We start from the raw sequence: 440167 nt of genomic DNA on the forward strand, positions 1-440167 counted from the left end.
AATTTTGGCCAGTTGGTAGTCCTGGTTGATACAATTTATTTGCCGCAGGACTTGTCAGGATACGCCAGGATATGGCCGAGCTATGGCCTATTTTCTCTTGCACAAATAGTTCTTAAAACTTTGCCATTTGAAGGACTTTCGTCCTTTTTTTTATATTTTCTTAAATGGGATGACGAGCGCTATCTACTGTCCAAAGGACATTCCGATAGTCCTCCAAATGCCCAAGTTAGTCTCGAATTTTTCAATTTAAGCCAATTTTGCGGCTAACCCCCTAGGATAAATTTCGACGAAATTTTTTGTCAAATCTTGGAAGTCCTTGAATGCCAATCGAAAGTTCTGCTCTCCACGAGCTCAAAACGGTATGTCCTTCCAATATTCTTAAGGATTTGGCCGACTTATGGTTAATTACAAAATATCCTTTCTTGAAAATTGGCCATATCACGGAAACGGCAGGGACGATTTGGTTGTTCTTTGGACAGTTTAAGGTCCTTGTTCATACGATTTGTTTGACACAGGACTTATCAGGATCTGCAAGGATACGACCGACTTATGGACATATGAATTTACGAACGAATTTTACTTCTTTCTAGGCTGTCTTCGTCCTTTCCAATATATATTCTTAATTGGGAGAATAAGGACTAACGGTTGGCAAATGGACATCATGATCGGCAAGGATACGGCCAATCTACAGACTTTTATCTCTACAGGGCAAAATATATTTTCCTCAGCTCCTAATCTACTGCCATCTTTTTTAGAGACAAAAATCCCTCTTCTTCACATCCTTAAAGGACTTAAGTGTGTCCTTTTTATTACATATGCATATAAGCCAAATTGCAACAGGATTGTACTTGTCCGATTATCTTCTATGTCTGATTTGGTAATTAATGTCTGATATATGTAGCCACATCAGGCCGATTTAATGTAATTTATTATAAAATAGCCAAGTCCGAAACCACAGAGAAGATTTTTTGTTTTCAAGCCAGTTTTCACCTGTGTTCTATACGTTTCGCTTAACATAGGATTGGATATCAGCATAGATCGGGAAGTGTCGGGTCATGAGAGACCGATTTTGGTTTTTGGGACCAATTTTCTTGACTTGCGTACAGATCAAGATGTCCTTTGGCCAAATTCTTGCACCATTACTGCAGCTCGTTTGAAACAGGACAGTTTGGGGCCCGCACGAAGGCGAACAGCTTACAATAATGTACTTTCTCTGCAGTTGGCAACGAAATGAGACTTAGATTTGACTTACCTAGCTGTGAATACCAGCAATCTGGAGAACGTGGCAGCAGTAGAGTCATCCACACAGGATAGCTAACGTGATCCACAGCACGTGATCTAACAAACGCCAAAAGCTGCCAATACTATGAGGTCCTTTGGCTATAGCAGGCGGGAGAAATAAAACACACAGACTGCTTCAGGCTATATATATACAATATAATTATAAACTTACCTTATATCACAGCAAGTTGGCTGATGTCGCGCTATTCCAGTCTACGTCAAAGTTATCAGCCCTCCTGCTCACCAGACATAGAACGAAAACACCTAGTGCATCCACTTGGTGTTCCGTAAAATGCAAACGGTGTCTTTATCCACGCAGATGCTAGAACGACAAGTAGCAAATTATCCCGACAATCGTTAAATATAACTTTATTGGGGTCAAATCTTTTGAACTGACCGTAAAAATAGATATCTCTCGATTTTCGGGGAATGAATTTCTGACATGGCCCCTTAAAATCGTAATATTTTATAAATTTTGAATATCTCGATTCAAAGAAGTCCGTTTCGGAAACGAAAGAAACGCAAAAGAATCGGAATATTGATTTCCTGTGATAGTTTTCTGGAGTTGCGCCAAACGCACTTCCCTTCAGATCTATGATCAAATCAGTATCACAGATCCCTTCAATTATATATTTCGATGCCTTGGAGCCCCAACTTGCTGTTGAACACTAGAGAACAGCATCCCAATGGGCAGGGTTCCTAACCTATGCTGCTGCTCCTGATATGAAGATTACTTAAATGCATATGATAAATATACTTTAAAATTCAAATAAAAATTGTGTTTTTGCTTGGCAGAAGGGTTTTATGTATGGGGAAATTAAACTTCTCTAATAATCCTCAAAATAGTGGATTATATTCCAATATACTTAAATGTTGAGAGTCACTCAATAGACCTGCCTCCAGCTAAATCAATAAACTATATTTATTCCATATGCCTAAACATATTGTCGGACTATGACTGTAAATGTTATGTTTTTAGCCAAAACAAGCCATAATTCGGACATGTCCCTAAAGATTTGTAAGGAACATGGTGCGTTACGAGTCACTGTTACGATCTGCATTAGGCATTATGGGGTCATCTAAGAAGCAGGCACTAGTTTTATTCCTCTCCCATTGAAGGCATTTAAAAACGTGTGCAGCCCATAGAAAAGTTCATTGCAAAAAACATTTTTGCCACATTAACGCTTGCACACGCCCGCGCCATTTTGTGGCGTGCACACACACACACACACACACACACACGCAAAATCTACACACATTAATAACTTTTTTATGGCGGTCACATAAAAACGCAACAAAACTCGCCGCCATATTGAAAGTATTTTTTTGTTGCTGCTTTGTTTTTTTCGGAAATAACTTTTGCTTGCTTTTGGTTGCATTTGTAGTTGATTCTGTACATGTTATTGTATTTAGCTGTTGTTGTTGTTGCTTTTATTGTAGTTGTTAAATCGCACACGTGTTTTGTAAAACAACGGCATATCCTTCATATCCTTACCCACATGTCCCGCTGTGCGCGTGTTAACGTTGGCTGGTGTAGGGACGACGGGTGGGGCCTGCGTGGTTACCAGGCAGCGCAGATTTCTGGCCGTCGCTTTTAACTGCAATTTGTTGTTAAGGCGCTTAGGCCCCGCGTTTCCCTCCACCCCCACCCCCCACTCCGCAGCATTCAGCACGCACCTAGCACACGCTCGTGCAGTAGTCCTGGATTTTATTTGCTTGCATGTGCTCCGCTGTGGTTTTTTTATAGTCAGAGTATTTAGAAAACAAGTGTAATCAAAATTATATGGGCGTGTGCTCTCTCTGGCCAGAGGTGTGTGTGTGTGTGATTGTGTGTGGCAGCTAGTCTGCCCCACCCGCCACTCGTATATTTCAACGCTTACGGCAATGTGGCTCAAGTGTGGATCGGAGTAGGTCGGGGCGTGTGCTTTTAGGGAAGGCTCTCTGTAGCTATAGCTGCGGGTGTTGGCAAGTTATGATTGAATTTGGAGCTGCATTGTGGCCAGCGTTTTGAGTGTGTGTTTCGTGTGTGTTTTAAGGGTGTATATCTGAGCAAATATGTGTGTCTGTGTGGGTTAGTTGGTTGTAATGAGAAAAGTTTTGGTCGACTAGCATGAGACAAGTGCTTATTGTCTGCAATGCAATTAGTTGAGGATGAGCACCAAAAATGCCAGCTAACAACAAATTTACAATTTTAATGAAGCAGTCCCAAATTCCTTGGATGCCACTCACATAAAACAAGTCAGAACGCCGTAGTCGAGTGCGCTCGCCTTCAAGCCCGCTTCAGACAATATAATATTCCGACTTCAATGCAATGGTATATATGATAATATGATATGGGATAACAAAATAGCTTCCGTTCATGCAGACGAACAAACATGGCTAGGTCTACGAACAGCATAAAAATACTCATATACTTAATGGAGTCGGAGTCTGTCTTTTGTATACATAAGCACAAAACTAGTATACCCTTTGCTCTATACCCATTTTCGCTGTGTACAGGGTACAATTATCTCTGTAAGACTAAGCAAGTATTCAATGATGCGTAACATAACCTGCAGCTCTTATGGCGATCATACTTGACGTTTACCTGTCTTTTAAGTAAAATGTTCTGCAAAACCAAAATGAAATGCATTTCACATTCAGTCTTTAACAATAAAATAAAGTTTTATTTGTTCATATTGGTTTTGTTTTTGTTTTTGTTTTCTTGCCATTGTTATTTAAATATGTATACACATTTATAATTGTTTGTTCGGTTTATATATATTTTATGCTCATAGTTTTTTATTTTTTTTTTATTTTACAGCGACTTTCGTAATTGAAATGAATTGCATTTGCATCTTACGCTTCAATTGTTCACTTAAATGCTACTCGAATATTTGGACTCTAATTACCAAAATTAGTACAGAAATTGTACAGTAGTTAATTAAATGCGCAATAAAACAAATGCTCAACAGCAGCTAACAAATACATATTTAAATGGCAGTTTTTCAATTTGTAGTTCGTTAATTAATCGCTTTCTTAAACAATTAATTAGTTTTGCAATGTTTTTAGGGGCCAGTTGGGTGAGCTCTTAAGTGTTATGACTACAACGTCATTAAAAATTTAATAAAAAAAACGCGTTTGGCTTTAAATATTAATTAGTTTAACAAATCATTACATTAATATACAATTAAGGGTTACGCTAAGAGTTTAGCACATAGAGGACATATATTGCTACATAATACATTTATATATATATTAATATATATAGTAAGTAGTTTGCTTTTTCACACATATGAATGATTAATATTTTTGTTGTGTGTATTTCTATATGCTGCTATTTTGTATTTTACATTTAGCTTTAAATTAAGTTGTAAGCGTTTTTTTTTTAATTTTTACGTTTTTTGCTGTTTTTTTTCATTCTATTTTTACCTTTATTACGAACATGTTCTTAACATATTTCGGATGTGAAATTTGGCCACAGTTGGTATAGAATCTGGTTTGGAAATGTCGCTTGCGTGTGTCAAAAATAAATAAATGTGAGCTTAATGTGAAGAATCTTCTAATTTATTTTCTATGGAAATTCTGGCCAACTGTTGCGTAAAGAAGTGTTCTAAGCGAGGCTGCCAAATCTCACACCAGTTCTTAAATATTCTAAAGGAGACACACATACATACTTGCATACGTATGAGTGTATATGTATGCTTAATTAACTGTAGGGCACATTTAAAGCTTTCACAAATAAAATTGATCAAAAACCTACTTAAATGCAAACTTATTCGAATTGAATGCGTCTGTGGGAAGGAGTCAAGCTATTGAATGGAGTAAACTCTTGTAAAATTCGTATACGTATATGCGGCAAAGGAAACGGAAGCGTGGGCAATGGAAGTGGATGAGTCAATAATAGCTAGGATACTTGATTACTAGGAAGTAAGACATACTAAAAATACACTTACCAATTAAAATGTTCAACTTATGCGCATAGTTTTGGTTCAACAAGAAAGCCATGAGTTGAGCAATCCCTCAGCTTTCATATATATATGTATATATATATATATATGTATGTATAACTAAAATATTAAACAATAGCTTAGGGTCAACTTTTGATTTGCTTGCGGGGGTGGGTGCATGTGCGGGTGCGGGTGCGGTTGCGGTTGCGAATGCAGGGTAGAGATGAACTTTATACAAACTGCATGAGGCTAAGCTACGACTAAATCTGCGCTCTTATGTTCAGGGTGGTTCGCTTGTGGCAGGGTGGACTCTAGTATTTACGTGCTAAACGCTAAGTAACTCTCGTTAGCCGCTATTTCAGCCCCCGCCGCCGCCGTCTCATACTAGACATACGCTTGGGCCCGTGTGCGCGGCTCCTTGCCCTGGAGCCGTTCCACAAAGTTTCGCCAGCTGACCATGGTCTTGCTGGAGTACAGCCACACGCTGGACGTCACGCCCACCAGCATGGAGCACAGATACTTGACCATATATATCTGGAATATCGGACGCGCCTCTGGCGTGCCCGGCGGCCGGGCAGCCGGACAGGGTATGGAGAATGGCTTGCAAATGTCGCGATGCCACTGAATCATCCACTCGTCAAAGTTGTAGTACTCGTAGAACAGGCAGCCCAGCAGACCCAGGGCGGGCAGTATGAACAGGCCCGAGAAGAAGCCGATGCGCAGCATCAGGCGCTCCAGTTTATCCGTCCGCTTGCCATCCGTCTTCATCACAGTGCGTATGCGAAAGAGCGAGATGAAGCCGGCCAGCAGAAAGAGAGCGCCGATCGAGAGATAAATGCACAGCGGCAATATGAGAAAGCCGCCCAGCGAATGCGTGTCCAGCTGGCCCACAAAGCACACGCCCGAGAGGATGTCACCTGCGGAAATGAAAAAGAGAGAGCACATATTTATATAAGTTGCATGTAAGAGATTGCGCTTTAAATATCATTGCGGATTAAATATTATTTAATATGAACATATCATTGATAATTTTGTTAACTTTAAAATAGGAATCTCTTCTCAATCATATCTGACACAAATTTTTCTTCTCACTCCAGGACGATCAGAACTCAGAGTGAATCAAGTATGCCTTTATCTCACATCTAATCACTGCCATGATCATCGGGAGAGATCACATGAGAATACTTACATAATAGCTAATATGAGATTCGCTTGGCTAAGATCGTGAAATTTGGGGCATAAAGGAATAGTTGGAGTTGAAAATAAGTTGTTCGCTCTCCACACCTGCGATCTCTATTATAAATATCTAAAGAGAGAAGCATAATAGATAAAAGTTAGACACTCCATTGCATGACTTGAGCATCCACAAACAATTACAATTGTCACAAGTTGCAGTTATTTTTGCCACCTAAATTGAAGCACATTCCTGCTGCAATTGCTTAGTGAAAAGTTATCTAGAATGTGGCAGCTTAAGTTTGCCGCAGTCAAAAGTTTGTTGTATCAATATTGTAGAAATTATACAAGTTTCATGTTGCACAGGACTTGCCTAAGTCGAGTTGCAGTATAAATGTGACAATTAATGCCTGCATCTGGCGAAATGCAGCGCAAATATTTAAGGCAAATAACCGGCTTTATGCCAATAGTAGCGTCATTTATGGCACAGATAGAGAGTGACAGTGATGGGGGAGGGCGAGAGAGAGGGGTCGGGGAGAGACAAAGATAAACAATGCTTAATTTAACTTTTACCTTTGGGGTAAATATTTACACAACGATTGCTTAAACAGCCACAGTGAAACGAAGTCGTCTCTTTTATCAAATACTGGCACAAACACACACACACACACACACACACACACGCACACACACATTGGTTCAAAGTCAACGTGCCGACGCTTGTCTAAACAATTTACAAGCAGTTGCCCCCCGTTGATTCCACAAGCCCCTTGTGGCAGTTGCTGCAGTCGCCATCCATTGACACCGCAATGAATCGAAGTGAGCGATTGATGGTCGGAGTTGGAGTTGGAGTTTGAGTTTGAGTCTGAGTTGGAACTTGTTCGTTTGCACTGCTCATTAGCGCTATTTATAGACATGTTACGGGTTAATCCGCCCGATTCAGCTAGCTTCTCTGCTCATAAATTATCGATTAACTGTTGCTCACTTACTTCACCGCTCTCTCTCTCTCTCTCTCTGGCCATCTCCCCTTGGTATGACATGCTAATTCAGTTTTCACTTTGAGTTTTTTTTAGCTCTTGAAACTTGTCGCGTTTTCCAGCCGCTTGCCGCAAATTTGTTCCGCCTGATTGACTTGTGGATACTTTCAATTAATTTGCATGGCCTGTTTACCCACTTGGAGGTGTAATTCACCTATTTGACTTTGTAATTAACAAAGCTTAACTAGCTATTTAGTTGCGGCTGCTTTAATTAACCACACAAGGAAAGAGAATATTGAGCAGAAAAAGTGACTTAAGATATTCTGTAAAAGATATATATTAATCTAGGGAATCAATGTATATGAGCTTTGGGCTGCGTGCTGTTTCCTTAAAATTATTACGTAAATAAGGGAGGCAGAAGAATATCCAATCCTTAAAGATAAATCGGCAATAATATTTTGTACATATAATGCCAGAGCTTCCTTTTCAGCCAACAGATGGCGCCGCTGCGTGCTTCAATTTGTTGCAGCCGCTTATGGAATATCTGGAAATATAATTCCCAGCCATAAAAGTCATTTGAGCTGCAGTTCTTTAGCAAATTAAGCGCAACGAAATTTATAAGCGCCTGGTAAATGCAGATAAACGAATACAATAAATAACTGCGGCGAATTGGAGAGAGGAGGTGGCTTTGCCACGGCGGGGAGTCGGTTCTAGGTATGCCGCTTAAATGGGCGGTAAGGTGGCACGAGTAGGAGGTGGAGAGGAGGAGGAGCAGCAGCAGCAGCAGCAGTTGGACATCAAAGCGCGCCAATTGAATTGAAAACTAAAACCGAATGCGTTCCACGTCCCACGTATTAAGCGATTTCCGCCACTGGAAACTGAAAATAAATCAGAGATCCCAGAGGGAGCAACAGAGAGAGAGAGGGGAAGCTAACGAGAGAAAGAGAGCGAAATTTTGCAGCCACAAACGAAATACGAATGCCACCTGCCGATGGAACGGCTACCGCCCGGTTTGAGCCTCGATATTGATCTTAATTTGCGGCAGAAGAGCAAAAGACAGCAATGATATATCAGAGCGTCAGATAGCCAGATAGCCAGATAGTCAGAGCGTCAGAGTCTAAGGCGAAATGAAATGATATTGAAAGGAAACCAGTCGCTGGGCTTGGTATTGGATCGCAGATCGGGATGCGAGAATTGAGAATTGAGAATCTAGAATCGGGAATCGGGATTCGGGGGCTTGGGGATCGCACTATTGATAAATAAAGAGCAGACAATTTGCTGTTGACGATGTGGAACCAGTTCCCGTCTGGCGAGTCCTTTCAAAGCAAACCCGTTCTGAGTGCCAACCTTTTGCTGGCCATTTTGGAAAATTGCATTTTGCAGTCAGCCAAGTTGACAAGGGAGGCGAAGGAGAACTCGGTTGTTGCAGTTGCTGCTGTGACAATTCACTGCTGTCAGTACTGCAGCAGCAGCAACAACAACAACAACAACAACAACAGCAACAACAACAACACCGACAATGCATGTCAATTGTTTTGTATGGCATGAGGAATGCGTGTTGGGAACGGGTTGGGCCTGCGCCTGCGCCTGCGTCTGGGTTCAGGTTCGGGATGTTGCGTTGACATTTAGTCCGTCCGTTTGTCTGGCCGTCTTTTGAGTCATTTGGGGCCCCGCATGTTGATGAAGTGCAGACAGAAAAATTCCATTTTTAGTCATGCCATTGCATTTGATTATAAACCAAGCCAAACCGAACATAAAACAAAAAAAAAAAAAGAAACCAAAATGAAATGAAAAAGTTTTTGCCAGCACAAATTAAAGAAGCAGCAGCTGCAGCAGCAGTTGCTCCGTGTTTCTGCTGCCTGCGGCCAACGGGAACAAGTTTCGTGTTGAAACATCCACTCAAAAGGTGTTAATCTGTTGGCCAAATAGCAAGTACGCACACTCAGCTCTCGGCTCTTGAGCAGGTGAGAGAAATGAACAAAGGCAGCGCCTTCTACAGACTTGCTGTTGAAACTAGCCAACACAACATGAGGCTGACTTTGACGTTGGGCCTCGAATGAGGTGTCACTGGCCAACAAAAGCGAGCTTTGTTCAGCTACAATTTAAAGGTGCTAAAACCAAGAGCAATTTGGTTCATGAGACAATTTTTCACAGAGAATGTGAATTCAAGCTGTACTAGTAGCAGAAAAGTGGGAGGAGCCGAAAAAAAATAATGTGCATTTTCTCATGCGTTTAGTGGTTAGACAAACCTTTGTCAATGAAAAAATAGTGAACAATTTCTAAGCTTAGCAATTAAACTCAAAAAGTCTCATTAAAGCTTTTTCTAATAAAGGGTTTTTTAAATAAATATTAAATATATTAATGTAATCTGAACATGCAATCAAATATCTCTCTTGAAGCTTTTTCTATCCATATTCCAGAATATGAGCATTTAACACTCTTTTTTAAAGATTATGAACATTTCTATAAAATTCTTATTACCGCTCTTTCTCATGTTCATAAATCCTAAGCTCAAACTGGCAACGTTTATAGGTAGAGTGGGGCGAATTCCGAAGCTTTCAAAGATTTTTCTTAATGGCTATCAACATTTCTACAAAAAGCTTAATAAAACATTTCCAATGCTTAAACTTCCTAAGCTTACATTTAATAAAAAGCCTCCCTTTTCTATTTAGCTCTTTTCTATTTAGCAGCAGCTTTGAGTAGCATATTAATGAGCTTTAAAAGCTCTCTCTAATTAAAAAGGCAACAATCATAAGAGTCCACCCTAATATGAACCGATTTGACTGCTGTTAAGAATAGTTTGTACTTTTAAAACATTTCGTTGAGACGTTGCCCTGCTTTGCTATCGGAATTGTACCTGGGAGACAATTTATGACACTTCTGTCAAAATGTTTATCTTACACTCGAACAGCGTACCTTAAATGATAAAAGATAATGCGGCAAATAAACTTTATGACGTCTGATGGAATGCACGTTCTTAAAACAAATATGTGATGGGGTTAATAAACCAACGGCTTCAACGGGAATCAACTAAAGTTTTCCAACTGAAAAAGAATAAATTGTAAAATGAAAAGCAAAGGGAGCCAAAGGCAACATAAGCAGCTTGACAATTGTTTTATAATTATTCTTTTATGCTGGCACACCGAGCAGAGAGTGAGACTGAGCGAGAGAGAAAGAGAGAATGATTGAAATAGCAAGTAAAATAAAAGGAAAATTGCTTAATTTATGTGTCACTTATCTAAATGGAGCAGAGCTGCCAAGCAAACAGAAACTTGAAACAGAGACAAAGTCGGAGACAGAGGCAGAGACAGAGTCGGAGACAGAGACAGAAGCAGAGATAGAGACAGAAACCAACCTAATGAGTGTCTCTTTATATTATTTTTATAAAGCCAAAGCGATAAGCGACTGACAGAAGCTGAATTTTTAAAGGTAGGGGCGAACAAGGGTAATGTGGAGGGGGGTGCGTCTAGTATAGGGTTGCCCGGTTGACTTTCGATGTCTTGTGAAGCAGTAATTAAAATCAGTTGGAAAGGGGAGTCGGGCAGCCGTCAAGCCAGAGCTACAACTGGCGACAATAATCGCGGCGACAACTCCAAAGCGAGAGAAACAACATGCGATTAAATTTAAATGACAGTTGACAGTTTCATCAGGCGTGTGCAGCAGACTTAACGTGAACATACAGAGCTATAGCCATAGCCATGGATATATAGATGTGTGTATGTAGATATGGGCACAGACTGTACATGGTCTCAAAAACAGGATATATGCCAGGTGAGCAGCAGGTGAAATGTCATGTCTGGGGATTGTTGTGCGCAACGAGCGTGAGAGGGAGAGCGATACGAGCAGCTGCTGAAAATTGTCAACCAGATTAAAATGGTCGAAGGGGGAGAATAGGGCGGCAAAGCTGGCAGGATGTGTGCAGGCGAAATTGATAATAAACTTAGCCAAGGTTAGACATTTTGCAATGTGAACAAATGCTCAAAAAATTTAAAAAGGCTTTTTAAATTCCAGTAATTGAGAGGCAGCTATTCATTAAGTGAGTGCTTTGATTCAATTTTAATTAAAATCTATTTGATTTTTTTTTTTAGACTTACAATATTTGATTAGCGGCATTTAATACAAATCGATAATTGTGGGCATATGCTGCATTTCAATTCGACAATTATGAGCGAAGCGGAAAATGCATCTGCCTAGTTTAATCGCCAGCAAATATGTACATACATCTATAGCTATATGTACTTATATACTATTATGGGAACGTGTTCGTTAACCTGCACAAGGACTCTCAGTCTCTTTTAGGCTATAATCATTCAGTCACCTTCTTTGGCCTAACTCTTTCTCGACACTGTTGGCGACACGTTCTTTCAACAGTTCCATATGCTCCAAAGTACCACAAATGTTCCAAACCGCCACTTAATGCGCCCTCTTGTGCCCCCGTGTGTGCACCTCTCAGCTGACAAGGACAACCCCGCATAGTTGCATTTTGAACTTTGGCAGCCATTTTACCATTGTGCTAGTGTGTGTGTGTGTGTCTATGTGTGCGATTGTGTTTGTGTCCTTGTTTCTACATGCAAATTGAAATTGTTTGCATTGTCTGCGTCTGCCCCCAGTATCTAACCTCGCTGGCAGCTGCTACTCCTGTGATTGTTGTTGTTGTTGCTGTTGTCGATGTTGTTGCTGTCGACACGTAATATAAATTCTCAACAAATTTTAGGCATGTCTCTGCCTCTATAACCCAGCACAGCCCACCCCTGCCACCACATCATTCACGTCCCATGGCTCTGTGTTTAATTTTCAAATATTTGCAGCAAATAATCGCAAATGCGTTGACAACAACACTCAACTTAAATACACAACAACGCCGCAATGCCCCCGCTGCCCCACCGCACCACCATCAGCCGCCGCCTCTGCTTACCTAGCAACACACACACACACACACACACACACACATACAATGGCTGACACGCCCTCTTGGCGCCCGCATGCCACATCGCCCACTTTTACTAAATAAAATGTGCCACAAAATGACATTTAATTGTTTTAAAGTTTTCTGTAGTTTTTTATTTAACTCTTTCGTGGTGTCAAGCGAGGGGAAGCGGTTGACAATGGAGAGAGGGGCGAGGGGCGAGGGGCGGTAGAAGTCAACGCTAATGAAACTTGTCGCGTGTGCGGATTTCATGTTGTTATTGTTGCTGCAGCGTTTTTTCTGATGTTGCTGTTGCTGCTGCTGCCTCCATTTTCCATTTCTGCGCATTTCCATATTTAATTGCGCATCTTGATAAACCTCGCCTCTGTTTTATGCCCCCCCCACCGCCCGCACTCCCCAACCCCGCTTTATGGTTGTAGTTTTTGCCTTTGTTATTCATTAGCTGTTGTTGTTGTTGCTGCTGCTGTTGACCTCAATTTTTATTGCCTGCCACGTTTTTAATGTCGCGTGTCGCAAATTTTCGTTTCGTTTTGCATTTTTGTTGTTGCCGTTTTTGAGACTTGTGCAACAGTTTGTTGAACTCTTGATTGGGCCAAGTGCTTTTTAGAATTGACAATGCAACGCGAAGTGGCACAATTAAGTGGCACAGATAAGTGAAGACCTGAATTTGTTGGTGAACTCATGCGATAGCGGATGCTGTCTTAATTAATGCACAAAATATGTCATCATCTGTAGGGATTAACTATTTCCTGGCAACTAAACTGAGATATTCACATATTTTGCACATATTTCCTTGGCTTACACATGCATTGTAATTAATTCAACACTTAATTTCCCAGAAACTCTAGTCTTTTAATATTCTTCAAATATTAAATATGTTCCATTTGCAAATCTCTCAAATTCCTCATCAGCACAAATTTGAAAATATTTGACATTTTCTCTCTGATTGCTTTGAGCACTATTTCATGAGTTTTGAGTGAATGCTATTCATGCGACCAATTCATTCATTCGTTCATTCATTTACTCGTTCAATTGCCATCCATCTATCCCTATCGCATCTCTCATTCTGCACTTCATTCCCACTTCAGTCACAGAGGCAAAGCATTTGATTTCTGTCCGTGTCATTTCAAAAGGCACGCACACTGACACACACACACTCATACAAATACAAGTACACACACACACACAAACGGTTCACATATGAAACGCATTCACAATGCCAAAGGGCGGCTTAGACATGCATAAATTACGCGCGTCAGGACAGGACGCGACTAAACGCATCCACGCGGTTCCTGCTCAGATCCTGTCCTATTCCATGTCCATGTTCCCTGGCAGCGCATTTTAGCGGCCCACACACACACACACACACACACACTTGGCCGCCCTCACATGCATTCCCGCCATTTTTCTCGCAATTTTCATTTGTTCTTCCTTTTCGACAGTTGGGCGCATATTTAAATGCCGACCCCAGAGCCGTTGCCAACTTGTTATTTAAATTATGCGGCACCCAACGCAGACAGAAAAAGAGAAAACGAGAGTAAATGATAGAGAGAGAGAGAGAGAGAGAGAGAGAGAGAGAGAGAGAGAGAGAGAGAGAGACAGAGAAATGGGGAGAGGGAGGGCAAGGAGAGACCTAGCCGCAGGCATTCAACGTGGCGTATGCTTGACATTAAGTGTGCCGTCCTCTATGTCCCTTTACCTGTTACAGTTCCCTTTTGCCCTTTCCCCCCGCTCTGCGCTCTGCCCACTCACACACACTCATAATGTAAGGTGCCAAAGTAATTAGTGCTGCACTAAGCACTCTTACCTTTTCATATTGTAGCTCGTACTTATACAATTGTCGACCCCATCCACGCTTCACCCTCTCGCACATCCGACGGTTAGTTTTGTGTTTCGTGTTTCGTGTTTCATGCTGGGGGTTAAGCGTAACTTCATACAGGCGGGCTTATGGTCGGAGAATCCAACCAATTACAATTATTCAGAGGGAAGACTAAATGAAGGGTATTTGTTTACTCTAAATTAAACTGTAATATGTAGTGCTAACACTAATTCCTAAAATGATATATGTGAAGATCATGAGATAAATGGGAACAATTAAAAAGAATCAAGATTTTAAGAACGTATTCCACGAATTAAATACTTTTGCTAATGGGTATATTAAAGTCGATCAGCCTAGTGCAATTTGTGTAGTTGATATTTTTGTAAGCATTGTCAACCCCGCGCCACCCCCCTTTCAGACAGGGGGAAGACAAACCAAGTGCGCGACGGAAATGAGTTTCGTGTATTTCACTTTCCATTTTCCGCACACCTTTGGCTTGTCGCAATGCTTTTCCGAGCTATCACTGAGCGCCCCCCTTCCACTAGCCATGCCCCAACAGCGAGGACTGCGGCAATAAAAAAGGATTAAAATTTATGAAATTGCGCAACTTGCGTTTTTGGCATTTTCGTTTGAAAACAGAAAATGGCAAATGAAAATGGAATTTATTTTCCATGGGAATATACGTGTTTGCGGTTCGCTTCGGGTTAAGGTTAAGAATGTTTTGGCATGTGTTGGAGCTATAAATAAACGAATTTTCGTCGAGTGGAAGCACCCGAGGGAAATTGAGAGGGAGAGAGAGAACCCCTAGAAGGGGCCAACGAATATAAATCATAGAGCATGCCATTAAAAAAATTAAACAGAACAGCCCCCCATCAAGTTGATAACCGAATTCAGAAGAAAAGCGTAGAGGATATTGTTAGGATATGCAGCTTGTTTTTAATTTTCCATTTTCTTGGCATTTTCAAAAGGTTTACCGCCAGCTAAGTAAACAATAATAGAACAATAAATCCTTTTTAGCTTGTTTTTGCACGCGTCTCTGCGGTGTTTTTATTTGTGTCCCATTAAACCCGCTTCCACACCCGCACCCGCACTCGTGCCCCCTCGTCGACTGTCCCCAAATGTCGCATTGGCTGGTCGCGTGCTGCGCGGTCTAAACTCAATTATCCAGCGACACGAGAACGTGAAAGTTCAGAGGTTACCCTGCCAAAGCAGCCTTGTAAGAGTACAAAAATGTTCATTACAGGAAATTTAATTTAATGTAATTGCGCCGCGGAGGGAAGTAACTGGCCAGGTAGAAGCCAGGTGCCCAAGCAAATGGTGTAAATGTCAAATGACAGAAATGCTCATAAGGCAGCCCTGAAATGCGTTGCTTGATTATCCTTAAGCGGATGCTTCTGCTCTGGGATGTTATCTAGTTGGGCAAAGTATTATAAGAAGAATAGAAAGATTCCCTATAAATGAGATGCTTGCAGTTGTTCCTTTAAATCTTATACAGTGCACTCGGCGTACGCCTAAAACTATGCAACACAAGCACCAAATCCTAGACAAATAACCCCGTGAGCCCAGAGCCCACAACAGTCAACACCAGCGGCGTCGAGGCCCAGGAGAGAGAAGCGAACTCTCGCGCCAGCTGGGGAAAACGAGAAATCGAGCAACTGCGGAACTGGGGAACTCGCTCAGCTCTCATCAACCGCTCAACTTCTAAGTCTCAAAACATTCTGTGGAGTAAGCTGAGGGAAAAGTTTTCGTTGAGTTTGCATGGCCAAGAGTTTTGCTTACATTTAACCGAGTTGCCGAGTTGCCGAGTTGCTTAGAACAAAAGACTCAAATTTGGTTTTGCTTGGCAGTGTTTGAGGGTGGGCCAAAGAAAAATACAAAGTAAGTATTATTTAATATGTATTAACACAATATATGCACACATGCACGGGATGTATAGGAAATAAATTAGAAAAGTTGTGGTTCCCATTTTTTTATGATGGGCAATAAGACTTGGGGGGCCACAAACGCCCGCAAGTGCCGACAAAAGTTTGCCAACACACCAGGAATTTCCTACACAAAATTTATGAATATTTTCATATAGCCAAGTCTCGCTCTCACTTGTGTTTTTCCCAACGGCGATTGTGTAAATTCAATTAAAAGTTGTTAAGGCAACATTTGCTTAGCATTTAGCATCAATTTATTTATATATATATTTTTTTTTTTTTTTCTTGTCTTGAGTGCGATATCGAGAGGAATCAAAGTTTATGCAGGCGTCAAGAACATAAGCCCAAATAAAAGAAAAAAAATAATAAAATAAATAAAAACAAATATCGCAAAAGAAAAAAAAAAAACAACATTTCCCCCATATTCCCCGCACTGCGTTTAGCGTTTTTCACATCCTGCATTCGTAATGAGAGTTTCCATTGAAAATGGGAAAGGAAAAACAAAAAAGGTTTAGGTTTCAATAGCCAAGTGCTGCACGAATTTGTTAAGTCTCTGGGCCAAGTGTTTTTTTTTCGGTTATTTGTTCGACTGATTGATAGACAAACACGATTTGGGCTTGGGTTTGGGTTTTAGGTTCCGGCTTAAGGCTTGTTTCTGGCACTTGTTTAATTGAAAGGGTCAGAACGGCGGACAGTTATTGACTTGGGACTCCCCGAGGCGACCACAGTTCTCGGCTTGATTTGGTTTGTGTATTGACTAAAGTTAATCAACCTAACCAGAAACCGCAAAATAAGTAAATGCTTAAATGAACCGTGCAAGGGATTGCGGCAAAACAATTTAATACCAAATGAGATTGACTAGATAAGGTTAATATCATTAGATGAAAGCAAATAGCAGAAAGGCATGCATTTGATTCGTATAACATAGTGGCTTTAATATAGCTCTAAATGTAATATAAATAATGATTGTAAAAAATATATATTCAATAGTTCAATTAATTTTACACTAAAAAAGTGAAAACTTAAAGCTAACATTTGAAATGCAATTGTTCTAGATACTGCTCGAAAAACGGATCTGATTCCGCTTGCTTCCGTTCGCCATCAATTAAAGTAACTTTCGCTGCGCCCTTCACCCCTTTCCCAATGCTTGTCTTGAGCGATGCGCACACAAATTATTAAGAAACATTCTAACAAACTGCAGACAAAGTTGGCAACAAAAGGCACCCGCTTAATTATACACACCATTAATAACTAAAACCAATTTGTATGCGCAACAAGACGCAGCAGCAGCAGCAGCAGCAGCAGCAGCAACGGCGGCGGCAGCAACAGTAACAGCTACTGCCAATGCCACCGCAGTGCACTTTATGTCTCCTCCAGGGAAGTCAGCGACGACTTCAAAGTCGACGTCGACTTCAGCTGCAGGCACGCCCCAAAAGCCCACACACGCCCACACATGCAGTGCACATAAATCAACACACAAAGCAACAATAAAAACGGGACAAGCGGAAGCGGAGGCAGCACCAGCAGCAGCACCAGCAGCAGAGACAGAGGCAGCGGCAGCGGCTGAACAAAACGCAATTTGTGCAGACAGAGGCTTCCACTGGCGGCAGAGTGGAAGTTAGTGTGAGTTTCTGGCGGGGCAGAGCGGAAGGAAAGCAGCTACAATAACTGCCAAACAACAATAACAAGAAAACGGCGGAGCTGAGCGTAGCGCGAAGGGTGAGGGGGGGGGGGAGGAGCAGCAGCAAAAAGCGCTGTTGCAAATAAGCAATATTGATGACTTTACTGTGCGTTGGGCCGCCAGGTGGCGCTGCTAGAAAGGGCTCCTTGTGCATAACCAGAGACAATGAAGTAAAAACAAAAACAATGCGCCAGTCCAAAAAAGGGCTGACAAAATGTGCAACTAACGAGTGAGCGCATACACACACACACACAACAAAGCAATGCCAATAATGGCCGCCGCTCTGCCGCTCTCTTTGTCATGCTTGCCAGCTCGCTCGCACTCAATCAGTCGCCCACTTTAAGCAGCTTTTGTTCTGACTTCCCAAAACTACCGCTAGCCACACACCAACACGGCATGCAAAAGTTAACAGGCAGCAGCAGCTTTGGATTCTGTTTCGGTTTTGGTTTTGGGGCTTCTTTGGTTTCAGTTTCTTTTCATGGTATCTTTTTTTCTTGCATCATTAAATCGTTTGCACTCTCGCCCGATCTTCTGTTTTCTGACCCTTTACTTGCGCCCAGTTATGTTTTTGGTTGCCTCAGGCTAGCTTGAAGGCAGTTGCAATCTCATTACATGACTTGGTTTTCGTGAATTGCGCTGGCGCCGCTTTTCCAGGATTTCCTTTTGCCTTTTTACACTTCTCGCAGCATGTAATTAGCATTTGGAGTGTCCTTGTTTTTGTTGCTCCTGCTGCTGCTGTTGGTATTTTGGTATTGTTTTGTTGCAAGTGCAACTGAGCAAACGTTCATTGTTCGCACTTACATACACGTTGCATTTACTTGCTGTTTGTTTATGCCTCTTTAACGGGTTTCTTGCAACGGAACTGGAGCTCTAATGATTCGCCAATTGGCTTAATGAGTTTGAGGTTCACAAAAATAGAAGAAAGCGATAAAAAAGGAGTTCATAATTCTCCACCTATGTAACATAAAAACTTTTCTCATACGTTTAATATTTTAGGTTCACCGAACGAATTGGCAAGAAATCAACAGATTTATCCATCCATAATATTTTCTTCTTTATTAACTTTCTGTATTCTCTATCGTTGACCTAACCTCAAATAAACTTAGCGCTGACTCTTTATTGAACTTGCACATTTACAACTTGACTGTGTTCTTTTCTTGAACTCCATTGTCTTGCACTGTTGTTGGAACTATTTCAACTTGAACCCCATTCCAAGCTATTACCTTTCTAGGTACCTATTCATCGCCTATCAAAACGCACTTAACACAATTGCTAGCCAAAAGTTCCTAGCGCAAAACTGCCATAAAAGTAACTAAGTAACTCAACTCGCTCACCTCTCTTACCTTGCCACTCTCCAGCAACAGGTGCTCTTCGCTGTCGATAGTTTTCGCCGACAACTGCTTGGCTCATTTGCGTAAAAGTTAACAGGAGCCAGCTAGAGAGGCAGCGCAATTGCAAGCAGGATAGAAAACTTGCTGCTGTCATAATTAGTGAACATATCAATTTAACCTAATCTAATGACAAGTCTTTGACAAAAAGGCTGACAAAAGGCAGGGTAAGCCTTGGATTGGATCAAACACGCCTGAGTGCTTCTATTTATTCAAATATCTCCAAATTTCTGACAGAATCTTGCCCTCACCACATCTCTGAAAGCTACTTAAGTTTATAATGCAGTTTGTCTGGGACGCATGCAGTCAATGGGCTAAGCCTCCTTTCGTATCTCTGTCCTTTGTCCCCGCCCGCATTGATGTGTGCTGCAGATAGTACGCAGCTCGCACCAGAGGTAAGTTTCAAAAATAATGATAGATTATTTGAAAAATTTTCAAAACAGAAGTAAAATAATTATATTATATTACAACAGTATCATGCATTTAATTTTATACCGATTGACATGCTTAGTATTTAAGTGAATCAATTTAATCAATATTTGTATATATCGATCAATTATCGCATTTTCAGCTTCAGCACAAAACTTTAAACTACCCTCGTCAATATTATGAGCATGTGTCTGCATGTAGTTGTGCCTGCGCTCAGCCAATTGGCAATGATTAATAATCAAAATGTCAACGCTGTCAGTTATAAAGTCACTTGACAGTTTAATCAACTTGTGTGTGTGTGTGTGCCTTCCTCTCTCTCTCTCTTTCTCTCTCTGTCTGTGTGTGTGTGTGTGTGTCTTAACTGTCGATGCTTTGAACTGAAATTTGCATGCGGGCCTCGATTACTGCCTAGATAACAGCTTTGATGGGGCGGCAGGTAAATCAACCTGAAACTCGAGCAAACAAATTAAAACAGTTTACATTTCTTTCTATCTCTTTCGTTTATTATTAATTCCAAAACACAATCAGCTTCCATTGTGGGGTCTGTCTTATAAGCAAGCACAAGGGGCTGTTCCATAGATACGCAAATTAAGGGCCACTTAGAAGGCAACAATAAAATCGTTGCCAATAAATTGAAGAATGGGTCTGCTTCTGCGACAGCTGTGCGTAGTTTCGACAGATATGGAAATAAAAGCAAATACTGGGAAATATCACAGACCTATGCTATACTGTGTGCAGCAGCCAGCCCACCCCAGCAGCATTCTCTCAGGCCGCACGAGCAACAACAAGCGCTGGGGCCAAACAAAATAAACAAAAATTATGACAAGCGGCAGCGAAAGGAAAAAAAAACAACATACAAAATAAGAATAATAAAAATGCTGAAGAAAAACTGCAGAGACCACAATGGCAACGGAACGGGGGCCCGGCATATGTGTGGGCGTCTTGGGGGCCCCAAGCCAGGGTGTGGGCAGCGGTGGGAGCAACTGGGAGCAACTAGTAATAAACAGACCCCATATGCGCAAAGGGAGCTTGTAGGAGTATTGGGCATAAAAATGCCAAGACATAAAGCCAACTAACACGAAGCCCCGACTGGCATCAGGCTTATATCTTGGACGTTTTAAAGACATAAATACGAGGGCCTTATGTGCTGGCGACTATCAGCCACTGACAACCATATGGCCGGGTCTGACAGATGGACGCTTGAGTAAAGTGGAACCGCAACTGTTGTGGAAGTTTGGAATTCCGTTTAATTGTAGAGAAAGTATTAGCATATATATGCTGATTTGTGCTGTGTATGCAAGGCATATATAACAACTGGAATATTCTTCACCACGATCAGACACATTTTTTCGGGACTTACAGAAAATATTCGTAGCAAAATAGAAAATAGAGCCTTTAAAGAGTCCACATCTTGATTAATAAAAATATTCTTTTATTTTATTTATAGCACAACTTGTTTGGGCCAGTGGACGGGCTCTTGTGAAACAAACTGTTATACAGCCGGCAAGTTGGCAACTTGACATATTCCAAGTGCTGTTATTGCCCCGCTACGCTATTGACTTGAGGTCCATTGACTTTCAAATGACCATCATCGTGCCCTGTTCGCTCTCGGCATTGTCACATCAAACGACTCCTTACAACTGCCCCTGTCCCGGCCCCAGACCCCCGACCCCTTCCCCAGGGACAAGGCCATTAACAATTTCATTATTCTCAGTTTTCTTTGTAAAAGTTCTGTGGGGCGTTTCTTTGGCTACTTCTGTTGAGTGCTCGCTCCTCACTCTAGCAAAACTAATCATTTTTAATAACCAATAATTTATTTTTAATCAAACTTTAATGAAAACTTTGACGCAGCGCATAAAAAATTAAGCAAGCCAGCAAAAAGTTCTTGTTGCACAGAAAGCATGGTGTGGGGAAGGGGGATGGGGAGGGTTCGGTCTTAACTTTTGGGCCAACCATTTTAGCGGCGTTGTCATGCATAAAAATTAGAGTAGTCGTCGGAGGCGTGGCTAAGTTTCAGCAGAGATTTATTGCAGAGCAGATTGTGCGAGGAAGATAAGTATATGCCAGGCATGTATGTGCATATTTACATATATGTGCACATATGTGGAGACACAGACGCCGGACGAAGGTCGTGCAGGAATCAAATCAAACAACGCAACCGACGACACCTCACTCGAATCACTTACTCGAACCACACTGGCCAGCCACACTCTGCAATCTCTGTTTTCAGTTTGGTAGCCCCCTTGCCTTAATTAATTTCTCAACCGGCTGCTTGGGCCGGGTCCAAAAGGGTTACAGCTCATTATTTTTGCCGGGTTTCTTCGCTTTTTTCTTGCTCTTCCATACGAGCACTTGCAGCTTCAGCAACTGCAATTGCTTTGATTGCCCACAACACGCCGCCAAGAACTGGACAGCAGCAGCAGCCGCAGCAAAAACGGTGGGCGTAGTTTTGGCAATGGGCAAGAGGGGTATCAATGGACAGTGGCGTCCCCAGCTGGCAAGTTGCCAAAAAGGGTCACAAAAAGGTTATACGAAAGTCATGTTAAATAGTATACATTCATCATATTTCTTATAAAGTTTTTGCGACTAACCGTAATTAAGCCCAAATAAATTGTATGATTTTGGAATTTAGCTCTACACTTATTTGTGTTTCTAAATAGCTTCAAAAAATATTTTCCCACTGGTCAATGCTGTTATACAGATAATTATTTTAGTATTTGCTTTTGTTATACACACTTTACAAAAAACGTTTGTTAATTATTTAAATAATATTTCCTCTGTTATATATGGTTACACATTTAACTATTATACTTTTTCCTTTTGCCAATTATTCGAATCATAGCTGGCCCCCTTTGGACTACGCCACTGTCTCGCTATCAACCACTTTTACCCATGTTTGGTCAGACTTTTTGCGCCTCTCAACTGTCCAAGCCATTGCCCGTTTAGTTGCTTGTTCAGTCTTCCGTCTTGAGGCATTGTCTCTGTCTCTTTCTCTGTGTCCGTGTGACTTCTCTGTCTTTGCAGTCGTTGGCTGTTCGCCTTCGCCTTGGCATCTGAAAAATGTCGCTGGTTAACTTGCTTTAAGTATAGTTTGCTTTGGCTTTGATTGTCCACTTGGTGGACAGCCGCCCACTGGGGTTACTGCAGTTGCAGCAGCGCCTCCTGCTGACCACAAGATGATGATGACAATTATTGCTACTGCTTGGAAACTGCCCTTTACCGCCTTTCCCCCTTCCGCACGCCTCGATTGTAAGCTTTTACCTCAGCTTCTTGTCGTATTGTTATCGGGACGGCTTTTGCTCGCGTCTGGAGTCACTTTTCCTCTTCTGGATGACGTTTTTTTATGAGTTTTCATTTGCACGAGACGGCGATGACAGGCAACCGCAGACCAACTGCCACTTACACATTACCAGTACCAGTACCAGCACCAGCACCAGCAGCAGCAGCAGCACTGCAACAACTATTACTACTATTATTATCATTCTTATTATTATTATTTTAAGCAACGTGCAACAATGGCGCGACAATTATTCTGTGGACTCTGGACTGGGCGAATGACTTTGTGGTTAGTTGTCTCCGGTCTCCGATCTCCGGTCTGGTGTGTCTTTTATCCGCAGCCTAACTCCTGTCTGCGTGCCATTTCGTTTTCGCCAGCGAATGCAGCTCATCAACTTGGCGAAACGTGACAAGCAATTAATTAAAAAATTAAAGCGAGGGGAAAGAGGGAGCGAGCGAGGGTGCAGCTAAAAGCATTTGATTGACAGGCCTGGAAATAAAACAGCCCGACAACTCGTTTAATGTTAGCCCCTAAAACAGATCCCAGCTCAATCCTAATGCCAATGTTCATGTTCATTGGTGGTTTATGGCCAACTACTATACAACTACTGGCCACAAAATTTGTGTGGCCATAAAACTAGCGTTGCCAATGATAATAATTGGCCAATGATGCACATGGGAAAAGGCCAAACGGCCAATTGGCCAGTTGCTGTTGTTGCCGTTGTTGCCGTTGTTGCCATTAGGCGGCTATTAGGCCATAACCATATATGTGAGACGCTCATCTATCGATCATAAAAACCCAACCACAGTCACAGTGAGGGACACTCGGAGACTCAGCGTCACAGCCAGCTCGACTGCCAGCTGTTGCCAAATGACAGATGACATTTCAAGTGCCCAACTGAACATTGTCGTTGCTGTAACTAATTTTTGCGGAAAGATAAAAACAAAACATGGCCAACAGCGCGCACAAGTTTGTTGGCCAAAACGCACTTAACATTCACCCATGGCCCCCGCCTGTACAGATTTTTATGTACTACTGTTGGAGCAGCCTTTGACAGCTCCATGGAAACGCGCCGAGCTATCGGTCGGCTCATTACCAGGCGAGCAAATGATGTAAGCATATGCAGAAAGATGAAAGATGCAAGAGGTGGCTATATGGATATACGACAAGAAAACAGCACCCTAGACAATGCTAGACCAAAAACAAATTCCAATGAAATGTGACAAGACGAGGAGACACAAGACCTGCAGCTAGAGGAGATGGGAGCAGCGGGCAAGCGAATGCCAGCATGTTTGGGCATATACAACCCAAAGGCCATGGAAAAGGCTGCTGGACGTGAGCCTGGAACTGGCTAAGTGAGCGCTGAGCAACGGCACGAGTGTAACAAACAGCCATAATGGATGCATATACAACATGGCAACAACTGCAACAGCAACAACAACAGAAACAAAGAAACGTTGACAACATGGCTCAAATGTCAGGCAATGGTCAACGGCTGTTCACAGCGCAGTTGTTGTTGTTGCTGTTGCTGTTCTCCTCCATCTATTGTTGCCTTGGCTATTGGGCTTTCCCATACACATGTGTGTGAGTTTGACTCGATGTTGTCCCTGCTTGTATTTTACATGTGTGCCCTCAGTCCTCGTCCACATCCTGCCTCTCCACCCAGTCACAGCTGGGATTCCGGCTTGCTCGTTTCCGCCTGCCAAACGTAACATTTTGGGAAAATCTTGTTTGCTGCAAACTCCCACTGCTACTGCTACTGCTACTGCTGATGCTGCTACTGCTATTGCTACTCCTATTGCTGATGTGTGCAAGAAATGTGCAGCATCCAGCATGCCAGGTAGGACAATAAGTTGCCATACAAGGGCATTTAGACATCGAGTTGACGAAATTTGCATGATTGGCTGGCTAGTGAGGCATGCTAAAAAATGCATGTCCTGGGTCATAAGTCATACTGTGCATTTGGATTGAGGACTTATGCAGAGGCCCTCAGAATTGTTGACTTTGAGATGCGATGAAAACTTCAACATCTAACATGCACGGAAAATTCAATTGAGATATGGAAACATATCGTATAAAAATATAAAAATATGTATAACAGGCTATGCGAAGCTTATTGTCTAATTGAAAACATAACAGTTTGTATAAAAGGTCGAGAGGCGTTGATGAATTTCAGAAGATATTTTAAAGTGTGTATAACAGATCTGATCAACAATTTGACAGCCAAAAAGATTTTAAATTCGTATATATTTCAGTCTGACATGTGATGAAAGCTTCAAAAAATATAAAGGTGTGTATAGAAACATTTCTACCAATTTGCATATCAATTTAACCTGTGATGAGGGATTTTAATTGATTTAAATATTTGATGTGCAATTTTAAGATGAAATGTGTTTGTATGAATATAACAGTTTTTTGTCTCGATAGCATCCCGTCCGTATTTTTGCATTAAAAAGTCTGAAACCAAATAAGACTTTCAATCAAAAGTCTATCAGCGCTTCGCTCAATCAGCATGCGTATAACAGTTACAAGCATCTCGAATGCTGGATCACCTAAATCAAGCGTCAGAAGTCGACTTTGTGACGAACATCATCGAAGTGCATTTGAAAAGGCAGCGTCAAAATGTCGCTCAAAAATTGAGACGCAAGATTGCCCCAAGTTGCAACAAATTTCCGTGGCAGCAGCAGCAGTGAAAAACTACACACAAGTCAGCGCAGCGGCAGAGTCTGATGAACAAGTGCAGATACTGACTCTAGAATGGGTCCAGAGTCAGGCCAATTGGTGTGTGTTGTGCAGTGTTGGGGGCAGGGTCGGGTGCTGGGGCATAGCATGAAAAGCCAAAAGACAAGCCACAGCCAAGTGGAAGGCTTGGCCAATTTTTCACACCAAAAAGAAAAGCAAGCGCGCGACGCGGCGCGACTTGATTTTGTTTTTGCTTTTAGCATTTTTAAAGTTTTTTTTTCGCTTTTTTTACGGCTTGCTGCGTGAGTTGTACAACAATTTGTTATCTGAGCATTTGTATCTAAACGTTGCATTTAACGGTACCCAATAACACACAGACACAGAAACAGAAACAGAAACAGACAGAGATACAACAACTGCAACATGTTGGGGCACGCACCGGAGTGGAGTCTGTGTCGGAGTTGTTGTTGTTATGCAAGTGTTGCCAAAACATATTGAAGTCTCAACACTTTGCCAAAAACTTTTGGCATTTTATAAATTTACAGCTCCGCATCTGAGTTTCCGTCTGCATCTGCGTCTGCATTGGCAACGAAAATGTATCTCAATTTGAGATCAGCAACAAGCGAATGACGACAACTGAGTTAGCAAGACTTATGACAAGTTTTGAGTAGGATGCATCTGCATACACACATGTCCCCAAATCTGGTTTGTGGAGCCGATTCCTGTTCAGCCGCAGCAGCTTGTTAAACACGCACAAACAAGTTGCCAGCTGGACCTAAAGGCAAAGGGTTGCACACCTTTGCAGCTGCCCTCGTTGCAGTACGGGGGCATTCATTAAAAATGATTTATGAGCGTTGTCAATTTTTAAAATTATTTATAAGTTTTTATAGTTTATTTATGCTGTTTTATTAATGTTAATTTATGTATGCTTAGCCTGCCACTCTGACCACGAATGTATGTATCTCGGCATCTGCGTATCTTTGTATCTAGCAGATATTTTCACACAACAACTAACACACACACACACACACAGACAACACGCACACAGAGCACTCCAAGTTGATTTACAGCAGCTGTGCTGTGCCAGCTCCTACTCCCTACTCCAAAATAGACACGGCTTAATTGGCCCCGCCTCGAATTGCCACACTCTGCCACACACTCAAGAGCGAGTTGTCCAAGTGTCTGTGCTACAGTCTCGATTTGCAGTAATATGAAACGCACTTTCGAAATGCAAAAAAATTATGATTTATTGGCAGCGTAATGGGCCACATTGTGCGGATTTGTGGTTTAAGAGCAAAGTACGCTAGATTGGCCACACTTTGCAGCAATCCACACAATTTGTTTGTGGCGTAATTAACTACCATTTTTTAGTAGTTCTCTATACAGTTCCAAGTATTCATTTAATGTTGTTTATGAGCCTCAAATGAGTTGTTAACCTGTTCACATTTGCTTCAACATAATGTCAGTCCGGCCTTAAGTCAACACATTTTTGTAGCTTGTAAATTCAAGATTGCGGCCTCAAACTAAACTCAATTTTAAGCAACCTAACCTCACTTGACGTAACTTTACGTCAGATTTATAAACTCAAAGTCTTGAGCACTTTTGATGTAGTCTAGATAAGCAACTAAAAAGAAATAAAAGCACATTTTAAAATTCTTAATGGCCAGGTGACAATCCAAATGTCAGTCCGGTATAGTTTTCAGATACATATAGAGCTTTAAAATATGCCATTTTATTTATCTGTATGTAAATTTATGACACTCAAAGTCGAGTCGAATAGCTTGACTGGCAATAATTATGATTTCTTGGTGTGGAATATATGCATGCGAGTATTTCTTTCAATTTTTTATAATATCCATTTTTCTCTTTTTCGTTTATTTATTATTGTTGTTGTATTTTTTCTTCTTTTTAGGTATATTTTGCACAAGTCATTGCGATGTGTATTGACGCGCCATAGCAGACCGAGGAGGCACTTGACAGGCAGGCTCGAGTGGCATTTGGAGAAACCAGTCTCAAGTGCTACAGAATGATCTGAAGTGGGTAGCTGCGGTTAGAGAGCTTGAAAAATGGAGAAATTGTGCGTAGACCTTCCTTTGTCCGTTGCCATTTGAAGCGCCGTGCTTCACATGTTAAGAGAAGATGATGCGACAAGAGTCTACAATGCGATTCTCAAGTCTAGCCGCATTCAGGCCAAAATGTGTGGCAAAAGAAAATATTTACACTGCTCTGATTTTGGTGGCTGCCACAAGTTTCAACCGGTTTCATTAACAATATCTCGTTAGGTGCCCCAACAACAGACAAGGGCAGCGTGGCAGGCGTTTTCTTAAATAGTCATTATAAAATGTTATTTATGGAATTGGACTACACATTATATAAAGAAACCGACGCTTAAATACACTTGCATACACTTACTTGAACATTATGTGTCCCTGTGGCAACTATAGCAATCGGAACTTAATTAAAATTATATTCAAAATAAGATAAAAGAGTTCCAACAAAGTTGACACATATATGCCTATATACTTAAGTCGTGGGAGAAGTTGTTTTCGTAATGCCTGTATTAAGTGAAATATTCTGCAACTATCTGTATTTTTTTTATGACAAGCGGACAAACGCCTTCCCGGCGGGCAAACAATAAAATAAAATAAATCTACTTTATGGCATAATTATGGACCGCATGCTACCAAATAAGTGCCAGAGCAACTGGCAAGAGTGCAATTGGTAACGATTGTAAAGCGTTTTCCATTTTCCACATATGCCATTTTATATCATTTCCATAAGCCAGCAAAGTTGTTGGGTTAATCAGCGGCAGCAGCCATAGAATTAATTGGCTCTATTTACAATCAGTTCAAGACTCTCAGATCACTGTGTGTATGTGTGTGTGTGCGTGCGAGTGTGTGCGTGTGTGTATTGGTTTAAGTGGCTCAAAGTGCATATCGATGTTAAATTGATGGTCGATGAGCTGGCAATTACACGCGGATATATAAAGCAATAAAGCTGCTTAATTGTTGAAAATTAGTTAATGCGGTTCATAAAATACCGTTATATAACTATATACATATATATGGATATCTCCTGTAAATGGGTTGTTGAACTTACCCAGATACCAATAGATACAACTACAGACTTACTTATTGTTTAAAAGCGCAATTTATTTACATACCTGCAATGATAAAAAAAATCAAATAATTGGTAAAACATTCGATATATTTTTAATTAAATAACCTGCGACATGCAGCTTTTACATATGAACAACTTATTTGTTTTTCTTTTCACTATTTTCCACAGAATTTTCATTGAAGCCTCCTAAGTACCACTCTTTGACTGTCATAATGCTTGTCATAGTACCCACTCGCAGTGTTCTCTAATCTGAACTTAACCCTATGACCTGCTAATAACCACACAAGTGCTCGACTTTTCATCATTTTCCTCACATTTTCCTGTCTTACCCAACTAATTTGCCCTGTGTCGCACAAAACAGCTCCGCATATATAATTTCCCAGAGTGTTGCGGCAACTTTACGGTACCCGCCCCAGACTTAACTCAAAGTAACTCATAGAGCTGAGCACTTTGGGTGTTCGTTTACATGTTTTTGTTTTTCTACTCTGCATTCTAAGTGCCCTGTACACAAACTAAACCCCCGCCGCCCCTTGTTCTCTTACCCCAACTTATTCAAACGCTTCGTGAAAAGTGTGAAAAACATAAAAAGGCCGCGCTTCAAAAATAAGAAGAAACTTTTTGTTTTTGCTACAGAAACTTAAAAAAAGTAAAACCTCTTTTACATGACACGACACAATTTGCAAGCTCTGTTGTTCGTTGTTGTTGTTGTTGTTGCTCGTTGTTGTTGTTGTTCGTTGTTGTTGTTGTTCGTTGTTGTTGTTGTCGCTTCGACATGTTTGTCTGTGGCTTGGCTGAGTTCCCGACTCTGTCTGCACCTCCAACTCCAACCAACTGCTCCGTCTCTGACTATGTAAGACCGACCTGGCCCCGACTTCGAGCCAGGTAGACTCGATACAAAGTCTTTGTCGCTTTGGGCCACTTTGTTTACGCGTGTGAAAAATTTTTGGGCTTTTAGTTGCCGAAACTTTTCATCACATAAAATGTTTAAGTTTTATGTTTATCTTGACGAGAAATAGGAGCAAGCCTTACAAAGTAGTCAGCACTTAAATTGTTGCCAATTTTCTCAGGTGTTTATGCGTAAAGAAAGTTGTTGTTGACTTAAAGACTATTGGCTATTAAATTCTACGTGACACTACCAAAGATAATTAAAAACAAATCAAATAAACGTTAGTAAACTGAGAAATTCCAGCTCTGTCTCTCTCTTCTGGGTTCTCTCTCTCTCTCTATCAGTTTAGTAACGCGCAAATAATAATAGGTTTTATTTACCAACCATATTTGAATCAATTGACATTCTGAACTCTTGCATTAATTATGTAAATTTGTTTAATAAAAGCCAATGCCGTCTTTATTAAAAGCCACATGCAAATAAAATAACAAATAATTTGCACACTAACAAACAAATGAGCGCAGCAATAAAACACAAAAATCAATAATAATAATTGAAATTGTATTGCAAATGAGGGTCAAGAGAGGTTTCAGCTGAGATACTGATTGGACCTTTGAGGTACCGCTAGATATAAACGCGTTTAATTGCCGATTGATTATTATTAACATATCGGCAAACTTCAATTAATTGGCAATCAATCATTTTTAATGAAACATGCGACGATGCCAAAGCCAAAGCGAACTACGTAGAACTGGCGACATTATCGACAGCCTTCGATCTAGACAAGAGCGCGAGGTAGAGAAAAATTCAAGTAAAAGAAAATAAAGAAATATCGCCAAACGTTGCGGAAAAACGTGCCACGACAAACTTGGCCAAGCGATTGACAAGCGGTTTCTGGCCAGGTAACCAGCCTGAGCCCTGACTCTGGCTATGGCTCGTGTGACTGGCAGCATTGCCCGGAGCTGACTATGCCACTATAGCCATATGCCATGGTTGCCAGACAGCTAGACAAGTCCGCTGCCTTCAGGCTGACCAAAGTGTTGCGGGTGCAGCCGTGCAGTTGCCATCTCTCATGGTTGTTTCAGGGCTGGGAGCTTATCGTCTGAATAACTAACTAAATAATCAAATCGGCGGCTCTGCGAAGTGCCAGTGTCAAATGGGTGCTTGTCAATTACGCAGCAGCGGCAGGATATCTGATTTAAATCAGAAAACAAAGTCTAAAAATAATAAATTTCCTTAAAGTTTTTTATTCAAAAATAGATGGGAGAGGTTCAAGAAAGTTTAATCTTGAACGTTATAAAAAAAATCAAAAGGAAGTTTCAGAAATAACATTTTAAATGTATTTGTTCTAATCAAAATCTTTTATGCAGACTTTTGGTGTTAAATAATTTAGGATATTAAATTCAATAATTAAAAGAATTCGCATAACTCTTAATTCTCTACTGCATCATGTAGCTCCAATATATACATATGTATATCAAATTTTTAATGGTAATTTATTTGTAAGCCTATCTCTACTATATATTAGAAAGAGGTTGAAATGGTTTTGATAGTTTATGCATAAATTTAAGCTAAGCGTTCACTCTCACAATTCAACTCGAAGAATTGATTCTATTAAATTATTAACATGGATTGGTTCATCGATGCTTTTAATGTAGCCCTAAGTGTTGTTGTAACGGTTGTGTGCGAGTTACATGCTATTAAGCTACTCATTTAGATAAACAACAGAGCGCTCACTTTTTGAACATATTCAAACAAATTTATTTGCGCCTGCAATTTACGAGCTTTCATTTAACTACAACAACAACTACAAGAAGAAGAACAAACCTCTAACGGGGCGCATAATTAAAATGTTGCAGCAAATGAGGAAGTTGTTGCTGCAGCTGCTGCTGCTGTTGCTGTTGCTGTTACTGCTGTTGCTGTTGCTTTGGAGTGTGGAAGAACATGGAACACGAGCAACTTGCAACATGGCAGGCAGCCTTTCAAGTTGCAGACACAAGATTCAACTTTCAAGTCAAGTCGCGCATGCGCCTGACGCAAATTAATTTTCAACTTTTTCTCTTTACTTTTTTCGTTAACATGTTGCAAAAATTATGCTAATACCGGCAGCAGGCGAGGGCAGCTGGCGGGTAGCTTAGCAATTCAACTTAATTTGCCAGTTGACTACAATTTTTGACTCGTGACGCCTTTCAGTACTTACGAGTAGCTAGTTAGAGCGAGTAACTCATGGCTTAACATGGTGCATTTCAGACTTGCTTTTCTCTGAATGAAATTTACTCGCAGCAAAGTTGATAATGTGTCTTCTGCCTTCTGTCTCTTGCCTCCCACCACATGCCACCTGCCAACTGCCCCCTGCATCTTATACCGTGGACAACTTTTGCATGTGCTGCCAGCAGCAGTTGCTCATGTGTGAAATGAAATGCAAGGTGGGGGAGAGTGGATAGTGCAAAAGGTCTGCAAAAATAAACAGAAATAAACATTTTGGGCCACGCACGCACATTTTTCCAGAGACCCCAAACGAGGCCTAGAGGCCCAGGCAGAACCGAGAGCTGTGTATCTGAGCTCGCCTTTTCGGTGTGTGGGAAATTTGTTGATTAAAGTTGTGCAGAACTTTTTAATTGCCTCGATGTACCTGCCTGACTGCTCACACATATTTTGTAATGAAGATTTTCCATGCTGACTCTCGAAGATGCTGCTTAAGAATATGTAAACAAAATTGTTAAGAGCCTTGTATTATACGCATAAAAACTTTGCAGTGTGCAAGTAGCAGAGTGTGCATGATTGATATGACTGTAGTTTCAGGCAGTTTTCATAGAGACAGGCAAAGCTTTGTTGAATTGAAATTAATTAAGATTCGGGAACAAACGCTGTCGACGTAATCGAAGAAAGGAAAGGCAGAAGAAGCAATCATCGGGATGTGATATTTCAAAGTATTACTGCCTCTAATACTTAACAGGTTCCAGCATATGAAAGCATGCTAGATAACATGCTTATAATTCTTAACAGGCTTTAGCACAAGATAACATGATAGCGGATAGTATGGAATTAATGTATAGATATGTCAAGAATATTGAATTACTTTGCTTTGAGAATAACGTTTAATTTTGAGCAGCTTATTTCTCGTCCATCAGTAAAATATATATATACTCTTTTCTGTTAATAATTTGACTTAACTTTGGTACAGATTTATCTGAAATAATTGCCTATATATATATATATATATATATATTTATATTCAGCTAGCTTGAAACCTATTGGCAAGCTGCTCCTGTTCGCATTATAAAACATTTGCGATAGCTACCTTTCTTTTAACAAGCCCGCCGTCCCCACCTCGCTTAAAAATAAAGTTTAATTTTTAATAATCCGATTCAGTGCACAGTAAAAGTCCCTCCCCTTTCCACCAGGACGAGCTGGAGTAGGCACCACGAGCCGACGATTTAGTCGACCCTGTGTGATGATCTATGGCGCCAGTAGTCAAGATTTATGCTTTCAACCGCTCAGATTGGAATAATATGCAAGTGAGGCATGTGCGGCATGTGAGCGGGGAGGGGCCAGGCCGATAAGCCATAAAAGCTGGCGAAAACTTTATGCACAACGCTCGAGTCTTGTGTAAAGAATAGTACAATAAAATAAATAAGAAATTGTATAAATTTATGGGGGAGGGCAGTTGGTAGTCGGTTTAGTGAGTCCGTCTGTCTGTCTGCTAGTCAGTCCGTTCCGTGCCCAGCTCCTTGTACACTTATATGTGTGGCTGATGCTTCCTGCACTTTGGTAGTCGTTCTCTTCTGGTTTTCCCTTTTTTCTTTTTTTTTTTTGGCTCTTTTTAGAATTTAATTGGACATTATATCGCATATTCGCATATTGTGAGGTTGTGAGGCTGTGAGGCTGTGAGGCCGTGAGCTGCTGCTGGGCAGGCAAAATCAATGCCTGGCCATATATCAAATTGTGTTAAAGCCAAAGGCAAGCAAACGGCTAAGGATGTTGGGACAACAAACGGTAATGGCCATGCTCTATTGTCTGGCTCCAGCTGCTCACCGAGTGGGGCATTATTTATGGTTGGCCATTGCCTCACTCTAGCTCCACCGCTTCCCCCAGATACTCTCATGCCCAGCGAGCATTCACATTCGCACTAATGCACACTTGGCATGTCGCAATCGCATTGGGCTTGGGCTGGGAGTCTGTGCCTGCCTCCAGCTCTGTCCTACACTCCACTTGCGGCGGCTAATGTGTGAAAAGTGTCTGGGAACAGTGGCAGCTGCAACATCATCGACAACTGCGCCACTTAGTCGTCGCCGGCTATCTTTTGACAAACTGTTCTGCAATGATTTGCCGAATTGTCGAATTACACAATGGAAGTGAAAGAGAAAGGGAGCAGCAATTCGCATATGAGCAGATACTCTCACTCTCCCTTCTCTCTTGCTCTGTGTATTTATCATTCTCTAATCAAATTTGCTTATTGCGCTCATCAGAAATCGCGACAGATTTTTGAGCTCTCTTGGCGCGGCCGCCAAGTCAAACTCACTCAATTGTTAATAAGCGGATAAGTTGGGCCAAAATTTTGACAAGGAGCCAGCCAACTGTCCAGCTTGATAGCTGTTGCTCCATCTGGAAATCCCATTGTTGTGCAGTCGAACCAACCGACTAACAGCCCGGCACAATCTGGCAAACTGACAGCCCACGCCCTCGTTTTACGCTGGCGCCAGTTTTTAAATCGGCTTAAATTATAAGCAGAGTGCGCCATTTTTTCGTTCATTATTATTAAGATGTTTACATTTGAGCCTAGGCCTAGATAATGGAGGAGAGCCAACGCAAAGCTGTCCGGCAGGCCAACTATGAGTAACGCCCGGAAGAGAATAAGACAATTTGCATAAAGCTTGACAGAAACTTGTCACTTAAATTGAGAAATTTTCATACAAAATTAGTTTCGGAATTCTCAATGAACTTGTTTCTCATAAATTAAATGAATACATCGAATAATAACAATAACAATAATAGATTAAAACTACAAAAAAGTGGACATCAGAATGCTAATTGATAGGTTCACATAAATTTATGAAGCAGTTAAACTTAAAGTAAATTCAAAATAAATATTTGATGTGTGAGCATTCGGTCGAAAGAGTAAAAGAGACATGTATATATATAAGGCTTTAAATTTGAAAAGGAACAATATTTATTGTTAACTACTACCCAACTACTACTAAAACTATGATTGAGACTGCCTAAGCAATCATTAAAGGAGCTACTTACAAGCCTTCAAGTTTGTGAAACTTGTGTCTCATATCCTTTTGATAAAGGGTCTGTGCCCAACTTAGCTGATAAGTCTGACAATATTCCCAATTCAGTGCCCTAAGCGGCCTAACCTTGGGCTAACATGACCCAAAGATGACATTTTAATTGCGAGCGTGCTTAACATTACAAAAAAAAAATATAAATATATATATATATATATAAATAATATAAAAATGTCAAGCCGTCTAAGGAATGTGCCATATGTTATTTTGGGGGCGCGATAAGAAAAAAGAAAAACAAAGCCCTGTATTATGCTGCGAATTAAATGTGAATTATGCTGGACCCTAATTAATGTTGACATGGGATATCTTTATACCTTGCACTCTCAACTCGGACACGACCAGCCTTTGTCTCGGCTGAAAATATGCAAAAAAAAATCTCTTAGATTAGTGCGTTAACAATGGGTCATCACTGGGGCATTGGGATGACAAGTGGATTAAGTGTGGCTCGGAGAAATGTCTACCCTTGTCGGCTGGCTGCAGATTAGTCTGGCATTCTATTTAGATGCAGTTAAGGAATTTAAAGAGAATTTAATAGCAGCTGCGCAAAAAACACAAAAAAAAAAAAATGCTCCGGGGTCATAATTAATTTTTGCTGTCAAATTGCAAACTTTTTTGCACTCTATGACAAGTGAAACCTTAACACATAATTAAATAATTTTTACAAGTGACTTTTGCTGTTGCTCTAACACCTCAATCCCCTCCCCAGCAGACACCTTTTGCGAGCTGATAAAAAGTTGCACAACGGAAGCAAAAGAGATCCCAAACGCGTACTCAAACCTGAGCCTCGGCTCAACTTTTCACCTGCATAAATTACAATTTCTCGCCCCAGCTTTTCTCATAAATTCTGATAAATCATAAGTGATGCGAAAAATGTGAAAATGCGTAGAGTAATTAAATGGCAAACAAAGGGGGAGGGAGAGAGAGAGGGCGAGTGAGAAAGCCAGAGACAATGGATGCAAAGCTGTCGGAAAATTGAAAAGCAATAAGAGTGCGCGCTTAATGAAAGGGAAAAATTACCCGGACATTAACATGACTATGCACATAAGTACTTGAGCATATATGGAAATATATATATACGTATATATATTTAAAAACTGGCCATTAATGACGTTGCAATATCTCATTTAATATGTCCTTAGTATTTCGCAGAATTTAATTGAAATATTTCGCGAAGGTAAACAATATTGAAAGCGAAAAGCTTGTGCTCCGGTGCATTGTTATTTCGGACTACTCTCAAACAAAGGGCACATAAATCTTATAGCTACGCGACTCGGCAACTCTCCGGGCACTTCAAGGCTTCAACTCTTCACCCCTCACTCTCTCTCTCTCTTCCCCTCTTACTTCTCTAGCCGCTTGCGTTCTTTTCTCGTGCTCGACTTGGCATTTAAATTGCCGCTGACTTGCGTCGACCTCTGAGAACACAATGCAAATACGAATCTTGCTAAACTATGCCGCCTGCTTGTTTCGCTTGTTAACCAACTGAAAAAAAAAAAATAAACCGACAAAACCAAAAAAAAAAGAACAAAATATCAAGCGAAACCCGCAAGTATCTTCAGCATTTTGCATACGAGTTCAAGTCGAGTGGGGTTGACGTTTAAATACCTGCAGCCATGCGAAACAAAGGGTATACGCGGCACACAAAAAACAATGAAAACAAAATAAAAATGCAGCTTAAATTTCAATTGAATTAAGAATTGGTACCAACAAGAATTCGTAGTATCCATTATTAATCTCAAAATAATTTTAAATACAATTGTAGTTTTCAAAAAATATTATAATAATTGTTCAAGAACAATTACTTTTACTTTATTATTTCCTCTTTGCCAATTAACTGTTCTGAAGTTAGCAACAGTTTAATTTATAAATATTTGCAATATTCTTCTCTTTTTTAGAAGATACAAATTCCTATGATTATTTGCTTTTCAAGATATTTGTTGGTCTATCATTATTTGTATACACTTTGGGCTGCTGTTACAGCTGCACACTCCACTTAAAAAATCGTTAAGCATAAAAAACAATAAAAATAAATACCTATAAACACTTAAAATGGCACAAGTGCAGCTAACCCCGCTGCACCCCTCACCACATACACCTATACCTAGTCAGCCTCTTGAGCAGCTACCGAGTGGCCGCATGCACATCGGGCATAGAGTTGGCTCCCATTGCAAGTTGGCAGCAACTAGTTGGCCAGTTTGGCCATTGTAAATGTCAAGCAAATTTGGTTGGTTGCATTTTTCGTAGCTGCTGTTGTTGCAGTTCCCCTTTGGTCGCCGGCTCTTCTGGCCGTGCGCCCATGTGCGAGTTATGGCCATGTAGATGTCGCCAGAATGTTGTTGTTGTTGTTGCTGTTGTTTTTGTGGAAGGTAAACAAGGAGTTCGGCTGCTGGCAGTTTGGCATTTAAATGGGTTCACATCGAGCGATAACTTTGCGGATTCACAGTAGATGCATCGCTCAACGTCGATACCCAACGGAAGCCTTTAAGCTTCTTCGATTTGCCAACTATTTTCATTCCCAGGCATTGCTTCTTCTTTTTGCATAGAGAAAAATTATGATCGGTCTTCGTGCTGCACAAGGAAAAACCACAATCCACCTCCAAGCTGGAGCCCATTCATACATCGAAATATAATTAATGCCCACGTACTTTACTCATGGCATGGCTCATTTTTTGCGCATATTTCTCAAGAGCTGGCCGAAACTGCTCGGCCCGAAACAATACGAAAATGAAAGCAACATTTTCGCTAATGAATTTCCACGTATTTCATTTCGAGGGGCACCTCCTTGGTACGTGGCGCGTGAAATGCGCATTTAAATGTGTAGAAAAATTAGTTAATAAATCACACGTGGAAAATTGATGAGCTGCCGTCGAGCGTTGGCTTTTGCGGCGAGCTGAGGAAAATGCCATGAAAATTAGATTTTATTTTCTTGTGCATTTATTGTTTACTTTGGCTTTTGTTATGCATTACACGTAAATTATAAAAATGATGTATGGCAGCCAGTTGCCAGGAAGAGGAAGAGGCTCAAGTAAATTGATGCAGCTTTCCCAAAGGAGCTTACAATGGATGCCCTAATTATGTGAGCGGGATGAGAAACCAAAGGTAAGACAACAATTCAACTGCACTGAATTCCAAATTAAATCCACAGTTGAGAGACCTTTGCCAAAGATATTCACATAATTTATTAATACTTTGTGCGGGTACGTCTGAAATCCCCACTCTACAAACTGAGGAATTGACGCACTGACAAACTGAGAAACTGAGTGCTCTGTAATCAGGCGAAATTGAATTCAAAAGTTGCACAATTGGAGAATTAGTGAGTTGTCAAGCCGGAAGCGAAAGACTTTTCGGTTAGCTTTTCTCAAAGGAAAGCAGACCACAAAAAAAACAAACAAACTTCGATATAAACAGCTTCAAAAAAAAAAAAAACTCTTGGAACAAAAAACTGGGCACAAAACACAAATCAGAAATTTTAAGGTAAGCGTAGAAAAATACAAGAAAAAAATAACTAAAAAACCAATGAACTCATTGCCATTGTGCAAGCAAAGAGCCCAATATCTCCTCATTGTCATGTAACTCAAATCGGACCAACAGGCCAGCAGCAGCAACAGCAACAACAACCACAGCAACAACAGCAACAACATCAGCAGCAGCAACTACACGAGAGAACAACAAACACAACACTTTGCATGTGTAGTCAAGTCACAACAAACAAAGAACAAGGTACACACACACACAGACAAACACACACACACACACAAATTGTAACAACAAGTACAACACAAATAGCTGGCAACACAAAAAAGCCAAACAAGTAGAACTTGTCTAGGCCTAAAGAACAACAGAGGCGTTGTCCGTAAAGGGGGTCTTTAGATGCGAGTTATAATTCAGACAAAAGCTTGGCAATAATCAGGAATTCATTTTTTACTGCATTTATGCTCTGCTCATTTGGAGGAACATTTCATAAAGGCTTAAAACGTGTTGAAATAGTTAGTAATATTTGATATTTGTGCGAAAATTGATTAGGAAATTTTTCTCAAATATTGTTGCGCAGCTAACTAAACTAAAGATTAAAAACGTAAGTGCTGGTTTATTATCTTTATAACCACCCTCTCATTAAACCAGGCTCATTTGAAAAACTTTATTTTATCAAGATTTTAAATGATAACGATTCAAATATACTTTCTGAAATATAGACGATATAAGTTAATGAAAAGGACTTTCCACATTATAAAAATGGTAAACTTGATTTCAGTATTAAATGAGAATTATATCGTATTTCGAAATGGGAAAGGAATATAATGAAAAATTTAAATTGCATTCAAGCAATTATAATCTAACACTAATTTCTCCGATATTTTACAGCATGCCGTCTCTGAGTTTCAAGCGTTCCCTCAGAAAGTAAGCTCACAAAGCCGGCTATTTAAATGACTTTTCTTTTGCTTTGTTGGAGTTTCGGTTTCGCAAAGTTTTGTATTTTCTAGGTTTTTTTTTCTGGTTTTTAGTGTCTAAAGTCAAGATCACAAACGTGATTTGTTGTTGTTTCTTTTGTTTTGTTTGTTGTTTTTAGCTCATTTTGGCAAACGTTTCATGGCTGCGAGAGATCGTGATCTTTAAACTAAGCAAACTCTGTTGTTATTTATTTGTGGCCAATGCATTTGCCTCATGCTCGACCACGCTGATCCGATCAGTCGTCACTTTGTGGCCACTCGGCTCTGCCGCTGCAGATCGTAGCCAACTTTTGGCTCTACGAGTGTATATTTCGCTCTGGCCAATTCTCGATTTATGTTGGCTCATTTATTTTGACAAGCGCAGTGCCTTAAACTACATTCGAGCTGAACTGGAATTGTGGGTGCGTGGGTGTGGGTGCTGCAGTCTCTCGATCGCTATATCTATATATCTCAGCAACCGTTGAAGTTTGTTGTGTTTATTTTATGTGGCATCCCCCGTCCCCAACTTCAGCCGGCAGCCAGCAGCCACCAGTTCTCTGATTAATGTGGCGCACATTAATCAAGCCATTGAGCGGCTCGCTTTGTTTGATGTTGATCAAGCGATCTGGTACCGTAGTACTCATATCTCTCTGTCTCTCTCTGTCTCTCTCTCTCTCTCTCTCTCTCTCTCTTTGGCTCTCGCTCTCTACGATCTATTTAGCAGTCAGTTTGCTTTTAATTCAACCAATCGATCGACCGCGAGCTGCGACTGAAAATGAGGTTCGTTGAGGCTCGTTCCATTGATCGTTTCATCGATCGATCGATCGGTCCCTGAGCTGCTGTTTACGCTTTCCGCTTTATTTTTATACAGTTTTTTCTCTTTTACTTTTGGTGTTGATGATCACTTGTGTAAATCTTTGACGATCGCTCTTACGTTTTTGGCTAGTTAATGGGCAATTTGTTTTCAATTAATTGGCTTGTTGTGTGTTAATGTTTTTCGATTACGTGTGTAGCTCAAAGGCAGCCGTTGTCCAAATATGTGCCAGTGTGTATGGAATGCCCGGTAATCTTTTGCTTTAAATCACTTGCACTTTTCAGAGCTCATAAATTTCACTCATCAACTCGGGCGCTTCCTATTAAAAAAGATCAAAGAAAACGCCACAGAGCGGAGCCAGACGAACAACTACCCACAACACACAACAGTTCATCAGTCAGTCAATTGAAAGAGTGACGCATTGATAGAGTGAAGCATAGTTAAGGCGACTACAGCTCATTATATAGATGTTGGATAGATAAATAACAACGAAATGAAAAACATAGAGAGTTAAAAGATACAAAGTTAATTAAATCGTATATATTAAGAGTCAAACCATGTTAGCTAATTTGTATAAAATCTTAAAAAGAAGGTTTCAAATATCCAGACCAACATGGATACTCTGCGAACTTAGTCCATGCTCCATATATATTAATAGCCAAATCATGTTAGCTGATTATTATAAAATCTTAGGAACAAGGTTTCAGGCAGAAATAGTTAGACAAATATGGATGCTCTGCAAGCCCAAGCTCCATGTAAGTTAAGATTATGAATTATTTCCGGGTAAGAATTACACTAACAAGATCTTATCAAGATTAAATTTCGTAATTATAGTATAGCTCAACTTTTCACTTAAGCACAGTTCCCACTGTACTCAATATGGTGTTGAGTAGAATATATAGAGATTCACCGTCTGGTTTTCTGGTCACAGAGGCCATGCAAAATAGTTTTATGCCATATTTCAAATGAGAGCAAAAATTGTTGGGTTTGCTTTATGGTCGTCGGGAGGGTCGCCCCGTTTGATATGCCGCCAAGATGGATTTTCTTAGAATTTGTTTTGATGCCGCACCACTTGAGGCAATGAGGAAACGCACCGAAACCGAAAGACAGATCCCATAGAAATAGACACATTTGAAATGATCGCCACTACACAAATGAAGATGAATGGCAGACGTATCTGCAGGGCTGGCTCTTCAAGCTTTGAAGTTCAGTTCTGTGCAACTTTTGTTCATTAGCTCATTTCCACTAATTCAGCTGCTACGAGAAGTCTTAATTATGTGCACATACATACGAATGGATACATGCAACCAACTCGAGGGTACATTTTTCGGGGGTGGCTTGCCAAAATTCTTTTGAAGTTTCTTGTGTGTGAAGTTTTTGGCAAATTTGTGGAGCAAATTGAATGAGCACAGCTACGTACAAGTACGTTTATTAAGAAATTTATAAAGATGAAAAGGTTATTCGGAAGTTAAGGCTTCAGTTTTGTCTATAATAATAATTGATTAATTCCTGTGAAAGAACTGGCTTTCGAATTAATATAATTTAAAATTCGCAGAACATTTTGTAATCATCTCTCTGGAATCGAATCAACATAAAGAACTTCAAGATAGTGCAATATCATATAATATAATATAAGTTTACTATTATTTAATGTCTCGTAAGCTATCCACTTAAGATGAAAAGAAAGACTACAAATAGACAGACAGAAGTATTTAACTAATTATATAAAAGATGATCTGAAAACATTTACTTAGTACCTTGTGTATTTCTCGAGTGTGGATGATTGATATGTAAGACATATTGCAGCCATATTTACTCCTTATTGCCGCAACTTTAATGTATATTAAATTTAACAACATTCTCCACTTAAAAACTGTACAAGTTTTGGTCGGGATCTATACATTTCCACATATTTCCCCCTTCCGACAGCGACAACAGATTTGGTACCAGTTGCCTCTCGACCGTCTGCTGTATGGCTAATTTCATTTTTATGACTTTTATGCGCCGCATTTGCGTTTATTTTTATGTTTTTACTTTTGTCTTTTGGCCTGTTTCATAGCCAACTCCGAGTCGGAGTCGGAATCGGAGTTGGAGTTGGACTCGGAGAGTCGACTCCACTTAGATGATTTATGGTGAGCCTGAATTTTTCTTTGAATTTTTCTCATATATTATTTTTGCTTTTATTTTTTTTTTGCGCTTGTTTTTGGCGTTAAAAATATTGCCAAGCTGCCATAAATTTAGTCGTATTTTGACAACTAATAAAAATGCAGGCCACTGCGCTGCAAAACTGAAAATGCATTTCATTTGCATAGGGCTACAAAGGCAAGAGGACAAAAAAATAAGCGGGGAGTGTTGGGATGAGGGCAGACAGTTGGTTATTTCGATTTGTAGCTAATTTGCATATCAAATCCAAAGAGTCTTCTCTTTTATGGTCGTCGAAGTCAGAAATGGTTTGACAAGTGTCTCCACATTTGGTCGATCCATCCATCCATCGATGCCGTTGCCGATACCAAGTTCATGATTTATGGCAGCTCTTTTGTATTCCTCTTTCACATATCTCATCATTTGAAGTTTACAAATAGAATTCGGCGTGCTTCATTGTTTAAAACTAATTACCATCATAAACAACGAGTTCATTGTTCGTATCGAGACGGGCTACCAAAACAAGTTGAGCATCCATCGATTTGTTACTGAGCATATTACCATATTGCCCTATGAAGTTATCACTTAATCATTTTTATGAATGCACTATATTTGGTTTCAAATCGAAATTTTGTGCTTGGTATTTGATTTTTATTTTTTAACTACTTTTCTGGCTAGGTTATAGTGTCCCATAAAAAGTGAGTTTATGGATATGTGGTTTGGCTTTTTTTTTTAGTACAGCGTAGGCTGTTGTAAGGTCTTAACGAATATGAAGTGACTTAGTTTATGGCTATATCTCTCTTTCACTCCCTCTTCTTTACTCTCTCTCTCTCTCACTCTCTCTCTAGGTGAAGACACAGCCCTGAGTTGTCTGCTGAGTGTTGTAAATTTTTAAATTGGAATACCTTTGGCAAAGGTACCATACATGGTATGTGCTTGGGTCAAATTCGGTTTATGGTTCGTTAGTGTGAGAAGATTTGGAGTTTTCTCACAGCTCAAAACCGTTAGATTCTTTCATTTTTATAATGAACTATTTTTAAGGTTAGGTCTACAGTTAGGTATGGCAATGAGCCCAGGTTAATGTAAACATCCATAAAAGAGTCCCACAAGCCCGCCCAAAAGGGCACATATCTCACATATGTCGGATAATCCCATTATTCAACTCTTATAAAGTGTGCCAAAATATTTGGTTCAGCCGTTAGCTGAATGAGCTATTTATAATCATTCTTTTGGTTCATTTATAAGCACTTGTTGCCTTTTCCCCCAGCCGCAATTGTCATTTCAATTAAACTCTAAAAGCTATTAGCTCGTTTATATAATACGAGCAAACCGCCTCAATAACGATATACTACCATAAGCTCTTACATAATCGACCATATATTTTCCATACACGCACACACACACACGCACACACACGGAGCAAAGTTTTTCAATTTTCCAAAGCTTCTGCTCCTGCTCACACATAGCCCAATGCATATAAATAAAGCGGCGCTGGGACGGCGTGTAATTATCATAAAGCGGAATCTTGTAGCGCCAATATGAAGCTCATAACTTGTGCGCTGGAAACACAGACGGAATTTGGGGGGCAGCCGGCAACTGGTCACCTCATGCTGCCTGGCTAACTGGCTGGCTAGTTGGCTAGCTGGCCGGCTGGCTGGTTGAGTGGCCTAATGCCCATTTCGGTCATCCGCGTCACCAGTCCAAGCGATGTAACTTTCAATTTGCGTAATTTTCAAGTGACTACAGCAAAGCGCGTTCAACTGATCCCTCACCTGAACCCTGATGCCATGAGGAATCATTGGCGGAGGGGTGAGCATCTGGTTGGGTGGTTGGCAGGGTGCGGGCTTCGAGGCGTGGTTAACTGCTGCGTTAAGGTGCACGCTTGTCATAAAATGCCGCTTATTATGCTAGCTATTAATTTTTACTGCTTAGACACAACTGCCTGGACTTGGACCTGGACCTGGACCTGAACCTGGCCCGAGCACAGCCTGGTCGTATGCGCGCCCCAAGTTCCCAAAACTTGTTGTTGGCCGCTGCGCTTCCATGGCAATTTATGACATACATGCGGAATGGACAACGCCATCGCCATCGCCATCGTTGTGCCTGGGCACATTTGGAGTCATATCGCGCCGCTTCTATCGCAGCTGTACAAATTTATTTTGCGTTCGCATGCACTACACTCCAATTGGGCTTAATCACTTTGTAATGCAGCCAGCTAGCCTGGCACTGACAGTTTTCTTTTTACTTGAAATGCCCAATGTAATTATTAAAGCTACGTCTTGGTTTATGGACTCGGACAGTTTTTACCCTTGCAAAAGGGTTTAATGAGTATCTCAAGCAACGGAATTGGGAATCGACCTTATCATATTATTAGGCTTAGCTACTTTAAGAACTGTCAGTTGAACAAAAGGTATATTGTAACAAAAGCGAGTGACATTGCAAATAAAATTGCTTCAACTTTTGATCCAATAAAGCTACTTTATCATAAAGGCTGTTCTGTTTTTGTTTTTTTTTTTCCAATAGAGTATCTAAATATCGTTGGTGAAACAACATATGTATATTAAAGGCAGCATCTGCTGGCGTATGGGGGCACAAGAAGCAAAGAGGTCGGAAAGTTACCCATCATTAGTACTAACAAGCGACATTACGCGGCTGCGGCTGCGGCTGCGGCTGCGGCTGCGGCAGTGGCTGCTGCTTTGGAGTCTCAAGTCTGGGATCTTTGGTTTGGTCTCAGCTCTTGGCTGATTACATTGGCCAGATAGTTGCGAGCACGCGTACTTGATATGGCTTTTGTCTCTCTGTGTTCCCCTCACTGCCCACGCCCCTTTCTAGCTCAACTCGCCTTGTATGTTTATTTAAGGAATTTTTATTGCCACATGTGTGTAGGAGCGAACGTCTTGAGTTTGAGTTTCAGTTGGAGTTTGAGTTGGAGTTTTCATGGCCTATGTTGGAAGCGCACTTATCGCATTTTTGATTTTTCATGGGTTTATTAAATTGTTTTATGTAATCGCAGATGGTCAAATGTCATAATGGCGTATGTGAGTTGAATTCTTGAAATTGCTCTTGAGTTTGATTGTAATGTGGCGGCATTATTAACCTAATGATGGCATTGCATACAGCCAAAGTCATGTATTCGATAATAGATAAAGACGCTTTCATTGCGTTATGGAACTTATTGGATTAAAGCTTACGTGCTCTCTTTAATTCAGAGAATTATGATTCTTATTCCCTGATATAACTATAATAGTTGTTTTACAGTCGTTATCACGTATAACATACCTGGAATGAGAGAGAAAAGTTTATATTAGTTACATATACGAGATACGATAATTTTAATTTGTTAATATATATATTTCAATTTCAATTTTTTAAAAAAATTTATACTCAAATAGTTTAAAAACAATGGACGAAAGACTCGATTGTCTTTACGTTAGATAGATATATTTTTATGACCGGAACCTATTGAAAATAGTTGTATGCACATATATGTAACAGGCAGAAGGAAACTTCTCCAACCCCAAAGAATTGTTTAACATAAATAGACGAGCCGATCTAGCCATGCCTGTCTAACTGTCCATCTGTCGGTCTGTACCCGCGCAAAACATGGTTGTTTCCGATAACTTGTTCACTTACCAAGCAATCGCTTAAAATGGATTTCGTGTTGGTAGAAGGTTCGGGGTATCCCCTAGTCGGGCATGCCCCTGCTCTGTTACTGACTTTTTCTGTTGTAAACTAAGTTCACCAAAGTATTGCTATAAAAAACCTTGCGCATGTTTCTTCATTATTTTTTTTTAACAATACTGCAATGCATACCTCTTATTTTGGACATGACTGTATATAACATATCAAACGCAGCTGCCAAAGTGTGCCACAACAAGCATAAAATACTTGTCATATGGCCAACTTGTTACCCGTAGCTTGCGATAAGAAAGTCTATCTAAAAAGCCTCGCACAATCTACTCATGCATCATGTTCCCCGCGAACACATTCAATTTTTGCTACTTTGAAAAAAACGTATTAATAACAAAAAAAACCTCATTGCGTGTTCCTATATGGCCACTCTTATTTATAAACTGCCTGCTGTTGTTATTTTTGGCGTTTCTTATTGTTGTATAATTAAATACAAATAACAATTCAGATAGGCAAAAAGCTCGTTTACTTTGCCTCGGGTTTGAACTCCATTTGTGGCCATGTGAAATAATATAAGTTTTTTAATTAAGAGCGACAAATGCAGACTACAAAATATAATGACAATTATGAATTGAGACGTTAATTGTTTATGGGTATACACAGAGACCGGTGTGTGTGTGTGTGTGTGAGTGTTAAGTGTGTCTATGACGGGTTTCACTTTCGTAGCCGTCAATTTGAGGCCTGTCGCCGGCGACGAAATTGTCAAAAATGCATCGATACGAGTTGCCCAGTTGAGTTTATGGGTTGGTCGAAAACAATTTTCATATTTAATTGACAGGCAGACAGATTGAGAAATGCTACCGATTCCATTAGTCGGGCCTGTCGTCAAGAGTTTCGATTAAAAGCGTGGCATAGTGCAGTACGCATATTGTAAATTTGTATACTATTTCTAGTTTTCTTCTATTTTTTGTTTTGGCTGTCAATAAAGACTATAAAATTTAACGCCTGCTGTTGCCTTCGGGGCGTAGTTTTCGACCGTCTGTCGGTTTATTTAACGGCAACATGTTTTACAACATTATTAGACAACGTCAGTGGCAAACGACTAGACGGCCAAGCTGGCCAACTGGCGAATTTTAATTACCAATATTTCCAGGTGTCGAATCAACGTCCCACGCGATTGGCAACACTTTGCATTTTATGACAGTCGCTCCCCAGCCCGCCACTCCATTTCCTAGCAGACAAAAAAAAAGGTAAATTACACATTTTGTAGCTGCAGCTAATTAGCGTTTTGTGACAAACAGTTCTAATGGCTTGTAATTGGCCAATATTTGCATGGGCCATCGATATTTAATTGCATTTATATTTATGCGCAAAGTGCGTTTAGTTACGTGGGGCTTAGAGCGCGGTCCACCTAATTGAATTGTCACTGTGGCTAATTCGCATCGCTGTTTATTGTTGGGCTGGTTAAGAGATTAATAATTTATCTAATAGAAAACCACACACGCACAAGCACGCGCAAACATGGCCTAAGTTTGGGGTGGATGCAGCACTCAAGTCATTATTTTGAAGTGTTTATTTAAGTATAATGTTTTGCTGGCAAATAAATGATAAGATACCACGTATTTTTCTAAATGCGTCATTTTCTATCTATAAGTTTTACTCAGTTTCAATTTCACAATTGTTGCGAATACAAAACAACTAATTTTGCTACAACTAAAAGGTGTTTGATAATTTTGAGAGTTTATTAACTTAAAAATAAAGGCAGATCTTTAATTTAGTAATTTTTTTTTATATTTTATTATTTATATATATTTTTTTGCGTGGTATATACATAACTATTTAAATTCACTTCACACATAGATCGTAAAGTTCCTCTTCCGATCTATTCCTCAGTTTTGACACTTAGCAGTGATGATGTGGGGGTCCATGGTGGTGGTGATGGTGGTCAACATGTCCGTGGTGGTAATCATGGTGTCCATGGTGCGGCGGTGGGCCGTGATGATGGTGATGGTGATGATGATCGTAATGCGGTGGCGGCGGTGGTCCATGATGATGATGATGGTGATGGGGCGGCGGCGGTGGTCCGTGGTGGCCATGGTGTCCATGGTGATGATGATGGTGTCCCAAATGCAGGCCCAAATGGATGCCAAAGAGACGATCGTCGTGATGTGGTGGCGGCATTGCTGAACTATATTTTCCTTTTAATCCTTTTTGACTGGAGCTCTTAATTCCTCGAGTGGAGCAATTGTACTGTGCCACAGTTGGCACTAATTGCCAATATATACTTAGTAAGAGCTGGCAATTTCGCTTGGCAGATAACAATTTCAGGTAATGTACAAGAAACGTTATCTTATCGTTGGGTACTTCGCATATTGTGCATCAGTGTGACTCACTCAATATGTTATATTGAGTTGTAAAGATTAAAACACAGTTGTTATCTTGTTGGGGGTTGGGCTAATCTTTGTTACAGGTGAGTAACTCGATTCGGCTTTAGGTACTTCCCGCCATAGAATAGTCATTCACAATGGACACAAAAACGATGCCAACTAATCGCGGTAAATAAATAAATAAATCTGTTTACGCTTTTTCCGCAAGGCAGACACAAGAAAAACGAATAAAGCTCCGACAAAACTTATGGAAAACGCAAGCGAAGCAAGTAAAAAAGAAAAAAATGGAAAACATGCCACAAAGTGTAGCAACTTTTTGTATAGCGGCATCGCAAAGTTTTGGCATCTGAAAGATGCAAAAAAAAAGAAGACCAGAAAAACTAAATGCAAGAAGCCGCCGACAATAATTTCCGCCTGCATACCAGGGTCTGGACAAAGGGACCGCCAGACAGACAGACAGACTGCCAGATATGCTGGAAATACTGTAAATATTAAAAGACCGTCGCGAAAAGTGCGAAAAAAGCAGAGCAAAGTGAAATACACTAGATAGAGTGAGTGCTTTGTATGGAGATTTCCCATTCGCCAGTGTCGGTTAGAGCTGTGCGAAGCGTGAAGCGGGGACGGATAGGCGAGGGCGTTGTCATATCAAGCGCTTAGTGCGTGCAAGCGACGTTTTCGTAGACTTAACAATAACTTTTCCGACTGAACCCTTCGAATGCTGGTGCAGGTGGTGGAGGCAGGGGCGGGGGCGGCGGCGCAGATAAACTGCGTTAGAAGTTATAAAGCGATTAGACTGTGTGGCGCGATGGCAAACTCCGTTGGGAGGGTTGCAGCACGCGCTGTGGGTAAACTGGAAAAAGTGGGGAGGCGAAGAAAAAATGGAAAACTTTTTGCTTGCTGTATCAATTTAATGCCTATTTAAAGTGTGAGCTCCCCAGGGGCGCAGCGTCAGGCGATAATATCTGAGCCATGGGAAATGGCTGTTGCGGAATGCAGGTAATGCATAAATTTGATTTTATGGAACTCTGCTAAAGTACTTGACAAAGTTTTGTAGCCAATGCCAAGGTTGTTTATTAGCCCAAAAGTGAGCGAAATCGAATTGGGTAATTGAGTTTTTCTAGGAGCTTAAACAAAAAAAGGAATAGTCAACAGCTCAAGGAAAATAAATAGATAATCAGCAGGGGGAATAAATAAAAGAGATCAACTGGCTTCTAAGGAAACCTCATTAGTACTACACTACTATCACCTGTATATATCAAGCTAATTCTATATTATTGGCATAATTAAATTAAATTTGAATAATTAACCTTTAATTAAGCAATCAGCTAAAGAGCTCTTGGCAGCTGCTCAATTGTCAAAGTCCTTAGGCTAATGGCGAGCAGCTCTGTACTTCAACCAATTATAAGTAACAAATGCCCAAAATCAAATAAATCACCGGAGGAATCCAATCGACAACCGCCTTTTGTACATACGAAAAGTCCAGCCTATGCCCTCCCCCTCCCTTCTAGCAACAATCTGTGCCCTTACATAAATATGGCTTATTAATTAATACACCGACAACTGTTGAAAAAGTTGTTATTGTTGCTGTTGCGCAGGATTGGAATCCGGGGACCCCTAGATTCAAATTAATTGAAAATGCCACAAGTCAGCGCAATTATCGTAAATTATAAACACGCGTCGGGGGTTGTTGGGTTTGTCGATTTCCAGGCAAAATCAAATCCAAATATTATTATTATTATTATTTTTATGACGTGTGCTGGCAAAATACGCAAAATTGCAACCCCCAAATGCCATGCCTGCTGACAGGGTGAGCAATTTTCAACGCATAATGAAATGTCAACAGTAAAATGCAAAGCCAAACAAGACGAAACCAAATAAATAAATGTGTATAAATATATATGCATATATGTTCCGGGGTTAATTGAAAGGCTCATGGTAGAACCTTAAAGTATTTTGGGGCATTTTGACATGACTCACGAACAAAAATCACAAAAATCACTGCAAATTTTCTATGCATTTGGGACAGTCGGCAGACAGACTCGACACTCTGCAACAAAGCGTACAAAATTCAAAGCTGACCGTCCTTCTGCCATAGCATCCCGTCCTGACTATGCAAAAATGCAGCCAAAAACCATATAAAATTATTATGCCGGCCAGACGAGGCGTGTCGGAGGGACCGGAATGCTTGCGAAAACCCGCTTATGACAATGCTCAAAGGCATTTTTTGGCCAGCATCAGCTAAAAGCCAGACAGCATCACCCGACAACTGCAACCCCACCATGTGCATATAAAGTCCAAATAAACTCAAGTTGTTGACAAAAGGGTTAAAGGCCATAATTGTGGCTAAAGCTCGCCGGACACATTTGCCGTTGGGAATGGCATAGGGGCAGCTAGCCCCTCCCTCGGGCATGTCCAGCACATTAAACTAGAGTAGATTTTTATTGAAAGTGTAAACATGACGACCGCCCGCCCAGAGTCATCAAAATTATAAGGCCAACATCGGCATGCCGAAAAAGTGGGCAGCAGTCCCGTCTGAGCGGTTATTAAAAATACTTCTTTTTTTTTTTTTTTTGGTGCTATGCGTAGAATTTTTGTGTGCATATTTGTAGAGCACTTGAGTTAAATACAAAGTATTTAATGGGTTTTTAGTAGACGAAAGCACTTCAGGCTGCAACATGACTAACTGCTACAAAGCCAATAAAAGTTTGGACTATGTGCTACCCTAAAAGCTATATATAATTAGGATACGGACAACAATATGACAAGAGAAGAGAAAGTATTACAATTAATGAACATTTTATACCGAAGATTTTCGGTTACATTATTTTTTAATAAATTAAATACAAATTATTAAATAAACATTTATTTTTAAATAAAGCCCTTTCAATTTTACAGGGGAAAACATGAATCCCAAACCCAGATTATTTTTATTCATTTAGAACTTTTTGAGTTGACATTAAAGTATAACATGACATGAGATGAATATTTGAATTTTTTCGAACACCCATTTTGAAGAAATTAGTAAGTCCAGCCCACAACTGAAGCAAGTTAAAGGCAAGCGATCAAAGAAAATGTTAAGGGTGAGTCTTACGCAATTATTGATTCTGGCCAGCCCATGAGTGCAATTTCCATTAGTCCGATGACAATAACACAATCAGTGCACAAAAATAACAACATTTACGAAGAACTATAGATGACTCAACCGAAAAACAAACCACCAGACAGAGAACCGTTTGAAAAGCATCAGAAATCATTGTGTCCTAAGTAGATTGCGATTCAAAAGCGTCTCAAAACAAGCGCCAAAGTCAAGTCAAGGGGTCCCCTTCTTAAAATGCGTCCCAGCAATATTTATTTCATAAAGCTTACAAATTTGTGCAAAATTTTTGCACACACAAAACTGAAATCTAAAAGAGAGCGATATATTTATATATGGAGAGAGAGAGAGAGGGGAAAAGCAAATACGAATAGACGTACAAATGAATACCATCCGAAGGGGGCAAAATATAAACCCCGAGGACAAAAGGCTGCACTCACTGAGGAGTTAACAAGCAGCCTACCCCGTTTCAGTTCTTTTAAGTGATTTCAACCCGGAAATGCCCATAAATCGATTTGGGGGTGCTGCCGCACTCGCCCACGCCAGAGACTAAGTCGAGGACTTCTTGGTCTGCCGTTGTCGACACATGGGGGCCGTTCGCTTTATGGGATAAATGAATGAATTGAAATGGGCGGCAAGTGTATCGACTTATGGTTGAGTTGAACAAGAATGTGGCACACTTGTCTGCAGCTGTATCCACGCCTAACCCCCGAGCCGCACCCTTTGCACAATGCAAATAAAAGTTCATTACAAGAAACGGCCAAGGCGCTTAAAAGTGCCCTAAATGTGTCGTCGCTTTGTTATTGCCCGATCCTGTTCCCTTGCAGGCGGAGTGTCTACTGTGCCGTGTTGGTGTGCGTATTGTGTCTTTCTCCTGATGCCATTTATGGTCAATGCCCCCATGCTTTGGGTTGCGGGTGCTGCCAGTCGATAGTCGCTGGGTCGTGTGTGCGGCACATGGCACCGGAAATGCCACATCCGTAGAGTCCGGACGGTCTGCACAGTCCGCCAAAGTACCGAGCGTGCAAAGCAAGTCAATAAAAAATTCTAAAGCCAAAAAGGAAATAAATTAACAATAACCAATGATTTCTTCTTCTCTTTTTGCCAAGTTTCTTGATGCGTTTATAAGTATGCCATGATATGGTATCGGTTAGAAGCTATCGCTTATCCACAATTGTCGGATGTTGTACATAATTTGGCGCCGGTCATTGGCTAGCCACGGGGAAAACGAATTCGACAAAAGCTGTCAGTTTTAAAAGAACTCGAAATAAAAGAAAACAAAAACGGAATATAGAAAGAAAATTATTTTAAGAAAATCCTTTTAGCTTTATTTGATATGCTAGCATGGCAAATTGAATAGAAGCTTTTATCTAAATGTTTGAGCAGTTGCCTATGCTTAACTTTAATTCAAATTTCAGAAAATAGTTCCAATCAACTCAATGAGGAAATCTTTCCCAATAGAAAAAGTTAATCAAAAATGAAAACTATGCAAAGGGCACTTCATGTTAACCTCAACTAAACTTTAATCTTACCTCAAACTGAGGCCTAACCCATTTTCGTTCAACCACTTTTGCTTGTGTGTTTGTCGTGCATTATGCAACACTAACTATTTCCTTTCATGGACAGTCTGGCAACCTTACCTTAACCTCGTTTAAGCCTTGGCTTAACCTCTCTTTCATTCAAAATGTCAACGTCATAGCCACTGCTGGGCTTGGCTTCGAGTACTCGTCATCTGTTGGCTTGCAATTTTTAATCAATTTAGTTGCAATTTTTTTGTTATTAAATTTCATGCCACTTAATTAACCCACTATGCTGGCAGCGCTAGCAACCTGGCTAGCAAAAACCTTAATTAACCCATTACCTTTTGTGCTGCACAGAAAGCGAGAGGCAGACAGGACGCAGTTTCAGCAACAAGAAGAACAACACGTCATGCAAAAATGCCAGGCGAAAAACTTTTAACGCTTTTTCATGCCAAAAACATGTGAAAGGTGTTGGCGTGGCAAAAAGTTTGCTCGTTTTTTGAAATTGTGCCAATAAATTTGGACGCACTGGGGTTAAACAAAAGCGATACCAAAGTCCTGAGTTCTGAGCTTGTACTCCACTCGAAAACTAATAATGAAACCCACGCGGCGACTGCATTCGACAATATGAAGAGAAAGCAAAAAAGTTATGGACCACGTAATTAACAAGAGTTCTTATTTTTTTTCTTTAGCACAATTGAAATCGAGTGGATTTTCCTTTTGTTTTCGGCGAAAACAGAAATCCTTGCCCGCCAGCAATTTTAGCACTTTACAGAATAGAACCTGCCACGCCCCTATCCACAAGAAAGAGGCAATTTACACGCCCAAAACGAGCGCGAATGTACGAAGCGGCAAACAAAAAAATGGCAAAGATTCGTTTTCGTCTTCATTTTATCAAATTAGACAAAGGGGAGAAGTTTTCTGGGCAAAAAGCCTTTTCAATGTCTGATAAGTGCTGGGTGGTTGAGTCTGTCCGGGGTTAAAGGTGCTGGCAGCGCCGCAGGAAGCGCTGGAATTGCCCACAACAGGGCCCATATCGAAGGATATGCCCGATGCTCGATACGAGTATAAACCTGCCAACGTAAGTTGCCAAGAAGAAAAAAGAGAAGAGATTTTAATGACAGCAACAACCGCTGCGCTTTATGGGCTTTATGTGAGATGCTCAGAAAACCATTCAATGTGGGCGTGTTTATTGTCGCCAGCGGCGGCAGGATATTAGAAATAAACAGCACAGCGGTATGCGCCACCAAGCAGCAGGCCGATAAGCCTCGGCTATGGTAGACAAATGCCAAAATGTGGCAATAATTTGCGAAAAAAAAAAGAAAATTTTAGCAAGCCGTTATGTGACTTTAGTGCGCGATTCTATTCGAATTGTAGCAAGGAGAGAGATATATTTAAATTTTAAAATCCGAAGCATACTTGGAGACAAGCATTTAAATAACTGAACTCAAGCCTATCGAAAAATATATATGTGTAAAATTTCCAGCTAATCCTAATCAAAATTTCAACAGAACCTCTTGTGTTTACCATATTTCAGCACCTTTACATTTTGGCAAGAAAATATTTATCATTTGCGGCTGTTTACCCTTAAATTTGAGTCATTTTTTTTTCAAGACACTTACAACTTGTTTCTGAAACCTGCAACACATTCATTAGTCTCTGTCCGGGTTCTTAGATCTAGCATCATTAACATTGCTTTTCACACTTTGTGCCATTGTTTCCCTCTGGTCATTGGCCTCTGCCCGCCCGGGTCGCAGCTTACGGTTGGGATACTTGCCTTTGGGGCGCGTAAGAAGCGTAACGCGAAAAACAACCTTTCTGTCATTTGGCCAAGTCTGATGTTATTTTTAAAATTATATTAATTTGAATTAATGATTTTAATTGCCACTAATTAGTGGACAACCAGTGCCGACATCTTGAGTCGCTAATGATCTCAACCGCTATTCGAAATTTATTTCTGTTCTATATAATTATGAATAACGTTCAAACGCGCAATATCCAATCAAGGGTTAATCTTTCAGTTTGGCAAAATACTCCAAGCGTTGGCAAACCAAATTCAGGAATTTTAAGGTGTTAACATTGCATTGTCGAGAATACAGCAACAAAAACTAAAATAAACAATGTTGCAATAAAGTAAAATTACTTACAGCTAAGAGGAAAGTGAGAGCTTAAAAGGGGAGTGACGGGCAGATACCCTATAGCAAACGTGTTGAAATGAATTTAGCTTACGCTTAAATAGCCTACTATAAAAATCTAATAGCCACATAATTATATTAATAATATAAGAAAATGTAAATTTTGATTTGTCGGTAATTAAGTTACTTTCTCCCAAAATGGGGAGATTGGATATTTTTTACACAATTTGGCAACATTTTTTTGTAACCTAATGCAGCACGTAGTACTGCCAGCTGTCAGACTCATTGCTTGTGCTTAAATAACATATGAAAATATAATCAAACAAATAATCTGCACAGAAAACAATGCCAAGACAAAAAAAAAATGTAGAAACAGAAGCCGCACAAGCGTGCAAATAAAAAAGCCATACAACATTTGAAGCTAGAAAACACAACAGTGTGCGCGAATTGTAGATGCACTTACTGTTTTAAATTAAATTTAAATTTCGAAAACCTCAAGAAATGTAATTAAAGATATATACATATGAGGAAATCACTTTCCTTTTCACAGCGTTTCATGTGTCATGGCCTAGTTTGCATAGCCGACAGTCGAGAGTTAGACAAGCGCCAAATTGTAAATGTAATCAAAGATATGGCTAACAACAATGTCAACGTCTGGCTGAGCGGCAACTCAACGCAGCTGTCGCAGTCATGACAACAACAACAAGTTGCTTTGAAAGCTGAAACTGAACAGTAACCGCGCCAATCGCAACATCCAGCCGTGTGTACCACATGTAGTCAAGTGTAGCTACAACACAACGCTGTATCTCTAAGTGCGTATCTGCTGCTGTTGCTGCTGTTGTTCCCGCTGCTGCTTGGCGACTCACGCACGCTTCACGCTTTTTGTTGTCGCCATCGCCGCAATCGTTGGCAGCCATTTTTGCTACCGGTTTTACGCGTCAAAGTGCGCGCAACTTTTGCCGCATGCCACGACGCATATTGTTGCTGCCGCTTTTAGCTGATGTTGCAGCAATTGTTGCTGTTGCTGTTGTTGTTGTTGTCGCTGTTGTCCAGCCAGTTGGTCAACACTTGTTGGCAACTTGGTTACTTTTGCCCTTTGTTTGAATTTTGAGTTTTACTTTTGCTCTACAGAATGCGCTTTTGAAGTTTGAAATTTAGAAAAATAGTCAACACTGAAAATCATGACGAAATCCTTGTATGTTTTATATGTTCACATTGGAATTGAGCAGATACATAAAGGGAAAAATTCACAGATCAACATAATTGTATAAAATTATAAAATATACTATATACTATGACAATAATAGGAAAGCTCAATCCAATCAGAATATGTCCAGCCCTGAAATAACTTGTTCTTCATATATGTATATGTTTTTTAAATATATATATTTCATTTCAATTGTCCTTTATAATCAATTCATCATGTTCAAGTTCAAAAAGTGTTGGGTATTCATTCCTTCGACTACTCATACCTTATTATTTTCATATCATTTTATTTTCAGTCAGAAATTCCTCGCAGTTTGAGAAGGTTCTCGCTCATCTGTTTTGTGAACTGGTCGTGTATGTGACCTGCATGCCATGTGTGTCGAGGTCTCACTGTGAAATTTGCTTGGCATTTTATTTAATTCGCTTTCTTTTTTTCGTTGCTAAATTCATTCATATGCTATGTGTCACATTTCTATCGTTCTGAGATTACATGGCTAAATTGCCTGGAAAACGTTTGAGAAATTTCTTCTTTTCCAATTAGATGATATTTACTCTTATTTTTCTTATTAAGGCTTCAGGCAAGGATGCAGGATAATGTTACCCTCTTTCAAGGCATTTTCCGTATACAAAGTGCTCGCCTAACAGCTTCTGGTGATGAAATGCATTAATGCAGCTGATCTTGAGACTTCGGTCTGAGTTCTTCTTCCTCTCGCACCACATCATAAATCATTCATACGCAATTTTTTATGTGCCACTCGATAAGTCGCTGAGCTGCTTGGCTATTTGTGCTCGATGCCAAATGCCATCTAATGCAATGCCAGCTACCCAAGTCCCACAAGCCCCACACAACTCCAGGCCCTGGATAAATTATGTTAATTCCATAGCTGGTCGTCGGTTCTATTATTTTTTCCTCTCTCTGTCTCACTTTGCCTTTCTCTCCTGCTTTTGGTCTACGATAATAGTTTGACAAATGAAGGAAAACGTACAAGTAAAAGAACTAGTTACTAGAACCAGAACATACCCTATTTTTATGAAAGTCAGCTTTATAGATTATGCTTTATGCTTACTTTATGGCGAGTAGACCCCTTTAGACTTTTGCAACAGAGTATCATAAGCGCTGCTAAAGAGACAACTGAAACTGGAACACGACTTTGTCTTGCGACTTACAACTTGCGCCATATAAATTGCAAAAGCGCAACAAATTGTTAATTTTCATTTCTCTCAACTGTTTCCTCCACTTTTCTGACTACGTCGTCTCAGTCACAGCCATTCGTCTCTGCGTCTTTTTGTTAATTTACATATTTTTATGTCAGAGATGGATTCATATTTCATTTTTTAAAGCATTTTAACGCAAACCAAAATAGTATGAAATAAACCACAAAATTAAATTGAAATAACTTCCAGGCTAATTGTTAATCACGCTTACATCAATATTATATATATTTAAAAATATTTAAATGATTTACCAAATATAGCCTATAAATCATTCTACTCATTCTCTACTGATCCTGTTGAAAATTTAAGTTCATGACCAAATTACATCAAAACCTTCATTTCAATCGCGTTTTGAATAGAATTTGGTGTAATAAAGCCTGGGGCATTATCGCACACTATTTGATATGCCACACACACGGACATACACACGGACACCCAACGGTTTGCTGCCCAGGCATTTAGCATAAATTAAATATTTGCCTTTTGCATTGAAATCCCTGTCTAAGCACAGAGAATACATTTATGCAGGTGATTCATAGGCTCCTATTGGACCAAAAAGGGAAATCCATCAAATGAGCTGCCAACGCGTTGCACAGTCAATACAAATTGATGTTTCCACAAGAGCCTCGCGCACCCCTTTCCGATACATCGCCTCTTCCCCTTGTCGAGGATCTGTCGCTAACGTTTATTTACTTAGCGAAAAGTGCTTGCAAGAGTTGTGGAGCGGCGGGCGGTTCGGTGTAGGGGAAACGGGCTGGGCTCGTCTGGGCAGGGCAGGGCAGGGCAGGGCAGACTATTCGTATCTGTGAGCATTATTCAATGTTTGCTGCGAACGTGCACAAATTACAAATTCAATGCACGTAGCCAACGGCGGCGAGGCTTTAGACAAAGTTGGAAGCCGGGAGCTGGAAGATGGCAGCTTGGAGCTGCCGCCTGGCCATGTTTACGGAACGTCGCCGCCATCATCGTCGCCTCAGACCGGCAGCAGCAGCAGCAGCAGCGGCAGCAACAGCTCTCAACCAGCTGACGACACATTAAAATAATGTATTTTTAAATTTAACATTAATTGTCGCCGAATGGTTTCTGAATGGGCTGCCTTTGCCTTTTACCGTTAAAAAGTGTCTCCCTCTCTCTTTTTTTGAGGAGTGCCCAAGACATTGCCTCGTTGTCTCCTTGTTCCACTGTGCACAGTGCATTAAGTCATCGTTTTTCCTCCTTTTTTTTTGGTGGGGGGGGTAAGCAGTGGAAAAGATTTTCATAAATCGTTTCGGCTGGTTGTTAATGTTTTCCATCTTTTATTATATAGCCGTGCGTTGGGGAAAAATATGTTTTTATGGCTTTGCCATTTTGCATGCATTAGCGAAGTGTCTGCAATGGTGGGTCTGGGCTTTGGATGGGGGCCTTACCAAAGGCCTGTTTAAGTGGAAATATTTGATTGTGTTTGCACAGCACTTGCGAAATTGCGATGAGCTCGTTTGAAGACATGTTCAGAGCGCGTGTGCGCCACAGAGTTGGGAAAATATCACACTCAAATATGACAAACAATCAAAAAATTATTGAAAAAACAAACAATATCAAATATTTGTATATTTCATTCAAGAGAGAGTAGAGACTCTCAACTATATAAAGTACATTTTAATAATAATCAGCAAAATGTAGCATAACATTAATAAAAGGGCTTGGATAAAAACCATACTCTTTTATACCAAGGTTCAGATTGACCCCATCACAGAGAGGCGCCTTCAAAGGTTAAAACTTAACGATCTACTTGCGAGTCGAGTCATTAAAATACCCTACATTGTTACAAGCCAATGTCCTCAATCCCTTTCGTCTTGACTATCTCATCATTATACTCCCCATGTAAATAATAAAAGTTAGTAACCATATATTATTTCAACGTTGTAGAGATCGGAAGATACTGAAAAAGAAATGTTGCCTAACTTAAGTCGTTTCTATGCCTCTTTCATAGTTTCTGTTTGTCTAGCTACAACAACCTGAACATTATTAGCATTTAACATATTCTTTCAAGCAAAAGCCATAAGACAGAAGCCAACTCAGAATTTGGCTTTAACAATGACCGCCCCACTCTAATTCAGCTTTACGACTAGTTTCAGCCACTTGCTAATTCCATCAACATCGACAGCTATTATCCGTTGTTAAGCCCGTGCCCAGCCTCTCACTTTACATTCGACATTTACAACGGCCTGTTAATGTTCAATATATATGGAGAATCGTAAGTGGCCACCCAGAAGCAGTCGAGGCGAGTGCTCTCCACTTTCATTGGATTTGCCTAACAAGCCATAATCATGTGGTGCTGTATTTAATTACTGCCCAAAATTCGCAATCGCATTAGAAATTACTGCGGGTGCGGAGACTGCATGTGAGTGTGTGTGTGTTTAACAGTAGGCGGACATCAGCCCCAGCATCCGCAAAGCCATCTTCTCAGCTGGCGAAATTCTAATGCGCCATAATGCCAAACACAATTGAGTCATTAAGCCGCAATCTAATTAAGCTCAAAAATGTGAGCGGCTATCCACGAAAAGTAAAATACATTAAAAAAAATCCAAAATATGTAACTCCAGAGCTGAGCAGCAAAACGAATTTGCTTCGGTAGCTGCCCGAGATTTGTGCTCGTTGCGTGTTCTTTGACCCAAAAATTAAGCTCAAATAAAGAGTATAAAAAGGGAAATATACAGAGTACTCTGTTTTCTTCTCTTTTTTTTTACGGCACTTTAACGTGACCATTTTAGCAACCATTTTGTTTTACATTTCTTGGCAAAGATTTATTTCGTGTCGGCTTTCGACCACGTAGGTCATTAAATTGCTTAGAAATCGCGGACATCAACTTTCCGGCGGCAGCACGGCTCGGTCCGTTTTTAAATGAACCACAAAATGACTGTGAAACTGGCGGCACGCACCGTCTGCTTAAAGGAAACAATGGGCAAAGAACTCTTTATTTTTCGCACAAATACAAAGAGTTTCCTTGGAATTTGGAATATTTGGAATATTTGGAAATAAAAATTGCGATTTTAATTTTTTATGGCCTACGGCTCAGGTTCATCTTTCGAATAAGAGTTTACATAGAATAATTTGTTCAGCTTTACTAACTTTTCATTTGAAACCTGCTCAAATTCAAGTTCTTAAATTTTGTTCAAAATGTGTAAATTGTTGACCACTGTTGCCTTGCTGTTAAGGTTCGTTGGGCTTGTTTTGGGCTTTGCAGCATCGAAATAGATACAGTTAATGCCACAAAATGATGTCTAATGACGGTTTCGTCTTACATGACGAGCACCGGCGGCTGCTGCGGCTGAGACTGCGGCTCAAGCCGGAGACAGAGGCCTTTGGGCTCGGTTAGTTTGTGTATCTATTAAGTGCTGGTTATTTATAATATGCCTCAAGTGGGGTCCCAAGCTAAAGTTCAATGTTGGCAGCTCTATCGGTCTCTCTTTCTCACTTCCTGTATCTGTATGCCGCTTGTTATTATTAATAAGCCAATGGATTGCGTACTTACCTTCAACTTTAGCCAGTGCCAAAACGGATATCGTTTGTAGTGCGGGCACCGCCCAGGCAACCAAATGGAATAAATGAGATTTATTTTCAATTGCCTCGTGGCCCCATTTGAGTCCAGCGGCCAGGAACCACGCAAAGGCCAAACACGACCACCACGCAAAGGCGGCCATACAACAGAAATACAATGCCATGAATAATACGGTGCAGGCGGTGGTCTGACGATGACCCTGCGAGAGAATGAGAGTGCCGAGAAGGATGTTGGTAAATAAAAAATGGAATTCGTTTCACCTGCTCCACCGCGGCTCGAACTTTGGCTTGACTTACCTGCGTTATGGTGGACATCATCTGCAGGCGTCCCAGCTTCACTGGCGGCGGAAATGGTTCACGGCACGACACTGAATCGCCCGCACCAAGTCCGGCCACATAGGCACAGCCGACGACCAGATAGCAAACGGCCAGAAAGACAATCGCACGCTCCGGATAACGAAAACGCGACGAGTCTATCAGAAAGGTGAGCACCTGTCCAGTTAAAAGAGAAGGCAGCAAATTAAATAAACATATTAATTATGAATTTACATTTAATTAACTTTGTAATTATATTAAAGATGCCGCGTCGCCGTTTTTCATTGCCGACTGGCTTTAAAATGCATTAGGCGGAGAGGAGGCCAGCTGAAGCTGAGGATTCCGATACGGGATACGGGACACGGGACACGGGACTCGAGAGTCGGGACCCGGTCATTAGGCACTACACATTAGCTGATTGTTGTGCAATTTATTTGATCTGAGCTCATTTGTAGCATGTTTCTGGCTAAGCGAGCTGGCCTTAATGAGAGTACCAGAACCGCAGAGTCCTTGGCAACCAAGCATTTAGGGCGCGACTTGCCTGCGTCTGCTGTAGTTAAGTGCCAGAGCATTATATATTTAATAATGCTAAAGGGCTCAATTTCCCATCGAGCTGAGTTGTTCGCTTGTAGCCATACGCAGTATTATGTGCACACAAACAGCCTGACAATTCGTAAGGCTTTAAAGGCAATTTCCAATTAAATGGCTTCTGGGCCTACATGACGCCACAGTCAACCACTTTGACGAGCCGCAAAGGCAACTCAATCTGCCAAAAGACCGCCCACCCAGTCCAGACAAACCAATTCAGCACATAAGCCCACATCAACTAAAACTGCAATTCCCAGACCAATCCCAAGACTCAAGCTCTGGCTTTTGCCTGCTAATTACGCACAATTTAAATGAATTCATTACCCATGGACTAAGCCTTGGCTGAGTCTTGGGTCTTTTGTCTCATGCATCTTGCTTCTTGCCGCTTACCAGCCCAGCCCAGCTCTAAGCAAAGCCATTTAATTTGATCATTACAAAACTATCAGTGGGGCTCTTGCTAAGGAGTGTGGAGCCGCAGTTGTTTCTATTGCATAATTTGCTGCTATTATTATTATTAAGACCGAGAAACATTTGAATTATTCATAGATGTAACACACGACCCAATTGTCGCAAGGCGCAAGTAGACATTCGTACGGACTTCACCATGTGTTGAACTTGTAGGGTATATGAGGTATATGGAATATATACTTTGAATTGTAGCGCTTAAATATACCCACTTACAATTATTTTGGCAATATATCTACTAAAGCAAAAGTTTAACCAGACGAATATTCTACCTCTTTCTCTCAACTAAATCCGAATTTGAATAAAAAGGATCTTTATCTTTCAACTAGAAGATAAGAAAAAGGAAGCGCTTGTAACACCTACTTTTAAATCCTTTCATGAAATCTTTGGGTTTATCAATGAAAATTATAAACCTGGATGGATTTTGCGTACCCATTTTGCGTAACAATTTCCTTGTTTTCATACTCTACATTTACAGGGTATCGTGAAGTTTGGTCATACTGTTCGTTAAGTAACACTTCTGACTCCTAATTTATAGTTCTTCTATGCCTAGGTCTAATTCCCGCCTACACTTTATCGTCTAGCTCATTTACATGCAAAATTTATGCCTGAGATTTTGGGCGTGTGTGGAGGAGTTTTTGTAACGCATTTGTTGACATACAACGAGAAGCAGAAGGTATATAAAAAACACAGAAGAAAAAAAGAAAACAAAATTGAATTGAATTGTTTATTTATGCCAAACAATTTGGGAAAAGGATTGCGGACGGGTCCTGCAAAAGGCAAGGGTTACCAACCTGCGTACTCGCACACAGAGTGCGCGACGTCTATTTTAAATGCTCACTCTGACATTTCAAGATAATACTTATATATAAATGTATATACCTTCCCCCACATACACTTTGCCAGCAATTTGTTATGCCACGCATGCTGCTCACTTCTCGTGAGGGGCGTTGGGCGTGGCTGTTTGTAGGTGTGACTGCGGAAAATGTAGCTACAAATGAAGTGAAATAAGCCAAAGCAAAGGCAATCAACAACAGTCGCAAACATTCATGAGAGCTAGAGCTCCCCTCTCGACTCCAACTTCAATGGCAATTCCAAGACCCGCACTGTCTCTGCCCCTGGTTAAGTCAAAAATTATGCGTTACTCGAGCTTTAGCTTGGTTTTGTTGTCATCTCATCGTCATGATGGGCGTGGGCAGCGCTTAGATAAACACGGGGCGTAGTTAGTCAGTTTCCGGCTAACATTTAGCTAGCTCCAGAAACTGCCGATGATATAAGCAAAAAACCGGGTGCTTAAGGCAGCGTAAGCTGAGAAATTACGATAATGAAAGGTTTCTCTCTACCATATTTAATTGTGCTCAGTGGAATGCATCTTTTGTTTCGTATCTAAGTAAGTTCTTTTCTTAATTGTTATATTCATAATTTTGTAACTTGCAGATTTTAAATGACATCTACGTTGGCATTCACCTCCTCGAAGATAAGCTCACGATCATCCCACACGAAGTGTGAGCACACCTCTGAAATGGTTGAATCTAATGTTTAATTTCAATTTCAACGCCGCTGCGGCTCATAAATTTCGAAAACTAGTCATTAAAAGCATTCGAAAACCAAAGCGAACGCAACCCCAACCAACTTGCCTCTCACTTTAAGCACGCGTAGCTTTGTCTAGCGTTTGCCAGTTTAGAGTTTTGCATAAATTAAATTAATTTTTTTTCCATACTCTAACATTTTGGTTTCATTTTAAAATTCAAACTAAATAACGACGTCATTTGCATACTACCAAAGAGACTATAATAATAGGGGGAGGGGTCTTTAGTTTTAGTTAGGGGTGTTTTTGTCGTCGTCATCTATTTCAGCGCCTATGATTAGCATAAAACTTCGCACAGGTTTTTTGTGAACTTGTTAAAAAAAAAAAAAAAAAAAAACGGAAGAATAATTGCGGCATAAATTGTGGTAAATGTTTACGGCTTTGCTGCGTTTTGTATTTAGTTTTTTCTGAATATATTGGACACAATTCATGGCTTTGGGTTGTCGGGCATTTAAATGATTAAAAAACAAAATATTGCTTATGCTGTCGTTTAAATGTGCATATTTAACAAATATTCATAAGTTGTTCATATTTATTCAAATGAAGAGCCGCCAGTCAAACAACATGTCAAACCAAATGTACGAGTATTCGAAACTTTTTAGGTTCCACGAGGCTTTTTGTAAAACTTTGCCCAACTATCGCTCGGGTCCTGGTCCTGCAGTTTCCGTTGTCAGCATGACACGGAATATTTGCGCACATCCTGTCCGATTATTCAGCTGTCTGTCGGCCTGTCTGTCAGTGAGTCAACATGCACCTCACTGAGCTTCTGTTTCAGGTTTTGTAATTAAGAAAAGTCATCAAAGTCAACAACACGCTGACTGACTGACTGACTGACTACCACCCTCCGTGGCAACCAACAAACCCGCTCGCTTATTTGTTGTCAACATTATCAAAGCTCCCACTCACACGTCTGTGCCCGCCCAGGCCCAGTGTTACGTGTATGTCACACTATTCCACTAGGCTGCATAGTCGTTCCCATTGGCAACCCATTGAGAGCCCATTACAGCCCCAGTCATTTCCTTTTCGCTTTCATTGTAAAACAAATGTCATGTCTGACGTCTCTCATCTCGTTCCCAGCTCATTCTCATCTCATTCTCATCTAATGCGTTTAATGAAAAAGGTGTTGATTGTTGACAGTTGTCTCTCATAGTCGCGTTGTCGTTGTCTCCAGGCGTTAACTCGAGCCTCGGATTCCACGGCATTTTATCTGTCAGTTGACAGCAAAGTCAACGGCAAAGTTCGCAGTCAGAAGAGCTGGTAAAAAATATTTGTTTGGTTTTAGTTTGACTTGCGTTGCGAAATTGAAATAAATGTGTTTGTTTATATTTTAGTTGATACTCTCTGCTTTGCACACTAAGCCCTGAGGAACTGTCACCTGTAACTTTGCCATTTCACAATTGCAAAGACCACATTTCAATTACAGTCAAAGTATCACAAAGTTTTCTTTATGTACAATATCTTTATGCCCTGAACCCGTCAACCAATCTATAAGCTAAAGTATTTTAAACAAACAACTTATTTTGTTGAGTTCTGTGAATGATTTGATCTTTAACAACAAAATTTTAAATTTTAAATAAATCAATTCTATTTTATTATTCATCAATTAATATTTATTTGAATGATTTTAGTGCAATTACCTAATGCACCCGGCAGGTGTTTCTTTATTGTGTGCTGATTGAAAATGTAAATCCTAGACCTCAAGTGAGTTTAGTTCAAGCAAAGCCTTTCAGAGCTATACATGTAATTGATTTCTTTTTAACTTCATTTCCCAGGGAATAGTTGTTATTTTCTTTATTTGTAGGTTTTGTTAGAAGGACAACACTTAAATAATTAAATTTGTGAGTTCAGTTTAAGTAAACTCACAATCCATGAATGTATATTAATATTTAGCCAAATGCGTATGATTTCAGTTTTATTTGTCCTGCGTAAAGCTTTGCGCTAATATTAACTCTCGTTAGTTATACAAGAAATTCATTCAACAAACAATCGGATATCATCTAAATTTCATGTATTATCATATGCATAAAAAGCACAACAGCAACAGACACCAACACACGCACACACAAAACATTTCCATCATCATCAATGCTGAGAATGGAAAATGAAAATGTCAAGTGGGCGGAACAGACGACGGCCCACTGCAACAGCAAATCTGTGTAGCTAGTGCGGGGCGAAAGTGAAAGCAGCTGCTTCCCCAAATGCAAAATGCAAAATGAGCGCTCAGAAAACATAATCATTATCATAAAAAAAATATGTGTATGTATAGAGCGGGAAAATGAAGTCGGGAAAACTAAGTGGAAATAGGCAACAAAATAATAATTTGCGCTGTGATATGCGTTGCCACGCCCACAAGCAGAGACAGTCTGCCTCTGACAATGCGGGACAAATGACATGCAAGGCGAAATTTATTACAAAAGCAAAAGAAAACTCGAGGAAAAACAAGCAGCAGCAGCAACTATGCAAAATTCGTCGCACTGAAAGTGACAATGTTCTCGCACAAGCTCCTCCCGCCCCTCTTCTGGTGTGTGTATGTGCTTGTGTGTGTGTGTGCGTGTGTGTGTGTGATGGATGTAGCTCAACTTTATGACATGCTGCAAGCAACCCACCCGCAGTTTCAATTGTAACTTGACTCCCAACCTCCCCACCCCTCCCGTTACCCATTAGAGATCGGACAAATTTGTGCTGCTGACTAAAATATTTGATAGACGTGTACCCTCGCCCCCCATCCACCCGTCGCCAAAACATTTCGACCCACTGACTGCCTAGGATATTATTTTTATTTTCCTTTACGCCCAGCTAAGAGCATTTTCTACAGCTAAATAGATATTTTATTCAAATTTTCTTGTTGGCTTTGGGTTTAGTTAGTTTGTTTATTTTTTTGTTCCTTGATAGATGATGGATATGTTAAAATAAAAACTTGCGCATCAAGCAAGAGTTTGCTACACCCAAAAGGTAACAAATTGAATTTGAGGTTTAAGTATGGCGTTAATTTACATATGTGGAAAGAGTAAATGGATTGAAAAGGGTAGGCCAATGTGTAAATTTACAATAATTTATACGATGGGCAATATTAAAAGATGATTTATGTCTGAATACCTACACATTTTTTTGCCTTTTGTGGGTTTTTGGTGATAGCCAAAAATAAATGAATATTAGCTTAATGGTTTTAAAAACAGTTTTAAATTTCACAATATTTATAATCCAGCATATCTTTCTATACTATGTATTAAATAAGAACATGCCGTGCCCTTGCAAGCTCACCCTTCCATCCTTAGACCTATCCATCTATGTGAGACTTATGCAATAAGTGCATTTTGAACCACAATGTTTAAGCTTGGCTGTGTTTGTCTCAAGCAGTCTCAATGCCAGCAACTGGCAATCATGTTTTATGCAACCGACGACGACAAACAAGCCGAAAGGTAAACTACACGCCCACCTGGATGGGCGGCGGGCTAACCAAACAACCATCGGAACGGGACCGAAGGAATATAGCGAGGAGCGAGGGAGTGCGTGGAACAGAAGTTATTCAACTATATACAAAGCAAAGAAGGGGGCTCCGCATATGTTTTGCCAAGTTTATTGAAAAATATGCGCTGACAGGTAATATGTCAATGCGTGGGATTTGCCAAAGTGCCAACGTCGTCTCCGCAGCATCATAATAGACTCGGTGCAGGAGCAGGCGGGCGGGGCGGTGGCAGGATCTTTGTCTGGGTAAGGATATGCAAACGCCGGCATCAAGCTGTTCGCTCTTGCTCCCCCTAAGGCATGTTCTTATGCCAAGGAAAATATGGCAGCACTCAGATGAAAACCTTGGCAAACGGCAGCCAGAATAAGCTTAGGTATACGACTGGGTTTAGGGATGGGTGCCGGTGCGAAGACTGCATTTCAGTCTTGCTTATGATTTATCGCCATCAAATTGAAAATTGAGTGCCTAACATTGTGGCACAGACGAGCGTGCATTAATATTGAAAAGAACAAAAAAGGGATTCGCACTTACCGTAAAGAGACAACTGGCCACACAGATAGCCGCCCAGGAGCCGACCCAATAGCGAAGCACCGTTCGTTCCCGTTCCGGAAAGAACATGGCGTGACATGGTGCGCCGCAATCATGCAGATCCTGTAAAGAAAACCCAATTGAATGGAAATGGAAAATTGAAATGAGTAACTGAAGCGGCGCAACGGAAATTAATTTTCTTTGGTGCGTAATTAATTAGACTTATATTTAAGGATTGATGGCATACCTAGATTAACAGCGGGAGGAAAAGAGACACAAGTAGACAGAGAGAGAGGGAGACAGAGAGAATAATAGATTTGACTGTGGGATATATAATTGCCGCAGGGCAACTTTTAATTATTTATTTGTCATAAAAAGCAAATTAAAATTTGTATATTATTGAGTTTTTCTTCATCCATGCATAAAATGATGAAATGGGGCTTAAAGCAAATTTAAACTAAAAGATATCCTCTCTATTTTGAACTTTTTTCTCCTTCTATTGGGCTTTCTTTTTCTCTCCCTCTCTCTCTCTTTTCTGCCTTTTATTGAGTCTTCGGCCACACTTTTCTCTCTAATGCTGGAATATTTTTAATATCTGTTATAAGTTTAAATAAGTTTTTAGGGAGCACAGGGTACCATCTAGTCATTCGCAAATATAGAAACGGTTTTATCATCTATTTAATAAACATTGCTTTAAATTACGTCAATAAGCTATTTGCTTTAAATTACCTTTTTTAATTATTATGAATAACCTTAAATATATTAATTCATAAATACAAGCCAAGCTTTTGTATACCATAAACTAGATGAACAATCTTTACAGATATATTTATTTATTTTATGAATAAAATAATTTGATATTTTATCTAAAGTCCATAATGTATTAAAATTGCATATCAATATGCAAATAATAATATTGATCAATTTACCAAGTTCTTTGGTCAAAGTCCGTGTGGGGGGACCGCTAAAATCTGTTTTCGTATTAAATCAGAGTTTTATTATATGCTTTCTTCTTAATTCAAGTTCAAATTCGCATTTCGTCTTGGAGTATAATTTTTATTTTAGCTACTTTGGCCCGAAACTGCAGGCAATTTGAAGGCGCTTCCGCTGTTGCCGAAGTTCCGCCTCTTGCCAAGCAAGTGAAAAGTTTTATTCTCTTTATACCCTTGTAAAGGGTATTATTATTTACGCATGAAATGTGTGACACTTGCATAGGCTACTGATATCAATTGGAATAATCGGTCTATATTATTTTAAATATTACGTGGCATTTAAAAAGTTTGCTATGGGGTGAGAGTTCTTCAACAAACTTTCATGCTTAACAATTCTCCCCAACATATCTGCAAGCCCGTAAACCATATATCTACTAGGGTATTAAATTCTCCATATTCCATTCTAGGAGGAGAAGGATATATCGCATATTGGAACGATTGGATGAAAAGTAAGTTCTTGTATTGACAACTTTTTGTTTTTAAAGATATCTTAACCAGATTGCCATTTACGAGTTTCATTATTCTTAGATATCTGCAAAGCCGTAAGACAAGGGTATTAATTCTTCCGCGAGCCGAAAATATTCCAACTTTCTCGTTTTTGTTTTTTATGTTATTGCATGTGCCACAAATATGCGTAAATATTGCCAAGTCGTCCTGTGCCATTGCCTCATCCTTCTGGGCTGGCTGACTGGCTGGCTGCCTGCTTATCATTAACATCATTATATAAAATTTGTAGCCGGCTGCTGTTGTTGTTTTCGCTTATTTGGGGCCTGAGCTCGCGCCAGATAAAACGCGTTTAAGGCGACGCTGACGGCGTGTTTCCCCCCTCTGCAAGTCGAACAAAAAAAACCCAATTTGCGCCGCTAACCTAACGATGATTGCCCCGAGTGAAGAGGACAGCGCGGTACCAGGGCCAGTATCCATTCAGGCCAGGATCAGCGGGAAGCGCCTTTCAAATTTTTAATGGGAACTTCAAATAATGCGCAGGCCGAAGCCATACAATTTTGGGGTTGCTCTTTGACAGAACTGCTGCAGCTCCTCCCCACTAACTGCTTAGTTTTTGTTTTTCATTTTGGCCTTGGCTTTAGACCATCCACAGACAGGCAGACAGTGTCCCTTGCCTCCCAGCTGCCATGGGGCTTTGGCTGCATGTGAAATGAGTACAACGTCGGTTCGCGTCGAGTTGAGTCTGTTGCGGAGAGATGCGTGAGGCAAACATTTGCAGATGTGTCGAGAGATCTGCATCAGATGCAGATACATTTCGTATTCGCCGTTGCCAGTCAAGAATTTTTGCAATGTTTGTTTGCCTTTCTCTCTGAGCGTGTGTGCGTGAGCGAGTGAGTGTGTGTGTGTGTGTGTGTGTGTATGGCTATATCTAAAATTCAAATCTCTTGTGGTTTACACACTACCTTAACATGCGTCGTTGCCGCACTTCACAATGCAATTTGCGGGGTTGTTTTACAGGGTTTCTTTCCCAATGTCTATTTGGAGTTCAAGGTTGTGACCGCGGGGTTGGCATCCAAAATAATCTTAATCATAATATCATTAAATTGCATTCATTGCCCGGCAAGGGCCCGAACAGAGCTGACAGACTGATGAATTGTGTGGGTAGTGCAGGGTATTCAGGGTTGCAACAGCTGCCAAGTTGTACAAAAGTTATACTAGCTTTTCCATTGGGCTTGTTGAGGTACCTTTAATGAACTCCGTAAGACAAACAGACGCCTCTTCTATGGCCAATTAAAGCACTAGAGCTTGTGGCATACAACTTCGTGCGGCAACAGTTAGAAAAAAAGCCCAAAAGACAACGTGGCCCAAAGGAGTTACAATGGCCACAACAACAACTACAATAACAACTAACACACTGACCACAACAAAAGCCTTGGGACTTGCACATTGCATTGTTAGGCCTTCGTCTGGGCCTGTACCCGCATCTCTGCGCTCTCTGCTCACACCCGCTGTTAACTTCTCTGTCGTCTCTAGGCTGGCCATTGTTTTCGATTTTTATGAGGCATGTATAAATAATTGCGCCCAAAGGCCGCCGACATAAGTTTTCATGCCGGCCGCGTGGACGAACAACAGCAACAACTAAAACGCCAAGCGACTAAACTGGGGCCCGTTGCCCGTTGTCCGCTGCCAGTTGCCACGCCCATTTCCTTACGCCCTGACACTGGCGTCGCCGAGCACTGCAACAAAATATTTTCCTTCTTTTTGGCTGCCGGCTACAAATAAAATAAAAAATGGCAGCTAGCTGCAAGTATGAACAGCATTTAAGGAGTTTTTAATTTATTATAAATAAATTTTATGCCCGGCAAGCCACGGCGAGACGGGAGCAGGTGAGAGGGAGGCAGGATGGACCGAAGGCTGCTAGTTGGAATATTGGGGGCGTGTTGATGATGGGCAGCCTGCAAATTATTATGACTAAAGTCGAGAGTCAATGCTGAGAATGAAACAAAGCAAAGGCGAACGCACACTGACACGAGATGCGTCAGATAAGTGTTGAAAATATTAAACGGAAAATTGCCTCAATAAATTGTGAGGGGCATTAATCAATTTAAAGAGTATCAGAAAGAATGTTTACAATGTGGCGGCAGCAAGAAACTATCACAATATTTATGCTAAAATTTGTTGAGATATAAATTTAAATAATATATATAAATTGTAAGTAATAAATATTTTATAAAAATATATTACATTCTTTAAATTTGCAGGTTTTCAATTGCCATTTTGTTAACTAAATTTTAATGAAATGATTTCATTCACTGGAAAAAATAATTGAATTCTTGTAATCATTTTCAAATCTCGAGCAGCTACTCTCAGACTTCTGTGAACATCGCTCATTATATTAGCCGTGGCAAACGAATTTATGTGCTTCACAATACTTCAGATATTCCAAGGAAAATAAGAACATTAAAGATACATTAAAATAACGTGTGACAGTTAGCTAAAAAAGTGTTAATGGCACAAGCTGAGACAGTTTTAGAAGTCGCACGAACGTTTTTCGAAGCAATTATGATAAAATATCTTTATGCCAGACAATGTGGTCATAAAATTTTCATTCTATGAAAACTCTAAGCACACATAAAATGAGAGAAGAAAATAATAAGAAGAAGCTACACACAACAAGTTGCTCTGAAAGTTTGAATCCCAGTGTACGCTAAAAACTTTATCCGCAGAGAGTTCAGCTTGAGGCTTCTCCACATATTCATCATCCACCAGAGCCAGAGCCAGAGTCAGAGTCAGAGCCAAAGCCATAGACAACCCTCGACAGCGTTAATGATAGCTTCGACTGTGTGTACGTGTGTGTGTGTGAGTGTGTGTTTTTGGGGGTGTTGCTGACGTTGTTAAAGTCAAAATAGGCAGACAGACAGGCTGGCGGGCGGGCGGTTGGCAGAAGCAGCAGAGACCGAAGGGCAAAAGATCTAAAGCATTGAGCGGACATTCCCAATGTGCAATTTGATTGTCCTAAGGGTTGATTTTCGGGACGCAGGATGTGTGCAGGAGAGGATGGGCCTGTCTTCCAGCCTGCTGTTATGTTGCTTGTGTGTGCATGTTGTTCTTCCTGCTGCCATGCCTTGCCTGATGTCTGGCATGTCCTTGGGGGCGCCGCTGTGTCGCACTTGAGCACAACTGGCAAGGACAACAGGAAACAGCCCGTGCTGACAACAAAACATGCATTCGAGCATTGTATAAATTTTCAAAAAATTGATATTCAATAACGCGACCGGAACGAGCACAAAGTCAAGAAGACGACAACGAGCACAACAACAACATCCAGTCATAACAGGCAATTTGGCGCAGGAAGCGGCAACAGCAGCACAATATGCAGGACTTGAACCCGCTGTGCCCAGGGTTCAATGCGAGGCGACAAAGTGTTAAACGCGGTTGACCAAAACAGCAACTAAAACAAGAACACAAAACCGAAATCAAAAACGCTGCTCATAATTTATTAATATTATCCGATGGGTCGCGAACCCTCAAGCCCAAAAATGGAAAACGAAAAACCACAGGCCCGGCTCGTAAGCTCGAAGACAAAGTTCGGGGGCCGCACAAATTACACATGTCGACACTTTATTAAGGACACTCTGAATCGAACTGAAGCTGTGCATAAGCATAGCCTGTGCCCGTGCCCGTGCCTCTGCCTCTGCGTTTGGCTGGGCATGGGTTCAACATTTCGATGGCATATCAAAAAACATTTGTTTTTTTGCGGTCCCTCAACGAGCTGATCCCGAATTCGCCAGCACCGCCGGCTATAAAATGTCGACCCGTCCATATGTTTGCGGCATAAAAACCAAGTAGGAGGTGCTGCAGCACAACAACAGCAAAAAAAGGCAACTCTTTGGCGCGCGATTTTCTGATTTTCTGTTTTATTTTTTCCCTTTCTGTTTTTTGTCTTTTAGTCTCTCTCAAAAGTTGGCAGCCCATCCAGCTCGTTGTTGCTCAACCCTTTCGTGGCCAAATTGTTGAGGCAACGTACAAATTATGCCCACAGCGACGAGGAGCGAACAGAATTGCAAGCGGAATCCGCAAAGAATGGGAGATATAAAAGCGGCCGGAGCTGTTTGTAGGGTATTCGGGCCTGTGTTTGACTCATGTAAATGCAAATGCTTGGGGTTACAAAGGGTAGGCACGGTGGCGGGGAATTTATAGGGGCCACTTTGGCAACATATCGTGTAATTTTAATGGAAATTTATAATGAGCGACGTTTTAAAATTTATGTAGCCAAAGGTGACACAGCACGCAAATTAAGGTTGATGGGTAGATTTTAGGGTTGGGTAGGATCTCGAGGCCTCCAGGCTGTGTGAATGTTGTCGGTTCATTGTCGTTGCTTGAAAAAAAAAAAAAGAAATGAACGCAAGGTGTTGTAAAAGGGTGCATATTTGGTTGACCACCTAATTAGCTATTGAATATAACAGCAGAAGAGGTTTTGAATATAAATGCGAATGCCTCTACATTAATGAGAGGGGGCAAAAATTACAAGCACACGCATATACATATGTATTAAGGGGTTATGTATAATTAATTTTTTATTCATATGCATAAGCATTCATTTCATTCATATGAATAACTATGTGAGGGCACTTTAGGTGCTTCAGAAATTCTTAGTTTTTCTCTCCTCCTTAACGTTTATACCGTGCGCAAAGATGCAAACTTTAGCCAAGTTGAAGCTCCATTGACTTCTATAACATGATTCCGAGACGCTTAGAGCACAAATCTCAGTTAATGCCAGCTAAATGCTAACAACTTAAAACCAACTTAAAAGAGACTTAAAGAGCTATACCATATACTACATATATATATATATATATATATATATATATATACGATATGCCATGAACAATGCTTGCCCTAAAGACTCCAGCAAATATTTATCGGATCGCTTAACATGCGACACACGTACGCAGCGGGACGAGGCGCAGTGCTGCGTGAGGCATACAGCAAGAGGGACAACGTGACGTTGACACTCATGCCACATGGCCACAATCCAGTTGCCAGCGGTCATAGTCACGCAGCTGACGCACAGCAATAACAGCCACAACAACAACAACAACAGTAGCAACAACAGCAGCAGCAGCAGCAACATGATAACCCACATAAAACATCACCAGCCAATCATCCAGAAACAGGCTTCAACTTGAACATTAACCCAAAACAAATTAAACAATTTGTTGCTGCTAACAAAAAAAATTAGTGAGAAATGTAATAAGCGGGTTGCCAAGCTTCAAATACTCTTGCACACATAACGAAGACATTAGGGAATCGTTTAAGAGAAGTATATTTTCTATGGATTGTTCGGATCGGTGCAAACTTGGAAAAAACATTGAAGACATAAAAAAAATCTTGTAATTCGTGAGTTTTCTTCAACAAAACTCAAACAAATGTTTTTCAAAATAAACTTACCTTTTGAATGTATATTACTTTAGCAGTCTCTATGTGAAACGTGTCTATATTAATGTCAGCTCGCTTATCTTATTGCATTGCAGATGGCACGTTGCAAACTGCCTGACCATTTTATCATACTCGCAGCAAGTGCAGAGTATACCTAACAGTAACTGTAAACGGCTGGCAACATGCACAGGCGCAACATGTTGCTGACGCAATGTTGCAAAAGTTGCTGCTGCCAGACTCTGTTGCCGGTTGACTGTGAATTGATTTCTGCCTCAATGTTCAAATTTCTAGCTTCTTCCAGGTGCTGGCTGCCATGCAGGTGCAGAGGCTGCTGCTACCAGCTCAAACCTGAACCTCAACTCCTCTGGCACGTTTCCATGTCTGCTGCGCTGACACTGAGGCTGGCAGCGACGGCAACGGCGACGGCGACGGCGACTGAAACGTGGGCAGACAGCAGCAAGCGCAGCAATTTTCGATTTGACATTTTGGCAGCTCTCTGTCTACTTTTCTAATTGCATTGCCAGAGGCAGGAGAAGGGGCTGGGCATGGAGGCAGGAGGTCGTGTTTGGCTGGGGTCGAGCTCTGGACACGCTTCGCTTAGCTGCTGCGTCTTCTGCATAATTTGACATATTAATTTTTAGTTGGCTGTCATGCGGCATTTTCCACAGAATGACAACAACTAATGAGCAGCGAGCACAAGAATTGAAACTCTTACCCACTCTTACGCCCAACTCCACACTCTGGCACTCCCCCTTTTGCAATCGTGCTGCTTCTAAACTGTTTCTTGTGGCCACATGTAGCGCGGCTCGTCAACGCGCTCGCAGTTGGTGGCACTTTCTTCTTAGCCTGTTTTTCATATTTTTATATATATAGTCTATAGTCTTGATTCTATTTGAATGCTCTGCTTGTGCTCTGCTTCAGACATTTACGTCAACTTTTCCAACAATTTCCATTTGCTTTTCAGCTTTGTCTTCGCTTTGCCTTCATTTACCCCGCTTGATTCTTGTTGCGACTCGAAGGCGCATAATTTAATAAATTTATGAAATTTAATAGACAGGAACGTGTTCGGTGGCCACAAATTTGCGGTGGGTCTTGAAATTTATATTGCCAGCTGGAGCTGGAGCTGTAGCTGTAGCTGTAGCTGAAGCTAGAAATGGAGCTGAAGCTTAAGTCAAGGCAGCTGAGTGGGCGTGTCAATGTGTTGCAGTTGTGTTTGCCGGAGCATGAAAATGATTATACTTAAGCCATGGAGGGAAAATATAACTCTTAAAGACTTCCCAACCAACTTGACGAAACAATGAAAATTAAAGCTGTGTCCATTACGTCGTATTCTCGCAGTGGAAGTTCTCCCTGAGCTTATAGAACTTTGGTTTTTGATTTATCTAATTTTCTAACTGCTTTTAATTGATGTCTTTCAGCCGGACTTGCCAAGATGTCAAAAGCGTCCAAGTCAATAATTACTTATTTCTTATCTCAATTAAAGCGAGCGACTATAATTCCAACTTAAATTATAATTGATCAAAAAATAAATTCCTATTCATAATCTCATTGAGTATGTCTTGCACAAACGATTAACTGCCGACTCAAAAGCTTCTCATAACCGTTTATAAATCTAGCCAAGTCAAGCTTAAGCTCATTTTGCTTTCGTGTCCGTAATCCCAAAGTGAAATAATATCCGTCATTAGGCATACGTCACGCTCCACTCATTAGACTTTGTCAAACAGCTAGCTGCTTGCCTGAAACGGTAATTTCGGAGTGTCGCCGTATCGCCTAACAAGCGAACGGTCCACTTTTAAGTGACCCCCCTCTCCACCTACCCCCCTCAAATAGATGCAGCAACTACATGAAAAAAAGAAAATATTACAACAATTTGCATAGAGCTGAGGCCTGTTACGGTTACGATTTTGTAGGCAGCAGCCGAAAGAGATGCCAGCTGAAAAGATGCAGATACACCGCCAGAGCTCGAGTCTAACGGCACAAAGTGTGCGGCACACAGATGCATCGATGATGATGCTCCTCCTGCTCCTGCTGCGGCTGCTGCTGTGCGGGATGCCAGCGATGCTCAACCATGGCGTACAGTTAGACCTCAGGCAGGCGTTGCATTGCGTTGCGTTGCGCTGAGCAGCTCTTAGCCGGTTCCTAGCGGAGGCTACCAATAACAATTACAAGAACAACAACAACAACAACAACAAGAACTTATGGCAGGTGGCTAAGACGAAGGAGCAGTCTTTGCCCTGCCAGCTAAAAGTGAATCCGGCTTGCTTATTGTGAATGACCATTGGTAGCTTTGTGATATAATGCGCAAAATTATATATCATTTGAATAATAACGCATCAAATTACGTAAAAATGCCACATAATCGATATGACAGCTGTACAAAATGTTGGAAAATGAAAGATGATGCGACGACGCAGTTTTGGATGGTTGAGCTCTGCGCTTGGATGGATGCCTTTGAGGGTATTGCATAGCAAAAGTGCATTGACATATGGAAGCTGTTGTGAGAGAAATTCACTTCTAGAGCTCCTTCTGTTTCTAAACCATATTTTAGATGAAACAGAAAATGCTAGTGCTTACAAAAAAAAGTTTAAAAGGCTTAGTGAAACATTAACGAATAAAAAGAAAATCGCTGGCTCAAATTCAGTAATAACGCAAGCGACTTTTGGTGTAGTCTTTCTCTTTACTAACAAATAGAACCCACCTCTACTTAAATCATTAATCACGATAAATCATTTTGCTTGACTTAAGCTGTTATTATACTCTTTAGAACTTAAAGTTCTTACGTTCTCTTATTAGATTCAAGTCTATAACCAATATCGCTAGTCCCTTTGTAAGCCAGAAATTATTTTTGAATTAAAGTTAAATGTTTCTCTTTCTGCATTTAATTTAAATTGAAAATTTACACCAACTTCTATGCAACTAACTTAACGCCCTTTATAATGATATTTACCAAAATTTAATTCAATTTTATTTCAGTCCAAAGTCAGTGCACTTTGCCATAAACACAGTTGAGCTCAAGAGTCCTTTTGATAAAAAATTCTCTTAGTTTGGAAGTCACGTAAATGCTGCAAATTGTATTTCTGTTCGAAGGTCTTCGTATTTTTCATTTAGCCTGAGAAATGACACTTGAACTTCCAGCTTGCATTACGCATGCTACAGATGTGAAACACTTGCCACTTCATTGGCTGACATCGATAGCATTGAATCAGTTGAAAAGTGCACTCAATGCGCGATCCATCCCAGTGTGAGGCACTCCTTTGGGCATATTCATGTCTCTGGGCCGAGAGGCCATTAACTAAAAGCCGCCACTCTTGATATCGGACTGCGGCATGGAAAAAACATTTACTGAAAACTATTTGCAACAATTTTTCACAGTCGACTGCCATAATTTTTCACACAGACCAACAAATGCTGGTCCACAGATCTGAAGCACTATTTTTTATTATTTTCTTCTTTTTTTTTTACAGAATCCCTTGTGTTGCTTTTATTTTAACACTTTAAGCGCTGACGCTAAGAGACGCGAGAGGGAGTGGCGAAGAGGTTGAGGAGAGGTTTCATCGCGCGAACCCGACTGCATTTTCATTTCCATTTTTCGCCACACTGGCGAGCGCTTTGTAATCAACAGAGTCGGACTCCAGAGTGAGTCTGGTCTGCATCCAGAGATGCAGCGCAGATACAGATACACCACAATTTATCTCACAGTTTGCAGTCTAAACAAAAATGACTGCCGGCCCCGGTTGTGTACAGTTCTGTTTGGGTCTGTCTGCCCTAGCCATAGGGAAGTTACGCGCTGCTCAGCAGCGGTTCATCGGCTCATCTCCTGCCAGCCCATTTGCCATGTCCGCATCCGCAATCCAGTCTCGCTTCTTCCCCGCCCCACCCCAACCAATCCCTCATCACCTTTGCTCCAGCGGCGACAACGATAAATGTTTTAGCATTTCAAACACAAACTACAAAACTCTGAAATATACAAATGATTTCGTATTTATTTCAGCCAAGTTCCAAGCAACCAGCACCAGAGCCTCTGATCCACAATGCGCCCCGGCCTAACGATGACAGCGAAACAGCCCGCATCGCCCTGGCTCCCTCCAGTTAAAGGCTCGATCTGACTCTGCTCTTGAGCTTGGCAATGTATTTTAGTGCAAATTTCAGCTGGGTCGGATGGCTATTTGGATGCGGGCTGAACTGCATTCGACATTTAGTTATGGAACGGCCATTGGAGCCCAAGCTTTGTTTGTACCCCATTCCAAAAGGTGTGAGAGCTTTAGACCTTTGGCCTTTAAAATGTGTATTTAATGTTGCTAATTACATCAAATTGAAATTTGGATACATTAAACGTGTATTCATGTCACAGAACTGAACCAGCCCAGAGATACAAAGAGAAAGTTTGTGCAAGTTCTTCAATTAAATTGAAAAATTAATTAAAATATATTATAATGTCTTCATTTCAGCAAAGTGTGTTTTTCAGTCTTTCTGACTTGTTCCCTTCTGATTTTCAGTAGATCGTGCTATTGTATATTAAATCTAGAGGCAGGACAGTTGCTTTTACTCTTCTTATTATATTTATTTTGATTATTAAATTTAGTTATCTTAAGGTTTTTAGTTAAATTCAATTGTGCTTCGACTAAATTTTATTCTAAAATCATCTTACTATCATTAGAATATCCAGTTGCATTAAAATAACTCTTCCATTGTGTAACACACGAGTGTAAGCTGCAAATTTTTGCACAATATCATCCGAACCAATTTGCAGCTTAATGAATATATACACAACACGATCCATAGCTTAAAGTAATGCTTCAATATGCCAGTCGCAATGCTTAATACTCAATATACGTATGGTTCGGTATGTAAATCTATAGCTCTCACATATTAATTTGCTGGCCATTGAAATCGCTTCAGAGCGTTGTGGGGCTTAATGGGATCCAGTTCTCGCCATCAAACGAATTTTTTCATAAGCAACTCAGAAAACGAGCTGGGAAAAAAGAACGTGGATAACTGACAACTGGCGAGCTAAAAACTCAGATAATGCCGCAACTTGTGCGCTATGCATTTACAATATTTGCCGCATTTATTTTCATTTATTTATTGTTCAACAACAGTTTTTTTGCTGTGGCTGTCGATAAGCGAAGTGCCTCGGTAGGGTCTCTTGTTGGGTTCGACAAACGCTCATTGAATTCGCAACTCGATGGGGCTTTTGGTTCGGCGTTTCTTTTGTGCCCGCTGATAAATGATTTCGATATTTATAAAAAGCAGCAAAGCTGCGGGGCATCAAATTGCGTCAAAAGCCTGTCAGACTCATTAATTTCCAGCGTGGAAATAGCGAGGCGAAACGAGAAAAACATTTTAATACGCATTCAAATGCTTTGTCTGCTGCCTCAACTGATATTCAATTGGTGGAAAATGCCGCTGTCAATGGTAAAAACTATCACTCAATAAAGGACCGCAACCAAGCCACTGAGCCAGGATGTGGTTGGGTTGGCCTGGCTCGAATCGGGTCTGTTCTGGTCAGGTCGGACCAGGTCAGCTCAGGGCAGCTGCCCGGTGATTCAGCGTTCATCATTGAATTTATTGTTGAAATGCCCGCTCTGTAGCAGCATTTATCAGCAGTTTTTGCATAAAGGCCATTAAGTTGAGTGATTGAAGCTCAAAGGCAATGTATATGCCTATAGAAAGCCGTTTAGAATTAAGATAATAGCTTAGATCAGCGCATATTATTAGTTATCCTTAAATCATAGGTCTTAAATTGAAAACTTCTCTAATTTATTAGCTGCTATGAATAAATCATAGCAACAAGCATTCAAAGCTTTAAAAAAAAAGCCAATTTGACGCTTATTAAAGCGCGTTGCTTCTTGCTCAGCCTACAGCCCATCTTTTCTATGCCATTTAACCCATCAACTTTAAGCCATTTGTCAACACGCCTCGCATGGGCCATTGAGGTTGCTAGATAGCTATGCAAAAATGCGTTTCGATGCGCAAATGCAGGAAGAAAAAAAAGAAGTCAAAACTGGGTAAAACTGGCCAAAACTGATACTGAACTGAAACTAACCGAATTTCTAGCACTCTCCCACGACCGCAGTCAAAATTTATAGGCAACGGCTAAACCAATGTCGCTTCACTTGAGCGTGAACAGTGCCTGCCAAACGTACAGAAACAGGAGAAAAAAATATACAATAAACAACGAGAATCGGGAGCGACTGTTTTGGAGCATGAAGTTCCGATTGCATAGCATGCAGAATCTGAAATACAAATACAAAAGCACACATCTCTAAAATAGTCAAAAGTTTGGTTTTATACCCTGTACATACAGCTAGAAAGGGCGAGTGAAATCCAAGGAAAAACTCATGGAAGCAACTCATTATTGAAAACATTAAAAATTTTGTTATACACTTCTTTATCCTCTGCAAATAAAATTCTGGTAACATTGACAAATTTCATTAATTTACAATCAAATATTAAATGTGCGCTCCATTTATTTACAGAGTATCTGTTAGTTATATATGCCCTTACTTTCAATATTTGTAGCAGTTCCCATGAAAAGCAAATTAAGCCGTCAACCAAAACTGAATAGAAAAAAATTTTGTTTGCGTTTTTCGCAAAAAAAAAAAAAGAAAAGAAACGTAGAAAATCGCAAACTGACTACCGCTGCACCTGCAACAAAGCCACGCCCACATCTGTGCTCTCAACATAAAAAGGGGGCTGAAAAAAGATTTAACAAAATGTTTGTTCGAAATTTGTTCGAGCGCAATTTGCCGTATAGGCCAGCAGAAGGGTGCAGCGCGGAATCAAATTTGTGACGCAAAAGAAAAGTTTTGTTAGCCCCCGCCCACCCCTCTTGGAAAATACAACTTCCAGCCCCCTGCCGCTGGTAACCCCTTGGCCTGCTGTCTAGCCATATTTAAGGGTCTTAGATGAGCGCAACGGGAAAGTTGGCAACTTTGACAGTTACCCAGTCCTCCAAAAATTCGGTTCGGTAATTGCAAAATTTGTGCGACTGGCGCGTTGCAGATAATGGAAACTTTCGGTGCCGAGTTAATGCCACTTGAAATTGTCGACGCTTTGACAGACCAGAGGCTGTGCTGTGCTGTGCGGCTAGGCGGGTAGGATAGAGAATGATTCTGGCGAGCAGGTAACCCAAAGTTTTATTAAGAAACAACAGCCGAAAGTGCGACAGTCACCAGCGAATTATTTCCGTATTTATGGTAACAGTTTTGACCCTTTGCGACTTGACTTCCCAACTGGGGACTACGCAAAAGGTGCGTATGTGCTCCCAAAGGGCCCAAAAAACTTTGGCAATTGCCTTTTGGGCGGAAGCTGCAAAAGTTTGAATCCGGCCAGGAGTCAGGCTTTGCAGTCATTCCAACATCTCTGACAGCTGGCTAAAAGGCGAAAGACCTGGGTATTTATTTTACTGGACTTACGCTTGATAGATGATTATTATTTTAGTCAAAGTGTGCACAACGTACCTGCAAGCAGAAGAGAGAATTATTTGGATTAAAACTTTAAATATATTGCAATTGAAGTAAAACAATTTAGCTTAGGAGACTGTATAAAGTTAATCAATTACTTTCTGAAAGAGTAGACTATTTGTCCAATCCAAATATTAATATTAACCTTTTGAACAATTCACATTATCCCAAGACTTGGGTTACATTCAGTGCATTTAATTAATTAATCAGGTATTCGAATTCATTACATATGTCGCAATTTTATAGACTTAACTAACCTGCTCCTATCATTTTATGAATACCACTGTCGACTACTTTTCTTAAAACTGCCAATCTGTTTTTTTTTCTTCTTACCCCATCGCTCCATTTATATGCGCTGCCATTTCCACAGCTCATTACAGAACCCGGCCCACATTTTGTTTTTGCAAGCAGTCAGTCTCTAGAGTGAGTCTTTACAGTCTCTGCCAGCAGCTTTCACCCAGGCGCTGCCGCATTGCCACACATACTCCTCCCAAATGCCAGGCTCTGAACTGCAGCAATACCTGAGCTCCCACTCGTACATATAATTTTGCTGTTAATGCATTTGGAAAGTAGCTGCATAAAATCGCTCAATTTGCAGCTGCTTGGCGGGGGATGCAAGGATAGGGCCGAAGGCCACTGCAGTTGGCTGCTGCCCATGAAACGGCAGCTGGTTTGTTGCCCATTTACTGCCACTTTAGCCTAATTTCATTAGCGATAGTACAGCGGAGGCGTGCAGGGAATGCAGCAATGAGTTGGGGGCGGGGTAGTGGTGCAAGGCAATTGCCACTTTTACCTGCAGTTGTTAACTCAATTAAGCAACGACCCCAAAACATGGCAAGAGATAAAAATCAAGTGTAAAAATAAACCAGGCCCGTCACAGAAGCCCGTCCAGTCTATGTCCAATCTCACTCTCCCCCGGATACTCTGGATGTCCGCCTGTGGAGAAGGGTTTGGGGGGGAATATTATCCTCATTGCCAGCTCCACATGCATGTCAAGTGTCTTCGTCTCGGACTCTGCTGCCGTCGTACATAAAAATCCAATTTTCGTAATTAAAAAAATAAAAGCCGCGCAGCAGCAGCAGCAGCAGCAGAAGAAGCAGCCGTCTGGGGTTTGCCGGGGTTGGCTCTGGACACAGCTAAAAACGAGTCCCATCTCATTAGAGCACACACACATACATAAACACACACACGCACACACGTACACGCACAGTCAGGCAATTCGCATTTAGCCCCACTCGTCACAGTAGCGAAAACACTTGAGAAAAGAGCAGACAAATAAGCAAAAAAAAAAAAAAACTGGATATTCAGATATTTTCAAATCCCAACTGTGGCGAGCTGTGGCAGCTAAACCCATAATAAAAACAAAACAAAAATGATGAAAAATAAATAAAATGAATCGAACAGCAGGAATTTCAGTTTCAGACATCTTTGCTTCAATCATTTATCGTATGCGCTGAAGCACTCCAAAATCGCATATCATCGCACGCTGGACAAGTGGACGAAATGGACGCCAGAGCTCCAAAACTGTGTCCGGGCGTTGTCGTTAAAACGCTGAGCACGTTTTTAATTATGTTCCACTGTGAGTGAGAATGGGAGAGAGCGATAGAAGAGGGAGAAAGAGAGAGAGCCATACTGAAGGGAAGATATAGAGGATGTGATGTCCTTAGGAGCTGGACAATACTTAAACATGGCTCGATTTTTTGAGTGTGAGCTCTTGAATTTAAGCTCAAAATGAAGAAATGCTCAATAAACATTTTATTAAGCTGTAATAATAAGTATTGGTTAGCATCTGCTAATCATCTTCCTCTAACAAATTAATATAATATTCAACTTGTTTGCAACATTACAGGAATGAATTCTTTACTATCTATTTATTTAAAAAGGGGTTTTTAAAGCCATATTAACAATTGTTATAGTTTTTAGCATGATCTTAAAGTTTTATATGAGGTGAACCTGTACCGTGCATAGTTTTTATGGCTGTCGTGCTCCATCTTCGCAGCATGCAAGCATCAACCTCTAGAGGACATAAAAGAGCTTTCCTGCAAAGGCTTTTCGTCACGTACAGCTCCGGGAGAGACAATGAAAGGGATTTGTTTGGCACTCAAAAAATGTTGATTGCATTTTGATGGCTTTTAATCAGCTTAAAAATTAGTGGCCAAAGGCGCACATAAAAAAGCACGGCTCTGTGTCCCTCTCCCTCTTCCTTCGCCTTTTTACAGACCCTTGTTAGATGTATGTGTGTGCTCTATATGTATATTAAATTTTTATCTTACTACCAGATTATTATTCGTAATGATGCAAAACATAAAAATCCAGTTTATGATATGCAAAGCATTTTGATTATTTGCTGTAAATAATAAAGCAGCGTCAACTGCAGCCAGACAAATGGAGTTCAGCTCAAGGCGAGGCACTCCGAGCTGCTTAAAAGGACAGGATGCAGCGGCCGTAAAAAGCCAGAGCCGCGCCATAAAAAACACTTAGGCAGCTTATTAAAAGGCGGGTTGGGGGACTACACAGAACCGCAGCTGAGATATCATACATAGAGCTGAGCTAAGAGAAAAATCATTTTCATTTCATTCTCATGTAAATTGACACGTTTCATTATTAAGATGCAACCGCTCAGCCGCGCCTCACTGGTTCGGGACGAGTTGATTACGAGCGATTGTCATTGCGTTGGGGTGACAAGAACCAGCGCCCGCGCTATGCAGCTCGTCGGGCCAACTGAGGTTGAGCGACGGCAACGGTTAGCGGAAACCTTTTATACCATATCATGCTCGCATCATGCCACACATTGTGGTCGAGGTTGCGGATTATGGAACATGATATGTGTGCATGTGTGAGTGTGCCTGCGAGTCTGCGAGTGTGTGTGTGTGTGTGTGTGTGTGTGTGTGTGTGTGTGGTAAGTGAACCAAGTGTAATATTTACAATAACAACCACAATAACATCGATGCCAAAGTATGGGCATGTCTTCCAGGAACTGTCCGCATATAGCATAGCATTTGTTATTGTTTTTGCCGCTTGTTTGTGCTGACACGGAGCTAAGCGACAGTTATTAAGTGGCTTTGATATTGATAGCCTGGCACAGGATAATATTGTCTACATGCATAGAGATCAATACCTAATTTAAGAATAAATATTTTCGGTAACAACATTCGCTCGCTGTAAGAAGTATAAGAAGTTTTAATTAGCGAGCCTCATCTAATTTTGTAACAAAGATAACGCCTCTTAGCTGAAAATCTGTCGAAAATAAATGCTTGCCTTCTTCTAACAGTTTTGGGCAGCAGTTCGTGACAGCTCTCTAATTGTAAGCCTGGTAATTGCCAGTTTTTTAGTAAGGAGGTTGATTTCTTGACCGTTTGCCACTTTGAGCTACTGCAGTTGAACTTTAAACGTTTTTGTTTTTCTTCTTATATATCCGTTAACTGCTGCCACAGCCCCCATCATTTATAACTGTCAACAGTTTTGTGGCTGAAACGCGCCACAGAAACACAAGAAATACGCAAAAACTAATATTTAAGCCATCAGGCTGTGACGAGGGGCAGCGACTTGAGCGGCTGCAGCAACGTCTGATGTGCTGCAGCAGGCTCTCAGTGGCAATTGCCACTCCACATCCACTTGGGTTCGTACCCGCAACCCGCCTGTAACTGCAACTAGACAAACAAATTATGGCCACTGTCAATAGACGCGCATTTCTATGCCAACAAAATTGCCAAGAAGCAAAATAAAAGCAAGGCAAAGCAAAGGAAACGAAACGAAACGAAAAGAAAAGGTTGTAGAAAAAAACAAGTCAAACAAGGAAAAAGGCACCCACAGTTGCACGAACGAATTTGACTGATGCCAAGTTGCCACAACAGTGGAAACGAATTTAGTTTTCTCTACAGTTTTCGTATCTTTTCTTAGATTTTCTGTTGCGAGTGTTTGCCAACTGCGAAAACTGTGAAAACTGTGAAAATTGCCGTCAGGCAGTTGGCCAAAGCCAAACGAAAGAACCAAAGGCAGCGGCAGCAACAGGCGGCTCCCTTGGCTAATCATTGCAATTGGCATTGGAATTGGCTCAAGCTTGCAACATGTTGCAGCAACAAGTCAACAATTTTTTGAATTTGCCTGCATTTTCAATTTGTGTGCAGCAATTTGTATTTTTTCTTAATTTTGTATATTTTATTTTTTGCTAAATCGTCGAAGTTAAAAACTTTGTTGGAGTTTTGCAATTCTTTTTCCTAGACATATTTTTTGTTTGGCCTAAGGACATTTTTGAAATATTCAGGTAAAACTGGCTTGGCATCTGTAGCTGTGTGTGTGTGTGTGTGTAGGCGCATAGTTTGGCAACTAACTAGATTTTATTTTATTTTTATTGTTTTATTTTTTGTTTGCCTACATCAGAAATTGTTTGTGTCCTGCGGCGCTTTACGTGTGTTTGCCAAATTATTTTTTCATTTTATTTTATTTATTTAAAGTTTTTAGTCATTCAAATGTTTTATTGTTTCTGTCCTTTTGGCAATAAAATGAAAATGAATTTAGATGGCCTAAATGAGCTATGCGCCAAATGGAAATTGTGCAAATATTAAGCGATTGTCTACCGGCTCTTTTGTGTTACATTCCAATTGGGAGCATTTTGACAATAAAAACTTTTGCATAGGCGTTAAATCGATGTGGTTAGAAATTTGAAAAAGAGAAGTGCTCGGCTACATTTTACAATTAGTTAAATGAATATAACGAATAAAAACAACGAATTAACAACAGCAATAAATATAGAAGTTTGATCTAATCTAAAAAGGTTTCCAAATGGACTCAACTTCCTGTGCAATCACCTCCAAATGCTATCGCTCTTAAGATCGTAAAGCAACAATTTATATTTGCAAAAATGCATTGCATTTAACCCATATTAGCCATGGCAAATTGATTTGAGACAAACTCTTGAATGGCCGCCGCCCATTTGTGGCACTCCGAGGCCCATTTATCGTTGTTGTTTTTTTATCGACTATTGCGCCTTTGCATAGCTAATTTCCTTTCAAGATAAAGTCATAGACACAAATGGCCATAAATTACGCACTGCTCGGTTCGGCTTGGCTCGGCTCTTTGGCTAAAAATCGCATTTATGTTATCGCCAAAGATAAACGCGAACTGCATTTGCCTCTAGATAGGCATCTACAAGAGCCGCGGGCCGGCTAGTCTGCGAGGCTTTCACTCTATAAATAATATAATCTAAGCATATTTGTAATCAATGCAAGGCTATCACGGCAATTTAATCGCCAACTTTAATTGTAAATTTTTGTGCGCAAACTGGCACAAAAAAACCAAGAAAAACAAAACTAAAATAAGGAGAAAAAAAAACAAAAAATGAGACTACTTTTAATGGCTCTGCATTATAATAATGGCCTATAATGGACGATATCCAAAGGCGATGCTGCGTCAACCAGTTGCTATTTAAGGTCGTTACGACTAAAACATGGCCAGCAATTTTCACTTGATGCATTGACAGCTGACCAACATGCAATATAGGGTAGCAGCTCATTACACACTAACCAGTTTCATGTCGAGTAACCCAATGCGACCACAAAATATGTCGATATATTGCAATATCGCTAAAACGGATGTAGGCAAATATTATATGTATCCCTCTCACCATCTTGCTATCTCTTTCTACGTCTTTTTCTTTCTCTGGTTCAAAATTAACTTCTTATTGCTGCGGCACTTGATTGTTTTCTCACCTGCAGCGTAAAAGGCAACAACGAAGCAGAAACTACCTTACCAGCTACATAGTATATTTCCATTTGCAATTGCTTGGGAGTTAATTCTTCAAATTATGAAAAATATGGCACCTACACTTGAAGCACAACAATTATAGCTAAAAGTCTTCAAACTCACAATAAACATTGCGTTCTAAACAGCTGCCACTACAGTATTTTATTCTGTCCACTTAATGTTAATGCTATGTTAAATAATCATTAACATTTATACGACTGTTAAGTGAGATAAACATCGGATGATACTGTCTAGATTCTTAAAAATTGGACAACTCATAATGCGCGTTAAGCCAAACTTGTTTACAAAATGGGCATGCCCATAGCTGACCTGGTAAAAATACAGAAATTCGTCAAGCGGGCATTTTATCACACCGCACTTTGATTCCTTTGCGGAGTTGCGGAGTCCGAGCTTGGGGTCTGAGCACTAGCAACTGGCAGCTGGCAAGAGTCTCCGCCGCATTTCATCTGTTGGCATGTGTGCTGCGTGTCCATCTCTGCGTGCCCCTTGCTCTGATTGTGTTTACCTGTTCGGGATGCGTGCGATAGATCATCTGTAGTCCAGATATACTGGTGCCCAGCCCTGTTGCAGCCTTGGCCATTGCAGATATTTTAATTAAATTAAACTTTACTTTGAGACACGTGTCGGACTCTGGCATATATCTTTTGTATCTCGCATGTGTGTTTGGTTTGGCATTCGCATCCGCATCCACATCCTCATCCTTATCGACATTGGCCCTGCCTACAGAATTTTACGACAGTTTTTATTCTTTTTCCTGTGCTGCATCTTGTTATTCAATTAAATTTCTGCCTTGTCTGGGTTTTAATTGCATGAAAAATGGTTTTTAACAGTTTGTTTATGTGCAGCTCGAGGCTCTCTCTGAGGTTTGACTAATTGATTGGCCGTGATTGTCAGAACTACAGTAAATTGATTGGAATATCTCTGCCTCAAATATTTTTGCAGCCTGAAGTTGCCACGAAAGTGAATAAAAATGTGGCATATGGTATTTGAGGCAAGCGAATCAACGACAGATTGCATGTAAATAAAGAACTTCGATTCAAAATTTCAATATACGAACTACCATTTCGTTTTGAATGCATATAAAGACACTTTTCTTTTCTACTTTTATTTATTTTCAAAACTTTTCAATTGAAATAGATTTATTAAAGGGGAATTTCCATAAGCCTCTTTATGAACGTATTGTAAGCTAACATTTAACTTAGACTGATTAAAATCCATTCAAACATAGATTTCTTTTCGAGCGACTACTGTACTTAAGCTCAGCTTAAGTTCATATTTAATCGAGTCTATGCCATTCGTCTGACATTTTAGGTCTATTAAATTTAGTCACACAAACACTCATGTTTCCTCATCTTTAGTTATTCATCAAATTCTCTATTACAGAACATAAATGTTTGACCTACAAAAACCTTTTCAACTTTTGACTTTACTTCACAAAGAGTTATCGTGCCTGTTGGCCCTTTAGATGACATGTCATTGTTATTGTTGTTGGTTTGCCATGCCATGCCAACCCACATCGGCTAACACAATTTGGTCACGATTTAAGCAACGCACACGCCAGGAATTCATCAACAACATGCAAAGCTCCCCCGCCGCAAACGGGCAGAGTAAAATTTCGGCGTCGCATTTCTCCAATTTGCCTGATAAGAAGCGTTTAGCTAAAAACATGCGCCAAATTACAGCAAATTTCTCAATGTTATGCGAACACAGTTACCCACACCCGAAATTCTGTAGATTTTATGGCACTGGGGCACATAAATCAAACGAAAGTGAGGGAAAGAGACGCAAAACGTTGCATGTCGGTTGTTTCGTCAAACATTGATTCGAACTTTGTGCTGCGAAATTTTATAGCCACGTCACGCAAATCTAGATAGTCACAACAATAAAGGAGCAGGAATAAAAGTAGGCTGCTATTTGCACTTGTCGATATGCAACATTGGGCAAATGTTCATTGACGTAATACCCATATACGGGCCGGAAGTGGCCACAAAAACCGCAACTGGCTGGCAAAACTACAAGCAAACTTCGCAATTCACAATTGGAGACTTTGTAGCCACAAATCAGAAATCACGAATCATGTTATCGCTGTGATTTGTCAGCTGAGACCCCCACAGGCATCCCCTGTTGGCATCGCCCCGTGCTCCGACCGGCACGTTCATTGTAATTAACGCTGTAATCAAATTGAAGACCCATGTCAAATGGGCCTCATGACAGATCGGCATCAGCATCTGCATCTGCATTGGCTTCGGCAACTGGCTCTGCCCACAATTTGGCCTTCTGCTAGTCAAACAACTTCAACTACTTCTATTTCAATTGGGCCAGACATGCACATCTCATCTCAGCTCAGCTTCAAAACGTTAACGTAGTCGATCCATCATCAAGCTCGAGTTTTCAAATCAGTTGGCGTTTTCTTTCAGTTGTCTCTTGGCTTGCAGTTGGCTTTCGTGAGGGGCAAAACTAGTTTTCCCAAGGGTTTTGCCGCAAATCAAATAGACCAATGTGATCCAAGAAGAAAGGCATGTTTATAAATAGCAAATACAACCTGTCGTAAAGATTTTAAGATATGTTGGCCAAGCTACTAAGATCCTTATCTGATTTAAATGTACATATATAATTAGCTGGTCTTGCCCGGGCTTACACGCGCTATTTTCTGCAAATTTTTTGATAGCACGTTTTCACCCGTTTTCCGCCCGTGGAACATTCAAATATACCAATACTATCTTAAGGCGCGTGTCAAGGATTCTGGCATTGGTTCTATTGGTTAACAAGAAAGTTTAAAGCAATTTTTGTAAAAATAAGTTCAGCTTCCTCTCTTTGTTGTTTCCCCAATCGGGAGAGACAGTTCTACGTAAAAATTATAAAAGAGTATTTAATAAAACACCCAGATATTCTGATAAGTTTCTATTCATATTTTAAAGAGAGAAGTTTTCTAGAATTATAGATAAATTTTCCCCATATAAAAAGCCAAGTAATAATAATACTCGCTAGAGTATTTCGAGTTCGACCTATCATTTCTTAACATAATAGTTTTCAGTTATGTTTCACATTCTGCCCACGCTTTTGTTCGTGTCCAGCCTGTTTCTACGTGTCTCTCTTCCCCTCTCCCCATCACACCCTCTCTGCTTGCTCTACATATGTATGCACGCTCCATAGACTGTCATGATTTACAGTTATGACAATTTTAAGTTGGTTCATTAGAGGCAGACACAGAGATGCAGACTTAAATGCACTTACTTACAGCTACAAATAGAGTTTACGTTGCGACTACTTATAAAATCCCTGCCTCCCTCTCCATCTCTCACTATCTCTATCCCTCTCTCTCTCTCTCTCTCTCTCTCTTTCTCTAGCTCTGTGGCTGTCTCCTAGTTGCTGGGTGTGTGCGTGTCTCAATGTCTATGTTATGATTGAAGATGATTACAAATGTCTTCTTATGGCAATTGCCTCTTTGTTGTTTGTTGTAGAGTTGCCTGTCGTGTTGCATATTTCCCAACTCGGCCATTTGTAGTTCCAGTCGTTCCGACGTCCAGTCGTGGTATTCATGATGGTTTGTGTCCACACTTAATTAATAGCCCCTGTCAGCATTTTTGAGCAAAGGCATCCGACAGTTTGAGCTGCGTATACTTAAAGCTAAATGGAATCTGCCTAATGGTTCCTTAACTATTTATTTATGGCTTAGCCGCAGACGCTGGTAATAATAATGAAATGATGGCATGTCAGGCCCTAGAATCTTGTATACGCCATGCTAATTGAACGACTTTAGTTGCGCTTTAAATGTTGCTTTTACTGGTCCAAGATTAAAAGCAACTCAAACACATTGAAAGGCCAAATAAATGTCATGAGAATTGCATAGCAAGGCGCAGTTTTTGGATGATGCTTGGTTAGCTAATATATTTATTTTTTCTTTCGCATGTCAGAGAGTTATCAGAGAATGAAAGTAACTGAGTTACCTATAATATGAGAAGCACTTAGTCTCAATTAATGCTACAGCAGGTGCTCATTTAAATTTCATATGCCCAGCTTAAAGCTCTGATATTTTATAATTTATCTGAGCCTTGTTTTTAAGCATTCATATGCGCTTTTTAGCAGCTGTTCGACATTATCAATGGCTCTGCTAAAAAGATTTGACCGCCTCGTTTTCTGCTGCTGCCCATAAACCTTTAACAACTTCTTTATAAACCTGCTTCACAGCCCCCACTCCCCTTTCACCTGACAGACACATTTATATAAATCTATATATCAGGCATTTATGCATATACACACACATATAGAGAATATTTCCTCCTGGGAGTAGCGACAAGCCAAGCGCTGAGCATAAAATTTATGATTTGCCTTTTGGCAGCCTTTTCTGACGGCAACTGCAACTTGGACTTGGACTGGGGCGACATCGATTCGCGTTATACATTCGACATGGGACAAACTGAAACGAGTTTCCAGTTGCCCATTTGTGGACTTTGTAGCTGGCTGCAACTTCAGGTCCACGATCTGAACTCGATCTTCAATACGAGTCGTGCCTTTTAATTAAGCTGCCTGGACAGGAGCTCCAGTTCCAATTCCAAATCGAACTCGTATATGGTATCTCTGGACGAGGTGTTAACTGGCCCAACTGGCGACTCCAATTTGTATTTGTCCAAAAGAAACTATAACCAAATGCCCCAAGGTATCCCAGACCAAAAATTTCAATTCTGTCCAGTCTGCGATTATTTATGGAGCGGGTCACATGAAGTTAGCAAGTTTATTGGCCCAAGGACCACTTAATATGTCAGTCGGTGAGTCCCGATGCGGCTATATTCGTATTCGTATTCGTATTCGTATTCGTATTTGTATTTGCATTTGTAGCTGTTTCTTTTTGGGAGTTTGGGGCGGCCATTTTGCCATTTTGTAGCGACCCTTTTTTTGCAAATGATCTCTCTGCATACTTATTTATGGGCCAAGTTCTTTTACTTTTGCTACCAATGTTTGCAATTGTCTGGCCAGCAGACAATGGGCATTATAAATTCATCAGACTGTCGCTCTGACATACACACACACAAGAGAGTCGGATAAGATGAGAGAGAGAGAGAGAGAGCCCTGGCTGCATAATGTATATGGATCTGTGTTGCTGAGTATCTAAGTATCTGCGAGATGCCTTTGGTCACAAAATGGTGCAGCGCTTAGCGAACAATGCAAACAATAAGCAAGCCAAAAGGTTCCAAGAGAAAGTGCTCAACTTGCACATATCCTATAAAACACTCTGCTTAACATTTAACCACATTCCAGGGCCTTGTGTTTGGTTCAAAGCTTTAACCGCTTGAGAATTATATGAAAAGGCGAATAAGCTGGCAAAAGCACTTTAACCCTTGCTGATCTAGTTGTCTTATGGAGATGCCACCTTTTAGCACACTCATACAGAGTATAACAAACTTATGCCCACTTCAACAGTGCTCGCTTTACAGGGTATCAAAAAAGGATGTCTGCTTTGTGGTTGACATTTGTTTTGTTTGTTGTTGCCATTGTTGTTGCTGTTCTCATTGTTGTTGCTGTTGTTTGTTTTGCGTCGGCTTCTAGCTTTTGTTTTTAATTGTGTCAAATTTTGTGGGCGCGCACATAGAAGCGCCTGGTGGATTGCACATCTCCATCTCGCCAAAGTGGAGCACTGCGGCAGTAGGTGCAAAATCAAAAGCCACTTCACAAAATATTTCCAAAGACCACACAAAAAGGTCTGCCATATTGTTTTGTTATATCTGAATAGCAGAATGAGTGGGCCAGGGGTTAGAGGCAGGGACTGGCGCACTGGAGCGAGTGCAATTGGAGCGATGATTAAACATGCAACAGCGTCCTGCCAACAGAAATATTCGTCGGGTTTTTAGTCGAGAACTTGCAAAAGCAAACAAACTATATATAAAAGTAAAAAACTGTTGCATATGAACTGCAACAAAAGCCTGAAGGCGCTACAAAATGTACATAGAAAACGGGATTTCGGGATCTTAAAACCCTCTAAAATAGGTCTGAAATGTTGCATAAAAATTTGTTAACATTTTGCTTGGAAAATAAATTAAAACTTCTGATAATTGCAAAGTTGATCATTTCCAGCCGAGAACTTTAAAATATTTACAAATTTGTTTAAAATTCGTTAAGCAAAAATGTCAAATATTCTATGATATTTGATATACATTATAATTTCATATTATTTTTTATAAATGCACATTTTAAATGGGACTTGGAAAATTTTATAATGTTATTTATTTTAAATGCTCATATTGAATACTGTGAAACTTTTGTTACCTAAAACTTAACAAATTTTTCCATTTAGTATGTCATTTGGTCTAGTCAGTAATTGTTCAAAGCTGCCCAGTTTCAGTTTTAGCTGGGATTTATTTACCGTAGCAATCGGACATAAAAAGGTGTCAACTGAATTGTGCGCTGGCTTTAATGCTGGGTGTGGTCAGTTGGTCAGCTGTTGGCCAGTTATTAGAGCAAATGTGAGATTTTGTGTCAACTCAAATCGTATAGAATTGGCGCGTGGCCTGGCATTAAATACTTGTAATTAAATATTTTAACAGTCGGCTGTCAGAGCAAAGTCGCCAGGCAAACGTTGGCATTTAGGAAAGACAAAACACTGCATAAATATATATATATATATATATATATATATGTATATGTGAAACTTTGTTTAGCATTTAGCATTTGGTAACAACGGCCCACACAGCATTTCAGGCGACAACTTGTGAAATGGCAATGCGAGACAGTCACAAAGTTGTCAGTCAGTTGGTTAATCTATCAATAGTGGGCACCTTTTGCGTAGGCAGCCGAGCGATGGTAGACGCCAGTAATACCCTGTAGTAGCATAGGGCATGGGGTAAGCGTTAAATGAATTGGCTTCTTCTTATTATCGAGAATTGAGAGTAGAGAATTGAGGGGAAAAAATCGCACAATTCAAAATTTTAAAATAAAATTAAATTTATCATAAGCTGAGATCTTTTAATTTAATTAACAGAGTATGCCATGGTATATCATAAATATTTTATTTACTTTAGTTTGGTGAATCTTTTACGCCCTGAGTATATTGTACATTTTACAGGGTATATCAAAGTTTAAATTTAATTTGTTAAATATGTACTTGTGCAGCAACAAAATGTATCTACTTAAAGTTTTGAAGTAATGTTAAAAATGTTGTTTACAGTTTCACTTTCAAATTGTTGCCTCGGGACAAAGGAAAGTGGATGACAAAAAGAATAGAGAAAAGGCGACGTGTTCTTTTAGACATTGTTATTGTTTTTGTTGTAGCTGTTGATATTGTCACTTAGTAGTAGCTGTTGTTGGTGTTGTTTTAGTTGCTGTTGTCAACGTCCTGTTCAGTCACTCAAAGCTGGCTAAGAGGAGCGAACGGAAAAATAGCAAAAGAAAAACAAAATACAAAATAAAAGAAAATTGTTTGCCATCGAGTCTTCTGGTAATTTTTATGGATTTACACAGGATTTAATGCAAGGACGAAAGACACACAAACACATATGAGAGAGAGAGAGAGAGAGAGCGGGAGTCGAAGGGAGTGAATGATGGAGAAAGTCAGCTTAAGTAGCCGGAAGATACTTCTTTTTTTTTTGCGAATTAATTGAGTTGAAATTGTTGTTGTTGTTGTTTTTGCCGTCGCTGTGCGAAAAACAAATAAATTGTCATCATCAGCCTCGCATTTATTGGTTATAAATTGATCAATTGGAGCGGAAAATATTAAGTGGATTATAGTTTTAATGCTGCCCGGACTCGAACTTAACTGTGGCTATTTGTTAAAGGACATTGCGCAAAATAAATTGCACAGATTGCAAACGAAGGGCAACAGATATTTATATTTATATTTATGTTTATATGGCGCTTGCCATGCGGGAGGACAGCTGGATTCCCGCCTCGAGTCGGGCAGTCGAACAGCTCGGCACTTGTCTGCAGTGTCCACTAAAATGATTATAAGGCCACTTCGTGTTGCTCAGAGATTAGTGAACAGCTTTCAATGCTGATATTGACAAATGCGGGCCAACGCAGGGGAAGGACACGCAGCACAACTCGAGGCTGGCAAAGTCAAAGGAATTCGCTGTGCATCAGCATTAAAACCAAAGTAGGAGGTAGCTCTAGTGGGGAGTGCTCAACTAGGAGATACTCTGTCACTTCTACATACACCAAATGAAATATACCTTATCTGTACATACTATTCTAGAAGCTACATGTCAGATTTGAAGACTAACTCCTAAAATCCAAGCACTTTGCCCATAAACCAGAATTTCAATATTATTATTTTTATGGCTCCGAGATCCTTGCGTTCATACAAACGGACAGACGGACAGACGGACATGGCTAGAGATCGACTCGGCTATTGAAGCTGATCAAGAATATATATACATAAAGACATTTTACCCTTTTAGCCATGCACCCAAAAAGACAAACACATTTTAAACTGTGCTGAGACTTGCGAGCCGAAGTTTTTCATGTCAGCAAACGAAATATACTGAGAGCACGCCCATTGCCGCCCACATATATTAGTCTAAGAACATGTGAAACTTACTCCATTTTTAACATATCTAAGCTTAATTTAACTAAACAGATTGCGAAGTCGTTCAACTCGGCTACCCTATTTATAACAGATATATATACGCTCGAAATGTATACACTAAGGCCTAGGATAAATGTATACTTGCGTTTGGCAAATCCTCTTAAATAAATTAAGTTGACTTCGGCGATTGTGAAATTATAAAATCAAATTACCCAAACCCAGCAGGCCGAGAGCCAGGCAAAGCATTTCTATGGAATTAGTTTGGGTACGTTTTAAAATAATCATGATCCTTGTAGGACATTCAACATATGCAACGGCTTTTCTTTTGGGCGCCGCACAACAAAGTTTATTATGCAAAGGCAACGGGCCGTTGTCCTGCTCAATGCCACAAAAGGCAATCACTTGATAGGCCCCAAAAAAGGATTGCCGGGAATTGTGGGGATCGTTGGGCTTATGGGGATTAGCGGCAGCTGAAATGTACCAGAAAACGGCAGACAATCAATTACCGATTCGCTTGGCTGCCTGCTTTCTGTAGCTTTCAATTCATCAATTAAAAGACCGCCAAGCAGTCATATCCTTCCCTCGCACGCTTCGTCTCGTCTCGTCTCGTTTGCCTAGCGAAATGCGTCAAAAGCGTTTCAAATGAGCCTTTTAATGGGTTTACGATTTTCCATACAACAACAGCAACAACAAATAGTCACAGGACTTTTCTAATATTAACCCAACTGGTCCTCTTGCGCTCTGTGATTAATTTATTTTTGGCAGCCCCAGTCCGGATTAGGGGACATTATGGGGGCATTGGGGGCGTGCCTGTCCGCACATATAACCATCAATCGGGCATTGGCCCAGCAATCGCTGTCAGTGTGTGTAAACTTAATTCCTGCTCATTTTTAAGCGAGACAAACCCGTACAGACGCCCCAGCCGACCCCCGCCCCGGGGCAGACAGGCACCCCGGCAGCCCCTTCATCAAATTGACAAAATGACGGTCGGGCTGCGCTTCGCTAGTTAATGAAACACTCGAAAGAGTTACACAACGGCGTGCATCGAGTGTAAATATGTATACACCCGAAGCGCCATGGAATTGCGTTTTTGGATTGTGCGGTTCGCTCTCTACCCTCTGCAAATCCGTTCGAATTGTTGTCGTGGTTTTGGATTACGAATTTCGATCAAATGTTAATCCAATCGATTGAGTGTTGTGCTAGAATGCGTGGACGAGAGCACTTCAGCTGTTGCGTATCATACAAAATAGAAACACAAACTGAGATTAGAGCAGAAAACGAAAAGAGAAAATATTTAAGGATTATTTATATTCGATGAGCCTCGTAAAAATGTATATATATTAAAGGCATTAGGTTATATAGAAATTCCACATAATGTGTAAAGAATATTTATAGTTCATGAGCTTCGTATTATTAAAGATTTTATTCAAACATTTGGCTAATAGCATTAGTCTCATCATTGTTATTAGTTATAAATTGTCTGGCAATTGATCCTCATAATCACCATAAGTTAGTTTTGTTATAATAAACATTGTCATCTCATGTTGGAAATCACAATAACCAAATGCTTAACGGCTTTTCGTGGAGATTCAATACACGATATTCTTAGGCACTTTCATTGTCATTAACAATGCAACTAATGCTTATCTAATGCTTAGCCATACAGGGCGCCAATCCTAAATAATGGTAGCTAATTCACTTCGTATTTCTTTCAGCCTTTCAGCCTCAATCTCAAGTGTGCAAGTGAACAAGCTGCGAAATTTCGCACGCAGCTCTCGAAAAAGGTATTTAAGGCATGCCATAGCGAGAGTTGTGTTCCTCATGACGATTAGGAGAAACTCACGCACACCAGGGAGAAACACAAGAGAGAAGCAAAAAAAAAAAAAGGGAAGACAAGAAAAAGCAAACAAAGTGTGTCTAGCAGCTACACGGATAGATATGTATCCGTAAGATACTTTTAGCCAGGCAAACGTGTGAATTATCCTGCCTCAAAGTATTTAATGCGCTTTACACATGGCAACAAGCAAGGGGCAGAGCCCAATGAACAGGACAGCAAATGCACACACACACACACACACACACACACACACTCGGGCATGAGTAAACAAGCAATGAGAGCAATTGAAGGGCACATTGTATTAAAAATAGAAAATAAATGGAGGGAAAATACAACAACAAAAATAATTGAGAGAAAAGAATCGTCTTCGGAATGCCGCATATCAAATACCCTTGCTGGCAACATTTATGCATATATCCATGTATATATAGATATATAAATATATACACTCAACGGAAAATCCCTTGGTTGCATAAATGAGTCCAGTTTGCAGTTAGTTATATTTTCTGAAGGAGCAGTTTTTAAGAGATAAAAATAGAAAAATAGACATCTTCCGACGGCAAAAGATAAAAATAAAAATAAAAGATGTAAATACAAATTATTGTTTCACAAAAAGGCTGAGAAATCCCAAATAAATCTAGGTTTTTGGGCCCATCACGAATTTCGATATAACAAAAACTTTTTCATGTATTAATTTTAAATACTTTATAATTTCCGATTTCTATATTGTACAGATTAAGATTTCCTAAGAACAATTTAATTTAAGCAAAATCTATATTGACAAAAGGAAGACCAATGCATTAGACGATAATACTTTTTATAATTTTAATGAAATTTTCAAAAACTTCCAATATTTTAGTCTATATTTTCTTCCGTGACAGAAAAAATACTCGTTTAGATAATTTGTCAAGATTTAAAGATAAAATTCATGAAATTTCTATCTTACATATTTAAGAAAAATACAAAAAATTGTTAAGATTAATTTAATATACTTTCAATAAAATCAATATCAACAAATGGAGAGCTACGCACGAGAAAGTTGTTGATTTTCCATTTGAGAATTAAAAAACAAAAATAATAATATGGATATTCGAACTGTTTTAAGTGCAATACATAGAAGCTAATATGAGTATATTTTAAAGATATTTGTTTACTAATGTAACGAACAAAATATCTTTTCGATTAGCTTTGACAATCTTTAGATAAAATACTTTAAATCTCACACCTGCTTGACATATCGAACTTGTTACACTTTTCACAACAGATTGCATAATATCCACGGCGAGGGTATACAAATAAAAATCAGCCGCAGCAGAGAGAACAAGAATAATAACAACAATAATATTAAAGGCATTTGATCATTACTCATAAAAACAAACAGCGAGGGAAGATGAAGGGGGTGCAGATGGAGAAGTCGCCGGTGCAGGGGAAAAAAAAGAGTAAACAGTTGTGGAAAACGACTTGTGGAAAAGCGAGACAATGACGAAGCTGATGATGCCGCTGATAATGATGATGATAATGATGATGATGATGATGATGAAGAGCAGCCAACTGGCTGGCTAGAAAATTAATTATACAACGTGAAAATGCGCTGAAATACATATTATCGGGGAGTGGAAGGAGAGGGGTTCGCTATTAAGCGTTAGCTCGTTTTTCGGCTATTGGAAGCGTAAGCCATAAGCAGGCATTACAAATTGCATCGAACGGGAAACTGGTTTCCCAAAACAAGCCAAATGCGCAAGTGAAGAAGAAGATGACGCAGAAGAAGAAGAAGAAGACGATGAAAAGCAAGCGAAAGCAAACAAACAAAGTCTAGAGACAGGGGATAGAGTATTCTTTGAGCCGTTTTACCTGCTGCCAGTACTCAATACTGGCAGGTAGACATCCCAGCGGCCAGCACAGGGTGACTCCGAATTCGACTGCGACTCGCCGACTCGAAGACTCCCCGCAGCTCGGCCTGGTGGTTGAAATTAATTCTACTACGCAACAGGATATGCACTTTTTTTATACTTGTTTTTGACTGTTCCAGGAGCAGAGCATATTGCATATGGAGTTCAAATGAAGACATAAAATGGCAGTGGACCCGAATGAAACGATGTGTACATAAAAAACTGCACTTATTTTGGATATGATCAGTAGATAAAGTAGCTTCTAACTATGCAGGGTATTCGAGTAAGTAAATCTGATCACCTTAACAGCTGAACACGAGCGACGGAAACTCTCACCTGATCAGCAACTAACAGTTATCAAAACAACAACAGAACATTCACAACATTTACTAAAAAAAGAATTTTTTAGATTAACGTTGCTAGAAAACAGTAAGAGCCACAAAAAGTTTAAGTAAACAATAATATACGAACTTTCATTATTAAGAATATCTACCTCGTTATTTAGAGGAATATATCTATATATGTACATATACGTAAAAATGAACCAGCAAGAAATTGTTCTGAGAAATGTTTCACCTCTCATTAATAAACGTTATTCTGTTATATCTGCATCAAGGCTTCGCCATTTTGCATTTTACACTCATTTTAGACTACGTCACATTTGCGCTCAATACTGTCAAACACATTGAGTAACAAATAGAGAGAGAGCTTTGATTACCGTTATAAAGTTCATGTATTGTACTATTTATTACTCAATGCCTTCAACATATGCTCAATCTCCTTTGCAGTTTCGCACGTTCTTTCCTCTTACGCTTTGATCTATTGGCTTTTCTCTTATGGCATGCATTCTCTTAATTTCTTATCTCTGTTGAGGTACCGCAATTTAAGATTCCCTTTTGTGATCTGCACTGTGCACTTTACGCTTAATTCATATCTATGGCGCTTACCTTTCCGCCAACTTTCAGCTCATAGCCCATGCCCAGAGGCGTCTTCAGCTGCACTGGGCACACGAATCCTATGTTCCGATGGGGGCTGTCCACGCTGATCTGATGCTTGCGCGTGGTCACTTTGGGTGCGCTGCGCGTGGGCGCCGGGGTGGAGGAGGAGGCGGTGGTGTTCTCGGCGACACAGAGATCCTCGCCGCCGTGCACGGGAAACTTGGAGCACTCGAGATTCTCGGGCCAATTGAAGTTGTATGTTTTCATGAGGGTCTCGCAGACGCGCGCGGATTCGCAGAGCGAGCGGCAGGGCGGAATGGGACGCTCCAGTATGGTGCAGACGGGCACATAGAGGGAGCAGAGAAATAACTGTAGATCGGCGCTGCAGCCGATTTTGACCAACGGCGCAAACTGATGCACCTCCAGGCCCGCCTCCTCCTGCTTGGTGTGGCCAATCAGATTGGGCATTATCGTCATATTATAGGGTATATTCTTGCATATGGATATGGTGATGGGCTCGCAGCGATTGTGATGTGGAAAGCCGTCCAGCGAGCTGGCCGAGCTGCCGGTCAAGTCGGACCGATAATACGAGCTGGCGTCTAACGGTGTCTGATCGTAGCGCTGCGCGCTCTGCAGCAGCGCCGGCAGCAGCAGCAGCAGAAGCGGCTGAAGCAGCATTTTTCGACTTTTGTACATTTCGCAGAACCGTATTAAAAATTTCTTTTATTGGTTGGAGCGTTTTTGGCTCGTGGATATCTTGAGTAAATTTTCAATGCTTTGCGGGATTCTTAAAGCTCGGACATTTTGACTAAAACACACACACACACACACGCAAACACAAGCACAATGGCGTGGGCGAGGGCGAGGGCGAGGACGAGAGCAGGGCGTTGAAAATAATATATTTAAAACATTTTTCCAAGCGGCAAATAAAAATAACTGACCCTCTGAGATACAAATGCAAACATGTATTTCTATATGGAATACAGTAACATTTATTGTGCCATAAATTCTTCGAGTCTGTCGGTCTTGATATCCAGGAGATGCCTTCTACTGGATTTAACATATATTTACACAACTTTTACATAACTTTTTGATATTAAAATATGGTTACAGGGTATACAAGTCATAAGAAAGCTTAATGTAGCTATACTGTTTCTAATGCCAGCAGCTCTTGGTAAGCTACTCGGCAATCATTGACCAAATATTTCATCTTGAAAAGCTCTTAAAATCTCTGCCGCACATCTAGTTTAGCCATTGGCCTTTCGGCATAATTTATTTGCCATTTGTTTCACAGTTGGTGCGACCTTTTTTAAATGGAACCATGAAATTTGTAAGTGTCGCCTGTCTCTCATCAAGGTACCGTAAAATTCTAGCCGGAACCTGAACGCCTCCGCCCCCACTCTAGGGACTAGACACCCCACCTCTGAACGAGCTGAACTTCTACGACCGTGGCTAATGAAAAGAAATATTAAATTCTCACGTTCCAAGGCAGGGCAACAACAAAAGACAAAACAAAAAAAGGAACTGAAAACGCTCCAGGCATAATACAAAACCTGAGCAGAACTTCACTCTCATAGTACACAAAAGGTAAATAAAAATTGCAGCAGCGAGTCATTGGGAACTGTAGAGCTGCGAGTTGAGAGCTGGGAGCAGGGAGCTGGGACTTGTACTATGGGCTGACCTTTGCCAAAGTCCCAGTCTCAGTCCCAGTCCCAGTGCCAGTCCCAGTCCCAGTCGCAGTTTCAGACTTACTCGAAGTCGAAGGCGAAGTCAGTCAGCCATTGAGCCAGTCAGCGAGTCGAGCAGCATCCTCAGCCCACGTCGCCGACTGCATCGTTAAAGTCCAAAGGCAAAATAAACGTGATTCATGTTACTTATCACCCGCACAGCATCGCCAGGCCCGCTCCGGCCAGGCCAGGCCACCAGTCACCACTCTCAATAAGCAGCACAATGCTTTCCCGGTCTTGCTCTGGTCTGGGTCTGAGTCTGGGTCTGGGCCCCGGCTCAGTCCCCGCCGCTGCGCCGCTGTAGCCATAAGTTTCAAGCCAAAACTTGCCCTGTGGCATATGAGGTCGCCATCGCAATCTTCACTGGTTGCTGCTGCTGCTGCTGCTGCTGCTGATGCTGATGCTCATGTTGATGTACTTCATCAATGCCTTTCGTTTGCTCGTTTCGTTGGCTCATTCTGGCGAATTGTTCTCTAGACGCTGGCGACGCTTTAATAACGTCAAAACAATTTTGAAATTTATGCTCACGACCTTTGCGAAGTGCCCTTTATGATGAAGTCTCATTCGGCCCGAATGCCTGCCTTCCGCTATGATCATGCTTTGTCGCCCCCCACACTTCTTTGTGTACTATCATTGTCTCATTATCAATTCGCTTGCTGATTTTTCGTATTTTGAAATATTGCTTTCGAGCAAACTTAGTTTTCTATTTGCTTTAGCGTGCAAAATTACCAGCAGCTCCTTAATGAGCATTGTGCCATAGATTTGATTAGGCTGACCTATCTTTCTAATGGTTCACATGACAAATGTTCAATTGAAAAATATTACACGGGAGGTTTCACAGTCTTAAAGGTATAGGTTTTTTGGCAGAAAGTGGAAAAAGAATATATCCTTTTTCGATTCTTTGAGCCTAGTTGCAGCTTTCGCGCATCTCTGCTGATTTTCTTAGTAACAAGTTTTAGAACATTCTCAAGTTTTTTTTTTTAAGTTGCAGTAAGAGTTTGATTAGTTTCACGATGATTTGCAGCCCACAGGATTTGGTATGCACATTTGCATCATACACACCGCAAAGTTGTGCCCACTAGTTTACTTAAACAGTGTGGCACAAATTCAGACTAAACGCCCTATCGCCCTATCGCCTGTCAGTGGCAGCTTTGGCTTTGTGGCAACTTTCTGGGTCGGCTTGGCGAGTCGGCGAGTCGGTGAGTCGGGGCAAGTCGATGTGGCAGAAAAAGTTAAGCCAACTGTTTGCTAGTCACGTTCGTCTTGATAACTTGTCGCCAGCTGGAAATCTTCAAATCATGCGACAATGTCGCCAAATCCGCAACCAAGTGTTGCAACATGGCTGTATTGTTGCACACAGCTATTAATGCCGGTGCCATTGCCAGCTCCACTAACGCCTCCGGGCCACGAACGCTTCAAAACGTCAACCATCAAACGAAGCTTAGGCGCACTGAGCCATGCAACCGCCACAGCCAATGCCAACGCCAACGCCACCGCCACAACCACTGCGACTGCGACTGCGACTGCGACTATGACTGCATCCTTATCCGCATCCTCTACAGATCCACGCCTGCCAGCGTATGTCATCCCTACATTTTGGCCACATTTTGGCCGCCAACTCGCGGCTTGACTTTGGAATTATGCAAAACGACTTCAGCTGGCAAAAAAAAAAAAAACTATATGGAGACACTTTCATGCCGAAATTCTAATGCACTGCAGTTTTCAGTTGAGTTATAATATCAACAATATTAAAGATTAGATATCTAAAAGTTACTTTCCTCGAGTTGACAAAATGTCTACTTTACTTCTCAAATTACGTAACCAATCATTATTATAAGTAAGTAATTATAAGTAATAATATATAAATAAATGATAATAATAATAATAATAATTAAAATAAAAGTTATTATATTAATAATAATGTAGTAATAGGGTAATAATAAAAAATTATAATAATAGTAATAATAATAATAATGCAGTTATATTAATCACTTTTGAATTATGAAATAAAAATAATTATTACAAATTATGATATTAATAAGAATTAAAATAATAGGTAGTAATAGTGATAATAATTATCAACAAATTATTCTTAACAATATTAAATTAATTTACAAAAATCATGGCAATAATTAAAATAAGGCTAATAATGTTATTAATTGGAGCAATAATATATAATAAGCCAAGATCAGCTAGTTTCAACTGCCTTTCAAATCGCTTCTAGATCCCCTCATACCCTGCGTCCATCCAAGTTGTGGGCTATAACGAGCTCAACACTTTCGTGGACGCTCTCGCAGCAGTTGATGCTGCTAATGTAGTGGCCGTGCATGGGATTTAAGTAAGTACCAGCCCAGCGGATGGCATGGAGGAGCATGGCTCAGCCCAGTGCTTGGCTGCTTAGGTGCCACCTCCACTTCTAACTCGGCCTCGACTTATACATGATAATCGTGCCCCGCAGACATTTAGCATGGCATCCATCCAGAGCATTCAACGTCGCTGCCAACCGCTTTTGGCGTAACTAATTTTTCTCTTGTGTTTTCCATTTATGTTTTTCTTTCCTTTTTTCATTTTTTTTTTCTCATTTTTGTTTTTGTGTCTTTTCAAGTTGCCAGTTTGAACCTTCTGCGGCTGCTGCATTATGCATTTTGCTCAGCTGAAAGCAGCCGAAACGTGTTGTTGCCCCGCATTGTTGCAAGCGCTAAGCAATGTTTACGCTTGCAACATTTATTTTGCATGGCAGATGCCCTGCCTTTGTCTTTGCCCCGCCACAACGCTCCCACCCTGCAACAGCTACCCACTTTGCCACGGTAATGCCAATTTGGTGCACTTCACTCTGTCTCTCTCCCTGGCAGCTGCTGTTGTTGCTGATGTTGTTCTTCTAAATAGCTCGCAGGCGTTAGCTTCTTTGGTCGCTGTTGTTTTGCACCAGGTTGCCAGTCCCCCCACCGTGCCCCTCTACTCAAGCACGCTGCCGCACTGCGCTCCCTTATCGTTGAGCGGAGTTGAGTGAACTTCGTAGTTTTTTGTGCCTTGAAGCAAATTGAGTGATTATCAGTTTACGTTACCTGCGCCAAGCTATGAATGTTGCAAAACTCCCCACGACTCTGATTTAGTTTTGGCCTTAAAGTGCGTGTCCCGCTTTTGCATGGCGCATATTCCAGTATATTTCAGTTACGCTTTAAGTGACTGAAGACTGAATTCTTAAAGAGTCGTTGACTTGTTCTGCCTGCATGTTCAGCTAACATTGAGGGCGATTAATTGAAAGCAACCTCGGCGAATATGTTGTGCGTATTAATTAAATTAGCTCTAGTCGCGGCTGTCACGCCGCCTTAAGTTAGTAGGAGGTTTCTTTGTAAGATTAATGACTACTAAACAAATTAATTTAAAGTTCAACAACTCTATGCCATACATCGATTGAACATGTCTAAACGTTATTTTAAAAGTTAACTATACTTAATTGATTACAATCAATTGGCAAAATAAGTTTGGAATAGTGAAGCTTATAAATGCTGAATTTGATGAAAATAGTAGCGTGATCTTAATAAGAATTTGCTCATATAAGGAAAGTATAAATGGTTTTGACGTATATTATTCCTGCTACAGAAAGATGGACCTATGCAACTATCAACTCGACTCTTGATGCTGATCTAGAATATATATACTCGATGGGGGTCGACGAAGTCTCTTATTGGGCCTTCCACATTTCATGACACAATTATAATAAAACAACTTGAAGTAAGGCATAACGATCGCCCATTCCAACATCCCAATTCGATTATTATTTAACATCTTTGCATTCCATGCAGCCGAGAAGTTGAAAGATGCGTTTTAAGAAGAGATATTTAAATAAAACTTATATTCAATACAAATTAATTAAAAATAAATAAATTCAGTTGATATTTCATCTGCACCGAAAAAATATGCTTTACATATTGTTAACGTTGCCCAATGTCACGTAGCACAGGTAAATAATCTATGAGTAAAGTAACGCTGTCAGTCAACTTTAAGCAGTTTTAAGACCCACTTACTGGGAGTCACGTTTTGGCAGACGCTGTTGAGACGTTGCAGGCATCCGAAAGGCCCGGCAACACAATTAGCACGACATCATCTCTGGCTCACTCTATAAATCAGTCGGGGCTAAGGAAAAACTATTTAGCATATAATAATTCTTGGGTATTCGAGGCACACAGCGCTCACATAGGCCCAGTTTTTTTTGGTTTTTATTATTTTCTTGTTTGTGTCGTGCATCTTTAGAGGGCAACTCGTGTTGCTCGGCACGTGCCACAAATCTGCAGCTACATACATATAACTGTGGCACAAACTTGCCTCATTAGCATGCGACACCAAAGCGCATTAAATCACATTTTGCATTTTGCTGTTGCTGCTGCTGCTGCTGCTGCTGCTGCTTTTCTGTGAGTTGTTGCAAGTTGCTTGGACTGCCCACAATGAGTAGGCAGCAAAAAATGCCACAGCAGAAAAAGCTTCAAAAACTGATTCGACGAGCAAATACCCTAGCACAAATACAAAGTACGAAGTAAGTCAAGCAGTTTAATCAAAAGAGAGGAAAGCGACTGGCGTGGGTGATAGAAAAGCGTTTCGCAAGACGGTTACATTATCAATAAATTATTATCATTAATTTTAATATAGTTTAAGCATTCATATATATTCTTGATGCTATTCCCAATAGAATCATAAGCCCTGATACCCCTTGCAGTTGATTGCAGAAACAAGAAGCTATGCATTTTGATAGCTTGCTCGACTTTTCATGCGTTCGGTAGAGGACAAGGAGCAAAGAAACTGCGAGGCAGGCTCAGATTCCGATTGAGATTCAAAGGCAGGCTCATTGCCTGGCTTTGGATTTGTTTGTTTGCCATGTGCATGTGTATCTATCCACATAAACACCCGCAGCGCCTCCATCTCTATCTAACCGCCAGCCCAGTTGCTCACCAGCTTTATCTATAGTAATGTGCTGGCCAGGACTTGTGCACGTTTTATGCACAGGATATTTGCCCTGCAGGAGCAATTCGCAGTGGAGTCGACGTCGACGTTGACGTTGGCAATGAAAGCGTCGTGCATGTGAAATTGACAAAAAGCTGATGGGCGTGTCTGGGCGCCCACATGGCATGAAAACATAAATATGACTTGAGTCGACTCTCAGCTCCTGGCACCTTGAGGCAAAGTTGCTAAGTTGTTTACCCAGGCATTGAAAAGGACTGAACCAGACTCAGCACCATGGAACCGCAAACAATTCCCAGTTCCCATACTAGTCTCGCCTCTCTCCACCAACCCCGCCCCACCAGAGAGAAGGATGCACGGCTGTAGCCGAAGAAAAGTTTAATTTCTTTAATGCAAGTGCAACGGCAGCTGCAACTGCATTTTGTTATTGTTTTTATATGTAAATCTTTTCTCATATTTTATGGCAAATTTATTTTATGGGTTTTCATTTAGTTGTTTTGGCTTTTCTAGCCTGGAAAATCGTTTTGAGGCGTTTTTGTTTTGATTGCAAATATTTTATGGTTTTAATTCGTTCTTATGCATTCCTTGTGCGCCTTTCATCTAGTATTCAAAATGCTTTTTCCTCCCATTGGGCTCGACGGCCAGAAGATTAAGAGGATTCGTGGCAAAAAACGAGAAGACTGCACTTTATTTGCGTTAAAGTTCATTGAATATCTCTATAGAAAATATACTTGGCTATGCAAAACGGAAAGCAATCACAAGAAAACTCCGTTGCCCTGTGGTAGCTGTGGCTTGGTTTTGCTCGAATTTCTCGGACTTCATAAAGATTTGCATTTAATTGAATGTTAAAATTTAGTTGGTTGTCTTAGGGAATTACTCAGTTGTCTGCAGGATGAATCTCTTGTTTCACAGCTTGATTAGCTTTCAAAGTTTCTATTCAATCGCTTTCGGTTAGTCTTTGTGCTCTTATTGACCCTGATCCATGTTCATTTTTAACTAAGAAAGTCGGGGCTTTCTTCATTTTCATTTTGATTTCGGCCCTTTTAATTGTTTCCTTTTTTTCAGTTCTCATGTTAAATGTACTTTTATCGTCGCCCTCTTCGTATCCCTTTTTGCCGCACAGCGTGGCAGGGAACTTTCCTCTTTAATTGCTCTCGCAGACAGAAAACCGGAGAAGTGGCGCTTATCGCATCCATTCGCATTGCAAGTGCCAAACTTTTGGCCACTTGGCAACTTTAAGCGCAGACCACAAACAAAAGGAGCGTCTGCAACTGCGGTAAACCCTCTCGCAGCAACTCATCCTCTAGCCCGGCGCCCTCCTTTGCCAATTAAATGCAGAAAACTGCAGCTCATTATGGAAAAGCTAAGAAAAGAAAAACTGAACACTTGAGGGACTGCGTCCACCCCGCCCAGCTTCTTAGCTGCCTTTAGCCGCCACTCCACTGGGATGCCCCTACAGATGGAGAGTGCAGCTCCACCCACTCGCAGCTGTCTGTCTTCATTTGGGGACATCTTGTCAAGCTGCCTGCCTGTTGACAAACATTGTCAACGCCCATGGCCAACGTCATCATCAATGTCAGTGACAGTCTCCCGCTCCCGCTCCAGAGCCAAGCCCCCAACCCCTTTCCGGGGAGACTCTCGTGTCAGACATCACTCAGCTTCAACTTGAAGTTCTCTTGACGCTTTTCATGTTGACAAACTTTTCGCGCGATTATTTTCCATTTCCCGGCCACACACCCGTCCTCGGCATTGGCAACCACTTGGCAATCAATTTCCATAATTTCCCATAAAAACGGCATGTTACACATCCCCACCAAATGGCTCGGCCCCTACATGAGCAGCGGCCCATTAGACCCAGGCCAGGCGGCGCTTTAATATCATTTGATTTACATTTTATGCGCGTTTGTCATTAAAATTTATGACTGTCGAAATGTTTCGACAGCTGGTAGCACCCATATCTAAGATATATATATATAAATATATATATAATAGGTGTAGATAGCGATTGATTAGAGGACTGTCCACTATTCGTTGCTCTCTATTAAAACTTATGTCGGTCACTTATTAAGTGAAGTAAAAGGCTGTTACAAGTTTATGTCAAAGTTCCCACAAACGTTTAATTATATTTGGGACACACTACTTTCTCAATTTATAAATGCCGAATTGGAAAAATTTAAACAAGTTCAATTGTTACGAATTAAAATATAGATCAGAAAATTGTTGCCAAAGCTTACTCGTGGGTATGTTAAGCAAATGGGATAAATATGCTACTTCTTTTAGTTATTAAGCTACAAATTAACATATATCTTGTCTCCATTATCATATTTCACATCAAGATATATGAAAAACTCAATTCAAATCTTAATTTAATTTTCCTCTTGTGGCAACTCTCGGGCTACACTTTATTATGATTGTAATATATGTATTTATCTACCCATCGGAAATTAAGCCACTTTTAATTGGGCGTCGAATGGCAAAAATTGTGCATTTAATATGCGTTCGCGATATTAAAATATGCAAATTCGTGTTGCCTACATTTAGGCGCACAGATGCGGGGCACGTATTTGCAATGAGCGTGGAAAGGCTTTTCGTCCATTTCATTTCGATTTTAATTATGTTAATAGCCGGGGCGTCGTCCTTGGAGAGGGCAGCTTTAAGAAGACTTTGACTAATTACTTATTATAATTGTATAATATTTGTGCGTGCATTGTAATTGGTTTTTAGGGGAGTTTTGGACAAACAGGCAGGGCAGGCAGCTGCTGTTGCTGCTGTCGGGGACGCATCAATCAATGGACAGCTGACAGCATCATTTCGCGTGATTAGGTAGGGGGGCGAGGTCGTAAGAAATAAATGTAGCTGCTCTTTGTGGAGCAGAGCAAGGTCACAAGTAAACCAAAACCAACACACAACAGAAACGTGACAGCTAAGCCACCGACACTGGGGAAACCCTTTGCGAGACCCACTCCAAGCCATTTCTATTTCGAACAAGCCAAGCATTGCCATGCATCGACACTTCTTTTCAACTTGGCAATTTTCAAGTGACAATTTCCACACATTGCAAACCAACTCAGGGCTCGTGTTAGTCCCTATACAATTGCTCTCTGGAGGGGAAATGCTTTGCAATTTGGCTGGCCTTTGATATGCGAGACAGTGCCAAGAGGGGGCAACGTGCAGCAGTCGCACACATTTTTCCATCAATATATATATATATATATATATATGTATATACAAGTATATTCAAAATATATTTAAACTAGTCGCCTGGCACTCAAATGAATGTCATCGTAAGTAGTCTTCACTGAGTCTGCGTCCTTGGAGCTGCGCAGCGAAACACAAATCACGAATCGTGACTTTAACTGTGACTTTACGAAGGAACGAATCGAAAATAAAGAACTAGTTCCTCAAGTATGCAACAGCGCAAAATGTTTTCAGCCCTGCTAACATATTCTCCCCACTCATTAACTTCTCTTCTCACAGCTGTCCTCACTTATCTTTTAGTCAGACTTTATATGCAGTCCTCACGTATCAGGAATCATGACTTTAGTAGTGACTGTGCGTCATAATTCCTTCAGCTTTAATCAAATATTCCCCCCACTCATTAATAGTTCCTTCCCTTTACTGTACTCGAGTGGTTCACACAAATCGTGACTTTAGCTGTGACTATGCGAGCGAATCAAAGAGTTCATCCATCCTTTGGTCAGATTTCACAGTGACTAGCCGATCACTGGCTGGCTCATCGCTGCTGTTTTGACAGTTCCCATTTGAATCGATTGTTGATAATGATGATGATGGCGATGAAGATGAAGATGAGCTGTTGTTGGCAATGACGATGATGAATCGCTGGCCTGACAAACGCTGCATTTCCCTTTCACAGCAGTTCCAATTTCACATCACATATAAATAGCTTTGAATTTAAAAGATGTATATTTACAGCAGCTGTTCGAGCAGCTGCAGCTACCTGTGGTGGTAAGCTGCTAGGGTAAACATGTCTCTTTGTTATGCGCATTACTTTTGACTGAACCGAGTGCTTGTTCCTTCAGCTCCTGCTGCTGATGTTTCTTTTGCTGCTACGAATGCGTTAAGCTGGAAGAAGCTCTTTCTTTGATTGGTTGTGGGATGCTGTTGGCTGGGGTTAGTTTTTTTATACCCTTGTAGAGGGTATAATGGAATGTGAAACCCACCAAATATATATTCGATATCAACATCAACGATGTCGAGTTGATATAGCCGTGTGCGTCTGTTCAAACCAGTTCCTCAATTGCCTTGTAACTTTTGCAACATTGGGCAGTACATATATCGGAACTGGACAACTATAATATATAGCTGCCATAGCAAAGATCGCTCACAATACAGGTTCTTGTACTCTGTATTCTCGTATATATATCCAAAAGGCAAATGCCTGCAAGGGTAATAAGTCTTCGGCGTGCCATAGATATTCCTATTTTCTCGCTTTTGATTGATTTTTGTTTGAATTTGGCATTTGATGGTATTTGCGTGCTGGCTGAGCTGCCATTCAAATACTGAAGCTGGCAAGCAACTCGAAAACGTACACACCCTAATCAATATCAATCCAAGACGCACTTGCAGCTAGTGCTTAGAGTTAAATCAGCTCTTAAGACAAGAAGAAACTAACGCTGTTTTTTGTTTTTTTTTTTTTTTTTTTTGAAAATCTATCTTTGTATATCCTGAGCTATTTATTTGCCTCCCTTTTTCCCATTTCATTTGCTTTCCTGAAAGCAACAACATTTTATTTGCTTTTGATTGTTATTAGAAATAATATTTGGCTTATACCTCGCTTTTACTCTCCCTCTCTATCCCATCTCTCTCCCCTCTCTCTCTCTCTCTCTCTCTCTCTCTGGCTCCCTATCTTTTCTTGCTACGTTGACATTGCGTATTTGGTCTGTTCTTGTTTATTGTTGTTTTGTTGCCATTGTTTGTTTTGAGATACTCACATAAGTCCATTACGTCTCCCCTTTGCATTTGCCCCTTTCGGAGTCCTGCTGATTTATGCATTATAATTAACGCTATCTGCTCGCATGCAGCATTAATTTAGCAAATCCAATGAAATTGCTATAAAAACTGAAAGAGAATTTCAGCACGTGCTGCTGCAGCCATTGATGGAAATTTAATGAACTGTCAAAGCTGTGCGCGATGCAACGTTGCGTATGCGTGATTTATGTGCAACCAGTTAACGAGAAAAATCTATTTAAACTCCCATATAAATGAAACACTTTGAAAATGGAAACTCAAATTCCCTCACAGCCAGCAAATAGTTAGTTGTTAAAAAGTAAATGGTTGCTGACGCCCGAACAGGTACATGGTATAGCAACAAATTGCACAGAGCTCTAAATGTAGATACCAAAATGTGCGAACTCATACGAAAATATTATTTGTACAAAATAACGTCGACAGATGACAGCCAGACCGCAACGGATCAGGTATTTTTAGGGGTGGACCATTCAAAAAACTTAAATATTTTACTGGCTTCTTGAATTTTGTATTTAATACGTGTGTTCAAATTAAAACGAATAGGAATTGTTTTGAAACCCGCCACCCGCTCCCCTCTGGTTTTTAACTAACGCCCGCAGATACTGATGATATATGGCTGTGATTGCAATCCGAAGCGTTTCAATTGTGAATCAAAAGCAAATGCCTGAAATATATCTGTTGCTTTGTGGCTGGGACAGATGCCAGTGGAGGAAGGGGTTATTTCGAGGGTGGTCTAAATGCATTTCCGCACGGTCGGGTGCATGTGTGTAATACTTTAATAAAGACACGAAGAGCGAACATGCGAATGGGCGAGAGTGAGAGCGACAGATGCCCCAACATGCCGCGGAATTCCATGGCAGCCAGGCACTTTATCAACTTCCGGCTTGAGAGCGATGTCGACATGCAGGGTGCGGCAGGACAACGGCAGGAAGAACGCAAATCAAGCGAGGCAAGCTCTTTGAAAACTTGCGGCGTAGCCAGAGAATTTGCGGAAGCTTGCCACATCGCAATGAGGCGTGCAACGTGGCAGCCCCCCAATCCCCACGCCTCTCCCCACAGCTTGAGTGTACACTCCTTTGCATATTTTTGGAAGTGATTGCGCAAATGCATAATTTAATGACAGGCGAATGCATCTGATGCGACAGATAAGTGTGACAAAAGGGTAAGACGAGCTGCCATTCTGATGGCGTGCTGAGAGAGAACGAGAGGGAGAGACAAAAAAGAGCGAGGGAGACAGGCAATAGATACAAGTTTAACTTATTCTTCATTGAAGACCGACTTAAGAAATTTGATTTAAATTATTTGATTATAAGAGAATAAAAATAAATATTTACAAATAAAAAGTAAAAAGTAAAAACTTTTCGTTATTTCTTGTCATATTTTTATTGCTCTACATTTTGTGTAGGCATTTATTTCAGTCTGCCTCCCGTTTGTCCCCCTCTCCACCCCTTTTCTGGAAAGTAAAATTGCCTGTGTAACTTTTGTTTCGGGGGGCAACTTTTCGAACAAGGACTGCCAAAATCAAAGCCATTTTCAACGCAGCGCTTATCAATTTGCAAAGCACATGGCCCATAAACTTATTCAATTTGCCGCCATATGTTGCAACAACTTCCGCCTCGTAACCAGATTCCCCACAGACGTTGCAGTTTAATTGAAAACAAACCAAAAAAGTTATGCAACCAACTTGCCAAATGGCCGTCTTTGCCTCGCCTCGGTCCCATTGGATTGTCATAATTAAATAACTTAACAAGCTGCCCAACTATTTGTGCGAATGGGTGGGTAGGCGGCTGGGTGGGTGGGTGGCGTTTTGTTCATGCACTGCCAATAAATGTAACTGTAACCAACAGTGGCACACTTGAAATATGCATAAGGTCATAATAATTAAATATCACTCATACGCACTGGTTAACAATATTACGAGCATCTCGACATACAATAAACAAGGCACTCGCTTGTCCTCGCTTACGCAACAACACGTTCAGACAAATGACAACAGCAACAACAACAGCAACAACAACAGCAGCAGCAGCAACAATAACAACAACAATTTGCCAGTGTGTTTTTGGTCAGTTATGGCATTTAATTTATAGACTACGTAGTCTGCCTGCATTCAGAATCTCTAGCCCTCACGCTCTGCATATTTCTATCTCATGCTCTTGGTTTCGGTTATATGCTCATTACACTATGCAACACACACATTTATTCGAATGTCTAAGTATGATAATAGTTCCAGTTGAATTCCAAAAGAGTAAATCAAAGACTTCGCTATTTTAAATACTCGTCATAATTCAATAAAATACAATTATTTTCAATTTGAAAAGGAAACCGGGCAAGATTTCCCTAATATTTGCGTATATGCCTAGTATATTTGTTCGATATTTATCGATACTACATAATAAAAAATGATAATAAAGTTAGTTGTAGGACATACGAGAAACTTTATACACATTTAGTTCAGGGCACAAAAATCATTTTGTATTTCATTTGCACACAATTACAAATATATTGAATTTCAAAACCTAATTATGTTGCATAGTGTAGTTTTAGCTGTGCCTTATGCATAATTGAGTTCTGTGCATGAATATGATTGTGTGTGTGTGTGTGTGTGCTAGTGTGTGTGAGAGTATTAAGAACAATGCGAGATATTCTCTCGCATATAACATAATTCAATTGAAGTTGTTGCAAAACTCTTAGTAAAATATTTGTGCAGCAGGCACAACATTTCCAGAGAAGAAAGGGACAAGGGACAACAACTAGCCGCCAGCTCGAATTATCAATGAATGCTTTATTGGTGGAATTAAGCGCTGTTGGACTTAACCAGCTGCTCATAATCCTTGACAGGCTGCAAAAGGAGCTTAGCAGTGCTCGAAAACATTGCTGGGAGAAAACTGAATTCAATTAGCTGACACTTTGTGCTGTGCTCCAACTTCTGCTGCCTCAGCAGAATCTGTTGCGTTTGTGTGCATGTGCGTGTGTGTGCGTGTGTGTGTGTGTGCAGGCGTCAAAGACTCCTGCATTGTTCAAGCTTCAGGCCATAATCCTGTCTAAGCGCACTCTGAACAATACAACCACATAATAAGAGCACAGACAAAGAAAAGATTAAAACTTTTTTTTCAATGCAGCCGCATCAGAATACTCTTTAACGTGCTGTACAAGCTTCGTTATAATACATAAATCTGAGCTCGCATTGGTCTCTAGTATTCTGGCGAATATAATATTGTTTTAATGAACTCTTGACCTAAGTCAGTCAGTCAATCAGTCAGACAGGACAAACAGTTATTTACATAGAAATTAAATGATATGTTAAAAAAAATTGTTCCTCGTCTGTTTAGTTGCCACTTTATATTACTTCTGTCTTTTATCAAACCTTAATACAATAATATCTTCTAAGTTGCTGAGTACGCATACGCCCAGTTGGCTGCTGAAAGAAAAGTTAAGCGATGCAAAAATTGTTCGAGTTTAAAGCAGTTTGTTTGAGCAACTTTTCATCTTGGCAATAAGTGCTTAGTGTTAGCTATCAATAGAGTTTAATTGCCAATGAGCTGGCAAAGTTTTATGAACTCAAGAGTCAATCTTAATTTAGTAAAAGTTATTATATTATCCGATTTATGCCTTAAATGCTTAAGATAGAAACACGCTTATCACGTCTAGAGTTACCTGTGCACAGATTGAAGTGCTAACGATTACGGCCCTGGTTTAATAACCGATTCCTGCCGTGAAACAAACCTATTGACAGGCTGAAGCTCTCGTGTTAAGCCCAGCTAAGCACTCGAATGGCGCCTGAACAATGCCCGCCTTTGTTGTTGCTTATCATCAGCACTAGAGTGTGGCAATGGGGCGCCAATTTATTGCAACATCTCGAACTCAAACCCCTTAAGTCACGCCCCTAAAGCCTATTCCTTTCAATGGCCGCATGCTAATTACCAAACGAAATTGGCTTGCAGCCTGAAACTGGCCTCCCTCTGACTCCCTCTGAGCGGGTTGTCGATTTGCATTTCGTGTAATTTGGTCGAGATTTGAAACTGAGATTTTCGAGGGGTTGCGATGTTTGCAATACCGCCACAGTTGTTGCACGAATTATGACCGACAAGAAGTGGGACCAAGATGGCCACCTTGTTTGTGGTCATGAGTGGGCAGCAGCGGGCTCTCAAATGACCAGCAGCTGCAGCACATTATGTGCCGAATCCTATTTCAGTCCGGGCCTGATTAATATCTTATACCTATTAGCCATTCAACCCACTTGAGGCCTTCGCAAGTGGGCCACAAGAAGACAGCCGTTCTGGACTGAGCCAAGAATTGCCTTCAATTCGATTCAATTTCAGTCAAAAGGAAAACTCCTCGCTGTCAGTCATTTGCGTACAAGTAACCCCGTCTCCGGGCGAGCACCAGGCAACGGCTTGGCTTCATTCTTGGCTTACCAGTGGGTCTTCTTCGTGACCCTGTCGACGGCGCTGAACGCATTCAACGCTATTCAAATTGCGTATCCATCTTCATTTATTTCATTTTCCTGTAATTTCCTGACATTTTTGCTGATATTTTGCTGCCCACGTTCCCGGAACTCAAATTCCTATACTGCCTGCCCCGCCCGCAAACTAGCAGCACGTCTTGGCTAGGTCTCTGCTCGGAAATGGAAAAGTGCGCCAACTTCTCGCTTGAATTGGCAATCGTTACACCTCAGTGTCCTCAGTCTTAGAACCATGCCCACGCCCACGCCCACGCCCTTGCCTACTGGCTGCAGTTGCCAGCAACCGCAATGCCTCAACCTCTGCCCCGTTTATAGCCATTTGTTGTCTGTGGTTTTGTGGCGGTTGCAGCAACGGGACAACCTGTAATCGTTCTTTTGCGCCACATTTAAAATGTCTCCGGGAGTTTTGCCCGTCTCTTCCAGTTTCGCTCTCCCCGCCCAGCGCTGGCCTGCCCCCGTGTCCATTCGTTCTTGTCTTGTTAGCGTAAATCAAGCGTAACAAAGCGCCGCACGGCATGCACAAGTCAGAGGAGGCAGGAGTGGAAGAAAATGCCAAGATGAGGCATTGGTCTCCTGCTCCTGCTCCTGCTGCTGCTCCTGCTGCTGTTCATGCTCCCGGATCGACTTCTCCTTCATCCCAGTTGTCGCAACTGGCGGGCAAAAAGACGCTGGCAAATTTATTATGGCGCTCAAACGGAAACTAAACTGTTCCACTGGGACCTGAAAGTGGATTGAGTTAGGTTAGGAACTGATGCTCCTCCTCCTGCTGATGCAGCTGCTGCTGCTGCTGGCCACGGCTCCCGTGCTGACACTGCCCTTTTGGCAAGCGGACAATGCTGATAAAGCGCAAGAAGATCTGCGTTCCAGAATTGCTTTAGAATGCGACAAGAGCTTAAATTGAATTCTTATTGTGCTTGAATTAAATCAAATCTGACTCCAGAATAGTTTCCATATAAATAAGAAATCTTTACTTTCTGTAAATATGGGATTATAAGGAGACTAGCTCTGACAAATAAACTGGAAGTGCTGATTTCTTTAATTAAGAAAGCCCCACTTACTTTCTTTTTGCTTTGTAGATATATATACATAAAATCTTTATCATTTACTGTTTGAATGATTATCGATACAGAAATAACAAAGAAAAAAGTTGAAAAATTAACTGAACCCTTTAAAAATGAATTCCCGATGATGGTATATCAATTGAAAATAATATAAAAGTATTACCAAAATTAAATTGATATTTATAGAGGTTTACAAATTAAAAAAAAAAAAAAAAAAAAACACTTTAATAATTTCTGTTATTAATACAGCAATGAAATTAAACTATTCTCAAAGTTTAAGATCAAAAATTGCCATTGTTAATACTTATTAAGATTCACACCTTTGTTGCATTAGAATTATTTAATAATAAATTGTCTGTGACTATGATAAAAAAGGAAAAATAAGCCGAATATCCAACAAAAAATATATTGTGCTCGCTTTTTAAATAATTCATGTTAATCATACAGAATTAAACAAAAATGTTCCAAAATTTAAGATCAAAAATTGTCATTGTTAATGTTATTTGAATTCACACCTTTGTTGAATTAAAATGATTCAATTGCGCAATTATTTAATGATGCATTTCAAGTGATAAAACATGTTGAAATTTTGCGTATAATTGCCAATTGCACTAATTAAATTAGATGGCGAGCTTTACAGCTACATAACGCCAGACTGCACACGAGTAAAGAATTAATTGCCAGATAGCTATAGCTATGCATTTAAATTTATTTTTATATTTATTTTCACATTTATTTTGATATTTACATTTATAGAGTGTATACACACAGATCGGATACTGTTTGACACAGATTAAAAAGGAGCTCAGTTTTTGCGGGGGCACTCGCTGCTTTTTGATTGACACAGTTAGCAGCTAATAAGCACTTAATTGAATTTATGATGCCCAAAATGCTGACCAACACGCAGCGCAACTTTTATTTACCCCTGCCACAATCCCCCCCCCCCCCCCTGCACCCATTCCCTACCCGCGCAAACCACACTCCTCGCTTTGAACTCGCGCTGGCCACATCAAAATAATGCAATTATAAAGTATTAAAATTATACGGCAAACAGAAGTGCGCTCCGCTGTGCTATATTGATGCTATTGACGCTGCCAGGATGTTGTGGGCAGCACAAGGGGGCGTGCCACTAGCCTTTAATCCAACCCTCCCACACCACTCCTCCATTTACCACCTATATTTACAGAGCTCTGATTATGACAACGTTGCGCAAAAATGTTTACTAATTATTTATAAAATATTGGTCGCCGGCTGTTTACAGATTTAGCCCATTTTTCCAGTTAAGGCTGTAAATAGGCGGTGGAGGGGTGGGAGAGGGAATTAGTTTATTAAAATAGCACACATTTTGGTACAATTTTCGCAAGTTTTGTTTGTTGTGGTCGTTTGTGTGTGTGTGTTTGTGTGTTTTCGTGGCTTTTTGTCCATTTAAATGGAAGCTGCAAATCATTTTCGGGATTCGCAGCAGGAAACAGAATTTGCCACATGGAATGCATGGACTTATAAACTCGCCGACTATGCCACAATAAGGGAGAACATATTTTAAATGATTATTAACATTCCTCGATTAAATAACTGCATTTGCTGCACATTAAACTAATATTTGTGTGCCTGCTAATTGGCCTAAATGTGACTTTGAATATTTGGCATTTTTAAGAGACCATCAAAAGTTATGCAAGCATTTCTTTAAGCATCAGACCATTAATTTTGGCATTGGCGCGAGTCAAACACAAACGAGAATTAAATATGCAAGGCAAGCACATTATTCACACAAATTATGGCCAGTCGATGCAGTTAACAAAATGTTAAACGAAATTTATGCATCAAGGAAAACCAGCAGAATTCCATTGAAAATATATTTCAAAGCTTTCCCAAAAATTCATTTCGTTGGCAATTCGCAAAACATTTCAATTACACTTAAAATTATAGTTAGGAGCATAAAAATATATAAAATTAAATTTAAAAACCCAAATCGGCTCAAATTGATTTAGGAGGTGGTTCTTCGCCGTGTTTCGTGTTCAACTTCATTTTTTAAAAAATGAACGAAAACTTATTGTTCTGCTTTAAGATTCCCACCACAAGACTAACATGGGCGTTTATTGCAACTTTGAGTTCATTCTCGATCAACTTTAAACATATTTTCAGATGGAAGTCAGAAAGTAATCTATGAAATTTTTACCACAAAATTTTCCATGGGCAAGGCCGGGTAATACCAGCTGGTACAATATAAAAAATTATAGACAAGTAAGATATTGCCAATCAATCGGCTCGCAATAGCTGTTTTACCCATATTCAGAGCTCAACTTTAATTGTTTACAATAATGTGAAATTGAATGGCAGAACATCTTTAAATGCAAAAAAAAAATGACAAAAACAGAATATAAAAGAGAAACAAAAAGGCCTCGGAGTCAGCTTCACATTAATTTGATTTAAGCATCGTTGCTTTTTTGACATTTTTATTGTTATTGTTGTTGCGCTATCAGAGGTTTGTGTTCATTGTTCTTGTTGGATTGCTTTTACGGTCTCTTGCATTGTTTTAAACATTTTCCAACACAGTTGTTGCATGTTGTTGTTTTTGTTGTTGTTGTGGGTTTATTTTTTCGCATTGGTTGCCCTTTTTTGTGCTGTTATTTATTTGCTTTTTTGGGCCGTTTGCCATTGTTAAATGGCATTTTCATGCTCAACTGGCGTCAAATATGGCGGCCAATGAGGCGGTCAAAGGACCACGCCCCCCAATAAATAGGCCCAAGAATGGTTAAGTGAAGTCTGACAATGCGAGAGTAAGAGAGAGAGACGGAGAAAGAGAGAAAGAGAGAGAGAGAGAGGGAGTGAGAGTCTGTCAGCTAACAGGTGCCACAAGATGAGCCCTTGCCCTGCTCAGCTGAGTGTGAAAATTCTGATCATGCAAATAAATGAAATATTGTTTTTGGCTGTGAAAGTAATTATGAAAAGTGCGCGCAAAAATAAATTGTGTTGACTTTTAACAACAACAAATATATTCCTTGCAATAAAATGCAATATTAAATATTAAAAATATGTTTGCATATGACGCTTGTTGTTGTTGTCGCTGTTTTTTGCAACCAGAAACCGCCAGCTTATAAATAGTTTATAAAAATTGTATGCAATTTATGAAAAGTGCGCAACATTCCACGCGGAGAGTGTAAAAAAAAAAGAAAGCACTGCGAAACAAAAGGCAGCTCAGCTAGGGATGAGAGTCCAATTAGAGGCGTGTCGTGCTCTCGTGACACGGCCTGACACGAGATTGCAAGGCTTAAACTATTTTTTGAAAAACATCAAACACATTTAAATGCAGAGCTAAGCGCAATAAATAATTAACTAAACAAAATGTATAATAATTGCAATTCGATCTAAATCTATAATAGATTTTCAAAAATACAATTATATCTATGGATCTTCCGTATGTATGAACTCGTAAAAAACCCTTGAGGGCAAGTAAGTCCATCTAGTGTTTGCTTCTGTTAATCGATAACTTTCCCATATTCAGGCAATAGATACAAATTGATATCGAAATACTATTTTCGAGCAAGTCTATTAGATCTTAAGAGTAGCACCAGGTTTTAATTCTCTTTTGAATTGTGTGTATGGCTGTCGAGTGAAGGCGGTGGCCAGTATTTCGTCGGTTACGGGTTCGAGTCCAATTGCGCAGCGCATCCTTTATTAATTCATTTTTAGTCCTGTTAAATCAACCGTTATGAGCTGTATTCGGTGTTGGTATCCCCTAGTCGAGAACTCCTGACTAGGGCCTCCTGTTTTATATACAAATTGTTAGCAACTATAATGTTTTCTCATCATTAAATATTTAAAAATACTTGAATATTTTATGTATAATCCGAAAAGTAGCTAATATGTTCCAGAATGAAGAGTCGAATTTTAAACAGAAATCCTTGAATATTGTTTAGCTTCCCACACAAAATTATCGTTGAATATCCGCTGCTGTCAAACTGTTTTAACTGCGAGACCTTTCCTTTTAACAATTTATTGTATTATGTTTAATTTAAATGACTTTTACTCCCCGCTAACAATCCAGTTTCGGAATTAACACCAAAAAAAAGGGGGCGTGCCCGGGGGCTGACTGACAAAGCGTGAAAAGCAGTGCAAAAAATGGCTCCGCTCGCTTGGAGAAGAACTCGCTGCGGAACAGAACTCAACTAAAACGCATAAATCTTCGTAAAGTGTCAGTGTGCATATTTCTCAGTTGTTGTTGTTGTTGCTGTTGTTGTTGTTGTCAGCGACAGCTTTGCAATTGTTGTTGTTTGTTGTTTTATTTGTTGTTTGGGTAATTTGTACGCATTGTCTTTTATTTTTATGTAATTTTTTATTTGGTTGTTTCCAAAAGATTTGAAGGCTGCTGTTGCTGTCAGCGCTATTGTTGTTGTTGTTGTTGTTGTTGTTGTTACTTTTGTGTCCTTTTTTTTTTAAATTTGTTTGCTTGGTCGCACGCTAGCTGAAAGCGTGTGAATAACGAGTTGCAAAACGGAAATTAGTTGCAGGATCCCTTCAAACAAAGTTCTGAGAGGGGGCCGAAAAGTTGCTCAACATTCATCATTAAACGCAAAATGGCCGCAAGCGAGAAGAAGAAGAAAAAACTAGTGTTGAAAATGAATGAAAAAAGTGTTGCCAAGGATCAAGCAGTACAGCAACAAAAACAATTAGCAACAGGCACAGCAATTAGCCAAAAACACACACGGGAGCAATGTCAGCAGGCGACACAGAGAGAGAGGGAGAAAGAGGGAGAGAGAGGGAGAGAGAGGGGGAGACGTAAACGAAACAGACAGCAGATAAATGCAAATGAGTTTCGGGTTACGGACAGAGTTTCACAGCAGCCAGCTTTTGGTATAGCAAAAGCGATTAGCAGGATTTATGTGGGCCAAAAGTTTTAGGGCTGGACACACCGAAAGTTTTCCATTACGTGGTCAGGCACACGAAAGAGAGAGAGCGCGAGAGAGAGAGCGAGAGCAAGAGAGAGAAAGAGAGAGAGAGTGAAATAGAAATAGACAAATGAACAATGTCTGCGTAGGATTGGCAACTGTTGTGCGTATTGTGTGTAAATGATAAATAAATAACAAGAGTGCAGCCATTTATAAAATCTTCTTCTTTTTAATATTCAAATACACTAGAAAACAAAATACGGAAACCAATTAGTTGCAGTAGCAAGCTAATGGGCTTTAAAATTGTACCAGAATTGCGTTATTTTGTAGCTGAGTGTAAGAGTTGCCCTCAGGGACAAGGGTTAGGCCAAGCAGGGAAAGTTGTAGTTGATTGCGTAAATTGCTGCAGATTCGTTTCCAAAAGCAGCAGAACGAGCAGGCAAAGCCGTATGCACTGGCCGTATTTAAAGTATTTACAAAACTTGTAGACCAAAAAAAAAAGAAAACAACATCAACAACAACAACAACAAAAAATGGCACAAACGTGTTAATGAATGTGGCCAAATGTGGGTGGCACACACTTGGCTGCAGGCCCAGACTCAAGCGGAGAAAACTTTGAACAGCAGACAAATTACAACACTAATTACGTGGACTTGGGAAATGAAATCCAGCTGGAGTGGAAAGCTGATTGAAAATGTTCTGAATACTGTTATAGATGAGATGGGAATGCGAGCGAGTAGATTTGTAGAAAAATCTACGATAAATGCGCTAAAAAATGCTGAAAAATGTGCGGCTTAATTTGGTATTTCTGAGCAGAGACATTTCATGCAAATCAGTGGAAAATGGGTGAAACTTAATGTGGAATAATAAAAGCACAAATAACAAATGGCACACAAAAAGTTGTTGTGCGAAGATAATGCTGGATTCTTCAAAGATAATCCCCAAATGTCTCGTTAATCTTCGTGTGAAAAAAGAAAGTCGAGATAGTTTTCAATTGCATGTTCTGAAAACTTGGCAAGTTTTGGGTAATTGATTTTCCCTCGACATCAACTTCTAATGCTCTCCGCCAATTTATTGGCTTATAAATTAACGTACTTCTATGTTTCGCCTGCCACGCCCACATAAATTTCCGCATTTTCAATACAGACCAACTGGAAAATGCAATAAATCGACCTCGGCGACCTCTGCGAATTCGAAACCGGCAACAAATGGGTTTAATTATGCGCCAAACAGTACCGACAGCATTGGCAGGACATTTTATTGGGAGCTGTTCAGGTGCATTGGCCAGGACAACGGCGACAATAAATTCCAGACGGGGCGGCGGCAGAGGCAGAGGCGGAGGCGTCGGAGTGAAAAGCGTTAATGCAACTGCGGAAATATTTTGTTGCCAGACAGACGAACAACGAACTCCGCTCGGCTTCTGCATGTGCATATATCCTGTAAACTATTCACAATAATATAAACATACCTTCCAAAGGAATTTTCATTTTGCCAAAGGAATTTCACACAGCTCCTTGGAGCCAAATTAAAAACAAAGAACTAACTAGTGTGTGTGTGTGTGTCTGTGTGTGTGGGTGTGGGTGTGGCATTGGGGGCATTAAGTGTCAGCAAGTGGCATAAATAAGTTGGCTAAACAGCTGCCCCGACAGGATGCGGATGTGCTCGACCGGATGTGCCATAAAGAGCACGACTTATGTACAACGAACACGAACACGAACACGAAGCTTTTGCGTAGGTAAACACGAGCGGGGCTCGAAGGGAATGAGACCTGGCTTAATTGACTGCACCATGGCAACTTATCGACAATTGTATGGTGTGCGGAGGGAGGAAGCTAGGGGGTTGGAGGCGTGGCAGGAACAAAGTGCCTTCTGCACAGCATTGTTTGAAGGTTTCCAAAAGGATTGAATTGCAGCAGCTGCATCAATAAGGTAGAATCCGGCCTGTTTCGAATTACCTTTTGCCATAATTTCAGGCACTGAAGCCAGCAAAGGTTGGGGCAACATTTTCTGCCACTCAGTTGGAAACTCTGCAATTTTCCCTTGCAACACTCACACACACACACACACACACACACACACATGCAGGTGCAAGCCAAGCCCAAACTCTTCCCTGCCTGCCACACATGCATTCCTTAGCCCTGGTTATCGTTTGGACAGTGTTGGACAGTGTCTGCATTTGTTGGCCGATGTTAATTGAGTGACATCTGTGTGTGTGTGTGTGAGTTTGTGTTTAAGTCTTGCTGTAGCTTGCTGGACAGAATGTGTTTTTGGCAGCACAGCTGCAACGACATTGATAAGTACATGCACAGTTGCGTATGTGCCGGCTTTTCTGTAGATAAGCTCAAAAAGAGACAATAATGTTATCAAATTCAACTTGAAATTTGCCAGAAACCCATGCAACTGAACCCACAGGCACACACATGTGTCCGCAAGCATTTCCTGTTGGCATCCAATTCGATTTTCTAATTGGGAAGCACCATAACTGCGCAGCTCACAATTAAATCCCACACATTATCACTCACTAAGAACTCAACTCATTTGCACTCAAAGCGCACGCACTCTCCCCATCTCTCTTTTGCTCTTCCACACACAAAACATAAGCCATTTGCTGCTAAGTGTGAAAAAATGCCAAAGACGAAACGAATAAAATTTACAACTCAATTTTTATGGCCCCAATTGCTAATGCTGGCAAATTACACAGCCAGCAGCGAATCGCACTCATTTCACTTTTACACTTACGCCTTAGAGTCAAATTTTGATGCGGTGCAAATTTTGCACACCGAGTCGAACAAAATATTTACTGCTATCGCAAAGCATAAGAAAACGGCAAAGCTGCATCAAGCAAGTTGGAGCGAGAGAGAGAGAGAGAGAGTGAGAGAGAGACAATCACGTTTGCTGCTGCCGCCTGTAGAAACGCCAAATGTCAAAGCAGCAGCTGAACTTTGCGCGCCCCCTGCTCTTGGCCACCCACCCCCCCCCCCCCCCCTCGCTCTCACTTTGCAGCAGGCACGCTGCGACCAATCGTTAGCTAATTAAATTTATTTTTGCCAGCCAAAATAAAAAATAGCCAAAATGCACCCACACGAAAATGAATCGTCCTCAGCAATCGTCGCGTCGCCTCGTTGGGTCACGAAAATGGTTAATACCATAAAAAGCAAAAAATTATATTTTCTATGGGAAAATAATTTATTTTTTATGGGAAAATCGTTGCCGTTTCTCTTTTTGACAGGCGCTTATTTTTATTATTCGTATTTTTGCGCAATTTGCGTGTGATTTCAATTTTTTATTTTTATTTATTTTTATTTTTTTTTTTTATTTATTTATTAATGTACTTCTTTTGCCGTTTGTTTCGGTGCGGTTGTGTGTCGTATTGCATTGTGTTGTGTTTATTTATTATTGTTGAATGACATTTAAGTTTGCGGTGTGGAATTGATTTATTTACTTAATGTCGCATTTTATGCAAAATTCATGAGACACGAACATTATTTTCTATGGGATTATTCAAATGAATGTTGATTAAAGTCAAGAGCGGGTGCCACAATGATAAATGAGATCAGCAATATTTAAGTTTATTAATAAGTGGCTGCTGTGGTGCTATCTTGACAGCCATTGTTATTATATTGTTGTGCGTTGAAAAAAAAAAAAACTCAAAGGATAGCAACTCATATTTACTCTCCCTTATTTACAGAATGTATCTTGTTTTACTCGAGAATTCATATTTGACAATTTTCATTGATAATTTCCCGCACAGTTGGCCCAATGTTGTCATAAAAGTTAACAGCCTCACGTTATGTTTAATCTAAAGTGCAAAAACTACAAGAACAACACGACCGGAAACAATAACAGCTGTAATCACGCTAACAGCATGCCGCCATATTGTTTTTCATCGCCCCCTCCCTCTTCACACTCGCAGTTTAACAGTAAGCCATAAAACGTATCTTATACAAGCAGCGGACGACACCCCGTCACGACTCGCCAAAAATGGAAGATGTGCGGGCAAAAAAAAAAAAAGTGTGAGAAGGAAAAGCTAAAACGTGTTTTGTCAGACCTGTAAGTGTTTTTTTTTCACACTCATAATGAGCAGGGGCGCCATCTGACGGCTAGCGGCCGCACAAAGCGCTTATTAGCAAAGGCAATCAAATACTTTTATTTGATTTCAAGCGGTTTACAGCACTTAACTGAATTTCGGATATTGCCATTGTCCATTTGCCTTTTTTTCTGTTCTTGTGCTCTTGTCATAAATCAAATACACTTAAATCACCCCTCATGCTACTTGCACATGTATGCATGTATTTGTGTCTGGATTTCCTCTTCTATGCAATTTTTTGTCATTTTTTTTTTTCGCTCGCTCTGGTCGGGGCTGTCAAAATGACATAGCAGTAAATTGACAACAGCAGTCGACCGTTGTGGTTGTTGTTTTTGCCATTTAAACTAATCGTGTGAGAGCGCGCGGGGGGGGGGGGGGGGGGTGGTCACTTTGGACTGTTATGCGTCAGTTTGGCATGTCTCTACTTAGCCACAAAGTTCCTGCTGTCGACCTGCATCAGGTCATAAGATTGTCAAAACATGGTTTGATATTTTATTTTTGTTTAGCTAGAAAAAGTTTCGAATTTCGCGCGTTACGTAGAATGTGTGTCTTTTCTTTTTGCTTAGCCACTGTGGCGCCATCTATTGTTTGCGAGCTGCACTACAACCCGCTAGAGCTGTTTGACTGCTCTCTTCCTTTACCCTATTGTCATCGCGTTCTCATTGTCTCTTGCTTCTTGTTGCTATTCTTTGGACTTATCTTATCGAGAGTCAAATGAAAACAAGTCATAAGCATATTGTTAGTGAAGAAAGGTTTTGGGTATTGCACAGATGCTCTGATAATCGTATACTTATTGATCGCGATGCACCGCACACTTGCTTGCATATACACATACATACATACATATGTATATATAGACATGGTCTACTCGAAATTTGAATTAATGAATGGAATACTAAACCTGGCACAACAGCGGCTGCCTGCTCTTAATCTCTTCTCTGTAGTTGTTCACATTGCTCCCGTTACGTTTTATTTGCACTCTTCGCAATTGTTGATTTGCTGTGACTGCAGCTGTTGCTGCACTGCTCTCTGCTCTCTGCTCTTTGCTTCTTGTCTGCGTCCCCCGCAGAATCACTCGCTGCGCTTGCATATTACAAAACTTTTTACTTCGTCCACTTTTGCATTTTCATTTATTTCGCTGCTGGCGTCAACGGCGCTGCCTTCATTTACTTGCCGCGCTGCTCCGGCGGAAGGAAGGGGGCGCGGAGGCTGAACTTTTGTTGTTATGCATATCGCTTCACTTTTAGTTCTGAGCGGCGCTGCCGAAGAAATTTCATTTCGTTTCCTTAACGAAACTTAACTTTGCTTTCTGCAATGCCTTTTGCCTTTGAACTTTCTGTGCAACTTTTTTTTTGCCGGACACGAATATAAAGAAATAAGTAAACCGCCAATAAGTAGATAAAAAGGCACGCACACACACACACACACTAACACAATCGAAATCGGACTACAGTCAAAGCGGTTTGCAATTATTGTGCTTTAATTCAGATTTTTGTATGCTTGCAGTTAAATAGAAACTTTATGAATAGCATCTTTGATACTAAAGAGGATCTGCAGAAAATCGAGCAGTTACTTTGCTTGACTTGAATGAACGCGTAACGCAAAGAAGGGCGAAAACTAAGAGCGAGTAAGAGCATTGAGGAGGTTGGTCAAAGAGAGAGAGAGAGAGTCGTGTTAGCAGAGGCATTGTTTAATATGAATGGGACTCAAGGAACAGTTATATTGCGTTTGCCTGCGTAAACAGATACGATCGCATATACACACATACATACATACACTTTTTTGTATGTATATTAACCGATAACGGTTGCTAACTTATTTGATCTATAAGAAAACTTTAAAGATTTAAATTTAATGAGCTCACACATCAGATAATAAATTGCTTGATCTGGCTAACCCTTCCCAACATCTGACCCCTACTTATGTACAAAAAATAACACACACACACACACACATACATATATCGCACACATCCAGTTTAATAAAGCGGCTTTTGTTAGAGCGCCAACACGACGGCCAGTCGAGTGCCACCCCGCACCCCCCACCCCCCACCCGCAGCCGCACATCCATCGCTTCTGGCACGAGCCTGCAATGGTTAACAGCATTGTTACACTTTTAAACGGTATTTTTACGTTTTGAATATGCGGCAAAAGGTAGTTGAACCGTCGACTCCGCGTCTGGTCCAGTTCTGGTTCTGGTTCTGGTTCTGGTTTTTGCTGCTGGTCAGATCCGCTGCGGTTCATTAGCGCACCAAATGCGCTTTGGTCTTTTATGCAGCGGCCTATCCGCAAGCAGCAGCGTGGGCGGAGGGGGAGTGGTCGCGAATGTCGCGTCGCTTTGTCGGTTGCCTCTAAAACTAGAACACATGAGCACGTAATTTAGTAGCCGCTTTAGCGCTTTTGTGTGAAAATCACAACGAAAACAAAGAGTGAGAGAGAGAGAGGGAGATGCCGAGAGGAGGCCGCTCTCTCACTTAGACACACACACACACACACTGACACTCACCCCTTGCCATTAACCTATGTATGTATGTGGTGGCTTGTTGTTTATGGTCATGTGCCTCATTGGGATCGCAGGCACTTTGTGTGGGTCCGGTTTTTGCCGTTAATTCCTTTTTATTAATAGCCACCAACACAAAGGCGAATGAGAAGAGCAAAAACAGACAAATACCCGTGGAGAAAAAATAAACACGAATTGTGTTAGTTGAACGGGAACCCAAACGAACCTACGACCATGACGCAAAACTAATCAGATTTTATTTGATTTTTTTCAATGTAATTGGCCAACAAAATGGAGGGCAATTTGTTGTGCGACTGGAACAGGCATAATATAAAGTTAAGATCAGCTGCAAATAAACAAATAATGCAATAAAAAGCTCAATTTAAGACAGCACAAATTTGTGACTGTGTTTTTTTTTTTTTGTATCAAACTGCCCCTCGTTAGAACTCAAGCGTTTCTTATCAATTCCACTATGCTAACAGATAATTGAGGGAAATTCGCAATATATCACATTTTTGATTAAAAAATAATTGGAAAAACAAAAAAAAAAAAAGTGTGCCCAAAGCACTCAACGTTATCAGCCATATCAGCGCAGCTTTTTTGCTAAACCTTTTAAATTTATTAATGCTGCCTAGAAAAACTTAGAAAATACAATACACGATACGTATGTTAGTTATAAATTAGACGTGAGTTGGGTGTAGGGGGGTGGGAGCGGGATCGGGCCTCTACTCGGCATCGCTGGCCACGGACATGTCGGGCACCAGATCGGCATTGTCGGCGACTGTTGGGGAGAGGGGTTCAGTGTGTGGGGGCACTTGAAAGATGGTTTAGAACTCACCCTGATCCAGAGCATCGGCGGCAACGGACATGTCGGGCACAAGATCAGCATCAGCCTGGAATGGCTCCACCTTGACGGCTGATATGATGCACAGTTAGAACGGTTGCAACTTGGCCACGAATCGTGCACGGAACTTACTCTCGTTATCCTCGGCATCGGCGGCCACAGACATGTCGGGCACCTGGTCAATGTCGGCGTTGGCCAGCTGGGCGCTCATGAAGCGGAAGGGCGGCACCTGACGCTTGCTGGGCGTGTCAACGGCATCGCTGGCCAACGACATGTCCGGCACAGGGGCCAGCATCATGCCATCCTCGGCCGTGGACATGTCCGGCACCAGATCGGCATCGGGCAGCTGTAAATGGGGCACCGCAGCGCCATAGACGAGGGGCAGCAGCAGAGCAAGTATCGCCAGGTATTTCATTGTGGAATCTCTTCAGTTAACTAAACGTGCGAGCCAGCTGGGAATTTGTTCTTATAGCCAACATGCGCGGCCCTTATCAAATCTATATATATACAATATTTAATTTACAAGCTGCCTACTGCGCCTCTTCAGATAAGATTCTCTCGTCTGGCAGAAATATCTGGCCTGCCATATAAACATCTATATAAATATTGTCGTGTGCTTCACACAAAATCAAAAGTTGTTTATTGGTTCTTTCGCTCAAGTAAAGAAAACAGAAATCAAATCAAACGAAATCTTTAAGTGGTTCGCGTGCTTAAGGACTCTATTATTCCATTATTATTATTATTATTATTATTATTACTAATCTATTTAGAGATCTTTGGTTCGGCTTGCGTCTACCTGTGCGACCCTTGAAACCCGAGCAAAACAATTTGATTTAGCGGCTTTTCGCTTAACAGGTAAATACTTTATTTTCATATTATATTTTTGAAAAAAAAAATAATGTTTTTATTTGTCTTCAACGACTGAAGTTTTGTAATATTCGAATCTCTCAAATAAATGGCTTAGACACAATATGTAAAAATGGAAAGTATAAATGAAATAAGAGATTGTAAATAATCAATAAAATGTTAAATGTTACAAAAATTACTCCACATTTGTTTGTGGCTAATAAACGCAATTATCAAATTCAATGTATATTTTCAATTGTTTTTTTTTTTTTGGCTGCTTTTTATGCTGCGCACCTACATGCCCAGTATATCGGCGTCCTGGTCATCCATAATGTCCTGCGGCTCGCGCTTCAGGCGACCCATGTCGAAGTCGTCGGCCGCAATGATGCCCGCCATTTCGGAGTCCTCGCGCCCGGCCTGCTGCCTGGCCGCGGGGCGTGGCAGCGGCTGGGATTGGGATTGAGATTGGGATTGGGAGTGGGATTGGGCACGAGAATCGGCCAATAGATTGGCCACATTTGCACTCGGAGACGTCGACTGTTTGATCGGCACGGGCGCGGCGCTCAATGGTGAACGCACCGTGGACACCGATGGCTTCTGCTGCTGGCCTCCCGCATTGCCCTTCACATTGGCCACGATCATGCTGCGCTTCAGCGGCGATATGGATGTGGAGCCGGAGCTGCCGACAGATCCAGACGAGTTGCCGCTGCGCACCGAGGTGGGCGTGGCGAACTCATTGAAGGCGCTGCCCTGAATACTGGCAATCTGCGGCGTTTTCTGTGGCACCGCACCGCCCCCAGTGGGCGATGGCTGCTTCTGGCCGCCGGACGAGACGCTGCGCATCAACAAGCTATTCCCCGGAGCAATGGCGGCAATATGGTTGCTGCCCACGGGACTCTGGGAGTAGCGTGGACGTTGCGGCGGCGGCACCATGGTCTGCGAGGCGGGCGCCATGCGTCGCTTGAGCAGCGCAGCTTCCAGCTGGGCGGCATTGGCAGCCGCGGCGGGGGAGGTGGAGGCGGAGGCGAGAGCTGTGCTGGGACCACCGGCGCCGCAGACCGAATAGCGCCTGCCCATTTGACGCACAAGAACGGGCTTGGAGGAGATTCCGGACGTGGCAGCCGTGGGCGTCATTTTGCTAAAGGCGCCTGGTGAATGGCTGAAAAGCTCCTCCAAGGGATCCACGATGCCGCGCGGTGTCTTCGGACTGCTGCCGGGCACAATGAAGGTGCCCACACGGCTGGGCCCGCTGGTCAGCGGAATTGTGTTCGAACTGGAATTGCTGTCAATGCTGTCCTTGCGCCCGGCAGCGCCCGTCAGAGCAGCCGATGCATTGACTCCGGCCACGATCTTGGTGTGGTTGTTCATCTGGAGTATGCGATAGAGTTTCTTGTCGTCGCCAATGGCAGTTGCTCCTTGCACGTGGGCTGGCCTAAAGATGCGCTGCACAACACTTGGAGGCTTGCCGGCCGCCATGCGCTGATTGGGCGTGTTCGCAGCTGGGGGGCAGCTGCTGGCAGCTCGATCGCTGGTATGCTTGGCCGCGCTCACCATGCTGACCAGCTCCCGGATGAGACGCAACTCGCCATCGCTGACATGATCGAAGCCCGATGGCGTATTAATATTGAAGTGCTGGACCTCGCCGCTGTTGGGAAAGTCGGTGGCATCGTCGAAGGTCTCCATTAGGGCCTGAAAGATCTTCTGCTTGAAGTGCATCTTCTGGCGCGGATTCATTTCCTTCATCTGCGGCCGCACCATATCCAGAAAGTGCTCGTCCGAGAATATATCCTGGCACTCCGTCTGATTGCCGCGCTCGCAGCGCTTGATCAGGGTCAGCACCGGCGGAGTTGTGCTCACAATGGGCGATGCCGTGATCGAGGCCGTTTGCGTTGAAAAGCTCGAGCCGGGCGTGGAACTGGAAGTGCTGCTCATTATGCTGTTGCTGCTCGCGGCGCAGTTCGTGGTGCTGATGACCAACGTGTTGCTGCTGGACACAAGACGTTGCTGCTGCTGCTGTTGCTGCTGCTGAGGCTGCGAATTCGACGTGGCTGTCGGTGGCTGCTTGAAGTTCTCCATGATGTTGACTGGCGCTGGGGCGCGCTGCCCGGCAAAGTTGCCTCTCAGTCCTGGCGGCGTAGCCAGTGGACGTTTGTTTATAGCAGCCATTGCAGCGAGACGGGCAGGACCCGGCGGACGACCTACACCGAAATGATGACGCGGCTGCACAGTTTGAGTTGTTTGTCCGGCTTGAGAATGTGGATGCTGCTGCTGCTGCTGCTGTTGTTGCTGCTGGCCAGGCACAGGGCCTGGTCGACGGGCCAGCACCAGCTGCTGTGCCGTCGGTGCCGTGGAACGAGGACGCGGAAATATGTCATCCCGTGTGCTAGGCAGAGCTGGCTTCGGTGACGGCTTGACGGCCTTCGCATGCGTCTTCGCTTGGGTCGCATTCGCCGGCAAACTGGCCCGGGGCACCGGGGTCATCTTGACGGGCGAGGTGGAGCTGCGCAAGCTGTTGGCCGCAGCAATGGTCATGGATTTGCGGCGCTGCAGCCGTGTCAGACGCTGCTCGGCGGCTGCCTTTTGGATGGGCAGCTGCTTGATGCGATTGGCCGCACGACGCAGGCGCCGGCCACCGCCCACGCTGGCGGTCTCATCGGGACTGTCCTCGGCCATTTGCTCGTAAAGCGGATCCGTGGCCGGCGAGACTGGTGGCTTCTTGCCAATGATCAGGCAATTGGATGAGGAGTTTGTGTTGCTTTGCTTGATGAAGAACTCCGGCTGTTTGGCAACGGCGCTGTTGCTGGTCCCGGCGAAGCTGGCCACCGAGCCTAGTGATGATGTTGTGGGCGTGGCAGTGCCCTCTGACAACTCCTTGTCGTCGGGATGGGAGCTGTTTTCCTCCTCGCTGGCAACTTCGTCCGTTTCTGCGGCGTTCGACTTGTCTTTGTCCTGCTTCTCCGTTTGCTCTTCCTTCTCCTTCTCCTGCTGCTGCTGCTGCTTGTTTTCTTCCTTAATCTTTGATTTATCTTTATCTGGTTTATTCGTGTCGGGCTCCGGGGTCATATTGCCAGCAGCTGCCTGTTTCAGTTTAGCCAGCGGCTGCTCCTCCACTGCTTCGGTAATATCCTTTTTCTTGCCTTTATATTCATCGAGCGTCGGCTCTTTGCTCTTGCTCTTGCTATCCCGCTCTCGCTTCGGCTCGGGCGATTCCCTCTCCTGCTCACCTGCGTCGGACAGAGACAGATGCGGCTTCAAGAACTTAAGCTCCTCGGCCAAGTAGAAAGCCGGTCGCTTCAGCCCGTTGCGGTGACGATGCTCGTCCGATGTCGTCCAGCGGACATAATCGTTGCGAATCTGACGCCAGCGGCGCTTGCACTTTTCCACTGTACGCGTGCGAAAGAGAGAGGCAGATATATGTAGCTACAGTGTGAAGTTGGCAGAGAGATCGGGTCACAGGTAATCGAAACATTTGCCTGGTCGGGTGTGGGTGGCTGGCTGGCTGGCTGGGTTGGGTTGGGTTGGGTTGGGTCGGTGTAGCTGTTGTAGGTGTGGGTGTGTGTGTGTGGGTGGTTTATTTCGATACCTGAGCCTATAAGGCTGAAAATCCGAACAGATGTTCAGCTCCGACAGGCTGCCTGGTAATCTGGCCGATATATTGACTCTAAGCCTAGCTCAATAAGTGCCATAAATGTAAACACGTGTGCATTCAAATTGCTCAAGTTTCGACTTTCAGAAATTATCATGCCATAAAAGTATACAACTCTTTTGTTTTATGTTCGTAATACCATCTCTTATCCAAAACTTAACTTAAATAACTATCATAATTACTTTCTTAAGAAACTTAGATAAAAGAAACTATAACTGAGAAGTGAACGCAGATGTTCTTGGAAATAAAATCTCCTTCTGCATTCAATATTCAATCGATTCTTTCGATCGGAGCTATTCGACAATAAAACTTATATTTAAAAAAAAGGAGTTCCGATACTGTTCCGATGTCAAGGCTAACAATGATAGGCATTAAGAAATTTTTCTAGCAGCAATTTTATTTACGATCCTCAATCGATCTTAAGAAAGCTACGTGTTTTAAGTTTTGGGTTGCACATTTATCGCCAAAATAAAATAAAATTCTTGTGCTAGAACTCAATTTTTTGGCCTATAGCGTGTTTACAACAACTCCGATTCGATGAACTCGGCTCATTTAACGTAGAGTAGAAGAGGATCTTTGTAAAACTTAAACTTGATCGAGGCTTGCTTAGAAAAATACAGAGATACACAAGTATATGAACGGACAATAGGATGGATTTTATCAATTCTTTAACAATTCAAATTTCGCTAATCTCAAACGGAAAAGTTGTTTTGTTTGCCTCAAAAATTAAAACAATCGCGTTTTCAAGACCAAAATAAAATACCCGGCGTTGGCTGGCCAGAATCACCTTCGCAGTGACGAAATTGGAAGCTCGAATACGTTTATTTCTTTCATTGTCCCTGTTTCAGCTTCTCGCATTCTTGGGCTTTGTTATTCACGCTGTAAAACGACACGGAATCGATTTCACAATCACTCAAACACGAAACAAATCTATCGAAATCAGCTTGATTTACCTCACTGAGAACTTAACAAAACTGAGTTAATTGCATAAACGAACTAATTTCATATCATTTAGATTATTTAATTATTCGCTGAAATATTTTGCACAACCGCTCGATCTGGTCGAGTCGAGAAACTTTCAGGAACTGACTTGAAACACGAATTGCTAACAGTACAAGCAACTCAATTGACAGGATGTGGCTTTGATACATAAGTCAAAGCCATCTTTTCAAGAGCAATACAAAGAGCAAATTTCGATTTCTGAGTAGAGATGAACAAGCCAAGAAAAATTATTTCAATTGTCGAGCTGCTCTCGAGCTATTGAACATATGGAATATTAACAGTTAATATAATTAAATATATATTAACTATGACAATAAAATGACGAGTTCGCATTATTTTAAAGAAATTTTTTAACTGACTTAAAGTTGTAATCAAAGAGATAATATGTTGGAGTCTAATTTGTTATAGAAATCGCTTAAGAAATGTTTAAGTTGCCAGTTTCATGTAAAGTATTTCGAATATTGGAATAGTGACTTTAAAACTGCAATTCAGTGACTTTCAAAACGTAACTTCAAAAAGGAGTCGATGACTGAAGTATTTTATGCGAAGTCCATCTGTCAAAATTGTCATTTAGGAAGTAACTAAATAAGATTTAACTGCATCTAACCTCGTTATATCTTATCCAATAACTAGCTTTAAAAGCGTTCAAAAGACAATTAAAAAAAAAAAACTATATGCTATTTACCATTTGCATGAAAACTATCTATTTGTGTAACTTTAGACTGCAAAATAAGAAACTTATCGCTAGCGAAATACACGCAGAAACTAATCTAAGAATATGTGAAAATATGTATTTTTAATTTTTAAGCTATAAGCTTTTAATTAAGCTCAACAGTTTGACAATCTATAATTATTTTCAATTTTCAAAGTTCATGCGAAAACATATTCAATTGAGTTGAAAATTTTGCTGTCCTTTTGAAATGTCAGGTGAAAAAGTACAGTGTAGTCAAATTCTAAATTTGACGATAAAAAATGGCAATAAAAGTAAGTTTCGATAAAACATATAAATTTATCGATTTAAGCTCGTTTGATTTTTTGACGTTACTAAATTAGTAGTAATTCGGTTGAAGTTTCATTTACGATTAAATCTATTAATAAAGTTAAAAATATGAATTTAAAAATAAAAACATGCTCTTAAATAAAGCTACAAGGAGTCCTAATTATATTTGATATTTGATATTGAATTTATAACCAATATTTACCTAAAATCCTTAATAAGAAATATCAAATTTAATTACCATAAATAATTTAACGTAAATTTTAAAGTTCCAATTAGTTAAATCCAATTTGAATGCGCACGTGCAATTTGGCAATTAGCAACACTTTGAGTACTGCCAACTTACTTTTAACAGTCGCCACACAACACTTGTCTGTGGCGATACACGATAACGATAAACGCAAATGCGCACGCTCACTTTGCAACACTACTTACCCGACTCTCCCACCTCTGAGGCAACCAAATCCCAGCAGTTCTCTGATGGTAGTCTTTTTCTATAATGTTCATGACTTTGATCATATAGAATCGGTTGATTCTCTATTGCGCGGCACAGTTTTGCATTTGATTTAAATGCAGACATGGCTTAACAACTAAACACACACACTAGCGAGCACTTTGAGTTGATTTTATATTTATTTTACTTCAATTCAAAACTGGCGAGAAACTTGTCCGACAGCAACACGCGTCGTACGTAAAGCGAACTGACACAGCTGCGAATATGACACACATACACGCACACACACATTCGTGTACATGCCGTCAGAGAGCGCGAGAGTGCCCAGAGAGACGATTGTGTTGGTATTTGTGAATGTGATGCAAACTAAATTGGCAGGCCAAACTAGAGGGTTGCATTATTGTCGTCGCCGCCGCCGATTTCTTTCGATAGCAATTTCCTTTTGCAGCAAAGCTTTATTTGCAGCTTCTAATACATATCCGCGTCTATTATATGCAATTTAATACATCTATACATCTTATTTATTCACATTGAATTGGCGATTGACACAAAAGTATTGCAGCAGATAGAAATAAAGCGAATATTGCTGAATATTGTTAGTCTGTAACATTACAGGGTGTCGACGTACAACAGAATTTCTACAGTATACAGTATGTCAATAAAGTGTTTTTACTAACAAAAAAAAACTAATTTTTTGGGTTTAGTTGAAAATAAATGTACCTAAAAGTGAGAATTTTTTTTCAATTATAATTTATTTCGATTCTATATTTCTCCTAGAACTTAATGGCAAAAAGAATTGTTAAATAACATTACCCAAACATTTTATAAAATTAAAAAACTAAAAACATTCACATTTTATGCTGTCAATAAAGTGTTTTTACAGCTACGGTAAATTGTTTTGCCGTTCTCTTTTGGGTGATCCCGTTAGATTTGGGCCCATGCGTTTTGGCTTCTCTTGTGTCTTCGACTTTTCTTGTCATTTTCTATTGCAATTTATAACGTTTTGCTTTAATTTTATGAAAAATAAAATGCCAGGAAAAAGAACAACTTTTGAAGTCGCTCAGCTGGTGTATTATAACCATCAGATGGGACGTCAAGTCTCGGAACTGGCTGATATGTTTAATTTATCAAAAGCAACGATATACAACATATTAAACAGAGCCAATAAGGAAGATAGGCTAGAGGCAAAGCCAGTATGTGGTCGACCCTGCAAAATTTCTGACAGAGATAAGCGAAAAATTCTGAGAAAAATTGAGAAAAATCCACAAATTTCGCTTAGGGATATTGCTCAGGAGTTCAAGGAAGAAAGTGGTGTTGATGTGTCACATGAAACTGTCCGAAAATTACTGAATTCCAATGACTACACATCACGAGTTGCCAGGAAAAAACCTCTACTATCGGCGGCGAATATTTTGAAGCGGCTATCGTTCGCTCAAGTCCATGTAAATAGTTCGAACGATTTTTGGAGTAACGTCATATTCTGTGACGAAAGCAAGATGATGCTATTCTACAACGATGGGCCATCCAGAGTCTGGAGAAAGCCACTAACAGCGTTGGAAAACCGCAATATTATTCCAACCGTTAAATTCGGAAAACTATCAGTGATGGTGTGGGGGTGTATTTCGAGCAAGGGTGTAGGAGATTTGACCTTCATTGAGAATACCATGGATGCTAGACAATATCTGAGCATTTTACAGACACATCTCGTCAGTAGTGCACAGAAATTTGGATTCTATGAGGACAATAAGCCAATTTTTAAATTTTACCAGGACAATGACCCGAAGCATAAAGCTCATATGGTAAGAGTTTGGCTGTTGTACAACTGTGGAAAGGTGTTAGACACTCCACCACAAAGTCCAGATATGAATCCAATAGAAAATGTGTGGTCATATTTGAAAAAAAAAGTCGCAAAGCGGAGTCCAAAATCAAAAACTGATTTAAAAGCTGCTGTACTGGAAGAATGGCAGAAGATTCCAGAAACATACATACAAAACCTTATTGTTTCAATGAAACGGCGATTGCAGGCTGTATGTGACGCTAATGGCAGCCACACAAAGTATTAAAAAAAAATATTCCTGTTTTTTTAACATTGTTATTTAGTAATAAAGTTTCGTGTAAAAACACTTTATTGACAGCATAAAATTTGAATGTTTTTAGTTTTTTAATTTTATAAAATGTTTGGGTAATGTTATTTAACAATTCTTTTTGCCATTAAGTTCTAGGAAAAATATAGAATCGAAATAAATTAGAATTGAAAAAAAATTCTCACTTTTAGGTACATTTATTTTCAACTAAACCCAAAAAATTAGTTTTTTTTCGTTAGTCAAAACACTTTATTGACATACTGTATGCAACCGATCAAACATCATTGCCAGCCGGTATTATTAATAACCGACTCGCTGTAGCAGCTGCTTTAAAGCTGGCAATGCTTCTGCTCTCGCTCACTCTCTTTCTCTGAGAGAGTAGCTGTGAATGTGTGCGTGACCATAAGCGTCGTGTTATTTGCTGATATTTCGGGGGTTGTTCGGCACAATATGTAGCAGGCCCCTTCTCGTTGTTATTTATACTGTCGACGCCTATGCACCAATTGAGTTGTTTTTTTGCCGGCAAACAAGCTGTTTACGACAATAACAATACGTGCATATGTACATACATATGTATACATGTATATGATTCATTTTAGATGCTGGTTGACTTGGTTCTGTTAGCGTTTAGCAGTCTAAAATATATGAATTTAATAACTTATATACTCAACAAGTTATGGTTGAGCGTTGTAAAAAAATGAACACATTGACGTTGGATTTTCTGTCGCATTTTCAATATTCTTATCAACGCCTTACAGCAACACCGTCCGTAAGTTGGTGAGAGAGAGAGAGAGAGAGAGCGCGAGAGTAACCGTTAACCCAAATAAATTGTAATAGTGTGCGAGCACGAAACTCAACACAACAGCAATTTCACTGCGGCAGCAACAGCAGCGACGACAACAGCAACAGCAGAAGCAGCAGCAGCAGCAGCAGCAACAGCAACAAAAGGCAACCAAAAGCGACTGCAAATCTTAGCAAAACCAGTGGAAAAAGCAATAAACAGATATAACAAATTGCAGGTAGGCGGGCGTAGCTCAAGCTAACACAAGCGCAGGCAAATTTCAATAAATGTAATTATTGCTGGCATCCCACAGAAAACGCGCCAAACAGCTGTTGCGCCCTGCAGGCAACAGAAATGTCTGAAGCATTTTCCGTGTGGACATGCAGCAACTAGAATTCGTTTCTCTTGTCACCTGTGCGCAATGGTTTGTTTTGGCATGCGTGTGTAAATTGTGTCTGTGTATTTGTGCAGAGAGAGAGAGACGAGAGAGCGCGTAAGCGTCGCTGACAGTTTCTCTGGAAACGGACGCAACCAAGTTGCAGTTTTGCTTGGGACTGTGTTGCTGCGCAGTTGACGACTCGAATAATTTGTTGTTTTTGCTATTTTATAGTGAACGAGGCAACATCAGCAGCAGCAACATCAACAACAGCCGCAGCAGCAACAACAACAACAATGAACACACGACGCAGCACCGGCAGCATCAAGTCCAGCAAAAGAAGTATAAGCCGCTTGTATGTGGCGGCACTGACCACAAAGACGATAACACCGGAGCTGCACGCAATAAACGCGAAGATCTGCCGTTTGGTGGAGCAGCATCCCTGCATGTACGATCGCTCGCATCCGGCGTACATGCGCAAATCTCATGTGGAGCAGGCCTGGGTGGACATATCGAAGGAGATGAATGATAGCGGTAAGTGGCGCGCATCACAGCAACATGCTCTATAGATTTCGCATAAATCGAATTCCACAATTTTACAGTTGATAATTGCAAGGAACGCTTTAGGAATATCCGCACCAGCTTTGCGCGATCCATCAACGTGCAACGCGGCTCGAATCGCGTCAAGCCCTACTATCTCAGCGAGGAACTTGAGTTTCTCAAAAAGCACATCACGCCCGGCGTGCCTGTGCCAGTGAAGGGCAGACGGTCACGTGACAGCAACAATCGCAGGTGCGATGATAACGACGAGTATGATGACAACGAGCACGATGATGAGGAGCATGTGGGCGCGCTGGTCCATATAAAACACTCGCTGAGCAGCGATGAGCACGAAAATGAGAACAGCACCGATAGCTCTGAGTGGGTGGCTGAGGAGCATGCGCAGAGTGTCGCCAGCCAAACGCAGGATAAACCCGAGTCTGAGTTGCACCCGCTGAGCGATGAGGACGACCAGAAGCCGAAGGATTTGGTGCAGCCGAATGCCGTGCCCCAAACCTGCCCCTTTCCGACCAAAAAACGGCGACGCACGGTCACCGAGGCACCCAAACCGAGCGAAGTAAGCATGTGAATAAATTATCAACTTTCTTAATGTACTACAGCTGCCATCACCTCACCCTCTGTCACCCATAGCCAGCCGAAGTCGGCGCTGACACTGAAGACACGCCCGCCGATGTAAAGCCACCCGTCATGGACTTTGATGATGCCTTTCTGCAGGGCCTGCGTCCCGAAATGAAGCACATGAACTTCCATCAGAAACTGTTCTTTAAGCGACGCGTTTACGAGCTGCTCAGCGATATATTTGAGGGCGGCGAGAATGCCAGTAGTCAACCACGTACCAATGGACAGGCTGGAGCTACCAACTCGCCGTTACCTCTGCAGCATTTGGGCCTTTTGGGCTGCTCGGGAACGCTGCAGCTGCCCAAGCTAGCGCCGAAACCCTCCAAAGATCTCTAAGTAGAAATAACATTCAATCGACTAATGCCCAAAGACGGCCGCAGCAGCAAACGGAGCTGTGTAATCCATTCGAATTTACGCTGTACAGTAATTTCACATACCCATTATTTTTTGGGTATAGTTATAGTTATAAGACGTTACTATTTTTAAAATGTAATACATTAAATACATATTTACATAAACGATTGTATAATTTTAAATAAGTTTAAATCAGGATACAAATAAATTGTGAGACTTTTATTGCAACAGTTCAATTGATTCTAAGGCCATTTTTGTTTTCTATACCCTAGAACGGTATGGGCGGTTAGCAAGGGCCGATAATTGGGTAGAGACTCAAATAGTTTCGGACAGTATGGAATCGGAACACTGTATTTTAGGAACTATCCGTGTGCAACACCTTTTTTTTTATACTAAGTAGGAACATTATTATGCTCAGACTGCCAACTATGTATGATAGCTACTGTATGTATGTCAGCTGCCTTAGCAACAATCGGACAATAATTCAATAGGTTTTTGTTGCCTAAAGTGCGACTAACTATTTAGTAACTGACTAAAACTCGCTTGAATTATTTCGTCATTTTTTCAATGAAAATAGTAGCATAAATATTTGAATAATTCTCAAAAATACATATTTTCTTTCGTGAATTGAGCGTGTTTTTAATTTAAAGAGCGGATGTGGAAAATAAACCATTTTGGCGAATCTTAAAGGGAATTTATTAGCAGTTCCTTTTCTTGAGCAGTGGGAAATATTTTCCCAAAAGTTCCCAACACTCTTTTCGATACGGATGTCGACAATTATGTATTCCAAGCTACAAGTCTTGCTTCTGGAGTGGCAAAAATAAGTAGATAAAAACGGACGGAAGCAGGGACAGTGCAGAAAAACAATATACTTCCTTGAAAGAGTATATCGGCTTTGTCTATCGACAACGCCTTGGCAGGAGTTTCTAGAAGTCGTGATTAGTGAAAAGCTGCAGGTTCATGTTTATATATATATATATATTCCAAGGCAAGCCTCGGTAATTGGCGTATATATTGACAGTCGGACGGACAATATGAAAACAAATATACTCTTGTTCACTTTGTGCACAGAGTACAACAGCTGCAGCTCTTAAGCTTTCCAATCGGAAGTCAACAAATTATGTAAATGTATAAAAAGGGTTGCATACTTTTAGGATGCAAACGAAATCGAAAATTTAGTTTTAGATTTTGTAACACTTTCTTTTGAGGCAAGGTGATTTTAAATTGTTTTAATATGATTTAACTGGCAACGTTTAACTGTAAGATGTTTTAATTTAAGGCCATAGTTAAAAGTCAAGTGTGAATATTGTATAATTTGCATAATATGTTATATTATATATATATGTATATATTTTTTTTTTAGCAAATACTTTTGTAAATGTAAACATTGATTTTAGAGTTGTTTAAATAATAAAATAATTATTTATATATCGTTCCCGCATAAATTATGGCATAAAATATATAAAATATTATTGTTATAATTTGATTGTGTATTTCTTTAACTTTTATTTTATTTTTTTTTTGTGTGGTGTGCAATTGGAAATCGTGTGTATACCAATATAATGTATAAGAAAATACCACTGTTACAAAAATTTCCATTTCGTTGCATCGATTTCAAGATTTAAATACGTAAATTAGTTAAGATAGTTATGTACATTCATCGATATATAACGTATATGTTTGTATATATATAATAATAATAATAATGATAATAATAATGATAATAATAATAATAATAATAATGATTGGGCGGTGGTAAATGCAACACCCCACGCAAATTAGAAAATTTATATCAATTGCACTTTAAATTATTTAAATATATATGATTACGATTACCTGTATATAGATCGTTCTCTAAATGCAGAAACAAAACGTCGCAACTTGTTTTTTGTGTATATCTTTTTGCTTATATCTAAGAAATTGTGGCGCGTTCTATATCATTATTTATCATATTAGCTTATCAACTTTAGGCCAATGATATTTTGACCGGACCCAGCGGCAGCTGTTTCATATAGTTCCAGGCATCAACACGGGTCATTCGCGCCGTGGATGCACCATTAATGCTGAGGATCTCATCGCCATTGCGCACCTGATTGGTCTTCTGGGCAGCACCACCTACGATAGAGAATGGGAGTTAAGGACGGAGCCACCAGACAAATGGCATTCAACTAACCCATGAAAACCTTCTTGACGATCAGCGGGCGATTGCCTAGCGGCGAGTCAAAGCCACCCTCTATGGAGAAGCCCAGTCCACAGCTGTCTTTGACAATTTCTACGCAGCGTGCGCCGCCGCCGGCAGCAGCATCCTCAGCTGCAACAGGAAACGGAAATTAGTTATAACTAAATATTCGACTTGCTGTGGCGCTATGGACTTACCCTGCGCGCGAATCTCAGCTGCTATGGCATGACGAGCCTCTGCTGCGCGCTCAAGCAGCTCACTGGTGCTCAGCTTGGCCGCATCGCCGCGTGAGAGCTGGCGGCGTGCTCGAATGGTGGCAATGGTGGCCTCCGCATCGTTGCCGTTCACCTCGTCCAACAGGCTGGCCGGCTGCTGGGGGCTGCTGGTGCCTGTGCTGGGCGTGCTCGGTGTGCTGGGCACTGTGGCGCTGCCGCCGCCCTCATTGGATACAATGTCCAGGTCCAGATCGAGAGAGCGTGAGGCCTTATGATAGTTGCGTTTGCGTTCGTAATCCAACTCGGTGGGCTTCTCATTCAGCGAACTGAGCGAGCCCAGCGAGGAGCGTTTCTTGTTCAGCGGTTTGATGACCAACGATTCGGAGCGTGTCACCACTAGGACAACCTCTGGTCGTGGTGTCTAACAAGAGAGAGGATTGGAATATTGCTTAGGATAATCTAAGGAAGCAGTTTAATATGCAGGGAAACTCACCTTTAGTACGCTGATCGATTCGCGATGGGTCAGGCCGCGCATGCTCATGCCATTGACGGCCAGAATGCGATCGCCCTTCTTCAGGCGTCCGTCCTTGGCAGCCGGAGTGTTGCTTAGTATCTTGTGGATCTATAAAAGCAGCAGAAGCAGCATTAAAAGCTGTTTTATGCGATAGATATTTATATATATATTTAGGACATACGGTTATCTCCTTAGCCTCGTAGTCGGAGCCACCGGCCAGGGTGATGCCAATGCTGCTCTCCGGCGTATCCCGCTGCAGCACTATGATAAAGGCCTCGGGCGTCTTGAGCGGCGGATCGGCCTCCTCGACAATCTGTTGCACATCTTGTGCGGTAATCAAACTCTGATTGCTGCCCAGCGATGAGAAGCTGCCAAACTCGGTGGCCGTCTCCTGTGTGGTGCTCACATTCTGTGTTGTGGAGCTAACGCCCGACGAGCTGGAGGCCAGCGAGTCTAGGGAACTGAAGCGTTCGTGATGCGGCTTCGTGGCAACAACTGTGGCAAGCGCCTTGTGCATGGGCAGCGGAACTTGAGGCGCAGCAGCTGCTGCTGCACTGCGCTCAAATTTCTCGCGCAGCTCGGCTGTGGTCTGCGACTTGGTGGTGCCCAGTGTCAGCTCCCGCTTTGGTGTCTGTGTGCGCTGTGGCATCGGGCTGATCACGGGCTTGGCCTGCACCACGCGCAGCTTGGCCTGCTGCGTGGGATCTGCCTTGAAGCTAGCCTTGCGCTCCTCATCGATGAACATGGCACTGATCTTGGCCGGCGTATCCGAGCGCCGGCTGCTGTCGTCCGTATCCGAAGTGAGCTCCACATAGGCAGCCACATTTATCAGCTTGTCCACCACCAGCTGCTTGGCCAGCAGATGATGTTGTTGTTGTTGCTGCTGCTGCTGTTGTAGTTGCTGCTGCTGCTGCTGTTGTAGTTGCTGCTGCTGCTGCTGCTGCTTGTAGCTGGACTTGAGGCGACGCCCGTTCAGGACGCAGGCCTCGCCATCGGTGCTGTCGTTGTCATTGTCGTTGCTGTTGTCCTGGCCGCGGCTCTTGGCGCTGCGGCACTTGGCCGACGCCAGGATGCTCTTGCGATTGCTTAAGGCCAGCTCAGTGCTGTTGCTACTGATGCTACCATTTAGCTGGCACTTGAGCACGCGTCGCGTTAGGTCCACTGTGGGCGTGCTGCCCAGAGAGCTGCAGCTGGCCTGGGAGCCGGCCGAGGAGCCCGACGTCAGCGTGGATGTGTTTGAGCTGGCTATCGAAGTGTTTGTCTCCGAGCTGAGCGTGCGCGTCAGCGCAAACTTCTCTGGCGGCGTGGGAACACGCGCCGTGCTCGAGAACACCGAATCTGTGTCGCTCTCCTGGTCCAACAAAAACGGCTGCTGCTGCTGCGGCTGTTGCTGGCAAAGATTAATCCTGCTGGGCATGCTTAGGGCGCTGGCAAGCGAAGTGCGTGGCGGCTTTGCGGGTGGTTGCGACAGCTGCGACTCCAGCGGACGACGCTGAACAGTCGCAAATATGCTGCGATAGTTGCTTATGTTGTTGTTGTTGTTGCTGCTGCTGTTGCCGCCGCTGCTGCTGTTGTTGTTGATGTTGTGTCTGAGTGGGCGTGTCTCGCCCAGGCCACTGTCCGTGGAGTCCTCACCGCTGGCCGCCTTCACCTGGCTCTTGATCTCGGGCAAATCCAGTATGGGCTCCAGCAGCTGCGGCCGCTCCGGTATGACTAGGCCGCGCAGCTTGGAGAGACTGCGACGCCGCTGCTCCAGTATATTGGTGATGGCCGCCTTGCGCGTGGCCGCATCGCCCTCACCCGAGAAGCTGATGCGGCGCTCCACAGCTGAGGCAACTCCTCCATGGCTGCGTCGCGGCAGCGAGGCATAATTGTAACTGTAGCTATTGCTGCTGCTGCTGCCGCTGCTGCTGTTGTTGGGCATGGTCAGTGTGTGCAGCGAGTACATGGAATCGGCCACGTGCAGCTGCGGCAGCTGCTTGGCCAGCTGGTATTGACGCTGTGCATCGTTCAGGTTCTCCACGCTCATGGCGCGTGTCTTCAGAGACGGTGGTGGCGTCGAGGAGGCGGCCTCCAACAAATTCTCGCTGCTCATGTTGAGCGGCTTGCGGGAGAAGGTGGAGGTAGCGTTGGAGAGGTTGGCGCTAGAGCTGGGTGTGGGCGGCGCAATGGTGTCCAGTTCGTTGCTGGATGAGAACATGGCAATTTTGTCGCGTACGGATTTCTCCGATTTTTCGTCTTTGCGCCAATCGCTGGATTTGCGTGGCGCACTCGCGCTCAAGGAACGTTGGTAATCACGTACGCCGCCGCTAGATGGCGTTGCTGCCAATTTTGTTGGCGTCTCTGTGGCGCGTGCAGCTTGACGCGCATCCTCCACATTGATGACCAGATCCTGGCGATACATCTTGCGCGGCACTGTGGGCGGTGGCCCCGTTTTGGGCAGGGGCGGTGCAGCCTCCAGTTTGTTGTTGCTGTCGTTGTTGTTGTTGTTGTTGTTATTGTGCTCGAAGCTTAGCTCCGCTTTGAGGCGCGTGGCATGCGATTGGGGATGCATAATCAGCGGCTCACTGAAGTTGGGCGGAAACTCATGGCCATCGGGCGGCAGACGCGAATAGGTCGGTGGGGAGGCGTAGCTCAGATAATCCTGCGCCAGCAGCTGCTTTGTAGTCGTTGCTGTTGTTGTTGCTGTTGCTGTTGTTGCTATTGCTGGGCTGCTCAGCAGCTCCATTTTGTTGTTGTTGTGCTTCTGCTGCAAACTCTGGCTAAGAGTCGGGGTCGAAGTGGAACTCGGGGTCGAAGTCGGAGTCGAATTTAAAGTCTTTGTCGTTGTTGCCGTTGCCGTTGCCGTTGCTGTGGCCACCAGAGTCTTTTTGCTGCTGATTCCAGTTGCTGTTGTTGCTATTGTTGCTGTTGTGTTGTTAACTGTGCTGATAATGTTGTTGCTGTTGTGGTTGTTAAGGGTACCAAGATCTGTAAAAGGCAACGGCAGAGAGAGGGGAAAAGGAATTGGTTAGCAAAGTACACGAGGAGCAAACATATGGAGATAACAATAATAATGTGTAAGGGGTGAGGAGGGGGCTGTGGCTGATCATAGGGGAAACACATTTATCGATAACTCGATAGGTTGATATAGATATTAATCTAAAACTATTTATTAGTATTATATTCACTCAGAATGAATTAAATATCAGAAAATATGCTACTAAAATGTATTCATTTTAATTCGATTTAATAACATGTGCATTTATCGATAAGCAGGTTTATCGATTTGTTATCGATTCCATATGATATACAGAAAGTTTCAAGTATTTCTCAAAATTTAAATGTGTCTTTTAACCATATAATGGCGAAAGGAATTGGTTTTATTTATAAATAGGAATATAAACAAATTGGATAGGTTCGAACAGCATCAGGATGGTATTTCACAAGGTATTCTTATTACAGGTAAACTGAGTTCGAGTAGTAAGCTGTGAATGTAGAATTTGTGCAAAAGAATAAAAGAAACTGTTTAAACAGCAATCTCCTACAAGACTATAATTATGCATAAGAAAAAAAAGCGAACAAAGCCGAAAACTTTCGCCCAAAAAAAAAAAGCGAAACAGTTGTCATTATGCGCTAACCCAGAGTTAAGGCGGATCTTACGTCTAACCCAACTATTTTCGGCGTGGAGCAATTAAAAACCACAAGAGCACAAGAGCTGAAAATTGTTGTGGTTGACAAAACGTCTCTAACAACAATTGTAATATTCGTAATAATAATAAGTAGTTATAATAATGTCAGAGATACCAGATATATATTCGGATAAACAAATTATGGACAACAAAGGTTTTCAATTCGGCAGCGAAAAAGCTAAAAGCGAAAGTTTCTCGCCAATCAAGAAGAATAGAAAGAGTTGTTTACCAAAACAAAAACAAAAGCCCTCAAGTATTTGGCCAACAGCAGGTTGGCAGTGCAGGTTGACAGATTTTTGCGGTCGCCTTGCATATTGGGGTCATTCGTTAGGGGGAGTTGAGCCCAGGCCAGAAACCTTAATTAATTGCGAGTCTGAAATATTTATCTAACGTTGTTCGGGCCACAAATCAAGTTTCTAACGAGCGTTTAAATTTATTCAGCAATTTCTCTATGTTTGGCATGAAATTGAATTAAGAAATTCGATTTCGTCAAATAGAAAACCGCCCACATATCAACAACATCAAAGAAATGCTGTAAAATTTGCATTTTTAATGAAACCAAAACAAGAAGCGAGAATAAACTAAATGCGAGGCTACCTTTCATTTAAATGAAAACCGCTGCGTGGTTTAATTTATTTTTTTTTTTGTAAGTTGAAAATTATTTAATTTTTCTTATTTTTTTTTTTTTTGCTGGGAGCTGTAGGTTCTGTTCTTTCTGCAGTGTTAATGAACTCTCGCATTTGTAAGCGTCGCACAAGCCACGGCGCGACGTTGTTTAATCCAAACCATGTACATATTATTTTTAAGCCGCATATGCAAAAATTAAAGTACAAAAAAATGTGGTTAAAAAAAAAGAAGCTTGTGAATGTTTAATGTAAATGCAGAGCCAAAGGGCTCAAGGGCGTCACTCGATGGGCGGAAAAGACCTAGAAGTGTTTGCCCGTGTTTAAAACGTGTATTTTTACAGATTTCAGTCTCGGCAGAGACCTCAAGAAAAGCACAACTATCGTCAGCATTTTATTAATCAGCAAGCGCCGTTCGATAAGTGAAGCCAAAATAAATATTCGGTCATCGAGAGTCGGGCATGCCTCATATATGTACATATATATTAACAAACCTATGTAAGCCTATCTCCCTCTCGTCGAGGTGATTCAAGCAGCGGCTGACAAAAAGTCTATTGATTAAACAACGTCATGCGTCCAGTTAGTCATATGATTAAAGCGTATACTTTTGGTCATGTCATAGGTGTTTATGACACAGCAGCAGCAGCAGACTGGCAGAACGGCCCATGAGAATCGCATAGGGCGGCAGAACATTTCCCAGCAATTAGGCACAGCGGCAGCTAATTAGCTTTTATTATGGCCACATAATATTTAATAATAATTGTGATTATTAATCCAAAAAGCCCTTTGGGCTCGCCATTCAATGCGATTAACAATTTTAATACCACGCTTAATTAATCAAATTAGCCGCAGATAGAGTATTCCCTGAGCCTGAACTCTCAACCCCAAACGAACTTTTAAACTCTGTCCGCTAGTCGTGGGCCTACGACAGGCAGCAACAATTAATCTTCAACTCTCAAGTGTAACATGAGGCGCCCCTCTTAGTTAGTGTTTAGATATTTGGCAGCTTGTTTGGCTTTTTGTTTGGCCGAAACCGCGCTTTATTATGCATATCGTGTTGGCCATTGATTCTTATCTAATGGATGTTTAATGTAGGCTCAAAAAGTCGACTTGGCGGCTCGCTTCGCTGGCTTGGCTAGTGCGGGACACCTGCCACAATTTTATAATTTGTAATCTGTTCAGATTGCGTTTGCCTGGCATTTTGGCAATTAAATAACACCGTTCTACCGCGGTGCTGAAGTTCATTTCTGCACAGTTTCGGCTTACATATGTATATATCTTTTTATTTTCCACATTTGGCAACCCGCTGCGAGCTCTGGCCAAATTTAATTGTAATCTTCAGGGGCTCCAGCGAGCGATCGATGTGTGAAAGGTTAAGAGTTGCCAGGTTGAATGGTCAATGGGATTTATTGAAGAATTGAACTGGCATCAAGTTAAACTGTTGAAGTTGAGTTGGCCCGAGCAAAGCATGCGTAAGTAGTTATTTTCGTACTACATACTAGTATGTATAAAGTGACCGGCGACTGGCACTACAATCAACTGGAAATAATATAATTCTTGGTACTCCATATATCAAAACGATTCTTCAAGGCTTGAAGCGAGGCATTTCCGTGCTGTCGCCGGACGAGTCGCTTTCGAGTACATGCCGAAGTGTCGTCTTTAATTAGAAGCGAGTGAAACAAAAGCGACCGCCGGGTTGGGAATTTCAATGCCAAGAACGCTGCGCTACGCTTTAAAGTTCTTTGGAACTGGCTCGCATAACTCGAAGCTTGCTCTAATAACTTCCGCTGTTATCAACATGCGACGATTGCATAAGACTTTGCACCGCAGCGCCACCTACCGCTGATAATTATAAATTGCATAGCATAGTTGTTCCCACAGTTTCACACAGCTTACAGAGAGTTCCATGCCATGTGCTCCCTTCTGTTTAGCTATAAAAATCCTGTAACAAATTGCGCGCATTTAGCGCACAAAATGCCACTTACCATGCGCCCCTCTCGGCGATTCTCAACGTGGGAATCGCTGGAAAATCGGCTTGCGTGCTGCTTACCGTACGTAAATAATTGAAATTAATATTTTATTTTTCTTTTTTTTTTTTGCTCGTTTTCAGCAATTTCTTTAAAACATTTTATCGCTCGCATTTTACTTGTCGGTCTTCCTTTGACGTCGAGAGATGCGAAAAAAAACAAAAGAAACAGAAAATAAAATGGCTTAAAAAATGCGTAGATTGGTAGCCCGCACATTTTTTAACATGGCTAGCATTCTGCGCTGATTCTTCGTGGTTTGCTGATGTTTTTTATCATCGCCCGCTCGCGAGCCCCTGATCTTTGCAATTGTTCGGGTTGGAGCTATGGCGAACGTAGCATATTTCATTTTAATTATTTTATTAAAGCCTCAGCCACAATGTGCAATTATTTAAAGTGTTCAATGCGTCGTTTGATGGATAGATGGTAGTATGGGAGCTTGGCAGCTTGGGCGCTTGGCATCAACTGCCTGGGGCAGCCTTTTGATATCTCTCAACACCAGCAACACGCAAGCGAAGACAACTTGTCGGAATATAATTTAATGCATATTAATAAGCTCAAACTACATAGCTGAATGCATTTTCCGCTTGATTAGTGTTAAGAGCGAAGCACCATAACAAATTCTAGCCGATAATTGCTACGCATTATGCCAAAAACGAACGACTTTACCTGTGTGTGCTCTTCTCGTATGATTATATTGTCATAAGACAAGAAACAACGGCGTGGCAATAGCTCAACATAAGCCGAACAGCTGCTACAAAAACAGACGCTTCTTCCTCTTGTGAAAATATACAAAACCTTAAGACTGTAGTCGTTATAGAATACCCTGTTAAAACTAGATGAAGAGTCTGAGGGAACTTGCTTACATTCGATCAAAGAAGAAATTAAGGTTAAACGGATCAGGATTGGAACTAGAATAAAGTCTATAAATAAATAAAATACTAACTTTCAGGAGAAAGTATTCTTTAAAGTCTAAACAATACTTATAAAATATTTCATACACATATTCACGTATCCATATCATATTTAATCACCTGAACAAGGTATGTAGATAAAGTCTAGCTGGATGTAGTTAATTCAGTATCAAGTCTGATATACCCAAGGATTACCTTATGCACTTATAGAGCATATGAAAAATTCCAGACCATTTCTTTTATTTAATAAGAGCAACGCAGGCGAATAAGAAGCAACTGCAGCAGCAGCAGCAGCAGCAGTAGAAGCCGCTGCTTAAACCCCGACACTGAGGCCGACTTCTTGGCGGTGGGCAACAAAATGTTTCAGGTCTTTTCTTGCCTTCTTGAGTCCCCCCCGTTCCGTCTACCACTCGCGTTGTTGTTGTCTCACTCAGTTTGTGTTGCACGCTGCCCGTTTTGCATTTAATGTGTCATGCAACGCTGCATAGCGGACGCTGCTGCTTCGGCTGCTGCTGTTGCATATGTTGCAGCAGCAGTTGCAACTTCTGTTGCTGCTGTTGTTATGTGGCAAGCGCCAAGTGTTGCAAACAATGCGCTGAGCGAGAGCAGAGGAAGCGCCCGGGGGGACACAACAGAAGGGTAGCTGGAAAAACTGCTTATGCATATGGCGAGGAAAATGTGTTGCCAAGAAAAATGTGAGCTTAAATTGCAGCTGATGGAGAGAGCAACAGAGAGAGAGAGAGAGAGAGAGAGAGAGAGAGAGAGAGACAGACAGAGAGGGAGGGCAACCAGAACTGAAGTGTGTGCCGTTGCATAAATATCGAACTAAAGTGCCAGACCTGCGACTATTGTGAACGCGGGCGATCGGGCGACGCGGCAGGTAAATGTCGGCCTCTCGCCGCAGCAGCTGCCACACACGTTGCACACACGCACCCAGCGGCGGCGTCGGTGGCGGCTTTCGGCTCTTGGCAACTTGACTTAAACGCATTTTTGCCATTGGCAACGGCCCCAGAGCGAGGGGAGAGCGGCAGTTTGGGGGAGGGGCAGTAAGCGCGTTGTGAATTATTTGTGAGATAGTCAGGCGGGCGGACAGGTGAGAGCGGGAGAACCTTTCAAGGAACATTTCAACGCTATTTACGAGGCAATTTCGCAAAAAGGAATATTGCAAAATGTCTACTCTAAATTTTATGATGAGTTTTCTTTCTTTTTTTTTTTGAAGCAGGAAGTGAAAACTAACATCGAAACAAAATTCAACAATATTCGGCCTCTAAGTCCCACAAAATGCAGCCTCAGTCGAAATAATTCATTGGAATTACGATCGCATCTAAAAATGCATTGTCCATAAATTATGCTTGTTTATCGTTATCAAAATAAAATAAAAACAAATAAATCTTTGGGGCGGCACATAAAACTTGTCGTTGAGCGCACGCAATTTAAATAAGTAAAAAGCCAGCCGAAAAAAATATATAAAAACCAAAGAAAACTAATTAAAATAATACCAAGAAATTACGGAAGCAACTAATTGGTCAACTCTCGGACCAAAGTTTGCCGTGCAGTAGCTTTTAAAGCCGACTCTCCGCCAAAGTGTGACATTTGTGGAGCGCTCTTTAAGCTGGGCTTACATAACACGAAGATCGCTTTTTATGTTGGCTTTAGAGTCGCGGATAATGATGATGTTGATGGCTTTTAATAACTCGCGTGGAGTTGAGTTAAATGAAATGGTATGGAATGCTTTGAATATGTCAAGAACCGTAGCACCGGCGGCAGAACTTTTTGATCTAGACACGCTGAAAACGTTGCCTCCGGTCAACGTATTTTGTTCAGTTTGGTATTTCAAAAATTGCAGATCGAACAATTAAACGGCAATCGGAACAATTAAATGTTTGCAAAAGGCAGCCGGCAGAACAAACGGCTAACATGGGTTAATTACTCTCTCCGGCCCATTCCTATTCCCATTGTCATTCCCAGTCGCAGTCGCAGTCGCAGTCCCAGTTCCATTCACATTCTTCCTTCTTCTTCTGGGGCAGTGTTGAAAAAGGGCGTAGCTGGCAGCTGAGTGTTGAGGAGCAGAGGTTAGAGGGAAGTGTTGGAAACCGAGTTGGTGAGAGCACGCTTCGCTGCGCAATTTAAGTGCCTCGAAAAGGTTCAAAACTATTAAAAGTTTTTCTATGAATACCCTGTAAGCAAGGCATGCTGTTTGGGTATGTTAATTGTATGCGAATTAGTGCAGTCTGCGAGGCATAAGAATTCTTAACAAGAAATTGAAAGTACCACATCTTATGCTCGGGTATACAAATTCTCAAAATTCCCATCTAAGTAGAATATTTTTGTTGTATATAACCTGAAATTGGGTTTACAGGGTAACTGGCATTTAAATAACATCAACTTGTTTCCAGTTTAATGCAAAGTGCACTCAATTGTGGCATGATTCTCAATTTTGTTCGTTTTTTCTTTCTTTCTTCTTTGAGATCGGAGCAGGAACTTCCACCTGTGACTCGACGACTCGCCGTCGACGCTGGGGTGTGATCTTTATCGGGGCACAGCTGGCACTTCAAGTTCATTTTAGTTCAGTTGGGTTCTTGTTGCTTCTTTTACATTACATTGGGTTCTGTCATTGTTGCCGATGTGGATTTCCATTTGAGTGACTCTCGAAGCGTTTCATTTACCTACGGTAGCCGACGGCTCGGCTCGGAAAACCATTTTCCCAAAAGACACAGCATTGTGTTTTCTTATCAATTAAAGCGTGACCTTTGTTGTGGCTTATCTGAGCGAATTAGTTCGGCCAGGCAGGTCGGCTGCTTTATGGTCTAATTAGTTGGAGAAACCGCCGTTCATTTCGGTTCATTATGACTTCACACAACAAATGAAAGAAAGCCACAATAAAAAATCAAAACTTGTTCGTTTCGGCGATGACATCAAGCAAATGCTTCCATCACCTTCTTGTGGCCCATCGGCACGAACTCTAAAGTACAGAGTATCTAATAAATCGGACGCTATCAATATGAAGACATCGTCGTAAATAGCCACGACAAGTCTAATCAGCCTAATCACAGCTTTAAATAGCTGTGAAATACTCTCTATTTATACAGCTGCAACACTCTACAATTGTTAAATAAGAGCCAATAAATGTGGCTTATAACACGGAATTACAGCCACATATTTTTTTGATTTATAAACAAATATTGCAACTGACTAAAAGTAACTATCAACAGGTGTCTGAAAAGCGGGGACCCTGGCTGTGCGCTTCTCGTTATTTATATTTTCTTTCATTCTGTTTTGTAATACAAGCGAAAATGTCATTAACAAAAAATATAAATCCCCCCTTAGTTAAGTTACATAAGAATGGGAATAACTCATGGCAAATTGTATTCAAATATAAGATCTGCAGTTGACAGCAAGGTTAATTTGTAGAAAAATACAATAAAAAAATGCACTTTTCTCACATTTAACTTGAAGTTAAAGTTGTTTTAGTTCTCGAATGAATCTATGAATTTCTTAGCGAAATTGTTCTACGTAAATCGTAAATATTTGTTTATGAAAGTTTTTAAGCTAAATTGATTTGCCAAAGAGTTAAATATGTTACGGGGGTTTTGTTTAATTTTAGTTATTTGTGCTCACAAAATCGCAAATTATAACTCACGGCGAAATGTTCACATATTTGCTCATTAAATCAATTATCGTTTTCACTTTGAAGTAATACCGATTCGATCGGATCCGTTACGCCGGAATCCTGATGTCGCAACTCCAGCTGTAACGGCCTGTTTAAAAATGCCAAACACAAAATGCCCCAAAAATTAAACAAAAAAACAAAGAAAAAAAAGAGATAAAAATAAAAACATGGTCTTATAAAACAATTTCAATTGGTTCGCGTTTTGGGGCATTGGAATTTCCACTCTTATCTCTACTCCCCTCTCTCTTCATAACTCTATCCCCCTCCCTCCCTCTCTTTCTTTCTCAACACTTCAGCCCTTTTTGCCGAATTCTGTTTTTTTTTTTTTTTAATGTGAAGCTCGCAATTTTCGTTGACATTTGCAAATTCTTGTCACAAACGCGAAAAATTACAAACAGACAAACATATAATAAAAAGGCGAATCATAAAAATGTTTAGGTTTCGAGCGAATTTCAACTATTTTGTTGCTGCTGCGGCCTCTTTTTCAATTTTGTTTCTTATTTTTTTTTGTCTTATACTCTGCTCATAAAGCGACAAGGAGCGTATTGGTTTTCTGCAAACTTCTTTTGAGTTCACATTCGGATGAAACGCAAGCTTGAAATTCTCAAAAATTTCGAATATATCAGCGCATATTGGGGTATGTATCAGTCACAGTTTTGGATCAGTCACAGTTTTAGATCGGTCACAGTTTTTTTTCACCAGCTGTTATGCCAAGCAAAACAGCGTATGCCGCAGCTGGGTTATGCGAACTGCAACATTTTTATTTATTTACTCTTTGTTTTTCGACTGCTGGAGTTGCATACAAAAGCATACGCCCCTTTCGTCACGCCCACTGTGACAATTTGTGCACATTTGAATGCAAATATTTGAATGAAAGCAAACTCAAGTCTGGCAACGGGCGACTGTCGGCTAAGTAGGTAAATGTTTATGATGCGTTTTATAAGGCAACCGACTGCATTTGACAGCAAATATCAAAAAAACCTGGCGTGGCAGGTGGTAAGTGGAAGGGGGACGGGGCATTGTTGTGTGATAAGTATGTATACATATACTACATATGTATGTATGTTAATTCCATTCGCCGCTTAACGAAAGTAGTTCAATTTTTGGCCAGCAAATATTTGCCAATGGCATACAAATTTGAAAGCTTTGTTTGAAAAAAGAACACGCGAATTGTGTCTATGGAAATGTGTCACAAATGTGCGGAGCAGGGTTGCCACCTAATGAGCTGCAGAATGACAAGGCGTCTTTTTTTTTGTACAGTGGCAGACGGAAAGTGTGAAAGGTTGTTTGTCATTAAAGAGAGAGTGTGTGTGTGTGTGCGTTGCGAGAGGAGAACAACAACAAAGTAGGCTAAAGATTAAGGAAATGCCACAGAGGAAGTCAGTGGCACAACAATGAAAAGTCAAAAGAAGACTAGAAAAACAACAATAGGCAAATAAAAGGAACGCTCGAGTTGCCACTATTAAACATGATTATAGGGATACACAGAAAAGAGAGTTGAAAATATGCACTACTCGAGCTAGACAAAGCTTTAATTTTAGGCCAAAATGGAAAATAACAATTTAAATGTGATTTAAACATGCATAATTCAGCATATTTGCAATTAATATAATAAAAGTGCAACCAGCAACATTTAACTTCCAGATAAAATTGAAGTTAATTTTTTTTTTCAAATTCTTCGTTCTTCTTCTTCTTCTTTGGGCTACATACCTTTCTAAAAGCTATTGCTTAGCGCTCGAAGCTTTCGTTTTTGCATAAATTTTGCACACATTATTTATTTATTAATTTTTATTTTTGTCTCTTTGTTGAGAAAATATTTAAACAGTTTGCTTTTTGTTTGCACTTTTAAAGGTTTTTTTGTTTTTTGTTTTTTTGTTTAATATATTTTTGTTACCAAATAAACTGTGTTAACGATTATTAAAATTAACATAATTATTATGCATTATAATTATTGTATTAACCATTTTTTTCTTCGAGCGAGATTTCACTTTCTTGAAAAGCATTAGCAATCATCAGAGATCATTTCAAGTGTTTTGAACAATTTGCATTGCAGCCAAAGAAACAACAACAACAACAACAACAACAAATGCAATTAATTATTGCGCTCCAATGCACAGCGAAGCTAAACGGAAATGGATATGAATGGATATGAACTCGAAATGCCGAAAAAAATAAAAATAAAGAGAAAAATTAATGTTTGCAAATTGTAAAGTTTGCAATTAGCTTTAAACTCGATTTCGATATTTGCGTTGCATTACATTTAATTAGACGGACGGTAAGCGATGATGAAACGTGAATGAACGTGAATGAACTTGGCGAGAGTGCGAGGCGGCAATAACAAAACAAATAACAAAGCACAGTTACAGTTACTCAGCTTATAAACATGCAAAAAGAACAAACTTCACGGTCAGCCTGCAAGCGAGCGATCGTACGAATGAACGCAACCACATGCACACACACACAGGCACACATGCACACACTATAGCACTTTACGGTGTGGGAGAGCGTGAGAGTCAAAGTCAAGTTTACACCTACATATGAACGTTTCTTCTGCCGTCTTCTATTGAGTGCCCGCTACGTTGTGTACGCGACGAGCGCCAAAAGTAAACTGAATGTGCCGCAGATACGATACGTCTGCGCAGCCGACTTGGACGCAACTTGCTTGACAAGCAGCTGAGCGGCCGATCGGCCGATCGGCAGAGCGGCAGAGCGGCCAGCGCCAATTGAGCAGAGAGTGGCGACTGCGACGCGGCGGCGCTTGCAATTCTTTCGTTTGTCTTTTAATTGTCTTGGCGTCGCGTCGCGTGGTCTTTTTGATCATTATCTTTAAGCTTCGCTCAACTTCATTATGAGCAGCAGCATGTGGCGACTGCTCTACGACTCCAACTTCGACTCCATGTGGTTGTGTGCATATGTACATATGTGTGCGTGCGTGTGTATGCCTCGTGTAGCTGTGATCGCATTACAGCGACTTGATGACAAATTTGTGATAAGCATTGGAAAATCTCTTACTGAGCATTAAATTAATTTGCCCAATGAAAATGCGGCACGCCGATTGATATCGATTGAACTTTGTAACCGTTACAGCGTGTGCATCAATTGACCGCTAGGCGGCGCTTCAAAGTGTTATTTATGGGCATATTTTGTACTCGAGAAAATTGTTCATTTGTCACACAATATTTGCATGTGTTTCATTTCCCTTTGGCCATATTTAAATGAATTTACGACTTTATTATTATATGTACATATATGTATACTCTATCTATATATGGTATATTATATCGCATTGGGCTCGTTGATGTAACACATATCGTTCAATTACTTTTGTTTGGTTTCGCTGGAATTTCACAGCAATTATCGTAAATAATTCTATAAATATATATATAAGATCTGGGCTGACATTTGAACAGTAAACGGCCGTTTTTCTTCAACAGAACTTTGCTCTCAATTGTGTTCCATTGACCTTGAAATACTTAAGAGCTCTGCTAACTCTTCTAACTTGCAACGTTCCTTAATTTGTTATTATTATTCTTAACTTTCTATGCATTATTGTTTCTTTTTTTTTGCTTGAAGTTTTTCTACATAGCATTTCCTCTCGTCCCACTAGCCAAACAATTGCTAATTTTGGCCAAAAATTAAGTTCAAAAGCAAATCGAAATGAGTGCGGTTTTAGCCATGAAATTCTATATATTGTTTAAATTGGTAGGGTTAAGTGCCAAAAAAAAAAAAAAACACAAGCCAGGCAAAGAGCAATGTGATGTGCGTACTTATAGGTAGCTGTCCCCCCCAACCCCCCAAAGGCGGGAGGGGATTTATGGAGAAGCTGTGGCTATGCTGTTTTCGGCCACGCTCCACGCTTTGGGCTTAGTAATTTTTAATTTGATGATTAATCGATAAGCGACAGCCCCATCGACTCGGTACCAGGCCAATGTACGACTCCACCCCCCCCCCCCCGCCCGCTCCCCCCTCACACCTTCGATAGCATTCGAAGAGTGGAATGAAAATAAAGAGGAATCGAAACGAAAAGAAACGGTGATCGGTGATTGCATGTGATTAGAATTTGTAATAAGCCAGAGTTTCAGATTCGAAGATCTCTGGAGAGCTCAAAGCTCAAAAAGCTGGCCAAAGTAGTTTCTTTTATGCCCAGCACGCTCTGGAGCTGCAAGATAGAGATCTCTCTCTCTCTAGGTGAGCTGGGCGCCCGATCAACTGCTGGATGCTGCTGATTCCCAGCTGGAATTGGGAATTGGGATTGGAATTGGAATTGGGGAAATTCCCAAGCGCAACAACCCGCAACAAAGCATTTGGTTGCTCTCGAAACTGAAAGGGCATTTGGATGAGTACACAATATTTTCATATTTTTCTTTTGGGCAGCTTCAACGTTGTTTCATTGTCGCAGATTTGTATAGCACGCATAAACATTGCATAATCGCCGGAGAGTCCGAGAGATTCACGACCTTTGGGCAATTATCATACAACTTTCTTTGGCTCTTCGTTTTGAAAACTTTCACACAGAACAAAACACTTTCCCAAACATATTTCTATGTTTGTTTCTCACTTCTACTTCAATCTTCTATTCTTCTTTTTTCTGTGTAATCTAAGCAAATGTAAGTTCCACTTCAGATTGTCATTTATCAAAGCTGGAGGCTTCGCGGTTCTCTGAGTTATGTTTTTCATTTGATTTTCTGATTGACAGATGCCCCGTCGCAGCATTTGTAATGGATACCAAATGTGTGTGCGTGCGTTCCCATCGGGTTTAGCTTAGTTTCGGTTCAGTTTCAGAGTCAGCTATCAAAACTGCGGCACGGCCCACAGCTCACGCATTTGGCATTAAGCGCGAGCAGTTGTAGTCCAGTCCAGGTCGGTCCAGAAGCCGCGCCAGAAGTAAAAGCAGCCAACCAGGCGGCTAACACATTCAGAGATAAGGAACGTGCAATGTTAACGGAGCTTTTCGGTGCTGTTGCAACTATTTCAGCTGCTGCCTCCCCGGGAGACGTTGTTAAAGATGGCGCATGCGTGGCAGACACGCAGCGGGCAGCCGCAGCAGCAGCAGCTGGGAGCAGCAACAGCGAGCAGCCAGATGAAGCGAAACTAAGTCAAATATTTGTAGAACAGAGCAGCAGACAGGCAGCTCCCCGGGCTAACTGCAAATGTGAAATTTATGGGCCCCAAAAGGCGCGTGGACGTCTCAGTTTCTAACATGAAACGTATAGCGCAAAGCTGCCACATGCACGAATTTCAAATACCCTAAGTAAAAGTTTAGGTTGAAGAATAAAATGAGAGAGTACGAATATCTGCAAAGCCCTAAAAGACGTTTATCTTTTTACAGATATGTCAGAGTTTGAGAAAGTATCTTTCAACCGATTGTTCCAAGGGAAGCTGTATAATATATGGTGTCCGAGCTGGCCGACCTTCCTTCCGACCTATGTGCTGCCTGCCACAGAAAGGTTGACCTAAGCCAAGTTTCAAGAAGAGAGACTAGTTGTCATGTAAAGAGACAGACAGACATGTCTATATCAAACCGCTTGAGCTAGAATATATATATTTGATGGGTTCGGAAATGTCTCCTTCTAAGAGTTATACATCTCATGACATTAATAAAACCCTGTACCCATATGTGTTGCAATTATTTTGCTATGCTCTACATGATGTTGCAAACGCGCTCTCGTAACTGTTATAGCCTTTCGCTGGTTATGCAAATTTGATACAAGTGCATGCAAACGAAAAGCAACGATTTCTTTTTGGCCAGCCGCATATTCATAAAGTGCTTTTTAATGGCAGCTCGAGGTCTCAGCCCCACTCTTAGCCGCAGTCTCAGCCCCACTCTCAGCCTGTGGCCAAGTCCAAATCCTAGCTAGCTGCAACGTCTATCGCAATGAGAATGAATGCTGACAGGCGGCCAACCAGGAGGCGTCTGTCATTTATCGAAGTCTTTGCATGTCTCTGCATGCGACTACATTTGATAAGCAGGCAAAAAAGAAAAAACCAGAAAGGCAAAAAAAGTATTCCCATTCAAGCGGAGCAGCTGGCTGGTCGATAGCTCAACTCCCAATTGGCATTGGCATTGGCATTGCCGCTTACTTGGCCTGGCTTGTGCGCTGTGCGTTCTGGGCTTTGGCCAAATCCGTTAATAAGCCATTTTGACAAATTGGATGATTGCCGTCTGCCAGGGGCTTTGCGAGCAATGTGTGGAAAGTGTGACGATTGCCAATTGATCTGAAGAGTAATGAGCGGCATTTCAATCTGCGTTTGTTGCCCAAAATCTTATTTGTGTAGCGTGAATTTCAGCATAAAAGTATCTTTAAGATGCAAAGCCAAAACAAGTGCAAAGCCTTGTCAAACTTGCTTGTCAAACTCAACAGCACTTTATACAATTTTCAAAGGCAGACTGTTGTATATACTATAGGATACTCTTTCCTTATAGATAGAATAACAAGCGTAAATATTTGAAAAAAGGTAGGAAGGTAGGAATCTTAACCTAATGAAAATACGAATTTTGATTGCTCTATCTAAATTGAGTCCAATTGAGACAAAACTGGAAGTTGCAGGCCTAGTCTCGCAGAAAATAGTCAAGAGTAGTCAGACAACAATATTAGTATACTCTAACTTAGCTTAATAATCAACCGAACAGATATTTAATTAATTATATAGTTAGTTAGGAATTGTAAAACTGCTTACAAACGTCTCTCTCTCTCTCCCTCGGTCTCTTCCTTTCCCTCCGATGCTCTGTCTACATCATATCTTGATCATAGCATTTGATTGTGTTATTGCACTCGTCGTCATGCACTTGATGGAATACTAGAAATCAAATTAAATATATTAAATACAGTTGATGGGCTATTTAAGGATTCGCGAGTAACTCACCGTTCTTGGTATTGAAACAGTTCCATTCGCTCAGCTCACATTGTCCTGGGAACTCGACAACGCACTTGTCATTGGTGGCGCAGACGGGCAGCGATTTTTCTGGACACTGGAAGTTGCATTTGCCCAGTTTCTGTAGCTCGCGCTGCTGCTCGAGCAGCTCAGGCACTTGTTCATCGGCTGTCAGCAAACGCGCCTTATAGTGGCTGGGCTGAGCTGTCGTGGTGGTGCTGGTGGTGGTGGTGGTGCTAGTGGTGCTGGTGGTGGAGGTGCTGCTACTTTGCTCGTTCTGCTTTTGCGCCTGGAGCTTCTCGTGCTCTTTGATCGACTGATTGATGGCTTGGGGTATGTGCGTCTGCGCCTGTTGCATCACATGGCTGACGTGCTGCTGTATCTTGTTGACCTTGTCGCCAATGTCCAGCGGCGCTTGGCCGGGCACTGAGACCACAATCTGCGACACCGGCGGCATCACCACTTTGTTGTAGCCCGCAACAGGAGCCGCATGCTGCCATGTGGCCGTTGCCTGATGATTTATCACCTGCGGCACCTTCGGCCGCTCAACGTGTGGTGGCAGCAAATCCAAATGCGGCACTGCTGCTGCATTCGCCTGTGCATTTCCATGCCCATTTTCCTTGCCATCTGCAACCTGTGGCACGTGGCCGCTCAGCGTTGTGGGCTGCCCGTTTGGCTTCTGCGCCAACACATGATTGATGTGATTGGTTATCAGGGTTTGAATGTGCGCCGGCAGCTCGATGGGATGAGGCGACTGCTGCTCCGGCTTGTCCAGCTCCTCGGCGTGCGCCAGTGCGAGTAGGGCTACATTGAACGATTTCGGTTATATCCGAGTCTCTTATAATCTTTCAGAATATACTCACCGAATATGATAAAAGCTCTCATCTTGTCTCTTGGTATCCACAAAGATCACTCGATATCAACAGGCTCTACTGGCGATTCACTTTCACTTCAAGACGCTCGGCGACGTTCTGTACAGCTTTCTTTAGCAGCCGCCAGTTTTTATACGATTCCCAAACTGATCAAACATCAATTGTTTTTGTTTGACATAAGCATTTTTGTTTCCTAATGAACTTTTTATGATAATTTAAACACGAAGCTTTGTAAATTCTGTACTCAGTCTCTGTACTCGGCGCTCTCTAAAGGAACTGGTTTCGATTTGCCTGAGCGGTCGGCTGGCTAAGCGAAATATTGTCAGATATATCTGTGCTTTGCATTAAACGCTTCCTTATGGAATATTATGTATACACAATATTTTAACTTGTTGTTAAGCCCTGATTGGGGTGTGACAATAAGCTGATGGAAAAGGATTCACGACAATTTCTGGAGCACAAAATTTAAAAACTGGTATTAGATTAATGTGCACCACACAATAAAAAAGATGAGCACACAATAAAAATAAAAAGGCATACACTTAGGAGCTCATTTCCAATTTCTGAAACATATTTTTAGGCTCAGGCCGAAGTTATGCTTCACAGCCCGGAAATTGATGGTACTTAAAAAAAAGCAACACCTCACACAGCGCACTTAAAACGAATATTCATTTTAATATAAATAACTGAATAAATTAAATTTTAAAAATAAAATAACAAATAAACAGCACGTTATTATTTGGCATACACAAAAGAAACAAATGCAAATTTCCCACGGGTACTCCGTCCGCCCCCTCTCCACACCAAAAATAAAAACAAAAGGTTTTATTTTTGGCAGGCAGACGACGAATAAATGACAGGCCCCATGCTAATCATGATGATATTTCAGTTTTGCATATTTCTCTGAGGTGTTAAAATAAAGGATTATGGCAAAAAGCAACAAAAGCAGAAAGCTGCAAATTTGCCAGTTGCCCATGTGGCAATATTCAGTTATAAAAACATTTGTGGCAGGTGCAGAAATAGCAGTTCAACAGTTGATGCACATGCAGCAAGGTAACAACAACAACAACAACAGCCAAGTCCGAATAGCCTAAAAACATGAAGCATTCGCTGCTCTGTCTCTGTTAGTTTGACAAGCACTGACTTAGCTACTCAAACTGTAATTGTGTCATTCTTCCGTTCTAGTTTGCTTTGCCATTGCCGCCGCCGCTGCGAGCGCCACTGTGCTGCCAGCAAAGCGGAGCCACCTACCGGCGGTCAATCAGCATGGGCAAATGATCTGGCTGGATGAGACGATCCATCCGGTGCCCGACAGATGCGACTTCGCCTGCACCGATCACGACATCGAGGTCTGCGCCGACAATGGTCAGTGCCTGCAAATGTTCACCAGCCGCTGCACCATGGCCGCCTACAATTGTCGCAATCCCCGGAAACGCTTCAATATTGTCGAGAACTATCGCTGCACCCAAGGCTATCAGCCACTCTGCAGCAAGGAGGATCGACGCGAGCTGCGCCTGACGCAGTGAGCAGAAAATGGGCTATTCGGAAGTTGGCTGAAGAGTTATAATAATAATCAATATAATGACTAATAATAATAATAAAAATTAATAATGATAATAATACAAAATATTTTTTATGTATTATTAAATTAAAGACAATATAATAATAACAGTATAAGTTTTGTATATTTGTGCTAAAAACTAAGCTTAACTTAGTAACTTATTAAATAAAAAAGTAATTAAATAATAATAATAATAAATATATGTATTGGGCCATTTATACAGTTATGAGCATGGTAAAGCTCGCAACTGCTGATTCTCATAGAAGAAATATATTAAAAAGCAACACACTTTTCCATATAAAGCCTTCATTATGACCGACTGTTTTTCTAGGAGCTATATGATAGAATAGTTCCATGTTGTACAAATAATTCACTCTTGTCAGCAGCATACTTACGTTGTTTTAAAAACAAACATATATATACTAAAATATTATATATAAAGAGAATTTAATTAGAATAGCTTGATAACTGTGAGACTAGACAAGCGGACATGGTTACATCGACTTCGTTCATAGTGATCAATTATAAATATTATATAAATGTATTATATATAAATAAACAACTAAAACATACATACTAAGTGTTTTGAGAAAGCTAATTACTTCTTATATAAAACAAATATATTTCGTGACCAAATTATAATACCCCGAACGAGAACAAATATTTAAAGAAAATATCGGGTTTTAGCTGCTGTTTGCCAGAAGTATATTTTCAATTGCAATTGTTATTATTGTTTATTATGAAATGTATTATTTTTATGTGAGAAATTGTAAATGGTTTCAGGCACCAACCAAGCTCACATCTTAAGATCCTCCTCTTTGCAGCGACGAGCGCACAAGCCCATGCGGCAGATATCCTCATCCACGGCACGGAAGGACAAATCGCGATGCTTACAATTGAAGGTGTCCATGATGCATTGATTGGGAAACTCATGGATGCAGATGCCGTTGTGGGCGCAAATCGGATTCAGCTCAAATTTGGTGCACAGCCTATCGCAGCTCTCCACGGGAGTTGGCGGAACTGGCAACCCAATGGATGGGCCTGTGGTGCCAGCCAACAGCAGCTGATGACAGTTCTTGGATGGCATGCGCGTGGTCGACACATCTGGTGTATGCGTGGTACTAGGTGGTGGAACGACAACTGGTTGAACTTCCGAGGCGGGACTTTGTGTGCCGGAATGTGGATTTCCTGGTTGGGTGATACCTACATTGGATACGCTAGGATTGGGCAAGCTGTGGTTTTCGACTCCCGGCTTCGGTATACCATGATTTGGTACGCCAGAATTGGGTATATTATGATTGGGTACTCCGGGATTCACCGTTTCGACAATAGCTCTCATATTTCGCACCTTGGCCTGCGGCACTTTAACTGTGGGTGGCACCAGCACTTCCTCGCCTACCACCTTGCCCGGTTTCAGCTCCACCACATGCGCCACCTCCACCCGATCCTTATCCTTATCCTGGGTCATAACGGGCTTTCCATTCGACAGCAACGGCACTTGGACAGTAACCCGACCGATCTCTGTACTTGGCTTCACCTGCGCTGTGACAAATACGGAAGACAGCAGCACTACGAAGACATGTAAGATATCAAGTGAGACTGGATGCTGCCAATACATTTCGAGCTGAGTTTTCACCTGTGGCCAAAACCAAAAGGAGCACCTTTCCCATCATCTTCGACTTCGAGTTGTTTGACTTCTGTGTCCTGAACCGAATCTTGGCAAGGGCTTTTATACGATTTGAGAGAACTGCCGATGTTACCAACCCGTTTACAATTGAATCCAACAGCTGTGATGACTTAACGTAATATTTCAGAACCTGTTTTGACAAAGCTTTCCTCAATATATCCCACGATTATGATTATTTATATTTTTTACGGGTGCGTTTCTGGCACTTCATTAATTTGAAAGAAATGCTAAGCTCATTTCTTTGAAATGTTTTATAAAATTCTTTTTTATTATTTTTAGTAATATTTCGTACACTTGCTTGGTGTAAATTACAATTTAAAATTCTATGCTATGGGGCACAGATATAGTATTACATATATTTAGTTAAAATATAATGGACTTTTAAGTGTTATCTACAAGCTTAGCAGATCGCATTTCGTGCCTTTTGCAACACCTACTTGCTTTCTATTATAAAAATCAAGTTCTTAAAACTTTTAAAAATCATTTAAGGCATCAAATATTTTGATTAGCAAATCGTTAAATTTAGTTTTGATATAGATAGTTGGTATTATTGGTATACACATATATATATATATATATATATATTGGTAAAAAGAGAGTTGACCACTTTGAGTTCCGTTTTAAGTTATCGTTGAGTTTAGGTTTACGCTATTAGGGCTCGTCCACAGCTCGAATACGATCTATGTACTTTAATCGAACCGCTTAGCGATCCCTAAAACTTTGCACATTACGTCCATTATTTAAGTTTACAAAACACATATGCATCATTATTACGTAATTCAGTTATATAAGTTTGGTTTTTTTTTTTTGTTTTTAATTATTATCATGTTCGACCTAAAACTTTCTTTGCCTTCTCTTAGATCAAGTTTTAACTAAAACTCCGACTACATATCCTGGGGATTGTCCATACCATAAACGCAAATTTTTGATAGGCTCTTCATCGATCTGGGTTAGTATCTGGGCAGCTAAAGACGCTTGGGAATTTGAATTTGAACACAAAAGTGTTTAGATAATATAAGAAAAGAGAATAGACAAAATGTTGAAGATATAAAAAAACTGATTAGGAGCAGGAAGAGAATATAAATGAACTGTAGAAGATTTTGAACAAACTTCATACACATACTATATAAAGAAAACATGAGAGTATAATGTTTTTAAACGAACAAAAGTTTCCCAAGCGCTGCCCAGTACTAAACTATATTTAACAATGTTGAAATCATATATAAATATATATAGATATATCATCATCATTTTTAGGGTACTCGGACCTTGTCTCTATGCCTACTCATATACACATCATATACATGGTTATAATTATTTCTTGTATATTAATAAATATTGTTGATTTTAAAAGGTGTATAATCTTATGAACTAATAATTGTTACAGTTAATATCTTCAGGGCTCAACAACACTACAAAAACTATAAACAATTTGCTGGGTTTCTTTTGTTTTGTTTTTTTGTTTTTTGTTTTTTTTTTGACAATATTGGTTTAGTTGCTATTTTACAAACATGAAATTTGTTATACATAACGATTGGTTAAAAAGTTTGACAAAGAAATATAATATGAATAACAAAATTTTAAACTAATTTCACATAAATTTGTAGTTCTGTTCACTTGTGTTGTTCGGTTTAAAAACTACAATAAATTGTTATAAAATAAATTACGACTTAAACTGTATACATAAATATATGGGGCGAGTGCTTAAAATGTATTTTAAAGTAGTTCATTAGTTAGTTAATCTTGCTCTGCTGCTTTTCTTTTTTTGTTTTAGTTTTCTTTTGAGTTTAGTTTAGGTGGTCCAGTTACCGCAGTATCTGGGTTTAGTTTTACTATTTAATATGGTTGTTCTTTATTTTTTGCGTTGCTCTATTTGCGCTCCATGGGCTTGACTTCGAGCAGCTGGGGATAGTTCTCCACAATGTTCAACAGGATCGTATCGATATAATGCTTGAGGCGCACATTCTCATCTTCCTTTTCCTGGAAGGCCTGTTGCAGCTGTAAGTTGATTGGAAACCGATCAATTAGATACACTTTCAACGGCGATTAACATCCCAACACAAAGACAGGCATGAATGACACCTTTTATATTTACACTTTTATATACAACATGAATTTTATGAGGTTTGATGATCTTGAAAATGTTGTTGTTAAGCACCCAATGAAACCAACAGAAAAGATTTCAAATTTTCGCAAGAGTTAAGTGCCGAAAACAAATAATTATAATAAAAAAAAAAATAAATAAACGTGAACCACAACCATATAACAGTGGCTGTCAAACTGCACACAGCTCATGCACAGCGGCTCCAAAACCGTGTTTTTGTGTAATTTTTTGTTGCCTTTGGTTTTGTGCTTTAGTTTTTGTTGGTTTTGTTTTTATCTTGGTGAATGCGCATTACCTGACTTAAGGATGCTAATGTGGCTGAATCCACAGAATCCTGTAATACAATAAATACAATATAAATATATATATATATATATGATGATAAGAACAAACGACGCAATGCGAAACGGGCACAAGGTGTGTATGCAGCGGGACTCTCAAACTGTGCGACTAAAAAAAGCATGACTGTGCGTGGGCGGCGTGTTTTGACAAATGTTTTGTGGGCGTGGATCGCGGCATTAGAATAGCAATAGAGCAAAGCACGGGTAGTAGTGCGCGTATTTGAGCATGACATTACAAACCTGAGCTTGTGACATCTCCTCCAGCTCCTGGGCCAGATTGTTGAGGGTGCCGTTCAACAGATGACGACCCTGCTCCACGCCGTTGGTCAGCATGGTGGCCTGATTCGTCAGCATGGTTGCCTGCAGCTCCTCGTTCTGCTCCTCAAGGGCTGCAAGAAAAACGAGCGTGTGTAAAGTGAGTAAAGTGTATTGGCTAAGGCTGTTGTGGACTGCTTACAGCGATTCTTTTGGCGCATTTCCTCGAGCTCCTGATGCAGCTCCTCCAGTCTTATGCTCTCCGGCGATGTGGTGGGCATGGCACGTGCCCCATTCTCCTCGCGGGCGCGCTGCAGTTCGCGACTCAGCTCGAGCATTAGCTCCTCGGTGGACTTTTTCTCCTGCTCGTGCCGGCGCACCGTCTGCAATTGTTCATCGTATTCCTGCTGCAGGGCGGCAATCTGATCGCGTGCCAGCTCCAGCTGCTCCTCGGTGCGATGCAAATCGTTGGCCTGTTTATCGCACAAGACACGCAACCGTTGCGCCTCATCGCGCAGTGCATTCGCCTCGATCTCGGTAGCTTTGATCTTCATCTGGCAATTCTCATTCTGCAGCGAGGCTTCGCGTTCCACACGGGCCAAAATTTCGCGATGACGCTTCTGCTCCTCGGCCAAACGCTCCTCGGCGCGCAGTTCCGACTATTGCGAAAAGCATAAGATTTAGAATTGTGCTGTGACTGTCAAACTGTTGCAGCTACTTACCTCTCTGTACTGCTCCTCGAGCATGTGATAGCGCGCCTGGAGCACCGCATATTCAGTCTTGGTGCGCGTCGTGCGATCCTCGGCTATGTTCTGCGTATCGGACAGATCGTCCACCTTGCGCTGCAGCAGCTCCAGCTGAAAGAGCCACAAAAGATTGCGAATGGTAAATTGAATTGTTTATTTACTGCTGAAGTTTCGAATTGATAAAAAGAATTCCATTGATGCGCTACTAACACAATCGCTTTTCATGTGCCGCAAATCGTGGAGCAGCTCATTCACCAACTGCACATCAGCCATGTGATTTTTCAAATACATTTGCATATATATGATATATACATGATCTGGGTCTCTATATGTCTCTATGTGCCTGCCTGCCTGTATGCTGTTGCACTCCGCTCATCAAAAATTCAACAAATATTTGTTGGCTTTGCGCGTCGGGCGTCGTCTTTGCACATTTGCTTGCCCCAACCGACTGCAAACTCAGCCGGAGGCTGTTTTATTTGTTTTTTGTTCGACAGAGCCGAAGAAGAAGACGGCAAGCGACGCACACTGTAGGCTGGCAACACTTAATTACACTGCGCAACAAAATCATGAAACTAACTATAAACCAAAGGGTCTGCAAAGTGCAAGCATCAGATATGTTTACTTTTTGAAAACTGTTTTATTACTTTAATAATTAGATGGAATAGAAATTACATTCATAAGTTTTATATATATGTTAGATTTTAATTGTGTGTTGCACAGTGTTATTAGGCATGCCTAGCCCATATAAATTTCATAAATATTAAGTATACGCCCAAGTGTTTTCCAATTGTGAAACAGGCCCCCCAACAACAACATGTTGGCGTTGCATTCATTAACTATTTTTGGTCGTTATGTGAAACCAAATTGTTGACTTCAGCGATTTTAGTTTGCTAAAACTGCTGTTCAGTGTAATTATCAATGCATGTATATATACACTTCTATATGTGCATGCATTTATATGCAGCATGCATATAAGAAATCACTCGGCATTTGTGTGCTCAGCTGCTGTTCTCTGCCGATAAGAAATGTTTAAGGCGGATGCGCATTTGTGTTGCAAGTGGAATACAGGGTAACTGATAGCCCATACAGATGCTGAGTGTGGCAGTTTCCGTTGCATTCTAATCGAACAGTGTTGTAAATGTAAATTTGAAGCCATTAAGCAAGGCTTGTCAGTGTTGCAAAACGAATAAAAAGAAGCTTTTTAGATTTGATAAGTTATAGACGGAAACTTAATACTAAGTAATATGCTAGACAGACTAAACAAATGAAAAGAAATGTCTAGTGTTGAGAAACATTTTTACTGTCAACTCTGAAGATTATCAAAAGTAGAAAAATTAGATTAAATATAAACAGAATTCTGCGCTCATCACATATATACATTTGTTTATGCTCACAACGCTTTCTGCTTACAAAAAGTCAAGTGAAAAGTTCAATTGAATAAAATGCGACACAAAAATTGTGGCTGACTTGGTCTGTGCAGCCGCTGTCAAACTGTAGGCAAAGGGTTCAATTAGGCTTAATTAACCGAAATTTGCGACATTCGAGGGAAGAGCAGCGTAAAAATTGGCAAACAAAAAACAAATGAGACACTGCAAAGCACAAAACAATTTGACGTCAACGCAAATACTGAGAGCTGAATAGAGACTATATTATATATTTCTATATATTATCGAACAGAATGAACAAACAACGCGACGCGCGGTAAGTCAACAACTGAAAAGATCTAGGAATGAGGCCCCCGAAAATGACATGTAAACTATCTATGACTGAGAGACAGCTACAGAGCGAGAGCGAGAGCGAGAGAGAGAGGGGTTCGCTGAGTCAAAGTCTTTAGTGCCATATGAAGGGGGCTGGCTCTATTAGGGCCTCGGTTACTTAAATATGTGTACAATGAACCATGCCAAAAATTATAGTACAAACATTAAGGCAGACAACTAGAATCTAATTGAAATTCTACAGAAAAGAAAGGGGCAGGGGTAACAAAAACAAAAACCGTTGGCCAAAATAAACAAAAAGTACAAGCCATAAAAAAATACACTACACATAAAATGAAAATAATAAAAAAAAATCCAAGCAGACGCATTAAGTAACAAGTGCCGTTGTTAAACAGGAAAAGCATATGTGCGAGAGCGAGAGAGATACACAGAGAGAGAAGGAGGGAAGCAGAGGGGAAGTGCAGGTAGAAATTTCTATATGCCACACGTTTTCTTGTCACTTTTGTTGCAGCCCATCAAAAAATGTAAGCCAAGTTAGCGCCCGAGGGTCAATGTGGTCTGCTTGAAACACCCTGTGAACATTTTGTTATATTTCAACACTGGCAGCAGAGGAAACTGTGAACTGGAAAGTTTTCACAATGTGACAGGTGACATAATGGGGGGAAATGGGTACTCAATAATGGAAAAGTGTGCGCAGCAAAAGAAATACAGCCGGCAGGGGTTAGGAAAATGCATTAGGCAGACGGCTGAACAAGTTGGTGAAATTTGTCGAACAAAATCAAAGGAATTGCTATAAGAAATCGAATGACATATTTAACAGACTTAACACATGATTCTAAAAGCCTTTCAATAAAATTACATTTCTACAACTTTTCTTTTCAAACTAGAGTTAATTATTTGAGCCAGTCAAGTTGAGTTTGCTTTCTTCTCAAAACGAATTCAGTTAGCTTTCCGAAACTCTTATTAAACATTTATCAATCCAATTAATAGTTCTCAAAGATATTGATTTAAAGCAACTTCCCTCACTTAAAGCCCATTATCCACACATTGGCAGCTCATAAACTTCAATTGAACAACTTTACAGCACGGCCCATCAAAGTCAGCATTAGCTTTGACCTCAAAAGATTTCGAACAACAAACAAAGAAACACTTGCAACACTCTTCCGCTGGCAACACAATGATCCCATTTGTTACATTTATCAAACGAGAGTCCGTTCCGATTACCATATATCAGAGGCATATGTTGGAGCATATAGTAAACAAGTGGACGCTGGAAGAGGCATCCGTTTGCTGTCTTATCGGAGCGCCAGTGACCTCCAGGGCCTGTTGCTTGTGAAGACTTTTAAGAGCACACGAGAGTTTTGCTCTTGATTAATAACATGCTCGCATTCACAGCTGTATGCCCAATTAGCAGACCCCAATAGGCTTCAATGGGAGTGAATGAGTGCTGTAGTCATGCATAAAACTGGAAAATTGCATCATGCAATTAGTTGCATGTCGAATTCTCAGCTAGCCCCATGTATGCCCCATGGTGCCGCAGACTGGGAAAAGTACACGTTGCAGCTAACTACATGCATATATCTTAATATGCCACATTTAATTTGCCCCGCAACTGTTGCAATCGCATTAGTTCTCTCGCACTGCGGCAAATTAATCTGTTTTAGAAACTTAAGAGCCCAAAAGACGCTTCTGTTCCCATTTCTCACTTCTCGGTTACTTTCGTTGACACATTTTCACACACTAATCATCCGTTTGGTTAGGTTTCGGTTCATTCATTTATTTTAGGTTCATTCATCAAAGTTGTTTTATTTTTAGGGAATTTCTAATTTTTCTTGTATTTTTCTATTTTTTTTTTCTTTTCTTTTTTAAGCAGCTGAACTCATTTGACGCATTTCTCGGACTCTACGAAAGATAATTTATGTGTTTTCTGTTTATTTTCGGCAGATGTTTGCAATTTACACAAAAATATTCTATAAAAACAAGAAAAACACGATGTTTGTTTAAATTTTTTTTTCTAAGGTAAATATGTCAAGGAAATGTGTAAACAATTCGAACAAAAAAACATTACAGATAATTGGGCACTACGCAAATGTTTTTCAGCTTGCAAATGAAAATGAAATAATTTCAGAATGTTTTTGATCAACACTGGCATTTGTTTGAATACGCCCTTACAACACTACTTCATTTGTTTATGTATACCTTTCAAACACTACTGTATTGATTTGTATATGCCTTTGCAACACTGGTGCATGTTTTTGCCTTTTCAACACTTACATCGTTTGTTTCCAGCATTTTAGTTCAAGTCGTAGCAACAATTTGAATAAACTTCACATAAATCTGTTGACTTTTTACACATATATTTTCCCATATATATTTTAGTAGTTCTCACGAAACAATCCAGAGGTCGACTAAACTATGTGACTTGACAGCGCCTCTTATTTATAGTAAATTGACATTATTGACATGCTATACTAGAGACTCAGTGCAAACTGAAACCAAGCGGGGGGGAATCTACAATAACTACTACATATATACTCTTGTGGCATTGAAATTCCGTTTGGGTTCCACGCAACCCTAAACATTTCGAATAGCCACACAATTAAATTACCCGCAATGATGGAGAGGGGGAACGTTTTAATGCAATTGCATCGGACACATTACATGTAATATTTAAGAAGCTATTCTGGTTCGATTGTGGAGGGTTTTGCTTACTTGCTCGTTGAAATTATCGCAAATCTCCGCGCTAAGGGCGCCGTTCATTTTGCTATTTGTGCCGTTTGCGGCTCCTCCGTTGCCGTTCTCCTCAAAATCACAGAGCAATTTGTTCTTGAAGTTCTTAAGGTTTTCCAATTTGAAACCGTTTGTATTCGTATTGTTTGTCTTATTATTGAATTTACTTGTCAACGTTTCCAAATTGTATATTTTATTATTATTATTATTGTTGTTGCTGTTGCTGTTGCTGTTATTATTATTCGATTCCAAACTATTGTTGTTCGTTTCTAACTTGTTTTCGATGAACACCAGCGAATTGGGCTCCGAATCGGATGGCACAATATTCTCAAAATCAGCCGGATTGAGACTGAGAAACGTCTCCTGATCGAACAATATGGGCTGCTTGCCAAAGCCAGTATATTGCCCAGCCACGCCTACGCCTACGCCCAAACTGTAGGCGTTGCACAGAGGATTCTGAGTGGAGCTCGTATTGAAATTCAAATTCAAATCCTCCAGACTGTCCTCTGACGAAAGCTCTTGACTAGCGTTTCGCTCACTGCCAAATTTCACACAATTATAGTTGTTATTGTTGTTGTTGTTGTTGTTCAGTGCGCCGCTTTTCTGATTTATTGCTGTTGTTGCTGCTGCATTCGCTGTGGGTCCGACAAATTCGAATTGACCCGCCCACATATCATAGGCTAAGTCAATGCTATCGGGCTGGCTGGCAGGTTGACTACTCATGATTTTTTTTGTTTCCGTTTTTTTTAGACGATTTTTGTTTTGTTTTCTACGATTTGAAGGTGTTTTTTTTCTTTTGGCTTAGGTATTTTTTAGTCAGGGGCGTGGCACTGGGCGTTGGGTATTCACACTTGCTGTATGGATTGATGTTTGCTGATGTTTGTTGATTTTTGTTGATTTTTGTTGATTTTTGTTGTTGCAGTCAGTTTTTTTTTTACTTCAATTTTTAAGGCACATTTTTGGGATATTTAGACTTAGGTTTTTGTTTTTTAAAACATTTTTTATAACTTGTTGGGCACTTTTCTGTGCATTGTTGCACACTATAAAAACGCATTAAATTTAAATTAAATTAGGAACTATTCGATCGACTTTTAGCATATGTTTGCCTTGCTTTTGTTAAATTAATCTTATTTTTAAGTTATATGGAATCACGTTTAGTTAATAAAAAATTGAGTTTAATTTTCAATTATTATATTATATTTTATTATTTTATATAAACAATATTGTTTAATTATTTTTGCTATATTTGTTTTTATTGCCAAGCTCTTTTGTATGTTTATTGGTTGAATAAAAGTTTGCGGTTGGACAGTTTTTCTCAGAATTTTTGTACTTAGAGCAGCGCCGCTCCAACGAAACACAAACAACAATTATGTTGAAGTCAACTCTCACAGCAATTAGACTGCGCTGACCGGAGACCAACTTGTGGTGTAAAATTAAAGAAATCCGCGCATTGTAAACATTATAGAGCAATGCGTGCACGCATATTTCCCTAATGAGTTCCTTCAACCCGAAAGAACAACAATCAGCAACAGGTGCGAACAACAATTGCCAGAGGTATTTTTAATTTGTATTAGAGAGCGCGGCAATTTAAACGATATTAGACTGAACCCAAGAGGAGACCTTCTCAAGATGAAAATCAAGCTCGAGGCCAAACAAATTGAAAGGTAAAACTGTTCCGGATTCCACCAACCAGCAATGGCTTCGGGGGCCCACACAGCAGCAGTAAAAGCAGCAGTAAAAGCTGCAGCAGTTGCAGTAACTGCGCACAATATGAATGCAAAATAATCAAACAAAGGAAAACTGGCGAATGGCATTCAAGAATATTTTCCCTGCTTCAATGTTTTTGCCAGTATTTCAGGCAGGAAATGCGCGCGCGCGCTCAGACAAACAAAAGTCATAAGATCCAAGTTCTTCGGGGTATCCGACCCCACTCCCCGCCCTCTGCTCGTAGCACTCTTCTTCTGGTCACGCCTCTTTCTACACGACTGAGTTTGGTCTGCGCTCGGCTTGGCGAGTCTTCTTCTGTGTTTAATTTCCAGCCAGAATTGATGAACTTCGTGCAGATAAAGAAACACAGAAGACTTTACAGCGAGTCTTCGCAGAGCGTCTTTTGCGCTGTTTAGTGGAGCATTCAATGCTGCAATTTTTGCCCCAGCGTCAGCCTTATTGCATTGCATAATATTGCGATGCCCTGTGGGGCATCTTTTCGGTTTTTCAGCGCTTTGCAGCTGTTTTTCCAACCAAATCCAACTTGTGCTCATAAATGTTCTAGATGATTCAATTCAAGAAATAAGAAAATGTGTCATGTTGTGCATGAGTCTTAAATTTTTCTTAAATTGTTTATAATAAATTGTGCATGATTCACACAAGAGCACAATGTGAAGAGCGCGCCGCAGCCATTCGGCTAGTGGAATCGCACAATTGTGCATGTCAAATGATTTTAAGTGGCGGCCATAATAAATTCTCATTTATTTTCTGCGCAAATATTCAGAACAATTCGGGATGTGCGGCCAAACAACACAGAATTGTGTTAAGTATGGCAAAATTTTAAGAATTTCTTCATTAATACAATTAAAACAACGCACAACAGATTTACATTTATTCAATTCCCATCCAAATGTACAATTAAAGCAAACTCTTTTCAATGCAATTTGCCGCTCTAATTCTCCAACTTGATTGGGCACCCTTTTGCTCAATGAAATCCCTATGTAAGCCTTATTTTAATTTTATACACTTGTAGACGGCACAATGAATTTTCTCATGAAATGTGTCACACATAAAAGGCGACATATCCGACATCTAAATCAGCATCAACAGACGAGTTGCTATAGTCATGTCCGTCTGTGCGGGTTTGTGTTTCTATGAGAAAGTCTTAATGCTTTCATCCTTAAAATTTGTTTAAACCCCTTTTTTGTTGCAGGTAGTTGCCATAGGAACGATCGGTCGAAAAGCAGGTTCTTGTATGGAAAACTCTTTTGTTTATCTAGATATCTTTCCCAAGCTCAACATTTATCACTAGGCTCCCTACATATATGCGTTATCTTATCAACATCAGCAACTCAGCATTATTGAGCTTTATTATTCTCACTTATCTGCCAAAGGGAAAAGTGAAATATCTCATGGAGTATTAAATCTTTAGCGGGCCTCCCGATACTATGAGTATTTTATACACATTTGATTATCTATTTGTGAATTTTGTACAGCCCATAAAGTTAGGTATATCGGTTAAAAAAATGTCAACTGCTTTGCCAATAACTTGATCACATATTTCATTGATTTATGCACTTGTTTCTGCTAAATTGCAGCAACAGCAGCCAAGACAACAACAACAACAACAACAACTTTCACCAGTCACAACAACAATTTAAGCTCTGTCGCCAAGTTTTTCGCTGCGTTTTTTTTTTTTTCAATTGTTAATTTTAAGCATTTCTCCAGAAAAGCGCAGTAAATTTACTGCAAGCTAAAAGCGTAAGAAAAAAAAAGATTTGGTGTTTGTTTTTCATCAGCTGCAGCCGCTTTAATAGCCGGCCATTTATAAACATGGCATAATCGATAAATCGGTGGCGTATGCGTGATATTCAATGTGAGATGAACTGCAGACATTTTTATGATGCTTTCATGCATATTGATTTGTGGCTGGCCCTCGACGGGCTGCAGGTGCAGATGTTGTTGTTGTTGCAGTTGTTGTTGTTGTTGCTGCTGCAGTTGCAGTTGCAGACGCTCACGCTTTGAGACAATGAAAATTAAGTTAATGACGCACCTACAGAACGTGCAACGTGCATGTCGTGAAAATGAAAATGATATTAACCAAAAACTATAATCATAATTATGTGACTTTGAGTTTTACAGCTTTCTTAAGGTTGCTGCCCACACACGAAAAAAAAAAAACAAGCACAAAAGAAATTTGGCTGGGTGTATTTTATTGAATTAAATTCATTTATGGACATTCCAATGTCTGCCACACTCATTTATAAGCATTTACATATAAAAATACTAAGCAGCAAATATTTTGCTAAAAAACAAAAAATACTTTAAACGGCAGCAAATTTCTTTAATTTATTTAATTTTAATATTTAAAGAAACTCGAACAATAACGGAAATAATTCTAGAGCTAATCAAGCTCTTCTTGGACAGTGAAACATGAGAAAACTTGATAGATAAATTAAAAAGCTGCAGCAATAGCTAAAGAAAACAAATGTGATCTAGTTATTGTTAATACATATGAGTAACTAGAACAACTTTTTGAAAAGTTAAACAAAAACGTTTACATATGCTCTCATCCCGCCCGCTGCTGACATAATTTAGCCCAATTGAAAGGCTGACTAAGGCTTACTGAGCCAAGCTCAATTTGAAGGCATTGTCATAATCCACAGCTGTTCTACTTTCGAATCGGCCAACTCTACCAGGAAAGCAATTTAACCGCATTAAATCCTAACAAGCTCATCCATTTTACACATTCGCAGAACAACCACATGGATTTGCGCCAGTTTTGAAACTCATTGTCTGATGGTGGAGAACATTTTTGCCATGTCCATTAGACGCCCACACGCTGAGCCCTTTCTAGAACTTGGCCAACATGCACACACACACACACACACATAAAAACTTTGTTAACCTCGTTTCCCAATGTGTAGGGCTGTCAGGAAGACAGACAACAGCTGTTTGCTGTCACACTGATCTCTCACCTTGCCTTTTGCATAATTTCTCAATGCAGTTGCAGTAAGAAAAAGAGCAGTAGAAGAAGAAGAGCACACTCTAAACTGTGCAGTAATCATAGAAGCAGCAGCAGCAACTGCTAAAGTCTACTTCAAGTTCCCTCTTTCATCTTCATTATGTAAGCAACAAGCTTGTAGAGCCAGCAGAGCGTAAAATGATTTTTGTGCCAGACTTAAAAGACAATTAGAATCTCGACTGCAACTTCTGACAACAACTTGGCTGTACGCTTTTTCTTCGAGTGTATTGAAAGCAGTTTGCCTTATTATTTTGCATGTCCAGGGCTTGTCGCTGTTTATCTTTGGCTTTGTTCCATTCGTGCCTTGGCATATCCCCAACTAGTTTCTAATTACGCCAAATTCAATGCTCTGCTGCTCGCCAACCATGGAACAAAAAAAAACACATTGCTTAGCCTATTAAGCTAGAAAATAAATGCAAGAAAAAATAAGCACCACAGCACAGCAAGCATATAGAAATCGTAGCATTTGGCCAGCTTATCAGTAGTCGACTCTATAGGTAACGCGCCCCTGGCACAGCTAAGGTCAATTCTCTACGGTGTCAAGGGGAGCAACGCAGCGGAAAATGATTGATAATGGTTTAGAATTTTTCGGTTTGGTGCTTAGGGTGGACACTTAAAGCACCATCTAAAGGTTTTATATGAAGCTGGCAGTGGGAAAATGTAGGAAAATTTAATATGATGGATTAATGATCGTTTTACATATAAACTTTAAAGCAACAGCTCGCTTAGAATAAGTCCAAAAGGCTTCTCAACGCTTAAAGCAAATCAGCTCAAATGAACAAAAATAAAGAAGGCGTGCAAACCTGTTCAAAAGAATCTATTCAGTTCAAAAGGCATAAGAAACAGGTCAAACAAATTAATAGCCAAGAGCAATTATAATTAGGTCAGAAAGATGAAATAATGTTCGCTGAACATATATAATTTAAAGCAACAGCTCGGTTAGAAATATTTCTTTAGACTTATCAAAGGTTGAAGCTAATCAGCTCAATTGAACTAAAAGAAATGACACTAAGTTAGAAAAAAAATAGTTTAAGTAAAGGAAATAACTATTACTAGACCCACAAACGATTAGATAGATTAGGTCAAGTTTCCATAAGCCTTTTCAAAGACTCAAGCAAATCAGCTCAATTGAACGAAAAGAAACGAGACTTGCTAACCAGTTCAAATGAACCTATAAAGCACAAAAGCTAAAAAAAATAGTTTGACTAAAGTTGAACCAAGAACAATTATTACAAGTTTTCCATTACTACAAAGACAATTAACTGCAAGAGCCTTAAAAAAACCATCTCTTAATTAACTCCACGTCCTAACTTTCTTTAGTTTGAATTTATAAGATTATTTCAACAATTTGCTCATCATCTTTTAGTCAAACAGTAGCAGAAAATGAAGAAAAATATATCATTAGCTTTTCAAAATGATTTTCACAGCACATTTACATACAATTGCCTGCATACCAACTGGTCTCTCGGGCAGGGGTGGGAGACGGGGACGGGGGTTGAGCTGGGGACTACATAAATAAGCAGCAAGCAGCTCATTAAATGCAAATTTTCTTTACAACAACGTAATATACAAAGCATATTTTGTGTGTGTTGAACAAAAGAGCTTCAAACATTTTTAAATCAATTTCATTTTTCTCCTCGCTTATGAGATTTTTGGCATTTTTATTATTATGGAATTTTAATTTGCATGTCAAGTGGAATAAAAAAAAAAAAAAAACGAACGCTGAATTGGCAAAAACTTGCAATTTTCCAATCACAAAGATTAAAAAAGGACCTGACTTTGGTTAATTTGACTTTTTAATTTTGTGGAAACTTTGCACCCTCGTTAAAAGTAAAAATTCAAATGAAATTCGACGCAGTTGAGCACTTGCTCGTCTAATCATTAATATCCACAAATTTGATAAATATGTATTTAAAAGATTTACGTTTTTTTGCTGTTTTTTTTTTTTGGTATTACGAATTCTTTATCGTATAAATAAACAAACCCGACATACAAAAAAAAATTCGACTACAACACGCGAAACGCGAAAGGCGAACTGAACGCAAAATTCACGGGCATTTTTTCAAAGTGAACTATAGCAAAAACAAACCGAGAGAGTCACAGATAAAGACATGGCGAGGGGTAAGAGGGAGAGAGAGACGAAGAGAGTGAGAGCATAAGAGAGGCAAATAGACGGGAGAGAGTCTCTCTCTCAACCCCCGGCAATACGGGCAGATCTTAAAAATAGGCAAACAAATAATGAACAAACCCACAAAGAAATCGACGACGCGATCTGCGTGTGCTCGGGCTTCTGTCCTCTGGGGAGCTGAAAACTGAGAGCTGGCCTTTCAATCAACAATTTGCCATATGTGTCCCATCAAATGGGGACCTCGGTACTTATGGAATTGCTCTCCACATATGGCACAATACTCAACGAGGGTGGTTCCAGAAAAGATGGCATAGAAATTTTTATCAATTTTCTTGTAATCTCTTGAATTCATTTTTGAGTAATTTTAAAAACTTTACTATACATTTTGTTGAGCATAGCTTTTTCAAAACACACAGAAATATTTGTTCTATATAGCCATACGAAATTGTTTTCATGAATTGTTGTAACCGCCCGCTTTCGCGGCAACGACAACGCATAATTATGAGGAATTTCTGGCCGAACCCCCTAACAAAAGCGCAAGTGAATAAGCGCGGACACGAACCATGTGAGTAGCCAGCAGCTGGGAGCGGGACACGCATGCGGGTGTCCAACAATTGTCAGGCGTCATCATCCGAAGATGGGAGGTGTCCACGCCTCTCTGTCCGCCCCTTTCTCCTGCAGCTGTGTGCGTGTCATTGTGTTGATGTCATCAACGGAAGAAAGATTGAGATTTTCCTCATGTTAGACTTAACTTGTGAATGGGCAGAGAACCTCTCTTTATTGGCTTCTGGTTCCGGTTTTGTGTCTGGCGTACCGTTATAATACTGTGTGCTAATTGAGAACCTAATGAAAATTTCTAACAAAAAATTAACGTTAGGAAAAATGCTTGAGCAGACAGACGGGCACGGGCACGGGCAAGCCAGAGAAAAACAAAAATAGAAGAAACTATTTTTAATGAACTTGAAATTGTGCGTGATTTATGTGAAGGTTTTTCATTTATTTTAGAGGTTTTTTTATAGCAGTAAATACCCAAAAGAAAGGGAGGGAAAAAAGGGCCCAACATTTAGTTTTATACTTTTTTATAAGTTAATCTTAAAGAAATTAAGAATAAAAGAATAGTTTTTGTTTTAAACACAAGTTTTCAAGATCAACATTTATTGGGGGAAATACCGCAAATTTGCGGGAAATAGTTATTAAATTTATATATATTATTTTTATTTTTACAGTTTATTCTCTTGCATTATTTGTTTATTAGGGAAATTTTCTTTAATTTTAAAGCAAATATGCCTAAACTATATATATGCAAAAATTATTATTATATTATTGATCAAATGTATATATAATTTGTATATTTTAACAGTTTATTGCATTATTTGTTAAGAGAAGTGTATTCTTAATTATTTGAAACACATCTGTTCAATTATTTAGTTTAAACAGCTTTGGCAGCCCCTTATTCAACCACAAACTTCAATTAGAGATCAATCAAGCAATATTCCAGCGTTATTTTCGATTAGCCGGCTGAATGGCCATAGATCGAGCAGATCGAGCGAGACACGTAAGGTTTTTCACAACAGACGCCGCAATTAGCGTCGTTTTGTGGCCGTCTCAAATTTCATATTGAATAATCGTTTAATGAGCCGCACACATAAACGTTAAGACGAGGCACCTGACACACGTAACTGATAAAGGCTCGTTATGAATTGGCAATCGATAAAGGGTTGCCAACTTTTTGGTTATTTTTTTATTTGATTTTTTCTTTAGTTGTTGCAAATTGAATTTACACTTGGCACATTTTCTTTTAGCCCGCATATTTATTGCAAATTATTTAGCACCCACCACAAAGAGAAAAACCCGAAACAAACGCAACTGCAGAGTTGAATGCTGATGCAGCTGCTGTTGGCGTCTTTTGCATTTTCCAACCAAAAACAAAACAAAACACAAAATGTTCAACACGCGAGCGAACGCTCAGCCGAACGCACACTAAGAGTGGGAGAGAGCAAGAGAGCGGAACTCCCCAGCCAACGCGAGGCGGCCGTTTTTCCGTTGTTATCGCTTCGTTCGTTGTGCACGCGGCAAGAGTTAAATTCAATCTGAGCGCACACAGTCTACGGACGTACGCTGCGAGCGGGCGAAGCACAACATAGAAGACATTGGCGTCGACGCTGGCAGCGACGTTTGGCGCTCATAGCTAGCTAAGTTAACTAGTTGGGTGCCGCTGACGTCGCTGTCGCGGTCGCAGTCGCTGTCGACGTTCGCTGCTGTATGGCCGAAAATGCGACTAATGCGAGTCTAGTGAGAAAGCAAGGCATAACAAAAGCAAAAGCAATACGTAAAGGAAGGGGCGTGAGAGGGTGCATACAAATGCATTGAACTTAGCTCAAATGAACCAAGTAAGAGAGAGAGAGAGAGCTAGAGCTGATAAAAAGAACGGAACCAGTCACAGATCATCTATTAAGAACCAGCGTTTCAAATGAACCGAAATAGTTTTAATTCACTTTTTATATAAACTCACATGACTTTATCTAGACACTTCTTGAGAAACCGGTTACTAAGCACCCTCGCGTGCTTTAACTTCTTGGTTGCCTAGCGCTACTTAGTTAGTATTGGTACTTATCGAAGCAGTCTTCGAGCGTAGTCACAGCAACCAAGCCAAACAAAACTAAATTTGTGCACAAATCCAGCCGCAAAAACCAAACTAATTGAAACGCAAATAAATGACCGCATGCAATTGCAATTGCGGCTGCTTCTTATTGGCTATTTATATTCAAGTTTAAAGGGTCTCTGGGTTCGTTCGGGCAGCATTATTTGTTATTTGCTATTTATTAAATAAAGGCAAATAACGCGATTCGTGTTTAAAAGACTGCCGCAACACGCACACAACAAAAGCAGAAAAACAAAGATTATCAAGTTTCATAATATTGCTAAATAATATCTACGTTGTAGAATGGTTTTGCAGCGCTGCAATATAGATATAGGCATAGGTATATGGGTATGTGTGTCAGTGTGTGCATAAATATGCAGATAACCAAATGATATAACTTGTTAAAAGAGTTGTTCAGCTGGTTCTTCGTATTTACAGATAAGTGTATGCGAACTAGTTCGCATAGAGAGTATTGGATTACGGAGCCAGTTCATTTGCTCGAATTGTAATCAATAAAAATTGATAATTTGAACCAAATTCAATTTAATTTTTAAAATATTATAATAGTTTGTATACGGCACGTTCTTCTAATACGAAAATTAGAAATACAGCTGGGATCACTTCCTTTAATTGTAAATGTTAAGAGTTCAACGCGATTTCATTTGCACGTAGGCCGTAATTGTTTACTCTGCCTGACTGCCTGCCTGCCTGCCTGCTAGTAACTGTCTCATTATTTATAATGAATAATTGTACAACAACAACAACAACAACAACAACAACAACAATGTCCAAAGTTGGCGATTTTTGGTGCGGCAAGTGCGCGAGCTAGTTGACTATTAATGTAACACCCGTTTGCCTTGTACAACCTTGCAAATAAAAAAATTAAAAAAAAAATAAAATAAAATAAAAGAAAAAAGTGGAAAAGAGAAAAAGAGGCTTAAAAGCAACTACAAGCACAAGTCACAGTCCAAATATGACGTAATAGACGCCAGACCAAATGGACGGACTAACCTAACAAAAGGCGTAGGATTTATCAGTCGTTGTTGTTGTTGTTGTTGCCTCTTTGCCAATGAGTTGAGTGCCACGCCCTCGCTCAAGAGACGCCTCGTGTGGGAAATCAACTACAAAAAAAAAAAAAGCAACAACTACTACGTAACGTGAACATTTTATGGCCAATTCTTTGCGCGATGTTTTAGCTCTGATAGGCAAAAACAGTTCTTTGTGCCCGTCGCAGGTGTTGGACTCATTGTCTGGCACTTACCCCAGCAGCAGCAAAGTTATATAATAAACTTGGGTGATATATATGTACTCTTAAGTATGTGTAGGTTTTCGGTGTAGTTGCTTACCTGAAAGTAAAAAAGACGATATTGTTAACATAAACTAATGACAAAAGTATTTGAGAAAAGTTGGTGAGGAATTAAAGCTTTGAGCGTAATAAGTACAATGAAAATAATTTTAAAAAAATATATACAATGGAGTAGCATACTAACTATACTCATAGAACTTGAATGTCAGCTTCAAACAGGTAAACAAGAGGTTCTAGTGGGTTTTCTTCCAACATCAAATGCATATATGTATATATTCTATTTTAGAAGCTATATGTCAAGTTTGGTGACTGTAGCTCTTATTATTTACCAAAATTGCCCAAATAATAGGATATCGATATCGATTTTTATCGATTGCTTGGAAACGGAGTAAGTTATCGATTATCATAGGAGCATCTACATCTAAAATTGCAAGCTCTTATAGGTTCTGACATCCTTGCGTTCATTACGGACAGACAGACGGACATGGCTAGATCGACTCGGCTATTGATGCTGATCAAGAATATATATACTTTATGGCGTCGGAGATGCTTCCTTCTGCCTGTTACATACATTTGGATTTTGCACAAATAAAATATACCCTTATACCCATTTTTAATGGGTTCAGGGTATAAAAAGTAAGAATATCTTCGGCATGTCAGAGATGTCAAGGGTATAGAAATATATATACATTAACAAGCTAGGGGAGATAATGAGCTGAAGAAACTTGGATGAATGGATGGCCTTAGATCAAGCTTTACACCTCTTAAAACTAGAGCAAGAATAAGTATTGATTATTGATATAAATCCATAGAATTCTCTTCAAATATGACATTGTTTTCCTATATCTACGATCTGTACGTACTACAATATGTATTATGAACGTATTATAAGCTCAAGTTAGACCTATTATACGATTTCTTAACATTTTCTATTTCCTATGCCTACAATTCGTGTCCTACAAACATTTTCCGCATTTAACTTAAACGTTTCTTGAACGTTGCCAAAGTGCTTTATTCTGTTCTTTTATTTAAATTTTTAATCGCATTTCAGGCGCATTTGCATTAATTATAATAATTGCAACATTTTGTGCTTCAATTCGTTTAGTTCCACGTCGCGTGGGTTTTGTAAGTGTCTCAGGTTTTCTGGGTCAGCGTCACATTTGGGTTAAAAATCGATTTTCGTTTATGATTTTACTGTTTTATTTTCTGGCTGTCTCACATTTGTCTTTCTCACTTTTGCCCTATGCTCTTTATGTTGTGCCGGCTTTAAATGCGGACTATGGACTTTCGGCCTGTGTGTGTGTGTGTGTGTGTGTGTGTGTGCGTGTGTGTGTGTGTGTGTGTGAGTGTGGGCAGGTGCCAGAAAATTGTTTAATCGATATGATGGAAGACCAAGCAATTTGTTGTTGTCCTATTAAAGAAAACAACACCTTAAGTGGATGGAATGATCCATCGATAATTTATGTTATAAGAAATTAATCGAGCTGCCGGAATATACCTAACATTTGAAATTATATTAATAATTCACGAAGTAAATTAAAACTTTAGATTAATAAAAATAAAAATGTTAGAATAAGAGTATTTTTGCCACAATACTCAGACTCAATACTTTTGCAGACATTTCCCTATGAAATTATCTGCTGAAAATTATCTTTAAATAAGAACTCACTTTTCCACCGATTTTTCCTATAATAATATTTTGCACAAATACGAGAAGCATAGCCCTAATATATGCTAACATTGGTCAAGATATTTAGATAAGCAAATAAATTTATCATAAATGAACCTACTTTTGGACCGATCCTCCCTATGGTCCGATTCTGCGGCATCCAACATATATATACTGCCTGCATCAAGACGACAGCTTTAAGAGTCTAGTTCGCATAGTTCGCATGGAGTAAAAACAAGTCTTCTTCTATGAGTTACACATTTTATGACCAAATTAAACAACCCTCTCGTCTCCAAGCTATGGAATTTTTAAAGCAAGTCTGCATGCAAGGCAAAGTTTTAAACAATTTCAGTGCAGTTTTTTTTTTCAAAGAAAATCCAAAATAGTTATTAATTCGAATTTTCATTTGTACCGTTTTTTGTACTCGCAATTAAAGCATCATAAATTCGTAAAAAGCCATTCAACACGAACAGAAGCTGTAAAATGGGAACTTTTTACACATTTCACCTTGGCACAGTGGCCAGCGGCGACGCCGTTCAAAGGTTGGTCAAAGGTTTCCATGGGAATGGACAACCGCTGTTGGCACCATTCCATGTTTGGCCTTTTTCTTGGCTCTGCTCTGACGCCGCTTCTGGCTAATTGTCAATGCTCTGTTTGGCTCTCTGTCGCAGCAAAAGTGAAAAGCATAAGAAAAGAACGCAACAGCAAGGTGTGCTAGACGGTTTAATTAGCTAAGGTCAGTTGGGTTTTATATATTGGGAGAGGCTGGCTGTTAATCAAATGCGGAAAATGCCAAGCAAGTGATTTATATGGTTGCATAACCCCAACCCACCAACCCACCCCGCCATAGCACACACACACACACTTCTCGCTTGCCCCCTGAACTGAAGTGTGTCTCAAGTAAGTATCTGAGAGTTAGATCTGCTCCCACATTACTTTCCAAGCAACGTCGTCGCCCGCGATACCAATCTATGTCACACTCATGTTGTGCATGTGTGTGCGAGTGTGTGCGAGTGTGGGGACGCACTTATGCAATTATAACTGTAGGCATTCGAGTATATAAAAAAAAAAAAGAAAAAAAAAACAATGGCATTTGCAATTTGTTCAATTGTCAGATTGTCTTTCGGCATTTAAGTGGAGTATCTCTCTTGCAACCCATGACGACATGCCTTTTGCTTCAAGTTGCCACAGCCACAACAAAATTGTGGGCACTGCACTTGGCGTCTCGCAGCGCAGGCTGTTCAATATTTCAGATTTCCTAAGGCCTTACACTTAATATGTCGAATGGTCGATTAGGTAAACAAACGAATTGAATTAAATAGATGCAAGGCACACAAACAACAAACTGTAGACTTTTTCTGGTCAAAACTTAAACACATTCTTAACTTGTTTACAATTATCCGTAATACTTAAGAATTTGTTATGCAGGCTGGCCTACAGCAACCCATTAACCCTTTGGGCCGAATGCCGATCCCCCGAGCGACCGAAGGCAAAAAAATACACAAATACAAACTAAGAGGCTAAGACTATATACTTGCAAAATAGTTTAGAATAGATGACTTTATACTCCGACCAGACAACGGGCATATAAAAAGAATTGTAACTGTGCATATTCAATTCTGTCTGCGTGAATGGAATATTGTGGCCACCGGATACACAAGGCTTACTCAAGAATAGGTTGTGCCAGATATGTTAAAAGGCATTTTGTCGTGCGGATCCTCGAGATTCTTTAACCAGCGCTTGATCAAACCGTAAAGAATTCCGGCTGTATTGAAAGAAAATCAAACATACTAAACTATTTTCCATCATCTAATAAAACCTAAACAAATAAAAAGATTAAGGCAGGAACTGAGCTGCCCTTCTCTTTTCTTCTAATAGTAAAGCTTGTGGTTTGTGTCTTTGCTAGACGCTGTAAGCCAAATGCAGCACAGCCATTGCATGCAAATACTTGAACAATTTCCATATCTCTAGAGTCTAGATCTAGTTCTACCAACTTTCCTAAGTTTTTGCTCCCATTTTCTTGTTTGCAATTAAATTTCAACAATGTTTTCTCTCATTTCTTTGTTGCTGTCAATTGTTGTTTCGTATTTCCTTATCAATTAATACCTTTGGCCCCGCTTATTCTTTTCGCTCATTTCGTATGCAACGCCAAGTTTCACACAACAATCAACGACGCCCCTCAATGGTGTCCATTTCGCATTGCAAATGATTTGGCAAGAACAACCCACTCCCCACGCCCTTGCAACCTTCTGGCCCGCAGCTAGGCACTAGAGCTCCTGTTTCAGCGCTTGCTGCGGCATTTCCGTTTCCCGTTTGGCCTGTTGCATAAAAGAACAATCAAAGGTCTTCAAATGATTCGTACGTGATATTTTTGCGCAACATTCTTTTTCTTTGTTGTCTTGTTTTTGCCATTTTCACTCTTTTTAATTTTTTTTTTTTTTTGTTTTTTCCTGCTTTCGGAATTTTCTTATTTCTTTTTTTTTTCATGTGCGCACACCTTTCATTTTCCATTCACCACATCTCTTGTGTCGTTTGCTGTTGTTGTCTTTACTCCTTTTTATTTGCTGTTTTTTAATTTACAAATAATTACGCGCAACAACAGCAGCAGCATCAACCAGCGACAGGTAAAACAATTTACAATTTATAATTTACACCTGTCGCTTGACCGAGTCAACAATTTGCATAACAACAGAATTTTTTTGTCGCTTTGTTGTCCCATTCAATACTTTTACAGAGTGCCTGCCGGATATCTTGGATCTGAGGTGAATTTTTGAAAATTCAATTTATACCGCAGCCAAAGAAGTTACCTTTAATTTTAATATATTCAAAAAATAGAGTTTTTAAGGAAACGTAAAAGCATCAATCTGTCAGTAAATTGTACAAATATATTTAGGCCTCTTCTTAATTTAACATTTTGAATTCGTGTTACCAACAAATCTTATTGACTTTTAACATAAGCCACCCTTCTTGCTGCTATGCTGTTATGTTAAGTCCGTAAGGAAAATTCATATGTTACGCTTCTATTTGCAGAGTCCCTTCATAACAGCAGTGGCTCGCTTACAGTGCCTTTGTTCTGTTAAGCAATGTTAAGTAGGATTTTAACAGCAGTAGCTGTAGGTTTTTCCATTTCCAAGAGTTCTTAACAGAAGCGCCACATTTACAGTTTCAGTGTTCTGTTAAGTACCTGTTAAGGATGTGTACAGACTATAGCTTTAAGTTTTCTTAAACATTTTTCAAAGCTGTTATACCTAACTGTTGCTCTGTAACCAATTTTAACAAGCTGTTATTATAATTTAAATATATTGTTGCGATTGCCCTTATTAAAAAATATCAGTTATAACTAAGACTCTTCCAAATTAGAACACGTTGCGTGAATAAAAATAAAAGTGTTTTTGCTATAATTTAATCATAGTAAACTATTTCCTGAAATGCTCGATAGAAAGATTAGCTCCAATCATGAAAGCAATCACGATTAAGGATCAAGCAAAAGCTGCCAGCATCAAAGACGACTCTGTAATTGCTGAAGATGATGGTTCGATAAATAAGGTAAATTGAACATTTAATGATAAAGCAATTAATATACAAGATGTTTACAGCCGGAAGAGGAAAAACACGCTGCCAACATTATTGCGGCTAAGTGAAAAGGTTGGTAAGTTGACCCTATTGGCACCAAGTCCGCAACTGCCCAGCGGTTTAGTGAATTGGCAATTGGTGTTTGCACGAAATTTCTCAAAATGGCCAACTGCGATTCGAGTCGATTTCAATGACCTTGAGGCGCCGTTGCACTCACTCTGTATCTTACCGAGCCGGGGAGGCCAAATCAGTGGCTGCACTTTATATAACAACAGGCAGCAGGCGAAGGGGGCGGCAGGTGGCATGTGGCATGCGGGCCGAACACAACCCACACCAAATAGAGTTTCACCTGCCTGGCTGGCATCTAGCTACGGCTTAATAGAGACCCAGAGACAAAGACAAAGACAAAGACGAGGGAAAACACGTTTGCGAATTTTGTAGCGGGCGAATTCAAGTGAAAAGTCGCGCGCATTCGCTTTTCCAGCCACGTTCAAATGTTAAAGAAAATGACGCGACGTTGACTGAATTGGAATTTGGCGTTAATGAATGGCCAAATTAGCTGGCCCCCAAATCTGTCGAACTGTTTTGTCACTGTCTCTGGTCAAGTGCAGATTTTGTTTCTCATCGAGGGTTTCGTTATGGAAAACGATCGACACTCGATTTCAAAGACACATTGAAAGCCGCCCCCTTACCCCCTTCAAATATTTGTCACGCCAGAGTATCTCAAAGATTGTGCCACATCATGCGAGAGCTGGAGATTTGTGACGTTGCACATTTTCAAAAAGTTGAGTTTTAACATTTTTGTAACGGCTTGTGCAAGAAAAATTGCAAAAGCATTAAGTGGGGAATCAAAAGAGAGAGGGGGAGCGAGAATTAGAGAAGAGATTTCAGAAACGAAACACACTTTTTTACTTTTAGAGCCCAGAATCATAGAAGTCTAAAAATCTATTTCAAAATACTTTCAGCTTGTAATACATCACAATCAAAATTCGTTTTTATTTCAATCCGAAAATCTGTTCTTATGTTTTTAAAACTGTTTCATTAAATTTTCTTTGGACTTACCCTATAATCGTAATCATGACGATTCTCCAGGCTTATATCGCTGTACATATCCTCAGTTGTATCACAGTTGGAGCTACGGCCAGAGGAGTTGAAACTCGATGATCTGTAGAGTTGGCTGAAAACGAGTGGAAAAATATATGTAAAGAATTGAATTTACAAATTTAAAGTAAATGCAAAAACACTAGTTTTAAGAGTTTATAGCTTTTATTAAACATTGACTGAGAACTATATTGTATTTTTTGTATTTTTCTTCTTTTTGATTTTGAAGACTTGCAGACTTTGCTACTGTGAATTGTTTCGAGCGGTTTGTGTCTGTACTATGCCAGTATTTCTGGTGTCTGCGCTCAATGGGAGCTTTTTAAGCAATACGCCTAGTGCAGACACAAACCGCAGCACAATCAAATCAAAACTGTAAAATGCAATGCGTACCAAACTGTATTTAGCCAAGACACTGACAAATGTATCTCGCGCTCTGGCTGCCAAACTGTGACTGTAATACCGTGACTGTCAAACCAATTCAAATTGAATCAAAATGCAATCAAGCTCATATAGAACAAATACGTAAGTTGTATTCGATATATACTTGGATTTCAAGACATTATCTTTAATACTAAAGCGTTAATTATTCAGATTTACAGCAAAGAAAAACTTACCTAGCTAAGGCATTGGAACTTATCTGCCTGCGGCCGGAACTGCAAACAAATTGAGAATAAATGTTGAAATTTAGTAAATTATTAAAATAGAATATATAACATTAAATACGATTCTACCGTGTTCCGTAGCCCCAGTTAGCTCAATAATAGTTAAGCTAATTCCTTAAATTCCTTATTAACAAATGCATTTGATGCCCTTCAAGTTGAAGCCCCAGCAACGAAATTTCTATAAATTGATTGCCCATTGAAGAAAATGCAAATAAACCAGCTGACATTGAAGAAAACCCAAACAAAAAGCAACTAACGTGGCCACCGAAAATAAGGAAAAAGAAAACCCAACACGTGATAAAACAGAAAATCAACAAAAACAACAACAGAAAAGTCAAAAGAAAAAAAGTAGGAAAACAATGGCCACCCACGCAAACGATTGATGCCTACAGACACACAAAGTTAAAGAGAAACAGGTAAAAAAAACAAGACTACAATAACAACAAAAAACAATGGAAAGAAAATGCAGCCAACAAAATGTAACAAAATCAACAACAACAACAAACACAAAGACAAAATAATTGCGACGAAAATAACTAAAATTAAGTTGTAAAAGTAAAAAAAAAAGGGTGAAAAATGTGTAAAGTGCATTTAGAGAAAACGTGTCAAATGGGCAAATCTTTTTTTTTTTTTATTTTTGCATTTGCAGGTGTGTGGAAAATTCGTCAGCCATAAAACTGGGGTGCAGCAAAATTGCGTGGAATGTCAAACTTAAATATATAAATGGAGAAATTCAAAAAAATAAGATATATTTAACAACAAACTAGCACTTAATATGAACAATTTCTTTTATGCAAAGTTGGTTAAATATATAAATAATTTGAGTAAGAAGATAAAGAAAAGAAAAGTAAGAGCACACTCTGAACCTTCTTGCTGGTTTGATTAAACATTAAAAAAAAATATACAAAAGTTTTGATCAAACGGGGTCGAACACGAAACTCCATTCAACCTTGCCAACGATTCATAACTCCAGCCGTAGATTTTTTTAGCAGTAGATCTTATAGTGCTATAGAATATTTGTCTGTTCTCAACAAGAAGATGGCTTAAATTGTTGGCGTAGTTCCAATTCTAGCTCTTCAAACTCAACAGATTTGCTCAAAAACAGGATATCAATATATAAGTTGTTAGTCACAGAAAAAAACTCATTCTGAATTTCAAGTCTCTGCTATAAGAACAGATTTATGCATCGACAGATATGGCTCAATAGATTCGGCTATTGAATATCAAGAATATATATATTTTATGGAAGAAGCATCTCCGACGTTCTTTTTGCGTGTTGCATACTTGTGCACAAAACCATTATACCCTTTGCACATATTTTCAACGGGTTCAGGGTATACAAAACAATCAAAATAGCGACCACATGGGAATTGCATTAAAAATTGGCACTTTCACGCTTATATATTGTATATAGCTAATATATGTAAAGCTAGCCCAAAAGCTGTTTTTACAGAATAGTAAAAATACAAATTTTTCAGCCCAATTGAACTAATGCAAATTAAAAGCCAATTGTTAGCCAAATATAAAAAAAAAAACACATTGAAAATAAAAGTACGAGAAAAATATATAAATATGTCTGTTTTATAGGGCTCAGCCTTACCCTCGGCTGCTCCCCCTTCCCAAACCCTCCCCCCCCCTCACGCACTACCCCAAAAACTGAACTGAACTCATTAACCCACTTTGCAGTTGCGCTAGAAATAAAAACTGTCTCATCTGGTTTATGAGTTATTTTAAACAAGACTATAAAACGTGAGCAAAAAAAAGGAGAGAAAAAAAATGTTAGCAAAATCCAAATGCAAATTGGCAAGTTTTTCCAAGCCATATAAATAAAACATTGATTCAGTTATATAAATATGCATATGCAAAAGTTGCGTGCCTATGAAAAAAAAATATATCAAAAATTTAAATATGTTGGCAACATTTGTCTGTGTGCCAAATTGGCAACGCGCAAATTGTCCAAAGTGTTGGATAGACCAGCAATTTTAATGTGCTGCAAAGTTGCGCAATTTGTGCGGCAATTTTCAGTCCAAGCAACGCAAAAACTTGAGAAAAAAACGAATTTTACTGTTGCGGGAAACTAGATGCTCTTTCAATATAAAAGCCATATGTAGCTCATTCAAAATCTATGCAAATCATATAATAATGTTGCACTTTATGACAAAATCTAATTAAATACATTTTATGTTTTATTTCTATGTTTGGCAACATGATTCAGAATTCAATCAAGCCTCGTTGGGTGCGATAGAGTATACATACACACAGCTACAAGTCATCATAAAAAGTACAAAAATAAATATGTCGAGAGTGTACAGTCGAATCAAATATACCCTAAGACCATGTCGAAATTGCCTTGAAGCACATTCGCACTTAAAGATTATTTTGATATACACGAAATTAAATAAAATTAAATTAATCGATATTGATATTGATTAAGGAGAGGCACGTGGAGAGAGAAAAAGCGGAAAAAGAGGGAGATAAAGAGAGAGTACGAGGAATATTATAAGAAAGGAAAAGAGGCACAGAATGTGAGAGAAAAAGAGACAGGGAGCGATATGAAGAATGAGAGGGATGTGAATAGAGAAAGAGAGAGAGAGAGAACGAGTGATATAAGGACATTGACTCATCTTGATCAGTACCATATATATGCAATATCTTGATAATACCCTGTTTGGCATTTCAGACAAGTACAGGGTATGCAAAAACAATTTGAGCTGTGCGGTTGACGTTGAGTTTTGGTGCAGTGGTTGGCATTTGATTTTATTGATGCAAATTGAAATTGGCATTAAATCGCAGCAGAAATTGATGCCAAATGTGGCAGCAGGTGTTAATCAAAATGTTTGCGACATTAGAATGTTGCATGAGGCCACAAGGCAACGGCCCGACATGCAGGCACAAATCAATGTGCAACACATGCAACAGCTGCAACAAATTGACTATTCAAATGTCTGCAATAGGACACAAAAACATTTAAAACAGGTAAAATTATTCAAACAAATCCGTTGCTGAACAACTTTTCAAACGCGTCGCTCGCATTAAGTTCAGAAAAAAACAAAATGTTTTAGTTTCTTTTTTTAAATAAGTAGCAAAAAAAAACAACGAATCACAGAACTGACAGTTAATTATAAAAACGATCAAGGTAATGGCATGTAATCAGCAATAAAATAAAAGTAAAAAAAAAAACCAACGCTAACAAAAAATAAAGTGTGTTTTAACATAATATGATTAAGGTCGCGTTTGGTGTTTTACTATTATTATTATTATGCTTTCAACTTGATATTTGTTTGCAACGAAATCAATTGAAATGTGCGCTAATATAATATTTGGACAGCTGCAGAGCAAAGTAGGTAACCTTGGCTCCACAGTATTTGGGTTCCGTTTAGCTAACATAAAAAACTTTCGGAACACGCTGAAAATGTGGTTAATTGAAGCGACAGCCGGAAATTGTGGCTGCGGTTTTTCATGTTTTGCAATTAATAAACAAATTTCGCCTGTTTGAGGTACCTTAAATTCGTTTGCCGTCTTTGAGCTTTTCATTTATGACAACGTTTGCAAAAACACACAAGTTTTTCTGCACATTACCCGAAGCTAAGTTTAGAGTATCTTAAGGCACCTGAAATCTCATTTTCTCTATCTTTCGCTTTTGATTTAATATTTCACTTGTTCAAACCAAAGCTAATCTAACAAAAACTCCTGAATTCTTCCGCTCTCTTAAGCTTTCTATGTCGCATTTCACAAAATATAAAAGTTGAGAAAACTGCACAAAAGCCGAACTTAAGAAACTCTCACAAGGCTTCTTAATGCTCTTCCTCTTATCTTGCCCTGCGCTTATCATAAAAGCCAAAAGTAAGCGAAAGTTCGAAATTCGTACTGCTCAAAAGCCGAAGCCAAGCTACCCTTACAACAGCTCAGATACCCTAAAAGTCACCTGAAATGTCTAGTTCCTCTTCCTGTCATGGACAGCCAACTGCAACAACAGCAGCCAGTAAACGGACAAGACCAGAAAAGTTTTTGCATCTTACTAGAAACAAATGTGGCTTACAGATTACCTTCAGCGTGATTTATTTCATCCACTTTTAAAGCAATGATCAGTTGGTATTTTTCTTGTCTGGTTTTGTTTGCTTAATTTTATTTACTCGGACTAAGAAGAAAGGTAATTCTTAAGCTTTAAGATTTTCACAAGATTAGCAGAACGCATGAACATGATTTCAATACACTTTAAAATTCGATACAGTTTAAACGTATTTTGCAAATAAACCTTGGCTGAAATTGGTTGAACCAGTAATATCTTCAACTTTTAGCACAAAACCTGCCACGAGCAAGCCCGGGAAATGCCCGTCTAGTATACATAAAATCCATCCTCCATCAAACATTTATTTACTTTGCGAACTCGTCAACAAAATTATACATAAAGTATTCAAATAGCGAAAAGAAACGACAAGCTGTCAAATTGTCACATGCACACGGAGGACCAGACTCTGGCCCAGGCCCAGGGCGCACACCTGTTGATTGAGCTACTCCCTGCCGCACACTTTGCGCCCCTCCCCCCCTACTCTACGCTCATTACGTAAAAAATTCTATTAGACGCACGCTCATTGCGGACTCCACTTGCCCGCACTCCTCCCGCACCGGCTATTATTGCGTTCCGCTTGGTTTGCAGTCGAGAATTTTGTTTGGCTTGCAAAGGGCATAAAATATGAAAGGCAGAGGTCGCACATGCAACGGGCACATTTCAATTCAATAGAAGTTCACACAAATATATAATTTTAGTTTTTTGCTAAATGACATAACTGGAAAGTATATATGCATATTTGCAGAGTGTTCTATTTAAAAGAGAGTTCATTGCACCGATTCTGGCAAAAGATACAGATAGAAACATCAGCAGAGCTTGATAAATGAATAGAAAGAATATTTTTGCATACTTTATTGCTTGATTCTTTTTCAATAAAACGCATGATTTAAGCGGCAGCCTAGAAAGTTTAGTTCATAGAGAACAGACACAGAGTTTGATTTGTTTTCAAAACGTTTTTTTTATCAGAAATTTAGTCTCTAGTAGGGTTGGATTATAACATCTATCGTTCATTTATTAAATTAATTTATTCCTTCAATTTCAGTTCACATTTAGCTTTAAGACCTTCGTCTGGGGAGCACCGCGCCTTGAAAACTTGAAAGTTTTTAATTAAAAGTGACTTTTCTAGTTGAATTTAAAAAAAAAAAATGACAATAGTAAGCGTAATAAACTGAGCATTTCACCTGCACAAAGCTAGCTTGAAGCTACCCAAATGAACGGTACTCGAAACATTAAAGATGCCATAAAATTTGAGGCGTTTCCCAGGCACTTTATGAGCCAAGACTTGAAAGGCGTGTTTAGACACTGTCCATCCTTTGGCAATCGGAGTGAATTGCTGCAATCAAGCACAACACGAATTACGGCTAAAAGTAATTGTTAGAAGTACTTGAGGCATTCAGGCGTTTCATTATGAGCCAATTTGTGGTGAAAAACTACCGAAAATCTCCCAGTTATATATTTGGCATTTGCATGCAGAGGCGCAAATACATATTTATCAATGCAAATATGGGTCAAACTGTTAGACAACATTGGCAGCGGCTTAGTTAGACAGTCTGTTGTCGGCTTTTGCATAATTTACAATTTGATTGATTGACTTGGGGATGGGCGCAAGTGCGTCAAGGTAATATACACAAACAAACAAAAAAAAAAAAAAGCTGAGCCATGCCTCTTAATATTAAAAGATATATCTGCCATAATAATAAATAATAAAAAGCCAGCTCTGTTGAAGTTCCATTGTCTGTTTTGAATTTTAAGCAGAAAAACGCAGCGCGAAGTTCAAGAAACTCGCGACTTTGGCTGATTATTTAATTTTGCGTGCCCCTCAACTGCCCCATCCCTCAGCTTTATAGCCAAAGAAGTATTCATAATTTAGTTGGATCGTTAAAACTTTCGTCTTGACTGCTTGACTTTTACCTTATTTGCACTGGGCAACAGGTAATAACAAGTGCGGCAAACACGTTACAAGCTACATAGATACTTATAAACAACCAAGGAGGGGCAAGGTAATCTTATTTATTTTTTTTTTTTTCATTTTTATTTTGTGAAACGCGACCCTTTGTCAGGTAACTTGAACAAGGCTTTAATTAACAGTTGGCTGTTAAAATATGCACATGACGCACTTGACACGGTCCTAACGCTGATTTTTTTTTTTAATACTATGACAATAATTACAATGAGAAACAACCCTCTGCTGCAATTCTCAGAGTATTCGACAAGTGCTTGCGTACTAAAGACTACGGATACAATAAATATTCGTAACTTTGGCGAAACAAACACAAGAAAATTCATAGTAAATATGCTAATAGTAAGAGAGATAAGTGGTTAATTTATTGAGAAGTAAACATTAGTGGGAAGAATAGACAGACAACCAATATTTTAACTAATAATAAGACAGGTTTGATAACTGATGTATTCATCTAGACAGAAAGACCATAAGTTGGACAGGTTAATAGATAGAGATATATCCAATTGATTGACAGATTAATAATACTTTACATTAATATCTACATTTGTATTTACACATAATATAATACAAATAATGAATAGTTGGCCATTATATTAAGAAATAAAATATAAAAATAAATACAAGAAATTTAAAATGAAATGAAAAATTCAAATTGGATTAAAAACTATTTTTTTTCGAGTACTATAAATATCTCAAACAGAATACAAAATTTTAAAATGCCTATTGAATTTTCTGATTCAAAACGGAATTAATATATAATTTTGATTGCAAGTACTTCAAATAAATAAATTACATTTTTGCTAATACTAGACAATTCTCCTTGTCTCCATTTGCCCCCTTTTTTTCAAACATTGTGAATAGCCGAGCTTTGTAAAAGTTGTATGCACGATTCAAAGACTTTTTGTCATGCTACATTTAATGCAATAAAGGTAAGAAAATCAATTGAAAATGTTTTATGACAAAGACAAGTCAACCAGATAAGTGGGGGTTGCGGGGTCAAGACATGTAACGATTGTGCGATTTCTAAAGAAATATGTATATATGCTGCAGACAGGTAACAATTTCATATATTTATATATAATACTTATGGAGCTGAGTCACAGTCACAGTAAATTGTTGGCAAAGGCGAAAGTGTTTATTGTTATGTGGGTGTTATTTGCTGTGGGCGTGTTTCATGGCGGTTTCTTTCTTAAGAATACATTTAACAATGCTTTACATGACAATTAGGTGCAACAATAACAACAACAACAACAACAAACGTTAGGTATACGCACATTTTTCTCAAATGACTGCGGTCATAGGGAAAATATTCATAATATTCATCATCCATATGAGAGATTGTTGCTCTGGAGTTTTGTAATTGTGTATAAAGATGTTGGCTTAAACCGCTTATCTTTCAGTTAACTCATTTGCGTATTGTTTGGCCTTTGGCCGCAGTGCGCCTCATTGGAATTGCCTTCGAGCTGTGTTGTCTTTGATAAGATAAAACCGTTAAGAGTTATTTGCCTTTGAATGATTGTACGTTGTTAGCAAAGTATCTTCATTGAGTTACGTGTGTTGACGCTTGATTAAGAGAGATACTTATTAGACGCTTGTTACACTGGACAACACATGTTTTCTACACAACGTTCCGATTGGCTTTGATTTATAAAAGTTCTTATTGTTCTCAGGTTTATATTTGAATTCTTTACACTGCACAACACACTTGTAACACTAGACAACACAGTGTTTATTAGTTAGCTAGATCTTGGCGGGTTTTCTGAAGCGTTTTGGCAAACCTGTTCAACTGTATTTCGATTCATAACTAAACTTCAATTTTCAAGCACAATTTAACAAGCTTTACAAATTGAACAGAAGCAACACAAAATATAATTTAATAATCTTTTTAGACACACTTTCGCAATGGACAAACACCGACTCGAGCCACACTTCACTTTATTCATTACAAATCATTTCGATACGAACAACAACAATTTTTGTCTGTCTTTTTTTTTTTTTTTTTGTGGCTAATACTTTACAGACACGCGCTTTTCATTTTGTGATTTTCTGAGCTCTGATAACGTCGTTAAGTAGCGTCTCGGAAAGCGAAAATGAAATCGAAATCAAAAGCAAAATGAAAATCCAAATGCGCCAAAGCCGTCTTCGACTCTGCACCGGCTGACCAACAGCTAGCAATAGCAAATTGTGCAGCAACTGTTAACCGACTTTTATGGCTGCTTGAATGTAATTAAGGCTATAAAACGATTTGATTTTGATTGATGCATCGCGCAAAGGGTGTGCAATGCACACAAGACAAAGACGAGCTAGCTAGAGCTAGCAGAAGCCCCAACATTCTTCCAAACGCTTTGATTCAAAGTATTCATTTATCATCCAAAAACGTAGCTGTTTAGGCTTTAAGCAACAATACATTGGCCAAGATTTTGATTTTCAATTCCGATAAAAGGGCGTGGGCAATGCATTTAGTCACGTGTGTGTCTGTGTGTCAGAGGTGGAAATGCACGAGACTGTGTGTGCGTCTCTCTATAGACATGTGCAACAATAAAAAGAAAAAAAAAACACAGAACTAAGTTGAGCTGTTCGTCAGTTGTTGTTGACGCTTGTTGCAGTCATTAAGGCGTGACGCCGTAAATTACCAAAGTGTAAACTACAATAGACACAAGCAAAGCAACTGCCTAAAAACAAAAGCTCATAGTAAATAGTTAAATAGTAAATACTAAAACGCGCTGCGAAAGCGAATTTTATGACCAAATAACTATCTTAAAATATATAATTTTTGCAGCTCGTCTTTGCGCTCATCGCAAATGTATTTCGCATACGCCGCGTTGTACGCTGTTGCAAGACTTTCACATACTTTTTTCTATACTGCTGCTGCTGCGGAATTTTGTGTAGATTTTTATATTGCCGCGCCGGAACCGAGTGTGTGACGACGGATGCGTTTCGGATGTTAAACAGCACACACACACACACACAAAATCCGCCAAACGAGAGGTAATGTTAAAAATTTCCGAATTCAAAACAAATGCGAACCGCACACGTTTGCAGCCAGTTTCGAACTAAAAATCAACGCAAAATGCCGCAGCGTCAATCTAAAAGACGGCTAACAAACAGGTTCGACGCAACCAAAACCAACAATACCAGCAGAGAGCCACAGCGAGAGAGTCAGACAGAGGCAGAGAGAGAAACAAAATGATGAACAAGTGTAAAGCAAGAAAAGGCGAGAGAGGAGAACCGCCTCAGAAACTATTTAGTATAGTGCGTGGGAGACTGTAAAAGAGCGTTGCCAGCTAGATATAAAGTTTTAAGGAGGGTGAATATGAATTGAGCCGGCATCTTGTTTGCTCTCTATATTTCCAATATGTGTCGCGAAAAGACATAAGTTAAATAAATCGAATAATGTTACTCAAAAATTCATGTGTGCAATAGTGTTAGTGCTAACAATTAATTAAAAAGCAAATAGACGGGTTTTCATAAGCAAGAAATGTTTGTTTGCGTAAGGCTAATGTAAAAGGTTGCTTTCTGCTTTTTGTTCCATTTTTTGTTTATCAGCAAGCAATCTTTTTATAACTATAAATAAATAAATAAAATATTAATTAATTATGATAAATGTATGCAGATATAAAAAAAAGTAAAAAACATGTTTGTTTAAATTTATGTTTAGAGGAAGAAAGAAAATGAACGGCAACTATGTAAAGCAACATGAATTTAATCTAAAAACTCCAACTTCATTTAACGCAACGCATTATTCAATTATCAATCTCTAATGTTAAAAATCTGGCAGCACTCTCAGCAACAAACGTCAAACCACTTTGTATGCTAAGAAGAAAATAGTTTGCGCTGCACTTGCAACATGTTCGTTGGCAACATGTTGGCAGACTGCAGATAAGAACTTGGCCAAAACAAACGGCATGCCCATTTGTATGACAGTCTGAGTTGTATACGTTATGCTCGAAGTTAACTTTTGGCTGCCAAATTGTCATGCTGACACTTTGCCAACGGTCAAGCGTCGTGTTGCCAAAAACTGTAAAACGTGGGCCAATTACTTCAGCCAAAGCTGCCAATTAGCTATGCAGGCGACTTCCAAGCTTTATCAAGCTGCTACCTTAAGCCAGATTGATCGAGCCTAAACTCTATAATTTGTGCGCTTTGAGAAGTGGAAATCTAAATGCAGCCAAATTGGGATTGACAGAGAGGGTATAGACTATATAATTGAAAGGCTTTAAGAAAATTGAATTGAAAATATGAAATTCATTTACAAATGTCATCATTAAATCGAATACCCCCGATTCCCTAGTAGGCATCCTTTTATATATCGGCTTAATACTACACATTTGAGTAAACAGAGGTATTCAAATATTTTCTTTGAAAGAAAGAAAAGTTTTTGATAAAATTGAAATTGTTCTTAAATTTTTGAAGTTTTAACCCAAGGACCAATGTGGACCTATTATACCGTAATCACATTCGAGACGGCTATAAAGATGACCCCATATTGCCAGGGGTGGCCCACGTTGTGCTGGTTCTTTTTAAAGGCGTATGGAATGTTGAAGTATTTGATTTTGGACCGCGATAGAATGTTTTGGATGCTATGCGCTTTTTTCATTTTATCAGTAATGCTTATCAATTGGTTTATAGGATTTAAACAGAAGAAAGTAAGTTGATGGCGACTATAAGTAATATTATAGTTTCTGACGGTTAACAATTATAGGAGCTCCGAAAGGAACTTTTAGTCAAACAAGAATTTATTCAGAGACGCTACGAGGAGAGCATGGATGAATTATTATCGATCCAATTGATGGAGAAACAATCGGAGCAATTTGATTGCTTGACGAATAAACATATTTTAATGGAAACTTCCTCAGAATTGCAGCGGTGTCCAACCAAATCAATGGGAGCCGCTTCAATTATAACATTGAAAGAATCCCTAACGGAGCAATCTGAGGACTTGCCGAGTGAACAACTTCCAAAGAAAACTTCTACGGATGCTCGGGGCCAGGAAGCTTTAACTAAGCAACGTAAACCTTTCGAGGAAGTTCCCGGTGAACAGACCAAATTGAACGGAAGGAACCGTCTACGTGTAACATTCAAAGAAGACCTGGCTGAGCCATGTAAGAGGCTTACGAATGAAAACTTAATTGCGGAAAACTGCTCGGAGATTCCAGATGCACTAGCCAAATCCGTTGGGAGCGGCCCGCATGTAACATTCAGGGAAGCCTCAACCGATTCGTCCTCTTTGCGATCATTTAACAGTGTCAGCCAGTCCACGCAAACGGGCAAGTTAAAGTCGTGCCTAAAACGTAATAATCCACATTCGGTCGAGTACAACTCGGGCCCCAAAAATTATCCGAAATGGAGGATATAATTGCAATAGTGGGCCAGTTGACTTAGGTTTTAATTAAATTTTGGGTTCATTTTTGTTCATCTTATTGTAATTGTTGAAATTTTAAGTTTAAGGGTTTTTTTTATATTAAACCAGAGAAATTCTCTCAATAGTTTCCCCTATTAAACAGTTGCTCTTAAATGCTAGTTGAACATCAATTAGGTTTTTGTGCTATTCGTGCACTTGACTTTGATGAATGCAACAGAGGAATGTTACCTTTTTTTTTCTCAGACGTTGCAAAAACAAAGAAACATTAGCATGACAAATTAAAGCTGGGTAGGAGTCGACGGGCTCTGGGTGGGAATAACCAGAGGCAATGGCTGGCAAGTTCAGACCTTAGCCAACAATTTACGAGGCACTTGCATGAAGGTTAAACCTTAACTGATTGCACAGTGTGCATCCAATTAGATGAAGATTTCTCACAACTAATTGCGGTTGAGCTGGCCAAAACTATGAACTGCTGCAGTTCCTGTGGCCAGCTTTTGGGTCAATTGTGGACAGCTTGACAAAAATGCGGCCTAAATTCTGTTGTTGCAGTAGCAAAACAAAGAGTTGACAGAGTTGCCGCAAGCAAAACCCGTTTCCGCAACAGTTCTCCCTCACTCTCTCTCACACACTTTATCTCGCTTGGTTTTGCACTCTTTCGAGTTGTTGCTCTCTTGTGCGCATTCCAATGGCATGACAGCCCCCAACAATAATGCAAAATGTCTGCAAAACTTGTAAGCCAAGTCAAGCCGAACTGAAGAAGCGGCAGCTGAAGACCAGCTCGACGCTCGAGGCACAACTGCGACTACCTTCAACCTTTTCACTAGCAACAAGGCACAAACCCCGAACGTCCCAAAGCGGATGAGCAACTTTTCGTGTGATGAGGGCCAGAAGCAGTGACAAAAGCGTTTGACAAGTTAACTGAAATGGCAGGCAGAACGACAAACAGGAAGCGAGCAAGTGATAAACAAAGCTGGCCATAAGGAAATGCCACAAACTATCCAGAGAACTAAGAGAAAATCTTACAAATTGTACGACTTCTTCAGTCTCTAATCTCGAGCAATTAATCTGTCAAGTTTATTTGCTTGCCATGAACTGGTCTATTAAATGCCACAAAACTCTTGACAGCAAAAACAAAAATAAACATAAATTTGTGTGGACTACGACATAAGCGAAAATATTAAAGAAATTTATGAAATTACTTGAAATATTCAATATATATATACAAATGAAAGATATACAATTGGGCCAAAAATAATTAAAAGTCTGATAAGCTGCGCTGCGCTTTAATTTAGTTAAGTTACTAAAAGCATAATCTAAGCTCTTTTATACAGTTTCCCAAAAGCATTTTATCTTATTGACGTAGCAAAATAGTGCAAATTAAATACCATAACCGAAATGAGCACAAAATTAATGAAATTGGGTTAGGACCATATGAAACTCTACATGACAACCAAAAAGCAACCCAAATGTGAGGCATACTCATAAATATGAGAAATAAATAAATGTTGCTTACTGTCTCATGGAGCCCCAACGACGCTGGGATAAACTATCGGGATTGCTGTAAGAAATATATATGATATGTTATTTATTATAAGTTTCAATTCAATATAGAATTGAGTGCATGCAATATTTGTTTAAGCGGTTTCGTATCCCATTTTCTTAAAGTGGTAGCAAGAGATTGTAAGCCTATTAAATTAGTTGCACTCTTTTCGTGATAAAACTACTTTTGCATGGATTTAGAGATAGATCTTCAAATAAACCCAGATATTAGTCTATGTAATACGCCAAGTAATATTTGTAGACCCTGCAATTAGATACTTAATGGAAAGCTGATCAAACGAAATACTTTGAAAATGTATTAATGCTGGGCCCAAGATTTGAATGTCTAAATTGTTTACTACTTTACAAATACAAATAAGCATCCCGTTTAAGCAAAATACTATCAAGGTTCTTTCATGCTGGCTGAAAAGCAAAGATTTGAATATCTTAAATTTTAGGCTGTTAAAGCTCTACGTTTTAACAAAATTCCAGATATCAGTCTATGTAATACTTCTAATAATATTTGCAGAGGTTTTTATATATTAATGGGAAAGCTATTTAATTAAAATTCTATCACGCTGATTACAAAGTTTTGCTTAACTTATGTTCAAGGCTTTTTGGTAAGTTAAACTATTTCTTTCTATTCTGTCTTCAGTTCCAATGCTTTTTTTATATAATTTAATTATAATATAATTGTAGCCTAATAAAACCTGTTCATATTTAAAAGATAATATTCTAATTAAATCGAATTAACCCCAACTAATCCTTAGTTCTGCTGGACGTGCATGAAATATATGTTTTAAATATATTGCAATTTTTTTTCCAATCGCGGATATTTTGCCAATAGTTTAATGGGCAGACAGACGAACAAGCAGGCGACCTGGCACTTTTAAAATTACATTTTACGACAAAATTTTAATGCTTCCTTCAAAACTTTACAAGCGGACTTCAATGTCATATTGTCTTCCTAGGCTTATATGTTTCACTAAATGTATTCGACTTTAAATTATACCAAACCTTTGTAATTGACATGCATCTAAGTACTTAGTACATTTATTTCTATGCTAAGTTACAGCACAGCCCGCATACTGTATAATTTAAGAGAGCACAAATGCTCTTACTATAGCTCAAACTTTAGTTCACCACAACACACCTCTCCAGCTCTCTCTCTCCCAACTACATTCTCTCTCTGTCTCTCTATCGGGCTGTGGCTCTCTTCGTATAGTGTGTGTTGAACATAAGCGGAAACAATGAGCGCTCTCTGATCGCGCACTGACTACAAGCCGCGACTGCGATTTCGACTGGATCGGCACGCATGAATCACGGCCCAAACAGACAGACACAAACACGGGGCATAGAAAAACTGGTTTTCCAGTCCGTGGGTATATGCACATTTTGTATACATACAAGCGTAGTCAAATGTACAAAAGAAAAGGTTAAATATTCAAAAAGATTTACACAAATAAAAAAACAGACTGGCTGATGCTCACTGGCTGAATATACTTGGACTTGGCAAACTGGTCATTTTATGGGCATTACGTCAAAAGGCGCGACGATTATGTGAGTGCAAAATGTCGGGGACAACATAAATCTCTACTGCATTCAAGCTTTCCATAACTAATTGCGGATCGTATTGGCCATATATGGCAGCCGAGACTCCGACTTAATATGTCTACAATCCCCACTTGCTGCTGTTACCTTGTAGGCGTGCGTCTCAGACTGCGTCTGGCCCAATTGTCGCGGGGCATGATGTTGAGCTCATCGTCACTGCAACAAAAAAATAGACAATGGGTTAATAAAGCTCTCTGTGGGTATAGTATATAAATTCAGCTAAGCTTACTCCTTGGGCGAGGACGAGACAACATGAGGCGCCAGATCGAGTTCAATGCCAGCACTGTCATTCAAATTGTTATTGCCGTCATTTGAGTGTTCACTGTGCTCACGTGAGGGGCCGATGCCGTTGCCGTTGCTCACGCTGAGATTGTTATTGCCGTTGTTATTGCTGTTGTTATTGTTGCCATTGACAGAGCTGCCCGGCGCCTGCAGCTGTGAGCTGTACTCGTTCTCGCCATAGCCCTCAAAGGATTCGCCATCGGAGAGTGAGGAGCACTGCGATTTTGCCACGCCCGCTGTGGCATTGAAAGAGAATTCGTTATTAAGCGGATATCTGTGAATTGTTTATGTGCAAACTTACCTGTGCTCGAAGGCGGACTGCTGGGCGTTGGGCTGCTGTCGCCGGAAATTGTTTCGGCATAGAGAAAATTATTAGTTGTGGCTTTAATGGCCGCATTGTTGTTGGCCAATTGAATGCGTGGCATGGGCGCCATTCTGCCAAAGCGCTAAAACTGCAAAGAAACGCAAAAGGTTGGAAGTTACTTGAATTGTCTGCAAACAGGTCAATAGGACAGCTAATTGAGGTTCGACATGCAACCAAAGAAGCCACAAAACTGCAGCCCATTGCAATTTGAACTCTGTTAACAGCAAGTAGAAAAAAACATGACCTAGGTGAAAGGCTTTATGCTCATTTCTTGCTTATTCTTCAAATAAAGATTTTTATGAATTTTTCGATCAAAATCTTTTCAGTTTTTTTCTTATATTTTTGGTTTAAAGTACATGAAGATACATCTATCATGTAGTTAATATCTTTTCCTTTTATTAGTTCCTTAAATGATTTGGTGCAAGTTTTTAATTGCACAAGTTTTACAATCAGAAAGAATGTCTAGTATTGCCATGGGAAAGATTTCATATCTTTGTAAACATAAAGCTTACGGCTTTGCAAATAAGTGAGGCATTTTGGAAAGCTTTTAATGGCGCATGGCTTGGAGAAGATATCTTAAAGAAAACACAAAGGTTTACTATATAAAATCATAATTTTTAAGCGTTCTGCTTTGAAAGCTATATAATAACTTTTGCATATATGAAGAAAGCATAGTGAAATTTACAAATGACAAATTTGATTCCAGATACCTTAAAACACAAAAAAGTTGTTCGTACACGTACTTAAGTTTCGACTGATTGTTCCTGCGGCAACTTTATAAAATAGTAGCGCGATGTTGATAGCATTTTGCATATGTCTGAGCAGTGTATTTAAAATTATAAATGCCATAAAAGAACCTACTTTTCGACCGACCTTCCCCCTATAGCGCTTTTATTATATACTTGTCCCATCTGACAGATCCCGCATAGAAACAATCAGAAAGATAGACAGACATGGCTAAATTAACACAAGCTCAGAGTGTTTCATATCTTTTCTTTTGTCTATATAGCTACATATATCTATTTTTCAACTATAAGCTCAATATATTAAGCAATTTGAATCCGCAACATTACCAATCGCTTTCGAAATTATATTTATTTAACAGCAAAAAACTGCAACAGGTGCAACAGTCAATGCATAGACTCCACTGACGCGATAAAAAACCAAACAAACGGAAGTGGTCAACCAAAAGCGTAACAAGTAACCCAAATGGGTCGAGGTTTGTTGTGGCCACTTCCCGCTGGACTTACCCGCTACCAAATGACAATCATACAACACAACAAAAATATACATCCCCCGCACTTTAAGTGTCCCGCAATTAGCTGCAGGCCAGAGGCGGGCAGGCGACATTTCTAGAGACCTATTTGTAGAGCCCGCTCAGCGTGCGTAATTACTTTATAATTGTTGCTGGTTCCTTCTATGCACTGTCATTTAAAGAGCGAGATAGAGAGAGGGAGAGAGAGAGTGAACTTTAGCTAGTTTTTTGGGTTACACGCTTTCGTTTCGTAGAAAGCAAGAAAAAAAGTTTACTTGGGAGCAAAATCTATCAAATACAATAAGCCTATCGTGTTTATAGTTGTGTTTGGATTATAATTTTGTCATTGATTGATTGAAATGTCAGGGCCGTTAGACGACGTAGGCTCTAAGAATTGGGTCACTTTACTTTTGGGCAATTGAGAAGAGTTAACAAGTATGTTCAACACAGGTGACAGGTAACTACCTAATTTAACTATCTATTGAGTACTATCTGGCTCTTAACAGGCTAGCATTATACAATATTGTAGTTTTCCATTATACTTTTTACCTCTTATGGCAGCTCTTTAGGGTTTTTCTCCAAATTTAACTTTCCTCATAATATAACTTTCTTAACTATGTTAAGAAAACCTCTCAACTCTTTTGCTGAACTTCATTGCATGACTCTTTTCACTTTAAATACGCTAGCTAATAATAATAAAACAAACAATTGCAATACAATTATATTTGTCATAATGAGGCAACATAAAGACCTGTGATTAAATATTGATTATCTAGCAAATTGCAGCAAACGTTTTCAACTGGAAAAAAAATGCGCAATAATGAAAAATGATTATTACATGGTAGAAGTTCAAAGCGAAAGCCAAAACAAAAATAAGCAAATAGTTAAAGCCAACAAATGTTTATTTTTATGCTTTTGACCAATGACCAAATGGCAGAAAGACGGAAAGGCAATGGCAAAGGCAAAGTCAAAGGAGGAGCCACTTGGTAGGTGCAATGAACTCTGGAGTATCGACTCGAGCCGTTGACGTGACGACAACTGCATGGAAAAATCGATGCTGGCAAAGTTGGGCAAAGTTGGCTAAAACAAAAATAAAAAAAATAAAAATAAAAACACTTATGCAATTGCCTTTCCTATGCATAATCCAAAGAAATGAGGGCGTGTGAGCTTGTCAGTCACAAAGCTGATTCCTATGGGTTGCATGTTGTTAAAGTATACCCTGTAAAAGTTTAACTCAGTTCATGCTCACAAAGTCTAACCGTTGACTTTTTCTATAGAGAACTTTAATATTCAACAGTTTTTTATTTATTTATTTAATAAATGTATTTTATATATCAATTTTATTTTGCTATTCCATTTACTTAGCTTATATATTTATTTAATTTATAATTTTATTTATTTATTTTATATTTTTATATTTTTTAATTAAAGATTTAATTGCTGTATTTATTTTACTTATTCATTTTATTTATTTTTTTTAATAATTTTATTTATTTTGCTCATTTCTTTTATAATATAAATTTAATATATTTTTAATTAATTTATTTTAGACCAAGAAAAATTAAAAAAGAAAAGGTTTTCTCATTTCTGGCCCACGTTTGTATCTTGTATCTATTGTAACTGCAATATACATGTTAGTTAATAATAATAAAAAAATCCTCTCTACTGCCGGCTGCTTTGCCCGCAACCTGTACAACAACAACAACAACAACAACAAAGTGCTTCTCATACAGTTATAAAGCTGCAAAGATGCTGCAAGACAGACAGAGAGAGGAAGGGAGGGAGAGAGGGTGGGTCTGTAATCCTCATAGTTGGATTTATCATCTGTCATGCCTCGCAGCGGATTCTCAGAGTCATAACTGTGCAACGTTATTTGCAATTGTTGTTGTTGTTGTTGTTGTTAACGCTTCTCCGATTCGCTGATTTGTAATGCATTTTTCATGCAAGTTGTCTCTATAATTTGTAAATGTATTTCCCATGAATATTTCCCCTTTGTCTATAACTCCAACAACATCAGCAGCATCTCAGATGTGCACAAACACAGAACTGTGTGAATTTTTTTGCTTTTATAAAAAAAAATCAACAAATAAAAGAAGAGCTGTGAGAACAACGCGCCAAACGTGTGCGAAGCTTAAAGTATAATTAAATAAATATTGTTCACAAGCTTTGAGAGAGGCCCAAATTCAGTTGAAAAAGTTTTACAGAATGTTGCCTGTTCTTCTTCTGAAATACTTCTATATAGAATTAGAAAAAAGGTTCTCTTAGCTGAAAAATATCAATATCCGTTTCCCAATAAAATACTTAAATTATTCAAGAAATTTCTTTAAATTGTGTAAGCTGATGTATTTTGATACCCTGCAATGTGTGTAACAGGCATCTTCGATCCCATTAAGTATACAAATTCTTGATCAGCATCAATATTCGAGACGATCTAGTCAAATCTGTCTGTCTTTCCGTTTGTTGATCTCGGCATCTATAAATTCTAGTTTTGCATTCAATTTATGGCGCTTTATTAAATATATTTATTTAATGTTTGCTATTGATGGGAGCTTTATTTATGTTTAAATATTTAAACTGTCACAAAACAAACTTCCACAAATTCAAAAGATCAATTATACATTTTAATAAACATTTAAGTACTTAATATAACTAACCATAATACATATCATATTATTATTAAGTGAGCTGTAATCGATGACTGATTTCTGATTATTTCAAACTATATTTGTTAATGCAATCAATGTTATTATTATTATACTTTGGCCAGTATAAATTGCTCATTTAATTTTACTATAAAATTGCACATTGCATTCATATTGCTGCCAATTTAAGTACCTTGAACTACAATTTGTATTGACAACTCGAGTAGATTTGTAATTCTCACGATATATTATATCCACAAGCATCGCATTAGCCATATGCTATAGATCAGAAACACATGCCATAAAACACAGAAGTCAATATATGATTTAATTATAGCACAGGCTGCGCGTTTGTGGGGGGCGTTTGCTATTTATTAGATGTTATCCGAGACTGTAGCTAGCCAAACACGGGCGTCTACTGACCACAGACTAATTTGGAGGAACAGCAGCTGCTGCTGCTGCTGCCCCCATTGACTTTGACATGAGTCACAAACTTGAACTTGCCGCGCGAAGCGAACAATGAATGTGAAGAAAAATGTATTATATGTTTAAAATACGCTCAGTGGGATGATGTCAAATTTACGATGGGCAAACGATTCAATTTACTAATCAACCCAACTGCTGAGCGATTCCCATCTTGTGCTCATTCCAAGATGACAGTGCAAACAGCTGTTAAGTGTGTGTGTTTTTCGGTTGGATGGTTGGGGTAGAGGAAGCAGGAAGGGATTTGTAGTTAACATGTGTTTCAATGTTACGAGAATCAAACGATTGCATAATTAAAGCACATGCATTGGGTAATAGTAAAAGCAAATGTTCTGTCTCTGGAGGTACTTAAGAATATAAAGCTAGAAGGCACAGATTTAATACCCTAGTATTTGCCTTTGGCAGACTTTGTGAGAATGCTGGAGCTCTTAAATGCTGAGTTTGATGCAAATGTCTTGGAAAACATAATTACTTACAATACGAGAACCATATACGTTGTATATAAATGCTTTATGTTAGAGTAGCGCGATGTTGAAAAGGTTTTGAACGTATGTAAGGCAGAAATAAGCAAAGATAAGTTTAACATAGAAGAACCTAATCTTCGACTGATCGTTCCTATGACAGCTATATGATATATAGTGATCCGATCCGAGCGGTTTATAGGTATGTACTGCATGAAACAGAAATCGGAAACAGAGAGACAGACATGACTATATCAGCTCGACTGCTGATGCTAATCGATTTTATGGTTTCGGAGATCTCTCTAAGCGTTACAAATTTTATGACAAAATTATAATAGGCCTTACAAGGGTATAAGAAATCATATATATACTCGAAGTTCTTAACAAATTAGAATACAGGTCTTAGAGAAGACAATAATCAAATAATTTTCAAAATAGTTTGCTGTGTTTTCATTTAGTAAATTATTTAATTGAAATTATTTGTGCTAATAAGTAGCAACTATATTCGGGCTTATTTAGTGTTGAAATCAATTTGCGCATAACTTATTTATCAGCCCTCTTAGACTCTCAGGCAGACAAATAAGCCAACAGTCAGTCGGGCCAAACAATGTCTTCTAGTAGATGTCAGCTGGTCTGGTCTGGTCTGGTCTGGCATTTTAATGAGTCTCTATTCTACGATCAAGCACATGGCATGGCATAGCATGGCATAGGTGCCCCATTCCATTGTCATAATGCGAGTAATGCGCCGGCATTATGAAACCACACGAATGGCAAAAACAACAACAACAACAACAACAACAACAACGACTAACCAAGTTTGGGCATGTAACTCAAGTGGCCCAGAAGAGGCAACAGCAGCAACAGCGGCAACAACATGTGGCATGGCGCACGCGACTCGCCTTGGAATGGATTCGTACCACATGAGCTCTTGAGCAGCGAGCATAGACAAAAACCCGAATATTGTGCATAATTCAAGTGAAACAAACTCATAGAGTTTGCCCTAGTGAGAGTTCCATTGAAAAACTTAATTACAAACGGCGTCTGGCATTTTTGAAAGAACCTTTTCACAAGTCTGGAAATTTGTTACCTGCCAGCGAAAAATTGAACTCGAGTTGAATTGAAAATAGCAAAGTAAACAGCTGCCCAGATTTAAGATTCAAACAAGCGATATGCTAGTTTTCCTAGTTTTCTCAGCAGCTGTTATAGCAAAGAATTCGATAAGAGATAAAAACAAGATAAACCCAATGCTTAATATAAGTACATCGATCATTTGTATATCTGTGGACGGGTTAGTCATTAGTTTTAAGATTTTCAGCAAGGTTTATGCAACATTTGCACAGTTGCTAAAACTAATCAACTAAGCTGGTATCTCTCTCTCTCTCTCTCTCTCCCCCTCTCCCTCACTCTTCCTCTTTGTTTCTCGCTGTCGAAACGTGTTTTACGCTTAAATACATAAATTATATTTAAGTGCAATGCAATTTTTACTGGCTACGTGCTTATACTGGGCATGTTTTTCTACATTTTTAACTATTCAAAAAGAAAAAAAAAAAACAGAATACAGTGGACTGACAAACACCTGATTGATTGAGTTAAAAGTACTTTTAGTTATTTAAATAACTTTTATTAAAGTCAATGTTGAACAGCTCAGCTTAACTTAAAACTTGGAAACACAGTTGAAACTTTTAAATATAAAAAACTTAAGTTTTTTTTTTTAAACACTTTTAAATACAGAAATCTATTCAATTTAAGCTCATAAGCATTGAAATTGCATACCCTTTGATATTGGGTAAAAAGGGTATATTGCAAATTTCTGCAAAGGTCTGTAACAGGCAGAAGCAAGCATATCCGACTCCTTAAAGTATATATGTATCATCTTGATCAGCATCAATAGCCGATTCGATCTAGCGAACGCGTCAAGCTCAAAACCTTTAAGATCTAGAGACTTGACATTTAGATTCGGGGTATCCCGTAGTCGTTCACTCTCGACTAGAATAATAACGTATATTAAAATAATTCGAAAAAGTTTTAGTTTTATCTACAACTATATTTAAATTGATCAAGTCCACACAAAACATTCCCTTGATCTGGCATAATAAACAATATTTATTTGTATTTATTTAATGCTCCTCGAGGCGCCTTTATAAACGCCCAATAAAGCTGATCTCGCAATCATACGGCCCCCTTCCAAGCGAAACAAGAAGACAACAAAACGCCCCCAAAACAGAAACAAAAAATAAAAGGGAATCAAAGACCAATATTGATAAATTATACAAACAAAGTCAAGCGAATGAAAATGAGGAAAATGCATTGCGACACTCGAAGAATAGAAACAAATGAACTGAAAATTGGGTCATTGGGCATAGGAAAACGTGTGGCAAATGCACAACAGGCGAATGACAAAACAAAGAGCAGCAAGTTTAAAAAAGAAAAAAGAAAACTGTGGGAAAATGTCGTAAAAAATAAAATGAAACATTTCTTCAAAGCTTTAGAACTTGAAAGACATTTGTCAAGTGCAGTTGAAAATTGTTTGAGAACAGCTAACAAATTGTTTGATAAATTGAATAAGAAATAAATTAAATATCGAAAGGGAAACTCCAAATGGAAATGAACAGAATAAAATCACACTCTGGACAATTTTAATTAAGAAATCTCCATTTGCTGTGAAAAATTTGCCGCCTTCAACTATACAAAATAAAAGAAGGCAACAAATCCCATTTGCACGGATTTGACATATTTTATTTTTATGCATCTTGAACTGTCTGCACCTCGCCTCTTAGGCAAGCGACTCGCGGCGAGACTCTATTTCGGATGCCACGCTGGCAGTTCCCGCTAATTTGTAGCCGTCTGCGGAGAGTAGACGCGCGGCAGGTTTTAAATTCTTGGGGCGTACACCAAAGCGGAAGCCAAAGAGAAGCCAAAAAATTTACAGAAAAAAAAAAAAATAAAAATAAAAACCTGGTTGACTACTTTCCTGAATGAATAATGAGGCGGCGGGCGTTGCAGTTGGGCCAGGCTAAATTCCACTCAATAGCGACTCCAATGAAAGGTTTTAAAGGAATCAAATAATGGCTGTGCAGAAAAATTGATGCTTTAACAAGAGTATACATTCGACAATGTGGAGGAGGATTCATTAAAAAAATAAACTTCCTATTATGGAAAACTAATTTCTACATATGAGACTGACATTTTCACGAGAAATTCCACCCGCATGTGTGAAAAAATCGTGAAAAATGTTTGCATGCATGTTTTTTGCTGAGCCTCAGATCAGCCTTAAAATCAGCTATTTAAAATCTTTGAATTTATGTGATACGTTCTTGGGTGGCAAATGCGGGTGAAAGGTTTGAAAAACGAACGTTTTTTTTCCTTCAGCTTCATGACTGTCATTGCAAAACTAACAAGAGCGGAAATCTCGTATTCCAACAATCGTTTCTTCATTCGATGCACTTAACACATATTTTTAAATAGAAGTAGAAAACAAGACGGGTAGATTCCAATTTTGCACGGCCGTATACTTAGTGGAGAGATTATATCTAAAAATTTGTAGCACAAAACGTTTCACAGGCAAGGCCGGGCAATATCTGCTAGTTCCATAAAAATAATTTATTCTGCTAATCTTTGAAAAAAGTTATATTATATAATATATTAATTAATAATATTCTAGTTTTAAATAAAACTATTTGAATATTTGGTCCTTTAGTTAGGTGTTGTTTTTGGTTAGCAAAAAAGTTTTTTTTTTATATAAAACAAATATATTTTGAATGAACAATTCCTGTGTCAACTGATGATTTAGTGTTCAAGTATATAAAGTTTTAAGATTGCTGAGAACCCAGATGAAGCTCTTAAAAATTATAAATGCCTCGTTGTGACCTTCGCAAGCGCATAAGAGAAATGTGTTTTGTGTATATATGTAAATATGCCTAGCCCAGCTCTTAAGGAAATGCGGAAGTCCGTTCGTCTGCCACGTACTTGTATCTGTGAGATGCGCGTAAAAAACTACAAGCCGCAACACATGACAGAACAAAAGAATATAATACAAATATAAACAACAATGACAACAATCAACAACAATGAGTGGTCGACACCTGTTTAAAGTCGTTGCAGTTCTTAAAGTTCTTTGAGTTCGTTGCATGTGCGTTTGCACTGGCTCAGCTCACCTCAGCTCACCTGAATTGTTTACTTAGGTCTGGCTGTGCGACCCGACAAAGAACTGTCGCCCTGTCAACGTGCCCGAGGTAGCCGACTTGGCATTAGACATGCCTTGGAGTTTTCCCTCTTAAAGCGAACTAATTACCAATACATGTACATTCCATGCACATTTCCATTGATGGTGCATTGAACCACAGGCAGGTGTTGCATGCCACCATTTGGCCTAGTTAGCTGACGACTGCATATTTCCATTTCAAGTGGATCTCCAGCCAATTATAACTCAATTGAAGATGTCATCAGGTCTGTCTATGCGGTCTCTAAACAGCTTCCACTCTGCGCCTTCTCTTGTTTATTGACTGCTGCTTAAGCTTAAAAAAGCTGACACGCTTTTTTTTCTCGACGAGGCAAATGTTTTTGTTGTTTCTCTTTCGTTTTGGTATTTTGGCAACAACAATAAAATACAACTGGCACGAGTTCTCGCTTTGGCTTGTTTATAAACAAAAAAGCAAAAAGCAGAATTAAATCTTCTCAACCCGTTTGCCTTGAATCGCATCGAATTGAAGTTCAAATGCGGCAAAATGTTTAATTAGAATTTTAGCTGCGGTTTTTTTTTTGCCTCGCCATTTTTTGCTTATGCATTTGTACAAGTTCTGCGAAAACTTAATAAATTAAATATTTTATTTATATTATAAACGAATCATTTTTGGAATGTTGATCAAAGTTTTTTCTTAATTCTTTCTTGTTCAGAACTCAAACTTGTTCTTGCATACCATTAGAAAAATTTGAATTAACTTCGATTTTTGTAACCTAAATATTTGGTTTATGTGCATTCGGTTTTTTTTATATAGAAAATATTTTATCTGATCTAAGCTATTAATAATTATAATTTGGCCAAACTTGGAACGTTATAAAGGGCATTCCATCTAAGCTAATAATATTATTTCCAATTAGACTTGAAACGCTACAAAGCACATGCGTAATTGTACAGGGTATTCCACTTCGATACCCTCTAAATGTTGCTTGATGACGAATCAACTGACAACGGGTCAAGCCCAAAGAAACTTCAAGCTGCAAATGCAGTTGTAAAACCCAGAAGCCAAGAGACAAACAAGTATCCAAAAAAAAAAAAAAAACAAAGAGGAAAAAAAAACAACAACTACAAAACATGGCCAAGCCGCATAACTGTGCCAAGGCCCGGCAACAACAACAACTATGAACAAATTTTGGGCAGCGAAAATATGCAAAGTGCACAGCAAAGCAGAACCGTTAGGCGAGCTTAACGCGCGAAAGAGATGGATATAGAGAAGTTGAAAGTAGGAGCGAGACGTGGAGTGGGGGCAGCTGTAATTTTAGAGCGCCAAGCAATGTTAAACGGGGGCCAAATGGACTTGAGGAAAAATAAGAAAAACTATCAAATTACAATGCATAACGCAAAAGTAGAAGAAGAAGAAGAGGAGGAGGAAACAAACGAGACAAAAAGTGATGCAATGTAAAGCAACAGCAAAGCAGAAGAAAAACAGGATGAACGCAGCAGCTGCTGCTGCGGCGGCGGCTGCATCTTTGAGTGGGTTTCGCATTACCAAAACGCAGCCTCAAGTGTCGCATCGCCATGTCCTAAGCCTGTTCGTTTCCTGTTGCACGCAGGTGGCCATAACTAAGGCAACAGCAACAACAGCAACAACAACAACAAACGGAAGTACTTGTACTTGCTCTCATTCTTGCCCCCATCCCGCTCTCGACGACTGCTGTGATTGCTGCTTGATAAAGAAGTTGCAATCGCAATCTCCGCAAATGAATTAAAAGCAGCAAACGCTGAACATAGAGTTAAGCCGACTAGAAAATACCCTGTAAGCAAAACTGTATGAGCATCTGTAAGCGTGAGAGCCTTAACTGTACTTTACGGTATAAGAGATGTCTATTACTTACCTATTACTACCCCTCTCATCTAAACACGTATAGGGTATTTTAAACAAAACTTCCTCAAAAGCCCAAACCAAACCAGAGAAAACAATAAACCAAACAAAAAGCGTCGATGCCGACGTCAGCGATGGCGCCAACTGGCACAACATGGCTAAGCCAACAACAACAGCAACAACAACAACAACAGCGGCAACAAAAAGCAAATACGAATTTCGCATTTGTGCAAATGTTACAACTAAAACTCGTATACAACTGTAACTAAAACTAAAACTAAGACAAGTCATTTACTTAATTGCGTGTGCAGCAAAACAAAAAACAAGTGAAAATTGTGCAGTCGACTGCGCAATACTCTGTACACAAAGAAAAAACAGCAATTGTGGTAGTTACTCTAAAACTGTGACTGTCACTTGTTTTTTAACTGTAAATTGTAGAATACAATATTAAACTCTTAAACATATTGATTTATGCGATATTTTATAACAAATGCAATATTATATATTTTTACATTGTGGTTAGAGTATTAAGACGCCAACAAAATGAAATGCATTTAACAACCAATGCAGCCCCAACCACTTACAGTTTGACAATCAATAACAGTTATAACATTGCGTGTGAAAAAAAAAACACATTCCACGAAAAGAAATAACAAAAGGCAAAAGAATGTTAGCCTTTTAATGTTGATTAACATAAGCATGTTAAAATAAATACACCAACAAATCTAAAAATGTTAATCGTGTGACAGATGAACGTACAGCTGAACGGCATGACAAACTTGCATGACAAACTGTTAAGCTCTCCTGCCCTGACTAATGAGATCTACCGCTAATGAGCCCAAATAGAAAACAATCGACAGCTGCTGTTCCAAATTATTTAAAACAGTTAAAACGCACCTGTTAAAACTGTTGTGCAAAATATTTATCTAAATTTCTTTTTTGTTGCGTATGTGCGTAGATATAACTGTTAAACGTAGCAGAATATTAAATGCATTTTTGTAAAAGCACAGACGCTCACACACAAACATACACACACACACACACACACACATGCACACAGAGAGATCACATACAGTAGAGAAGAAGCAACAGTTAGATTTCTTGTTGTTGTTGCGCACCTTATTCTTGATCTGCTGTTTCTGCTGCTGCGTCCGACGAACTTTGAAGAACAGGTAGTTGAGAAATTTTGTTGAATTTTGTATATTTTTTGAATAACTGCTGCGTTTTATTTTGTACTACTCGTGTGTTGGCCAAAACGTTGCAGTTTTGTGCAATTGTTTACTGCACTTTCACTTGGCGCGCGCGGGCCGTGTTTATATTTAACACTTTGCGGCTTTTTATATGAAAACACAAACGCTTGGGTTTCGTATTTTTACGCGTGCGTAACGTTGGCAACGAATTTGCATACCATTAGGTTGTGATTTTGTTGCTTTACAAACACACGCACACCGGGACATAGGCACAGGCAGAGGCATAGGCGAGGAAACGATACGGAACGACGTTATATACCCGCGCGCACATCCGAACCGCACAAAATATAAAACGAAAATACTAAAGTACCTGACCATTATGACCGCATTTGATAATCAGCAAAATGCCAAACTATCGATAATTTCGATAGCATCAAGTAGAAATACTAAAACTGTTAATTAACATCGCAATAGCATTATGTTAAGCCGATTTTCAGTGCCAGAATTGGCGCGCAAATTTGAAAAGAAAATGAGGCAACATACATGTTCAACATTTTTTATCATAAGCACGATGTACTACAGGCGATTTAAGTAATTAAAGACTATACTAAAAACAATTGCTAGGATTTTACACCGGACTAGTTAGAGTTTTCCATCTTGTCCTCTGATGGGACAGTGGCATAACTATCATCATCATCATCTTGATCCTCCACACTCTGTTCCCCATCTTCATCAGTAGTATCGCTTGAGTCTTCGGATTTTGTGGTTATGCTGTTGTTGCTGCTGCTGCTGCTGCTGCTGCCGCTGTTGGCTGTGTTGAGAGTGGCGTTGGAGCTGCTGGAGCCGGAGGAGCTACTGGAGCCAGTCGAGCTGTTGGAGCTGGCGGCATTGGCCATCATAACCGCTTTGGTAGCCGCATTGTTACGGTTGGGTGCGGAGTTGACTGCAACATTGACCACACTGGGACTTTTGCTATTAAAGGAGCTGGAAGCCGCTTTATAGTAAGCACTGTTGGCCACACTGCTGACCATTTCCTGCTGTCTATGAGCCGCATTCACTTGGCTTGCAATGGAAGCCAAAGCGCTGGGATTCGAGTTACCATACTTAAAGCCAGAGATGCTATTTACAGCGCTCAATGAGGTGGGCGCTGCAAAGCCCATGACAGGATTGCGGCGATCTCGCTGGTCCGACCGACTTATAGTAGGAGTCATGTTTGAATCACGAAATCCAATTTTGGGCATATTGAATGTGTCCAATTTAAATATATGCCGGGAGGGGTTCCGATTAAAGGACTTTTCCACACGCATCGTCTGCACGGGCACAATAGGTCGACGTATAGCCCGGATAGGCGGTGCACCCACCTTGGCTGTTGATTCTCCAGTGACCGCATCCCCAGAATCGCCACCAATGTTAGCGGCGGCACCATGGCTGGGTTCACAGCGCTGCTCGAAGTGCGGCATGCTGTGGGGATGGGCGTCCGGATGAAGTACGCCTTTAGCCAGACGCTGGCTAGCCGTTAATCTGGAGTGGTCCGGCAGTGGCGGCGGCACATACACGGATGGCGGCAGAATGGCATTAACGCCCAGGCCCAAACGCTGCTTGATCTCGCACATGGTCTGTTGGGCAGCCTTGCGCGCCTTCTCAGAGCCCATTTCCAGCATGTAGATAAGTTCGTTGCGATTGGTCAAATTTAGGTTAATCTTTTCGCGTATCGGGCGTAAATGCTCAATGATCGCCTCGGCCACACGCTCCTTATATTTGGCCGTGTCCAATTGTTTGGCCTCCTCGACCACCGTCGCAATGTCCATGCCGGTAACTTGAGCATGAATATTGACCAGATTACTGACACCGGGCCGAATTTTGGGACTGTACGAGATGTCCGAAGTGAAATCAGTGACGGCCTTCTTAATCTTCTCCTTGATGACATCGGGTGAATCGCTTAAGTTAATGGTGGCTTTGGGATTCTGGTCGGATTTCGACATCTTCTTGGATGGTTCGCGCAAAGACAGTATACGGGAGCCATCGTTTTCCTCAATCATTGGAGTGCAAACCGGAAACATTTCACCATAGCGCGTATTAAAGTTGCGCGCCAAATGCTGTGCCAGTTGTATATGTTGCAGCTGATCGATTCCAACGGGCACATGGGTAGCTCTGCGTGCAACAAAAGTGGATTAACCCAAAATCCGTTCAGGATGCTCATGCACTGGGCAAACACTTACTTGTAGAGCATAATGTCTGCCGCCTGCAGCACCGGATAGACAAACAAGCCGAGGGGCACATCCCGAACCATACGCGACTTTTCCTTGAACTGCGGCAGCTGGGCCAAGCGCGGCATTGTGGTCAGCGAGTTGAGTATCCAGTTAAGTTCGCTGTGCTCCATTACGGCAGACTGCACGAACAGTGTGCTTTGGGCGGGATCAACGCCGCAGGCGAGCAGCGTTGCGGCCATCGTGAAGATGTTCTCTCGCAGCAGAGGCGGGTTATGCGGCATTGTAATCGAATGCATGTCAACAATGCAAATGGTTACATTTTCACGGGATTTCTGCAGCTGCGTCCATTTGCGCACCGCGCCCAAATAGTTGCCCAGATGCAGTGAGCCAGTTGGCTGAATGCCGCTGAAGATTTTTCGCGGCCAGCGCTGATTCTGCTGCAATGCGAGGCGATTCTGGCTATTTTCTGTTACGTCATAGGCAATATGCCACTCACCGGAGGGCCCTGGATCTGGTCCGGGTCGACCGTTTGCGACTTCTTCTGTAACTTACTAGCTAAGCAGGATTGACTCGTGGGCGGTGTGGGCATTCGTTCCCTGGGAGCAGTTCCGGATGATTGAATTTGACTGGCATTTAGCAAACGCTTGGCCAACGACATTCGACGTGTGATACGCGTTAGACGGTTGGCACGATTTACATTAAATTTACCAACGCGAAACATTGCAAGTGTTCTTAATTTTGTACTTTTATCTAGTCGGATTTGTTTGTAATACAAAAAATGGAAAACTAATTGACGCTGGATAAAACAAAATAACACCTCGACTCTGCTGCTAAATTTTGACAACACTTGTTTAAAACTGAGCATATGATAGGAGTGACCATACTGACTATGTATTTACAAATTTCTTTTTAGTATTTCGATATATCGAGCTGCTGTGCTTACGATATTTCAACAAATATCGATAATAAAATACGAATAACGATAGTTGTTGGCAATAGGCGCGCACATCATTTAAAACGCAATTTTATTCTAAACTTATTAAGCAAATCGTCAACTACATAGCATTGTTTTGTATTCTATATATTGATCGGAGATGTTTCGTTAGAGTTGCACATTGAGAATTTCAAACAAGTGGAGAGTTTAATATAGCGAATTCCGTTAGCCCATGGGCAGCAAGAAAGGTGCAATGGTATTGGATCTAGAAATTTATAGGCTTTCCAAATGCGGCCGCCACGTTGGCCTCACGTAAAGCTTCAGCACAGGTCTGCAGTAAAGAACAGAAAGAAAAATTACAATCGAATTGTTTTGGCATTGATAATCATCCTTCAAGCTTACCGGATGCGCATGACAGACACGAGCAATATCCTCCGACGAAGCTCCATACTCCATGGCCAGAACGGCCTCATTGATAAGCTCGCCGGCGACAGGGCCAATAATGTGCGTGCCCAGCACGCGGTCCGTTGCCTTATCAGCCAGCACTTTGACGAAGCCATCGGTTTCGTTGTTCGTCTTGGCACGAGAGTTCGCCAGGAAGGGGAACTTGCCGACTTTGTAGGCAACACCCTCCTGTTTAAGTGCCTCCTCTGATTTGCCAACCCACGCGACCTCAGGGTGTGTATAGACCACGCTGGGCACGCAATTGTAGTCAATGTGCACGTGTCCGCCTTGGATGCCCTCAATGGTAATCAAACCCTCATCCTCGGCCTTGTGCGCCAACATTGGTCCATGAATACAATCGCCAATGGCGTAAATGTTCGGCACCACCGTCTGGAAGGTGGCATTGACGGGAATACGACCGCGATCGTCCTTAACAATGCCTACAGCCTCCAGACCAAGACCTTCTGTGTAGGGGCGACGTCCCACGCTCACCAACAGGGTGTCGCACTGAATCTCTTCCTTGGCACCAGATTTGGCATCCTCCACAGAGACAGTAACGCTGTTGCCGCTGCGCGTGGCGCCCATCACTTTGGTGCCCAGCTTGAACTTGAGCCCCTGCTTGGTGAGCACCTTCTGGAAGGTCTTGGAAACCTCATTGTCAATGCCAACGCCGCCAATGGTGTCCATGAATTCAATGGCAGTAACCTCAGCGCCCAGACGCGACCACACTGAGCCGAGCTCCAAGCCAATAACTCCAGCACCAATCACGACCATATGCTTGGGCACTTGGGCTAGCTTCAGGGCGCCAGTGCTGCTCACAATTACCTCCTCATCAATCTGCAAAGTGCGAATGTTCTTAGAGTCCACACTGGACAAGACAATTGCCGGTTTTCATGCGCTTACAGTGATTCCTGGGAATGGAGTAACCTCAGAGCCGGTGGCAATCAGTATATTCTTGGTCTTAACGGTCTCAGTGGTGCCGTCGTTCTTCGTCACCTTCACCTCATTGGGATTGACAATGCTGCCGAAACCTGTCAGCTGTGTGACTTTATTTTTCTTAAAAAGCATGGCAATGCCGCCGGTGAGCGCTTTTACTGCATTCGTCTTCTGGGCCATGAGCTTCTCCAGATCGAGTGAGACAGTGCCGCAGTTAATGCCGCGATTGGCCAAATCGCCTGAATGGGCCATGTGATAGTAGTGTGAATTGTTTAACAAAGCTTTTGAGGGAATGCAGCCCACATTCAGACAGGTGCCGCCCAGAGTAGCCTCCTTCTCTACGCTGACAGCCTTCATGCCCATCTGGGCAGCTTTAATGGCAGCCACATAGCCTCCGGGCCCAGAACCAATCACTACAATATCCGCCTCATGTGTGCTGGAGTAGCATCGGGAATTTAATGCACCCAGAATAGCGGCATTGGTGCGCAGCGGTGTCTAAAAGGGAAAGAAGGGATTAAACTGTAATGTAGATGGTCACACTTGGTTTTATTTTTTTTTTTTGTACTGTTTGTTGTGTTTACGCTAATCGATGGCACTTAACACACATATTTTGATTATAATTTGGGTTTATATCAACTGTGTCAGCTGATAATTGGCCTAATAAACGACCTTGACACTGGAGTACGCACTGTTTTTGACGTCACAACGATCGACTAATGCATTTAATGCCAAAGTTATGACCTATTTAGGTTAGAATTGCATAACCCCCCTCGAGAGAGTACGTTTCATATAAAAGCCGTTTGTGTGTTTGTACCTTGGCTACAGCTGTCAGAGTTCTGCGTAATGTCGACTGCATTGCTGGTCAATTGGTAGATTATGTTGCCCTATAAATCAAAAACACTAATGTGACGTTATTTTCAATGTTCCACTGAAAATACACGATACTGCGCTAGAACACGACAAACTGCGGATGATGACTGGCCAATATATCGATAGTGGCTGGATTTCGACGACATTATATATCGGGATTGCGTTTATTCATTAAAGCGCCTCTGGTATTTATTAATATCATGTTCATGGTATATATTCAGTTATTCGCTAGCTGGTCACACTTGTACGCGAACACAACAAGATGGCGAGAGTCTCGTCTGCAAATTGAATAGAAAAAATCGCAATAAAACGTGAAAAATAATTGATTAAATATACATAAAAGTATCAAGCGGCCGCAATAACAAGTTGAGCGTATATTGCTCGCTTTTTGTGTATGCGGCAGCATCCGATAGCAAGTTGCGAAAGTTGCTACGCTGTCTGGCCTTGTTGTTGCTGCTGCTGCTGCTGCTTCTACTTTGTTGTTGTTGTTGTTGTTGTGAGTGTGTGTGTGTGCCTAAGTGACTGACTGTGTCCTAGCTCCTCGGTCTGTGGCTCTGCCGTTTAGCCCTAAAATGATGAACAACTACGGCAACATAATGATGGACTCACCCAGATCCTCACCGCACGGCGGCCGCTCGCCTGTGGTGGCGCGACAGGACTCGTCGGGAACGCTGAAAACGACGATATCTTTGGGTAAGACGCCAACGATAATACACACGGGTCCGTTCTACTCGATGAAGGAGCCACCGGCGAAAGCTGAGTTAACGGGCGACAAGGATCTCATGACCGAATATGGACTGCATCACACGCTGACCAAATTTAAGGAGAAGAAATTTAAGGAATCCCTGGCATCCTTTCTGCCCAACATACCCGGCATCAATGACCTCATCACGCATCCCGTCGAAAATAGCACGCTGCGCAGCGTCATCGAAAAGCCACCAATTGGTGGCAAGGAGCTACTTCCATTGACTGCAGTGCAGTTAGCCGGCTTCCGATTGCATCCAGGACCGGTAAGCATTGGCTACAATAATTCATATACTCTCATGTTAATTATTTCGATTGCTTTGGGTCTCAGCTGCCGGAACAGTACCGCACCACATATGCAACACCTGCGCGCAAACACAAAAACAAGCACAAAAAGCACAAGCACAAAGACGGAATTACCACGGGGGGCCCGGAGTCAACATTGCTGGGTAAGTTACCTGTGAATTGATACACATCATGTATGCGTCGCTTATCACTTCACTATGTAGATTCTGCTGGCCTGGAGACGTACGAGAAGAAGCACAAAAAACAAAAGCGCCACGAGGATGACAAGGAACGCAAGAAACGCAAAAAGGAGAAAAAACGCAAAAAGAAGAATCAAAGCCCCGAGCCAGGCGCGGCACTGGGCATCGGTCTGCCCAGTGGCGGCGGTGCTGTCGCCGCTGGCATGGGCGGACCAGTGATGGGTGCCACCGCTGGCATGTCCAATCCAATGGCAACAGGTGGCGTGGGCGTGGGCGTTGGCGTTGGCATGAATGCGGGCATGGGCCTAAACAGTTTTCCCACGTCGCTGCAAATGCAACAACAGCTCCCCATGCAGCATCAGCAGCAACAGATGCCCAGTGGGGCGTTATTGGGCTCTGTTTTGGGCAACAGTGGCGGCGGCGCTGGAGGCGGCGCTGGTAATGCCAGTGGCGGCCCAGGTAGCTTATTAATGTCACAGTTTTAGGTGAAATCCATTAGTTAATAGACTTGGCTCATTACCTCTCACAAACCACACACACACACACATACGCATGCACACACACGTCTATAGCCCACACACAAAAAAAGAAAAACAAAACAAATGTGTCACTAATGCACACTAAATGCAATTTCTCGATAACGTTTCGTGTCTAGTTCTTAATTTATTAAGATAATAATTATGATTATTGTAAAATAGTTTTATATTGTAATTAGCAAACTTTTCGTTCGTTTTACATTGCTAGCTTAATGAGATTTATTTAATGCAAATTATGGTACAAAATGCAAAATTTTCGCTCTAGATTCCAGTAATTACCCCTCCATCCCAAGACCCACTACTGTACACATATATACATATATATACCATATTTTACTTGCTTGCAGTTATTCCTTTCGATGGTCCAAATTAATTTTGCTTACAATTTGGTGTAGCTACAGTATTTTTCTTTATTTGCAATTGTTTGTTCTTCCAGCATGTTTGTAAAAAAAAAAAATGAAGAAAGTAAGCTGAGATTCAACAAAACAAAAACCTGTACTATAAGTAATTAATTGTATATGTAAGCGCCAAATACAATAATAAACGGCATGAAAGTGTTACTCAATGTTTTTCTTTTAAGCGCGTTTAAGCACGCGGGCGACCAACAGTTGGCAGCTTTCAGCTAACAGCTGTCGTTGAAATGTACATAAAAATCCCAAAAAGTGCAGTAGTTTTTCAACAGCTGTCTCACCATGCTAACAGCTGATAAGTAACGGTGCTACCAGACTATCTAAAACGCATCCCCCAGTAGATATATGTACATAAATAAATTATCAGTGAATGAATATTTGTAATAAATAGATAACCTGCAGTAGTAAACGGGCATTTAAGGGTTCCGGTCCAAACGCCTCTGCAACAGATACATCGAAACCTAACAGAATGTATAAACAAACGTGCACCAACTTGCTGAATCTTACACCTGTAGAGGTCACTGCCTGGCTAAACAGTTTCGATGCCGTTATATCCGATTGTGATGGTGAGTGTGTGAATTTATCAATGAAGGATGCGGCGACAATGTAAATTGCGGTCACGTCACTTTTTCCCTTTAAGTCGTCTGTCAAAACTTACATGCATATGTATTTATTTATGGTTGTGTATGTGTGTGTGTGTGTGTGTGTCGCCGCGCAAATTTCAATGTCAAATTACAATGTCAGTTGGGTGCGGCGATCTTGACACTTGAAAGCTGCTACAATTGACGAAAATACGATTATTGATGTTTTAAAGTTGATGGCGTATTCTATGACATTTTGGGTTATTTTTTAATAAATAATAATAACAGTCGAAGCAATTTTTGAGATATTATAATGAATATTATATAATATTATATATATGTATATAGGCGTACTGTGGGTATATGGAAATGCAATTGGCGGATCCGTGGATACCATGAACCAGTTGAAGAAAATGGGAAAGAGCATTTATTTCTGCACAAATAATTCGACAAAAACGCGTGCAGAGCTGCTGGCCAAAGGTGTGGAGCTGGGCTTTCAAATTACTGAGGAAGGCATTATATCGACAGCTCATGCAACAGCCGAGTACCTGAAGCATCGCAACTTTAACAAGTGCGTCTATATTATTGGTTCGGAAGGTATTGCCCAGGAATTGGACGCAGTTGGCATACGGCATACACGTGTTGGGCCAGATGTTATGCAAGGTAATCTGGGCGAGTTTATGGCGAAGCATTTAAAGCTAGATTCGAATATTGGCGCCGTTGTGGTCGGATTTGATGAGCATTTCAGTTTTCCCAAAATGACAAAAGCTGCATCCTACCTGAGCGATCCAAACTGTTTGTTCATTGCAACCAATACAGATGAACGTTTTCCTATGCCTTCTTTTGTTGTGCCCGGAAGTGGCAGTTTTGTGAATGCCATTAAAACGTGTGCGGAGCGAGAACCCTTCGTTATTGGGAAACCAAATCCGGCCATATGCGAGTCGCTGATTAAGCACAAGAAGATCAATCCGGCGCGGACTCTTATGATTGGCGATCGTGCCAATACGGACATTCTACTGGGATATAATTGTGGATTTCAGACACTGCTGGTGGGCACGGGCATTCATCACTTGTGCGATGTGCAGCGGTGGAAGCGTAGCACAAACCCGGAGGACAAGAAGTTGATACCGGATGTGTACCTGCCGAAATTGGGTGACCTGCTGCCCGCCATTGTGAACACCATGACACATGGAAGTTATTAATTTGTATTTGTTTTTCATATTTATACAGCTAATGGATTCCGCTCAGGGACGCTATTAAAATTAACAATAGAAGGGAATTTATTTTTAACAATACATTACATAAATTTATAGTACAATTTACAATAAAACTACAATTTATTTGTAAAGTGTGCCTGCTTATCGAAATAGCCATCCATCAAATTCGTTTGTAGCGCAGCGCAGTCAATTGTGTGAGCGGGATAGCATGCATTCTAAAACATCACGATGAGTCGCTCAGTTGACGCTCAGTTCAGGCACAAACATAATTGAACACGGCCAACAGTAACAATCAGACCGCGTTTACAGAATGTTTAAGGCAAGCGCTATCAATTTGCTGGATCTCCAGCCCGAGCAGGTGAACAGCTGGTTGCAAAGCTTCGACACAGTTATCAGCGACTGCGACGGTGAGTTTGGCATCTGTGTGCGAGCGAGAGAAAGAGTGAGGGAAGGAGAAGAGAGCTCCCACTTGTTGCAGAGCTGCCACCAGGCTTTAATATACTTTCTTTAATCGATATCATGTCGTTTAATGATATCGACTTTAAAGTTTCTTTTATCGATATCAATTGGGTTAATTGTGATGAGGCGCGCTGGTTTAAAAATTGCTTGAAATAATTATTATTAATGTGAATTACCAACAGCGACATTGTGGCACGATGACACGGCTATTGAAGGTGCCGCTGATGTGCTGAATGCCTTGCAGACTCGTGCCGGCAAACGCGTTTATTTAATTACAAATAATGGCCTAAAGACACGCCACGAAATTTGGCAGCGCGCCCAGCGTCTAGGCTTTCAGCTACCCAATGAGACGCACATCATCTCGCCGACGCAAACCATTGTCGATTATCTGAAGCAGACAACCGACATTACAAAGCGGGCTTATGTGGTTGGAAATGCGGCGATTGCCCGGGAACTAAATGACGCGGGCATTGAAAGTTTTGGCGCAGGCGAACCAGAGCAGCTGCAGCCAGACGTCAAGTGGCAGCAGTTTGTGCAGCGCGAATTAAGCCAGCCCGCAGCTGTTGCCAATGTGGGCGCCGTAATTGTTGGCTGGGACGAGCATTTCAGCTATTGTAAAATTGCGCGCGCCTGTCACATACTGTGCAGCAACAAGGACTGCGCCTTTCTCGTCACCAACAAGGATGCGGTGCACAAGTATCCGTCATATCATATACCCGGCACTGGCGCCTTTGTTGCCGCCATTGAGGCTTGTGCGGAACGCGAGGCTTTGGAAATGGGCAAACCCAATCCCTTGGTGCTACAGCCGCTGCTAAATGCGGCCGCCTTGCAGCCCGAACGCACGCTCATGATTGGCGATTGGTAAGCAGTTGCCCGTTTAAGCAAGGATTGCGCCAATCAATGTCATTTGTTTTGCTTTGCAGCTGCAAAATCGATGTCACCTTTGCCAGAAACTGCAATCTGCAATCGCTGTTGGTGGGCACAGGCAGCTATCAATTGGATACATTGCATGCGAATCCCCAGCTGCCACGGCCAGATGTTTTTCTGCCCAAACTGGCCAATCTATTGCCATATATTTGAGCATTTTGATGGATCAATAAAGTGAGCCAATGATATGAACAATGCAGAAAGATATTAGCTTATCAGATATCTTATCTGCGGCAAGTGTTTGCCATATGTCATATGCTATTATCTTTGTCTGGGCGGGATTGTAACTGAAACGCACTTCAGATTGGTATGTACATAATATTATTAGTTCCATTCAATTACAAATACATACACACATATATATATATATATATTTACTCAATGTGCTGGCAAGTTGAAATGCTCATTAAATTTATGCCATTAGCTTTTAATTTTTATAATTGTTATGCTTTAATAGTGTGCAATAGCTTTTACTTTGAGTTTTATTTTCTACTAGTAACCAACAGTTTCTCGTATTATATTTTTGCTGATAGGTTTGTATTTTTTTTTTTTTACTAGCCAGCACATTTTTATCTCGACAAGCTCTTTGGGCGAACCGAACAATTTAATGGTTTGTTATAAATATGCGTTTAACAAGAACTTATTAGAATCAGCATTTATATTGTATTTGAACAAAGCGTTTAAAAGCTCAAGTAAATTGGCAACTTATTGGCTAACTGTACAAATAATATTGATGTATCAGATACACATACATATGACATATATATATATAGTGCTATATGCCCATGTATATATGTACAAGTTGTAGTCCTGTGATATGTAAATCTAGCATTTTATGTTTAGCAATTTAGCGCGTAAAGAAATCTCAGTAAGCGTTCATAGCGGTTAGCAAATCAGGTTAAGAGCAAATAACTGAAGCCGTAATACACCTTGATCGAATAGCTTAACACTCTCCCAGGGCCGCTGCTCTTCCTTGTGGAACGCTGGACTTCTTTAGGGACTGTGTCTAAATTGCTAAAAGGTAACATCAGGTGCTCGTTGGCGTATTGGCCAAAATGCGCGAGCTCCTGGACAGGTAGCCGTACCAGTAGAACACATTGATCAGAAAGAACAGCAACGGGAATACAATTCTTGAGGCACGATCTATTTTCGATACCGAATTGTATTGCGGTGTACGTTTGCCCTTGCGGCGCGCCTCCAGCTCCTCGCGCCTATAGAAGGACATGCGCCTGCGTCCCACGGTGGGCGGTGGGCTTTGTGCAGCTGTTGCCGCCGCCGCTGCCGCTGCAGCTGCTGATGTGCAGGGCGCCTCATCGAAACGCAGTTGCGTCTGTTCATCGTACTCCTCATCCTCATCGGAGCAGGTAGCCTTGCGTGGCTGACGCCGTCGTCGCCGGCAGCTGAACCAGTCCAAGCAGCGCCAGAAGCTGAAGCCCGTCAGTCCGTGGCGTCGATTACGCGTGGTGCGTCTGGAGTGAAGCATGCCCAGGCGACTGCTGCCGGATGCTGGCATGTTGATGGCGCACATGGACAACGGTATAACCTCATAGATCTTGGATTCACTGCTGCCGCGAAAGTCCGACTGGCCGCTGGCATCTGCATCCGTTTCAGATTCGGCCGAATCCGACTCCAGCTCCTCAATAATAAAGTAACACTCCCCGGAACCATATTTGGTAAAGTAATGGACAACTGCGAATTGTAGAATGGTCGCAAAGATGAAGCCAAATGAGAGGAACACAAAGAAGTCCAACGCTGTGGGATACGACACCTTGGGCAAATCTGTGCGTGCTTCCAAGCCCAAAAATGTCATGGTCAGCACCGTGGTAATGCCCAGAGAAACGCGATCTGCAGTCGCCTCACGATTCAGCCAAAACGAGACCCAGCTGAGCACCACCAGCAGACAGCAAGGCCCATAGACCTGAATCAGAAAGTTGCCCATGTGCCGCTGCAGATGAAAATTTACCATCAGCATCGAGTATTCCGCTATGAGAGAGAGAGAGAAGGCCAAGATTAACAGCTGCAAGTCGCAACACTAAGCTGACAACTTACATGGATGATGCGTTTCCAAGCTGATGCTGCCCGCCAGATTCGTGACAAGACCACCGCCACCGGCAACGCCGCGTCCCGAGCCGAAGGCGCCTTTGTCTAGTTTTAGGCCAGTGCCGCGGACATGTTGATTTTTGGCACCCGGGCCCGCAAAAGTTGACATCACTTTGTTGTTGTTGTTGTTGTTGTAGTTCTTGCTATTGGGATTGGGCGGCTGCTTGGATGGGAACGTGTCCTTGTTGTTGTAGTGCTGGGGCATCGGTGCGGCTGCCTTGTAAACAATGTCCGTTATATTACCCGCCGGACAATCGACCAAATCGAATTGTGACAATTTCATGTCCTCAGCAATGGCAACTGCCGGTCGCTCTTTGTTCCACCGATAAATGACATCCGACGTGGTGTAGCCAACTGTCCAATGGCAGCAACAAAATTAGTGGGTGCAAATTCAACGTGAGACATTTGTTATTCCAGACTATTGGCAATTAAAAGGGATTGCATCAGTGATGCAACAATTTAATTGGCCAACTGTGCTCGCACTATTTTGCCTTACCCAAATACATATTTGCTTGGATATGATTGAAATATAAGTTTTAATATACGATTCTGTGGATTTTCATAACTTATTGAAGAAATACTTTTCCCAAAAGCCAAAAAATATTACCCACACATGAAATATAGAAGAAATATCTAAATCTAGCACAAGATATTTTTCTATCTTTAGCAAAATAATTTCAGATTGTATATTATAAAAATATTATTAATAATAACAATTATTATTGTGATTATTATTATCATTATTATTACTATTAGTAATATTATTTAACATTCTTAATTATTATTATTTCAAAAGTTTTGTTCTTTCGAATTTTCCTCAACTCAGGAGCCAGTCACAGCTACACCCACATTGTCACTTTAATTTCCTTAAAAATTTTCCTTAAATATTAAATTAAATATTAAAAATGTAAAGAACCGTTCAATTAACGTCTAACACCTATACACCGTGACTGGGTCAATCAGAGTCAATCACATCATCTTTTCCTCATCGCCATCGATTCAGTCGAGACCTCTACTCTAACTGCAAACGGTTTGCTATCAACACACGTGCCAGATATATTATTTGTTATTGTAATTGTTGTTGTTGTTGTCGCCTTGCTGCACAAATTGCCAAACATTGCGACATGTGTGGATGCGGATTGGTTTACCTTATTCCATTTTTTTTTTTTTGTATATTTTCGGATACTATGCGCTATTCCGCTGACTTTGGCAATATTTTCGGTGAGTCGATGTCGCATCAAATGGGAAATTGTCAACATTAAGTGGCAGGCAATAACAGCGACGAGCTGTGCGGAGAGTGTTGCGGGGTAATTGAATTCTTGACTGCATGCAACATTATTCACAGCAAATCGGAAGCAATAATACCAACTGTGGCACGGGGCCCGTTCAGGTGTCGTCTGTTAATTTAGGTTAGCGATAAGGCATTCAAGCTAACTGGGCTCATAAATTGTTGCCAAAAAAAAAATAAATATACTATCGCTTAACTATATGCTCGAGTTAAGTAACAGCAGCTTTTGTTGTTTTGTTGGAGCTTTTCAATTTTGCATGTGTAACAAAAAGTTGTGTGATGAAAATACATCAACGTCAGGAAAGGTTTTTTGCTTGGCAGCAATAATTGAAATGTCAGCTGCATCTATTCAGAGGAGTATTAACCAAAACAGACAGAAGATAGTGCACACAAAAAGTACATAAAGTCTCCGTTTAAAGTAATAAAGTATTGTAATAGCAGCAGACGAAATCTAATTCAAATACCAAAATAGAGTATAGATATTCGCAGAGTATAGAGTAGAGATAGAGTATAGATATGAGCTATTTGTACATGAAATTCTTGTAGCTAGCATGTTATATCATTATATAATCGATATTAATAGCAATAATAACCAATGGCTTATGCCATTAAAATCCTAAGCCCAGCCAAAACCCCACATATTCACTTGACAATTCTTTTTACATTCATAATCACATTCAATGCCATGGCATTCAGCTTATGAGTGTAAGCTAGAGTCCTTCCATAGACACACACACACACACACACACCCATACACACAGAATCACAGACTTAAAAGCATATGCTGCATTGTCCTTCCAACAAGTGGTCGCCACGGACATGCCATTCATGAGGCTGACAGAAGGCGCATCAAAGCGCTATAAGCGCCAATTATGCATAATTATGCCAGCGCACAGCCATGCCCACTCGCCCCTCGGCCCAGCCCAGCCAATCCAATGGGTCTTGCAAACATCCAATGTTTAGGGTTTTTTTTTTTTCCTTTATATATTTGCACTTACATGAGCCAAATTTCAGCGGGCATTTCTGTATGTCCATGGGAAAATCCGCGAGATTCATGGGACAGCCTGCTTTAATTGTCAGCCGGCTGGAGTACAGAATACGCCCATTCTGATGGATGCGCACAAACTTATTCGGGGTGGTTATCGTGTGTAAATAGCTCTGTTTGCCATTGTAAAAATACGTATCCGGCTTCCAAATGCGCGCCAGCATTGACACTGACAGCGCCAGCGTGTCCTGGGCACCCTCGAAGGCGAGCCGTTTATCCACCCAGGATTGCCGAAAGTAACAGTCCATCGAGTAGGTCTGCAAAAGACATGGTAAATGAAGGCATATTGAGGGCGTGCTTGATGGGCGCGGCAGGAGGCGACGACCACTCAAAAGGTGTCCAAAAGATGTGCTCAACGTCTCCTGCCTGACTTTTAGTGGGCTATATATATGAAAATATAAAAGAGTTGTAAGTTTTGTACAGCTTACCATATCCACTTCTGATATTGGACCCATACTACGCACCATTATGTCCACCTCAATGGTGGCTGGTGGACCTTTAGAGAGAGAAAGAAAAGAGTACAAAGTTGTCGGAGCTTAATTAATCTTAACAAAGATTAAAAATTATAGTACTCTATTATACGACCTTATGCTGATTAGGTATAAAGATGTTATGGAGACGAGATTTTAAGGATTCCAAGAGTTTTTTTTAAATATTTTTCAACCATTGCCTATGATTACTTTAAAGGAATCTAAGTTTAGTTGTTTAGTAAGATGAGGTTTGTGCGAAATGCTTAGAATATAAAATTTTATAAAATCTCCGTAAAGTTTTGTCTGTAATTTTGATAATTATTTTAATATTTTATATATAACATTTTTATTCAAATTTTAGAAACGTATTTTGTAGTTTTTTATAAAAGTATTCGCAGAAAACTGTTCCAGCAAGGATTTTTCAACATAATTCCCGCACATGAATAATTCATGGAAGTCCTTCACATGAAACGGAATTTAAATGTTGCCTCTATGAACAATGACACTTAAGCCGCTTGGCAGACAGTCCCATTCCATAGGCTCAGCGCAGTGTACTCGCATCATCTATGAGCCTTTGCCTGTTCATGTATTTTGCGCTAATATGCATTTTTGTTTTCATTGGTTTTTTATTTTTGCCTATGCGAACAGTTTTTAATGACTTTGGCGTTGAGCTTGGCAAACACGCGTTATGCATCGTGCATCCTGCCACGTATCCTTATATCCTGCACGCTCATCGCATTGAACCGTGGAGCACTTAGCGGCCGAGCCCATTCTTAATGAAGTGTTTAAAACAATGTAATTTGGGCTTAAGTTGCGTAAACGCAAACTTTTGTTGTAGCCGGCATAGAAGTGGGCAGGGGGGATGCCCGTTAAGCTTCATTGAGTGCCAGCCGCAAGGCTCTTAAATTTCGAAAATATTTAAATTTTTATGGTGCAGACCATTTGGAAAATTGAAAAAGCTTATCAATTTGCGGGGCAGGGCCCGTAGCTCTTGGAGAATCCTTGCGCAACAAACAAGCACGCAAATAAAGGGGGTGGGGGAAATTGCAATGAAATTGTATGTAAATAATTTTTTCTGTTTTTTTTTGTTGGTTGTTTGTTGTCGATTGTGACACTAACTATTTGCCAAGGGAGCTGTCACATCATCATCATCGTCAATGTGATCATCATCATTATTGTCGCCTTGGAGCTGTGTGTATGTCTCCTGGCAGCGATTTCCGCTTCATTAAACGCTTCCGCTGAAGGAGCGAATCTGCTCATGTACTCGCATGCTGATTACAGGAAACTGGCAAAGGGTAAACAGCCAAAAAGGTATAAACAAAACTCGAACCACAGAACCGGATACAAATGGCACCCTAAATATGAACACTCAAGTGTTCCAATTACCCCTTTCTCTTATTTATTTGCAGACAATTTATGTATTTATTTTTTTGCTTTTATTATTTATATATATATTATATATTTTGGCTGGGATAGACTGTGTCTGTACGTTTGAAAACCTTTATAGGAGAGTCACATGTCTATTTTTTCTGCTATCCAAGAATCTATTTGCTAATCAGACATATATATATATTTATATTTTCATCAGCTGCTATTTGCTGGCCTTACTTAATCCGAGATCTTTGCTTGAAAAATAAGACATCAAATTCCCAACCAGTCATCTTTTATATACATAGATATTGAGAAATTAGTTTTTGAATTTTGTAAAAGTTGTGAAATACGCCTCAAATGAATTTTCTTAAACATATTTGCAAATGAGTTAAGTAGTAATAGTTTCCGCCAATTTTCCACAGTTGTGGGTGGAATTTCGTTAATCTAAGTGAATCGAATTTTTTACAGATGAAGCTTGAATTCTGCAAAAAGAAACGCATTTGGATAGATTCTTGGATATCTATAGGAACCCTCCAAGCCTTGGAACACCATTTCCACCAAGGAGGGTGGATATTCCGGCAAGAGTGAAACATGTATAAAAAGTTGAAGCCGCAAAGCAGAACCTTTAAGGTATGTATTTAATCATCTATTAATTAATATCTATACATTCAGATAGTTGGACTAAGATAACTTTTTATACTTATATTACTTTGCATGCTTAAGCCATTTATTTGAGTTTTATTTGTTGGCAAACTTACCACCGAAATCCGGTCGAATGCTATTATCATAGCCACGCAGCAAATTGTCCAACAATTCGGAGATGTTGGCATGATTATTGCTCTGCGTTAGCCAGGAGCGCGTCAACGAGCCGGCTCCAATCTCGTTCAGTCGATGCGTTTCGCCGCGCCCTTTGATGCTGCCGGCCATGACCCCAAGTTGGCCAATGGACAATTGCCAGGCATTTGTATAAATGCAGCACATTAGAAGGCAGCAGCTAATCAAAAGTTTAAATATGCGCAAGTTTAAACGTTGTCCTTGCGCCAGCCAGGACGGACAACTGCTGCTCCTGCTGCTGCCAGAGTAGTCGCCGTCGATGAGGTCAGCCGACGCATTGCCGGATGTTGTTTTTGTTTGAGTTGTTGTTGCTCTGCTTGCGCACATATTGCACAGATTTGTTATTGTTGCTGCTGTTGGTGTTGGTGTTCTCTTTGTTTTTGTTTGAGTCTATTGTTTAGACGTCTGATGGACAACTGTTCTGGCCTAATCTACACATCCGTTTGGCTAACATTTGTCGCTTTAACCGGCCGTTGGCCAGTCGCTGGCTAGTGACCAGCTACTACGGCTTCAGGTCCTGTTCCAGTTGCCTCTCCGGTTTCTGCTACTGCTGCTGACAGTTCTCGTTTTCTGGTTTGTTTGCCAGCCGGCTTGGTATTTATTTTCATTTATGCACCGGATGTTGCACTCGACACTGGCTGCATTCCGAGCGTTTTTCTTAATTTCACAAACTCATCCAGTTCCTTGGGTCGCATTAGTTCCGTTTATCTTGTCCTGTATCTTGACAATTGTCTTTGTGTATTTCAGTTCGCTTTGGCGGCTTTTGCGATGAGTTTTATGATTTTAATTGTTTGAATTGGCGACTGGCGACTGTCGCCTGCTCTTGGCAGTTTGATTAACTGCCAGCAGTTTGATTGGGCCAATTAGCCAGGAGCACTGAGATTTATGCTAAAAAAATAGTAAGCTCTTGGCAGTTGAACTAGTTTTTCAATTTATTAAAATCTTTGCGTTTTCTTTTGCTCGAGCTTCAAATTAATTTGCTTATTTAAAAAAAAATGTATATTCAAAAACTTTTGATTAATCTACAAGTGATTTTTACACACACACACACATTTACAAACACAACATGGCGGATGCGTAATATAAATTTGTAAGCTGCACAGCTGGGATTTGCATGAGATTAATGTTCATAAAGCTCATGTTGAGTGCACACATATATATTTTTTTTAATAATATTAATATATTCATCTTGGCTACAGGAAGCCCGTACCTTAACCTTATTGATGGCGAGTTATTAAATCGAATGAAACCGCGCACAGCCAGCCAAGCAACCCAACCAGCCGGACCACAAGCCGTTAATGAAAAATCAACTGCCATCAAGCAAGACGAACTGGCAGCTGGAGGGCAGTCGGGCTGTCATTGCATAAGGAGAGCTGTCCTTAAATAGGTCCTCATGCTTGGTCAGTTGCTCGAAGGCGTCAAGGCGGACACCATCTATCTAATTATGCAAAATACAATGCGACCCATAAGTTGATTATACGTCTCACCCACTAACCTAATTTGGTGAGTGTGCGTGTTTGCGGTGGCATCAGGTGGTGTTAACTATTTTGAATAATAAGTGGGCTTCCGTACGGCACATCCATTCTGTGGCCACTTGCATTTCGCCTTGTCTTGCCTTGCCTTCAAGTCGGGCATCTGATAGCATCTCAGAGCCAGTGCATCTCATCTCAGCATCGAGGTCTCGTGCTCGTCAATGTTACTTGCCACTTGATTAGGCGCTGTGTTTGCTAATTAGTCATGTGTCTGAAGCTTAGTCTGAGTCTGAAATTCTTAAGCTCGTCAGGAAATGTGCATTATGTTCGCTTCGTTTACCAAGCGTGTGTCGGTTGTGGAAAATTTTTGAAAATATCATATGCTAGTTATTCTTTTGTCTAAATTAATTTACAGAGTTTATTAATGGTTTGTAGTCTCACTTTAAATCGAAAATTTGTTTGTAATTCTCAATTGGTTCTGACATAAATGTATTTTTGGATAAACCATAATGATGTGCTTAAATGTTGTACAAAATATGTCCTTATTCCCACTTTGTATGAAAAATGATCCTTTTCATTTGAATACATTAACTACTTGACGTTTGAGTACCCTACTCAGGTCTGTGCCATAATATTGGCTTTCGTCATAAATTAACCAGATGATCATTATTTGTGAGTCGTAATCTGAGCCACACACTTCCTTTTTAATAATAATTTCTTCTTTTTTTTCGGTCCTTCTTTCGTCAAACAAACAGAGAACAGCCATCCATCCAAGCAAGCATCCAGCCAGTAAAGGCATTAGCTTTTATTTCTAATTTCTTGCTTTGGTTGTCGCGACGCCTTTCCCAACGCTTTGTGCCTTTGTTAAACTGGCGAACGGGTTAAATGCGGACCCGGCCACAGGCGTAGAGCACAACTTGAGCACGTTCAACGCATTTTCTCATCAACGTCGTCTAAATTGCACTCAATTTTTGAAGGCTGCCCTCCTCATCGCTGACTGCTTCCGTTCTTTCCATGTTCCATTCTTTCTGCCAGTGCTACTGTGCCCAGGCTCTATAGAATATGTCGCCTTCTTTTCGGCCCTACCATCTGCATTGTTGCCCTCCGTATGTGTCCTTGCAGGTTATAAATTGAGTTTCAAATAGTGAAAACAATTTCTAACTATAAAGCTTAACAATCAACAAAAAATATTTAATAGAATTTAATTAGGAACTTTAAAAGTGAGAAAATTTCAGAATACCTTTATTATTTTTTTATGTAACGCTGGGCTTTGATTAAGATATCTTGTGAGTTATGCATTATGAATTATGACGATTATTTCTTGGCCTTTATAGAGCAAGTTCTCTACCAAAACTCATGTAAATTTATATTTACTACTCAAGTTGCAGCGTTTCTTTATAGAGCATTTAAGCTGCGTCCTGATGCCTGCATATTTTTGCTAACCACATTTCTAAGCATCTGGTGCATATAAACTTATATGTATTATGTTTTCTTACGGGCTCGCCTGGCTGTGTGGGTGCAGCAGGTGGTTTCTATGGACGCGGAACAGAATCTGAGCCTAAGCCTGGCATTATTTAGTTGCTCTTTGCGTCAGCACTTACAAACGAGTTGTGCATTCAATCTGCAAGTGCATAACTTATATAAGTATAAGCTCATATATATTATATGGAGCTTCGCCTTTTTTAGGCGGCGTGCGAAATTGTATTGTCAGAGGCGGACAGCCACAAGTTTTCTAGTTAGCTTTAAAAAGCGAAATTTAATTAAATGCAAGTCAACATTTGTGCCACAGCTTTTTCGACTCATTCTGCGGTCGGTCGGGTCGCATGTAGTTCAGGCATTAAATAATGCAATTGTTGTAATTATTTTTCAGTAGAACTGCAGCACGTGCTGCTCAGAGCATGGCCAGGATGTCTGGCTCACGTTTTACAAACACGTTCACCAGTTGGGGGAACATTGAAAGCGGTTGAACTTCTGGTTGTTTGCATTTGGCTTAGCTAAGTGCATTACCCTGTACAGTAGACACTTGGGCAACATGCAAAGAAGGAATAGTTGAAGCACAGCTGTGCTATCAATTGATATTGAAACATGATTATGCCGTGAAATGTGTTGTAAGTTTTATTCTTCTCTTTTCTTAAGATTGCAGCATAAGTACATTCTTAAGATGTCTAGGACTCAGTCAGTATTCCATTAACTAATATTATCTTATTTAATTATGCTAAGTTTCTATTATATTTTGTTAAGCTCATCTTACTAGCTGACTAATTGCCAAGCCCGCTCTTTAACATATTCAGCATCGTCTCCAATTCCAACTCTTTGGCATATATCCCTTATGAAAGCTTCATATATTATTTTCCAGCATTCAATTTGCTGCAAACAAAAACCCCAACGCATTCCAAAGGTAAACAAAAACATTTCAACTTGCTTGCAAATTTAATGAACGCAAATGCAGTTCCCCAAGAAGAGCCGGAAAAAAAAATAAAAGCAGATACAAACAGATGCATTGCTGTGGCCAAACACATAATGACACACAAATTGCATAGGAGATTGAGATGCGACCCTCAAGCAAACTTGATGTTAGGGGGAGCTCAACTTGACTTGTGGGTCAACTAACAAATCCCCAAACCAATTCAATAAAAGCAATAGACCATATCGTTGAGCTGGCCCCGGCCAGCTCTCGGCTCAAACTAAGGGACAACAACAACAACAACAACAAAAAAAAAACTCTGACAAATTCAATTAATTTAAATGCAGTTTTTGTTAGGCCGTTGTATCATGCCGCGTACCATACGCGCATACACATACAGAATTTCTTTTTTGTTGGGGGATAGGGTAAAAAACTAAACGCATCACTTTACAATGTAAATCTCAAGAGTGCGATGCCCAGCTTTTTTATTTATATTTTTTTTTTAGTTTTTCTACTTGAATCTGCTTTGCATTTGCCTATTCGAGAGATGTTTTATAACGCGAGGCAAAAAATCTTACCAAAAAAGGAGAAGAAAACTAAGAACTTGTAAAAGAGGGTAAAAAAAAAATACAAAGCGCTGACATTGTCAGATTTAAGCGAAATGTTTGCGCTAGTCAATTTAAAGAGAGTGTTTGTTCTATGGATATATTTCTTGTAAGTTTATTTTCGAATATTCAAGAGACTTTAGTTGTTCAAAGCCGTGAAGCTTCTTATACTTATTTGGGTTTGCTTATGGAAATTTGAAAAATGTAAATTTGTCTATTACGAAATTGCAGCTTAAGCCCATATGATCACACTCGTAAATAACAGAAGGCAGACACTAAATTGCATTTACCCCCAAATCCCTTTTGGGAGAGTTAATAGTTTTGTTAATGCTTTGCTTGGTTGACCAAAATCGCTGGTGGTTTTATTAGTTGCAGCGATTTCTATTCTGCATATTTTGAATGCATTTACTGGTTACGTTTTTATCAGATTTTTAATTCTCTAATGTGCTGTTCAATTTGTGATAATATCGTTTTGTTTGCACTTAATACGTTTTTTTTTTCTGTTGCTGTTCACTTTGCTCATGTCATATTTATGGTTTATGCATTTAGCATTTGGTAATTGTGCGGGTCGACCGCATATGCAATTGATTTTTAATATATTTTGGGGGATTTTCTGTAGTTGTACATAATTTTAATTGGGCAGTTGTCAGTTTATTGGGTCGCCTGTCTTCACTTTTAAATTAGTATTAGTCGACAGTTTAATTGCGTTTTAGTAAATGTTGATATAGCTAATGAGATAATTAAGGGAAACGCGTTTAAAACGCTTTTATATTTATTGTTCGATTTGTGTATTATTTTATATACTTAACTATACATCTTTAAATATTGCGCATACGCCCAGTTGTACACTGTTGTTGCTATCAATTAGAGGGTCAGCATTTATATAATTTTTACAATATATTAAATTGCACAACATTTTATTTAAATATAAACATATGCACACATAATACAGTTTAACGTACTAAGTAATAAACAGCTCAAATATTACGTATACGCCAAGCTGTACGTCAATATTATTAATCAATCTGATTAATATAAATGTTGCACAGCACTTTATTGAAATACATTTTATACAGTTGAGGAATAAACGGCTTAAATGTTACGCATACGCCAGGTTATGTGTTAATATTTTAATTTACATTTTAGAGCATGCATCTGTATTATTTAAAAGTTCTATAACATTTCATAAAGATTATGTAGTTCAATATAAACACTATATACATATATATTTTCTATATATTTTATTCTCACTGATGAAAATCTCAAATATTAAGTATACGCCAGGTTGTACTTTAATATTATTATACTTTTTTTGGTCCGCATTTATATAACATTTAATTTGCATAACATTTTAAAAATTTTTTGTATTTAAATATAAACACTGCACATTTTATATTTATATTCTATTAAATGGTTTGATTCTTACTGAGTAATAAACATCTCAAATATTACGCATACGCCAGTTTGTATATTATTTATTTGTATAGTATTTAATGTTTTACATTTGAATTATGTTGGATAGATTTAAAGAGTTTCCAATAGAAATTTGCTGCACATGTTTTAAAATAGCATTGACAAACACAACACAAACGTCATGCAAACCATTTTTAAACGATTGCTTAAATTAAAATATTTTGTTTAATTAACTTCCAACACTTGATATCGTTTTAACAATGCAAAACAAACTATTTTCTGCAATTTTTCAATTAATTTCTCAATCAGTCGCCGCTGTCAATACGCAATCAGCCTCTAATCTCCTCAGAGTGCAAAACAATTTTTTTGCGCCGCCGCCGGCCAAACCAGAAGGCAGCAACGTCTACAGTCAACAGCAATAAGAATCACAACAAACAAGCAAACAGATAACGGAATCGAAATGGAAAACGAGTCCTTAATGCGCTGCCCGCTTAGCAGGAAAATTGGTCAGAGGACTACGTCGAGACGCGCCAAGCGCGCAACGCCAACTGAAACGACATTAAAACCCAACCGTTGGCCAAGATTCAATTGTGCAGCTGGGAACATGAGCAGAGGATATGCCGACAGCATAAAGCACAAGCACGCACACACACATACACACAGAGCGCACACACACAAGCACACACACACACACACACGCACGCAACACATTCACGGACATGCAAAAGGCGCAAAATCAGTGACGCCCTGCCACAGCGAGCTAAATCATGGCACAAAATCCATTAACACTGCAGCGCCGGGAGTAGCAGGCGTTGTGTGGGTGGCTTCATTCATAAATGTGACTGGCTTTGCGTCTGTTTACGTTTCGAGCTTCTGCGCAGGCGCAGTGCGTGCTGCGGCCTGCCCACGTGCGATTTGTTGTGACGCGCGCCAAATGCACCTTGCTTGCACCTGTTGGGGGTGCCACAAAATTTGGACAATTTGGACAGGCAGCCGCTGTCACTCTAAATGCCAATTTCGATGACAGCCTAAATTTTGGAATAATAACTTAATTGTGTAATTGACTGAGGCACTTTTTTTGGGGCTAGCTATAAAAGCAACTGTTTACTCCGCTCTGTTCGACAGTTCAGTGCAATATGGCAAATCTGGAAATTTATAATTTAATTGTGTACAATTTGTTGCAAATAAAGCTAAGAAATGTGGTCATATTTCATTGCTGGCAGCTGCCAGGTAAATAATTTGTATGAAAATATTCCAAGGAAAGCCAGGGGAAATCAAGAAAGGAGCGTTGCTTCTTCTTTATAGAAAGCCTATAAAACTTGTTATGTTACTTTTATATTTTTCAGTTCTCTTACCACTGGCACAACTTTTTTCGCGAAACTTAATCTTTTCGCAATTTATAAGTCTCAGTCAATCCAACGAGTCCTTAGCTAACTTTTCCAAAGTATATTTGGACAGTGAGTTAACAAAAATTGGCGTATTTTTGGATCTTGGCTGTGAGCAGAGTCCCTTTATAACTAATGAGGTAAATAGTTGGACTACCGTAGCTATACATATAATTATACATATACATTTTCTATTCCTTACAGTCAAGTCGTGCGCAGCTTTACACGCATCGCTATCATTGGCTAATCTACGATGAGGATGGAAATATGAATACATTTGTGGAACTTTTTGAAAGGGCCAATCTGAGCATCAATGCGGATGTAACCTATGTGAAGCCTGCCAAAAGAACCGACCCAGGCAGCCTCTTTATACTCCACGATGTCTACAACCAGGGCAGCCAGTTGGGTGGTAAGCTAAATATAACCATAGATCAAAGCATTTACTGCAATCAGACGGAATGTGAGCCAGTGGAATATTTGAGTGAGCTGCACAAGAGATCCAGGCTGCAGCAGCGCACTGATCTGAGTGGAATTACCTTTAGACAGGTTGCATTGGTATGTTTTTTGCTTAGGATTGAACAAATTTGAGCTCCTATTAATTGTATTTTCTTCAGGTCACTGTAATACCTCTGAGCTCAGGAGAGGAAAAACTCCTCGAATTTTTGAATAGTGAAGAGGACTATCATTTGGATTGGACTTCGCGTGTGGGCTATCGCCAAAATGTTCACTTGCAGGAGCTGTTGAGGTTCAAGTAAGTTCGAGTTCCGTTTCAAATCAGCATTTGCAATAACATAGTTCTTGTTAGTGTACGTTACATTTGGCGAAATCAGTGGAGCCTAAATGATTCGAAGGGTGGTGCCTTGGGTGAAGTGACCAATGCAAATGCAGACTTGTCCACATCGGCATTTGTTCTCTCACCTGAACGCCTGCGCCACATCTTTCCGACCGCAGAAGTTAGCGAGTTCCGGTCAATTTGCATCTTTCGTACTCCACACAATGCTGGCATCAAGGCAGGCGTTTTCCTGGAGCCATTTAAGCTTAGCGTTTGGATAGTATTTGGCGCTGTGCTGATGTTCTCCGGTATACTATTGTGGCTGACATTTCGCCTAGAGCATCGTTGGATGCGGCATTATCTGCAGTACTATGTACCTTCCCTCTTGAGCAGCTGCTTGATCAGCTTTGGCGCTGCCTGTATTCAGGGCTCTCATTTAATACCCTGCTCCACGGGTGGACGTCTGGCGTTCATAGCAGTTATGTTTACCTCATTTCTAATGTACAACTATTACACATCCATTGTGGTGTCTAGCTTACTCGGTTCGCCTGTGCGTTCCAATATTAAAACCATACAACAGCTGGCCGATAGTTCCTTGGATGTGGGTTTCGAGACTATACCATTTACCAGGGTATATTTAAATGTAAGATGCTTCAGCATAAAATACCCCTTTCCTTCGAAATTTACGTGTCTCTTCTACTGCAGAGCTCACCGCGCTCCGATATACGTGATCTGGTCAAGCACAAGGTGGAAGGACGCAATCCCAGCAACATCTGGCTGTCCGCCAAGGAGGGTGTACTAAGAGCACGCAATCAGCCTGGCTTTGTGTTCGTCTCAGAAGCTTCATTTCTCTACACGTTTATTGAAAAGTACTATCTGCCCCATGAAATATGTGAGCTAAATGAAATCATGTTTCGGCCGGAGAACGCCGTTTACACAGTGATACATATAAACTCCACGTACAAGGAACTCCTGAAGCAAATCCAATTACGCATGATGGAGACGGGCATTACGCAGAAGCATAAATTTTTCTATACCAAAACCAAGCTGCACTGCTATGCCAATAATTATGTAATCAATGTCGGCATGGAGTACGCCGCCCCACTCTTCATAGCACTGTTGTTGTCATATTTTGCATCGATATTTATTTTAATGCTGGAACTAGCCTGGGCCCACTTGGGCAGGCGGCACCTGCAGCATTTCATCACGGCGGAGTAATCGGTATATGGCGTTACAAACATAAATATTTAATTTGGTAAGTTCCAGTGATTCATGGTAAGTACATTCTTCAAGGCTGCCTAACTTAACCTTCGATTAAATAATAAATGCCCAATTAGTGGGACTATGAATCCCTTTCAGACAGCTTTTCACCCAGCTGTCACCAAATGGCAGCTGCCAGCTATTGAAAGCTATAGATATTTTTGATATACATATTTATAGCGCACATTTAACTGACAGGTTGTTGAGTTCATATAAAAGGACTTGATTCTAAACACTTGAGTTATTAGCTACTCTGTTGTTTAATTGTTTGGTTCTGGCAAAATGTTTCTGTATCAATTTATACTATACTATTTCGTGCATATTGCCAAGCTAAAAAATATATTATTTTTGCATTGTTGGCCGGCTGATTGTGCGTTGACTCCAGGCTTTAGCTTATACAATAGTATTTATTTATCTCTTTTCTCTTAAGCACTGCTTCGTTTTGCACATTTAGCAAATAGAGAACTGCAGTATACGCAATATCTAAACCTTAATGGCGTATACCCACTAATGGAGCACTTGCAAGATAAACTCATCGCACACAATCTAGTCAAGCTTGGCATTTATATGGACATAAACTGTAATCAAACTTCGGAAGTCTTGCTTATGGTAAGCTCACTTTTATATACTTATTTCCGAGTAAGCCGTATAAACTACCAAGTCATCTAGACTTAAGTTTGAAACTTAGCAGATATTAAGAAATTCACATTTATCATCGATCAGCTGGTAGTTTTTTTAGTCAGTCGCGTTAAACAGTGTATATATATATATATATATCTGATCTCCCTCAGGCCAATGGGGAGCGTCTGTTTATAGAACGCTATCACTGGCTCATCTACGACCAGAACTTCAACTTGAGGCAGGTGCATCAACGTTTTGCAGAGGCGCAACTTTATCTGGGCACAGAGTTGACCTATGTCAGGCCCAGTACAAATCCCAACAGCTTTATACTGTATGATCTGTATAACAAGGGAAAACATGTGGGTGGCAAGCTCAATATAACAATTGATCAGCAAATTGATTGCAACGAACAGCAATGTTACGTGAATCGATATCTAAGTGATCTGCATAAGAGAAGTCGAATACAGCAGCGTAAATTTCTGACTGGTTTAACTCTACGAATCAATGCAGTGGTAAGTAATTTATTTTTTTGGTTTTTAAACTATTCCCCAGCTAAACAGTTCGGTCTGTAGCTTACCTCCATGCCGATCGACACACCAGAAACTGAGATCAAGAACTTTCTCAGCCGCGATGATGATATCTATAGGGATTCATTTGCCAGGCTTGGCTACCAAACGCATGAGGTGCTCAAGGAAATTCTGGATTGCAAGTAGGCATACAAGCCTGTATATAACAGAAAACTAATCTATAATCAACTCAACTCTGCAGCTTTAGCTATATATTTCGCGATCGCTGGTCAGATTCGGAGTTGTCCGGCGGTCTTATTGGGGATATGCGCAATGAAACCGTCGACCTAAGTGCAACCGGTTTCCTCTTCAGCAGTGGACGCACCAAGTACTTTAAGCTCGTCACCTGGTTTTCCTCATTTCGTTCGATGTGCATGTTCCTTAATCCAAAATCGGCTGCCGGTGAGCTACGCCTCTTGGAGTTTCTGCAGCCTTTCAGCCGAACGGTTTGGTTTATGTTCGGCTCGATGTTGCTGGCTTCTGGCTTTCTGCTTTGGCTTACGTTTAGTCTGGAACGCAAGTTAAACCACGTGAATATTAGACCATCGCTGCTTACCAGCTGCCTGTTGTCCTTTGGTGCTGCCTGCATTCAGGGCGCCTGGCTGTTGCCGCGCTCCACAGGCGGTCGCATGGTCTTCTATGCCTTAATGCTGACCTGCTTTCTTCTATATAATTATTATACATCAATTGTGGTATCCACGCTGTTGGGCGAAGCACCCAAGTCGAACATACGAACCATACAACAGCTCGCAGACAGCAGCCTTGAGGTATCAATCGAGCCAAAAATATACACAAAGGTCTATATAGAGGTAAGCCATGAAATGTTCCCAGTGAAAGTACGCCTAACCAATTTTTTTTACAAATTCAGACATCAAGCTATCCGGATGTACGTAGTCTATATCTGAATAAGGTTGTTAACAGCAAGCGCGATCCGAAGCGCATTTGGCTGCCGTCGGAGGAGGGTGTCCTAATGGTACGCGACAAGCCCGGCTTTGTCTATATTGCAGAGGCAGCTAGTTCATATATATATGTGAGAAAGCATTATCTGCCCCATGAGATCTGCGAGCTAAATGAAATTCTGCTGCGTGACGAGACAAATGCCTACACCATGATGCTCAAAACATCCAGCTTTGTGGAACTAATGAAACTAAGGTGTGTACGCATATGGGCTCTGGGAAAAAGCTAATTTCCTTGCTTTTAATTTTGTGTAGCCAGCTACGTACTCTGGAAACTGGAATACATTTCAAACATTTTCACTATTGGGTACAAAACAAGCTGCATTGTTATCACAGCAATAGGAACGTTGTTGTGGGCCTGGACTCTGCCGGACCACTGTTTCTGCTGCTAATTTGCGGCTATATTATGTGCCTGTTGGTTTTTGGCCTGGAAATATTGTGGCACCGACGACAGCAGCGAGCTGTGCGTCATTAAGGCAAGTGCTCCTAATGACCAATCATATTTGCATTGTTCGGCGTCCAATTTAAACAAACAAACTGACAGGTGACACAGGGACAGGTAAATTGCTTGAGAAGCGACTATAAAAGCGCTGACCAAAACTGTTTAAGTCAATAGCAAAAAATGCAGCTTTTGCATTTGGCCAACTTTGTGCTGCACAATTTGCTGCAGTCGCGCATCAGCTTCATCATATTCTTTCATTGCTGGGCTGGAAATGAAAGTGGGCTCAGTTATACCGCAGCCAAGTGCAGCAATTAAAAGCAAATCTTTTAACGCTTTGCAGCTTTCCAATTCGCACAACATATTAATAAGCCCCATCATCAGCCCATCTATCATCAGTTTGCGCACTTGAATGACTGGAACTGGGATCACCTGGAGCAGCGTTATTTGGATCATTTACAGCCCACGCTGGCCATATATGTAGATCTGAACTGTTTGAGAAGCAGAAGCCTTTTGGTGGAGGTAAGTGCTGCTTGGAATTATAGCTTATTTTAAAACTTTTCGCCATTCCGATCATCGACACATCGGTGGATACTGATCAAGAATATATGTATATGTGTAAACGTTCCAACGTCGGGAATCTTGCAAAGTTCAGAATCCAGAAAAAAAAAAACTTGTTCATACAAGAATCTACTTTTCGAGCAATTCTTCCTATGTTCCGGTTTTGACATATGATCTGCCTGAAACAAAGAGACTGCCCTAAAAAGTTCCAAGACAGACGGACAAGGCTAAATTAAATCGGCTGTTGATGTTGATCTAAAATATATATACTTATTGGGGTCTCCTTCTATAAAAATGTGAATAACTATCTGCAGGCGAGTCGTTCAAAGCTTTACAATCAGCACTACCATTGGCTTCTGCACGACAACTCGGAGTTCTTTGATTTCTATGAGTTCTTCAAGACCAAGAACATATCCGTCGATGCTGATGTTAGCTATGTGAAGCAGCGACATGCGGGCAGCTCGGACGATGTCATCTATACGCTCTACGATGTCTACAGCAATGGCAATCACATTGGCGGGCAGCTAAATATGACCGCCGACTGTGAGCTGGTGTGCAGCCAGGTCGATTGCAGATTGAATAGGTATCTCAGCTCATTGCATATGCGTCCCAAATATAGTAATCGGGAGCAGCTGACGGATGTGGTGCTGCGTGTGGCTACTGTGGTGACGCAGCGACCCATTACCTGGCCGCGGGAGCAGCTGATGCGTTTTCTGCACCAGGTGAACGAGACGCATGTTGATAGCTTGGTACGCTTTGGCTTTCAGTTATCCTTGATACTCAAGGATATGCTGCAGTGTGGGTAAGTGCTTAAGGTTTTCGCCGCTCTAGTTCAGTGTCAGACCACATTTCTATTCTGCCAGCATGAATTTTACATTCAAAGATCGCTGGAGCCTTAGCGACTTCAACGGTGGTTCCGTGGGCGCTGTGGTCGACCAGACAGCCGACATTGGCTCTGCTCCCTGCCTGGCCACAGCGGGCAGATTGCAGCATCTGTCGGCCATTATTGAGACGGGCTACTTTCGCTCCGTTTGCCTATTTAGCACACCCCGCAATGCCGGCATACGTGGCGATGTTTTCCTGCAGCCTTTTAGCGCTCTAGTGTGGTATCTCTTTGGCGGTTTCCTGCTGCTGATTGCCCTGCTACTCTGGCTGGCCTTTTTGATGGAGTCCAAGCGTATGCATAGCCGTTGGCGTTTGCAGTTTGTGCCCTCGCTGCTGAACACCTGCCTGATTAGCTTTGGAGCTGCGTGCATTCAAAGCTCAGCGCTAACGCCACGCTCCACGGGCGGACGATTGGCCTATTTTGCACTGTTCCTGATTAGTTTCATAATGTATAACTATTATACATCTGTGGTCGTCTCCTCGCTGCTGAGTTCGCCCGTTAAATCACAGATCAAGACGATGCAACAGCTGGCAGAGAGCTCGCTGACCGTCGGCCTGGAACCGCAATCCTTTACCAAGAGCTATTTAAATGTTAGTACAAACTAACTATAATATATGAGATATATATATTTATTTATTTAAACTATATTTTATTCATGCTTTATAGTATACGCAACGCCCGGAGATTCATTTGTTTAGCAAACGCAAAATCGAATCACAGTCCAAAAATCCGGAACTCTGGCTGCCCGCGGAGCAGGGCATACTGCGCGTCCGCGACAGACCCGGCTATGTGTTCGTCTTTGAGGCATCCTCCGGCTATGCGTATGTGGAACGCTTCTTCACACAGCAGCAGATCTGTAATCTCAATGAGATACTATTTCGACCCGAACTATTGCTCTACACGCATTTGCATCGCAATTCCAGCTACAAGGAACTCATACGCCTAAAGTAGGTTATATATACATGTGCGATACACCGAATGATATGCTTTATATAATTCTCGCAGATTGCTTCGGGTGCTGGAGACGGGCGTCTATCGCAAGCATCGCACTCAGTGGTTTCGCACCAAGCTGCATTGTTATTCGCAAAACTTTGTAATTACCGTGGGCATGGAATATGTGGCACCGCTCTTCTTCATGCTGATCTGTGGCTATGTTCTGGTGCTGCTGTTGCTGCTGCTGGAGCTCGGCTGGCAGCGTTATGTGCAGCGCGCACATTAAGCCTTATATGTTTGCACCTCGCTTCAACCGCACGCGGAACAAAACGCTTTAAGCGCTTATGCAAAATAATAAAAAAAAATAAAAAAAACACTTTACGTTAACTTTTCGCCTCGTCCAACGACTGTGGAATTATGCAGTGCAGTGCAGCGACCCGTTGTCCCAGCGTTTCCTGTTGTCAGGACCCGTGCAAAATTGCCGCACCGCTCGTTGAGTGGACCACGTTTTTATGTTTTCATGCGATTTTCGTATTTGCATTAAAAAGTTTCCTGTTTGCCGTATTTTGGGCAATGATTTTTTTCGCCCACACTAGTAGTATTTGCATTTTTATGGCCCGCAGCAGAATGGGCCATTGTAGCTTGGCCGTGCGTGTGCCCAGAGATATGCCTAAGCCCACGTATTAAATAGTTATCTGAACTTGGCAATAGTTGGTTGCAGGCAGCGGCCTTTTATATAACTTGGATGCACCTCCTGTCATTTCAAACAATTTGACAGAGTTTCTTAACGCTGCACTGTAATCAATCATCATCAATCAATATTTGTCTCCAATTTGTCATGTGAACAATGTGAACTGACCGAAGCTGTATTCGACCTGCGGGCCCTACTTGTCACATTTTGTTGTAGTTTTGTGCCACAATCAAAGACCGTGCGACATTACCCTTAAAAAACTAGGCAGCAATTATTAATGTTGGCCTTTTTCATTATTTCACTGCATTTATTGTGATTTATTTTTGCTTCAATATGTTCAACAATATTTTTCAATGCTAACATACCCTAGTTGTATACATAATAAACGGATACGGGAATGTATCTGTTTACCTCCATATAGATCCTTTAACTGCCAAATATAGGTCTCAGTAACAGACCTTTTATGTATGACAAATTGCCGCAGCGCTGACAAATTGCCAACTCAATCTTGTTGTCAACAGGCTGTTTAACTTGTCCGTCCCTTGAGGAACTTGTAATACAATTCTGTCAGTCTGTGCACATGACAGTCAACGATAAATTGACAGCCAATTTTAAATTATTTACTACATTTACTTGTCTTTATCCGCGCTGCACAGAAACAGTTCTGTCCGCATTGTAAACCGAATACCCCAACACGCGTCCACCTCTTAGAATTCCCACCGCATGTTGCATTCGATATTGCAGTTTGTCAATAACAAGTTTCAGCTTTTTTTTACTCTTTCTACCAGTCGCTCAGAAGTGCACTTTTACTTGTAATACTCTATAAAGTGGAATGCCTACCTGTATTTGCCAACTGTGAAAAATATTTTTATATAAATCTCTATAGAAAGTTAATTTCTCCTTGGTATAAATGGGAGTTAGAGATTTGGTGGGAGATGTTTCGTGTTTGAATTCACTTCACTCTTTATGAAGATTTTTCATATATATTTACAGAATTTGATCATAGGAAAAGGTAGAATATTCGTCCATATAATAGCTGGGTAAAAGGAAGAAAAAATGTTTGTATATATATAAATATCAACAAAATATATTAATATAACAAAATGGTAATAATTTTCATCAAAAAGATACAAATTTAGTTAATAAATAAAATTATTATTAATATGAAGAGCATTTGAAAGTCGACCCATTTCCATGTTAAGTATTTTTAGTTGCATACTTTGCGGCTACGGTGTGAAATTGTATTTGGCGGTTTTGTGTACGTGCTAAACAAGCGCGCAAATGGTTTTATTTTAAATCGCATCTGGCAATTTATTTCTAAATTTAAAGTTCTTTACTCGCCCATATATATACACATAAGTAGTACTACATATCAGCTTTACGCATTTATGTGAAGCTGAAATTCGCTAACTTATAGATTTATAGCTAGTTTACGAGCGCCGTTGCCAAACGTTGTCTCGACTGATATCTTAAGATTTATATGGCTCGTGTTTAACATGTGTGCCTGTAAACATCTTATCGGATTGTTATTGCCTGCAACTGGGGTTTAATCTCTGCCCGTGAATTACTCTGATAAAGTTAATGATAATGATGTCAATTGGTACTCGAGTAATTTAGCTTGAATTTGACACATTCAGTTCGGTTTCATTGCTCGAACGCGTTTAAACGTAAAGCGCCAGGCTTTCAAGTGCTTAAAGGGTAATATAAAACGTATTCGATAAGGTTTTTGAATGGGTTTCGGCAGGCGGTTTCAACAATTTCATGCTTTTAAAAGCCCTTAAATAACTTGATTATATCACTCAAGGCTCCTGACAGTCCTCCGACTTTGAATAACATTAACGTTTATTGAATGTAATTCAAGCAAATGCAATCGCCAAAGTATTTAATTATTGTGTTTATTTCCGGTAATTATTTACATTTCCGGCTTGCAGCACAGAAAGGTTTAAAATAAATATAATTTAAATAAATACACACTCTTCACTCAACATTCCTTATGCATATCTTTTCTCCTTGCTTAACTAAGCTTGCCAGGTGTTCTATGGACTTAAATCACAATACGCATACGACACGTTGGCCGGCAACATATTTAAACTAGCTTTAAACAATTAACAATGGCAGTAACAATAAAAAGAACGTTGACTGCATATGAAATTTCCTTGCCAAAAATAAACTATATATATATATTTTTATACATATATATATATACTTTATTGTTAATTCACTTACATTTTTTTAACGCCTCATTAACAGCTGCCAACTGAAGACAACAACAAAAGCGACAAAAAAAATATATAAACGTGACATCGCTGACCGGCCTCTTGCCATACGAAATACCCTTTCCCCTGTAGGCCCCACCTCTCTGCCCTCTGCTAAAGGTTTTCGCAATCGCATTCAACTTGTCGCGCTGTCCATTCACAACCGAATGCATTGAACAAAAACAGAAACACCGAGAGAATCATTTCGTATATATCTATGCACAACTTTTGGCTATATATATATACATAGCTACATGCCTGATCGACACTTTGGCACTTGTTGCTGCCTTTTTACTCTGACTTTTTTATGCTACCGCTCGCAACTCGCGTGATCTCAAGCGCATGGGGTCTTTGGTGTTCGACGTCGCTGCCGCTGCCTCTGTCGCTGCCGCTGCTGGTGCTGTTGCCACCGCCGCTGCTGGCGCTGTCAATATAGGCGGCGGCGTCGTTGTGGGTCTCATTAAGTGGGCGGTTCGCTCAGATTCAGTTGCTCGTGAAACGTTAAAACGCGCGAAACGCCTTGTCGTGTCGGCGACGTTATCTAAAATTCTCGGAAACAATTCCCTAGGTCTTCTGAAAGTACACAACCGTTAAGAAAGTCTTGCAAAACAAATTGCATAAAAAAGCGTTACTAAAGGTGCGCAGAAAAGGGTAAAAAAATAAAACACAAATAAGATTAAAGGCTAAAAATAAAGTACTAATAAAATGTCATATTCGTATAATTCAATATTATTTCAAAAATGTTTCGAAATCAAAAGATTTCTGATTCATAGCCTTTTTAAATTGATAAGCCTTTCTAAAAATTCTTAAACATCTTACTCCTCTTCTTTGTTTCTAATCAAATTACTTAAGTTCTTCTTAATCAACTACTTGCAACATCTGAGATTTGTGGCTGGCAATATTAACATTTGTTTTAAAAAGTTTCTCAACTCTTTCGTAACTTATTTACGCAACCTATTAAACTTAAACTTCCTATAATGATTCAATATTCAACATAAACTATAAGGAAAAGTCAGAATGTCATGTGAATTAATATTGCTGTGCCATAAATTTAAGACCCAAGGCAAATGTCGCAAACTTACGGCTCAATTTACATTATCGGTTATTATTCAAATTGCATTTAGCTTTCGTTTTGGATTTGAAGGGTGTCGGGTTAATCGCTGGCTATGCCAAATAAAAGTGAAAACTAAGCTGGGATAGTCTTACAAAGTGGGTCAACAACTTGACTGTGAGAAAGTGACTGAGCATGAATCAGAATTGGGAATATGATCGACTATTTGAAATATCCGCAGCCTGAATATTATTAAGAACTTGGCCTGAGCCGATATGTGCTTAGTAAATCGAGTTGATATTGTCACACGTGGGTCCCAGGCGTCTATTTAGCAACTATTTAATTGTTCATCTCAAGAATTGACAAGGTCACATAGTTGAAGCGGCATCTCGGCAATTCGCCGAGTTAATTAAATTGGATACAACTTTCTACTTGCATTACCTTTACCATTCTACCACCCTCTCTCTCTCTCCCTCTCTCTCTCTGTCTCCCCTTGGCAGTCAATTTTAATGCATTTGTTTTTTGCATTAAATCTTTTTTTTAGCTATTGTTTGGTTCTCTATCAAGTCACAAGTTTTTGGGTTTGTAAACAAATGAAACATTTTGCACTTTGCCCATGCAACAAGCTTTGCCAATAAATTGTCAGGTTAAGGCAAACTATTTTGGATCTACTTACATCCGGACCCGGTACACTGCCCCTACGTGCCATTAAACGGTCGATAAACAAATTCTATTTAAATGGCGTTTAAACAAAAACAAAAATTAGTCGCTCTCCAGTTAGTAATTATTGTGTTATATTATATACACGAACTATAGATCGATTATTTACGTATTTCCACATTTGTAAGGCAATTTCTAATTGTTTGCTGCCTGGCTAAAAAAAAAAAGAACATAAAAAAACACTCAACTATGAGACGCGCTTACAATAAAGCTTTACTTTACTTTTAACAGCCCAAAAATTAATAATAAAGCCAGCTCGCGTGGCATAAATCCAGATTTAATGTATCAACAACCCAAGCAAATATTTACTACAAATTCTGCGTCAATATTGTTTAATAGTTCTCAGAAAAAATCGAATATGAATAAATCATTTATAAATTGTAACAAATTATGATTTCAGAAGGCACTTTAAATTTTTTACTTATCTTACATTTAAGATAAGCTACCCTATATATTATGATTGTAAAGAACAAATTTTTGTATAAGATTGGAATTTAGGAACATCATCGTATATCAATACGATTAATGTGAAATACGTGTGCAACATCCAAAAAGTGGGTTAACATTTTTTTTAAATTTTTTTAATATGCTATAAAATTAACTGAAATGAACAGACAAACAGTCAGGAAAAGATAGATGGATTTGGGCATTGATACTGAATACGAAAAATATGTATACATTTTGGTGACGGAAATGCCGGCTTCTAATACCCTGTTCACAAAGTGTAGAAGAGTATATAAGCTTTGTTAGTTATGTTCAACATTTGCACAGCAGAACAAATCAATTTTTTGTTACTATTTCGTATAGACACAGGGTATAACAATACTAGATACTTACTTTTAGTACTTAGCGGATATTAAGCAATTGCATCATACGCTTAGTTAGTTAATATTTGAAGCACGTTTTCGCCATGCAATTGGACATAATTTGTTCTATGAACTTGCTCAATGAAAAATGTTCAAAGTCAAGACCGCAGACGCACATGTTTCGCTTAATAAAAGAAGCTTTTAGAGCCGCTTGTAAAAACCACAAAGTAAGTTATTTTTAAACTAAGCGAAGCTTTTAAACTAATTGCAGCTGAAAGCGAACAGAGCTTTTTAAATAATATTAAATTTGCATATTATCTGTAGCACTTGAATCAATTAAGGCAGATAGGCTCGAAGCCATATTAAGCCCTACAAAAATATTCTTAGAGCAATTTGGGCCCTAGGCAAGATGGAAGTCTATGAAGTGCATGATTCCATTTTGTTAAAGAAAGGGTATTCCTATTTCAGTCCTCCTGCCCAAAATGTCGCCGTCCAGCAAGCAGCAAGAGGCGGAGGATAGCGAACATAATCCCCAGGTGGTGGTCACGACCACAGGTGCTACACACAGCATACGACACGATCGTAGCCTCTGGCGTGATCTGACAGCCTATTGGATATTGGGTCTCTGCAACAACTATGGCTACGTGGTGATGCTGAGTGCTGCGCACGATATCATTGCGCAGTTTAATGATGAGGTGAGACTAAATATGGCTATATTGAGTGACTGATAGCTGAACTGATATTTTATATTAGCCTGAGGTGGATGATGGCGCTGTTGCCGGCACAGGACGTGAGTGCCATTTGGTATCGACGGGCGCCATATTGCTGGCGGATGTGTTGCCCTCGCTGTTTGTCAAGATTCTGATGCCCTTCTTTCCCTTTTGGGTCAAGTGAGTTGCTACGCTCGCCACATTCAAGCCTGTGCTAAATGGTTTTCTTGCAGTGTACGCATAGGCATAGCCGTTGCCTTCTCGGCGGCGGGTTTCCTGCTGGTTGGCTTTGCGAATGCCGAATGGATGGCGCTGCTGGGCGTGATTATTACCTCGGCCAGCAGCGGCATTGGAGAGACCACCTTTCTGGCGTATTCCTCCCGCTTTAACAAGTATGTTTTGCTCTTTGGCCATTCGCCTTGCCTTTAACGCCTTCTTTTACAGAAATGTCATATCGACCTGGTCCTCGGGCACAGGCGGTGCCGGTGTCATCGGCTCACTGAGCTATGCCACGCTGCGCTCCCTGGAAGTTAGTCCGCGCGACACCATGCTGATCATGCTGATCTTTCCCGCTATTGAAGCGTTTGCCTTCTGGCTGCTGTTGCGTCGTCCACAGATGCTGCCTGTCACCACTGTGGAATCTACCGAGGAGCTTATTAGCGATGATAAGCCCCTGGTGGGCTTCAAGGAGAAAATGTCATACATTAAACAACTTTTTAAATACATGTTGCCGCTGTGCCTGGTCTACTTCTTCGAATATTTCATCAATCAGGGACTGGTAAGTCCATTAATTTAGAAGATTTTTGTGCATGTTCCAAGTTGATGTGTTTTTTTTTTTTTTTTACTGAACAGTTTGAGCTGGTGTATTTTGAGAAAATTTTCCTGGATAAGGCATCTCAGTATCGCTGGCTGAATGTGGACTATCAAATAGGCGTATTCATATCGCGCTCTTCCGTCAACATCTTCCAATTGAACAAAATCTGGCTAATGTCCGTGTTCCAGTTTATAAACGTTGTCTACTTCCTAACTGAAGTCATTTGGTTCTACACGCCCAGCATATGGATTGTGTTCGTCATTGTCCTGTGGGAGGGACTGTTGGGCGGCGGCGCCTATGTGAACACCTTCTATCGCATGTCCAAGGAAATACCGCCGGGTCGACAGCAGTTCGCCATGGCGATGGTCGTCCAATCGGATTCATATGGCATTGCCTTGGCCGGATTCCTGGCCATACCCGTTCACAATGCCATTTGTGGACTGCCGGCGGCAGTGCGAAGTGTTGTCTGGTAACAGAACAGAATATAGGAACATAAAAAGAGCTCATAATGAGTATTTAATTATGCCTTTAAATTAGCTAAAATGTGTGAGTGTGAGTGTGTACATTTTGTATTATCGCGCGCGCGCGCGCGTGTGTGTGTGTGTGTGTGTGCCTAGTTGAGGCCCAAGCATTGTAGTTAGTTTTTGTGTTTAATATTTAGTAATTTAGCAATTAGTTTAACAGTACATTTAACTTATAGACACTTCGAATGAAGTGGAATATGGTATTAATCTAGAGATAAACTTTCAATAACAGCATAAGCTGAGAGAACGAAATCTGAACAATTAAAAAAAAAAAAAACAATGAACAATAGACATTGAGAATGATTACCAGGGCCAAGCACAAGTGAGGTTATCATCTGGCTGCTTGCTCACAATACCGTAAGCTTGTAAAGTGCAAAAAAAAATACTCTATGATTGAGTCTTAGCAATCAATTGTCATCAATTCAAATACAACAGAATTTATTCTTTGATACTTTATTACCAACAATGCTTCTTTCTCTTTTGTTTTTGATCGTTCTGAAAACTACGAATATGTAATTTGGTTCATAATAGAATGCCAACTAATATAGCTACCTGTTGTTGGACACAATCTATGGCTAAACTAATTCAGATGGGATATAGTATATCATAATGCCCGGGTCTATAGATAAGATAAACCATAGGCTGAGCTCCCTCAGGGAAATCATGTGCCTTCACAGTGCCACCTTCGGCCCTGTCCAGATATTCAACGCGCACGCCCACCCCGAGGGCGGCACATAGTGCAATGATGTGTATGTGATCGGATTCCTTGAACATTGGCTCGACTTCTTGATGGCGAAACTCCTCAATGGATAGATCACCTTCGATAAAGTGTTGATAAAAGTCGGCATCCTCCTGCAGTTTGCCCGACGTGATTAAACGCAGATAAACAATCACATAATCGGAATATCCCTGCTCGTTGAAGATATTATGCAGCTCAGTCTGTATCTTCTCAGATCCTCCAGCATTATCTGGACTAACTCTATTTATAACATCCATAAACTGAAATCAAAAAACAATTGGGGCATTCTGCTTCTGAACAAAACTTATGACTTACAGTTCCATGAAAGTCTTCTAGTGTAAAGCTGGGAAAACCAAGTTCTATTAGCTTATCCTTGGAGGCCTCTGCGATTTCCCGGAATTTGTCGTAAGCAAGTTTATTCGTTATTAAATACTCCAAATACGAGTAGGCAAACGCTCTAAAGAAGCAGTTGCCATCCGGACGTGTTCGACGCATAAATTTATATTTCCCAGCCAAATCTTCAATCTTGGCTGTAAACACAGCATCGCCATTATATTCCGCAGTCAAACAAGTCAACGGCAGTTGTTCGCTGACCAAAGGTGTTGATTCACTGATCTAAAAACAATTCGTATCCATATCAAATAATATCCCAGAAATGCATTGCATACTCACCTCCTTTTCTATATCACGCTGCTGCTGCAAGATTAAATCATCATGATTGCCGCCATTACGTTCCACCGACTCCATGAGTTACAAAAAAGTTATCAAACAAAATCACAAAAATATTTGTTCCAAATTTGAAAAAGTCATATAGGGCTAGTTTGACGGATGGCAAAAATAAAACACTACAAAAATATCGGTCTTTAGAAAAAAAAAAGAAAAAATATCCTAAAATAGTATTAATCGAATAAGCAAGTAGGCTCTTTAACTTCTGTTTGATTTCTTAGTTCAGTTCTAGCTGCTACACAGAACAGATCAAAAAATTACTTTATTAGTTGACTGAAGGATAGATAATAAAAATCGTAAGTTTAGAGAATCGGCAGGCTTATGGCAATTTTCTTTTACGATGCTTTCCATCGTAGTTAACTTAGAAGATGACCTTGCCACGCGTTTATTTCGACATTTCTGCCGGCGGGGAAAAACTAGGACGCATCGTAATGGAGTTACGTGCGGACGTTGTGCCGAAGACCGCTGAGAATTTTCGAGCTCTGTGCACCGGAGAGAAGGGCTATGGCTATAAGGGCTCCCCGTTTCATCGGGTCATACCTGGTTTCATGTGTCAAGGTGGCGACTTTACCAACCAAAATGGCACTGGCGGTCGTTCGATATATGGAAACAAGTTTGCTGACGAAAATTTTACCTTGAAGCATACGGGTCCGGGAGTTCTTTCAATGGCAAATGCTGGACGTAATACCAATGGCTCGCAGTTCTTTATATGTACTGGCAAAACCAATTGGCTGGACAATAAGCACGTTGTCTTTGGCAAAGTGGTTGAGGGCATGGACATTATTACCAAGGTGGAGACACTTGGCTCTAACAGCGGCAAGACCGCTAAGAAAATTATTATTGAAGACTGTGGCGACTTGTAGGAAATAAAACTTTGTCATAGTTGTGCATATGTGTGTACTTGTGTATTATAAGCATACTGCAAGATAAGAAAAACGTGTCTGTGTATAAGCTTTAATTAATTATACTCTGAGAAACGACTTAAAATGGGTGGAGACGGTTATTATAATGACCAGATAATATTAATAATGAAAATAATCATATGGTACAAATAATAATAATAAAATTGACAACATTAATACCGATAATAATGATGATAATGATAATTATATATATAATGAGGATGATGGTAATGTTAATAATTATAATTACAACTATGATAATGAATGATAGAAATGATAATGATAATGATGATAACGGTTATAATAAGAATGGTGATAAGATGATGAATTATAATAATAATATTAATATTAATAGTAATAACAATTATAATATTAATAATAATAATAATAATAATAATAATAATAATAATAATAATAATAATAATAATAATAATAATAATAATAATAATAATATTAATAATAATAATAATAATAATAATAATAATAGTAATAATAATAATAATATTAATAATAATAATAATAATAATAATAAAAATAATAATAATAACAATAATAATAATAATAATAATAATAATAATAATAATAATAATAATAATAATAATAATAGTAATAATAATAATAATAATAATAATAATAATAATAGTAATATTAATATACGTATATGGAAAAATTGCTTGAAATGTTAAAGGTGCCCTAGTTCGTTCGGAGGGTAATATATTGACGTCTCAGCCGGGTGAATGGGACGTGCTTTAGAGGGAGGTCTGACCAATAATTTCGCGTGACATTTCAGCCGAACGCTATATCAGCTTGTGGTGCGGTTAATTCGGATCCCTATATTTGCCAGACACAGGTGAAGCGTCGAACTGCGCAAGTGGCAATCACAATCAGTAATTAGCACTAGTGCATTATTCTGAAGCGCCTGAACTTGTTTGCGGTATGAATTAACGGCCATTTCTCACATCTGTGTTCCGTGTCTCCAGGTGGACACGTTGACAGAATTGTATACCGCCCATTTACGCAGTGGAGGATGTAATTATATTAATAATGTAGCTAAAGGCATCATATACAATTACAAATCATATCAAATTTTCGATTAATCTAAGCTTTTGCGAAATCGATAAGTATCGGTTTCCAGTACCTGTTCTTTAGAACAAGTATAATTTACTTTTTTTTAAAAGCTCCGATCGTTCAACCCGAAATTTGAAAAAACCCGTTTCATTTTGCTTGTGAGTGTATACAAGTAAGTGTGTACTTAACGACAATGCGAATGCTCTGTATATGCAGGGTATTTAAAGTAAAAGACAATATTCAAATGCTGTAGATAGTTTGTAACTAGCACTATTCAAAATAAAGCCCTAAAAGTGCGCCACACAATTTTTGATATTTTTAAAATTTACAACTTGTTTTATTTTAAACAACGCTGTGCATTTATTTATGCTTTATCAACCCATTGGTCGTGTGTTTATACAGCAGCTGCTGCTGCTGCTGCTGCCACAAACAGATCTCCGACGTAAAAATGACAACCGCACAAGCTACATTGTTGACTGCTAATTGCTGAGCGGCGCTTGAGCAGCAGCAAAATGTTTTAACCAGTCGTTTTTTAGCTGCCGCATCGAATGGTTTTGAAGCGGCATTTAAATATTTACATATATTCCTATTAATTTACCAAAATGCGCGTCGTCATCTTATCAGCACTTTTACTATTGCTCAATCTAAATCTTAGCTGGGTTAAGGCGAGCGAGAAAAATACGTATAGAACTGGCAATAAATTGCCTAATGTAATCATTATAATGGCTGATGATATGGTAATTGTTATAGTTCACAACCAGTTTTGTGTCAACAACAATAAATTAACAGTTATAACTGACTAATTTAGGGGTTCGATGATATTAGCTTGCGCGGTGGACGTGAATTTTTAACACCCAACATCGATGCACTGGGCTTTCATGGACGTCTGCTGGATCGTCTCTATGCACCGGCCATGTGTACACCATCCCGCGGTGCTTTGCTGAGTGGCAAATATCCCATACACACAGGTAGGCAGTGTCTCTACAAAGTTATGTCTATGCAGTCGTAACAAACTGGGTCACCGTGACAGGTACCCAGCACTTTGTGATTAGCAATGAGGAGCCCTGGTCGCTAATGTTAAACACGACGCTGATGCCGGAGATCTTTCGGTCGGCTGGTTACTCAACCAATTTGGTGGGCAAATGGCACTTGGGATTCGCTAGGCCGGAATATACGCCCACACATCGGGGCTTCGACTATCATTATGGCTATTGGGGCGCCTACATTGACTACTATCAACGGCGCTCACAGATGCCAGAGAAAACCTATATTGTTGGCTATGACTTCCGGCGAAACATGGAGGTGGAGTGCACAGATCGTGGCGTTTATGTTACGGATTTGCTGACCAACGAGGCGGAGCGTATAATCCAAGAGACTGCGGCTAAGCAGAAACCACTTTTTCTAATGATTAACCACTTGGCGACGCACACGGCCAATGATAACGATCCGTTGCAGGCACCTGAGGAGGAGGTGCAAAAGTTTCTCCACATCAAGGATCCAAATCACAGAAAATACGCAGGTGAGCTTTATACATTCATTTCTTCAGCATTACGTCCTGATCGTCAAAAGTATTTGAATAGCCATGGTTTCCAAATTGGATCAGAGCGTCGGCCGTGTGATTACCGCGTTGGCGCGTGCAGAACAGCTGGAGAACAGCATTGTGATCTTTTACTCGGACAACGGGGCGCCTTCGGTGGGCATGTTCGCCAACACGGGCTCCAATTGGCCACTCAAGGGTCAAAAGAATTCACCCTGGGAGGGTGGCGTGCGCGTGGCCGGCGTCATTTGGAGTCAATTGCTAACGGCTCGTGGCCATTTGTTTACCCAACCCATTTATGTTGGGGACTTTCTGCCAACGTTGGCGCATGCCGCGGGCATTGAGCTGCCAGAGTCGTTGCAGCTCGACGGCATTGACTTGTGGCCACAGTTGGCGGGTAGCAAAGATGCTCCACATGTGCCACGAGAAATATTGCACAGCCTGGACGATGTGTCGCACTTTAGCTCGCTGCTGCTGGGCCAGTGGAAGTATGTGAATGGCACCACTTTGGCGGGACAGTTCGATCAACAGTTGACCCATCGCGAACTGGACGAGTTGGATCCGCGTGCGCGTCGTTATGTGGTAGAGGTGCGTAATTCACCTGCCTCCAAAGCTCTGGCAAGATATGATCTCCAGCGACTTACACAACATCGCATGCATACGCTCAGGAGATTAGCCACTGTGCGCTGCGGTGACATGCAGCGCGGCTGCAATGCTTTATTAGAGGAATGCCTGTATGATCTGAGCGTCGATCCGTGCGAGCTCAACAATCTAGCTTACTCGGAACGGCATGCGGAAATTCTTGCGACGATGCGACAGCGTGTCCAGCAGCTGCGTGCTGAAGCTTTGCCGCCTGGAAATCGTCCGGGCGTCAGCTATGCCAACCCGAACCTGCATGAGTGTACGTGGGACAACTTTGAAGTCAAGAAGGCGGGTGCAGGTAAGTTTAAAAGCAATAATTAAAATGTAACATTAAAATATATTTGTTAATTAATGTTGGCAGTGCCGCTGGATTGCGATTACCATGGAATTCCTTGCAGTGCTTAGCCGTACCGTTAATTTCGATAACGATATCAATATCGATTATATACCAGCACAGTCTGGCAACGTTGCAGATCTTTCAAATTTGACTAAGATTTTTTAAATTATTTTTAATTGCCTTTTACCCTCTTTTTTTTCAATTATTGTATTGTTATTGTAATTCTATTTAATGTTTTTAAATTCTGTGAAATGAATACAAAGTGCATTACAATTTAAATGTCAACAATTTGGCGCCTAATAGTGTCAGCTGATGGCAGTGTCAGCCGTTGTTCATAAGGGTGGAAAATATAGTGCATACCCAGTATCTGTCACAGGATTTCAGACACACAGTTTTGTTACCGTCATGGAGGAACGAGCTGTTTTAGCAAACATTGCCACAATCATTACAAAGGATTTGCTCATCGATGAGCAGCACAGACACAGCAGCAGTGGCAGCTTCTTTTCCAGCAGTTATCCGTTGCTCGACGCCAGCGATGACGACGAGGCCGAAATCTTTGCATTAATGCAGCAAAAGCGTGCCGTCGCATCAGCCGGGCAGGTTAAGGGCAAGCTGAAGCGCACGCATATCGAAGAGCCAGCGGCGGCAAGCGATAGGATTCCCAGCAAGTTGGCCAGATTGGAGTGGAAATATGCAGAGCTTAATTTGCTGCAACGCTATGCGGATGCTCAGTTTGAATCTTACCTACATATGCGCAAGCTAACCTTTCTGGTGAGTACACACGCATACTCAAGCACCGAATGGAAAAGCTTCATAACACACCCAGTTGGGCTTGCAGAAAATCCAGCAGGCTCTGGAGGATATTTTGCAGAGAAATGCATTGCCGGGCGCTCCTACTCCACAGACAACCCTCTCGTTGGCCCTATGGAAACTGGCTACAGATGAACATTTCGAGGAAATCGCACGCAAATTTCAGTTTCCTTGGTCGGTGTGCCAGCAGGTGGTGCGCAGCTTCTGGCACATTATCTCTGACAACTATGAAAGTTTTATCAAGTGGCCCAACTCTCTGGAGGCCCAGCAGAGTACACTGCAGGGCTTTCAGAACGTGCCGCAGCTGAGTTGCTTCCGCGAGCTGTTTGGCGTAATATCCCTGAAGCGTCTGGACATTTTCCTGGAATGCGAACATGCCGAGGTGGCCGTAGTGCTTCAACTGATTTGCAATGGCGAGCATAAGATCATTGACTGCTATGTGGAGCTGGAACAGGATTACACGTTCGAGGAATCGCCGATTGGCCAAACGCTCGCTCTCAATCCACGCACAATGCCAGCCGGCAGCTATTTAATTGGCAGCAGTAGTTTTCCACTCAAATCCTATTTGGTCCGACCTATTGAGGCAGAATGCTTTCGCAAGGATACCGTCTTTAACGGTTTGTTGGAGCCAGCATACCAGTTAGCCGACGATGTGTTGGATACTTTGGCGCGTCGTTTTCAAACTTTATATGCTCTAGAGGCCCGTGATTTGAACGAAGTGCGGCTGATTGTGGAGAGCATTTGTGCTATGCACAACTTATGTGTGGATTTCCAAGACAACTATTTAGAGACGGAGGCTGGTGGACAAAATAAATTTAGCTGGGGCGGAGATCTTCCTGGACGTAGAGGCAGCGAGAAGGATGCCAAGGGACTACGTCGCCGGATGGAACTTCTTGACGCACTGGTGAACACTGAAGAGGGGGAATAATATATATAAAATAAAAAATGTACGATACGCTATGCTGCAAATAACTTGGGAACATCTAACTGTAATATCAACATAAGAACCGTATTTAGTGCTAATTATTGCGATATATGCGAAACTATCGATAACGCATATTGGTAGGTCCGATAGTTGAATTGCCGGCTATGCAACATCTGGCAACTCTGTAGCAATAACAAAACAAATGCACGTGTGAAATTTTGTTTAATTTTAGTAAACCATTTGCGGATAAAAAATGGATACATTCGACATATTTAAACAATTAACAGCTGGCGTACGATTTACCAAGAAACGTGCGGTATGTAGAATATGGTAAATTAAAAGCACTTACTAAAACTTACGCTAGGCAGGCTCCGTCATCCAAGCCAAACACTTCCAACCAGGTAAAGGAGCAACCGCGACAGCTACCATCGGCCTCTGAGGCTGCCGAAGCTTCTGAGTCAGGCGATGAATGCACAGCAAAGGACGAATTTCGTTTGCTCACTAATGTCACGGGCACAGCGCCAACTGCACCCAAGCAGAAAAAAGCTAAAAAACAATTGTCAAAGGAGCAGGCAGAGCAACAGCAACGTGCGGAGCAGATAAGTGCGCTGCGCAAGGAACACAGCATAACAGTGCTGGGCAAGGATGTGCCAGCGCCCATAAGTAGCTTTGACGAGCTGAGCACGCCGCATTTCAAGCTGCTGCCGCGCCTGCAAGAGAATCTTTTGTCCTATGGCTTTGCACAGCCCACACCTATACAAATGCAGGCGCTGCCCGTGCTGCTGAATAATAGGGCACTGATGGCCTGCGCCCCAACGGGTTCGGGTAAAACATTGGCTTTTCTCACCCCCATCATTAACGGGCTGCGCAGCCATAAGACGACTGGGCTGCGCGCCCTGGTGCTGGCGCCCACACGCGAGCTGGCACAGCAAATCTATCGTGAGTGCGCGGAGCTGACCAGGGGGACGGGACTACGCACGCACTTCATCAGCAAAGTGAGCGAAGCGCGGCAGCAACATGGACCCGACTGCAAGCAGAAATATGACATATTAATATCAACGCCAAACCGTGTTCGGTTCCTGCTGCAGCAGCAGCCGCCACTGCTGGACTTCAAAGGCATTGAGTGGTTTGTGTTGGACGAGGCCGATCGTCTCATGGAGGAGGGTCAGAACAATTTCAAGGAGCAACTCGACGAAATCTATGCGGCCTGCACGCATCCACAAAAGCGTGTGGCCTTTTTCAGTGCCACCTATACAGTGCCTGTGGCCAAATGGGCGCTGCGGCATCTCAAAAATCTAGTGCGTGTGACGATTGGTGTACAGAACAGCGCCACAGATACAGTACAGCAGGAACTGCTCTTTGTGGGCTCCGAAAGCGGTAAACTGCTGGCCGTGCGTGAAATGGTGCGCCAAGGACTACAGCCGCCAGTGCTAGTCTTTGTGCAGAGCAAGGATCGCGCCAAGCAGCTGTTCGAGGAGCTGCTCTACGATGGCATCAATGTGGATGTCATACACGCGGAGCGAACGCAGCATCAGCGCGATAATTGTGTGCGCGCTTTTCGCGAGGGTCACATCTGGGTGCTCATATGCACAGAGCTGATGGGACGCGGCATTGACTTCAAGGGCGTTAATCTGGTCATAAACTATGATTTTCCGCCTAGCACCATTTCGTATATTCATCGCATTGGACGCACAGGTCGCGCTGGTCGTCCGGGACGCGCCATTACCTTCTTTACCCAGGACGATACGGCCAATTTGCGGAGGTAGATGCATGTAAATTCCGACATCCTTTCCATTCAATTGATATATATTTTATTTATAGCATTGCACAGATAATCAAGAACTCCGGCGGAGAGGTGCCGGAGTACATGTTGCAAATGAAAAAGGTTCGCAAATCGGAGGCGAAAATGCGTGCCAAGAAGCCGTTGGAACGCGAAGACATATCAACCAAAATCCGCCCTGAGCCAAGGCCAACGCCCAAAAACTTTGTTAAATTACAGAAAATAGAAAAAACCGAAAAGGTTCTCAAACAGCAAAAGCACAAGAAGCATAATAATTTGGCCAAAAATGGAGACTCAAATGCGTTGCGCAAAACCAAAAAACTGGCCAAAATCAAAGACCAAATAGAGAGCAAAGTGGCGGCAAAAGGCAAAGCGAAAAAGCCCAAGAAGAGTGTTAAATGATGCGCCTTGTTTAAGCAATAAATATTATGGTAAGTATATATAATTTTTTACCTTAAACACTTTTATATGCTGCGCTTAGATATGAATGTTACTTGGCAGATTTGTTCACGACTTGTGCTGATGATTCTCCTTAAGATTCTGCCTGGATGTTCACTTGTAAAAACAACTTGAAACTAAGTTTTAGTTCATAGACATTGGACATTGCCAGTTAACGAGTTCTCCCAAGTGTGCATTTTGAAAAAATTAACAAAATCACCTTGATAAATGCGATTTGCGTTTTTTTTTTAAGTGAATCAAAAGATATTTCAATGACATTCAATAATCATTTTAATGTTTCTATAAACATGTTTTTAAAAAATATGCGTGCTTAACTATTTGTACAGCATTTTTGCATAAACTCTTGTACTAAGTTGTGTTTTTTTTTTTTGATTTAATACTAAAAGGCGCAATCGGAATAGTAACAATTACTAGTTCTATTTCTCGTCTTTGACAATCTTCTTTGATGGCCTTCCACGCCTTTTGGGCTGCAAATCACAGCCTTTGGCGTGGTTGGCCAAGTGAATTTTAAGTTGATCGCTTCTGGAGAAGCGCGCCGTGCATTCGTGGCACTTATACGGTTGTTCGCCTGTATGGACGCGCACATGCCTGTCAAGATCTCGCCGACGGTTAAATGCCTTCGAGCAGTGGCTGCATTTATATGGATGGTCGCCTGTGTGCACACGCAGATGCACCATCAGATCGTAGTTCCGAACAAAAGACTTTGAGCAGCGGACACATTTGTGCGGACCCTCGGCGGCATGAATGTGTACGTGAGCCCGTAAATTAGATTTTTGCGTAAAAGCCTTCGGGCAATGTGGGCACTTGTGTGGACGCTGGCCGTAATGCAATTGTATATGGTCCCTGGCATGATGGCTTTGAGCAAAGGCCTTCGGACAGTGCGGACACTTGTAGGGGCGCTCGCCGGTGTGGGTGCGCCTGTGCGCCTGTAGAGTCTTGTGCCGGCTAAACTCCTTGGGGCATTCCAGACACTTGTATTGGCGCTCTTCGGTCGGCCTATGTTTGCGTGCTGCCTGTTGTTTCTTGCCATTCAACTGGGATTCTTCTTTGCCAGAACTGGTGTCCGTTTCCGGTTCGTTGCTCCAGTCGCTGTGGTAGCTGCTGTCAGACTGTGATAACTGGCTACGTTCGATGTAGCTCTTACGTTTAGATTGACGAATGGGATAGCGACTTGAGCTCGATTGTGTATTAGCTAAGTCCCCATTTGAAAGAGATTTACTTTCTTCGATGCTCTCCGGTTCATGACATTCGATGTAGCCCTTACTGTGCTCTTCAGGCTCCAAGTGGCTCTCGAGTGTGTTCTCTGCATTCGTGGTTTCCATCTGTTCCAAATGCTCACTGGCTGGCTTACAGCTCTCTCGCTCTGGACTCGCCTCGTGCTCCAGTTTGATGCAATCGATATCCAAAACTCGCTTCGGCAGGTCCCATTCCTCAGCTGCCAGCATATCACAAAAGGCATCGACATCGACTTCAACAGCGCTTTTCTCAACCTTGAGAGCAAGCAATTTGTAGCTATGCTCACATCTGCGCTTGAATCTAAACGCCGTTTGGGCATCCGCCATGCATGGCAGGCATATCATCTTGGGAAATGTATCGTCGCTTTTCACCCTGCAGTCGGCGCATTCGTTCAGGATGTCTGCCAAGCTGGGCTCATCTTCCGGCTGCTCCCGCTCGCCGAATATATCTACAAGACTGGCGGATCCGCTCAAGCAGATACGGCATATTTGATCCATACTTTTAACAATAAGCTGCTGAAGCTTTAAGCGGCCTTCGCTATTTACTTCTTGCATGCGAGCAACAGATGTGTAATATCGATTATCTAGGGTGACCATCTTCGACAGAAATTTCAATTTATCGATACTATCGATACTGATTAGCATGGCGGTAACAATTTAAAAATTCCAACAAGCGTTCTTAAATTTCGCTCTTTTTATAGATCTCTCGACTGCCGGCTCACCCTCATAATAAAATGTCATGTTTTTAATGCGGTTTTGATATATTTACTTTTTGTATACGTATTATCTTAGAAATAGTACGTTTTCATATTTAGTTTTTACTGTGCAATTGGGTTTGTGTTTTATTGATTTATTTGCGTTTGTGTCACAATACCTTATTCATTATATAAATTAGTGGATTTTATTTTCGTTAAATGCTATTCTTAAGTTTAATTTGGAAGCAAACTTCTAATTTGTTTACCAAGTTAACAACGTTTTGAATAAAAATAATGTTATACAATAATAAAGTGCGAAATCATTTTTAATAAAAATCAATAATAAATTAATATGAATGAATAATATATATATATATAAATGTATGTTTATGAGTTTCAAGGGAGCAACGAAACAAAAACTATATAATAATAAATAAAATGCATTAAAACCTACATTAAAAGTTATAGCTGCGATTTTGTATGTTTTGTTATTTCGAGTTGGTTCCTTAGCAACATATTGTGACTTCCGCAGCTGTCACAACATTTAACAGATTGCATTACTTTTCGACAATTGTTGAAACTTATTAATTAGATATATGTATGTACTTGTTAATTTTACTATTGAAATTTGTTATGTACTAGGTTAGGTCTAAATTTCATTGTATGTTAGATCATTTTTTAAGCTTGATAGGAAGCTGTTGTAAGGGCTTATTGTGAAATTCTTTTTAAATTATTTGTTTGATTTACTTGTCGTTCTTTATGCAATTATCATTTTAATGCATAAACAATTTACAAATTCAAGTACTTTTTTATAAGCCCTACATGCATTATTATTATTTATCAGTTTTTTGCTTAGGCATTTTACAATAAGCATTTTTAGCAATTATATATATATGTATAGATATATATATATATTTGATTCTTACTGCATTATTTTTCGAGAAATTTGAGTTAATTTTTTGGGGAGAAGGCATTTTAGAAATTTCCTTGAAATTTTAACCAACTTTTTTTTTGTTTTTAGTTTTTTTTTTTTTTACAAAGAACATTTAGCATTTGTGAATTGCTAACGACATTTTACGTTCATGTAAGCATATGCATATGTTTATATATATATATCTATTTATATATGTATATATGGGGGGTGTGTCTCGGTTTGAATCTAACACTATGCATATTTGCTAAAACGCGCGACACAACAAACATTTTCTTTTAAAGCGCTACCAAATGAGAAACAATTAACAATTAATTATACAATTACGTACACATCGCTCAACTTTAAAACGCTGGAAAAATTTGGCTTCGATTTGTTGCAGTTATCTGTCGGTCTGTTTGTTGTTGTTGTTTTAGTTTCAGTAGAAATGCGGCGGCGGCAGCGTTTGCGACGGCAAAGCTGACGTCGGCTTCGGCTCCCATCAGACGACAGAATCCTTCCGTATCCTGCGATTGTTCGTTTGTGTGTTAGCATACATGTGTGTTTAAAAGTACAAGATGAATACAAAAAGAAATATAATTATGTAGTTATGAGGGTATCGCTTTATCGATCATGCAGTAGAAAACTATTATCGCACCACATATAATTCTCAGTCTGGGGTGCACGCATAACGCCAACGCCGCCGCCCAGACGACGATAGTTCATACAGCCGCACAGGCGCCATTGATTCGTCTCTGGATCATACACCTCAATGGTTTTCAAATAAGCGGAGCCATCGAAGCCGCCCACAGCATACAGTTGGCCATTGACTACGGCTAGGCCGACCTGCAAGAGATGGTAGAATTAGGATATGTTGAATCATCTAATATTAAGGCATCAATTACGCCGCTGCGCCGCGAGGTCATGGCCACAATTGGGCTCCAGGTGTTGGTTAATGGATTGTAGCGCTCAGCAGACGAGAGTTCCATGCAATCATCCCGACCGCCAACGGCATAAATATAGTTATTAAATACAGCGCAGCCAAGATGTTTACGACGTGTGGACATAGGATTGACTGCCACCCATTTGTTTTGCCTTATACGTGTGAATAAATGCAGGTTAGGCAGGGCATATGTCGATTACTTCAACAATTATTTACCTGGGATCATAGCGTTCTACAGTGTTGAGCGGGCATTGGCCATCGGAGCCGCCTATGGCATACAGATGGCCGCTCAGGACGGCAACAGCGACTCCCAGACGGCGTGTGGTCATTGGAGCCACCTTGGACCATTTGTTCTCCTTTGGATCGTAGCGTTCGACATGATTCAAACATTGAACGCCATCCTGACCGCCCACCGCATACAGAAAGCCATCCAGTACGGCTACACCGACGCTTGTGCGGCACGATGTGGTTGGCGCCACATCGCAGGACCATTGATTAGTCTGCGGATCATAGCGCTCTATGCTATTCAAATAGCTCTGACCATCGTGTCCACCAACAGCATAGAGCAGATCATTGAGAACGGCAACGCCGACGCCGCATCGTCGTTTGCTCATAGGCGCAACCATTTTCCAATCATTGGTCTGGGGATCGAAACGTTCAACAGATGCAATGGCATCGCCCGAGCACCATCCGCCCACCGCAAAAAGCACCTCTCCGCGCCGCGTGGGCTTGCGTGGACGGGTACGCGGGCCCTGCATCAGTGGTCGCTCCTGCGGCAGTAGCAGGTAATTTTTGGCCTCATCGACCAGATCACGGCAGGCTTCGTCCGAGCGTACCAGGAGATCAGAGCCCACAGTGCCCACCAGGAACTTGGGCGAAAGCAGCGGCAAACGCACATGCTGTAGCACCTGTTTGACAATAGAGTATAGTAAGGAGTAGACTAAAAGTATAATAGATTGTCACTTACCTGTGCCAAATGCTGTCGCCGCTCAGCGACATTGTACTTCAGCCAGGACATGACTGCATTAAAGACCTGCTCCTCGCTGCGAACGTTGAGCTCATCGCTGCAAATGATATCCACCAATTGGCCGACGGGCAAGAGCAGAAACTCCTCGCTCTCCATTACCTCTTGGAAGTTGTGTTGCGTAAATTTGTCAGCAATGCGCAGTAGCTCGCGGCAGGAGTGAGTGTCGGCGAAGGCGCGTATGCCCAGGCAGTTGGTCGGATCGAGTTGACGCTTGAGAAACTCACAGCATATGTCCTGTATTTCGACGAGCTGCAGGAGGCAGGCGGCTGGTAGCAGCGTTTGGACATTGGACTCCTCCACAATAATGTGGGCGGTGTAGCAAAAATCAATTAGCAGCTCCATTGCATTCTCATCAATGTCGCGAATGGTGACCTCTGTTTGGCGCGACTCCTCCAGCTCGCCAGTGAACATGGCACAAAAATATGAGCTGCATGCGCTTAAGATGACGCGATGGGCAAAGATCTTGCGTCCGCCCACATTGAGTACCACGTCACAGAGCTCCCGATGCCGTCGCAGCATGTTTAGCTCGGTAAGCGTCACTTTTGGATGCTTCTCCGATGTGTGGGTGAGTCGAGCCGGCGAGGGCGGGCGTTCGGCACCGCTGGTGCCACCGCTGCCCAGGCCAGTTCCTGTTGTGCCCGAGCCACCTGTGGCTGCGGCAGCAGGGCCGCTGCCAAGGCCGGTGGAGCCAGGCAGTAAAGGATCGCCCATTCTGTTCGCCGCTAAGCGCAGCGGGGCGGAAGCCCAACCCCACACGGCGTCTATCTATATTGATGAAAAAGTACACAAATGAGTGGAGGAGAATGGATACATTGCCTGCTGCCCACACGCTCGTAACACAAGTCAAAAGCCAATTTGAGATGAGCGCGTGAAAGGTAGCTAATACATTGACTTCACGATCTAATTCTAGCCAAGTTATGGTAAATATATGGTTCTTGGTACAAGGGGATCACAAATTTTGTATACTTTATATATTTGTATAATTGTGTATTATTGTAAAACAAGAGAATATACAAAATATGTTACGTTAGCTACTGTGTGGGCGTGAACTAGTTGTCACGCGCTCATCTCTAAATTAAATCGTAGCCTCAATACCTTTGCGTCTCTGTTATCCACGGATCCAAAGCACGTCCACGGAAACCAGGTGCAGGCGGAAATGTTCGAAAATGCAATTTTGGTGCTTGCTTAATGCGACATTTGTGCTTAAGATTGGATTTGCTCGTTTTCAAGTTGCAGTTGCATATGACCAGATTTTGCACTCGCACAGATTTTTGTGCTTTGTGAAAAATCGAACAATCAAAAAAACAAAAATTTTATGACGTTTAGATAAAGTGTGCGCGTCAGTTTACAATTGGCTGCCAGTAGTGGGCATAGCATTAGCACAACTTGCATTATTTAATAATGCATTTGAACGTATTTTTGCACAATAAACACAAATTTTCACAATATTTTCATCAGAAGCTTCTCGTTGAGATAGATAGAGGCTGGCCTTTTTAGAGCTGTCAACTATCGTTTAAACTATCGATAGAGTTGCTGACAATTTATTATCGATAGAAGAACATTGTGATATGTATATCCCAATTCTAAATATTTAAATGTTGCTGTGATTCTGATGTTAAATTCGATATTTTTTGTGCTGTATTATAATTCATTATTGTATTAATGTAAAATATATTCTGGATTTAACATTTAACGCATATAGGGACACTATTGATCGCTTTTCAGCCCTGTTGCGAGCAGTGTGACCGCTTGCAGCACGCAGTTGGCTATACATGTGAATTAACCGACAACTACGCCAAGTACACATAGTTTGGTATTTTGCTGATGCTAAGAGGTGGTCTTACGTGTGCGACTTTCATATGAGTATGTGCGACGAGGAAGCATTTTTCCAAAAATTAAAAAGCTATTAAATAGTGCAAAATAATTGATAAATTTAAGTGCAACGTATAAATAAATAAATACTAATTACGCATGCATATAAATATCAGAGAATAAGGCAAATTTAAGCAGCGAATAAGAGTGACGCAAAAACCACATACACACATACAGGCAGCCTCATTTTTTTTTTAGAAAGTACGTGAAGAAAAACAAGTTTGATTGTGTGCGTACGTATGTCGAGTGGAGAGTAGTGGAGACTTTTTGTTTCTGTTTAGCGACACAATTTATTGTGGATGGCTTACAACACAAACAAAAACAACATAACAACAAAAGCAGATAATGTTGATTGCAACACAACATCAACTAGAAGAAATGCATACAACAGAAACCATCAAGTACAACAATTACATTGGAAATTGAAATTTGTGCGACAAAAGCAGCAGCAGCAGCAGCAGCAACAGCAGCTACTAACAACGATTTTCGACGACTGGCAGCCATATTCACAGCTACAACAACAGCAAAATCAGAAAAAACGCGATCCACGGTATTGCAAAGATACGTGACAAAAATCGAGAAAAGGAAGACGAAGACTGAGCATGAAATTAGCGTGAAACAAAAAAAAAATAACCAAGAAAACAAATTTTAAAAAAAGCAAATACTACTGTAAAAAAACCAACAAACAAACAAACAAAAATTTATAAACTAACTATACTGCATACAACTAAACGCAATTAATAACACAAAAATATACGAAATATTATGGAAATTGCCCCAATATTTAATACCGCCGTCGTCGCAACAGCCGCCGCTGCCACCGCAACCACGTCGACGTCACAGCACAAGCAGCGACAGAGGCGCTCCGCTGCCGCCGCAGTCTTGACAGCAGCAGCAGCAACAACAACAACAACAGGCGAATCATTTAATGCCAAATGCAGCGCCAATCAAAATGATAACGGTAAATTAACGCAAGGCAATACAAACAAAACAATCAAAATTAATTGCATAAACAAACTACAATAAAACAATCAAAAAAAGAAAAAAAAATGCAATAGTTTTACATGAAAAGCACTTGAACAACTGCAGCGAGCAAGCGAGACGGACATACAATACCTCTCGCTCTAACTCTAGCAGCACTCGTATTAGTTTTTATCTGTTCGCCTCAGTAGTTTTCCACGCGCGCAGTTGCAGCAAAGTCGCTTGCAACATTTGAAAAAAAAAAAAAAGCAGGTCGCTGAACCACAAGCCGCCCGTTCGCCGTGCCGTTGTTTTTAGAGGCCAAAATACGATTAGTAACAAACAACAAAAAAAAATAGTGTTTATAATTGTTGTTGCGCAATTTGTAGATCATTGGCCCAGCTGTGATCGCTATACGAATACGCACACACACACACACACACTAGCCATGATTATTCAGCGTTATTTTCAAGGTGCTCTCCGCCTGAATATTTAATAACTGAAACTGCAGACGACAAGGCAGCAAGCAACGACTGAAGGTCAACAATATCAGGTGGTGCCATACTATTAGTTAGCATTTTAGGGACTCATAATCATTCTCATGGTTCATGGCTCTCAAAGAGGTGGCTAATTGTCAATTGGTTTATATAAATAGCACCTGAAGCTGCGGCACTTTTTTGAGGCAACTTGCCAGTTTTCCCATCGTAGATGAATTTATTCCGAATTTGTCGATAAATGTCCAGTTTTAATGAAATTTGTATCGATTTGCAGCTGCGATATTTTGACCATGTCCCATTATTCTAAAGAGCTTGAACTGCTTAGATATGTAGAATGTAGGTTTTTGTTTCTCTATCTTTTGGTCTCGATTTCATAGATCGATTTTGCACTAGTCAGCGAGAAGTTGCCGATAAAGAAGCTGAATTGATTGATTAATAACTCAAATGTCATTGTTTACTATGTGAAATTTAAGACAATCTATTGTATTTCAATCGGTTCGAGTCCATACTCTATATTAGAACAATTACTGCAGATTAATCAAGTTATAGATTTACATATTTATTGAAATAGTTTGTGCATTTTAAAGGCCTATGCTGATGCTTAAATGTATTTTATATTATTGTTATATATTTGTATAAATTGCCGAGCAACTTTTGTCAGTCAAATACGTTTAAAATGAACCTGACATGTGGCTTGTAAATTTACAATCAACATGAAAAATACTTGTAACTATGATAAAAATAATTATGCAATAAACAATTATATCTAAGAACTGATAAAAGTTGCAAAACTTGAAAATTCCAATATATTTTCATATTTTTTATCTAAACTTTATATTTTGTGTTCTGTTTAAAGTCAACAACTTGGCGTTGATCGCATCGCTGACGCTGCAAAAGGTGCTTAATATTAACAATATTAACAACAACAACAACAATAGCAGCAATGTTCCTGGCAGCGATAGTGTGTTGTGTTATCAGCAAATGTCAGCAGTCACAAAAGCAACGGCAGCAATTAAACAACAGCAACAACAACAACAACAACGACGACACTCTGATAACGAAGCCGAGAATGATGTATTAAATCAATTGCTAAAAACGGGCGCGGTGTTTACAACAACAACAGCAGCAGCAGCAGCAGCAACAACTGTTGCTGTCGCCGCCGCCGCCGCTGCCTCGTCCGCGTCCTCCTCCTCGTCGACTATCAGTGCGCCCATTGCGATTGAGAGGACGACACAGCAAAAGCAACAGCAGAATGGGAATAGTGCACAAAAGCAACGCCTCAATTCATCCATATCATCGACTAACTCAAGCACATCAACCAACTCCTCAACGGCCAATAGCTATGGCAGCTCATGTTCCTCCACAGAGGATCCCACGGCAACGGCAACGGGCAAAGCGGCGGCAATAACAACAACATTAAAGTCGTCCAGCATTAGATTGCCAGAGAAATCGAAAATTCCGTCCGATATACTCGACGATCTGGCCAGTCGGTTCATCATAAATGTGCCAGATATGGAGCTAAATAATTTAATACGAATTTGCTTTCAAATTGAGCTGGCACATTGGTTCTATTTGGACTTTTTCTGTGCGCCCGAGGATTCGGAGCAACAGCAGCAGCAACTGAAACGAAAGCTGCCCGTGGTGGGCATCAAACAGTTCGCCATGCAAATCTTTCAGGTATGAAAATAAACACTTAAGAGTTGAATAATATTTAAATAAACAAAATTTCATATGCGTGTCTATGCAGCACATTCCCTTTCTGAACAAGCATTTTGGCACTGTGGATCAGATATTGGAGGAATGGAAGAACTATAAATTATCTGTGCCAACATATGGCGCTATACTTGTATCGGAGGATCTCAATCACTGTCTGCTGGTGCAATCATATTTTGCTCGAAACTCTTGGGGCTTTCCCAAGGGAAAAATTAATGAGAACGAGGATCCCGCACACTGTGCCACCAGGGAGGTATGTAGCAAGCTCTAATGACATTAGTTTCAGCTGACACTTGATCGGTAAATCAATGCCTCGTAAATATGTACTCAAATGTGTAAAGCATCAAGTGTATATATATGCTAACACAATAATTGAACAGGCAAATCGATATCGTATATATAGCCATGTCTGTCTGGCTGTTAGCTTTAAAACTATTTGTTTTTATGCAGTAGACAAAGCGTGACAAACTTCCGAAGTGATCTTTTTTGATTTTTATTGCATATTAACTGAAAATTGTATTTATCCATTTGCTTTAGGTCTATGAGGAGACGGGCTTTGACATAACGGACATCATAGATGCAGATGATTATATTGAGGCTTATATTAATTATCAATATACACGATTGTATATAGTGCGCAATATACCGTTGGATACGCTGTTTGCACCGCGCACGCGTAATGAGATTAAGTGTTGTGACTGGTTCCGCATTGATGCATTGCCGGTCAATAAAAACGATGCCATATCGAAAGCCAAACTGGGCAAAAACTCAAATTCCTTCTTTATGATCATACCGTTTGTGAAGCGTCTTAAGAAGTGGGTGAACGATCGACGCGCCGGCATAGAACCATCAACGCGTCGGCGCAAATGCTCTGGACAGCAGAGTCCCAAGGCCATCCAAAATGGTGGAACATCCGCATCGCCAACAATGTTAACGAACAACAGTAGCTGCAAGAAGGATCAGCAACGTGGCTCATCGCGGCGTCAGCGGCACAAATCGATGGGCGACTTGGATGGCGTTAAACTAAATAATCTCAATGGCAAGTCGGGAGGCGGAGGAGGAGGAGGTGGTAACGGCGGTGGTCTTACTGCCACCAACATATGCAATAGCAATATCAAGCGTAATAGCAATAACATTAGCAATAGCAACGGCAACAACAACAATAACAACAACAATAACAACAAGCAACTAAATGTGGCTGCGGGCAGCAATACACCAACAACAGCAACAATAACGCCAGTGACAACAGCAACTGCAGCAGTAGCAGCAACATCAACAACAACAGCAACCGCTGCAACGGCAACAAGCAAACGCCAATTGTTTCATAGCCAAAGCCAAAATGATGCCCAACAGCCGGCAAGCAATGAGAAGGTAAGCAATGCTAAGATTGCAGCAAATGCGCTCAAAGCTAAACCGAAGCAATTGCAGATTGTCAGCTCCTTTGATTTGATACGCAAGGAAAAGCAGCAGCAACTGAAGGCGGCCAAGGCTCAAAAGCAACAGCAACAACAACAGCAGCAGCTGCAGCAGCAGCAGCAACAACGTTCGCGCACCAAATCGCAAAGTGATAAGCTAAGCAATCAGCAGCAGCCGATGGTAGTTAAAAGCATTTTGAACAGAAACAACACACAACAACAGCAACAAGCAACACCCACAACAGGCATGGATTTGATTGCCATGCTGACAGCAGCAGCCGCAGCGCAAAACACACCAAAACCGGAGCAACAGCAACAGCTACAACGTCCACGTCCTGCTTCGGTGTCGCTCAATTCGCCAATAGCAACAGTTGCTGACGCAGCCAACAACAGCAGCACAATGCCAGATGCTCAAACATTGCACAAGCTGCAGCGCATGGCATCCGGCACCAATTTGCGAATTTTAAAGCGTGCGCAATCGCAGCAGCCGCATCTGCAAATACAACTGCAGCAGCAACAGCAGCAGCAGCAGCAGCAACAACAACAGCAGCAGCAGCAGCAGCTGCAACTGCAGCAGCAACAAGGGCCCTTAAACTTTACGCCCAGTTTTAATTCGTGGACGAATTTCTCATTCACCAAAAATTTTATAGCAAATGTTTTTTGCTAAGTCAATTTCTATGACTTTTCCTTCTTAAATTCTCAAACATTTTGCATTTTCCAAGTTAAAAGGCCAGTTTTGTAGGCAGCATACATAAAAACAATAATCGTTACACAGATAAAGTTTTAGGTGTTTCCCATGGATCTCTCAGTAAAAGTCTTTTAGACTTTTGGAAAGATGCATTTTTCAGCAGCAGCAACATTTTTCAACATTCATATGTATATAGCAAGCAAGGACTGTATAAAATTTTGTAATTAACATACACATACACATTTTCATACCAAAAATCGAAAAACCAAGGAGAAAGTAAAACGTGAGTCTTCCGCTCCAGCACACGTCATTTTGTAAAAAAAAATTGTCAGGCAAAATTTTTATATACACAAGAAAGAAGAAAAAAAAAAAAACGAAGCAAAGCATGGTAAAGAAAAGCTAGTTATGAAAAGTTGTGCAATTAGAACGCAGCCAACACTTTTTAAGTACAATACGATACAATTATATGAATAATTATGTTAATATATTGGTTTTTAATTTTTTTATAAGCGATAAAGTGAGCGAAGAGAACATCCTTCTAATTAGAGTTCCAGCCAAGCCGTGTGCGTGTATTTTTTAGAGTAAAGTGAAAGAAATTAAGAGAGAATGAAAAACACATAAAGAGAGAGAGAGAGAGAGAGAGTAGAAAGAAAACAAAAAAGAGGATAGGTAAGAGAAGAAAGCGTAGCTTTAAATGCCAAACGTTCTGTTTTAGTCTTTGTTTTCTATACTTTTCTTAAGTATATATTCGTTCTTTGCACCTAAGTGCAATGAACCCTTTTATACAATAACAACAACAACAACCAGAACAAGAACAAGAAACGTGGCAAAGAGGCAAACAACTAAAATGCAACAATTTGCATGACTTTTTGGGTCGTTTTAACTACCCCGCCCCAAACACCACCACCTATAAGATACAATGCGTTGAGCATAAATACTTATAATAACGAGTGTAAATATTTAATTGTGATATAGTATTTCTTAGCACAATTGTGATCTTAACAAAACGGCTAGCTACTACGACTACTACAACTAATATTACATAAATACAAGTACATACGCATACACCTACGTACAAAACGTACCGAACAAGTTTTTTATAAGAAATTTTAATATAATTCAAATGATGATGCTACAATCGAAAAACTTTCCATTGCCCCGACACACACACACACACACACACACACACACACACACACACACACACACACACACACACACACACACACACACACACACACATACACACACTAACACACACTCATACACCTAAAACTATAATTAGCAAGGCAGCCAGCAGGGTATAGAAACCCTACAATTAACTGGGGGCAATATCAGGTAGGCATATCCAAAAACAAAAAATATATAAGATAACAACAAATTTCGGGAACTTGTGACAACTCTGATAAATTTAACGAATTTAAAAAATTAGTTTAAAATATTTGAAGCTGAACATTATCTTTAAAATTGTTTAAGCAATGCTGCCCATAAACTGGCCTTAAAACTGATCTTTAAAAAACTTCTACGTTTTTTCATCTAATTTTATGATTGACTTTTAAAGCTTTTTGAAAAGCCATATTAATTTTGTATTTTGTAAAACCAATCTTTAATTTCTTTTAATCTTTCGAAATTTCAATTTTTCTTTTTTTTTTTTTTTTGATTTCCTTTTCTATAATTTCAACAAATGAACTGCAACTAAACGTAGCTGTTCAATGCGCTTAGCAAATATGCAATGAAATTGGCAATAATTACCTTATTTTGTTTTTCATATCAAATGTTCTTTTGTCAACATTCTTACAATTTCATTGTGCATTTGTTTTGCGCCAACAAAGAAACGAAACAAGAACAAGAAAAAATCTTTTCCAAATCAACAACCACAACAAATTGCAATGAATATCAATTAATAAACAATAGCAACAGTAAAATTTCTCAATTGAAACCAAATTTATTCAGAAACAACGTTACAGCACTATACAATTGATATTGAAAGGAATTAAATCTTAAATTGTGTAACAACAATAAGTACAGTAGAAAAATAATATTTTATGTTCTGTAATGTGCAACACGGAAAGCAAAAGCTTTTACAAATACTACGAGTATATCTTCCTACATTTACATATAGTTTATGTTTCAACAATCAATAGACATAACAAATAGTTAACTTTAGTGAACAGGCTGCTGGAGAAACAGATAAAACCCATTTAAAACAAGAAACATCCAAACACAAACCGAAAACATTTAAGTTTATATTTAAGAGAAACAATCCGAAAATACTTGGGCGAACGATTACGAAACTCTTGATAATACTCGTAGTATATATGTGTCTACAAAACATCTAAAATCAAATATATTTGCCACACAACAAGAAGCTCTACACTTGCCGTAGGACTAGACCCAAAATTCATTTTTAAACGTACCGCCCAAGTATTCAACGAAACGGTAATTAAGATACCTTTGCTATGCATTTGATCAGTTTCTTTCAACTGTAAAACGTCCAAAAAAAAAAAAAAAAAGTTAATATCAAAAAATGGAAATTTGTAGACTTTGAACTTGAACTTAAAACCGAACCAAACTAAGAAAATTTAACGCTCCTTTCATTCAATCAAGAATCAAGAATAACAATAACAAATTACACGTATCATAGTCGATTCCCCCCAAACATATATTTTTTTTTTTTATTTCTGTGTGCAACCAACGATAGCAATATTTTCCAAATTCTGGCAATAAAAACTGTATTACATTTTTAATTTGTACTTCCGAGAAACCGAAAGAAATTTGTGTTTTATTCTTTTCGCCCGTAAAGCTGGAGAAAATTGTTATAATAATTAATTGAATTTGTGCAGCTGCTCTGTTTTATTTTGTGGCTGAGACATATATAGAAATCTCTCTTGAGCGGACAAGCACAGAACAGCTTACTTCATTTATAATTATACTAATTTGGCTCAGCTTGTTCTGCTGTCTAGTTTGGCAAACTGTTGATTAAGAGAACTAACACCGTATATATATATAGTTATTGTTATTGCATGCTGAGGCCTAAAAACTGCATTCGTCCATGTGAACTGTTCGCCGATGGCGCGACATGTTTGACTTATAGCTAAACTGCTTGCCGCAAATCTCACATGGGTAGATCCTCAGGTGCATGCGCTCGTGTGCCAATAGCTGGTAACGACAAGCAAAGCGCTTTTCGCACCTGTCAAAACTGCAGGAAAATTGCTTCAGTAGCTCGGCATTGGGATTCTTTTTACTATTCAGATGCTTTTTAATGTGCTGATTATAGGCGATTTGAAATTTGAATGTTGAGCCGCATTCGCGGCACTTAAATTCATCTTCCCGTACGCGATGCACCTGGTTTTCGTGATTCACCATGCTGAAGTAACGATCGAATAGGCAACCACACTCTTGGCAACGAAACTCAACGGAGCCCTCGTCTGCCAGCTCTGAGGGTTTTCTTTCGTGTCGCGAGACACGCTCGTGCTGCTGCAGTAGGCTGGCGCTATCGAAGCTAACGCCGCACTTGCGGCACACATAGTATCGCAGATTGTGGCTCATGTTGCTGTGCGTCTGCAATTTGGCTGTGCTGCTGAACACTGTGCTGCAGTAATAGCATATCAGTTCAGGGCACAGTCCCTCATTGCGTATCGCTTTGGCCAGAACGACGCCGTCATGTGCAATGGCGATGGCGAAGTTGTTGTCAGCTGGCGGCTCATCCGCCCAATCTGCATTTTCATCCATTACATCCGGACATAGCTGCGCGTCGAGCGTTTCGTAATCTTCATCGCCGTCGAACAGCTCCAGTTCCCCACTCACATCCTCAATATCAGACTCCAGATCGTTTACACTGTTCTCATCGTGGAGTTCCGTTGTTTTAATTGTAACGGGCTGTGCAAGATCTCCGACGTTTAGTTGGTTTTGTTGTGCGTTGCTCCAGCATTGCAATCGTTCCCATATGCTGAGCACTTCAGCCATGCAGGAGTGACATGCACAGGTGCTCAACTCCTGGACATCAGCCTAAGATCAGTCGTAATGGTTACCTTAAACATTGCTCAGACTCAACAAATAGAATATTTCTAACCTGGATTTGAAACGATGTAAACAGATGCTGCAGTAGCTCGGTTGCATGTTTGAATTCGTCAAGGTGCTCTGTACTACCAGCTTTATTTTGCACACATAACTTACAGAGGTCCATGAATGGTATAAATTTAAGAATTTAATAACAAAATAAAAACAAATATTCCAGCGCAACACAAATTGGCGAGCAACTCGATTAACATGGGGAGTAATGCTGTTAAGAAAGCAGAATTCTGTTAATGTAAACCATGTGGCAACTCCACAGAGCAAAAATCGATTGTTCAGTGTTATCGGTATTATTCTGCATTTCTTTCTATTCTGCGTTTTTTCGTCGGTGTTAAGTGCATAAAATTGTTACATTTGTGCTGTAATAATATAGTTTAAGTTCAAATAGTTGCCTAACAAAATGGTACGTACAACGTGTATGCACCGTCTGTGCTAATTCGCTGAAAAAACTATATGTTTTTACTAAATCGCGGCACTCGTTTTTTGGTGACGTGAATTATGCATGTGCGTGTGCTTGTGTATAGAATCCAAAAGCGGCCGCGTCACAAATTGTATGGCTGTTATTATAATGCAGCCGCACTTCGATTTTCCAAACATAAAACATCTTAATAATGCGTATTGCAATTGTTTCTCCATGTGCAGTCGTTTGCGGAAAAGTTAACGGGACTGATGGCGCGGCCAAATCAACAAGATCCAGCTGGCGGTCCAGAGCAGCCTTGGTATCTCAAATATGGCAGCCGTGTGCTGGGCATCGTTGCCGCATTCTGTAAGTAGCATATTATGTTTATCAGCCAGCAGCAACAACAACAACAACAGCAACAAGAACATTCGATTTAGCTATTTGCATCGATTTTTGTGTTCTGCATGTAACATTTTGTTGTAACAGTGCTTATCTGCTTGCTGGTGTGTGTATCAGTGTGTGTATCAGTGTGTGTAACCACCCACAATACTCACAGCACGCACACTCGGTCGTTCGGTCGCTCTGCGACCTGACATTGATAAAGGCAAAAAGCGCCAAGCAGCAACAACAATAAGAAAATGCTACAAAGGATACAGAAATGTTTCCATGTGTCTGTGAGTGTATGTGTGTGTATGCTCCACACATATGGCAGGGCAGCATATATTTCGCTCTGTCGCTTTCTATGTCAAGTTTGTTGTGCTAAGTGCATTTTCAATTTTCCTCAATGCATTTCGATTTAGTCATTAAATTGCCATCAATTTTGCTTGCTTGGTAATATTTTTATCAGTAATTAATTGGCACTCTCTTTGTTTTAGCTTACTCTCTCTCTCTCTCTCTCTCTCTCTTTGTTTTCTGTTGTTATGCATATATCCATTGTTCTTCATTTCCGCAGTTGCGATGACATTGAACCCGTTGTCTGATGGTTTTCCCTTACAGTTATGCGCGATTTTCAGCAAACAATTTTATTTAACCCGCATAAAACCCGCTTAAAGTTCAATGACACGAAGACTCTAACAACTATTTCTAGCATCGAATGGAGCTTAGTTGTAAATAGTTGAGAATCAGCTGCTAGCTGAATCATATGCCAAATGTTTCATAACAACTAAACCTGTGAGCAATAAATAGTAAATTAATTGAAAACAACAAGTAATCTAGCCCAAATGTCCGACTATGAAATACCCTATAACCCTATAACGATTTAGATTCCAGTAAAACATATGATGATAACTTTCATGCCATATTTTACGCATCCAACTGTTATAGTCTTTGATGCAAATGCTTTCAGGCTGAAAGTTGGGCGAAGAGATGCACATGGCTAGATCTACTCGGTTGTTCGATAATATACATACTTATTGATTGGGAGATGCCATCGGGTTTTCCTTTTACCTTTTTCCATTGGGTACAGGGTATGCAAAGCATCTAACACGGTTTACCTCCCCGAGTGTATTTACATTTATTTTCTTTAAAGAAAATTCAGTAGTGCGGCTTCCTTAAACCGGTTGTGTAATAAAAAAAACGCTGTGCTTTTTTAATTAATACTTATAACATTTATTAATAGCCGCTCGACAGAGCACAGCATGAGTTTGTGCATGGGTTTATTTAATTCTGCACCGCAATAACCTCTAAATTGAGATCAGCTTACAAAAGAAACTGGTTCGCTTTTAGTTCGCTTTCAATAAAATACTCTTAGAAGTTATGATAAGAGTGCATGGAGGCTATATAAATGCAATTGCCAGAGTTAGAAACTTGCTCAATTAGCACAGTCAGTTATTTGTTTACTTTGTCGCCAAAGTGTTATCATTTGTGTGCAACATTATTAAGTTGCCTGATAAACGCAAATCAGCTGATAAAATATTAAAATGTAGAGTGCGTACAAATGTTCGATAGATATAAGGCTTGCAGCCTCCTATATTTGAGTTTTATTTATAAATTGCATTGTATGCTTTCATTTCCTTACAACCAAAGCAAACGCACAAGCTGCAGCATTCATTTAACTTTTCTGTATAGATCATCAGCTTATAGAACTCACACAACAGATGTTTATTCTCCATTCATTTGCCAGATACCGCAGCGACCAATGTTCCAATTTGAACAAGTGTTATTGTTTGTCTTGTTACGCTTCTGTGCTCTTCGTGGCGTTTTATTATTTATTTTATATGTATTAACTTTATAGAAATAAAAGAATAAAAGCTTGTGGCAAATTTAGCAGTTGGATGAGTCAGTTTTTTATTTTTCTACTTTTTTGATTAGATTACGCTTGCAATGTTATACTATATAATATTTGTCGCGAAAGCTGAGAGATAATGAGGCCAAATGTTGGAGGCGTTGTTGATGGCAATATTTAAAATTTTTGGGCAGATTCTGCTTTAAACAGCATAAAGCTAGATAAATTGAATGTCTTTGTTGCGCGACTCAAACGCCCTCTTTTTGGACTTTTATCTAGCTATAAAACGCTTTAGTTTGTTGTATCTAATTTGCCTAGGGCTTATGATAAAATATCTAGCTTTGTGCACGCACAGCAAATGTGCGACATGAATCCAATTTAAGTAGATAACATGCATATAGACATTCAAATAATTTAGTTGGAGCTCCATTATATGTGTATGGAAATGTTGATAAATGTTGTTACCTTTTTCACATGAATCTTCATTAAACTGAAAATCGTTGAAAATATTCTTACACATATTTTCTCTCTTCGCTAGTTGCCATACTCTTCGGCCTGTGGAATGTGCTCTCAATTATTGGATTGAGCGTCTCATGCCTCGTCGCGGGCATCATACAAATGCTAGCAGGATTTGTGGTGATGGCGCTGGAAGCGCCTTGTTGCTTTATTTGCATCGAGAAGGTCGGCTCGGTGGCGGATATGATGGATACCAAGCCATTGTATTTCCGTGCGGGCCTGTACTGCGCGTGAGTAACACATGTAATAAACTAAACCGTAAACTAGCTGCTAATTGTTTGATCTTATCCTCACAGCATGGCGGTGCCGCCCATATTCATGTGCTTCGGCCTGGCGAGTCTCTTTGGCAGCGGCCTGATCTTTGCCACCGGCGCTGTCTACGGCATGATGGCGTTAGGCAAAAAGTGAGTAATTCTTGGAATCATTTATGGGCATTGACCCATACAACCAATTAGTTAGCTAGTTAGCTGTTAGTTTTGAAATGGAGCAGAGAACTAATACGAAAGGCACAAAATGCTAATCAAAAAATTGTTCTCTCTATTCCTTGAACCGCTTGCGCTGTGATTACGCTTACAATTACAACTAATGATATCTAACTTAAAAAAAAAAAAAAACAATAACAACATTTATTATCTAACACAATAATAAATAAAAATAAAAAAAAAATACAACAACACGAATTATAAAACAAAAGAGCTTCGCGCGAGGATATGGCCGCTGCGGCCACATCGCCCACACAAATGGCTGGCGGCCAGGCAGGCGGCCAAATGCAAATGGGCGGCGATCAACATATCACACTCATGGAAGATCCCGATGTTTGGCGTCCAACATAAATGCGCTAACCAAATGCATAAACTGCCAAAAACTAAGCATATGATAAACAATTAAACACACACAGACACACGCAAACACCCCCCCCAAAAAAAAAAAAAAACACATCACACAATTAGACAAGGAAATATCATAATGAAATATTGAGTAACAAATATTTTACGATGCATAGTTTTTAGTGTTCGTTCCAATTAAAATTAATATAAATAATGATTAAAACGTTGTAGGGCCGCGCAGAGATCATAATACACAATGTTGAATTCAGAATACAGAAAACAGAATTACAAAACACCCCACCAATTGAAAAATATAGAAACTTTTCATAATTGTTACTAAACGAAGAAAACACACAAAAAAAAAACAAAACAAAAAATGTTGACAAAATGTTGCGCAAATGCATTTTCTCCATATTTAGTCATTTGTCGTCCTTTGCATGCAGTTGCATTTTTCCATTTTTAAATGTCCTTTGTCGCACGAGGTGTTTTTGAAAAGTACAGTTAAATATACAGATATATATATAAATATATAAATAATATATATTAATAATAATACATGTGAAATTTATTTTTAGTGAGAAATTCTATTGATAACTAAAAAGAAACACACGCTAAATATTGCTATCGAGCAACAGCTTCCACACGGCTAAAGTACACAAATTACCTGCAACATAAAAGATAATGTCAAGAATCGTAGAGCAATAAATACAACTCAGAGAGAGCATTAACTTAATATATTTGATTGCTTGAGCATAATACAAATTTAAATGTTAAAATGTTAAACAAGATAAACAAACGTTTGTTTTTATCATTTGCTCAAGAGATAATGTAACAAATATCAAATGTAGAAGTCCAATTTGCGGAATTGTTCATAATTTATTCTTATTTTTGTGATTGTAATTAAACATGAGATGTGCATCTTATAAATTAATCAATGAATTCAAAAGGTTGTACCTTTACTGTATTCAGCTTTAGATTCTTTTGCTAAGTAACAAAAATGTATTATAACGATTCAAAATGTATACTGTATGTTCGGCTATGGCCGTTTCTCTATTTCCAATATTCTTTTTGTTACATATATGACAAGTTTGTTCATATATATATATATGTATATGTATACTTGGATATAGCCTTTAGTACTTCCAGACTTCAGTCTGCCAAATAATATTCATATATTAATACTCAGCTGTTGATAAATTATTTATCGGATAGCAGCATGATACTAAATATCGTGGGCTAAGTACTCACAGAGTTCTGAATTTATAACTGGTTTATGTATTTATAATCAAAAATATATTGTTTAATCACATACAAAATACTCGCAAACAAAACATAAAAAGCATAAACATCCTAATAGATCCATATTGGCATCCAATGTGGCTTTCTCTATATAAATGCATACTCTCTGATTACTTGTTACAAATCACTTTCTCGCAAGCAGCCAGAACAGAGTCCTAGCTTAATATATCTTACATATAGTTAAAATTAGTTAATTAATTAATTATGCATAACGAACGCAACACTAAAAATCATTCAAGTAAAATATTCTGTTTAAAACTTAACTGATATAACATATGTACATTATGCTAAAGAATTGTTAATGCCAAACTGCCCCAGAACAGTCCAGTTAATGCCAATTTGCAGCCTGCAGCAAGTCAACTACATAAACTTCAACAACAACAGCAAGAAGTACGCTAATGTCAAGGCAATTCATTTTTGTATAAGCAATTCTCTTAAGTATTTCGAACGATTGTAGTTTAGACATTTTTTAGTCACTTTTATTTTCGAACTTGAAGTTCTTTCTAAATGCACTTGCTTTTAATAAGTATTTATATTATTTGGTAGTCCCTTTATATACTTTTATATAAATAATTTTTTTTTTTTGTTAGCTGACGACTCACGTAACCGGCTACGGATTTTTAATGTTTCAGTTTGTCATCTCTTTCTTTATTTTACTACGATCAACGGTTCATCGTGGACGGATGCGTTGTTAGCTTCATATATTTATAACCTTTAGTTTCCGATTTTCATGATGTATTTTAGTTTGTTTTCTACTCTTTCTCTCTTGTACTTATATTGTTGCAGTTTGCATGGGCTTTTCCACGTTTATTCTGCTTATAGATAAGGCATATAAGTTATATAATTGACATAGCTATTGATAGTTGTGGCATATTGTTTACATATTTCATATTTCTCTTCATGTACTAGTCTTTTGATATTCTTTTCGATAGTATATTTTCCCTTTCTGGTCAATAATTCAAATTTTATTTTTGCCCTGAACCCATTCCGATTTATTCTTAGACATTTTTATTTAGCAGTGTTTGACTTTATTGGCTTTTTCTTTTCTTACTTTGCTTAGTCTGCTAATCACACTCTTCTTTCCCGCTTTCGCTCTGAGCTTATCATTCACTTATTAATAAATCACTTAACAAATTGAAACGCTGTTAGCCTTACATGAATTAATGAGAATCACATAGAAGGGCGGCATTTTAATGGGATAACTAGGGGAGAAACTATTTGTTTCTCTCCAACTCTCGTTTTAAAAAAGCACGCTACTATGCTATTTTCCAAAATTCAAAATACCCTTACACGGTGTTAGTGATTTATTAAGAAGTGGATTGATAAAAGTTTAATTCAAAGGTTAAGAGTGCGAGTGGGAGATGAGGAAGTGTGTAGCAGGAAGAGTATTTATTTAGGTGTATGTGAATAAAATATGAGTTAATTCGAATGTGTGTTAAACCAATACAGACTTGGGTATAAGGTTTTTCCTAGACGAACACTCTCGGATTAGAGCACTCGCACTTGTTTAACGTTAACAAACATAGTTGTTTAATAATTGGTCTACGCTTAGCAATACTCCACAGTTCCTAAGACACACATTCTTAATAACTTTCTATTTATTTAACATACTTTCCAGTATTATGTTGTATTATAGTGTGTTCAGTTTTGGCAGGCTTGATGTGGTAGATATGCCATGTCGTTATTTTTGTACTTTTGTCTAAATATTCGCTTTCCTAACTCATCGTAGAGCCTCCGCCGCCGAAATGCGCGCCGCGGCACAGCAAGCATCATACGGTGGCAATGCGGCGCCAACAACCAACGATCGGGCGGGCATTGTGAATAATGCGCAGCCCTTCTCCTTCACCGGTGCCGTGGGCACGGACAGCAATGTGTGATGCAATCGGTAATGGAATATTTGGATCGTGGCTGGGATGTGCGGTGAGAAAACAAGACTCAAAACGCAACGCAACGCATTAAAGGCAAACTACAATATACAAAAAAAAAAAACAAAAGAAGCAAAGTAAAGCAACATCACAAGGCAAATTTCTAACTAACGTGTGCAATTTATTGTTGGGTATCAATTTCCAACCGGAACCTAAATATAAAGGATCTCTCTCGGTGTAGAGCTGAAGACAATGTTTATAAAACTGAGCAGATAATGGAAACCTCAAAGAACCTCTTCAAATAAACCGTCTAATCATTGATTAAAGTTTTTGTATTAAATGTTTTGGCGTTTTCTGTTTTATATTTCTAATTGTTGCCTGTGTATCATTCCAATTCCAATTTTTGGTTTTAATGTTAAAACAAAAAAACAAAAAATCAGAAACTTATTTAAAATTTAGTAAAAATAAAACTATAATTGACCATATTTAAATTAAATTATTGAGCGATGGCATAATTGTATGCAATTTATGTTTAGTCATAGTTTAAATATACATATAATATATTTAAATGCATAATACAAATAAATATAAATATATATATAAATAATTAAATGTTTGTAAACCATATTAAAATTGAATTATGCATACCTTAAATTATGTTAAATAAAATTAATTATACATACATTCAGCTTTTTTGCGCTCTTTATAAACTTTATTGTCACTTAATTGTTGTTCAATAATTTACAAATATTTAATGTTAAAATCTACATTCTATTGCATTTGTGGTTTGTGAAACAATTTTAGCATAAGCATAACAGTTAACGAAAACATTTAAAAATATTCTTATGTAATATGATTTATGCATCATTCTGGGAGCTGTCGTTGCCGGAGTCTGCAATCTCTTCCAATACAATCTCATCATCATCTGTATCATCATCTTGTGCCGCATCATCGCCATCTTCATCGGCTTCAATATCACCGTCTGCACCGTCTTCTTCGTCAGCCTCCTCCTGCTGATCGTTGGAGCCTTCCCAGCGGAAACGACGGTCGCTGATTTTCTCCTCGCTACTTTCGGCAGACGCCGCAATGATCACAGCAAAGAGCGCTACATAGAAACGCATAGACAATTGAACATTGTTTTATGTAACTAAAGAATTGCTTAACTTACCAAAGCTCATGATAAGGAACTTGTTGGATAGCATGTTAAATGAGTTGATTTCTCAGAAATATTCAATGCTAACTGTTGCGTCGGCTGTCCCTTTTATAGTCAAATTTTGGCATGCGCCTTTAGCCAAAATTTGCAGTGACTGGCGCTAAAATCTATTTGTTGTTAAGCAGCTGTACAAATATTAATGTTTTTTTCTAAATTTATGTCATAGTTATTAGGTCAGCGCTTCACAGTTTGCTTATGCTACAGTTCATTGACAATGCTTCATTTAAATTAAGTTTATACAGTGAGATTTCAAGTTATTGGGTCAAATATTCAATAGCATATAGCATACCTCGATTTTTATCTGTATTCCATTTATAATCCATACTTGCGAGTGAAGTTTTCCATGCCCCCGTCTTGGCTTTCATATACATCACATTCAGCTTCCTAGCTTCCACTTACGCTTTGGCTTCGTATTGATCGATAGATTCAATAATTGTTTAATTCCTCAAGGAACAATTTGTTCATAAATGTTTTGTTCGCTTTTTCTCTGCTCATGTCTACGTTATATTTTCTGTAATATCGTAATATTTATCTCAACTGAACAAAAGTACAAAATATCTTGTATTCTATCATTTTATTTGGGAAACATTTTCTTATCCGAACCGGAGAATGCACGACCTTAAAGCATATCTTTAGGCTGCGCAGGGTGTTTTTTAAAATTGCGACTAGACCAAGACGTATACTGCATACTTTCGAGGATTACTAAAAAGTATTTTGATTCGCCTAAAATATGTCCATTATAAAGTTGTGAATATGTGTATCCCTTGGTAATCCGAGGCGCGACTTCGTTGTTGGCGTTACAAAAACTTTCTGAGCTATAACTATATTATGTAGTATGTACACTTGTGTAAATTGGTGGGTTTTTCTTCGCTCTTATTCTAATTTGTCTCCTCACAGGCATCAATCCAGTCGTTATAGACGTCGACTGGTTCCGATAGGGATATGATTGTCGTTTGATAGGATTCCTGACATACGCGACATATAATGCGACCTACCTTCCTTAATTTGTCCCTAATTAGGCAGATAATGGTTAGATAAATGATTTTGGGCGTATCCTCCAATTAACACTTACAATATGACATCGCAGGAACGCTCGTGATTACAAAAAGGACAATTAAACTGCTTTTCCAGACTCTGGATGTTTTTACGCTTTGGCGGCGGCTTGCGCTTGGACTTGCGACGTCCCATGCTTAAATCTCAGTAATCTAACGGCGAAACTGGGCAAATAGCACATTTTTTGGGGTAATACGTACAAAATAAAGTAAAAACTTACAATACTCGTCCTTTGCCCTTGTTCGTTAAGTCTCAGTAATCTAACGGAGAAACTGTGGAGATTAACACAATTTTTGGAAAAATACGTTTGAAATAGAGTAAAAACTTACAATACTTTGCCTTGTCCGTTGTTCCTTGGCTCACGTTCAGCTGAGAACTAAATTATTGGTAAATTCTCTCATATTGCTAAGGGGCCTTATTTTTCTTTTAGTGACAGAAATATCAAGGAGTGCTTTGCTTATCATTTTTTATTCAGGAAATACTATTTAAAATCTGAGACTGATTTTTCTACGCTTACTTCTTTTTATAACTGAAATATCAAGGTGTACTTTGTTTTGCCTTTTTCTTAAAGAAAGACTGATAAATGAAACGATTTCTTTAATGTCAATGAATTTGACTTTCGTATTAAAAGCCTTCCTCATTGTTAAGTACTTGTAGAGAATACGTTTAAGTGACAGAAATATCAAGGTATATACATTTTAAATTTTTTTTAAAGAAAGCATAGTCTTGGTTTTCCTTCATCCTTTTTATACTCTTGTGAAATTTTATTTTAAAATGTCTTACACATGGCAATATATATATATATATCTTATCAGTATAAACAGGCGAGTCGGGATAGTCATGTCCGTCTGTCTTTTCACATTTTAAGCTATAATCATATACCAAACATGCCTTTTAGGTTGGACTAAAATATATTCTAGTTCAGAATCAACAGCCGAGTTTATATAGGCATTTCTTTCCGCCCTTATGCCCGTCCCTTCATCTGTTCGTCCGTTCATCCGTCCGTCTGTCTTTCTGCTTCTATGTGTAATAGTCTTATATCATCTGGCATCTTATTTCACCTTGCATTGGTTATTCTGTTATAGACAGAACATATGTTGAAACCGGCCGGATCGGACCACTATATCATATAGCTGCCATAGAAAGGATCGGCGACAAAGTAGGTTCTTGTATGAAAAACTGTAAAAAGCTATCTTGATCAAACGCAACAATTATTAAATCAATATGGTCCTCGAATATATATATGTCTGTCATAAGAACGATAGGAAGAAAAGTAATTTTTATCAAATATCTGCAAAAGTCAAATGTGTACAAGGTTCTTAAATCTTCGGCGTGCCGAAGACATCCTTACTCTCATGCCTGCAAGTAAATTCAAATGTTAACCGAATTTCTTGTGTGATATGCCCATTTATTCAGCTACGAGAAGCCTGCCTCTATTACAAATTTGTTTGATATTGAAACCACACGAAAACTCAATTGATTGTGCCCACATCTGTTAAGGATCTGGGCAGATGCCTCTTATCTAATGCTTTTGTTTGGTTTTGGGTTTTGCTTTTTATATTTTATTTTATATTATTCAATGTAGCATAAAATCGCTTGTCTATTGTGAAAGATACTCAACTGATCTCGTGAGAGTATCGATTACAGGCTGCGCAATTTAGTTGAGGGGCAAAGATATGTTTAGATCTCTGTTGATATCGTTGCATGTGGGTCAAGTGTTTGAGTTTGGATGCAGGACTTATATATCGCTGGCAAAGGCTTTCCCACAGTTGCGTTTGAAGCCAGCGAATGCCGAAATTTTTCTGGCTAAAGCATCGTAGATTTGAACAAAACACTCAAACTCTGACGACAGCTCAATACGCAGCACGATGCTCAGACAACCTGCTGTTTAACATATTAGCACCAGGACATCCCAGGGCAACGGGTGGTGTTTCACAGGACAGCTGAAAGTGTCAACAGTCGGCGGCGGCGGCGGCGGCGGCGGCGGCGGCGATGGCAAAGCAAAAAGTGAGCTGTAAACAGTTTGTGCCTGGCATGAAATTGCTAACAAAATAGTTTGCCAAAAAGTTGACACTGGCAGCAGGCGGCAGCCAGGACGCAATGGAAGCATTTCACAGCACAACAGGATATATTGGATATGCAGCTGTGCAGCACATTTATTGCATTCGCCACGCTTTTTTCAGGGCACAAAAACAAAAATAACGCAACGATTTCAATTTATTCGCTAAATGGGTTTAAAATTTCATCAGGCTAGTTGATCGAGCTGCTTCCTGGCCAGCCTAAGACGCTGCTTCCGCCTTCCGACTTTCATCAATTGCAGCCTTCTTTTGTTGGATATTTCGGGCCACATCATTTCTATTAATCTCCCTGGCCAGCATTTTTGCCAGCTGCTGCTGCTGCTGCCGTTGGCCATTTGCCTTTTGTGGTTCCTCGGCCAGTTGACCGGTTGCCGTTGGCCAAGTGCTCGCTTGGCTTTTGTTTGGCCTACTTCAATGCCCTGCCGACGCGTCCTTAAATGCATTCGATGCTCCTTTTTTTTCTTTTATTTTTTCTTTTATTTTTGCTACGTTCTTGTTACTTTTCTGCTGCTTTGTGTGTTCATTTGCTTAAATGCATCTTATCCTGTTAAAGTGTGCGCCTTCTGTTCAGTGTCCTTTCGCAGAAAATTGATCTTTTTTGCAAATTTCCTGCAGTAGCCCGGTTTTTGTCTTCCTTAACGTGCTTTCGAGCGCATCTTAATTGAGTTTTTCTTCCTTCATAGCTGCAGATAATGTTACTGTAACGCAAGACCTAAGTTCCGTTTGATTTTCAGCGATTGTTCATTTCTTTTAATGCTCTAAAAGGACTTAGAATTTCCCAACATGTTTGCCCAATTATGTGAAAAACCTTTGTTAGATTTACCCAAAGCTATTCAATGAATAACTAAGCCCGTTGAAATTGTTGCGTTTTTTTTTTATGGCTAATAACTTTTTATCAGCAGTTTCATTTTATTGAATACCCCCTATTTATCAATAATAAAACTCAACAGTTATTTGGTAATTGTAAGCTACATATAAACACCATCAAAACAAGAAAAAAAAACTTTATTAACAATACACAATCTCATAAAGAGGCCACACCTGAGGGATTTCTCCACCCAAAGGCAGAACCAATTGGATAAAAGCTTTTTTAGGCATAAAAATTGTTGTTCTTTCTGCCCAATTAGTTGCTTTAAATACCATAAAATTATTATGTTGAATATTTTTGTGGGCTGATTGGATTTTTATATTCAATGCCCATATCGTGCTGCCCCGCCGCCCCTCCGTCTCTCTGCGCCTCACTCATATTCCACTCAAAGTAATATTTCATCGAAAATGCGATGCGCCAAGGCGCCCAAAACATAATTATTAATTAAAATTCCCAAATCAAAATCAAATTACCACTAAAAAAAGAAAGATGCATAAATTTTTGTAAAATGACAACCGTACACACAACACACACACAAAGCACACTCAGCTGCAGTCTGCCTGGGTTGGGGAATGGGATGCCTGTCGCCAGCGTCTTCCGCTTTGCCTTGGAGCAACTTCCAAGAATTCTGAAACTGGAAAATGCTATACGGAAAATGCATATTATATGAAAATTAAATTATGCATAATTATTATTTTTTTGTAGCTGGCATTTAAACAAAACTAGCGTGGCGAACAGGCAGAAAGGGCAGGCCCATAAAACTGTCATAAGGCGGTAAAAATGTGAGGAGCTAAACTAGATATGGGGAATACTTAACAAGTTTTTCATTTTCTTTTTGTTGCGACACGTGTGCCTACAAAATCCGTAAGAGTACGGGGGCAAAACACTATACAACAAGGTTTTCAGAACTATAAAAAAACTTAAAGAACATTTCTTGTATGATAAACTAAAATTTGCTCTACTAAAAATCAGAAATAATAGAAACTGAGCATATATCATATAATGTTTACCCTAAATAAACCAATTAAAATATATTCTTCTACATTATGAATCCAAGAATTTCGTTTACATAGTTATTATGTAGAAATTGGTTATAATAGGCGCAAATAAATTGGAATATATTTATCTTAGGGTTATCTTATTTAGTTTTGCTTAGCATATTTTTTCCATAAGACTGCGTAGTCCGCTTCTTTCACACTGTTAGCCCATATATTCCCATTTATAGACCAAGTCCTCTATAAAAGGCGATTCGTATTCATATAGTGCTCAACTTTGTTGCACAGTGTAATAATATTTCCATAAAACCAATGAACGCGCTGAGGGCAAAAATGTTTTTGTGCTCAATTAGCGTATAACATTGTCACAACCTTCCGGCAGCCCCCAAGGCCCCGTGTTCGACAACATCAACAGGTAAAAAGCTGATTTGGTATGCGAAGGTGTGAGCAGGGCTGAAGGGAGCAGGAGTTGCCACATTGCATAATCGTTAAAATGGATGAAAACCCTTTTTGTCTAATGCTCATTTTCATGCGTTTTCCCGGAAAATTATGGCCACAAAGTGCTCGGGCATAGTTTTCCATATTTTTCCCTGGGCTTACGCGTGGCCGCGATTTAAATTATGACAACGAGGAGCCCAGCTCGACCCGACTCGACTCGCCTGGGTGCCTGGGTGCCTGGCTTCCTGGCGCCAGACCCGTTGGTGGCCTCTTGCATTTGGATTGGGTTTGGGATTTTGTTTGTCTGCTTAACGATTTAAATAATGTCTGGGCACAGGAAGGATAACAAGCGCTATGGCGCTTCCCTGGAACAATAAATTTTCAATTCGAGCTTGCAGCAGAGCATAATAATGGGCAGGTGGCAGGGGCAACTACTAAGTAGGAGGTGCAGCAGCAGCAGCAGCAGCAGCTGCAAATTGGGACAAACTAATCTTATCAAATATTGACAATAACCCAATTAGTAACCACCTACAGCATAGAAACGTTGCAGAAGACAAACAAACATTGCGCAAAAGGTTTCATCCTCATCTTTTATTTCTTCAGAAATGCTACTAGGGAAGCTGTCAGCCCGACTGAGAATGGGACTGCGAGTAAGACATCAAGGAGGCAAAGTCGCAGGACAAATATCAAACGCAGCTGCCGTCAGGACAATGCGGATAAGTCAAATCGCAAGATGCTCGCGTCAACCATAAAACTAGCCAGAAAGATAAAACGCACGCCGGACCCAAAACCCGAGAGTCCGCACCAGGACCGCCCCTGGCGAACGCTACGAGTTTTGGTACACGCCAGGCAGCCTCTAATTTGTGAAACTTGCCTACAGTTTAGAAAGCGACGGGCAGTCGCCGTCGCATTGGTAAGTCCCTCAGCGAAACCCTAAACAAAAGAGCAACCTCCTACTTGCCATGACATTTGAGATTTTGCAGTCGATGATTTCCAATGCCGGACAATGTCGTTCAATTCTATAGAGATGTTCTTTTTACTTTTTTTTTTTTTTTCGTTCAGCTCGTGAAAAGCGCAATTCTAACTGGCCACAAAAGGATCCGAAAATTTGCCATAATCATGACGTTTTGTAGTTTACCTTTTCGTAGATACTGTGAGCATTTGTCTCAGTGTTTCCGCCTGAATAGTTGGATACATCTTCTTTATAACATAATCGTTGTAATGTTGCGTCTTTATGCGACTTACCTAAACAGAACTGAACAGTGAGGGGGTGGAAATACGAGTGTAAATGGATGAGCCAGCTATAGAGTACTTTTTCTGTGTATTTGATTGTTGATCATGATCTACAGAAAAGTAACTTGTTCTTTTATGGCTGAATTTCGAAAGATTTCCTGTGATTATCTTCTATATGTTCCCAAAGCCCAAAAGCCTGAACATTTTTTGCCACAATAGTTATAAATTATTTGATGATATTTGTAGCTTGACTCCGTCCAAATTGAACTCCTTTTGAAAATATCAATTTTTATATGCATTTAATGCTCGTAAATATTGCCATATACAAATGTAGATAGAACGGAAGGGTCAAACTATAAATTATCAGGCTTTCATGGGTCCGGTGAGAGAATGTACAATAAATCGCCAATAAATGTTTTTCATTTACTGAAAACGTAACTCATGAATATTTCAGCAAAAAACAACTAAAGGCCATAAAAATAAAATGCAAAATGTGCGACAGACGCCAAAGTAAAACAACAAATAACAAATAAACAAAAATAATGCACAGTTTTATTTAGGTGCAGGTTTTTCTTTTCTGTACCTTTTTTTTTTTTTTGTCTTCTTCTCGTATTGGTAGATGAGAACTGGAAGCTGGCCAAAAGCAACAATCACAAAAGTAACCTCAAAAATTTCAATAAAGACCACAACAAAGCAATTTATATAAAAATGCCACAGAGAGCAGGAGGGGTTCGAGTAGTGTGAGAGCCAAAACAACGACAGGCAGACGGCAAATAGAGCAAAATATTGGATGGGTAGTGGGGGCTATACTGGTTGGGGACCCGGCACGACATTTTAACAAAACAATAGAAATCAATTGATTGCGTTGTGGGAAGCTTAGCACTTGATTTCCGTTGTGTTGTTGTGTTTGGTATACAGCCAGGGGTAAGAGGGGGGGCTAGGCAGTTAGCCCTGGCCCAGGCGGTGGCGTAGGGAGAACGGGAGGATTGCGTGCGCCACCAAAAAAAAAAATCCAAAGGACTCGATGCTGTTGTTGTTGTTGTTATTGTCGCGTTACTGGCGCTGCGTTGGTGCGGCTAAAATTCTATTTTTCCAATTTTTGCGCAATTTATTGCATTGTCAAGGGATTCGCAGCAGAGCAAAAGCAAAAAAAAAAAAAAGAAAATGAAATGAAAAGAAAAGCAAAAGGCATAAGAAAAACACCAAATACAAATACCAAACAAGTTAAGGCCTCGCTCGATATTAATAGAAATCGATTGCCAAATACCATGTAAACTGCTTTCACATGGTAAACAAATATTGAATATAAAATATATAAGGAAATTATGAAATAAAATATATATGTAAAAGCATAAATGTAAAATATAAAACATAATATAAATATGAACTACAAACATATAAAAAAATTTAAACGTAAAGTCAAAAATATTAAATATTAAATATAAAGTATTAAATATAAATTAAACAATAATAATAACAAAATAAGAAACATAAAATAATAACTATTAAATTGTTTATAAGTTAAAACTGATAACCTTGCGATCCAAGTCAATTCTGTCTTCAGCGTGCGTATAAAATATGATGTTTAATTCCTTTTAAAGCATCTGAAAAATTTAGTTTATATTTTAAATAGTTAAAAGTAGAATAATATCAATTAATTATCACCTAACTGGTGCACTTATATAAGAGATCTTAAGCAAACTTATCGAAGGTTACAGATTTCATTTGCATACCCTTTAAATTGGAGTACAGGGTATGAACACCAAATACAAATACCAAAACATAGTGCGGCTTGTTCGATGGTGTATCCTGGTGGGTCCTGTGGTACGTCTGTCTGTGGCTGGGGTTTGCTTATGGTGCTGGGGCTTTGGGGCTTTTGTGTGGCAAGCGTAAAAGTAAACAAAGCTAAAAGCGGAAACGCAAGTGAAATAATGCCGCAGAGCTGCACGGAACTGAACAAAGGCAACAACAACACGACATCAGCAACTAAACATCAATAAGCATTGACTAACTGGGATGCTGTAACCAAGGAACCTGGCAACAGCTCCTCCGACTGGCAACTGGGGAGTCACAGCATTAATAGCTGAAATTAAATAATCGCTCCTTAAGCGAAACGTCGACGACGATGACGACGACGACGACGACGATGTCTGCATGCAGCACAAAAGAATAAGTGAAGACCCAATTGGGATTTGGTTTCGATTGAATAAAATTAATTTTAATTGGTTCTGTCGGGTTGAATAACGCTGCGGGAATAGTGTGCGAATGATTTGTTGTACTTGAAACTAAAATTTGTATTACATAAGAACTATGCACGTACCCAACTTCGATAGATTTCTAATCAGAAGCTATTCAAGCTTAGCCGCACATCTTTCAGCTGCCTTTTAATGTGTGACTCACAGCCAGGCTATGAGTCATGGGGCAGAGGTGTATTAAAACCGTAGCAACCCTCCATAAACTACCCACAAGTGTTGTCAGTCTACAGATTTTTATCGCAGCATACCAAAAAAAAAATAAGGAGAAGAAGAAAATCCATTAGACTTTGACAGACGTGCGTTTATTAATAAAATTTTTATTATATTCCTCGATAGTTTAGAAAAGGAACCTAACCTGATAAGCATCAGCTTCATAAAGGGTAGAAATAACAAAAAATACATGGAATCTAGGTTTTATGTATGCATTTTACCTGGAACGAAATATGACAAAGAACGGTTTCAGTTTGGGTTAAGGCTGAAATAGGCTACAGCTGTTTAGGTCTGGTCCACACCTGTTGATAAGGCGGCTAATTTTGTGTGTGCCCATAAAAACAATATCTGTATGTGTGCATGTGTTTGTGTTTGTATCTAGCAAATTAGTCGATGATTTAGTTAGCCAAAAGGGTTCAAGGATTCTGGTAGCACACACACACAACGTCATACCATATGCTTGGAGCCTTGTCTCTTGGGGTCGATTTCCGACTGTGAAGTGTGAATTTCTGGGCTGTGGCCAGAAACTTTGCTGAAAGTCGAAATGTAATCAAAATAAAAGTAAATAATAAAAGGTAAAGGCAGCATTGCCTACTGTGCCCAGTCTGTCTGATTGTGTTAAACGATTCGTGCGCACAGCTGATAGACAGCTGCGGGGCCAGGGAGAATTTGGGGGGGATGGCTGAAATCAATGCCACAATCAAAATCATTGCAACACAAAACTTGTCTAAGCCTTTTTCGTTCAGTCCTGAACTATCTGTCTATGCCTTGAAGGATGCAGCCAGTCGAGCATGTTGTTGTTTATTTTCTTGCCTTTGGGGAATGCCTGGCAACAATTTTATTATCCCTTTGCCGACTGTGTGGGAAAAAAATTCTATATTAAGATAAACATGAGCCTTTTGATTTGTTGTTGTTTGTGCTGTCGCTGTTGTTGTTGTTGTTGTTTTTGTTGTTGCTGTTTGCAGCCTCAAGTAGCCTGAACGTTGATTGAATCTTAAGCCAGCATCCTTTTTGGGAACCTTTTGAAAATTTGATTTTAGGTTAAACGCAATTAAATTTCGCCTAAAGCTCTGATTTGATTTACTCAGCTCCTTCTCAACAGTTTCTTGTTTACGCTAGAGAAAATTGAAATTTTATGCATTTTCCCATAGTTTGTTATTATTATTATTGTTGTTGTTGTTGCTGCTGCTGCTGCTGCTGTTGGTTTAGGCTCTGCGGCATTTGCTCAGTGCGGTCAGCTGTCGAAAGGATTTGAAATTATTTTGCTCCTTTGCTTGTTGTGGGTGCTCGCAGGCATGGCAGGCGTTGATTAATTGATTTTATATATGCACTAGTAGACCAAATACTATATATGATAAACCATCTATGCCCTAAACAATTGCAATGCATTTTATTTGGATTAGAACTGTGTGGGATTTTCGTCTCTGCTAATTAGTTTTTGAGGTTTCATTTTATTTGAGGACAGTTGAGTTATGCACTCACTTGCTTTAAGCTTAAAGGCATTTGAATGACTTTATAATATTGCTCGAATCATTAAATATAAATTATCGGACGCAAACAAAGATTTTAATTGTCCCTAATGAGACATAACTAATGCATCAATTCATTTCGTTTATATAAACATAAGCTTATTCTGTATATTTTCAGATCCTAGGCCCATCCGAAAATGGAAAGCAGCTGCCATGAGGCAGAGAGTTCTACAGAGGTAAGTCATATAAATGCTATCTACGAGTCCAATCTTCAACTCTCTATTTAATTCTCAACGAATTTCATTAGGGTTTGGTTATCTATTCAATTTTCTTCAAATATGCTTAGCTCCTTTATGTGTTTTGTTTTCATGCACTGACATTGTCAAGTTCAATGCCAAAGCAAATGTAGTTTCAATGAGGTTCAGGGCGCTTTTGAGCCAACAACTAGACGTTGGCATATTTCACGCTCACTTGGCCGCCAGGCGAAAAAAATGTTATTGCCAAAGCCAAGACGTTGGGCCAAGTCTAAGCTCTGTAAATGTAAAGCTTGCCAAGGCAGCCGTATCCACTGAGGAGCGCGTCAAGCACATAAAATTCAATAAAACGCATATTTGCTGTCATTTGTTCCGAGTTTTGGGCGCCAAAGTGCCACAAAATTTGCTGGAGTTGCTGGGAAAGCGACGAAAATGGCGCTAAACTTGCTAAGAAAACACAGACAAACAGACGGCAGAGCAGACAAGTTGCAACATTTTTATTTCTCATCTGCCATCATCATCATCATCATCATCATCGCCATCACCATCATATTCAGTGTCGGCGTCATCATCATCATCATCATGTTGAAATGATTATAAGCATTTTTGGCTGATTTAGCATATTTTCGCCGCTCGCAATTCTCTCTCGCTTTCTCTCTGATTGGCACGCACTTCCGCTTCCGCCTTTTTTGGTTTGACGTTGGCCTAAAGACTTCCGCTTTCAGCGGTGCTCTAACTTCATTTTCATCTTTTTTTGTCCGCCATAAACTTGACAGTTGTTATATATACCCAGACAATAAGAGCTATAGAGGGCATATTACTCCTTGCCTCTAGGTAGGGTCTGCTTTTCAACATCCTTAAATCCGGACTTTTGTTAAAATCTACGTTTTTATATTTTTAATTTACAATTGCCCGTTGTACTGAAAATATTGTTAATAGTAAATATTTTCATATGCAAAGGCGGGCTACATTTAATTCCTACAAAAAATGTAATCTACCAAAGATATTTGGATATATGCTTTGAAGCTGGATCTTCCTTAAATGTATTTTGAATCCAACTGCAGTTGCTCTTTGGTTGGTTGTGGTTCAAACCTAGTTTGCAGCCTTGTTCTGATAGCCAACTAAGCTATAATATAGGGTATCTCTTAGCTTTGCATTGTTTCGCATAAGCTTGTGTTTTTACGGTTTGTTTTTATATGTCGGCTGCGGAATTGGAGGCTGACAATGTCGGAGCTGGGTGGGTAAATGTGCAAATTTGTTTTGCTAATGTTTATGCAAATACGCGGGAGCACATCAAGAGTCGCACTCGGAGTTGGAGTTCGTATACAAGCTGGTACACTCATCTTTATATGATGTCGACTGTTGCTGTTTATGAAAATGTCTCGTAAGTAGATGGTTCTGCTCCACTCAGCCTTATCCACAGCTTCCTTGTCTCTTCTCCGGTCCGCCACGCTCATTGTCGCGTCTTATGTAAATTTAATGCTAAAATGTTTATTTTAGTAAGATTTGCTTAGCTCTCCAAATGCTGCGTCTGTTTTGCTCCTAATGTCTTGGTGGGCGGGCGGTCTGCTGAGCGTTGGGCGTGTTGCCCAAAACCTGGCGTCGTCCTTTCACATTTTGTGGTGTGGCTGGGATGGGCTGGGCTGGTCATGGGGGTTGGCGGGGGCATTCATATAGCGTCTATAATGCTAAACGACGCATAATTGAAACATTATGTCAGATTATTGTTAGCAAGCGCAGAGATTTACTTAGTTGGCATTTTTTTTTCTCCCTCTTGCTCTGCAAGTTCTTGTGCGGTTTGTTTGCTAGTAAAATTGCTAAAGGAGCTGGAGGATAAGTTTGTGAAACATACGAGCGATGTCAAAGAGATTTGCTTATTTAATGCTGCCCACACATAAGAGTAAATATGATGGCAATAGTAAAATATTTTTGGGGTAGATAGTGGCTTGAGTAATGGCAAGCGATAAGAAAGCTCAAAGTTGAGGCATGAAACTTGTTTGGGGCGTAATGCTAAAAGAAATGAGCACAGAGTTTATAGCTAGGCTTTTCTGTGGAACTAAAATAGTAAATGCAAACTTTATCCTGAAAGGTCAAACCTCAAATGGACTATGGAAATTGACACGTTTAAGAAAAATCCAACTTTTTTTTTGGGTATTGTAAGAAAAGTTAAGTTTTTGAGAATGTTTTAATTCCTGACCCAAATTTCTATATTTTGTTGCATAAGCTGAATTGTTTTGTGATAACAAGTATATTGAAATATTTATTATCGCAACTTATTTTATTTTAACTTGCAGTTTTTCCTGCCTCTCTAAAAATTAGATAGAAGTGGGAATTTCAGTTACCTATTATATATTTTGAGCTACATGTTCAATACGTTTGCTTCGTTCAAAATCCAATCCTAGCTCGTATGACTAATGATAATTTAAATCGCATGTAAACCGAGCTCATTTTTCCGCGTTAAACCAACAAAGCGAAGCCAAAACTTTTAAATTCCCCCAACATTTTGCCATTAATATCACATTTATCAATATCACAGTTTTTCATTTCATTTCATTTCTTCGTCGTCTCGCAAACGTATTATTTTCTTTTATTTCCTGCACTGCTTTTTTTTATGTGCAATTTTCATCCACAAGACGAAGTGCGCAGAAAAAAAAAAACATTAAAAAACACAAACAAAAAGAAAATAGAAGTAAATAGAAAAACCCATTTCCATTATACAATGCCACATTTCTCTTTTCCGGTTTATACCGTTTAGATCGATTGCATTTTATAGTTTGTTTTAATGTTGCCTGTTGTTGGCCTCGCAGGACGCAGGACGCAGGACGCAATAGCTGCGGGTGTAACTGGCGTTGGAGTAGAGACTGAAGATGGGCAACTGTCTCCGGTACAGGCATTTATTTTAGCTGGTTGCAACAGCTTCCTTTTGCCCCGGAAGCGCTACAAATTGTCTGCTTGAAGTTCTCAAAAAAAAAAAGAATAATTTTATTGCTTCCTTTTCATTTAAATGGAATATAACATCCGTTTGTGGCTCATACAATGCGCCATTGTCCCGGCCTCTGCACCTTCCACTGTCCCAGCTTCAAAAAATTTTAAGTGTTCTATTTTCACTTTTGCTACAATTCAATTAGGCATTCGCCTTTGTGCGTTAACCAGAACCTGAAAAGTCAAAAGTGAACACATTTTCCCCCGCCAATCTCGGTATGTGCTGTCCCTTTCATGGGGTCAGTTGTTAGTGGATTGGAATGAAAATGGGGTCTGCCTCCACTGTACATGTGTGTAATATGTGTATGTAAAAGGACTCAGAGCACTTTATATAAGCACAAATAAAATTGGGAAGTTTTATAGATTGCTTTTAAGCGATAAGCTGTAAAAAGTATTCGACTTTGATATTACTTTAACAACTGCAATGTGGAGTTGATAAGAAAAATTTGTGTTAGAATTGCAGAGCTACTTTATTTTCTGGGATTTATAACAAAAGAGTAGAATATCTTCGGCACGCCAAGAATGCATATATGTGAGCATTATAATGCTCGTAAATTATCAGTTTGTTGAGAATATATTGGACAACAAAATATTTTGCCATACTATGTATTGCTATAATGAATGCCGAGTTTTATCAAGGTATCTTGAGACACATAAAAATTGTCCATACATGAATCTACTTTTCGCCTGATCGACAAATACATTTTTTTTATCAATTTACTTAATATTTCTATATACACATTTGTAGAGATATATGCACTATATGTTTTCTATTTCATGATTGAAATTTCATTTAAATAAATCAATTAATTAGGCATTCATAAAGAAATGAGTTGACAAACGGGGCTTATCACATGCCCACCTTTAAGCCATAATCCTTCAAAATAATGAACATTCAAATTACACCTAGAAATGGCTCATTTGTCTCAATTTCTCACCCACACACACACACACACGCAAATATATATTCACAGCGGAATCGAATTTTCGCAGCAATTAATCAAATTAAACAAGGGCAACCGGGGAGAGGCAAGCGAAAGGTTAACCTTTAACAAAGTTAATTGAAAATTTTGTGGTTGTACTTTTGAAAAGGTCTATGGACGGGGGTGTGTGGGCTCTTTGTGTCCATTCTGCAGCTGCAAAAATATATATATATTTGGATGCATGCTCCTTAAAACTGGTTAATGCTCAGAGTGCAACAGCATAGACGGATCAGAAACAGGATCAGGATTCACGCACAGCGTCAGAACAATTACGCAGACGATTAGGCACGCCGCTAAAATCCAATAAACCCTACACACCCCCGCACCTACAGCTCTATGCTCCTCTGTAGTTGCGTTTTCCTTTTGCCGGGATCTGCCAGCTTTTATCAGCTGTGAAACAGTTGCCATTGAAATGGTGCAGAAGTCGTTAGATAGATGGGCAGCAAGGCAAGCGAAAAACCACGCGAAGGATATAGGAGTCGCAACCAACGCCACATCGTCCTTAAGCCCAATCCCCTTGTTCGTATTGCTGCTCGTTCCCGCTGTCGTTTAAAGAAAAAACATTGCGAAAATTGCTTTACAATTGATTAAACACGGAACAAACGCACGGCACGTTTAAATTTGGGTTAAATAGATTATATGAACTGGAAGTGTTATGAAATGATGTGGTCTGCTAGCTCGACGAGTACGCCTCGCCGTCTCGGTTCCTCGAGTCCTCGTCTGCTCCGTTGCTTTGTTTTCCTTTTATCTCAATTCGCTTTTGGCGTACTCTGCTCCTCCAGTCGACTAGCTCCAGCCTGGTGGCGGCGCCTTTTCACGCTCCAAGTGTGGCAGTTAATGGATTTCCTAGATGTTAACCACAGTTAGGGATTCGGATTTTGTTCTTATTTCATTTGCTTTTTTTTTTTATTGTTTATTGTTTTTCTTTTGGCGATGGTCATTTGATACACTTACGTGAGGCAGGACATCATTCGGTTTGACCTTGAACGGATAATCGATTAGGGAATGCTCAAGCGAATGGAAGCCCTCACTTGGCTTTTGAAATCAATTAAATTAAATAATATATATTGAGAAGAAGTGAGCAATGAAAAGCTTATGTATTGGAAAGTTCTTAAATAAATAATTTAATTTATTTTTTTTTTGTAGTTTCAAAACAAATGTGTTATTTATCTTAGCTGGGACACTAAAATCTGTAAGCTTCGCAACTGTAAATTGAATCTTGTGCAGGATTATTCACATACCCCGAAAATCAAATGAAACATACTTGAAAGCTGCTTCAATAAACTTGAACCCTCATCAATCAGAAATATCTGATCTTTTCTAAACACATGACGCGCCTATCGCTAACCCAAATCTGTCCAAAAAAAATCCAAACATGCTAACAATAAAATGTGCTTGAATAACAGGATAAGGGGGATATCACAGTCCAATGCCGCCCACTGACAACAAAAACTATCCCACACTGTATAAAAGGATTGAATAACTTGCTTTTGAATTTGACACGCACTTTGTAAGCAGATATCCAACTAAGCAACAGACCGGAGCTCTGCAGCTTTAACTAACAACAACAATGTGATGTTTTAGGCGGGCTTGCGGAGGGGAAGGCGCGTCCCAGACGTTGCCATGAATCATAAATGGTATCGTCCTTTCAGACATACCATCCCATTCTGGGCCCTCTGTCCGGCTTTCGACCGCCTTTGGCCACTTTATTTGTGTTGCGCTGTTCCCAGCGACTTTTTGCCGTATTTATAATTTAATTTAGCAGAAATTTTGTGGGCGTTAGGCAAAAGAAACCAAAAAATATGAAACGTTCGTCGTTTGCTTGTAAGGATTCGCTCGCTTGACCGGAAATTTGAGCGCTCCCTTTCCCTACGTCCAGCTAAACGTTAACAGGCACTAAAGTCCTTCCTTGGTTCGTCGTTTGCATGTTAAATGCACATATGTGAGGACATATGCGAGGACACTACTTGGGCTTGCGATGTTTAAGTTATGTACTACCCATATAAACCATGTCCACTAACCATATAGACAGACTGAAAACTGGCCGGAGTGGAAGCGTAGGGGATGCATTGACTTTGTGGTTACATTGCGGTGGCGTGTTTGGGGTTTCACTTCTCGGTCCGCTTGGGTCTTCGACTCCACTCACATGTGTTTATGAATACATAGAAATTTTTTGACATTTTTATGGTTGCCTGGGGCGCTGGTGCGCTACGCACGCTTGCGGGAGCAGTTAAGATTGTGAGGAATACCAGAGAAGGATTTGTCAAGTAAAAAAAAAAAGAAGAAATATGCAATGTATTGATAACAATGATCGTATTACGATACACTGCTTATATTTAATATAAGGACTTGCAGGATTCATACTGAAATGTATAGAAAAGAAATTTCGTAATGAATCGATGATAAAGTTCTTCAGACAATGTACTGATATTTATTTAATCGAATTCAAATGAATTGATCATGTTAAAATTCTATCTACATATGTTCGTGTTGATCGATATTTACACTTATCTTAAGCTTTCTGACAATATGTACAAAACTTGAGTCGATTAGAAAAATATGTAGATCAATTTCAGAACATTTACATTTTCTGATAAAAGTGTAAAGTAATAACAAATGCGTATAGAAAAGGTATGTCTTAATAAAACAATGTTATAGATCGGGATTTATTTAATCCATTATTTAAATGAAATAATACTGCCACAAGCTTATTTATAACATTGCTTAATAATTTAACTTATCTAAAGCTTCATAAAATAAATGAAATTGTTTAATCTATCGAACAGACATATGTAGGTACTATGGATTCTGATCGGAATAATCATACAATTCATTCATGTCTCGTATATAATATATATGAGAATTTACTTGATGTCTATAAACAAATATTCCACTTAAACTTACTTTAATAAAAACATTATATACTTTGAATGATTGGTATATAAAATTTAATTTAATATAACTGATGCTTAATTATATACAAATTCTTTAAAATTGTAAGCCAAGCTGAGATATAGAAAATTGCCCTCCCCTTTGTAGAGCATACAAGAATTCAATTAGTCTCAAATATTTTATGATTTTTCCCCAATTTGGCTGTCTATAATTTTTGTGGGTCTCTGGTACCGACAACCGACCCCCTTGACTTGTTTATTATGCCTGGTAAATGGCCATACGGTCAAGTTTTTGTTAGCTTGGCCATGTGGGTGTTGACTTTTTTAATGTTTCAATATGACTAAATGCTTCGGGGCAGAGACAAGTTGGCTCTGGGACCTGCCCAGTTTGTGATGTTACCCCGAAGCGTGTTTCGTTGTTTGGGGAACGCCTCTAAAGCAATTTTTTTTTGGTTATGGCCTGCCATGTGTATTTATAGGAATTTATGAGGGAACAGCATGTTCCGGACATGTGCGGGAGGCTCTCCCGTTCGGAGCAAGTGTCAAATTCTCATGCGTTACGGTCGATATCCTTTTGGTTTTTGGTTACGCAAGTTGTCCAACGAGCCCAAGACCAAGAATGAAAGCAACCTCTTAAGCACTTTGACAGCTACTCTTTTGCTTATTCACTGCTCTTCCTGCTGCTGCAGTGGCTCATCACTAATGAGGCTATCAAATGGCTGCTTACCAAGTGCCTCCCGGCTCTCGCCTGTCAAATGTGTCAAAATTCCAGTCTGTGGTTGATTCTGGTTGCCTACCACATCTCAGATTTGTATGTGTCTGTGGTCTGTGCGGGTCGGGTTGTGTCTTTCCATATGCATATAATGCATGTGCTTCCCCCTATACTCTTCACTCCCTTAGCATTCACATGTGTCTGCCACACTTGTCACTTGTGTTTTTATAGCAGTTTTGTCTCTTGAGTGCCCGCCGCAGCGTCAGATTGTTTTTGGTTATTTTTTTGCCCCCCTCAACTAAAGTGCTAAAATCTGTGTCATTTATTAATTTTGGTTGGGTCTTCGCTTCGGCAGTTTTGTGCTTTTACATATGTCATTAGCACGGATTTGACATTTCAATTATTGGCCTCGTGTTTTGGCTTGTGGCGAGCTGACATATGTGGGCTCCTAATGGATTTTTCAAATGTCCAGAAATCATCTCGGCAATTGTGACAAAGATCTCTATCCCACATGGGAAGCTAACGATGTGTTAGGCGTTGAATTATATGGGAAATTTGCCTATTAGATTCATTTTTAGTTTCGCTTTAAGAAATTTGAAATCTTTAATCCTATTCAGTTGACACCTTTCGCACAACCCTTTCGGTAGTTTCCACATTAGCGCCTTGCCCATCTCATTCAGCCCCAGACCATCCATCAATGGCAGACTGTGGTGGCTGTGTTCTGTGTCCTGTTACCCATCTCTCAGCTTGTTTGCACTTCGTGCTTTTGCATTCAAATTGCGTTTATTCAAATAGATCCGAGCGCACACACATTTTCAATTATTTTATGCTGATTCGTCGTGTTTCTGTTAGATACTTGTGCTAACAACAACTTTTTTTTTTGTTCATTTTCAACAGTGCCACAAAATTTAATTATGCAAAATCTTTCGGTACGCTTTTCTTTATTTTCCCAAAAAAAAAAAAATCACTCAAGTCATTGCAGAGCTTCTCTCTGTCATTCTCATAAAAATGCAAACCAGCGCGCTCACTTTTTGATGACACTTGAATGTCACATATGAGTCGGCGAATGTCAGGAGCTGTACACACACACACACACATAGAAGCTTACATATATATATTTTTTATGCTGCTGCTGTTGTAGTTGTTGCCGTTCTCTTACCCTTAGACATGTCACAAAGTTTGACATTTAGTGGCTGGCAAAAACTGTCATCACGCGCTGGCAACTTGACGATGATTGCTCGGTTTGGAATAACGAAAAGTTCAACCAAATGCTGTAAGTTGCAAACTATGTGGTGTGATTTTAAGGCTAAAAGATAATACAAAACTATACGATTAGCCTATTATGCTCTTTATACTATACGTTAACAATAAAGAAGAATTTTCGTGACTGCGATGAAAGTTTTGAGAATATTCAGCGAAAAGTTACCCAAGGACTTCTTTAGCAACTTTTTCAAAAAGGTTAAATCTTTTTAGGCTTACTGTACTAATTGTGTATCGTATTTCGGCTTCGATAGCCATCATATGCTAGAGCTTGTTATATCCTGCACTCCTTTAAAATAGGCTATATAGGGCTTGTGCAAATGTATGTCACTGCCAAAAGGTGGCATGATTGACTCCATAAAGTATATAATTTCTTAATCAGGTTGAGGCCGTCTGTGTGCTGGCATTGGTCTTGGAAGCTACAGGAGTTATAAAGAATTATATATATACATATACATATATATTCCTATACCATCGAAAAATGGGCTTATCATATCATATATCATATGTGGACATGCTATCAATATAACTTTATAACTTTTATAACTTTCTTTTTTAAACATAATTCAAAAACTTTTAGAGCCCAATTTGTTATGTAGGCTTTCATAAAGTATACACAGATATGTATACTTCCCTTTCTGAACATATCCCCTATTTTACTAGAGTTTTATAATTTGGTGTATTCGAACGTTTGCATCTCATATTTATTCGGTTGAAATTTTATGAAGTTGTGATGAATATTGAAGCCATTTAATTTTATTTTTGCCGTTGAACATGAGTTTGTGTATTGTGCATCTGCGTTTGAAGCATTCAAAGCGTGGTTATAAGCCAACATATTGTATTGACTAAGAGACATAAACATGATAAATAATTTCCAAAATGTATTTTAAAAAAAAATATAAATTTTAGTAAATACCATAGCTTTATATAGGCAGGACCTCTGTAATGAAAATTTTACAGAAATAGAGAGAGAGAAGGAAATACAGAAATAATATTAGGGCAATTTTGTATATTAGATGCCATATTCAAACTTTATTTCTCTCTCTCCCTTCCCAGTCCCTCCTTTCGCTTTTTGCGAGTTTTCTATGCTATTTTTGCCATAACCAGTTAATATTTAGTTTGCATGGAACAGTTCCAAGTAGAGGGGTTACGTTTTCTAAAGGCCCGTTGTTTGCCAATTTCAAGCTGCTCTTTAATCTTATTGACAGAATCAAAACAGCAAATGTCTAACCAGCTGGATTTAAGCCCCTTTACCTCGTCTGTTCCCCTTTGATGTCACTCTCCCTTAATGCCCGCTCGCATTGTGCGCTTCCATTTACAAATTTCCACACCTACGCACACAATTGAGCGCGCGGGCAAGTGCAAAGAGCAACAACAGAAAAAATTGTTAATGCCATTTGACAGTTGACAATTATAGCAATTGTCAAAGCATTTAACACGAGCAGAGTGCAAAACACAGATGCAGAGAGCGAGCGAGCTATAGGTATATGGACCTTTGTTTTCCGACCGCCTCTACAATGTGCGGTACTCAGGAATCGAGCCTGCCCTGCGTCCTGCGCCCTGCGCACTGTGTCCTCTGTCCTGTGTGTCCTGTCACTCATTTACCCTTTTTTGCATGTCAGCGCGCATTAGTTTTGGGCTGCTGGCACTACTCGGACTCTGCTTATCTGCACCAAATTTGCACAGTCATTGTCGGGGCTGGCGGTACGTGCCCTTTCCGCTCATTTTCTGTATCTGCTATCCTTTCATTTGCTGCCGCTGCTGTATATGTCTTTTGCCAGGACTCGCCGTTGCCATCGCCCTCGTCCTCGCACTTTTTGCCAACTTTGCATATGTGCGAATAATTTAGCAGACCAACAACAATGTCTGCTGTTGCAGCCTCTGAACCGGACGCTGGATTTACTCGAGATTAGGGATCTTTGTTAGCTCGGGCTGACCGGGGTTGGCTGACTGGTTGGTTGGCTGGTTGCTTGATTCTCGTTTGTTTGTTTGTTAGTAGTTACAAGGATCCAAATAAAAATTACAGTTGTTGAGTGGCTGCAGTTGAGACTTGAAAGTGGTTTGTGTGTGAATTAGCCATGGCTTGCAACCAAGCATCTGCATTTTGGCGAGTAAAAGCTGGACTATCAGTTGGCCCCAAAAATAGTTTAAAGCTGTCCAAAGTTGATTCTTAGTGCCAACAAGTGCATAACAGTTTTGATAAAGGACCAGCTTAGGATGCAGGATTTATAATTGAAATCAATCTGGTAAATTTTTAACTATCGAGTTTACAACAGTAGGCCATATACAACATTTTCCAATAATTAATTAATTTGAATGAACTATTAAAATAAAATACAATAAGGTACAAATTGTAATAAAATGGAACACAATCAGATAGAATTCGGAGATGAAATGCTCTTATTCTTGGGCTGGGCATGGTGTGTGTGATATTACAGATTTTATTAGATAAAGAGAGAGTTTATTTATGTTTGAAATTTCGTATTCTCTAAATCAATTTCTAACGTTGTTGCACCCAACAAAAACAATTATAATTTTTGTGTGATTTCTTTGGGATCTCTTTGGGATGGAAAGCTGTCGATTGCAGCAACGCGCTTTTGCTTTTTATTTTCATCAATAGTGTGTGTTTGGCACCAACTCAATATAATCAATTTCTGCTTTTGTTCCCTGACATTCTCACAACCTCAGCGGAGCTCAGTTGGTAGAAGCTGTCACAACAGCTTGATAACTATTGACTAACGATATTTTGACACAACTTAACCCAAATAGCTGCTCGAAAGAAATTTCCTTGGTTTCTTATCTAAAATATTCGTCAGCTGGCTTCGCATTTCAAGTTCATAATTTGAGCTCCCTTATCGCACAAATGTGGTCCTGAGAGTATTTTTTGTTTGTTATCCTTTAGCTGTAGCGTTGAGCCAGGAGTGTCTCATTCCTTTTTATGGCATATCACACTTTCTTCTATATAAGTATATAGAAATTGGCTGTCACACACACCCAAACACATGCACACACAACACATTGTGCACAATCTTGAAAGTTCGACGAGGCGAACAAATATGAAAACTTGCAGCGCAACGAAGCGAATTTTTCTTTCTTGATGGCAAGGCAATCTCTCAACTCACTCATCTTCAACTCTCAGCATCTAGTCCTCAGATGCGGCTTAGCACTTCAAGTTGCGCCAAATGCATGAAAATGCTGCTCCTTGATGCAGCCTCAAATCCGCATACAGCATTCAGCATTTTGCATCGTGCACAACACCAAAGTCAAAGCTGCTGAAGTAGGTCAGTTATGGGAGTCCCAGTCCCAGGCCCAGTCCCAGCTCCTGTCTGTCATTATTGGAACTTAAAGAGCGCGCGTTGAAATCCTTTTTGTGTAAACAAAGTTGTGCAGCTCTATATGACCTCGCACAGCTCAGCTCACTTTTATGCCCCTACCAGCACCCCGACCTCCGGTGCTATTGTCCTGCTGCCAGGGCGTCATTGTAGCAGCATTTCAAATGCAAAATCCCATTTTGCTTCTAATTGCTTTATCGCTCAACAAGCTGTTGGATGTGTTGGCTATTGGGATCTGCTCTGCTCATTTCTCACTCGCCTCGCCTGCGCTGACAGGAGAGAAAAGTGAGGGGCAGAGGCGAGCAATCAACCCCTCGCCCAGAGTTGTGTTTACTTTTGCGCTCTGTCAAATATGTTCGAATTTTCTAACGATTACAACTGCATTGGGCCAGGGCTGTTGTTGGCCCTGTTGGATCCTGACCTGATTTTCCATTTTTCGTAGCATGTGTTTTCCATGTTGAGCCGTTCGGGACTTGTACAGCATGTACTGTGCAAGCTGTTTGTTGTTGTCCTTACACTGAAAACGGATTTGTCCAAATGTGTTGTCAGAGTTAACAACCTGCCATAGTTATAGTCACATACTGCCAAACCCAACGACCCATCGCCCGCCCCTTGTCTAATATTTTGTGCCTGTAAAATTGTCGATTAATTGCTCCCTGAAAAGTAGAGTTAGCGAGTAAATGTAATTGGGAGGTGTTATGGTCGCTGTGAGTGGGAGGCGTTTACGATTTCGCAACAGTTGTGATATGCAGTTTAACTAATGTCTCAGGCCATTTGCAGAGTAAATGCAGCATTATTTTAGGTGGCAATTGCGTCAGTTAAGATTGTTTAGATACGCACAGTTTTGAATGCATGAGCAATGAATACAGAAATCGTCACCCGCTTTAACTCAGCTGAAACATAAAGTTGTAGTGTTTTTTTTTTGGTAAAGCATGTTTCTTCTGCTTTGATATTCATAGAAATCATATAATAAATTTAATGTTTAGCTGGTTCTTTGTGCACCGTCCATTGTGTGCAGGGCATGTGCGTGTAATCAATTTTATAACACGATCCTAACAAAAGATCGACGTGTGTTTAACGCGATATTTTCGAATAGACGCAAGTTTCGTAGGCCCTTTGTGGCCCTGTGGCCCAACACTTAATGCCTGTGACAATGTCAAACCCATTTTTAAGCAGAAGTGGCAAGCAAGCTGCGTGCAACTTGTGGCAGCCACGGCGCATAACTAGTGTTACAATAGAGAATAGAAATGGAAAATGAGAAATTATTATTTTGTTTTGTTTTGTTCTTTGTCTTCAGCTGAAGCTGCACCACGAGACGTCTGTGTGTCTGTTGTCCATTGTTGTTCGAGCGGCTGTGGCCCACGTTTTAGGGGCAACTCCTATTGTTAGATCATTGCGGGGACATAGACCCAAGTCCAACCACAGGTGTATGTGCATATAAATCTAGCAATCTATTTAGGCGATGCGTGAGAACTTTTCTTCTCTGAATTTATGTGATTTTCATTTTACTTGTTTTTCATTTTCTGATTTGTTTGTTGTGCGTTTTATGGCTGAGCCCAGCCTAACATAATGTCCGTTTGCGGTTTCTGGAACAATTGCAAAAATGTTGCTCGGACAATGCCAGCGTCGCGCGCTGTGGGCGGCCTCATGTCTCTGGCGCCAGGACGTGCCATACGGGAATACAACAAAACTAAAAAGGCACTCGTATAATTTATAACTTAAATTAAAATAAACTTCTTCTCCTGGAACATACATTTATATATACATATATATATATATTTTTTTTGGTGGCGCTTTTGACCAGTTTTCCGGCACACTGACTTCTCATGCATTTTTAAGCACACATTTGGATTTGCACTGAGTGCTACTGCAGAGCTCCTCCAGCTTCTTTAGCTTCTGGCCCGGCATTATAACAAAGCCAGCGACCTCGTCTCAACTGCAGTTGAATTCTTCAGCCCAGTTTTTTTTCTCTGTGCTACTTGTAAAATATTAATTTTTATATGCTTACTGCGCAGGTGGCACGTGGTGGTTGCCCTTTTGCACTGGAAATTGAAATGTAAAAAGGCGCTTAAAGTGCATATAAAAAATTGAGAAAGGAAATTGCATTTGAGCCCTACAGTAGGTCACAAGCAGAGCAGCCAAAAACCAGAGCCAGGTCAGCCGAGGTTAACTTCTCATAAATGGGTGCATTCAACTGTGGTTGTAAGCATAGTTTATATGGAGCATGTGCTTTAATCAACGAAAATTTATTGGTTTCATTCATTTTTACGTTTTATCAAGCATATAAAAAGTGTAAAAATGTAGCACTCAATGTTTAAAATTGATGCAGGCTTTATAGGTCTCAAAAGATAATTTCTATAAAATTGTATTCTAATTTTCTCCCCAAGCAATTGCCTTGTATGACCAGCTTCAATCATTTATATGCATTTAAATACATATAACAATCTTATATTTAAATACTCTAGAGACATGCAAGGACCTTCGCTTCATTATCTTATCAGGCATTGGGAATTGGATATCTTTTGAAAAATTGTTGCTCTAATTTGTACACCCAATTAATTGCCTTGAATGACCAGCTCCAATCATTTATGTGCATTTAAATATAACAATCTTTATATCCACACCCTTGACCCCACATACCACCAATTTGTACCATAGCAATTTTCATAATTTGTACCATACGTAAAAAACGGTTCAAACAAAAGAAATATTATGCGACTTGGCTTTGTGCTAAGCGCCATGCGAAACAAATGGCAACAATTTAAAGCAAATTGCCGACTGGACGCCCCACGGCGTCAACGGCTGGCCTCGTGCCACTGGCCACGCCCCTTTTTACACCTTTGATGCGAGGCGTTGGCAGCGAACAAGGCGTGTGCGCTGCATGTCTCGGCACGCAACTCTGCACTTACAAGCGCCACATTGCGTCCGCATGGCAGGGGACACGCCCAAAAATATTTGAGTCCAATAATAAAACTAGGAACATATACTTGCTTTAAATTCTCCATGACATTTGATTGATGTGCGCTCCGGACAGCTGCAAAGTGCAAAGTACATATAAGAGAAAGCATGGCGCTATCAGCTGTTTTAGCATTCCGTGTTTGCTATCCAAGGGTAATATTTAATAAGGGGACTTATTTAGTAAGCGCATTTCATGGGAAAGCTGCGCTGATAGCACAAACGACCGCGAACCCATTTTGACAGCAAAATGCCCTCCCAATGGGTATAGGCAATATTTTGCACTGTATGTGACTCTATGAAATCGTAATTATTTATATTTATCAATAAAGACTGCAATCGCAATTAAACAAGTATTTTATTTTAATAAGAACCGCTAAATGGCCGTTTTATAGTATAAAATAAAAAAGAATATACATTAAAAATAAATTGTAGTAGTGTTAAGGTATAAGCAATAAAAAATAATAAACGATAAAAAATTATAAACTATAAAAAATAATAAAAATTAATAATAATAATAATAACAATGATAATAATAATGATTATAATAATAATAATAACAATAATAATAATAATGATAATAATAATGATAATAATAATAATAATAATAATAAAGAAAAGACTAAAAAACGTACCCAAATAGAAGTCAGAAATATTGCGTAGACTTTCGCTAAATATCTTAATTCTATAATTTTGCATATTTTATTTATATACATTATGCCTCTTGAAGAGTATTTAAAGCTTCGTTGTCGTCTTATACGTTTTTGGGCCAATTTAAATATGCATGAGCGTGAAATTTTGCACGAAAATATGTCAATAAAACCAGCAGCATAATAATAACATAAGCAACAACAGCAACAACAATTATGACAAAATTCCATTTGGCGATCCCATTCCCGAACCGCTTTGGCACAAGTGTTGGGTGTTTAGCCTAATGACATTTGCCATCGTAGCGCCTGTTGTGGGTTGGTTGAGGCGGGAGTGGTGCGGCATTTTCATGTGGAATTTGTCATGTGTCAGTATGACTTAAATGCCGAGAAAATATTTTATATTTTTTGCTTTTCTTGGACTGGCACAATAAATTGTGCCGAGCCGTGAGCCTCTAATGGACTTTGATAAGGTGGCAACGGTAACCGGCAAATTTATGCAAATCCGCATTTGACCTAAATTAGCACGAAAATTTGTTAGATTAGGCGCATTTCATTTCCTTTCTGGAGTAGCCGAAAAAACAGAAACGCCACGCTAAAAATATCACACTTTCCCATATCGGCTGGCTGGCATTAGGGCTGCTTAACTAGGCAAGGGGGTAGCTTTTAAGAGTACCATTTCGATGGTCTGAAATGGCAGCCAGCTTACAAGCCATAAAAATTGCATGTGTGCATGTAAAAGGCAAGCTATGGACATGAATGGGAACATTTCTGGGTAGCTTTTAAGTGCAACTCTTTGTATACAACTTCCGTTTGGCGTGTGACGTTGGCAAGAAATGCAAATTTCTGCACATGCTCTGCACTCCAAGCCGGAATCATAGTCGCAGCCGGAGTCGAGAATCGGAATTGAAGTCGAGTCAGCAAGCGCACACGCATTCCATTCCATTAACTTTATCAATGTAAATCACCGAAATGTGCTGGACGCCCGACTGGCCCCATTGTTATGAAAGAAAGGAATGTGATAGTACAAACGATAAAACAAGTGCGTGTTGGCGTGGGGCGTGTGGAATGTTGAAAGTACTCATAAAAGCAAGACATCGGAATCAGCGAAATGTGAGTGTGTTTTACTGGATACACTTGCTGAGTAGCACACAGGACAGGGAAATGGTAATGCTCGGTATGGTAGGACAACAATATCTATTCATAACTCGGCAATCATTTATATGATCTCTATGAAAATTTGAAATATTACTCTTGTCGAGAATATTAACTTTATAATTCTTTATTGAACAAGAAATGTATAAATTGCATATCAAATTTTATTTTTTCATCGGCGGAAAATTGGTGGAAACATAATTTAATTAATATAAAAATGCAAATTGGCCCGGGAAACGCCGGACTATGTTAACTATGTATTTATGTATGCCTGTATACATTTGTATGTGCATTTGCATATTACATAACATTTTAAAAAGCTTCCCACGCTGCATTGCTGCTAAAAAAAACATACTCTCGTTAAATATGGCCTTACTATGCGATTCTCATGTACAAACATAACAAATTTTTTCTTTCAGTGTGTGGATTTGTCTAACACTTGTCTTCCCACAAATTGAAGGCAATATAAAAAATCATGCATGATTTTGTGAATTTCTGGGTAAGTGAATACTCATATTTACATTTCTATTTATATATAAAGAAATGTAAAATGTATACTAATGTTTGTGTTGGGGCAGTTCAGACGGGTTAGCTTCATGTTTTCCAGAGCACCGAGCTAGGTGACACTCTACAAGTTTTTTTAATAAATCACAATTTGTCCCATTTTAAAAACTCCCTCTAGACATTTTATTCATTTTTCTCGTCTTGCCTGCTCCTGTAAATTATGTGTCAGGCGTGAGAACCTACAACTCGGTAATTGTATACGAGGGCGTCTCTTGGCAATTTTCACTGCATTTTCCCTGGCACCCCAACAAACCATTAGCATGTCAAATGCAACCCCAACACCAACCCCTCACTTTGAGGTGCTATGTAGAGCAAATCCCAACTTCAATCCTTTGGCTGTCAAGCCTAAAAATAACATTTTCTTTAATTTGAACAAGAACAACAGGCGAGCAAAAGACTTTAAGCGCCCTTTGACAATTTTCACGTCAACTACAAATCCCGCACGCAGATAACATGGGCCAGACACAAGCCACCTAAAGAAAAAGAATATTCCCAGCCTTGCCACATTTGGTTGGAGCAAAAGGAAAAAAAAAGATGAAAAATAAATAAATTTACATACATGTGCAGTATTCAACGAAAATCTGTCCCAGCCTGCCGCCTTTATATTATATCTGGTATATACAAAAATAAACACAATTTATCTCGACTTTTTGCTCAGCTCAGCTCACGACTGTTTCAGTCTCTCTAGAGGCATTGGATATATACTCCTTTATTGTGTATATACAGATATATATATATATATATATATATATATATGTTATATGTAAAAATATGAAGCGGAAAATCAGTGACAGCAGCCAAGCGCCGCTGCTTGCCACGTATTTGGAGTTCGGTTGGAGTTTTGAAGTGGAGTTAAATTACTTTTGGATGGGTGTTGTGGGTCGGTTTGTATGTAAGCAAGGGTACTCGCTCGTATCTATACGGGTGTGCACAGTGCGTTCGTATCTTTGTATGTTTTATTGGAAGTTATTCCCAGTTATCCCACAGTTTCGGCTGGCGCTGATGGCCGGCTCTGACTGTTTGTCCATCTGTCTGTTAGCTTGTCCGATTTGACTGGCAGCGAATGAAATATGGTTTTTGCCAAAAGCAACGAAATTTTGTTCAAAATCAACCAGGGATACAGAGAGGATGAGAGTCAGACTGTGAGCGGAAGATGGGACATTCAGAAAGGTGTTGGTTTAGCAAATTGCATTCTGATATTCGGCAACTTCTGTTGCCTATTGATTTTTGGCCTGTCACAGCATTAAAGTGTTTCAAGTTCTTCGTGCTTTAACGTTAAGCAATCAAATTCAAATTGACGCTCCATTTAATGGGCTACCCCTATGCCAAAGATTAGTCCATTAATTTATGGCCAAATAATGTAAATTTCACCAAACATCAGACTTGATGATTGTTATTGATGAACGATTGCGTGACTGATGCTGCGCCCCTTCGCAGCTAATTAAATTCTTTTTTATGACTTTGTTGCTGCAATTAAATGATTTCTAATTGCTGTCAAGCAAATTTTCTCATGGCCTCAACTCACATTTGATTTGGTGATTTATTATGCCTTTGGACTTTGCTTATAATTTGTCATATTTTCCGCAGCATTTGATAAAGATTTATTATGACATTTCCTTTGTTGTCGAAAATTAATCATTGAACATAAACTTATTCATACGAATATGAGCCAAGTTTTTTTTTATGTTGGACATTAATGCAGCTAATCAAATCAATGTCCGATAAGTTCGAAAAGAGGGCCCAAATATTACTAAAGGCTTTGTGATATCGTTTGGGCTATTCTATGTCATAATTAGGAGTACATAAGGGTACATAAAGTTAAATAACTCAAAGTTCAGTTAACCATTTAGCGTGTTGAGGTACAAAAAGCCAAGCTCAAAAATGTTGTGTTGCGTTTAGCTGAGATCCAGAAGGTTGCCTTAAACGAATATTAATAATATATTTATTAGAGACGTGTTTGGTTACATTAATAAAGTTAAGTTACGGGCTTTAAGTAATCTCTTGGCCTATTCACTTATGGCTTATGTCATACTTAAAGCCCAAATACTTTTCCTCAATCGCCCAGGGCATTCTCGTTGCATGCCTAACCCAATTTTTGACAACTTGTCGCACACGAAATTATGCAGAATATCAGCATGGAAAGTTAATCAATGAAATTACACGCAGCATCAGCACAAAATTTGCCTTAGTCATTGCCGCACACACATATATATATATAGATAGACCCATCCAGATACACATCCCACATAGAGGTCCCCAAGCAATCAGCTTAGCACATTTGATTTTTGCCACGCCAGCGAGAAGTTTGAAAAAAAAAAAAAAACTACACGTCACATGAATGTTCATTATCGATATGTATTTGTATATAGAATGCGGAATATATATGCCGTAGTTAAATTATCGCCTGAAAGAAATTGATTGACAATTGACAGTTGGGCATTGGATTTGCCTGGCTAGCTGTCTGGCTGTGGGTTTGGCTGGGGACGATGCTGCTCAGCAATCAAGCAGCAAATTTTCTTTATTTCCTGCACGCCGCGGACAGTGGTCAGTTTTTATGGCAGCTGTATCGAGAATTGAGTTTGCCGTCTTATCAGTTCCATGACGTGCGGGCTGCACCACAGCTGACCAGCGGACCCCTGGACCAACGGACCAACGGAACACCGGACCATCATAAACTGACCATCACTCTGATTTTCATTTCATGGTCGGACTACGTGCGTGTGTCTGCCATTTATTGCGCTGGCCTGGGCGGACTGGAGACCGGGAACTGGTAACGGGGGACTGGGGACTGAGCTGTGGACCCTTTCCTAATTTGTTTTCTATTTGGTACTAATTTCTTAATTTAGACGTGGCTGTTTATCTGGTCATTGAGTTTTTCAGTGTGTTAGGCCCGGATCGATGCTGGTGCCCATTGATTGGTTTATGCGTGTGTGTGTGACTTTGGGAGTGTGCGCCCAGTTCCCAAGTTGGTGATAAAACTTTAATTTTGTTTGAATGAAGTGGGCAGCGTTTCCATTTATTTCGCTGGCCAACTCTGATGAATGGGCAGCCAAAGTGGATTAATTTAGATAATGTTTAATTACTGAAATTGTTTTGTAGTTTCAAGCTGTCTATCGTGGTATATCATGCAGTAGTTTGTAAAAATAAACAAACTGTTGCAAACAAACATTGAGTATTTCGGTATAGAATTCGAATAAAAAAGCTAGAGTAAATGCTGCTCTCTTTGCAAGAATAATATTACATTTTTTTCGAATAGCCTTGCGGATATAATACTTTTATTTGTATATTTGCTGTTTTATGCAACTACAATATAGAATATTCTGAATAGTATTTTTGAACCTTATTCATCCTACTATGCCAAGGGAATATCCAAAATATTTGATTTGGTTTAATTTATTTTGTGTTTTAGTGTAGAAAACGTTTCTGGTATGAGTCCGCCATGTTCTGGCAACCTTTTATTTGTTCAACATTTGAAATTTCTATTAAAGCATTGATATCCCATAAAGCCTTTTCAATACTTTCTAAGTATTTTTCTACGGCGTGCCTCTTTACTGCAGTTTTTCCTCGTCTTAATAGTAGACGAAATCCACTTGATACTCTATCTGCAAGTTTGGCTTTGTTAAAATCAGATGGCAAAAGCGCAGTGAAAATTTTTAATTAAAATCCACAGACACACCCACAGGTATTCAAGAGCGACAGCTACGCCAACCCCTCAACCCCAGCCCCCCAACCCCAACCCCGAAGCACGTCACAGCGCATATGCGTTGAGTATTTACCTGGAACGTGAGCCAATTATCAGGTAGAGTGGAGAAAATACTTGAGCCTTGCTTCACTTTTGTCGACACTTGATTCCCCTTTCGCTCTTTCACTCTGTGCTCATTTGCTCTCTCTCTCTTCTCTTTACTCTTTACAACCGAGTGCAATCGAAGTTATTAATCTGATATTTCAAATCGCATGCAAGCAACGTCATCAAGACGACGGTCGATGGACGGCATCGCCATCATCATCGTCATTATCATCATCATCTTATATAAACAGAAACGCGCCCTGGCTGCAATTTCCATTTATAACCCAACTAAGCCGCTTATCTGGTACCCAAAATCCCGACAAATTGGCTGCAGAGCTCGGCTCTGGCCCTGGCTCCGAATTGAAAAGACGACAATGCAAACGTCAAAGTTGTAGAAGGAGACAGACGTTGATTGGGTTGCCCTGGGCTTTGACTTTTGTTTGGTGTATGGCCAGAAATTATAAAGAATTACGATTTTGATTGACAATTTATGGCGGTGCCTGTCAGCGCGAGAAAAAAAATAAAAAAAACTCAAATAATATCCATAGTACGAGTTAGTTTCTAGTTGCTGTCAAATCGAACTATCGATTATGACTCAATTTTTTCAGTTATTGTGGAAGCTGTCAACAAAAAAAAAAAAACTCTGCTACTGTGTCCAGTTTTTTTGAGGGATGCGGGCTAACTTATATATCAGTCTACCTAGCTATCCCTACAATTATTGACTGCTTTATTTATGAGATTTTACAGAACGCAGGATCGAATCGCTTTCGTTGCGAGTCGCGTGCGCGGTGGTTGAAAATGCATTTCAATAAAAAATTCTGTGAAAAGGCAAAAGTTAATTGTCTGACAACAACAACAACAACTAGAACAAAAATCATCCACATTCATTTATCATGCTTAAAGTTTGCATAGAACGTGTGCAAACAATTTACCCAAGAATAGAAGTGCGATCCGATGAAAAGAATTCCATTTCAGGGCGTGCCAAAAACGCACATTGAACGGACACCTTGGGTGGTATCAGAGAAATAAACAAAAAAATAAAAAAAAAATGGAAAAACAGAAAAGAGAAATCAGAGAACAGCGAAAAAAAATAAAAAACAAACAGCGGGTGGTCACTAATTTTTTACGTGACGCTTACATCAGGCTGGGTGAGACAAAAAAAAAACACGCGAAAATCAGCGCCAAGGCGCCAAAAAGTATGCAATGGCAGACAAAAATCAAAGAAATGAACTTTTGTTGTAGTCGCTATTGCGATTCCGATTGCCAGATTGCACCCCTCTCCCACTCTACTTCTTCCTGCCTGGTCATATAATTGAAAGGGCGTGCGGCGGGTGGAAGCGAACGTGCAAATTGCAAGAGTTTCCTTCAAGTAGCAGCAGGAGGATTGATTGAGAACTTAGTCTGAATAGTAGAGATCGTAAAAAAACTATAGTGTGCTATAAAGCTCTGTTACGATTGATTTGTCTTAGATAATATATTAAGATTTGCATATGTCGAATGCTTTTCAATACCGTCGGACTAGCTAATCAAGGAATCGATGCAAATCTTAATAGTATTAAATAAGAGTAAATCTAAGATTTATATATTTGTGATTGTTTCTCTGTTCTTTAAATAATTCTCTTGTTTAAGCGTTTTTATGAAACTATTAAGATTGCCTTCTGATCAGCTTCAAACAGATTATTAAAGATATTTGTCGGAAATTATTTGAAGGTTTTTTTATACTTTTCGGAATATCCGTTCCCACTTGGTGTAAACAGGCTACGAAGACTTGATAGGTGATGTTTCGGAATCAAATTCAGTTCTTATTGAAAAATCATCTTGGGATTGTAAAGATTTAGGTGAAAGTCTTATATCTACAATTTTAAGCACAAGTCCTGCCACGGGCAACGCCGGCGAATACCCGCTAGTATTATGTATATTCTTCGAACAGCCCTCGTTATTTGACGCTTTTTCTTACTATCTATGGGGAATGCTCCACTGGCCAACTCTCTGCTCGCCTTGTGCAGCTCTGTTACTGTTCCGGCTGTCAACCCGTTTCCTGCCGCCAATAATTAAAGTAATTGCTACATTTCTGGCACTTGCCCCTGTAGACCTTAAGAGGCCGAGACAAAGAAGCAGGGAGCGAGAGCAAAGTAGAGCTGGGGAGATAGACCAAGTGCCTCTCAGATTCGTAAGACTTTGCCAAAAAGGAAACTATTTTAAAAAGGCAAAACTACTTTGGTTTTAATTGCAACTATTCAACTATTCAACTGTTTAACTGTCTGACTGTCTGCGTGTCCTGAGTACATTGTAGTTTTGGACCGCTGCTGATGTGGCCTGAGTGTAATGTCCTTTTAGGGTCCTGCAGCTACAATGTGCTTCCGTTTGCATGCGACTGCGTTAAGCTGCTTAAGTGGGCGTGGCACCAAGCCTTAGGGCCGGCCCAACGCCCAGGCCCACGAAATGGTGCGTGTTAATGATTCCTTGAGCTGCCATTTGTGGCCTGATCCTGCTCTTTGGCGGGCTTGGGGCACGTAAAAATCAATGTCACTGCGTTGTTTGCTGTTTGTTTTTGGTTAACATTCCTTGGTTCCGTTTCCGACCGCACTCCCAGCTTTCCATTCCCTCGCTCTCGCACTTCAACAGTGATTTTCCCTGTAGCTGTAATAGCAGCCGCTGCAATTTGCTGCGCTATGCTGTAAAACTTTTGCGGCAAAAACAAAAAGTTTTTCACTTAAACTTCGCCGCATTGCTGCAGTAAGTCCAGAGTCCTGCATTGCCTTTGCCTGCATATTACACACTCTTTTTCTCAGGGCATCACATAACTGGCATGTTGTTGAACTGAAAGCTATGTAAAACCAAATCTATGCGAAGATAATAACACAATTTAACCTATAGATAAGTTTTATGTCAAGTTGGTATTAAACTGAAATATATATTGATTTTTAAATGCATTTCCAATTAAAATTATAAGTATATTCAAACTCTATAAGTATGTGCTTGCAGGGTATCTTTTATCTTTTCCTTCACGCCATCGAAGAGCTGCTTGTGGTGTATTTGATATTCGTTGAGTTTCTGTCAACTCGAGAATATTGTTGCTCTCGTGATTATTCCCACGTTGGTTCCGGGCTGCCTTTGGGCTGACGCACCACTTAAAATTTGTTTAAACATAAGTGGTTAATTATCTTGAACGTTTGCGTGCCACGGCCACAGATAGTGAGAGCTACCGTATGGAAGATACACCTCACGCACAACCCTAACCTACTCCCCTTTACACATACTCTCGTGTGTGTGTGTGTGTATGTGCACCCCTATAATTAGTTCTCATAATTTTATATCACTGCGTATGAGAGCTCTCGAGTTACCGTCACTTTCCGTAAAAAATATATTCAACTCTCAAAATGTTTCATGTTTTGCTACTGTCAGTTGTTGGCCGAAGAGAACGTTGGTTGGGGGGTAGGGGGACCCGCATGAAAGTTGTTTTTATCATTTCGAAAATTAAAACAAAATATTTACATTTGCAATAAGTTGAATGCTGAATGGGTTGCTGTGTGCCACTCTGCGACTCTGTCACTCAGTCAGTTGGCTAGTCTTTTAGCCGGTTTCTCATTCGCTTGCATTTCATTAGAGTCGGCCAATTCCTTCAGGCGGTTTCTTTCTATCAAATTTATACCAACTACGTTTTTGGCTAGCTAATTTTTGCTCAGTTTTTTTTTGTTGCTAGTGCAGTTTTTGACAACTTGACGGACACTTTGAATTATGCATAGTGTCTCGGTTTCGTCTATACTACAGTTCCTTTTTTTTTTTGAATAACAATGCAGAGAGCTTCGGAGCATCTTAATGTTATACCATTGTCTAGCAGCAGAACGCACAAAATGCTAATGCTCATTTGCATTACAAGTTGTGGGCAGAAGCTATGTAGGCGTTGCTCCATAATGGCAAAACTAAGTATATAAGTATATAAGTAAAAACGGATATTTTGAAAACTAAAAAACTGATTGAATATTAAACAATGTGTTTTTATGCATTAGAATAATAAAAGGTACTTTAGAAGCTTAGGCAATATATACTATGTATTCCATTATAAATTAAACGGGAGAGCAAGGATATATTTGGCACGCCGAATATCTGATACCCTTAACTTTTGGAGATATATAAGTATACTGCAGCTCTTAAATGCTGCGTTAGATGAGAATATCTAGGAAATCAGAATACTTTTTTCCATATACGAACCCCTTGTTGCACTATTATTCATATGGCAGCTATATAATATCGTGTTCCTATGCTGATAAGATTCAGTACATACGACGAGCATAGTGAAACTATTAAATGCTGATGCTCATGATATCTGTGGCAGCTATACGATTTAATGATCTCATCCCATTTCAAATTGTCAGACGATTGCTTTACACGCAAATTTCATTCTATAAATACGCCATTAGCTAAGAAAAAGACTTTTATTAATTTATGACCACATTATAAATATCTCAGATGCAAAAAAGAACATAATTTAATTATACATAAAAACTGTATCATTAAGAGACGCCCATTTAATCAGCTAAAAAGCTTTAACAGCTGTTTTCTGCTTATAGTCATAGTCCCTAATATCTTGCAACTTGATCTAGGAGCTGTGGCAGCCATAAAATCATATATATATATACATATGTATAAGGCATATATAATAATAAACTGAGCTTGGGAGCTGCTCAAGGGACTCTTAATAACTTAATTAACTTCAACGGCGGGCAGATAAGAATCAAGCGCAAAAATTAACAGCGAAAATCTGCAGCAGAGGCCAATAAAAGTGCGTCGAAGGGGCAAAATAAATAAAAATGAAATCAAGAGGAGAGCATAAAAAATTAAGCAATTACATGCACGCAGGATACGCCGGATACGTCAAAATGACAACAGGAAATGCACAACAGCATTTTATTTGCGTCGTTTTTTCATCACGCTGGCGACAGCTAGCGGCAAGCAGCCAGAGAAATTCAAAGAGACTCCCAGAAATTAAAGCGACAACTGACAAAGTACCCAAAAAAAAAAAAAAAGGAAAAAGACGCAGAAGAATATATTTATAGATAGAAGCGAGCGAAGAAGTTGCGTGTCTTAAATTTGCCATAAAAGTGTCACACCAAAAGGCCAGAGACGGACAAGGACATGCGTGTCTTTTGTTTTTATGCGCCACGCCCCCTACAGCCAAACCCCACCGCCCTATAGCCATTAAGCTTGACGAGAAATGGCAGACGGCGAATGCTTGAGGTTAGGTTCATTTGCTCTAAATCTTTTAAATGCCTTTATTTAGACTAAAAGCGTCGAGCAGACGTGACATGGAGGGCCAAGGCGCGGGAGATGGGCGATGGGCGATGGGAGTCGAGAGTTGGGAGTCGGGGGTGTCAGCCAGAACGTGGCCCGCCTGTCAGTTTAATGTTTAGCATTGGAGGCTAAATTCATTCCCATTTCTCTGGAGTTCTCTGGTGCTGTTGTGCTGTGGCAAGTGTTTCGCTGGGAGCCTTTGGCTTTAATGTCTCGTTCGCATGTCCTGTGGGTGTCCCGGTTCTGGCTCCGGCTGTGGCTTGGTCCCAGCTGCCTTTGCGTGCTGTAGTGCTTTTATGTTGAAACGCGTGTAAATATTTTGTTTTACAGCTTCTAAACACAGTCTTCTAATAGACTTGGCGGCTTCGCTCTAGCCGTAGGTGTCTCAATTTTCTAAATAGTTGCGGATTCCCCGAGTGCATCCCCAACCCCAAGCTCAACCAACGTTCAGCAAACAAGCCGTACGAGGGAAATTTTCTAAATCAATGCCAAGCACGGCAAATATCATATAACCACGTGTGTATGTGCTTTTATATTTGCTTAGGGGCACCTTTCTGATTTCGCATTTCTATCGTTTCTTTCTGGCGCTAAGGGGATGGTAAGGGGGAGCCTAAATACCGCCGGCGGCGGCCACTTTTGAGGGTTCGCTACCCAAAATGTTGACTGAGTTTCCTTTGTTGGATTTACGTTTATCAAATTGAAGCTTAAGCTTTGTAGCCATTAGATTGTTTTGGCTTTGTGCAAAAACTGTGGGATACGGGTTACTCCGCCTATAAGGCCGGCATCGAAGTGTACAGTGTCTGGGCAACGTTAGCTTGAATTGGGTATTTCGGAATCCTGTCATGCTTGGTATTAGTCATAGTAACCGGTCGCATTGCTACTTAATCACTTGCTCACACTCAATATTTCATTTGCTGTGTTTCATTTGGTTATAACCGATTCAGCACTCCAAAAGTCACATTATGGTCATCTGTCTTAAGTTTATTTCTTGGCACATTTGTATTTAAGACCTAGTTCAATTTATCTAATCCCTTTTGGCAAGCGATCCCGGCTGGCTTTCAACACATTTCCCTACAGAGCTGCCACTTCTACAGCTGCCTGCCGGCTCGTTTACTTGGGCCAAAGTTAGTCGAGCCTGCAAAACATATGCATTTATACTCAACTACATCTGCGTCTTGTCCAAAGTCGAGCGTCGAGTGCGGAACCCAACTGCAATTACAGTTTACAAATGTCCGCACAATTCACTGCACATGTAACACCATCAATAAAATTAGAGCACAGGACACAACCAAGCAGAATAGAACAGAACAGAACAGAGCAGAGCGGGGCCGGGAACCGCAGGCCATTCTTAATGGTAGCTCAAAGTCAGGCCCATAAAAAAGCATTTATTAAAAATTCTCTACGCAAATAGGTTTTGAAATTAAAACAACATCATTTTGATTGAATACTGACTGTCCCGGTTGCGGGCATCTCTCGACCGCAAAACATATGCTACCTAATTTAAAATGATATTACACAAAAGAAAATGTTAAGGAAAATGAAAAGAAAAGCCACTTGAAATACACACACACGGACGCACAATGACTGAAAGAAAAGGAAAACAATAGCCGGGCACAGTTCGTAAATTGCATTTCAGCTACAGACCGCAGTGCGATGCCGAGTCTTGAGACCTGGCGAGTGGAAAATTTATATAAATTGACTTCTTTATTGCTGCGTTGCGTTGCCCTTAATTTCGCAGAATTTGTCGAGGGCTCTTGGCTCGACCAAAACAATTTACCACCTAAGAAGCCACAGACGCAGCCGCAGTAGCCTCAACCTCAACCTCAACCTCAAACTTGAACTCAAACTCCAATCTCGACCTGAACCTCGACCACGACCTGATTGAATTTTACGCTTCATTTAAATTGAATTTATTATCCAGGCCTCCAACTCAGGTGGGCGCTCAGCTGGGCTCCATAACCGACCCAAAATCATAATTAATAGACACGCATACATTTCAGTAAAAAAAAAAAAAAAAAACCAAATATAAAATAAGACAAGGCAAAAAGCTTTTCCCTTCAACTTTTGAGCCTTACAAATTTCCACGCTTATTTCAATTACCTGCGGCGCCCTCCTCGAGGAGACAACCTCAGGAATTTCTCGCACTTTATCATAAGTTGCCCGGGTAGCCTGCCTGCCTTTGGATTATTTTCTGTCTCTCGGATATGTATGTGCTCCAATTTGTTTGCTACTTTATTAGGTTCCTTTTATTTTTTGTTTTTGCTGCTGCTGCTGCTGCTCCAGCAGCCCCAGCTGCATCTTTTATTTTGGCTTTTTTCCCGATATTGTTTTATCCGCTTCGTTTGTTTTCCGTGTTTACCTGGCTGGAAGTTTTTCGTGTTGCTGTCAGAAATTTCAGTTACAATAATACAAAAGAACTTTTTACTTAGGGCTGCTTCTTGGTTGCGAGGTTTCTGGGTTAACAGGTTGTCCTTTGGCTTATCTCAGGTTTGAGTTTCCGCTTGGCCCTTAAAACCCACTTTAAGAGCTGTGCTTAAAGTTTACTTACGCCTGGCAGTTGGCAGCTCCAGTTCCTGCACATCGTTCAGTCATCAATCAATCTATCAAGGAATCGATGCGAGTCATCAAGTCAACCAAACTGACAGCCGAGCTGCAAGTTCACGAATCAAATGGTAATCAAATTGAGGCGCCTCCTTGCTGCCAACTACAGCCGAAAGCTTTTAGGGTATGCAAATAAGTCAAATTGGAAATGTGGCCAACGTGCAGAATAAACGTAATATTATCAAAAGTTAAGAAAATGTTGATTTTGCATTAGGATAAATTGAGCATCTTAACTTATCTTATACCAAGAAAAGGACTTCAATTGTCCCAAAGTATTTGTATATTGTTTCTTATATATTTGAGCATATACATATTATATCTATATTATGTTCTTTTATTATAGTATTTTCTTTATTCGACTTTATAAATTTATTTTTATACGCGATACTTTCAAATCGAAGAACACTTGAGAAATGCCTGATCAATTTAGTTATCCGGGACTATAATTTAGCTTATTCTATTTGTACTAAATAGTTCGTAACTGCGTTTAACTGCTACTTTAAACAGGCAGCAGTTATTTAAGCTATTTCGCTTTAATGCCCATTGTTCTGTGTGGTTGGCCTAATAAAAAAAATTAAATTTAATTACCAGCCACAAAACTAATTTGAAACTTTATCTCTGGATCGGCAGCACATACACAGTGCTAGTCTAGCACGAGGCACCCGAGCATTATCTAACATAAATTTCCCATTGCGTGTCCAAAAGCTATTTGTTGTCTCTGCAACGCACTTCGTCGGTCTTTCGTCTGACAGACAGTCAGTCAGTCAGTCAATTGGACAGTCGGCATGTCAGTCAGCAAGTTAGATAGACACACGTATCCTACATCATTTCACCACTTTTCCTACTCTTTTTACACATGCACACACATATATTTTAGTAGCGAGCATTTTTGTGGTTTGCCGGTGGTCTTCCAAGTTATCCTACACTGCGGAGGCTGATTGCCTACGCACTTTGCTGGTTGCCGATCCCCTGACTCTGGCTAGTAAAATGGGATACGTGCTGCGTTGTCTGCAAGTCCTAACTGAGGTTAGGAGGAAACTCAGCTGATTTAATTGGCTGTGCAGAGTGAGGACATGACCTTAGAGGCAGCACATTTGTATTATATATATACATTTTGTTTAAATATTTTTAAATTTGAATTTTATTAATCAAAAAGCCATTTGTTACTTACAAACGACGTGTGTATATATAAATAAAATTTTCTTTTCGAATGGCATCAATAGAAGAAGTCAAAGCACATTTCTTTGTCAAAGTACAATAATAAAGGGCTTAACATGATTGCAGCATAAATTTCAGTTATATCCGTAATTGTCAATTGCGAGAGATCATAAAAATACATTTGGAGAGAAAAAAAAAAACATAAAATGGCATTTTACGATTTTTCAATTAAACAAATTATTCGAAACAGTTGGCATTTTGGGTTTGGTTTTAAAATGGGAAGTGGCACGCGTTGGGTTCCGGCGTTCGTGTGCCGAGGATTGATGCCATGCGGGCTGCAGGCTCATCAAATTTAATTTCCAATAAAAATTTCAATTGTTAACGCGCGCTGATTTAAATAGTTTTAAAATTTAATTGCGCCGCATTGTCAGACCAAAATACAAATCGCCCACACCTAGGCACAACAATCTAGCCACAACAAGGGGGCTAATTCAAACTTTTTGATGGATGCATGGAAAAACTCAACGAAGTAAAACGAATTGCTGCTTGGCCACGGCATTAAACAATTTGTGAATTTTTCTTAGAATTTCCGCTAGTTCCGCTGTTGACAAAAACACAACGCGCTCAATTTTTCAACTTGGCAGCGCTGGGCCCCTTGCCGCACATGTCGCCAACCTATTGGCGACTCACTGGCTCCGCCTGGCTGACCTGACCAGATCTGACCCGACCCGAAACGACCTGACCAAACCAGCCCAGGCCAGGCCAGGCCAGCCGCAGCCACCGACATGACCAGCGAGTCTCGCTGGCTTTGCTGTTGTCGTGTCAACCAAAGTGTTATTAATGGCTTGTTTTTACTAAATTTATTGCTTGCTATTTATTAATTTATTGACTTTAAATGCAATTAGATAAGAAAAGTGCATTGCAGTGGCCCTGGTCAGGCGCTTTGGGCGCCTTTTCGCTCTCCTGGGCTCTGTTCATTTTTCTTTGATCAGACGCATGCATATGACATGTGTAATATGCACTGCAGCTGGCCGATAGCGAAAATTGCCATTTAATGTTTAATAATCGTTAAGGTTTTATGTTGGCCAGAGAGAAATATAGTTTCGCAGTTTCATTAATTTGGCTTTTATAGTAAATTTAAAATGCATAAAATGTTGTACACTGAAAATAAATATTGGAGCTAGTTCGGGCATAAACAAATTTCGCTGTCAAGTTTGAAAGTATCTTGAAATACTCCCAAGTTATATTGCTGTCAGAAGTTGCAGTTACAGTTCTGGGTTAACAGGTTGTCCTTTGGCTTATGTCAAGTTCGACATTAGACGTGACCCTAAAACTCCCTTTAAGAGCTGAGCTTAAATATGCCAGGTCGTTGGCAGTTCCTGTACCCATAAGCTATTTTGGGTTTCTCGTTTCACGTTTCTCTTGGAAGCTTGTAAAGATCCCGAGAAAATCCTGAGTTACCTGCTAAAGTTCCACTAGCTGCATATTATTTTTTATTGTCAATTAATTCTGTATATTTAGGAATATGTTCATAACATTGTTCGCCCTTTCCTGGATACATGCATACTTAATTTTGTAGCCTAATTTTCTGGTATGCTTTGAATGTACATAATAATTTGTTTGTTTTCGCTTTCGTTTCAAGCACTTATAAAGCCCAAAACATGTCACACACTCCCAGAGCTGTTCGGTTCTGTTTTGCCAATCAATAACAATTTAAAAGCTGTTGCGACAACATGTGCCAAGGCCCCAATAGCTTTGCTATATGCCACACAAGCCGACTCCAATGAGAGGCCCACAGATTGCAGCAATTACGCAACATAACATGCAACAACAACAGCAACACAAACAACAAAGACAACAACTTTGGCAAGAGAAACGCCATATTGTGAGAGGAGTATGAGGGATGTTCTACCCTAAAATTTTATGTCACATTTGCGTCACATGCCGAACAGCCGAAAAATGCCAAAGAAATAAGCTGCAAAAGCTACAAAAAAAAAAAGGAAAAAAGAAAATCGAAATGTATTTATATATATATAAATAGCTATGCGACAAAACACGACGAAACACCATATAAAAGTTAAACAGTAATTTGACATAGACGACAACAGCATATGTGGGAGTGCTCCTCATGGGGTGGATGGGATAGGGGCAGGGGCTTTTGTATTTTGAAAATGGCTTACAAATTTGGTCTGACAAGTAAATATTTTTTTTTTTTAGATAAAGCGTCCGAGTGCGTGAGCGTGTGCTCCGACAAAGCGTAGGCGCGTGAGCTATTTAAAAAAGAAAATGAAAAAAGGTTCCCAGAAATAAACCAAAATAGGTCATAAAGGAGGACATGTTCTGTTGGTCAAGTTCGCCCCTTGGGCGGTTCTTTGAACTTTGGCATTGCTTCATGCTTACAATATATACATAATAAAATAACGAAAGGTATTTTTGTGGTTTCAACTGCTGCTGTCATATGCTAAATAATATTTGCGGTTTCTAGTATATTTCTAAACAGTTTTTAATTATTTCTTTTGCTATTGCATTTTATGTAATGGCTTTTATTTTTTTGCTGGTCACGTTTTAGATTCAGTCAACCACATGGCGCAGTCATAAACATGTTCATCTTCAGCAACATGCGCGGTACGGAAAACCACAAATCAAAATGTCAAAAGTGCTACAGCTGTTGATGTCTCTATAAAGGCTGCATCTCTCACTCACATAACTGGAACGGAAACTGGCCGGCTACCGTTTGGCGGAGCAGCTCGGCTGAGCGTCAACCTCAGGTAAGCGTAAGCAACCACCAAAGTCTGGCGCTGAACAGCGGGCAGCTAATTTGGAACTGTTAATTATACCTGCAGGCTGCAGGCTGGCTGCTTGGAAATATGCTTGAAGATCATATAAATACCAAAAATTATGCATTGCATGCAACCGTTTTTTGACTTATTGCCTTCATTTTTCGTCCACCCAATGTTCCTTCCTCTACTTTATTTTTTTTTTTTGGCCAGCAACTCCTCGTAATTACCAAATTATAGGCTTACCCTTTTGGCTGACTGATTAGACTCATTTACAAATTTTTGTCTGACTGCATTTGGCTGCCGTTTTCCACTCTCGGAGACGCTCTCAGAGAAAGGTACGACCCGACGGCGCTTAATAGACAAATTAACTTCGGCTAACTCCGGTCGCAGCTGTCTGGCTCTATCTGGCTGTCTGTCTGGCCTATACTTAGCCTCGATAACATCTTGTAAATATTATGTAATTTTTTATAAATTTCCCATAATTATAGTGGCCAGGTTGTTAGGCTATTTGATTTATAAGTACGCATAATTTGCTGCAGTTTGCGCTGGTGGTTGAACTTCTGAGAACTTGAACACAGAAATCAATTTAGTATATTGTAGAACTAAGCACACACAGCTTAGTTAATATATATAGTCAATTTAAGCTTCTCCTCTGTCCTTACGTTACTTTATCTATCTACATTATCAACTTATTTTGAGTACAGAATTTAATCTAGTGCACTGTAGAACATAGCACATTTGTAGTGAATGCTTTACGATTTGAGCTTTTGGCTATAAATCTAGTGCACTGTAAAGTAAAATTTACTTAGTTAAATTAATATGTATAGTTAATGCCTTACAATTTAATCTCTGGCGTTTTCCATTGCTTCCTTCCTTTACTTTATCTACCTTTCGGATGTTACCTGCCGTTAGCTTTGGCATTTATTTAACTAAATACTCTCAAATATATTTCAATCGAAAAATCAAATCAATTGAATCACTAAATTGTTCCATTCCTGTTCTCTCTGTCTCCCCTTTTTTCCATTGCGCACTTTAGTCAGTACTTACATTTTATTTGTGAATATCTGTTTGGTACTGTTCCGTTATTTAAATACCCCTTAGCTCATAAAAGAGAACTCATTGAGGAAATGTTTTGAAATGTTTGCCATTGGTATTGTCGAGCATTCCCATTCCTATTCCCATTCCCAGTGCACGTTTTAATAGAGTTGTTTAAGGTAACTGTAAGTTTTTATAGATGTTCGTGTTTCAACAACGCTGGCAACTTAAATCAATTTGAGTAGTGCACAGCCGGAGGATTTTATACCAAATTTTTAATGGTGTATTTTGAATGGGTTTTCATTCCACGTCTGGCAATTTATCATGGGGCTCTTAACGAGCGCGCCCCGAATGCGTTGACTATAAACAAACAATTAAAAAGCGCAACGAAAACTAAAACTCAACACTTTCATTAAAGCATAGATACAAAATACAAAATACAAACTGAATTGGGCAACAATAAAATATCTTTATATATGTTAGGGGCGGTGAAGGAGGTGGAGGTAAGGCCCTGAAAAGCTGTCATAAGGCAGCTAAAGTCGGTTCTTTGTTTGTCTGATCGAGAATAAACAAAAACTGAATGTGACTTAAATGATAAAAATGTCAGAAAAGTGTCAAATGACGTCGACGAGGGCGACGAATGATGATAAAGAGCTCTGACTAAGCGGCTACCAGCACCCCTTTGCTCCATTTGTCTTGGAGGAGCTGCATATAAAAAAAAAAAAAATAAATAAATAAAAAAAATGGATAATAATTAAACGCACGGGACACATTTGAATAGCACTTCTCTCTTATAAAGAGTCTGCCCTACGTCCCACTTCCGTTGCTGTGCCCCCCTCTCCGCCGACTGGCGATCGTGTTGCAGTTGCATTACCATTTCCAGTTTCCATGGGTTCCCTGTTCCTGGTTCCCGACCGGCGCGGCTCGACTTCGTCTTCTCGTTTTTCGTCTCCAGCAACGCCCCCTGCTTCCGCCGAGACTGGGGCCAGCCTCTGGTGATCTTGCCGCTTGATTTATGCGCCGCCGTTACTGAAATTTTGTATCTAAATGTGGCATTTAAGTTATCAACAACAACAAGCAGCAACTTGTGGTCCGTCCACGGTCCGTTCCTGGCCATCTGCCGCCTGGCGGGGCGCGCGTTCTTGTATTCTCAATGTATGCCCTTCAGTTTTCAGCTCTTGCCTCATTTCTCTTGTATGCGTTTCTTAAATCCCTGAAATATTTCGCGGCATGATTTAGTTGCATTTCACGCACATCACACGCAACGCACGCGGTCATACCTAGGGCCTACGGAGTGCGGGGCTATGAGGCTATATGGACAATGTGAATGCGAGTTATTCGCGTGTGCGTAGCTGGCATATCTTCATATGCATACACACATATATGTACATATATTGGAAGGGGAATTCTACACTCGGGGTAGGTGTGCCACACAGCGGAGCCTCGTTGCCAGTTCCCAGTGCACAGCTCCCGCTGCGTAAAATGTTGTGCCATCATTTTTTCGATATTTACAGCAAAAGTCGCTAAGACTGGCGGCCCATCAAAATAATCTGGGGGCGCTGCAAATAGTGGGATATTCCCATTATGTGGACACGTTTGCATTAAGTTGTAGATGTTCAGCTGATTTAACATGTGCAGGGTATTTAAAAAATATGTTATTTTTACCAGATACTAAAAGGGATTATAAATGCGTTTTGCAATCAGTTTCTTGCGTTATTTAATGGTTTTAATATTTCTTAAATTTATTTATTTTACATGATGATAAAAAACTAATTTTTGTAAATAAACTCAAAGGCAGCGCAAGCAATTGAAGTTTGTTACTCAAACCTAATTTTGAGTCTAATTTTCCATTTATTATTTCAATTTAATATTTACTTTAAAGTGTCTTTTCTTGTATACTCACCTTTTAATATGCCCGTTAATTTCTTGTGCAGCGCATTAAAAATTTTGCAGCTTGCCGAAATTCGCTGATTCGCTTCCATTTTTTTTCTGTCTTGTTTTCGTTTTTGTGGCTCCATGGGGCACTTTTTGCGTGAATTTAAAACAAAAGCCTACCCAGAGCAACAGCTGCCTGCCAATCGACTCATTTCAGACTCAAGTCCAATTCCTTTATGACGCGTTTTTGTTTTTTCCCCCTCACTTTTTATTTAAATACACTTGAGGCTCTTAATTATATTGCTGCGTGTTTTATTTCGCTCTGCGCTTCGGCCGGGCTTGGCTTTTGTTTTTTTTTTTTTTTTTTTTTTTGTGATGGAGCAGAAATCACCTGCGGCGTTACAATGGGTTTCCGTTTGTATTGCTCATTTTAGTTAGTTTTGTTTCGTTTTTGGCATGTGTTTCATCTTCCTCAGCAAGGCGGAAATTTAGTTTTCGCTAATGGCCGCTAATGAAGCAGCTCGTGTCCGACTCGCTGTTGGATATCTTAAGAGCTTGCAAATTAGGAGCAGGCTTTTAGTAGCCAGCTAATTAGCAACTGTTCTGCATTTACAACATGTTGGCCATTGTGTTGGGGCCAGCTCCAATGCCCGGTTATCATAATTAACAAGCTCGCGCATTGTCCAACTCTCAATATGGAATGCACACAATTGGATAGAGATTTCCACCCCCAAATCTCAGTTAGCCCACCCATCGAGTTGCTTCCGTTGTTTCCTTTTGGGGCCGCGCTGCAGGCACTTGAGCCGCGTCGAGAGCGGACCACACACACACACACACACACGCACACTCGCATACAGAAACCTCAACGTCGACGCCTGACAGTTGAGTCGGACAGGCCCAGAAGAGGCGTCGTTGTCGAGTGGCTAAAAAAGGAGAAATACATATTTTGCCTTTTTCTGTTGCCTTTTCATACAAATTGAATTTACAGCTATAATTCCAAGTATTCTCTGACTAAATTTAAATGATTGTAGACTAAAGGCAAAGTTTGCAACACTTTAAAGAGCTCCATTTAATCTACAAGTTGATTACATTAAGCAAAAGAAACTATTCAGTAAGGAATTTATTTATAGCTTGAATAAAATAATTTTAAAAGTTAACAGTTTTATGCTCCATTCATTTAATCTTTGTCTAAAAATATTAAACATATTTCATCAAGAACTTGAACCTGCGTAGTTTTGATGAATGTGGTCTAACCTTTAAAGGGGCCATATAAATCATATATGTATATCTCATGTCGTTTCAAAGTTATTCCATCTTCGTTGTAAGAAAAAATAATCCTAGGCTTGTATTAATTTTTTCTTTTATTTTATTTTATTTTTTTTTTTTTTGCCATCGCCTTTGGGCGCGACATTTTTGTCACCAGGCCGCGACGCCTGCGTCACATTTCATGAGAAAAAGTGCAGTCGGAGTTTGGGTCTGGGATGGACGAGGCGACGCGTCGGGTCCGGAGTCTGGGGAACTCAAGTGGTGACAGCTCTGGTTTTGTGAGGGGCCTGCGGCTGATTATGGCCAGCACTTGGGCCTGGGCTACTGTTTGTATAGACTCCTGCGTCCAGTCAAAAACTATGCCCCGACACGACGATGATTTACAAATCTGTGGAAAAAGTTTTGAAAAACTCGAACTCATTGCGGTTGTGGTGCGTATCTGGTGTCACATTGTTTACACAGACAACTGTGGTGTGGTTTGTTGTTGTTGTTGCTCTTGCACTTCAGGGGGATTTGTGAGATTAACGTGTTAAAAAATAAATATTTGGTCTAGTTAGTTTTCTCTGGCAATTTGTTATTCAACTCTCGACAACAGCAAAAACAAACAGAGACTCAGAGACAGAGCACCTCACAGCATGCACAGTTTTCCATTTCTGCAGTGTTTCATCTTTGCAGTTTTCTAGCAGTCGCAGTCGCAGCAGCAGCAGCAGTGGCAGTGGCAGTGGCAGCAGCAGTAACCCATCAACATCATCATCCTCAACGTCGTCATCCTGGTCATGGTATCTCAGCTCTAGCGCTCAGCTTGTTGTTGTTGTTGTTGTTGTTTGTTTGCTCTTTTTGAAATGTGCATAAATTCATTTTGGTAATGGGATTTTCCTTGGCTTCAAACTGTATCTTTTTCTTTCTTTCATTTTTTTCTGTTGTGGGTGCTGCCTTTCGGTTTAAGAGATTTGTAGCTGCTTTTTGCCCATGGCAAATGTGCTTGTGCTGGATGGCCCAGCTCTGCATTTAATAAGCAACAGCTGCCAGCGGCAATGCGATTGCCACTGAATGATGAGGTCCAGCTTTGTGTTGAAATTAATTTGAATTATAAATTGTATACAATTTTGTAATTTGCACTTGTGCTTGCAATTATAATTCATTTATGGTTTATTTAAATTGCACGCCATATTTTGTATACTTTGAAATTCCGGATTATTGCAAAAATACAATTTAATTAATCAGTTTTTAATAAGTTTTTTATAAAATTATTAGCTGGTAATTCTTAAACATTCATAATCAATAAATGGGCTTATTTAAATTTTATGCATAGTTCAAAATTTTATTTTATTTAAAATCGCATTTTTAAAAATAAATTTAATGTTTTTATGTAAGCCTTTGAAATGAGCGTAAATTGTATTTAATATTCGAGTCGTTTTTTGTTATTTGCAGTTATATTGTTATATATATTTTTGCAAATCTCTTTAAATTGTTGCTGTTGGAAAATATTTAGAGTTTTGTGCTCTTTTCACACTTTCTTTCACTTACATTCATCTCACTCTGCGTTTAAGATCAAAGAGCATGCGAATAACAATTTGTGCAACTTATTGGCTTCGAGGGCATAACAAATTGAAAACGCCTGCCAATAGGCTGGGGTTTTCCATCATAGTTTGTGGTTGGGCATTTAAATGCATTTCCCATGAGCTAAGTACATTTTCCCAGGCCCATTAAATATAAAGCAAAACTGGAACAACAACAACCCTGCGAATAATTTTCAATAGTTGACTAATTACGTCATGGTCAATTAGTTGTATTTGGGTCACAACTGCTCAGCAGGGTGTTGCAGGGGTGTGGCCGGCTGCCCAAAAGGTGTGTGTGCGCGTTCTATATAGGGTCTGTCTGGTCAGTTGCTGCTGATCGATAGGAAAATTATGGAAAAATTTAAATTAAACATGGGACGAGCTGCCTACACAGAAATGAAGGGTTAAGATGAGGCCCTGGGGCATAGGTTCAACCCTTGTTGGTGCTCACCTTGTTGTTGTTGTTGTTGTTGTTGTTATTGTAATCATAGTTGTTGACATTTCGTAGCGTAAATTGGTATTTACATATGTCCCGTTGTCCTGTGCCGTTACAGAACCGATCAATGTGCCCCGCCTGCATTACAAATTCGGAAATTTTGTACATGTCCTTTGAGCTTTTTCCGCAGGGCAGCAGGCGGGGCAGGCTGCTACCGAGGACGTGTGTGTTTGTGTGCGTGTGTATGTTATCGTTGTGTGCATGTTTATTTGGTGATTGTCCTTTCGTCCTCGTCGCAATGCAGCTGTTTCATGCCCATTTAACACCTTCAATCCGCTTTGCCTTTGCCTTTGGTACGTACCAATAGATACATAGATACACTTAAATATATTCTACTATATATGTGTGTATGTATATATATAAATATATATATATTTGCCATTTAACAAGCTGTGCTGGAAAAATATTATCGCTTGACATACTCTGCTTGTCAGCCTGGGCATGTTTGCGCGCTTCCCACGTCCTGTCTGTGCATTTGTATCTGTATCTTTCAGATGCACGAGGCAATTGGTTTATTTTCCAATACGGTAGCCGCTCAAATACGCCAACAGCACAGTGTTCCGGGGGTTTCGGGTAGCCGAGGTGGTTCACAGCCAATGTAATTTGTGTAAACATTTGCCCAGTTTTCTCACTGATTTTTGGCTCTTGCTCGTTCGCTCCTTTCGAATCTTTTTTTATGATAAACAGTGTGAGAAATCGTTGGATGGATGCCTCGTAAATTTCCTATTTGAAAATTTCACTTTGCATTTCGATTTTCGTGTAAGTCTCTTGTGTAAACACATCACAGATTCTGTTTCTGTTTCTGATTCGGATTTGAATTCATATGTCTGCAAAATTGTTCAACAACAAAATGTTGGCAGATTATGGGTTAAATTTATGCGAATATTTGCTTGATATTTGGGCCAACGACGTCTTATTTTGTGCCACCGAAATGAAAATATTTTGTGCAGACCTGAGTTCAATGCAATTTTCTTAGTTTGAATACAATTTCCCAATGGATTTCGAAAGATTAACTATTGTGTTAGTGGGAACTAAGTCCATGGGGCATAAATTGCCAGTTTGGGTCACAGTTCACCGATAAAGATCTCAACCGTGCATTGTTTCTTGTAGATGAAGTCATGAGCAGTAGTTCATTTAGTTGCATTCTCACCCAACTAAATGATCCCAAAAGATCCGACTGCATACGCTTGAGTGCCGCAGTGACACAACACTTTGTTAGCCCCGGAATTCTACAAAAATAGCAAGTAATGCTGCGGCTCGCAAGGAGCAGGATATTGCCACCCACAGACTGGCAGATACTGAGGACCAACCGCATAGCTTACGCCCGAAACAATTTTCTGAAACAATTTTCCCATGAAAACAAGGCAAAAATTTACTCATATTTTTCACAACTCCAGTGCCAACACATAGATCATTTTTAACAGGGGTTGCTGCTGGGATGCTGCTAGTCGTGCGTGGCGCTCCCTCTCCTCGGTGCTATGTCCTGTGGCCTGTGCACTCTCCCTTTCTCGATTTCCTTTCGCTTTCATGTTGTTTTTCATGTTTATGTGCATTTAGTTAATCAGTTACGGCTGTTTGATAGTTGCTTCGGGGGCGGTTTGGATTACAAAAAATTATAAAACACGTCACGCTTAATGAAACTTTATGGCGCCTACTTTGAAGCACAGTGCGGGTGCGAGCGAGAGGCGCCACTCTCTTACCTGTTCACAATTAAGCGGCAGGTGTAGCAGCTTGCACGTGAACATTTACGAGCCCACATATCATTCCTGTTCATAGTTGTTATTGTTATTTCAAGCGTACGTTGCTTGCCCTTCTCCTCCCCAGCCTCGAGTGGAAATCCGTTTGGTTTAACAACAGCTCCGGGCTCGATGCTCGGTGGTGCTCGGTGCTCGGTGTTCGGTACTAGGGAACCCACACATAGCCATAGTTACATCCTCTTGTATGGGCGACGCCCCCTCCGGCCCCGGGCACATACATCAAAATTAACTGAAATGTCAGCTGCAGTTACAACAACAACAACAACAACAAGAACAACAACAGCTTCGAGCAGCAACTAACTATTTTCACTGGCCAGCACCGAGTTGTTCGCATTGTTGTTTTTTATGTGTTTATAATTCATGCTCATTCATCTTACACATACTGCAACTGCCATTGCCACTGGCTCTGCCACTGGCTCTGCCACTGGCTCTGGCTCTGACCATGGATCCTGGGTCTGTCATATTGGTATTAAATGTTAAGACCAGGCAACGTCAACCTTACTACAAAGATAATTACAATTGTGTCATATTTTTCTCATTAGCGCAGACTTCGGACTAACTGTATGCTCGACATGTCGCTGGGGTCGCCAGCTCTCTACATGTTTGCCATTGCTCATCATATGGGGGCGCATCGTTAGCTGCTTGCCACGCCCTCCATTTGAAGTGCGCACCTTTTGCGACTTGACTCGAACTGCAGTTGCTGTTGTTAATTAGCTACACTTGATTACTTTCGAAAATTACAACTGTCAACGTATTATTTATGGTTAAAAATGCATTTCTGTTGCAATTTCCAATTTTTTAATGATATTTTCTTGTTTCGCTGTTTCTCAAACGGCAAGGGAGCATATCTGAAGGCAATAAATATAACATTATGAATATTGAGTACGCACTTTAAAAATTTAGACCCAAAGCTGACCCAGGTTGTACTTAAATCATTTGCATATGCTAGGAACAGAGTATCTCACAATGCATAATTCAATAAAGAAAAGTCTGCTTTATCTGACAGTCAAACTTAAAATATAGCTTCATTTAAGCATATTCTAAGAAAATAACCATGCGTAAATTGAGTTTCTTGTTTCATCAGCGAACTTTTAGCTCATATGCCACAAAAGTTTAATTTATCTTGCAAGGAACAGAACATGCGGTTGGTCGGGAATAATTCATCGCCAAGGCGTCAGAAGTTTCTTATTTTATTACCCAATTTATATGTCATATATGATTCCGCAACTCTTTTCTTGACGCAAACAGGGAAACAAAACTTGGAGCACCAAAGAGAAACTGCAAGTTTTTAATTGCATTGAGAAAATTTTGACGTATATGCAATATTTTTTGGCAATTGAGAAAAATTTCAAATCAAAAGAAGTAAGAGCATGCCAGTCGGTTCTGCTCGACTGGGGGATATCCTGATCTTTCTACTAAATGCAGCTCAAATAAATTTTTTAATTAACCGAAGTCAAACCCGCAATTGCATTTAACGATGCCATCGCCCCATACTCCACAGCCATATCCAGAATTTCACTTTGATGAAAAATAACTGAAGATACACACAGAGCACGGTTTGCGATACAAACGCAGTAGCATTTATATTTGTGTGTGTATGTGTGAACATGCATCGCAAAATCCTTGCAGTTTGCGCTTGTTGTTCTTGCCAATATAATCACATGTTCTCTTGAATAACTTTTCTGGTAAAAACCTTTCTGGATGAAATTTTCAGCAGTAGATTTTATTGTACATTAGTATATTTCTATATTCTTAAAAAGACAAAAAGACAATAAAATGGTTGCTAATGGGTGGTTAGATCCAAATGATTTATAGATTTGTCGGCGGGGTGAGGGGTGGGGTTGGCAATAGCTTTATAACGAAGGATCCTTGATCTGTATATGCTATCCTTATAGATGGATGCCAATTTTGGTGACAAGCTCTTAAGAGATTTGCTCTTGACCAGGATTTTGATATCCTATCGATCATAAGAAACGTGGACACAAGGAGGAGTTCAATATTGCAAGAGATTGAGAGAGGCGAACATGGACTCTAGATAGACTTATCTATTGATGCCGATCAAAATATATGTTTAGACTTTATGGAATTGGGGATACTTCCTTCTGCCTGCAATAATCATTTGCATAACGCCATCAATGGCTTTAGGGCATAACAAACGGTTTAGCAATTTATGCCGAGTTTCCTTATTCCATTTCTCAACTTTTACTCCATTTATAAGCCTTTCCTCAAGCTTTTTAATTTAAATTACTGAATTCCTTTAGCAAACAAATTTATTGATACACTTTGGCTAAGAAGAAATAGCTCCAAAAATATGTCGTTATCAATTAGTAGAATCTCATATCGAACACGCCTCGGAGCACGAATGGCTGGGCCTGTCGCTGGGGAATTCCAGTTAACCTCAACATGACATCTCTTAAATATATGTGTAAATACCTGCGCATAAAGCTGACACACATGATCAAATTATCGGCCTGACATGTTCAACGGAAAGTATCTGCTAAATGCGTTCGAGCGCTGATCAAATGAACTGCCGCCTGATCTATGAGTTGAATGTGGCCTGTGGCCCAACCACAATTTGCCCCACTTGGCCAGCTGTGTGGTGTGAATGCAATCACTTCCGTTTCACTGGTTCTGCGTTGCCCCTTTGAAGTGATCGTGCGTGCTGATAAAAGCCAAAGGCGACTGCCTCATACGTTTCGTATCTTGTATCTGGTGCGAGTGTATCTTGTATCTGACGGATAGGCATCGCTGTGCCGTTTACCTTGCCTCAGTTTTGTTTGATGTGCTCTGTTGATATTTCTATGGCAATTAATTGATTGTGACAGATTGCTATGAAGTGCTCAAACCCCCCACACGGACCACCTCTCCCCTTCGCCTGACTGACACTTTTGTGTTGTGTCATGCGTTTAAATTGAGAAAAATTCTGCGTTCCGTCAGGGGGCAACACACACACACGCACACACACACATTAACGAGTGCTGATGGCTCGCTGCATCCTCCGGCAGACAATGTCTTCCAGCAAAAAGTAATACATTCTGTTTACATGGCGCAAATCTAGCAGCAATTGCCATGAAAGACGCAAAAAAGCTTCTGCTGCCATTCGATTGTACCGCTGATATGCAAAACAGATGTCGCCGCATGTCGTTGCATGCCGCTGATGTGGCCGATGTTGCCGTTGTTGCCGTTGTTGCCGTTGTTGCTGATGTTTCGCAGTTCGGACTGTCATCAAAACTGTTGTCCCAACATGCATATTAATTTTATTGCTAACAATAACAAATCCATCGACAACTATTGTGAAATGCATTTAATAGTAGCACTAAAACGCAGCAACAATGCAAGCGTCAACAAAAGAATGCATTGTCGATGGCGGTTAGGGAGTAGCCGACTAACGTTCGTACTCTGCAATAACAACTCTTGTGTTATATCAACTCAAAGTTAAATATTGTGAACGACAAAGAGTTCATCATAATTGTTTCTATTGCTCAATTATATTATATAACCGGGCTGCAAACTGCAAATAATTCGTGGGTATATCAACTTACGACTCGAACAACTTTCTTTGATTCGAGCTTTGCACATCTATAAGCCCAGGCTTTTTTTTCATGCCTGATTAATCATCCATTTGTAAAGTTTGTGTCGAACATATTGTTGACAGTATATATATTTTCATAAACAAGTGCGGGCTTAATTTGATTTTTGCTAAGAGATCGTAGCTAACTAATATGTTTTGCTAAATTTTATAGTTAGGCATTAATCTACTTTTGCTAAGTCTTACTTAAATGTTTATTATTTTAAGCGAACGTTTTTGTTTATTTAATTTTCTGATGGTTGGATTTTGATTCATATATCCTTAATCATAAAAATGTTCCTACGAATTGTTAGTTAGGTCTTATAAAATCATTTGGTCTTATAAAATCATTTTGCCATCTACTCATTTTAGTTGAGAACAACAATGTTGCTAATGCGTCTTACTATATACGCATTTTTTTCTTTATTTAATATGAGGCTATATTTATTTTATATTTTCAGTACATTATACATACAAACCTTGTCATGCATTCGACGTGCTCTATAAGAGCACTTACATAGAAATGCAGGGTATGCAATGCAATGAAGCGAGGGAGCAAAGGAGCATCACAGTTGACAACAAGTGGGGGACACCTCGGACTCGCTCTCTGCGCTGTCAACTGACAGCCTGTCAGTGACAGGGCACAGTCTGTAGTCAGTGTCGTCATTGTTGTCGTTGTCACCGTTGTACGTTGTTGTAGTTGTTGTTGTTGTTGTTGTTGTTGCTGCTGTTGCAGTTGTTGTTGGTTTGCCACATGTGCAGCAGCAACAGCAACAGCAGGAGCAGAGAACAAAAACAAACTATAAGATTTTATTGCTTTCTCGCATGTGAAGAACTACGCGAAGTTGATGCTGCAGGTTGCTGCGGGTTGATGCTTCTGCTGCTGCTGCCACTTCCACTGCTTCTTCTGCTGCTGCCAGTGGCAGGAAGCAACAAGCCGATGCCTGGCAAAACCCTAAAAGAAGCTACAACCTGCCCCGCCTCGCCTGCCCAGCATTCAACGGCAACTGCAAACAAGGGCGTTGCACGAGCTGTCAAAATGAGCAATTACTTTGCAAAAATGTTGCACAACTCACGTGTTCTATGCGCTGCAGCCCGTACAGATTTTGCTGCTGCTGCTGCTACTTTCACCCAATCCCGTTGCGTCCCTCTGACAATTGGACGGGCCTCCCCCCGCAGCACTGCACAAGTCGTTTGTCTTGTTGGGCTGCTGTTTGGCAAAGTTTTCGCTGCGCTACCCCCCAAAAACTGGCATTTGGAATATGGAAATTGATAGTGTAACCTACTTATTGTTAAGTTTACGGACTTATGCAGCAAATGCCTGTCTGCAGCTGCCTGGTAATTAATTGTTTGGGCTAATTACCTGACAAACAGCTGCTCAAGTTACAGAGGTTAACATGTTAACATGGGAGCAGTTATGTACGTATTGTTAAATTCGAAGCTTGAAATTTGCTTTTTGTGAGTTTGGTATTGGGAATAGGATCGGTTAGAGGCAAACATTTGGGCTGCACATTTAATCAATTTTGAGCTTAAGCACTTTATGAATTATATTTGAAATGAATGTTGTTTTTTGCAATAGCCTGTATAGTGCCTGATTCAATAAGTAAGCTTTTTCTCAGCATTTTCACGCTTAAACCATGTGCGAATTATTAGCACTCATCCTGTAAATAACTGGCTTATGTTTCTCTTAACACAGCCTGTTCTCAACTGGTTTCTCACGACATTCTATTAGTACAAATGGCTAGCCACACCCATTAGCATTCTGGTTAGACCCTGGGCTTTTTAAACACTGCCACCTGCACTTAATGCCCTGACCACAATTGTAGTAGCCCATTAAAATTTCGACTCAACCTCAACCTAATGCTGGCATTTCGTGCTCACTATTCCTGGACCAATTTTTTCTTCTTCTCTTTTCCGCGCCTCCCATCACACACGTGAAAGATGTTGACGTTTACGACGCAGACGAGACTCCGTCACCGTCGCCGTCGCCGTCTCCGGCTCTGATGATGATGATGCGGACTGCGGCGACGACGATGACGTTTGAGCCAGTCAAAGAGTGTTGCCCAGAGCCCCCGACCCCCAACTTCCAACATACTGGGAATGCTTCTGCGGGTGTTAAATGTGTTGCCACTGGCACTGGCTGCAGTTGCGCCCCTTTTACTCCACTTTTCTTTCTTTCTTCTTAATTTTTTTTTTTTGGTATTTCGGGGCAACTTTTGCCGTTCATTTAATGGCTTCATTTTTGCTTTGACATTTTTCCATGTAGCTCGTAGCTCTCGTTTTTCCTGCTGGCATGTTTGTTGTGCTGTCAGCCTGTCAAGCTTCTCCCTCGCCTTCAGCTCGCTTTTTCCCAAGTTGTTCGTTGCTCTCTTTTTGGCCTTTTAAACTAATTGCATTGCCGTGTGTCTGTTAGTGGATGTGTGCTGGAAGAAAAGTGCAATAACTATTTAAATGATTGCATAGAGCACATGTGACAGCCACAACCGCGGACTCAGCCTCATTCTCTTCAGGTGGAAAACGGGATACCCTTGGCATGTAAGAGATTATACCAAAAGTAGAATTCTCACTGATTGAATTTACTCTTTTGCGCTATGTTTTTCCTTTTGTCTTTTCCTCTCTTTATCTGACTTCTTCTCTATATCTCATTTGCTCTTTCTCTCTTTTCATGATCTTTCTAATCTGTTCTCTTAATTTTTCTTTCAGTGATGTACATATATAAATGTTTGCCTCCCACAGCAATAGGGTTAAATCTTATATTCAAATATTTCGATATTTTCGGGTAAGTACATATTTACATTAAATTGATACAGTTATTCATAAGATTATTCGTTACTATTAACGACAAGAATACAAAATTCGAGATTTTAATTTATTTAAATAATGAAATACCAAATTTACAATGTTATTTTCTCAATATTTGTGATATGACTGCAGAATTATTTTATGGAACTCAAGGAAAGCCTTCATTTTCTGTTAATATTTTATTTGCGTGTTTGAAATTTGAAGAGCATTGATCGTTCGCTTAGACTCTGCTCATTTGTTGTTTTGGTTTCCAAGTGCCAATTAAATGTTGCTTATGTTTGATTATTGCTGTCAATTCTGTTCCAAATTTACGTCGGTTGGCTGTTGTGGATGCTGCGCCAGTCTCTTCCAGCTGTTCGTCGTCAATGGAGCAGGAGCTGGAGGTGGGGGCAAGTAAAAGAATTCTTTTTAATGCTTTTCACTGGAACTGCTGGCACTCTCAATGCGGGCGGGAGTGGGCGTGAAGGCGTTGCAGTGCGTTGACCGACACTACGAAACCGCCCCAAATTGCGGAGGCGTGACCCCCGACGGCTTCCTGTATTGCCTGATAACTGCTGAAATGCTGAAATGCTTGGCAATCAATTAATCATAATTCTGATAGCACAAAACATGTTGCAACACGACCGCAACAGCAACTGAAAGCCGAAAAGGCTAAATCGATAGCACGAAAATCTGAACCCCAATACCGCCCCACGCCCACCTTCTGCACTAAGCAATTGTGAGTGTGAAAAACCATAACATGTGCTTATCACATCGCAAACACAAATACAAAACACTCTACAAACACACGCAAGCACACACACACAGTCATGTGTAGCTGAAAACCATGACAAATTAAAGACAACTCCCCCTGATTCCAATTCCAATTCCAGTGCAAAGCCCGAACCCAATCCAATTCGGAGTCTAAACCATATTTGAAACGTGCCACATTGCGGCATAAACGATAATTACATTTGGCAGAGTCGCCGTTTACCTACACGACGTGGCGACATATATTCGTATTATCCTTATTGATCCTTATGGACGCGGCTTATATGCAATTCGAGGACGTTGATAAATTGTAACAAACTGCAGCTTAAGGAAAAAAAAAAAATCTATAAAACTCAAGAACTGCTCTCGACATGTGCATTATAATCGGTTTTTTCTTGCTCTCTGCACAATGGAAAATGATGCAGTGCCTTTTTGCTCGGCACTTTTCTTCGGGAAATTTATCGCATATGTCGCAAGTCTCACATGATATGCCAGATTCTCGACTGTCTCTCTGGTGCCATTGTAATTTTTAATGGTCTGCCGGCGTTGCTTCCTGCAGGTCATGCCGCCAGCCCGGGCGGAGCAGCATTTGGTCTGTTGGTTTGTAATAGAATTTTTGCATTGCATTCGGCCTGAGCTGAGCTGCCTGCAGCGATAAATGTGATAAATGAAGCTTTAGTTGGTCTTGTTTTTGGTCTGCATAGAAATGCATTATGCAGATGGCCGCACCGAAGGATTTATAACCCTGATGTTTGTCTTGGTAATAGCCCAAGTCGACACATAGGATAAAAATATTAGCCAGCATTATTGCGAGAGCGTTCAGTTTCATGTTGTCGGAGGCACTTGCAATGTTCACTTCGAGGCGTAGCCAAAGTTTTGAGTCCAAAAAAGATAGAAGTCCGTGCCATCAGTGAGTCGGGATTCAAATGGCGTTGGGCTTTGAAGTCTAAGGGACAATTGTTTTTGGTATATAGAGAAATATAATTTTTTGAAGAATTTTTAAATATGTACTTTAGCTCAAAAGAACTGTTGCCCTTCAATGCATAATTTTATGTGCCTCCTATGCTGACTGCCTTTTTAATCGCCGCAGGGGCCAAATGCAAACTATTATAGTTTATGACAAATAAATATATTTTTATTGCATTTCCTGCAATTTATTGCAATGCAGTTTCGCACTTTGCAGTTGTCAATGCGTTCTGCTTATCGATAGCCGCAACATTTTGATAAGCGCAAGGGCAGCTGTTTTATTTGTAGTACTGGGACCGTATTTATTTTAAGAGCATCGATGGTTATTTCACATTGTATATGATAATCGTTATATTTTGTATTTATTTGCATATATGAAAATAGCGACCAAACTGACGACAGGCGACCGAGAGTATCCGAGTTTCCGAGTATCCTCATATATAGGAAATATAATGCAATGCGCGTGTACAGAATTTTAAATCGTAATATAAACACAGACAGTGGAGACTCTGGGCAGAGGGGCAGGGGTCGGTTAGGGTAGGAGCACGGCACACTTAAAAGATTAACCATAAGCGCACGGCACACGAAGCAAGGTTCGGGGCTTCAGCGCACAGTTCTTCATATAAGTACATATACTCGTACCTATCTATAAGCAAACACACATACTCACATATATGTATGTTAAAATTGTTGTTGGTTTTGTTCTGTTGTTTGGGCTTTATTTTTGTTAAATATTAAACATTGCTTGAGCTGCTGAAAACAATAACAATAAAGCCGCTCACCTCTTTATAATTGAAAACGGTTTGTCTCGCCTCCTATTTATGTATATCTCTCTTTTTTTTGGGAGGGGGTTTTTGTTCCTTAAACCGATTTTAATTTTAACGTTGATAAGTTGCCGTGCGGTACTTATTTTTGCCCTATTAGCGAGTGGAGTACATCGAATATGAAGTGCAAAATGTGCAAAAGTTCGCAAAAGTTCAGTTAATATAAAATCGAAGTAGCTAAAAGATCGTTTGATTATCTGATGCGTATTATGAATGAAGGAATGTATTTAATGTCGCTAGAATAGTTTTTTAATCCTTAGAAATAATTATAAATAATATGATGTAAAGATAAAGATAGGATTTGCGATTTTGCGTTTTGTTTAATATTTCTAAACTAGTCTGTGATGTTTTAAAATGAAATTATAAACATTTTTTACTGAAGATACAGAGGATCTGCATAATTATGATAATTATATATTTAGTGGGCTATAAATTGAAAATATTAAAATCAGAGAATATTTAAGATTTTTGCCTGAACGATAATAATATGGGAATAAATTCGATATTCTCCTTAACGTTATGATGATTTAATTGTATTTCGAGAATAGTCGCTTATTTTGAATGTAAATAAAAATAATATATTTTCGCTTGGAAAGCGTATTCAATCTTCGTGCTGTCTCAGCTATATTTTCTTTTAGTTGGTTTCTTGTCTTTTATTTACATACGCGACTGCACACCGACAATTTGTTTGCCTTTGTTTTCTGTCAATATCGCAGGAGCAGTGCGCACTTGTCGTCATCATCATCATCTCCATCTTCAGCTACGGTCTGGGTCTGTGCCTTGGGTAAACAGAAAATCCCACGCACGTCGGTTTATGTAACAGATAGATAGAGAGTGAGAGCAAGAGTGAGAGAGAGAGAGAGAGAGAGAGAGAGGGCAACAGGGAGAAAAGTATAGCGAGAATTGCAGCGACTCTTGAGGGTCTGAGGCAATGCAAGTTTTACCGCCAAAATCCACTTGACTTTTTGTCAGATACTTGAACAAGTCAAACTGTCGGTCTCTGAGCTGTGTTCCAGCTCTGCTTCTTGCCGCCTTACGGGTTTCTAATTATAAACTGCTCTGTCAGCAGTCAGTGGAGCGACCCGTAAACCCTTTGCAAGTTCCAAGTTCATGAACTTGTGCATTGAACTTCGGCCAGTCAGCCAAGCCGAAAACCAACTTGAAAACGGCTTCAGCATCGAGTTTAGACACGAATTTTCTTTTTTCAGCTCCTGTTGTTGTTGTTGCTCTTATTGTTGTTGTGGAAGTGTTTGTTTTCATTAGGTTGCAGTAGCCATCTGTTCTTACTTGCAACTGCCGCAGACTTTTAATTTGTGTGGATTTCCAGTTCCGTTCTACACAACGATGCACGGCCCCTTGGCCGAGGTCGAGGTCGATGGTTGCAGTTGAGGTCGTTGCTTGAGGTTGAGGTTCCGCTGTCGTGCCATGTAATGTAAAGTGGAAGTTGTAATTTAGTTAGCTCCAAATGACTTTTCGGCACAACATTATCATTATGTGCATTTAATTGTTGTTTGTCTTCCACTTCAATTCCAACTCTTCCATGCCTCTCCCTGTTCTTTTCAGAACCCATCCACTAATTTGTGTGAACTGCCTCTGATTGCAGAAGATTCTTTACTTTTAGTACTGCTCATCGGAAGTGTGGCGTTGGTCTTGTTAATATTTTTTAAAATAATATAACTGGGCAAAGTACAACTCCTTTCAATGAATAAAGATATTAATTATAGTATTAATAAGTAATTAAATCTGTGATAATTTTTATCGATTCCATAAGCTAACCCAAGAATCATTCCAGCTGTTATAGAGCTTTAAGAGACAGTCATATGTAGACTGTGAACTGGCTCTTTGTTCCATTTTAATTTGATATGAGTCGAAATAGTTGTCCAGCATATCTACTGGCTGCACTTACATATTATTAAATGTGAATAGTTTTGTCTGTGCCACATCGTATACTCATTTACAAGGCTCGTCGTGGCACAGGACATGGCCACAGAGACCGACAACTGTCCACAACCACAAAACACATCAACGGCAGCGGGCAGCAAACAGAAAAACGTTGAAATTAATGAGAAAATTCTCAGCTTGATATAAAAAACCACAAGATAACACAACGGGACAGGAGCTAGTCCGACTGTAGTCGTACTGGCATTCAGGATATGCGCCCGGATATGCAAGTCCAGCTACAAATGCAAAGCGCCAACATCACGTAGTCGAGAGGGAAAAACTTCAGAGCAGATAAAAATTGCAATGCATTTAACAGCATTAAGAGCCCAACAACAAAGTGCTAAATAAAATTTGCAAAAAAAGACAGAATAGCAAAAAACAAATAAGAAAATTAAAAGGAAAAACTTGCAAATGATATTAACAGCGAAAAGGACATTTAATGAAAACACAACTGGCTGCAGATCTGGTCGGGATTCTAGAGTAGGTTGTGGCTGGCGGATTCTTGTCCGCCATTAGTTGGCTTAGTTATGCGCTATCTTTTAATGACACCCGCTGCTAGCCATAAAAGCAATCATATAGCAGTTACAGTAGCAGCAGCAGCAGCGGCAGTAGCACTAACTGTGCCACTTGCAGTTGCAGTGGCACTCGAATCCATTCGCCATATGCCTACAAGTGCTCCAGCGCTGCCAGCGACGACACGTGGCAGCTGCAACTGCTGCCCGGGATTGGGTGGCTAGGGAGTGCCCACTTTCCGCTGGAGCTGCCACGAGGCAAGCGTTTGCCGGTCACGTGCAGCAACTTCAGCTTACAACGCCCAGAGCTGCCAGTGATGGTGGGAGTTGTGGGCGATCTATGTAGCTGGCGGGGCAAGGTGGGAGTGAGCGTTACTTGCAGTTGAACGCTTTGCCAACTTAATTTTCATTTGGCTGTACACAGTTTACCTGGCTGTGATATTCCATACCCAACCGCATCATCAACGACGTCATCCGCATCATCGTTGACGGATGCGTTCATTCACTTGGAATGGCAAACAAGTAAGCCAAGTATAACGACATTTAAATGTTCTTGATGTGTTGCCAAGTACATGGACTCTGAATACTGAATAACACTTTTTGAAAGCAGAGTCGAAGGAAATGTTTGTATTGGAGACTTTGGAATTATTTGCTAACATGGATTTATGAAGAAAGGAGAATTGTAAAAATGTTTCTTTCTTATTTTTGGAATATTTTCCATTAGCATATAGAAATGGGCTTCTTTTTTATTTCGTTTTAGATTGAAGTACACATTTTTTTTAAGTATTCCCAACTGTTTGCACATAGTTCAGATACCCAATGAAAGTATATGAAAATTGGCTGCCATTTCAATTTTTGCCAATTGATTGCAATTTTTATGATTAATGCTCGGCTGTTTGCGAGAGAGAGAGAGAGTGAGAGAGAGAGGGAGGAGAGGAGGAAAAGCACTTTGTTTGGCACTAATACAGATACGCTGGCAATTTAATTAAAGTGCCGTGCCTGTGCGCCGATAATTATGCAACAGCTTTTCTCTTTGATGCGTTTATCGATTTATTGAAGTGTTAACCAACACTGCGGCCAGTTGTTGATATGGCTCGATGTATGTTATCCAATAACTCCCACAGTCGCATTCGCACTCGCACACACATTGATTGACGTCATGTGGTTATTTTGCCGCTGCCACTCCCCCTTTGGCACAACGCCCACACACTAATGACACGCTTCAACGCGTTTTACATTGATTTCGCCTCGTTGACGCGTTATTTTTTATTATTTTGCTGCATGTCGCCCACATTTTTATTCATTTGTTGTTTTTTTCTCTCTTTGTTTTTGTTTTTTGTTCTCGCATTTAATATTTTTCATCGTCGGGTTCTTTCAATGGAATTGTGAAATTATTTTTTTTTTTTTGCTGTAAATTTAAAAGCGCATTTTATACGCACACACGCTTCATATTGAAATATACATGCATAGTAATTAAAAGGTAAATCGACTTTCGTTGCGCTCAATTAAGAATATAAATTAATCAATATTTCGAACGAACGAATAATCCATAACTATAAATGAAAGTAGATGTTGTGTGATTATTCCACTGAGTCCTTACCAGCACTGGCTGCGCAGATTCCATCTGGTTATTTCAATTAATTTAACTATGACGCACTTAAAACCTCTTTCGAAAATTAGCTCACACAAAGAGTATTAATCTAGCCGAAAAGTGTAACTCCCCTGATATTAATTAACTCAACAGCGAACGCACCCACGTCCACATCCTGCCACCTGCGCTGCGCTGCGCTGTGCTGCTCTTCGCCTGCCTCTGGCCTCTAGGAGTCTATTAAGTTGGGCGGCATTCTAAGCACTTGCCAAACAATTAAAATAATTTGCCACATACTCTTATCGTCCCTCGACGCAATGCACTATGTACAATAAGAAGAACAACAGCAGCAACAAAGTTTTTTTTTCAAAGACTAAAATTGCCAGCACTTAACTCTGACAGTGTCCAACTGTACTTTCAGGCCAGGACATGGCTCCGAACATGCTGTAGATGCCTAGGCAAACGCCAGGCGGCCGTTGGTTGACGTCAACGTTTGGGAAAATTTGCGCTATTCCAGTGTAGGTTTCTGAACACCCTAACCCAAGCTGGGAAAGCGCAGCTGATCAGGTGGATGCGTCTTGGAAATTTCTAAACAACAGAGATAACTACAAATTTGATCTAACTGATAGCAAAACTTGATTTTGATAAAAGCAGCACAAATCTCGAAGAAATCTTCTTTTATTATATTTTAAAAATTAAGATATTTCAGATTATATCAGACAAGTTGGAATAATTAAGTAAGGGCATCAAAACTGCTTCTATGCAGACTTGGTGTAGTTTGTTTTTGGTTTGCTGTTGTTACTGGGGCTATGTGTGAAATATGCCACTTTAATGAGCCAGCGCTGCGCACTGAGTGCCGCCTCACTTTGTGTCCCAACAGCCACGCCCACATAGCAGCGATTCGCGCGGCAGTTGTTGTAGGTGCAACGACGTGGACTAAACTCAGAACGGCCCGCGGCGCATGTCGTGAATGTTTGACGTCCACAATTCGCAGCAGGGCACCAGCAGGGTGGTCTGGGTAATGCCATAAGTGTGTAGATGGGCGGGGGGCAGGTGGGTGGGGGCATACCCTGGCTGCTGTGGCACTCAAGTGCTGTTGGACTGCCACATGGCCGCATGCCTCAATTGACATTTTGAATTGTGCAACAGCAGAGTGCAAAAAAGCGTTGCATATCGCACTGGGCGCATGTAGGTGTGTGTGTGTGCAAGTGTGTGTGCGTTTGTTGTGTGCTGTGTGCTAGGCAAGGATAATGCCGGGCAAAAACACGTGTTTAATGCATAAGTGCGAACGTGACGCTAAACTCATTTAAAGGATTACGTACTAAAGAGTATGTGTGTGCGTGTGTGTGTGTGTGTGTGTGTGTGTGTGTGTGTGTGTGTGTGTGTGTGTTGGTGTGTAAATGAGATTAAATTTTGTTGAAAGCAGCGCGAAGGGCGACAAAGTGCGGTCCACACTTTTTCCACAGATATTCAAAGCGCTCGCAAGTTGAAAAGGGGCTGCGCGGAAGGAGGTTAAGTTTATTTATGCATATGTATATACAATCAAATAAATGTGTGTGTGTGTGTGTGTGTGTGTGTGTGCTTGAGTGTGTTTACACGAAAGTAGGTTAAAAGCACTTTTGGGCCAAAGCCACGCCCACATCCACCCGCTCGTTGTTTATCTGCTGTTGTTTCTGTTTTTTTTTTGTTTGCATTTTGTCTTCGGTTTTTGGGAACAGTTTAAGCGTCAAATTGTTGGCTATTGTTGTCGTATTTGTTAATCCTTTGCCTGCGTTGCTCTGCTCCCGGGCAGCCAGTCTATGGCGCCAATTGTCTGACTGCAGGAGTTGACTTTAAATTTAATTAATTACAATTTTATGCGCTGGCTGCTTAATTCATCCAACTGACGAACTCCCTCGCCGAGCTCCACCCAACTCTGTAGCAAGGGCTTCCCTTCAGTATTGTTTACTTATTTCATAAGATTAAATATCAAATATTTGTCTGGCCGTCTCTCTGTCTGTTTGTTTGGCTTACGACAAGGCTGTGCACTTGTAAGCCAACTGGTTTGGCCTGGTTTGGGTGTATGCTAAGCGCTTAAATTTGCATGGTAGGGCTGCCAGGTGTATTTGTAAAGCACTTTAAAGGGTTGTACATTTCCAATTGCAGCTCTGTGGTCTGTGCACGTTTAAGCTTAATCTTTAATGCATATATCCGTGCTTCAAGTTGCATTAAAGAAATATATTTTGGTTCTCCTTGTGGTTTTTAACGGTCAATTTGTGGTCTATATATTTTTCTACTAATATTTTTTACTGCTGATATTTTTGCCATCTTCTGTTTATCTCACTTCACTCCAAAGCCACCCTGTTCATTTTGTTTTTTATTTTTTGTGCTGCCCGACAACCCTGGTTAATCAATTCTATGCGGTGCTTTTGATGTGCCCGCCACTAAAAAGGGTTCCAAAAAATCTGAAACGTTTATTGACATTTTAGCAATTATGCCGCCACTTGCATTTACCAAACCCTACGACCCACAGCCCCCTCCCACCCTGTTGACGGTTGCCAGTTGCCAGTTTTGGCTTATCAAATGTTAAATTAATGAAGTTAAAACATGAGCATTGTGTGACGCAACCTGCCACTGCGTGTGTGGGTTGCCAGCTCTGGGGAAAACAACAGCAACAGCAGCTAATGATATCAGGGCAAAGAGCTTATCGATGCTTCATTTAATTATGTTAATTTTCTTGACGCGATGAAGTCGACGACAATGTCCAGCTCTTAGTATCCATTTATTTTGGTCTCTCTGTTATTTTTTTTTTACCGTAACGAGAAGTCTATCAAAGTTGTCTTACGCCGCTCACAGGTGGTCAGCTAAGCGTGACAGAGAGATTGGGAGAGATAAAGCGAGAGAGAGAGAGAGAGAGTGGGAGAGAAAGAGAGAGAGAGAGTGTCTGACCATTTGCATACGTAGTTGGACATCTTGCAGTTGGGGCATGGGCTAAGCCCAACGGGTGTCTAATTATGCAGCTTGACTTGTGAATACCTTCACTATCTCTGACCCTCTCTCTCTCTCTCTCTCTTTATCTTTTTCTCCAACTGTCCCTCTCTCTCTCGCCTTTGTTTTTGTTCATCAAACAGTTTAGGTTGGGGGAAATCAAGATAAACTTTTAATTTCTGGTCAGGTCGTAAAAAGTGAACGTGGGAAGCATTATGACCAGTCGAGGAGCAGCTCCTCGTCGCCGTAGTTTTGTACAATTTATTCAAATTTAAACTGCAGTCAACGGATGGACATAAAACGAGCATTTTATGAGCGCACTTTTAATTGTCCAAAGACCAGAGAGTCCGCACCTCGTACAACAACAGAAAAAAAGGGTTAATTTGCAAGCGGGACGCACGACCATGTGCTGCCCGCCAACTGCGCCTGGCCCTATTCCTGTTGTCGCTGAGTGAGTCCTTGGACCCTTTATTCAGTTAGCTACCCAATGCTCGGGCCATCTGATAATTAGAAATTTATTAAGCTTAATTATGTGTTGGCTGCAAGTACGCACTTTGAATATTTTCGGTTAGTTCCAGCTGCCTGATTAAAGGCAGACCACGGAAAAAAGGACTGCGAGTTCTTGGGTTTGGGCTGGGCTCTTGCCAAAAGTTTGCTTAATGCGGTGGCGTCATCATGAAAATAAAATTAATTTCATGAATGCCTCTTGTAGCGGAAACAAAAGAATTTACATTTGGATGTAATTTTTTTTAGTGTTTTGCAATAAAAATAAAATAATAATCGTAAAATCGCCTTGCGGCCGAGTAGGGGCAAGGATAATACCAGTATGCTATAAAGTTAAACTTTACGATCTGGGGGTCAACATTTGTGAGCTTTCAGAATTTTAAAAACAAGTTCAAAAGCTCTTTAATATTTTATATACGCTAAAATATTCTTGGGCGCTTTTATATAGCTTTGATAGCTCTTTTAACATTTGGTTTTATTTGTTTATAAATATTTTAAATATCCATTCGGTGCATTTAACATACCATAAATCTTTTCGGCAATGCGAACGATTCAAGTCATGTTTCTTGATTAGATTTGTTTTATTCACAATCGTATCGTAAACATATCCCAAATCATGCACACATAAACGCCCAATCTAAATGCCATAAAAGCAGCCCAAACATTTTGAAAAACTTTCCAAAACAGAGAAAACTTTCATCTAAATGCGAACAACAACAATGAAAAGTTCGCTGATCGATGATCACATTAAACTTTTAACCCGTTTAGAACCGAATCCGAAAATAGAAATCAAAACGCATCATTTGGCGTGGGCTGCCAATGAGGCGACCGGAAAAACGCCTCGAAACAAGAAAATTATTTAAAAACCCATAAAATTTGCATATTTATGGGTTGACTTGTGAGTTGACGTGTTTATAGGCCTGCCAGACCCGAATGTGGGCCTGTGGGCAGCCAACTGCCAACTGTCATATGTGCACGAGGTGATAAAAAACTTTTTAATTGGGTGTTGCACATATCAAAGCGTCTAAGTATTCCCAAATATTTTCAAATTCATATATGCCAAAAACATGAACACATGCACAACCTGTCATTGGGCAGAGCCTCTTCAATGCTCGGCGCATTCGGTACACATCTCGGCCCGAGACGCAGACGTGGCAGATGGCGTACTACGTGACCAATGTGAAATCCGTTGACTTATGTCAATATGTCGTAGCGTGGGGCTGGTTCGCGTTTTTGCCAGGAAATCGACTCAACTCAAATGAAGATAGGCAGCTCAGACGACAGACGACAGACTACAGAATCTAGACAACAGCTCAGTTCCCAGGTTTGGGTTAGAGGCAGTTGCACAACGTATATGAACTTTTCGGCAGTGGTGAGAAATCAAATAAGGACGACGACAGACTCGACAGGATGGGTAGCCTGAAAGGCTGTCAGGCAAATGACAGTCTGAATTTTTGAACTTGAAATTATTTGCACGACAGCACAAATTTCTGCCCTGCAATATGAAAGTGGTTGCATTACTTTTAGGGGTAACTATGGCACAATGCAAAATGAGAACCATTCTAATGACATCTGCATATAAGAAGATTACACGCATTTGCTGCAAAACCTACAAGGGTATAATATATAATATTTATATTTCTTTCTATCTTAAGCAAAATATACTATATTTAAGATCTAGTATAGATTTGTGCCTTTGATAAATTGAGAATATATGGAAAATATATCAGATACAATTTAAATAGAATCAATTACTAGATAATCAACATGCGAGTGTTTTGTAGCTCTCATACATATATTTTTTTATAGTTCATATTCCCTGCTTTAGATCATTTCGTAGTCGATCAGCTGCTAAATTCAAGTTTGTCATTTAATTTATTTTCACGCCACGTTGTCAGGCGCCACATTGAAAAGTAGTTTTCACATAGGACTAAAGCGCTTAAAACTGAACGTAGACACAGACATGCACCAGCCTGCTGCCATATGCTCTCATGCCCATTTTACCCTTTCTCCATGACAGCCGTCAACAATTCGCCAAATGGCGCTCAGATTGCAGCCAAAAAAATTGGAGCCGAGTGGCTGGCAGCAAAGCGGGCAAAGTGTTTGCCGATTTTAATAAAAGTTTTTGTTAAAAAAATGTTGATATACATATATATAGATATATATATTGACACATAAAGTAAATGCATATTTATTTATTTATCAATTTATATTTAAATTTGCAATATGTATTTACTTTGTTATAATGTTATTTGATGCCAGCCGCGGGCAATCGATAGCACTGCCAATGCCCAGTGACAAGTGCTCAAACAGGATGCAGCACGTTGCCCACTGCGGTTTCTGTTGTTGTCGTTGTTTTTGTTCTTTTTTTTTTGCTCGTTGACGCCTCTGGCCAGGGCATATAAGCACGGGGACACACGCACAGAATCAGAGCTGGCAGTCGGCAGGGGACGAGGAAGTGGCTGGCATGCGTCGCCAGCTGTCGGAGCTGTCCACTCAGTGCGTGCAGCCACAAAATGTCATGCACCTGTCAGCCTGGCCATAATAAGATGCCAAAACAGTTGTGCGGTTTTTGGCCTCACCAACGGCTAGCCCCAGGCCGTAGGATAACAACAGGCTGACCAGGCAAACACCAAACACGTTGCAGTTCCCAATGTGAACGAGAACGAGAGAGAGAGAGAGCTGAGTCCTCAAATGTGAGATTTGCTTGTGGTCAAGTTGCAGCTACTTAAATTAAATGGAGTATTAGAGCATTAGAGGCAATCAAGTTGAAAAATAGTTTTTAGTATTAATCCCTAATGGTTTTTTAATCTAAAATGAGGCTCTCTTTACTTTTGGCTGAATGTAACTTGCGATTCGTTGGATTGTTTGGCTTATTCATCTGATGCGTTGCTTGGTTTCAAAATTTTCTTAAGCGCATCCAACTACTCGACGTTTTACGTTAACACCATTTCTGTCAGTTAATAACTTTCGCACTTTTTAGTAAATGAGCTTTTATACCACGCAAATAAAATGTGTAGGGCTTGTTTAAATCGGACGACATGGGAAAAATATTCGAAAAATGTTTAAAAAGTATAATTTTAACTTTTACATATAAATGTTTTTTTTTTTTTATTTTCTGCACATGTGTTTAGCATATTATATACCATACTTTGCTTCTTTCTGGGCAAGCCCTTAAATATTATTTAGTTTCAAATTTATTCCACAGTACTTTTGAGTCGCTCATCCGCCTTGATGCGACTGTAACATGGCTTTCATGTTAATTTAGCAAACGAAAAATGAGAAAGTACGACACGCCAAAGATTTAATGCCCTTTCTTCTTTACGACTTTGCAGATATGTGAGAAGATTGAAGGTCGTAAATGCTGAGTATTGGTGAAAATATCTTGAAAACCAAAAATATTGTTCCATACAAAAACTCATTTTTCAATCGATTCTTCCTATAGATCTAAAATAGTACTACAATCTTGTTGAGACTTGGCTCATATATAAGCTGCATAGTTAAACTAAATACTTCGATTGATCAAGATATTTTGGGAAAACAAACAAGTTTTTTATCCAATTTAATTTTCGACCGATCGTTATATAATATAATGGCAGATATATGATATAGTGGTCCGATCCGGCCAGTTCCGAAATATGTAATGCCCTTAAGAGCAAGACTGACCTTTAAGACAGATCGACTATTTCACATAGAAACAGTCAGACGAACAGACGAACTATATGATATATTATATGGAGCATGACAAAATTGTTATACCCTCTACAAGGGTATACAAAATATCGCTGTAGTAATTTTTTGCACTTTACAGTTTCTGCTCATCTTTCTTTTTGTCCACTTGCTGGCAAGTTTTGCCTCCTTTGCCCAGGCATTCAACGCTTGGCGAGGCTTCCATCATTCTCGGCAGGCGCTAGTTGTGCGTGATGGGCAGGGGGCGTGGCACTTTTGTCGCGCACACTTCAAAAAATATGGCAAGCTCATAATTTTAATCCAGCTCTCAGCCTTTTACTCCGCTGCCGCCTGCTGTTCACGCACAATGTGGCAAATTAGCAACAATATTTAAAACTAACTGCCAGGACTCTCTGCTGCCTCCCGCATTACCCTGGCGCTCGCCAATTATTTAAAGCTGAAACTTTTGCCACTTGCGACAGGGCTAGACAAAAAACCAAGCCACAGGGCGAGAGTCGTGGAGGACAGCCACAGTAATGCAAAGTTTATGTTAAAAGCTTTGCATTATGGCCAAAACACTTCAAGTTACGAGGACGACACCAGCCAAAAAGCCGCTCCAGCTCTATCACCGGCTAGTGGTTGGTGCGCGGAGGGTGTATGCCCGGGGGTCGGGGGCCTAGGTGCGAAATATGATCGCAAAGTTTTCTACGCAAATCGTGACACATTTTCTGGGTCAGCTGCGCTCTGGAGATTTTAATTTTCAATTTGCTTGCATCACAGTTTTTAATTAAAAGCAAACGCGCGATATAAACATTAATTTTTATTAAGCTGCACCCAACCCTCACTCCTGGCCGCCTCACCAAAAACCTGTCAGCTCGATTTGCTGCCTGTGGCTTATAATGTGTATTTCTATGTTAATAACATCATTATCGGGCGTCTCCCTCGCCCCCTTTTGCTGGGCGAGCGCCAGCTTAGCCTGACAAAGCTCTAGCCAGTCTGCGCCCCGTTCTCGGTCTTGGCTGTTGGCTTTTAACGCCTTTGCTTTTAGCCATTGCCATCATTGTCGTCCTTTTGGCTACTTGGCTGGCCGCATGCCTAATGCAGCCTCGACCATTTACCATCTACCATCTACCATCTACCATGTACATAAGTAGCCGCGCCTTATCCTTGCCTTATCCTTATTGCCAGCGCATCTTCATTTTTGCTCGTTCAGCTTTATTAGAGACGCGCTTTCCTGCGGCCCGTCGGCTGCCTGCTATTCTCCCTGCCCCTGTTTTCCTGTCCACGCAAATCCCGCCATCAAATTTACACAAATTTCTGCTCAAGTCCGGCCCGCCAAAGGACATGCTTTTTGCTATCGCTCAATGTGGCAGAGAGCTTTGTTTTTTGGACTTAGCATTCCTGTTCTTGTTGTTTTTATTGTAGCTGCTTGTTGTGGCCTTTTCATATTGCCGGAAATTGTGGCTACCGGATGTGGGATTATGTTTTCAAGTTTGTACCGGAACTTTGGCGCTTCACGGCTGTCGTAGCAAAAGTCAGGACTGTGTTGGGCCCCGTTTGGAGTTGGGCGTGTTCTTTGCATTGCCAAAGGTCAGTTTTTGATAGCTTAGCTTAGCATAATTCATGTATTATTGCCAGGGCTTGGCGAACTGGATTAATATGACGATTTTGAAAGATTTTTTATTGGCATCAACCTTGTTTTTCGAAGGCAAAGCTTAATCACTTAGTTACTTTATGCTGTGGGTAGCTGCTCTTATAGTCTCCTGTCGGAGACTACTTTCCTTTTTATAGACAATCACTGCTCAAAGGAACTGTTTTCACAGTTTTACTTAAATTCTTTGTTTTATTAAAACTTCTCCTTTGGAGCTTTTAGTTACAAAAAGCATTTCATCAGACTCTATTACCTTGGTTACTTTAAATATGGCCTAGCTCTGCTTCAGGCATCAATTAATTTCACGCTGCTTTCGGAATTGTTATTACGACGTCCAAGTCAACACTTGGGAGCAAATTTTGCGATTTAGTTGGCGCAACTTTTATTGGCTTGTGGCGCCTTTTGTGTTGTCACCAGGCAGCGACACCAGCTGTTGGTCGACCTCAAGCTGAAGCTGGAGCTGGAGCTGGAGGCAACAGCCTTTGCTGGCCACTGAGTCACTTGGCTGTTGACGGCATTGTCGTCATTTGCGCACTTAAAGTAATTAAGCGAATTACTTCAGAAGTCGCCAAGTTTTCTAATTATATCGAATAAATTTGTTTAATACGCGTATATTGCCAGAAGAGTTCTTCCCATTTCGCAGCCCATCCTCCATTCCTGGCATTGGTTATCTTTGGCAGCTTTCCCTTCTGCTGCTCAGCTTGGCAAAGCAATTTGCACAGCTTTTTAATGTATTTTTTAATTTTGGGAGAGTTTTTGTTTTCAGTGATTTGGCGCCGTTTCAGATTGTTTACTCTGGTGGAAATGTTAATTTCTGGACTTTTGACTGCCCTCGCGTCGGTTTCTACCGAATTGAACTTTGCTGATTTGAATGATTTTGTTTTGAATGGCAGGCGTCAGTTTTTTTTTTGTTCGGCCGTTTGGGTTTTATTTAATGTTTTTTCTTTTGATTATTTGCTTCAGTTGTTTATTCAATTTCCTTTTTGCCTTTTTGTTTCTTTTCTTTTTTTTTCGTTATGCGTAACGATTCCTCTCGATTGGCTTTTACATTTTTAAATTAAATGGCTTTGAACAGGCAAGCTCTTTATGGGTATTTAACAAACCTCGAAATTAGCTTAGAACTTTGTTCACAATAATCAGCTGCTCATTAAAGTGAATAGCAAGGCCCCGTAATTCTCATTGCCAATAAAGTTAATTATATTTACAAATAACCTAAGCTCACATACGCTGCACACGTATGCGATCGGTCTTAAAGCTTAAAGCACAGCGTAATAAAAACGCCTTTGCTGGTAAAAGCTCACTAATACTATTGCACACATACCAATACGTACGTGCTGTTCTCACATAGTTCTTTCGTTTGCCACATTGTGCGAAGTTTCCCATTGAATTCACAAACTAAATGGAACAGTTCATAACTTGAGCCACACATAATCTCCTTGCACACTTATTAAACAATCCAATCTATATCAAAAGCAAATAAACACGCGCCTCTTGAAAGCAACCCTACACTCTGCTTCCCCGTGCCAACTCCCCGCTACGCTACTCTGTGACTACGACAACGACAACGACAACTGCAACATTCATTTGGTCGACTGTCTGACCCAATTTAAGTCTGTGGAAATGTAAGAGTAGTCAAGTAACCCTCGCGGCAAATGTGACGCCCCTGAAGTGGCTTACCTCGTCCAGCTCTTCTATACTTGCTTTCGTTTCTCTCTCTCTCTCTCTCTCTCTCTCTCTCTCTGACTGTCTCTGTCCGTCAGTTCTTAATGAAGCAACGCACGTAAACAATAAGCAAACTTTGAAGCGAAAATTTTGCGCAAATAATGTTGGCTTTACATTTTTTCTCTCTCTGCTGTTGTTGTTGTTTCTGCTGTTTGTTTGCTGCAAAAAGAGATACGGATGCGGATACGTGCGGCGTCATGCGCCGGCAGGAACTGGCACGAAGGTCGTCCTGCTTCAGGTCCTTGCAAAAGTTTTGCGCGCCTGTATAACAAGTTGCTCAGAATTAGTTGCGAAAAGTGTGGCAACTCTGGCGCGCATACCGCCGCTGCCCTGCCCTGCTCTGCCCTGCGCTGCCCTGTCAGCTCATTAATTTTAAGGCACAAAACGGAAGCGTGCAGCCAGTTTCCGGTTAGCAAAAGGCCCACAAGCCCCAAACCGGAGACAGCCAGGACCATGTCACGGCTGTGGATATTCTCGTTCGTATTTGGTATTTGTATTTGTATTCGCATTGGTATTGGTGCTTCTGAGCCGCACTTGAATTATGGCTAAAAATTCCTTTTGGCCCTTCAGTTTTGTTGGTTTGTTTGTTTGTTTTCTGCACGCTGCCTCTTAATAAGCAACGGCACAGAAACTTTTCAAGTGCGCAAAATATGCGCGAAAGGCACGCGATGGGCCAGCGGTACAGCTCAGAGGGGGTGCAGCTGTATCAGGGAAAGGGCTGGCGGGTGGCACAACAGCTGATGCTGCAAGCCAGCAATGAATACAAAATTAATGTAGGTCGAAATGGCAAAGCATGCGACTGAAACTGAAATAGATTAATTACGAGTAGTTCCACTTTGGGGCTCTGAGAAATTGTTGAGCATTCCGCAGCGCCTCAATCCCCTTACCCCCTGCCATTCCAGCCTTCCCTCTGCCACAAATAGCCTCTGTGGCAGCTGAGAGCTATTTATTTTGCATATGAATTTTTGGTTTGATATATTATCACAATGGCAGCAAAAGCTGCGAACAATTAAGTTCATTCAATTCGAAAAATAGTAGAAAATCCTTGTAATGCAATTTAAAAGTTGTTTATAAAATATGCTACATGCTCAAGTCTCCTTCTATGCGTTACATAAGTATTTCACGACAAATTTTATATATGTATACGATATACGATTTGTATGATTCTAAAGGATGAAGGCACAATAAAAACTATTGCTGGTTTATTTTGCAAACTTTTGGTTTGATATGCTATCAAAACGGAAGAAAAAGGTGCTGCCAATTAAGTTTATTCGATGAGAAAAAAGGGGGGAAATGTGGAGATGAAAAATTGTAAATTGTTTTATAAAAAAGGCGGCAGAACCGACAAAAACTTTCGCTGTTTCGGAAACAGTTGAACTCAATCTAGAGCCCTATAAGCTCGCAGGGCTGATTTTTATATAAGCTCAAAGCTTACATAAATATTTTTTTAATTTTTTATAAATTATTTAAATTTATTATAAACATTATTCATTATATTTACATGTATGTTTATAAAATAAAATTAGTGCCTTGCAATGAAAGAGGAAAGATTTGTGAGTGGAAAACAAAAGATTATGGATATGACAGGAATTTATACAAGGTGAGAGGAAGGGAAGTAGTTACAGGACATATTTAGGGTCATATCTGTGTTTAATGAATGCATTGTTGAGGAGCTTAAATCGTCTGCTTGTATAACTACAGCTCGCAATTGTCCTTTTTGTGTGAATGCTCAGCTTCTTTTGCTATTAAATTGTTCTTTTCACTGGTGTCCCCTTCTATTTGCATAATCCGTCTGAGTAAATGTTTGTATGTAAGTAACTTAAGCAATGTGCTGCACATATTTCAGGCAACAAATCCTTTTAAACTGCTTTAATGCAGTTTGCCTTTTGTTTTGCCCTGATGCAACATGCCACAAGCAGTCAGAGCAACAGCAAGAGCTGTAGCATAACTACAAACAGGACCTCAGTCCGGCGTATTTGTTGTGCCAGTATCCCAAAAGAAAATATGCAGCAAAAGAAACAAGGGCAGGCTACAAAAAATAAAAATAAATAAGAGAAGAAAAAAAAATGAGCACTTGTTTGTTTGTCAACAGTTTGTCCTGTGCAGTCCTTTTGTGGCCTGGCTAGTTTCCTGCCTAGTTGCCAGCCTGCCTGCATATGCTGTCAGCGCTAATCAAGCGCACATATGATAAACACACAGCTCTATAGTTATGCAAACATATATATATACATGAGTGTGTGTTGGTGTGTGTGTGTGCTCAGACAAAGGCTGAATTGCCAGGACTTATGCAATTGTATTTGTTCAGCCTCAGTCTGCCCTAGGCTGCGGTCCATCTCCTGCCTGCATCCTTGGCATTCTATGCATTTCTTTCCGTCGTTCAGCCTTTCTGCACAATTTCACAGGCCTGCTTTCGCCTGACGGGCTCTCAAAGGTGCCGAGGTTCGCAAAGGTTGGCATTTGATTGATTTATGCTAATCCTGCGAATCCTTGGGCAATTATGCAAATGTAGACTAAAGCTAAAGGCATACCAATTGCATATTTCATTAATATGATTAGAAATAACGCATTGTCTGCCGCAGGCATTGCAAAAATGTCATTGTTGCTTATGAACTGACTGAAATTTACTTAAGAGACAGCCATACATCAGACGCTGTCTAAACTTGAAACTAACGAATAAAGTAACATTTTATTATGTCACTATGTCACACAGATACTCTACCCCACCCTCACACACACACACACACACACATACTAAGGCGGCGAGTTGACATGTTGACATGTTAAAGAGCGTGTAAGTGAAGTGTGATGGAAGCTCGCAGATACAAGAGCACAGAGTAGTTGCCTAGAAAGCGTGAGATACACATAGTTAGGACTGTGTCTGGTCTGGAGTATCTCGCCTGCCTAGCCTTGCTTCCTCTGCTCGACCCTCCTCTAGCCTGCTCTCCTCTCCGCCTTTGACTTGTCAGCTTTTATGGTTTACTTTTTAGTTAGTTAGCAAAAAATATATATACAACTTTTTCTTAACATCTCTCTCGCTCTACCTCCATCTCTCTCTCTCTCTCTCTCTTTCTCTCACACCGCTGCGGTTCAGGCAGCTACTGTCTAGGTATTCTTTATGATGGAATTTTTAATGAATTTACTTTTAGTTTGGTGTCACACAGCATCTGCATACATGGAATATAGCATGAATGCCTCGGCTTCATAAGCACTGACAGCTTACATATTTTCTTAGAATATATGTATATGCACACATATAAATGCATATATACGTATATATGCAATATTAAAAACGTGCACAAAATGAAAGGTGTAAATTTGTTTATAAAAGTTAACTTCTGCCTCACTAGCCACGTCTCGTCGGGCTTCTTCTATTCCTCTGGCGAGATGCACAAGATAGGACATGACGGAGCATCTATTGTCATAGATGTGCCAGTCATGTTGTGGGCGTCAAGGGAGGGGGGCAGCGTGCCAAGGTAGGCACAAGGCAGCAAATTTGCAAATTGAATGCGACAAGTCAAGTGCTGTGAATTTAATTTCCATTCACATGGAATTAGATTAAAACGAAAGAATAAAGAAAATAAAGAATAATACAAGCAAGTGTTGACAACTGAATAGCTAAAAATCAATTTGAATATTAATAAGTCTTTTCTCTTTTTTTTTCGATCAAATCTATTTCTCGTATGATATGTAAATAAAATGTTCAATTGACCAAGAACTCAAGTAAACTGCAAGCACAAATGGACTCATATCGCAGCTTAGAATGTGAAAGAAGTCAAAGCTTGTTGATGATAAAATTGGATTAGCATAGACAATTTTTTCTCAAATATTTTCTATTTATTTCATGTAATCAAATGAAGAATATGTATTTACATATGAAATTTCATAATGTGTTTCTTTTAATATATTTATTAAATAAGAAAAAAATATTTTCAAATGTTCAATAGAATATTCTCATTTGAAATTTAGTAAAGATTTATATATAATATATTTCTTTAACGTATCAAAATATTTAATAAGAATTTACAAAAACTGTAAATATTTTTATACCCTGAACCCATTAAAAATGGGTATAAGGGTAAATTGTATTTGTGCGAAATCCAAATGTATGTAACAGGAAGAAGGAAGCATCTCCGACCCCATAAATTATATATATTTGTGATCAGTATCAATAGCCGAGTCAAGCTAGCCATTTCCGTCTGTCTGTCCGTCCGTCCGATCGTCCGTCCGCCCGTCCGTATGTATGAACGCAAGGATCTCAGAACCTATAAGGGCTAGAGACTTAAAATTTTAGATGTAGGTGCTCCTAGTTCCCGCGCAGATCGAGTTTATTTCTGATAATCGATAACTTAGTCCATTTCCAAGCAATAGATAAATATCGATATGGATATCCTGTTTTTTGGACAATTTTGGTAAATAATAAGAGCTAGAGTCACCAAACTTGACATATAGCTTCTAAAATAGAATATATTTGCATTTGATGCTGGAATAAGAAGGTTCAGGGTATCCCTTAGTCGGGCGCTCCCGAGGAGAACCTCTTACTTGTTTTATATTAATAAGGACAAATTTTTAAAACATTCTCAACTATCTTCTAAAAAATATCTTTCCTTTTGTATAGTTTGCCATAGAATCTCTTATACCCCAAATATATAGCTTATATATGTAGTTTTACAGATACACCTAATTCACACTTATATGTGATTAGGAAAACATGTGAATGTTTTGTTTTTTTTTGTTTTTACCTGAATTTCCAATTAAAAGCAACTTTATTTTGCCCGTTGGCTCATACGTATGCAATTTGCCAGCTTAATCGACTCTTAGCCACCTTTTCCTACGTCGCCCGAGTGCCCCTTATCGTGTGGACATAAATCTGAGCGGCAATCTACGTTAAGCCGGTTGCTGTTAAACTTATGTTTAAGTTCAAAATTAGTCGAAAGCTAATTAACGTTACGCGTTTGGCTGTTGCCCGAAGCTTAAGCCAAGGCCCAAGTTAGCAGCAGTCGAAAAGTTTTAATGCATTTATCGAATGACTCGGCTAGCGGCAGCTAAGTGCATATTATCGGGCATCTATTTCAATTTCCTGCAGCAATTACAAGCATGCACGCCCTGCGCCCCCGTCGCCAACTCGACGCAGACGAAACCAGTTGCTGATTTTACGTAGATACTTTTACATGGCTGTGGAAGGCACGTAGCGCCCACGCGGTACGACCTTTAGCCTGGCGCAGTTCAAAGGCGAATGCTGCCAAATTGACTTTGGGTCGTGCATTTCGTGTGCGAGAGTTTAGGGAAATTTTACTCATTTGACACCGCTCACCGAGTGCGCATGCGCGCTCTAACAAACCGGTTTTTCGAGTTGCACTCAAACAATTGAGTGTGACTGTCGTTGAGTGAGTGTGAATGTGGGCTCGCGGGAGAGCTGAGCTGCCAGCTGAGCAATGCATTTGTGCCACTTTCTGAGCACGTTTTTTCGGCCAACACAGCAAGAGGAACCATTGTGCATTGAGCTCTGCTGTCCGGCTTTTGGTCAGCATTTGGGTTGGACTTGAAATGAGGCGTGCCCAGGACATTCACGTTCCTGTCCTGGTTGCCACCGGCATTTGGGCAGGCAGCATTGCGGCATCCCCTCGCCCCAGAGACACATAATGGCTGAGATTTGAACTGTAGCTCTGAACTTTTTACCGTTTTTTTTTCTCCCCCGGACATTTAAAGCTTGTTTGAATTTGAGACATTTAATACTTAAGATACCTCAAAAGAATGTCTGAGTTTTATGGGTAGAGTATTTCAACTATGTATATTTATTGTCCGACTCGCAAGCTTGGGAATATCCTGAAATGTTTCTTAATAGTTCTTTATTTAACGGTTAATAAAATGATTTAAGCACACTTTAGCATAACCGTAAAAACCGATAAACAGCTCGAAAGTTTCCTCTAACTAGAACCATGTTTTGCTGCTGTTTGTTTTGGCTTACCCTGTCCATAAATCCCCGACCGAGCTGCAGCTTATCGAATACCCCCGCAGCCCCGCGCAGGTGAGCGAGTCACTTCTCATTATAAGCGTTGTGGAAGTTTTGGTAGCTGCAATTTGGTTTTTGCTTGAAAAACTTGAAAACTCGAGAACTTTAAACGCTGCGAAATGCGTCACAAAACGTGACCGGGGCGAAGTTTTCTTTAACCAAAGCGTCGACGTCTTTTGTCATTGCTGGCCAAAAAGGCAACCGCTTCAAACTGGGTCAGCAATGAGGATGTTGAACATTTCAAAAAAAAAAAACAAGAAAAAAGAAAAGAAACCCACAAAAAACATGCGGCAAATATTGCAAACGCTTCTTAAAGGCAAAAGGACTTGAACATAAGAACTCAGCTGGCAGTGCACTCAAGTTGAGCAGGCGAGCGTCTGAGTGAGCGTAATAATATATATACGCGAGAGAGCGTGAGCGAGCACGCATTGTGTGTCACTCACTCAGCTGCAGCCGGCACTCTCCGAGTGCATTTCCCTAGTCGCGTATGCGGCAGCAAATTTACCTAGCGCTCGCATCGCGCGAGTCAATTCAGTCAACAACGAACCGCCACAGCGAACGGACGCACTGCGCGGGCCAACTTTTAAAGCCATATCGAACTTCAATTCGACCAATGCATATTTATAGACTGCGTTTTGTTTACGTCTCGTGACGCGTGTGCCAACTACACAACAACAAGAACAAACGCGAATCAGTGTTTCAAGTGATAAAAAAGAAAACAACAACAAACAAAAGAAGAAGATTTAAAAAATGTCGCTAACCATCACAACTACAGATTATCCGCTGCCGGAGACAACGGTCAGCAGCGGGGAGCTATACGCCGAGTACATCTCCGCACCGGCGAGCAGCATGAGTCCCGCCGCCATCGCGGAGCACATGCAGCAGAACCAAATCACATTCGAGATACCCACAGCGCACGATCTGCGCCACATTGACGCACTGCACTCGTTCAACACGCTGCTGCAGCGGATTGGCAATGCGGCCGTTGGCTACGATTCGTCGCCGCCGGCCAGCATCAGTACGGAGCAGCTGTCGAATTCGGTGGTGCTGGATCTGGCGGATCTGCGCGAGCACAACGATGCGAACGCCAATTCGGTGTGGGAGCAAATCTTTGGCGATGCGGACATGCATGCCATTGTGAACTATCTGTGGATTGGTGTGGTCACCTCGCTGGTGCTGCTCTCCCTGGTCTTCATTATGTTCAGCTGTTATTTCTATCGCAAGTTTCGGACCTGGAAAAAATGCAGTAAGTATTCGCCCCTTTCCCATGACCGCCCGCCCCCCTTTTTATGTGCAGACTTTGTGACTTTCATCAAAATGTTGTCGTTTTTGTTTTTTTTCGTCTCTCCGTTTGGGGTGCGACCTTATCAACGGCCATTTATCCAGCTGTTTTGGCTGCCAGGCTAAACAATATAAAGTGCAGAATAAAACCCCACTCCCACCTCTGTTCACTCTCCTCCCCTGCCCAGTCTCCACTCGGCACTGTTATGGCCGACAGTCTCATAAATTTTGGCGCGCTTCGAAATTGTCAGGCGCTTCGCATTCCCATGGTTTGCCGGCTGTAATTTTAGATACACAAGTTTATGATGCCACAAAATATATGTGCTGCATATTTATAATATTAAATTGACCCAGGCACCTATCAGAGCGACTCCCCTAACCGCGCCGCACGCCTCTTTTATGAGCGTGATAATGTGGAAGCTGTGCGAAATTTGTTGCTCTTTTTACCGTTTTGTTGTTTTTCTGACTTTTTGTGCTGATAGCGTGAGACGGAGAGAGAGAGAGAGGGAGTGAGAGAGAGAGAGGCGTAGAATGGCAGTGTGCACAATGAGTGGGAGTGGGATGGCTGAGGCATGGGCATTATTATTATGATGGGGGTAATTTTGTCTTAGCTCAGCAACAGTTAGGAAATTATGCCGTTAAAAAGCAAAAACTAGCTGAAAATACCAATAAATATATTGAAAAAAAAAATAATTAAATATTTATTATCATGGAAATTTTTGTAGCAAAAGCAACATCAATTCTGGCTAAAAATTCAACTTGAACTAAATCCAGTTCTTGGCCAAAACCTGTTGCTTGTGCAGCTTGTGCGTTTAAGAGCTTGAAACAAATACCGAAAAGTAAATCATATGCTTAGGCACTTTACACATAATTAGAAGGAAACGAGCTGTGCACACACACACACACACACACAGAAAGAGAGAGAGAGAGAGAGAGGGCAACACTTCAACAAGCTGGGCCAAAACCTGGGCCAACTAGGAAAGTACGAAACTAAACAAGTCTCAACTCGAGTGTCAAACTTTTTGCAGACCAATTTAGCCAAATGATTTATTTAGGCCAGAGCCGGAGTGAAACAGTAAGAGAGTGAGCGAGAGTGAGAGAGAGTGTGTGTGTTGCACAATCTGTGAGGCAGCGCCGAGCGGGGCCAAAGGCCGTGGCATTAAAGTATGGCCAACTCAACTGTCAAACTGTCAATTTCGTGCTAACGAGCCTTAAAAACTTTTGCGCCCCACAACAATGTTGGCCAGGAGAGAGACACGCAGGCGGGGGTGGAGGGGTCAGGTCGGGCACTACGTAAAATATCAATTTGAGCGATATGTGTGCTAGCCGTTTTTTTTTTTTTTTTGGGCGCCTATGCGTCTAATTAGTTTCGTTAGTGTCGTGTAGGTTTTACTTTTCGCTTTTCCGTGTTACCGTGTTACGTGTTGTCAGACTGGCCTACATAGATAGGGCCTAGTGTATATATAAATATATATGTATATATGTATATATATGCTTGTGGTTGGCTGTGCCGCACACGTGTGTCATTTATAATTAAGCAACTTTGGCTTAAGTTTGCTCGATTTTCGTAGCACGCTTTTCTGCGTTTAATGCTCTGCCACGCCCCTGCTGCCAGGCATGCCCCGTCTGCTGCACGTGCTTTGTTGTCGCTGCTCACACAGTGTGCTTACCTTATAAATACTTAACGAGCCTGAGATGCCAAGCAGCCTCTTACAGTTTATTTATTAAGCCAGGATACACACACACACACACACGCACGACGCAAGCACTCAGCGTGTAGCAAGTTTTGGCTTGTTATCAATTAGAGCCGCACACAACTGAATTTATTAACAGGACAACAGCCAGCGGGGCCAGGCACTTGTAAATGAAAGCGTTAGGACGTAACAGGACCTGCTGCTCCTGCTGCTCCTGGTGCTGCCACTGTTTATTATGTTGTATAGGTTGTGCATAATTTACTTCCGTTAAAAATGTAATTAAGCGCAGCACATTTTCCCTTGGCCCGTCCAAAAACTAACAGCCAAAACTTGCTCTTAGCTCTGCGAGTCTTTGTCAATTTTTAATGGCTTTTGTGGCTGCACGAAAAACTACCAAACTGTTCTCTGACTTTTGCCCAGCTATATATATATATATAGTTTTTTTCTAACAATGTTTGTTGCCGCTTTGGTTTTCAGTTAGCCAACGCAAATTGAGAGTTGTAATTAACCAAATTGTTTTGCTGCTCGGCAGCGTTTAGAGCTGGCTGGCAAATTGTTTGTAATATTTAATATTAGGGCTGCAATTGGAGAATGGAGCTTGCTTTTTCTCACGCCACAAACGTTTTGTGCATTCCGGATGGTTCGGATAAATTCGGATAATGCCGGATAAATTCGTATCAAATTTAAATAAAGCACAATAGCCGCAAATTTTAATTTGAGCCCCACTCAACGCTCAGCTTTCATTGGTAGCACCTGCAAAACCGATTAAATGTAATAAAACTGCAGGCGCAACACCCCTTCCCTTCCACCCACCAAAACCAACGCGCGTGTTAAAAAAATTAACAGACATTTATGAAAAACAACAATCCATATATAGAATGTGCGCGTCTGTGCAAATAAATAAATAAATAAACAAAAAAACAGCGCTCAGCGAGTCAGCAAGCTCAATTGTTGGTCCTTCAGCATTCGTCAGCTCATTGCAATGAATTTAAATTGTTGCATACATTCGGGCGCAACGGCAAAAAGGAGCTGCCAACTGCCACCGATGTAACAAAAGCCAAAAACAAATGGCGTGCTAAGTTTTTTTTTTTTTTTAACCCAGCCAACTGCGTTACAGCTGCGCCGCCCAATTCCCAACGCCTTGCCTTGCCATGGGACACACTCAGCATTTGGTCTTTTTTCGAACACTTGCATAAAATATGAATGCGTGCGTGTGTGTGTGTGTGTGTGCCACGCCCAGTGCGGCCGCATTGTTGTTGGCCCTGTTGGCCGTGTTTGCCGTCTGTCTATCAAAAAATGAAACAAAACTCAAATGGGGGCTCTGTGAAGTCCTCGACCAGGCAGCACCCAAAAATATACGAGCTTGCGCTACAGTTATAACAATAAATCAACAGCCGCTGCCAACAGCAGCACAGTGACTGCTGCCAGTATGTGTACGAGTACTGGCCGTGTGACTGCTGCTCTGTTTTAATATTGCACAACTTGTGCCACGCCTCCGCCCAAAGAGGCGGCCAGTCGCTTTAATGGTATGCCATTTGGCCGAAATATTTGTAAATGCGCCTAGCACAAAAAAAAAAAAAATCAAATAATAAAAATAAATTAATTTAAATTGAACACAAAACAAAAGTGAAAAATATAAAACGTTTGCGCTGGCAATTAAAAAATTGTCCAGGCCTGCAAATGCATAAAGCACAAGGTGGCTTTCATTTAATAAATGCAGCTTAAATTGCATTTAATCACCGCAACAATTTGCGGCACGGCAAACAACAAAAGCCAAAAGAACTATAAGCTTACAATTTCCATAGAATATTTTTTCAATAAGCTCCCGTTTGCTCTCTGGCAAGTCCTTGCCAAAGTACTGCAAGCGATCTTCGTATTATATTCGAATAATTTCTGCATAAATTCGGAACGAATAATGCTCTGCTGTTTTTGCAGTCTTAACTAAAGTTGATTTTGTTTAATTTCAAGAATAACGATTTTGCGGCTTGTGGCATGTTAAAAATTAAACATTTGCCGTTGCATACTTCTCGGGGCGGTATTTTTTTTTTTTCTCCCTGCATTGCTGCAACTTCTTCAATATTTATTTGGGTTTTCTCTCTCTTTTTTTTCGCATCGTTCGTTTCATTTGTGCCACGCGCGCACTTCCGGCGTGTTATTGCCTACTTGTTGTTGCTGTTGTTGTTGTTGCTGTTGTTGTTGTTGTCTGTCATTCAGCCAGCCAGACGGCGGGTTGTTGTGTATGGCCAACTTTGGCTGTCCGGCCAAGCTCACAGGCATTTCCGGTCGGCACAAAAACTTTTTTCACTCTCCTCCTGCAACCCGCAGTTATTCTCTATTGTGTTTTTTGTTGTTTGCGTCGTTTTTTGTTTCTGTCTTTTCAATAAAAGATGCAGAGGTTCCTGCTCATGTCCTGCCATTCACAAAGTTCAACCGTTTGCGCCTTTACGCTAAATTGAATTTAATGCCAAAGTCCTTTCTCTCTTCACTCGCCTCCAATCCAATCCAACAAGTGTCTTTTGTGTGTGTGAGTGTGTGTGTGTGTGGGATTCGACAAACAAACTAATGAGACGTCTGTCAAAGTCAAAGTCAAAGTTGGAGGCCCGACCAAGAATGAAAAAATACAAAAACTTTGCTACTTGCTGTTGCAACTGGAACTAAACAACTTTTGTACCCGTTTTCGTATTTGCAGACAAGGACATACGCGCACAGATACATGCCGCCGACGACTCCTACTCCTCGCATGGCGCCAGTCATCACCTGATCAGCTGCCGATTCCTGCAGCAGCCTGCCGCTGGCAGCGGCGTCGCCAGCGCTGGCGGCAGTGCAACGGCCGGGGGCAATGAGGCGGCCTTCTATCAAATTGAATCGCCGCCCTGTTACACAATTGCCACCGGGCTGCCCAGCTACGATGAGGCGCTGCATCATCAGCCACGTCATTTTGCCTACGGCATGAAGTTTGTGTATCCCAGCCTGGCGGCTGTGCACCATCATCATCATCATCACAGTCACAGTCACAATAATCAGCGTGCGTGCATTAGCAGCTGGGAGAAGGACGCAGTGCAGCAGTGCAGTTCGAATAAGCTGCAAAAGTGCAAACTGTCAGCAACAGACGAACAAACGCAGACACAGACGCAGGCACAGACTCAGACACAGACACAGGCACAGACACTGGAGGACAAAGCCTCGCCAGCCATTTGCATTAACATGCCGGATGAGCTGGAGCAGCGGAATGAGCTGGTGCATCGAAATGGGGCGTCCAGTGCAGCGTCGACAGCTGCGGCAGAAACTTTGCTGCCGGCGGCAGCTGTTGATGATGATTGCGCCTCATTGGTTGTTGTTGTTGCCGCGTGATTGGCCAGCAACTAAAGTGGGTTAAAGCAAGGGAAAAGGGGGACAGGGATTAGGGCTGGGGATGGGGATGGGGATGGGGATAGGGAATTGGGCCTGATTTTGGATTGGGGTTAGGGATCATGCTTACATGCTTAGTCACTTGTAAATAGCTGCATCAGCTGCCCCCATCAAGTTGGATGAATCTAAGCAGGCACCTATAAACACACCCACACTCACACACACACACACACACACAGTCACACACATTCACCAACTACAGCTCCTATATGTGTAAATGATTTGATTTCGTTTTAGTTATTTGTTATATCGTGTATTATGCAAGACTGAGTATTATTTATTGTATCTAAATAAAGTAATTTAAACAAATTGCCTATCGATTAAGCCTAAATGTTAATAAAAAAAATATCGAGAAAACAAAATATATATATATAGAAATATTAAAAATTATGCTAGAAAAAAACCATTCAAGCAATCAATATTTAAATCCAACACTTTTATTTCATTTATTTCTTTACTTTTGATCAACGTATGTCTAAGATATTAAATCCTGGCAACTTACGATTAAATGCAGCAGCTGCCAAGTCCTTTTTCAAGTCTGCCTTGCAGCAGCTGAAATATTTGAGTTTTGTTTGTTCGCCTCAAAATTGCGTACGTGATGTTGGCCCAGGCGGCTGAGATTGGCTTAGAGCAACAAAACGTGTGTGGCCCAAAGCATATACTAACAGCCAGTTAATCTAACCAACACCAAAAAAGAAAAAAACAATAACTGGCCAAGATAATCATGATGTGCGCCTGGGATAAGCTTGTTTGCATAATTTAATGCCAGAAAATCAACAAGCTGCGCCCAGGCAGGCAACATTATGATTTATATGCTTGTAATTCTCAAATAGTTTTGCAACTGGCTGCCTGTATATACAAATATTTCTTTATTTATTTATTAATTTTATCAAAGCAATCAAATTGTTGAAAATTGGTTTCATTTACAGTGGCACCTCTTGATCAAGCACAGTTAGTTCATAAAATGTTGCAGTTACTAAAACTAGAAAAGAAATAATAGAATTACGAAAAACCAATTAAATACACATATACGCTGAAGCTAAAAATCTAAACCTAAATGAACTTCATGAATTAACTAAATAAATAATTAAATATTGTCAAATATGGTAAACAAATATAACAAGTATGAAAATCAAAATAAATTCTCTTAACTGTTATTTGCCTGACTCGGGGGAAACTCAATTTACCTGCATAACCAGGTGAAGTTCATGTGCTGTTGTTAGCATAAATAATTTCATGTCAAATTTGACACTTTTGTTGAAGCTTCTGCGCCTCAGCTGCTAATGCTGCAATTTGTATTCAAATGTACGATTTGTTGATGAGTCGACATGGGACAGACCGACCGCCCGACTGCCCGACTGCTCGACTGATGGACTGATAGACGGATGGACTGAGTGACTGACAGACGGATGGACGTCGTAACACGCCACATCAAACATACCATAACGCAGCGGAGCAACAAACACCAAAACAGGGCCATAAATTATATTATCGTGCATCGTGTATCTGGTTCAGGTCACAGTCATGAGTGACTGCCAGCTAAACTGGCCAAAGGGGCGTGGGGCGTGGGGCGTGGTGAGCGGGTCTGGAACCTGGCACTGACATCAACACCAGCAGCAGTTGCAGTTGCAGTCAGCGTTGGGTTTGTGTCGCGGTCGTGTTTTGCGTTCTTGCCATGATTTGCTGTAATGCACAACAAAAATATCACAGCAGGCAAACAATTTGTTAGTAGCCGACTATCAGATACTCTTTAATAACTGATGATCGAAAAGTATAGACAACTATGTTTTAAACACTTATAAAATACTTACTAACAAGTCTTAAGCTGCTACAATAAATAAATACCCTTTGCATATTTTACTATTGGATGCAAACTTGCTTTTGATAAGGGACATTTTTTTAAATAAATTTTTCTAAAATTTCGCTATTCATAATTTTTTTATTAAAATAAATTTTAAGTACAAAGTCGAATAGGTGTCTTCCAGAACAGCTATAATACTTATACCTCTCTCTCATTTAAAGTACGCTCGAACAGTTAAGGTTCGCCAAGATGTGGGTCTGGATAGGTACGTTAAAGTATGTGTTACGGGTAATATATTTATCTGCTGTAGTCGTACGTTTTTATGGGGTCTGCACGTGCTCTGGTCGTAATTGGTCGAACGGTTATTCTTTCGTATTTTTCACAAGTGGAGTTCATTGAACAGGTGTTGTTGTGATTTGACTTTTGAGTGATAAATCGTTGGTTCAGTCATTTGTTAGTCACCTGTTAGTAGAAAGACAACTACAATGTAAGCGTAAATATTATTAGTTATTAATATTGATATGTTGTATGTGTAAACTGACAATCACAAATATCTGTTTATTGGCTTTCTGTATGTACAGTGTATGCTTGAAGGGTAAATTCGTAGCCCTCAAGTAGAATTAGATATTATTTAACGGTATCAGGATCTTAAGCTCTTATAGTCGAGATATTCACATTGCCATCCAAAACACTTGCACTTCCAAATCGAGCCTGCGGCAGCTTCCATCTGCACTTCAACTGCTTCATCTCCTTCTTCAGATCTTACGCTTTCCTCTTCGCTCGGCTCTTCCGTTGAAGTCTCCATCAGAGCCACCAGCATTGATACCTTCATCGCCCACTCCATCTGCCTCTTTACCAGTGTACTCAGGGTTTCCATCAGGGCCATCTACATGACCATTGGCAGGTTCGTTCGTATCTGCGCCAGCAGCGTTATTTACATAGCTCCCAGTGTCTCCATCTGCGCCTGCACTGCCGGTTTCTTCTGGCCTTATATATATGTCTGGATTGACTCCTGTTTCTGTTACTGCATTTGCTCCAACCTCACCTTCAATAACTCTACCACCATGACTACCTGTGTCCTCAATTTCACTTGCGCCTGAGCCAGCGCCACCTACGGGGTCCGCAGCACCGACAACTGGGTCACCACCAACAGGTTGATCACCACCAACAACTGCGTTACCACCAGTGTCACCTCCGATGTCATTTCCAAACTCACCACCGGTGTTACCCCCGGCGGCAGCATCGGTGGCATTACTGACATCTCTAACGTCTCCTCCAACATCACCACCAACGACTCTTTCAACGGCATCTCCAACGTCATTTCCAAAATCACCACCGGCATTACCCCCGGCGGCAGCATCGGTAGCACCAGCGGTGGCAACACTGAGATCTCTAACGTCTCCTCCAACGTCACCACCAACGACATTTCCAATGTCTCCTCCGACGTCAGCTCCAACATCACCACCAACGTCTCTTCTAGCCTCATCTGCAACGTCACCATCGGTTTTCCCCCCGGCGGCACCACCGGTGGCACCACTGATATCTCTAAGGTCTCCTCCAACATCACTTCTTACGTCACCACCAACGACATTTCCAACGTTTTCTCCAACGTCACCTCCAACATCACCACCAACGTCACTTCCAGCGTCACCTCCAACGTCACCACCGGCATTACCCCCGGCGACACCATCGGTGGCACCATAGGCGGCTCCACTGACATCTCTAACGTCACCTGCATCGTCACCAGCAACGATACTTCCAACGTCACCTCCAACGTCACCACCGGCGGCACCACCGGGATCATTTCCAGCGCTAATATTCCCTGAGTACTGGTCTCTTCCCAGCGGATCAACAGAATCCTTTCTATCTGAATTGTCTTCTCCGGCTGCACCGTCCACTCCAGCGCTTACTATGCCCTCTTGTTCATCCCCACCCATATTGGCACCCCCATCAGCATCTGCGCCTGCGCCCGCGCCTGCGCCGCTAGCATCGTTAGCAGCTTCTGCGTGTTGCCCGTGTTCAGCTGCGCCGCTTGCTAAATCTACATTCAATCTTTCAGCATCTTCAACTGCTCCATCATTTGCTTTGGATTCTTCGGCAGAGGCTCCAACAGACAGCGCTCCATCTTCATCTGCCGCTGCACCGGGCTCTGCGCCTTCTACTGTAGTTACACTGGAGGATCTGGCGTCATCGACAGCTAATTTGTCTCCCACAGCATTAATTCTGGCGCTTTTAGGTTCGTTGTCCACCACCCCACCAGCAGCCCCATCTGCCTTGTCCCCACTAACTACGCCAGCAACATGGCCGCTGCTCGCGTCGGCATCAGAACCTGCATCCGGGTTTTCTCGTGCGTTTAGCTTGGGGTTTTTAGGTGAATACAACCTTCTCCTGGACGCTTTACTAGGGCCTCTCTTGGAACCAGTTCCTCTATCATCGTCCCCACCCGTGTTGTAGCTTGGTTTTCTTCTTCTATTTGCGTTCGGCGCTTCATCCTCTTCTGCGTCCTCCTCTTGCTCTTGATCACGATCTCGGCCTCGACTTTTAACTTTCTTAACGTCTTCTTCTTTATCATCCTCTTGGCCGTCGTCTGCGTCCTTATCTTCGACTTCATCTTCGTTATCATCTTGGTCGTCGTCTAGATGACGCTGGCCTTGTACTTTATTAGCATCCCCTTTATCTTTATAGTCTTTAGGAGTAGTGCTGGCTGTTGAGGACGTATCGGTCATTGTGGAAAAATATTCCCAATCGTCGGGCGTGAAAGGTCTCTCTAGGATTTGCCAGTAGAAAGTTAACCAATATATAATAAGGAAGTCGTGGAAAAGAATTAGCGATCCCAGTAAGGCGTCGTTCAGACGCATCTCGGCGAATCGACCGCCGTTGATAGTCTGCGCATGGTACATCACAAACTGAGAATATGTCTAGAATTAGTCGAGCACCGATCCTCGAGTAATAAATGAAAACTTACAAACAGAATAATTATGGTCACAGCGACTTCGAAGACTATGTATGAATGTATCTCCACTTGGTGTACCAAGAATCGATACATCAAAAAATAGATGGCAATAGCTAGGAACAGAAAGCCAACAATGAATAATATGGCCACATCTAAGGTCAGGTCAAGCTAAAGGATATTAACACGTGTAGTTAAATACAGCAAGCTCTGCAATAATAAAAGCAAATACAAATACCCACCTTCCTCGGAAGTACCGAACCAATCAGTATAAACAGCCAAAGAAGCACAAAACATATAACAAAGAATATTATTAGATCCATCCAGTAAGTGCGAGCGACTAAGGCAAACAGCGCTATAATTTGCAGCTCGACCTGAAAGAAAATCATGTGGAAGTTAGGGCATTTCATGGCTAGAGATTGCTTGCAATAGAGAGTCTGGTAATTAAAACTTACAATTATTAAGCAGATTATAAAATTCAATACCGGGATGTAACGCAGCTTCTCAACGAATATGAAAATACCAAACAGGAGAACTGCCAAAATAAATGCCACAAAGCAGATATAATAGTACTCAATGAAGAAGTCCCGTATTTCATCTCTGCACGTAGGATACACAAGAATTCAGTATGTTAATAATATACAGAAATTATACTCACATGAGACAAACGACGGCCCACTGCAAAATGGCTAAAATCTGCCAGACAAACAAAAGTATATAGGTCTTAATGGAAAACCTTCGGCGCGCTTTCTTGTAATAAACATAGTTCTCGTAGGTGGCACTCATGTCGCTCCATTTATAGGACAGGAATCAGTAGACGAATTGTCTACGTAGGGCTCAACATTTACTCCGAATTTTGTGTGAAAATAAACTACAAGCAAAACAAGACAATTATCAACTGCGAATTTCACAAACACAAGACATTAATAATATTTCTGACATTAATTCTGACTAATCTGCCTAAAAAAAACCGAATCGAATGACATTTGTTTAGACAGCAGCCAAACTGGCAAAGGCAACTATTCGAATTAGTGCCAAGCAAAGAAGATACACGGAATATATAAGAGACTAAAAATCGAGATGATCAATGTTTTTCCTTATCATTTCATTTATTTTCTGCCTCATTCATCGAAAATATATTCAGCTGTCGAGGATTTATCTGCTGCATTCATGTCGTCGACTTCATTTTCTGGACTTGAATTGTCTTTTTGATGGTTTGGGTCTCTGGCGGGCTCTTCATCTAGCATTCCTTCGCCACTTGCTGGAGAATTTTGAACAGGATTCTGCTTTGACTCAGCCCATATATTAGCCCAGTTGCTGTCTTTAGGGACTCCTGTAAGGCGTTTATTGTCACTCGGTATAAAATCGTGGGTTATCGTCAAATCGGCTGTCTCGCAATTTGACGTCGGTCTAAATTGGTTTAATCTCTTCGGCATATACATCGGCTTAGCTATAAAAAGCGAAAAAGTCCATTCGAGAGACTGCCACAAGTTTTTAGAGTATCTGCTTGACTTACTCTCGTAATCGACAGCGAAATCGTCATCTCCAAGATCTAAAGCCCTGGCACTAGCGGTCGTTTTAGCTGTGGTCGTGCCCCAATCAGAGGGCGTGACCAGTCTGGCCCAAACCTGCCAGTATATTGTCAGCCAAAATATGATAAGAAAGTCATGGAACAGAATCAGCGATCCAAGGCAATAATCATGCAGTCGCATCTCCGCAAAGCGCCGCCCGTGAATCGTTTGCGCATGATACATGACAAACTGAGGGAAACTGGAATGCATTTGATGATGACAGAAGACTATTCCCAGCAACTTACAAACAACATAGTTATGCTGATGGGTATCTGGACGAGTACGTACGCATAGCCCTCGCACTCGGGCACTATCAGATGCAGCATAAGGAAGAAGACGGCGATGAGCAAGAAGAGAAAGGCCAGAATGAACAGCAGAGCCACATGGAGCGTGAGGTCCATCTGAAGCGAACGCACACGATCTATTGGAAATTCGCTTAGCAACAGGGCTGACGAATGCTACTCACCTTCCTGGGCAAGGCAATGCCTATGGCTACGAAGATGAACAGGAGCACGGCGCAGATAAAAAAGTACATGAGCATTTCCGCCCAATAGACGCGGGCGACCAGCGCGAATGTCGCAATGATTTGGAGCTCTACCTAGATGAAAGAAAGAGATTTTATTTGCAACTGGAAACGCAATCCATATACTCACAATGAAAAACGACATTATGAAGCCCACCACATTATTGAAACGCAGGTTTTCAAAGAACAGAAACAGTGCGAAGAGCAGAATGGCGATCAGAAATGTCGCAATGCTGATGTAATAGTGCTTCCAGAATATGTCCCTTATAGATTCGCTGTGATCGGGCAGTTCGAGTCAGCTGTAGAATGCCCCATTCGCTAGATTGCACTTACACTAGACAGACCACCACCCACTGCACCAATGCCAGGATTAGCCATAGGAACAACAATAAATAGGTTTTCACCGAAAACTTTTGTCGAGCCCTCCTATATGCATAGTAGACATTATGCGCGGAGTACATAGTTTTTGTCCCTGGGCTGGGCAACCAAACGCAACATTCACTTCAACTTAAATGCCATCCGCTAAGAGTGCAGTCAGAATATATGAAACTTAACAATTATGTTGTGTATTATGTGTATGGAAAACATTATTATTATTTTTATTTAATTTTTTTTTTGTTTTTGTTTTTTTTTTTTTTATTCACTTTACACCTATTTAAAGTCATAGCAAACTTGATTTTACTGCTCAATAGCAGCTTTGACTTTGTTTTTAAATTCTCAATTTTTAAAGTTGATTTTTGAATTTGCTTTGTTTTGCTCCACCTAGCGAAAGACCATGAAGTTAGGGTATAAGGTAGCTTCAGGGTATTTACCGTAAGAAAATAATATGAGGTGAAATCTTTGGAGTCGCCTCTTTGTAATGGGGCTGCCGAAGAAATTTATCTAATAGCTCACCTTCAATCTTTATATAACTCTTAGGCAAGTGTTATGCCGGTTTCCTGTTAATCGGATTTCGAAAGCTGCATCATTATTATAGGTAAATATCTTACAGACTTCTAAATGGGTTAGGACACATCATCTGCTATGCTATACATATTTCACGACAAAATTGTAGAATCCTCGACCCTTACCCTCGCCCAAGTCTTAATCAATATTTGCAACTACCGCTGATCTCAGCTAATTTGAAGCTCGTCAGCTCTCATAAGTCGGCACAGCTGTGAGACTTAGCTAGACAATTTTTGCAACTGAAGCGTTGACAAACAAAGGGATAGCAAGGGCAGGCAGACAACAAGCTAACACATAAAGTCAACAAAAATCAACATCAGATGCAAAACAGCAACAGCAACAACAACTTTGGTAAATGCAGCAAACTGATTTACGCTTGTTTGGCAAATTTGAGTACGTATAATGTGACTAACGTAAAGGCACAAAAACACGGCGAACTGTCAACGACAAGTGTTAAAAATGTCAAATAAATAATGCTAGAGCAGCAGCAACAGCAACAACAACAACAACAACAACAACAGGAACAACAAACAAGCACACTAATGAGCTGCCTGGCAAATGCAATGCAAACTCAAAGCTTGAACCTCGTACGCAGCTCTCGATCTGCCAGAGCAAAAGTTTTCCATGAGGCTTATGCAAACAGCCAAAGCAATCAACACCAACAGTCCCGCTTCCGCCCCCACCGCAACGTCTACCCCTACCACCGGCCGATTGAAGCCCCATTTGCATACAAAAACCGAAACGAAGCCAAGTCGTAAGCTAATGCCAGTCACAAGCTGTGTCGTCACACGGGGCGTATGCGCAACGCACGCTTAACACGCCTAGGCAGGCAGGTGAGCAGGCGGTGCTGGGGTAGGGGGCCAGGCAGACAGGTGGGCAAACCCGCTGCCAACAAAAAGAATCATTTAGCGACACATTTGGCATATCAAAATTGGATGCCCGGGTCCATCAAAATCAGCTGCCGTGTGCGTCGTTTATTAACTCCCAAAACTGACAACCGACAACCGACAACCGAGAACCGAGAACCGAGAACTGGCGATACAACGGCAACGCACTATATACAAATTATGTGCCGGCCACTATATAGTCCGTCTCGGAGGTTCAGTCTCCATCTCGCTGTCTTTAGCTGACTTGCATGCAAAATTAATTACGAGCAAAATTTATTTACGATGCTGACGTTGGCGCTGCCTTTGCTGAGCTTCTTCCATGCGCGCGCTGCCCCAGCCATAAAAGTTTTACGTTTTAGCCCTAACTGAATTTAGAGGCCGCATAACAGAGTCAGGCCCTGGCACAGGTCCGGGCCAGTCGGCTTAGATACATTCTCATAGCCATTTGCGGGGAACGCCATAAAACTTGAAGCACCGCTGACATTTTTGCTGCTGCATTGCAGTGCCGCGGTCGTGCTGCGGTTGTCGCTGCAGTTTTTACGAGCACTACATTTGGGGCATTTGCAACACTGGCTACCATCATAGCAGAGGGTACCCACTGCCCAACACCCAATAGAACAATCACAGCCGCCCAGTCGAAAGTGCGAAATGAAATTTTAATCAGCCTCAGTTCGTGTTTATGATTTGGCTGTAAAATGGAAGCTGTTGCTGCCGACATTTCATTCGAAAGCCTCTAATGCTGTTTATAACATGTTGGCAGAGTAATTTGGCATAGTAAATGCTGAAAATAACAAAAAGTCAGCAGGTTACAGAAATGCATAGAATTTCACAGAGATAATAAGATCCAGGGCAAAGATAATTAGACCCGGGTTCGAATCATAGGTTCAGGCATGCATGTAGCATTGCCTTAGCTGATGGACATAGTAAAAAAATAAAATTATTAATAATAAAATTTATTTATTATCTTGAAAATTCAAGTAAAACAATTCTCCGCTCTACTGAAAATATTGCAAGATGTATTTTTTCATATAGAAGCTGGAGGATAAATTCGAACTCTACCCCAAATTGTCAACTACCAAAAGTGTTGAAATAATTTCTACATAGACTTAAGACTTGAGCCAACATACTAAATTTTGTTTCTTCTTTAAATATTGCCCATAAAAGGTTAGAGATAAGTGTGATTTGTTATCACATATCTCATCTATGTAGATAAGCATACAAAGACTTAGCGTAGGTCAGGGTCGAGCTGTGATAAACAAAACTGTTGCTTGCATTTCAAAACAATCACAACAATGGCATTCAAACGACTCATGCCAACTGGTTGTTTAACCTCGTCTAATGCAAATATGAGTAGAGGCCACACCGAAGTGGAGCGGCAGGCAGAAGTCAGGCAGCCAGTGACAAGTGATAAGGACCACACCGGGCAGGCCTGGGCCACGTGATAAGGCAGCGACTATGCCAGTGGAGTAGGGCAGAGCGATGATAAAATGTCGCTGGCCAAGTTCAAAGAGCCGACGACACAAACGTCGTCACATCATCAAACAAAGTGAGCAACAAATTAGAGGCAGCAACTACCAAGAAATTCCCCTGGATTAGGCAAGATGCGTTGGCTTGCGTCATCAAATTTGTAGCTGGTTATCAACAGGCAGGCGGTGGCGACGGCGGCTGATAAGCTCGACCAGAGCACAAAGAGCTGAGGCTGTGCCCGCAACATGCCGTGGCCCTGTGTGAGTCATCCAACACGGCAGCGACCACGACTGGAACGTGACCTGGCACTTTGGTGGCATTCCATAATCGCTTAGTTTTTCCTGCAGCGCATTTTCGTTCTTTGTCCTTATCAATTTTACGACTTCCTTCTGGCCTGCACTCGCCACTCAGAGCTCTATTCCCGCGTCCAGACCACCGGCTAGCTGCAATTAGCCTGCTTTTCGATATTCGGATCGCAGCCCGTGACTCGCTTTTGGTATATCTCAGTTAATTGATATTTATTGCTGGAACACGTTTTAGAAACTTTTCTCTTGAAATTTTCGAAACACACAACTTTGTTTTTCCAATCTTATTTTGATTGGCAATTTGGGAAATATGGAAGATTCGTTAAGCCCGAAACTTTATAGTTCTATAGAGTATAAGAAGAAAGTCCGTGAGTCAGAGCTAGGCAATGGGTAGACGCTTAGACTGAGCCTTATTTGTTTAATAACTTAGAATGAAAAGAAGACACTCTTCAAAAATATTTACCTATATATACGAAATGGCAATAAAATTCCAAATGCTTCTAAAGATAAAACTGCTTGAGGAGCTATAAAAAGGCAACTGCAGGCAGCGTAAGAAGTGCCCGAAGAAGTCCCCCTCCGCTTGTGCATTCGTCAGCTGTCCGTGGCTTGAAGTCATGGGCTATCATATTTCCAATACATCCATGCTGAAATAACCATGAGGAAGCAGTTTTTTTCGTCCAACTTAGCAACACTTAAGAGGTTTCCCTTAAAAAAAATAAAAACATGGCATGGATGTATCGAAAATTAACAATCGCTGTAGCCTTGATTTATGAATGAGTTTGTTCTCAGGACATTTTCCACGGCATGATGCGCCACTTTTTGAGGGAGTCAGACCGGGAATATTATGAATGTGTGTCTGTAGACGGGTGACTACTTAAAAGTAAATAAATAATAAAGGAAATTAGAGTCTTGTTTGCGAAGGAAATGCGTTGGCATGAGTCGCAGAAACCCTGAGATAGGATATGTCATTGACAAGCTACTGTTGGGTAAATAACTCGAAAAGGTAAGCAAACCTGCGCTGAGTTATGGAACTGAAAAGGTTTATTATATTAGTGAAAGTGTAAAGAAATGTATGTATTTCAAATTTAATAAGAGCATGATGAAGGGTGAACGGGTAATTTTCAACTGTTGTTGACCCTTGATTCATGACACAACCTGCCTTGGACTCTAGAACTGCTGCGCTGCGCCACAGGAACAGCAGCTCTATCAACTTGAGAGAGACCTTGGCTCAAATTTATGGCATCTACGATTATGAATCCTGTCAAGCAGCAGGCATATTTCCAGTTAAACCAGAAAGCAGCGCACAGTGTGTAGCTATTGCGTTGGAGTTGAGATTGCTTGAAATTCTGGGAATAGATTGAAGAGCATAATTATGCTCACGCTTGCCATTTGCTGGCTGCTTGTCAATTGCAAAAGCAAACACAAGTCTTGACAGACGCTCGCAAAATGAGCACAACAAAAGCCCCGAGCTGGAAGCCGAGCTGTGGGCAAGACAATGCCTATAAGTAGGATGCGAGTTACTGCTACCTGCCACATGCAACCCAGTTGTTGGCCTTGGCATTTATCCAGTTACCCAGTATACGGCCCTAAGACAATGTCAATGTCAATTCCCTGCCCCGTTCTGGTGCTGACAAATCAGCAGGCAGGCCAAAAATTTATGAATAGGCGTAGGATGAGCCTTCGTTCTTTGGCTCAGGATGTGGCCTGTGCCTGCCACTGATCGCTTCATTATGGCATAAAACATGTCAATTTGCTTTGGCTGAGCTAAAATGTTGCAACTGCTCACTTCCTGCAGGACAATTCACAGATCTATCAAAGGAACTCAACTCGGATAAATCAATTTGTCGTCCATGTGTCAAGGGCATAAATACACAGAAAATATTTTTGTTATTGCTCCAAAGTCAATGCCAAAAGCGGCTTAAAAGAAATTGAACGGCTCGCACGGTAATTTAGATTGATGGCCATTTAGATATGGCCCCAAGGACAAGCGAAAGTGTCTGGAAAATTAAAGCGACAAATTTGCACAGTCCTTCAAGTAAGCCAACCTTTTTGCTAATTTTATGGCTAGTTCGTGACCGAAACTATGGCCGAGCACAGAAAGTATTTATGCTATGACTTCGACTCGAGCCGGCATCAGGACTAAAACCAGAGGCGAGTCCTTGTGCTAACCTGTTACGCCGGCCGCATGTGGGCATTAAATTGGCTTTCCACGAGTCTAAACTCGCGACTGCCACGCTCGCTGGCACGAAATTTTGGTTGCAGGTAAATAAAATTTTTACGTGCTCACGCGTCCCGTCAACTGTTTTTCCAAATTTTGAGTGCCTTCGCACGTTGTTTTTTCCAGAAAATTAGTTTAAAAGCATCATAAAATAATTTTCGTGTGCACGTTGGAAAATTTTTCGCGCTCGCATTTTGCCGTTTTATTGCCAGCCAAGTTGAATGGCTTTTAACCTTTGTACCCTCTACTCTCTGCAATAAAGAATCATTTGCTCCGAGTCTAGGTCCTGGCATTGACAATTTGATTGCTTAAATAATTAAACAAAATTTCGCTTTTGAACAGCAGCTATTGTATTTAGCTACATTTGAGCTGTGAATGCAGGGTATTTGACAGTTGAGCATTGTCAAGTGTGTCCCTTGCAGCTTGTTATTTTACGCGCAGGTGTGTAAATGGATTTTGAGTACTTTTCGTTTTGGGCGCTTAGATAGCCCATCGCCATCATCATCATGAATAGCATTTGGCAAATTCTCTTTTTCAAATGATCCGCTGCACGGCCATCATAAAAGACCCAGAGCCAAATTAGATTTATGCGTTTTCGGAGATTTTACAATTTTATGACGGTCAGAGGGTTGGGGCTGGACCGGGACCGGTACTAGGACTTTGGTCTGGGGTAGTAAAAATCAAATGCTGCTCGCCCTTTGGCTGGGGTCAGTAAATGGTAATTAGAGATACAATTTATGCCGGGTATCCAAGGAATATTGAAGCCAATTACGAAGCTCAGTTAGTGTCTTGTGCATTAACAGATTATATAAATTACTAATTGACTTTTGTTTTGATAAATTTGGATAGAGTGTAAAAATATATGCTCACAATATTTGCACTTATTTATAATTAGATGTGAATCTTTAACTTTAAGATTAGGCAATACTTTGAAATACCTTAAGTAATTATTACGCAGCCAAATGACGTCCGCGGATGATGTGCGTTTCCTGATTCTTATCTCTAGACAACATGAATCATGTGTCTGCAATCTACGATTATTATTCATATTTCATACCAAGTGTTAAATCTTACAGAATTTAGTGTGTGAATCACAGCGAGATAAAATAATCTTGTGCATGTTTCTATTTGCATGTGTAAACAATTTTTGATTAATTTTATATAGTTGCATCTATTCTTTGGTAATCGAACTTCCTTATTTGTGGCGCATGTGATTGTCCTTTGGCTCGGGCGTAATCCATACCATAATGCACTTAAGCAGCTCGCTTCCTCCCACATGTATCCTCCAGATACAAATAACTACCAGAACATGAGAGCAGCGAGGCAAAAGAGATGCGTTGGCAAGACAAAAAGGCGAACCTCTTGTAATTTGAGCAATTTGTTTTCATAAACAACGCTGCGAGCAAACCTTCTGCCTTATACAATATGAGGCCAGCGGCCAGTGAATAGTATCTGGTATCTTGTATCTGGCATCTCGTGCTGGAGAGCTGGCAAACTGTTTGCGAACGCTGCTGTGTGTTTTCATAGGAATTACGCTGAAAACTGTTGTTGAGCATCTCTCAAGTTAAGCATGTGTGGATGTGGATTTATTTAAGATGCGGCTGCATGTTATTCCTGCTTTTAGCAGCACATCCTCCGAAAACAATCACAGATCCTTAACAAACCACTTGCCTGAAAAAATATGCTTGCAACTTGCTCGTGCGGTGCGGTTGAGGCGTCAACGTTTTAAGTGCTGTGCTCTGCCCCCGCTGCCTCTTGCCCCTCGGCCCGGTTACTGTGTAATGGGTTTTAATAACAATTTGCCACAAATGTGACCAGGTTTTTCTTATACTACTTCTGTTTGTATAAATATAATTTCTTTAATTGGATTTTGTCGCCGTGGCTAAAAACACGCGCATTAAAAGCGCCCGCAAAAACATTCGCCATTTGGCGGCGTCGGTGTGAAATTAAGAAGCAGTCAGCAAAAACAAAAAAAAGCCAACCAGACCGCCGGACAGCCGGACAATTGGACAGACAGCCAGACAGTCAGACGGACACTGGACAGTGAACAGTGTACCATGCAGCTGGTAAAACCCGTTAAAATAGCGCCCAAAACGAAAAAAATGAACACAACTTGAGGCTAGACTCAGTCTTATGAACTGCGGCATACGCTGCAGCTAAGTTTAATTCAATTCTTTTAATTCTAAAACACGGGTACTAATTTAGTACAATGCTAAGAAATGACAATTAATTTAATTACATTTTGTTTTTAGTCATTGTTTACGTTTTAAGCCTATTTTGCTATAAATTATGTTTTGATTTTAACTTAAATCGAATTTCTGTTTGGGTCAAGTTTGTAGGCTCTTTTCCAAATTTCGAGCTGCTCTCAAACTGGGCTTTTTTATGAGGCCTAAAAACGTTGCCTAAAGCTCAAAGCAGGGCATACGTATACATAATATGCCGAGCAAATGCCTGTGACAGGCGACAGCGCGACACGCTGTCTAACAATTTTAATTTTCAATTTTAACTGCGACGGACAATGGGGCCGACAACGATGACGACGACATGGACGACGACGGCGACGTCACACGGTTCGCCATTTAGTCAGCTCCAGTCGCAGATGGAGACAGCGAAGGAGGCAGAGCCAGAGTCGGAGCCAGAGTTGGAGTCACGTCCAGTTTTATCCGGCCCGTTTAACTGGGTCACTGGTGTCAATCGTTAGCTGGTTCTGCTTGATGTTGTTATTGTTGCTGTTGTCGCTGTCGTTCTTGTTGTTGCTGTTGTTGTTGTTGTCAACTTAATTATGTCGCAATTGCTTTGAAGTCGACTTTTGCAAATGTAAACCAACAGCAGGTGGCATTGCTCCATGGTCCATAGTCTGTGGTCCGTGGTCGCCAGTCCGTGGTCCACAGAGCCATTTGAAATTGCGCTTTATTCAATTTTTATGCGCACACCATACCATGCCCCGCACTCGGCGCTCCAGTGCCCCCCTTTTTTAGTGGCTGCAACATCGTTGTCACCACTTTAATTGGATTTGCCCCGCTGACGCGTGGCTTTGCCTTTGTCTTTGTCTTTGGCATTAGCTTTGCCATTGCCGGCGCCCCAGTCTCTGCCCGGCTACGTTGCTTTACTCTTACTTTCCCCCAGTCCACCAAGACTCGTCATCGTCATCATCATCATCATCATCGCCATTGCCTTCGTCATTTGCCATTCTCTGTGGCAGTAGCTAAAAAGCTGCAGCGCATTACAAATTGGTTTTGTTATTGGCTTAATTGAATTGTTGCAGATTGGACTTTAAATACGCGACTGCCTCATTTCGCCGCCACCTCCAACTAGCTGTTGCTGTTTTGCCTGGGGCAGTCTTACTTTACACGAGTTTTCATAAGGTAGCGTCAACAACTTGGCGTGCAATTAATTGTAGCTCGACATGCTTTCAGCGCCAGCAAGTGCCATGGAATGGGATGCCGTGGAATGGATGGATGAGTAGGGTGGCTGGAGCCATTGCTGTGGTACCCAAGACATATAAGTCATGTAATTAGAGCAGTGCAGCGGGCGTTTGCCAAGTGCTAGAGGCAGTTACAGGCGTCTAACCTCATTTGAAATGCAAATTATGTGGGCTTTCAAAAGATGACCGATGTGAAAAATACAAAAATTAGCATACAGCTCAAAAACCGAATATACTATTATTATAGTGGCAAATGCAATTAAGCCAAGTCTATGTCTATGGATAGCTTGTTGCGCCAAAACCTTTTGGGAATTATAGATGAATGCTTACTTTTGCTCTTTAAACATTGTGCCTTGATATAAAGGTATGCTTTTTCTTAGAAATGTTACACTGTGTGTATTTACTTTCATTGGGGCCGTGCAAGAAATTTGAAGGCTTTGTATGGCCCATTTACCCCATTCCAGTGTCGTTTGGCCATATCACTTACAGCGCAAAACAAAGCGCCGCTGTGACACTTTCCCAGAATTGCTAACTCGAAAAGTCAAAAGCAAACGCTTTGTAATGCTACTGTCGCCAGTCTGATGATGTTGCCCCCGTTGCCTGCACTCGACGCCCCAACCCTTGGTGTCCCACAAAAGTGTATTAAAAAAAAAACCGACTTCATTGTTTGCATGCAACAACGTTGACGAGGCAGAAAGAAATGTCAACAAAAAAGAAAAAAATCAGACTGAGACTCGAATTGGAACTGATTGACACCAAGATGCACAGCAAACGAGGCTGAAGGCGATGCGCGGGGGGAAATTATTGTACAAGGTAACACTCGAAAACTAATGCGCTTATCAGTGAAAATTGATCGGGCCCATGCGAGCGTACCGTCTCCTACAATGAATGCAGGTGATTGTTGCTTGTATGTGGAAATAATTAACATGTACTTTCGATTTCGTGACTTGAGGTCTGGAGGCCCGAAAAGAAAAGCAGCCCGTGGAAAAGTGAAACGAAATGGAGCCACAACTGGCTCGCTCCGCCCCCTCCAGTCGACATTCAAACACACTTCTCCGGAGTACAATCAATAACATTTGTAATGTCAATAATGACAAGCCCGACAAGGCGTCGTCGGGCAGTTCTCGAAATTGAAAGTTTATGGCTGATGGATTTGATGAATTACCCAACCAGAAAGCCGTCCAAGCACCTTGCATATCACTTTAGGGTACCCCCTCGCAGCGATAAGAACGCGCCGATAAGCCAGTCGAGTGGTTTCCCAATGCAAGTCAAGCGTAATATCTGGAATCAATCATAAAACGCATTTATTGATTGGCCAGTTACAATGTTGTACCCTGTTTTTCTCTGACCGGGTATCCAGAGAAGTCAATTGAGGTCGCCAAAGTAATCCCTCGATCGGCTGGGGCCGGGCGCCATGTGCGAAATTAGGGTTAATTGAGATATATTTTTTAATAGACAATTACTTGAAAATCTTAAAGCTTTTTAGAACCCAAATTTTGATTGCGCAATGTGAGGCTAATGAGCCGCATGAGTTTAGCTTCAATGACTAGCAAAATCCAGACCCGGACTAAACTTAATTAGCACACACGCGTTCGGAGAACATATCTAAAAATTTAGATAAATTATCAAAATTTCAAACGAAAACCAGTTGCATTTTACTTGACTATAAACAAGACTATTATAGATGCACAGTGAGTAAGATATGATCAGACAGTGTCTAAATAATCCGCTTATTGTTAGATTTATAGCACGACTACCCCGAGCATTTTTAATTAATCGTGTTGCCATTTGCATAGCTATAAGCCGAGACTATAATGTACATATATAACTATTCAATTATTTCCTCGATTTTATAGCGTGATTCTACACATTCGCACATTGTCAGATATTAACGATCAATTTCTAATCGATACAAATTATCTCTGCCTATGTAAATGTCAGCAAGTGCTCAATAAATGATATGTATACCGCAGATTTCAACTAGATGTTTATTTTTATAAAACATTTCCAGTCGATTATTCAAGTGGTCAACAACGGCGATTAAAGCCTTTAAGCCATATTTAGTTAATCTTTGATCTGAACTTTAACGTATGGCTACAAACTGAAATGAATAATTGTATATTTTATACTTGGTTTCATGCGCTCAGCTATGCCATCCCATGGGCGGAAAATTATTGATAGCTACATTTTGCATGAATGTGTGTATGTATGTATATTTGTGTATGTATGTATGCAAAAAGCGCAGTTTACTTCTCGCTGCGCTTAGAATATGAATACAATTATTTTTACTACCGCCCTACTATGCGATTCTCATGAGTTGCAGCTTAATTCTCACTGTGCTGAGTATATAAACACAATTGTTTTTAAATACCACCCTACTATGTGATTCCCATGAATTCAAGTAAGCCCATAAAGACTTAATAATTTTATTATGATCATTATACCAGTTTTGGTGGTAATTTAACAACTTCATCTCTGATCTAACTCCTACGACAATTTCCTCTCTCATAGTGTATCTCATTATATTTTTATTTCTCTTGCTGTTCTCAGAACTTACTCTATACTTTTATTTTTCTTTTAGATATGTGAATAAATTGTTGCCCATCTTATTTGTAAGCTACGTAAATTTTTGGGTAAGTCCATATGTTCTTATGTATTTAAATTGAATTAACAATGTATATTAAGGCTAATCAGGCATGTTATCTTTCTTTTACTTATACATAAATGTCATATAATGTGAAAACAAAAGGAATAATCAGTCAAAATTTATTGAGAAATGAAATTTTTGATTAGAATTATATATTTTAAGCTAGAACAAGTTTGATAACTACTTTGTCGTGGATTTTTGTATGAAATCAGATTATTATATTATTATGTATTATTCTACGATTAGCCCCCTGTTGAAATTTGATAGGTTAACTCTTGCGCTATCTGAAGTATGACCAATCGAATCCATATACGCAGTAGTTAATGTTGCATTACGACATTTTCACCTATGCCGCAAATCGATTACACGAATTGCCGAACCAATCGAGGTACCCATATGGTAGCCCATGCCCCCTGGAAAGGAGCGACTGCAAAGCTTAGCTGCACCTATAATAAAAAATTGACAACAACAACAACAAACTTATAAAGCCACTTAGCGGTCTAGAATGTCGAAAAAATTTATGCTTGAGTGCTAATAATGTTCAATGAATTGTTGTACGAGTATTGAGGAACCTTTGAAGCGATAAACCAACAAAATTGTTGAAAACTATGACAGACGACGACGACGACAAGAGCCAAGTCGAAGACGACAATAAAATGAAATAACATCACAAGTACTATATACAGATACAGATACATATTTACGAGTATGGGCCCTAGGCGCGGGCACGAGTAACCTGGCCAAGCGCAACGAACTTGAAGCTAACGCGCCCCAAGATTATCTGAGACGGGCAAAACCATAAACAAATAAGGAAAAAATTCAATCCGAACGACAACGTTCTTGGTAGGTGGACTGCAAACGTGTGTGTGTGTATCTGTGTGTGTCATTACAGCTGCGGTTCATTGACATTGAATGGGTTGACAGTTGGGTTGACGTCGGATCTTGGCTGGTTCGGGGGAGTTGTGTGTAGGAAGAGAGAGGGCTCCAGTTGGATTGTGTTTTGTTTTGTGCAACTGCGTTTTTAATTGTGCATGCAATGAAAGCGGCACTCAAAATGCACTTGTTAGACAGCAGACACAGAGGAGACACACACAGTGGGAATCATCAGGCAGAAACATAATAAGGACTAGGGCTAGTGGCAGGACCAGGACCAGGGCTAGGCTACTTTCTGTAGCTGGTTTGCCGCTGCCTCGAGTGCTGCATGCTCACGCGTAATTTCTACGAATTCAGAGAGCAGTTACAAAAGCCAAAGACAATGCAGAGGCATGCGGCATGCGGCATGCAACATGCGGCAACGGGGGCTTGAGGCAGGGTACTACGCGGAACCTTGAGGGTTGCATGACCTATATCACAGTTTAGAGCTCAGGCAAGGCTTGCCAGCAGCAGCAGCAGCAGCAGCTCGACTTTGAAGACGTTGACGACAACTTTCCCAGGGCATCTCACGGCACGTCTCGGTCCATATGACAAATGTTTCACATCAGTGCGTTCCGACTGCAGCAATTACCTGCCTATGTGACTGTTGTTGTTGTTGTTGTTATTATTATTATTGTTATTCCTTCTCAGATCCCTCCCGGCGTCACAGCTCAGTTGGTCGTCCGTTGCGTCTTGCTGAGCTTCATACCAAAAAAAAAAAAAGAAAAAAAAAGAAATGAGCCCCTGGTCTGCAGCCTAGAGCTCTACTTCGATACTGAATCTTCGTGCTCAGGGAACAAGTGCTTCTATTCGCCAGCGCCTGGCAGGACATCGTCGAGGTATGACTTTAGGGCGCACAGTTCACCGCAGGAGTTAAGGCAATGCTAGATCTAGTTTTTCCTAGCCTCAATATTTTCCCTTTTGGGCTGACTGATGCTGCAGCTGATTACTCAATTAGAGTGTGTGAAATGCATTGAGAGCATGTAATTATGCGGAAATCGAGAATAGATTTTCACATGTGCGAAAGTGCACAACTGACGACTCAATTCGAGCTGGAAGGAAACAAACAATAAATTTGAGGAAGTATCCGTCATAAATAATTTACATATGCTAAGTGGAATGAAGTTCACGCTGAGCTCTTAAGTGGAACAAGCTGTGCAGCTGGGTTAAATGCAATAGTAAAATATCTATATAAGAAAATCTATAAATGTGTGAAGAAAAGTCTGGGACGAGGTGAGAAGATGCAGCTATTTAGCTGACATCTCAGGTTAAGTGGCTTCTGTAATCTATATAGTTCCAAAATGATCGCTTAATTTTTGCGTTTACAATATATGTTATAATTTGTTATATTTATATTCTTAGTCTTAATTTAAATTTGATGTGATTAATTGTCGATTTCTAGAAAAAGTCGGCGGCAGCTTTATTCATATAATTAAAGCTGCATTCTTGCGATTACGGCGAATGGGGCCTTTGGGCCTGAGGGGGCAACCAAATTTGAGTGGAATGCAAGCGAGGGATACACAATCTGGCTTTATAAGGTCAATTCACACAATCAATTTAGCTATGGTAGGTTTAGGAATGAAATACGTTGTTCAAGATCAAATTTAAGCCGATTTATGAATGTCAGAAGCGCTTGACAAGCCTGCAGCCAATAGGTAAATGACCAACGCAAATGGATTGGAATGATTAAAATAAATATATAAAAAATGAATAAACTATGGAAAATTTGTTGTTCGTTGTGCTGCTGCATTATGCAAAGCAGCGCATCGACTTCGTATTGGACTTGGACCCCGTGGCCAGTGAAAAATTAAGCGGCTTTATCAGTGCCATCACCCGCATGCAAAGACGGAGTCTCGGTGACTCTGCCTCTGCCACTGGCTCGGCCTCTGCCGCTTGTCCGGCTTCAGTCGCCGACTGGCCGTGGACTCATTAATTTTTGTGGGGCTCAGCACAGTAGTCGGCATTGAATACAAAGCCAGAATGCAGAATGCCTAAATGGCTCATTAGGGTCTTAAATTAAAGCCACTTGGCCTGCGCTAACACAAGTCGGTCAACTGGGCCCCAAGGGTCAGCCCAGCCAGAAGCCAAAAGAAAGCGGCAGAAGACAGCGCAACAAAGACACGTCTTGCCACCAGCTACCGCACCATACAGTCCTACGGATAGCTATATGGGTAGCCCGGGGCAGGGTGGGTACGCGGGCTTAGCTCACCTAATTAGATGGCCATTGTCTTACTGCGTGTGACAGTTGGGCAGAAATTATTGCAATAGGTCTAGCGGCAGACAAGCGTGTACCTGGCCAAGATCTGGGCCCATATGGTTACCCGCAACAGCCGCAAGTCTTCGCATTAAATGAGCTGCAAAAAAAACGTCATCAATTGTGACAGAAGATGCAGCAACCCGGCAAGGTTTGCTAATCTGACCCTCGTAATAGACAATCAACTGGGTTCCCTCCCTGGACCAGAGCCGCAAAAGGGCCACATCATCAGCCTCGTCTGTTGTGCTGATTCATTTCGCTGGCCGTAAAGATTAGCTGATCATGATAAGAATGTTCTTTTGTGCACTCGATGAGCTCATCATTATCAACAGAGCCAAGCAACCCTTTATAAATTGCAATGGAATTTATCATAGAGGAAGCTCGTTGAAAGACTATTTCAATGCTTGTTTTCTACGAGAAACTGATCTTATCCCGGGTTTGTTGTGAGTGCATGTGTTTCCTATATGATTTCTTATCGGTATCCTGACAAAAAGTGGCAATGAACAGTGTTGATTTATGTGCGTAGTTATTATATATTAAGATAAATGTGAATTAAAAAAAAAGAAAACGAAATCCAGTTTATGTCTATACACAAAACTGTTTGTCCTGACTGACTCACTGACTGAATGATTGGTGATGTAGTTAACTTAAGTCGGAAGTCGGAATTCCACCCGCATGTGTGGAAAAATGGCGAAAACTTTTTTGTTTACCAATCGATCGACCTCAAACTCATTTTTAAAAATTTACAAAAAAAACTTAGTGCAAACGTGTTTCAGCGATTAAAATCAATCTCGAATGCGCCCTTCGTGCGGGTGAATATATCACTTTCTTTTAGCACCAAACTTACCACGGGCAAGGCCGGGTAATACACGTTAATATATACATATATGTATATCAACATCTTAGGCTACAACTGACTCGTCACATAATTACATATCCATCAAGCCCAAAACGATCAGTTCTTGCAGTTTGTGTGCTGTACCAATTGCTGTCTCCTACCTGACAGCAACACCAAACTTGATCTTCCACCAGGTGAATGCATAAAGAATCCGCTGTTGCTTAGGCTTGTGCGCCCACAAATTGCTCCTCAGTCCCGAAATACCGAAATAAGATATCTGCACGTAGCTGTAATTTAAAACCCCACCAGTGAAAAAAAAGAAGAAAATTAAAAAAAGCAACAACTACAAAACGAGAAATGGTCTCAGGCCCCGTCCGAAACCTACAAACACACGCACGCACACACACACACACACACACATACAGACAGAGAGACACACGCGTATTATCCTACGGCAATAATTTCTTTTCTCAGACAAACGGCCGAACAATACAAATGTAGAGATATGTCATTTGCCAGGCAAAACGAAATCGAAGAACAGAACGAACAGAACCGAAATGAAGATCGATGCTACATAACAGTACGACTGGGACAAGAACTGGAACTGGAACTGGGACTGGGACTGGCACTGCGCTGGAACTGAGACTGGGCAGGCAACATGTGCGCCGCTTTGTAACGCCAATTATGGGCCCATAATTCGAAGGCATTGTCTGGAGCACAAAAGACGAACTGAGCGAGCATTACACGAGTGAGAAGAAGAAGATCATTTCCCAACACACACACATATGCACACGCCTCAGGCCCAGTTCTTGGCGATGCCTAACGAAGCGGCAAATGAGCATAAGCCGCTTGCTGAGCGCATTGAGCGCATCTTTGGCCAGGTAGCGCGCTCTCTCCCACCCTCGCTCAGTCGATTGCATGCGTTGCCGCTCTCTCGCTCTTGAGTGGAGTTAACAGAGCGCGCTTGACGATCGAGCCGAGCTGCCTTCGGCTCTGCTCTGCGTGCTGAGCGCTAATCAGTTTATTTGCAGACGTAGCCGCCGCCGGACGTGTGTGTGCAGCGCCAAGAGCCAAGATACAAATACAGATACAGATAGAGATCGAGATAGAGATACCGATACGGTTACAGTGAAAGTGTGCCGCAGCAAAAGATACTCGTAATTACTGAACGTGATCCGAGTGCGTAAAGAGGTAGAACGCAGAGAACACAACGATATATAAGATACAATGGAGGGCCTGCCACGCTCATTAAACTACGAACTGTCGCATGATCTGCATTTCGATCATTTCGGCGGCGCCGCGCAACAAATATTAGAGAACGGCAAGAACCCCGCTGCCGCGGAGGCCTCAACACCCACGATCAGCACACTGGATGCGCTGGCCAATAGCGATTTTCTGCAAAAGATTGGAGCCACCATCTTCAACTCGATACAGCTGAAGCATCACAAGCTCAACGAAGCCATCGCACAGAATTCCAGCGAACTGACCATGGATTACGACTTTAGCGCTAACCGTGTGGTGCTGGACAGCAGCAGCGTGGATCAACTGCAGCAGCAGCTGGAGTACGACAAGTTCATGAACGAGGTGTGGATCGGCATTGTCTTTACCCTTATCTTGATCTCCATGGTCTTCTGCATATGCTCCTGCTTCCTGTACCATCAGTTTCGCACCTGGAAACGAAATTGTAAGTAAGCCCCAACGGATGCGACAGCTGTGACAAGTCGCCGCCGCCTCCAGAGCAATCGCTTTTTGATAGGGAAGGGGGGTGTGTACTATAAAAAAAAGTTCGATTAGGCCTTATCAAACAACATCAAATACATAGTATTGAGTTAAAGGTTTTTCCTGCTTTGGTTGGCATTTATGATTAGCATCAAGGGGCACGGAAAGTTACACAAACATCGACTGAGGTCTACGTGCTAAAATGTAGAGCACAATTTCAAGCAGCTCTCGGGCGATATTCATGAATGAATCAGAAATGCCATGAAATTGCGAAACAGTCTTGAATGGGAATTATCGTAAGGCTAATAACCAATTGCGAGCCACTTTAATGTGGCCTGAACTAAGCTGGCCTAAACACAAACTAATGCCAGCAATTAGCTCGGCTCCTACTTAAAGCTAGACACGTGCAAGCTTTAATTTGAATAGACTTTGACTTTCTTTGACAGCTATTCACACTCTGAATGCTCGTCGAGTGCTAATTTTTTTTTTTTTTTTAGTGTGTTTCGGCCTTCAAAAGAATTGGCACACAAACCGAGGCCATGGTTTCTTGTTCTAAACTTTTCTTTTATTATTAATACTCATGTTTGCTGTGCCAGCAGAAAATGTATGAATAAAAGTAAAAAAGTGGAGCACAAAATAGATTCATGCCAAGTGCATTTTGTGAGCGGCAAACAGGTTGAAATTAAAATAAAAATTAAATGCACACAAATCTATATATAAACTGCAGTGCGGCGTGCCTGTAATTAATATTGTTGGGTAACATATAAATAAAAGTGAACAATTAAAACACTTCAGCAAAATACAAATGTCTAAATGGAACTGGATCATTTCTCAAAGCGGCTTGGCACACACACACACACACACACACACACACCATCCATGAAGTCTGTCAACTAATCAACTACCTTTCTCTCTGTGTACAGATCATAGCAATGCCAATAGCTCATCGCAGTGCACAATTATTGATATCGAGGCACTGAAACTGCAGCCCGATTCGGAGGATCCGGTGCCGGAATACACATTGGTCTCCGGTCTGCCCAGCTATGAAGCTGCCTTGGAGTTGCTGCACAAAACTCCGCAGTCGTCGTGCCTGATTGTCTATCCAAGCGTGTTTAATATATTCAATAAGCATGAAAGAGGAACAGCAGCAGCAGCAGCGGCAACATGTGCAACGGCAACAACAACAACCACAATAACAGACGCAGTCGAAGCTGCAACAACACAGTCACAGACGTTGCCTTTGTGTGAGGCAACAACTCCGCTGTTGCCAACAACTACAACTACAACAACAACAGCAGCAGCAGCAGCAGCAGCAACATCCACACCCACATGCGAAAGCATTAAGTCCAATTTTGTGCCCAGCTACGCTGAGGTATTTGGCTTTAAGACCATCGACGAGAAGAAGAAATCTCCGCGTTGCCAAAACCAAACGAGAGACGAGACATCGAAAGGCCAAGGCGATAAATGCTAAATATGGCTCGCCAGGGTGTGTGTAACACCGAGATCTGAACCGGCTGGATGGTCAAGATCTCAACGATACCAACCAAAATGTGCTCTGTGATAATTGTTGCTGTTGTGGCTGTTGGCCGCGATTCGATGCGATATGATATTTATGTACTTAGATTCAACTAAGCGCTGTGATTATAGAAAAAGAAGGAAAGACCACTCGCAACAAATGATATAAACTACCTGTACTTATAAAAATACCTATATGCTCGATTAAGATTTGTTCAGCTTTATTGCTTTATTGTTATTAGCTTCTAAGTAGACAACAATGTGACGCATAATAAATTATACAAATATTATACTTTAATATCGCAAGTCTTCTATTGTTCACAAACTCACCTCAACTGCTGCTATCAACGCCCTTTGCATTCGCATTTATTATTTTGCTATCAATCAAAGTGGCATTCAACTTGATTTTGAGTCGCTGCATTTGATTTGATTGACGCCTGAATCAGAAACCATTCCGAGTCCCTATCAGCCCCATCGTGTCCCGTCAAGGGCTTTCCCAGGCATCTCTTTGTTGAGCTTTATAAATAGCGGCAACAGCTCAACGGATGCCCGACCAGATTGAGATAGTTGCCACCCAAGCAGATGGACGGGCGGACAGATGGAGACAGTTTGACTTTGACATTCAGCAAAGAACGTGCCACGTGATAAGCTGCATAAAGAAGCCAGCTGGATATAGCTGGAAAGAGTATATGCTATTGTATACGCTTCTGCGAGTACTTGCAATGCAATTGTTCCTGTCATTTGTATTGATAAGCTCGCCAGACTCGGTCCAGCTATGCAAATTTGTTTACTTGTGCTCTGCTCAGCTCAACTTGGACATAAATAATGATGTTACAATGTGTTTTTTTTTTCCCCTTTTTTCGTAGCCGTTAAGATGTGTGCAACAAATACTGGTAAACAAAAAAATCAAGTCACAGGGCACGAAACGTGCGGCAAAGTGAAAAACAATGTTAATAGATCGCTTACATTTATTGCTCCTAAGTGGTTCGAATAAAACTAAATGAGGTTTTGTTCGAGAACCGGTTTCTTTTCAACTGAAACACTCTGAAATTGACGGAAAATTTAACAATCGTGTAATATCTTTTGGATATTGCAATTAATTAGATTAGAAATAAAGTTAATTTTATAATCAACTTTTATCTGTAGGATAAAACATATGTGCCTATGAATCGCAGCTTTTGATTGGAACTTTAATTTATTTATTTGTGGCTCGACGTTATTTATTTTTACTAACGTATTTTTATCTGCCCAATTGCAATTTCCACGCTTATCTCCACCGTACGTTGCGCAATTATTATTTGTTTGCTGCAAATGGCAATAACAAATAGCTATGAAAGTTGCGAAAATGCCTGGTCGATAGCCAGCGCACCTATGGGGCAGGTCAGGTGAGCGCGCAGACAAATAAAAGTCCATAACTATAAATTGGATGGCGCAAATTATTCACTTTACAACTTAACATTCATCATAGTATTTGCCGGCTCTGAAACGAGTGCAGCCACCGCCACAGCAGCAGAGGCACCTGTGCTCAGGGGGGCAGGGTATCCATCCACTTGCTATGCATGCGCGAAAAGGTGCCAACTGCCATTTGCCATTTGCTATTTGCATATTGCATATTGTGTGGCAGCGTGTTCCAGTCGCGCAAATAATATATTTTAATTGTAATTGCAATTTATGACAGCAGTAAGTTTATTTGACACTTTATGATATTTTCTATGAATTCTAAGTGGCCCCCTGGGTTTGGTGAAAAAAAGAAAAAAACAAAAACTGAAATGGAGACATGAGTCACTGCCAAGGCCCCACTTGGTGGCGGGGCTTTAGCTTTCTGTTGCTGTTTATATCGATTGGTGAACTTTTTGCTGTTCCCAAAACAATGCAAACTTGTCAAACACTAGAGTGTGCCGCAGTGTGTGCAAATTAATTAATTAGCCTGCATCGATATCAAACAACGCAAAATATTCCAAAAATGTTGCGCATGCGCGTGCCTATCAATGCGTGCCCGGACTATGTTTCCCGTCTGCCGTCATTCATAACTAATCCACTCACGTAGGCTCCATATAGTGCCAAAACCGATTAGGTTTCCAGCTCTCGAACTAACATACATACGTTTCTATAGAAGCATTCTCTGTCATTTGCCATGTTGTTACTTTGAGCACAGAATTCATTCTCTGTTAAGAACTTGGCGCTCGGAGGAAAAAAACTGTCGACTTCCGTCTTTCTTCTTTGACAATTAATACATAATACTTTATTACATTAGCATTTAGGTAGAAGTTGAAATATCTTTAAGAAATGGCCAGCCTATGCTCTAAAAAAAAAACCACGTTTCTGTACTTGCTTTTGTTCTATAAATTCCGCCTTAAATCAATCGGTTAACAGACTTTGTTATTTCTATTAACAACATGTGTTACAATGAGAATTCTTTAAGTTTTTTTTTAAGCGTTTTAGTCTAATAGTTAATTGCTCACAAAACGGGCAAATATTTGTCGTGTGTACTTGAAATAGTTGCTAATGAGTTTTGGTTTATGCAAACTAATTGATCGGCTAATGGGCTGAAGCGTAATGGTTTTGTAAAAGTTGCCTTATACTTTGGGTACTGGCATAATATCTTAGTCACGCCTTGGGACTGCCTTTGAAATCGACTCGTATCACAATATCATCTTAAGAGATCTCATTTGCATTTGATAGGGCACGCCTCGAAAAGTTTATTGCAAAAGCAACAAAACATGTGTTGTCCGGACTGCATATCAAAATATTATACAACATAAACAACATAATTAGCTTACAATTCAAATAAAATGCCCAAATCCGTAACTAAATGCAGATGCCGAGTCCGAGGCAGTTGGTGATGGGCGGGCGAAAGAAAGCGCAACCAAAGGGCAAACAATTTATTAAAAAACCATCCACGAGATGCAGATGGGGAGAAAGTTGCCCTATGGAGTCTGCCAGCCAGCCAGCCGGCCTAATGAAACGAACAATTTATTAATAAAATGCACATTAGCCCACGGTTTAGGCCAAGTCCCTCCAACGGCAGCGTTATTTAGTTGAATGAATTTTCAATTAACCGCTAAAAACGTTGGCTAAAGCTCTGGAATAGCTGCAGACGCCCCGCCGCCGACGATGTTTGAAAGTGAAAACCGGTCGGACGACGAATCCGAATCCAAATTCGACTACGTCATACGCAACATTTGACCCACTTTTCAGGAGGTGGCGCAAAAAATTGGCAAGCCAGTTTGCTTATTTTTTTTTCTCACATTATTTACTAGAAGCGGGTGCATAAATAAATAAATATATAGATATACATGCATACATATATACAAATATTTATATTGGGTCAGTTTGGTTTGTGCATATGGTATTTTGGCAAATAAATATCCAAGTAAATGCATCTGTAAATATATATAATAAATATTTAATAAATTGCTAAAGCTCGCTGAAAAAGTTACGCAAAAAATACAAATGTTGCAACGAAATATTTAACTTAGTTAGCCGTATAAAATATGTAATTATATAATCGAAAAGATCGTATTAAATAGTATATTGACTTAATTAAAAAGACTATTGACTTGTAGGCTGACTAAAATAATTAATATTTATAACACACCTACTACTTACTATTCAGACTCGATGCATTTATAGATAATTAATTGAGCAATCGCATATGATATATATTAAAATTATTAATATAAAGGCATTCCAGCGAGATTTGTTTCTTCAGAATTTACACATTGTATTCGATTTGAATCCAGCTGTGTCTATCTCGCTGCCTTGTCGTGTGTCAAAAGTAACTAAACTCTTTACACACAGCTATTTGCACTCGCATTAAAAGTCACACTGCCTCAAAATGTTTGCGACTCGTGTCAGCTTTTGTTTGTTTTTATTTAATATTTTTAAGAGCCTTGCGTTAATTGTGCTTAAATATTCAGTTTTGAAATATTTATCTCTTTCCTTTCGACTTGAGCAAACATTTTCGGAACACACGACGCTGCTGATTTTACATGGCTTTTATTTAACGTTCTACTCGTATTTTATGAACACAAAAGGTGAATGAAAGGTTTGGCTAAAAACAAAAGCTGCTAAGTAAACGTGAATTGATGGGCATTGGCTATAAAGATTTTGCCATTTGATTTGTTTGCCTTTGCAATGTGCCACGGCAAATGTGGCGCTCGAATAAATATTTAAAATGAATATTTATTATATTGAAAGCGCAATAGAACATTTTCTAAGAACGAATTCATTTCAATGAAAGGCATGCAAAAGCCACTTAATGCATATGTAACAAATGTAACAACCCGACCACTCATGGTATCTCGCAAATAGTTGAATTAATCAACAAATTCAAAAGGTAACTATCATAAATTATTATTATTAACAGAATACGGAATAGTTGTAAACTATTAGCCTTACTTTTTAATATAACTGGCTACTGACTTCTACTACTGGCATTTAGCTAGGTTAATACATTCCCTTACCTGGAATTCAGGTATATTATTCTGTGGGTAGCTGCAATGCACTGTATACCCTGTATGCCTTGCAAATGGGCAAGCCTTGGAACAATGTTGAGTTGGCTGTGAATGCAGCTGGCAATATACTTGAAAGTTCACTCACTCGAAATATGCAAATTATCATCTCGGATTGGGTCAAGTTTGACATGTAAATAAACTCTAAAAATATCGAATAAATACACAAACGCAATAAAGTTCAACTTTATGCTAAATAAGTAAAAACAAAATGAAAAAGTAGATGCCAGTTAGGCATTTTTAAAAACTGTTTGTTTTAGTCAACAAATCAAATTAGATTCAGCCGGCAGCGAAATAAAAGTTCTCAGAACGAATAAAAATGCAAATAAAAGTTAGATGAGAGTCAAAGTTATGGGCATGCAGCAAGATGCTCGCCAGACCTAAACGTGAACCCAACTCATAAAAAATAGAACTATACAGAGCGAAAGAGTGAGAGAGAGAGGGAGAGAGAGATTCGAAGAGGGTTTAAGAGTGTTGCCAACTGCTAACTGTTCCTATCTAGGCGCTTGCATCAGAAGACATCAAAGCGCAACATTCGGGCCAAGGGGTAAAGGGTTTCGTGGTAGCTCCAGATACAGACAGATACAAATGCAGACACAGCCACAGCCACAGTTACAGATACACAGATGATGCAGCAACAGATACAGCTACAGGCGCAGCCACAGCTACAGATAGAGATACATTCACATATAAAGTAGGTTGCTTGCAGGTTTGTTTTGCTGATAAGCTTCGCGTCGCAAGATTAACGTGTTGCGCACTCGCTCAGATACACGCGCTCCGTCTCTTTCTGCTATGCTCTCTTCTGCTGTGTTTTAATTTTATGGCCCAAAGATTTTATTTTGTAACTTAATGTTTGTTTAGCTTGGCTTGAATTGGATTGGCTTGGCTCCGATTGCTTTGGAGCAGCAGGTTGCTGTTGCTTTAGTTGCCAGATTTCATGAGAAATGCACTAAACCCGCGATGCTCCGTTTAGTTGGAGTTCGGTTCAGGGATTTGGGTTTTATGGTCCAATCTGGCAGGTCTTTAATTGTGTCTATTTGTAGTGCTTAAGCTGTCTGTTTGCTGTGGCAATATTGAACTTAACTAACAACGGATGAGAACAATATGAAGTTGACTGTTTAGGCTGGGATTATATAATATTTACAATGCAAAATAAAAGCGAACATCAAAAGGGCTCGAGAAGCTGGCTTTTATTGTATTGGTAACATATTTGTAGCATTTGCTTACAGAATCAGCTCAAACTAGTTAAGTTAATTCTAAAAGTTGTATTTTAAAAGCTGCCACCCGTTTCAAACTTGATCCAATTATCATTTAAACTTAATTTAAATGTATGTAATTGCCCATCAAATTGGATTAGCACTTGACTCTACGCAAATCATTCATTGACTATTACAAAATATTATAAAAACCAAATATATGCCAATTAAAAACAATTTAAGAAATTAAATTATCTGACGGCTTAGCTGAGAAACATAAGACTTAATCCAAGCAGATAAAAACTATTAGCATCATTATAATGGGTTATTATGAGGTTCACTTGACAAAGTTCAATGTTATTTCAACAAAACACAATTGTTTTTGTTATAAAACCGAAATTAAGGAAATAGCTCAGCCATAAAGGAAAGCCGGTTTGCAATTTACGTTGTCTGCTTCCGCAAGAATCTGCGAGGGAACAACACGCCACACTGAACACATCGCCGAGCCCAACTAACTTGGGTAGGAAACTAACTAAGCGTCTGATAACTTAACTATATCTGCATGTCAAATTTGTATGTTAGGTTTGATTAATTTCTTATCATAGGTGCTGCTGTGCTGCTCTAGTGAGTGTCATTAATCACAAGCCCATTTAGTATAGTTGTCAGCAATGGTTTCGCATAGACGTGGCTTCCATGTGTTCTACCTCTGCATCATAGTCCTGCTGCTGGTCGCGCTTTACTGGAAGACCCTGGCGCAACTGAAAGCCAACAGAGTGGGGCGCATTGCCAAGAGTGGGTCAATAGCAACACAATCCATAGTCGCTGATCCACTCTACGATAAGATTCGTGTCCTTTGCCTGGTGACCTACAAATATTGGTACACCGATGCGGCCAGGTATGTGAAACGCACCTGGGGCAAGCATTGCAATGTACTGCTGCTGGTTAGTGGGCAGGCGGATCTGGAGCTGGAGCCCTATGTGCCGCTGGTCAACACAACAGACAATTGGACGCTGGTGCGGCAGGGCCTTATCTACGCGTTCGAATACTACCAGAACGATGCCGATTGGTTTCTCAAAATCGACGACTGGAGGTATCCATAACTTTATTTGAATTGTGGCATTCATAAATTGCCGGCTCACTCTTTGTCATTATTTTTTATCGCTTGCATATTGTTATGACATTCAAAACATTCGTTTTACTTCTTTATGCGCTGCCCCCCCCACTCCGGTTGCATTTGACTTTTCATTGATAAAGTTATCAGCCTCTGGCTATGGGTTTACGGTTCCGTTCCGTTCAGTATCATTATTTTCATTCTTTTTTTCTCGTTTTCTTGTGCTTCCTTTGCTGCTTTGTGGTTTGGCTCACACAACGTTTCCTTTATCAACTGCGCCACGGCAGCAAGGAAGTATCTTTTGAGAGCAGTTTTTATCTGTATCTGCCTTTTGTCGTCATCGTCAGGCAACAACAACAATAAGAACAACAACAACAATAAGAAAAACAAGAATTATATGCATATGCGAGTAGCTGATTGCACTCCAGGGAGTTTTCCTTTGATAATTGGTACAAATTTTGTCAGCTCTTTGAAATTCAAACTGAACATTTTCCCACACCCAAGTCGCAGATAGTCAACTAAAATTTGGTATTTTTAGATAGTAGATGCAAGAATATACGAATATGAATATCTATAAGTGTATGCACATTCGTATTTTAATCCATTTATTTAATGTTCAGCAAATGCAAATATGAAATCCGATCAAAAGTAATTTTGATACGCAATGCAACAATATTTTCGGTTGAGCTGCACATTGACACAAATAAAAAATGTATTTATATAATTTTAATCATATATATATATAAAATTATATAAAGAGCATTTCAAGATTGAACATTAACTTTTTCTATAAATAATTGCCAAGCAAAATACAAAAAAAAAAAATTAATAATAATGTAGCATTCATTTCTAATCTGTTTTAATTATTTGTATATTTTCTGTAAAATAAGCGACGTTTAAGATTAATGTACTAACGACGTCATATTCTGCGCTTATCGCTGACATTTTTATTTGATTATTTTTTATTATATATTTTGTCGAGGCAAAGTTAGTGTTAAAGGGTCAATTAAGTCTTAGTGCGCTGTCAATGGATGTTTCGTTTAATTTATGCCGACACACATAATTGGAAATTTATTACAAGTGATGTCAACACCAGCGACAGGGAGACACAGAGAGCGAGAGATAGAGATAGAGCGAGAGAGGGAGAGGGAGAGGGCGGGACTTGGGCAATATGAAATATCAAATTTAATGGGCCTTGAAATGAGGCGTCTTGTCTAGCACTTGCCGACCTATCGACTTCGAATGAAAACATTTTTTCATATTTTATTAGCAAAGCCTTTACCAATTTCTGGGTTAGGGGCAAGGCCCTCAAAATCGTTGTGCAAAAGTTAATTAGTTATATTCATCCTAACTGAGCACATACTCTAATGAAACCTCAAACAAATGTGCTGCGAACCGGTTCTAGTTTGTTTATTTGGTGGGAAAAAAAAAACATCTAACTAAAATCAAGCACCTCACCTTATCGGCATTATCAACAATTATTTTGGCTCTTTGTTTGGCAAATAACACTTACACACACACACAGCCGCAGACACACCTCAAGCTGACCTGTGTGTGTGTGTATAGAATTTTTTGAAGTGTACGCGTGTTAAATGTGTTTTTTTTTCTTCTCATATTATTATTTTTAGTTTTTTTTTTTTATTGTTTTCTTTTTGCTTAGTTTGTTTACCGCGCACATTTGCGGCTTGAACTTGGCATTGTTTGCATTGGGTCGCCATTCATTCAGAAACGGATATTCGGATCTTCACTTGCCGAATCTTGTTGACACGGTTTTCAAATAATAACTGTTTGCATATGGCTATACGTTTATTTGTAGTTTTTTTTTTTTTTTTTTTTTTTTTTTTTTTTTTTTTTAAACTTAATTTGGTTTATTTTGCGCTGGAATCGATCAGTGCCTTCTGATCTCTACCAAGCGGAGTTAAGGGTATAGTGTATAGTTATTATTTAATAACTTAAATGATAATTACAGACTTAAAAATATATAACAATAATGGGAAAGGGATGTTTAAGTGATGTGCCTCGTTGGTAGGTCGTCGGGGTGTAGCCTTCGGAGGCGCCTCTCACTGATGGGCTCAGCCAGGGCCCTTGCGGCCGCGTTCGGATGCTGCACCAATTTGTCGGAGTATCGGCTGCTGAAGAAGTTGAGCTGATCTCCGACCTTTGTTAGGCGGAGATCGCGTTCGATGGCGTCTGTTGTTACGTACCATGGCAGGCCAGCAACCTTGCGTGCTGCCTTGGCTTGGACCACTCTTATGCGACGGAGCTGGTGTGCTGATGCCGTGCCCCAAACTTGGATCGCATATGTCCAGATAGGCGTTACCATCGTTTTGATAAGCAGTGTCTTCGTGGATATGTGCAGCTTGCTTTGAGGCTTTAGTAGCCAATCGAGCTTTTGAAGTCTTCTCAGGCATTTTGCTCTCGTTGCTGCGATGTGAGGCCCCCATATGAGCCTTCGATCCAGGTGGACACCCAAGTAGCAGAAAGAGTTGGTCTGCTCAATGGTTCCTCCATCGAACCGTAGCCCCTGGCAGCTGTATGGGCGCAGCGTAAAAGTGACGCAGGCGGACTTGGCACAGTTTATAGCGATGTTCCACATAGCTGTCCAGGTTTCGATCTGCAGCAGCCAGTCCTGCACTGCACTTGTAGCAGCTTGCAGATTTTTGTGGGAGGCTAGGAAGGCAGTGTCGTCCGCATATGTTGCCACCAGCAGTCTCGCAGGGCTGAGGTCTTCGTTGCTTTGTCCTTGTGTGGGCAGGTCCGCCGTATACAGCGTGTACAGCATCGGACCGAGGACGCTGCCTTGTGGGACACCTGCTCTGATGCCCTTAATTGCCGACCTTTGGTCTTTAACGGCCACATTAAAGGTGCGTCCTGCCAGAAAGGAGCTAAGGATGCTGAAGTATGGCGCTGGGAGTATCAGTTTGATCTTGAACAGAAGACCATCGTGCCAGACCTTGTCAAACGCTTGTTTGACATCGAGGAAAACGCCGACGCAGTATTGCTTCTGCTCAAAAGCTTCTAGTACGTGTTTTACTGCCCGGTGGACCTGCTCGGGGCAGCCGTGAGACTTTCTGAAGCCAAACTGATGATCCGGGACCAGGCGCGTGACCTCGTCGAGTTCTAAGAGACGGCTTAGCAGGAGTCGCTCAAAGACTTTTGAGAGCGTCGGCAGAAGGCTTATAGGGCGGTAGGACTCAAGTTGAGTTAGCGGCTTACCGGGTTTGGCGATCATCACAATTTTCGCATGTTTCCATTGCTTCGGAAAGTGGCCAAGGCGGAGCATGGAGTTGAAAATTGTGGCGAGCGCCATGACTCCTTTGCGTGGGAGAGCCTTAGCTGCTCTGTTGTCGATTTCGTCGCATCCTGGGGTCTTCTTTAGCTCAAGCATTTTCAGCTGTGTCCCGATTTCCGCGGGGGAGATGCTTCTTATCGGGAGAGCCATCTGCAGTGGAGCGTCCAGTGACTCGGCTACTTTACGGCGCTGTGCAACATCTGCGAAGTCGAATGGCTTGAAGGTTGTCTCCAAGTAGTCAGCAAACGCGTTGGCCTTTTCCTCGTCCGATCGGAGCCAGAGGCCAGAGTGGTCCGTGATCGGGGAGGTAAAAACTGGTTGCCTCTTAATGCTTCTGGTGAGCTTCCACACTGAAAAGGTGCTGTTGCCGTCATGCCCAGTTGTTTCGAGGAGGCTGTCTAGATTTTCCGTTCGAGTCCTAGCCAGCAGTCGTCTGAGCCGGTTGGACGCGCTTACCATTTCTGCCTTGGTAGAGGGGTCTCCGTTGCGGATGTACAGCCTCCTTAGACGTCTTTTGTCGGCAAGGAGACTCCTGGCTTCAGGGCTTAGTAGGGACCTTCTGAAGGTACGAGAGTGAGGCAGGGTTTGCGGGGCTGCACGTCTAGCAGCTTCCGTAATTTTCGCTGTGAGGTGGTCAACGTAGCTCTCCAGTTCACTTGCCGTATTTATGGTGACGTTGAGCTCTAATGTGTCCTCGAGGCAGGCCCGGTATACTCCCAAGTTAGAGCGCGGCGGGAGCATTTTGCGGATTCCAACTTCCCACTTGGGAGTCTCCTCGAGCTCAATCAGTAATGGGAGGTGATCCGACGTCAGGTCAAGGAGGCTTCGTATTCGCAGCTGTTCCTGTCTGAATCCCTTGTAGAGCCCGAAGTCAAGTGCACTTGGTGTTGCAGTAGCCCTATATGGGTAGCACGTTGCCTCTCCAGTGGCTATGACTTCGATGCCTTCATTCTCAATGGCAGAGAAGAGCGTTCTCCCTCGGGGGCACATGCGGTAGTTTCCCCACCAGCGATGTTTGGCATTCCAGTCTCCTCCTGCCAGGAATTTGGGGCCAAGCTGGTCGAAAAGGGCTCGAAAGTGTGCCTCAGTCACTCTCAAGGCCGGAGGGCAGTATACAGAGGCGAGATTGAAGTCGCCTCTGCTGGATCCGAGTCGGATAACAGCAGCTTGCATATGCCAGTGGCAGGATGACTCAAGTGAGTGGTGCGACAAGGACGACCTGATCAATATTGCTGCTCCTCCATGTTGGCTGTTGTCTGGGTGGTTGGCGGTGTGGAGAGTGTAGCCTGGCACTCTGAGGGTGATTCGAGAGCAGAAGTGAGTCTCCGTGAGCAGAAACACATCGATGTGGTGGAGTTCGATGAAGGCTGTGATCTCATTCGCTTTCGAAAAGACTCCGTTGGCGTTCCATAGTGCTATCCTGAGGGAGCTCATTTTAGGCACTGTTATTTTTGGCGCTAGTGTGCATTAGCGCTTGTAAAAGAGTCTGTATGAGAGACATCAGTTGGTCGAATCTGGCGAACATTTGCTTCATCATGAGCTCAAGGGCTGAGTTGGGGCAGTTGTCGGCAACAGGTTGCGATTGGCTGGGAGTACTGCCAGTGTTCCTTCTGCGAGACGATGAGCGGGCACTGCGCTCTGCGGGCTGGGTACCGCGGAGGACGCTGGCAAAGGATTGTTGGCCGGGCACGAAGCTGCAGGCAGGAGCGGCTGTTTTGGGGCGGGGATCTCTGGAGCGGCTTGTAGTTTTTATCTTCGATGTTTTACCTATGGATTTCTTTGTATGCACAACAGATCAGCGTTTGCAATATTTGTAAATACGATTTGCTTGGCTTCAACGAAGCGTTTATTCTGCCGAACTTTTCCGCTAAATTATAACATTTTTATTACTTATTTTATACGTAAAGTTAATTGGTTAACTTATAAATTACATATATTATTATAGCTAAAATAATAGTTACTTTTTAGAACTTTTACGCAAAAAGTTCCAAGTGAAAGAATTCATCTAAATTGAAACTTAACATTGTTAAAGCTTATAGTATATGCTCTCATGAGTAATTCAAATCAGATAAGCTTAGGCTCCATAAAATCATATAATATTACAATAATGCGCTAATCATTTCACTACAAAATTAATATACCCTTGTAGAGGGAAGTATACCCACTGTTGTAGGATAGATTGTCATCATGTCTAATTATACTGTTTTTATATCTGATATTATATCCTTATAAATATTTGTATATTTGTACCCACAGTTTTGTAGCCGTGGAGAATCTCCGCTATATGCTTCAAAAATTTTCTGCCTCTGAACCTATTTATCTGGGCTATGAGCTCAAATACCCTGGCACCAACTTGGTATGTCTCACAATCTAGCAATTGACCTACCAAGTCTATGAATATTTTTTGGTAGTCCTTCAACTATTGGAAAAGCGGCTACGTGCTGAGCCGAGAGGCCTTAAGGCGTTATACAGTGGAGGCCAAGAAGTCAGACTCGAAGCATTGCATGAAAATGCAGGGCTTTACAGAGGATTTGGAGCTTGGGCGCTGTTTAATGAATGTGGGCGTGGTCACCGGCGATACTCGAGATGAGTTAGGTCACGAGACTTTTATACCGATCGTAACCAGCGAACTGTTTATAAAGGGCTACGATTATATTCCCTGGCTACGGAATATGAGTTGGCATTCAACGGATTTGGTAAATATTGCTTATTATTGTATTGTGGAAAAATCTTTTGAAGAATTCTTAATTTAAATACTTATAACAGCATACGGTGCCCATTTCAAGGCGGGCTATTACATTTCACGTGTCTTATCCACCCAGAATATTTGATTTATATTACTTTATGTATCATGTACGTATTTTTGGCAAACCTCTGCGCAATTCCATGGAGCTGTTGTCTTAATAAAGGAACCAAAACTGTCGCAGCTGCCAGTTGGCTGTGAATCGGCCAAAGTATTTCCGTGTTTCGGATATTTCAATTACGTGTAGAGGGCAGCATCTTGGGTTACGGCTACGTTTACTTCCGTGTAACCCACATATCATCTATCATCTAACTACTTAGCCCAACAGTTTCTCACATAATTCATGCCACATACGGGTCCCACAATCTCAGCCCACATACAAACACACTGACACACACACACACACACAGACAGACACACGTGGATTGAGATACGTGTTCATCAATGAAAAGTATGTCTCCCTGTCTAGCCTGGTCTTCGTTTTCCCAAGCCCTTTGTTTCCATTGGCTGCCTGCGCAAAATTACTTCCGTTTTGTTGCAACTGCAAAGTGTCATTGTTGCAGCATGCCTGGCACTGTCTTTGGTCTCGACATTCGAATCGCTATTGGAGTCTCTTGCCAAAGGGCGAAAGGCAAATTGTATGCAATATTGCGCATTTTTCTGCCGCTGCTCCGGCTGCTGTTTCCTGTGCCTCACTGTACTCGTGTGTGTGTGTGTGTGTGTGTGTGTGTGTGTGTAGGCCTATTGTTTACCATTTTGTGCTGCCAACCTGTTAGCCAACAATGACAACCCATCTTGGTAATTTGAGCACGTAAACTGAGACATTAATGCCCTATTTGAACAAATATCGCTTACCTTTACTTATATTTATATGTCTTTTTTTTTTGACAGTTTCACGTGAATCGGCTCACATGTTATTATATAAGTTATTGTATCGTGTTTTCTTTTGATTTTTTTGGTTGCAAAACACCTTCAAATCAAACAATAGCTGACATTTGTTATCTAATGCGACAGCTATCTATGTTTTTTCGACGCAATTCGTAAAGATACACATGTCTATGCAAATCTGGCATAGATCTCAGAGAACTGACTGATGGCTTAATAACATGCAGAGCGCATGAAATGCCTAACATTTTGCTGTTTTTGAGGGGAGTTGAGTAGAGTTTAGGGACATGCAAATAGTTAGCTCCTTAATTTGAAAGAAATATCTTCTATCTTCACTTATATCAGCTTATGTCTTAACCCTTTCGTTACCAAATCGCAGATTTTCAAGATAACTTCGGTAAACGAAGTAATATGAAAATAGTGAACTCTTCAAATGTAACTATGTATATTCCATTAGTTTTTATACAAATATTCCATCAAATTCATCATGTCAATAAACTCTGACCTTCCGGTGCCGAATTGCAGATTTTAAGGCAAGTGAGGTAAATAAAAGCAAATATTAATGTTAATGTTCCGTTCAGTTATTTACTTCGCTCTCAAACCTTTTGTAATCAAACTTCAGTTTTTAGGAGGATTTGAGTATCTTTAAGATCTCTTAAAAAGTTATCTTTTAAATGTAACTACATGAATTCAAAAATTCTTCGTTTACTCATATAAACAAGTTTCTAAGTCCTCTCATTACCAAATCGTAGTTATTTAAAAGATACTCAGTTAAGTGAAGAACATTAAAATAGTAAGCTCTTTAAGTCTTGAAATCTTCCATAAAATTTAGCATGTCGCTTCTCCGTTTACCTTTATCAACTTCTGTCTGACAAATTTCGTTAGCAAATTGCATCATTGCATGGCAAATTCAGTAGATGAAAGAAATTAAATATATAGTAATCTCTTTAAATGTAGCCCTTTATATATTCCGTCTTGTAAAAACTCCATAAAATTCGGCTTGTCAATATTCCGTTTAATAATGTAAGCTTCGGTCTTCACCCTTTCGTTACCAACTACTCTCACTGTCAGCACTCGCTTACTTTGCCATGCTTTCAACACCTTCGCCAGCTGCTGCTTAGCCCATTAGGTACATTACCAATTCAACATTGGAGATATTCCTCCCAATAGCTGAGCCCGCCCAGCAGCTGTCTAGTGTTGCGCCTTTGGCTCGTTTAACGCTACCCGCATTCAACTGCACTTGTCAATTCTCAATTTCAAACTGCAAACGAAGCGTAACCAAAGTTTTGCATCAGCTTCGACTTGAGCGGCACGCAAAGGCATTGCCAGAGACAGCTCCCGGCAAGGTGAGTTAATATTTCTAATTGAAAAAGGCAATTTGTATGCGGCGAACCAATCGAGAGCTGGGCTGAGGTGGCGGAAACCGAGAAACTGAGACAGACAAAAGCACTCAATATAATTAAATTGTAGCCAGTACAGACCACAAGCCACGGTTCACAGCCGAGGCAGCCAACATATCATCATCATCATCTTTCGAACTGATTTCAGTACCAGTTTTAAAATGGGACAGCTCTTAGGCACGCGACGCTTCTTTCTGAGCGGCAAAAATAAAATTAGCATCATAAATCCGTGCAGCAGCTACTGTGCGATGGTCTGCTCCATACTCCGTGCCATTCAGAAACTGGCGATTCTCGGACTGCTCTGTCTGCTGGTCATGAAGTTGCTGCAAAGGGATCCAGAGCCAAAAGCTGCAAGGTCTGCTCCGCCCGCAGCGCGTATCTTTTGCATTATCTCCACCTACTACTATCGTCAAGAGTCGACGGCGGTGCATGTGAAACGCACCTGGTCCAAGCACTGTGATAAGTATCTATTTGTCAGCGATGATGCACACGAGGAGCTGGAGCCCGCCGTTTTTCTGAATTTGAATGATAAATGGATGCAAATGCGTGCTCACTTTGAGTACGTGTACAAATATCACTTCGACGAGGGCGATTGGTTTCTCTATTCCAATGATGATAAGTACGAGCTGAGCTCTACGACCAAGCCCGCCGCCACTGACTATCACTCTTCGCAGCTTTGTCGTGGTGGAGAACCTACGCTACATGCTGCAGTCCTACAGCCCCAAGGAGCTCATTTACTTTGGCTGCAAGATGCGCAATGCCGCCAACCAGGTGCTGATCCAACATGAGACTATATATATAAGAACAGCTTTTTACTCTACTTACAGACCTTCATGTACCAGCGATCGGGTATTGTTTTTAGCAGCGCTGCACTTAGGCAATTCGTCCTGAAGGCCATGCCTAATGAGACCATCTGCAGCTCAAGCCCACAGGGCGACGCTGCAACTGAGCAATTGGGCCGTTGTCTCAGCAATGTGAATGTTCTAGCTGGCGATAGCCGAGATCACCTGGGCGATCACCGTTTTATACCTTTCGTATTGAAAGAACACCTGGGCAGACCACTGAATGCATCGCTGGAGTATCACAAATACTTCCTCGATCGGTTCTACTACGATATACTCGATGTAAGTTTTTCTGGCCACTGAACCACTTTTTCGGCTATAATAAAATCTCTTTTTAGCTCAACGTGCCAGCCTCTTCGCGCCTAATTTGCACAAAATTCGAATATATGCCACATATATACAACTTTTATTATCTAACGTATCAGGTGAGGATATTTGGAGCCTCCGAAGCGAGAGCATGGAATGAAGAACTCGAAGGAGTCCAAGCCAAATTCAAGGTACCACATGAAAAATAAAACTATTCCCGTTAATCAAAATCAAAGTGGAATTAAGTAAATTTTAAATCAATTTTTTATTGTACTTACAAAATGCTCTATTCGGCAATGGCCGACTAGCAGATACCCTGCACCCAGTCTCTGAGATCGGCACGATAGACGTACAGACAGACAGACGGGTAGAAAGCTACCCATTTAGTATATTTTCCGTGGAGACAGGGTATTGTTAGACTTATTAGAATTACTTGCCAATTATTTGTAAAGCTAATGAGTATCTTCAAATCATGGTCAGGTAAAAGGTCTAGCAGTCAGTAAGTCAGCCCTTCTTTGACTTCTGCTACTGAGGTATATTCTTCCATAAGTCCTCCAGCAGTTTCTCATTTGCATATCCGAACTTCCATTGCTGCCGCAGATTGTTGGCATCACAGATATTGGCAACTACCTTGCGCTGTTCCACTAGAGCTTCAAGGCAACGTTGCTCAGCTCTGTTCTGGCCATGGATTATCTGCTTGGAATTGAGGTCGAAGGACCAAAACTGATTGCCAGCATGATGATGACATTGCCAGAGCCAAATTTCAGCATTTGGATGCTGCTGGTGCACCTCCAGGCAACGGGAACTCGAGTGCAGATCACGGAAATGGCTCAAAGACCACTTTTGCTCCAACTTTGGATACATGAGATCCTCATCACAAGGCAGCAGTTGCGGATGTTCCGCAGACTCTGTTCGCTCCAAGCACAGTGTGGGCGCTGCCAAGCTTTGCACAGCGCCAAAGGCGAAATCCAAAGGCTCGTCCATTGGATACTGCTCCAAAAAGTCGCGACCCAGGTGATCCAAAAACCATTTGAAGGGCTTACAGTTTAGACGCTGACGTAGTGCCTTTTGCTTCTTCAAAGAACCCACCTTGATGTGGGTCAAGTGCGGCATATTCGCATAAAGCTTGTCCTTGTACTCATCCAACCACACCTCGGCCACACGTCTGTAGTTCTGGACATGGGAATTATGAGATTAGTCACTTGGGCAATTCTACTTTCTTGGAGGGCCTTACCCTAGCTACCGCCTTGCTACCACTTTCGGTTTTCATGTACTGCGCATGGAAACCGCCATTCCTGAAGAGATGTCCCACTCTGGAGCAAGGCACCTCCAGCAGGCGACCACCGCACAGCCATATCTTGAGGCTCAGCTCGAACTGTTCCGCGCCCCAAATGCGCAGTCCTTCATCATAACCACCCAGCTCAAAGAACCAATTGCGATTTATGGCAAACAGACCTCCATTCATGATGGGATTGTCATGTGGCGCAGGCAGCGCCTGCTCCTCCTCCTTGAGCAGCGGCAGCTGCACATAATTAAAGTCCCAGTCGAAGAAGCCACGCGATGGCTTGCCGCGCCTATAGGCAAAGGTCTCATAGTCTATGGTATCCACGACGGGTGTGCAGCAGGTCTTATTGTTCTCGAGCAGCGGTGCCAACAAGGGCTCCAGCCAACCCCGGGTGACCTCCACATGGGCATCAAGAAATACGAGAACTTTCGACAGCGCCTTCTCAGCGCCCGCAAGACGCGCCTGCATCAGGCCCAGCTGCCTTGGCAGACGCTGCTGCTGCACCAAGCCCCGAAACTGCTCGTCCAGAATTCTCGCCAGGTGCTCTTGCCGCAGGTCACTGCCATCATCCACCAGAATGATCTCTCGCAATAGGCGTGCCGGCGTTCTGCTCCTCAGACTGCTTAACGTTCTTATCAGCACACTCGGCTGTTCGTTGTGTTGCGTGATAATGACACTGATAGCTGGGAGCTTTTCCAATGGGTACTTGAGCTTTTTGCAGCTGTCAACAGTTAGCGCAGTTGATGAGAGTGAGGCTCTTATACTTGGCTGCCGCGACTCACCTGCGATGCCGCATATCGAAAAGCTTACGCGCTGGTGATATGCGCTCTGAGAGCCAGGCATTATAACCCGTTTCGCGCTGGCTGCTCTCCATGGCCAGCAGCTGCTCAGCAGTCCAGTTGCTCTCCGCCGGTCGACCCAATGCGCCCAGACCGGCCATCACTAGCGTCTCCGGCTGAATGAGCTCATGTGGCGTTGTTGCCATCTTTGGGGCAAATTCTGCTGCAGCTGTTGTTGATGTTGTTCTGGTTGTTGAAGCTTCTGTTTTCGTGTCCGTTATGTAGAGATAAATGATAACATTGCAAATTACAGCGAACAGCAACAGCATTAAAATAGTTTTTTTATGCCTTAATAAAAGCTCACGGCCCAACATCATAAAAAAAAACCACTCAACACGAGTTTATGCGGCTTAAACCGCGCACGTTTCGACCAAGACTGAGCAGCTAAAACAAATCTAAGAGCCAAGCATATATCTTATACACGCCAAATGTCATCTTATACGTTGTGAAAGTTTATAAGCCGTCGTAATGCGGATAAGAAGATTCAAACAACAGAAGCTTATTTATTGCAGTATATTGTAATTTTAATTTATTGAAATTATCTTTGGTGCGGATCAAAAGGAAAAGCAAACATTTTCAAAATCTACTTATAGATCGCCAAATATATCCGACTCCCTAATATCGTATGCCTTCAAAAAATCGCTGGACCATTTATCTAGTTTTTGCTTTTGTAAGGCACTCAGCTCATCGTTGTAGGAACCAACAACTCCACGACGCATGAATCTAAAATTCTTCTGTTAATATTGATGTGTCGAAAATAAAATCTAAGACTTACTCAAAGTCCTTGGTAGTATTTTGAATTTGTTTGAAAAAGCCCGTCAGATTGCTGTATTTGTTGCCTGAAACATATAATGTGACCATTGAATATGCATATATTTTGGAAACTATTCTCAAATCTTACCTTTCATATTGTCAAATGATAAATGCTGCAGCAATTGTTCCATTTGATTATCTTTTACATCATCCACAGATAAAAACTTGCATAGTCTCTTAATGACAGATCTTAAGTCCCGCTTCATTTCCTCATAGGTAACAAAGAAAATATTGGGTTCGTTGCGCATTCTCAAAAAATCTACAATATGTGACCAGAAGGAGGTGAATAATATCTGATCCTTCATAAACTCGTTGACAAATGTATTCAAATCGCCCTCCCACAGTAGAGTGTCTTTTAAAAAATGGTACGAGGAAACCACAACATCCTTGGGATTGCGAGCCACATAGATTATTTTACGGCCCTGCTGCCAGACCTGCTGTGGCAACAATTGAGCCGGCAAATGAGATTTTATCAATCGTGGACTAACCATCTCCTCGCATGCTGTTATCGTATCATCGGGCAGCGGCGAGAGCGCAGAATACCTTTAAGATGGGATATGAGACATGCTTAGTAATTGGATAATAAATTGTAAATTGGGCGGCTCACTCTAGGAATCGACTGCGTTCCATTACATAACGGCTCTTGGCGGCCTCAAAGTCCAGCTGATTAAGGAGCAACCACGCCAGCTCCTGCATCCAAGTGGTGCCGCACTTCATAAAGGTCACCACAAACACATCGCTGTCACGGGTCTCAAAGGCATGGATACGCTGCGCGTTCTGCTCCGTATAGCGTGCTGGCAGCGTGCAACAGCGATTACACCAATTTTGCTGAAGTGGCAGCCACGTGCCATCCATGCAACGTATCCTGACCATGGGCATTGTGGCCATCGTCTGAAGAGATTCGCTCTTGTACATGACTGTAGCCGGTGCACTCCTAGGTTGGTTTGGTGGTTTTAATAGCTTAATTATTTGGTTAAGAATATATTATAAATTATTTTTAAACGTCTTTGCTTCCGCTGTGTGTATGTATGTATGCTTTTACAGAACTTTAGTTCGCTACTCACTAGGAAAATAGATTGTTCTTTGATTAGAGATTCAATTCGCAGCTAACTTTATAGCACATATGGTTCATTTACACAAGTTACGTTATTGTAGAAGTTTTGATCTTTACATTCTATAATTTTAAATCCCTAAATTTGCATTCTCTGGGCATCCCGAAAACACGTGATTTTGCAGTATTAACAGTGCACGTTTTGGCGAAAACTGAGCAGCTAAAACGAATCTTAGGGCCAAGCATATGTCTTATACGCGTCAAATGTGTTCGCATATTCTACAACATTTTGAGAGCTGTAGTAAATTGCGTCATGCGAATCACAAAGAAACGCAAACATTTTTAAATCTATTTATAAATCGCCAAATAGTTTTATCCGACTCCCTAATATCGTATGCCTTGAAATGAAAGATCTCACGCAGTAGGCGCGCCGGCGTTCTGCTCCTCAGACTGCTCAGCGTTCTTATCAGCACACTCGGCAGTTCGTTGGTACTTGAGAGCGGAACTCTTATACTTGGCTGCCGCGACTCACCTGCGATGCCGCATATCGAAAAGCTTACGCGCCGGCGATATGCGCTCTGAGAGCCAGGCATTATAACCCGTTTCGCGCTGGCTGCTCTCCATGGCCAGCAGCTGCTCAGCAGTCCAGTTGCTCTCCGCCGGTCGACCCAATGCGCCCAGACCGGCCATCACTAGCGTCTCCATCTCATGTGGCGTTGTTGCCACCTTTGGGGCAAATGCTGCCGATGCTGCAGCTGTTGTTGATGTTGTTCTGGTTGTTGAAGCTACTGTTTTCGTGTTCTTTTTGCCTTAATAAAAGCTCACGGCCCAACATCATAAAGAAAAACACTCAACACGAGTTTATGCGGCTTAAACCGCGCACGTTTCGACCAAGACTGAGCAGCTTAAACAAATCTAAGAGCCAAGCATATATCTTATACACGCCAAATGTCATCTTATACGTTGTTAAAGAAAGAAGATTCAAACAGAAGTTTGGTTATTGCAAAAAATGTTTATTTAAATTGATTGAAATTATCTTTGGTGCGGATCACAATGAAAAGCAAACATTTTCAAAATCTACTTATAGATCGCCAAATATATCCGACTCCCTAATATCGTATGCCTTCAAAAAATCGCTGGACCATTTATCTAGTTTTTGCCTTTGTAAGGCACTCAGCTCATCGTTGTAGGAACCAACAACTCCACGACGCATGAATCTAAAATTCTTCTGTTAATATTGATTTGTCGAGAATCAAATTTTGAACTTACTCAAAGTCCTCGGTAGTATTTAGCCTTTTTTTGATAAGGTCCGTCACATTACTGTATTTGCTGCCTGAGACATGTAAACTGTCCATTGAATACGTATGTCTTTTGGAAACTACTCTCAAATCTTACCTTTCATATTGTCAAATGATAAATGCTGCAGCAATTGTTCCATTTGATTATCTTTAACATCATCCACAGATAAAAACTTGCATAGTCTCTTTATTACAGATCTTAAATCCCGCTTCATTTCCTCATAGGTGACAAAGAAAATGTTGGGTTCGTTGCGCATTCTCCAAAAATCTACAATGTGTGACCAGAAGGAGGTGTATAAAATCTCATCCTTCATAAACTCGTTCACAAATGTATCCAAATCGCCCTTCCACATTTTGATCCCATTCAAAAAATGGTACGAGGAGACCACAACATCCTTGGGATTGCGGGCCACATAGATTATTTTACGGCCCTGCTGCCAGACCTGCTGTGGCAACAATTGAGCCGGCAAATGGGATTTTATCAAACGTGGACTGGCCATCTCCTCGCATGCTGTTATCGTATCAACAGACAGCGGCATAGTTGCTGAAAATCTATAAATTGAATGAAACCGGAATAGTAATGTGCAACCAAAATTGTAAATCGCGACTCACTCTAAGAAACTACTGCGTTCCGTTAGATAGCTACTCTTGGCCGCCGTAAAGTCCAGGTGATTTAGGAGCAACCAAGCCAGCTCCTGCATCCAAGTGGTGCCGCACTTCATAAAGGTCACCACAAACACATCGCTGTCACGGGTCTCAAAGGCATGGATACGCTGGGCGCTCTCCATAAAGCGTTCCGGCAGCGTGCAACAGCGACTGCTCCAATTTTGCTGCAGTGGCAGCCATTTACCGACTGCGCCCTCCGTGCAGCGTATCCGGACCATGGGCATTGTGGCCTGCGTCTGAAGAGATTCGGTCTTGTACATAACGGTAGCCGGTGCACTCCCAGGTTGGTTTGGTTGCTTTAATAGCTCAGTACTATATTTAGTTAAGAAAATTCTATCAATTATTTTTTAATAGAATAGATTGCTCTTCGATAACAGCGCCGCAAACTTTATAGCACATACGGATCATCTACACGAGCTTCGTTGTTGTAGAACTTTTAATTTATACTATATTCTATAATATGAGACCCCTAAGTTTGCATTCTTTAGGCGGCCCGTAAACAGCAGCATTAACAATGCACGTTTTGGCGAAGACTGAGCAACTGAAACGAATCGTAGCGCCAAGCATATCTCTTATACGCGTCCAGCGCGATCTTATATTCTACGACAGTTTGAGAGCTAAAGGTAAATTGAGTAACGCGGATAGAGCAAAATATTAAGACGACAAAAGCTTGCATATTTAATCAAATTGTTATGTAAATTTATTGAAATTATCTTTGGTGCGGATCATAAAGAAAAGAAATTATATTCAAATGTTTTTACAATTCACCAAATATATCCGACTCCCTAATATCGTATGCCTTCAAAAAATCGCTGGTCCATTTATCTAGCTTTTGCCTATGCACGGCACTCAGCTCATCGTTGTAGGAGCCCACAACTCCACGACGCATGAATCTAAAATGCCGCAAAATAGTGTATAAATCTTATTGTATAAGACATTAAATCTTGAACTCACTCAAAGTCCTTGGTAGTATTTTGCGTTGTTCTTAAAAGACCCGTCAGATTGCTGTATTTGCTGCCTGAGACATGTAAAGTATCCATTGAATAAGTATGCCTTTTGGAAACCACTCTATATCTTACCTTTCATATTGTCAAATGATAAATGCTGCAGCAATTGTTCCATTTCTTTATCTTTTACATCATCCACAGATAAAAACTTGCATAGTCTCTTTATTACAGATCTTAAATCCCGCTTCATTTCCTCATAGGTTACAAAGAAAATGTTGGGTTCGTTGCGCATTCTCCAAAAATCCACAATATGTGACCAGAAGGAGGTATATAAAATCTCATCCTTTATAAACTCGTTCACAAATGTATTCAAATCGCCCTCCCACATTTTGGTGCCATTCAAAAAATGATACGAGGAGACGACAACATCTTTGGGATTGCGGGCCACGTATATAATTTTACGGCCCTGCTGCCAGACCTGTTGGGGCAACAATTGAGCCGGCAAATGGGATTTTATCAATCGTGGACTGACCATCTCCTCGCATGCTGTTATCGTATCAACAGACTGGGGCGTGATCGCTGAATACCTTTAAGTTGAGGCACGAGACATGCTAAGTAATTGGATAATAAATTGTAAATTGGGCGGCTCACTCTAGAAATCGGCTGCGCTCCATTACATAACTGCTCTTGGCGGCCTCAAAGTCCAGCTGATTAAGGAGCAACCACGCCAGCTCCTGCATCCAAGTGGTGCCGCACTTCATAAAGGTCACCACAAACACATCGCTGTCGCGAGTCTCAAAGGCATGGATACGCTGGACGCTCTTCATAAAGCGTTCCGGCAGCGTGCAACAGCGACTGCTCCAATTTTGCTGCAGTGGCAGCCATTTACCGAGCGCGCCCTCCATGCAGCGTATCCGGACCATGGGCATTGTGGCCTGCGTCTGAAGAGATTCGGTCTTGTACATGACTGCAGCTGGTGCAATCCTGGATTTATCTGCTGTGAGTACATGCATTCGCAACTGGTTTTAATAGCTGCATACTATATTTACATAAGATTACATTAATTATTTGTTTGACGAAAGCGGCGATAAGCTTTTACCGAACTTTAGTGCACTATACACTAATCAAATAGATTATTTTCTGATAAGCGCTCAGCTTATCTTATATTATTGTTATTGTGAGATTACAGATCTTAACATACTGCTTTTAAAGTTTGCGCTCTCAGTTTATCCCCAAAATAGCTTTACACTCACTCTACACCCAATCTTACTTAATAAAAAATATCTATACCTTTTGTTTGCCCCCGGCCGCATGCCAAAACTTGCCAGACTTGGCAGACCAACAGCTGCAATAGAATTTGCATTTGTAAGAACACTTAACGAATCAGTTGCAACCCCTCAGGCCGAAGGCTGGGGGCTGACGGCTGGGGACTGGGAAAGGAGTGGACTCATTAATTTACGTAAAATCCACTTAACTTTTTGTCGAGGCTGAGGCAATAAATTCCACAACTTTGCGCCTCATCAAACGAACTGAATGTTAAAATCTACCACGAGTAAAAGTCAGACAATAGAATAGATAGAAATCTACATGAAGTACGAGATGGCGACGTGGCGACGCCAGCAGCAATTTTAGAACATGTGGTGTTATGATGAGGCCAGAGATCTATCCACCAACCACCCAACCACCCACCACCGGGCGTATTGAAGCCACCCCAAATCTTTAAGCTCGGACCATAACCGACAAAGGGTAGCTGCAGCCAATAGCACAGCAATTTTTTGGGCCTGCTAGGAAAATATGGGAAATTCCCTTAAAGCGGCCGGGTATAGCCGGGTACGTGCCGGCAGAGCCAGTCTCATGCCAATGCACTGCATAATTTCAGGCAATTGTCAAACAAAACGAAGGGTGGCAGGCGGATAAATTAGATTTTTACTTGCGCGCAATTGCATAAAGCCCAATAATCCTCAGAGGACCCAACGGCGCCCGCTCGTAAATATTCATTGCATACGCACGGGCGTTCGAGCTTTAAGTTCTATCACTCACCTCACGCTTCATTCCCCATTCGCTGCTGATATATATATATATATATATATATGTGCGTGTGTTTTTTTTCAAGGTCTATGCCAAATTTTGGGGCGGCAGCAATTACATTTTGCCACCCACCCGATGTCCTTGGATTGGGCCGGGGCTACGGGGCAGGCCGTGTGCGTGCGACCTCCCCAAATCGTCCCCTTGACGGGCCGGCTTTATACTCCAAGGGTGTCGAACTATAAATTGTACCTTTTGTTGCAGTTTTTGCTTGAATAACTGAGGGGGCTGCAACCCCCAACAAGGGTCTGTCATGTCTATAATAAATGTTTGAATGTTTCGTTGCGAGATTAAGTGGATTCCTTTTATGGCATGAGTAATGATCGATGCATAATGCGCTCCAATGTGTCAGGTGTTTGGGGCGGGGCTGCGATTTAGTCGCTGAGCAGTTCAATCCATATTAATTAGGAGAGATCCAAGTCTAAGTTGAGCAGCTAGTAAGAGAATATAATCGAAGTTCTTCAAAAGCCAAGCTTCATTTAAATCAAATTAAATTTTAAAATTGAGATGCACGACAATATAAATTCCACATGGTAAAATTTCGCTCACGTTTAATATACTTCGAATATTTCATTAGATATTCCTCAGCTATCGATTTGCTTGTCGTGCCAGAAAAGTGCTTATTGTAGTTGCAATAAACGACAAATTTCGGATATATACCAAAAAAAAACGTGATTGCTGTTGAAAACCGCTCTATAGGTGCCATTAAACAAGAATACATCCAGGAGGGAGGGAATAGTTGAGCTTTTCCGTGCAGACTGGACAACTCAAAGCGCCCACAATAAATTTCACTTATCAAAGTTTTCGCTAGCGTAGACCAAAAATCAGGCATGAAAAAAGCAGAAGGAGCAGAAGCAAATGAGGGAGTGAAGGACAAACTTTATGGCAGAGATACTCGAAGCAGGCAAAAGCAAACTAAGGCAAAATTAAATGTCTTTTGTCAACAGCCGTTCCTGCAAAGAAGCTGATGGGAACAGAAAAAAAAAGAAAATACTGCGAGACTCGAGTCCAGCGCTACAACAATGACGCACTTTTTGGGGGCCAGAACTTTGCCCACTTTGATATGCATTAAAAAAGAATTGGCCAAGCAGACGAAGGCAACTGACAAACCGACGAACTGAACAACTGAGACACTGAAGAACTGAGGCACTGACGAACGGACAAACTCCAATGGAGCGCAGCGCAATCTCGCTGTGCAAACTGGCATCATAATGGGCCACTTATCATGGCAATCACTCAGCAGTCAGCGCCCTCTGGCGACTGCAGGCTGCAGGCAATGCCAGTGCTCGCCATGGACCCCTGGAATGGACACCCTATCCTACACCATCCCCCCACCTACGTTGTCCCCTCCTCTGCTTGGCTATCGGGGTGCTACTCGGTTTGCTTTACTACTTTTCGATACTCAATCGTCGCTGCCTTTTAATACTTTGCGCAAACACATTAAATGGAAATTTCGTGCAAGGCGGCCAGCACCCTGCTTCGAATGGGTGGTGTGTGGAGCAGAGGGGGAGGGGAGGGTTGACAGACCCCCAAACCATGCCTTATAGTGAGGCAACCCATGCAAAGTGCCGGCATTTTCACAGCGAACGCATTTTTCATGTGACATTTGCAAAAGCAAAACAAACTTTCACTCAAGCGACCCAAGCCCAGAAAACCTCAAAGGACTTGGCAACTGGATTCGCCAGGCGGACCGCCTGCCTGGTCCTACTACTGTTTGATCTCTGCTCAGTGCTCATTGCACATTTGCCACTGTGTGTTTTTTTCTTCCTTTTTTGTTGAGGCAAAATCCCTGCGTCAATATGCTGCCAAAAAAAAAATGGACTTCAAGCTGTGCGTCCTGTTCTGCTTCCTTTTCAAGTGTTTTATAAATAAAAATCCTGGCGCTTTTTGCTTGATAGTCCCACACACACACACACATACACAAATGCATGACGAGAGATGAGGATAGAGGGGGGAAGGCAGCAAAAATGTTTACTTTGAAAATTGCTGTGATTCGGTCAGTTCTTGCAGCATTTTTTGGATGCTCTCTGCTCTAAGCCGTGGAGCACAAAAAAGGAATTTGAGTGGCATATCTTAAGTGGGAATTCGAAATTGAATGATTGTTGAATTAGCAGATTAAAATTACTGCAGGTCTGGGTATTAGCTCTGTTTAGGTCTTAGCATTTGAAATTTGAGAAAGTCTGACGTCAGCTAGGTCTTGCGACAGTTAGGTTGAGCTGAAGTCAAGACGAAATTGGAACTTGGTCCTTAAATTGATCGACTACTAAATAAGGTGTTGTATCTAGATGAAAAGATCTGCAGTTGGCTAGGACATCATAGAATTCGGACAACCGAAGGATATGAAGGTATTTCTTCATCTATGATACCTAAGAATCGGCATATCTTTCTTATAATTTTTTTTTTCTTTAAGCTTAAAGCAACGATTTAAAAAGCGGCTGCTGATACTTTTTAGCCTTTACCCGGTTAGCCTTTGGGACCTGGGAAGGTCCTCTGATTAGGATGGAACTAAATTATCTCGCTCAGTGCGGGTGTGACTTTACCTAATGTTACGTCCGATATGTCCAATTGTCAGCTATACACGACGGGTTGCACCGGTTAGCATCAAGATAACTTTTATTCCGCACTTTATTTCAGCTCTATATTCGGTAAATATACATAATCTATTCCCGATTTAGGATCTGAACTTTTTCAATATTGCAGCAGCGGGGTTTTTTGTAGATGTCTGTTCGGCGCTAGTACTCTCGACTTAATGATCTGCTGATAATTATGCAGATTGCTGAACACCTGCTAAGCAGAGCTTTTACGATGCAATCGTGCGATATTGCTCTACGCTTTGTGCAATTCTTTACAATTCAACACGCCGCCCAAAAAAAAACTAGAGCAGGGTGTCTCAATACATAAGCTTGAAATTACTTTAAATACGCTTTCACCGGTATTGTGAATTTATATTACGGGCACCTCAATTCCAAAGTAAACCCAAGATTAAATCTAACTAAGCACAGTTTCATATCTGAAATACGTCGAGGCGACCACGCGAAGTTTGGCAGATTGAAACATGTGAAAGTCAACTATCTAGTCAATTACGGACAATGTATGTCCCTAAAGTGAAATTATGGCATCAATAAATTAGCTTGGATTCCATCCAAAATTGAGCAGCTAAACTTAGCTGAACGTAATGAGTGATTTCTAGAGAATCTGGTTGTAAACAGTAGGCATCGTCTGGCATATCTGCGCCTAATTAATTGTCAAACATTGCGCGCCTTGTGACGTTTATAAATGTCAACTAAATGAGCTGCATGTACGCAAACGAAGCGCAACGAACTCCCTGCAGTTGCAGTCGCAGTCGCAGATGTTGTTGCAGACAGGCTACTTAGTGCCAATGCCAATGCCACATGTTGCAGCAACCGAACCAAGTACAACGAAAACAAATGAAAACTATTTTAAGCCAATGTCAGCAAGGAGTCGAGTCCGGATCCGAGTCGGGCGTCGCTACTCGCTCTTCACTCTCCGCCAGGCAGGTGTGACGATGAGTAGCTGCCTGTTTACCAAATTAGATGCATTTGAATTGATGTGCGTGCATAAATTATGCTCTGCGTTGCCGAATCTAAGCCACGTATGTGTGTGTGTGTGTGTGGTGGGGTGTCTGTGTGTTGGGTTGTGGTGGGACAAGTTTAAATTAAATGTTTAACATTCAATCAGAGGCGCCGCCTTTTGTGGCCTGTGGCTGTGTCCTGTCTCCAGTCTCCTGTCTCCTGTCGCTTGTCTCCTGCCAACTGTCTCCTGCGAGTGCCACAGCTTCGGGCTGCCCGTTGACAGTTGAGCAAATGAAATGCATTGTAAACTTTTCTATTTGTCAAATGTGCTACCTATATACTCACTATATATATATATATATGCTTATACAGTTAGATACGAGCACACGCACACACATAGTCTGCGTCACTCTCACTCTTGTAATCAAGTCAACTTCCTGCCGGTTTTCACACTTTAATTTCCGGCCTTTATTGTTATAGTTTCATGAGTTTGAGTTCGGGTTGAGTTGACAGCGGCTACGGTTGAAGTGGTTTCTCGATCTGTCAACTAAAGGGTGGAAATAGCTCGGCTTTGCCCAGCAGCATTGAGGGCAAGTACCTCATGAAATGCGCAGCTTTAGTTAGGGTAAGACGCTGCAGTCGGCCGAACAAGTTGGGAATTGCACGGTTACTAATTGGGAAAACCGGGAGCAAACAAAGAAATATTTAAGACCCTACCGAAAAGATTAATATAGCGTTATTGCTGAGATAAATCCGTTTAAAATTACTTGTTTCAAGTACTTCAAGATTAATGAGATTCCTTACTCAAAGGGATTGCTGAACAGAAAGAGTTTTCTTTCCGTGTTGGCCCTATCTGAAGTCCAACTGTAACAGATTGATAGATAAATTAACAGTTCGAATTGCACTCACCTGCTCAAACGTAGTCCGAAAACTGTGTTGCATCTATCATTGACATATCATTCCAAATCTGCCCCAAGGCCAACAACCTTCAACAAAAAAGCAGCTCGTACAGCTTCTGTAAAGCAACTCCTGTTGCCGTTCGTCCTCCCCTTTGCAACAGCAACAGCAAATCTCTTTCTACCTTAGGTCATTTTCAGCATGACAGTTAGGGGTACGCCCACACACACACACACACCCCCCTACACACACACGGAATGGTTACATGTGTATTTGTTTTACGTAAGCTTTACTCCGGGAAAGGAGAGCGAAACGTGGCATAAATATGCGCTTGGGGTTAAATTTCTATTTGAACTTTCTACTTTTCTCTTACTGCAGCTACTTCACAAAAAGATGAAAATTTCATTCACACTTTCATTACATGTGGCTAAACTCGTGTATATATTGCACCCTGGAGGCGTTTGTCACTGGCAGTCGAGTCGGAGTCAAAGTCCTGCACGAGCAGTCCATGGCAGAGTTGTTGGCATCAGAATGTGATATATTTGCATTGAAATGCGCTTTAAAACTTTATAGACGAGCTTGACATTGGCTGGTAGGAAGTGCAGCCGGGACTGCATTCCAATGGATGTATATTATATCTCCTATGAGTATCTGAACAATGCCGCGCAATTAGTTGATAGCACGCCCTGCACCGATGCGACTCATGCAACTCATTTCCCGGTCTTTAAAAAACGCCCAGTCACGCGGCAAGTTGAGGCGTCTCCTCCACCTCACATTAATCAACATTGGCCACAGTGCAAGTACTGCAAGCACTGCTGGCGGACAACTTGTAGGTGCAAGCAACAGGCCGCAAGCAGCAAGCAGCACAGCTAAGATTAATTAAGGTCAGCCCTGGGTTCGTTCTCAAAAGAATGCCGCCTTGAGAACTGGCCTAGTACAGCGGCATAGTCATGCCAACTAATGCCAATACGGGCGGCTTCCTTCTTCCGAAACGAGACCCACTTTGCGCAGGGGGAATAGCAGACGGGTGACTCGGGTGTGGGGCATGACTTGAAGGCGTCTTGATGCATGTCCAATGCATCGTAATGAGCGGGGGGTGGCAGCACATGTGCGCCATATGTGGTCCACTCCTGCCACTTGACCACTCGCCAAAAGAAATCTAAGGCGAAATCAGCTGCAGAAGTCATCAAACATCATCAATTTAATCAACGGTCCGGCCCGCTGGGGCGCCTTGGCACTTGGCTAGGCATGGTATCGATGGAATCTGGGGAAACGTCACCCAATGCACTGCGAAATTGCAAAGTCAAACGGCCTGAACCCAGTTGATCACGGGGGGTTGCCGGCTTACAAGTAATTAAGGGTGGCAATTTTAAGACAAATCCTCCGAGCCATACATGGGCTAAGGTGTGGGCTTAGGCTGGGGGCTGGGGGCTGGGCTGGGCTGGGCTGTGGTGCGGCTTTTGTCGCATTGAAATACGTGATAAGGGCATTAATGATGGCTCAGCCGCCACCTTCTTACAACCCAATAAAGCTTGATGAGTTTCAATTATTTTCGGGGAAAGGTTCATTGACGAGGCGATGAGCTGTTGGCTGAAGAATTCAAGTGTAGCTCAAGTTATATTTGTATAGCTCATTATTTAGGAACGTTTAGCGATAGAAATCAGGCAAGATTAAGTAAACTTTTCAGATGTGGAATTGAATAATAATAAAGAAACTCTTAAATAGTTATTTTTTTTTAAGTCAAAAACAGGCATGAATATCAAGGGATTTATTTATTTAAAAGGAGCTTTTGAATTTTATTTAAAAAAATTAAAGACGCATAAATCAACCTCGCTGCAGAGCTTGTTCTCTGCGTGCCATCCAATTAATATCCGGTCTGCCTTGCAGTCATCTTCTCAGTTCCCTGTCTCATCTAAGACAGAGATGATTATCAGTCTGTTTCTTCGCCAAATTGCACCTGCAGAATTTGTTAAAATTGCTAAGGGCCTGGCTGAAAAGGCGCAAAAACCAAAGAGCTGGCCCAATTTAAAGCTGAAATATGTGGTTTCAGCTGCATTCGTGTATTACACATACTTAGCCGCAAAAACATCATTAATTTGGCACGTAATTATGGGAGACACACGGAGCACACCTAAACGAAGCCGGAGCGAAAGAGCAGAAGCTGCCCAACTCCAAAACTGTAAATCAGTGCAATTAAATGCGACTTTTCAACAAAATTTACAGAAAATTTATGACAACAAACGAGACTAATTACCCAAGCAAGCAAAAACAAGTGCAGCTGATGACGGGAGCTGGTAGGGGAGGTCAGAGGAAGATGCCAAGATAGATAGATATACTTGCGCTGCAAATTGTGAGCAATGAAATATTTTTGGGCAAAAGGCGCGACAATAAACCCTAAACGGGCATTACCAACATTAATCAAGGCTTTAATGAGCCCAGCGACTATGAAAACTGACTCGAAACTAGTTGCTGTGCCAAGATTCGAGGCGTTTCGGGGCATTATCGCAGGCTGGTCATCACAATTTGGCCAACAATGCATCAAAGTCCG

The 440167-nt window shown here is 40.5% G+C and overlaps 42 protein-coding genes, 4 long non-coding RNA genes and 2 other non-coding genes across 80 annotated transcripts; 24 read left to right on the top strand and 24 right to left on the bottom strand.

Moving 5' to 3' along the window:
• Nucleotides 1–4022: 4022 nt before the first annotated feature.
• fz (frizzled class receptor) lies at nt 4023–102026 on the bottom strand. Its single transcript, XM_002048354.4, has 5 exons — nt 101132–102026; nt 67840–67959; nt 61184–61378; nt 60861–61086; nt 4023–6127 (listed from the first exon to the last, which is right to left on the bottom strand). The coding sequence occupies exons 1-5, from the start codon at nt 101816–101818 to the stop codon at nt 5595–5597; spliced, it is 1761 nt and encodes a 586-aa protein (XP_002048390.2). The 5' UTR covers nt 101819–102026; the 3' UTR covers nt 4023–5594.
• Nucleotides 19860–20378, top strand: LOC138911009 (uncharacterized). Its single transcript, XR_011416295.1, has 2 exons — nt 19860–19962; nt 20055–20378. It is a non-coding gene; the product is annotated as an uncharacterized lncRNA (long non-coding RNA).
• Nucleotides 47561–48040, bottom strand: LOC26530558 (polyadenylate-binding protein 1-B). Its single transcript, XM_015176130.3, has one exon. The coding sequence runs from the start codon at nt 47971–47973 to the stop codon at nt 47695–47697; it is 279 nt and encodes a 92-aa protein (XP_015031616.1). The 5' UTR covers nt 47974–48040; the 3' UTR covers nt 47561–47694.
• LOC116650540 (uncharacterized) lies at nt 60403–61508 on the top strand. Its single transcript, XR_011416294.1, has 2 exons — nt 60403–60726; nt 60781–61508. It is a non-coding gene; the product is annotated as an uncharacterized lncRNA (long non-coding RNA).
• A 28361-nt stretch (nt 102027–130387) lies between the features above and the next one.
• On the bottom strand, nt 130388–131130 carry LOC6624324 (uncharacterized). Its single transcript, XM_002048353.4, has 3 exons — nt 130768–131130; nt 130630–130707; nt 130388–130572 (listed from the first exon to the last, which is right to left on the bottom strand). Exons 1-3 carry the CDS (start codon nt 131048–131050, stop codon nt 130517–130519), a joined length of 417 nt encoding a protein of 138 aa, XP_002048389.1. The 5' UTR covers nt 131051–131130; the 3' UTR covers nt 130388–130516.
• An 83-nt stretch (nt 131131–131213) lies between these two features.
• LOC116651721 (uncharacterized) lies at nt 131214–131636 on the top strand. Its single transcript, XR_004304751.2, has 2 exons — nt 131214–131490; nt 131563–131636. It is a non-coding gene; the product is annotated as an uncharacterized lncRNA (long non-coding RNA).
• A 94-nt stretch (nt 131637–131730) lies between these two features.
• LOC6622243 (streptococcal hemagglutinin) lies at nt 131731–137852 on the bottom strand. Its single transcript, XM_002048352.4, has 2 exons — nt 137562–137852; nt 131731–134864 (listed from the first exon to the last, which is right to left on the bottom strand). Exons 1-2 carry the CDS (start codon nt 137704–137706, stop codon nt 131776–131778), a joined length of 3234 nt encoding a protein of 1077 aa, XP_002048388.1. The 5' UTR covers nt 137707–137852; the 3' UTR covers nt 131731–131775.
• Nucleotides 137853–140336: 2484 nt separating this feature from the next.
• On the top strand, nt 140337–142590 carry LOC6623854 (uncharacterized). 2 transcript variants are annotated; one of them, XM_032438555.2, is made up of 4 exons: nt 140337–140683; nt 141056–141355; nt 141424–141938; nt 142013–142590. In XM_032438555.2, exons 2-4 carry the CDS (start codon nt 141118–141120, stop codon nt 142334–142336), a joined length of 1077 nt encoding a protein of 358 aa, XP_032294446.1. In that variant the 5' UTR covers nt 140337–140683; nt 141056–141117; the 3' UTR covers nt 142337–142590. The 2 variants fall into 2 exon arrangements, with proteins under 2 accessions (XP_032294446.1, XP_002048387.1); XM_002048351.4 differs by lacking the exon at nt 140337–140683 and having other exon boundaries at nt 140934–141355.
• A 1267-nt stretch (nt 142591–143857) lies between these two features.
• Nucleotides 143858–158020, bottom strand: LOC6624082 (serine-rich adhesin for platelets-like). The gene is made up of 6 exons (XM_032438505.2): nt 157875–158020; nt 145444–148232; nt 145242–145370; nt 144731–145169; nt 144528–144665; nt 143858–144469 (listed from the first exon to the last, which is right to left on the bottom strand). Exons 2-6 carry the CDS (start codon nt 147988–147990, stop codon nt 144321–144323), a joined length of 3402 nt encoding a protein of 1133 aa, XP_032294396.1. The 5' UTR covers nt 147991–148232; nt 157875–158020; the 3' UTR covers nt 143858–144320.
• A 4751-nt stretch (nt 158021–162771) lies between these two features.
• Nucleotides 162772–164052, bottom strand: LOC6624469 (uncharacterized). The gene is made up of 3 exons (XM_002048355.4): nt 163901–164052; nt 163029–163841; nt 162772–162962 (listed from the first exon to the last, which is right to left on the bottom strand). Exons 1-3 carry the CDS (start codon nt 163920–163922, stop codon nt 162895–162897), a joined length of 903 nt encoding a protein of 300 aa, XP_002048391.1. The 5' UTR covers nt 163923–164052; the 3' UTR covers nt 162772–162894.
• Nucleotides 164053–164964: 912 nt separating this feature from the next.
• Nucleotides 164965–165578, top strand: LOC6623447 (uncharacterized). Its single transcript, XM_032434135.2, has 2 exons — nt 164965–165032; nt 165095–165578. The coding sequence occupies exons 1-2, from the start codon at nt 165008–165010 to the stop codon at nt 165433–165435; spliced, it is 366 nt and encodes a 121-aa protein (XP_032290026.2). The 5' UTR covers nt 164965–165007; the 3' UTR covers nt 165436–165578.
• Nucleotides 165579–166191: 613 nt separating this feature from the next.
• On the bottom strand, nt 166192–167264 carry LOC6623513 (uncharacterized). Its single transcript, XM_002048357.4, has 2 exons — nt 167107–167264; nt 166192–167039 (listed from the first exon to the last, which is right to left on the bottom strand). Exons 1-2 carry the CDS (start codon nt 167141–167143, stop codon nt 166267–166269), a joined length of 810 nt encoding a protein of 269 aa, XP_002048393.2. The 5' UTR covers nt 167144–167264; the 3' UTR covers nt 166192–166266.
• A 625-nt stretch (nt 167265–167889) lies between these two features.
• nuf (rab11 family-interacting protein nuf) lies at nt 167890–220500 on the bottom strand. Of its 10 annotated transcripts, XM_015174971.3 has the most exons (12): nt 220069–220500; nt 207988–208138; nt 207634–207922; nt 207492–207560; nt 205768–205812; nt 192813–192851; nt 192160–192274; nt 170580–170714; nt 170060–170516; nt 169843–169991; nt 169557–169595; nt 167890–169155 (listed from the first exon to the last, which is right to left on the bottom strand). In XM_015174971.3, the coding sequence occupies exons 2-12, from the start codon at nt 208118–208120 to the stop codon at nt 169027–169029; spliced, it is 1599 nt and encodes a 532-aa protein (XP_015030457.1). In that variant the 5' UTR covers nt 208121–208138; nt 220069–220500; the 3' UTR covers nt 167890–169026. The 10 variants fall into 10 exon arrangements, with proteins under 10 accessions (XP_015030457.1, XP_015030455.1, XP_015030456.1 ...); XM_015174969.3 differs by lacking the exon at nt 205768–205812; XM_015174970.3 differs by lacking the exon at nt 169557–169595.
• On the top strand, nt 190947–192922 carry LOC26531694 (uncharacterized). 2 transcript variants are annotated; one of them, XR_001450459.3, is made up of 5 exons: nt 190947–191070; nt 191121–191173; nt 192063–192325; nt 192428–192720; nt 192790–192922. It is a non-coding gene; the product is annotated as an uncharacterized lncRNA (long non-coding RNA). The 2 variants fall into 2 exon arrangements; XR_004303437.2 differs by having other exon boundaries at nt 191121–191169.
• Nucleotides 203220–204393, top strand: LOC6624664 (uncharacterized). 2 transcript variants are annotated; one of them, XR_011416293.1, is made up of 3 exons: nt 203220–203234; nt 203306–203538; nt 203595–204393. It is a non-coding gene; the product is annotated as an uncharacterized protein (transcript). The 2 variants fall into 2 exon arrangements; XR_011416292.1 differs by lacking the exon at nt 203220–203234 and having other exon boundaries at nt 203241–203538.
• A 180-nt stretch (nt 220501–220680) lies between the features above and the next one.
• Nucleotides 220681–223199, bottom strand: TrpRS-m (Tryptophanyl-tRNA synthetase, mitochondrial). The gene is made up of 3 exons (XM_002048360.4): nt 222847–223199; nt 222360–222787; nt 220681–222291 (listed from the first exon to the last, which is right to left on the bottom strand). Exons 1-3 carry the CDS (start codon nt 223069–223071, stop codon nt 220779–220781), a joined length of 2166 nt encoding a protein of 721 aa, XP_002048396.2. The 5' UTR covers nt 223072–223199; the 3' UTR covers nt 220681–220778.
• A 216-nt stretch (nt 223200–223415) lies between these two features.
• Nucleotides 223416–225643, bottom strand: LOC6624439 (dihydrolipoyl dehydrogenase, mitochondrial). Its single transcript, XM_002048361.4, has 4 exons — nt 225479–225643; nt 224632–225159; nt 223687–224565; nt 223416–223615 (listed from the first exon to the last, which is right to left on the bottom strand). The coding sequence occupies exons 1-4, from the start codon at nt 225518–225520 to the stop codon at nt 223550–223552; spliced, it is 1515 nt and encodes a 504-aa protein (XP_002048397.1). The 5' UTR covers nt 225521–225643; the 3' UTR covers nt 223416–223549.
• A 119-nt stretch (nt 225644–225762) lies between these two features.
• Nucleotides 225763–227859, top strand: MED19 (mediator complex subunit 19). Its single transcript, XM_002048362.4, has 3 exons — nt 225763–226544; nt 226610–226727; nt 226788–227859. Exons 1-3 carry the CDS (start codon nt 226107–226109, stop codon nt 227246–227248), a joined length of 1017 nt encoding a protein of 338 aa, XP_002048398.1. The 5' UTR covers nt 225763–226106; the 3' UTR covers nt 227249–227859.
• Nucleotides 227860–228026: 167 nt separating this feature from the next.
• On the top strand, nt 228027–229638 carry LOC6624475 (glycerol-3-phosphate phosphatase). The gene is made up of 2 exons (XM_002048363.4): nt 228027–228275; nt 228639–229638. Exons 1-2 carry the CDS (start codon nt 228179–228181, stop codon nt 229490–229492), a joined length of 951 nt encoding a protein of 316 aa, XP_002048399.1. The 5' UTR covers nt 228027–228178; the 3' UTR covers nt 229493–229638.
• Nucleotides 229639–229658: 20 nt separating this feature from the next.
• On the top strand, nt 229659–231056 carry LOC6623611 (glycerol-3-phosphate phosphatase). The gene is made up of 3 exons (XM_002048364.4): nt 229659–229914; nt 230149–230827; nt 230890–231056. The coding sequence occupies exons 1-3, from the start codon at nt 229818–229820 to the stop codon at nt 231044–231046; spliced, it is 933 nt and encodes a 310-aa protein (XP_002048400.1). The 5' UTR covers nt 229659–229817; the 3' UTR covers nt 231047–231056.
• A 249-nt stretch (nt 231057–231305) lies between these two features.
• Nucleotides 231306–244443, bottom strand: Grd (Glycine receptor). 3 transcript variants are annotated; one of them, XM_032434156.2, is made up of 6 exons: nt 243909–244443; nt 237926–238889; nt 235755–235822; nt 235280–235583; nt 232943–233347; nt 231306–232876 (listed from the first exon to the last, which is right to left on the bottom strand). In XM_032434156.2, exons 2-6 carry the CDS (start codon nt 238326–238328, stop codon nt 231921–231923), a joined length of 2136 nt encoding a protein of 711 aa, XP_032290047.1. In that variant the 5' UTR covers nt 238329–238889; nt 243909–244443; the 3' UTR covers nt 231306–231920. The 3 variants fall into 3 exon arrangements, with proteins under 3 accessions (XP_032290047.1, XP_032290046.1, XP_002048401.2); XM_032434155.2 differs by lacking the exon at nt 243909–244443 and adding an exon at nt 239497–240689; XM_002048365.4 differs by lacking the exon at nt 243909–244443 and having other exon boundaries at nt 237926–240689.
• Nucleotides 244444–245007: 564 nt separating this feature from the next.
• Ir75c (Ionotropic receptor 75c) lies at nt 245008–247278 on the top strand. Its single transcript, XM_032434154.2, has 6 exons — nt 245008–245125; nt 245242–245420; nt 245485–245835; nt 245895–246031; nt 246086–246695; nt 246758–247278. The coding sequence occupies exons 1-6, from the start codon at nt 245032–245034 to the stop codon at nt 247268–247270; spliced, it is 1884 nt and encodes a 627-aa protein (XP_032290045.1). The 5' UTR covers nt 245008–245031; the 3' UTR covers nt 247271–247278.
• Ir75b (Ionotropic receptor 75b) lies at nt 247270–249930 on the top strand. The gene is made up of 7 exons (XM_070208343.1): nt 247270–247307; nt 247743–247921; nt 248104–248445; nt 248506–248642; nt 248702–249308; nt 249368–249651; nt 249711–249930. The coding sequence occupies exons 2-7, from the start codon at nt 247823–247825 to the stop codon at nt 249928–249930; spliced, it is 1689 nt and encodes a 562-aa protein (XP_070064444.1). The 5' UTR covers nt 247270–247307; nt 247743–247822.
• A 133-nt stretch (nt 249931–250063) lies between these two features.
• On the top strand, nt 250064–252624 carry Ir75a (Ionotropic receptor 75a). Its single transcript, XM_002048367.4, has 6 exons — nt 250064–250174; nt 250238–250416; nt 250770–251257; nt 251319–251931; nt 252008–252288; nt 252347–252624. The coding sequence occupies exons 1-6, from the start codon at nt 250078–250080 to the stop codon at nt 252558–252560; spliced, it is 1872 nt and encodes a 623-aa protein (XP_002048403.1). The 5' UTR covers nt 250064–250077; the 3' UTR covers nt 252561–252624.
• A 1962-nt stretch (nt 252625–254586) lies between these two features.
• Cln3 (CLN3 lysosomal/endosomal transmembrane protein, battenin) lies at nt 254587–260311 on the top strand. 3 transcript variants are annotated; one of them, XM_015176040.3, is made up of 6 exons: nt 254587–254663; nt 258266–258492; nt 258551–258687; nt 258741–258899; nt 258952–259285; nt 259360–260311. In XM_015176040.3, exons 2-6 carry the CDS (start codon nt 258280–258282, stop codon nt 259792–259794), a joined length of 1278 nt encoding a protein of 425 aa, XP_015031526.1. In that variant the 5' UTR covers nt 254587–254663; nt 258266–258279; the 3' UTR covers nt 259795–260311. The 3 variants fall into 3 exon arrangements, with proteins under 3 accessions (XP_015031526.1, XP_015031525.1, XP_002048404.1); XM_015176039.3 differs by lacking the exon at nt 254587–254663 and adding an exon at nt 255701–255871; XM_002048368.4 differs by lacking the exon at nt 254587–254663 and adding an exon at nt 255701–255857.
• LOC6623556 (ubiquitin thioesterase otubain-like) lies at nt 260283–261421 on the bottom strand. Of its 2 annotated transcripts, XM_032434150.2 has the most exons (4): nt 261257–261421; nt 260900–261199; nt 260398–260844; nt 260283–260340 (listed from the first exon to the last, which is right to left on the bottom strand). In XM_032434150.2, the coding sequence occupies exons 1-3, from the start codon at nt 261329–261331 to the stop codon at nt 260431–260433; spliced, it is 789 nt and encodes a 262-aa protein (XP_032290041.1). In that variant the 5' UTR covers nt 261332–261421; the 3' UTR covers nt 260283–260340; nt 260398–260430. The 2 variants fall into 2 exon arrangements, with proteins under 2 accessions (XP_032290041.1, XP_002048405.1); XM_002048369.4 differs by having other exon boundaries at nt 260283–260844.
• A 43-nt stretch (nt 261422–261464) lies between these two features.
• LOC6622328 (peptidyl-prolyl cis-trans isomerase) lies at nt 261465–262246 on the top strand. Of its 2 annotated transcripts, none has more exons than XM_070208091.1 (2): nt 261465–261606; nt 261676–262246. In XM_070208091.1, exon 2 carries the CDS (start codon nt 261679–261681, stop codon nt 262171–262173), a length of 495 nt encoding a protein of 164 aa, XP_070064192.1. In that variant the 5' UTR covers nt 261465–261606; nt 261676–261678; the 3' UTR covers nt 262174–262246. The 2 variants fall into 2 exon arrangements, with proteins under 2 accessions (XP_070064192.1, XP_002048406.1); XM_002048370.4 differs by having other exon boundaries at nt 261511–261606; nt 261667–262246.
• Nucleotides 262247–263808: 1562 nt separating this feature from the next.
• On the top strand, nt 263809–265958 carry LOC6624482 (arylsulfatase B). Its single transcript, XM_002048371.4, has 5 exons — nt 263809–264017; nt 264089–264248; nt 264311–264799; nt 264861–265757; nt 265821–265958. Exons 1-5 carry the CDS (start codon nt 263883–263885, stop codon nt 265862–265864), a joined length of 1725 nt encoding a protein of 574 aa, XP_002048407.1. The 5' UTR covers nt 263809–263882; the 3' UTR covers nt 265865–265958.
• A 150-nt stretch (nt 265959–266108) lies between these two features.
• Nucleotides 266109–267561, top strand: LOC6622357 (uncharacterized). Its single transcript, XM_002048372.4, has 2 exons — nt 266109–266567; nt 266635–267561. Exons 1-2 carry the CDS (start codon nt 266109–266111, stop codon nt 267532–267534), a joined length of 1359 nt encoding a protein of 452 aa, XP_002048408.2. The 3' UTR covers nt 267535–267561.
• Nucleotides 267562–267686: 125 nt separating this feature from the next.
• On the top strand, nt 267687–270033 carry ais (DExD-box helicase 52). 2 transcript variants are annotated; one of them, XM_002048373.4, is made up of 4 exons: nt 267687–267847; nt 267900–269293; nt 269353–269742; nt 269813–270033. In XM_002048373.4, exons 1-3 carry the CDS (start codon nt 267785–267787, stop codon nt 269711–269713), a joined length of 1818 nt encoding a protein of 605 aa, XP_002048409.1. In that variant the 5' UTR covers nt 267687–267784; the 3' UTR covers nt 269714–269742; nt 269813–270033. The 2 variants fall into 2 exon arrangements, with proteins under 2 accessions (XP_002048409.1, XP_015031527.1); XM_015176041.3 differs by having other exon boundaries at nt 269793–270032.
• Nucleotides 270034–270186: 153 nt separating this feature from the next.
• LOC6622373 (zinc finger protein Paris) lies at nt 270187–271602 on the bottom strand. The gene has a single exon (XM_002048374.4). It carries the CDS (start codon nt 271600–271602, stop codon nt 270187–270189), a length of 1416 nt encoding a protein of 471 aa, XP_002048410.2.
• Nucleotides 271603–272047: 445 nt separating this feature from the next.
• On the bottom strand, nt 272048–276090 carry dbo (Kelch-like protein diablo). 2 transcript variants are annotated; one of them, XM_002048375.4, is made up of 6 exons: nt 275676–276090; nt 274521–275345; nt 273770–274461; nt 273516–273705; nt 273269–273456; nt 272048–273137 (listed from the first exon to the last, which is right to left on the bottom strand). In XM_002048375.4, exons 2-6 carry the CDS (start codon nt 275289–275291, stop codon nt 273113–273115), a joined length of 1866 nt encoding a protein of 621 aa, XP_002048411.2. In that variant the 5' UTR covers nt 275292–275345; nt 275676–276090; the 3' UTR covers nt 272048–273112. The 2 variants fall into 2 exon arrangements, with proteins under 2 accessions (XP_002048411.2, XP_015030453.1); XM_015174967.3 differs by having other exon boundaries at nt 272048–273456.
• A 289-nt stretch (nt 276091–276379) lies between these two features.
• DCP2 (decapping protein 2) lies at nt 276380–283650 on the top strand. Of its 2 annotated transcripts, none has more exons than XM_002048376.4 (5): nt 276380–277413; nt 278766–279586; nt 279657–279875; nt 280160–280993; nt 281051–283650. In XM_002048376.4, exons 1-5 carry the CDS (start codon nt 277218–277220, stop codon nt 281702–281704), a joined length of 2724 nt encoding a protein of 907 aa, XP_002048412.1. In that variant the 5' UTR covers nt 276380–277217; the 3' UTR covers nt 281705–283650. The 2 variants fall into 2 exon arrangements, with proteins under 2 accessions (XP_002048412.1, XP_032290049.1); XM_032434158.2 differs by having other exon boundaries at nt 276425–276443.
• On the bottom strand, nt 283651–286007 carry CkIIalpha-i1 (CKII-alpha subunit interactor-1). Its single transcript, XM_015176102.3, has 2 exons — nt 285798–286007; nt 283651–285733 (listed from the first exon to the last, which is right to left on the bottom strand). Exons 1-2 carry the CDS (start codon nt 285909–285911, stop codon nt 284759–284761), a joined length of 1089 nt encoding a protein of 362 aa, XP_015031588.1. The 5' UTR covers nt 285912–286007; the 3' UTR covers nt 283651–284758.
• Nucleotides 286008–286053: 46 nt separating this feature from the next.
• fwe (Calcium channel fwe) lies at nt 286054–293119 on the top strand. 2 transcript variants are annotated; one of them, XR_011416421.1, is made up of 6 exons: nt 286054–286202; nt 286442–286565; nt 288962–289169; nt 289236–289343; nt 289634–291455; nt 292795–293035. XR_011416421.1 is itself a non-coding variant. In XM_002048379.4 (5 exons), the coding sequence occupies exons 1-5, from the start codon at nt 286200–286202 to the stop codon at nt 292940–292942; spliced, it is 591 nt and encodes a 196-aa protein (XP_002048415.2). In that variant the 5' UTR covers nt 286054–286199; the 3' UTR covers nt 292943–293119. The 2 variants fall into 2 exon arrangements, 1 of the variants encoding a protein (XP_002048415.2); XM_002048379.4 differs by lacking the exon at nt 289634–291455 and having other exon boundaries at nt 292795–293119.
• Nucleotides 293120–293615: 496 nt separating this feature from the next.
• On the bottom strand, nt 293616–294521 carry LOC6624296 (secreted acidic protein 1A). The gene is made up of 3 exons (XM_002048380.4): nt 294433–294521; nt 294099–294360; nt 293616–294035 (listed from the first exon to the last, which is right to left on the bottom strand). The coding sequence occupies exons 2-3, from the start codon at nt 294130–294132 to the stop codon at nt 293788–293790; spliced, it is 282 nt and encodes a 93-aa protein (XP_002048416.1). The 5' UTR covers nt 294133–294360; nt 294433–294521; the 3' UTR covers nt 293616–293787.
• A 186-nt stretch (nt 294522–294707) lies between these two features.
• LOC6622425 (transcription elongation factor 1 homolog) lies at nt 294708–295654 on the bottom strand. Of its 4 annotated transcripts, none has more exons than XM_015174964.3 (4): nt 295526–295654; nt 295417–295468; nt 295216–295348; nt 294708–295154 (listed from the first exon to the last, which is right to left on the bottom strand). In XM_015174964.3, the coding sequence occupies exons 3-4, from the start codon at nt 295329–295331 to the stop codon at nt 295022–295024; spliced, it is 249 nt and encodes an 82-aa protein (XP_015030450.1). In that variant the 5' UTR covers nt 295332–295348; nt 295417–295468; nt 295526–295654; the 3' UTR covers nt 294708–295021. The 4 variants fall into 4 exon arrangements, with proteins under 4 accessions (XP_015030450.1, XP_002048417.1, XP_015030451.1 ...); XM_002048381.4 differs by having other exon boundaries at nt 295417–295456; nt 295526–295624; XM_015174965.3 differs by having other exon boundaries at nt 294710–295154; nt 295216–295360; nt 295526–295653.
• Nucleotides 295655–300080: 4426 nt separating this feature from the next.
• Nucleotides 300081–423060, top strand: LOC116650477 (glycoprotein-N-acetylgalactosamine 3-beta-galactosyltransferase 1). 2 transcript variants are annotated; one of them, XM_070208333.1, is made up of 9 exons: nt 300081–300488; nt 304921–304978; nt 322333–322412; nt 337885–338083; nt 352355–352430; nt 400613–400664; nt 420286–420385; nt 420441–420725; nt 420796–423060. In XM_070208333.1, the coding sequence occupies exons 7-9, from the start codon at nt 420314–420316 to the stop codon at nt 420931–420933; spliced, it is 495 nt and encodes a 164-aa protein (XP_070064434.1). In that variant the 5' UTR covers nt 300081–300488; nt 304921–304978; nt 322333–322412; nt 337885–338083; nt 352355–352430; nt 400613–400664; nt 420286–420313; the 3' UTR covers nt 420934–423060. The 2 variants fall into 2 exon arrangements, with proteins under 2 accessions (XP_070064434.1, XP_070064433.1); XM_070208332.1 differs by lacking the exons at nt 300081–300488; nt 304921–304978; nt 322333–322412; ... (1 more) ...; nt 352355–352430; nt 400613–400664 and adding an exon at nt 414295–414716.
• On the bottom strand, nt 339564–341186 carry LOC26531315 (uncharacterized). Of its 3 annotated transcripts, XR_004303439.2 has the most exons (4): nt 340796–340902; nt 340411–340689; nt 339895–340343; nt 339565–339835 (listed from the first exon to the last, which is right to left on the bottom strand). It is a non-coding gene; the product is annotated as an uncharacterized protein (transcript). The 3 variants fall into 3 exon arrangements; XR_011416423.1 differs by lacking the exon at nt 340796–340902 and adding an exon at nt 341034–341186 and having other exon boundaries at nt 339564–339835; nt 339895–340689; XR_011416422.1 differs by having other exon boundaries at nt 339895–340689.
• Nucleotides 376097–382249, top strand: comm (commissureless). Its single transcript, XM_002048382.4, has 2 exons — nt 376097–376803; nt 381222–382249. The coding sequence occupies exons 1-2, from the start codon at nt 376308–376310 to the stop codon at nt 381881–381883; spliced, it is 1158 nt and encodes a 385-aa protein (XP_002048418.1). The 5' UTR covers nt 376097–376307; the 3' UTR covers nt 381884–382249.
• LOC6622118 (uncharacterized transmembrane protein DDB_G0289901) lies at nt 384264–387659 on the bottom strand. The gene is made up of 5 exons (XM_032434148.2): nt 387350–387659; nt 387147–387291; nt 386934–387065; nt 386707–386862; nt 384264–386647 (listed from the first exon to the last, which is right to left on the bottom strand). The coding sequence occupies exons 1-5, from the start codon at nt 387475–387477 to the stop codon at nt 384497–384499; spliced, it is 2712 nt and encodes a 903-aa protein (XP_032290039.1). The 5' UTR covers nt 387478–387659; the 3' UTR covers nt 384264–384496.
• LOC26531739 (uncharacterized) lies at nt 387778–389403 on the bottom strand. Of its 2 annotated transcripts, XM_032434149.2 has the most exons (6): nt 389119–389403; nt 388916–389060; nt 388729–388860; nt 388508–388663; nt 388208–388451; nt 387778–388141 (listed from the first exon to the last, which is right to left on the bottom strand). In XM_032434149.2, the coding sequence occupies exons 1-6, from the start codon at nt 389244–389246 to the stop codon at nt 387813–387815; spliced, it is 1134 nt and encodes a 377-aa protein (XP_032290040.1). In that variant the 5' UTR covers nt 389247–389403; the 3' UTR covers nt 387778–387812. The 2 variants fall into 2 exon arrangements, with proteins under 2 accessions (XP_032290040.1, XP_015031793.1); XM_015176307.3 differs by having other exon boundaries at nt 388729–388856; nt 388916–389400.
• comm2 lies at nt 405157–408206 on the top strand. Its single transcript, XM_032434138.2, has 3 exons — nt 405157–405563; nt 405714–406366; nt 407325–408206. The coding sequence occupies exons 2-3, from the start codon at nt 405910–405912 to the stop codon at nt 407870–407872; spliced, it is 1005 nt and encodes a 334-aa protein (XP_032290029.1). The 5' UTR covers nt 405157–405563; nt 405714–405909; the 3' UTR covers nt 407873–408206.
• A 145-nt stretch (nt 423061–423205) lies between the features above and the next one.
• On the top strand, nt 423206–424502 carry LOC6622453 (glycoprotein-N-acetylgalactosamine 3-beta-galactosyltransferase 1). The gene is made up of 4 exons (XM_032434133.2): nt 423206–423676; nt 423732–423828; nt 423885–424181; nt 424238–424502. Exons 1-4 carry the CDS (start codon nt 423219–423221, stop codon nt 424412–424414), a joined length of 1029 nt encoding a protein of 342 aa, XP_032290024.2. The 5' UTR covers nt 423206–423218; the 3' UTR covers nt 424415–424502.
• Nucleotides 424452–429034, bottom strand: Pgant8 (Polypeptide N-Acetylgalactosaminyltransferase 8). Of its 2 annotated transcripts, none has more exons than XM_070208329.1 (3): nt 428726–429034; nt 425440–426211; nt 424452–425378 (listed from the first exon to the last, which is right to left on the bottom strand). In XM_070208329.1, the coding sequence occupies exons 1-3, from the start codon at nt 428896–428898 to the stop codon at nt 424731–424733; spliced, it is 1593 nt and encodes a 530-aa protein (XP_070064430.1). In that variant the 5' UTR covers nt 428899–429034; the 3' UTR covers nt 424452–424730. The 2 variants fall into 2 exon arrangements, with proteins under 2 accessions (XP_070064430.1, XP_002048423.2); XM_002048387.4 differs by lacking the exon at nt 428726–429034 and adding an exon at nt 426273–426693.
• On the bottom strand, nt 426884–428096 carry LOC6622418 (luciferin sulfotransferase). The gene is made up of 4 exons (XM_032434132.2): nt 427750–428096; nt 427231–427685; nt 427105–427168; nt 426884–427052 (listed from the first exon to the last, which is right to left on the bottom strand). The coding sequence occupies exons 1-4, from the start codon at nt 428055–428057 to the stop codon at nt 426917–426919; spliced, it is 963 nt and encodes a 320-aa protein (XP_032290023.2). The 5' UTR covers nt 428058–428096; the 3' UTR covers nt 426884–426916.
• A 151-nt stretch (nt 429035–429185) lies between the features above and the next one.
• LOC6624690 (luciferin sulfotransferase) lies at nt 429186–430751 on the bottom strand. The gene is made up of 5 exons (XM_002048389.4): nt 430559–430751; nt 430104–430469; nt 429589–430043; nt 429463–429526; nt 429186–429410 (listed from the first exon to the last, which is right to left on the bottom strand). Exons 2-5 carry the CDS (start codon nt 430415–430417, stop codon nt 429275–429277), a joined length of 969 nt encoding a protein of 322 aa, XP_002048425.2. The 5' UTR covers nt 430418–430469; nt 430559–430751; the 3' UTR covers nt 429186–429274.
• Nucleotides 430752–430834: 83 nt separating this feature from the next.
• Nucleotides 430835–435933, bottom strand: LOC26530590 (luciferin sulfotransferase-like). 3 transcript variants are annotated; one of them, XM_032434153.2, is made up of 5 exons: nt 435730–435933; nt 431756–432098; nt 431237–431691; nt 431112–431175; nt 430835–431050 (listed from the first exon to the last, which is right to left on the bottom strand). In XM_032434153.2, the coding sequence occupies exons 2-5, from the start codon at nt 432067–432069 to the stop codon at nt 430915–430917; spliced, it is 969 nt and encodes a 322-aa protein (XP_032290044.1). In that variant the 5' UTR covers nt 432070–432098; nt 435730–435933; the 3' UTR covers nt 430835–430914. The 3 variants fall into 3 exon arrangements, with proteins under 3 accessions (XP_032290044.1, XP_032290043.1, XP_032290042.1); XM_032434152.2 differs by having other exon boundaries at nt 431756–432101; XM_032434151.2 differs by having other exon boundaries at nt 431756–432143.
• Between the last annotated feature and the right edge of the window lie 4234 nt (nt 435934–440167).

The sequence above is a fragment of the Drosophila virilis genome, chromosome 3 (assembly GCF_030788295.1).
Source record: "Drosophila virilis strain 15010-1051.87 chromosome 3, Dvir_AGI_RSII-ME, whole genome shotgun sequence".
Classification (NCBI taxonomy): domain Eukaryota; kingdom Metazoa; phylum Arthropoda; class Insecta; order Diptera; family Drosophilidae; genus Drosophila; species Drosophila virilis.

What these genes read in the sequence shown, in the direction of transcription:
- LOC26530558 (XM_015176130.3), bottom strand. Translation starts at nt 47,973, where the DNA reads ATGCCGCCACCACATCACGACGATCGTCTCTTTGGCATCCATTTGGGC.
- fz (XM_002048354.4), bottom strand. Translation starts at nt 101,818, where the DNA reads ATGTACAAAAGTCGAAAAATGCTGCTTCAGCCGCTTCTGCTGCTGCTG. An exon ending in AGCTGAAAGTTGGCGGAAAG is followed by an intron (nt 67,960 to 101,131) that starts GTAAGCGCCATA and finishes TTTTCTTTACAG; the next exon opens with GATCTGCATGATTGCGGCGC. An exon ending in TGGCCAGTTGTCTCTTTACG is followed by an intron (nt 61,379 to 67,839) that starts GTAAGTGCGAAT and finishes TTAACTGGACAG; the next exon opens with GTGCTCACCTTTCTGATAGA.
- LOC6624324 (XM_002048353.4), bottom strand. Translation starts at nt 131,050, where the DNA reads ATGAAATACCTGGCGATACTTGCTCTGCTGCTGCCCCTCGTCTATGGC. An exon ending in CGATGCCGAGGATAACGAGA is followed by an intron (nt 130,708 to 130,767) that starts GTAAGTTCCGTG and finishes GCATCATATCAG; the next exon opens with CCGTCAAGGTGGAGCCATTC. An exon ending in CGCCGATGCTCTGGATCAGG is followed by an intron (nt 130,573 to 130,629) that starts GTGAGTTCTAAA and finishes TCTCCCCAACAG; the next exon opens with TCGCCGACAATGCCGATCTG.
- LOC6622243 (XM_002048352.4), bottom strand. Translation starts at nt 137,706, where the DNA reads ATGTCTGCATTTAAATCAAATGCAAAACTGTGCCGCGCAATAGAGAAT. An exon ending in CTCAGAGGTGGGAGAGTCGG is followed by an intron (nt 134,865 to 137,561) that starts GTAAGTAGTGTT and finishes GCACGCGTACAG; the next exon opens with TGGAAAAGTGCAAGCGCCGC.
- LOC6623854 (XM_032438555.2), top strand. Translation starts at nt 141,118, where the DNA reads ATGAACACACGACGCAGCACCGGCAGCATCAAGTCCAGCAAAAGAAGT. An exon ending in GAAGGAGATGAATGATAGCG is followed by an intron (nt 141,356 to 141,423) that starts GTAAGTGGCGCG and finishes ACAATTTTACAG; the next exon opens with TTGATAATTGCAAGGAACGC. An exon ending in AGGCACCCAAACCGAGCGAA is followed by an intron (nt 141,939 to 142,012) that starts GTAAGCATGTGA and finishes TGTCACCCATAG; the next exon opens with CCAGCCGAAGTCGGCGCTGA.
- LOC6624082 (XM_032438505.2), bottom strand. Translation starts at nt 147,990, where the DNA reads ATGGAGCTGCTGAGCAGCCCAGCAATAGCAACAACAGCAACAGCAACA. An exon ending in ACGAGGCTAAGGAGATAACC is followed by an intron (nt 145,371 to 145,443) that starts GTATGTCCTAAA and finishes CTGCTTTTATAG; the next exon opens with ATCCACAAGATACTAAGCAA. An exon ending in CGTCAAGAAGGTTTTCATGG is followed by an intron (nt 144,470 to 144,527) that starts GTTAGTTGAATG and finishes TCTCTATCGTAG; the next exon opens with GTGGTGCTGCCCAGAAGACC.
- LOC6624469 (XM_002048355.4), bottom strand. Translation starts at nt 163,922, where the DNA reads ATGAGAGCTTTTATCATATTCG. An exon ending in GAGAGCTTTTATCATATTCG is followed by an intron (nt 163,842 to 163,900) that starts GTGAGTATATTC and finishes CGTTCAATGTAG; the next exon opens with CCCTACTCGCACTGGCGCAC. An exon ending in CTGTTTCAATACCAAGAACG is followed by an intron (nt 162,963 to 163,028) that starts GTGAGTTACTCG and finishes TTTGATTTCTAG; the next exon opens with TATTCCATCAAGTGCATGAC.
- LOC6623447 (XM_032434135.2), top strand. Translation starts at nt 165,008, where the DNA reads ATGAAGCATTCGCTGCTCTGTCTCT. An exon ending in GCATTCGCTGCTCTGTCTCT is followed by an intron (nt 165,033 to 165,094) that starts GTTAGTTTGACA and finishes CTTCCGTTCTAG; the next exon opens with TTTGCTTTGCCATTGCCGCC.
- LOC6623513 (XM_002048357.4), bottom strand. Translation starts at nt 167,143, where the DNA reads ATGATGGGAAAGGTGCTCCTTTTGGTTTTGGCCACAG. An exon ending in CCTTTTGGTTTTGGCCACAG is followed by an intron (nt 167,040 to 167,106) that starts GTGAAAACTCAG and finishes ATGTCTTCGTAG; the next exon opens with TGCTGCTGTCTTCCGTATTT.
- nuf (XM_015174973.3), bottom strand. Translation starts at nt 175,771, where the DNA reads ATGAGTAGTCAACCTGCCAGCCAGCCCGATAGCATTGACTTAGCCTAT. An exon ending in AGGAGATGTCACAAGCTCAG is followed by an intron (nt 169,596 to 169,842) that starts GTTTGTAATGTC and finishes ATTGTATTACAG; the next exon opens with GATTCTGTGGATTCAGCCAC. An exon ending in CATTAGCATCCTTAAGTCAG is followed by an intron (nt 169,156 to 169,556) that starts GTAATGCGCATT and finishes ATCAACTTACAG; the next exon opens with CTGCAACAGGCCTTCCAGGA.
- TrpRS-m (XM_002048360.4), bottom strand. Translation starts at nt 223,071, where the DNA reads ATGTTTCGCGTTGGTAAATTTAATGTAAATCGTGCCAACCGTCTAACG. An exon ending in ACCAGATCCAGGGCCCTCCG is followed by an intron (nt 222,788 to 222,846) that starts GTGAGTGGCATA and finishes CTCGCATTGCAG; the next exon opens with CAGAATCAGCGCTGGCCGCG. An exon ending in GCAGACATTATGCTCTACAA is followed by an intron (nt 222,292 to 222,359) that starts GTAAGTGTTTGC and finishes TGTTGCACGCAG; the next exon opens with AGCTACCCATGTGCCCGTTG.
- LOC6624439 (XM_002048361.4), bottom strand. Translation starts at nt 225,520, where the DNA reads ATGCAGTCGACATTACGCAGAACTCTGACAGCTGTAGCCAAG. An exon ending in CTCTGACAGCTGTAGCCAAG is followed by an intron (nt 225,160 to 225,478) that starts GTACAAACACAC and finishes TTTCCCTTTTAG; the next exon opens with ACACCGCTGCGCACCAATGC. An exon ending in CTCCATTCCCAGGAATCACT is followed by an intron (nt 224,566 to 224,631) that starts GTAAGCGCATGA and finishes CGCACTTTGCAG; the next exon opens with ATTGATGAGGAGGTAATTGT.
- MED19 (XM_002048362.4), top strand. Translation starts at nt 226,107, where the DNA reads ATGATGAACAACTACGGCAACATAATGATGGACTCACCCAGATCCTCA. An exon ending in TCCGATTGCATCCAGGACCG is followed by an intron (nt 226,545 to 226,609) that starts GTAAGCATTGGC and finishes TTTGGGTCTCAG; the next exon opens with CTGCCGGAACAGTACCGCAC. An exon ending in CCCGGAGTCAACATTGCTGG is followed by an intron (nt 226,728 to 226,787) that starts GTAAGTTACCTG and finishes TTCACTATGTAG; the next exon opens with ATTCTGCTGGCCTGGAGACG.
- LOC6624475 (XM_002048363.4), top strand. Translation starts at nt 228,179, where the DNA reads ATGTATAAACAAACGTGCACCAACTTGCTGAATCTTACACCTGTAGAG. An exon ending in CGTTATATCCGATTGTGATG is followed by an intron (nt 228,276 to 228,638) that starts GTGAGTGTGTGA and finishes ATATGTATATAG; the next exon opens with GCGTACTGTGGGTATATGGA.
- LOC6623611 (XM_002048364.4), top strand. Translation starts at nt 229,818, where the DNA reads ATGTTTAAGGCAAGCGCTATCAATTTGCTGGATCTCCAGCCCGAGCAG. An exon ending in AGTTATCAGCGACTGCGACG is followed by an intron (nt 229,915 to 230,148) that starts GTGAGTTTGGCA and finishes AATTACCAACAG; the next exon opens with CGACATTGTGGCACGATGAC. An exon ending in ACGCTCATGATTGGCGATTG is followed by an intron (nt 230,828 to 230,889) that starts GTAAGCAGTTGC and finishes TTTGCTTTGCAG; the next exon opens with CTGCAAAATCGATGTCACCT.
- Grd (XM_032434156.2), bottom strand. Translation starts at nt 238,328, where the DNA reads ATGTGCGCAAGCAGAGCAACAACAACTCAAACAAAAACAACATCCGGC. An exon ending in CATTCGACCGGATTTCGGTG is followed by an intron (nt 235,823 to 237,925) that starts GTAAGTTTGCCA and finishes CTCTCTCTAAAG; the next exon opens with GTCCACCAGCCACCATTGAG. An exon ending in CAATATCAGAAGTGGATATG is followed by an intron (nt 235,584 to 235,754) that starts GTAAGCTGTACA and finishes TGTCTTTTGCAG; the next exon opens with ACCTACTCGATGGACTGTTA.
- Ir75c (XM_032434154.2), top strand. Translation starts at nt 245,032, where the DNA reads ATGGCAAATCTGGAAATTTATAATTTAATTGTGTACAATTTGTTGCAA. An exon ending in TCATTGCTGGCAGCTGCCAG is followed by an intron (nt 245,126 to 245,241) that starts GTAAATAATTTG and finishes TATATTTTTCAG; the next exon opens with TTCTCTTACCACTGGCACAA. An exon ending in TTACCAGGGTATATTTAAAT is followed by an intron (nt 246,696 to 246,757) that starts GTAAGATGCTTC and finishes CTTCTACTGCAG; the next exon opens with AGCTCACCGCGCTCCGATAT.
- Ir75b (XM_070208343.1), top strand. Translation starts at nt 247,823, where the DNA reads ATGGAGCACTTGCAAGATAAACTCATCGCACACAATCTAGTCAAGCTT. An exon ending in ACACAAAGGTCTATATAGAG is followed by an intron (nt 249,309 to 249,367) that starts GTAAGCCATGAA and finishes TTACAAATTCAG; the next exon opens with ACATCAAGCTATCCGGATGT. An exon ending in GTGGAACTAATGAAACTAAG is followed by an intron (nt 249,652 to 249,710) that starts GTGTGTACGCAT and finishes AATTTTGTGTAG; the next exon opens with CCAGCTACGTACTCTGGAAA.
- Ir75a (XM_002048367.4), top strand. Translation starts at nt 250,078, where the DNA reads ATGCAGCTTTTGCATTTGGCCAACTTTGTGCTGCACAATTTGCTGCAG. An exon ending in TTGCTGGGCTGGAAATGAAA is followed by an intron (nt 250,175 to 250,237) that starts GTGGGCTCAGTT and finishes AACGCTTTGCAG; the next exon opens with CTTTCCAATTCGCACAACAT. An exon ending in AAGGATATGCTGCAGTGTGG is followed by an intron (nt 251,258 to 251,318) that starts GTAAGTGCTTAA and finishes CTATTCTGCCAG; the next exon opens with CATGAATTTTACATTCAAAG.
- Cln3 (XM_015176040.3), top strand. Translation starts at nt 258,280, where the DNA reads ATGTCGCCGTCCAGCAAGCAGCAAGAGGCGGAGGATAGCGAACATAAT. An exon ending in TTGCGCAGTTTAATGATGAG is followed by an intron (nt 258,493 to 258,550) that starts GTGAGACTAAAT and finishes ATTTTATATTAG; the next exon opens with CCTGAGGTGGATGATGGCGC. An exon ending in TTCTTTCCCTTTTGGGTCAA is followed by an intron (nt 258,688 to 258,740) that starts GTGAGTTGCTAC and finishes GTTTTCTTGCAG; the next exon opens with TGTACGCATAGGCATAGCCG.
- LOC6623556 (XM_032434150.2), bottom strand. Translation starts at nt 261,331, where the DNA reads ATGGAGTCGGTGGAACGTAATGGCGGCAATCATGATGATTTAATCTTG. An exon ending in AGCGTGATATAGAAAAGGAG is followed by an intron (nt 261,200 to 261,256) that starts GTGAGTATGCAA and finishes AATTGTTTTTAG; the next exon opens with ATCAGTGAATCAACACCTTT. An exon ending in TAGAAGACTTTCATGGAACT is followed by an intron (nt 260,845 to 260,899) that starts GTAAGTCATAAG and finishes TTTTGATTTCAG; the next exon opens with TTTATGGATGTTATAAATAG.
- LOC6622328 (XM_070208091.1), top strand. Translation starts at nt 261,679, where the DNA reads ATGACCTTGCCACGCGTTTATTTCGACATTTCTGCCGGCGGGGAAAAA.
- LOC6624482 (XM_002048371.4), top strand. Translation starts at nt 263,883, where the DNA reads ATGCGCGTCGTCATCTTATCAGCACTTTTACTATTGCTCAATCTAAAT. An exon ending in CAAATATCCCATACACACAG is followed by an intron (nt 264,249 to 264,310) that starts GTAGGCAGTGTC and finishes TCACCGTGACAG; the next exon opens with GTACCCAGCACTTTGTGATT. An exon ending in AAATCACAGAAAATACGCAG is followed by an intron (nt 264,800 to 264,860) that starts GTGAGCTTTATA and finishes GTATTTGAATAG; the next exon opens with CCATGGTTTCCAAATTGGAT.
- LOC6622357 (XM_002048372.4), top strand. Translation starts at nt 266,109, where the DNA reads ATGGCAGTGTCAGCCGTTGTTCATAAGGGTGGAAAATATAGTGCATAC. An exon ending in TGCGCAAGCTAACCTTTCTG is followed by an intron (nt 266,568 to 266,634) that starts GTGAGTACACAC and finishes TTGGGCTTGCAG; the next exon opens with AAAATCCAGCAGGCTCTGGA.
- ais (XM_002048373.4), top strand. Translation starts at nt 267,785, where the DNA reads ATGGATACATTCGACATATTTAAACAATTAACAGCTGGCGTACGATTT. An exon ending in GATTTACCAAGAAACGTGCG is followed by an intron (nt 267,848 to 267,899) that starts GTATGTAGAATA and finishes TACGCTAGGCAG; the next exon opens with GCTCCGTCATCCAAGCCAAA. An exon ending in GATACGGCCAATTTGCGGAG is followed by an intron (nt 269,294 to 269,352) that starts GTAGATGCATGT and finishes TTTTATTTATAG; the next exon opens with CATTGCACAGATAATCAAGA.
- LOC6622373 (XM_002048374.4), bottom strand. Translation starts at nt 271,602, where the DNA reads ATGGTCACCCTAGATAATCGATATTACACATCTGTTGCTCGCATGCAA.
- dbo (XM_015174967.3), bottom strand. Translation starts at nt 275,291, where the DNA reads ATGGGCGATCCTTTACTGCCTGGCTCCACCGGCCTTGGCAGCGGCCCT. An exon ending in GGCGACAGCATTTGGCACAG is followed by an intron (nt 274,462 to 274,520) that starts GTAAGTGACAAT and finishes ATTGTCAAACAG; the next exon opens with GTGCTACAGCATGTGCGTTT. An exon ending in TGACCTCGCGGCGCAGCGGC is followed by an intron (nt 273,457 to 273,515) that starts GTAATTGATGCC and finishes CATCTCTTGCAG; the next exon opens with GTCGGCCTAGCCGTAGTCAA.
- DCP2 (XM_002048376.4), top strand. Translation starts at nt 277,218, where the DNA reads ATGGAAATTGCCCCAATATTTAATACCGCCGTCGTCGCAACAGCCGCC. An exon ending in TCGCCATGCAAATCTTTCAG is followed by an intron (nt 279,587 to 279,656) that starts GTATGAAAATAA and finishes GTGTCTATGCAG; the next exon opens with CACATTCCCTTTCTGAACAA. An exon ending in CACACTGTGCCACCAGGGAG is followed by an intron (nt 279,876 to 280,159) that starts GTATGTAGCAAG and finishes CATTTGCTTTAG; the next exon opens with GTCTATGAGGAGACGGGCTT.
- CkIIalpha-i1 (XM_015176102.3), bottom strand. Translation starts at nt 285,911, where the DNA reads ATGGACCTCTGTAAGTTATGTGTGCAAAATAAAGCTGGTAGTACAGAG. An exon ending in TTACATCGTTTCAAATCCAG is followed by an intron (nt 285,734 to 285,797) that starts GTTAGAAATATT and finishes GACTGATCTTAG; the next exon opens with GCTGATGTCCAGGAGTTGAG.
- fwe (XM_002048379.4), top strand. An exon ending in CGTGCGGGCCTGTACTGCGC is followed by an intron (nt 289,170 to 289,235) that starts GTGAGTAACACA and finishes TTATCCTCACAG; the next exon opens with CATGGCGGTGCCGCCCATAT. An exon ending in ATGATGGCGTTAGGCAAAAA is followed by an intron (nt 289,344 to 292,794) that starts GTGAGTAATTCT and finishes AACTCATCGTAG; the next exon opens with AGCCTCCGCCGCCGAAATGC.
- LOC6624296 (XM_002048380.4), bottom strand. Translation starts at nt 294,132, where the DNA reads ATGCTATCCAACAAGTTCCTTATCATGAGCTTTG. An exon ending in GTTCCTTATCATGAGCTTTG is followed by an intron (nt 294,036 to 294,098) that starts GTAAGTTAAGCA and finishes GTTTCTATGTAG; the next exon opens with CGCTCTTTGCTGTGATCATT.
- LOC6622425 (XM_015174964.3), bottom strand. Translation starts at nt 295,331, where the DNA reads ATGGGACGTCGCAAGTCCAAGCGCAAGCCGCCGCCAAAGCGTAAAAAC. An exon ending in CGTTCCTGCGATGTCATATT is followed by an intron (nt 295,155 to 295,215) that starts GTAAGTGTTAAT and finishes CTGCCTAATTAG; the next exon opens with GGACAAATTAAGGAAGGTAG.
- comm (XM_002048382.4), top strand. Translation starts at nt 376,308, where the DNA reads ATGTCGCTAACCATCACAACTACAGATTATCCGCTGCCGGAGACAACG. An exon ending in TCGGACCTGGAAAAAATGCA is followed by an intron (nt 376,804 to 381,221) that starts GTAAGTATTCGC and finishes TCGTATTTGCAG; the next exon opens with ACAAGGACATACGCGCACAG.
- LOC6622118 (XM_032434148.2), bottom strand. Translation starts at nt 387,477, where the DNA reads ATGAGTGCCACCTACGAGAACTATGTTTATTACAAGAAAGCGCGCCGA. An exon ending in TGGGCCGTCGTTTGTCTCAT is followed by an intron (nt 387,292 to 387,349) that starts GTGAGTATAATT and finishes TCCTACGTGCAG; the next exon opens with AGATGAAATACGGGACTTCT. An exon ending in GTTCGGTACTTCCGAGGAAG is followed by an intron (nt 386,863 to 386,933) that starts GTGGGTATTTGT and finishes AATATCCTTTAG; the next exon opens with CTTGACCTGACCTTAGATGT.
- LOC26531739 (XM_032434149.2), bottom strand. Translation starts at nt 389,246, where the DNA reads ATGTACTCCGCGCATAATGTCTACTATGCATATAGGAGGGCTCGACAA. An exon ending in GCATTGCCTTGCCCAGGAAG is followed by an intron (nt 388,664 to 388,728) that starts GTGAGTAGCATT and finishes CGTTCGCTTCAG; the next exon opens with ATGGACCTCACGCTCCATGT. An exon ending in TCAGCATAACTATGTTGTTT is followed by an intron (nt 388,452 to 388,507) that starts GTAAGTTGCTGG and finishes AGTTTCCCTCAG; the next exon opens with TTTGTCATGTATCATGCGCA.
- comm2 (XM_032434138.2), top strand. Translation starts at nt 405,910, where the DNA reads ATGGAGGGCCTGCCACGCTCATTAAACTACGAACTGTCGCATGATCTG. An exon ending in TCGCACCTGGAAACGAAATT is followed by an intron (nt 406,367 to 407,324) that starts GTAAGTAAGCCC and finishes CTCTGTGTACAG; the next exon opens with ATCATAGCAATGCCAATAGC.
- LOC116650477 (XM_070208332.1), top strand. Translation starts at nt 414,295, where the DNA reads ATGGTTTCGCATAGACGTGGCTTCCATGTGTTCTACCTCTGCATCATA. An exon ending in AATACCCTGGCACCAACTTG is followed by an intron (nt 420,386 to 420,440) that starts GTATGTCTCACA and finishes ATTTTTTGGTAG; the next exon opens with TCCTTCAACTATTGGAAAAG. An exon ending in GTTGGCATTCAACGGATTTG is followed by an intron (nt 420,726 to 420,795) that starts GTAAATATTGCT and finishes TACTTATAACAG; the next exon opens with CATACGGTGCCCATTTCAAG.
- LOC6622453 (XM_032434133.2), top strand. Translation starts at nt 423,219, where the DNA reads ATGGGACAGCTCTTAGGCACGCGACGCTTCTTTCTGAGCGGCAAAAAT. An exon ending in CTCTATTCCAATGATGATAA is followed by an intron (nt 423,677 to 423,731) that starts GTACGAGCTGAG and finishes CACTCTTCGCAG; the next exon opens with CTTTGTCGTGGTGGAGAACC. An exon ending in TCTACTACGATATACTCGAT is followed by an intron (nt 424,182 to 424,237) that starts GTAAGTTTTTCT and finishes ATCTCTTTTTAG; the next exon opens with CTCAACGTGCCAGCCTCTTC.
- Pgant8 (XM_002048387.4), bottom strand. Translation starts at nt 426,646, where the DNA reads ATGATGTTGGGCCGTGAGCTTTTATTAAGGCATAAAAAAACTATTTTA. An exon ending in TTCGATATGCGGCATCGCAG is followed by an intron (nt 426,212 to 426,272) that starts GTGAGTCGCGGC and finishes AACTGTTGACAG; the next exon opens with CTGCAAAAAGCTCAAGTACC. An exon ending in GTAGCAAGGCGGTAGCTAGG is followed by an intron (nt 425,379 to 425,439) that starts GTAAGGCCCTCC and finishes TCCCATGTCCAG; the next exon opens with AACTACAGACGTGTGGCCGA.
- LOC6622418 (XM_032434132.2), bottom strand. Translation starts at nt 428,057, where the DNA reads ATGTACAAGAGCGAATCTCTTCAGACGATGGCCACAATGCCCATGGTC. An exon ending in ATCATTTGACAATATGAAAG is followed by an intron (nt 427,169 to 427,230) that starts GTAAGATTTGAG and finishes TATATGTTTCAG; the next exon opens with GCAACAAATACAGCAATCTG. An exon ending in AATACTACCAAGGACTTTGA is followed by an intron (nt 427,053 to 427,104) that starts GTAAGTCTTAGA and finishes GAAGAATTTTAG; the next exon opens with ATTCATGCGTCGTGGAGTTG.
- LOC6624690 (XM_002048389.4), bottom strand. Translation starts at nt 430,417, where the DNA reads ATGTACAAGACCGAATCTCTTCAGACGCAGGCCACAATGCCCATGGTC. An exon ending in ATCATTTGACAATATGAAAG is followed by an intron (nt 429,527 to 429,588) that starts GTAAGATTTGAG and finishes TACATGTCTCAG; the next exon opens with GCAGCAAATACAGTAATGTG. An exon ending in AATACTACCGAGGACTTTGA is followed by an intron (nt 429,411 to 429,462) that starts GTAAGTTCAAAA and finishes GAAGAATTTTAG; the next exon opens with ATTCATGCGTCGTGGAGTTG.
- LOC26530590 (XM_032434151.2), bottom strand. Translation starts at nt 432,117, where the DNA reads ATGCATGTACTCACAGCAGATAAATCCAGGATTGCACCAGCTGCAGTC. An exon ending in GAGCGCAGCCGATTTCTAGA is followed by an intron (nt 431,692 to 431,755) that starts GTGAGCCGCCCA and finishes CTCAACTTAAAG; the next exon opens with GTATTCAGCGATCACGCCCC. An exon ending in ATCATTTGACAATATGAAAG is followed by an intron (nt 431,176 to 431,236) that starts GTAAGATATAGA and finishes TACATGTCTCAG; the next exon opens with GCAGCAAATACAGCAATCTG.